The sequence below is a fragment of the Anolis carolinensis genome, chromosome 3 (assembly GCF_035594765.1).
Source record: "Anolis carolinensis isolate JA03-04 chromosome 3, rAnoCar3.1.pri, whole genome shotgun sequence".
In the NCBI taxonomy this organism is placed as follows: domain Eukaryota; kingdom Metazoa; phylum Chordata; class Lepidosauria; order Squamata; family Dactyloidae; genus Anolis; species Anolis carolinensis.
The window spans coordinates 163,399,649-163,976,364 of NC_085843.1; the positions used below are offsets into that span (position 1 = coordinate 163,399,649).

The following is a 576,716-nucleotide window of genomic DNA, read 5'->3' on the forward strand; positions in this document are numbered from 1 at the left end:
GAAGACTCTTTTTTTTCTTCTTGTAGTCCACAAAAATAGTTTATTGCCATCAAAGCTGTGATTTTTAAAATGCAACTATTTACTTTCCCGCATAACTCAAAACTGTTTAACTGATTAATTTTAGTTACTTATTTTTCTGTGCTACTAAACATTCACTCAAATCTACATTACCATTGCCACATCACCCACTAAAAAGCACCAGGTGGCAGCCGGAGGCACTGGTGAGCCAGCATTTAAATCATGCAATATTGTTCTTTCATAACTCCACAAATATAAAAGTAACAGAGAAGTTGCTATTACACTGCAAAAGGAGAGCTATAATCCCTCATTGAGGAAAAGGTGTCATATAGTTTTAATTTGTAATATAAAGTAGTTTACCCTAGCTCAGTACTGCACAACCTGCGGCCCTCCAGGTGTTTGGGCCTCCAACTCCCAGAAGCTCTAGTCAGCTGTTCTAATTGCCAGGAATTCTGGGAGTTGAAGTCCAAAACACCTGGAGGGCTGCAGGTTGTGCAGGCCTGCCCTAGCTGCTGAAAAAAAGAATTAATTGTATAGAGGCCAAGATAGGTAAAGGTTAAGGTAAAGGTTTCCCCCTGATGTTAAGTCCAGTCATGACCGACTCTGGGGGTTGGTGCTCATCTCCATTTCTAAGCCGAAGAGCCGGCATTGTCCGTAGACACCTCCAAGGTCATGTGGCTGGCATGACTGCATGGAGCGCCGTTATCTTCCCGCCGGAGCGGTACCTATTGATCTACTCACATTTGCATGTTTTGGAACTGCTAGGTTGGCAGGAGCTGGGGCTAAAAGCGGGCACTCATTCCGCTCCCAGAATTTGAACCTGGCACCTTTCGGTCTGCAAGTTCAGCAGCTCAGTGCTTTAACACACTGCGCCACCACCAGGGGCCCAGAGGCCAAGATACTGTGACTTAATTACAAATGTGCAACTACATGACAAATATGTCACTTCTGTCATGACCCCCTACCCCTAACCTACCTTAACAGCCCCCTCCTTGTGGTATGAAAAGGAAGCTACTATAGGGATCCATCTTCTCTTTGTATCACTGCAGCTCCCTGGCAGAAGGGAGCTGATAATATCATCTTGCTCTACCCCAGTTACCAGTAGACCAGACCTTCATCACTCAGAGTGGTTGTTTATTGTTAAATGTGGAAGTCGGAAGGCATTTATAATAATCACAATTGTGCCATTACCATGAATGTAGACCAGTTATTGATACTCTCAGGTGGTGGTTCTCAACCTGTGGGTCCCCAGGTGTTTTGACCTACAACTCTCAGAAATCCCAGCCAGTTTACCAACTGATAGGATTTCTGGGAGTTGAAGGCTAAAACAGCTGGGGACCCACAGGTTGAGAACCACTGCTCTAAGGCCTCATCTACACAGGCTTGAGCCCATCTCTTCCCTTCCAATGCAATATCCAATGCAAATCTACCCAGAAACAGCACAATGAAAAGACTAATCAGAAATCCTGATTCCAACCATAAAGTCTCCTGCATCCCTCCTGTATATAAACCAGGCACAGGAAGGATCTGAATATGAAGTGCAAATGTAAACAAGGCTGAAGCTGGAGTATCCAGATTAAAATGGCAGCTGCACAGCTCACAGGGAAGAGAAAGAAACACCTTTCCCACTGATGAAAGTGTAGTGTTCTCATGAGAACACTAGGTTATACATTATTTCACAACATCTGGAGCCAGTGCTGGGAAATCTGTTTATCTCTTGCAGAAGGTAAACCAAAGAAAACTAACCCTGGTTTTGATTGACCCAGGGTCAGAATGTGCACTACAGAAGGTAGCACTGTGTAAACTCCTTTGCAGATTGCAGCCTATTTGTATGATGCCTGTGTAGGAACTCTAGAGCAAACCAAATCTCTATAATCCACGTTTTGATCTAGAGTCTGTGTGGATGAGCCCTAAGTTACAAATCCATAGCTGCAGTGCAGGATGCAAACTGTAACTGGTTTTTTTTTTATCAGTTGCTCCCAGACTCCAGCAATTCTGCTTTCTTTGTCTATTTATTTATTATATACTTTTCTTCCATATGGGACCCAAAGTAGCTTACATTCTATATTAAAGCAATATATATAAAACAATCTGTAATATTAAAAAATGAAAAACATTAAATATAAATCCATTTAAAAACATTCATTTGAACAGTAAAAACTTATTACATATTAAGAACCAGCACTCTTGTTGCACTAGAAGTCATAGGGAGGATGGAGCAAGCTTGTTTTCTGCTGCCCGCAGACTAGGACGCGGAACAATGGCTTCAAACTACAGGAATGGAGATTCCACCTGAACATCAGGAAGAACTTCCTCACTGTGAGAGCTGTTCGGCAGTGGAACTCTCTGCCCCGGAGTGTGGTGGAGGCTCCTTCTTTGGAGGCTTTTAAACAGAGGCTGGATGGCCATCTGTCGGGGGTGCTTTGAATGCCATTTCCTGCTTCTTGGCAGGGGGTTGGACTGGATGGCCCATGAGGTCTCTTTCAACTCTACTATTCTATGATTCTATGACTATCCCAACCAGTTAAAGGCTTAAGGCATGTTTAAGTAAGAATATCTTTCCGTGCTGGTGAAAGAACAGCAAAGGAAGGATCAATCACGCCTCCCTTGGATTATACTTCTATAGCCAGGGAGCAGTCACAGAGAAGGCTCCCAGATTTTCCTAGAATTCCTGACTGTTGGACAAGCTGGCTGGGCTTCTGGGAGATGAAGTCCACCCAGGGCCGGCCCAACACGGAGGCCACGTGAGGCGGCCACCTCGGGCGCAGGGCCCAGGGGGCGCCGTCAGGCTCCCCCCCCCAGCGGGGACCATGAGCTCGCTCGCCGGCGAACAGGAAGGCCTGTTCGGCGACGAGCGAGCTCTCATGGCCAGCTGGGCAAGGCCAGCATGGCCAGGGTACACTGGGCGGGAGGCGGGGCACCTTCAGGGTGGTGCCCCGCCTCCCGCCCAGCGTGCCCTGGCCCCGCCTCCCACGCTGCGTGAGAGGTGGGGTCAGGGCGAGTAGCGCGGGAGGCGGGGCCAGGGTTGGCCCCGCCTCCCGCGCAGCTCACCCTCGCCTGTCTGGCCTTTTCCAGTTGGCCAGACTGCAGCGGAGGTCCCTGCAGGCCGTGATCGCGGCCTGCAGGGACCTCCAGTTCAGTATGGCCACCTGGAAAAGGCCAGGGTGTGCAGGGCGGTGAGGCAAGGCCCCGTCTGGTCGGAGCCCTGCCTCCCGGCCTGTGCGCCCTGGCCCCGCCTCTCACGTTGCATGAGAGGCGGGGTCAGGGTGAGCTGCGTGGGAGGCGGGGCCAGGGTTGGCCCTGCCTCCCACGCAGCTCACCCTTGCCCGTCTGGCCTTTTCCAGGTGGGCAGACTGCACCGGAGGTCCCTGCAGGCCGCGATCGCGGCCTGTAGGGACCTCCGGTGCAGTCTGCCTACCTGGAAAAGCCCAGGGCGCGTGGGGCGGGAGGCAAGGCCCCGTCTGGGCGGAGCCCTGCCTCCCGGCCTGCACGCCCTGTCCCCGCCTCTCACGCTGCGTGAGAGGCGGGGTCGGGGTGAGCTGCGTGGGAGGCGGGACCAACCCTGGCCCCACCTCCCGCGCTGCTCGCCCTGACCCCGCCTCCCACGCTGCATGAGAGGCGGGGCCAGGGAGCGGGAGGCGGGGCCCGCCGGCGCCGCAGGAGGCGTGGCCATGTGCAGTTCCCCCCCCCCCCCCGCTTTATATATAAAATTATCTCCGGCTGGCCCTGAGTCCACCACACACAGAGATCCAAAATTTGGGAATTGCTGCAATAGACTGTTGGAAGGAACATCTCATTAGAGAGATTGAAACTTGATAGACCACAACTCAACTTCACTGTCTCCCTAGACCTTGTTTCCTGTTGTAGTTAGCCCAGGTGGGCAAAGGTGAGAGAGATTACTCCTCTTCACAGTGTCACCTAAGCAAGTCTCCATACAGACCAGATTGGCATGCTTTTCCAGTATCAGATCCTTACTTACTTAGGCGATCCCTCGTAGTTCGAGGATAATGGTCCTCCATTTCTTGGAAGACGCCTGTGCATGATTTTTTTAAATGTGTGGAGGTCGGTGCACAGCCGGTCAACACACAGTCTTCGCAGATTGAGGTCCCAGCAGTGGTGTGATTAACACAACGAGAGTAGCTTCTCAGTCTATTGCAGCCTTCTTCTGCCTTCACAGCCGTTGTAATATGTACCATTTTATCCTCCACCTGCTCCGCCGTTGAGGTCTTTGGGTCTTCAGATTGTTCTTGATCTGGATACTCCCCTGTGGCCACTCCTGGGAGTGTGTGACTCCCGTGGTTGTGCCCTCAGGTTCATTGGAACATGCAAGCCCCCTCACCACGTCAAGGTGACAATCCATCGAGGGGGTATCAGATCCAAAAGGTGTCAGTAGAAGGATGTAGTGCAAATCAACTATTTCTGGGGGTGGCCTAAGAGATTTATTCACAGAAAAATTGTCACATCAGTTTTAGGTTCTTAGTGAAACCTGGAAACAATTAGATGTTGTCTTTCAAGATATACTGAATAATGGAGCTGATATTACTAGTAGTCCTTTAAAAATTCTTAATCTAAATGAAAGTATCCATTAAAATAGATTTATACTCGAATTAAAAATCAAATAGAAAGAAGGAATTGAGTTTGCTTCTGCAGCATAGACTGTTAAACTGAAGCCAGACATACAAATAACCACATTCTCCTACGGTAAGGGAAAAAACACAGTACCTTAGTGAAGGTGAGTGAATTAGTGAAAGAAAGAGAAAACAAGCGCAAAAATCAGATAAGACCAATGAAGATCTGGAAAAATTAATAGTCTTGAGCCCCTTCCACACAGCTGAATAAAATCCCACATTTTCTGCTTTGAACTGAGATATATGGCATTGTGGACTCAGATAACCCAGTTCAAAGCAGATATTGTGGGATTTTCTGCCTTGATATTCTGGGTTATATGGCTGTGTGGAAAGGCCCCTGGACTGCACTCCCAAAATCCCCCGGCTAACATGGATTCTAGGGGTTCTATTCCAAGACCCCAACTTTTCCACTTTCTGAATGCATCATATTATGGGATTGCCGTCCCACCCACAAAGTTGAGTAAACAGAAAAGATGAATGAGTGCAAGTTCATACAGATTTCATATGGACTTTTTCAAGAAGACTCAGGTATCAGGTAAATGGCATTTGATTACTAGTTTAGGTTCAACAATGATAATGTGCTTTTGATCCCTCCTATATTCCTATATGGGGCCCCTAGTGACACAGTGTGTTAAAGCACTGAGCTGCTGAACTTGCAGACCAAAAGGTCCCAGGTTCAAATCCCGGGAGCGGAATGACCGCCAGCTGTTAGCCCCAGCTCCTGCCAACCTAGCAGTTCCAAAACATGCCAATGTGAGTAGATCAATAGGTACCGCTCAGGCGGGAAGGTAACGGCACTCCATGCAGTCATGCCAGCCACATGACCTGGAGATGTCTATGGAAAACGCCGGCTCTTCGGCTTAGAAATGGAAATGAGCACCAACCCCCAGAGTCGGACACGACTGGACTTAACGTCAGGGGAAACCTTTACCTATATTCCTATATTATTGGAATATAATGTGCAAGTGTGTAGACCAACACTCCTTTTACAGTGCGTAATTCTCTGAAATCTGAGCTGCTGAGTGTCCTCAGCCATTTCCAGCTGTATGTTACGTGTTTCAGTTGTAACTTTCAATAGTCTCTACTTGATTTATTTCTAACTTCTCAAGATGTGGGTGGTGAGTGCACTGCTTCCCCACATTTCCTATTTGTTTCAACAGTACAGACGTGTACTCTGTGCTCAGAGGATAATATTCACTGGAATTTTGGTTCTAGTAACCCAATAGGCATCTAGCTCTTCCAGAGTAGAGAGCCATGGTATTCAAACAAGCCCCGGAGAGCTAATGGTAAGAATTGGGATTAAAGCCTCAGATTATATCTCCTGTCCCTTATCCACTGATTTACACTGTTGTTCTCTGCAGTTGTGTGTAGCTAATCAAATTCCCATGATCCTACAGCCTATAACAAGGAGAACTGTTTTTATAGGCACAGACGGCCGTGTATGATTTTTCTATAGAGAAAAGAAAAGAAAACAGCCTCAATGATCATGAGGTTCACACATTGTAACAGATATTTATTTTGTTTGGAAAGCATACATCGCATCGCTATGTTTCTGGATAAAAAAGAAACTCATTTAATTATGTATTGGGCCTTGACTCCCAAAAGAAATGGGTTATGTAAAAACTGATGTTTGTTTATATGTTCAATGCATTTCATTGCAAAAGAACAGCTCCCTACCAAGCTATCATTACCTATGCCTATGCATTTTTATTTGAATTTTATTTGGCTTCCATTGGAAGCTGGCTCTTTTGATTTAGAAAATCTATATTTCTTCTATCAGTTGTTGATGTTGCTATGCAGTCAAAAATGCAACATTACACAGAAACTGCCTGATTTCCCTAGGAGTTTTTCATATGGATCAAATCTGTGCCCGATTCTACCGCAAGGTGAGGGAAGAGAGAGGGTAGGAAATTCTAGAGGTATATTTTAAGTTTGTTCCTTCTCTTTGTTCCTGTATATTGATGAGAATGGAGAATGAGACCAATAGGGATGTACACCTCACTCACTAAAAATTTATACATGTCATATAGAATAATAGAATTTTATTAAAATAATAATTTCAATGACCCTTGAATATAAAAAACCCTCACTTTCTCATCTTAAAATGTACTGAATTTCCTGGAAATTGATATAAACTAAAATAATCTGGAATACACCAATTTAGGGATGATTGAATAGAAAAAATAAAGTTAAGAGTTTAAATAGAAAAGAATGCTACATTACAAATTTTCTATTTATTCTATTTTATATCTATGTAGGTGTATTAAAAATATACATACCTTAGATGCGTGTATGATATTGTTTCCTTTCATTCTCAAGCCTTGTTAATGTTTATCACATGGTTCCCTTAGAGCATCTTCATTAAGAAGAACCACAATTTCATAATGATCAGAAATTGCCTTTTCAAACGGTTAAATAAAACCTTAATATAAGACAAGATTAAAAAGAGAGGGAAAATGTTACATTAATGTACACAGTTGAATAGTGCAGGAATGGAATGAAGCACAGATCCAAGTATCAGTATCAATGTCATACAGTAAATCAACAACAAAAACAATAATTTTATTATGACCCAAAAACCTCTTTTCTCCCTAGGTGTCCAAGGTTAATAAGGTTAACAGCAGCCGACTAATGAGACACATTGTTGAATAAAATTTACAACAGTTAAAACTGCTTAGAATATAGGGTTAAAACTGATGATGCCATAAGTCTATTCTGTTAATGTGGGATTTGTGTATAGATAGTGTTTAAATGAAATTTGTGTCTTGCATGTATTACATACTGATTGCATCATCCAGAGTGTACTATAGTCCGGGAAGAATTAATTACTAAGAAGCTGTGTTGACCTTGATGTGTGGCTGGAACTGGGGAGTGTCCAGACACAAGTGTGTATGCATTACTGATTGCATCAGTTCTGTTTAGTTCAGTTCAGAGTGCTGTCTGCCTAGGTGTTAAGTCCTGTGTCTATTGTCTGCAAGTTTGTTTGTCTTGTACAGTAAAACTTTGTATATAGTTTTACCAACGTCTCCGGGTGTCTCTTCATTCTGCGCTCCACTGATTTCATCAAACTACTGCTGTGCTGCAATTACTCTGACATATTCTGCCTATCTCTTATGCCAGGGTGGCAAAGATGGCATGACAGTTGAGGAATCCATATGGGTGCATAACTACCAGAAGAGAGGTCAGTCCTTGGGTCCCATGTTATTGGCCAGGAATTTCTGGCTGCCAATGTTGAAGCTGGGCATAGACCAATAAGGTACAGATTGTAACCTACTATCACCTATAGAGTATGAGATATAAGATATGATACAGAAAGCTAGATGTATTTGAATGCAAACATACGTATATCAGTGGGAACTTAGCAGTAGCTGAAGTCTGGTAAAAAGCCTGCTCAATGTCAAAAAAACATGATTGAGAATAATCTCACACTGTGGATGTGAGCAGATGTGGCCTGTAATAACCTTTAGCAGATGTAATGTTCTCATTTGTAATTAGGATAAGAGGAAGTCCAGTAGATTTGACCAAAAAACAACCACCTTGCAAGTGCGCTGGTTGAAGCAATTAGGATGGCAGCCAGCAATGACTTCTAGTGGACCACAGGAAGGACTACAGTTAAAGATCTTTATTTTGAATGGACATCATAAATGTTGAAACCATTAGGTCCTTTGTTGTTTTTTTGTGTTGATTAGATAACTGATAGCCTGAGTAAGGATAAAGAGAGAATAAGAGGAGTCAAGGCAAAGCCACAGATCTGACCGTCTTTGGGCTTGCCCCAAACAGTGAAGACTGTGGTCTTTCATAGTTGGGCTATTCCTGATAGATAGACTGACAGACTGATAGTCTGCCTAAACAAGTTGAGAGATAATAGTAAGATAAGTAAAGGTAAAGGTAAAGGTTTCCCCTGACGTTAAGTCCAGTCGTGTCAGACTCTGGGGGTTGGTGCTCATCTCCATTTCTAAGCCAAAGAGCTGGCGTTGTCCGTAGACACCTCCAAGGTCATGTGGCTGGCATGACTGCATGGAGTGCCGTTACCTTCCCGCCGGAGAAGTACCTATTGATCTACTCACATTTGCATGTTTTCGAACTGCTAAGTTTGCAGAAGCTGGAGCTAACAGCGGGCGCTCATTCCACTCCCTGGATTCGAACCTGTGACCTTTTGGTCTGCAAGTTCAGCAGCTCAGCGCTTTAATATACTTTGCCACCGGGGCCCCGATAGTAAGATAAACACCTGGAATTTGCTTAAATAAATATATATTCCATTGGGAGAATAATATATATCTTTAAGGGTGCTTATGGTGGTGGCACAGTGTGTTAAAGCGCTGAGCTGCTGAACTTGCAGACTGAAAGGTCCCAGGTTCAAATCCCAGGAGCGGAATGAGCACTCACAGTTAGCCCCAGCTCCTGCCAATGCTTCTTCCAATGGAATCAGCTGCCGGAGGAGCTGATCGATGCGGAGCATGGGGCGGCAGCTTCCCCATCCCCCCCCCCCCCCGGTGAAGCAGAGCAACATGGGGCATTTTCTGCGGCCATGTGACAAGGTTGTAAATCCACAGCTTGTAAGTGCTCCTGGATCCGTCTCTCCAAATGTCAGCCCAAGTAGATGTGATGGTTAGCAATACTTATTATCAGATTCGGTTGATCCGCCAGCTTGCACCCTTTCCTAGATTTGGAGGACCCAAAGATGGTACTGCTTGCACTGGTAACCTCAGGGTTGGACTTCTGCAATGCACTTTACTTTGGGTTAACTTTGTACCAAGTTCGGAAACTCCAGTTGGTTCAAAATACGGCGACCAGATTGGTTCCAGGAACATCCAGGAGTGAACATATTATACCTGTACCAAAGCCACTCCACTGGCTGGCAATTAGTTTCCAGGCAAAGTACAAAGTGTTTTTGATTTTTAAAGCCCTATGTGGTTTGGGTCCAGGTTACCAACAAGACTTCCTTCTCCCGTACAATCTACCTTGAATGCTTGGGTCATCCGGGGGGCAGCTACTCCAGCCTGCCAGAGCCCGACTGGTGACCATCACCCAGAGGACCTTTTTATCAGCCACCCCAAGACTGTGGAATTACTTGCTGGAAAAAATTCAACAGCTAAATGAGCTGTCGGAATTTAAAACCCATCTAAAGACCTATCTCTTCTGACAGGCCTACCTAGTCAGTTTCAATCACGAAACTTGAGTCATGTGTTTTAATATTTGTTCTGTGTATTTTAATATGTATTTGTAGAAATGAGTTTTAATTTGTGTGTTTTATAAAATGTTTTTAGATGATTATGTATTTTTAGTGATGTTGTCAGCTGCCTTGAGCCACGGGGAGACGTGGGTAAAAAACAAAACAACAATAATTATTATTATTATTATTATTATTATTATTATTATTATTATTATTATGGCACAGCAAACAAGATAGATATGCTGGATTTCATATCACAAAATGACAAGTCGAACACTTCCCAAGTGTCTAGAACTGTGTGATGTATTTTCGGATGATGCGTGCAGATCCCAGTAGGGTGGCCTTTTGCAGTTGGCAGATCATAATATTGTCAATGCCTATTGTTTCCAAATGCCAGCTGAGATCTTTTGGCATGGCATCCAATGTGCCAATCACCACCGGGACCACCTGCACTGGTTTCTGCCAGAGTTTTTGAAGTTCAATCTTGAGGTCCTGATAGCGGCTGAGTTTTTCCTGTTGTTTTTTGTCAATGCGACTGTCACCTGGGATGGCAACATCAATGATCCAAACCTTTTTCTTTTCCACAACTGTGATGTCTGGTGTGTTGTGTTCCAGAACTTTGTCAGTCTGGATTCAAAAGCCCCACAGTATCTTTGCGTGCTCATTTTCCAATACTTTTGCAGGTTTGTGATCCCACCAGTTCTTTGCTGCTGGGAGGTGATACTTGAATCATTTGGGCCACATAGTTGTGCCTCTGTTTGTCTGTGCGATTTTCTTACAGCAGCTGAGGATATGATCAATGGTTTCGTCGGTTTCCTTGCACAGTCTGCATTTTGGGTCATCAGCTGATTTTTCAATCTTGGCCTTAATTGCATTTGTTCTGAAGGCTTGCTCCTGGGCTGCAAGGATCAGGCCTTCTGTCTCCTTCTTCAGGGTCCCATTTGTGAGCCATAGCCAGGTCTTCTCCTTATCAGCTTTTCCTTCAATTTTGTCAAGGAACTTTCCATGCAGTGTTTTGTTGTGCCAGCTGTCAGCTCTAGTTTGCAGTGCAGTTTTCTTGTACTGATTCTTTGTCTGCTGTGTTTTGAGGAGTTTGATTTTTGACTTCAATCAAAGCAGGTTCTTCACTTTGCTTTACATATTCTGCCAGGGCATGTTCTTCTTCTTTGACTGTTTGTTTTACTTGTAAGAGTCCTCTGCCCCCTGATGATGATGATGATTATTATTATTATTATTTTCATAATTATGTAGATTTTTTTCTTATAGACTCCTTTTCTTTAAAAGTTACAAACCAAAAGAGAAACATAATGAGACGAATTAAAGACTGGAAAAATGAGGAAGTAAGATGTACATATTCTTCTGTATGGATCTTGATGGTGCTCAAGATACAACCCAAGACTGGTGTCTGCTTCCTTTTTACCAGCCAGGGTCATTATATCTACTCTACACAATTCCTTTACCATCTAAGTAATCCTGTTTATATTGACAACACTTCTGGCTACTGTTAGTGCTGGCTACCAGTCTCTCCAAATTCAAAGAACAGAATATCAGTCAAAGTGAACCTCACCCAAAGTCCGGTGGCACAGTGGGTGAAACCCCTGTGCCGGCAGGACTGCTGACCAACAGGTTGGTGGTTCGAATCCAGGGAGAGTGGGTGAGTTCCCCCTGTCAGCTCCAGCTCCCCATATGAGGACATGAGAGAAGCCTCCCACAAAAATGTCTTCATTCGTTTTGTGTAGACGAATGGTCAAAACTAAACAATAGCACGAAGAAAATTTTTCGCACACATTTCTAATATATAGTGGTCGATTAGACTGCATGTTGTAATTATGATGGAACTCATAGAAAATATACACAGAAAAAAGACTTTTCAACTATCTGTTATGCTTCGTCAACTTTAAATTTATATGTTTTAAGTCCAGAAGAAGGAAGTCAGCCTGCATGATACCATTGGCTTTTTAAAATAGCAGTTATCTAATCTCAGGCTCTAATATCATTTAATATCTTTGTTGTTGTTTCAATTAGCTAATTCATTACAGTAGTAAACAAAATTTGTGGCGTTTAAAACATGTAGTAATTTTTTAAAAGCATATAGTCCTCAGTCTAGGCTTTTTCACTGCCTTGCATAGCCATGACCCTGCCTCTTGTGTCTCAAAAGTCATCCTCAATTTCAAATGACACATATGCCTTAAATATATGTCAGATTAAAGTTGTTGAAACTTGAACATCTCAAAGCCTTGGGATATTTGAAATCAGAATTGAAGCTTGAATGTTATTTATTCCCTTCCTGAGAGCCGAGTGTAAAACAGGAAGGGAGAGAATAGTAAATCCCATGTACTTCTTAAACGTGTGCCAGGTATAGGTTTATCTCATGAATGATGTAGAACAGCCTGCATTAGGGGAAAAAACTCTAAAATTAACAGTTAGGATTAGGTAAAAAGCAACAGATTTCCTCTGGGCTCATATTATAAAGATATGGTTGTGTAGACCAAAAGAGAGAGAGAGAAAGAGAGGGAGGGAGGGAGGGAGAGAGGTCAGTTACCACTATTAAACTTGTATATTGTTTTATTCTAAGCCCTTCCAGTGGCCTCTCTAAGGGACTGTTTAGTTTGTATTACACTCTAATAAATTCCAGGTGCAGAGGACAAACTGAATAATAAGAACCTGATGGAGTAGGCCAGTTAAAAATAATGTGGTGCATTCCAGGTTCTCTGTATTTAATTTATTGTTAATCATTGTTATTACTAACATTTATTGGGTTGGGTTTTTTCAGATTTATTAGGCACTACATTTAACAGTGTTATCGCTTGTAACTGACTATCAGTGGAATAGAAAACATATTTTCTTAAAGAGTCACGCCCTAATTAGTAAGTTGCTTCTCTCCTGAAACAAAACAGACCCTGCAAGACTTTTTTAAAAAATGGGTTCGAGATGGCGGCGGAACCGTTCTATGAGAAAACTCCTTTTCCAGACCACCTGCTAGAATAGATAAAGCATCCAAATTGCTCTCTGCTGTTAAGTACTCAGTTAGAGAAATGCCCCAAAGAAGGTATAAGGAAAAGAGGAAATCCCAAATAACTTTCTTTAAAATTAACAGTCTAAGCCCTAGTGTAGCATTTCTCAACCTGGGGGTTGGGACACCCCCCCCCCCCCGGGAGGGGAGGGGGGGTTACAAAACACCATCAGAAAACACATATTTCTGATGGTCTTAGGAACCCCTTTGGCAGAGAAGGCTAAAGATCTCTCTGCCCGTCCTTCTCTACATTTTTAGTAACAGATGGTGAATCCTCCCACCAAAAGCCCAGTTTGCCCAATTCTATCGTTGGTGAGGTTCAAGGGGCTCTTTGATTGTAGGTGAACTATAGATCCCACCAATTACAACTCCCAAATGTCAAGGTCTATTTTCCCCAAACTCCACCAGTGTTCACATTTGGGCATATTGAGTGTCCATGCTAAGTTTGGTCCAGAGCCATCATTGTTTGAGTCCACAGTGCTCTCTGGATGTAGGTGAACTACAACTCCAAAACTCAAAGTCAATGCCCACCTGCCAGTATTTTCTGTTGGTCATGGGAGTTCTGTGTGCCAAGTTTGGTTCAATTCCATTGTTGGTGGAGTTCTTTGACTGTAGGTGAGCTATAAATCCCAGCAACAACAACTCCCAAATGATAAAATCAATTCCCCCCAACCCCACCAGTATTTAAATTTGGGCGTATCGGGTATTTGTGCCAAATTTGGCCCCGTGACCAAATACATATCAGATGTTTACATTACGATTCATAACAGTAGCAAAATTACAGTTTTGGAGTAGCAACAAAAATAATTTTATGGTTGGGGGTCACCATAACATGAGGAACTGTATTAAAGGGTTGCGGCATTAGGAAGGTTGAGAACCTAGTGAAATTGTAGTTGCTGGCACAGTTGCTTTAAAACAGTGTAACCTGGTGTAACTCTGTGTATGCATATTTATATTATGCACTAGCTTTGCCCGGCCACGTGTTGCTGTGGCTTATGGGAATCCTTTGTTGGCCAGGTGGAATAGCAGTGAATAGCCTTGCAGTCTCAAAGCCTGGCCGTTTTCTGGAGTAGCTGGAGCTTTTTGTTGTATGAACGTAGAGGCATGGATGAGGGGTTGTACTAACAAGTTTAGTGTTTCTGGGATGTGTAGTTTTGTTGTTTTGTCCTAGGCTGAAATTTCATTACCCTTTTATATATATAGATATACTAAATATAGGTAAAGGTAAAGGTTTCCCCTGACATTAAGTCCAGTCATGTCTGACTCTGGGGGTTGGTGCTCATCTCCATTTCTAAGCCGAAGAGCCAGAGTTGTCCGTAGACTAGACACCTCCAAGGTCATGTGGCCGGCATGACTGCATGGAGCGCCGTTACCTTCCTGCCGGAGAAGTACCTATTGATCTACTCACATTTGCATGTTTTCGTACTGCTAGGTTGGCAGAAACTGGAACTAACAGCTGGCGCTCGTTCCGCTCCTTCGATTCGAACCTGCGACCTTTTGGTCTGCAAGTTCAACAGCTCATCGCGTTAACACACTTCGCCATCGGGGCTCATATACTAAATATGATGTTGACTAAATATATTATTATTATATTTATATCCTGCTTTATCTCTCCTGTAGGAGACTTAAAGCAGCTTAACATAAAAGCAATCAGCATAGAATTTAAAATATACAAATATGCAAACATTAAAACAGGATTAAATATAAACAGTAAACAGTGTTAAATAAAAGGGCTGGACTGATGGTATGCATGTCTTTATTGTATTTTTACATTGAGAAATGAAAATGTATTCAGTACCACCTTGTGCAATATCCAAGTGCCCTTTAGCAGTTTTCAGGCCCCATTGCCATTTATTGGTGAGTGGAGGATGGAGGTAACCAGGAAACACCTGTGTGCAGTTCTCCAGCTGGGAGAAGAAAGCAAAGTTATTTGAGATACAGGGAGGCTAGCTCAGTTTGTTTCTCGCAACAGCTTCTGGGTGCTCCCTTTTCCTTCCACTCTGACCAATAAACTACTGTGGCAAGACTTCCAGCAGTTTCCTTCCAGTGGTGAGTAGAATGTATGGGTAACATGCATTCAGTATGTTTGTTTATTCTATATCCCAACTTTAGAAGTAAGTAAGTAAAGTAAGTAAAAGTTTATTTGTATACTGCCCTCTCTCCCAAAAGGGACTCAGGGCGGTTTCCAATATAAAATCAGCATAAAACATTGTACAATAAAACACTGAAAACACTATAAAACGCTATAAGAATTAGAAACGAAAACAAAACATAACAATTGACTAAAACAATCACATAAGCAGAAGGAATATAATCACTCAAATAACATGAATCCGCAAAGAAAGAGGGGAAAAAAAGACCACTGGGATGGAGGAGAGGATGGCCTGGAGGGACCACTAGAACTAAAATGAACTAGAACAAGTTTAAAGGGGAGATGGTAGGAACTGAAAACTCATATATGTGATGGTTACAGATGCATAACATAAAACATTTCATCATACCCTTTCCTCTGATTCCTAACAGTAAGATGGACCTCTTGTCCATGCTTTTCTATTTTATGCCCACACTCCTTCTTTGGAAATCCACACTCTTTTTAGAGGAAACATTAGGAATTTGTGGCCCTCCATATATTGTCGGGTTGCCACTGCCAACATTCCTCACTGCTTTTTATAATGACAAAGGATAATGGGAGTTGCAGTAGAATAAAACTTGGAAAGTTGCACAATTCCCAAATTAATATTTAATGACATTCCAACATAATTAAAGGCTTTCCATTCATAACAGTGGTTCCCAATCTGTGGGCCATAGCCTACTGGTGGGCCTCAAGATCTAAAATAAGGTCTATGAGACATATGGAAAAAAATCAGCTCTAGATGATTACTGTATAAGGTAAAGGTTTCCCCTGACGTTAAGTCCAATCATGTCTGACTCTAGGGGTCGGTGTTCATCTCCATTTCTAAGCCAAAGAGCCGGCATTGTCCATAGACACCTCCATGGTCATGTGGCCGGCATGACTGCATGGAGCGCCGTTACCTTCCACCAGAGCAGTACCTATTGATCTACTCACATTGGCATGTTTTCAAACTGCTAGGTTGGCAGGAGCTGGAACTAACAGCGGCCGCTCCCGCGGCTTGAACCTGGGACCTTTCAGTCTGCAGCTCAGTGCTTTAACGCACTTTGCCCTGGTGCTCGAATTACTGTATATACTCTAGCCTAGTTAAGCCTAGTTTTTCAGCCATTTTTTAGGGCTGAAAAAGCTCCCTTCGGCTTATACTCGAGTAAGGGTCCTGGCCGGCTTCTATTCAGGTCAGCTTATACTTGAGTATATAGGTACTCAGAGTTGGACAGTCTTATCTTATTAAAGTCTTATTATCTTAAGTTACAGTTTTATATAAATATTCAAAAACACTTAACTTACTGATGCCTCAAATAATGCAATTTTATTAATAACTATTTTTATTTATGAAATTGACCCGTAGCTGCTGCATTTCCCACCCTCGTCTTATGCTCGAGTCAATAAGTTTTCCCAGTTTCTGTGGTAAAATTAGGTGCCTCAGCTTATATTCGTGTCGGCTTATACTCGAGTATATACGGGCAAATATTTATTATTTATTTATTTATTACAATATTTATATCCCGCACTTCTCACCCAACAGGGGACTCAGGGCGGCTTACAAAAAACACATATATAAAAATTATACAGTGCAACATAAATCAGTTAAAAAAATTATTATTAACTTACATCAGTTTTCTGAGGGCGAGCAGATGGCGACTACTGGGTGGCATATGTTCTGTATTAGAAACTAGAGCTGATGTGATCTATCCAATGCAATTTTCTGAATCAGCACCCCCAAATAACCAAAAACAAATCTAAAGTTGACAAAAACTGATTCATAACCTTTTTGGTACTAATGTTGGAGAGTGGTCCCCAGTCAAGTGGTCCTTGATCAAAGTGGTCCCTGGTCAAAAAAAAAAAAGGTTGGGAATCACTGATTTATAACAAACAAGGAGTATAGTGATATAGCTACTGGCTACAGCATGCCCAAATGAGTGGATGTTTTCAGTAGACCTTCACAGCTAAAATATCATTTCTCTTATGTAAACTCTGAGAGAAGAGCAGTCCAAAGGACAAGTGTCACCACTGAGAAGGTCTGCTTTTATATGTTGCCTACTGATATTTGCTTGGGGAACAGCCAATAAAACTTTCAAAGCAAGTCACTCTGGCCAATATAGAGGAAGGCAACCTGCAAGATATTCTACGAGTAGTTTTTCAGTATTTAGCACTTAGTATATGAACAACAAAACCTGGAATTTGGCTTGGAAACGAATAAACAGCTAGTGTAGCTGTTCATTCCTTTTGTTTAACAATATATGCATAGTTTGGTGCCGCAGTGAGCATTGTAGTACAAAAGTTGTGTTCTGATTTGCTGCAACCTCCAGTCCAACTAGATTTAAGCCACTGATCATTTGAATAGCTAATATTATTTCTTTTATTCAAAACAGGTGTGTGTATGAAGCACATGTAATATATGGGCAAAAAGAAATCAAGATCAGTAGTTTATATCTACTTGCCAGTCCCAACTAGAGCAGAGTCATTAGGTTGATGAGATAGATATAGACAGAAAGATATTACAAGGTAAAGGTTTCCCCTGACGTTAAGTCCAGTCATGTCTGACTCTGGGGGTTGGTGCTCATCTCCATTTCTAAGCCGAAGAGCCGGCGTTGTCCGTAGACACCTCCAAGGTCATGTGGCCGGCATGACTGCATGGAGCGCCGTTACCTTCCCGCCGGAGCGGTACCTATTGATCTACTCACATTGGCATAGATATTACCTTTCAGCAATTGATGAAATGGTCTACTTGGAACTGGCTATTGGATTTATGCCAGGCGTGGGCTTACAGATATTGTTGAACTGCAAGTCCCAGTAGCCCTGGCAGCATTACCAGTGGTAAAGGATACTGCTAACTGCGATCCACCAACATCTGGAAGACCACATGATTCTTACCTCTGATTTAGGCCATTGCTCAGTTCTCAATGTAACTTTAGTTCCTCCCTACAACATGAAGCAATGAAATGAAATTAGAGCTGTATGAAATTAGGAGTGAACACCTGGCTAACAATCATTAAAAGCATGCCAATAAAATTAGGCAAACTTAACGGAGCTAAAATCCATGCCATAAATATTTTGTGGGAAATAAACTGAACAGGAACTGCGTACTTTCAAAGCATGCTCTTACATAATCATTTCTGAATCCTAAATGTAGTACCAAATTAATGAATGGCTGTTGAGAATAACTATATACCCGTCTACTTTTCTTCCTACTGAGCAAAAGATCAAAATTCCTGCTTTGTTTTTCCTCAGCCAAAGAGTCATCTTTTTTTTTCTAACCCGATGCCCTAGCATTGCACTAAACCTAGGTTAGGAGGGAAGGATACAGCTAAGGGAATCCCTGAAAAAGAACTTAGCCAGACTTTCCTGCCCTAATGAAACAAGGAGTAGCCAAAGATCCTAGATTCCCTTTGCCCCAGTTGTTTACGAACATACAAAAGAAATTGAGATGATCTCAGCTTGAATGATATTGATCAACCCCAATAAACCCTTGTAAATAAAATATCTTGTATTCCCTTTGTATACATTTCCATACAATACTTTTTAACCTCTTTCTTTGTACAACAAAAAAGAAAATCTGTTGGGATCAGATCTGAGGTGAGTGCAAGAAAGAAAAAGTAAAAAAAAAAAATCAAGACAAGTTTCCAGCAGTTTTATGACTTGACTGGGAGTAATAACCAGTACTAGTATCCCTACAGCAGTTTCTGAAAGGATTCTGTTCTTTTTGGTATTGGTTGAGTCCTGTTCTTGGAAGTCATCATATGTTGTGACAGTTCTATCTTGTTTTTGTTTTGCTGTCACATTGAGGGGAGATCTTTGTGGGGAAGCTTGTAAACAATCTCAGTTGCAATACCAACATATGTTTGTCTTACTAAACCCTGACTAGTGATGTTCCTGAAGTTTCTTGACCCAAAAATATGAACCTTGAAGGAACCCGCATACTTCTCACAATTCATATATTGTGTTTCCCTTGAAATTATGAGTATTTGCTGCTGACTTTGGGGAAATAGTATTTCCATGGTCTACTGGCGTTCAGCCTGATGAAAAGTTGTGCACTGGGCACCAGCATGGGCAGGTTGATACCATTCCCAATTCCATCACTGAAATTAGAAGACACTAAGGGCCCTTCCAGACATGCCCTATACCTTAGGATCTCACCACAGGTTTTATGTTTATCCCAAATTATCTGGCAGTGCAGATTCATATAATCCAGCAGAAAACCTGGGATCAGATCCTGGAATATAGGCCCTGTCTGGAAGGGCCCTGAGCAAAAGGACAGGGCTTAGATGGGAAGGAACATTGGGAAACCAATTTGTAGCTTAGGTTCATAGGTAGGAAAAGAGCATAATGTAACTTTGGGTATGACAAAGCTGTGTCTCACTTGAAAAGGCTGACAATGGAGAACGTTTCATGCTCCTAGTGAAATCTGTGATGGCACAACCGGCGCTGGTTGACAGTTGGACTCAGAATAAAACCAGGATCAAGCCTAAATTGAAACTTTAATTAATCTCTGGTGGTTGGGAGAAGAATTGTAACATCCTTGGTGCAGTGGTTCTCAACTTGGGGTCCCCAGATGTTTTTGGCCTTCAACTCCCAAAAATCATAACAGCTTGTAAACTGGCTGGGATTTCTGGGAGTTGTAGGCCAAAAACATCTGGGGACCCCAGGTTGAGAACCACTGCCTTAGTGTGTTTAGTAAAAGAGGTAAAGGTAAAGTTGTGTCTGACTCTGGGGGTTGGTGCTCATCTCCATTTCAAAGCCAAAGAGCCGGCGTTGTCCATAGAAACTTCCAAGGTCATGTGGCCAGCATGACTGCATGGAACGCCGTTACCTTCCCACCAGAGTGGTACCTATTGATCTACTCACATTTGCATGTTTTTGAACTGCTAGGTTGGCAGAAGCTGGAGCTAACAGCGAGCGCTCACTCCGCTCCCCGGATTTGAACCTGGGACCTTTTGGTCTGCAAGTTCAGCAGCTCAGCGCTTTAACACACTGAGCCACCGTGTATTTAAGGATATCTTAATTAAGGTCCTTTTCACATTATGGCAGGCACTCAGTATCCACTGGGATTTGGTTTCAGGACTCCCTGTGGATTTCAAAATCCATGGATGCTCATCACATTATGTGCAATGGCTTTAGTAAAATGATGTCCTTTATATAAGCAACACAAACTTGAGGCTGGGGAGAGCCTGAGGATTTGTGAAATGGGGGTAGGCTACAGCTGGATATGCCTATAAATTAGTGTTCAGAGCCTAGCAAAATCAAGGTTTGCTTTTTGGATTTTTTTTTTCCTGAACATTTCTGACCCATGGTTGGTTGAATCCATGTTTCCACTTTACCTGCCGTGGCTGCAGACTTTAGCATCTTGGGATTTGCAATTTGCTGACATAATAGAACTCTTTGACTTAGAATTTTTCAATATCCCTCCCTAAACATAAAAGCCCAAAATACCATAGAATAAAGCAATGGGAGTCAAGGGATAATGATATAATTATAACTGTGTAATGTGAAAGTCCCCTAGGCTCAAACGCACAATGAAAATTATTTGTCAAGGAATTTAAAGATATTGACGGATGGTATGTTATTTAAAGATATTGACGGATGGTAGTCATGCGTACATGGAAATGGTATTTAGAATGTCATCAAGAGAAACAGAAATCTGAAAATTCTCCATACTAGAGCTTGGAAGGCAGCTTGGAAGATTTATTTTTGCACTACAACTTCCAGAAATCTGGCTGATGGTGATGCCATTTGTAGTTCTAACAAGGAACAAATAAATTGCAGGGATTGCAAAATTCCCAGCTCCAACAGTGCCACAGCTGCCAATTTGTTTCTGGGTAGAAACTGCCAGTTTGTTTCTGAGGGTTCTTCCAGACAGGCCCAAAACACGGGACCTTTTACCTGAGGTGTCCAAACAATGCCTCGAGTAAAAGCGAATCAATGCAGAGTAAACCAGGTTTTATTTATTTTATTTATTTATTTGAAGTATTATTCTACCCTTCTCACCCTGAAGGGGATTCAAGGTGGATCACAATTCACACATATGAGGGCTATCCAGAAAGTAGATTACGTTTTGGAATTAAAAATGAACAAAGTATAGGAGAAAACATTTACCATATGCAGTTGAAAAACAGACCCAAAAACCACTTCTCAACATAGTCCCCATTGAAATCTAGGGAGTTATCATAGCAATAAAAGAGTTTGGAAGGTCCTGGATCGCTCTTTTATTTTGCAAATGCTTGCAAGGGAGGTTATGGCGACCATTTTTTTTTTGGACAGGAAAGGTGTGCTTCTTGTAAAACCTTAGAAGAGCAATCCAGGACAAGCGTGGGGGAAAGTTGATCTCATGTACATGCGCAGCTGCAGGAAGGGATGCCCACCTGGTTGAGGATGCAAGCCAAGCGGCAAAGTTTGGTGGGGAAGGACTTTTCAAACTCTTTTATCGCTATGATAACTTCCTAGATTTCAGTGGGGACTATGTTGAGAAGTGGTATTTGGGTCTGGCTTTCAACTGCATATGGTAAATGTTTTCTCCTATACTTTGTTCATTTTTAATTCCAAAACGTAATCTTTCTGGATAGCCCTAGTACTTGGCAAACATTGCCGTTTTTTAGACATACAGGACAGACAGACAGAGATATTTCAGCATTTTTCATCTTTGGTGCCTAGATATTATGCTTGATACCGATCACATAAGGGTGCTGTCGCTCCATCTGCTATGACGACAAGCCCTTTTTGATCACAGCATTTTTATGGTGTCTTAAAATACCTCCCTACTTAAGCGGTGCCTGATTTCTCTACTCACAGCTCAGATGTTTTCAAACTGCTTAGGTGGACAGTGAACTAGGCTAATGGTCAGGTGCTCAATCCAACTTGGGCTTTGAACTGCCAACCTTTCAGTCGGCAGTAATCTATTGGTGCTGGTGATTAACCAGCTGTGCTACAGCCCACTTTTCCCAGTTTACTCCTCTAAAGATCCAGACATCAAGCAAATGTCTGTGTCTTTAGAGTTGAGGACCCTGTGTGCCCCCCCCCCCATTTCCTGACATTTTCTCATGACAGGATGACTGTAAAGAGGGGCCTGCACTGCCACAGGCCTCTCCAGTAAGATTTGGGGGCAAAATGGGGGCCTAAAGGGATGCCATCTAGCCACCCCTCCCAGAAAGCCCAAGGTTTGGGTTGGAGGTGTAGAACCTAGGGACTAGTTCTAGGGACTAGAACCTGAGAGGAAGTGGGTTGTTTTAATCTGCTTCCTCTTGTGTTTTAGCATAGTGTAGAAGGGTCCTGAGTAGCTGTGACCTATAAAGTCCTACATGATTTATTTTACAAACTGTATTTTCTCATATGAGTCTATCGCAATCATGAGATCCTCAGATGTCTTGTGATGAAATTTTTTAAAGTGTACTGTTTTTAATTACTTTAAATGGTTTAAAATGGTATCTTTTAACTTGTTTTAATATTTTAATAGTTTTGTTCTGTTCTAATGTTTACATGGTGTGTGTTTTGGGTTGTTATAATCATTTTAATTTATATGCTGACTTGGCCAGGAGAAGTGCAGTATGAATAAAGTTAATGACAACTACTTTTCCAGTTTCTCCATTGTTCTAGGAACAGTCAGACTTGAAAAGTTACACTTGTTTCTTTGCAGGAAGGGAAGACGGCTATTGTTTTAAAACCCAGCACTACCTACCTGTCCTGTGTGCAGTCTATTTATTTGTTTTTTTAAATGTATTTTTAGAACAGTAGCGGAGGCAGTAAAAACAACTGCAGTGATCTCCAGTACTTCATGCACAAAGAAGTCAACTTGTTATTTTGGCACAGATCTGTGAAACACTTCCAAAACCTAACCTATAAATCATCAACCTCTGATTTTTTGTGCAGGATGACATATTCACTTCAATGGGCAACAATAGCAGTCCCGCATATATACTAAGGTTCATGCAAAATTAAATATATTGGGATCCATTAAAATTCATAGAGATTTTTTTATGACTCATACAAATGTCAATCTAGTATATGAAATTTACTCAGTTTTTAGCACTGGCAAGTAACTTTTCTCATCCTTGGAAGGATGGATCAAACAGAGTAGCGTAAAACATTACTTTGATAAACTCTGTTGAAAATTACATCTGCAACTCTAAAGTCAGCCAACTTTTTTAAAAAAGCAACAATGTGTGATGTATGTATTTTATTAAATATAAAGAGTGATCTTACACAGAATATTCCACACAGTAATGAAAAGAAAAGCTGTTTTGGCTCTGTTCCTAATAGAGAGACTTAGCACATATTATGGTTAAATATATTGTGGTATTCCTTTTGGATTAGTTCCTGGCAATTGGCTGAAGCTGGCCTGAACAAATAGGCCAATGTATAAGACACCTTTTGTTCAGCAGTCACGGATCACAAAAAGTCAATGAAAGTATTAAAAGGGGTTCCATCACTACAAATCCATTCCACAAATCCTGTTCTAATAAGCAGCACTTATATATGACATTTGAAGCCAGACTCAGCTCATGTAGGAATATTTCCTGACTTTCAATTTAGTCAATTTCACTATTGGATTTAATTCAACAAATGTTGCTCAAACAAATGTTGGTGTGGAAGGGAAAGAGTACTTTGGTTTTGTGTTCAATATGTCTTGTTTATTTTGTTTGCTGTGGGGATCAAAATACCCCCAGCCTGTTATTATTCATGTTAAATTGTGTTTTTCTCCCACAGTAAAGTGGGGGGAGAAAAACCACAATTTAACATAATTCATAATAAGGAACACTGCAGAAAATTTGGATTGTAATTAAATTGCTTTACAGCCTTTACATGGGGTGGAAGAAGTGTCCTAGGATGCTTCTGCCCTAGTTCACCCATGGAGCCCCACACTGACCGTCATGCAAAGTAGGGTGACTTCTGGTGGGTGAACTGGAGTGGCAGCATGATGAGACACTGCCACCACCAACACAGAAACCCAACGGGGCTTCGGCGGAGTGGCGATGCTTTCCAACATGGGATGGGAAAGCATCAGCTGGCAACCAGGATTGCCACCCAGATACAGCCCAGATTCGCCACAGAGGCTGGTAAATTACGATGCTGGAACTCATCAATGGAACACTAGCAATCATTTTCGAGAGTTCTTGGAGGACGGGAGAAGTCCCAGCAGATTGGAGGAGGGCGAATGTGGTCCCTATCTTCAAGAAGGGAAAAAAGGACGACCCAAACAATTACCGTCTGGTTAGCCTCACGTCGATACCAGGCAAAATTCTGGAAAAGACAATTAAGGAAGTGGTCTGCAAACACTTAGAAACAAATGCGGTCATTGCTAATAGTCAACACGGACTTACCAAAAACAAGTCATGCCAGACTAATCTGATCTCTTTTTTTGATAAAGTTACAAGCTGGGTAGATGCGGGGAACGCTGTGGATGTAGCATATCTGGATTTCAGTAAGGCCTTCAACAAGGTCTCCCATGACCTTCTGGCAAACAAGTTAGTCAAATGTGGGCTAGGTAAAACTACCGTTAGGTGGATCTGTAATTGGTTAAGCGAATGAACCCAAAGGGTGCTCACCAATGCGTCATCTTCATCTTGGAAAGAAGTCACAAGTGGAGTGCCGCAGGGCTCTGTCTTGGGCCCAGTTCTGTTCAACATCTTTTTTAACAACTTAGACGAAGGGTTAGAAGGCACGATCAAGTTTGCAGAAGACACCAAATTGGGAGGGATAGCTAACACTCCAGAAGACAGGAGCAGAATTCAAAACGATCTTAACAAATTAGAGAGATGGGCCGAAACTAACAAAATGAAGTTCAACAGGGACAAATGCAAGATACTTCACTTCGGCAGAAAAAATGGAATGCAAAGATACAGAATGGGGGACGCCTGGCTTGACAGCAGTGTGTGCGAAAAAGACCTTGGAGTCCTTGTGGACAACAAGTTAAACATGAGCCAACAATGTGATGTGGCAGCAAAAAAAAAGCCAAAGGGATTCTGGCCTGCATAAATAGGGGCATAGCATCTAGATCCAGGGAAGTCATGCTTCCCCTCTACTCTGCCTTAGTCCAGGCCACACGTGGAATACTGCGTCCAATTCTGGGCACCGCAATTGAAGGGAGATGTTGACAAGCTGGAAAGCGTCCAGAGGAGGGCAACTAAAATGATTAAGGGTCTGGAGAACAAACCCTATGAGGAGCGGCCTAAAGAGCTGGGTATGTTTAGCCTGCAGAAGAGAAGGCTGAGAGGAGACATGATAGCCATGTACAAATATGTGAAGGGAAGTCATAGGGAGGAGGGAGCAAGCTTGTTTTCTGCTGCCCTGCAGACTAGGATGTGGAACAATGGCTTCAAACTACGGGAAAGGAGATTCCACCTGAACATCCGGAAAAACTTTCTCACTGTGAGAGCTGTTCGGCAGTGGAACTCTCTGCTCCGGACTGTGGTGGAGTCTCCTTCTTTGAAGGCTTTTAAGCAGAGGCTGGATGGCCATCTGTCGGGGGTGCTTTGAATGGGATTTTCCTGCTTCTTGCAGGGGGTTGGACTGGATGGCCCGTGAGGTCTCTTCCAACTCTACCATTCTGTGATTCTATGAATGTGGTGAGGTTCTTAGTCATTCTGGACTGGTGCTATGATATTACTTGAAAGGAGTAAAGCAATATCAGTTGTGCACCTCGTTAATTTATTTCAGACTTTCTCCCTTTCTTTTCAGATTTACCATGCCTCTTCTTCTTTTCCTCTGAATCGCTATGGCAAAACTTAACCAGCATGTAGTAAATGTGAGGGACTAGACATGCTTAAGGTCAATTTTTTCAGACACACTATTTAATATATAATAGGAATATATTTTCATAACCTGTTAAGATTATGATCCCAATATGGTTAAATATTAGTGCAGAGCAGTAAAAACGCAGAAGACTAGGGGTTTATGTGAGCAGAGATAAAAAGAAATTAAACAATAGGACAAAATATCCAGCCTCCCTTTCCCTTTAAAAGGTCATGCGCATAAAATAAGCATCAGAGACATCAAATAAAATAGCAAAAATATGTTTACTCACAATCTTGTATGATGATGGTCATACAGGCAAAAACATCTTAGTTCTAAAGAAAAACAGTTCAGGAAACTACATATCTCTTAACAGACAGGAACATCAGCATGGCATGGCCAGGAGCGAAGAGGAAGAGACAGGAAGAGGCATCTGTACATCACTTCCTGTGTGTCCCCAGAAAGGATACACCCATTTCCCATTTCATATGCAAAACCCTTAAATGGCGGCTTCAACTCTGGAATGCATCTTGGCTCATGTTACTAAGCAACAGACATAACTAACTACATAAACCCACATTGAAAATGCATGCATGATTGCTTAGATAACCCAACAATATACAGCTCCTCCAAATATATCATACCAACTTCATTATCCCAAGACAGCATGGCTGATGGTCATGCTGACTTGTGATAATGCAGGTTGTGGTCTAACACATATGTATGGGCCATGCCAGATTGAGGAAGGCTAGCTATGGTCCAAATTCTATTGTTAGTTTTGACTATAATACAGCTACTGAATCAGTGGGACTTACGTAAATCAATGGGACTTATGTATGGGCCATGCCAGATTGAGAAAGGCTAGCTATGGTCCAAATGCTATTGTCAGTTTTTACTATAATACAGCTACTGAATCAATGGGACTTACATAAATCAGTGGGACTTACGTATGGGCCATGCCAGATTGAGAAAGGCTAGCTATGGTCCAAATGCTATTGTTAGTTCTGACTATAATACAACTACTGAATCAATGGATCCACTGTAGTTGCACTACCAACAGGGTTCAGGGCAATATTTGTGTCCAACATGGTTCATTCACCTCAAAATACCATGCAAAGGTTTTGTTCAGAAATGAACCTATTAGGTAGACCTGTCTATAACCTCAGTTTATAACATTATTTTTGAACCCAGTAGGGCTGTTCTGCTCAAATGTAATGTGCACTTTTAATATATAAAGATATCAAACATTTTGCAGATTCAAAATGTTATTTCATGAACAGCACTCAATTCTATCTAAGCATTTCTCTAAACAGACAAGAGCTAAAATTGTGTAGGATGCATGTATGTTCAGACAGCTTCACCAACAATATCCTCATGTGTGCGGATGCCTCTCCAGACCTCCATGCACTCAGCACAAAGGTGTGGAGTGGGTTCAAAGGTATACTTAGAGAGCTCAGCATACTCAAAGACCTGAGAAAGATTGGATTGCTCAAAATACACAGAGGTTTCTAAACACCCACAAAACCTGTTATCAGACCATATTCAATGCTTAATGGTCTGAAATAAGAAAACATTGTGAAGAAGTATCTCAAAAATCTTTGTAAATGTAGGAACACTTCTGGTTGTATTTCTATTAGCAAATATGCCTAAACCAAGGTATCACGGTGGCATGTTGAGGGTTTTGGAGTGGCTTTGGATCCAGGCAATCCAAAGCCACACCACTTTCCTAACCAAATAAAAAAACTACATTTTTTTATTTGGTTTTTGATTTGCTCCCTATATGAAAGGAAATAACAAAACAAAAACTCTGGGGAGAGGAATAAACTTGACCAAACTCTAATACTCCTCCCCTCAAGAGTAATTAGGACAGTTCAGTAGAAAGCCTGTCAATAAACAATACTTAATAACCCTAGCAACCACAGAACTAAACATAAAAAATAGTTGACCATTGAATACCAATAGATTACACAGTTCTACAAAAATGTCTTTGTGTTTTGTTTTTTAAGCCTGTTCCTGAGGTTGTTTGGGGAACTGATTCAGAAAATTGTATTAGATAGACTGAATTTGCTCTAGTTTCTTAGATATGGTTAATCAAGATTTCTGTCTGCTACTGATATATGGCATGTGTACTGTATCTCAAGAACTAGAGCAGATAGGGGGTAACTGGGGCAATTTTTTGAATCAGCAGGTCAACATTTCAGGCACCAAAATGTATGTTGGCCAATGTCATCTAAGTTCTTGGAGAGGAAGAACCTCATGTAGAATGCTGTCATAGCAAGGACTCTCTGATGTATTGCTACCAATACCAGTTATAACTTAGAAGAACTTAATATACACAAAAGACAATCCCCGAAAAAGCTCCAAACCATCCATGGTTCAATAAAAGATAGGCTGTATCATGCATCACAAGGTTAAAGGGCTAATTTGAAGGTTGGTTAAGCAAACTAACCCAAATGGTGCTCACCAGTGCTTCCACTTCATCCAGGAAAGAAATGATGAGGGTTCCGTCCTGGGCCTAGTTCTGGTCAACATCTTTATTAATGACTTAGATGAAGGGTTAGAAGGCATAAACATCAAGTTTGCAGATGGCATCTGTAATGAAGTATGAATTTTGGTTTACAGATGTTATGTTTAATTGTGTGTTTGTTTTAAAAAGGGTAAGTATTACAGTTATTGCATCTTAACATTCTGAGGCAGGTTGCCATAGAAATGTAGGTGGAGCCAACTGTCATTTGGCAGAAGAGAGTTTGAAAAGAAACTCAGTCAGTGGTCAGAGAACCACAGGGAAAGCTGCTTTTACAGTCTGTGATCTGAGTCACAGGGAAGAGACTGGTTCCAGGTTAGGGAAACCAGGGAAGCTCAGATCTCTAGTTGTGTCATATTAAGCAAGTTATGTGACTTATTGGGTTTATTCGTAGAGTCTGAGTGGTAAGTGGAAGCAATCCCAGTTAGATCTGTAGTGATCAGTTGAATTAAGAACATCAGTTGGAAGAAAAAGGTTTAAACTGCTCAAGGAAAGGAGAAAGTATTTTGAAAGTGGATTCATCATGTTATTATTGCAACTGTTGAAGAAAGTGTAACTCTGAGAAGCAACATTGTAACCACTAAGCTCTGTGCCTGAATAAACTTGTTATTGTTCTTCCAACATCCAAGCCTCTGTCACATATATTTTAAATTAAGTTACGCTACCATCTAAAGTGAAGAAGAAGAAGAAAGGAAAAAAAAGTAAAAGGTCTCCTCCCTGAGTCTTTGGTTGTTGCACATTGCTAAAATAGGAGGTGCCTCCTTGCTAATTGGTGGTTGCCACGTTACAAATTGGCGGCAAGCGGTGGGATATTTCGAGTAACATCCCCAATTTGGTGCCTAAGATCACTCACAGAGAAATTCGTGAGGTAAAATTTGTAGAAAATGGCCACCAAAAGACAGAAAAAGGTAACAGAGGTGTGTCGGGGAAGAAAGTTCTGACTCAAAGCAAGTAACCATGTCAGAATTGACTCTTAAATATCAACTGGAGCTAAGGAGATTAGAAATGGAAGAAAGAGAGAAGGAGAAAGACAGACAGGCAGAAGAAAGAGAGAGAGAAAGAAAGGCAGAGTTGAGAAAAATGGAGTTAGAAATAGAAAGAAAAAGGTTGATGCTCTCTCAGCCATCTGTGGTGAGATTTAAAAGGATTTCCCCCTGCCTGAAGAAGAACCTCAGTCAGTTCATAGAGCTCACCACAACATCAAATTGTGAAGGATAGCTAATACTCCAGAAAAGAGGAGCAAAATTCAAAACGATATTAACAGATTAGAGAGATGGGCCAAAATTAACAAAATGAAGTTCAACAAAGACAAATGTAAGATACTCCACTTAGGAAGAAAAAATGAAATGCAAAGATACAGAATAGGGGATGCCTGGCTTGACAGCGGTACATGTGAAAAAGACATTGGAGTCCTCATGGACAACAAGTTAAACGTGAGCCAACAATGAGATGCAGCAGAAGCAGCAAAAAAAAAAAAAGCCAATGGGATTTTGACCTGCATAAATAGGAGTATAGTGTCTAGATCCAGGAAAGTCATGTTACTCCTCTATTCTGCCTTGGTCAGACCACACCTGGAATACTGTGGCCAATTCTGAGCACCGCAGTTGAAGAGAGATGTTGACAAGCTGGAATGTGCTCAGAGAAGGGCAACTAAAATGATCAAGGGTCTAGATAACAAGCCCTATGAGGAATGGCTTAATGAGTTGGGCACTTTTAGCCTGCAGAAGAGAAGGCTGAGAGGAGCCATGATAGCCATGTATAAATATATAAGGGGAAGTCATAAGGAGGAGGGAGCAAGCTTGTTTTCTGCTGCCCTGGAGACTAGGCTTCAAGCTGTAGGAAATGAGAGTCCACCTGAACATTAGGAAGAACATCCTAACTGTGAGAGCCGTTCAGCAGTGGAACTCTTTGCCCGAGCGTGTGATGGAGGCTTTTAAGCAGAGGCTGGTTGGCCATCTGTCAGGGGTGCTCTGAATGCGAATTTCCTGCTTCTTGGCAGGAGTTGGACTAGATGGCCTGTGAGGTCTCTTCCAAGTCTTTGATTCTATAATTCTATGATTCTATGAAAAAAGGGCCTGGAAGATACTATACATAAGGAATAGCCCTGAGTTCCTATTGTGCCAACTCATCCTTTCACTGCAAATTCATTTGTTAGGCTAGCAATGGATCCGGATGTATATATAAAGTCTATGGATGCTTTCCTTTTCTCATCTATATCTTCCACATGGTTATTTATGTTTTAATAGAATGAGATTAATCTGTGATTGCTTTTTTAATGTGCCCATGGCTCTGTGCATTTTCTCCATTGTCTAAAGTGCATTTAAGCCATGCTTTCTACATATTTGAAATGTTCATCTTTTTCTGTGCAATCTGTGTGAAGATTCCAGAGTGCAAGTTTACCAACCCAAGTTTACCAACCTTGTGGACAGTCCAGGATGGGTAAATAGAGACATGTCCCCTGAATCTGATGTGGAATATGCATTTTTCATGCATTCCCAGCAATGTGCTCCAGAGGGAACAACACTGAGAACTCCATTTGGCCCTGTGAAGAGAAGATCAGTATCACAGAAAGGTTATGGATAAACAGGATGGGAAGTGAAAGTGACTGGCAGATGTCACCGATTTTGTTCTCTCTCCTTAACTTGCTGTTTGAAAAACCTCCTCATATGTGACCTGAAAAGAGAAAGCAGCAAAATGAATACAGGCATCAACAAAGAGCTCTCTGTAAGATTTCAAAAAAATGTAAATTAATGACTGGCAGAAAGAATCTCCAAAGGAAACAACATCCCAGTTTAAGCATCACCATCAACAAAAGCTCAACAGCATATGTTAACTTTAATATAAAGAGATAATAGCAATCTTTTAAAAGTGACTTGAGGGGAAAAAAGAAACCTTGTGAGGTGCTTTCCTTTTCAACTCAGCTAAAGAGGAAAACTGATGGGAGATTTTTTTTTAAAAAAAAATGTTCACATTGTGTTCTTAAATGAAGCTGAGATAGGTACAAATTTTAAATGAAAGCAGTGATGATCTCCAGCTAACAAGGCAGAAAACCTGATTTGTAACACATGATTAAATCTAAACGTATTCCAGTGTTACCCTATTGATTCAACTATGTTCTTTAGAACTTAAATGAGGTAGCATTTTTCATGCTTTTATTTTTAAATGTGATAACATAATTATGATTGATTCATTAGCCTCCTTGTTCCCTTAATATGAGCTTTTATCTCTGTGCTTCCACAAATACCTCCAACAAAGAGTTGCTTTTGCTGCTAAGTACTCACAAGACTGGGTCAACAACCAGATGTAAAGGTCTTCTTCTCATACTAAAGAGTTCAACAACTAACCTTGCAGCTCGCTCTCTCTCTCTGTACATATACACACATGTATTTCAAAGATATGGGTCTTACCTTTTAAAATTGGCCTTTTCAATTATACCACCTGGACTTTCCCTTCAAAGTTCCGACACTTATTCTACTCCTTGTAGAAGGCCATATTTACTTACTTATTTTATAAATAAGTCAATAGGCATCTTTTTTGTTCTTCTTCTTCCAAAGCTGGGGCAGTGAAGGACAAGAAAGAACTGTAGGACATGGGCAGAGAGCCCAGGGAAATAAGGACAGAGCTAGGGGAAATTACTTTTTTGGACTACACCTCTCAGCACCCCACAGCCACTATGGCTACCGACATGGCTTGCTGGTGGATCCGAGGATTTATTTTTTTAAATGTAACATTTCTGAGCTCTGACGGAGTTCATGTAAGCCAGTCATTCTCAACCCGGGGGTCCTCAGATGTTTTGGCCTTCAACTCCCAGAAATCCTAACAGCTGGTAAACTGGCTGAGATTTCTGCGAGTTGTAGGCCAAAAACATCTGGGGACCACAGGTTGATAACCACTGATGTAAGCAATAGATCTGGGAGACATCTAATGAGTCTTTCATTATTCAGTGTCAGTCATGGAAATAGAGGAGGGTAGATCAAATCAACACAAAAATCCATTAGATGCTTGTAGAAGATGATTTAGAAAATGGCAAAACTCCAAAGGCTACTTTAAAGTGCAACTTGCATTTGTAAAACGATTTTAAGAACAAACGGAATCAAGTCGACCCAGAACCAGTTGCACTAAAAAATTAGTGTATGCATTTTAGTTGCGTTAGGTTCATCAAATTCCTTAAGAAATGTTCAGCTTTTGATTTAATCAGGCTGTGAGTTAGAATTTCATAAAGAAGAATTCTCTTCGTAGAGTGAACTTACATAGCCATTGTACATTTGTTTCTGCCTTTATAACTGATGATCACAACAGAAGCACTTCATGAAGAAAAGGGTGTTCTTTCATTGCACAACACAGGCCTCTTAGTTCTCAGTGTTCGGCTTATTAACCGCAAGTTGTACAACACGCTTTGCATTTCTCTTTTTAAAAAGAACACTACACTATAAAATCTTAAATGGCTCCAGTGGCGCAGTGTGTTAAAGCGCTGAGCTGCTGAACTTGCAGACCGAAAGGTCCCAGGTTCAAATCCGGAGAGCGGAGTGAGCACCCGCTGTTAGCTCCAGCTTCTGCCAACCTAGCAGTTGGAAAACATGCAGACGTGAGTAGATCAATAGGTACTGCTCCGGTGGGAAGGTAACAGCACTCCAATGCAGTCATGCCGGCCACATGACCTTGGAGGTGTCTATGGACAATGCCGGCTCTTTGGCTTAGAAATGGAGATGAGCACCAACCCCCAGAGTTGATCACGACTGGACTTAACGCTAGGGGAAAACCTTTACCTTAGGAATGATAGAAGCCATAACTCTGAGAATTCAGGAAAAGATTAAGAAATGGGTTTATCTTTCAAAAAAGCTCAGTTCATAGTTATAAAATTAATAGTGATGTGGCATTTCAGAGTGCTCAAAGTAGTTCAAACACATGGTCTCAGTGACAGGCTAAAAGGAAACGTGATTATCATGTTCTTTAGCTGATGCATTGTCCATGGTCTAAATATTCAACCATTTTGACACTATAGGAAGATCTGTTATGCTGTGCCGGGTATATTGGAGATCAATATAAGCAAAGTTTGTCTTAAGAATAGAGTAGGACTGCTTTATGTTTGAGACAATGTGTAGAAAATGGCATGTTCCCAATGTGTGACTTGCTGGATCAAGACATGCCTCCAAACAGACATCTTGAGTGTCAATGCTATTCAATCATGACGTTCAAATGTCATCATGTTACATATTGTAAATGCACAATGTGAATAAAAATGTATCTTACACTGAAGAACAGAATAACATAACCAAGCTTGCATTGACATGTGAAGCTGCTACAAGGGTCCTGCTTCTGATTGTTGCACTGTAGATTTCTGGTCGGAAGGGATTCGAAACATCATCTTGTTGAGCCCTGATTACCAGAAGAACAGATCTCCATCGCTCAGCATGACAACTAACTGTTAAATGGAAACAGTTCCTTGATGCTAAATATGGAGCATGGCTGAATACAGAGCAGTTACAAATCCATAATTCTAGGTTACAGATGTGTAATTCCAAATTAGGATGTCAGCCCTCCTCCTCATGACTTTTCCGAATCCAGAACTCAAGCTAGTTTACAAAACTTAAAACATATACAGTAGAGTTTCACTTATCCAAGCCTCGTTTATCCAAGTTTCTGGATTATCCAAGCCATTTTTGTAGTCAATGTTTTCAATATATCGCGAAATTTTGGTGCTAAATTCGTAAATATAGTAATTACAACATAACATTACTGCGTATTGAACTACCTTTTCTGTCAAATTTGTTGTATAACATGATGTTTTGGTGCTTAATTTGTAAAACCATAACCTAATTTGATGCTTAATAGGCTTTTCCTTAATCTATCCATATAATCCAAAATATTCGCTTATCCAAGGTTCTGTCGGCCCGTTTAGCTTGGATAAGTGAGACTCTACTGTATGTGGTTATATATATAAAAGGAATTTATGTCCTTTTTAGTCACCCTCACCTGTTTGAGAAATTCAGAGAGCTAACATGGTGTGAAGACCATGACTGTAAAGACCGTGGTTTCAATCCATGCTCTGTTTTGGGGAAAAAAACCCAGGGAACATAGGGTAAGTCTCTCAGACCTCATCTTCACTGTCATATAAAATCCAGATTAACTTTTTTGAACTGGAATATATGGCAGTGTAGACTAATATAATTCAGTTCAAATCAGATAATCTGGATTTTATATGGCAGTGTAGATGGGATCTCATCTTCACAGGAAGGCAAAGAGCCCATCCAGATAGGCCCAAAATGTGGGACCTGCCTCGTGTAAACCTGATTAATCCAGAGTAAACAGAGCCACTCCCCCAGAGAAAGCCCAGGGTTTGGGTTGGGGTAGGGACTAAATCCCAGGAGGAACTGGGATATAATGCCCCAGTTCCTCCCAGGATTTAGTCATGAGTGGAAAGGCCCAAAGACTCCTCTGAACAAAACTTGCCAGAAAACCCTGTGATAGGTTAGCCTTAAGGTAAGGTAAGGTTTTCCCCTGACGTTAAGTCCAGTCGTGTCCGACTCTGGGGGGTTGGTGCTCATCTCCATTTCTAAGCTGAAGAGCCAGCGTTGTCCGTAGACACCTCCAAGGTCATGTGGCCAGCATGACTGCATGGAGCGCCATTACCTTCCCGCCGGAGCAGTACCTATTCATCTACTCTCATTTGTGAGGCCTAACTCTGCCTGTCCTCTGGGCTGCGTGAGTTGCTAGGATACCAAGTGGGTGGAGCTTAGCCTTCTAACTGGCAGCAATTGGATAAAAACAATTATTCCTCTCCCTCTAATTAGGACTTTATTTTTCTTTTCTTTTTGTTTTATGAACGTAGAGGCATGGATGAGGGGTTGTGCTGCCAAGTTTAGTGTTTCTGGAGCGCCGTTACCTTCCTGCCGGAGCGGTACCTATTGATCTACTCACATTTGCATGTTTTCGAACTGCTAGGTTGGCAGGACTGCTAAGGTTAGCCTTAGGAATGCCATAAGTCAGAAATGACTTAAATGCACATAGCAAAGAAATGCGTTGCTTTCTATTGTGTCTCATGTATTTCTTTGAAATCACAATGAAGATATTGTTATGTATTGGTAATAGGAAATTTAAACTGAAATTGTTAGTTGACGTGAAATGTACCCTTTTACGCGTTTATTCTTGGATATCTGACCTTCCGTCATGCTTTCACACCAACTGCAAAGTGGTTTGCATTGGAAAAAGTAATACATTATTCTAAGAGTATGTAGAAACAGTATGACCTTCATAGAGGAATTAACAGGTCACCAGAGGCTAGTCTTGGCTCTTTCCAAGTCAATATTTATTTCTCTAACCTCTAAAATTGTACTGTAGTAGCCACTTACAAAACATTTGTGATTGTTGTTTACTAGAAGCAGCTTTATATTTGCTAGAAGTACAGAGCTGTGTATCTACCTTTTACATGGCTTTCATCATTCCAACCTGGATGCCCTGAGCTTTTTTTCAAGCCAGCTGTATATGCCATGCATCAATATGGCTTTGAAAGCAGGTGGATGAATGTGTGTGTGTGTTTGCTGAAAAATCAATTATACCATAACCATTCACCTGCAGATAAACTTTGAGTACATCATCATTCCAACATGTTTCCGATACAGAACATATACCATCCAGTAGTTGCCATCTGCTCGCCCACAGATAACCATATTTAATAATCTAGAGCTGATGTGGTCTATCCAATGCACTGGTCAGCTCTGCTGAAAGGAGTGGAAATAAAATAAAATAAAATAAAATACTAAAGAGGAAGGAGGTTCACAGACTGGATTTTCATTCTCATGGCCCACTGTGTTGAGGACCACTGGTCTATACTGTATTTGTTGTGGGGTTTTGGATAAGTGAGTCTTGGATAAGTGAGACTCTACTGTATAACATGAATTTTAATTTTTACATCTATAATTGTTTTTAAAATAATTTAAAAGTAAGTGGTAAAATAACTTAGTTAAACAATAACATAACAGGAACCAGTTCCTAGGATTGTATAGTGAGTCTTGTAAGTTAACTTTCCAACCTCCATACTGCATGCTATCTACTGCCAACAGCTATCATAGGAACTGCATTCGCTATGATTAATTATGGCTCTCTTTTCCCCAGCAATAGGAAACACTTAGTAATAAACAGGAGTGAATTCAAAAAGTGCAAAAAGACTCTGGAATAGCAAACAAGGAGATGTTCTGAACCATGGGATTGTATTTCTCCATTAAGGAGTATACAAAAATATCTAGTGTCTTTAAATGAATTCAGCTCTCTAGGGCCAGATCATTGACATCCACAATTATTAAAAGATCTAGCACTCTATATATAAGGTAAAGGTTTCCCCTGAAGTTAAGTCCAGTCATGTCTGACTCTGGGGGTTGGTGCTCATCTCCATCTCTAAGCCGAAGAGCCGGCATTGTCTGTAGACACCTCCAAGGTCATGTGGCTGGCATGACTGCATGGAGCGCCGTTATCTTCCCGCCAGAGCGGTACCTATTGATCTACTCACACTGGCATGTTTTTGAACTGCTAGGTTGGCAGAAGCTAACAGCGGGCTCTCACGCCGCTCCCGGGGTTTGAACCTGGGACCTTTCGGTCTGCAAGTTCAGCAGCTCGGTGCTTTAACACACTTCGCCACCGGGGTTCCTAGTAGTACTCTCTGTACATTTTAATCAAAAACTCAATCCAAAAATTCCCTTAGTCGGCTTATTTAGTCATTGTGGCTATGGGACATCAACTGTTTGGTTTTTAAAAAAAAGAAAAGAAAAAAAACATCCCTTTTTCTGAATAGCAATGGCAAGAGCATAGTTTGTCCCATGAGAAGCTAAAAGAAGTACACACACCCCTCCGTACTCTCTCCAGTATGACACCATTTCTGTCATTTTTTAATGCCTGGGTAGGGAAATAAAGGTAGCAACCAGGGGCAGCTGGCACCTTGAAGCAGCATTGGTGCTCGCCCTTCTTTGTGGAATGATCCTTGACTTATCCACTGGTCATATCAAAAATATGTGCTCCCATAAGTGCCCTTGATTTATACATTCGGTCAACCTATACACAAGTATATTCAATACATGCAATTTAACTGTCTCTGTCTAGAATCTTTGAGAAGTCTTGGACAAAATGTGAGGTCCTTACAAACTGGAGGAAGGCAACATGCCTTCATCTTCAAACGTGTGTGGGTGTAGGGAGGATATCGACAGCTACTGATGTTGATACCAGGAGAGGTTGTAGAACAGTTAATTAAACTATTAGTCTGTGATCACTTTGAAATAAATGATGTGATTACTAATAGCCAGCATGGGTTTCTCAAAAAGAAATCATTCCTGACTAATTTCATCTTTTTGTATTAGAGTTAAAAGCTTGGCAGATCAGGGTAATGCTGCGGATCAAGTCTATTTTGATTTCAGTTATGGTTTCTAAATAAGGAAACACATTCAGATTTTTTGAGGGGGAAATCATTCGTCACTGAAGTTAGAAGGATTCTTTAAAAGTGGAAGCATTCTTGAAATAAAAGGAGCTCTAGTTCTGGAAAAACAAATGTAAGTTGACAACAAGGCAAGTAAAAAGTACTGTTTGAGGAATATTTTGCTAAGACATGATGAGCACACTAAAATGTTCTTAGTGACATGACAGTTTTAAGGGGAAAGAATGGGGAAATTTCAGAGAAGCTAAATGAACTCTTTGATCATTGCTTACTCTGGAAGATGTTGGACAGATACCATGTCTGAAATGGGTATGTGTGTATATTTGTCAGAGATAGTATCTTCAGATCTTAGTTCAAGAGAGGTTACAAGAAATGAAAATCCAGTTTAGAAATTAATAGACATGAAAAGTCCAAGGGCTGCATTCAACCCATTTTAAGGCTTCCTAGACCCTTGTATGTTGCACTAATGCTTTCCCCTCCAAACCAATGGTCACTCTAGGCTGCCTTTTGTATTATATTATATTATATTATATTATATTATATTATATTATATTATATTATATTATATTATATTATATTATATTATATTACAACATTTCTACCCCGCCCTTCTCACCCAAGGGGACTCAGGGCAGCTTACAACAACCGGCAAAATTCAATGCCAAACAGATCAATAAAAACAGCAACACATTTAAAACCATTAACAATAATCCATAAAATACATTAGTCAAGCTTAAAACATATAGTTACTTAATACCATTCTTCCATACTATATTATAGCACTTTAATATCACTTTAACTGCCATGGCTGCATGCTGTGGAATTTGGGATTGTAGTTTTATGAGGCTGAAAATTCTACATATCTCACAGAACTAAGTCCGGGATTCCATAGGATGGAACAATGGCAGTTAAAGCACTGTTGAAGTGCTATAGCTGTGTTAAAGAGATCCTGGTTTTGCAAAAAGGGTATTTTAGGTGCAGAATTCCTACCAGAAATAACTGTAAAAAGGAAATTGCAACTACTGATGTTTCTGGTAGATGTGAATCACCTTTGGGGGAGGGGGGATAAAGGGGGTTCAAGAGGTCCAGGAGAGCCCATGTGACTACATGGGGGTCATTGAAAGGCTGCATGTGACTATATATGGCACACACATGTTTTAGTTTTAAGTGTCATGTAAAAGACTGTTTTAGCCTAGTAGTCCATCTGTCTCTGGTAGGATTTCTCCATTATTTAGTCGGAATTCCTTCCTAGCTCTCTACTGGAGTTAGCATTAACTGACATTGGAATATTCTTTAATTAATTGAGTGGCTATGCTGGGATACCAAGTACTGTTCAAGTTGTCTTTTCTAGAAAGTGAAATAAAAAAGGACAATATATATAGGTCTACTCATCAGTAGTTCATTGGCATCTTATTTATACATAAATTTTCCCTATGGAAGCAGTAGGGCATTTTGTCCAATCTGGAATACCTGCATTCAGTTTAAGGTCTCAGAAGCAAAGTTTCATACAGATAGATATGTGCATGAGATTCTCACACATGAGATGTGCATGCAGTTATGTAGTCGTGCATTCTGGGTTGCATTTAGATCAACACAAGGATTCTATAGTATACTAGCTTTTTCCGGCCATGCGTTGCTGTGGCGAAGTATGGTGGTATGGGAAATAAAGTATTGAGAAATTGGTGGTAGTTAAGGTAAAGGGTAAAGGTTTTCTCCTGACATTAAGTCCATTATAAATCTATATATATAAAAGAGTGATGGCATCAGGGCAGTGGACAAAACAACAAAACTACAGGCCCCCCAACCTCGAAATTTGACAACACAACCCATCATCCACGCCTCTAGGTTGATACAACAAAAAGAAAAGAAAAATAAAGTCCTAATTAGAGGGAGAGCAATAATTGTTTTTATCCAATTGCTGCCAGTTTAGAGGGCTAATCTCTGCCCACTTCGTTGCCTAGCAACCAAGGGACAGCCAGGTTTCAGTTAGGGGACAGGCAGATTTAGGCCTCACTTAGTCTTCTTCCACAGATTATCTAATTTGCACTGGATTATATGGCAGTGTAGACTCAAGGTCCTTCCACACAGCTATATAACCCATTTATAATCTTATATTATCTGCTTTGCACTGGATTATCTTGACTCCACACTGCCATATAATCCACTTCAGTGTGCATTTTATACAACTGTGAAGAAGGGGCCTCATGTAATCCAGTTCTGAGCAGATAATATAAGATGATCAATATACAGTAGACTCTCACTTATCCAACATAAACAGGCCAGCAGGATAAGTAAATATATTGGATAATAAGAAGGGATTCAGGAAAAGCTGATTAAACATCAAATTAGGTAATCATTATACAAGTTAAGCACCAAAACATCATATTATACAACAAGTTTGACAGAAAAGGTAGTTCCATGCGCAGTAATGCTATGTAGTAATTACAGTAGAGTCTCACTTATCCAACACTTGCTTATCCAACATTCTGGATTATCCAACACATTTTTGTAGTCAATGTTTTCAATATATCGTGATATTTTGGTGCCAAATTCATAAATACAGTAATTACTACATAGCATTACTGAGTATTGAACTACTTTTTCTGCCAAATTTGTTGTCTAACATGATGTTTTGGTGTTTCATTTGTAAAATCATAACCTAATTTGATATTTAATCGGCTTTTCCTTAACGCCTCCTTATTATCCAACATATTCGGTTATCCAACATTTTGCCAGCCCACTTATGTTGGATAAGTGAGACTCTACTGTACTGTATTTACAAATTTACCAGTAAAATATCACAATGAATTTGAAACACTGACTACAAAAACATTGATTATGAAAAGGCAGACTGTGTTGGATAATCCAGAACATTGTATAAGCGAATGTTGGATAAGTGAGATTCTACTTTGATATGAAATAATTTCTAGGATAGAATAATGCAGAACAATATAATCTCTAAAACCAGGACAGTAATAAAGAAATAAAGAAAGTAAATAAAGCAAGGAAATTGGAAATTCCACAAAGGAAACAATCAGGGCCAGCTAACACCTCCCAAGAAAGGATTCTTCCAGAAAGGAAGCTGAGAAGGCAGTGAAGCACTATGTACTACCAAAGTCATTATTATTACTATCATTACTATCCTTACTATTATTATTATTATTATTATTATTATTATTATTATTATTGTGTTGCGGTCAACCGTGAAAATGAATACAATCTGGCTCCAAGTATTCAAAAACACTAAAATCAGAATATATAAAAATTAATGTGGTATAATAAAACAGAACAATACAATCTCTAAAATCAGAACACTAAATAAAGAACAACACTCTGAAAATAGGGGAATTCCACACAGAAAACAATCAGGGCCAGCTAACACCTCCCAAAAAAGGATTCCCATCATCAAAGTCTGGCCAATCCTCTGTTTTCTCAGGGCCACAGACAGTAGAAGCATATAAAATATCGCAAACAACACCACTCTGAAAACAAGGTAATTCCAGACAGGAAACAATCAGGGCCAGCTAACACCTCCCAACAAAAAAATCACTCAGGGAGGAAACAGCTAGGCTTTAAATCTGCAAGGCCATTACATCCTAATCATTTTTCCTAATTGCAGCATTCATACTTGCCTCCAACAGACAAAAAAAAAAACAATCAGAAATATTGTATATTCACAACCTTTAGGAAATAATGTCCCCTGATGGCACAGCATGTTAAAGCGCTGAGCTGCTGAACTTTTGGACTGAAAGGCCGCAGGTTTGAATTGGGGGAACTGACAGAGCCCCCACTGTTAGCTCCAGCTTCTGCCAACCCAGAAGTTCAAAAACATGTAAATGTGAGTGCATCAATAGGTACTGCTCCGGTGGGAAGGTAACGCCGCTCCATGCAGTCATCCCACATGACCTTGGAGGAGTCTACAGACAACGCCGGCTCTTCGGCTTAGAAATGGAGATGAGCACCAACCCCCAGAATCAGACACGACTGGACTTAACGTCAGGGGAAAACGTTTACCCTTTACCTTAACTACCACCAATTCCTCAATACTTTATTTCCCATACCACCATTCTTCGCCACAGCAACGCGTGGCCGGGCACAGCTAGTGGGTTATATAGCTGTGTGGAAGGGCCTTGAGTCTACACTGCCATATAATCCAGTTAAAATCAGATAATCTGTATTTTATAGGCAGTGTGGAAGAGGCCTAAGTGAGGCCTAACTCTGCCTGTCCCCTGGGCTGAGTGGGTTGCTAGGAGACCAAGTAGGTGGAGCTTAGCGTTCTAACTAACAGCAATTGGATAAAAACAATTATTCCTCTCCCTCTAATTAGGACTTTATTTTTCTTTTCTTTTTGTTGTATGAACATAGAGGCATGGATGAGGGATTGTGCTGCCAAGTTTAGTGTTTCTGGGATGTGTAGTTTTGTTGTTTTGTCCTGGGCCGAAATTTCATTACCCTTTTATATATATAGATTCAAGGCACACATCTACAGCTAATATATGCAAGCCCAATGTAAGATCTTGGCTATAAAGAAGTCATTTCCTACAACACATGAAACATAATATGCTGAGTGATATAGATAGAGACGTTTTCTGTCACCTCTTTTCTCCCTCTCCTATAACTCCCAAAGAACAGAACAGGTTGATTTTATACTTGCAAAATCAACTAAGGTAATTTGGCATTAGAAGATGCAATGTTAGCTCCTGTTGTGAATGGTTTTTAAAGAGACTTAAGGAAGTTCATAGACATTGGGTCTACCCATGATTTATAATCTTGTGTTCTCAAGTGGTATCATCTAAGAAATATGATTTCTGTACAAATGGAATATAATCCCTGTCTTGTAGTTTAACCCTAGTATGCACTAGTTAGAACTTCGGCCCATTCCATTCCTCCAATCTAGTTTTTTACTTCACCTTCCAACTGAATTCTATTTATAATATATACTCATGTATAAATTTAGAAGTTTTAGTCAGAGAATTGTTCCAAAAGTCCTGGATCAGCTTATCCACAGATCAGTGTGAGTACTGTATCTCAACTCATCAAAAAAGGAATGGTGAAAATCAAGAGCTTCGCCCATCCTAGGAAAACTTAAAAGAGGTGCTAACTCCCTCTATGAGCAGGGAAAAGGCAACTGGACCCCTGAGGCACCATTCATGCTTTCATCTGTCCATGGAATGACCCTTGATTTATCCATGTAGAATATAAAAATCCGTAATTTTGGCCCCAAAACCTGCCCTCAGTTTATACATCAGGCTAACTTCAGGTAAAAAAAATCTTATTTAAATCTTACATTTAGTTTCAAGTCACATCATCATATCTAGGGTAAGGAACTAATTATAAGTAGCTATTTAAAATTGTAACTAACTACTTTCTAACTCTGAATTCTAGATATGACCTTCTGGAGTTTCTGTAATATTCCATAGGCCTGGGAAAAAGTCACAAAGGTACGTACCTGCTTTAATTATTAACCCATTATTCAGGACTTTAAAAGAATGTATGACTAAAATCTTGAAGCAACTATAGTCAGCCCTCCACATTAATGGTTTACCTTTTATGGATTTGATTATTTGTGGATTTGATTAAAATGTTATCTTGGGAAATCTCTAGGTCTTCTAGTGTGGTTGTATGGTAAACATCTGGTTGAAGTTGACCATAGAATTGTGCTGGGGGACCTAGAGTTTCTGGAGAGGTGTTCTCACATGTAAAAAAATAGCAGTTTTTCCTGTGTCCCCTATCCCAAGCACATGTGGATGGCTGTCTGTAGTCATAAACAATTATCTATGTGCATCTAATTCCTTTGCGACACTGAGGCATATCATATATACGAGGGTTGAGAACGGAGGTGGCAGAATTTAGTGGGGAAGGAGTTTCCAAGCTCATTCATCGCTATAAGTGCCTAGATTTGAATGGCGACTACATTGAGAAGTGGTATTTGGGTGTGGCTTTCAACTACGTATGGTAAATGTTTTCTCCTATACTTTGTTCATTTTTAATTCCAAAATGTAATCTACTTTCTGGATAGCCCTCGTAAGTTGAGTCTTTCAGCCCTTTTTAGGGCTGAAAAAGCCCCCCCCCCCCCCCCCGGCTTATACTCGAGTGAGGGTCTTGACTGGCTGATATTCGGGTTGGCTTATACTCAACTATATAGGAAATCAGAGTTGGACAGTCTTATCTTATTAAAGTATTATTATCCTAAATTAGAGTTTTATGTAAATATTCAAAAACATTTTATTAGTATCTATTTTTATTTTTGAAATCTACCAGTAGTTACTGCATTTCCCACCTTCGTCTTATACTCGTCAATAAGTTTTCCCAATTTTAAGAGCTAAAATTAGGCGCCTTGGCTTATATTTGGGTCCGCTATACTCGAGTATATATGGTAAATATAATTTACATTCTAATTCTAACTTAAGTGATAATTTAACTCTCTTAATGATGTAATTATAATGTATTATGATAATTAATGGGACTAGGGATTCACTATATTATGTTTTAAGTTGCAACTTATGCTTGCTTCATGTTGGTTTGTGCTTTGTTGTGGGAGTTGTGGATAGGAGCAGAATGCATTTTCTCCTGCGATGCTTGAACCATTGATTTTTTAAAAAGGCAACAAAAAGTTATATATGTTGGGGTTGTTGTATGTCTTTCGGGCTGTGTGGCCATGTTCCAGAAGTATTCTCTCCTGATGTTTCGCCCACATCTATGGCAGGCATCCTCAGAGGTTGTGAGGTATGAAAAAACTAAGCAAGGAATGTTACTCATGTAAAACTGGGAAGTAATTCTTTTTCTTATAATTACTGGAATTGGGACTATAACAGTAACTTGTTACTTTTTAAAATGTGACTTTCCATACTGTGTATAACAGCAAGTCTAAAATGTAGCTACTGGTATATGGCATCAACTTAACTGCAGGTTTTAAAAGAAGGAAAAAGGCCAATCAAAACCAATTGCTAAAGAAGGTGGGGCAGAGGGAATAGAGGAGGTCAACGTTTGGTAGAGTAAAAGAGAAGAACATGATATAGTAAGAGGCAAAAAAGCATCTGGAGAATACAGAGCTCTGAGGGCTTGTAGGGAAAGATGAGAAGTTAGAACAAAGATCCTCTATACCCTAACTATCTTGGAAAGGAAGGGATCTCATTGAAAAATTTTGAACTAGATTCCAGAAAGTGCCACATGACTTGACACAGTCGAAGCACTGGGCCCCTGTGATTTTCCTCCCTTGCTTCTTCATTCCATTTGCTGTTTTATTCTCTCTCCCTCTTGTTTGACTGTGGTTAAGTTGGGGATTTGTTTTTCTTTATTTCATTCCACCTTTCCCATTCTCTTTTAAGTCCTAAATTGTTATTCAGCTGTTTTGATTTAAATTATGTTTATGTACAGTTACTCACAGCTCGGGTTGTTGCTTCCACACTCGCTCAACCCCCCCCCCCCCCCCCCCCAGTGACTGTCTCTGATGCTCACACATTCACTTTGGCTTCTTTATAGCAGATGCCTGGAGCAGTAAATGAAAGCAACTCTTTTATCATTGAGCCCTTTCACCTCCATTTTTTTTTTTTAGTTCTTATTAAAGTGCCAACTAGTTTTAGCTCCTTCTTCAAAAGTACAAGGCATTACTCAAAGCACAAACAACCACACGCACAACAAAAATGGTTAAATCACAACAATAGCCATTCTTTTCTCTTTCTTTTTCATTTTTTTATGAACATTGAACACTGCTCCAAAACTTGTAGGGGGTATTTCAGGGGCTGCATTGTAACATTCAAAAACCCACATGTGGCCAATCTACTTTAGCCGATGGCTAAACACATCCCAGATCATGGAACAAACCTGCCTATATTATTAGCTAATGGGCAGAGGAGAAAACAGTGCTAAACATTTGTTGCGAATATGTTAGAGAATACGATATTCGTATTCTGTGACATGGCACTAAATTCTCATTTGTCTCAAATGAAATGTGTAGAAATTTGAATCCCTCTCTGACTGAGAGTAAATTCATTTTTGAATGAATTTTCACGCAGTATAAGTATTAGAGTTACTGTATATACTCGAGTATAAGCCTAGTTTTTCAGCCCTTTTTTAAGACTGAAAAAGCCCCCCACAGCTTATACTCGGGTGAGGGTCCTGGTTGGCTTATATTTGGGTCAGCTTATACTCGAGAATATATGGTACATTTATTATTTTTCTCTATTATTGTTGCTAATATTACATTTATTTTACTCTGTTTTTATTATTATTATTAATACATTTATTATTTCATTCTGATCTTATTATTATTTTATTATTTTACTCTATTTATTATTACATGTATTATTTTCCTGTATTTATTATTATTATTATTACATGTATTATTTTACTCTATTATTATTAAAAGGAAACTTAAGTACATTTACATTAAAGAAGATGAGAATAATGATTTGATCAGAGTTGGACAGTCTTATCTTAAATTTGAGCTTTATGTAAATATTCAAAAACATTTAACCTACTGATGCCTCAATTAATGTAATTTTATTGGTATCTGTTTTTATTTCTGAAATTTACCACCCTCGGCTTATACTGGAGTCAATGTTTTCCCAGTTTTTTTGTAGCAAAATTAGGTGCCTCAGCTTATATTTGGGTCGGCTTATACTCGAGTATATACGGTATATCCCACCTTCTTTCCCAAATGCTATGTTCAAATTCACTGCAACTACCACCATAGAGCAGACACTATTCTCCAGGTTAGGAGTAGGAAAATTGCAGCTTATGACTGCGTGCAGGTTCCCACAGCTATATTTGGGCATTTTCATTATGCTTTTGGTCCTTCCAGGCATTGTAAGGCCTTTTTAAACATGTAGAATGAATGTGCAAAGACCCCTGGGCACTTATGGGAAGTAGCGCAGTGGGTTAAACCCTTGTGCCAGCAGGACTGATGACTTGAAGGTTGTGTTGCTGACCTGAAGGTTGCCAGTTCGAATCCAACCGGGAGTCCCCTGGGCAACGTCCTTGCAGACAGCCAATTCTCTTACACCAGAAGCTACTTGCAGTTTCTCAAGTTTCTCCTGACACAGAACAAAATCTTTTGTAAAAACAAAAGATTTCCCATAAGCATAAAACTGCCTTCTAGACAACTCCATAGCACAATGGTCTTGAGAGGGCAATAAAACAGATACTCTTGGATGCAATGGGATCAACAAACATGCTTTTCTTTGCAGAGTGTACTGGGACAAGTGTGACTGGCCAAATTCATCTGCAGCCCCTAGCCATCCCTGACTTAGATCAAGATTGGGTAATCTGTGACACTAGAAAAATATGTGGCACATGTGGCTACTTTCATTGCGCACAGCTCTTCCAGACTCCCACGCCATCCTTTTGCTGGTTTCCTCTAACGGGGAAATGCCTCTCGGAAACCTCCTGGAGTGATGATTCACCTTTAAATATTTTAAAAGGCTACAATGTTTGTTGTTTAAAATACTCATTGTTCAATGTGAACTTCTGGCCACTGTGGGATTTATGTTTAATTTTTGATGTTAGACAATCTTTGCCCCACTGGAGAGATTCTGGGGGAAGAATATTAGACCCTGGACTAGTTCCAGTTACCCACACTTGATTTAGATACACCAGTGGTTTCCTAGAGCTTGCAAAAGTTACCTTTGTAAACCCTCTCCAGTCAGCATAGTCATTTTTGAAGTTGAATTATTATTATATCATCATCAACATCATCAGCATCAACATCAATAACAACAACAACAACAACAACAACAGGAGCCCCTGGTTGTGCAGTGGGTTAAACCCTTGTGCTGGCAGGACTGATGACTTGAAGGCTGGATTGCTGACCTGAAGATTGATGGTTCGAATCCAACCTGGGGAGAGCGTAAATGAGCTCCCTCTATCAGCTCCAGCTCCATGCAGGAACATGAGAGAAGCCTCCTACAAGGATGGTAAAAATATCAAAACATCTGGGTGTCGCCTGTGCAAGGTCCTTGCAGATGGCAAATTCTCTCACACCAGAAGTGACTTGCAGTTTCTCAAGTTGCTCCTGACACGGAAAAAAATCATCATCAACAACAACAATAACAACATTTCCAAGCTCTGAGTGTGGCTTAGTATGAGGAGGGGTTGTAGGACCTTTTACCCATACTGTGTTTCCCTGAAAATAAGACAGTGTCTTATATTAATTTTTGCTCCCAAAGATGTACTTAGTCTTATTTTTAGGGGGTGTCTTATTTTTCCATGAAGAAGAATTCACATTTATTGTTGAACAAAAAATGGGCATTTATTATATACTGTAAAGTAGTTGTCATCACAAACCAGCATAACCAGACAAACTGTGAATCCTATCAAGAATTTCTTGTTACTACTACTATTTCCATGTACAACAATCTATAGTATGTACATTTATCAATCTTGCATGCTCTGGTGCTCTGTTTGGTGGGCATACTTCAAAACAAAAACTTTGCTAGGTCTTACTTTCAGGGGAGGCCTTATATTTAGCAATTCAGCAAAACCTCTACTAGGTCTTATTTTCAAGGGATGTCTTATTTTCGGGGAAACAGGGTAGCTGCCTCCTGGTGCTATAAGAGATAGTTCACCCACTTATGCAAACTTTAAAATATCAATATTTCTTTACTTTTGCTTTTTATTTAACTGTAGCATCAACATTCTATATATGAAAAGCAAAACACTGAAGAATATTGCTTTGAGATGGCAAAAATAATGTTGTTCTGTCTGCTTGAAAATTGAAAAAGTGTATCACAAAACCACGAACTGAGTCCCATTTGCAGAATCTTCAGTCTCCCCAGCGATCCTTTCTATAGCAAGGGGACTGTTCCCATATGTTTTAAAAGCCACAAATGAAGGACTGGGTAGACAAGCTTACCTCTAAAGCAGAAAGAAATACAAAGGCTCACATCATTTGTTTACTATGCTATCTAGACATGACTAAAACGGGAAACATACTGACGAGGAAGTAAAATAAAATGATAGAGTCGAAAGCAGTTAGCATGGATTACTTTCAAGAATAGATGGATAATGCAAAGAATTATATAACACTGAGGCTGAAATATATCCAAGTCAGGAGAAAATAGCAGCCTTATACCAGACATTAAAAAGCTGCTCCCTATCATTATGGTAGATTATGCTGTTATTCAATTACATAATAGGTGGTTACACAATTCATTCAATTGTAAACAGACCCTCTTTAAAAAAAAAAAACCAAAACATTTTATCCTATAAAAAAGAGCATAATTTTAGTCACAGAGCCAATTAAGCTGTTGTTGTTTGCTGAAATACTTTCACTGGCGTCTTTCTCTGTGTAGCTTATACTTTTCATACACCTAATTGGATGGTTGCCAATGTCTCTAGTCAGATCACCAAATGAGAGGGTTGGAAAGAGTGTTTCCTCTTTTCCTCTTTTATATTTGTCTTGACTGCTAAAAGCCAACCTTTTTACTTTTATGTCTTCTTACCTGCAAATGAGAAACACATATATCCCACAATACACTTTTTCAACCTCCATGTCCTGATGTGCTATTAGTATGCTGCTGGAATGGAGTATCACAGAGCCCAACATATGATGCAGATCTACTTCTGGCAGGACTCCATTGGCCTCCATCCTGACAGCGTGCGGGAAGCATGCTAAGAGGGAACCCGTATCCTCATTGAAGTAGCCAGGGACAGCATGGCAGGAAGCCGGGGACAGTGGGGAAACTTCATGGAAGGCAACCAGAGGCTGTTCAACTGCCAGGCCAACTAGGCACTTGCCTGTGGTGCCATCTTGTAGGGGGCACCGTTGAGGACCGGCCTCATGGCTAATCTGCCCGAGTGCCTGGAGGACACGCCTTTCCGGGGCTTCCACTCCTGGGACCCGTGACCCCTGCAGACTTACAGCGAGGTGCAGTGCTTGGCGCTGGAGGAGCTGATTGCGGGCAGGCAGGCGAGTGGCTTTCCAGGCTTTCCTGCGGCTGGAGAAGGTGCGCCCCTTCTTCTCGGAGCCTGAGATCCAGGCTGTCCTGCGCGCCGACCTCCTGCCGCCGCCCGGGGAGGACAGCCTGGGCACGGAGCCCATGCTGAACGCCTCCCTGGACTGCTCCTCACTCAGCTACTTCCCACTCCAGTCCAACATTAGCTAATTGGCTAAGCGAACGAACCTGTGCCGTCCGCCAGACAATAAAAAAAAACTATAAAGCTGAAACGTGCCGTCCTTTATCCGGGCGAACTGCAAATCCCTATAAGCTGTCCTAAAATATTGAACGACTGAGTCTGGAGAACTTCAAAAAAGGATGTTTATTCATACAAGGTTGTAAACCTGGCACAGATCTTAAAGTTGCAGAAAATGAAACAAATTTCCATAGGTTTTAGTTGCAGAATTATCCCTGGTTCCAGAAGGCAAAGGTGATTATAAAACCACTATACCCTAATCACGCTGTCTATATTAGAAGGAGAAACTCTTTCCTTCCCTATCTTTACAGCAAAGATTAGTTCTAGAAGCGATGGAATAACCCTGCTCCTCTAACTAGATTTCCTATTCCAGATCAGTATAATTCAATACTTATCTAATTTGGATAGGCTTAGATTGGCCTGGTTTTGAGGATGATTTGTCCCAGTTAGCCTTGCACAGCTCCAGCACGTTGGAAGACTATAGCCAGAATGAAACTCTAAAATGGAGACTAGACCCTGGTAAAAAGGGCGGTCCTAAGATGTTGTACTCTTTGACCAATCATTGCAAAGAAAACTGCAGCCAGCTCTTGCAGACTTCAAGCCACCTTTCCTGGGCTTTTGCAGCCAGAGGCTGAAACAAAATGCAAAGGAGGGAAAACAAACAAACGACCAATAAGTAAGGCAAACCATCGTCCTGGGGGACGGAACACTCCCCGCTTAAATTCCCAGGATGTGGGAATTTACCACTCAAAAACATACAAACACCTTTGCACATATGACAATACAAACACTAGAACTTTAAACATCTCCAATAAGCAACACGAGGTCACTAATTGGTCTGTCCAAAATGGACACTTTGTCTCTGTTGCAAGTCTTTAATTGAACTTTCCTGACCTTACCATCCGGGCAAGGAAAGGTCTTTAATACAATGCCCATGGGCCATGCATGGCGGGGCAAGTCTTTGTCCTTTAACAACACAACGTTGTTAACCTCAATGTTGTCCTGTGGGCTTTGCCAGATTCTTCTAGCTTGAAGCTGGCTTAAGTACTCAGCTTTCCACCTTTTCCAAAAGTGGTTGGCCAAGGACTGCACCTGTTTCCACAGGGCACGGTGAGTTCCGTCCGGAACTGGCAACATGATGTCCTTCCATCCTGGCACCTTTTGTGTCAAAATAAGTGCAGGAGTCAGTGGTTGTAAGTTCTCAGGGTCACTGGTAAGGGGAACCAGCGGCCGGTTGTTGATAATTGCGGTAACTTCCGCCATAAGTGTCACCAAAACATCATGCGTCAATGACCTATGACTCAAAAGCATGGCATTAAGGATTTTGCGACTAATACCAATCATCCTCTCCCAAACACCACCCATGTGGGAGGCGTGAGGAACATTGAAAGTCCACATAATTTGTTCAGTATTCGTAAAGTTCTGAACCTTTGGGTCTCTCCCAAACCTAGACACACAATTGAGTTCTTTGGTCGCACCTACAAAATTGGTGCCACAGTCCGACCGAATTGACTTAATTGGCCCTCTGAGGGCTATGAACCTTTTTAATGCGTTTAAAAATGATGAAGTGTCCATCCCTTCTATGACTTCTATATGGACAGCTCGTATTACTAAACAAGTAAACAAAACTGCCCACCTCTTGTTATTTACAACACCACCCCTGGTTTTCCTAGTGACAACCTCCCAAGGACCAAACACATCGATTCCCACATGGGAAAAGGGTGGGTCTGTCAAAGTCCTATCCTGAGGTAGTTCTGCCATCAACTGACTTTGACAGTTTCGCCTAAGGCGCCTGCATTTAACACATTTGAAAATACAACTGTTGACCAACCTTTTGGCATTAACTACCCACAGACCTTCATTTCTAAGGGCTGCCTCAGTTAGAGTTCTACCCTGATGATGGATCCTTTCATGGTGATGCCGAACGAGCAGCAATGCAGTGTGACTATTAGGGGGTATGATGATGGGGTTTTTTATGCACGCCTTGAGTTTAGCTTTGGCTAACCTTCCTCCAACTCTCAAAATACCCTCCTTGTCTAGAAATGGGTTTAACTCATTTAGAAGACTTTGATTAGGGATGTTGAGCCCTTGCTCTAGCCTAGCTATTTCCTGCTTGAAAGCAGATCTCTGTACTGACTTGAATATGACGCTCTTAGCCTTTATCATATCCTGGACCTGTAAAGGCTCACTATCTTTGCAAGCTAAACGATGTATAAGCCTAGCAACTGCTCTAAGAAGACTGTGCCACTCCGAAAAACATTCAAAACGGTGTGGTTCCAGGCAAGATCTTTGGCCCATCTTGATTTCTGTGGTCATCTTGCAAACTTTCACCTCTGGAACGGACTCGGGCAATTCTGTATTATCGGTGGGAGAAAAGGCTGATGGAAAATTGACTTCGGTCAAGCATCTGGGGCCTGTCAGCCAACTTGAACCTAACACTCGTTGAGTTGAAGCTCCTCTGGAAGCGATGTCAGCTGGGTTGTTGCTGGTGGCGACGTGGTGCCACTGGCTAGGCGTAGAACTGGATAGAATGTTGTTGTTTAGGTGGCTAAAAAAATCAAATGGGTCAAACAATATGCATTTGAGAATGCAAACAAACCAGGCAAATGGCTCGCCCGGTTAATAAGAAAGAAGAAACAAAATAGACAAATTATGAAAATTAAATTTGAAGAAAGAATGGTAAATTCGGATAAAGAAATAAGAGAGGCCTTCCAAAAATTTTACGTAAATTTATATTCTAAAGACAATATAAATCCAGAGGCCATAACAGAATATTTAGGGAAACAAAAACTGGACAAAATTACGGATGAACAAAGATTGGATCTTAATAAGGAAATAACAGAAGAAGAAATTCTCAAAGCAATAAAAAGTTTAGACAGTAACAAAACGCCAGGGCCTGACGGCTTTATAGCAGGTTTTTATAAACTAGGACAACCGGAAATGATCAAATTCCTAAAAAAATTAATGAACCAGGCTTTGCAAGATAAAGTTATCCCAGAAACATGGAAGGAGGCCACAATAATAATGATACCCAAAGAAGATGCAGATCCATCCGAAACCAAGAACTATAGACCTATTTCGCTCCTAAACACAGATTATAAAATTTTTACAAAAATCTTGGCCAACAGACTCAAAAAATTCCTGAATGGGTGGATAGGGGAAGACCAAACGGGCTTCCTCCCCTCCAGAACCATTAAAGACAACGTAAGGGTAATACTAGACGCAATGGAATTTTATGAACAGCACAACCAAAGAGAAGTAGGCTTTCTTTCTGTAGACGCAGAGAAAGCCTTCGATAATTTGAACTGGAATTTTTTTAAACTCTTATTTCAAGAATTGGATTTAGGTACACAAATTCAAAATGGCATTAATAGCATCTATGAGGACCAATGGGCAAAAATTCAAATAAACGGTCAGGAGACAGACAAAATTGTAATAAGCAAAGGCACGAGACAGGGTTGCCCTCTCTCACCCTTAATATTCATCATGGCTTTAGAGATCCTGCTGAAGGCAATCAAAAAAGATATAAACCTACAAGGTATTAAAATTGACAACCAGGATTATAAATATCGTGCCTTTGCGGATGATGTTATTTGTATTATAGAAAACCCAATTCAGAATATCCATAAGTGGATAGCAAAAATTGACGAATTCGGGAAGGTTGCCGGTCTCAAAATTAATAAAAAGAAAACAATGATGCTTACGAAAAACATGTCCAAAAGGAAACAAAAAGAGTTACAAGACATCGCGGGTCTGGAAACACCACTTAAACTAAAATATTTAGGGATTTGGATATCTGCAAAAAATAATCAATTATTAGACCTAAATTATATAAGAATCTGGAAGGAAATTAAAAACGATTTGGAAAAATGGAAAAACATTAACGTCTCACTATTGGGACGAATAGCAATTATAAAAATGAATATCCTCCCTAAACTTTTGTATCTTTTCCAAAATATACCAATTATAAGGAGTACAAAATTATTTAAGGATTGGCAGAAAGAGATTATGAGATTTATTTGGAAAAATAAAAGAGCTAGGATAAATTATAACATTATGATTTCACGAAAAACTCAGGGAGGATTGGGTGTACCAGACCTTAAGCTATACCACGATGCGTGTGCTCTTTGTTGGATAAGAGATTGGGCTAAATTAGAAAAAGTTAGGATCTTAAATTTGGAAGGCCATGAACTAAGAAAAGGCTGGCATGGTTACATGTGGTACAAAAAAGCGAAGATTGAGAAACAATTCGGCAACCATTTTATCAGATCGGCTCTTCTGAGAGTATGGGACAATTACAAAAGTCGCTTCCACACAAAAACCCCACTATGGCTGTCCCCTATAGAAGCAGACCATAGACGATTATTAGGTTGGAGAAAATGGCCTACATATAGAGAATTGTTAACTGTAGCAAATGATAAAAGGATTCCCCCAAAATTGAAGGAATTAACAAAAATACAAGAACTTAACAAAAATGTATCTTGGTACCAGTATTTCCAAATTAAAGAAGCTTATAAAGGGGATAGCCTGGTGGGTTTTGAGCAAGAACCAGGATTCTGGGATAAGTTTATCTCTATTGATAAGAAATGCATAACTGTAATGTATAACAACTTACTATCCTGGGATACAGAATCGTCGAGAGTAACAAAAGCAATGACAACATGGGCAAAAAACATAGAAAGACCTATCCAGATGCAGGAATGGGAATCGATTTGGAATAAGAAAATGAAATACACATACTCGGTCGACCTGAAAGAAAATTGGCTCAAACTTATACACAGGTGGTATTTAACTCCAAAAAAGATTGGCTTAATGTACAAAAACGCGAATAACAAATGTTGGAGATGTAAAACCCAAACAGGTTCCTATTTCCACATGTGGTGGAAATGTAAAAAATTGGGAAAATTTTGGACTGCAATATTGGAGGAAAGTAATGTTATATTAAAAACTAAATTTATTAAAAAACCAGAGCTACTCCTACTAGGCTTATACAATTGTGACGATAAGATCGATCCCAATACAGACAAACTCTTCACTTTTTTTATTACTGCAGCTAGACTTGTGATTGCAAGATTATGGAAATCCACACAGATACCAACAAAAGAATTATGGTTAGACAAACTACTGGAAATCAAGAATATGGACCAATTATCTTTTTTGATCAAGAAAACGAACGGAACAATATTGAAAGCTACCGACTGGACTAGTTTTGAGGACTATTTAAAGAACATAGTGCATATAACTAAAGACTGATTCATAAATGGAAGAAGATGCATAAATGGAAGTCAGCCCATACACTCACACACCACCATCACCCTCACTACCCTTATCCCCTCCCCCCCCCCCTATCCTGGTGTCTTCGGTTAAGTTGTTTTGTGTTGTTTCATTATTATTGTTTGTTTGTTTTTGTGTTTCGCTAGTGATAAACCCCAATAAAAATTATTTGCAAAAAAAAAGAATGTTGTTGACTCTATTAGCCACATACACCTTGGGGTCTTTCTGCATCTTATTCTTCAGTGACCAGAGTCTATTTTCCGCCACATGCCTGTTGTTTGGCAAAGTGGGTTTTTTTGCTTTAAAAGGCAGAGGGGCTATCCAATTTCCCTCGGGACTCCGGGAAACTTGAGAGTTCATGATCTCTAAAAACCTCTGTTCATCTTTGGAAAGCGCTGTAGTTTCATCCCTTTCGGAGACTTCAAAGATGGAAGAATACTCTGGTGTTATCCCCTGACAATAGACCGAGATATGACTCAAACAGCTATGCATTAGTGTGGGGCGACTGCCTTGAAGCACGTGCGCTTGACGAGTGCCCACCGACGATGGAGGGTGCATCCTATTTATGCACACTGGGCCTGTAACTGTCCAGCCTAGTGGTAGCAGCTGAGCAATGGGCGCCCCTGGAGGTCCCTTAACTTGGTCGTTCACATAGAACAAGTTCGGACAGTCCGCACCAAGCAGAAGGGCAATGTCCACATCTGGACGGAAAGCAGGTAAGGCGTTCTTCAGCTTTCGCAAGTGAGGATGGGCTTCCACGACTTCTCTGGTGACAATCTGCCTTTTGTTCCGGGGAATAGAGGAACACTCAATGAGGTCTGGTAACTCGAACAGTCTCTTCTGGTCACAAGAGGAGACAACAAAGCCGGATGCTATGCGACCCTGCAACTTCTTCTTCCCTACACAGGTGGACATGGTGTAGTCGACCGTCTGGGTTTTTATGTCAAACAGTTGGAAAAACTCTGGAGTCGCCAGGGAGGCGTCGCTTTGTGAATCCAAAGCCACGTAAAGTCTCTTTTTAAGCCAAGGTCTTCTGGCTGGATATACATCTGCTAGGCAGATGGGATGGCAGACTCTGAACTGGTGCACGTCAGAGCATAGTTCAGTACAGGCGACCGATGGAGCATCCTCCTGCATCCGTGACGCGGTCTGCATGTTGGTGGCTTCAGTAGATGACCCTTCTTTGGAAGACGTGTCCCCTTTGGCGCGGGAGACAGCGTCAGAGTTGTGCATCGCGGTGCAATGCTTAAGGCTGTTACACCTTGCGCATTTGACGTCCTCTTTGCAGTTGGATGCAAAGTGAGGAGTTGCTCCACAGCACCTAAAACATATGCCCAGCTTCTGTACAATCTGTTGTCTTTCTTTATAAGGCTTCTTGCCAAATTCCCGGCAGTTGGCCAAACTGTGAGGCTTTTGGTGAATGGGGCAGAGCACCTCCTTCACCTCTGACTTGGATTCGTTGGCCCTGTGCTGAGTTTCAACAGCCTTAACACTAACCGGTCTTTTGGCCTCTCTGGATGGTTTTTTCTCCACTTTAGGTGCCTTCTCTGGCTGGGTCCATTGGTATAAGGTGGGGAGGCCCGTCTGCGGATCATTCCTTTCTCTGGCCGCCCTGGTGATGAACTGGACCAAATGAGAAAATGGAGGGTATGCCTGGGAGTGGGCCTCCTTGTAGTTGAAGACCTCCTGTCCCCAGCGTTCTTGCAAAGTGAAGGGCAGCTTGGTCAAGATCTGCCTCTGGGACAGGTGCTGATCGAGGCACTTCAAACCGGGCAGTTCTGGATTCTCCTTGGCCGACTCTAATTCCGTAAGGAGATCGCTGAGGTCCCACAAGAGTTTGAAGTCTTTGAGTTTCAAAGCTGGGAACCTTTGGAGCTTGTCCATAAGAGATGCTTCAATCTCTGTGCTGGCCCCATACCTCTGCTGCAACCTGGCCCAGGCCTTTTCCAGGGCTTTGTCGGGATCGGCTACGTGGGCTGCGTAGATCTTCTTAACTTGTGAGGATGAGGCTGGGCCCAACCATGCAGCCAGAAGAGTCAGTTCTTCCTCAGGCAATAACTTTAAGTCTCTGATTGCTCTCTGGAAGGTGGCCTTCCAGAGAAGAAATTCCTCAGGCTTGTCCGAAAACTTTTCGACACCCTTGTCCTTAAGATCTCTTCTGGGGCTTCTGATGATGGAGACAAGCTGGGACTCTGGCGTCGAAGGGAACAATTGAGGAGTTTGCTGTTGTGGAGTGGACTCCCACCGTGCACCTTGCGTCAACCTTTGGCCTCTTGGAGGGATGACATCGACCACTGACGAATCGGTGGCTCCCTGTGCAGCTGTCTGTAAGGGCCAACTAGCACTTGGCCTTGAGGCCCTGATTGACTGACCTAGGGATTTAGCAGGAGGCACAGGTAGCTCGGGCAAGGGTGAGCTCCCCGCTATGACGCTCTGCTCTGCAGGAAACTCAAAAGTGACTTTGGGGCCCTGCTCTGGGTAAGGAGAGAAGTCTTCCTGTTCCTCATCCGAAAACTGGCTGTTTAAGCTATTAAGATGCACAAGCACCTTGGAAGAAGGGTCCTGCTTCGGCAACTGACTTACATTTTCTTCTGTGAGTGGCTCAATTAGGGCCTTGGCCAAAGTCTCAGCCCTTACCTTTTTGGCAGTAGCATCCATCCTTATTCTAAGCATTTCTATTTCACCTTGCCTTTGGGCCTGTTCCATTTGCATTTCGCTTTGTCTACGGGCCTGTTCTATTTGCATTTCGCTTTGTCTACGGGCCTGTTCTATTTGCAGTCGTTGCTCTTCTTCTTTAAAGGGAAGGGTGAGATCAGCTGCCTTAGCATCAGCCTCCGCCCCCGCTACCTTGCTCTTTAGCTCTAGACGTGCAGCCTCCTTAATGTGCAAGGCAGCTAGGGAAGAGATGGCACTCCCAGCAGCAGAAGACTTGCTAGAGTGGCTATGTTTAGATGATGCACACTCCCTTAGCTTAGATACCTGGCTAGAGCGGTTGGACTTAAGACTAAGTGCCACAGCAGGTGATTTTAAAAGATTGGTCTCATGGCTGCATAAGGAAGACTGATTTCCTTTTGGCTCAGACCTTAGATTAACAGATGGAGAACTAAATTCCAAGGCATCTAGAATTGCCCTCACCTTATTTTCTTTCTCATTAGTGTCAGCTAAGACACTCACTATTTCTAACTCTGAATCCTTGGCGTTAATGCGCTCGAGGACCTGGACTATCTTAGACACCAAACCCCTCCAAATACCGAAGGTCTCTTCAAGGTCTGTCTGTAATATGGATGGCACCCTTGTAATACCCAAGCTCTCAATTCTGTCCATTAATGTTACAATTCGCTCCCATGCCGAACCTAACCTCACATGGAGGAGCTCCTTTTCATCTATTAGATGGGCTAGCATCTTGGCTGAAGGGTGCTTTATCCTTTGGGGCCTTTCATTCCTACTTTCAGCCTCAGAAGGAGGTATACCATCTGCATCATCTTGAAATTGCATAGACATTATGTATTCTTAATAGCAAGTAAATTTACAACAAAGGCAAATGCAATATACCTGCAAGTAAATTTACAATAAAAGCAAATTCAATATATAATACAATTCACAGCACTTAACCATAGCAATATATATCACTAAGTAACTATACTTTACAAAGATTGTGACCTTTGGCGCCAAACTTTGGTAGGCAAGCTGCAAAATGCCAACTGACAGCAACTTGCCACTTGATACCTCCCTTGCCCGAGTGACGTAAACTGCCAAAATGGCGACTTCGCCAAATTTTCAAGCACCTTGTGCTCCGCGGCTCGAGGCCTGCCGCCGAAGGAGCACCGAGGCTGGCTTTGGAAAGGAGGAGAGAAGAGACGCCTCCTCCCCGCTGTGAAGGGAGGTCACCACCGCAGGACGATGAGACAGGTCACCACCGCAGGTCAATGAGGCAGGTCACCACCGCAGGATGATGAGACAGGTCACCGCCGCAGGTCAATGAGGCAGGTCACCACCGCAGGATGATGAGGCAGGTCACCACCGCCGGACCATGAGGCAGGTCACCACCGCCGGGCGACTGTCCCGGCCGAGATCCTAGCCACTGTGAAGACTCAGCCAGAACTTTCTTTGGAGTTGCCAGGCTTATCTGGGTCCCGGCCTGGTGCTTCTGGACTCACCACCTCTGTGTGAGCCCAAAGACTGCTGCTGGAGCTCCGCGGCTCGATACCTGCCACCGAAGGAGCTCGGGGTAGATTGCTGGGTTTTGCACAGCCGTGCAATTGCAGAAACAGCCGCAGCTGAAGAGCAGGATACTGCAGAGGCTGAAGGAATGGCAGCAAGCTTCACTGCAACAGACCAACAAAATCAAAGTCTCTATGGCCGTGCAGGCTAGCTCAAGCGGAAAACCGCTGATCGTCCTCAAAACTGTGCCGTCCGCCAGACAATAAAAAAAAAACTATAAAGCTGAAACGTGCCGTCCTTTATCCGGGCGAACTGCAAATCCCTATAAGCTGTCCTAAAATATTGAACGACTGAGTCTGGAGAACTTCAAAAAAGGATGTTTATTCATACAAGGTTGTAAACCTGGCACAGATCTTAAAGTTGCAGAAAATGAAACAAATTTCCATAGGTTTTAGTTGCAGAATTATCCCTGGTTCCAGAAGGCAAAGGTGATTATAAAACCACTATACCCTAATCACGCTGTCTATATTAGAAGGAGAAACTCTTTCCTTCCCTATCTTTACAGCAAAGATTAGTTCTAGAAGCGATGGAATAACCCTGCTCCTCTAACTAGATTTCCTATTCCAGATCAGTATAATTCAATACTTATCTAATTTGGATAGGCTTAGATTGGCCTGGTTTTGAGGATGATTTGTCCCAGTTAGCCTTGCACAGCTCCAGCACGTTGGAAGACTATAGCCAGAATGAAACTCTAAAATGGAGACTAGACCCTGGTAAAAAGGGCGGTCCTAAGATGTTGTACTCTTTGACCAATCATTGCAAAGAAAACTGCAGCCAGCTCTTGCAGACTTCAAGCCACCTTTCCTGGGCTTTTGCAGCCAGAGGCTGAAACAAAATGCAAAGGAGGGAAAACAAACAAACGACCAATAAGTAAGGCAAACCATCGTCCTGGGGGACGGAACAGAACCCAAAGGGTGCTCACCAATGCGTCGTCTTCATCATGGAAAGAAGTGACAAGTGGAGTGCCGCAGGGTTCCGTCCTGGGCCCGGTTCTGTTCAACATCTTTATTAACGACTTAGACGAAGGGTTAGAAGGCACGATCATCAAGTTTGCAGACAACACCAAACTGGGAGGGATAGCTAACACTCCAGAAGACAGGAGCAGAATTCAAAACGATCTTGACAGACTAGAGAGATGGGCCGAAACTAACAAAATGAAGTTCAACAGGGACAAATGCAAAATACTTCACTTCGGCAGAAAAAATGGAAATCAAAGATACAGAATGGGGGACGCCTGGCTTGACAGCAGTGTGTGCATAAAAAACCTTGGAGTCCTCGTGGACAACAAGTTAAACATGAGCCTACAATGTGATGCGGCAGCTAAAAAAGCCAATGGGATTTTGGCCTGCATCAATAGGGGAATAGCTTCTAGATCCAGGGAAGTCATGCTCCCCCTCTATTCTGCCTTGGTCAGACCACACCTGGAATACTGTGTCCAATTTTGGGCACTGCAGATGAAGGGAGATGTTGAGAAGCTAGAAAGCGTCCAGAGGAGGGCAACTAAAATGATTAAGGGTTTGGAGAACAAGCCCTATGAGGAGAGGCTTAAAGAGCTGGGTATGTTTAGCCTGCAGAAGAGAAGGCTGAGAGGAGACATGATAGCCATGTACAAATACGTGAGGGGAAGTCATAGGGAGGAGGGAGCAAGCTTATTTTCTGCTGCCCTGCAGACTAGGACACGGAACAATGGCTTCAAACTACAGGAAAGGAGATTCCACCTGAACATCAGGAAGAACTTCCTCACTGTGAGGGCTGTTCGGCAGTGGAACTCTCTGCCCCAGACTGTGGTGGAGGCTCCTTCTTTGGAGGCTTTTAAGCAGAGGCTGGATGGCCATCTGTCGGGGGTGCTTTGAAAGCGATTTCCTGCTTCTTGGCAGGAGGTTGGACTGGATGGCCCATGAGGTCTCTTCTAACTCTACTATTCTATGATTCTATGATTCTAACATGGAACCGCCAGTGCTGGAGTTGGGCTGGCCGGCCTTCGTCAGCGGCTCTTTCCGGGGGCATCTCTGACAAGAGTTCCTTGGTGCTTTGCAAAGCAGAGAAGCAGGCGCCTCATCTCTGCTCTGCAAAGTGCCAAGCAATGCCTTCCTTCTTGCCAGGAAGGCATTCCTCGGGGCTTTTCAGAGCAGAGAAGCACAGAACACCTTCCTAGCAAGGCCTTCCTTCTGGGCTGGCCCGGATCCTCCCCTCCCCTCCCTACTGCTCAGCCCTGCCCCGGTTTGGAGGGGACACCAAAATTTGGGGGGAGGGGGTGCCAAAATTCAGTGGGGCGCCAAACTTCGGGGGGTGGGTGCCATAATTCTGATTGCCTACTCATGAAAATTACCTAGGGACAGCTCTGAAGGCAGCCCACAACCAATCATGATAACAGAACAAATCTGGCCGCTGCCCCACGGTTTCCCACACTGTCCCCAGGTTTCTGGACCTCAATGTGCTGAGGTCCTTTGTGGGGGATTATATCTCTCACTATGAACCTGCAAAAGCCTTGAGGTCTGCCGGGGAGGCCCTCCTCTTGCTCCCGCCGCCGCCTCAAACACGGCTGGTGGGGACTAGGGAAAGGGCCTTCTTCTTGGCGGTCCCCCAGCTCTGGAACTCCCTTCCGAGGGAAATTAGATCAGCTCCAACTCTGGCCACATTCCGAAGAGGGCTCAAAACTGGGTTATTTCAGTGTGCGTTTGACTGAACAGGCATACTTGATGCTATCTTTCTCTAATGTCCCACATTCCCTTCTACTGCACTTTATTGGCCCAGTTCCAGAAATTGGAATGATTGCACTTAGATACATGTTATCGCCTGACCCCATAGATTTTTTTGGCAGGACTTTGTTTACTGTTTTATTGTATATATGTGTGTTTTATATGCTTTTTATGTGTTACTGGTTTTAAATGTATTTGATATTGTATTTTATGATGAAGCAGGCTTTGCCCCATGTGAGCCGCCCCGAGTCCCTTCGGGGAGATGGGGCGGGATACAAAAATAAATTTTATATTATTATAGCAATGAAGAAAATCCAGTTATTGTCTCAAAAATAATAATTTATAAGTAATATTCAGAAAAGATATAAATATGTACTGCGTGAGAAAGCACTTATTTAGAATGCATTATTGGAAAATAGTGTGACCGTTATCAATTTGGATGATTATAAAGGGGATTAGACAAATACATTGAAGGCAAGAGTTTTAGGATTATCACACGAGGCAGATAAATTGCTGTTGAAGCTGGATGTTCACCTTTCATGATGGTCCCTATTGCATGACACCATTCACATCTCACTGCCAGTTTACTTCCGCTCAATGATTAACCCATGATGGTGGAATGAAAAAGGAAACACTGACCCACTCCAGGAAAGGGTGGAGTCAAACAATTGAGCTGAGGGAGCAATATAACTGGTGCAAACAACATTGATTGACAGCTATAAATAACCAATCAATCCAGGGTAAAGGCAAAATCAGGCGTGATACAACAATTCAAATCTTGCAACTTACAGTTCTACATATAAATGGCGCCACTCGCGCCGTCACACTGACAAAGATTACTTGTTTCCCACAGGTTTTACAACTCATCACTGGAGGGTATGAAAACAATTTACAGAACCCAAGTAAGGTGCTTTATCACTATTGTGAGAGGACAATTCCTTTCTTTCTTCACATGATTAGGATAAGAGTGAACTACTGAATCTCACTGGACTCTCATCAAGGGACAATCTACAAATATGTTGGGTACAGAGGCATACCCATGAAGAATTGGGCTATAACAAAAAATACAGGCACATAAATAAATACCAACATATAAAAATTCTCGGCAGTAGTATCTTAATTCTTACTTATGGCCTCAGAATATGTTGATGCTTTAATGGTGGAATGACACATGACAGTGAATGGACCTCTGCTCAAATCTAGCAACTCATTGTTGAATTCCTCCTTATTATCCCTAATAACTAGTACAACCAGTGCAGTGTGCTGCTGTGCATTTCCTTACTTCCTCCCATTATAGACAAGTATTTTGATTGGGAAGGTGAAATATCCAGTGCTGTGCTGTCAAGATGCATTGCTTTACAGAGAGAAGCAGTAGCATTTCTAAATGCCAGTACGTGTTTTCCACTCTCTGTGTATACGTCTATTATATCTATATATGTATACCTATTTTACTTACCTGTTTTTCAGAGGGTCACATCACTATCCTTTCTAAATCTTTCAAGTAATGCTATCATTGAGGTTGAAAAGAAATCCTATTGCTCCTTTAGGTGTTTCTAAATGTTAATGAACTTTGACTGTAAGTCATATCCTTCCAATTTCATTCTTCAAACATGACCTCTGGAGAGACCATGTTGATCCCCATGGCTAAAAGATTCCCTTGGTGCCTGAATGATCTAAAGGCACAAAAATTCCATAGAAATAAATCCCAATTAGATATCCATTAACAAATGTAAAAAGATCACTGGGTCCATTACCAGCTGCCTTAAGACATTTTAGCTCTAATTTTTTAAACAAAATCTCCCATCTTCCACATATTTATCTCTTTAATCAGGGTAGCACAAAGAAAGGCCTACATCACATTTCAGTATCATTAACTTAACTGCAGTTCCCTTTCAGGATATTTTATTATATTCTGACTCCTTTATGAGATCCTTTTATTACTACTTTTATATTATTTTAAAAATGCTAAAGGGCATTCGCAAAGAACAGACCTCATTCATGCAAAATATTTCTCAGACATGACATCAGCAAAATAATAATAATATAATAATAATAATAATAATAATAATAATCCTCCACGAGTTTAAGCTCAGTTCCATACATTATAAAATGTATTGTATAGCAAGCTAGCATGATGTTGGAAGATGCCTGAGGGCCAACTTCATTTTATGTCAAACCAGAAAACAAGAGTGGTGAGCTGGATGTGAACAAATGGTTTCATGTAGCAGAAAACAAATTTACTCTGGCATATTTTTCCATAGTTCCTCTATATATCACAAGCTCTATGATTAATCAATGTGGAATAATTATATTATGCATACTGCATGCTAATTGTCCATTGTCCAATGAGTGCAGCATAACAAGCTCCACATTCCTAAATTGAATGTTATGGCCATTTAGGCCATATCATCTTTCAGAAGGGGAAGTAAGCAATGACATTACTGATCACCTTTTTTCTGTATTTTGGGAGAATACGTATACATGTATCCCCTAAACGAGGAGCTATGTAAGGATCATGAATGCAAAACAGTAATAAGTGTGTAATTCCAGGTTATTCATTTGTCATTGCCCAATACAATTGCAAACATATATTTTATTTATTTATTTAAAACATTTATATTCCACCCTTCTCACCCTGAAGGGGACTCAGGGCGGAGCACAACATATATACGGCAAACATTCAATGCTGGAACATAAAATGAACCATAAATATACATCAACATTAAAATCAGTTATCTTCTCATTAAAACCATTATTTAAAATCATCACAATTCAGCCGTACCGTATCCGGTCAGAAAGGTGAAATGTCCTATTGCTGCCATTATTGCCCTGCTCCAAAGGCTTGGTCCCACAGCCAGGTCTTTACCATCTTTCTGAAGGACAAGAGGGAGGGGGCTAATCTAATCTCGCCAGGGAGGGAGTTCGATAGTCTCGTCCTCACCTGTGTCTCTTAGAGCGCCTGTGACGGTGGCAGGATCAAGAGCAGGGCCTCCCTGGAAGATCTTGAAATGCAGAATTGGTTTTTGACTGTATTTACAGCTTTGTATTTATTAGCACAACTGTTCTGTCACGCGCTGGGCCTGTAACTATTTTCTTGGTATAGGACATATACTTTATGCCCAGCAGGAAGCCAGGGGGCCTAAAGAGAAGTTCTTGAGGATTTCCCTGAAAAGGATGGCTTTTTAAGTCTTTAATGAAATAAGTCTTTATTGATGAACAAATAATAAATCTTCAAGGAGTCAAATAACACTTCAAGATTTCCTTAATAGATGACTTTTCAATCTTGTCCCCACGGGACAGACAATTGGCTTTGGATAACTGTGCTATCTCTATAAGAAAATCCCCTTATAACCTCTCCCAGGCTGTCTATTATCTGGGCCTAGCTGATGTGGGACCCACTGCTGACTCCAAATGCATCTGGGTATCGAGTCGACCTACCAACCAAGGCTTGCAAATGTTTCAGCTGGGGTTCTGTGGATCTGTGGTGCTGTTCCCTCTCCGAGGATTCTCTGGAAACTTTAGGGCTGTTTCCCTCAGAAGCTGTGAGGCTGAGAGGCTGTGAGCTCTTAGCCAGAACTTTTGGGACCTTTCCCCTGGAATTTCTGTTTCTGATTCCTCGGATGTTCTAGATCCCCGGATGTTCTAGATCCCCGGATGTTCTATATCCCTGGATGTTCTTGAAATATGAAGCTTTTCTATGGGACGAGCTGGTCTACGTCCTATAGCTTAGCTTCCTTAAGAGAGACAGACTTAAAAATGGCTCCTTCCCTCCCAGAGCCCTGAACAAGGGGCGGAACCAAACTTAATGATGATTGACAGGCGGCCTGTCCTATGATTGCAAACATTTGCAGCAAGAAAATGAAGTCGAAGCTTCTGGTACAGCTGTACCAGCACACAATCATTAGGCACAATCCAATCTTGAGAAAGCCCAAAGGACAGCTCAACATCTCCCCTTTTCAGAACCATCATTAGCTATCATTTGTCCAGATGTTTTTGCATAGGAACCCAAAAGTCAGGAACACATTGACTCAACATTTCTAAATTATATTTGACTTTTGAGAATTCTAAAGGAAAAACATCCCATAGTATATGTGTGTTGGGAGTGGGTGAGATTTCCCATTATTTATTTATTTAGATCTCAAGATGGCAAGCTGGTCAAGTTTGTATTATCAACACAGACGTGTGAGTTTGAGGATGAATTATTCCTCTTGAGTTATTATCCAATTCCTATTAGTTACTCTCAGAACAGAAACATCAAATTCTGTCTAGTATTCCATACCTCAGAATCGTCTATTTCTTCTGATTAAATTTGGTGGGTGGGGAGTAGAAATCCATCTAAAAAGCAGAAGAAGTTGAAAGTAATAAACTATGGACACAAATGCCACTTCATCTAGAATAGTTCAGGGCCTTCTCGGTAGTGGCTCCCTGGCTGTGGAATGCCCTCCCAATAATAATAATAATAATAATAATAATAATAATAATAATAATAAGAAGAAGAAGAAGAAGAAGAAGAAGAAGCTTCTACTGCCCCTCTTCCGCTCTTTCCCCTCGGTATATTGGGTTGTTGCCTCCCCCCTCGCTTCACGTCTCTTCTTCTCCATTCACACCTCCCTTTCCTTTTGTCCTTTCCCAAGTTTGAAGACCAGACCCTGTCATAAATCAGCCTTCCCAGCCAAATGGTCTTCTTTATCCAGCTTGTTGTAGTCAGGTGTGAAAAGAACAGCTTGGAGAATGCTGATCTTTTTGCATCCTGACATGACTCGAGACAGAAGGCCTGATCCTTGCAGCCCAGGAGCAAGCCATCAGAACAAATGCAATTAAGGCCAAGATCGAAAAATCAGCTGATGACCCAAAATGCAGACTGTGCAAGGAAACTGACGAAACCATGGATCATATCCTCAGCTGCTGTAAGAAAATTGCACAAACAGACTACAAACAGAGGCACAACTATGTGGCCCAAATGATTCATTGGAACTTATGCCTCAAGTACCACCTCCCAGCAGCAAAGAACTGGTGGGATCACAAACCTGCAAAAGTATTGGAAAATGAGCACGCAAAGATACTGTGGGACTTCCGAATCCAGACTGACAAAGTTCTGGAACACAACACACCAGACATCACAGTTGTGGAAAAGAAAAAGGTTTGGATCATTGATGTTGCCATCCCAGGTGACAGTCGCATTGACGAAAAACAACAGGAAAAACTCAGCCACTATCAGGACCTCAAGATTGAACTTCAAAGACTCTGGCAGAAACCAGTACACGTGGTCCCGGTGGTGATCGGCACACTGGGTGCCGTGCCAAAAGATCACAGCCGGCATTTGGAAACAATAGACATTGACAAAATCATGATCTGCCAACTGCAAAAGGCCACCCTGCTGAGATCTGCACGCATCATCTGAAAATACATCACACAGTCCTAGACACTTGGGAAGTGTTCGACTTGTGATTTTGTAATATCCAGCATGTCTATCTTGTTTGCTGTGTCATACAATAAAATAATAATAATAATAATAATAATAATAATAATAATAATAATAATAATAATGATAATAATTTTATTCTTGTACCCCGCCTCTATCTCCCCGCAGGGACTCAGGGCGGCTTACAAATGCAAAAGAGTATACATACAAAAACATCAAATACCGAGAACGCACAAATGAAAAATTAAAACATATGAGTAGTGTTCGACAAGCCCCAATTCTCCTAGATTTTAGGAAAGCAGTGAAAACATGGCTATGTGTTCAAGCATTCGGGGAGTAAATATCTGAGGTGATATGGCTTGAATCAAGGCGTACGCGAAAGGTGTTAGTGGATGAATCTAACTATATATGCATTTTAAAATTTTATAATTCATGTTTTAATAGAGTTTAATAGAGTTTTTAATTGATGTGGTATTGTTGTAATGTTTATTGATTTTGTTATTGTTTTATTGAATGTGTTCTGGGCAATGTAAATTGCCAACTGTTGTAAGCCGCCCTGAGTCCTTACGGGTGAGAAGAGCAAGATAAAAGTGATGTAAATAAATAAATACCTGTATTAACAATGCATCAAAATCTATTACACCAACCCCATAGTCTCATTCGCTTGCATGGAACTAATCAACAAATCTGATTCACAGCAATCAACACATTTTATAAACAGGACAAAACGGGCTATCTTAGTAGGCATGGAAGCCTATGATCAATAACAAATGTGAGGAAAAATCAGGACAGGTGTTATATGGACACCAGTCTAAGCAACACTTTGGAAAGCAGTGACATGTTTTCCACACTGTGGGATTGTACTATTCCTCATTGCATTGTATTTCTCTATTTTAAGACGACCTTTTCCCGAAACTTGGGACTCAAGGCAGCTCACATGATCAAAAGCAATGCAGGCAAAAGCACATGTAGATGAAACATACAAAAAGTTCTATTTAAAGTGGCATTAAGCTGTCTATAGATTTAAAACCATTGAAATGTATCTATTTCAAAGCAAAGAATAAAGGTATTCTAAGAAAGCCCTCTTCTTTCAAAATAAATTCCAAAAGCCTTTTGGAATGAAAAGACCTTCACCTGTAAACAGAAGGACAGTACAAAGAAAGCCAATTTAGTCTTCTTAAGAAAGGAATTTCAAGTTTGAGAGCAGGCATCCTATAGATGTTCTTTCTTGGTGCCATCAAAATGTCCTCCGAGAGTGGTGGGACCTATAGAAGACAAGAGTGGTCAGCTGTATCAGTATAAATAATATCTCTGCCATTTTCAGTAAATAAAGGAATTCATCATCAATGACTCCTTTGTCCTTTAAATACATGCCAAGGCTTGTTTGAGTTTGTGTAACTTAAACAAAATCATATGATGAGCCTAGGAGTTCCTAATTTGACACCAGTACTAGCTAGAGTAAATCCATTGGCTTAACTATTAACTAGTGGGTTCACATACAGGCTAATGCAATGATTTCAATGTGTCTACTCTATGTTGGAGAAATAATAGGATTTGGTTGTCCACTGTGGACAACCATAAGCCAAAGTGAACCTTATGGTTTGGTTCCTGGTTTGGTTCTCAATAATAATAAGTGGCATTTGGCCCTGGAGTTCACATACTGCTGCATTTTACTGAGTCTTTTAAATCAGCAGGGTTTTATATGATGTTATATGTTTATATAAAATTTACATTGTGATTTTTATATGTTCATGTATTTTATTGTATTTTGTGTATTTTGTTGCAATTCCAAGTGCCCTGAGTCCGTTTTGGAAGATAGTGGTGGGATATAAACAAATTATTATTATTTTATTGTATGACACAGCAAACAAGATAGACATGCTGGATTTCATATCACAAAATCACAAGTCGAACACTTCCCAAGCGTTTAGGACTGTGTGATGTATTTTCGGATGATGCTCGCAGATCCCAATAGGGTGGCCTTTTGCAGTTGACAGATTGTAATTTTGTCAATGTCTACTGTTTCCAAATGCCGGCTGAGATCTTTTGGCACAGAACCCAGTGTGCCCATCACCACCGGGACCACCTGCACTGGTTTCTGCCAGAATCTTTGCAGTTCAATCCTGAGGTCCTGATAGCGGCTGAGTTTTTCCTGTTGTTTTTCGTCAATACGACTGTCACCTGGGATGGCGACATCAATGATCCAAACCTTTTTGTTTTCGACAACTGTGATGTCTGGTGTGTTGTGTTCCAGAACTTTGTCAGTCTGGATTCGAAAGTCCCAAATGCGTGTTTATTTTCCTTTACCTTTGCAGGTTTGTGATCCCACCAGTTCTTTACTGTTATTGTTATTATTATTATTATTATTAATATTATTATTATTATTATTATCATCATCATCATCATCATCATCACTACTACTACTACTACTACTACTATTGGCAGAACACTTATTGGGAACCAAATGTTACTTAAGGTGAGCCGTTTACCAACATATTGTTGACAATAAACCAGTCATTGAACTTTCTGGTATTCAGTTCTACAAAGATTAGAAAATTAAATTAAAATAATTCAATTCCTGATTATTCCTTCTCATATATGTATTAGTTTGCATGCAAGATTATTCATTCATCTTGATATCTGCCTCTGATATCTATCTGAATGATCTTGCAAACTAACACTGTTGTGAATCCAAGGAGTCTGCCCTCATTGGAACTTCCTTTTATTTCTAAGGACTGCTGTGATGGTGTTTGTTTAAACAATGGTTCTCCACCTTCCTAATGTCGCGACCCCTTAATACAGTTCCTCATGCTGTGATGAGCCTCTACCGTAAAATTATTTTCGTTGCTACTTCATAACTGTCATTTTGCTACTGTTACGACTGTAATGTAAATATCTGATATGCAGGATGCATTTACATTCACTGGACCAAATTTGGCACAAATACCTGATACGCCCAAGTTTGAATTCTGGTGGGACTGGGGGGGTGATTGATTTTGCCATTTGGGGGTTGTAGTTGCTGTGATTTATAATTCACCTACAATCAAAGAGCATTCTGAACTTCTCAAATGATGGAATTGAACCAAACTTGGCACACAGAACTCCCATGACCAACAGGAAATACTGGGTCGGGTGGGCATTGAGCTTGAGCTTTGGAGTTGTAGTTCACCTACATCCAGAGAGCACTGTGTACTCAAACAATGATGGATCTGGACCAAACTTAGCAAAAATACTCAATGTGCCCAAATGTGAACACTGGTGGAGTTTGTGGAAAATAGACCTTGATATTTGGGAGTTATAGTTGCTGGGATTTATAGTTCACCTATAATCAAAGAGCCCCTTGAACCCCACCAACAATTGAATTGGGCCAAACTTTCCAAACAGAACCCACATGATCAACAGAAAATACTGGTCGTTGGCGACCCCTATGAACCCCTCTCACAATCTCCCCAGAGGTCCCGACCCCCAGGTTGAGAAATGCTGGTTTAAAGTGATCTTTTTTACTATCATTCCATACTTTGAATATGGATATTTCAGAAGGGCGGCAAAGGGAGATCCAGTCTAGCCTGAATATATTCATTTGATTCTGTGTTACATGCAATGCTTATAAGAGTGGCATGTGAAAAGTGGGCACTGTTTTTGAGGTCATAAAGGCTATTCTCAGGCTCACTTATTTGGTTGGTTGGTTGACAGAGATGCACTTGCATAATGATTCATCTATATAAAACATTTTGTCAGGTGTCATTGGAGACACATTCTTCTAAGCAGTTGGCCCTTTTTAAGAAGAAAATAGTGTCATGCCTGTGCGTAGACACAATATTCTTCAGGCAGCGCTTGTGTGATGGTTGCTTCTCTTAGCATTTGGCATGGATCCTGTTGAGATATTCCAGTTACTACAGTTCTGTTATCAATTTATTCCTACTTCTCATTAAGTTAGTTAAAATTAACCGTAAATGCCTTTGGGCTTGGTTAGCCTTTCTTTTTTTCCTTTTTTGAAAACACACATCGTTGAATTATATCTTTTTATCAACTGACGGTAAATGCACAAATTCAGTGAAAGCACTCAAGCTATAAAACCTACCTTATCTCAGAGCTTATCATCTGCTCTGTGAAGGAAGCTATTTCCTTTCACTCTGACTTCCCAGAAATATTCATTGCTTTACCCTAGAAAACAGATTTATTTTGTTTTCTGACTGTTATAACCAGTGGTTAATGGTGACTCAAAAAAAAATTAAAAGATAATGCAAGTACACACATCTAGTCAAGCTACTCCTGCTCTGCCAGGATGAGTGCTCAGGAATCAGATGTCGACGCCACAGAAAATACTCTGCCCACTCAAGGAAGCCTATATATAACTTGGCCCCATTGGCTTTGATGTAGTGCCTACAATTAAATGTGTGTTTGTTTAAGGAGGATCATATATTGATTTTAAAGGTAGTGTTCCCACACTGTATGATGAGTTGTAGGAGATTACAACTAAACATCTTCACATAGGGGTTTTAAAGATAGCACATCCCCAGTATGTTTGGTCCTTGAGTATGTTGGTTTTGATCATTGTATACATACAGAGAATAAGGTTAGGCAGCTGGAATCCAAAGGTAAGAACAGTGACTACCTTATAACAAAACAAATAGTGTAGAGGTGTGCCAGTATTTCCAGGATAGAAATGTACCCATATAGCCGCCGCCTCTTCTTCTTCTTCTTCTTCTTCTTCTTCTTCTTCTTCTTCTTCTTCTTTCACGCAGTCGTTTCTGACTCTTCATGACCTCATGGACCAGTCCTTGCCAGAGCTTCCTGTCGGCCGTCGCCGCCCCCAGTTCCTTCAAGGTCAAGCATACAATATATAGCATACAATAGGTAATAACTGTTGCCTGAACTTACAACTATCCTCTACCAACCATGGTGTTTTTGCAGATGGCCTAAACATACCCCACTTTTCCAGACAGAGCTGAATTAGACACCCAGGCCTGTTCCAGACAGGGAAGAAGTCTGTTCCAACCCGGGTTTAAAAAACCCGGGTCAGGACAGTCTTCTGTCCCAACACCAGCCCAGAAGTCCTTGCTTTCAGTGCTAGGTGAGTAATGTGCTTCTGGAACCTTCCTTGCCCCCCTTCTCCTGGTGTGTCATTTCTACATTCCAGGAGAGCTCCAGCACCAGAGTAATGGTGGATGGATAAGTTATTTTATTTTTAAGGGGTTTTAAAGAGTTTTCAGGAGGGGTTTCCAGTCCTCTGGGCTGATTTGGCCCGGAAAACATGAGTGGGCTATGGGGACTGCCCTATCAGAAGCCCCAGGACTTCCAAGGGGGCAGTCCACACAGGGCCTATACTGGATTAGACCCAGGTCTTTCAGGAAGACCCGGCTGTAATCCAGCACCTAATTAATTTGGGACAAAACAGGGTTTTCCTGCTTTGTCCAGAATTCATTCACTTTTACCTGAAGTGTCATTTGGGTGCCTCAGCCAAGAGGGCTCGTGTTTTGGGTCCTGTCTGAATGGGCCCCCAGATGCTTGTTAGAATGACATAGGGAAGAATCAATAAAGAATGGATAAATCCTAGGAAGCCAATGGCAAAATTAAGAATTATTTGAAAAACAGACATGTACCGTAAGATTATGACTGGACTCCTTTGATGTCTTAACATTATATAACTGGGGCTTATGCCCACAAAAGTATATTTTGGGGCATTTCACAAGCAGATATTCATTACTTCCTTCAACAAAATCTTTTTCATAGGTATGTAATGGTGGCTGGACTCCACTGGGGAACCCCTCTGATAGTCATAGGAGTCTGCATCCCATTGCCATCTGAATGCCCTTATGTCATTGGCCATTGTCCCCAGGGCCTCCAGTGTAATACAGAGGCACAGTTTTCCACTTGGATAGTGTTAAATAAGATCTTGCTATACAATCATGAATACAGCTTGAAAGTAAGATGGATTGGTGGTTAATATGTGCACCTGTCTTTAATGTAGGTAATATTGGGCAGTGTATGATTGAGTTGAAATTCTTAGCTTATAATTAGTTTTTGGCTTGGGTGAATTCCTCAAACTGCCTAATGTATATCTAGTTAGTATGCCATGCTGTCTTTTGGAGGGAGTGCAATTTTGAGCTTGATTCAGTCACAAAACATCTTTATGGCAATCAGCAGTGACTTTGGTATGGTGTTCAGGGTTCTGAAACCTATAAATGTTATGAAGATTGTATTTGGCCTCACCCACTTATGCAATGAGGTGCTTGGAAGGTCTCTCTATTATCCAAGGAAAGGAGGATCTCTGGCCATCTCTCAAATGGGATTTAATTGACTTACTACAAATATGCCTTAGATCTTAGATTTTGTACTATTACCCCATACAGGCTTTTTAAACACTTCAATAATTGCAGATTTAGAAATGCTTTTGCGCAATCTCTTTTTTCCCTGCTCATTGTGCAATAGGAGCTTTCAGTCACTAATTGGGGTGGAGAGGGATTGTGAGTTTTAAATTAAATTGTAATTGTATTCATTCTATTTTAACTGTACTTTTAAATAGTTTCTTTTTTAATTTTTGCATTTGATCTATTTTAAACTGTGACCAAACTGTGGTTGTTAGTAGGCTTGAGCGTATACCTGTTTTTAACTGTTTTCTTCAGCCAATCTGGCTTCTTCAGTTTGTTCGGGTGCCCGTAACAGCATGGGCCCAGCCGTCATGGATTCCCATCCATAATGGAACCACATAGCAGCCGATCTTGGCTCCTCCTCCCCTATTCGGCACCACAGTTTAATCATTTTTATTTTACTTTATTTTATTTTATTTTCTTGATCATTTTTATTTAGTGGGATTGACTGGGAGTTGGGGACATGCAGGGACAGGTAGGTGGGGTACCTTTGAAGGAAAAAAGGAAAGACTCCCAGGAAGGGTGCTTTCTTAACCCCTTGCTGACACCCAGGCTCCCTTGAAGGAAAAAATAAAAGGGTGCCAGGACTGGAAAGGGAAGCCTCATAAGTTCCCCATTGCCACCAAAGGGCCAGATCTAGCCGCATTTTTTGGCTACGGACCAAAAACAACTATCTGGCTACTCAGCCGATTTTGAAAGGCACACAAAAATTGATATGGGGGTCTAGCAGTATCTGGCCAGCAGAAACAGATCAAGGTTCATCCAAAATGCACAAGCCTAGTTGTTAGCTACCTTGAGTCCCTACAGGGAAAAAGGCAAAATATATCATAAACAAAGTGCATAAATAATTTTAATCTCTTCTTTTCCCTTAAGTGCAGGCAATGTTAAAATAAGTTGCATCTTGGTAACGATGATAAAGTGGTGCTCTGATTTAAATCAAATAATGAAACCAGAAACTTCCACCAATGAGGAATTCTGAATAAATGTTGCCTGGACTCAGTTTGAGCTTCCTCTGCATTCAGAAACATGTTCCCAAACTATTTTGAAAAGACTATTAGTGCATTTGCATCATATTTTTTTAGGAGTTTTTATATATCTCAGGATTTGAAGAGATGATGTTTTTCTCTTAATAATGCTTATAGGAGAAGTAGTTTCACTCTCTCTGCCTCTGAACTAAAGATTTCTGGAAAATCTTGTTCAAGAATACTATTATCTTTCCCCCCACTACACAATGAAGCTTTTTGGTTCAGAGCATTTGCATGCAATTATATATCATATCCACTTCTTTCTGATCAAGTGATAGGGCATGCATGCAGAGGACTGACATACAATAAAAACAGACTACGGTCTCTGCCAAGGCCAACTTGAGTTGCTCTTCAGATTTCTTGGTAGAAAAGTGATTATAGAGTTATTTGAAAGTCACACATTATCTGCTCCAGTGAGAAAATACTTAAGGGCCAAGTGTTCTAAACTGTTCCTTTCATAATAATTTATTCCTTTTGTTGATGAAAAAATGCAAAGGTCCACATCTCTCCATTGTAAATGACTTCACAAAAATCTCTGGTGGCAAATTGATTATTATTTTTAACCTGATAAGTTCCTACTGCACACTTCAGATGAAGCAAACTTTAATTTATTCCTGCCATTTAATCCCAACAAGCCACTCAAACAGCTGCTCTCCATCCGCCTTATGGACATTACAATAACAACAGAACTCCCTGTTATTATAATAACAGCAACAGATAAAGCATGCCCATTGTTGCATCAACTTGTTATCTGACTTTAACATAATAAGCTTCATTTTGTTCATTATGGGACAAGTCCTTAAGATATCCATGTCTTTGTGATTCAAGATTCTGTGAGTATTAAATACTTACAATTCTATCACCATCTTTTATTATGATGGGGAGGCTGTTTATTATCACTGGACAGAGTGGTAAGTGGTCCTCTGCATATGAACCACCATCTCCTTCTATCCTTCTCACTTGGGTTGCCCTCAGAGATACTTGGCAGTTTAGGAATATATTAATTTTACTTTTGAGGTTTCTTTCTGTAATTTCTCATGCTAGTTAAATCCCACCAATAAAACTCTTCAAAAGTAAAGACAGCTGATATTTCCAGGAAAGTTCTGATTAAATCAGAAGTTCACCTCTAATGGAAGATGAAGACTATGCAGGCTTGAGTGATTCAGTATCACCATTATTTTGGGGAAAGTTCACTTATTTGGTTTGAAAGAGGAAACTCATAGTATTTCTCTATAAATATTTGTGGACCATTAATAAACATAGACAGCACTATACAAACAATAAATACAAAGCCTAGAATTGACTAAGACAGTTACACATCTATAATTGATAGTTGTGTTTATTCATATTCACAATCCCTAATTATTGAGATTTAGAGAAAGTCCCACAATCCTCACTTACAAGGTAGCAGCCACTGTAAGAGATGAGGGTCTATTCCTCTGTTGATCAGAAAGCAATTGATTAACTTTCCCACCTCTCTTTCATGTGATTATCTCAAGGGGGGCGTTTCAGTAGGGAACCTACTCCTATTACACCAAAAATTGCTTGCAGAAGGGCAGTAATGTCAGTCAAGTACTTTCTGATTAACAGAGGAACAGACCCTCTCACTCACAGTGGCTGCTGCCCAAAAGTGGGAATGGAGGATCAGACCACAGGGGATACTTAGTGACAGGACTGTAGCCAAGGGGGGGGGGGAGGGTTAGAGGTTCAACCCCTCCCCATGAAATCTTTCAGTTTTTTGTTAACCTGGTTTAATGATGAATTGTAACTGATTAACCAAATCCTCATGAGTATCTACTGAAGTTTATCTGTCTTGAGTGTCCACTGAAGTTTATTAATGGAACCTGATTTCTAAATTATTTTGCGTTATGGAACAACTCTTCATGATTCGCTAAAAAAAGTTCACACACACACACACACACACACAATTATTTTCTGGCTATGGTCCTGCTTAGTGACATAACTTATGTGGTTGTGGCAGTAACCCTACAAGACACTTGCTTTGGTATCATAAAGAGCACCAGAGCTAGCATTGTGTAGGGCTTTGAGCATTGGATTATGACTCTGGAGACCAGGGTTAGAATACCCACTCGGCCATGAAACCCATTCGTTGAACTTGGCTAGGTCATATGCTCTTAGCCTCAGAGAAAAGGCAATGACAAACTTCTTCTGAACAAATTGTGCTAATAAATCCCTGTGATAGGGTTGTCTTAGGGTAATCATAGGTCAGACACCATTTAAAGGCAAATAACAATAACAATAATAATAATAATAATAACCATTGATCATATCCTCAGCTGCTGTAAGAAAATTGCACAGACAGACTACAAACAGAGGCACAACTATGTGGCCCAAATGATTCATTGGAACTTATGCCTCAAGTACCACCTCCCAGCAGTAAAGAACTGGTGGGATCACGAACCTGCAAAGGTAATGGAAAATGAACACGCATTTGAGACTTTTGAATCCAGACTGACAAAGTTCTGGAACACACCAGACATCACAGTTGTGGAAAAGAAAAAGGTTTGGATCATTGATGTCGCCATCCCAGGTGACAGTCGCATTGAAAAACTCAGCCGCTATCAGGGCCTCAAGATTGAACTTCTTGGAGATAATAAATGATGACATTCATGCAGAACTTCTAAAAATCATACAGTAAAGGGAAATTACATCTGCCTGTACTGGAGCCAGGTCATACAACCATCAAATCCATAGTAATAGCTTATAATTTCTTCCTATGTTAGGTCTATTTTAATGAACAGCTGGTTGTGTACAGCTGTTTTCATACACAGAACAAACGTTTTCATATGAATATTTGGTGAACACATTCTGTCCCTTGCATATAAAAAAACTTTGGAGAATCTTAGAAGAATCCTTTTTCTGAGAACAGGAATTAGATACTGACTTGAAAAATGAGTCTTATTAGGCTGCTTTGCTTGCGATTTCAGAACTGGACTATGTTTGTGAAGAGTTAGTAAAGACTTATTTGCGAGCTCTGTTGTTTAATCTCCATGGTCTTTCTTTAATATGCAAACAAAGACTGCCTGAATTCTTTCAAGCTCAAAGGGAATCTATATTTAGAGCATTGCTATGAGTCCCATCCATCGGCCAGCAGCTTTACCGTACTTCATGGGCCTCCAGTCCCCAAACGATGACCAATGATATAGCCAAACATCCTTCTTTGGAGCTCTCTTTTGTGCTGAAGACTGGATAGTCTCAAAGGACTATCCCAGCTGCTGGAAATTCTTCTATTGCTGTTGATGTATAACGTTGTTCCAAAACAAATACCTCCAAGTCCCACATTTCATCCATCTGTTTTGCATTTCAAGAAGTTAGTATTCCAGTCAAGAGTGTGTTAAGAGACTGAGAGAGCAGGCTGGATCCACAAAAACACATAAAGGTTGTTTTTTTTCTTTCAAAAACAACAGTGTTTTCTTGAGTCTTTAATATAAAATAATTGGCTAAAGCTATTGAAGATTAATAAGCCCAGATAGATGGGGATCCCCCTGTATCCTGTTCCATATGAAAAATGTGAATTTCCATTTCCATCCCTGGAGGTGACTTGTGTTCAGTGGCTTTAGGGCATAAAGTCCTAAAAAGTACTTGGTGCTTGCTTATAAAGTCACCCACCCCCCTTCTTGTAGTTTCCCAGGCCTGATTCATACCCTCTGACTGCTGGAAACTTAGCTCAACTGCTCTGCAGCTTTTGTTTTCTATAATTGCCCCTCACACCGTGCACTGTGGGGACCACTGAATGCATTTCAGACATTTTCTTTGGCAGTCATGCTCCATGTTGTGTTAAGGGTTCATTAATCTGCTTGCCACTAGGTTCTGGAAACAAGAAAATAGTTTCACACTTGCTGAAAGACAGAGAACAGAGTTTCAAGAGAGAAGAAGAACCAGATTGATTAAGGCATGAGAGAGATAGAAGAAATAACTTGGAGGGGAGGCTGTAGGTAATATTTCCTTCTTGATCAAATATGTAAGGCTAACATGGTATAAAAAGACGTCAATGTGCTAATATTTAGCCAATTAGGAAGACCTTGGATGTTGCTTTGTAAGCTTGGGTTGTGGGACTGTTTACTTAAAACCCCATCTTGACTGGGCTGGTGCTTAAAGGGAATGTGAGGACGAAACCTGGAACCCTGAAGAATATATAAAGCATATTAATGTAATTATTATTTTTAAAAAGGAAGTTGTTAGACAAAGTGGGATGGATATGTTATAAATGTATTGTTCTGGAAGGAATTACATTATGTTTAAAATACTGCAAATGCAAGAAAATAATAATAATAATAATAATAATAATAATAATAATAATAATAATAATAATAATAATAATTAATAAACACCTGGGCCATACCTGTCATAAGATATACTGCTGGCATTATAAATTGGACACAGGCGGAACTGGACAATTTGGACAGAAAAACAAGAAATCTCATGACCATTCATCATTCACCGCACCCTCGCAGTGATATTGACCAGCTATATCTGCCTAGAAGATCAGGGGGCAGAGGACTCTTACAAGTAAAACAAGCAGTCAAAAAAGAAGAACATGCCCTGGCAGAATATGTAAAGCAAAGTGAAGAACCTGCTTTGATTGAAGTCAAAAATCAGAAACTCCTCAAAGCACAGCAGACAAAAAACCAGTACAAGAAAACCACACTACAAGCTAGAGCTGACAGCTGACACAACAAAACATTGCATGGAAAGTTCCTTGACAAAATTGAAGGAAAAGCTGATAAGGAGGAAACCTGGCTATGGCTCACAAATGGGACCCTGAAGAAGGAGACAGAAGGCCTGATCCTTGAAGCCCAGGAGCAAGCCATCAGAACAAATGCAATCAAGGCCAAGATCGAAAAATCAGCCAGTGACCCAAAATGCAGACTGTGCAAGGAAGCTGATGAAGCCATGGATCATATTCTCAGTTGCTGTAAGAAAATCACACAGACGGACTACAAACAGAGGCACAACTATGTGGCCCAAATGATTCACTGGAACTTAGCCTCAAGTACCACCTCCCTGCAGTAAAGAACTGGTGGGATCACAAACCAGCAAAGATAATGGAAAATGAGCATGCAAAGATACTGTGGGACTTCCAATCCAGACTGACAAAGTTCTGGAACACAACACACCAGACATCACAGTTGTGGGGGGGAAAAAAGTTTGGATCATTGGTGTTGCCATCCCGGGTGACAGTCGCATTGATGAAAAACAACAGGAAAAACTCAGCTGCTATCAGGACCTCAAGATTGAACTTCAAAGACTCTGGCAGAAACCAGTGCAGGTGGTCCTGGTGGTGATCGGCACATTGGGTGCCGTGCCAAAAGATTTCAGTCAGCATTTGGAAACAATAGACATTGACAAAATTACGATCTGCCAACTGCAAAAGGCCACCCTACTGGGATCTGCGCGCATCATCTGAAAATACATCACACAGTTCTAGACACTTGGGAAGTGTTTGACTTGTGATTTTGTGAAACAAAATCCATCATATCTATCTTGTTTGCTGTGTCATAATAATAATAATAATAATAATAATAATAATAATAATAATAATAATAATGATAATAATAATAATAATAATAAGTGTCTTAGACACTTGGGAAGTGTCCGACATGTGATACAATACAACAGCCAGCAGAGTGTCTGCTGTGGACTCATCTTATTGTGTTTCAAATAATCATAATAATAATAATAATCATAATAATAATAATAATAATAATAATAATAATCATAATAATAATAACTTTCTTTTTGTACCCCCCCCCCTCAATTTCCCCGAAGGGACTCGGGGTGGCTTTCATATGGCACAAGGTGCCTAAAACAACACATAAAATAAGCACACAGTACAATACAAAATAAAACCACTAGTACAGTAGAGTCTCACTTATCCAACACTCACTTATCCAACGTTCTGGATTATCCAACGCATTTTTGTAGTCAATGTTTTCAATATATCGTGATATTTTGGTGCTAAATTCGTAAATACAGTAATTACTACATAGCATTACTGCATATTGAACTACTTTTTCTGTCAAATGTGTTGCATAACATGATGTTTTGGTGCTTAATTTGTAAAATTATAACCTAATTTGATGTTTAATAGGCTTTTCCTTAATCTCTCCTTCTTATCCAACATATTCGCTTATCCAACGTTCTGCCGGCCCGTTTATGTTGGATAAGTGAGACTCTACTGTATATAAAACAACAATTTGAGCTCAGAACAGTGCCAGTAAGCTAAAGTGTCATCTGTCATAAAAACATGGCCAACTGTAAACAATAAGAAAGGAAAGTGGAAGTTGTAGCTAAGGAACAAGGGAATGGGATAAAAGTGCTGTGTTGTATCATAATTGCGGACTATTGGGCTAGACATTCTCAAAGGCTTGTCTAAACATCCAAGTCTTCAATTCCCTCCGGAAGGAGGACAGGGTGGGGGCCTGTCTAATCTCCCTGGGGAGGGCGTTCCAAAGCTGGAGGACCACCACCGAGAAGGCCCTCTCCCTCATCCCCACCAACCGTGCTTGTGATGGTGGCGGGACCACAAGAAGGGCCTCCCCGGCAGAGATTCATTCCTCGACTTACCATGCAAATGCAAAACTGCAGATAATGGTGAACCCTATTGAAATGACTTCCAGAAAAGTACAGAATTGTGTTAAAAACCTCGAAAATGTCTAGGGAATACATCTCTAACATATGATGTCCTCCAATGTGGCTCTATGGTCAATTTCCAAAGGAAGCATGCCATAGGTTCATGCTAGACTAACTACAAAGTGTCTATAGAGAACATATTATTTCAGACATGGATAAGTGAGAGCATGGGTAGTGGCCCCATGGATTTCAGGGTATACTATGTATACAAATTATTCATATCTTACATATTACCCCAATTATGCATATTATTTTATTTTCTGGCTAGATATGAAAAGTCAGCATTTAAAAAATAAAATAGACTAATGTTTAAAGGACTATGTTTGGAACAGGGAGAGAAAGTTTGGTTAGTGGAACTGCCATTTGGGTTATTAGTTCTTTTAATCAAACCTATCTTATAGTGTTGTGGTGGAAATTAATAAGAACACATAACTATGTAAAGTGGCCAAAACAAGACTGTCTCAAAACTCTAGCCAGCTATGCTCTTTTTTAGAATTGGAAGACCTAGAGATAGTAGTGCATGCATAGGTAGAGTCAAGGTTAGACTTCTGCAATGTACTGTACATTGGTTTATCTCTGTACCGATTTCGGAAATTCAGTTAGTTCTAAACATGGCAGCCAGGTTGGTTATGAGTCAATCTAGGAGGAAATATATTACACCTATATTTGTTATGTCTTCCTCTTCTGCCTTTGAGGAGGAGTTGGAAGAGGAGAAAGCTGAAGAGGAAGGGGCTGAGGATTCTGGGCAGATTTATTTTATTTATTTTGTGCCAAAAGCATTGCATAATAAGTAAGTGATAAACATCTCCCTAATGGGACGTATTGCCATAATAAAAATGATGGTCCTACCAAAATTATTATTCCTATTTCAATCCCTCCCAATTATAAGATCCGATTATATATTTTAAAAATGGACTAAAGATATAAGTAAATTCTTATGGAAAAATAAAAAAGCTAGAATAAACTCAAAATTGCTAAGATATGACACAAAGCATGGAGGACTAGGCCTTCCAGACCTAAAATGCTACTATGAAGCATGTAATCTAATTTGGTTAAAAGACTGGACAACATTAAAACATAGCAGATTATTGGCTCTGGAAGGCCACGACCTCAGATCTGGCTGGCACGATTATATTTGGTATAATAAAAGAAAAAAAGGGGGCGGATTAGCAATCACTTCATACGAGCATCATTAATAAAGATATGGGAAAAATATAAAGATAGATTCTACAACAAAACACCACTGGATATCCCCGATTGAAGCTAAGCACAACAGGGAATTTAGCAAAGAAAAGTGGCTAACATACCAGCAAATATTTAAAAAGAATAATAATGTATGTACAATAAAAACACAAGAAGAAATCAAACAAAAACACAAACAAATCTTATGGTATCAATACTATCAAATACAAGCGTGCTATAAAGAAGATGCAAAAAAGGGTTTTAATCAAGATTCGGGAATATGGGAGAGGAGACTATAATGCAAAAAGATAAAAAAATTAATAAAAATACTTTACCAACAATTACTTATTTGGGCAACAGAAGAGAAACAAATTAAGGAAACTATGATAAAATGGGCCAAAGATATAGGTCATAATTTAAACTTGGAATACTGGGAAGAAATCTGGAAGAAAAAATTAAAATATACAGTGGCCATCGATATGAAAGAAAACTGGTATAAAATGCAATATAGGTGGTACTACCAAAAAACTAGCAAAAATCAACAAAAAGAACTCTAACCTATGTTGGAAATGTGGGAAAAATAGGGAAAATAAAGGAATCACAGCACTTTTAGACCAAAAGCAGGCAACAGCAACCGCATTGTCCATAGTTTTAAACAACTCCTACTCTGAACGTGAGGCAGACATGTAGAAACAAAAGGGGATGGTTATGGGATGAGAAGTTTATGGTTAAGCTGAAGTACCTGGATCTTGCATCAAATAAAACAAACTGTTGCTGATTCCAGGTTTCAGACACACCAAGCAGATATACATATGGACCTGAACATCTTTTATTAGGCTTACCTGTCTAGAAACTATAGAGGGGTGGAGGGCAAGTTTTCCAAACTTGTAGAAAACCATTCCGCTATAAAGGACACGGGCTGATAATTTTATTGAGCCATGTGCTATGCATACTTTACGACTGCTATGTTCAGACAGGAAAGAACTCAGTTTTCATATTCTACACCAAAAAACAAGGATCCAATAAAGTACATCTACAGTTCATTGCTCTGGAATTTTGAAGATGGGTTATGCATATGTATTTCAATACACATATTATATATGATAAAACCGCAAGGTAAATCACATAACTTTCTTTTAGCTCAGCATGTGTTGCAGCTCCCCAGATTATCTAGTTTATAGAGACTAGTTTCATAAAGCACTGAAGGTTGCAGGAGGAGGGCAATAGTTCACTTATTACTGGTCAATAAGCAAATAGCAGATTCACAATGCTGTTTTTCAGAATTGCCAAGGATACTCAAGAAGCACAAATCTTAGGACCATCATCATAGTCACAACATTTGATTCACCATGGAACAGAGATCTTTTTCTCTTCACAATATGCTTCTTTCATCATTGCCAGAAGTCAAAGAGTCATGAATATGCTGTAGTACTGTATCTCCTGTGACTGATTCATTATAGATAACCCTCAATGGTATATTCATTTTATGCAATACAAGGCAGTTCATATTATCTAAGATAATTGAAAGATGGTTACATGAATGTCAAACACTTCATCTTCTGCAGCATTATGATTAATCCTCCTCTTACTGACATCAAGTTTTATACAACCTCCACGGTTCTGAACTTGCGTTTGCTAATTTTAGTGTCCTCAGAGAATATAAGGCATATATCATAGCTGCAGGTGGTCCAACATAAACAAAGCCAGCTGGCCAAAGTTCAAGCCAGAATAAAATAAAACCAGGAACAATCCAACTCAAGTTTAGAATTTTAGGGCCTGTTGAGTTCATTAATGCAGTTAGACCTCTCTTTAATTTCCACCATTAACACCAAATTAGAAAAGTGTTTTCATTTGTCTGGCTCTTACCCATTGTTATGTGATTGCTCTTGATACAGGTAAATAACCCAATAGCCTCTTTCTCTCACACACACAAGCTGCAAATGCTAAATGGAAGGTAATAATCATGCAAATAAGATATTATTTCTATTAGCATCTGGTGGTTCTCAACCTTCCTAATGCCGCAACCCTTTAATACAATTCCTCATGTTGTGGTGACCCCCAAACACAAAATTATTTTCGTTGCTACTTCAAAACTGTAATTTTGCTACTGTTATGAATTGTAATGTAAATATCGGATATGCAGGATGTGTTTTCATTCACTGGACCAAATTTGGCACAAATACGCGATATGCCCAAATTTGAATAATGGTGGAGTTTGGGGGGAAGGGGGTGATTTTGTCAATTGGGAGTTGTAGTTACTGGGATTTTTGAATTCTAGGAGTTGTAGTCACCAACGCTTAGAGAACACTCTGTACAGGCCCGTAGCCAGGATTTTGATTTGGGAGGGGCTGGGATTTTGGTTCGGGGGGGGGGGGCTGAGTCTGGGTGAGAGAGGATCTACCCTAGCAAACCTTTTGTATTGTTATCCCAATACCCCCAAGCATATGGGGTATATTGAGCATGGTGATCAGATCATGTTATGAATAAACATAACAGTTTAAGTAATAAATGTAAGGCCTTCTCGCGGACCACCCTGAGAATTTCAAGGGGGGGGCTGAAACCCCTCAAGCCCCCCCCCCTCCCCCCGGCTACATGCCTGACTCTGTACTAAACTGGTGATGGAACTAGTAAACTTTCCACACATACCCAACATGCCAAACTTTGAATATTGGTGGGATTTCAAGCGGACTGACCTCAGAGGTTGGGAGTTATAGTTCACCCATATCGACAAAGCAGTGTGCACCCAACTGATGGATCTGGACCAAACTTGGCACAAATAATCAATATGTCCAACTTTGAATACTGATGGGATTTGGGGGTGATGACCCAACATGATGGTAATTGTAGTTCTCCATACATCCAGAGAACCTTGTGAACCCCACCGATGATGGCTCTGAACCAAACTGGGTTCACCCGCATCCAAAGAGTACTTAATCCAGCTGACAATGGATCTGGATCAAACTTGGCACACAGACCCAACATGGCCAACTGTGAATACTGGTGGGATTTGAGGAGGAATACTCACGATTTTTGGAGTTGTAATTCAACCACATCCTTATGCATTTTCTAATGGGAACATTAATTAAAAAAATAGAAAAGACTGGCTTTTTTCAAATAAATAGCATTACTAATAATCTAAGCTGCTTCTGCTGTTCCTCTTGTTGCTGCTGAGCCATTCTCCCCCTTGCCTTGTAGGGATTCGCTGGTGTGAGCCTCCCTCCAACCACCTGTGCTCTCTCTCGCCTGTATATGCACACCATATGTGTTGAAAGAGAGCCAGGTTGTGTTGAAAGAGAGCCAGGTACTTAAGTTGATTGACAGCAGGCATTGTCCCCTGTTAATTGAGTTTCTGGGAAAGCTTTATTTGCCAGTGTGAGTTTCTGCCAGAGCCTGATCCCAGAAGGGCAGTTGGTTCTCGCAGAAGCAGAGGCAGCAGGAGGACATTTTTGCTCCCTGGCTTCAGGTAGGATTTGGCTAAGATTTGGCTAAGATTTTAAACTGAGTTTGGGCTTGGCTCCTGTGGTCAAAGTCTAACTGTTGTGTGACTGTTGTGTTGAAAGAGAGCCAGGTACTTAAGTTGATTGACAGCAGGCATTGTCCCCTGTTAATTGAGTTTCTGGGAAAGCTTTATTTGCCAGTGTGAGTTTCTGCCAGAGCCTGATCCCAGAAGGGCAGTTGGTTCTCGCAGAAGCAGAGGCAGCAGGAGGACATTTTTGCTCCCTGGCTTCAGGTAGGATTTGGCTAAGATTTGGCTAAGATTTTAAACTGAGTTTGGGCTTGGCTCCTGTGGTCAAAGTCTAACTGTTGTGTGACTGTTGTGTTGAAAGAGAGCCAGGTACTTAAGTTGATTGACAGCAGGCATTGTCCCCTGTTAATTGAGTTTCTGGGAAAGCTTTATTTGCCAGTGTGAGTTTCTGCCAGAGCCTGATCCCAGAAGGGCAGTTGGTTCTCGCAGAAGCAGAGGCAGCAGGAGGACATTTTTGCTCCCTGGCTTCAGGTAGGATTTGGCTAAGACGGCGCGCGCGAAAAGGCACCTTTACTAACTATCCTTTGCAGTACATACAGGAAACAAAGCAACATAAACAAATACACAAAGACGTGGTTTGTTGCAGTCTGCACATAAAGTGCGTGCATATTACTTAACTGTACAAAGATCCCACTTGGCCACCACGCTCACCAAGAGATGCAACAAAAGCAAAACATTCCCATCACATGCACCAGCTGTGGCATGTTCCGCTTTTTCACACAAAAACTAGACAACTACATCTGCTCCAAATGCAAACAGATGACTCTGATGGAGCAGAGGATCCAACAGCTCGAGCACCGTATTAAGACCCTTAAGGACATTCAGGCACTCGAGCTCTTCTTGGACACTGCACAACACGCTGCTGTAGATCAGCAGCCTGCATCACACCAACACCACCAAGACCATGATCAGGAACCTTATGGGGAGATCAACTCAAAGGTAGACAACCCTCAGGCTTGGAAGGAGGTCACCCATAGAAGGAGACGCAGGACCAGGCAGCCTCCACAGAACTCCTCTGCTCAGCTGCATTTACACAACAGATTTGAAATTCTTACATCATTAACATACAATCAGGAAACACATCTTGTGGAGGACCACAGTTTCTTAGATACCACTCAGTGGACCATCCTGGATCAATGCGCAGGGGATAGCCCTGACAGGGACAGTGCATCACCACAGTCACACTTATGTAATCATGCAAATGCTCCATCCCCAATCATAGACCAGGAGCAACAGGAACATCCTTGGGAGAGTAATGGGCTCTCGGATGTATCTCAATGGATTGTCATTGATGAATGCACTGGGGATGTTGAGGAGGAGGACAACACTTTACACCTACATGATTCACTTCAACAGGAACACTCTTCAGGGGACATACACACTGTCTTGCACAAAAGGGACCCTGTCAATCCTCAAAGGAAACAGGTCTTGGTAGTAGGTGACTCCCTCCTTAGAGGAACGGAAGCCATCATTTCCAGACCGGATGGGATGGCTCGAGAAACATGCTGCCTCCCGGGGGCAAATATACACCATATCACTCAGAGGCTCAGCAGGCTCCTAAAGCCCCATCACCCTCCCCACCTTATGTTGATTCATGTAGGTACCAATGACACCGCTAGGCATACTTTTCAAAAGATCACAAATGATTTTCGAGCTCTGGGAACAAAGCTAAAACTGTATAATGTACATGTGATCTTTTCATCCCTCCTCCCCGTTGTAGGACATGGCTCTACAAGGGCCGGAAAAATAGTACAGGTCAATAACTGGCTCAGAAAATGGTGTCAAGAGGAGCATTTTGGCTTCCTTGACCATGGTCTACTCTTCCAAGAGGATGGACTACTGGCAAGCGATGGGGTGCATCTCACACAAGTAGGAAAACATCTTTTTGCACACAGACTCACAAACCTCATCAGGCGCACTTTAAACTAAATCCACTGGGGGAGGGGAACAACAGCCTGGCGAACACTATATTACCCACGACCACAGGGAACCGCCGTAAGGCTAAACGGAGGGCTGCACAAACACAGCAAGGACCAAGTACAGAGAGCACAATAATCCCAAATAAACAGTTCGAGGGGAGGTCACAGGGGCTTACATGTCTTTACACTAATGCTCAGAGCATGGGAAATAAGCAAGACGAACTCCAACTCCTAGCACAGCACCACACATACGATGTCATAGGCATCACTGAAACCTGGTGGGATGACTCCCATCACTGGAATTTAACCATTGAGGGCTATAACCTCTTTCACATAAATAGAACAAAGGGGAGAGGAGGGGGAGTAGCTTTATATGTCAAAAACAGTTACGTTGCAGAAGAAATGCAAGACTGTAATCCGGGAAACCAGCTTGAAAGCATCTGGATAAGAATCAAGGGAACCGGGACTCAAAAAGATCTTGTCGTGGGTGTCTACTACAGACCTCCGAGTCAGGATGAAGGACTTGATGAAGCCTTCTGTCAACAGCTGACCAAACAGGCACAAAGAAGAGATATAGTAGTCATGGGCGATTTCAATTATCCCGATATCTGCTGGAAAACAAACTCAGCCAAGAGTACAAAGTCCAACAAATTCCTCACTTGCCTTGCAGATAATTTTATGGTCCAGAAGGTAGAAGAGGCAACAAGGGGATCAGCAACTCTTGATCTAATCTTAACAAATGTGGAAGACCTGATCAATACAGTTGAAGTGGTTGGATCCTTAGGGGCAAGTGACCATGTGCTCCTGCAGTTTGCAATACAAAGGAATGCTGAAACTAAGACAAGTCAAACACGCATTCTGGACTTTAAGAGAGCTGACTTCCAAAAAATGAAGGAATTACTGAGCGGCATTCCATGGACGCCGATATTAAAAAACAAGGGAGTTAAGGATGGATGGGAGTTTTTCAAAAGTGAAATACTCAAGGCGCAAATGCAAACAGTGCCAACAAAGAAGAAAAATAAGACAAGTGCAAAGAAGCCAGAATGGATGTCCAAAGAACTTCTAACTGAGCTAAAGCTCAAAAGTGACATGCACAAGAAGTGGAAAAGGGGAGAAATCACCAAAGAAGAATTCAAACGTATAGCCAACTCCTGTAGGGAAAAGGTTCGCAAGGCTAAAGCGCAAAATGAGCTCAGGCTTGCCAGGGACATAAAAAACAACAAAAAAGGTTTTTTTGCTTATGTTGGTAGAAAAAGGAAGAAAAAGGAGGCGATAGGGCCACTGCAAGGAGTAGATGGGGTGATGGTGACAGGGGATAGGGAAAAGGCAGAACTGCTTAATGCCTTCTTTGCCTCGGTCTTCTCACAAAAAGAAAGCCATCTTCAACCTCAGCAACATGGAATGGACGAAGGATTGGGGGAAATCCAACCCCAAATAGGGAAACAAGTTGTCCAGGAACACCTGGCCACTCTAAACGAATTCAAGTCCCCAGGGCCAGATCAGCTACATCCAAGAGTATTGAAGGAACTAGCGGAAGTTATTTCAGAACCACTGGCAATCATCTTCGAGAGTTCTTGGAGAACAGGAGAAGTCCCAGCAGATTGGAGGAGGGCGAATGTGGTCCCTATCTTCAAGAAGGGAAAAAAGAACGACCCAAACAATTACCGTCCGGTCAGCCTCACATCAATACCAGGCAAGATTCTGGAAAAGATCATTAAGGAAGTGGTCTGCAAACACTTAGAAACAAATGCGGTCATTGCTAATAGTCAACACGGATTTACCAAAAACAAGTCATGCCAGACTAATCTGATCTCTTTTTTCGATAGAGTTACGAGTTGGGTCGATACAGGGAATGCCGTGGATGTAGCATATCTAGATTTCAGTAAGGCCTTCGACAAAGTCCCCCACGACCTTCTGGCAAACAAACTAGTAAAATGTGGGCTAGACAAAACTACGGTTAGGTGGATCTGTAATTGGCTAAGCGAACGAACCCAAAGGGTGCTCACCAATGCGTCGTCTTCATCATGGAAAGAAGTGACAAGTGGAGTGCCGCAGGGCTCCGTCCTGGGCCCGGTTCTGTTCAACATCTTTATTAACGACTTAGACGAAGGGTTAGAAGGCACGATCATCAAGTTTGCAGATGACACCAAACTCGGAGGGATAGCTAACACTCCAGAAGACAGGAGCAGAATTCAAAACGATCTTGACAGACTAGAGAGATGGGCCGAAACTAACAAAATGAAGTTCAACAGGGACAAATGCAAGATACTTCACTTCGGCAGAAAAAATGGAAATCAAAGATACAGAATGGGGGACGCCTGGCTTGACAGCAGTGTGTGCGAAAAAGATCTTGGAGTCCTCGTGGACAACAAGTTAAACATGAGCCTACAATGTGATGCGGCAGCTAAAAAAGCCAATGGGATTTTGGCCTGCATCAATAGGGGAATAACGTCTAGATCCAGGGAAGTCATGCTCCCCCTCTATTCTGCCTTGGTCAGACCACACCTGGAATACTGTGTCCAGTTTTGGGCACCGCAGATGAAGGGAGATGCTGACAAGCTGGAAAGCGTCCAGAGGAGGGCAACTAAAATGATTAAGGGTCTGGAGAACAAGCCCTATGAGGAGAGGCTTAAAGAGCTGGGCATGTTTAGCCTGCAGAAGAGAAGGCTGAGAGGAGACATGATAGCCATGTACAAATATGTGAGGGGAAGTCATAGGGAGGAGGGAGCAAGCTTATTTTCTGCTGCCCTGCAGACTAGGACACGGAACAATGGCTTCAAACTACAGGAAAGGAGATTCCACCTGAACATCAGGAAGAACTTCCTCACTGTGAGGGCTGTTCGGCAGTGGAACTCTCTCCCCCGGGCCGTGGTGGAGGCTCCTTCTTTGGAGGCTTTTAAGCAGAGGCTGGATGGCCATCTGTCGGGGGTGCTTTGAATGCGATTTCCTGCTTCTTAGCGGGGGGTTGGACTAGATGGCCCTTGAGGTCTCTTCCAACTCTACTATTCTATGATTCTATGATTCTATGATTCTACCATGCTGCTATGCACCGAGCATGCCTGCTCTCCCCTCCCTGCTTGGAGTATCAGAAACAACCCTCCCCTTGCCCAAGAGGCCAGCTGAGAGGCCAGTCAATCACAGCAGAAGGAAGGCTTTAGATGGGAGGATTTGTGAGATCTTCAGCCTTCTCTGCCAAAGAGGTTCCTAAGACCATCAGAAATATGTCTTTTCTGATAGTCTTTGGCAACCCATCTGACATCCCTTCACGATTCCCCCAGGGGTCCCGATCTCAGGTTAAGAAATGCTGATCTAGACCTTGATCTAGACCAGGGGGCCTCAAACTTTTTAAGCAAAGGGCCGGTCCACAATCTTTCAGACTGTTGAGGGGCCGAATTATCATTTTTAAAAAATACGAACAAATTCCTTTGCACACTGCACATGTCTTATTTGTAGTGCAAAAAAAAGAACAACAACAATGAAAGAACAATACAATCTTTAAAAATAAAAACAATTTTAACCAACATAAACCTATCAGGATTTCAATGGGAAGTGTGGGCCTTCTTCTGGCCAATGAGATAGTCAAGTTAATTAGGATTGTTGTTGTTGTGTGCCTTCAAGTCATTTCAGACTTTGGGCAAGCCTAACTCTAAGAGTGAGGGTGGGGGCCAGGTAAATGACCTTGGAGGACCGCATTTGGCCCCCAGGCCTTAGTTTGGGGATCCCTGATCTAGACCTTTCTTTTATAGATAGGGCACAATAACTTAAATTGTCCTCCTATTGCTGTTTTCTGACTATTGGCTCTCTTTCATGCCATATCTATGGTCCATGTTTAGTCCCCTTGGTGAAATGTGGATCATGTACAGAACTTGCTTACACAGTGCTCCTTAATGGTTTTACAGATTTTTTTTTCATTTTTTAAAAAATACTTTTTATTAAAGATTTTCTAAATATTTGTACAATGAAAGAGTGGGAACATTATTTATAGAAAAGTTTGGAAAAAAGGGGGAAGGGAAGAAAGAGAGAGAGAAAGAGAGAGAAAAGAAAAAGAAAGAAAAAAAAGTATTGAGCTTCCGTTCATCTCTTATTCCTGTCCATTGTTCTTCAAGTCTGTTTATTTTCAGTTTATTTTCTCTTGATTTTATTTTTTCTCTTAAGGATTGTACGTCGTCTTCATATGTTCTTCAAATGCTGACCAGTCTGTCTTTTTTACTCCCTTGCCAGTGTTCTTTTTCAATAGGAACGTTAGTTGATCCATATCCTTTATTTCCCATACTTTATTTAGCCAGTCCTCTCTCTCGGGACTATTTTCCTGCTTCCACATCTTTGCATAAACCATTCTTGCTGCTGTTGATAGGAAGGTTATTATCTTTTCTTTATTAATGTCATTAAAAATGTTTTTATCCAAAATACCCAAAAGATAGATCTCTGGTTTAATTGAGTAGTTCATTCTTAGTATTTTTTGGCTTTTTTTCATTTTTGACATATCAGATTTCTCCTTGATCCTTCCTTCTTGCTCCTCATTGGTCATATAAGTCTAAAATCTTGTTAGTACAGTAGAGTCTCACTTATCCAAGCCTCACTTATCCAAGCTTCTGGATTATCCAACGCATTTTGTAGTCAATGTTTTCAATATATCGTGATATTTTGGTGCTAAATTCGTAAATACAGTAATTACTACATAGCATTACTGTGTATTGAACTACTTTTTCTGTCAAATTTGTTGTATAACATGATGTTTTGGTGCTTAAAACACCTAATTTGATGTTTAATACGCTTTTCCTTAATCCCTCCTTATTATCCAACATATTCACTTATCCAACGTTCTGCTGGCCCATTTATGTTGGATAAGTGAGACTCTACTGTACTTCATTTCAAAACTAGATGGTGAAATGTATTCTCTGTACATGTAATATACACTATTTTATTTCCCAACATTTTCCCTTGCTCTTCAGCTTCAGACAACTAAAATATACCCAGTTAATATTCTAGTGGAGTGAAACATCAATTGCTATTATCAACTGACAAAGACACATTCTTGCTTGAAAGAACATGTGCTTTATATGCATAGTATCTTCCTTGTTGTGTACCTGCTGGCAATTTAGATCTTTTATGAGAGAGACATACCTGGTAATGATCAATGTAAACTACAATAAAGTGGCTAATTAATTTGCTAATGCAGCTGTCCTGCTCACAGTATGCTTTAGAGACCATTTCACAGTGAACATGAAACAACCCATTCATTTTTCTAAGAGTTGAAATATAGCACCATGGAATCAATAGAAAAGATGGCCACTTCCTCACATCAGATAACCTTATCTATAAGGTTAAGATAATGCTATGTTAATGTAGCCTGTTTTATCTTGCACGCTTTTAACTCCTTTGAGTGGGATTGATGTAGTTTAGCAACATTCAGTGATATTCTAAATATTCCAATTCAGTTCAAAAGTCTTTTTCACAATTGGATGGGTGCTGTAGGACTCTTAAGAAATGATATGCAGAGGAATAAAGTTTAAGAAAAGGTTACATTTGACCTATTCTTTTGTGTTGACTACCTCCCATCTGTACAGTAACAACAGAGCTAAGGATAAAGGAGAGTCAGAGAAGACACCAGCCATTGCAAGCGAATTAGAATTCTTGAAATCACTTCTGGTATTCAAAAAGGAAGAAAATGAAGTTAAAAATAGATTCTATTCTGCCCACCATCCGACATTCGGTGTGTGGGTCCTCATAGCTATGAAAGGAATGGTGTTAAAAGTACCCTCAATGGAAATGCAATACTTATTTTTTGACATAGATGCTGAAGTTCTCTAGTAGACACTGTGAAAGAAGATCCAACAACTCCAACAACCAGATGGTTGGATGTATATATAATATGTTCCCATTTCTTAAGTTTCTTGAGTGTTTAAAAACTTTCCAACTATTGGTTTTGCATATGAGGTAGCTCACAATTGTGAAGATGAGTGATTTCGTGTGTATGATTTAATTACCTTCTTTACGACTTTCAAGAAATCCTGTCAATGTAGATTTGGCAAATATAAAGCTGCACCAAACATTTAGGAAGTTTGCTCTTCATATCCAAATGTGCACATTGGAAACATATTTTGCTGAAGATCTAAGCAAACTGTATATACAAAATAACTATGTCTCTGCATTATGTCCTAATTCTTGACTGGAAGATAGGCAATGTTTAGCTCTCCAGATGTTTTGGACTCCAGCTCCCAAAAGATTCAAAAAATATATTCCATGGTAAGCACTTACAGGTTGGCAGCCTCATACATCTGGAGAGACAGGATTTTTCATCTTGATATAGACACCGATTACAACTCAGTTCCAGATGTTGCCTGATGAAGAGGGGACAGCCTTCCAATAAAGCTTCGGTATTGCCAGATCCTTGGTACTTGAATGTGTCTTAGCATTTGTTTGGCTTGTTCACCATTTTACTACACCATTGTACATAATGAGACTTGAGCATCCATGGATTTGGATATCTACAAGGGGGTCTTGAAATCAAAGTCCAGCAGATATCAAGTAAAAATTGTGTGGCATGAGAAACATCCCATAATACACTGCAGTATCGGAAGGAATTCTTATCACTGAACTCATAGACTCATAGAATCATAGAGTTGAAAGAGACCTCATGGGCCACCCAGTCCAACCCCCTGACAAGAAGCAGGAAATCGCATTCAAAGCACCCCCGATTAATGGCCATCCAGCCTCTGCTTAAAAGCCTCCAAAGAAGGAGCCTCCACCACAGTCTGGGGCAGAGAGTTCCACTGCCCAACAGCTCTCACAGTGAGGAAATTCTTCCTAATGTTCAGATGGAATCTCCTTTCCTCTAGTTTAAAGCCATTGTTCCACGTTCTATTATCCAGGGCAGCAGAAAACAAGCTTGCTCCCTCCTCCCTATGACTTTCCCTCACATATTTGGCTATCATGTCTCCTCTCAGCCTTCTCTTCTGCAGGCTAAACATGCCAGCTCTTTCAGTTGCTCCTCATAGGGCTTGTTCTCCAGACCCTTGATCATTTTATTCACCTTCCTCTGGACACATTCCAGCTTGTCAACATCTACCTTCAATTGCGGTGGTCAGAATTGGACACAGTATTCCAGGTGTGGTCTGACCAAGGCAGAATAGAGGGGTAGCATGACGTTCCTGGATTTAGACACTATACTCCTATTCATGCAGGTCAAAATCCCATTGGCTTTTTTTGCCACTGCATCACATTGTTGACTCATCTTTAATTTTTTGTCCATGACTGTCAAGCCAATCATCCTCCCATTCTGTATCTTTGCATTTCATTTTTTCTGCCTAAGTGGAGTATCTTTCCTTTGTCCCTGTTGAACTTCATTTTTTTAGTTTCGGCCCATCTCTCTAGTCTGTCAAGATCGTTTTGAATTCTGCTCCTGTCTTCTGGAGTGTTAACTATCCCTCCCAGTTTGGTGTCATCTGCAAACTTGATGATCGTGCCTTCTAACCCTTCGTCTAAGTCATTAATAAAGATGTTGAACAGAACCGGGCCCAGGACGGAGCCCTGTGGCACTCCACTCGTGACTTCTTTCCAAGATGAAGAAGATGCATTGGTGAACACCCTTTGGGTTCGTTCGCTTAGCCAATTACAGATCCACCTAACCGTAGTTTTGTCTAGCCCACATTTTACTAGTTTGTTTGCCAGAAGGTCGTGGGGGACTTTGTCGAAGGCCTTACTGAAATCCAGGTACGCTACATCCACAGCATTCCCTGTATCGACCCAGCTTGTAACTCTATCGAAAAAAGAGATCAGACTTGTTTTTGATAAATCCGTGTTGACTATTAGCGATGATCGCATTCCTTTCTAAGTGTTTGCAGACCACTTCCTTAATGATCTTTTCCAGAATCTTGCCTAGTATCAATGTGAGGCTGATCGGATGGTAATTGTTTGGGTTGTCCTTTTTTCCCTTCTTGAAGATAGGGACCACACTCGCCCTCCTCCAATCTGCTGGGACTTCTCCCGTTCTCCAAGAACTCTCAAAGATAATTGCCAGTGGTTCTGAAATAACTTCTGCTAGTTCCTACAAGCCTTCATGACATTTGGGACAACAAAAAGTATTACTTTGGTCAACATGCAAAAGTTCAAAACAGTGTTTCAAGATACAATTTTCTTCATGTGTGAGTCATGGATTTAATTTGACCTGGAAATTAAAGGTGATCATTGGTTTAAAGAAACAATTTATTTAATATCCTGCTTCTCCCCTAACATGAAGTCCTGGGCGGTTCACACATTGAGTTAAAACAAAATATAATTTAAGCAATAATGGTACCAACAGGGTTGAAATTTTTTTTGTTTTAAAAGATTAAATGATCATATTAAAAATGTTAACTATAATCCTATTGTATAGCCTAGAGTTCCACGTTCATGGTGGTTTCATATTCGCAATGTCTACATATCCACTCAATTAGGATGTTTGTGGTGTTGTGATCAAAGGTGCTACATAGATTAAAAATAATTTTTGTGTCTGGCATCAGGAAATGAAGCTATTGAGATGCCATTGTAACTATGTCTTCCGATACAAGATGTCAGCCTTTATGTCTGGAAGATTTTTCTAATAAACTGATTTTTTTATTTGCATGTGTTTTTTAAATTTTATTTTTATCTCTTTATGGTGAAATACAGGCTGTTCCTCCTAATAAGCAATATAGCATACGAAATTATTCAAGCTGTGAGGGAAAAAATTAAATTATTTTGCTGCTCTTCATGTAAACAATTTTTTCTCTATAAATTAAAAAGTGTAAAGAAAACTGAACGCTATACGGGAGTTCAAATCTTATACATAAAATGAGAGGCTCCTGAGTAGATATATATTCTCTCTACTGCCTATAGGTAAAAGAAAGAAAGGCAAACATTGTTAAAAAGAGGTTTTCTTGTTTTTAGAAAAGTACAACAGCAATACTTCAACTCTGCCATGGATCAAGTAATTCTGTAAGTCTGATGGCTCCTATCTCCAGGCAGTCTTACTATAATATGAAGTGTAATTGAGATGTGTATCTCTCTAAGGGATACTTCCTGTAAAATAAAGAATTCTGATCCAGTCAGAGTACAGAGACATACACTTTAATGCCTTTCACTTCTATTACAGTTTGAGGCTGTTAAGACAGAGTGCTGTGTGTGTGGGAGTGAAAAAGAGAGAAGACTGGGTGGGAGAAGAAAAAATCCTGTACTTTTAAATATCAAGGCCATATATATATAGAAAAATAGAAACATAGAGCTGAAAGAGATCACAAGGGCCATCCAGTCCAACCTCCTGCCGTGCAGGAATATACAATCAAAGCACTCCTGAAAGATGACCACTCATCCTCTGCTTAAGAGAAGGAGACTCTACCACACTCTCAGGCAGCATATTCCACTACCAAACAGCTCTAACCACCAGTAAGTTCTTCCGAATGTTTAGATCAGTGATTCCCAAAGTGGGTGCTACTGCCCCCTGGTGGGTGCTGCAGTGATCCAGGGGGGCGGTGATGGCCACAGGTGTATTTTTTAGTATTACCTTTCTATACTGAGTTCAAAAAAAAGTTTCATAATTTCAAACTTCAATGTTTCTAATTTACACCTTTCTTTACTATATTTTACGAAAAAGGTAGAAACATCAATACATATATCTTTCTGTTTAATTGCTATTAAATTTTTTAAAAAATTAATTTCCAGGGGGCGCTGAGTAATATTTTTTCTAGAAAGGGGGCGGTAGGCCAAATAAGTTTGGGAACCACTGGTTTAGATGGAATCTCTTTTCCTGAAAATTTAATTCATAATTCAGTGTCTTAGAACCTCATCACATTAATGTTTTTTAGCATCCTAGGATGCTTTCAGGATGCTGGGAGGATGGGCTACTTCCAGCAGGGCTCTGCCTCCCAGAATCCTGAAAGCGTCCTAGGATGCTGCCCAAGGAATACGGAACACTTTCAGGATGCTGGGAGCAGGGCCGTAGCCAGAAAAAAAATTCGGGAGGGGTTTTGAAAATTTCAGAGGGGGGTTGAACCCCTAGTACCCCCTCCCCCGGTTACAGACCTGTCAATATCTGCTTGAGATAGTGCCTGGAGGGACTCTTAATGTTTTGCGTCTCATAGACTTAGCATGGGGATTTGGTTAACCAGTTAAAATTCATGAGTAAACCAGGTTTTTTTTTTAACCTGAAACATTTCGGGGGGGGGGGGGTTGAACCCCTAACCCCCCCCCCCTCGCTACAGGCCTGGCTGGGAGGATGGAGCCCATCACATGACTTCCAGCAGGGCTCCGCCTCCCAGCATCCTGAAAGCGTCCTAGGATGCTGCCCAAGGAATACGGAACACTTTCAGGACGCTGGGAGGATGGAGCCCATCACATGACACAGGACTGCTTTCAATGGGGCTCCGTCTCCTAGCATCCTGAAAGCATCCTAGAATGCTGCCCTAGGAATATGAGATGCTTTCAGGATGCTGAGAGGATGGAGCCCATCACATGACACAGGACTACTACTGGTGCGGCTCTGCCTCCCTGAATCCTGAAATCTTCCTAGGATGCTGCCCAAGGAATACGAGAAAGAATGGGGAGAGTGTGGAGGTAAGTGTGGCGGCAATGCTTTTGTCTATGGGATGGCGGAAGTGCTGATGTAGGCACGGGATGGCAGTTTCCCCCACTGCCTGCTGGATTTGCAATGCTCCCTGGTGAATCCTCCTGCTATTGCCCACTTTTGGACCCCAGTGTGAGGTCTCTAGAGCATCAGAGAACAAGCTTGCACCCTCCTCAATATATCATTCTTTCAAACGTGCCTACTGTTTTTTGTCTTCACAATCCATTAGTTACCCTGTCCGATCAGTTCTGAGGGACAACAGCTACCCAATCACTGTATCATTAGAAAAATTGTATAGTTTATGGATGGATGTATTGCAACCACTAAGAGTTTTGCATTATTTGAACAAGTGGCAGTCACTTGCTTTCATGCCACTGGGATGGTAAATTTGCTCGTAGTTTCAGATTAGTAAAAGGTAAAGGTTTCTCCTGTCGTTAAGTCCAGTCATGTCTGACTGGGGGTTGGTGCTCATCACCATTTCTAAGCCGATGTCCGTAGACACCTCCAAGATCATGTGGCCGGCATGACTGCATGGAGCGCCGTTACCTTCCTGCCGGAGCGGTACCTATTGATCTATTCACATTGGCATGTTTTTGAACTGCTAGGTTGGCAGGAGTTGGAGCTAACAGCGGCCACTCATGCCGCTCCCGGGGTTTGAACCTGGGACCTTTCAGTCTCCAGCTCAGTGCTTTTAACGCACTTCGTCACCGGCGCTAGTTTCAGATTAGAGAAACCCAAAGGAAAATACTGACTAAATGGTACAGAACCCCAATCCAATTAGCTTATATAACTAAAATAACCACAAAATTGTGTTGACACGGATGCGGAAAAACTGGCTCATATATTCATATGTGGTGGGAATGTGATAAAGTTCAAAAATTGTATAACAAGGTAAAGAAGGAAATTGAAGTTTTAACAGGACATAAATTGGTTTTGAAAAATCAAGAATTCTTCATCCAGAAATTAGATAAGAACAAAATCACTAAGGACTGGGGGGAAATTATAAAATACATGATAGTTGCTGCTCAAGCAACAGTTGCCTTGGGTTGGAAAGAGCAAACAAAGTGGGAAGTTAAAAAATGGTATGAATACCTAGCTGATTTTATGCTTCAGGATTACGTCCTTGAAAGGAGAGCTAAATATATATCTGGCCGAATCAAAAAGAACTGGGATCTGAAATGGGGAAGATTGATAGATAAAGTCAAAGGACAAAGAAAATATAAAGAACTGAACCATTCTCTATTTATGATTGATGGATTAAAATAATATCTGAATGAAAGAAAGTACTGTTCCCAGAGGGCCGGGGGGGGGGGGGTGAAAAATCAATTGACATAAGTGGGAGATAAAGGTGGAATTATTTATTTATTTATTATTTACAGCATTTATATTCCGCCCTTCTCACCCCGAAGGGGACTCAGGGGGGATCACATTACACATATAGGCAAACATTCAATGCCTTTTAACATAGAACAAAGACAAGACAAACATAGGCTCCAAGCGGGCCGCGAACTCATGACCTCCTAGTCAGAGTGATTCATTGCAGTTAATTGCAGCTGGATTGCTCTCCCGCCTGCACCACAGGTTTTTACAATAAAAACCTATTTTAAAAAATTAGAAAAATTGTATAGTTTATGGATGGATGCATTGCAACCACTAAGAGTTTAGCATTATTTGAACAAGTGGTAGTCACTTGCTTTCATGCCACTGGGATGGTAAATTTGCTCGTAGTTTCAGTTCAAACTTGTAAGGAGATACCCAAGATCCTGAGCTTTATCCCTAAAAGAGGTTCTCCACTTTGGATACCTCACTTGAAATTCAGACTAAAATCCGAAACACATTCACCACCCTACAGACAGGGAAACGACCAACTCCTATTGTCTCTCCTGAACTGGCAACCTGCATTGTGAGACACACACACACACACACACACACATTCTTCAATGTGTTCATATCAGCTGCGAGAAGCCAGCAGATTTGTCCTGAGCACAAACATTCACATCTGCAATTGTGGTTTGTTCATTGGGTTGGTTCCAGACTTAATCATACTCAGAACAGGTCCACTGATTTTGCCCAGTGATTCATCTATCGATTATTTCAGTTAACTCTTTCTCCCCGATCTCCTTTTCAAACAGTGCTCATGCTGTGTAACTCTTCTCAGGATTCATCAAATCTTTCCGTGTCCTGGTTTAGAAAAAAGCCTTTGTGGAGTCGGGGTTTATAAAGGGCTGCTCGAGTCACGTCCTTGTTCTGGAGCAATTCCATATATAGTGCTTTTGGGTACATGGGGAACATGCTTTGGCAGCACAGTGAAAGACAAGAGATAATATCAAAGAGGCCTGTGGGACCAGTTCCAGTTTGCAAAAATGAACAGCTGGACCCAAGGAGACAGCATTTTTCCAGCACCATTTCTCCTTGGGTCCATTGTGAATTTTACAGAGGACAAAAGTAAAACAAAGGCTATTGTTTTACTTTTCTGCTTATTTTTCAAATCACCCTAGTGTATTTTAACAAGTCACCACTTCATTTCTGGAAGAAAAAAAGAAGTCTTGTCAAATTTTTTAAAAACCACTCTTCAACTTGTGGGATCGGAGAGTCACATCATTACAACTAGAAATGGGATGTTGTGCATTTGTTTCACTTTTAGAAACAAACAGTAATAATGCTGGATAATTTTATCTGCATGACCATAGCCTGGTGTCATTTTTTTTCCTCCTTGCTTGACAAATGAAAGTATCTTGGGACTGTATTTCCTTGGAGTTTTTACAATGATAATGAGAACAATTATATTTCCCCATCTGGAATCTATTAAATGTGATCATGATTGCTGACTTTCCTATCCTTATTACTATCTGGATTAGCTAACCCCATTACAAAAAATGCACTCCCTAAACTCCGTTAGAAATATGATTTCCTGTCATCTAACCATGGACTTTCTTTCATACACTCGCTCTTCTTATGTACCATCATAAACGACATCATCTCTTGCTTCAATTACAAGAATCTTAATAGGTTGAAACTCCCAGGTGACATTTCTGCAGGTGTTTAAACAAAAACAAAACCTATCATCAGATCTACTCAGTAACTAGCCTTACGTTCTCTCAGTCAACCAAATGGCCTTTTGCCGGCAGTTTGCAGGTGCTCTAGGGTGGAACTTGCAATGTCTTGGACTTTCAAAATCTGCACAACATAAAATACGTTAAAGAATAAATTAGGGGGGAAATGCAGATGTGATTATTCCATCCTAGCACAAGATTCAGAGTTTTACTAATAGAAATACAATCCAAAAGTAATCTAGGGCACCGTCTCAATGCCTGATGTCTCGGTAAAAGCAATGCTAATCTAAAACATATGTTATCCTATTGGGCTTTGCTTTTATTCTGTTCTCTATCTTAAATTCATCCCTTTTGTTGAGTTCAATCCATTTCTGCACAAAACCACACAACTACCTTAATGAACAGAATTAATAATACATCCCAAAATGTACAGGGAGAGAGTTGTATCTCCATCATAAAGGTTAAAACTTTTATCTGTTCATCTGTTTATTTATTTATTTATTACATCACTTCTACTCCGCCCTTCTCACCCATCAGGGGACTCAGGGCGGCTTACAATATAAACATACACATCAAAAAACAGGGTACATCAGATTTAAAAATCCATCAAGATTAAAAATTACAATAAAATTAAGAGTATACATTAAAAAATATACATAATTATACATTTAAGGCGCTTTTCATGTCCAGGTGGGGTCTGTCAGTAGTATTAATTTTTTACATGTTTAGTGGTATTTATTTATTTATTGTATGTTGTTTACTGGACTATTGTAAGATTTTGAAGTTCATGATTTTGTGTCAGTCCTGACTTCATGTTCACAGAATACCTATTTGATTTATGTACATGTGATTGGGGACACTGTTATCTTTGGCTTTTGATTTCCCATAGCCATGCCATCCTCTTTAAAACTCAGTTGCTATAGGAAGACATGGATCGGCATGGAGGTGCCAGTAATGTCTCAAAAAGACTTCACACTATGGACCTTAGCACATTGATGAAGCTACCCTGTTTCCCTGAAAATAAGACATCCTCGAAAAATAAGACCTAGTAGAAGTTTTGCTGAATTGCTAAATATAAGGCCTCCCCCAAAAGTAAGACCTAGTAAAGTTTTTGTTTGGAAGCATGCAGGATCGGTAAATGTACATACCATAGATTGTTGTACATGGACATAAAGGTAGTAACAAGAAATAATAATAATATAATAACTTTACTCTTGTATCCCACCTCCATCTTCCAGAAGGGACTCAGGGCAGCTTACACAGGGACAAGCCCAACAATAACATAAATTTACATACAAACAGAAATTTAAAACAGTAATTTAAAAACAGTATAGCAATTAAATATAATATAGAAATTCTTGAAAGGATTCACAGTTTGGTTATGCTGGTCTGTGATGACAACTACTGTACAGTAGATAATTACATTTTCATTTTTAAACAATTTAACCATAAATGTGAATTCTTCTTTGTGGAAAAATAAGACATCCCCTGAAAATAAGACCTAGTGCATCTTTGGGAGCAAAAATTAATATAAGACACTGTCTTATTTTCGGGGAAACACGGTACTAACTGGAGTGTCATTCAGGGAGAGAACCGCTCCCATGCTGGGGCAGCTCCACTAGCTTCTAGTCTGCTTCTGGGCTAAATACAAAGTGATGGTTCTTACCCTTAAAGCCCTAAACAGCTCAGGTCCAGACTATTTGACAAACCGTATCTCCCACTATAGACCAACTCGGACACTGTGATTATCGGAGGAGGCCCTGCTCTCGGTCCCACACTGCCCCAAGCACAGTTGGTGGGAATGAGAGACAGGGCCCTCTCCATGGGAACTCCCTTCTTAAGGAGTTAAAGATGTCTCCCTCCCTCCCCACCTTCAAGAAACAGCTGAAGACATATCTTTGCTCTCTGGCTTACGAGGAGGAGGAGGAATAGATGGTAGCACTGCCATTATATCTCGGAGTAATAGCTATCATACGTATCTGTGCCCTGTTCGCCCCACCAGCTCAATAGACATCTTGAGCAATCATCAAGCTATTTGCCCCCAAGAAACTGGGAAGGCTACTGTTCAATGTTTGATGTTTTGTTTTATGTCTGATATAATAGGTTGCATTTTCAATTTAATTTTAATTATTAAGTCATACTTTGTTTTTATATGTTAGGTTGTCAATTTTCATTCTTATGGGTGTATTGTTGTTGTGTTTGGGCACTGAATTTTTGCCTTTTATGTTTGGAATCCACCCTGAGTGCCTCCGAGGAAATTGGGTGGAATGTAAATAAAGAGGATGATGGTTATTATTATTGACACAATGACACAGTATGACACAGCAAACAAGATAGACATGCTGGATTTCGTATCACAAAATCACAAATCGAACACTTCCCAAGTGTTTAGGACTGTGTGATATATTTTCGGATGATGCGTGCAGATCCCAGTAGGGTGGCTTTTTGCAGTTGACAGATCGTAATTTTGTCAATGTCTATTGTTTCCAAATGCCAGCTGAGATCTTTTGGCATGGCACCCACTTCCAAAAATAATAATAATAATAATAATTATTATTATTATTATTATTATTATTATTGTTGTTGTTGTTGTTATTGAGATCCTGAAACTGGGGAACAGCATGAGCATTCATTGAGCAGCAGGGCCAATTCAGTGGGCAGTGTGGGAACCCTTCACCCTACACCCCACATTGCTCGCATTGCCCCTTTCTCCATTCCACAGGGTGAGGTGTCGCTGCCCGGCTTCCCCCTGTGCTTTCCCCATTCTACCCTATGAGAACACAGGAAGCCTCCCATGTTCTCCTTGCTCCATCATACGACGATTCGGATGGAGCCCCGCTGGAAGTAGCTGTGTGCCGTTTGATGGGATCTGGCAGGCTCCATCCAGGAACTGTGCTGGAAGCATCATACAACTGGTCTGTTTGCCTACGTGATGAAGTGATAAGAGAGGAAATGTATTTGAAACAGTCAGAATTTCAGCTTATTCAGTTGCTTTCGGCTCATTGAGTTTTGCTGTGGAAACACCAGAGCTCAAATCAGGAATTTCATTTATTGCCTAGAAGCAAACCAGAGAGAAAGGATTTTGTCTTAGGTCTGCTCTTAAGTACTGTCCCAAGAGAACAACCAACACAGTCAAATAACTTCTGAAGCAGCATAGCTGAATGGCAACCTGAGAAAGGCCATCTCCTGGCCCTGGGAAACCCCACCAGGACAAAGCCAGGTGCGACTGGGTTTCCTCAGTGAATTGATATTGATGATGTCATTTCAGCATTGTGACATGTGCTGAAATCTTAGCTTACTTTGTGTTATGCTTTGAGGGATTACATTAATGCACTAAGTGCTGGTCATCTACCACCTGCGCTGAGATTGCAGGCTAAAGTGTCTATTTTGCTTTGGCTGTAATGTTGATACTTTGCTATCAGGGCATCACTGCTGTTCTGGAATCCAGTGGGAAGACACCACTGCATGACAGGCTTTTAATCATTACAGCAAATAACATTTTTTATTTGAACTCTTGGATTTAAAACTCTTTAATGATTCTGAAGTGGCTAATGAGAGTGGACACGCTTTCATTGCTTATAGAAAATGGGCAGTCCAGTCTCACACAAGGCTGTGGCTTTTATACACATTTAGTAAGCTGACAAACCGAGTGTGTTCCTGACCTGATAGCTTATAAAATATGGCTTAAATGAAATCATTAGTCCAAACTAGAATTGGTTCATTCTGCGGAAAGCAATAAAACAATTTTGGCAAATTTCTTCCTCCTGTAAGAAAATCTTCACCTATTCTTTGTAAATTCTAAAAATGACCAGTGTTCACATTTGGGCATATTGAGTATTTGTGCCAATTGGTCCAGATCCATCATTGTTTGGAGTCCACAATGCTCTCTGGATGTAGGTGAACTACAACTCCAAAATTCAAGGTTAATTCCCACCAAACCCATCCAGTATTTTCTGTTGGTCATGGCGGTTCTGTGTGCCAAGTTTGGTTTAACTCCATCATTGGTGGCATTCAGAATGCTCTTTGATTGTAGGTGAACTATAAATCCCAGTGACTGCAACTCCCAAATGACAAAATCATCCCCCACCCCAACCACACCAGTATTCAAATTTGGGTTCAGTGAATGAAAATACACCCTGCATAAGCAGAGGCTGGATGGCCATCTGTCGGGGGTGTTTTGAATGCGATTTCCTACTTCTTGGCAGGGGGTTGGACTGGATGGCCCATGAGGTCTCTTCCAACTCTACTATTCTATGATTCTATGATCTTGATTATTTTTATATTGCTGCTGCAGTCCCCCCCACCAATGAAGTTGACTGAATTTTACTTGGTGGTTGATTGATATTATGTTTTATTGTCTTACTGTGTTTCATTATTATTTTTTTGTATATTGTTCTATGTACAGTAGAGTCTCACTTATCCAACATAAACGGGCCAGCAGAATGTTGGATAAGCGAATATGTTGGATAATAAGGAGGGATTAAGGAAAAGCCTATTAAACATCAAATTAGGTTATGATTTTACAAGTTAAGGACCAAAACATCATGTTATACAACAAATTTGACAGAAAAAAAGTAGTTCAATACGCAGTAATGTTATGTTGTAATTACTGTATTTACGAATTTAGCACCAAAATATCACGATATATTGAAAACATTGACTACAAAAATGCGTTGGATAATCCAGAATGTTGGATAAGCGAGTGTTGGTTAAGTGAGACTCTACTGTATTTATGCTGTTGTTTTTGTAAATTGTGTTAGTCGGGCCTTGCCCCATGTGAGCCGCCCCGAGTCTCTGCGGGGAGATGGTGGCGGGGTATAAATAAAATTTTATTTATTATTATTAATCTATGAAAATTGAAGAAAAGCTTAAATCCATGGGATAGCCAGGTAAAAGGATCAGATAGTAATCTATGAGAAAGCCCTATCCCGAGACTCTGAAAAGAGACTGCCAATCAAAGAAATAAATGCTTACTGGACTATAGATCCTAGAATCACTGAGTGTTGTATAAACACTCATAACGCACTTCTGGGAGTTGTAGCTTTATAAAAGTACTCCTTTCAAGCTCTACAGAGACAGCAACACTGGACGAAAGGAGCAAATCATCTGATTTGGGATAAAACACGCAATGAAAGATAGGAAGAGTCCCTTAATGAACAATTTCTTTGGGATCAATTCAGTTTTCTTTTAACTGTCCTGAAAGCTCAGCCTGCGAGGTATTGCTCTGGGTAACCCCGCTTCACTCTGACGTCATTGGCGCACTGTTTCCTCCACCACACATCAGCTCTTGTTTATGCACTAATTTTGAGGTTGTCTGATGCATTAGATCTTGGCACAGCCAGCTCAGAACTTTCAAACTGTTTGCTTTGTTCTCAGATTACACATTCATTTTGATTCCGAAAAAGGATTACCTAATTATAAGCAAGCATTCCAGCAGAAGCCTGTTGCAGCTCTTTCGAGTCATAATGATTGTTTTTAATGACTATTTAAGATGCACCGCCTGGGGGTTGTATAATCAGCCCATATTTATTGGCTTTCACAGAATTCACAAGAAGGCACACATCTCGCAAGAGCAAACCTTTTGCATTCACTGGGAAGATTTTACAATAAAAGTATGCCAGGCAGTCAGCTGCGGTAATTGTTACCTGGAAAATTATGGACAACACCTCTTTATGTGTATACTTTTAAAAATGAAAAATACATTCATGATTCTATGTGTCCAAGATATGAAAGGTCTCCCAAGGAGTAGATGTAACAGCAGATGCTAAGCACAAATTAGAGTATTTCTTCAATTCTTCTCCCCTCATATAAACCTCTCTCAAAATGAGGTGCATCTTAGAATTTTAATATATATAAACTAGCTATGCCTGGCCACGCATTGCTGTGGGGTTGTCTGGTGGTGTTGGTGAGAACTTGTTGAGGTAGTGGTGGTATTGAATGTCTGTTGTATGGTAGTCCTTATGTTTAGTATGCATTTGGTTGTTTGTGTACTGTGAAAGTGGTGAGGGTAGAGGGGGTCTATGTCCCTGTGTAGTATTGTATAGTATTTATACGTTGTCCATGTGTTGTGAATGCTTGGATTGTGTCCTGCTGCATAGTAGAAAGGGTTGGGCTGGATGGCCCTTAGGGGTCTCTCCAAACTCTTGTGCCTGTCCCCTGGGCTGAGTGGGTTGCTAAGAGACCAAGTGGGTGGAACTTAGCGTTGTAACTGGCAGCAATTGGATAAAAACAATTATTCCTCTCCCTCTAATTAGGACTTTATTTTTCTTTTCTTTTTGTTGTATCAACCTAGAGCCGTGGATGATGGGTTGTGTTGTCAAATTTTGAGGTTGGGGGGCCTGTAGTTTTGTTGTTTTGTTCGCTGCCCTGATACCATCACTCTTTTATATATATAGATAAAGCTTTTTTCTCCCATTGGTGAATTAGTGTTAATAGTGTCATAAAATTTAAAAGATGGAATTTTAAATGAATCAGACAAAAAGTGACTAAGGTAAATCTTGGGTTCAAAGCCCATATTTCAGTTACCCATAATAGAATATTAGTGTCCCAATGAAGTAATATGGAGTAAGTGATGAGCCTCCAGTGGCCTAGGGGATAAAAGCCTCGTGACTTGAAGGTTGGGTTGCTGACCTGAAGGCTGCCAGGTTCGAATCCACCCGGGGAGAGCGCGATGAGCTCCCTCTATCAGCTCCAGCTCCATGCGGGGGCATGAGAGAAGCCTCCCACAAGGATGGTAAAACATCAAAGACATCAAAACATCCGGGCGTCCCCTGGGCAACGTCCTTGCAGACGGCCAATTCTCTCACTCCAGAAGCAACTCCAGTTGCTCCTGACACAAAAAAAAGTGATTTATCTTTGCAATCACATTTTCTACTACGAACTTTAAGATCTCCTGGGGAGGCCCTTCTCTTGCTCCTGCCGCCATCCCAAACACAGTTGCTGGGGACGAGGGAGAGGGCCTTCTCGGTGGTGGCTCCCCGGCTCTGGGACTCCCTTTTGAGAGAAATTAGATTAGCCCCTACCTTGGCCACATTCCAGAAAGACCTCAAAACCTGCTTATTTCAATGTGCTTTTGACTATACCCAGCCACTGCACTTTATTACTGGCCTGTCCTATTAGTGACCTTGCAATATATTACACGTGTATAATTTAAAATCAGTGCTTCAGCAGTTAAAGAATCCATGATATTTCAAAAATCACAATTAGAATTCCATCTACATATAATCCGTTTCTGTGATGCTTTGCAGGTGGATTCTGACTGATTACTGACAGGATGGGACAAATGTCATGTGACAGGACCCGTTCAAAATCATTCTCAAACAGTCTCAGAAACTGAGTGTTTCCTAATGTGATAAGATCCAAAGACTTAAGCGCCATTCTCCCTTCTGGCATCAGATCTATTGTCCACCCTCCATAACATCTCAATATATATTTGCATTGAAGATCATTTCTAGCATAAGTTTCAAAAACGATCTCTTATCATCAGTTGGTGCATTCTTATAAATTCTTTATTTACATTTTTATAGTTCTGTCATTCATGCTACATGCATAAATAAAAGACCCGAATTCATTATTCATTTGTCATGCATTGTAAGTGTTCAATGTTTCATAAATGTCCTATTATTCCTCCCCCCCCCCCCCCCCAAAAAAAAGGAGATATTCTCAAAAGGACTTTATTTGTTAAATAGTTTTGGGCAAGGAATATAGTTGTAACACATTCTGGACCACATTATTCTGAAGAAGAAAAACACTTGATTCTGTTTGGCTTTGTTTGACTATTGTTTAATCATTCTGCCATTTCCTTTTCTTTTTATCATGCTCGAAAGTTTACTCATATACAACAGGATCTTTGAGTCCATGCATTCTGTATCCACAGCTTCAATCATCAACACATGTAAAATATTCCAAAAAAAATGTTTCAAAAAACAAATCTTGATTTTGACATTTTATGTAAAGGAAACCATTTCCTGTACAGAGAGTCCATTTCACTACAACATGGTATATAATGGGACTTAAGTAACTATGGATTTTGGTATCCATGTAGGTCCTGGAATCAAGCCCCAATGAATACCAAGGGTCCACTCTATAGCACACCATATCTTCAGTTGGTAAAGGATTAATGTTCTATCTATTTAAACACAATGAACAAATACAGAATTAGTATGGCATCATCAGACAAAACTAACCCGTGATGTTTCCAACAAGCTTTTGAGAAAGAACTGTTTGCTGGTGGTGATGCAACAGTGGGTCCATTGGCAATAAGGAAAGTAGGTTGAACCAAATACAGCCCAATACAGCTATCCATACTTCCGAAATTACAGGATCACTCCACAGCAAATCCTTGTTCTATAGATCCAGATTAATGGATGGATTCAGTGGTTCTGCTGCAAATCCAGCTGTTTGTCATGTGGACCTCCTGCAGCAGTTGTGTGGACTCCACTTTATTTTGGCCATGTAGAATCAGCCCAAAACCCTGGATGGGTCAGGCTTATAATACCAAAAGCTATCTTCTCTCTTTTCCTGGATAGCAGCACAGTAACTTCTGTGTTTCTCCAGCTGTTTCAGCTGCAGCATCCAGAAGTAACCATTCACGCATGTCTGGATTCCAGGATAGCTGCTTATCAAAAATACATATGGTTTTAGGAGTACTTATAGAGAAAGATAAAATGAAGTAGACAAAATGGCATACTTGCAGTTACCACCAAATATGAAGCTAGTGCATTTTGGCTTAACCTCAGTCCGTTTCTGCTGGCCGGATAGCAATAGATCCCCATATCCATTTTTTCCCAAAAGAAGGTGCACAGCTGGATGGAGTTTACAGACCATAGCTGAAAAATACAGCTAAATCCGGCCCATTGGCGGGAATGGGGGGGGGGGCTCCAATAGCATCCTTCATTAAAACCTGGATTTAAAAGCATCAGAGTTAAGATATTTATTTTATTTATTTATTTACAGTATTTATATTCTGTCCTTCTCACCCCGAAGGGGACTCAGGGCGGATTACAATGAACACATATATGGCAAACATTCAATGCCAACAGACAAACAACATATATAGACAGACACAGAGGCATTTAACATTTTTTTTCCAGCTTCACGATTCTGGCCACAGGGGGAGCTGTTGCTTCACTGTCCACTGGTGGCTGTACTTCCTCATTCCTTTCCTCGTGTTTTGCTGGCAGTTTTTATGATGTTGTAAATTAGTTAAATTAGCCTCCCGCATAAAGCGTACCTAAATTTCCCTACTTGACAGCTGCAACTGTCTTTCGGCGCTGCATAGGTTAACAGTAAGCCGAGCTATTTAATGGTCGGGGGCTTAACCCAACCCAGGCTTCGAACTCATGACCTCTCGGTCAGTAGTGATTTATTGCAGCTGGTTACTAGCCAGCTGCGCCACAGCCCGGCCCATTCTTTCTGCAATCCTTTCCCTTTGGTCTGCAGAGGAGACCTGGGTTTAATGCTTCATTAAAGCTGTTTCTACTCTAGAGGAGTAGAGCATGCAGCTTTCCATGAAGTCATTTTAAGAAGGCTTCCCACTTCCTACTGGGAAAGAAGAGCAATGACTTGGGGCTATACCCTGGGCTTCCCTTAAAAAGCCCTCTCTTTTCTTCTTGATTTTATGTGCAGGCCCTGTCTCCCTTTTTCTCCCTCGTGCCTTTCTGCTTCAGGTTTAATGCTTCCTTAACACTATTTCTACTTTCTACTCTAGAGGAGACAGGCTGCAGCATGTGTACTCTCTCCCTTCATGCAGCTTTCCATTAAGGCATTTTAAGGTGGTTTCCCATTTCCCACTGGGAAGGAAGAGTGATGACCTAGAGCTATTCTCTTGGCTTCCTTTAAAAAGCCCTCTCTTTTTTTCTTTCTTTCCACTTCAGGCCCTGCTATCCTTTCCCCACTCACACCTTTCTGCTTTGAGTTTAATGCTTTCTTAAAGCTATTTCTACTTTTTACTCTAGATGAGAGGTAACTAAATACACTGAAGCCAGGACACAACTGTGATGCTAAATAGGGGAGGAGGAGCTGTGATTGGTTATCATGTGGTACTGTTACGGACGGGAAAACGTGATGGCTGGGCCCTTGCTGTTATAAAAAAAAAAAAGGTAAAGGTTTCCCCTGACGTTAAGTTCAGTCATGTCTGACTCTGAGGGTTGGCGCTCATCTCAATTTCTAAGCTGAAGAGCCGGCGTTGTCTGTAGACACCTCCAAGGTCATGTGGCCGGCACGACTGCATGGAGCGCCGTTACCTTCCCACCGGAGCGGTACCTATTGATCTACTCACATTTGCATGTTTTCGAACTGCTAGGTTGGCAGGAGCTGGAGCTAACAGCGGGCGCTCAAGCCGCTCCAAGGATTTGAACCTGGGACCTTTCGGTCTGCAAGTTCAGCAGCTCAGTGCTTTAACGCACTTTGCCACCGGGGCTCCCTAGCCACCCGGTAAAGCCAAAGAAGCCAATTTAGCCAAAGTAAAATGGCTAAAATGGATCTGTACACAAGTCTACTAAATATCAGCAATGGGGGGGATTTTTTTCCCTTTCATATCATGCAATATCATCCTTCCACGACCCCCTCCCTCTCCAAGAAATAAAATTCATCCTCTCTTCTTTATTAGACATTATTTTGATGTGAAAGGGAAAAAAGAGGCTTATTGATTTACTCCTGGGTGGACAGGCAAACCAGACTTTTCTATAAAAAAATCAACACCACTCTACTGCACCTGGGTGCATTACAACAAAACCAAAACCACCTAGCAAAAACCTATCACAAGTTAAGCATAAAGTTTTTATGAGGTGAACTCTAAACTTTAAAAAGTCTGAAATCTTTAGCAATTGCTTCTTGCCTGCAGGATAGATGCAGTTAGTCTTCTGCCTTGTGGGCATGCCCTCAGCTGCAATCCTTATTGATGTTCCTTTGCTACTGCTTTCAAAACTGTTAAAATTCCTTCACTCAAGTGTTCTTAGCACTTATGTTGATAGGGAATACTTCAAAGGGTACATCTTCACTTTATCAAATCTGCTCTAATTTTGCAGATGGAATCAAAGAGCTTTATTTTAAGTCTAGTCAAGTTTGCCAACTGTCCTAAGCCCCAGAAAATCAATTCTATGTTACTATTGTAATCAAACTTGGTGTAAAAAGCCTGGAAAATAATGGGGCAAACGATTCCTTGGAGTAACTGTTGAGCTCAGCTGTTTTACAGGAGGGGTAGCCCAGGCCCTCGGAGCTGTTTCCCCCTCCCTCTTCCTCAAGGCATCACCTGATGTATTTGCTCTTTGATTACATTGATAGGTGACCTACCCATGAGTCCCCAAACATCTTCCTCTCTAGTCATAATTCAAAACCATGTTCTCACTCACTTTCTTCAGGAAAAATACCCTACTCAATCCTCAGGAGTGAATCACATTCTGGGTGTTCCAACGGAGTTATTATAGCGACAGGGAATATATATATATAATGAGATCCAATGTGTTTGGCAGGCTTTTATGAATGCCTTGTACAGGAAAAATCAGCACTCTTGTAGTTGAAGCCCTGGGTATTAACTTCCACCAAATGCTGTAGGAAAAGTAATGCTTTTCTGTCTTTCCCCAGCTTACCTTCAGAAAAAAAGACTCGAGAATTTCAAGTCCATGCTGATTAATTGATCCCCCTGCCATTAAATTGCTCATATGCAGACTTTTAAGGCTGCTGTTCCATCAGGATTATTCAGATTTTACCACCATTTGTTATATTGACTTATAAAAGTTAAAGAATGACCTTTTGCTTGATAAAAACTCAATTCCTCATACAGTAGAGTCTCACTTATCCAACATAAATGGGCCGGCAGAATGTTGGATAAGCGAATATGTTGGATAATAAGGAGGCATTAAGGAAAAGCCTATTAAACATCAAATTAGGTTATGATTTTACAAATTAAGCACTAAAACATCATGTTAGACAACAAATTTGGCAGAAAAAGTAGTTCAATCCACAGTAATGCTATGTAGTAATTACTGTATTTATGAATTTAGCACCAAAATATCACGATGTATTGAAAACATTGACTCCAAAAATGCATTGGATAATCCAGAACGTTGGATAAGCGAGTGTTGGATAAGTGAGACTCTACTGTATTTCATTATAGCTCACCGTCACTTATGTATTCCTTATGTTGTTCTCTGCTCATGTAATTCTGTATAAAGATCTTCACTCTTTTGGTAGGAAAATATTTTTGTATTTTTGCATTGGCAGCTTGAGTTGGAAAGCTGAGTTACACTGCATTAGAAATTAGAGCTTTACAAATGATTCAGCCCAATCCCAAATTCTGAAGCAAAAACTGTCCTTTTTCAACTTGATTTGTAAAACTCTCAGATCAGTTCTAGAGTGAACCAGATTTCAAGATAAGCAGGTAAAAGCCAGAGGCTGCTTCTACACTGCCGTTTAAACCAGATCAAGATGTGGCATTCCACATGCACCCCAGGAACCAGCTGGAAGCTGGGACAGTGGCTACAAAAATCTGCTGTTTGTAGATCAATCCGATCCAAGGATTTTCCCCACTAGCTTGTCCAATGTAATGCACAAATAAGAAGCAGCCTGTCTGATGTAGATCAGCACTAGATGAAAACAGGGCAAAGCAAGAAAGAGAACGCAAGCATTTCCATGGGAACATAAGATTTTCTCTATGGGGAAAGGTATTTGTTTGCCTTCTAGTTGAGCTGTGTATCCAGTTGCTTCCCCCAAATGTTTCAGCTCTAGCCCTGTCCTCACAGGCAGTCCTCATTGTGGTCTTGGGTTCCTGCTTTGGAATATACACTGATTGTCTGCAGTGGATTTTATGGCTTATTCTGGAATTTTTGATGAGGTTTTTTTAACATGCTGTTTCTGGCTGAATGTGTGTTGCAGCACACATTAGCTGTTTCACCCCCCACGTGCCCACTCACTCGACCCATTTCAATTATTGTTTTCTCTCAGCTGAGTCCAAAAGCACAGGTTTGAAGACAGTGACAGTACTGACTCTCTTCAACCTAGTGCTTTCAGACTCAGCCAAGTGAAACTTTGTGGCTAAAAGGGGGTGGGTGGAAGCATGAGCAAAACCATTGTTTGTATAGTGAAGCAAGACACATGGAGAAGGAAGCCTGGAATCTACTGTGGGGAACCAGTCTACCTCTGCTGGCTACACTGTATGCAGATAATCTTTGAGCAGAATGATGTTTTTCCTTGCATAATAGTCGCACCTCCCTTTTTTCAGCCTAAAAAGGCATAAAAATGTGACTATTACACAATAAAATATCTGTGCTGATAGATCTTACCCATATTAACAAAATTAAAGTGGGAGACCAAGTGTGTGGTGGGGAGGCTACTACTACATCACTCCCACCATCTGCTACCTAATGCAAGTACCTTACTTTGCCTTACAGTACATTTAGATATATTGAAATGTGTAGATTGCTTGTTAAGGTGTGTGCTTGTTAAGCACATTGTGTTAGAGCAAAAGTACCGGGGTAAGTGGGTTTTTTTGTCACAATTGCCATTATACCACAAAAATAATAATTTCTGTCAGGAGTGACTTGAGAAACTGCAAGTCACTTCTGGTGTGAGAGAATTGCCCGTCTGCAAGGAATTGCCCAGCAGACGCCCGGATGTTTTGATGCTTTTACCTTCCTTGTGGGAGGCTTCATGTCCACGCATGGAGCTGCAGCTGATAGAGGGAGCTTGTCCTTGCTCTTCCCGGATTTATTTATTTATTTATTTACAGTATTTATATTCCGCCCTTCTCACCCCGAAGGGGACTCAGGGCAGATCACATTATATACACATAGGGCAAACATTCAATGCCCATAGACACATCAAACAGAGACCGAGACAGACAGACGCAGAGGCAAGTTAAACTTCTCCTGAGGGGATGTTCGATTCTGGCCACAGGGGGGAGCAGGTGCTTCATCATCCACTCTGATGGCACTTCCTCATTCCAGGTCGTAAATTAGTTAACCTTGCCTCCCCACTTTTTTTTATAAGTGGTACTTATTTCCTACTTGATAGATGCAACTATCTTTCGGGTTGCTAGGTCAGCAACGAGCAGGGGCTATTTTTTTTTTATTTTTAATTGACGGGTGCTCACCCCGCCACGGGCTGGCCTTGAACTCATGACCTCATGGTCAAAGTGATTTATTGCAGCTGCTCAACAGCCTGCGCCACAGCCCGGCCCCATCCACAGCTTGGCCCCATCCACAGCCCGGCCCCATTGGATTGGATTTGAACCGGCAACTTTCAGGTTAGCAACCCAATCTTCAAGTCATCAGTCCTGCTGGCACAAGGGTTTAACCCAATGTGCCATCAGAGGCTCAGCGATAAGATCTGCAAAAACAAATTGAGACTGACGTGTGGACTATATCTTGCAGTCCTGATGGGTAACATTTTTATGAAGGAGGAGTGGCACATGGGATGTACAGCAAACCTGCAGTTGGAGAGGTCATAACTGTTGCTTTGTAGACTGTGGAAATGCAAATTAGTATGCACAAGAGCTCTTTACAAAGATTTGGCAATATCTTTGTAGTTCTACCGTTCATACAGCCAGTGTACTCTGTCATTTAACAACCTTGTAGTTAGGGGTCAGTGAATGCAAAGTTAAGACTTATTTTATAAGCAGGCTGAAAACTGAGTATTCTTAATCATATAGTATGTATGAGAAAGCAAAGAACATACATGCTTGTACAGAAATATGTTAAACTAGCTGTGCTCGGCCACGCATTGCTGTGGCGAAGTATGGTGGTATGGAAAATAAAGTATTGAGGAATTGGTGGTAGTTAAGGTAAAGGGTAAAGGTTTTCCCCTGACATTAAGTCCTGTCATGTCTGACTCTGGGACAGAGCCGGCCCTAGGTATTTTTCAAGTGTAGGCGAACAGAATTTTGGCACCCCCCCCCCCAAACCAATCATTGAAAAATAAAAGCGTTGGATAAGCGAAAATGTTGGATAATAAGGAGGGATTAAGGAAAAGCCTATTAAACATCAAATTACATTAAGATTTTACAAATTAAGCACCAAAAACATTATGTTTTACAAGAAATCAACAGAAAAAGCAGTCTTGACTGCGCCCCCGTATGTTTTGCACCCGAAGCGACCGCATAATTCGCCTCATTGTTGGACCGGCCCTGCTCTGGGAGTTGGTGCTCATCTCCATTTCTAAGCCGAAGAGCCAGCATTGTCCGTAGACTCCTCCAAGGTCATGTGGGATGACTGCATGGAGCAGCGTTACCTTCCCGCCAAAGCAGTACCTATTGATGTACTCACATTTGCATGTTTTTGAACTTCTGGGTTTGCAGAAGCTGGGGCTAACAGTGGAGGCTCTCTCCGCTCCCCCAATTCAAACCTGTGGCCTTTCGGTACAGAAGTTCAGCAGTTCAGCGCTTTAACACGCTGCTCCATCAGGGGATATTATTTCCTAAAGGTTGTGAATATACAATATTTCTGATTTTTTTTGTCTGTTGGAGGCAAATATGAATGCTGCTATTAGGGAAAATGATTCGGATGTAATGGCCTTGCAGCTTTAAAGCCTGTCTGTTTCCTCCCTGAGTGAATTTTTTGTTGGGAGGTGTTAGCTGGCCCTGATTGTTTCCTGTCTGGAATTCCCTTGTGTTGTCAAATTTCGAGGTTGGGGGGCCTGCAGTTTTGTTGTTTTGTCGGTCGCCGTGATGCCATCATTCATTTATATATATAGATAGGCATATGAGAAATAGGCAGCATTGTCAGAATGTGCATTAATTCCAGATTCTCATTTGGTGTAAATCAGCCTCCTCTACTGCAAGAGACATGGTGCCAAACTTTTCTATGGGAGCTGGGAATCAGGCCCATTGTGTGTGCATTGTGGAGAATGGATAATATGTGTGTGTGTCAATTAGGCTGACATCTTCCATGGCTACCTTTCTGAATGCTGCCATGATAAGAAAGGTAGATGTGTTAAGCAAAGTTGCCTGAACCACAGCCTTGTGGGAGACAGGCAGCCAACAAAGAAGGAACATTAAAATGACTGACATATAAGAATTGTGCTGCCGCAGAGGCCTTTGTCATGTGCCCACACAGCCTCCCATGGTTCCCCCCCCCCCCAACCCACCAGCACCTCCTTGAATTCGTTTTGCAACAGTTCTCCTTAAAGGTACTGAGGACGCTTTCCTTGTCAAAGCACAACATCTTTTGACTGTACCTTTTAAAACCTTAATATTTCTGTTGTTGTTTTTCCATGTGCCAAAGTGAACAAATATTCACTTTAAAAATGAAATTAAGTTAAATATAGCATTTTTCTTTACCATTGTCTTTACCATTACAATCCAATACTTTGCAATCGGGGAGAGATATCATTTGAGAGAGTGGCTGGAATATTCAGCAGTTGCTTCGAATGTGAGATTCATTGGTGTCTTATTAACCTTCACATTAAGATCTTGCATTTCCTCCTTGCTTTCCTGCAGGCATACTATTTTTTCCCTTCATTAAAAAATGATCAGAGTTAACGCCCTTTCTATCCATCACTAGAAAAGATGCCACATGTACACTCTTATGCACATTCTCATGCAAACAATCTTTCCAAATGATCAAGTGAAAATGGGTGGTGGGTGTGATCAAGGGTTAATGATGTTAGCAAGTAAGAACTGGAAATTTCACATACGTGAAAGAAATAACACCACTACTTTCAACAGCAATGTTTTTTTCTGAAGCACGAGTGAAGTATACAGTAGAGTCTCACTTATACAAGCTAAACGGGCCGGCAGAAGTTTGGATAAGCGAATATATTGGATAATAAGGGGGATCAAGGAAAAGCCTATTAAACATCAAATTAGGTTATGATTTTACAAATTAAGCACCAAAACATCATGTTATACAACAAATTTGACAGAAAAAAGTAGTTCAATACGCAGTAATGTTATGTTGTAATCACTGTATTTACGAATTTAGCACCAAAATATCATGATACAGTAGAGTCTCAGTTATCCAACATTCGCTTATCCAACGTTCTGGATCATCCAACGCATTTTTGTAGTCAATGTTTTCAATACATCGTGATATTTTGGTGCTAAATTCATAAATACAGTAATTACTATGTAGCATTACTACATATTGAACTACTTTTTCTGCCAAATTTGTTGTATAACATGATGTTTTGGTGCTTAATTAGTAAAATCATAACCTAATTTGATATTTAATAGGCTTCTTCTTAATCTCTCCTTATTATCCAACATATTCGCTTATCCAACGTTCTGTCAGCCCGTTTATGTTGGATAAGAGAGACTCTACTGTATATTGAAAACATTGCCTACAAAAATGGCTTGGATAATCCAGAAGCTTGGATAAGCGAGGCTTGGATAAGTGAGACTCTACTGTAGTTCTAATGTAAATTCTATTGTTCAAATCCCAGAAAAAAATCTCTTGTCAAATAAAGTGTCACAATTTAATATGCCAGAGTTGTCTAAATTTCCATGGTCAATCGCTTTTTCTGCTTCTGGGGAAGTCTGTCCTGGGTTTTAAAAGGAATTTAATTTTAAAGAAGGCCAGCATCATTGTTTTTGAAAGCAAAATCTCAAGATCTTGTGATATGTTGGCGATGGCATATATCATCCTCTTATTAAAGTGCTTTGAAAAATTAAGGGGATTGAATTTACAGTTACAAGATAATTACTATTAGGGATATTAATCATTCTATATATTCAGCAACTCCCTGTCCCCAAGACTACCTTTCGACCCTGGTATGAATTATTGCATGGCAAAAGAAAAAGCTTGAAAAAGGGTCAACAAACTGTAGCCTGTTATTCCAGCATGCGAATGCTGTTTAGGCTTCAGTTTGAGATATCTGCTTTCATGACTTTGGGCTTTGTAACCAACTTACCGTTAATAAGGTTCAGCCAATGCAGGCTCTTTTGACTCCCTTTCACTCGCTGTCCTCACCTGTCATTCCCCTCTTCATCAACTATATTTATTACAATCAAGCCCTGTCAACTGTCACAGCTTACATACAGTCTGCTGGTAAATATGTCTTTCCAGTCATTAGACATTCCTTTCAGTCACCTTGGGATTTCTACCTTGTCTATCTCACTCCAAAAAAACTTTTGTTCAGAAGTATTAAACTCCCACAGAGCAGTGTCAGCTTGGGGCCATTACTGTAGGAAGTGACAGAAAACACCAAACTGTCACTCATTAAGGATCCAGTTTTTCCAAGAGTTGATGCAAGTCAGCCTTAGCCCGCAAAATGAATCATGATTTATTTAATATATTTGCTTCTACAAGTGTCAGCTCATCAGCTTAAAATGTTTCTCCTTTAACTCTATTGAGGACTGTACAGCAAGTTGGCTTTGAAACTGGATTTTTTGCTCTAAGGCTTCGTAATTAAAACAGAATAGAGAACAGTCGAGATTTTGCTCCATGGTTGCACTTAGCGGCCCTTGGTTTTATAATTATATGTACAAAGCATTTCTGTTAAAATTAGAGCTGGACACACTTGGGAAAAGACCGCCTAGCGAGCAAGTTTCTTTTATGCTGGGCTCCTAAATCCAGGGCAAGATAAATGATCAGTCCATGGACAGGTTTAAGGTGAGAAAAACAATTAGGAAAGCAAGATAGGAGGAAACCCTATTTTCCTCTAATTATGCTGTGAAGTGTTACTCTAATGGATCCCTATTCCCATCCCACCCGAAGCAAAGCAGTAGAGGTGAGTTGACTTGTGCAGTTGCTCTTGTAGCATGAAGATTTTCTTTTCTTAATCTTTTCCTTTGTGTGTAAAGAGTGGGCAAGTCTAAAAACATTAATATATTCCAAAACAGTTTTCCTCTTCACAAGAACTGTGTCTGAAATGATTTGCCAGAAATGATTTGTACTTGGGATTAATTTTTTTTAAAAAATGATGGAAATTTCTGTCCCTGCAAAAAAACCTTAAAGTAATTCCTTTCATATGTATGTTTGATGGATATAATTCTTCCCCAAGATGAGAAAGTACATTCATCCCACAGCAGGGTGGTCTGGAAGCAGAGAAGAGGAGAACTGCGAATAAATATCAGGAAGTGAAAAAGCAGAAATAGCATTTGAAATCAACAAGGGAGGTAATAATAGGCCAAATGAATGATAAGTGGAAGAGGAACAAAAATAGGGAACAGAAGTCTTAAGGAAACTGGAGGTATGATCAGACGATGGAATGAACACTAGTGTATATCCAAGGGCAGCAAAATAGGAATATGGAAGCTAGATGAGAAGGGAGATGCAATATTGCCCAGGTAAACCTTTTAATGAGAACATACAACAGGCAGCGCTAGATCAAACCAGAGGTCTATCTAATATAGCATTTTTCCCAGAATAGCCAGGCAGATGTCTATGGGAAACCCTTAATAGAATATAAGCTCAGTAGCACATATTCTCAAACACTGGTTAGATTTAAACTGGGGCATGTATAAGAAGCCCATAGGTAAAGGTAAAGGTTTTCCCCTGACATTATGTCTAGTTGAGTCCGACTCTGGGGATTGGTGCTCATCTCCATTTCTAAGCCGAAGAGCAGGCATTATCCGTAGATGCCTCCAAGGTCATGAGGCCAGCATGACTGCATGGGGTGCCTTTACCTTCCCGCTGAAGTGGTACCTATTGATCTACGTACATTTGCATGTTTTCGAACTGCTAGGTTGGCAGAAGCTGGGGCTAACAGTGGGAGTTCACCCCACTCCCCAGATTTGAACTGCCGACCTTTTGGTCAGCAAGTTCAGCTGCTCAGCGGTTTAACCCGCTGCGCCACTGGAAGCTCCAAGAAGCAAATAACAGGATGTAAACTCAATACAATATTGTGTAATATTGTATTGTTCTGGGCATGGCCCCATGTAAGCCGCCCCGAGTCCCCGTTGGGGAGATGGTGGCGGGGTATAAATAAAGTTTATTATTATTTATTATTATTATAGTACTTATCCTCAAACATTTGATAGATGAACACTGGGACATGTAACCAAGCAAGATCAGAGTGTGGTCAAGATGGCAAAAGTTAACACTGGGGATGAACGCACCAGCTAGGAGAAGCTACAGCAGTTTGATTTGCCAGAGCCTGTCTCCTTCATATACTGACTGAGTGTAATCTACCTTTACTGCAATTTAGTTTGCAGCATTTGCTGTAACCTGAAAACAAAGGAGAAAGGGGAATGGGGCATTGGGAAATTGGGACATTTTAAAAGTAGCTGAAAAAGTGTGAGACCAGAGGACTAATTAGGACTGTCCCTGCTAAAATGGGACGGTCGGGTGATATAATACCACCTTCTTGACTCCCTTCAGGCAACAGCTCTATTGGTTAATGTGATTATGGGTCTGTTTCCAGGCACAACTGCATGTTCTGGTTATGACCTATAAACCTCTCTTCTTCTTCTTCTTCTTCTTCATTCACACAGTCGTTTCCAACTCTTTGTGACCTCATGGACCAGTCCACGCCAGAGCTCCCTGTAAGCCGTTGCCACCCCCACTTCCTTCAAGTTCATGCCAGTCACTTCAAGGATACCGCCCATCCATCTTGCCCTTGGTCGGCCTCTCTTCCTTTTTCCTTCCATTTTCCCCAGCATCATGATCTTTTCCAAGCTTTCCTGTCTTCTCATGATGTGGCCAAAATACTTCAGCTTTGCCTCTAGTATCCTTCCCTCCAGTGAGCAGCTGGGTATTATTTCCTGGAGGATGGACTGGTTGGATCTTCTTGAGGTCCAAGGCACTCTCAGGATTTTCCTCCAGCACCAAAATTCGAAGGCATCTGTCTTCCTTCGCTCAGCCATCCTTATGGCCCAGCTCTCGCATCCATAGGTTACTATGGGGAATACCATTGCTTTCACTATGCGGACCTTCGTTGCCAGTGTGATGTCTCTGCTTTTTACTATTTTATTGAGGTTGGCCATTGCTCTCCTCCCAAGAAGTAAACATCTTCTGATTTCCTGGCTGCAGTCTGCATCTCCAGTGATCTTCATGCCTAGAAATATAAAGTCTGTCACTGCCTCCACGTTTTCTCCCTCTATTTGCCAGTTATCAATAGGTGTGGTTGCCATGATCTTGGTTTTCTTGAGGTTTAACTGCAGCCCGGCTTTTGCACTTTCTTCTTTCACCTTGGTGATAAGGCTCCTCAGCTCTTCCTCACTTTCGGCCATCAGAGTGGTAAACCTCTACACGGCTTAAATCCAGATGATCTGAAGGACAAGAACAAAACCAGAATACACAATTTCAGAAAGGGCTCCTTTTTTTATTCCCACCACCTAGAGGGGCAAGAAATATAAGATGGCATTTAGTTAGGTGCCTCCAGACTGTGGAATTCTCTTTCAAGAAAGTTAGGCTTCTCTCTCCCTGTCATTCAGGAGCCTCCGATGGCGCAGTGCGTTAAACCCTTGTGCCAGCAGGACTGATGACTTGAAGGTTGGATTGCTGACCTGAAGGTTGCTTGTTCAAAGATCATGGAGATCATGGATGACCCCATCAGCTCCAGCTCCATGCGGGGACATGAGAGAGGATGGTAAAAACATCAAAAACATCCGGACATCCCCTGGGCAATGTCTTTGCAGACGGCCAATTCTCTTACGCCAGAAGTGACTTTTTCGTTCCTGACACGAAAAAAAGCAGACAATGACCATTCTTAATATGGAGAAAAGCTTTTATCAACTGATAAAGGTAAAGGTTTCCCCTGACATTAAGTCCAGTCATGTCTGACTCTGGGGGTTGGTGCTCATCTCAATTTCTAAGCCAAAGAGCCGGCATTGTCCATAGACACCTCCAAGGTCATGTGGCCAGCATGACTGCATGGAGCGCCGTTACCTTCCCGCCGGAGCGGTACCTATTGATCTACTCACATTGGCATGTTTTCGAACTGCTAGGTTGGCAGGAGCTGGAGCTAACAGCAGCCGCTCACTCCATTCCCGGGGTTTGAACCTGGGACCTTTCGGTCTCCAGCTCAGTGCTTTAACGCACTTCACCACCGGGGCTCCTTTGATCAACTGATGGGCTGCTGCAAAAGAAACTTGGAATAGATTTTAACAGATTGGTGTTGTAATTTTTATTGATGCATTTTGAAAGTGCTTTTAAAATCAACAATATTTTAACATTACAATTTGTTTTTTTTTTAATCTAACTTTTCTTGGCTCTCATTTATACCTGTAGCCAAAATCTGTAGTCTCCTAAATCGCCGAGACTTCTCGAGCTCGAAAGAGTCTGGCGGGAAACTCTAATTAAAGCGATTTTCAGCCAAATTAAGAAGATCCCCACCAGGTTGAAGGCAAGCAGACAGATATTTTATTCACGCTGCAGAATGGATGCTATGTGCTGCAATAAGATGCTAAAGTTACAAGCATAAAGATAAAGGTTTCCCTTCAACATTATATCTAGTCAATTCCGACTCTGGGGTATAGTGCTCATCTCCATTTCTAAGACAAAGAGCCAGAGTTGCCCGTAGACATCTCCTACGTCATGTGGTAGGAATGACTGCATGGAGCATAGTTATCTTCACACCAGAACAGTACCTATTGATCTACTACATCTGCATGTTTTCAAACTGCTAGGTTGTCAGAAGCTGGGGCTATCAACTGTAGCTCACCCAGTCAGTGGATTTGAACTGCTGACCTTCCAATCAACACATTCAGCAACTCAGTGGTGTGTGAGCAGGAACAAACCTCCACCCGGACCCAAACATAAACACAGGGCCAAAAACGGGCCTTTTTTATACAATAGTTTCCGAACTATGTGATGTATACTGCATAAAATCATATATTAATGTGGTATTTTTACAGTGCAGTGTATATACCCAACTTGGACATTTTAAAAAGGAATATATTTGTTTTTAAGAAACAGAACTCCTCTGAGAATTCTTAATTAAGTTCTGGTGGTTTTCTATTCGGAAGAAGGATTTCATTAATTTATTAATTTTTCTATTTCTTTAAACATACCCCAATTTGCTCGAGTGAAAATAAAAATTCTGTATCTTCACTTTAAAAATAATATGTGGATGTGTTTGCAGATTTATTAATTTTAAGATCCAATAAAGGAAGGGGATATAGAAATCTTTGTTTATTTTGGCACGTAGCTAGGTATAATTGAATGTATCTGTTCAGGTGTGTCTGTACAAACAAACACACACATACACAAACAACTGTTGATATGTCAATTGCTCCAAAATATTTTTGAAAATAAAAGAATTTTTTTTTGCTAGAGCACTTGAAGGATTGCATGTTTATTATTTCTCAAAATTAATATCAATCATGTGTATAGGATTCTTATTTTTATGTGCTATTATTGATTATTATTTATGACAACCAGTGTGGAGTAGTGGTTAAAACACTGGACTATAAATCTGGAGACCATTGTTTGAATCCATACTCAGCCATGGAAACCCAATGAGTGATCTTTGGAGTGTCACACACGTAGTGACAGAAAACCCCATCATAGGTTACCTTAGAATCTCCATGAGTTGGAAATAATTTGAAGGCACACAACCACAACAATGAGAACTAAGTGGGGTCTGATTTTCGTTCATTTGAGCAACCTTCAGTATTGGTCATGCCAATGCTTCACTCAGTAATAAGTGGCTAATTGTAAAGATCTACCATACCAACCATGATTCAGGATCTAATGTTCCTGCTCAAAATTTGAGTTCATTTGAGCTACTTTCAGTATTGGTCGTGCCAATGCTTCACTACAAGTGACTAATTGTAAAGGTCTTCCTTACCAATCATGATTGAGGATCTAATGTTCCTGCTCACAATTTTAATTCAATTGAGCTACCTTCACTATTGGTCATGCCAATGCTTCACTCAGTAATAAGTGGCTAATTGTAAAGGTCTTCCTTACCAACTATGATTCAGGATCTAATGTTCTTGCTCAAAAGTTTAGTTCGTTTGAGCTTCCTTCAGTATTGGTCGTGCCAATGCTTCTGCTGCTGCTCAGTCGTTTAGTTGTCTCCGACTCTTCGTGACCTCATGGACCAGTCCATGCCAGAGCTCCCTGTCGGCCGTCACCTCTCCCAGTTCCTTCAAGGTCAACCCAGTCACTTCAAGGATACCGTCCATCCATCTTGCCCTTGGTTGGCCTCTCTTCCTTTTACCTTCCATTTTCCCCAGCATTGTGATCTTTTCCAAGCTTTCCTGTCTCCTCATGATGTGGCCAAAATACTTCAGCTTTGCCTCTAATATCCTTCCCTCCAGTGAGCAGTCGGGCATTATTTCCTGGAGGATGGACTGGTTGGATCTTCTTGCGGTCCAAGGCACTCTCGGGATTTTCCTCCAGCACCAGAGTTCAAAAGCGTCTATCTTCCTTCGCTCAGCCTTCCTTATGGTCCAGCTCTCGCATCCATAGGTTACTATGGGGAATACCATTGCTTTGACTATGCGGACCTTCATTGCCAGTATGATGTCTCTGCTCTTCACTATTTTCTCAAGGTTGGCCATTGCTCTCCTCCCAAGAAGTCTTCTGATTTCCTGGCTGCAGTCTGCATCTCCAGTGATCTTCGCGCCTAGAAATATAAAGTCTCTCACTGCATCCACGATTTCTCCCTCTATTTGCCAGTTATCAATAGGTGTAGTTGCCATGGTTTTGGTTTTCTTGATGTTTAACTGCAACCCAGCTTTTGCACTTCCTTCTTTCACCTTGGTGATAAGGCTCCTCAGCTCTTCCTCACTTTCGGCCATCAGAGTGGTATCATCTGCATACCTAAGGTTGTTAATGTTTCTTCCAATGCTTCACTCAATAATAAGTGGCTAATTGTAAAGGTCTTCCTTACCAATCATGATTCAGGATCCAATGTTCCTGCTCACAATTTTAGTTCAGTTGAGCTATCTTCAGTATCGGTCATGCCAATGCTTCACTCAGTAACAAGTGGCTAATTGTAAAGGTCTTCCTGACCAACCATGATTCAGGATCTAATCTTCCTGCTCACAATTTTGCATACAAACTGCCAATATTTGGGTGTCCAACCTATAATGACTGGTAGTTTCTATGTCAGTGGTGCACTGAATAAGATCCAAGTTTTAGTCTGAACTTTGAAGCTATAACCAAATTGTCAAACCTAGTTCATAGATAGAATACATGCCTTTGGAGAGCTCCAGTGAGGTTTGGAGTAACATCTGGAGTGTATCTACTGCCCAGCTAAATGGAAGCCACCCACTGCTACTGTGTACAACCACTGGCATCTTTCCAACAAACACTTTTTCAGACTCATTCTTGTAGTTCTTTTAGATCATAGGAGCTTTGCCAAGGAACAGCTCTTCATCCCTTCCAACAAAAAGCTTTGTAAGAACTGTTGCTGCTGGAAAGATGCACAGCTAGTCTGGAGCATGTGAGTAAAAGCGTAGCAACTGTAATATTACTTTTAAAATGGCCAAATATATCTAGGGACAGAATTGCTAGATCCCATGCCCTACAATTGTGGAGGGGGGGGGGGAATCATGAGGCCTAGGTAAGTAGGGGGTGGGACCTGGTGATCTTTCAAGTGTGATTTCACAAGGGACAGTTCCTGGTGATGACGTTAAGCATGAATAATTTAGCATCAACTACAATTACACAGAGTATGGCATTCCAACTGAAAAAAATGAAGGCTATCAAGTGATTATTAGATATATACTAGCTGTGCCCTGCCATGTGTTGCTGTGGCCCATTGGAATTGCACTGAATAGCTCCAGTTTTTGGGGGTTTTTAGGCCCTGTGGAGGTTCGTGACATGATATTTTGTGGTTTCAACCTCGAGGCGTGGATGATGGATTGTGTTGTTAAATTTCGAGGTTGGAGGGTGTTTAGTTTTGTTGTTTTGCTCGGTGCAAGGATTCCATCAGTCTTTTATATATATAGATTTAAGGCAATGTTCTGAAGATAGGGGGAAGTGGTCTATGATCTGAGATCCAGTGATTTGAATGACCTTTTAAATACAGTCCTTCTCTTGGACCATTCTGTATGTGAAATAGGCCTCCCCCCCAATGTAAATATAACAGATGCCAAAGCCCACTACTCATGCAGTAAGTAAAATGCTGAATTGTTATCATGAATCAAGTGATCTCAGAGCAACACCTAGATCTATGCTAAAGATGTGGAAAACTCCAATAGTAGATACTAGCTGTGCCCGGCCACGCGTTGCTGTGGCGAAGTATGGTGGTATGGGAAATAAAGTATTGAGGAATTGGTGGTAGTTAAGGTAAAGGGTAAAGGTTTTCCCCTGACATTAAGTCCAGTCGTGTCTGACTCTGGGGGCTGGTGCTCATCTCCATTTCTAAGCCAAAGAGCCGGCGTTGTCTGTAGACACCTCCAAGGTCATGTGGCCAGCATGACTGCATGGAGTGCCGTTACCTACCCACAGTACCTATTCATCTACTCTCATTTGTGAGGCCTAACTCTGCCTGTCCTCTGGGCTGCGTGAGTTGCTAAGAGACCAAGTGGGTGGAGCTTAGCCATCTAACTGGCAGCAATTGGATAAAAACAATTATTCCTCTCCCTCTAATTAGGACTTTATTTTTCTTTTCTTTTTGTTGTATGAACGTAGAGGCATGGATGAGGGGTTGTGCTGCCAAGTTTAGTGTTTCTGGGATGTGTAGTTTTGTTGTTTTGTCCTAGGCTGAAATTTCATTTCCCTTTTATATATATAGATATAAGTAAGTTATAGGTTTCCTCAATTGTCTGTTTTTTATCTGGTTCACTACTCATTCACAATTAGCAGTCGTAAACTATTTCTCTGAACTTTACTATATAGAGATGATTTCACATACCATCCTTTAAAAAAACCAATAGGGAAGCTTAAGACTAGATTAAGAAAGTGTTCCCATGATGACTGTAGTGCCAACATAATTATACAAAATGCAGCCAAGAAAGGCAAAAATTGCTGCTATGGGTTGAAGTGTGAAGTGGGAGTATCTCAGAAGCAAGTGAGCCTCAAGGTTAAATTAGAAGTAGATTGAAGCTCCAAAAAGATGTAAACAAACACAATCTTTCATCATAATTTTGAAAGTAATGGCCGACCGTCCCATTTTGCAGGTGTACACAGAAAGCACTCTTCGGCATTTTGCCATCTCATGTCCTGGCTCTCATTACCTTTTGTCAAGAGGTCTTTGACTGAAGTCACAATTGTTTTAGGAAACAAAGAATAAAATGCTCCATGAACAGCTTAAGTGATAGATTGTAAGTAACATCTTGGCTGCAGAAAGAAAAGGCCAGGTTAATGGATTTGAACATTTAAACAACACAGGATAAAAAACACTCAGTAATCAGGATTAAAGCAACAACACAAAGTAAAAGCTTTGAGGTTCCAACAGTCAAGTTAATTTTAAAGGAGGAAATAATTAACAATTATATATGTGACTAGCTGTGCCCTGCCATGCGTTGCTGTGGCCAATTGGAATTGCAGTGAGTAGACTCGCTGCTTGTAAGCCTGGGCGCTTTGTATATATGGGCCTCCTTGGTTGGACTGGTTGAATGGGACGGAGTGCCCTGATGGCTTCCAAAAGTGAGGGTTTTTGATGTAGGGGAAATCTTGGTTGGGCAGGTTGAAGAGGAGTGAGTAGTCTTGCTGCTTGGAAGCCTGGCCGCTTTCTACTTTGTGGAATTGTTGGTTGGGAGGTCGAATAGTAATGAATAGTCTGAGTGTAGCAAGTATGAATGTTGCAATTAGTTACCTTGATTAGCATTGAATGGCCTTGCAGGTTCGAGGCCTGGCTGTTTCCTGGTTGAGGGGTGGGGGGTTGTGCTTTCTGCGCTTGTGCTGGCCTTTGGTGCAGGCGCAGATGGAGTGTTCCAGTTTTTGGGTTTTTTTAGGCCCCATGGAGGTTGGGGATGTCTAGTTTTGTTGTATGAACCTAGAGACGTGGGTGATAGGTTCTGTTGTCAAATTTTAAGGTTGGGGGGCCTTTAGTTTTGTTGTTTTGCCCGGTGGAGCGATGCCATTCTCATTTTATATATATAGATAAAATAGATTACAAGGAAGCTGGGGGAATCAAGTCTTATTTATATATGTACCCTTTATTTATTTTGTTTGTGACCCTCCTTTTACCAAGGTTGAAAGTTTGTCATTTTCATGAACACCGGAAGCTGGAATGTTTTCCCAACTTTCAACATGGGTGAAAAATGGAAGTGAATATAAATACCCTATCCTCTCCTCTTCCTCCCTCCCTCCCTCCATTAATGAACATATTCTATGCTTCTGCTACTGGCAATTTCTGGATTAAACTACTCTGAGACAAATAATAGAATCATAGAGTTGGAAGAGACCTCATGGGCCATCCTGTCCAACCCCTTGCCAAGAAGCAGGAAAATCGCATTCAAAGCACCCTTGTCAGATGGCCATCCAGCCTCTGCTTAAAAGCCTTCAAAGAAGGAGCCTCCAGCACACTCCGGGGCAAAGAGTTCCACTGTTGAATAGCTTTCACAGTTAGGAAGTTCTTCCTAATGTTCAGGTGGAATCTCCTTTCTTGTAGTTTAAAGCCATTGTTCCACATCCTAGTCTCCAGGGCACCAGAAAACATGTGTAGTATATCAATCCATTTCAGTTATGCATTAAAAAAAATTAATCAGTTTGATTTCTTCTCTCTTTCCAAGCCTCACTTTCCTTATAATATGACATCCTAATTTAACATGTATAAACATGTTACAGTCCCTGGATAGCCATCTTTCTTATGATCTCATAACATTAGGTTGTTTTCAGCAGGATGCACTAGTTCCTTGATAGTTTTACAATGGAGCCCACCGGCTTCAATTCCATGATGCAGAGGAACTTCCGGTGGGGCTCAGTTGTAAAACTATTCATGCACTGGCAGTGGCAAATGGGTAGAATTTCTAGATACAGTAGAGTCTCACTTATCCATGAGTCACTTATCCAAGGTTCTGGATTATCCAAGGCATTTTTGTAGTCTATGTTTTCAATATATCATGATATTTTGGTGCTAAATTTGTAAATACAGTAGAGTCTCACTTACCTAAGCTAAACGGGCTGGCAGAATGTTGGATAAGCAAAAATGTTGGATAATAAGGAGGGATTAAGGAAAAGCCTATTAAACATCAAATTAGGTTATGATTTTACAAATTAAGCACTCTAACATCATGTTATACAACAAATTTGACAGAAAAGGTAGTTCGATGCGCAGTAATGTTATGTTGTAATTACTGAATTTACGAATCTAGAACCAAAATATCATGATATTTTGAAAACATTGACTACAAAAATGCCTTGGATAATCCAGAACCTTGGATAAGCACGTCTTGGATAAGTGAGACTCTACTGTACAGTAATTACAACATAACATTACTGCCGGCCCGTTTAGCTTGGATAAGTGAGACTCTACTGTACTATTAACACCTGTGCCCTAAAATAGCCAAGGAAGAGGCCATTGGAAGCAACTCTAGACTTAATCGCAGAATTTGTGTAATTGTAACATGCCCAGGGTTAAGCATATAGTTCCAGAAGTATAGTATGCAAGACTGTACAGCCTCTTTGTCCAAACACTCAACCTTGGCTTCCAGGCCTGTAGCGAGGGGGGGGGGGGTTAGGGGTTCAACCCTCCCCCCCTGAATTTTTTCAGGTTAAAAAAAAACCTGGTTTACTCATGAATTTTAACTGGTTAACCAAATCGCCATGCTAAGTCTATGAGACGTTAAACATTAAGAGTCCATCCAGGCACTATCTCAAGCAGATATTGACAGGTCTGAACCCGGGGAGTGGGTGGGTCAGGGATTCAACCCCCCCCCCAAATTTTCAAAACCCCTCCTGAAATTTTTTTCTGGCTACGGCCCTGTTGGCTTCATATGGCTGTGTCACATCTATTCAACCATGGCACGTCTATTCAACCATTTCTTCATTTAGCGTCACAACTCTGAGGAACACACTTGTATCATCTAATGTTAAATAGAAAGAACATGTTACCATGTAAAAAGCAACTCTAAAAGGGTGCTCGCTCCCTAACTTGTAAACTTTGCATTCCATACTGAACCTGGCTATCTGAAATAGCCAGATGTTTAAGAACTTGCAGGAAGTACAGTGAGGTGAGAAATAGCTTGTATCTCAAACATAGTTTTAGAATCCAAAGAGAAAAAACTACATCTCCCCCTGCAAAGTTCACAGAGACTGTCTGATGAAGAAATGATATTTGCACTCATATCCTTCATCTTGTTAATGCAGGAGCAGTAACCACAAGCAACACCCATAAGCAAAAAACAGAATCAAACAACTTCAACCGAGCCTTTCCAGTGTCTCAGCATTCTTCTTCATGATGCCTCCTACCTGCCACCAGACATGAAACCAACTGACAGGAGTTTTTTGATTGTAATTTCTCTAGGGTAACCAGCTAGGCCTGCAAAGCCACGGCAAACTCCCATAGCTGCCTTCAGCAGTCACACAAAAAAGATCACACCATCTCCAGTCTTACAGTCACCTGTTCTCCAAAAGTCAATTCTTTACCACTTTTCTTTATGTATTAAAAAAGCCCTATGTCTCTTAAGCATCCTGTCTCTCATTTACAAGTTGTCAGGCAGATAGAATTATGAAAAAGTGAAAGCTCAAACTCATAATCAGGTGATGAAATGACAGTAGATTCTTCTTTTTCGTGAAATAATGAAGAGCCATACTGGAAATTAATTAAATACATGAAATTCATTTTCATGCTATATTTAATAAAATCATTTCTTGGTTTACTCGTTCACGATGAATAGTAGTTTAGGGAGAATGCGTAAGGGAGTGGGATTTTTGTGTAGTCTTGAGCAAAATTATCTCTTCAAAATGGCTCTTCTTAACATTTCAAAGGAAGTGCTCCTTGACAGAGGTGATTTTTCTCAGGAATTTAGCAATGCCTATTTTCCAGGGTCCTAAAATGGCTCAGGCTTCTTCTTGTGCATCATTTTAAAAATCCAGTTTTCAAAGGGATATTAGCATCAAAACAAAAATGTCCCAAGGGCCAGCCCCATGTAAATACGTCATGCTAGCTCTTCCCATTCCTTGATAACATGGTCATAGCAGTCTATTCTTGCCAAAGAATACATTTGCACCTACCTCTAGAAATCCATATGCAGGATTTCACTGTTTGTCCCTTTTTTTCCTACACACTTTTTGGCTGCTTAGAAGCATTATGGCATCATGGTATATAAGCCAGTTGCTTTAGAAAATCATCTCAGTATTTCTTTTCTTCCCAAGCTTAATTAGCAAATACAGTAGAGTCTCACTTATCCAAGACTTGCTTATCCAAGGTTCTGGATTATCCAAGGCATTTTTGTAGTCAATGTTTTCAATATATCATGATATTTTGGTGCTAAATTCGTAAATACAGTAATTAAAACATAACATTACTGCGTATTGAACTACTTTTTTGTCAGATTTGTTGTATAACATGACGTTTTAGTGCTTAATTTGTAAAATCATAACCTAATTTGATGTTTAATAGGCTTTTCCTTAATCCCTCTTTATTATCCAAGATATTCGCTTATCCAAGATTCTGCTGGCCCATTTATGTTGGATAAGTGAGACTCTACTGTAGTAGTTTTTCCCTTAAATCAAAAAACACAGTACCCAAAGCAGAAAATCTACAGGTAATCCTGTCTGGCAAAACAAAATGAAATGAGTTAAGGGATAAGAAGCCATGTGCCATACCTATACGACCAAAAAAAAGTAGACTCACTGCACAGCAGAACTGCTATTCCAACTATTAATCTGTTTAAATGAAGATCAGGATTTATTCTGGAGGTTTTTTGGAAATTCCAGTGTGATCTTGTAGTTTCATAGGTCCAATCGGATCCAGTCTAATTTACTGTCTACATCATCAACAGACCCATTGCTTTACTGGTTGATGTGAACTCACTAGCTATTTGCTATCTTTATTTTGAGTTCTTTAATGTTTGGCATTTCATGGTTTTATTACATTGTATTTTGTTTAAGCGCACTTTGTCATCAGTAGATTAAAGGCAGTATAAAAATGGCCTAAATAAATAATATATGTGTGTATGTGGTGACAATAGCAGCAGTCAGGAAGAATGGGGTAAGCCTAGGGATGATTTTGTTGTTTTGTGCCTTCAAATAATTTCTGACTTATGATGACCATAAGGCAATCCTATAATGCAGTTTTCTGAGGCTGAGAGTGTATGACTTGGCCAAGGTTGTCTGTGGTTGAACAGAGAATTGAGTCCTGATCTCCAAAGTCCAATGTTTAAACCACTATGCCACACTGGCTTTTCAAGGCTTTCTTTACTTACTTAGGCGATCCCTCGTAGTTTGAGGATGATGGTCCTCCATTTCTTGGAAGACGCCTGTGCATGATTTTTTTTAATGTGTGGAGGTCGGTGCATGGCCGGTCAACACACAGTCTTCACAGATTGAGGTCCCAGAAAAGTGGTGTGATTAACACAATGAGAGTGGCTTCTCAGTCTGTTGTAGCCTTCTTCTGCCTTCACAGCCATTGTAACATGTACCATGTTATCCTCCGCCTGCTCTGCCGTTGAGGTCTTTGGGTCTTCGGATTGTTCTTGGTCTGGATCCTCCCCTGTGGCCACTCCTGGGAGTGTGAGACTCCCGTGGTTGTGCCCGCAGGTTCATTGGAACACGCAAGCCCCCTCACCACGTCAAGGTGTCAATCCATCGAGGGGGTCAAGGCTTTCTAATGATCTCATCAAATGAAGACAGAGAAGAATCTTCTTCCCGCTTCTCTGTGCTGCCAGCACGGAGTCCCCAAGGCCCATCACATGACGCAGGGCTACTTCTGGCGGGACTCTGTGGGGCTCCATGCTGGCAGCATTGTGGCAGCGGAGAGAAATGGAGCTGAGAGAGCCTCACAGAAAACAAACAGAGGAGCCAAAGAGGAAGCAGGGGACAGTGGGGAAACATCATGGGAAGGGATGTCATGAGCTCAACGGTAGGGAACACAAGTGTAATGGTTTCCTACACTGCCCCACGATTTCACCCACTGTCCCCTGCTTTACAAAGTGCCATCTGATGAAGTCCTAAGACGGATTTGTCTCAAAGGGATTCCAGTAAGAGGAATCCCATCAGCTACAACAATGGTTCTCAATTTGGGGTCCCCAGATGTGTTTGGCCTTCAACTCCCAGAAATCCTTTTTTTTTAAAAAAAAAATACTTTTTATTAAAGATTTTCTAAATATTTGTACAATGAAAGAGTGGGAACATTATTTATAGAAAAGTTTGAAAAAGAGGGGGGGAAGGAAAAAAGAGAGAGAAAAGGAGAAAGAAAGAAAAAGTTATTGAGCTTCCGTTCATCTCTTATTTCAAGTCTGTTCAAGTCTGTTTATTTTCAGTTCTCTCCCTTTTGTTTATAAAATTTTTGATTTTATTTTTTCTCTTAAGGATTGTACATCGTCTTCATATGTTCTTCAAATGCTGACCACTCGGTCTTTTTTACTCCCTTGCTAGTGTTCTTTTTCAATAGGAACGTTAATTGATCCATATCCTTTATTTCCAGTGCTTTATTTAACCAGTCCTCTCTCTCAGGACGATTTTCTTGCTTCCACATCTTTCTGTAAACCATTCTTGCTGCTGTTGATAGGAAGGTTATTATCTTTTCTTTATTAATGTCATTAAAAATGTCCTTATCCAAAATACCCAAAAGATAGATCTCCGGTTTAATTGAGTAGTTCATTCTTAGTATTTTTTTGGCTTTCATTGTGTACCATATTCCAAAATTCTTTTGCTTTTGCACATGTCCACCAACAGTGATAAAATGTTCCCTCTTTGGTTTTACATTTCCAACATTTATCATTGGATTGTTTATACATTATACTTAACTTTTTTAACTCCCAGAAATCCTAATAGATGGTAAACTAGCTGGGATTTCTGGGAGTTGTAGGCAAAAAACATCTGGGGACCCCACGTTGAGGACCACTGAGCTACAACCTCCTTTCCTAATTTGTAGCACTTTGGTTTTAATCCAGAGGCAAATTCAGGGAATACTCCCTCAGATTTTCTTTTACAGTAGAGTCTCACTTATCCAACATAAACGGGCCGGCAGGACATTGGATAAGCAAAAATGTTGGATAATAAGGAGGGCCTAAGGAAAAGCCTATTAAATGTCAAATTACGTTATGATTTTACAAACTGAGCATCAAAACATCATGTTTTATAACAAACTACCTTGGGGACCCGGTGGTGCCCGGGTCATTTGAGAATGGTCTTATTTGTCTTTCATTGTTATGTATTGTGTTTGGAGTGGGTAGAAGCATGGCTCAATCCTCTCGAAACTCTGCCAGTATGAAAAGTTGGGCATTTTGGATCTGTGTACCAAGTGTGGTCCAGATATGTCGTTGGGTGGTCATTGCCTGGCTTCCTACTAACACCTGCAGTATGTTCAGTTGGTCATGAGGGTTCTCTGTGCGAAGTGTGGTCATGGTCCATTGTCGGTGGGGGTCACTGTTTCTCTGGATGCAAGTGAACTATAACTTTCTTTCCCCCCAACTTGTCCAATAGGTTGTATTGGTTATGGGAGCTCTGTGTGGAAAGTTTGGTCCTGGTCCATCATCGGTGGGGTTCAAAGTACTTATTCATTGCAGGTGACCTATAAATCCCAGTACGTACTATTCCCAAATGTCCAGGGCAATTCCCCTCAAAACCCACCAGTAGTCAAATCTGGGCATATCAGGTATGGATGGCAAATGTGGTCCAGACCCATCATTGTTTGGGTTTATAGCGTTCTGGGTGTAAGTGAACTATAACTCCTATAAATTCTCCAGTAGGAGTCACAATGGTATCACTTGATGCAGGCTAGGCTAAACTACAACTTAAATCTCCCAAACTCCTCCAGTAAGTTTAGTTGCAGCTCAATTCTGTTGTTTGTTTTGCAGACAGATTTGAAAGGGAAGGGCAATAGGCGGGGTCATGCAAATTCCACAGCAATGGAGAACCTTGGAATGCCTGCCTGTGGTGGAAGAAATAGCAAAATGTAGGATGAAATTGTCCCCAAATGAAAGTATTCCTTGGGTGGTGGTTTGTAGTGTTTGGGGAGGACATTGGCAGGGGTTGGGCTACATGTTCATGGTGCTCGCTGTAACCTCAATGTCAGTGCAAAGTAGTGACTTGCTGGGTTTTGAGCTATGGGGAGTGTAGCCTGTTTGTGGAGGCCAGAGGCTGTCTGTGTGAGTGGACACGCGTGCCACATACACACATACGGGTTTTCACTTTTATTATGGATGGATTCAGACAGATTGACAGAAAAAGCAGTTCAATACATTGTAACATTATGTAGTAATTACTGTATTTATGAATTTATCACCCAAACATTGCAATGTATTGAAAACATTGACTACTAAAAGGCAGACTGCATTGGATAATCCAGAACGTTGGATAAGAGAAGGTTGGATAAGTGAGACTCTACTGTATCTCTATATTCTTCCTGAGATGAAAGAAAATAACTCTTGGTACAGTTCCCCATAACACTGTATTCTATTTTTCCTTTTAAAAAAAACTCTCCAAAACCCCAAAGCTTTGGGTCTGATTATTCTTTTTCCATAAATTTGCTTTCACTGTCCTATGTCATATGCTGAGAGAGAGGGAAGGCGGGAGAAATCAAATCAGATCTATTCCATCCCCCATCTCATTCTCTACTATTATTCTTGCTTAAATGACTGTAGCTCTATACATCTGGTTCGGGTCATTCAAAACGACTCAGGTTCTCATTCCTTGTTTCCCTCGGGGACAACTTCTCTCAAGCTTACTAAGGAAAATGACCCTCGTGCCATCAGGATTGAGCCTTGCAAAGTCCCCAAAGCCTCATCTGGAATGAGAATACCCAGCTGGGTTTTGAACTTATTGCATCAGAGACCAGTAGGTCAGTGCATTAATCAGGAACTCTTAAATCCGGTGAGGTACTTTGTTGGGAACTGTTACAGGGTTCTGGCTAATCTTAACTATAATTTGAAAGACATTAGGATTTTTTTTAAAAAAGGAGATTTCCCATTTGTCCAAACTTTATGTCTGTTTAAAAGTTCTTTTCTGTTTTTCTTTATAGATGACTTGTAACCAACACACATTACTTTTATATCTTTGGCCTACTTTGTGTAAGAGAGCTATTTGACTAGCTGCGTTCTTTATTACCATCATTATTATTATTCTATTTTACATATTTAATGCTATGTGCTAAACATCTTTCTCTGCAAACAGCGATATGCCCCCCTTTTAGTTTTCTTTTATAACATATTCAGCATTTTCTGGGACATAATTAAAACATCAAACAGTTTTCCTGCTGGTTATGCTAAAATCTAAGAACGAGTGTCTGCTGGCATTATTGAAAATTAAAGTGTACTATTCTTATGCATATTTAGAATGACCTTAAACAGCTGTAGAAAATGGTTTTGTCGTCCATTATATAAGACTATAGTACAACGCTAAAATACCTGAATTAAAGAATGGCTCTAATTGGTAGCTGGAGAATTCTTGTTAAAAATATAAAATATGCACTTTTGTTCACTATTTTCTCATGCTTAATGTGCCTAATTTTCCCATACAACTTTATCCCTAGGGAAAAATAAAGAAGGAAAATCCATTACCAATACATGAAGTAGAACAGCTCTGTCTCAATCACTCTCTTTAGAAGTAATTGCTATCAAGGAAGCTGGCAATGGGATAAGTTTAGTTCAAATTACATAGCTTGAAAAAGTGGATATATCAGACTTTACAGGGCTGAGATTAGATCAAACTGTGGGTTTAGTCTAGAGGATAAATGTACAATAGGATAATAAAAGATAGAACAAAAGCCTGGTAGATCCAAGAAGATGGAATCCAATATGGGGTGGAGTGGGAACATACGTGCCAGTCTATCCCATGGGGTCTGCTTTTGTAGGATTTATCCTCCCAATGCAATAGTTTTCAACAATGGCATATAATCAAATGACACTGCACATCACACTATATTCCAATGACTCCTCCACCCTTCATATGGTTATCTACTCATGTTGGCTTTAGACAACATCTTTCCTCCTGTTTTGTCCCATAGTGGCATGATGATGATGATGATAATTCTTATTATTTTCCCAAAGTTCTTTCCAGAACTTCGTTGTTGCAGTCTTCTCTGGCTTTATGGTTACTGTGTCTGTTGTTTGGTTCAGACTCTGGTAGAACCGTCTTTGGTCTGATTGAAACAGTTGATTTTGTCTGTACTGGATGATTCTGGCTCCATATCTTTCAATTTTTCTGGCTGTTGCTGTAATTTGTTCTTTCACGATTTCCAAAGCTTCTTCAATTTTTCTGGTGTTCAGCCAGTACTTTCGGATCAGGTATTGCTTGATTTTGTCATTCTTCAGTTTCTTCTCTTTCATATTTTTCAGGTTACTTGCATCTGATCTAAGCTTTTTGATTTTCAACTCTAGCCTGACCTTGCACTTTGGTTTTCTTTGGGGCTGCCTTGGTTGTAGGAGCCCAAGCTCTTCTGTTACTATCACTGCTGCACTGTAGGCATACTGGTTTGTTTGTTCAATTGATGTTATTTGGACAGTGGAGAGTACTGTATTCACATCTTTCATGAGAGGCGCCAGGTGTCTCTTGGGCACTGTTTTTAGAATTGGGAGCTGCTTTCTTATTGCATTTGCTGCAGCATGAGCCATGATCTTATCCTTGAGCTCTTGTTGTCTTGCTGTCAAGGTTCCTGGTAGTTCAACAAGTGTTTCAAGTGCTGATTCTTCAAATTCTTGCAAAAGCTCCACACTTTCTTCTGGTTCAATCTGTTCCACAATTCCAAGTGTAAATATACAGAATATGTAAAGCAAAGTGAAGAACCTGCTTTGATTGAAGTCAAAAATCAGAAACTCCTCAAAGCACAGCAGACAAAAAATCAGTACAAGAAAGCCGCTCTACAAACTAGAGCTGACAACTGGCACAACAAAACATTGCATGGAAAATTCCTTGACAAAATTGAAAGAAAAGCTGATAAGGAGACGACCTGGCTCTGGCTCACGAATGGGACCCTGAAGAAGGCCTGATCCTTGCAGCCCAGGAGCAAGCCATCAGAACAAATGCAATTAAGGCCAAGATCGAAAAATCAGCTGATGACCCAAAATGCAGACTGTGCAAGGAAGCTGATGAAACCATTGATCATATCCTCAGTTGCTGTAAACTACAAACAGAGGCACAACTATGTGGCCCAAATGATCAATTGGAACTTATGCCTCAAGTACCACCTCCCAGCAGCAAAGAACTGGTGGGATCACAAACCTGCAAAAGTATTGGAAAATGAACATGCAAAGATACTGTGGGACTTCCGAATCCAGACTGACAAAGTTCTGGAACACAACACACCAGACATCACAGTTGTGGAAAAGAAAAAGGTTTGGATCATTGATGTCGCCATCCCAGGTGACAGTCACATTGACGAAAAACAACAGGAAAAACTCAGCCGCTATCAGGACCTCAAGATTGAACTTCAAAGACTCTGGCAGAAACCAGTGCAGGTGGTCCCGGTGGTGATGGGCACACTGGGTGCCGTGCCAAAAGATCTCAGCCAGCATTTGGAAACAATAGACATTGACAAAATTATGATCTACCAACTGCAAAAGGTCACCCTACTGGGATCTGCACGCATCATTTGAAAATACATCACACAGTGCTAGACACTTGGGAAGTGTTCGACTTGTGATTTTGTGATATGAAATCCAGCATATCTATCTTGTTTGCTGTGTAATAATAATAATAATAATAATAATAATAATAATAATAATAATAATAATAATAATAATGCTTTATTTGTAGACTAATACAGGGGAACTCAGGGTGGCTCCCAACATAATAAAGGCACATATTCAATGCCGGTATAAAACAAGAAAAACATAAAAGCACACAATACATTACAATATATTATACAATGAATTAAAACAAGTACATTAAATAATTATCCTTAAATAAACATCATTTAAACTATTAAAAGCCAGCTAAAGTGGAGCGTCAAATCTGTTTCCGTTCCATTTGTAAGGGTTGTAAGCTTTATTCCTCCTCCTCGTTATATGCTTGAGAGCATAAGAATGTTTTAAATTGCTTTTTTAAAGTGGGTAAGAACTGCCAAGCTAGCAGTTCGGAAACATGCCAATGTGAGTAGATCAATAGGTACTGCTCCGGTGGGAAGGTAATGGCGCTCCATGCAGTCATGCCGGCCACATGACCTTGGAGGTGTCTACGGACAACGCCGGGTCTTCGGCTTAGAAATGGAGATGAGCACCAACCCCCAGAGTCAGACATGACTGGATTTAACGTCAGGGGAAACCTTTACCTTTACCTTTAAGAAGGGGGTCATTTTGATCTCCTTGGGGAGGGGGAGTCAGGGGATGACTACCGAGAAGGCCCCCTCTCTCGTTTTCACCAGCCATGCTTGAGATGGGGGTGGGACCGAGAGTTGGGCCTCATTGACTTGACACCTTATACCATATCCACAGGTTTTTCATGTTTATGGCTATCCACACATACATGCACCTGAGGCAGTAAACTTAGGATGAGTCTACATTGGCTGGTAAGTGTAGAATAGAAGCTTCAGATTGGCCCTGGACGTAGCTCCTACTGAACCCACTGTGATCCTAGCATGGTATCCACACAATCCAGCTGAGCCATGATCACATTGGCCATAACAACCATCACATCACTTTCTGGGATGTTGTTGCCACTTACAGCCAGCCACAAAGCTCAGTGTGAGCTCCAGTACATCATGGGTGCCCCATTCTGACATCAACAAAGACATCTGCATGACCTGGAACAAGAGGCAGTTGGCTTTCTAAAATAAAGGTAAAGGTTTCCCCTTGACATTAAGTCTAGTCGTGTCCAACTCTAGGGGGTGGTGCTCATCTTCATTTCTAAGCCAAAGAGCCGGCGTTGTCCAAATTTAGATAGTAAAAAAAATAGGCCAAGCAAGTTTTGTTTGTAGGATAAATGGTAAACACTGTCAACTTTCACACATGGTTGGGAAACTAGCCTGATCAGTTCAGATAACTTTTAAAAGTTTGCAAGTAGTTTATTTTGATATTATCTCCCTACCTTTTAAAATAGTTGGTTAATTAAATGCAGTTTAGGCAGCATGTGTGGGTAGGTGGGATGCTGTATAGAAGTATTTCACAAAGGAGAATTCGCTAAGTAAAATATTCAGAGGACAAAATGTCTGTTTACATTTAAAAGGTAAAGGTTTCCCCTGACGTTAAGTCCAGTTGTTTCCGATGCTGGGGGTTGGTGCTCATCTCCATTTCTAAGCCGAAGAGCCGGCGTTGTCCATAGACACCTCCAAGATCATGTGGCCGGCATGACCATATGGAGTGCCGTTACCTTCCCGCCGGAGCGGTACCTATTGATCTACTCACATTTGCATGTTTTCGAACTGCTAGGTTGGCAGGAGCTGGAGCTAACAGTGGGCGCTCAAGCTGCTCCTGGGATTTGAACCTGGGACCTTTCGGTTTGCAAGTTCAGCAGCTCAGCACTTTAACACACTTTGTCCCCGGGGGGAAAGGAAAAGCCTATTAAACATCAAATTAGGTTATGATTTTACAAATTAAGCACCAAAACATCATGTTATACAACAAATTATAAACATCATGTTATACAACAGATTAGGCAAGCCCCCACATTAGTAGCCTTTAAAAAAGACCTGAAAACATGGCTCTTCCGCTGTGCTTTTGGAGAGTAATTACTACATATATCTTCTCTGTTACTCCCCTCCAATATCTATCCTCTCAATTGCACCACTATTTTATGACCCTGTTCTTTGTGGTTTTTATTCTTATTTCTTTCTCACCCCAAGTTTTAACTTAGTGTTCATGTGGCCCGCCCTTGTTTTTATTGTTCTTCTGATTTTGCGCTGTAATGTATATTATCATTTATTGTATTGTTCAATGTGTTATGATTTGTTGTTTTTTTTTTATATTCTGTTATATTGTATTGTTCTGGGCATGGCCCCATGTAAGCCACCCCGAGTCCCCGTTGGGGAGATGGTGGCGGGGTATAAGTAAAGTTTTATTATTATTATTATTATTATTATTATTATTATTATTATTAATTTGGCAGAAAAAGTAGTTCAATACGCAGTAATGTTATGTTGTAATTACTGTATTTACGAATTTAGCACCAAAATATCATGATATATTGAAAATATTGACTACAAAAATGCCCTGGATAATCCAAAACCTTGGATAAGCGAGTCTTGGATAAGTGAGACTCTACTGTACAAAGAAATGGTACTAGTCCTATGAATGGAAGAAATTGCTTATTTTCTTTTATTTTCCTTTAGCATTTTAAAAGAAAATCTCCAGCTGGCACTTGTATTTGTAATGTGGAATTCTTGTTCTGAATAGGTTCCTGCTGGTTATGCTAAAATCTTAGAACTAGTGTCTGCTGGCATTATTGTTCTGACCTCTATGTATGTGAATTAATCAATTCCCACTAATATTGAACGAGACTGAAAATCATAGCCTAATGAAGATAAGTTTGAGAGAGTGACATAATCATACTCTTTAAATGGATCAAGGGCTGCCACAATGAAAAAGGTTCAGGATTGACATTTGCGGGACAGGATGGTAGATTTTCACTGAACATTAAAAAGAGCATCTTGACAGTGAGAATGGTTCACCATGGAACCAAATGTATAGGGAGGTGATGGGGGTCTCCTTCCCTGGATGTCTTCCAAAACAAACTGGATAGCGACCTGTTTGGAATGCTTTAGCTGGAGAGCCTGCACTGAGCAAAGAGTTGGACCTGATGAGCCATAGGGTCCTTTCAAACACTAGGATTCTGTGATGATGTCATCCCATTTTTCTTTGTACATTATGAAGTGTTTGACAACAATAACCTTGCAGTTATATCAAGTAGCTCTTGAAATTGTGTTGGCTGGAGTTCACTATTGCAGTTATGAATAATAACTGATGTGTATTCAATCTCTACATAGTCAACCGTCTAGAAAATAGGTATCATAAGCACACCAATCCTGGCATAGTGGGCAGTAGCCATGCAAAACATTGGGATGCTGCACTTGTCACCTTTTGCCGTGCACTCAGGCTATTAAGTAACTGTCTTGTATGTTGTTCTGTTTATTACTGGAACGTTTAATCTGCTGTTAAATTTTATACATGAAATGCTGTTACATTGTTGTTCGGGCTTGTCCCAGTGTAAGCTGCCCCGAGTCCCTTCGGAGAGATGGGGCGGGGTATAAGAATAAAGTTTATTATTATTATTTTTTATGACACAGCAAACAAGATAGACATACTGGATTTCGTATCACAAAATCACAAGTCGAACACTTCCCAAGTGTCTAGGACTGTGTGATGTATTTTTCGGATGATGCGCGCAGATCCCAGTAGGGTGGCCTTTTGCAGTTGGCAGATCGTGATTTTGTCAATGTCTATTGTTTCCAAATGCTGGCTAAAATCTTTTGGCACGGCACCCAGTGTGCCCATCACCACCGGGATCACCTGCACTGGTTTCTGCCAGAGTGTTTGAAGTTCAATCTTGAGGTCCTGATAGCAGCTGAGTTTTTCCTGTTGTTTTTCGTCAATGCGACTGTCACCTGGGATGGCAACATCAATGATCCAAACCTTTTTCTTTTCCACAACTGTGATGTCTGGTGTGTTGTGTTCCAGAACTTTGTCAGTCTGGATTTGAAAGTCCCAAATGCATGCTCATTTTCCAATACTTTTGCAGGTTTGTGATCCCACCACTTCTTTACAGTCGGGCACTATTTCCTGGAGTATGGACTGGTTGGATTTTCTTACGGTCCAAGGCACTCTCAGACGTTTCCTCCAACACCACAGTTCAAATACGTCTATCATCCTTCGCTCAGCATTCCTTGTGGTCCAGCTCTCACATTCACAGGTTACTACGGGGAATACCATTGCTTAACTATGCGGATCTTCATTGCCAGTGTGATGTCTCTACTCTTCACTATTTTATCGAGATTGGTCATTGCTCTCCTCCCAAGAAGTAAATGTCTTCTAGTTTCCTGGCTGCAGTCTGTGTCTGCGGTAATTTCCACATTCATGGCTACTGCCCAGTAATTTAGGGTTGAGAGAGGTGGCTTAAGAGATACTACTAAACTCCTCAACTAAGGTAGTTATGTAACTAAGTTGCATGTCTAAAATGCCAGCTGTTATTAATATTATGATTTTTTTTTTTTGTGTGAGAAACTGAAGTATTCTAAGCAAGAGAAGTTGGATTAAAGTCACCTGGAATGACATCCAAGATTCTCTGTGTTAGATGACACTAAAATTTTAAACACAATTAGATTTTGAAAACTCTGTCATTAGAATACTGGAAGACAGCAAAGAATCTGGGAGCCAGGCAGTGGAAATGCTTTTTCAACCATTACAGAAAAAAATAACTGGAAAGTAAGGAGCCGCAACATTAAAAAATCGCCAAACTCTGAATGCTGAAATAAAAACATAACCCAGAGTAGTCTCTGGAGTCCAAAATGCTTCTCTCATTACACAGGGTTCAAAGATAATGTGAGCTGTGTAGTGCAGCTTAAAGTGTCTGCATAAAGCAATGTTTTTATGATCTTGTTTTGTTTCTGACTTGCTTTTACCTGTGCTATCTAAAGACATTGTTTGAGGCTAAGGGGGGAAAGTATGAATAATGTTAGGCCTTGAGATAAAAAAAAATCTTATTATCAGAGTTGTTACTCTCCTGAATCCCAGGTGAATTTGTTCATTTTTAAAGCTACCTTGAAAAACAGGCTACATTACGTAGGGTTCTTTTTTCAGATTCTATTTCATATTTCCAACAGTTTGTTCTTGATATTTTGGAGATGCAGGCGGCTTTTTGATTTTGAAAAACCAATCATGGGAGGCAAAAGACAAATTTAAGCATTAAATAAAGCCAGTCAAACCCACCGACATGACAAAAAAAGCCACTGAAAAAATTAACTTCTTAACTTATTTGCAATGGCTTTTTACCTTTACTGCTATGCGTAGATCAGAATCCTATCACTAATAGGTGTGGGCTGATGAAAAAGAGGGGTTTTTTGATGAAACTATGTCACATTAATATACAGAGAAACATTCAGGCACTTTAGAGACTGAGAAAATGTAGTTGGTAGTATAATCTTTCATAGGCTATTGTAATCCAGAGCTGCCTTGAATGCAGTACAGAAACATTGGGAGCACTTTTGGTATATAGATTTATTTATTTATTTACTACATTTATATCCCGCTCTTCTCACCCCGAAGGGGACTCAGAGCGGCTTACAAATCAAATGAACATACAATATATTATTAGCATAGCACAAGATAAGCATTAAATTACTATATTGTACTATATCATTATATGGTAATATTATTAGTAATATTACATTTAGTATATAATTGGGTTTATAATATATGATTGGGTTTGCAGATTATTTATTTATTTATTTATTTGCCCTATTTATACCCCGTCTTTCTCTACCCTAAAGTGAACTCAAGGCAGTTTACATATGACAATTATTCAAAGCCTTAAACACATACAAAACGTTAAGCTTAAAATAAATTGAATTAAAATTGATACATATTAAACATTTAAAAACATTACATTAAATATTTCAACCACATCGTCCAGAAATCGTAGTCTAATGGAGCAGCCCTGGTTGTGTGGATGGAAATACTGCAAAGAATAGCACACGTGATTATAGCAGGATTTCTCTTTAACATCAAAATGAACTTGCACGGGGGGAAACTGTGGCTGCTAATGCTGCTCTCACTTTGATTTAATAAGAATGTTTGTGGCAGTAACTATGAATGTGGAAAAGTATTTTGTTATTCGTTCTTAAGCTTGTGGTTAATTGATTGATTTGTATGTTTAGTGTACTTATGCTCATTATTGTATTATGTTTTGTTGTTCTATGGTGTTAAGTTGTTGTATGGTTTCCTTGGTCTGTTGGAAACTGCCCTGAGTCCCCTGAGGAGATAGGGCAGTATATAAAGTATTATTATTATTATTATTATTATTATTATTATTATTATTATTATTATTATTATAGAAGCCCCCAGATGGCGTAGTGGACTAAGTGACTTGAAGGTTGGGTTGCTGACCTGAAAGCTGCCAGGTTCGAATCCCACCTGGGGAGAGAGTGGATGAGCTCCCTCTATCAGCTCCAGCTCCATGCGGGGACATGAGAGAAGCCTCCCACAAGGATGGTAAAAACATCAAAACATCCGGGCGTCCCCTGGGCAATGTCCTTGCAGACGGCCAATTCTCTCACTCCAGAAGCAACTCCGGTTACTCCTGACACGAAAAAAAAAATTATTATTATGACACAGCAAACAAGATAGAGTTGGACCTGATGAGCCATAGGGTCCTTTCAAACACTAGGATTCTGTGATGATGTCATCCCATTTTTCTTTGTACATTATGAAGTGTTTGACAACAATAACCTTGCAGTTATATCAAGTAGCTCTTGAAATTGTGTTGGCTGGAATTCACTATTGCAGTTATGAATAATAACTGATGTGTATTCAATCCCTACATAGTCAACCGTCTAGAAAATAGGTATTATAAACACACCAATCCTGGCATAGTGGGCAGTAGCCATGCAAAACATTGGGATGCTGCACTTGTCACCTTTTGCCGTGCGCTCAGGCTTTTAAGTAACTGTCTTGTATGTTGGAATGTTTAATCTGCTGTTAAATTTTATACATGAAATGCTGTTGCGTTATTGTTCAGGCTTGTCCCTGTGTAAGCCGCCCCGAGTCCCTTCAGGGAGATGGAGCGGGGTAAAAGAATAAAGTTTATTATTATTATTTTATTATGAAACAGCAAACAAGATAGACATGCTGGATTTCGTATCACAAAATCACAAGTCGAACACTTCCCAAGTGTCTAGGACTGTGTGATGTATTTTCGGATGATGCGTGCAGATCCCAGTAAGGTTGCCTTTTGCAGTTGGCAGATCGTGATTTTGTCAATGTCTATTGTTTCCAAATGCCGGCTGAGATCTTTTGGCACGGCACCCAGTGTGCCCATCACCACCGGGACCACCTGCACTGGTTTCTGCCAGAGTCTTTGAAGTTCAATCTTAAGGTCCTGATAGCGGCTGAGTTTTTCCTGTTGTTTTTCATCAATGCAACTGTCACCTGGTATGGTGACATCAATGATCCAAACCTTTTTCCTTTCCACAACTGTGATGTCTGGTGTGTTGTGTTCCAGAACTTTGTCAGTCTGGATTCGGAAGTCCCACAGTATCTTTGCGTGCTCATTTTCCAATACTTTTGCAGGTTTGTGATCCCACCAGTTCTTTGCTGCTGGGAGGTGGTACTTGAGGCATAAGTTCCAATGAATCATTTGGGCCACATAGTTGTGGCTCTGTTTGTAGTATGTCTGTGAGATTTTCTTACAGCAGTTGAGGATATGATCAATGGTTTCGTCAGCTTCCTTGCACAGTCTGCATTTTGGGTCATCAGCTGATTTTCGATCTTGGCCTTAATTGCATTTGTTCTGATGCAAGGATCAGGCCTTCTGTCTCCTTCTTCAGGGTTCCATTTGTGAGCCTTAATATTATTATTATTGTTGTTGTTGTTATTATTATTATTATTATTATTATTATTATTATTATTATTAAATGCAAATTGAAACAAATACCCCCTCCCCTTATGTAGACCACACTGAAGTTCTTCAAGGTAGCTAAAGTAGCTTTGGTCCTAGCACTTGTCTTTTGTTGCTACTTCCCATTTAATATTATAATAACATTTCCCTCTATGGGTTTTTTTCTGTGTAAGGAGTGACTTGAGAAACTGCAAGACGCTTCTGGTGTGAGAAAATTGGCCATCTGCAAGGACGTTACCCAGGGAACGCCCAGATGTTAATACATGTGAGTAAAATAAACTGCAGAACAACCATGTGAAGTAAGCTAGTCCTTCTGTAGGGGATTAAATCTGGATTCCAACATTGAACCACAATTATTCATATTACATTTTTCTTCCTCTCATTTTAAAACAAAAATAAGAGAAGGGAAACAATGAAACACAGATATCAAGTTTTAAGGAAGATGTGAAACATAAATTTGACACAAATTTCATTTCAACTTTTATGCAAGTAAGGGTGAAAACAAACAGTTCAAACTGTTTCTAAAGCAAAGGAGCCAATGTCTACATTTGTAAAATATGTAAGTTTTCAAAGAGAATCACTCTGCATGCTGAGAGCCTGGCATAATGAGAGCCTGGAATATACACTTTCCAAAATCCACAGTTCTATGACAAGGGTCTGCAACTTACGATACACAGTGTGGCCACTGTCCTATTTGCAAGACAAAATATCTATCTTTGCAAGCAGGTCTTCCTAAATATTTTACCATTTTAGGGAAGACATATTGAAATCACTGCAGAGTTTTCATTATCTTAGCACACATTCACATGCTCAGTTCATACAGGATTTTTTAAAAGAAGTCGCCTGACAGGGAAAACATTTCCCTTACTTTTCTAATATTTGATTGTGATTTTGCTTATATTCTGCCCTGGTTTTATTGTTTCTTGCCGTTTCGTATTTTTTGTTATTCTGATTTTTTTTTTCAGAATGGGGTTCTCTCTTTCTTACAGCTTATTTTCTCTAAATGTCTTTAATTTCATTTTGTAGCCTTACTTTTAAAAATCCCCAAATTTGCTTCTGTAGAAAACCGAGATTTGGACAGATAATGAGCATTACCAAAAGAAGCCATTGACTTAGGGGTTAAAGTCTTCTAATGTATCTATTCAAATTAGATGGGCTGTTTATTTCTTCTTATGAATGACCCTGTATCCTTGTATTCTTTTGTACCTAAAGATCTACATTAAGAATATAATGGAACATCTTGAAATTAATGTTTCTTCACATGAGAATGCCACCTGAAGAGCCTAGTTTGAACAGAAGATTGTTTAGCATGTATATCACAGCACCATTACTATAACCCTTGATTCTGAAGTGTGGTGCTTGGTTTAAAAGAAAACAATTTCCTCAAGGATGTATTTTTTCAAATATAGATGGACACCTATCTATTGGTTCTTCCCATTGCATTTATCCTTGAGGAACTCGATAGCCATTTCTCCTTGACAGGTACTGTCAAGGGCTGTACACAAAGAATGTGCAAACAAGGCATCTCTAGTTTGCGGTAAAGGTACCGAATTATGGAGATATATGTTGTCGAAGGCTTTCATGGCCGGGATCACAGGGTTGTTGTATGTCTTTCGGGCTGTGTAGCCATGTTCCAGAAGTATTCTCTCCTGACGTTTCGCCCACATCTATGGCAGGCATCCTCAGAGGTTGTGAGGTATGGATAGATGTGGGTGAAACGTCAGGAGAGAATACTTCTGGAACATGGCCACACAGCCCGAAAGACATACAACAACCCTATGGAGATATACATTTGTCAACAAATCTAATTTTGATATGTTATTTTAGGCCTTTTGGAGCCAGTTCAATCATGTTGAATCTTCACAAGTGACCCTGACTATCAAAAGTGAATTTGTCTTTGTGTTCTACCCATAGAGTGCTGTATCACCATACATCTTTTGCACAAAGAAACCCACAGATAAAGTCTTCTGACATGCTGTACCTCAGACGTTCTCTCTGCACTGGCATCTTTCCATGTACATAACTTGGCTCTCAGTTGAATATCCATGAAAGAAACCCCAAGAGCTACAGAGACAAATCTCCCAATAAAACTCTCAATATTTGGATTTTTGTCCAAGCAAGGCTCATTGACTATTACGCACATAAATCTATGAACCCAGGGATATAGCCAAACACAATATAGTGCCCAACTTGAGTTAAGGAAGAAATAGTGCTACAGAACCACCTGAAAGAAATCCACACCAGTGAATATTACAGTCAAACTTTGGCAGATCTGAAAGGTCAGATTTCTCTGATATTTGACAAACTCTGGTCAGGAAGAGAGAGAAAAAAACACTTAATAATCCAAGACCTGTTTTCTTCTCATCTGGAAAGGATTTTGACCCTTTGGGATACTTTTATAATTGTAATGATTTTTTTTTTACATACAGAAGATAGATGTACATAGAGTACATCTGTTTTGTTACAAGGCAATGTCTTAGATGACTTTTAAAAAAGAATAGCCACATTATTCTGCTTCAGCATTAAAAATCACCTTAAATACCAACCAATATATTTCAGCATATGGTTTTGTTGACTACAACCCACTTCTCTAGAGGCATGGTGTATAGGCTCAGTGTCCAACATATAAAGACATTGATCTATGCATTTCATTAAATGTTTATACTGAAATAAATTAATCTTCAAGGTTCCGCATGGCACTTTATTTTTTCATCTTAGGTGACCTAATTCAATAACAAATACTTAGAGTAATTTCCAATTCTTTCATAGATTCAAAATATTGCAGTAAAATGCGTGTATCGGAACTCCTTAGAAACAACTAGCAGTGCCCGGCCACACATTGCTGTGTCGTAGTCTGCTGGTTTTGAAAAAAAGTAAGTGGTGGTATTAAATATATGTTATATGCTTCTATAGATGTACAGTATGCATAAGGTTGTGTGTGAACTGCAACTCACATCATGCCTGGTTAACACCCACAAACTCCATCAGTACTTTAAATCTGTTATGTTGGACAAGTCTGGTGTAGATGCAATATTGCTGGGGTTCAGTGTGGTCTCTGGCTGTAGGGTAGACTTGAACTCCCACTATGGTGAGTCAGTCGTCTTAAACCCCTCCAGTAACGTATTATCCTGTTTTCAGAGTGTTCTTTATTTACTGTCCTGGTTTTAGAGTTTTTTAATGCTGGGGGCCATGTTTTGTTCATTTTCAATTGATTTCCCTACGTAGGAAGCAGCCAGGCAAGTGTGGTTTATAATGTCCAGTGTGGGAGAAAGAACTCTTGTCTGTTAGAGGCAAAATTGTATGCTGCAATTAGTCACCTTAATTAGCATTTAATGGCCTAGTAGCTTCAAAGCCTGGCTGATTCCTCCCTGGAGATCCTTTGTTGGGAGGTGTTAGCTGGCCCTGATTGTTTCCTGTCTGGAATTCCCCTGTTTTCAGAGTGTTGTTCTTTATTTACTGTCCTGATTTTAGAGATTTCCCAAAATGGGCGGGGCATAAAGGGGGTGAGGTCTGCCCATCTGACTGGCAGCCAGGAGGAGAACGGCTCTTCCTCTTCCTCCCTCCTACCCCCTGCTTTCTAATTGGAGATCTACCTGTTTCTGTGTGTGCAAGGAGGGAGGGAAGCCCCTCCAAGAAGAACAGCCCCGGCAGCCTGCTCTTCTCCACATGCTGGGCTTCCCCGTCAGTTGTAAACACAATCACCCCCCTCAGGGCAAGTGCAAAGAGTAAAGAGAAAAGAGGGGAGTGTACCATTCGGGCTAAAAAGGGAGGAAGTGAAAAATAGATATAGGCCAATCCGGTTTTTGGGGGGATTTTTTTTATGGTCACTCCTTGGAAAGTGATTAGTTTTGTGGCCAAATTTGGTGTGATTTGGCCTAGTGGTTTTGTTGTTTCTTCTGCCCTAAAAACAGACAGAACATTTCTATAGAGAGAGATGACGTGCCTTCCTTTTTGCTGCAATGATATTTCAAAAAATGATGTTTCACTATGGATAACATATTCATTCAACAAAATGCTGTGTTTGATAACCTGTTGATCATGGACGCAATAGAAATGTTATAAATTTGGAACTCGCTCCCCAGGGAGATCAGGCAGGCCCCCACCCTCCTCTCCTTTCGGAGGAGCCTGAAAACCTGGCTCTTCCAAAAGGCCTTTGATAATTGACCTTCGTAGGTTCGACCTATTTGTCTACTTAGCATAGACCCATAGGTATGCCTTCTCAGTGTTATTCTTAGCACTTTAATGACTACGTCAGTTGGGCAACTACCCCTCCCTGATGACTCTGACATATTTTGCACTTTGGCCCAGATCTGTGATTTTAACCCATGTTTTTAACACCTTATTTTGTATGTTGACCTTTTATGACCGTTTTTATTGATATTGTTGTTTTTATTGCTGAATGATTTGCTTTATTGTTTTGTTTGCTTTTACATTGTTGTGTTTGGGCATGGCTCCATGTAAGCCGCCCCGAGTCCCTTCGGGGAGATGGGGCGGGGTATAAGAATAAAGTTGTTGTTATTATTATTATTATTATTATTATTATTATTATTATTATTATAAATCTGGAAATGTGATGTGTCCATATGAGTATTTTTAGCTAGAAGACATGATATGCAAGCAAGTCTCATCTGTAGCACACAGCACATGCATGCATGCATACAGACATGCAGCAGCTGGCAGTTGAAGGGGAAGTGTGTAGATATCTCTGGTTACAAGGGTGGGGGTAGTGGTGGCGGTCATAGTGATGATGATGATGATATGACAATGACGATGATGATGAAAGATTAAGATAGTGTTCTGCTGCTGAAGAAGCTATGGAGCAATGGATTCAAACAACAAGAAAGGAAATTCGAATTAAACGTTAGGAAGAACGTAGTGATGGTAAGAGATGTGTGACAAAAAATATGCTGCCTTGGAGTGGGGTGGAGTCTTTTTCTCTGGTGGTTTTGAAAGAAAGGCTGAATGGTCATCTATCTGGAGTGCTTTGATTGTATATTCCTGCATGGCAGAATACTATATGTTGGACAGGATGGCCTTGTGGTCTCTTCCAACTCTGTGGTTCTATGATTCTTTGCCATGTACTGCTGTGTGTAATACACACACACACACACACACACACACACACATGTGCTGATACTATATTGATCGATATTCTGCCTGATTATATTTTAGAAGAAAAACATAGCATTATTGAAGATGGGGAACTGATCAAATCAGATGCTACTTCTTTCTATTAGAAACTAGAGGACACACTGTGCCATATAATCATACATACTATACATGAAATCCATTAGTCCTCATCTATTTCAGAAAATGTGTATTTCATGAGGAGACATCCATTTGATTTCTCTAAGTCCTTAATATGAGTACGTATGAATTGTATGAATTGTATGTAAAGAAATTCTTATTTTGAAACCCATTCTCTTTTCAGTCAAGTACAATTTTTCAGCATTAACTAGGGATATTTTGTCGGTTATCTAATCGATATTCTCAGCTTCTGCTTGTTTTTCATACCAGGCAAATTATTTCTGTCTGCTGTCTTTCTCTACTGTTGTCAAAATAACTTGCAGTGAGCATCAGGGAAAGGGGAGATGGTGTAATATTTGAAAACAGCAGAAAAGATTTCCTCCAAATGTGAGCTTGCTACTTTCATTCAACTCCGTTTTTCTGGAACTCAGACATCAACATATTATTTGTGTGTGAATAGAGGGGAGGGGGTCGGGTTACTGATTTTTATTTTATTTTTTAGGAAAAAACAAGCAAACCATCTCCTCAACTTAGGAAGAAGAAGAATCTGTCTAAGGCAGTGTGGAAGTATACAAAAATCATAGGTGAATGCATAAAAATCAACGCATGTTAGATATTTTTGATATCATGTGGATAGTTGACAGGATTGCGGGCATAAATTTAAGTTCAAAAAAACAAATTCAGAGGAGAAAGTAGGAAATGCCTTGTCACTCAAAGAATAATAAATGTTTGGAATAGCCTACTGGGCAAGGTTGTTGAGGAAAAGACAGTGGGTTCATTCAAGAAGCAATTAGATGCTGTCCTGGGGGAAATGCTGTATTACAAGAGACAGGCATCAATGTGGTGAATAGCCTTTTCTCCTTCCTAATATCTCCTATGTTCTTTTTCTGCTGTGTGTGTTCTTAAGGGGCTGTAGCCTGGGTGTACAATATCAAAATGGAAATCAGTCCCCGTGACTGTTCTCTACTAAACTGGGCCAAGAGACTGAATAAAAGACTTGGTCTCACTGGCAGGATGTCGGGCCGCATTGCTAACTTGTTTATTTCGTGCTGGGTCTTTCTCATCTGAAAAACCAAAATGGGCACATTTCTTTTGTTTGAAAATGCTCAGAAATTTAAATATCACACCCCTGGATTCTTGTCATTCGGCATCAGTGTCGGTGTAATGGTGACATTCCAAACGTGGGTGACATTGTTCCCTGCTCTGCGAGGCACTTTGTAAAGCCTTCAGGATAAAACATACCAGATGAATGAAAGACTGGGTCGTGGCTTAGCACATTTTTATATGGAAGTCCCCTCCCAAGTGTAAAAGGTAGCGGAGGAAAGATGTGTGAGATTGTTTGAGGGAAATGGATTCTGTCAGATAAAGGCTCATCTTTCTGCCCTAGAACAGCCTGGGCGGGGGATCAATGGCAAAAGTATTGTATTAGAAATGATAAGTAGGGTTGGACTTGCCTGTGAATATCCATAAAAGGCAAAGTAGTAGTGCTTGAAGCAGTGGAGAAACCAAGGCCAGAAGGAGTGGAGTCGCAAAGCGAGGAGACGAGAACGCCATGTTTAGAGAAGAACAGGGCACTCATTTAACAGGAGCCATTTCAGTTCTTGTCAGAACTAAAAAAATGGGAGGGTTAGTAGTCAAGAAACAAGAAAGCAACATGGAACAAAGAAAAAAAAGAAACGGCAAACCACAGACCTGTGTGAGCAGCACTTTGCTCCCTCCTCACTGGAGAAGCAGACAGATCAATTCCGACTTTCTAAGAATGATTCAGTTCCCAGAGCAACAAATTAAAAGGTTTAGTGCCACTAAATTAATCATCCCAAAAGCCTTTAGAAGTTTACACTGAAAGGGAGCATAGAAACCTTTTAAATAAAATAAAATATTACCTGGACTGAAGTCATTAAATGATTTTGATGGAAATAATATCAATGGGATTGTGTATGAGCCATGGCCCTGTGCATTCATGGAGTTTTTGAAGTACATCTCACAAAGAGTTTTCTTCAACAAAGAGGTAAAGGGTGAAATCTTTATCTAGCACAGTGGTTTTCAACCTGGAGTCCCCAGATGTTTTTGGCCTACAACTCCCAGAAATCCCAGCCAGTTTACCGGTTGGGAGATGAAGGCCCAAAACATCTGGGGACTCCAGGCTGAGAACCACTGATCTAGCATAATGTCTACATAGGGCAGCCTCATCTGGGGAATGTCTGCCCTGAAGCTGCCCTAGATCCAGTATGTACCATCTGAATTTGGGGCTATGTGTCCAGGTGGCCCAAAATATCCCCCTGCTGGCCCACCTCCTTGTTTACATGACCCCATTGCTAGTCCTTACCAGACATAGAGCTCCTTATCACATCTTCTACTAAGAGCATGGTAAGGGTCTGTGCAATCAGCAAGGAGGGGATAGAGCATCCTCTCCTTCTTACTTTTTGCCCCATTCTGATATCAGCAGATGCAGATGCATCCGCTAGCCACTCTTAAGGAGCATTGCCATCAGCAGGGAGCATAGGGAAAGGTGATAGCAGTGGCATCCATTTAAAAATGGATTGGATCAGTACAGATCCACAATGAAGCTGGATGGCAATGAAGCTTTGGAATCCTCTGATAATTCCAGACTATCCCCAACTTTGAAAATGCAGCAAAGTCAGGTTAAAGGCAAAAGACTCATAGTTCTTATTGGAAGTCACTGGTTATTGTGTAGACTGCCAGCACTGGATTTGAGGTGAGTTCTTGTTTTTTTTGCTTATGTAGATATTGCCAGAACTCTATTTAAAACAAGGCAAGTTTTGAGGCTTCCAAAGGCACCCCACACTTATGCCTGTGGGCAGAGCCGTCCTTAGGTATTTTAATGTAGTAGGCAAAGGTAATTTTTGTGCTCCCCCCCTGCCGTAGTGTAGGGGGTGGGGCTACGTGGCGCGGGGGGGTAGGGCCGCACGGCGCGGGGCACATGGTGAGGCCAGGCCGCATGGCAGCAAGCCGCATGGCAGCAAGGCCCAGGCCATGGCTGCAAGGCCCAGGCCGCGCGGGCCAAATTTTGGGGGCAGGCCGCATGGCAACAAGGCCCAGGCCGCGGCAGCAAGGCCCAGGCCGTGGCGGGAAGGCCTGTCCCGAAGGTGAAGGAGGCGGGGGGTGGCGCCACCCTCCCGGAGGCCTCGATGGCGCCCCCGGGACGATGGCGCCACAGGCAAATGTCTAGATTGCTTGGCGGTTGGACTGCCTCTGCCTGTGGGGTTCAGAATTGGACAATTCCACAACATCTGTATATTCAGTAAAAGACTGCTGTTATTTTATTATGTAGGGGAAACAGCATAGTGACCGATGCTCATTGGGACAGTTGTATATCAGTTGGATGCAAATTGGGACCTTTGTATATTAATTCTGTTGTGGATCAGAACACCATTTAGGGAGTGTTGATGTGCATTGTTATATGCTTGCTGGTGTCTCATTATGTATATTCACAATTTGCTAACATTGTTTCTTAGCATCCCTGCTACATAGCTAAGTATACATAAAGTTACATAACATACATTGTGGCAGAGGATTGCAGCCAATCCTAATAATAATGTCAGATGATCAGATGGTGAAGTGGGTTAAACCCTTGTGTCGGCAGGACTGATGACTTGAAGGTTGCGATGCAGACCTGAAGGTTGCCAGTTTGAATCCAATCCAGGGAGAGCGTTGATGAGCTCCCTCTGTCAGCTCTAGCTCCCCATGCAGGGACATGAGAGAAGCCTCCCACAAGGATGGTAAAAACATCAAAACATCTGGCATTCTCTGGGCAACATCCTTGCAGACGGCCAATTTTCTCACACCAGAAGCAACTTGCAGTTTCTCTAGTCACTCCTGACATGGCAAAATAAAAGCTGACTAGAAATATGAATGCCCTACATAATGAAGTTGGCTTTTTTAAGTTAAGGACACAGGATCCCTATGAAAGTGGGAGAAAAGACTACAAATATGCACAAAAATCTCAATACTTTTTTTCTTTTTTCTTTTACAAAAGACAATTGTTTTCTGGCTATATCTGGGTATTTCAGCACAATTCCATGGTCTATTTCAAGCTGACCATAGACTATACTGGATGATCTAGAAATGTCTAGAGAACATTTTTTTTTCCAATGGCGTATAGATAAGTACAAGAGGGAACAACCAATACTGTAATCAATGAATAAGCAAATCCACAAATGTGAAGCGATTACTTTATTGAATATATTCACTCCATTGGAGAATGATCAGAGGATTCTCCACTTGATGCTCAATGGTTTTACACAATTTTCCATTTTTTCATATCTACAGATCACTTAATATTCTATAACATTTGCTTGATAAAACAGGTAAACAAGAGGTATAAAGCTATAATTCTATGCATATTTACCTGAGAGCAAGTCCTACTGAACTTTGAAGTCCTAGCATCAAGTGACCATTCATATGATTAGGCTGCCGTCATTATGAAAATGAGTCACAAGCTCTTTTCTTCAGCATAGTTACATCTACTGTGGCCTGGATTTCTCCAACATATTTTACTGGCTGAAGAGGAAACAGTTAACGGGACTTTCTACGACTTACCCAAAAAGCTGGTGGAATTCTCTGCAATTTATACAAGTCAGCCATATTATTGTGGCACATGATGAAAAAAATACAGAAAACATCTTTCCCCCACCTAATAGCAAAAATACAGTACTCACAAAATAAATAATTCACAATCTGCTGCCCTTTTACGACACCCCAAATCTTCTGCCTGAGGCAGTCACCTCAGTCTTCCTAATAGTAGGCTGTCCAGAGGCTATTCTTTTTTATTCTTTATTTCATATGAGAAAGATCATCTGAGGTATAGAAATATACCAGATTTCTGACTTTGTTTTTAAGATTATCTCACTGCTCATTATCCCAAGAATCATTTTAAAAATTCTCCTAAAACATCCAATTTTTCTTCCAATTACATAGATAATACTTTTTCACCGTCGTGCAACAATATATATATTTCTTGTGAGGAAATAAATCTGAATAGGGCATAGTGGTTTTTTTCTTAAAACAGTGCAATCCCCCCCCCCCCCATTATTAGTGAGTTATTATCGCAGGAAAGCTGTGGATTCAGAGAGGCTTAGGCTGGAGCAATTGGCTCATATAGCTTACTTTGCTCATTTTTTTCTGGTGATAAATATTGAGTCTTGTTACCCTTTCAAATATATAGGTTAATGTGTGATTTTTGGTGGGCAGAGCCAGGGCTGGCCCTGGGTAATTTTCAAGTGTAGGCGAACAGAATTTTGGCATACCCCCCCCCCCCCAAACCAATCACTGAAAAATAAAAGCATTGGATAAGCAAAAATGTTTGATAATAAGGAGAGATTAAGGAAAAGCTATTAAACATCAAATTACATTAAGATTTTACAAATTAAGCACCAAAACATCATGTTTTACAACAAATCAACAGAAAAAGCAGTTCAATACATGGTAATGTCATGTAGGAATTACTATATTTGCGAATTTAGCACCAAACATTGAACAGGGATATAGGGCAGTGTGGACTTAGATAACCCACTTCAAAGCTGATATTTTGGGTTATATGGCTGTGTGGAAGAGCCCTGAGGGTCCTTTCGCACAGCCATATAACCCAGAATATCAAGGCCAGAATATTAAAAGGCCACCAAAAGGGAATCTGGCCCCCGGTATTAAAAAAAAAAAACTCGAAAATCAGGACACCAAATAAAGAACAACACTCTGAAAACAGGGGAAATCCAGACAGTAAACAATTAGGGCTAGCTAACACCTCCCAACCAAGGATGCCCCCAGGGAGGAAGCAGCCAGGCTTTGAATCTGTAAGGCCATTAAATGCTAATCAAGCTGGCCAATTGCAATATCTACACTAGTCTAAACAGACAAGAGCTCTTTCTCCCACCCTGGATTTTCCACAGATATATAAACCCCACTTACCTAGCTTCCAAGTTCCAACAGACCTCACAACGTCTGAAGACCCCACGTGGTGCAAAGGTGGGCTCGCGCCGGCCGGAAGGCCCAGTGTGGCTGCCGGAAGGCCCAGCGCAGCCGCCGGAAGGCCCAGGCGGGCATAGGCTGAAGGAAGGCCTGAAGGAGAAGGAGGCGCGGGTGGCACCATCCTCCTGGGGGACTCAACTGCACCCCATGGACGATGGCGCCACAGGCAAGTGCCTAAATTGTCTCACTGTTAGACCGCCTCTGGGCAGAGCAATACCTACTTAACCTAGCAGAACATGTTGTCTTTAAGGACTCCATCAGATGGACATCCAGAAGCCAGGGGACAGCACCCAGCTTTGTCCCCTTTACATGGTCATGGACTGCCATTCCACAATGTTTCCCGACCGCCCCGGCTTCTTCCCATGCTGTCCCTGGCTTCTTCAGCGAGGATACAGGTAGTCACCTGTACCCTCAGGGCTCCATCTTAGCGTGCTTCTGGCACACTGCCAGGACAGAGTCCAACAGAGCCCTGCTGAAAGTAGCCTTGTGTCATATAATGGGTTTATCAGATTCCATCCTAGCAGTGTGCCAGTAGCGCACTAAGACAGGGATAAACCCCCACCTGATGAGGTGTACTGTTGTCCTCTCCTTCAATGGAGAAATGCCTTTTAACATTTCACAAATGAAGTTTAGGACGTGTGTGCCAAATACAATGGAATGCAGCCAACATGACATGTAGGAACATACAGTTCATAATCTTTTTCTCTTCTCTGTTTTGATATTCATGCATGCTAAGGAGAGGATTCTGGAACCAGCTGCTGTTTACCTTGCCTAGTATATGCAGGCACATCCAGATACAGTAGCATCGGCTAGAACAAAATCCCATTTTTCCTAGCTCAAGCTTTATTGAGAATGGTTTACACATGGCTATAAACCAGCACTAAAAACATGTATTTCACTAGCTCTCCTTCACTATCCTCCCCATGCAGATACAACTTCCAGTTAGATGAAGTCAAGGAGGAAAATAGTGTCTGGACATGTGTAAAAAGACTTTGTAAAAAGGAACTTCTTTGTTCGAGGTGTTGTTAAGCTATCATCACTCTAGAGCAGTAGTTCTCAACCTGTGGACCGTGGCCCAGCAGTGGTCTGCGAGAGTGAAAATTCGGTCCGCAAACCTCCTTCCTCTGTATTTATTTGTTTTATTAACATTATTTCCGCTCCTTTCTGCAGAGCTGACCACTGCATTGGACAGACCATATCAGTTCTAGATTATTAAATATGGTTTTCTGTGGGTGAGCAGATGGTGACCACTGGATGGCATATGTTCTGTATCAGAAACTAGAGCTGATGTGGTCTATCCAATGCAATTTTCTGAATTAGCACCCCAAATAATCAAACCGAATCTAAAGTTGACCAAAAGCTGATTCACAACCCTTTTGGTACTAATGTTGGAAAGTGGTCCCTGGTCAAGTGGGCCCTGGGGAAAAAAGGATTGGGAGCCACTGCACTAAAGCATGGGTCTACTTTAAATCTGGTTTCTGCCTCCTGCAGAATTCTGGGGTTTGTAGTTTAGTGAGGCCCAGGACTGTCTAGCTGAGCAGTTTAAAGGGCCCTTCCTTAACTGCGTACCCCATAATTCTGCAGGAGGCAGAAACTGGATTTAAAGTGGATCTATGCTCTAGTGTGATGAGGTCCTAGACATGTCTTTATTTTCATTATTGCTGCTCCAGGCCTTGACATTGTGCGGAACCAGCAAAGACTACATTACTTGAGATGATTTGGAAAAACTTAATGGAAAATGGCTTAATGTAAACAACAAATGTTAACAGAAAAACATATTTATACATTCTATTTGTTGTATTAAAATGCTTGTATTCCACTCTTTTTCGTGGAATCTTAAGCTGGCATATAATACAAACAATGTAAACACTTCTAAATTAAATACATGGATAATTGAAACAAGATACAAATATATTAAGTGGACATGAGTTAAATCAACTCTAAAAGCTTCAGCAATTGAAGCCATTTGTGACTTTTTCTGTATTTGTGACCACTATGGGTCTCTATAGACTGTTATTTATATGTTGTAACTGGGCGTGCAATATTTAGCCATTAATGCCAGATTCCCTTGGTCAGTATATAACTTTTTAAAATGGAGAACAGTTCATCTTTGTTTCCAGTAATGTAGAGAAATGCCCTGCATACATCCATATATACTTTGTACCTTAGAATTAAATAATAAGAGCAATTTAAAGAGCAGACTTTCCATTAAGTGCCTGAGCCCTGTTGGGATTCTCTCTGTCTGGCAGAAGACTGATTCTTAGATATGGGGACATCATGTAGAGAGGCAACATTTTGTAAGAACATTCATAATGATGTCCCCACATTGCACCTGCTGTGGAAATGCTACCTTTTCATCTCATTATCGTTTGGTGCCACAATAGTATCATGATGAGCTCAGAGAACTGAAGAAGAACCAGATGTGGAGGTTCTAAAATGGCTGCAAGTCTGATGAAACACTTAAATTGTGCCATGGATGCATGTTACAGATATCCTTTGCAGTCATATAAAAATATTAGGAAATCTTACCAGAGTGGAGAAACAACAGGGGAATGAGAATAACTTCTGACACAAACATCTAACAGATTAGGAAGACCCAAATGGTTTTCCTTGGTCCACGGAAGACCACAAACATACTCATGGTTCCAATATGCTCAAATTAAAGAAGCATTTCTGGAAGATAATAATATTGGTTTTAGTAGTACAGAAAACTTTTGGGACAAGATTCTTCAAAACGATAAAAAGGAAATTACAAAAATATATGACAAATTGCTAAGCTGGTCAACAGAAACAGAAGAGATAAAAAACTGTATGGTTAAATGGGCTAAGAATTTTGGTCGATCGGTAAATTTGGAAGAATGGGAATGGATGTGGAAGAAGAAACTAAAATATACTTATGCTTGGGACTTGAGGGAAAATTGGATGAAAATGTTCCACAGGTGGTACATTACACCAAAAATGTTAGGAAAAATGTATAAAGGAACTCAAAACACCTGTTGGAAATGCACAAATCATATGGGATCATATTTCCACGTTTGGTGGACGTGTACTGAAACAAGTAAATACAGTAGAGTCTCACTTTTCCAACACTCGCTTATCCAACGTTCTGGATTATCCAATGCATTTTTGTAGTCAATGTTTTCAATATATCGTGATATATTGGTGCTAAATTGATAAATACAGTAATTACTACATAGCATTACTGTGTATTGAACTACCTTTTCTGTCAAATTTGTTGTTAAACATGATGTTTTGGTGCTTAATTTGTAAAAGCATAACCTAATTTGATGTGTAATAGGCTTTTCCTTAATCTCTCCTTATTATCCAACATATTCGCTTATCCAACGTTCTGCCGGCCCGTTTATGTTGGATAAGTGAGACTCTACTGGAAAATGATACACATGGAATCTCAAAAAATATTGAAAAAACGCTTTCCGATGAAACCGGAATATTACTTATTGGGCCTGAGAGATATGGAAATAAATCTTAATTTAAATGAGGACAAACTGTTTACTTATATAAATACGGCAGCAAGGATTGTTTATGCGAAACAATGGAAATCACATGATACGCCAACGTAAGAACAATGGCAAGAAAAAATGGAGGAAATTCGAGATATAGATGAATTAACATTTTTATTAAAGACCCAAAGTCCAGAAAACAGACTGGACTCTGTATAGAGAATACATTAATAAGGAGAAAAGAACGACTTAGGGAATAGAAGTGGTAGAAAGGTTACAAAGAAAACAACCAGGACTATATTAACTATCCTGTTTCCCCGAAAATAAGACATCCCCGAAAAATAAGACCTAGTAGAAGTTTTGCTGAATTGCTAAATATAAGGCCTCCCCCAAAAGTAAGACCTAGCAAAGTTTTTGTTTGGAAACATGCCCAGCACCTGCCAAACAGAATACCAGAGCATGCAGGATTGGTAAATGTTCATACCAGTTGTACATGGAAATAATGGTAGTAACAAGAAATTCTTGATAGGATTCACAGTTCGTCTGGTTATGCTGGTTTGTGATGACAACTACGGTACAGTATATAATAAATGTTCATTTTTAGTTCAACAATAAATGTGAATTCTTCTTCATGGAAAAATAAGACATCCCCTGAAAATAAGACCTAGCACATCTTTGGGAGCAAAAATTAATATAAGACACTGTCTTATTTTCGGGGAAACACGGTAAGAACTAACAAAAGTAAAATCCCATGAAAATAAGGATGGAAGACAAAAATTCACTCCCTTTTCATGTTCCCCCTCCTATTTTTTTTTTTTTTGCCTATCCCTTTTCTATTTTATGTAAACTCTTTGTTTGTTGAAAACCCTAATAAATATTATTGGGGGGGAAAAAGACCACAAACAGACAAGCCCCTGCCTCAGTTTCATCCACCGCTTGCAGTATTTTTATCGTTGAGGTTCACATAAGGCCATATAGTTTTATGTTGGTTTCCTAGCTTCTTCTGCTCTTTAATGCCAAAGTGAACCATGACTCAGAATAATAGAATTTAACAACAATGCATGTGCTATGAGAAATGCAGAGAGGTCTGCCTTTGAAATATGATCCCTGTTCATGTTTTGCTCATTTCTTGTCTAAGCTAATACAACCTCCATTTTGGTGGCTGCCCTTTTTGTTCTCTGGCTCTTTTTCCATCTCAGCAGGATGCAACTGCTAAAATAATCTCCCTCTCTCTTGACTACAATCAGATCTTCCCTCTCCTTTAAGCTTCGTGATAGGCTTGCTATCACTGCCTGGATCAACTCAAGGCTCTTATTGCTTCAAGGAGTCCCACCTTTCATCCGGGATGATGTCTTCTTTCACATATCTCTTTTTTGCCCCTTCCCAATGTGTAAACCCACTTTCTTTTGGTCACCTTTGGTTCCTCCCCCACTGTTACTTTAGTATTCCTTGCAACATGGCTCTCCTGACTCAAACTCTCCTTGCACCTGAACATTCAGTTTCCATGGCAGATTTTTTCTTGCAGTCCTTTGTATTCAGTGCCAAGCTGGCCCCACCAACCAGCTGATGGGTGGCGGTACAAGTATAACATCCTGCTGTACCTGAAGAAATATTGGAACAAGCCCAGTAACAGCACTATTAGCAAATGTCTGCAAAAGATTGCCATCCACTGCCTCCACCTCTCTAATACTGTATGCTTTCCTCAATACGCTAGCTGTGAAATTGAAAACAGAATTTCCCCTCATCCATATCTCAGGTAACAAGGATGTTCCGAAACATTTCAGCTGCATTATTTAGTGTTGTGGATCATATGAGAGTTTAGGTTTAAAGCAGTCAACTGCTTATGGTATGTATTCATTGATTAATCAATACAAGCTTTCCTCGTTGGAACTTGCTTAAGGTTACTGTCTTGTGTGTTTTAAAAACACAATGGAAAGGTGCATGGTGTAAGAGAATGCCAGCCTTGCTTTCCAAGATTGACAATGTATATTTTAATAGGATTAAACACACACACACACACACACAATGTCCTCAATGGGGTCTGTAATACATCACTATTGGAAATGGAATAAATCGTGTAACTACGGCACGTGGACAGGTCTTCATATGGATTCATAACTTGTTAAACATGCTGGAGAGAATGGAACTTAACTGACATTTCCTCAATATGGAACAACCATAACTGTACCCTAGATAATGCAACTTATCACTTTGTTGTTGTTGTTTATTCGTTCAGTCATTTCAGACTCTTTGTGACCTCATGGAACTTAACTGACATTTCCTCAATATGGAACAACCATAGCTGTACCCTAGATAATGCAACTTATCACTTTGTTGTTGCTGTTTATTCGTTCAGTCACTTCAGACTCTTCGTGACCTCATGGACCAGTTCACCCCAGGGCTCCCTGTCAGCCATCGCCACCCCCAGCTCCTTCAAGGTCAAGCCAATCACTTCAAGGATACCATCCATTCATCTTAGTCTTGGTCGGCCCCTCTAATAATAATAATAATAATAATAATAATAATAATAATAATAATAATAGCATTTCATGACTGTGCGGTTTTCTGGCATTGTATATTTCTGCCGCTTCTGTGACTGTTCATTTGGGTTTTGATGGTTCTGTAGCTCACTTGTCGATGGATGTCCAGAATCAGCAGCATCCACCCTTTTTATCCTGGGCGACAACCAAGCCAGTATAGATTTCGTTTTGGTTTGATTCTCCATAATGCTAATGGGTTAGGTGCTCTTGGTTCCATTCCTCCGCTGAGGCCTCTCTGGCTTGGTTGGACCTGCCAGTAGTTACACTACCGCCAGCACAGCCCTCAGCATCCTCGGAATGGTTAAGCCCCCCCACCACGTCAAGGTGGCACCTGCGGAGCAAGCCATCAGAACAAATGCAATTAAGGCCAAGATCGAAAAATCAGCTGATGACCCAAAATGCAGACTGTGCAAGGAAACTGACAAAACCATGGATCATATCCTCAGCTGCTGTAAGAAAATTGCACAAACAGACTACAAACAGAGGCACAACTATGTGGCCCAAATGATTCATTGGAACTTATGCCTCAAGTACCACCTCCCAGCAGCAAAGAACTGGTGGGATCACAAACCTGCAAAAGTATTGGAAAATGAGCACGCAAAGATACTGTGGGACTTCCGAATCCAGACTGACAAAGTTCTGGAACACAACACACCAGACATCACAGTTGTGGAAAGGAAAAAGGTTTGGATCATTGATGTTGCCATCCCAGGTGACAGTCGCATTGACGAAAAACAACAGGAAAAACTCAGCTGCTATCAGGACCTCAAGATTGAACTTCAAAGACTCTGGCAGAAACCAGTGCAGGTGGTCCCGGTGGTGATTGGCACATTGGGTGCCGTGCCAAAAGATCTCAGCCGGCATTTGGAAACAATAGACACTGACAAAATTACGATCTGCCAACTGCAAAAGGCCACCCTGCTGGGATCTGCGCGCATCATCCGAAAATACATCACACAGTCCTAGACACTTGGGAAGTGTTCGACTTGTGATTTTGTGATACGAAATCCAGTATATCTATTTTGTTTGCTGTGTCATAATAAAGTAATAATAATAAAAAAAATTATTCATACCCTGCCATCATCTCCCCGCGGGGACTCAGGGCAGCTCACAACGTTACAGAAGTAACAACACAGCACAATATACACAGATTAAAACGCAATAAGATAATAAAGCAAAAGTTAATACAACAGTAATAATATCAAACAACCACCAGTACAATTCAGTCAACTTCATAGGTGGGGGGGACTGTAGCAGCAATATAAAGGTAGAATCATTAGATTAAAGACCCAGATAAGAGGGACCTATTAAAAATTCAGAATAGAATTATAGTGAGGCTGGTCATCCAATGGCTGTCTCTCCAAAGGCCAACCTAAACATCCAAGTTTTCAGTTGTTTCTTACAGGAGGGTAGAGAGGGCACCAACCTAATCTCCCTAGGGAGATCTTCCTTTTTCCTTCCTTTTCCCCTAGCACCATTCTCTTCTCCAAGCTTTCCTGTCTTCTCATTATGTGGCCAAAGTACTTCATCTTTGCCTCTAATATCTTCCCCTCCACTTATCACTTACTGGGGATCAAATATCAGATGTGAGTTACAAAGTGGTCCCATTTGCAAATGGCACCCAGGCCCCTTCCATACAGCTGAATAAAATCCCACATTTTCTGCTTTGAACAGGGATATATGACAGTGTGGACTCAGATAACCCAGTTCAAACCAGATATTGTGGGTTTTTCTGCCTTAATATTCTAGGTTATATGGCTGTGTGGGAGGGCCCCCATTTATCCAGAATGGTAAGAATGCAAACAGAGAGCAAAGACTATAAAAGAATAAGCAACAAACTAGCATAGGAAGGTCCAAGTGATGCAGAGGTCTTAAGTACCAGTGAGTAACTACCCTGTTTCCCCAAAAATAAGACATCCCCTGAAAGTAAGGCCTAGTATAGGTTTTGTTGAATTACTAAATATAAGGCCTCCCCCGAAAGTAAGACCTAGAAAAGTTTTTGTTTGGAAGCATGCCCATCGAACAGAACACCAGAACATGCAGGATTAGTAAATGTATGTACCATAGATTTGTTGTCGAAGGCTTTCATGGCCGGGATCACAGGGTTGTTGTACATTTTCTGGGCTGTATGGCCATGTTCCGTAAGTATTCTCTCCTGACGTTTCGCCCACATCTATGGCAGGCATCTTCAGAGGTTGTGAGAAGTCTAAGGATGCCTGCCGTAGATGTGGGCGAAACGTCAGGAAAGAATACTTCCGGAACATGGCCATACAGCCCGGAAAACATACAACAACCCTGTACCATAGATTGTTGTACATGGAAATAATGGTAGTAACAAGAAATTCTTGATAGGATTCAGTTTATCTGGTTGTGCTGGTTAGTGAAGACAACTACTGTACAATATATAATAAATGTTAATTTTTTTGTTCAACAATAAATGTGAATTCTTCTTCATGGAAAAATAAGACATCCCCTGAAAATAGAACCTAGCACGTCTTTGGGAGCAAAAATTAATATAAGCCACTGTCTTATTTTCGGAAGAACACAGTAGGAAGGAGATTTTGGGATCACAGCTCAATGATATAATATGTGTTTGTGATTTAAAAAGGTAAATGTAACAGAGCAGAACTGAACAACAGAATTGCTACATCTATAACACTGCCATATGTGGGCAACTGTTTGCTGAGGCCAACATTTTGGACCAACTGTTGTTTTCGTATCCTATTTGTGAGCTTCACAATCAGATGCCTTTTGGACCACAGATCCCAGAATCCCCTATCCAGTGAAGGAGAAAAGTCAGAAGCTGACTATTCATATAACCACTGAGACAATTCTACTCTTAGATGTAGAAAATGGTGGAAATTCCTAGTAATTTCACGTTAATTTCAACATGTACAAAACATTCTGAGCCATGTTCCAAAACATTTTGACATATTCTAATATAACAGCTAGATTAGTGAAATAATATTATTTAAATAAAAAAGCCTCAACAATAATAACAAATGTGATGCACATAATTTGGAAACAGTGATTGCTCCTTATGGTGACTTTGGATATAAGCCGACACAGCCTGTTGCTGCTCAGTTGCAGCCACTGTATGTTTTTCTACAAATTCCATATAAAGTTAGATTAATTGTTTATTTGATTTGGAACCCGGGCTTCCAAACCAGAGTCATCCAGCACTGTGCCATTAAATAAATTGCTGATCTCAAACTGCTATCAGACTCCATTCATGAACCATAAAGGATTTTTTTAAATCCCCCTTCACCAACATGCTGTAGTGTTTCCACATTCTGATCAACACAACTAAAAGCACAAAAATCTAGCAAAAGAACATAAACCCTTTCCCCTGCAACAGCCCTGTGTTTTGAATGGTCCTAAGCTGCCTGAAATAAGATCCATTCATTGTGAAGTGAGCTAGGTTAAGTTCTATTGCAAAGTATTTGTACATAGGGAGACAAAACTGTATCGCACAATCCTATGATTAAATTAAATTAAATAACATGTAACACAACTAGTATCTGCTTTCATCCAGAACACTTGCTCACTTAGCACAAAACTGATCTATATATAAAGCTTCCAATCATTTAAACCTAGAGGTTGGCAAATGAACAGAGAAAAATAGGACAGAATCCAACCTGTAAAAGAGGTTAGAGTGGTGTGTGTGTGTGTTTTCCTTTCCCGGCAGAACTCAACTCAAAGCTCAATCCATTCAAGCACCTGGGTTTCGTTTCATAATAGCCTCCGTTCATTGTTCCTTATTATCAGAGCCAGCTATGTTCAAGCTAAGGCAGATCTTGTTCCTAAATTTATGTCTCTGTGTGTGACCACTACAATATGTGTTTTGTATGCTTTTTCCTGAAAGCCTAATATAGTGACACTGGTGACACAGCTTGGACTCTTCCTTTCATGTATATTACCAACTCAAACTGCAACCTGCTGGCAGATTTTTCTTAAACTCTAAAATGAGGGTCTAACCTTCTCTTCTTTTTCTTTTTCTTCTCTGTTACCTATAATCTTGATTTGACTCACACAAAAGTGACACAGTAGGAAATCCACTCAAGAAGACTTTGACAACTAACAATGGAAGCCTACCTACACGGAAGCTGACTGGTGGCGTTTATAGTGAGGAAATGTATTAAAGTTTAAAGATGTCATGTATGTTAACTGATTGGTGTTGGTCAAAGGAAGTGCACTCAGAGTCACATCTGTTAGGGTGAGAATGATGCATACACATACTGACACACACACACACAGGACAATGATAGCAGTGAAATACAAAGAAAGAAGAAGAAGAAGCTGGGCTTGTTTAGAATAGCAAGACCATAAAGAAATAGGGCTACACCTAAGTAGTTCCAGGCCGGAACAATGAGTGTGGTAGTGTGATAAATGTGATAAATACTATGGGGTGGGGTGGGGAGAAAGATTGATTTAAAAAGTGCTGGTATGGAGCAGGTTGCTGAAAATTAAATCACTTTGCAGTTCAACATGAATATCTTATGGAACCCACAAGGTGACCTTAGGCAAACTACTGTGACATGGGGGTAATGCTATCTTTTTTACAGGGCTCCTCTAAAAATAACTGAGCCACACTCATACTATGCAGTTATCGTGCTATTATTCCACTTCAGTTGTCATGGGTGCATCTCATGAAATGCTGGGATAAGCAGTTTAGGGATTCTCAGCAGGAGAGCCTCTCTAGTGCTTCACCTACAAAGCCATAGGATGCACCCATGACAGTTAAAGTGAAATTATAACACAATAATAATAATAATAATAATAATAATAATAATAATAATAGTAATAATATGTGCAGATCCCAGCAAGGTAAGGGCCCCTGGTGGTGGCGCAGTGTGTTAAAGTGCCGAGCTGCTGAACTTACAGACCGAAAGGTCCCAGGTTCAAGTTCCGGAAGCGGAATGAGCGCCCGCTGTTAGCCCCAGCTCCTGCCAACCTAGCAGTTCGAAAACATGCTAATGTGAGTAGATAAATAGGTACCGCTCCAGCGGGAAGGTAACGGCGCTCCATGCAGTCATGCCGGCCACATGACCTTGGAAGTGTCTACAGACAACGCTGGCTCTTCGGCTTAGAAATGAAGATGAGCACCAACCCCCAGAATCGATCACGACTAGACTTAACGTCAGGGGAAAACCTTTACCTTTTAACCCAGTAAAGTGGCCTTCTGCAGCTGACAGATGGTAATTTTGTCAGTGTCGATTGTGTTTAAGTACAGGCCAAGGTCTTTAGGCACTGCACCCAGTGTGCTGATCACCACTGGGACCACCTTGACTGGCTTGTGCCAGAGTCTTTGCAATTCGATCATTTTTCGCCGATACAGCACACAGTCCTAGACACTTGGGAAGTGTCCGACATGTGATCCAATACAACAGTCAGCAGAGTTTCTGCTGTGGACTCATCTTGTTGTGTTTCTAATAATAATAATAATAATAATAATAATAATAATAATAATAATAATAAGGAGAAGACCTGGCTATGGTTCACGAATGGGACACTGAAGAAGGAGACAGAAGGCCTGATCCTTGCAGCCTAGGAGCAAGCCATCAGAACAAATGCAATTATGGCCAAGATCGAAAAATCAGCTGATGACCCAAAATGCAGACTGTGCAAGGAAACCGGCAAAACCATTGATCATATCCTCAGCTGCTGTAAGAAAATCGCACAGACAGACTACAAACAGAGGCACAACTATGTGGCCCAAATTATTCATTGGAACTTAGGCCTCAAGTACCACCTCCCAGCAGTAAAGAACTGGTAGAATCACAAACCTGCAAAAGTATTGGAAAATGAGCACGCAAAGATACTGCGGGACTTCCGAATCCAGACTGACAAAGTTCTGGAACACAACACACCAGACATCACAGTTGTGGAAAAGAAAAAGGTTTGGATCATTGATGTTGCCATCCCAGGTGACAGTCGGATTGACGAAAAACAACAGGAAAAACTCAGCCGCTATCAGGACCTCAAGATTGAACTTCAAAGACTCTGGCAGAAACCAGTGCAGGTGGTCCCGGTGGTGATCGGCACTTTGGGTGCTGTGCCAAAAGATCTCAGCCAGCATTTGGAAACAATAGACATTGACAAAATTACCATCTGCCAACTGCAAAAGACCATCCTGCTGGGATCTGCGCGCATCATCCGAAAATACATCACACAGTCCTAGACACTTGGGAAATGTTCGACTTGTGATTTTGTGATACGAAATCCAGCATATCTATCTTGTTTGCTGTGTCATACAATGTTGTTGTGTCAATAATAATAATAATAATAATAATAATTTATTTATATACTGCTCTATCTCCTTCAGAGGACTCAGGGCCATTTCCAACATAAGCAAAACATTCAATTTCCAATAGGAGACCATACAACAAAAGTAACGGTGTCAAACAAAAACATACAATCCTGCTAAAAAAAACCCCAAAAATTAAATTCCAGTTTCAGTCTACTACATCAGATGGGTTCAAGATACCAATGGCCAGAATTTCAGAATGGACATGGCCAACTATGAACGTCTAGGCAAAGGCTAATGTGACAGAGTATCATACAGCCGGGGAGGTGGATCAAGTTGAAAGTAGGGTCCGAGTTGACAGTCAAGGTGGAGGGGCTGAGGGACTAATCATGCTTGAAAACCTGGTGGAACCACCAGGTTTTCAGGCCCCTATGGAAGGAAGACAGTGTAGGGGCTTCCCTGATCTCTGGGAAGGGCATTCCAAAGTCGGGGAGCCACCACCAAGAAGGCTCTCTCCCTTGTCTCCACCAACTACACTTGTGACGGTGGTGGGAGCAAGAGGAGAGCCTCCCCAGGAGATTTCAGAGCCTGCACCAGTTTGTAAGGGGAGATACAATCATGAAGATAGGCAGGACCCAAGCCATTTAGGGCTTTGTAGGTCATCGCCTGCACCTTGAATTAGGACTGGCAGCTTATCGGCCAGTGGAGCTGCTTTAGTAGGGGCGTTGTATGTTCCCTATAGTTAGCTCCATTTAGAAGCCTGGCTACCAACTTTTGAACCAGCTGAAGTTTCTGGGTAGCCCCACGTAGAAAGCATATAATAATCTAGTCTGGATGTAACAAAGGCGTGGACCACCATGACCATGTCAGACTTCTTGTGGTACGGTCGCAGCTGCTACACAAGTTTTAATTGTGCAAAGGATCTCCTGGCCACCGCCGACACGTCAGCATCAGGTGTCAGCGCTGAGTCCAGGAGGACCACCTCTGCAGACCTGCGCCCTCAGAAGGAGTGAAACCTCATCAAGCACAGGTTGCCACCCAATACCCAATAAGCCCCATAGAATCATAGAATACTAGAGTTGGAAGAGACCTCATGGGCCAAGAAGCAGGAAATTGCATTCAAAGCACCCCTGACAGATGGCCATCCAGCCTCTGTTTAAAAGCCTCCAAAGAAGGAGCCTCCACCACAGTCCGGGGGAGAGAGTTCCACTGCCGAACAGCTCTCACATTGAGGAAGTTCTTCCTGATGTTCAGGTGGAATCTCCTTTCCTGTAGTTTGAAGCCATTGTTCCGTGTCCTAGTCTGCAGGGCAGCAGAAAAAAAGCACTCTCTCTCCTCCCTATGACTTCCCCTCACATATTTGTACATGGCTATCATGTCTCCTCTTAGCCTTCTCTTCTGCAGGCTAACCATACCCAGCTCTTTAAGCCGCTCCTCATAGGGCTTGTTCTCCAGACCTTTGATCATTTTAGTTGCCCTCCTCTGGACGCTTTCCAGTTTGTCAACATCTCCCTTCAACTGCGGTGCCCAGAATTGGACACAGTATTCCAGGTGTGGTCTGACCAAGGCAGAATAGAGGGGGAGCATGACTTCCCTCAATCTAGACGCTCTACCCCTATTGATGCAGGCCAAAATCCCGTTGGCTTTCTTAGCAGCCGCATCACATTGTTGGCTCATGTTTAACTTGTTGTCCACGAGGACTCCAAAGATCTTTTTCACATGTACTGCTGTCTAGCCAGGCGTCCCCCATTCTGTATCTTTGCATTCCATTTTTCTGCCGAAGTGAAGTCTCTTGCATTTGACCCTGTTGAACTTCATTTTGTTAGTTTCGGCCTATCTCTCTAGTCTGTTAAGATCATTTTGAATTCTGGTCCTTTCTTCTGGAGTGTTGGCTATCCCTCCCAGTTTGGTGTCATCTGCAAACTTGATGATCGTGCCTTCTAACCCTTCATCTAAGTTGTTAATAAAGATGTTAAACAGAATAATATGACTGACCAGGAGGAACTCTGTCTTGTCTGGATTAAGCTTCAACTTGTTAGCCCTCATCCAATCCATCACAGCTGTCAGGCACTGGTTTAGAGTACAGGAGGTTTCCTTGGAATTCAATGGAAAGGAGTAATAGAGTTGAGTGTCATCTGTGTACAGATGGCACCAAACTCCATAACCCCAGATGACTTGCCCAGCGATTTCATGTAGATGTTAAAAAGCATTGAGGATAGAATGGAACCTTGTGGAACCCCACAGGTCAATGGCCAGGGTCAAAGCAGGTATCCCCCAGCTTCACCATCTGGGTGCAATCCTCCAGGAAGGAAAAAAGCCACTGCAAAGCAATGCCCCCAAGACCCATTCCCAAAAGCCGCCCCAGAAGGATACCATGGTTGATAACTATAACTGGCTAGTGTAAATGGACTCCTAGTAATTTATAATTAAACACTTTGGACACTTCCATTCCATTTCAGCATAAACAACTATGTTCCATTCTGTGCTAAGCTGACTTTGAAAAATAAGTTGTAACTTTTTTTTCAAAACCAAAAAACTACACCGAGGTTGGGCCAACGTAGCTTTGATTTTTTTGGCCCTTATGTCCTACTTCATAGTGTCATATGTAAAAGAGTAACTTGGCACACACACTTATAGGAGAATTAAAAAGCAGGGGTGGATACATTTGTCTCACTTTCTAATTTTGCAAACGTTCAATTGTATTTCTAATAAAATTATGATGAAACAAAATTTTAATTCCTTCCTCTGGATAAGCAGATCTTTTAATTTTGCTTTCCCCCACAGTTGACTTCCATGAATGCTGCAAATATAGATCCATATATTTATCTACCGTGCTTCCCTGAAAATAAGACAGTGTCTTATATTAATTTTTGCTCCCAAAGATGCACTAAGTCTTATTTTCAGAGGATGTCTTATTTTTCCATGAAGAATTCATATTTATTGTTGAACAAAAAAAAACATTTATTATATACTGTACAGTATTTGTCATCACAAACCAGCATAACCAGACAAACAGTGAATCCTATCAAGAATTTCTTGTTACTACCATTATTTCCATGTTCAACACTCTATGGTACGGACATTTACTGATCCTTCATGCTCTGGTGTTCTGTTTGACGGGCATGCTTCCAAACAAAAACTTTGTTAGGTCTTACTTTTGGGGGAGGCCTTATATTTAGCAATTCAGAAAAACCTCTACTAGGTCTTATTTTCTGGGGATGTCTTATTTTGGGGGAAACAGGGTACTAGAATGTGTACAAAATGGTTTTGTTAAATATGGATCCAAAACTCCATAAAATAAAAGTACAGTAGAGTCTTGCTTATCCAACATAAACGGGCCAGCAGAACATTAAATAAGCAAAAATATTCATGTTATACAAAAACATCATGTTATACAACAAATTTGACAGAAAAGGTTGTTCAATATGCAGTAATGTTATGTTGTAATTACTGTATTTACGAATTTAGCAACAAAATTTCACGATATATTGAAAACATTGACTACAAAAATGCCTTGGATAATCCAGAACCTTGGATAAGCGAGGCTTGGATAACTGAGACTCTATTGTATTGTTAATCGAACATACGAGAGATCTCAGTTGGATCATCTTCTGTGCACCTGAGACTTGAATGGGAGACTATTCAAGTTATCCATCTGTCTTCTTTCTTCTGAATCTGAACTAACTGAATCATGAACAAAGTAGTATGTGTGCCCATGCACATGTGTGCCTGCTGGAGGCAAGCAGAGAGCTGCATTGCCATAATTATATTAGCTAGTTTATTTTGGAAGAATGGTTTGTTTGTTTTTAAGGCACCGACATCTAAGCAACAAACTGAATTCTTGCAATGAGGTTAACAGCATACCAAAAAAGATGAACTGTGAAGAAGAAGAAAAAAAAATACAATCTTCACACAAACTCCTCAAAAAGTGTCTTGCCTTTGCATGCAAGCAAGAAAATGCCCTGGGGAAAAAAACAAACTTTGCTTATTTTAGTTTCTACTCAATTACCTGTTAATGGAAAAAATCTGGCTTTGCTAATAATGAGGCAGAAATGAGATCACTGTTCTCGAGGCCTGGCTTGTCAGGGACGCTTGCAACAAGAAGTGCATTTATCTGCCTTTCTATAACCCTTTTCAAGGCCCTCTGGTACAGAGCCTAAATTGAACAGTCAGTTTTGGAGGAACTTGGAACCTGCTCCAGGCTTTGGAGGCCCTCTGGGAAAAGGAAAATTATTGTTGGCAAGTCTTCCTGGCTCCAAAAGTTGATCTAGCAGCCTCGCTCCCCTCCAAACTTGCCCATGCAACGGCAGCAGCAGTAGCAGCAACAGCAGCCGACACAGCTCAGGATTTCGGTATAATTAAATAACAGAGTGCTGATTGGTTGGCTCAAGGTGGTCTTGAAATGGATGTTTAAGGCTGCCAAGAACAATGGCTGCTATTCATAGGAAGAAGCAGAAAGGTTCCAAAGCAGTACGTTTTCGATTCCAAATTTTGTCCCCACCCACCTAAAAAATGCCAACTCACTGCGTTGTGCGTGCGTGTGTTTTAAAACACCTTACCACCTGCTTGGATCTTTTGTACTCGGCATGTTTGAAAGCGGAGAGAAGCCTTTCAATCGTACAATTGGAAATCAAGTGGAATGAAACAGCTTGTTCGCAAAGGAAGATAACAACATTATCAGGCATCCAGCAGCAATAAATGAGAATTGTTTGCAAATACAGTAGCCATATTTTTTTCCCTGAGATTTCCTGGCTTGCCCATCTCCCTGGGAAAAAAATAATATTTTTTATCTGGGAAAGGTTTTCAGCCAAGCGAGACATAACACACACACAGAGCCATAGGTTGCAAAGACTCCACAAATATGAATAGGACCTCTACATTGCACCACACAGGAGAGAGTGTAGTTAAGTCCAACTTGTTCTTGTTGGCATGGACAACACCAAGTGGCGTTATTGACTTTGCTACAGATCCATGGAGAGTCCTGGGGTTTTACTGTACAGAAAGTTGAGTTTCCTCCAAATGAACACGTCGGAGGAATTTCATAATTTACAAGCACAAAACCCCAAAATATACTAGATCGAAATCTTAACAAGTGAAGTTTCAAGGGTAGTTAAATATTGTTATCCTTATTCCAGAACATATAAAGCACATTCATGGCTTTTAAAATGTAATGTTGACAGCTGGCAAAACAGTTACTTGTGTGTTCCATATGGCTCCTGTCTATCTAGGTTATACTTTCATTATGTGAACTGGTCCATACACATACAGAAGGGATGGACAATTATTATGGGTTCAGGAGCAAACCTCTCTCCTGGGACCTTTAGGCGTCATATGAACTGCCAAAAATACCCCTCAAAATATCCCAAAAACCTACAAAATATCCTGAAAACGCAACTGGACATCCACTTCTAGTATTGAAAAACAGAGATTTATTTCATGCTAAACAGTGCAGTCATACCCTACAACCCATTTAGATTTTTTTTTTCATGAGAAACTGCAAGTTGCTTCTGGTGTGAGAGAATTGGCCGTCTGCAAGGACGTTGCCCAGGGGACACCTGGATGTTTTGATGTTTTTACCATCCTTGTGGGAGGCTTCTCTCATGTCCCTGCATGGAGCTGGAGATGATAGAGGGAGCTCATCCGCACTCTCCTCGAGTTGGATTCAAATCTGGCAACCTTCAGGTCAGCAACTCAACCTTCAAGTCATAAGGCTTTAACCGACTGCACCACCCATTTAGATAATGAATGGCCACTCCTAGGATGTATCCACACTGTAGAATTAATGCAGTTTGATGCAACTTAACTGCCATGGCTCAATGCTATGGAATTCTGGGAGTTGCAGCTTGGTGAGGCATCAGCACTCTTTGATATAGAAGACTAAAGAATGTGTAAAACTACAATTCCCATGATTCAATCGCATTAAGACATGCCCGTGGAACTGCATTTATTCTACAGTGTGGATGTACTCCTAGAAGATTCTTGTTTTTGCTATTATGTGTGTTTAAGTAGTTTCCAATTCATAGTAATCTTAAGGTTAATCAATCACAGGGACTTCAGAGCAAGATTTGTTTGCTATTGCCTTCCTCTGAGGATGACATGTTGTGACTTGCTTAAGTGACTAAGCAGGAATTTGAGACCTGGTCTCCTGGCATCCTCATCTAACACGCAAACCACTAAACCACAATGGTTCCCCGGAGTCTAGGAGAGGCAACTAACCTTTTGTGGTGGGAATGGAGGAAAATACTTCTGTGAATATGGGGAAGTCAAACACTAGAAAACTGCTTTGGGACTACATGTGATCCCCATGGCCACACTTTGCTTGCCCCTGACATATTACAGTGGAGTAGAGCTTTTTGTGGTCCACAGGTACATGCTGCTATATCACTCTAGTAAAGCATTATTATCATCGACGATCACTCGTGTCCGAGTGTGATTGTCTTCCAAGTGTAGTGTCTTGACGGTGGGTCCATAGGTGACTGTAGAGACCTATTCTTGATCCCCAAGTTATTCCACAGTGAGGACATGGATTTCCAGATGGAAGGCGGTCCTGGTCAGGGTTGACCTTTCTCTTGACACGTTTCTCCCTTTCACCCTTCATTTGTGCCTCTTCCAATTCCACAGCACTGTTGGTAACAGCTGACCTCCAATTAGAGTGCTCAAGGGCCAGTTTTCCCAGTTCTCAGTGTCTATGCTACCGTTTTTAAGATTGGCTTTAAGTCCATCTTTAAATCTTTTTTCCTTCCCACTAACATTCCATTTTCCATTTTTGAGTTGGGAGTATAGTAGCTGTTTTGAGAGATGATGATCGAGCATTTGGGTAACGTGGCCAATCCAGCAAAATTGATGGCGGAGGATCATTTTTTCAGTGCTGGTGGTCTTGTTTCTTCCAGCACACTGACATTTGTCTGCCTATCTTCCCAAGAGATTTGAAGGATTTTTTGGCAGCAATGCTAATGGGGTCATTCCAGAAGTTCAGTGTGACATCTGTAGATGGTCCATGTTTCTCAGACATATAACAGGGTTGGGAGGACAATGGCTTTATAACAAGCATTTGGTCTCCCTACGAATGTCCCAATTGTTAAACTCTCTGCTTCATTCAGAAAAATGCTGCACTTGCAGAGCTCAAACAGTGTTGTATTTTAATGTCAATGTTGATTCATTTTATGCCTTATCTTCCTTCCTTGAAGTCTGTGTTTGGGGGCGATCTTGATGGCCATTGTGGATCGGATTAACCTGTGCTCTGTCCAGCAGTCATCAGCATCTGTCATGGCTCTTGAGGGAGCATGTCGCGGTGGTCTTTGGCACGTATAATTACATAGTCTAAGAGGTGCCAATGCTTTGACCAGGGGTGCTTCCATGAAGTCTTAAGCTTGTTTTTCTGGAGGAAGAGTGTATATTTGATGACAAGGTTGTGTTCTGCACATTAGGTGAGAAGCAGGATGCCATTCAGGTTGCTGTTTCTGACCCCTATCTTTTCCTATGATCCCTGGCCACAGGTCGAAGTTTTCCCCAACTTTCACATTTAAATCATCCAGGTGGATGATTTTAGCCTCCTTAGGTATCTTCGACAGGATGGTGTCCAGCTAAATTTTGTCTTTGATGTCTTCATCAGCACCTAGTGTTGGTGCATAGGCACTTATGATGGTTACCTGTTGGGTTTTGGCAAGGTTCGTTAATGCCAATATGTGCTTCAGACAGACGCTTAACCAGGTCATTTCTGATAGCAAAGCCGACTTTATGTAGTCTTCATTCTTCTTCGGCAGTCCCTTCCAGAACAAGGTGTAGCCTCCTTTTTCTTCCTTCAGCTGTCCCTCTCCTGCTCTCTGGGTCTCCTGAAGTGCTGCTACGTCGATGTCAAGGCATCCCTGCGTTCAGGGCATTCACTGTCTGTCTTGTCCAACAGAGTCCATACGTTCATTTTTCTTTTTTTGTCTGCAAGGTAGTGACCCCTTTGGACGCAGCAGTCCAGTCAGGGACAAGAGAGGCAGATTATGTTTAGGGCATGTTTTCGAGCCCCCTCCCCATATGGGGTGAGCAGAATGGAACCTAAGAGGGGATGCTCAATCATGGATACAGCTGCTGGATTACTTATCTACCTCAGACCTTGAGGTAGAGTGACTGAATCCATATCCACCACTCATGTGCCAGTCTGTGACTAGGGGTTTCCAGGTTTCACAGTCCTACCCCTGTCGCTATTTGCAGATCACCTTTGGACTTTTCTTAGAAGACACCTATTTCAATTAGCAGAGCCGGGGGGGGGGGGGGTCAGGGTGTGTTTGTTGGTAGGTTTCTTCAAAACCATCGATCAATCAGCTCCGGATCAGCACCCTGATGAATTGGTGAACTTCTGCCCTCACCAATTCCTCCAATGTCAGACTCAAAGACATCTGCAGTCTGAAGTTCAAACACTTATTTAATATTTACAAAGATATTTACATTTGCAGCAAAGCCCATCGCTATAAGCTGGCATTCTTCCGCACGGCTTGGCTCACACAGTTCAACAGAAGATAAGAAAACACATTCCTTAGTCCGAAGGAAGTTCCGACCTCCAAGGCCGGAAATCATGTCCTATAGGTCACAGCAGGCTGTCAGTCAAACTGGCCTGCTGTTATCTGTTTCATTGCTGAAACACACACTTGCAAAACAGCAGAAACACTTGATTTACATTTCATATACACACTACCAAAATTCAACAACCTGTGTGTGAGGTTTTTTTATATGTGGAGATCAGTGCACACCCAATCAAAATACAGTCTTCACAGAATGAGATGCACATCCAGTGGCATGGTTGACACATCAACAGTGGCTTCTCATTTGTTATAGCCTTCTTCTGCCTTCACAGTCATTGCAACATGTACCATGTTGTAGTCCGCCTGCTCTGCCGCTGAGGTCTTTGGATTGTTCTTGGTTTGGATCTTCCCCTGCAGCCCCTCCTGGGAGTACATGACTCCAACCGTTATGCCCACAGGTACATTGGAACACGCAAGCCCCCTCATCACGACAAGGTGACCATTCATTGAGGGGGCAAGCATAGTACAAGGGATAAGGGATCAATTTGTTAGCAAGAATACCTTCCCAACTGTACCCCATTGCAAGCCGAATTGAGAGGATGGGTTCTTCAGATGGCTGCAGAAGGAAAATGAAAACAAAGCTTCCAATGTAGAAGCAGGATGGTTACCTGGTTTCCTCCTCATACATCAACAGGAAGGAGTTCATAGGCCAGTGATCATTCACAGTTCAATTGCTTGGTGGAAACTAAACCCTCTCTGAGAAACTGTCCATTCTTTCAACACACTACAGCACACAGCAGATATAAAAGGTTCACAGCATACCTTATTTTTGACATTTAGAGCTGACAAGTTGACAGATCCATGGCAAAAACTCCTATGAATTACATTTTATTGTTGATGCCAATTAATACCCTGTTTCCCCTAAAATAAGACATCTCTAGAAAATAAGACCTAGTAGAGGTTTTGCTGAATTGCTAAATATAAGGCCTCCCCCGAAAGTAAGACATAGCAAAGTTTTTGTTTGGAAGCATGCTCGCCGAACAGAACACCAGAGCATGCAGGATCTGTAAATGTACGTACCATAGAGTGTTGTGCATGGAAATATTGGTAGTAACAAGAAATTCTTGATAGGAGTCACAGTTTGTCTGGTTATGCTGGTTTGTGATGACAACTACTGTACAGTATACAATAAATGTTCAATTTTTTGTTCAACAATAAATGTGAAAAATACGACATCCCCTGAAAATAAGACCTAGAGCATCTTTGGGAGCAAAAATTAATATAAGACACTGTCTTATTTTCGGGGAAAGACGGTATAACCCATAACCAAAATATGTTAGGATAATTACATAGAGATATAGCATTGTATCAGATATGTACTGTATTTACTCATGTATATGTCTAGAAATTTTTGTAAAAAAATTGACCCAAAAACCTTGGGTCGACTTGTTCATGGATCAATGTAACTCTTACTTTAGAAAAAGGAGTGGCAAAAGGCAACAGCTTAGTCTGTCCTGGGAAAACTTAAAAGAAGGATTGACTACTATCTCAGCCGTGTCATCACTTTTGGCCTTTTTAAATGCTTGGATGAGAAAATGGCAAAAGTAATGACTAGGGTCAGCTGGCCCAGAGGCAATGCTGGTGTTTTCCCCTCTTTACAGAATGAACCTTAACCTATCTATGGGTCATACCAAAATCCATAATTTTGCCCCCCAAACCTGCCCTTGACTTATACATGAGGTTGCCTTATGCACGAGTATATAGGGTACCTCATTCTTTTATTCTTTAAAACAAAGCAAATTAAATGTAGAACCAATTTGCATCTTTAGGCTCCTAGGCTGGGGGATGAGAGAGTGGGAATCAAACAAAATAGACTCTCCCTTTGTAGTAATGATTGTGGAGGTCATGATGTAAAACAATTACCGACTACATAACATTGAAGATACTGTGGGATCACACAATGGAGATGGATCAGCATTGATCTGATGTGTAGGCAATTCCAAACTGCCAATATGTTTACACTTTATTGTATTTGTTTTCCCCTTGAAAATAAAACAAAATATAGATGAAAAAGCAACATTCTCTGATTTAGTTAAGTCAGTGGAACTCGACTAGTTAGCTGTAGGATAAATGTACTCTGTGAAGCCCATTCCCCAAGGCGGAATTGAGGATGCTATCATAGTCAGAGCAGGAAAACAGAATATTTAGAATTGCTGCTGCTCTATTTATTTATTTATTTACAGTATTTATATTCCGTCCTTCTCATCCCGAAGGGGACTCAGGGCGGATCACATTATACACACATAGGGCAAACATTCAATGCCCATAAACACATCAAACCGAGACAGAGACAGACGCAGAGGCAATTTAACCTTCTCCTGAGGGGATGTTCGATTCTGGCCACAGGGGGGAGCAGCTGCTTCATCAACCACTCTGACGGCACTTCCTCATTCCAACGTTGTAAATTAGTTAAACTTGCCTCCCCACTTTTATAAGTGGTACCTTATTTCCTACTTGATAGATGCAACTATCTTTCGGGTCGCTAGGTCAACAACGAGCAGGGGCTATTTTTTATTTTTAATTGACAGGTGCTCACCCCGCCACGGGCTGGTCTCGAACTCATGACCTCATGGTCAGAATGATTTATTGCAGCAGGCTGCTCACCAGCCTGCCCCACAGCCCGGCCCCTATGGAAGAAAAGGACATACAGTGTTCCCTCACTAGTTTACGGCTCACTTTTTGCGGATTCGCCGTTTTGCGGTTTTTCAATAAACTCTAAAAGACTATTATAAATCATAAAAAATTACAATTTGCAGCCTAAGGAAGGGAGGAAGGAGAAGCCAAAGGGAGAGAAAAGCAGCCCAAGCTGCAACAGGAGGAGAAGGAGGCGATTTATCAACACACAATTGGTTGATAAAGACTAAAAATAGTGTATAACTACTAAAATAATGTATACATATTAAAATAAATATAGTGTCCCTACTTCGTGGATTTTCACTTATTGCGGGTGGTCCTGGAACCTAACCCCCGCGATAAGTGAGGGAACACTGTACTATTGCCGTACTACGGCATTCAGCATTGTCTTATAGTCCCATCCAAGCATTTACTGTAGCCCTATTCAGGCATTTACCTATGTGGAGAGCTGAATTAATAGTAGGGAGACCGGTCTGCTGGTAAGTTTCATCCCCAAACCTTGTCATGCCTATGCTAAACTTCTACATCTTCATGAGCTTAGCTCTGTATGGGTCTTTCTAATCCTGCAAGTTCTGGTGTTTTGTTTGGCGGGCGCCGGGCATGCTTCCAAACAAAAACTTTGCTAGGTCTTACTTTTGGGGGAGGCCTTATATTTAGCAATTCAGCAAAACCTCTGCTAGGTCTTATTTTTTGGGGATGTCTTATTTTCGGGGAAACAGGGTAGTAAGTCTCATCACCAAACCTTGTCATGCCTATGCTAAACTTCTACATCTTCATGAGCTTAGCTCTGTATGGGGCTTTTCTAATCATATGCAGTCAGTGGTATGCTTCATGCCACATGCAACAGGTTTAAGGTGAACTTGAAGCTCTTCAAGGAGTTTAACCCATTTCAACATCTTGGGTAGTTCTTTTAAAGTTCAGACTAACAACCTCATTAGACGGGGCTTTTTTCAGTGGCATATGCTGGTTCGGGTATAGTTTAACCAAGGAGCCCCGGGGCTGTCAACCCATGATGTAATACTACTAACGGCATGGCTCCTTACTTACTTACTTAGGCTATCCCTCGTAGGCCGAGGATGATGGTCCTCCAGTTATAGGGTCTTGGAGATGTGTCCGTAGATGGCTGAAGAGACCTATTCTTGATCTGCATGTTCTACCACAGTGAGGACATCGGTTTCCAGGTGGAAGGCGGTCTCGGTCAGGGTTGGCTTGACGGGCCTTCCTCTTGGCACGTTTCTCTCTTAAGCCCTCCATTCGTGCCTCTTCGAACTCCACAGCACTGCTGGTCACAGCTGACCTCCAATTAGAGCGCTCAAGGGCCAGGGATTCCCAGTTCTCAGTGTCTATGCCACAATTTTTAAGGTTGGCTTTAAGCCCATCTTTAAATCTCTTTTTCTGCCCACCAACATTACGTTTCCCGTTCTTGAGTTCAGAGTAGAGCAACTGCTTTAGGAGATGATGATCAGGCATTCAGACAACGTGGCCAGTCCAGCGGAGTTGATGGCGTAGGAGCATCGCTTCAATGCTGGTGGTCTTTGCTTCTTCCAGCACGCTGACATTTGTCCGCCTGTCTTCCCAAGAGATTTGCAGGATTTTTCTGAGGCAACGCGGATGGAAACGCTCCAGGAGTTTGGTGTGATGTCTGTAGACCGTCCACGTTTCGCAGGCGTAGAGCAGGGTTGGGAGGACAATGGCTTTATAAACAAGCACCTTGGTCTCTCTACGGATGTCCCGATCATCAAACACTCTCTACTTCATTCTGAAAAATGCTGCGCTCGCAGAGCTCAGGCGGTGTTGTATTTCAGTGTCAATGTTGACTTTTGTGGAGAGGTGGCTGCCAAGGTAGCGGAAATTGTCAACGTTTTCTAATGTTACACCATTAAGCTGTATTCCTGGCATTGCAGAGGGATTAGCTGGTGCCTTTTGGAAGAGCACTTTGGTTTTCTCGATGTTCAATGAGAGGCCGAGCTTCTTGTATGCTTCTGTGAAGGTGTTTAGAGTGGCTTGTAGATCTTCTTCTGAGTGTGCACAGACTACGTTGTCATCGGCATATTGGGGTTCTATAACAGATGTTGTGGTGACCTTGGTTTTGGCTCTTAGTCTGTTGAGGTTAAATAGCTTGCCATCTGTCCGATAGATGATTTCCACTCCGGTGGGAAGCTTCCCATCATGGCTCCATGGCTAAACTCAAGTGGAGCTGGCATATGCTGCCACCACAGCAACATGGGGGGGGGGGGGCTTCCTGTGTTGCAGTGGCAACACTGGGGGAAAGCCGGGTGGCCGATGCTTTCCCCCATGGGATATGGTTATGGGTAAGTCAGGTGACGTGGGGTGTGGGTTGACGGGTTCCTCATGCCCCAGGCTCTGCTAGATTTGCCATAATCTGTGGTGATTCTGGCGGCCAGTATAAAAAAAATCCTAAAATGCAGTGTGCATTCATCAGTGATGTGGAAGCCATCTCCCACTCTCAGTTGAGTTCTGCATGTAAGTAGGTCAATGACTGACTAGAGCTAAAAGAATATTAGGGTCTGGTAAATAGTGTTGGATTATGTTGCAATATCCCCAAGGCAAGTTGTAGCAAAAAAAGAAGTACCGTATATACTCGAATATAAGCTGACCCGAATATAAGCCGAGGCATCTAATTTTACCACAAAAAAAAACCTGGGAAATCATTGACTCTAGTATAAGCCAAGGGTGGGAAATTTCAGAAACAAAAATAGATAGATACCAAAAAATTACATTAATTGAGGCATCAGTAGGTTAAACGTTTTTGAATATTTACATCAAGCTCTAATTTAAGATAAGACTGTCTAACTCTGATCAAATCATTATTCTCATCTTCTTCAATGTAAATGTACTTATGCATCCTTTTAATAATAATAGAGAAAAATAATACATGTAATAATAATAATAAATACAGGAAAATAATACATGTAATAATAGAGAAGAATAATAAATGCAATAATAATAAGATCAGAGTGAAATAATAAATGTATTATTAATAATAAAAATTGAGTAAAATAAATGTAATAGTAGCAACAATAATAGAGTACAATAATAATAGAGTAAAATAATAAATGTAATAATACCAATAATAATAGAGAAAAATAATAAATGCAATAATAATAATATCAGAGTGAAATAATAAATGTATTCTTAATAATAAAAATAGAGTAAAATAAATATAATAGTAGCAACAATAATAGAGTACAATAATAAATGTAATAATAGAGTAAAATAATAAATGTAATAATACCAATAATAATAGAGTAAAATAATAAATGCAATAATAATAATATCAGAGTGAAATAATAAATGTATTAATAATAATAATAATAAAAATAGAGTAAAATAAATGTAATAGTAGCAACAATAATAGAGAAAAATAATAAATGTACCATATATTCTCGAGTATAAGCTGACCCAAATATAAGCCAACCAGGATCCTCACCCGAGTATAAGCCGAGGGGGGCTTTTTTAGTCCTAAAAAAAGGGCTGAAAAACTAGGCTTATACTCGAGTATATACAGTATTTTGAGGTCTTATATTTTGCCTCCAAAAAACCAAATTATCCAAGTGGGTAGCTAAGATAGAGACACTTTTGCTTTCTGATGCTTCAGTGGACACAAACTTTGTTCCATGCACAACATTATTTAAAATATTGCTTATATAATTACCATCAGGTTATATGTACAAAGTGTATATGAAACGTAAATGAATTTCATGTTTACACTGGGATCCCATCTCCAAGTTATTGCATTGCATTCGTAAGTGCAAATACAGATATTCCACAATCTGGGGGGAAAAAACCCTGAAATCCAAACCACTTCTGGTCCCAAGCATTTTGGATAAAGAATACTCAATGTAGGTAAAGGTTTTCTCCTGACATTAAGTCTAGTCATGTCCGACTCTGGGAGTTGTTGCTCATCTCCACTTCTAAGCTAAAGAGCACTTTCAGGTTCATGTGGTCGTCATGACTCCGTGGAGTGCCATTACTTTTCCATCGGAGTGGTACCTATTGATCTACTCACGTTTGCTAGTTGGCAGAAGCTGGGGCTAATAGCGGGAGCTCACTCGGCTTCCCGGATTTGAACCGCCAACCTTTCGGTCAGCAAGTTTAACCTGCTATGCCGCCAGGTGCTCCATCCATATTCCATGCACTGAGCCCCTAAAAGCTAAGAATCCATTTCCTAAAGTTTCTATCAAAGAGGAGGTTCCTCAAAAAGAGTTGTCTTTCTTGAAGGAAAGAATGAGGCATTTGGACAATAGTGGTCTGATTATAGCTCCGTTGGTTCAGTATGGCCATCACTGTCTGCCTAATAGTGTCAGATGTAAAAGAGTAGCTTGAGACACTTATAGCAGAAATAAAGGGCAACCTTTCTCACATTCCAATCTTGAAATGTACAAATATTATAATTATTATGACATGATGAAATGAGATTCTCCTATCTTCTGGGTGAGCAAATTTATTACTTTTGGTTTTTCTCACAACAACTTTGTAAATCTGAGCTAACTAACTAGCTAGATGCATGCATGGGCGCATGTGTACACACACATACACACACATGATGTGTACCAGAAAAATCATATACAAATTACATCTTATAAAAGCAAAATATAAGATGTATAAAAGCAAACGGAGCCTCCGGTGGCCTAGGGGATAAAAGCCTCGTGACTTGAAGGTTGGGTTGCTGACCTGAAGGCTGCCAGGTTCGAATCCCACCCGGGGAGAGTGAGGATGAGCTCCCTCTATCAGCTCCAGCTCCATGCGGGGACATGAGAAAAGCCTCCCACAAGGATTGTAAAACATCAAAACATCCGGGCATCCCCTGGGCAACGTCCTTGCAATTCTCTCACTCCAGAAGCAACTCAGGTTGCTCCTGACACGTAAAAAAATAATAATAATAAAACTAAAAAATAAAAGCAAACAAAGAAGTCAAGGCCTCCAGCTCTTGGCCCATTGCCTTGCCTTCTTTTTTCTAAGCTGCGATTTGTATGTGACTTTTCTAGCACATTATTTTGCATTGATATTTCAGTTTTGTCATGGCTTATTGCCAAAGTTTACGTTCCATTGCGCGAACCCGAGATGGAGATAGAGATCTGTATGGACGTGGGAAGGATAACTGGGATAAGAGCTTCATTAGTCTAACACTGTTTGTTGCAAACTCCGCATGGTGCCCAAAGCGAGAGGAAACATTTAAAGGAGAGCAGCTTGCTACCTCATCATTTCTCCAACCTTCTTGCAACAGCTCCACTACCTGTAATATGTTTTCCTGCTGACTTAATAAAATGATGCCATAAGAACATAAGAAGGGCCCTGCTGGATCAGACCAAAGGCCTAATCAGCATCTTATTTCCCACCGTGGCCAATCAGAGGCCTATGGGAAGCCCAGAAGGAAATGCAAATGCCACAAATGTCATGTAACATTCTTCAGCTCAAACCGTAATGAGATGGAGATGGAAACAGATTTGAGTTTACAGGGGGCACTGTTGTTTTCAAAATGGAGAATCAAAGTGGTTTGCCTCTTTGCTTCCAGTGAGCCCAGGGGCTGCTGTTGGCAAAACTTAACACATGACATCATCTGATCAGCCCCAAATGAAACTCTGGGGACCCTCCCCTGCTCTCCATTACAGCTCAGACACAACATGTAGATGGTATGACTTTTTAACATCATGGGTCCCCTCCCCACCATCCCATTTCCCATCCCTGTTTCTGCCGAAGAGATCCAGTAGCGGCTTGTACAGATTTGTGTGCCTTTTTGGTTGGCCACAATATTGATGAGCCACAATATTGGCCCATGCCCCCCAACTATCCCAATTAGTCCCCTCATACTATTTTTTTCAGGTGATTTTAAAAGTCTCAGTTTTCCTCTCCTTCTCCTACTTTCCTCTTTTTTTCATCAACGTATTTCAGTTGCTACGAAATGAGTTATTGAATGAGTTATTTGCACCCAATTACTGTATATACTCAAGTATAAGCCTAGTTTTTCAGCCCTTTTTTAGGGCTGAAAAAGCTCCCCTCGGCTTATACTCGAGTGAGGGTCCTGGCCGGCTTTTATTCAGGTCGGCTTATACTTGAGTATATAGGTATTCAGAGTTGGACAGTCTTACCTTATTAAGGTAATGGTAAAGGTTTCCCCTGATGTTAAGTCCAGTCATGTCTGACTCTGGGGGTTGGTGCTCATCTCCATTTCTAAGCCGAAGAGCCGGCGTTGTCCATAGACACCTCCAAGGTCATGTGACCGGCATGACTGCATGGAGCGCCGTTACCTTCCCGCTGGCGCGGTACCTATTGATCTACTCACATTGGCATGTTTTCGAACTGCTAGGTTGGCAGGAGCTGGAGCTAACAGCGGCCGCTCACGGGGTTTGAACCTGGGACCTTTCGGTCTCCAGCTCAGTGCTTTAGCGCACTTTGCCACTGGGGCTCTTATCTTATTAAAGTCTTATTATTATCTTAAATTACAGTTTTATATAAATATTCAAAAACATTTAACCTACTGATGCCTCAAATAATGCAATTTTATTAATATCTATTTTATTTTTGAATTTGACCCGTAGCTGCTGCATTTCCAGACAGAATCAATGCTGATGTAGATCCTGAGTAGCTGGTTATTGACTGGAGTAGGTGGTAATATATCCGTTTACACCGTTTACAACTGGTTAAGAATACTTGAAGCAGAGCCATCAATAAAGAAATTATAAAACATTTGCCGCTTACCAGAAGAAGGGTTACCGAAACTGGGATAAAACCAGGGAACTAGTTGTAAACGGCATAAACAGATATATTACCACCTACTCCAGTCAATAACCAGCTACTCAGGATCTACATCAGCATTGATTCTGTCTCCTTGGCTTTACTATTGATTCTAAACCTGTGGAGTTTTGAGGAATCCTTCCAGAACTGCACAGACTCTGAACCGGTTTGCCTTTAAGCCAACCAAATCCTTTTAGGACTGCAGAGACTTATATCATCTTGTTTGATTTATAATACTGAGTTAGATACTTTTGGGTTATATACCATAGGACTGAGCATTGATTCTGTGAATGTAATATGTATATGATGCTCTAATATACATATTGTGTACTACTTATGTTTTGAACCATTATTGTGTTTTGTATAGCTCATTACATTGATTTTTTTTCATGTCAGGAGCAACTTGAGAAACTGCAAGTCACTTCTGGTGTGAGATAATTGGCCGTCTGCAAGGACGTTGCCCAGGGGACACCTGGATGTTTGATGTTTTACCATCCTTGTGGGGGGCTTCTCTCATGTCCCCGCATGGGGAGCTGTAGCTGACAGAGGGGGCTCATCTGCGCTTTCCCTGGGTTGAGTTCGAACGGGCAACCTTCAGGTCAGCTACCCAACCAAGTCAGCAGTCCTGCAGGCACAAACATTTAACCCATTGCACCACCAGGGGCTCCTAGGAAGGCTGGTGGGGACAAGGGAGAGGGCAATGTGTTGTCGAAGGCTTTCATGGCCGGGATCACAGGGTTGTTGTATATTTTCCGGGCTGTATGGCCATGTTCCAGAAGTATTCTTTCCTGACGTTTCGCCCACATCTATGGCAGGCATCCTCAGAGGTTGTGAGGTAGACAGTCTTCTCTTAAATTTGAGCTTGATGTAAATATTCAAAAACATTTAACCTACTGATGCCTCAATTAATGTAATTTTATTGGTTTCTATTTTTATTTCTGAAATTTACCCACTCTCGACTTATACTGGAGTCAATGTTTTCTCAGTTTTTTGGTGGTAAAATTAGGTGCCTCGGCTTATATTTGGGTCAGCATATACTCGAGTATATACCGTATATCAAATTGCATTGTATTGCATGCATTTCTTGTTTCTTCACCTGACACATTGAGAAGTACTGACTTAAAGTAACCTATCTTTCTTGACAACTATATTTACTATATTTACAACTATGCCTTAGTTTACAGCTTTTGCCATGAGTGCTGCACAGTCACTTCTCTCTGAGCAGCTATTCCAAACAATTGATTCATAGAATAATTAACATAACCACGTTACATACATGTTCCTATTTTAAATAGGATATTGGAAGTGAAAAACTGGCTTGGCAATGTGGAGGGGGCATGAGCCAATTTCTCATATTTCCCACTCTCCGGACAAGCAGGCAATATTGTTCTTTTTTGGCACATAAGGGGCTGCCATTTTGGCATTACGTTTTTGGCATTTCGGGCCTTGATTTTTTTTTTATCAGTAGTGGGGATTTATATGGTGGGAGGTGTAAACTGTTGTGCTTATGGATGAGAGCATTTACAATTCTAACCTTTGCATGTAATGATGATTATAACGAGTATAAAAAGGATATAGAGAAATGGGATAGTTTACAATTGACAAGGAGATCAGGCAAGACTGCATTTAATCACTCTATCTATTTCCCTTGTATTATTATTATTATTATTATTATTATTATTATTATTATTATTATTATTATTATGTTTATGTTTATGTTTATTTATACCTCGCTTTCTCTCTCTGCAAAAGAGATTAAAAGTGGCTTACGATAAAACCAAATGCAATACAATTTAAAACCTAAAATTGCAAACATTAAAATACAGTCGAGTCTCACTTATCCAACATAAACGGGCCGGCAGAATGTTGGATAAGTGAATATGTTGGATAATAAGGAGGCATTAAGGAAAAGCCTATTAAACCAATTTACAAATTAAGCACCAAAACATCATGTTATACAACAAATTTGACAGAAAAAGTAGTTCAATACGCAGTAATGCTATGTAGTAATTACTGTATTTACGAATTTAGCACCAAAATATCAACATGGATTGAAAACATTTACTACAAAAATGCGTTGGATAATCCAGAAAGTTGGATAAGCAAGTGTTGGATAAGTGGGACTCTACTGTAGAATTAAATATTAATAGTATTAAAAATAAACAGTTTAATTTTTTTAAAAAATATTAATGATTGTACACTGAATGCATCATACATAAAGCTGAATTAGACTTTGAGGAAGGAGGCAGGAAAATTGGAGGAAGAAATTTCAATAGTTTAAGATGCACAGATGACACTATACTATAAGCAGGAAATTGCAAAGACTTGGAACAACTACTGAAGAAAGCCAAGGAATAAATGGGTTTACAGTTGAACACTAAGAAAACAGAAATGATGGCCACAAATTATGTACGAACCTTATAGGAGACAATGAAGTTGAGATAGCCAAAGATTTCCCATACCTTAGCTTGGTTATTAATCGAAATACGGATTGTATTCAAGATATCAATAGACTAGGATTGGGAAGGGCAGCTATGAAGGAAGTAGACAAGAGATATATCATTGAATAGCAAAGTCCGGATTGCCTATGATATTGTTTTTTTTTAATTTCTATATATGTTTGTGAATGCTAGGTAAAGGTAAAGGTTTCCCCTGACGTTAAGTCCAGTCATGTCTGACTCTGGGGGTTGGTGTTCATCTCCATTTCTAAGCCGAAGAGCCGACGTTGTCCGTAGACAACTCCAAGGTCATGTGGCCGGCATGACTGCATGGAGCGCCGTTACCTTCCCGCCGGAGCGGTACCTGTTGATCTACTCACATTGGCATGTTTTCGAACTAGGTTGGCAGAAGCTGTAGCTAACAGTGGGTGCTCATTCCGCTCCCGGAATTTGAACCTGGGACCTTTCGGTCTGCAAGTTCAACAGCTCAGTGCTTTAACACACTTCGCCACCGGGGCTCCTGTGAATGCTAGACAGTGAAAAAAACTGGCAAGAAGAGAATCATCTAATGTTTAATGTAATTCTGAAGAAAAGTTCTGCAGATACCATAGCCTCCAAAAAAAAAAAACCCAGGACAAATAGAGCAATTCTAGCCTGAACTCTCCTCCTTAGAAGCCAACTAAGCTAAGACTGTCATACCTTGGACATATCACATGCGATATGACTCAGTTGACGAAAAGGTAGAAAGCAGTAGGAAAAGAGGAAAATGCCATGGCAGGTGAATAGTCTCAGTCAAGAAATCCATAGCCCTGACTTTCCAAGACCGGGGCAGAACGAGTGGTTTCTCATTCACAGGGTTGTCAGCAATTGACTTGATAGCTGTTAATAACAACAATAGGTTTGTTTTATATTATTCAAGAATTGGCTGTAGTTGAAGGATGTGCTTTTACTGACCTGTTGTAAACGTCATCAAAACATAGCCCAATAATTCCTATCATCCTCTTCCCTAAACATCAGACTAATCTTTAAGCCAGGAGAATGGTTGGAAAATGAAGTAATGGCTGTCACTCCAGTTAATGCTAGCAAGGAAAATTTAGTGGCTTAAATAAACTCCACCATGAGATGAAAAATGTCCTTGTACTGATTTTAGTTAAGGTAAAAAAAAAAAGGTAAAGGTTTTCCCCTGACATTACGTCCAGTCATGTCTGACTCTGGGGGTTGGTGCTCATCTCCATTTCTAAGCCGAAGAGCCGGCGTTGTCCGTAGACACCTCCAAGGTCATGTGGCCAGCATGACTGCATGGAGCGCCGTTACCTTCCCGACGGAGCGGTACCTATTGATCTACTCACATTGGCATGTTTTCAAACTGCTAGGTTGGCAGGAGCTGGAGCTAACAGCGGCCGCTCACGCCACTCCCGGGGTTTGAACTTGGGACCTTTCCATCTCCAGCTCAGTACTTTAACGCACTTTGCCACTAGGGCTCCTTAGATTTTAGTTAAACACGTTTAGAAATATGCACAGTATTTGCTTACTGGTCCATCACCTATCAGGTGGAGCCCCCGGTGGCATAGTGGATTAAAGCGTTGTGACTTGAAGGTTGGGTTGCTGACCTGAAGGCTGCCAGGTTCGAATCCAACCCGGGGAGAGTGTGGATGAGCTCCCTCTATCAGCTCCAGCTCCATGTGGGGACATGAGAGAAGCCTCCCATAAGGATGGTAAAAACATCAAAAACGTCCGGGCGTCCCCTGGGCAACGTCCTTGCAGACGGCCAATTCTCTCACACCAGAAGCAACTCAAGTTGCTCCTGACACGAAAAAAAACCCTATCAGGTTTTTTTGTTTGGTTGTGCATTTGAGTAGATCAGATCTAGTTTGCCAAATAGTCACTGTTGAATGTTTTTATAATTTGGAATGATATTTTAAATTGTAAGTCGTTCGGAGCACTCTGGTGGAGAGCGACTAATTAAGAAATAAAGCGAAGTGAAGTAATAATGAGAAGCTCATGGATTTGTTTTTTGGCAGTGGTGCAGGGGAGATCTACAATTTGGAGATCTTGAGATTTTATTTTTCTATCACCAGTAGCAAAAAAACAGAAGACTTGAAGGGCAGAACCTCTCTCAACTCTCAATCTCATTTTTGAGACTGAGCTTGTATTGTCACTAGTAGTATCATACCCTTGAAGTCCTTATAATTCAGAAAGCTAGGTGGAGAGATTTTAATCTCACCTTTACATGTTGCGCACGGAAGATTGTATGTTTTTAATGTGTTGCCACTCACACTCCCCATATGTCACATACCAGATAGAGTCCTTGAGCCAAACAGGTTGTTTGCCATGAAATACATGTGTTTATTCTATTTGTAATGTGCCTTTCTGGCCAGGATTGACAGCATGAGACTCATTGCAACTCAGTTGCTTCTGTCTGGCTCAGATACTGCTTGGATCCTTATTGGCCACCAACTGCTTCTTATTTTCTGAGCAAACAGTTTTCTAGTTCCCACTGCAATTGACAAATCCCGCTCAAAAAAAAAAGGAACAAAATTACTGCTTCCCAACTGAACATTAGACAGGAATTTGCGCCACTGGATGCACTTTTTAAAAACCCACTAAACGTGATGAGTAAGCTACTGTGTTGGCAAATGTGACATCGCCTCCACATTCCTGGAATTAAGACATGAGACAGTAAATGAGCCGATCCCTAGGATCATATAACAATACCAATCTACATGTCTGCTCTGCAATATTATTGACCTCACCAAACTCATTGCGGTTGGGCTTCCTACCAAAGTGAGAGCAAGGAGATACTATCATCTTCTCTTGGTTTGTATGCTGAATATCAGTCTGGAGTCAGGCTGTTACGGTTGTCTGTCATTGCCAACAATCTAGAAAGCAGCCCATTCAGTAACATCAATCCCTGAATCAGGAAACCTCAGAAGACAAATAGACCGTCAATGTCTCAAAATCTCAGAGCTAGGTCTGACTCCCTTCTGACTGGTAAACTGGGTGCAGTTTGGAAAAACAGTAAGACCCACCCATTTCCAACCACAGAATTACTACTTTACCCCACCAGTGAGAGACTAATTCCCCAATGAACAAGACCAGTGAGTGCTACCATGACTGAGGAGATGCAAGGAAAGAAGCCACATGACAAGAAACTAGAGACAATGAAGGTAAACGAAGAATGCAAAGTAACAAATAAATAACACAATGAACTTGAAGATTTCAAAGGAGGGCAACAGTGTATAGTGCAGGTCAAAAAACCGCTAAATGTTGTAGTTGTATGGGAATTTTTTAGGAGTAAAGCGGAAGATACCATAGCCAATATTAGATCAGCCCCCTCCCTCCTGGCTTTCAGAAAAAGAGTTAAAACTTAGCCTTGGGAGCAAGCCTTTGAGAAATATTACAGTGCAACAAATTTACTGGAAATCGTGCCATTGGTTATGGAACGGCCTTAGACCTTGCCTTTGGATGATGGGTCTCAACATTGGATTGTATCTTAACTATGTTTTTATGTATGTCCAATTTTAATTTAATCTTATTTCATGTTTTATGTTTTAGGCCAGGGGTCCCCAAACTAAGGCCCGGGGGCCACATGCGGCCCATCAAAGCCATTTATCCGGCCCCCACGGCACAAAGGCAGAAGGGGGTTGGGCTAAATGACCCAAGGGTTCTCTTCTTCTCTTCCAGTTATTATTATTATTATTATTATTATTATTATTATTATTATTATTATTATTATTATTAATAATAATGATGCCATTTGTCAGGGGTGCTTTGCTTGTGCTTTTGGTGCCCAAAGACAGAAGGGGATTGGACTCAATGGCCCAAAGGGTCTCTTCCAACCCTATTTATTGTTGTTGTTGTTGTTGTTGTTGTTGTTATTATTATTGCTTGGTGGCCAACTATAGTCCGGCCCTCCAACGGTCCGAAGGATTGTGAACTGGCCCCCAGTTTAAAAAGTTTGGGGACCCCTGTTTTAGGCACTATGTAGGCCATATGAAAGTCTCCTTGAGTCCCCCCAGGGGTAGAGAAAGACGGTACAGTAGAGTCTCACTTATCCAACATAAACGGGCCAGTTGGATAAGCGAATATGTTGGATAATAAGGAGGGATTAAGGAAAAGCCGATTACACATCAAATTAGGTTATGATTTTACAAATTAAGCACCAAAACATCATGTTATACAACAACGCAGTAATGCTATGTAGTAATTACTGTATTTACGAATTTAGCACCAAAATATCACGATGTATTGAAAACATTGACTACAAAAATGCGTTGGATAATCCAGAACATTGGATAAGCGAGTGTTGGATAAGTGAGACTCTACTGTATATAAATATGATAAATAAATAAAATAAATGTTTCAAAGTAAGATTTTGAAAAACAAAAACAAAAGAAGTTAGGGAAATGGTGAAAAAATGAAAAACCAAGGATAATATGGAGTCAAGTTAAAACCCCATAATGGTTAGCCATATGTCCTTCTTTTCCTGGATATACCCTCTATTTCAGAGCTATAATTTTCATTTGGATGGATTTTTTAAACACCTGGGGATTTGCCTCCTGCCTGCCAACATTGTCTCCTCCTTACCATATTGCCAGCTCCAGCAAGAGTTCTGCAACCTGGTCTGGTGGGACACTTAGATAGATAACAAGGTGGCTACTAAAGGATGAGAAGTGTGAGAGGGCTCGGGCTGTGGTGCAGGCTGGAGAGCAAACCAGCTGTAACCAGCTGCAATGAATCACTCTGACCAGGAGGTCATGAGTTCGAGGCCCGCTCGGAGCCTATGTTTGTCTTGTCTTTGTTCTATGTTAAAAGGCATTGAAAATTTGCCTATATGTGTAATGTGATCCGCTCTGAGTCCCCTTCAGGGTGAGAAGGGCGGAATATAAATGCTGTAAATAAATAAATAAATAAACTTGGGAGGTGAAAAGCAAGCTAACCAAGTCTCCAATCACATGTGAATGAAGAAACATGGAGGCTTGGTGGAACAGGCGAGGCAACTTTCAGAAGGCTAGGGCTATTTCCAGTAGCGATTATCACAGCTTTTTAAAGCAATGGCATTTAAAGTGAGAGTCAACAAATTAGTTATTTGATAAAGTCGGTTGGTAAATCTGTCTTTTTTTCTTTTCAAAACATGGTGGCCTTTTTGTAGAAGCAGTTAGAGACGCAAGTAGAGAAGTAAATAGGAATATTCTTAGAATAAAAGTTAGGGCTAGCAAGCCTATGGAGAAAAGGGTAGCTGTGTCACGATTCTCAGGACTAATGAATCTTTAATACTTGTGGAAAAGAGTGATTTTTCTAATGATGGCTTTTGCTATCACTCTGTCCTAAGATAAGAACAAAGGTCTATATCAGTGGTTCTCAACGTGGGGTCCCCAGATGTTTTTGGCCTTCAATGCCCAGATTTCTGGGAGTTGTAGGTCAAAAACATCTGGGGACCCACAGGTTGAGAACCACTGATACACACACACACACACACAGTAGAGTCTCATTTATCCAACATAAACGGGCCGGCAGAATGTTGGATAAGCGAATATGTTGGATAATAAGGAGAGATTAAGGAGAAGCCTATTAAACATCAAATTAGGTTATGATTTTACAAATTAAGCACCAAAACATCATGTTATACAAAAAATTTGACAGAAAAAGTAGTTCAGTATACAGTAATGCTATGTAGTAATTACTGTATTTACAAATTTAGCACCAAAATATCACAATTTATTGAAAATATTGACTACAAAAATGCGTTGGATAATCCAGAACGTTGGATAAGTGAGTGTTGGATAAGTGAGACTCTACTGTATATACACACACACACACATACATATATATACACACACAGTAGAGTCTCACTTATCCAAGCCTCGCTTCTGGATTATCCAAGCCATTTTTATAGTCAATGTTTTCAATATATCGTGATATTTTGGTGCTAAATTCGTAAATACAGTAATTACAACATAACTACTGCGTATTGAACTACTTTTTCCTGTCAAATTTGTTGTATAACATGAGGTTTTGGTGCTTAATTTGTAAAATCATAACCAAATTTGATGTTTAATAGGCTTTTCCTTAATCGCTCCTTATTATCCAAGATATTCGCTTATCCAAGCTTCTGTCGGCCCGTTTAGCTTGGATAAGTGACTCTACTGTATATATATATAAACTTAAAACTAGGGAGTTCTTTTACAAACACCCTGTATAGTCCCCCAAAACAGACAACTATATAACTAGGGGAAACCCACAAAGATTTGAGGATGAGATGCTTCTGCATGTTTCCAACAACTGATAAATCATGTTTCCGAAACGTAACATTCAAGGCCTAACCACTTTTACTATGCCCCCGATGGCATAGTGGGTTAAAGCCTTATGACTTGAAGGTTGGGTTGCTGACCTGAAGGCTGCCAGGTTCGAATCCCACCCGGGGAGAGCGCAGATGAGCTCCCTCTATAAGCTCCAGCTCCATGCGGGGACATGAGAGAAGCCTCCAACAAGGATGGTAAAAACATAAAAAAAACAAACCCCTGGGCAACGTCCTTGCAGACGGCCAATTCTCTCATACCAGAAGCGACTTGCAGTTTCTCAAGTCGCTCCTGACACGAAAAAAAAAAACGTTTACAGTTTGAGCATCAGAGGCTGAATTTCACATACATTGAGTGAATAAACAACTTCATTCCTTCCATTTTTGATTTTAAAAAACTTTACAGCTAAAACATTACAAAATGTCTATTATAATTTCCTGGCAAATTCCCTGTGCTTTACTAACTGTGTGGTACAAATGTTCACCAAGCAGCTTTTATCACATGGGAACGGGGTGTAGGCACAAATATTTCTGCCAGGCATATCTATTTAAAAGGCACAGGATCTCTGCCAAGAAAGAAGTGATATTTCTGATTCTATGCAAACCCGCAAATTCCTGGTATCTGTATCAGGTTGCAGTGTTCTTACCTCTCTTATAACTAGAAAAATCAAAATAGAATTTTCTTCAAATCCAAGGAAAATGACACAAACCTGTGCCCCATTGCCCCTCTCATTTGAGTTTATGTAGTGTTTTGGGAGCCCCTGATAGTGCAGCGGGTTAAACCGCTGAGCTGCAGGACTTGTTGACTGAAAGGTTGGCAGTTCAAATCCGGGGAGCGGGGTGAGCTCCCGCTGATAACCCCAGCTTCTGTCAACCTAGCAGTTCGAAAACAGGTACCGCTCCAGTGGGAACAGCACTTCATGCAGTCATGCCAGCCACATGACCTTGGAGGTGTCTTTGGACAACGCCGGCTCTTCAGCTTAGAAATGGAGATGAGCTCCATTTCCAACCCCCAGAGACAGACATGACTAGATTAATGTCAGGGGCAAACTTTTATCTTTACCTTTAGTGTTTTGGGACATGTATGTGTGTGTTTTTAGGGTCACATCAAATATCAGGATGGAAAGACGTTGTTTATATATTGTAACTTCTCTGGAGTTTTCAAAACAGTAAGAAAATAATTCATTTTATTAGTTTCCAAGAATTTATTTTTGGTATGCTCCTTTTTCTTTAGCATTTACCCACCATGACACCCAGATAATTTTGCTATTGACCTGTAAGTGGACTAATATTACAATCTTATACCCAGGCACCTAAAGGGAAACCTCAATGAACTCAGTGCAACTTACTTAACAGATATATAGGATAGAACTATTGTTCTGACATAGTTTCCATTTTCTTTGGAGCAAGTCTACTGAGTTCAGTGATAAACATGCATAAAATTACAACGTAAGAAGTTTCTCGAAAGAAAAAAAACCTTTTCCATGCCAATTTCTTCCAATTTTTTTCCTGCAAGAAGATGTTTTTTTTCTCTCTTGCAGGGTAAATCTAATGTTTGTACCAACATCCTTCTGAGTTCATATATTGTGTTCACACATGGCTACAAGTCCCTAAAAAGTACAGTGAATATCTTTATTGAGCAAATAATGTAATGCAAATAACATAAAGAGTAAAACAAAAACAAATCACACGTTCATGATCTGTACATCCATGGAATTTGTGCAGTGCAGAGTCTGAAGCTGGAAAAAACTCTCAGAACAGATACATAGTTGATAGACAAGCATGTGCCGGAAGCATTAAAATGCACAGAACAGGAAGCTGAATTTTAGCTAGCGAATAACTGTAAATTTCTGTCTACATTAGATTCTAGTATTTTTGTGCATCGCAGAGGCATTATATTTTGCAGCAAAGGGTAGCGGGTGACTTGATTTATATGGTTTTTGAAAGAACCAACTCAAATAATTAATGACATTAATTCTTGACATAAGTCTTTTCTGAAAATTAAGGATCTAAGATGGGAAATTGATAATTGTTGCTTCCAGGTTTTGGCAATGGGATTTTTATGGCAGACTTTGCTGGGAAAAGAACTGGGGATCAAATGCTAATTTCCTAAACAGAGAAAATCTTGAAGATTTTTTTCACTATTGTGAGGTATTTGAACTGAATACTGAACTGCAAAAAAATCATTTAGTATGTACTTTCACTTCTTCTTCCTACGAGAAAAGGGAGCTTGGATCTACCCAAGAAGGAATATACATCATTTTCACCTGCATCTGAAACTGTCTCCCATGTGAGAAGGATTTGGAAATGTTTCAGTTTTGCATGTGCTATGAGAAGTATAAGCATGAGTGTGCTTTTACTTCTTAAAACCTGGTATTTGAACCTTTGTATATTTTACAGGGCTTTTCTTACAAGTGTCATGTGTACAGTTGGAAATGGAGAATTAGAATTTGGTAACTGAGATTTGGATTAGTGTATGCAATTTTTTGGGGACTCGTAATCGCCAGCTGCATTTGTCTCCCTGGGATTAGTGAATGAATACAACATCCGATTGATCTTTGTTTCATTTCATACCGTTCAGATTTGAAATATTTCAAAATATCTTCAGGGTTAGACAGGCATTTAATACTGAACAATTAACCCAACTGACTGGCCTAAATCAATTTGTTGGTAGGTCTATTAAATCAATGGGAATTTGATAAGTCATTCATCATTGATACTGTGGGTCTTACTCTACACTTGGCACTTTATGTTCCAATTTAGAAGTGATTATTCTAAGCAGCAATTCTACTGAGACAGATGTAAAACATGCCATGTTGAACACCTCCTGCACTAGGGACTGGGGAAAATTAAATAAACCCTACAGGTAAATGAGCTGCAAGTCTTCATCTGCACATACTAAGTTGCTTTTATTAATCCAGAACTGCATGCTACAGATACTGTACAGCATGGACATTTATTCATTACAAAAAATGGCTTCCAAACCATTAGAAATGAAAAATTGGAATAAGAGCAATAAAACGGAACAGTAACATCACAACTGTTAGGAAACATTCAAAGGATTCACAAAAAAAATGTCATAGTTAGCATCTTAATAAACCAGAGAAGAAAACTGGAGACAGTTTTACAATCGCTTCATGTCAACTACAATGGCACTGGATGAACAGATGAACATTTTTTCAGCTTTATACAGCATTTTATCTTTTTAAAAAAGTTTTGCAACATCAACATGCCTAGTTTTTTTAAAAGTTTGCTACCTACCTGTATGTAGTAAGTTTACATAAAAGTGGCAGCCTGATTTTTCCTTTTATGAATAATCTAATATACAGAATTTGGCCCTTTAGGGTTTATACCTCTTCATTTTTATATGCTTTCTGGACAATCTGCTACCAAACACGTCTGTAATAGGTGACATTAAAAACTACATACATATCTACCTATGTAACATCACAGCAAAACAGGATGAACAAAAAAAAATACATCATAAAAAAGTTGTTGGGAAAAGAGAAAATCACTGAGAATTTTGGCACATAAAAAGTTTTGCTCACAGCCTACAAGTGTCAGGGGAAATCATTGCAGTTCTGAATGGAGACACTGCTGCTTTTCCAACAGCATTGCTAAAAAGTCCCATGCTAAATTTTCAAGTCTTGTTTCATGTAATGGCTTTTAAAGCATTTTTTACACTATTGATCCATCTGCAAATGTCCATTTGGTGGCAACGGTATGACAAGAAAAATAATAATAAAAGAAATTAAAACAAACAAAAGAAGCCAACAAAAATATATATATACACTTTTTTATATAAACTTAAAAACCTTGTACAAATGAGTTGTTATATATATGATGCTTACACTAAGGAGGGGAAAAACTTTACACAACGTTTCAAGGAGAGTGGGGGGAAAGGAAAACATTTTTTAAAAGGGACAACGTACAAGTACAACAAGCAATCTCTAAAGCAATAAATACTACTGGTCCAATAGCGTTGTGATACTTTTTAATTGTTGAGTAGCATTCCCTCCCCCAGAAAAGAACAACACCATGGAACAAGGTATATTAACACATTTTAACCCTTTGTTTCTGTACATTTAAACAATAACAAGTAACATCACAAGAAGTTATATCACACAAAGGAAAAAAAGGAAAGAAAAAAAAATAGCGGCACTGCATTCATTGTGCCCTTAAAAAGTTTTAAAAACCAGATGTAAAATGATTGGTTCGCAAGCTCGTATTTAATACAAATAATAAAGAACCAACGCCTTCAGCAAGGGCTGCTTCAAAATTGCTTCTTTTTTCATTTTTAAAATCAGTCTTTGAAACTAAGCTATTGGAACTACATAACAGTTATGTATATATATATTTATATATATATATAATATTTTAAATGCTACAAAGACTTTAAACAGCTGTTGATAAAAATTTTGGCAGAATCATGAGGCTTTTTTTTCTTGATCTACATATTTAAAAAGGAAAAAAAATGAAATAACAATGGGTCAAATATTGACCAATGAACTCGATAGACATCAACTAATGTAGCCAGCCATATGGCACAATTTGTTTAAAAAAATACAAACAAAAGGGGGGGAAACTCTTGACACACATACACACGCAAAATAAAAATAAGGAGGTCTACAAGAGGCTAAAGCTATTCTAAAGACTTGGTTACAAGTGAAAGGGGTTGGGGCTGTGTCCCAGCCAAAGAATTATGGGAATGCAAGGAGGATGTTGACGGTTGTACTAATGAAGAGGACGACGGTGCTGACTGCTGTAAAGTGGCAGACTGATGGTCCAGTGCCCCGTTCTGGCAATTACTAGCAGGCAGCCCCCTCGGTTTGCTAGTGGAGCTTTCAGTCAGAACTACGGAGGAGGAGGATGCGGGCGGCATCAGTGGGAGGTGTGCCAGCGGGTCGGGTTTCAATGTGAGTGAGAGAGGTTGGGTTTGTTCAGTCTGTGATTTTGAGTCTCTTGTGGGGGAGGCTAGCATGTTAGGAGAAGACGGAGGAGAGTCTAGTAGGCTTCCATCTGAAGAGGGTGGGCTGACGCAGCTGCCTTCACCTTGTATGTAGCGAACGCACTTTTTTTTTCTCCTAGAAACAGGGAGAGAGTCATTTGTGAATAGAGGGGCAGAAATGCTATTGGAAAAAAACAAACAAACACCCCCCCCCCCCCGAGAAACTATGCTGGACTCTGTTTAACCAAACCCAATGTGTTTAATATGATGGTGCTGGTTTAACTGTAGATACCGTATCTTTGAGGAATCACCCTCTCTTCCCCTAACTAGACACATTTGTTGATCTTTGTGAAATTTAAGAAAACAACAATTAATTCCTTCCCACCATAAATTTACCATGTGCTATTTTATATTCTCATCACCCCCTGAACATTTTACATATACCAAATATTCTGAAAGACTGACTCATGAGTCTCTCTGGAATGGCTCTCTGCCTGCCTTGGATGGAATTCCACCTTTGCAATAAGCTGCAGCCGATGACCTACCACTCCTGTTTGTTTCTGTTTAGAACCACACCATATGGAGAAAAAAAAGTAAATCAATTCACACACAAAAGAGAAGAGAAAGTAACAGGAAGAATAAAAGTGGGGAATCAAGAAAAAGAAAGATGAACAGAAATATCACCCAAAATTAACAAGAATAACTGGTTGTATAACCTGCAGGTTGTGGATTACCACGCATCGAGGGTTTTTTTAAAGGGTGGGAGTGGGAGAAGGAACTGCCTGGTATCTATTTTAATTTATATAGGAATGTTGTCTGAATTCATTCCTGCAACTTCAGTGAACATTCAACACTTGGTTAGATGCAGTGCACAAACAACATGTATCTTCATATAACAATGAGAGTTTCATTTTAAAAAATCAATTCTAATAAACAATCCACAATCAACCCCCACGTATCAAACTTGCATAAAGCAGAACACCTATCAATTGCACTTAATGCATAGAATACACCTATCATAGTAGAATAGTAAAATCTTAATTAAGCATATACAGTCTTGTACAGCAGAGGTTCAATAGCAAAATGATTCTAAGGAAAAAATGGTCCAAAGCAAATGCAGATATTTCTGTCCAAAGCATCCACATCAGTGTAACACAATTTAGCTAGGACTTTTGCAACAGCAAATGTGTAAGTGAAATTCAGTTAAGGTTTGCAAAAAGGTGAAAGGTATGGAAGCTCAAACAGCCAGTGGAAGTGGACCATGTGTTTGAAGCTCAACAACACTGCTGTAAGACTACAGGATAGGAGGCAATGGCTTCAGGCTGACCCATATCTAGAATTAGAAATGTCACCTGAGAGCATTTTCCACTGGTATAATACCATACAAAAACAAATAAAACAATAATACCAATAAATTGTATATGTGGCTCAAGAATTCCCACTAATCCAAGGGAAACAAATCCAAGGGAAAACAATATGCCCACTGTAAGAGTGCAGCACACCCACCACTACTCTTATTTAACTATCTCCTTTCAACTTGATTAATTTCTGCATGTGTCCAACCCTCTGGCATTGCATCTTCAGTTCCTTAAGTGATACTAAGGATCTGGCCCTAGCAAGATCCCATCTAAAACCCTAGAAAGAATCCATGGTGTGACTTGACTTTGGACAGCTTCCTCATCGCTCACATTGAGAAGATGCCATCTTCTACAGTGCTAGGAATCCCTGCAAGCTTTCTACATATAACCTCTGTAATTAAGGGCTTGACATTTCTCCCCTTCAAAAGGAAGACTAAAGTTACGCCCAAAGTTTCACATAGCAGAGTCAATTGTTAGGGCAATGGAGAATTTTTACCACTGTAGCTTGCTGATCAATACATGCTAGAAACTAAGATAGCCATGCACTTAAAAAAAAACCTTCAGAATTAAAGCAACAAAAGCATAGAGCAGAAAATGATAGGAACAAAGAGTAGAAAGTAATAGAAAGGAGGAAGTGCAAGATAGCAGGCAATAGCAAATCATGCTTTATTAAGGTAAGTTAAAAGGTGAAGAAGAAAAACGCAACAGTAATTTGGTGGGCTCTAAACAGAACCTTGCTAGAAAATCTCCTATTCCTCAGTACTAAAAATTGGAAATCTATTAGCGAGAAATTAATGTAATCCACTGGCCCAAACTATTTCATGTTCTTTATGCCTTACTCGTTAATTAATCCCATCAGGCCGAAAGGAGGCAATGTTACCGTATCAACAGTTCAAAGCAGCATTTTTTTTTTAGCAACCCATGGGAAATGAGCAAGATTATATTAACAGAATGGTGCTAATATTGAAGGGATCCCATTATATGAAGACATTCAACATCTGGCATGCAAAATACTTCTGCCCCTGGCTGAACAAAGCAGGTTTTTACAAATGGTATAGAAAGCTCTACCAGTCAATGTCACAGAGACTTTGTGAATAAGTCGCCATGCTGCTGGTAGGAAGTTCTGCCAGGCCATGCAGCACAGAAGGTAAAGGGAGCAATGTGTGTGCATGCATACACTTGATGGTTCAATGGACAGGACATCTAGATGCAAACCCCCTCCTCCAAATTCAACTGCACAGATACATCTCTTGCTAAAAGACTTGTTAACTATAGGCATAACCACAATGGGAAGCCCATAGGAAACCAACAAAAGCTACACATTTCTGCACTATGAATTTGACTCTTGATTGGACTGGGATCAGTGCTCGGATTCAGTTTCCTCCACCTCCCTGCCCCTTGCTCTTCTTGACAAACTAAAGATTGCATTGCAATGTTAGGCCAAGAAAAGGCAGAACACACTACCACATGATGTAGCATGATCAAGACATATTTACTGCAAGAATGTTGGCTTGCTTGCTTCATTCCTTTCTACAAGTCCTTTCAAAATAAGAATCTCGAATTCAATGTCATTGAGACAAATCAGTTTTTATGCAGTGAAATCTAACAAGAACTGATGTGTCTTAAGACATATCTATTACTGTTTATAGGGGTAGATTTATTGCTGGACAAATGCATCAGACATCAAAGTTAGTGAGTATTTCCATTGATAGAAAAGTGAAGCAAAGTCAAGATCAATGAGAGATGCTTTGTTTTCACTGTTATGGGACAAGGGACAGTTAGCTATCTAGGATCCTAAGACTTGATACTTGGCCTTATCACCAAATAAATTGTTTGCCAGATCTAATTTTAGGGTGTTTTACAATAGCCAAGATCTGCTTAAACAGAGCAAAAGTAGCTGCAAAATGTTCTGAGTAAGCCCTTAAGAATTTCAACCTCATTTAGAAATGGTGGAATGTGGACAAAATATTAAACACAGAATCATTTGTAAAGAGACCAATAAAGTGCCTCTGAGTGTAGTGCTAAATGCTTGCTAAATACTTTTTAAACTGATGTTAAAAATTATTCAATAGGGGTGTGGGTAGGGTGGGTCTGAAATTGGTGAAAGCACTTTGTAGTTTCTGTATAGTGATTGGTCTAACTGTAGAAGGAGTGGTAACAGCATCAGAAAACCCAGTGTTAAGACTTAAAAGCCTTAATGAACTTAGGTAGGATGGGCAACTGTAGAAAGAAGGGCACATTTCCATCCTTATGTCCTCAGTGAGCGGCACTATGGAATTTTCATGGAAAAAGGAGCTGAAAATGAAATCCAGTCCCCTTCTGGTTAAAACTTCTAGAATTCTTCCCACAGGCCATTTGGGAGACAGGATGATTTTTGGTCCTGTAAATTTTGAGGAAAATAGTGGCTTAATACACACCACAACTTCATGTAGGTTTGGGACCTTTTATGAGTGATTTTTCATTCTTTAAAGAAAGGAATGTTGGGGTGAAGTCTGAGAAACTTTGGGGGGTGCAATAGTTGGACTCTACCCTAAAGTACTGAATGCCAATGTCCTCATATTCTCATGAAATATGGATCGTGAAAATCACTCATCTCCAGAGATTAATACATATTTGGAATAGTATTACAGTAGAGTCTCACTTATCCAACATAAACGGGCCGGCAGAAAGTTGGATAAGCGAATATGTTGGATAAGAAGGAGGCATTAAGGAAAAGCCTATTAAACATCAAATTGGGTTATGATTTTACAAATGAAGCACCAAAACATCATGTTAGACAACAAATTTGGCTGAAAAAGTAGTTCTATACGCAGTAATGCTATGTAGTAATTACTGTATTTACGAATTTAGCACCAAAATATCACGATATTTTGAAAACATTGACTACAAAAATGCGTTGGATAATCCAGAACGTTGGATAAGCGAGTGTTGGATAAGTGAGACTCTACTGTATTATTATTATACTATTATTATTAATAGTAATAATGGCACCTATGTTGCTGCCTTGTTTTATTATTTACAAAATCCAATTCTTACTGGATTAACTTGTGTATTTAAGGTTCTTGTGTATTTACGTTTTCTTGCTCCTGGCTTGATTCCTGTTCATTTGAGACCCTACTTTTAATTAAGCATGTGAAAATAAACAAAAGGCTAAAATGTGAGGATAAGAAAGAATTCTGTTCTTTATTTTTGAAAATGGAAGGATTTAAGTGAAAGCATCACAAATATTATAGATCAAATAGAAAATCTATAAGAATCTGACTTTTAAACAACAAATGCCATCTTTCATAAAGTAAACCCTTTGTTTCAGTAGGTGGTTAAGAAATGATGCTGGAATAAGTTTCAAATAGGGACAGGTAGGGAGGCATGAAGCCAAATTTGAATCCAAAGGAATCTTATTTGGTTCCCTGATTCAACCTTTTCCAATACCAGGTTACATGGAGATGGCTCTTGAATCTTCCCTACTCTTAGTTTGAAGCGGAGCTGCAGTTTATGTATCCCAGTCATATTGAACACAAACTCAACTAGAAGAAATTATGACAGTGAACAGGTGAGGTGTCCAAAATAAGGTCTCTGCCATAGCCTTTGTATGCTGTAAGAAAGAGGGTTGTTGTTGTTATCTGCCGCCAAGTCAACTCTGACTTATGGCAACAGCTATGAATAAGTGATCTTCATAAGTCTGTCATCAACAGCACTGCTAAAGTCTTGCACATGGTTACGCAATAAACCAATCCATCTGTATTGTGATTTTTTCCCCCTACCGTCTTCCACCTTACCAAGCATATTGTCCTATTTTCTGTGTTTTGATAGTGAGTCAAATGTTTACAAGTGAATCTATATGACTAAGGCAAATATGCTGTTTTGCTCCCTTACACTTTAATGTTCACCTTTTACATTGACCCAATATTCTATGGTTAATAATGATGGCTGCCAATAGACGACATGGAGTACTCACTGGATAAGCCTAACTACACAAAGTGTAGGACGTAACAGTGCATCTTCTCATTTTTAAATCTTATGTCATCTAATTGCTCTGATTATTGCTCTCCTTAAATCTTCTTGAAATTCAATAATTTTCTATAGGTATTTAGGACTTCTTGTCATACAAATCACAGTGCGAAACACATGCATCTGATGGGAAGTCACAGAGAATGCCGCCCTTGAAGGACAATGCATGAACTTTATCTAACAATTAGATGTAAAATACATTTTCAACCCAAGTGTATAGCTTAGCATCACAAAACTAATAGGATCAGCATGCATAATATGAATAACTGCTCTACATTCTAAAAAAAAAAAGGAATGAAGCACATAGTATGGATGTGAACCAGAGGGAAAGGTGAGGAGGGAAGCACTACATACAGAAAAGAGTGTGTGTTGGATTGAAATACCTACCATCATAATATTCCAAATTCAAAGACTGCTTGGATCAGAACAGAGAAACAACAAATTTAACCATATTAAGGGAAAAGGTATGCAAAAAGAAAGCAAGAGAGTTTGTTTCTCTTCACAGGAAACAATTGCCTACATTTTTTTATGAAGCTTTAGGTTTCACTTAAATCTGCAGTAGAACATGACGTGTTTCAAATGCTTAGGTGTCCGCTAAGATAAAGCCACAATTTGAGCAATGCAGAACAATCGCCTACCATTTGGATAAAAGTCATAAATTACTCATCAAGGAGATGAGGATTTAATAGGTCAGTAATGAGTGTATCGCTGTAAGAGTTCCTTCAAGTGCCTTGCAAATCTGTCAAATACAGATTTTTATTTATGTAGGAATAAGATGAGTTTGAGGAAGTACACAAAACTGAAATTATTGCTCTTTTTGTGTGTGTGAGTTGATACGCTTAAATATATAATGCTCTGGATCTAAACGGAGGGTCCTAGTGGATATCCTGCCATCGCCCAGAACTACAGTCTATTCTTGTAGCCACAATTTCCGTTCTAGGGCAGCAAAATGACAAAGGAGCCAGAAAGCATCTATACTTTTAAAGGCTCCCCATTATGATCCTAAAGTCTCATTTCTATCCTGTCTTGTCACAGTGAAATGCCAAAGAAGTAAAGGTTACAGTCCATACTTTGTGAAGATTGCATGAATACACATACTAACTTGTGTAAAAATTCACTTTAAAAAGCTTTATATCAAGAAATATTAGTTTCTGCAATTCGGTTGTGTGTGTATGTATAATGATTCCCAGTTCTACTATCAAAAGAGAGATTACTGATTAAGGAAGAAAAGAATTTGCATTGGATTAGCAAAGAACTTTTAAGATCAAAATTTATTAGCAAGTAATGTTGTAGAAGCAAGGAGGTCAGGAGATGGAAGGAGGGGAAGTGGTTAAAAATAATCCACACATGTAACACTAAGATGACAGAATGCTTTTAGTTTCCCCAAAGGCCTAACGGGTAGTATACCTGCATGGTTTGCACCATAAACTCTGTTGGTCAAGCCCGAACAATGCCCGACACTTCTTTGGAGTATTTGCATCTGTTAGCACAAGGTAAACACAAAAAAATACAACACAATGGTGGATAGAGCTCAGTTGGATGTGAAATCTTAGCTACAGCTAATGTTTCATTCGGTTCATTGGCAATCTCTCAGACCTAAGGGCATGAAAGAAAGACAATCTCTGCCAGGCGACACACACCTACAATGTCTAAGCCTGCTGTGCATTCCCTCAACTCAGTCCTGTGTCTTCTCTGCAGACCTCGGCATTGTGATATAAAAAGGCACTTTTCCAATGTTTTATATTAAAAAATAGGTATATATGTAACTTTCCAGAGAAGGTGAGTTTGTGTGCAGGCCTAGGCTGATACTGTCTTACAGTGGGAATTTTTTTTTCCAGCTAGCGGCAGTGAGGAGGTGGGTGGAGGAAACAAAAATGAGTGGGAAGGGAGGGAGAAGAGCAAAATCCTTTAAAAAGAAAGAGATGATCATTCACAGCAGCGTCCCACTCCCTTGTGTCTTCCAGAGCACAACACAGAGCTACAAAGCAACAAAGCAGGAGAAGAGGGAGGGGCAGGGGGAGTACCAAATAAACCAGCTGCAAAACCAGCCATAGCAAGTCGGGGGGAAGACTATACACACCTGCAGGGACCGCACCAGTTATTCTGTTGATCAAGGCCAAAGCGCGCTCGGCATTTCTTAGGAGCGCTCAGGTCTGAATGAGGTCAAGAAAGAAGCGAGCAGAAAAAGAGAGAAAGGGGAGAAAGAGAGAGAGAGAGAGAGAGAAGGAAAAAAGGGGAAAGAGGAAAAAATAAAAATAAATAAAAATAAAAAGGAAATAAAATCAATGACCTCATTATTAACTGCAACATATCAACTTGATTGTTTAATTTTCAAAGTCGTGATTACCATATCTATCAAACTTTTGAAATCAGCTGTTGCAATTAAAGCTGCAGTATCCCTTTGTAAAGGACTGTCTGTTTGTCCATCCTCCCCAAGGAAGTTGTAATTGATTCAAGAGTTATTGAAGGTGCAACTGATCAACTGTTCCTACACAAGTCCTAAACAGGCTTGTGTGGGAACAAGGCTTGGTGGACTGCATTGCTGGAATGGATACTTAGTTCTTTAAAGGGAAAAGGGGAAAGGAAGGAAAGAAGCTCAGTATGGAGACCTCAAACATGCTTTTCTACAGACTAAAATAAAAAAAGTGAAAGAAAACTATATTGGGGATAATGCAGCTTTTGGAATAAACATTCCATTCATTTTTTTAATTGAAAAAAGGAATAATAATTGACTCAGAATAAGCAGATAGCAAAATGGATATGTTAGTTTCAGCCAGAAATAAAATGATCAAAAGCATGGAAAGCAAGCAGTATGCAAGTAAAGCAGGTGAATAGCCATGGGTATGTCTGAGTAGATATGCAAAACAAAGTTGCTTTTTAAAAATGTGGTTGCATGCTGGCATGAAAAGACTTAGTGAGTGCCGCATAAAATGCCATTAGATTAAGGAGGTTCATTAAGTTTCTTCCAGTTTGTATCAGTCTCTTTAAAGAAATACTGCATATTCAATTTGCACAGTTAGTACAACTGAGTTACTTTTAACTGCATTATTGTTTAATTGCAATTGCAATGAATAACAAATCAGAAATAAAACCAAAAAAAAGGTACCAGTCAAAGAACATTATGAATATATAGATACAGATGTATGCTGCACACGTGTGAATGGTGAGATTATTTTTAATGTCAGTGTTTAAAATGTTAATAAAATCTAAAATGGCAGGATAAAAAACTAAAAGCGGTTTACAAAAGTATTTTAAACGGCTGAAAATGACATTAGCACCTGTAATCGGAGGAAGTGAAAGGCAAGGATTTAGGAAACATTCGCTGTGTTCTGAAAAAAAAGAACAAATTATACAAAGGCTTCAAAGAAAAAATTAATCAGGGTTTTCTTTCTTTCAAAATTGACTATGAGATTGCCTATGCAGTATTTCTAATTTTCTAGAGAAAATGGCAAACCTCCTTAATTTAAATATTTATATATATATGGCTGCAATTTACCACTGTAAGGGCATGCACCAGAACACACAGACCCATCTCAAAGTATTATCAGATTCACACACATGCAGGGACACTCACACATACACAGTCACACAGCAAACACCCTTGATAAAAATGGCATAGGCATTAACAAACTATGGCTCTATGGTGAATTACTTAGGAATTATTAAGGATCAACATAACTACCATTACAGTATGTTTTCCATGCATTTATTTGGTAACTAATTTTAACAGACAAGCAAATAAGAAATTGAACTTGGTGTATATAAACTCCAACAGGCAAATGCTGGGCACAGTAGTGGCCCTATGCAAGCAAAGGTTAAAGATTTATGCTTAAAAAACAACTTTCTCCTTAATAAAGAATTGTAGGAAGCCAAAGCCTCCTTTGTTCCACTACAGAATAAATAAAACATTTTACTTACCATTGGTCTCTCCTGGCTGCTTGTCCCTTTTCCTCTTCTTCTTCTTGCCCTGAATGAAACAGAAATACATGAAAGGATAGTTACAAAACCTTCTTTCAAAAGGAGACAAGGGGGAAAGACTGTTCAGCAAAACTTACTAGAACTGGGCACATCTTTTTTAAAAAAGAAATTACAAGTGTGTGGTGATACAATACTTTCCACAGCTCAAATAGCACAGCTTCCTACTATTTCACACCAAGTCATTGGGATCCTTCAGTATCTCAGTGCCATAACAGACATCATAGAGAGAGGAAAATATGAAAATCGGGATTCACGAGGCAGCGGCAACAAGAAGCAGAAAAATCTTAACCAAACTTTTCCATCTAATATGGATGGTTGACTACACATGCATACAAATAGGAAGTGCTGGACATTTTTCATCTAAAAATGCCCATTTAAATACTATTCTTACTTATGTTCCACTGGTAAAAATGGGTCCTTTAAAAAGGAAGAACGAGGCCGAAGAAAGATACAGAAGCCATACTGTAAGGTTATATGGACTGCTCCGAGCTAGAACAGTTGTCAGAAAACTGGAAGATGTCTTATCAGTTTTATTTTGTCCCACGTTTGATTTTTTTAAAAAAATCTTTAAGTTCTTTGTGTTTCATTTAAGAAGAAATATGCTTCTTGCAGTAGGTTATTTCAACTTTTAGTATGGACCAATTGTACAATTATTCCAAGCACAGACAGGGCTATGTGGTAACTGCCTGGTTTTTTTTTAAAGGAGATGTCTGCCAGAAAAAAAAGATCAATGACAACTGTAATTCTGCATGATAAACATGGCTGATACACAGGGATTCAAATTCAAATGAAAGCTCAACACCGTCAGCCTCGATGGATTAATCTGTAAGTTTTACCGTCTCCCATATTTCCGTTTTTTAAAAAAAAATCTTTTAAATACTTTGTCACATTTATGAAGAAATGATTGAAATTTATTAATTTCTTATTAAAATACCAGTGAAATTCTCTATTAAAATGGCAAGGAAAAGAAAGTATAATAAAGTTCGCATTCAAGAGAGACCAGTTTCAAGCTCCACCAAAAATACAAGGAGAGGAAAGGACTTTAACAATGTACATTTGTCTATAAATCTCCTTTTTCTGGTTACCAGCAAGAAAAAAAAACAAAAGTATAAATGGAAAAACAACAGCTATTCTTTCCTCTTCCCTGCAACAACAGAACTAAACCCAGCAAACATTAAAGACCTCCTTGGCTTTTTCTGGCTTTATCATTTCTGGGTAGACAGACTAGAAACAGCATGGTGGTCACTCGCACTTTTTGTCTCAAGTTAAGGGGTTTTTTAATGGCATTTGCCAGGGGAGTAACAGACACCAGATATTCTATTCATCCAAGTGTAAACAGAAACCATGTTCTCAGAATTTAGTGGAGATTGGGCTATAACCCTAAGGAAGATGGAGGAGGGAGGAGGCTTTCGAAGATCTGTGATGTCTTCTCTTCAGCAGCCTGGTCTAGTTCCCACTTCAACGATTCATTTTGGGTTTCAACTCAGCATGTCCACTATGATGTTTATGTTCCCTGGAATGTACCAGTAAGAAGGGGAGATGTGAATGCTCTTTTTGAAGATGCAGTTCCTGCAAGTCTCCAGGAATAAGGCCTTTGAACTTGTTCCTCCTTGCTCATTCTGGCTGTAAACTGCTACCCTGCCGTTTGGGATGTGACAAGTAAAGTCTTGTTCAGGAGAAGCTCTGGTGATAGAAGGAAGGCTGTGTTTGTGTCTGCTTGTTTTGTTAAGATTTAATGCACTTGCTGGGAATTTGGTGGCAATACTACAGCAACTGAATAATTACCCACCCGAGTTAAGGCCCCAATTCATCTGTACCTCACATAAAGTGCTTTGCAGAATGGAGCTGGTGTCTCGGTTACACTTCTCTACCCAACCACCAAAAATGACTGATGTCTCAGGGGTTCTTGCACTAACTAATAATTTCAAAGAAAGGGATCATGCAACACAGACGGTTGCATAAATAAGGAGCTACTTTTTGGCTTTCTGTTTACAAATGCTACTAAAACACTTAGAGGTTTATGATGTAAAATATGAAACGGGATTATTTATCACACTTAACAAACCTGAAATTTATGCCAAGCATAACATATTGAAAAACAATGTATTTCATCAAGGCAAAGAGTCTTTTGGCAGAAGGAATTGAGGATAGATAAGTATAATTGAATGCATTATTCCAGAATTGGGAGTGGAAAAATCAAGAGCTTTTTTTATCCAGAAAAACAAACAAAAATACATTTCCATTGCACCAACATCATTCACTATCCAATAATTAGAGTTTGTAGGGAAGGAAAGCCATATGATATTGTCTTAATCATAGAATAACTGTATGGCAAAACTATTTGAGGTTTGTTTTCTTCAATTTGTTTTTACTTTGGGGTAAAAAAGTAGGCAACTGTGCTAATACTGAAAAGGGATAAAGGCATTTTGTTTACATTGACATCCTGACATCCTGGAAAAGATGCATAGATTTCACTAGAAAATATGCAGAATTCACATATGCAAGGTCCCACAGTGCATTCCTTTGTTTCCGGAACATTGTGCTTATGCAGCCAAAGTGGCAACACAAAGAAAAACGAGCAGGTTCAAAGAAACCCTCAAGGTTTCCATGTGAAAGAGTATTTAGAAGAAGAAATACTATGAAGAGGAACTCAAAAACCAGCAGGGTCAGACTTAATTAATACTATGTATCTTGAGGTAGAGGTATGAAAGAATCCAGTCTGAAACCCTTCAAAGCCATTGCTAGTCACATTTGACAACACCAGCCTAGTTGGGCTTCTTGTATTCTTATGGTATATTTGCTTTTTCCAGCTGTATGAAAGAAAAACACAAACAAATTTGTATTCTAGGGCTGATTTCCTATTTTCAGCTAGTTGCCTAAAGACATGTCCTCATATGTCGGCACTGTTAAGTTCTTTTAGAAGCTTCTAAACCCTAACAAGTCATTAATTTTCATTTTATTAATTTTTGGGAGTATAAAAAACACCCATAAAAATATCAGACACCAATGAGCAAGTATACTGGATGTGAACCAAATTGAAAAATCTTGAAGTAAAATTAAAATGAGTACAGTAGAGTCTCACTTATCCAACGTAAACGGGCCGGCAGAACATTGGATAAGCGAATATGTTGAACAATCAGGAGAGATTAAGGAAAAGCCTATTAAACATTAAATTAGGTTATGATATTATAAATTAAGCACCAAAACATCATGTTATACAACAAATTTGACAGAAAAAGTGGTTCAATACACAGTAATGCTATGTAGTAATTATTGTATTTACGAATTTAGCACCAAAATATCACGATGTATTGAAAACATTGACTGCAAAAATGCATTGGATAATCCAGAACGTTGGATAAGCGAGTATTGGATAAGTGAGACTCTACTGTATTTTGTTTTTTGTTTTACTCTCTAAAAACCCACAAATATAACTATGTATATCATATTTTATGATGCATTCCAGTATTCAGTTTCTTCTTGGTTGACAGATTTTAGATTATAAAATAAAAATGCAAAATTTAATGCTTGAATTTTTAGAAGGAAGCCCATTTCAAAAACTTCATTTGTATATACATAATTTTCCTACACTTGTTAAAAAAAGGGGGGGGAATCAAAATTGTACACAAAAGCTTTCAGTATGCCATTAAAATATCACAAATGTCTTTATGTGTGGGGTACAATGGTAGGAGATGCAATGGGTCTTCCATTTTCAATACGCATCTCACTCCCTTTACCCATAGTTCTACATATTCCTAGGAATGATGTTGTCCAAAGAAAGCCTGTAGACAGGGGAAAGCTCCAAGAATTCTGACTGTATGGAGAGAAAAGTAAAGTCCTTGTAGACGATGTGCTTGTGTGATCCATAGCTATTGAGCTCTCCTACTAAAGTAAGGTTCCCCTTGAAGGTCAGGTGGGGATAGAGCCTCAAGCTGCTGGGGATGCATCAGCTTTCTTATCCTGTCCTTTTAGCTTGAGAAGAAAGGGATTTTCAGTGCTCACATGCTGAGGACAAATGTAAAGGTCCTAAACATTTAAGACACCATACATGCCCATCTGTCAGTGACACAGTCGCACTAGAGCAGAGAGAAAGCCTTTCCTGAAAATCTTTCAAGCATTACGGCACATCCCAATGCTACTCCCTTGTGAACTCCCCAGAGAAAATTAGCCTGCGGAGTAACATGAATGAATTGGCCCTGTGGTCTGATGGCCTCATTCCAGCCCATTTCAGCCACCAATTGTGGGCAATGAATTGGTTGAGGACAACAATAGAAAGAGATAACTCTTGGATACTAAAATAAAGGCCTGAATGTACTGATTTATATTTAAAATCAAAGAAAGAAATGAAAGGCCATTGAATTTAAAGAAATTAAGAAGGAAGAGGAAGAAGAAAAGATACTGTAAGGGATTTGATACCGTATGTAGATAGTCGATTTTTAATCAACACTTCAGGAATGAAGTAATATATGTTGCTTGATAACACATTCCTCTACCTCTGCATATAGCAACATTTTTATCTAACCCTAAGATCCGTAACAACAGAATTGACAAAAAGGATGCATTTATGGACTTATGAAAACATTTTAAACTTATTAAAGGGGGGAAAAACGAGGAGAGCACAACCCAAAAGAATTGGTACATATATGTATCTAATTTTATCTCTAAGTAATAGAGACTCAGCAGTATGGGAAGTAATAACGAAACAATATAATAGAATGACCAAATGCAAAAGGAGGTTAGGGATAATGCACCTATTGTAACTGTACAGAAGAAAGAATTTCAGAGGTGCATCTTCTCATGTAAGCTTGAAAAGAGCAGCACCTCCTGAAATTTCCTCTCCTATATCATTAGTAAAGGATTTCCTTTGCATCGGTCAGCCTGAGAGACATAAAACAGCTCTCTCTTGATTACTACTCTCTGAAGGACTAGCTGCCCAGGAGACTTATCTAAGTCTACTTCTACTAACTTTTCCGAACACTCGGAAGTCATTTCAATTTTAAACATTAAATTGATAGATCCGATATATGGAGGCATTGTAAATGTTCTTCCTTTTATGTTGTTATTATTATTTCTGAATTTATGCAAGTTTGCATTTTAATCTTGGTGCATTTTAGAATTAATTCTGTTATGCAAATGTGAATTATTTGTGTTACAAACAGGCAAGCAAAGTTTATAAATGAATGGTTGATGCCCCCATCATCTTGTCATAGCTATGTTTGTACAAATTGAATATCCCTTATGCTCCCTGCCTGGAATTAGAAATGTTTTGGATTTTTAGAATAGGTACATAATGATACATCTTAGAGATAAGATCCAAGCCTACACAAGAGATTAATTTTTGTTTCACTTACACTTTATACTGATTGCCAATATACAATTTTACACACAATATTATAATAATGTTGTGACTGAAACAAAGGTTGTGCACACCGAATTATCAGAAAGCAAAGGGGTTGCTATCTCAGTCATGTGTAGTATAAATTCTGGTTTAAGTGTACATGACCAGTAATCAGCTAACTGTCTTTGGTAAGATCTATGGAGTTTGCTTATATATGCCAAGTATGAAATATTTAATCCTGGAAATTTTCCCAATGATAGATGCATTCCACTTGAAAACAGGAAAAAATATATACTTTTAGATCTCAATTTCCCAATCCTCCGGCCTAACCATGGTGATTGGGGGGATTCTAGGAACAGTAGTTCAAGAAGTAACATTTCCAAACTCTTTCTCAAAGTACTACATCCATTTAATGTACACATAGTTTGGTTCCCAATGCAGCTATGTATATAGGCAAGAAGTCACGCTTATCAGGTAGTGATTTCAGATGCAGGTCTGCTTTGCCTTCATATCAAAAGATGCACCCAGCTATTTCAAGACCGCCCAGATGAACCTGGTGGTGTGCGTGCTCATTTTGAATTCATCCATGCAGACTGTCTAAGATATCTTGTGTACGTGGAGGGTTGTTTTTACACACAACACTCTCTTGGTCTCTTGTCAGGGACACACATCTCTAAACTCAGAGTATCCAACTTTGGAATCTCTAAAACGGCTAAATCACAGCAACTGGATATTTGACATGATGAGATAAACAGATAACTATCCCAAGGTATGGTGTAAAGAGATTATCAATTAGCAGCATTCTTTAAAAATTGTGACAGACAATAGTGCAACAATATAAAATATCAAAGAGTAGAGGGTGGAATAATTTATTTAGCCCCACTTGAGAGCAAGTCTTTGCCAGTCCTTCTCTGAAGCTAGGGTAAGCCATTCTTCCACTTTCCACTATACTCTCACACAGGTTTGCAACAAGGCACTAATTTGGAGGGTTGGGGAAGGAGATGAGAATAGAGAGGAACCTTTTTTTTCTTTTCTTTTTTGGTAAACTATGCAAAAGCTGGTGTCCTGATGGGGACACACTGCAATCCTTTTGCTCTCACACAAGCTCTAGTGATACATCTCAGATGAAGAAGTGCCAATTGTATCCAATTGAGTTGGTGACAAAACCAAAACATCCGCTAGAATTACCGGATAGGTAGTGCTTGTCTTCCGTGTGTGGGTGTACTTCAGCAGATAACAGCAGTACTTGTCTACAAGCTCTACTACTGAAAAAAATTCCACCTACATAGCCACCTACATAGTTATCCCGTGCGGACCAGCCGGGGTAAAGCTGCATGTGGAGCTGTCGTTCCTTTCTGGCTAGTTCATAATATTTAGCTTGTTCTTCTCTGGATAATGCATGCCACTAAAGTGAGAAATAAAACAGAACAACAAGCAAAACAGCAGGTCAGTAATATAGGGTGTATATGAACTGTATTTATATTCAGATTTCAGAAAACTGAAACCAATTATAGGATTTATAATTTATTATAATGAGAGTCAATCGGCTCCACCTAAGTTAACCAGGGCAATACTCAATTATATACACCAAAACATTTCATTTCTGAAAAGGGAAAGCTATAGCACTTCTAAGAGGGTATACCCTTAACCAATATGCATGAAGGAAATGCCAATAATGTAGACGACACCTTAAATTCGCCTTTTATATACTTGTAAATTTTTGTAACTCTGGTGTACTTCCCCCTACAGCAAAACATATAAATCAAAACACACAAACTCATAGTATGAAAAATGTAGCACAATATTCCCCCCACCTCCAACCCTCCAAAGTGAAACTATCGTATTTTCCAAATGCATAGCATGACCTATACAACTCTAACTTAAATGTTTACAGAAAGGCTAAATTAGCTTCAGCAACAGACTTTATTGCTTTCTGTGTAAATCATTTCTATATTCTGAGTTTAAAATGTGTATGTGTTCCTCAAGCTGATGCCCTCCTGCAACCATCACCCAAAATACATTTGGCTAGGATGTTGGGAGTTGTAGGCCAGGCCACCTAGAGATGCCAGATTGAGAAACTCAATATGCTGGGATAACTGAGATATGTCTCAGAGGAGAAATAGTTTAATTAATAGATAAATATAAGAAATCATTGGGGCATGGCTAGGGAGTAGAAAAGACCATTTTTATTGAGAGGAAGGTCATGGCGAAGACACCAAATGAAAGGGAAATAGAAAAATATACCTGTTAGCACTTTATGATGATGTACTATACAATTATACTGTAGACAATCATACAGGTAAAACCTTTATCCACATCCCGCTATTCATTTTGGCTTGAAACAAGAAAATTTCAAAGCCCTGCCTGCTACAGCAAAAAAAATGGTGTGACTCAAAAGTGAGTGCTACTCCTAGTCTAAAAGTTCCATGGGTGAGGCTAATACTTTCCTCATGACTAAGGTAACATTTGTGTATTGTGTCCTTTCATTTTAGATGTATTCACATAAACTTACACAGACATTCCCTGATTAGTTACCTACCCTTCGACCAAGAATTTGATTGATGGCTGCACTCTCTTTCAATGTGCATTCTGCTACAACTTTTGCTCTCATTTCCTTCATATACAACATAAATGCGTTAAGAGGTTTCTTTATGTGTGGCTTCTTTTTCTCCTCTTCTTTTTTGGAGTCCTGATGTTTTCTGGATGGTTGATAGGAACAGATAAAAGACACTCGTACAACACTAAGAACATTTCAACTTCTACCATGCACTTAGTCCTAGAGACCTGTTTCAAATGTTGACATTTTAATTGTTGGTCTGGGATAAAGTTCCCTGGATCAATGCAGTAGTGAGTCATTACTTGGGTTCTTTAGGTAAATGCTTATGAGTAAGTCTCACTGGAAGAATTAGGATTGCAGATATGAACTGCAACCTCAGTTCTGCTTTGTAAGAATTCCCAAGTCTGATTCAGTGGCTGTGTGCTTTTTTGTCATCAAACCACAAATAAACATATAATTAATTTTATGGTATTTCAATTATGAACATTTTTGTTCAGATCATTGGCGCATTCAATGATCTGAAAGAAAGAGACCTTTTCTGGATTGAGTAGTATTCTTCAAAATGCATTTAGTATAAAATCATGCAGAAGTAATTTGAATATTGACCTTTATCTGCAGGAAATATTTAGATGATCTGTCCTGATAGTTGACAGATTCCTATATTCTGAATCTGCTATCATAAATATGAATGCAAAACAGGCTTACAAATGTTAAATTAATATTTTAAGGTAGTTTTGAATGTGAAAAGGAAAAACAAACTTACGAGCTGTGGAGTGAGCCAACATCATTCTGGGAAGATTCTTGTTTGACTGTTGGGGTGACTATGGCTGGATGAGGAATCCCAGTCGTATGTAAACTATGATGTGGAGGGACCATGTGTGGAGGGAACCTAGAGGAGAGAAAACTGTGTAAATCGTCAGAATAAAAATGAATGAATGGGGAGGGGTGTGTACACACATATAATAACAGCCATATAATAAGCTAACATGATCTAGACAAGCATACAAAGGCTCACAGCAATAATTAGTGATAAATTAAACAACACATTTCTGCTTTTTTAAAAACCAATCATTCATTTGTAGGTAAGTTAGGACAATTGTTTAGAATTTCTAAAATCTTCTTTAAATAAAACAGTTCAGTTCATGGACATGTTGAATACAATGAACATTTTAGGGCATCTACCTGAATGTAAAGCACTACTCATAGCAAATTGTGAAAAAAAACAACCTGAACCTCAAATATGACTGAGAAATTAAAGGGTGATTGTTTAGTTCTTAAGCTTTATCAGTTAAGCATTATCAGTTAAATAAAACATTGGTGTCACTACCATTTATGTGCAGTTCTTCATCTTATTAACTATACTCTCTTTACATTTGAACCTGTGGCTTATAATATTTCACCAAGGTATAGAAAATCAAACTTTAAATTAATTTGATGGTATTATGTTTAAAAGTGGCATTAGGATGGAAAAGATCATGTAAATAGATTCATTATCAAAAAATTAGTGTACCTACCCACCTCAAGTATATTGCACAGGACTTGCTCTACATTACAGGTACTCAGGACATTTGTGGGTAGGAATTAGATAGGGAAAATGATAGAGAAGAAAAGCAGGAAAGGTTTGAGGGGAATATGGCATGCTTGTGGATGTTCACTTCCCGTTATAAACAAAGGCATAGTAAAATGGTAACCCTTATATAAATGGCACAATCAAGGTTTACTTTGGGGATTATTAGTTTTTGGGGAATATTTTTCAAGCTCTGGATGGACTGAATTCATAGATACTAAACATTAAACACAATTTTTAATCTGAACTAATCAAGAATACAAATGGCTTGACAGAGTAACAGGAAAAAAATACTCATCTTCTATGATTTCAAAAGAGAGTTTACTCTGAAAAACTGGTTTATATGTGCATGCAGGTGTGGGGGGGGGGGGATGGAGGCGTGGGCTGGCAGCAAATGCAACATATTCATAGGCACTTCTAAGAGAGATTTATATTCCTTATGGAAAGAAAAAGGGCAAGTGGTGAAGGCATTAGGATAGGCAGAAGCAGCTTTTGCTGGCAGAAAAGATGATCTCAGAAATCTGCTGGCAGTGATCTACCAACAGTGTGCTGGCTAAAAATCTGCCAGATGAATAGTCCCCCCTCAAAAGGACGGGGCGGAGAAGGAGCAGGGTGTGGAAGGAGGTGAATTTAACCAGGATCAAACTTCCTCCAACCATCAAAAAGTTTGGCCATGACAAGGATACTTAGTATGCACGCACTAATTTCTAGTACACCCACCCTGCTGGGAGTTTTTAGAGATTTAGCCTTTCCTCACCAAGTCTGATTAAATGGTATATAACCTATTAGTTCTAATGGTATCCATATTTTTATTTCTGTCTACTAAATGCTATCCTTTCACATCATAGGAAATTCAAACCAATTGTGGTCATACCAGTGAAAGGGAGCAGAATCCTACCCTGCACAAGTGGCAGAAATGTTGTAGCCTTTGAGATACTGCTGGACCTCAAGTCTCAACAGTTCCACATGGCATAACTGTGGCAAATAAAAATGCTGGAAGTACCAGATCTACGCATCTGAAGGGATGCACGATTCCCATTTCATCCCACACCAAGATGAAGTACTCTGAATACAGTGTTCCCTCACTTATCACTGGGGTTAGGTTCCAGGACCATCCACAATAAGTGAAAATCCGCAAAGTAGGGACACTATATTTATTTTAATATTTATACATTATTTTAGTAGTTATAAACAATTTTAAGTCTTTATCAACCAATCATGTGTTGATAAATCGCCTCCTTCTCTTCCTGTTGCCGCTTGGGCTCCTTTTTTCTCCCTTTGGCTTCTCCTTCTTCCCTTCCTTAGGCTGTAAACTGTAATTTTTAATGATTTATAATAGTATTTTAGAGTTCATTGAAAAACCGAGAAACAGCGAATCTGCGAAAAGTTAACTGCGAAGTAGTGAGGGAACACTGTACAGTGTATTTCTTGGTTCTTTTGGTAGCCCTTATCCCAGCCTGAAAAGCTTATGTTTACAGATGTGTTTAATTTTTAACACATTTCCAGATCCACTGACTATAACAGGTATGGGAGAAAATGGGATGGCGACAGAAGAATTAGAGAGGAAAGGGAAAGGAAATAAGAATGGAAAACAGAGCCCTGCTCCTGAGTTCTGTCAACCCTAGTGTTCAAGATGACAGGTTCCTACTTTATTGCAATTTTGGACCCTTGTTTAATAGAGTTAAAAATTCTTGACTTATGCTAGCTATGAGGAATGGGGTAAAATTTGCAATGGGCTTGTTAACCCCTGGCTGACTGCATTCCTTCAGCAGTATTTATATTGGAATGATACTTGAACTCTTGTCCAGAGTGCCAAAACTCAGAGCACAGGCAAGAAGCTAAAATACAAGGGCCACCAAGAAATCTAAACAATAATTTCTTGGCTGAGAAAATGCATGCTTTTGATCCAGGGCACATTATTTGCAGTCTTCTTGGCTTTCTTTTTTAAAAGGCTAGTAGATAAATATATATGCAAGTTTATTCACTTTCAACACAAGATTGCAAATTTTCACCGAAGAGGGCTGAATGGTTGAAGCAAAACATGTGGTGGTCAATTGACACCAAAGCCCTCCACAACTGGAGCAGCAGCAAGGAAAGAAAATGGTTGTATTGGCTTTAATTTGATTTTGTGTTGAGAGCAAAAAAAGGGGAGTGAGAAACCAGAGGTACTATTGTATCAAAAAATGTGTTTACTAATGAACTCCTGCCTTGTTGAAATGTCATTGTCAGGACGAATTTTACAATGCTTTTGATGTAGTAAAGCATCAGGTGTCTTGATCATATTTATAATGTTTGTATGAAGGAGCTTCTTCCAATGTTGAACAAAATGGAAAGTTCTCACATCACAGAGATAACATGACAGCCAACATTTTTTCCCAGTAGATAATTTTTTCCAGCACAGAATCGTTTTTACACAAACCCTTAATCACGAGGACATCTCATATTTTTTAAAAAACAGTATATATGAACTTATACTTTATCATTGAATAACATAAAGATCAATCTAAAAACAGAGTAATAAAGCCCAGGAGTAAATACAGATATCACACTATTTTAACAAAAATTCATGTCTACTGAAATGTCTGTAATTGAGTGGCAAGTTAAATTTAAGCGGAATGCAATGAAGAAAAGTGCACAGAACGTCGTGCATTTCACTAGGGAGGGTGAAATATTACAATTTGTTTTATCAACTTACACTTGGATCTTGATCATAACAACGAACAACTAGCTGTTACGTCATTTAATTTTAAGTTGTGTTGTAAACAAAAGGTTTGCTATGCTTACAGGATGGGGCTAAGCATAAATGAAGTACAGTAGAGTCTCACTTATCCAACATAAACGGGCCGGCAGAATGTTGGATAAGCGAATATATTGGATAATATGGAGGGATTAAGGAAAAGCCTATTACACATCAAATTAGGTTATGATTTTACAAATTAAGCACCAAAACATCATGTTTAACAACAAATTTGACAGAAAAAGTAGTTCAATACACAGTAATGCTATGTAGTAATTATTGTATTTACGCACCAAAATATCACGATGTATTGAAAACATTGACTACAAAAATGCATTGGATAATCCAGAACGTTGGATATGCAAGTGTTGGATAAGTGAGACTCTACTGTAAGTTAAGAGCTGAATAGGCCAGTGGTAGCAACAATGGGATGTTTACCCAATAAGAATTTTAAAAGGAAATATTACTTGGCTCTTAGAAACTATCTGTGAAGAGAACAGGGAGGGATTTCTGCTACAGTATTTACATCCAGATGAGAAGGCACAGTTAAAAAATTATTAAATATTAACCATCCCTCCTATACAATTAAATACAACAGGGCATGATCATAAAAGTCACATATCCTATACTCTTGCATGTCAAAGGAGGACAAGCCTAAATCTCAGAGGGTAATAGTGTCATGAATTCAATTACATATTCAGGTTCTTGGTTGTGTATATAAACACATAACCATACTAATTTTCTTTTGGAAGATGTTCACATAACAAAATTACAATTAAAATTACAGATGCATAATACAAATGGAGATGCACATATTTTGGTGTATTTCCAAATGTTCATGGCTCTATATTTGTACAGCTGTTATTAAAGGCTACAAGGTTTATTTGTGTGTGTGTGTACACAGCAGCATTATATTATATAATGACACAGACTTCTTTGAGAAATTCCTTTCTACAGAACAGTATTATAGGAATGGCAATAAACACCCTAAAAATTCTAAGCAGCTCATTATATACCCCTGTCTGCTTTTATGGCTCCAAGCCAGAATATAATGATGAGCCGTAACTTGTTAAGGACAACTAATTTTTTGTTCCTGGCTGTCTCAGGGGCTTCTCTCTTACTCACTCTCACTTTACTTCACTGTTGACATGTTTCTGTTAACTGGATGTCATCTGCCTGCCTTGATTTTAAGCACAAGCAGTGGGATGCATTTTTCCATGCAACAATTCTTCTTTAAGTTGCATTAGATTTGTCATTATTCTCTCATTTTCCCCTTGCACTTGTAACATTTCATCTAATCCTACCTTCTTTTTTTCTTGTTTTTTTTTTTGAGCCACGGTGCACCCACATTATGGTTTATACATGATCTTGCTCCCTTTGAAGCCGGCAGATTTCAGAGCCAGCCCTCGTCAGGAGAAGTGCCTGCTACCAATTTAGCAGGCTGAGGGCCCCGAGCTCCAACATCTCAATCTAAAGGGGGTCACAGAGTGGCACAAGCGAGTGTCAGCAAGTGCTGTTTAATTGCCAATCTAGGCTTCTCCATGGTGTTTAAAGTATAATGACCCATCACTTAATTCTGAGAAGTCCTGGCCCTGCTGCTGAATAGAATGAATATCAAAGGATGTGCTAGAACAGGGCAAGGAGCATACAATTCCTATAACTGCTGTAAGTATAATAGACTTGTACTTCTGTCATCCCATTATCACAATAATGTATTTAATTTGCTGTATACCCTTTTTAACTAGATCCCTTTCATAAAGATATATCTGAGGAATATAATTTATATCTCCCCATTCTCTCTCATTTTCCTATCCTTAGCAAATAAAATAAAATAAAACATACCCCTAAAACAAAGGAATAAGTCTGTCTTACAAATAATATATATATTTTAAAAGGCATTTTGAAATGGTATTTTGCAGCTGTCCTACCCTTTCTACATTGGCAAAAAGCAATTAACACAAAATAATCCAGGTTTAATTACATTTGTGTAAGAAGAACAGATTTCTTCCCCACTTTGACACCTTAAGAGAGACATCTATAAGGTAAGAAGTTCCCTTTTTAGTCTCTTACATGTCCTTTGGATCTTCAAGGCCTTCCTCCTCTGTAATCTAACCTCACGTATTAACTGCAGGGACTGTATAGGTGCAGGGTGGAGGGATGGGGGGAGTTGTGGAAGCTTGCTATGTAATGCATGCTAATTTAATTATGTGCCATCATCAAAATAGATTAGCTGTTTCAGCCCATCAGGAAAGTCTAAACCTCCACCGATTTAATTAACTAGACTGAAAATCAGATGAACAGAGAATAAAACTATCATTAGGAGCAATTAGTGATTACTTAAACATAGTGCTGCCAAGCAGTTTGTAAATAAAACTAGCAGCCCTTGGAAAATTATCTGGAATTAATTGGAGGTTGGGGCAGAGAGAGAAAATATATACTTCTAAACCTTGGGAGGATCTGGTGGGTCTTTTTATGTCAACTAAAAATGTTTTGAGCGCAGGAATGAGAGGAAATGGTCACACCCCTCCTTCTAAGCCCTCCTGCATAATAAAAGTCTGCTGCCTCAGTTCTTAAATGAGAGCCAGCAAAAGGGGAAAGCAGTGGGTTAGGCATGAGAGCAAAACCCATAGGAGCATAATCTTCTGGCTTCTCAATATCATAGGGTTATTGTGATGCTTCCCCCCACCCCGCCCCAGTTAGTTAGCAATTAAAATAAATGCAAGGGCTTTGCTACTCTAAACGAAGGACAAGGGGTGTTTTCTTCTTCCCCAAACCAAAAGTAAGATCATTGCATAACTAAATCGAGGCATACTCTAGCAAGGCCTCTTGGCTCAACAGAGAACAGTAAAGGAAAGTAACAAATAAACCCAATTCTGGACGCATGTACTTTGAGCTCACCTTGACATAGAAGCATTGACAGTCAAAGCGGTTGGGTAGGGATGCCGGAATCCCCCTGTTGTGATTGGATAGACGGGTTGACCTTGCCTAGAAAAATGGGAGACAGAATGAGTAAAAGAGCAACAACAGGATATGCAATTTTTTGGATTTAAACATTTTCTCTCTCTCTCTCTGCACAGTAAGCTTTATTCTCATTTGATCAGAACAAAAATCTTGGGGATTGTACAGCACGGATCAAAGGGAAGAAACACAGAACAATTTGAATGCCATAAATCTGATACGAATGGCTAATTAAATTTTATAACCTCTGCTTATGTCAATAGAGACCCTCTCCCCAAGCTGAAACTAGGTGTTTTGTTGTAATAATTAAAGGCGAAGTCTTGCTTGCTTTAATGGAGCCATCACACTAATTGAGGGCTACACATCCAAAGGAAAACAATAATGAATGTAAATTTATACCAAAATAAAGTACAGTGAATCAAAGGACTTCAGTTGCGCTTTGGGCCTCTTTCGGTATTTAGATCTCGGTGAGAAAACATTAAATTAACAGAGCTTAATTTGTAGCCTTTTGTCAGATTAACAAGTGTTGACAAGAGTTACCGGGGGAGAGTCCCCAAGAAGTATTGTGGGTAACCAATAGACAATCATACCTCATTACAATAATTAAAAAATACAGCAACATGCAAAACAGCATCCTCATGAAAGCTGCACAACTTTTTCTGATTGAGGTTTGTCTATACTGGCTATTCCTTTTCATCTGTCATTCAAATGTGTCAAATGAATGGCTAAGTTTTTATCTGGGGAATGTGCATGTATGTTTTAAGGATATTCTCATCAATGTTACTATGGAACAGATCCATGATTGTTTAATGGAGAATGGTCAAAATTATTACTAGCTGCATGACTGAGCTCTTTAAAGGAAATTGATCTTTATATTCTTTATAAAGTGGTATAAATGTTACACTAAAACTATATACACAAGGAGAACAAGGAGAAGGGGAAAACCTTTGATAGCCATTAATTTAAAAATTCAGAAATATCCAAGAAATTATTACTTCATAATTCTGTGGAATCTTCTTGTGATCATAGATGCCATGGAAGAAGCCAACTGAAGGACAAGGAATTGTGAAAGTTTCACCGCTATATGAAAACTAATGCCGCTGTCCTGTTTGATTTAATGACTGTCATGAGGGATCATAAGAATGGTAATGTTACATTTCAAGCTTTCCCCCCATCAAACTATGGCCCTTAACCAGGGCAAACAACATTTGTTTTTTAAACCTATAGGGTTTCCCAATGGTCTTAGAGAACCACCCTGTTCATTTATAAAATAAACAGGAATCCAGAGGCTGTGCAAATCTTAAATACAGCATTAACCCTATGTTCATGGGATCGGTATCTAGGGTTCTTTTATCCATGTTTGATCCATTAGGTCCTCTTTAGACATTTTCTCAGGACTCCAGGTCAACTCTATCGTATTCTTGAGCCAGCAGTCCTTCATTTCAATAGGATTCACTATGACCTATAGTTCTGTGTAGCCAAAGTTTGGAAATGTATCCTCCACAGATATGGGGGTTGCACAGTAATCCCAATCTAACCCCCATGTTGCAACCATTCATTTGGACCTTGGGCATATCACAGGCCAGGAAAACTGTTCACATGTTTTGCTCATAGGCACAGTGTTTCCTCTTTAATTTTGTCTTCTGGATAATAAGATCAATACTGTGCAGCATCTATAGTCATAAGTTGCATCTACATAGACCAAATAAAGTGGTCTCACTTCGCAAGGAATCCAGCCCGACATAAGGGGAGCCTTAATTTACTCTGGAGCTTCCAGGAAGCTCTGGAGTTATCCCAATGTTTTTGCGATGTGAAAAGCTGGATTGGGCTGGATCTGGTCCAATCCAGTGTCTACATGACACTGAACAGGCATTGCCTGGCAAAGCCTTGATGGTAAAGTTGCTTTTTCCAGTCAGAAGGCTAGGTTATGTCCAGTTATGGCTTCACCAAACGCAATGTCACTAGCAAGATTCTGCCAAGGAGTTGCTTTTGTCCAGCAAAAAAGTGGTGGTGGAGTGTACTCTTGGCCTCTCCATTTGTCTGGACACCAAAAGTCTCTGGGGATGCTCCAGAGGTGTACTTTCAGTAGGTGTACTTGTAGTCACAGATGTAAAAGATTATCACCAACCAATGATAAACACTGCAGTGCCATCCATTTCCTATCCATGGATAGTATGGTTGCTTAAAAATGTATACTAGTTATAATTCTCAAGGCCTACATCATCTAAAGATAGAATTGTTGGCTTTATTATTGTGGGAAAAATGTTGACTGCAAAGTAAGACTTGTTTCCCCCCTCCTATATTGATATCATACATTTTATATTCAGCTTGGCTTTCCATACAAGTTCTTATCTGCTTACTTAGTGCCCTTTTTCCCTAACCACATTTCAGTACTTAAAGAATTTGACAAATAAACATTAAACAAATGAGTTAAAGTGGTTTCATGTAAATGTGGTCTTTCTAAAACTAGTACCATGACCCAAAAACATCTGATCAATTGAAATAATTGAACTAAAAATGAGACTATGCAATTAATTTTATCCTTCTCCTCTTCAAATTCTTATGATAATGTCTGGAAATTAAGCTTTAGGAATCTCCAGAAGTTATGACAAGTGGAACGATGCCCACAAGCTTCAGTCTCATTTAACACTCTGTGACCCATCACTTTGTTCATTTAATCTTTATTGAGCAAATTATTGATTTGTCCACACCATAAACTGGCAGCTGACAAACATGCTTATCTCAATATACACATTTCAGGAAAGGGAAATCAGCATGATTAAGACCCACCACACACACACACACACACACACACACACACACACACACACACACTACAAAGAGACATATATAAAAATGAAAAATAAAAAATAAAATGTAAAAAATGGAACTCCTTACTGTGGTACTAACCATCCTAGCGGATGGGGGATTTGTCCTACAGCACCCGGTGATAGTGGATAATAAGGAGATATATCTGGAGGGTGCGGAGGCCGTGGAATTCCTAGGAAAGAGGAAAAGGAAGCATCATAAAGTTGGGTCAAGGCAGGGGAGAAAAGGAATTTTAAAAAGAAAAAGGAGGCAGGAAAGTCATACAAATTTCTACACCATAAGTGCCACGTTTTGCCTTTTATGAGTCTACTTTCTGTTCTCAAGGCATGGCCTGCTGCCTTCACCTATCCTCCCCAGAGCGGCCTACTTAAGTACAGTAAGCAAATGAGACACAGAGAAGTAGGACATTTGATCTGTTTTCTTCCCCACAGTCAAAGACCATACAGGACTTTGTTCTCCCAAAGTCTTAAAAGGATGGAGGCTCCCAGCGTACTTTCATTTTGTAGCAGTATGTGTGTCGTCTCCTTGTGCGGCCACCTTCAGGTCATTGAAACGGTGCTTTCTAAACCAAAGCATTTTATGGCTGCAGTGACTTTTTATTTCTGAAAGATTCCGTTCTCAAATCAATATCAGCCATAGTTTTCTCCCCGATTTGTTTTGTTTGGAATTGAAGTTATTTATTTTATATGCATTGATACTCTAACATTATTCAGCTGTTATCTACAACTGATGACATTCTCTGTACAGGATAGCTAAACCATTTCTACAGTTCCAAATTACAATAATGACTAAGTAAAAGCTCAAAGCAGACAATTCTATCCCCATCTTTAAACTGATAGCTGGAAAGGGTTAGGGCAGTGTGCTGCCCTTCTCGACAAGTTTGTTGGCAAAGTTGAGTGCATTTAGGCATGATCCACTGTAACTTGCCTCGTGGTGAAAGGTTCTGACACAGGATATTCTGTAGATGGGAGCCATAGAGAGCAACTGGCTTTCATTCTCTAGGGTGGGATAACTTAGGCCAGTTTGCATTGTCCATTCCTGCTACTTTCAAAGTCCTGGATAGTACAAGGCAGCCTAAATACAGTGACAGGTTTGTTCATGTCCAGCCCCATGTTGGATTATTCTGCCCATTATTAGATCTACAATTAAAGTCTTGGAATAAAAATATTACCAGGAATTTGTATTAATGAGAGACGTACGATGTAGGAAATGTTAAATTAACTCACAACCTAACATAGCCATTAACACAATCATGCAGAAGGATCCTTTAGTTTTCAGTGTGGTTTCAATGTGTCCCCACTGCAGTTTGCATATTTAAAAGATCCCATTCAATTTAATGGTTTTTCTCCTATGTAAGTTGCAGGTATGCAGGGGGTGGGGCAGATTTGAATCAAGCTCAAAGTGAGAGCTACCTTTTCCTTAACAAATAGGTGCTAGTCCGTATCAGATTCTCCATATTTAATTTTAAATAGGCAAGTGGAAAGCAGAGCTGGCAGAGCACTATACACTAAGAGTAAACCAATCTCTAAAAATTGTTTAAATGAGAAAGATGTAATAAACTGACACATCAGAGGAGGAAGAGGAGAATATGGGGAATGCAGTGTTTGTCTCCGGATCTCAGGCCCTATATCTATACTGATCATTTAATGCAGTTTCAAATGGGTATTGAAGAAAGTGGTATCACTGTGCAGATTATTTACATAGAAAATCCTGGAACCAGTTTGAGGCCCAGGTGCAATGTGGTCATTGCACCACAGTGCACTGGTGCACATTAAGGAATTTGTGTGTGTGTGTTTTTGTGAGAGCTTGTTGTCTGGTCACCGCAGTTTGAAGCTAGCTTTCAACTGCATTCCATGGTCAGTGTAGATGGAGTCTCACTTTCTATTTTGTATTTCAGACTAAAAATTAGGAGCATGTTGTTTCCATCAGAATAAAGTACTGATTGTAATATCTATCAGTGTTACTCAAAGTGACAGTCCATGGACTGATACTGCTCTACAAGTAATTGTCTACTAGTCTCTCACGAGTTTCCAGGAAGAAGAAAAAAGAAACAACTGCTGGAAATGGACACAAATATGATACCAGTCCATGGCACACTGGTGGGCGGGGAAGGGGGGGGTTGCAGATCCCTCACAGTGGCTCCTAGAAAAGCACTGATCTATAGAAATATATGTGACATTTGGCTCAATAAAAATAAGGGATAAATATTGACCAATTCAGTGCAGATATCCAAGATTCAGACTTTAACAGCCCCAATAAGCAACGATGCCATCCAACAACAAACTACAGATTTGTCAGCAATGGTACTGTCAGGAGACAGAACAGGCCAATTCTGACTCCTGGTCAGCATATATGAAATATGTCTTTCAAAACATGTTTGCCATATGTTTACTTGACAGGCTGGTGAGTTGGGGGTTTGTTTGACTGTTTTTGTTTTACTTGAGTGCCTTTAGCCTGAAAACTACTCAAGAAACAATAAAACAGTAAAAACAACTATCAGAAGATGGTATTTATTAAATGCCATTTAACTGAAAATTATTTTACATTATTAATCTTGAGAAAAATACTGTTGTTTTTTTTACATTGGCTTTGTTAAGTTGTCTGATAAAGACAATGCTATGTTTTCAGAGGAAAGAAATGTAAAGAACTTAAATCACCAAAACATTTGTTCAGTGCTGCCCTTACAGGATCCCCAGGGCTTCAAATGGTTAAACAGAATGTAGATGTACAAATTGCATTGCTCATATCCCTGAACCTTCTCAAGCGAGTACATTTTGCAAGGTTGGTTTCTCAAAGAAACTCAGGTCTTGCCAATATAGCAAAAACAGAATTAAGACCATTTTTTAAAAGACACTGTATTTAAAACAAAAAAATTTTTTTCTTCAATAACAGACATTCAGGGAGCTTTTAATCTCTAAATGAAATCTTCCTGTGTGATATTTCTGGGCAGATGCAGCTTTTTCTCCATTACAAAAACCAAACAGATTAACTGGGATTTAACCATACAGTGGGCTGTTTGCACACTTGAAAGAATGTTCACAGAAGAAAAGTAAACAGTCTACAGACACTAATCATATGTTTTACAATAACCATTTAAAGACTATTCCCTGAACTACCATTATTTGAATAGGTGTCAGACTTTGCTGTCATGGGAAGGCAATACTCAAAGATGGATGGATGAGGCCCCCTTTAAACCTATGCAAAGTTAGCATTAAATGCAACCCAAAAAGAGCCCAATTGTGGCAGGCAGGGGGCAAAATTGATGTGCTACTTCATTCACTAACAGAGCGAGTTTGGATACATTATCTAAATATGTTAATCACAACTGCAGCAGTTCTTTAACAAGCTCTGACATGTATTCACAGTTTCAAATTTACTTTTTAATTAACTTGCAGGGATTTGGACTAACTAAGAAAAGTAACACATGCTCTCTGAGGGCTCTGTGCAGTCTGAAGAACAAAGACTGACACTATTACGTTCTCTAGGGCAGCAAGCTAACAAGAGTTTTTTTGGTTAACAAAGTAAGTCAAGCTTAGTCTTTAACACTAATACATTTAAGCAGGGTTTAGAGCAGCATGTATGCAATAATCAACCATTAGACTAGAAATCCCAGAAAGCAACAGAGGAACTCAATCCTATAGAAGAGTGTCCCAACCTGTGACATGTACACAATTTGAACTTGAGAGTTAATTTAACATGAGATTCTAGGTTATGAACAATATCTTTGGAACAGTCCCAGAGATAAAACTGACAAACTTATCCCAGGGACAGCACACAGAATTTTAGTTTTTTCCCCAAAATCGAATTATTAAAAGCTTATGTTCAGAAAGAATTCAAGCAGACTTATTTTGTACAAGAAATAAGAGAACGATTAATTATCATAATTTAAAAATCAAGCATCAAGAAGCAGCTCTGAAATGGAGAGCACTGAACAAACTTTTTAAAAACAAAATTAATCTCTTCTTAAAATCTGCCCAAAATAAATTGATAAGATTGTTCGCATTGTCTGCCCTACAATGGAGACTTAATTTATTTTCTAGGAGCAGTTTTTCATGATTTTAAAATAATCAATTATCTAAGAAACAACACTGTAGTAAAAACAGCAGCTCTTTGGACTAGTGAGTACTTGCATTTTATATGTTTTTTTTTTTAAAAAAAGGAGTGTAACACTGGGGACTATGAGGTTTTCCTTTTTTTTGTTTTAGTCAATATATCTCCACCCAGTCATGAATGTTAAAAATGGAGAACACTGTAGTTATCTCTGTTTACTTGTTATCATTGAAATGAAATTGAGGCCTAAATGATAGGGCTCATATCCTGAGGTCAATTTTGTAGACAATTATGTCAAATGTTATAACCAACATGCTTATTTTTCATCATTTGAAATGGCTGTTTTTATTATACATAGCTCTTTCCTCAGTTGATTTAACTTTATGACATTCAAGGAAACTTGCTTCCCCAAAGCCCTTTTCATACACATTTCTCCACAACAACCCTTTCAACCTACCTGTTTTTGGATCTACATCAGCTGGTAAGTGTGGAGGAGGATTCCCTGGTGTGAAGTGCTCATTGCTGTACGTAATAAGCGGCGTAAGAGGATGTACATGGTGTGGGTGCTGCACAACTGGGACTTTGTTAGACTGAAAAGAGAAAAATGAAAAGAGAATTGGAAAAGAGCTGCTTTAAAAAAGCTACCCAGCATATATGTTAAGAAGCCAGTTTGGAAACACACACCAAGACTTATTACTTTACAAATAGTTGCATGTGTCCACAGTACACACAGCACAATCGTGCATCAAAACATCTTCAGTTATTCTCTCTTCTTTTCTTATACAATATGCAGTTGATGTTTCCTAATGTTCTCTAAATTCATTCAAAAGTTCATATAAGATTGCAACCCATGCCTTGTAAAATGAAGACTCTTTAGTTCTTTCTTATACATTGCTCCATTTCTGCGGATTTTCCCCCCCATAACATATGCAGTGCATAACATATGCAGAAAAATCTTCTCTAATGGAGCAGAGGGGTGGTTTGCAGTATCTGTGTTTTAAATGGGCTTAAATTAAGACATGATGCTTCCTTGTGCTGTGAAATTTTGGTGGGCTTTAACATCATGAAATAATCAAGCCTAAGGGAGCAATTGATTGTTGACCATTATCAGGTACAGGAGATCACACACATTCACTTTCAGCTAGGAGCAGTTGCCAATGATGTAACATCCAAACTGCTGACACAGAAATCTCATCCACAGTCAGATGTGTGCACTGCAGAGTTCATTCCAGGACACACAAGACTGGCCATAAGTGAGACCTGTGTGTCAGCAGTTCAAAAGTTGTATTATTAGCAGGCATGAAGAGGCCGGAGCCAATAGTCTACCTACTATGCCCAGTAACAAGTCAACATTCCTCCTGGCTGAAGGATAATTAAAGGACAAACCTTTAAATAAGGCAAAGTGGACTCCAGGAAACTCAAACCTAATCCCAGAAAGAGCAACAAATATGCTTTTCAATTTCATCTTCAAGGTGTGAGTACATTCTGCTCTATTTTTTATACTGAAACGTTTTACATACATGCATATTATACACACACACACACACACACACACACCACATCATTGTGTTTTTTTTATAAAGATCTAAATGGCCTGAAGGAAAAGAAATTACATAATTTGGGAGTACTTAAGTCTATTAAAAACATCCAGACAGTCTCGGCCATATCACATAGCAGATCTGGCCAAGATTGAAATCTTATACACGCTTACCTGCAATTTATGCCCCACTGAACTCTAGGGGACTTACTTATGAGCAGACATGTAAAAGACTGTGCTAAAGAATTTCAAATTCACCTGAGCACATCAGTATGCATGTATGTATGTATGTGTGTATATATATGTGTGTGTGTGTGTGTGTGTGTGTGTGTGTGACACTTGTTTTACTTACCCCTGTCCTCGTTCAAACCTTACCTTAGGAAATTACTAATTTTAACCTTTTTACTCTGTATTTGTCTAGGAGCGGGTTATTAGGCCACAGTTCGGGATGTTTTGTATCTTTACATGGTTTTATTGTATATATGCGTAAGTGTGTACGTATAGTATGTTTTACATGTTTTGATATGGTCAAAAGTGACTAATCAATAAAGAATTGTTGTTGTTGTTGTTAAAACATCAGTAAGTAACTTTGGGAGGAACAGTGAATATAATTTTAAGTGAAAAAAATCTGCACTAGGAACTGGCACTTAATACCATATCTCTATTTGCAAAGAAAACAAGCTAATGAAGTAGTTTCAAAACAATGGAAAACTATTGTTCATTCAAAAAAAGGGGGGGATAATGCAAAAAGAAAACATAAGTGTGTGGAGGCAGGGAAAGTTCACATAATATTCTCAACAGAAACAAGCAAACCGCTGAGCCATTTTACTGCAAGTAATCCAATTGAAACAGGGGATAGGGGAGGAGGGAAAATGAACCCTATTCCCTATAGAGGATTTACACTAAAATCCTACAACAGGGACATTTAACCAGATTAGGTAGCAGCAAAGATAAAGAGGCTAGTATTAGATGACGAATGGATTAGAGTCAACTTTCATTTTCAAATGTGTCTTCATTTCCTTTTATTACTTTAAGTAAGGAACAATTTGCATTAACATCAAGTAAAAGGAATTACATTAAAAGAATCAGGGACATGAGCGCCACCTCAGTCCAGGAGCTGTCAGAATCTTCACTACTTGGATTAGAAATAGCAATTCCCAAAAATGGAATGGACTCTTTACATCAGATTTTGAGAAATATTTTGTTTTATTTTTACGAGTCTTGTCAATAAGTTGAGAGCCACTTTAATTGCTTTTAAAAGGATTAAAAAACAAAGCAAAACATTTACTAGGGAGTAATATATGTATATCAAACACTAGGATACTTCAGAGTATGTACATGACATCACTGTGAAAGGTGGACTCCTAAGAACACTTTAGTAGGGAATGAGCGTCACTGAATGCACTAATATGTATGTAGTCTTGGTAAAGTCATGCTCTCAAAGACTCTATATAAACAGAAAGAAAGACAGCTCACTGCCTTTAACAACAATTCGCCAAGATCAATTGATTAATTTTCACTCTTATGCATGGTTTTATATTGTTGTTCTTCTTGGTTTGTTTTTAAAAGAAGAGCTTTGCTATATGCTTATGCAGTTTTTACCCCATTAGCTATTCCAAAAGCGCCAATCTCCACTCAATAATGGAAACTCACTAAGTCACTCTCTCTGTGTCTCAGAAAAAAAGCAATGGCAATCCGTATGACCATATCTTGCCAAGAAAACTCTGTCATAGGTTCATCCTAGGCTTGCCACACATTGGAAATGACTTTAAGCCACACAACAAAATGAAAAATGAATTTTTTAAAATGTAGAATGAATGAGCAAATAAAATAAGATCAGCTATAGGAATGAACTAGTTGTCTGTGTTTCTAGAAAATTTCAAAAATTTAGTAGTTTGGCCATCATCTAGGACAGTGGTTCTCAACCTGTGGGTCCTCAGAGGTTTTGGCCCGGGCTGTGGCGCAGGCGGGAGAACAAGCCAGCTGCAATTAACTGCAATGAATCACTCTGACCAGGAGGTCATAAGTTCGAGGCCGCTCGGAGCCTACGTTTGTTTGTCTTTGTTATATGTTGAAAGGCATTGAATGTTTGCCTATATGTGTAATGTGATCCGCCCTGAGTCCCCTTCGGGGTGAGAAGGGCGGAATATAAATGCTGTAAATAAATAAATAAATAAATAAATAATTCAACTCCCAGAAATCCTAACAACTGGTAAACTGGCTAGGATTTCTGGGAGTTGTAGGCCAAAACAGCTGGAGACCCACAGGTTGGGAACCACTGGTCTAGGGAATTATTGTAAATATTTAATACAGTGAATTATTCTAAGAATGCATCACCTTTCCATAAAAAGTCATTTTACATGCCTACCAGTCTACTGCACAGACCAAAATACAAAAGAGAGAAGTCACACTAAAAAGAGCATCCTGTAGAATGAATCATTCAGTATTAATTCATATTTAACATGTTCAACTGCTATCTATATAAAATATACATTCTTCCCACTTCATGTTATTTTTGCTCTCCTGCTATTTTCAGACAAACTGAATGCTTACCGTTTTCATATTATAAGGCTATAATATGTAATGCTAAACCACATAGCTTTAAAGGCTAACCAAAGATCCACATACAGAAAATATCACATGAACACTTTCTGTGAAACATAGACAAGATTCTAGTTCACAGGTCACACTTTTTTCACATTTGTGGCTTCCAGGAGATATAACCCACCAAGACATTTGGCTCAGGCTATCCTATCAGTTTATCATTTGGGATCCAAAAGTACTAAATGATGTTTGTGACAACCCCTTGAAATAATTGCTAACATATTTTGCACTCTGTATGACATGCCGACACCACTCTAAATATAAACAACCATTTCAGCATCATTTTGGAATTCTATAGAACATCTAACATCCCAAGAACATGGAATGCTTGGCAGCACCCAGATAAACAAAAATACAATTATGAAAAAAAGATGAGTTTGGAGACTGTTTTTAAAACTCTTTACTTGAAAGAAACTGCCTTAGACCTCTTATGACTTGAGAATTTATCTTGTCTACAGCCCCTTCCTTGCTGCTCTTATCAAATAAGGATTTCGGATTGACCACGCCGATTTTCCTGCCGGCACATCAAACAATAACCTTATGTCAGAATTTCAAGTTGATGTACCCTTATAGCAGTTTCTGAGTTACCATCAAACTTGCAATAATCACAGTAAGACAGGACAGACCTCTTTGTTTCTTTTCACATTCCTGCTACTGTGAAGTGTTCAATGCCTGTAGAGGCCACACCTAGTATGGTCATTGGGGGAGTTTGTTCTTGCAGGTTGTTCTTCCAGTTTCACACCTTCACTAAAGGTAACCTCCGCCACCTCAGCTTTTCTGAATCGTTTCTTTATGGTTTACTCCCTTCTCATGCCATATTCTCATTAAGCCTCAACATACTGCCCACTACTTTCCCCCCTTTGTCCATTTTATCTAAAGCCAGCGATATTCTTGAGTACAGTCCAATATAACTTCAGTGTTCGGCACACTTTTGGCGTTAATAGACAATTGAAATGGTAGCAATATTATTACAATCTATACATGATTATCTTATTCATATTTCTGTGTATAAACACAAATACAAACAAAGAAAATGAGAGCGATCAAGCTTTGTTTCTAAATGGCAATTTAGCTTTATTACTTAAACAAGGGGGAGAAATTGTAAGGTGCATCCATTGGACAAGCAATGATGGGAGAAGGAAATCTACATTCGGTTTTTGAGATAGCTAACAATTGCCAAGAAGAAGGTACTGAAAATTTTGGAAGTACTTCTGATTTACACAAACCAGTTTAGCTTTAAAAATAGGATTATGGATTATATTAAATAAGCTTTTTTTTTGAGGGGGAGGAACAAGCACAGGGAGAGACTATTAGTAATGTGAGCGATGAGAAGAAAATTAATTCTGCATTTGCTTCTCTCTTTGAAGTGAATAGGGGGTTTTGCCTGATGAAGAAGAGCAGTCGCAAGCAGTATCCAATTGCTATAAAAGGTAAGTCACAGACATCAGATAAAAAGGACTATTAGATCATCTTGGTCCATTCCCTCTTTCAGATGTATTATTGTCCCCTAGAGTATATTTCCCTTTTACTTTGTTCATGCTTATTTTATAATAAAAGCTAATAGCTATTTTGAAAAAAATGAAGTTCTCTGGAAGAAGTATTTTTTTTAAAAAAAATGGCATTAATGGATAACACAGTCATCCTTATTTTTTAAGTTAGTAGTTGTTCTAGTAAATAGAGTTCAAAATCAAGGGAAATGGAAAAATCAGTGAACAAGGAAGTAAAGCTCTCCTTTTGTTTTAAACTTGGTAATTAGTGTTCTGGACCGAAAAAGCAAATCAAAATACCAACAATAGGAAAAGTTTGTTCTTTTCCTTGATTGCATATGCCTGAAGCAAAACAGATTACATTTCAGTCACGAAATCAACAATGAAGTTACCAAACAAGAATTAGGAATGGTTTAGCTGTTGTATACACAAAGATAAAATAAACCATAGACATTCGTATTAGAAATGTGTAGCGGAATTGTATTTGAAAGCCTAACTGTATCTTGGGTAGATTCCTATACGGTTTTCCCAAGGTCATTAGGTCACCCCGCAACTCTTTTATTGAATCATCCACTCCGGCTAATGGACCATAAGTAGAAATAGGTGGTTTTTCCTCCATTTGCAGTATTCATGTATACCCTCAAATCTATTTAAGATTCCTTCCAGAGGATATTTAGGAGATTTATTTTAAGAGAGTTTATGAAGAAAGTCCCATTGTGTAGGTATCTATCTTCCTGAAGCCATGCAAAAGTTCTCTAGTACTGAAAAGAAAGATAATTAACCACCATAAAATACGATGCACTACAAGTTTATATGCTAAATATTCAAGAGCCCACGGAGCATTCAACAGGATAACAATAGGCCCATGCAACAGTGCAGGAGGCTGCAACCTGAAAAGAACCTCATATTTTGTAAGTGTACTAGTCGATAGAAGAAATTCTGACTGCACCTTCAGCCCACTACCTCAATTATTCACATTTTGGAGTGTGGCAAGTTCAAGATTTGATTTGAAACTCTCTTCTAGGCCTATATTTAACCCATCCTTTGGAATTGTGGTGAGTAGTATATCAAGAGATATAGATCACAGTTCATCTCTAAACGTGATCATCGTCACATACCAAAAACAAACGGAAATATAGCTCCCCTGCCCCCCTTCCTGGTGCCCTCCTCTTCAAGACTCCCCAGTGTTCTCTATTTCTGAGGGATAAAAACTGGAGTTGAAATTCGATACTGCCCCTAGAAGCTTAATACACTAAAACAAATGTACAGAAGTAGGTTTTGCAAGTTTTTTGAGTTTTGGGAGGTTGCATTATACCAAAGTAGAACTGAATTATTGGCCCCTTTCCAGGAGCAGTTATGTGAACAAACTAACACCAGTAACTCGGTTATATCACAAAATGGTACCAACACATTTTATACATACTTCTGTTAACGTATCTATTCTGTTCTAGCTGGGGGGGGGGGGGGGGGGGTCAATGGACAATACAAAATAATTAGCACATAATTTGTGCCTATAGTATTCACTAACATTCATTCTTAAGATAAATAGTCTCATATGGCCTGTTCTCACTTATCATCACTATCATTTCCTGCTTAAATTCACCAAGACAAAATAATCCAAGAACATACTTCAGAGCATTTTGGACTCTATTCACATATTTGGAAAAAATGTATATCTAGCTAGGCATTTCTATTGAGGCACTTTATATTATTAAAAAAGGATCATTCATACTCTAGAATGTTGAATCTCTTTCGTTAAATAGTAAATATTATTTCCACATAACTAACACCATGATTCTGCTAATTTTATTTTTAATTACAAATCTGCCCATCTGATTTCTGTAGCCATAGTTGGTTCTCAAAACCATGTTAACAATAGTTTGATTGTGTATTGTTAATTTGAACAAGTTATATTTTTTCAAAAATCTCAAAAGTACTGTTTTTGCCTTAAAGACCAAGGAATGCAAATAAACCCTTTGTTTTCTCCATGTACAAATTTTGATGGACATTTTCCTTTAAGGAATTAGGGACTTAAAGATCGCTCTGTTTACCTACCCAACATGCAGTTTATTGACAAAAAGAATGCTTTCACACCTGACTAAACATTCTCCAACTTCTTCTTAGCCTATTATCATTGATACAGTGCTCTGAACCCTTTCAAAGTTTAATGTCGCTCATTTTTGCCTAAGGTCTTGCCCTACGCTCAATCCCTATTGTAACAAAAGACAAGGCCACCATTGATAACTATAGTTCCCCATGCTAAAAAGGGGGCTCATTTTCTTCCTTCACACAGACAATGATACAAACTGACAAAACAATACTTCCTTAGCCGTACCTATTAGAGGAATGGGTGGCTTGCATACATTTTCTTCCCTTCTCTCTTTCAATGGTTGTTTCACTTGCTTTATCAGTTAGGGCCTACCTGCTTCAGTAAAAATCCATCCATTTCCATGTAATAACTGATTAGCTGAAATTAGAACAATGCCAGTTTCTTTCCTCCACAACGCCTGATGGTTCATTTCATTAAAACTTCGGAAAAAAATGTCCACAGTCTCCAAGTCCTCTAACCTCCTTCCAGTTGACATGTTTAAATATGCTCTTTTGCATAGTGAGATTCATGAAATCAAACTGAAAGATTCTAACATATTTCCATTTAATTGCACATAGACAACAACAAAAACAGAAACTACAATCCTAAACGTATCTTTCAGGGAACAATATAGGGTTCTAGTAAACCCAAGAAAACATACATTCCAGAAAATACAGCTAGGATTACGCTGTCAATGAAATCATGAGCATTCATCATTTGGTGTGGAAAAAGAAGACCGCACATAGTTCCAGCAACAGAAAGATGACAAAGTATCCTAAGAAAACCCCATGAAATTCCTGGGGTCACCATAAGTCGACAGGCAACTTGAAGGCATACACACACACACACACACACACACACACACACACTTTGAACAGTCTATCTTTTTCTATAACAGTATATGAAAGATTTCCAGACAAAAAGACTACATTTAAATATACCTTGAAATACTGTGTGTGTGTATGTGTCTCCAAGTTGTCTGAAATTATGGTGACCCCATGAATTCAAAGGGTTTTCTTTGGGAAGGAATACGTAGAGGTGGTTTTGTCAGTTTCTTTCGCAGAAATATCGCCTATTATTCATTGGTTGCCTCCCATTCATGTACTAACCAGGGTTGACCCTGCTTAACTTCCAAGATGAGACCTATACAATGGTTTTGTTTTGTTTTCATTCTCGGTTTTATTTTGTTTCGCTTTGGTAGGGCCAACAGGATGGTATATCCATATCTTCAGCCTAGATAATATTTAAAACAATTAACTAGGAAATTTATGATTGAAATATGGGCAATGATGATGAGCTTATTAAAACCACATTTTCCTATTCATTCATACTAATTTCATTATTACAATAAAACAATGTTTCTGTTATTGACCTTGCTCTTTATAACACCTGAAGTAAATCACTAGGCATTTAAATCACTGGAGAATAAAAAAAAATCTGAATTGATTTTGTTAGTACTATAAAACAGGTTATGTTCCATGTCCTACAAGTGTACATCAAACACAGGAAGTTTAAATGGCAAATCTGATGTCTTCTGCACATAACTGTTGGAACTATTGAAACAAACACTCTTTCTTAGCCACACAAATACTTTCCGTTTGCTTATTGTAACACTGAATATGATTGATTTGGTCAAAATTGAGAAAAGAAAGATCAGAACAACAGTACAGTTTTCACCAGGGAAAGTATTTTCCCCTTCCAAAGTGATCTTCAATATTACATACAAAAACTCCCTTAAATTATTAAAGCAAGTCAAAGTAATTGCTGAAAAAGTAACAGTACACAAAAAGAGCAAAAGGAAATCACATTCTGCTTTGTTCCACAATGTTTCTAGACTGACTTTAATTTGAATACTTGTTATTTGAAAAAAAAAGATTTTTGTTTGTTTGTTTGTTTTTCCAGAAAGCATTAACTGAATTGTGGTATGGTATGCTCCAATTCATGCAGTCCTTAATATTTATACAAAGGACAAAATTTCCTCCAGCCAAACCATATGGAATATGAGGGGAAATCATATTGTCCTACAACAGGGGGAAGTCCAGAACCAAAGTCTATTACGATATGGATATTTGAGGTTGAATGTAAGTTTTATATAAACAAAAGAGAAGCATAAGAATTCTAGACTGACAAGTTTCATAATGCCAGCATTTACAGGATATAAAAACGATATTTAAAAATTAAGTTCAATTAATCCTATAAAATTAGTTATATGTGCACATAGTACATATGTACTTTGCAATCATATAGTAAATGATATGCTACTTACATCTCACCTTGTGTTATGTAATATTATAATAACAGAAAAAAGACAGCTATTAAAAATAGTGACTGAGGTTTATTTTCAATGTATTCACTTATTAAAAGCAAATAAAACGGAGTCCTTTACACATTTCACTGGAAATACGCCCTATTGAATGTAATGCCTTTTGCTTCTAAACAGATTTGCTGTAAGGGTAAAATTCCAGGATAGCAGCTACAATACTAAACATTTTCTAGACAGCAGGTTCGATTGAGCACTATGTAATTCAGTTCTAAGTGGATAGATTTAGGGATGACTATCACAAAATAAAAATCTCCAAAGTCAGGATAAATGATATATATATGCATTTCAGCAGATCTTGAGGACTTCAGGAATTGAAGGCTCTCTGTAATAAGGCCTACAATGAAGGATAGTTTGGTGATTACCATAAAACAAAAATTACAACTCCAGAAAATATCTTCTAAAGTCCTCTAGATGTATTTGGGGACAAGATCTAAAATGCATCGTTCCTTTACACATTTTTAAATGTGAATATGTAACTGCTTCTTTACTTCCTTTCAATCACAATTATTTACATAGGAAATCCTGCAATGCCAAAAGCACGTGGCAATAAATCTGTACTAATTAGCAGGGGGAGGGACAGCATTAAACCAATAATACTTAATCAGAATACTATCAAAAAGCGAAATATTACACAAAGTATTTTTAAGTACACAGCCATCAACGCAGACACCTGAAATCAGCAATGGTTGAGAGTATGTGGGTGCTGAAGGCGACGGGTGTTACATCGATGTAGATTTTTATATGATTGGCCTGTTACTTTATCAAGCTGAAAAATTGTATTTGCCAAGTTAAAAGCAGACTTCAGTTCTAAAGTAGTAAATGTTGCTGGTAAATCTTGAAAAGATAAAATACCTGCTCCATTAAAAGTGATCTGTAATATGCATAAAAGAACTAAAAGGGGGAAGGTTCTGTTACAGCATATGCCATTATGATACATATCATATACAAAGGATATGTGCATGCATACACTTTTGTTGCTGCAATACATTTAACAGCTTTAATTCAATAAATACAACCAGCTGTGTATTATTAAATACCCCTTCCTTATGACAGTACTCCCAAAAGAAAAGAACATTTGTTTAAAAACAAAATGAGGGGAGGAAAACTCCTCTCCTAACAAATTTATTTAAAATTATCCCCTGCTTTTGCATGTGATGAAAACACATGCTTTCTGTTGTTTTGTAACTATTATAGCATGTTGAGAACTGTCAGTGAGAAGTCATGCTTATTCTCCTCCCCTAAACTGACTTGCACTGTATTTTTTTAAAGGTATTGCATTAGGTCACAGTTTGAATGGACTGTTCTATCTTAAAAAATAAAATAAAATTGTGTTCACAGACACAACTAGTTCAGTGGTCAAGACTGAAAACCATGCATGCACTTTCTCTCTCTTTTTTGCACACACACACACTACTCACCCAGCAATTCAAATTGAGATGCCAACAGCCAAACTGCTGGAATAGAGAGAACCCAGAGGCGACGGCTCCTCCTTTACTACTCAAATCTTCCATTCCCACTAAAATTGCATCCCTCGGGTACATAACGGCTTTGGCTTCCCCACTCTTAATCTCAAAAACTTTTCCCCCTTTTCACTGTCTAGATGCCAATTGTGCTGGCTTTGTATTATTTCCCTTGCAGCTTTTCACTTTCTGTCTCCCTCCCCGTCCCCTGCCCGCATTCTCACTTAAAGTACGGCCCTAAAAGATCAAGATGTTGCCAGTTTTGGGGCCTGGCGTTCTCTGACTGCTCAGCATCCATTGTGACACGGGATGTCGGCTGAGAGAAGTGTCTTATTTTCTAAGAGTCTGTGGTAGATATCAAACTCAGAATAATCACTTCTATTTCCTAATACACAAATTCTCTCCATGCCACCCCCACCCATTTGAATGCCTGCAAAGGCTAGCTAAAAAAAACAGTTACCTTGGAAATCAATGACAACACGACAACAATTCAGATAATACAGGTAACACTAAGAGTAGTGAGGGAACAACAGATAGCCATGAGGGAGCAGAGGCGTTGGAGTATAACAATAGTCATTTTTTCTGAGCTACTGTCACATTCCAGCAAATGTTTTTTTTTTAGCAAGAGACCTACAAAGAAGGAGTTGATTTCCTTTTCACTTGGATAAAAAAATGACATTTAACAGGTTTTTAATATCTTAGATCCTCTATCCATGCATTTTTTCCCAGCAATAAAAGCTATCCCACCCACCCACCTCCAAAACTGGTCATTCTATTTGGAAGCTGTACAAGTAAACTCCTTATGTTTGGGGACTTCTTACTGGTGGTATTTTGCTGTGATTTTATTTTAAAGTTTCAAAAAGTAAACAGAGATATAATGCTTCATTTTTCTCCATGAATTTGTGACCAGTCTTTTCCCCAAACACCTTATCAAAGTTGTCTTTTCTCCCTGATGGGTATTGACTTAAGAAAAAAGAAGTTCCAAAGGCAGTCTTCAGTTTTAATACTGCAATGTGAACAAATTTACAGTGATTAGCACTCAAAGAAGACTATACAGATAAAAACAAAACAGTAGGAAGATCGCTAATGACAACAGAAAGTTAAACACGAACAATTTCTCATACAAAGGCACCACTCAATACAATATACAACTTAATTCTACCAGAACAAAGTTACTGAATTGTCCCAAACCCAAAGATGCATACACATCTGGAAAATGCACAAGGAGCTATCGGAGATATTGGCACTCTTGTATGTAGTAGCTGAACACACACGACAATCTTTTAAAAATGAAAACTTCTGTTGCGCAAAATTCCACAGAAATCTTTCTAACTGTTTTCTACAATATTACTATTTTTTACAAATGTATAGATTGATTTGCAATTCAAAAGTGGCTGCAGAATCCTAAGAACCCCTAGAGTCTTGCCAAGGCACAATCAACTAAGATAGAAAGAGTTCCTCTGTTTGCTTTTCTTACCACCATCCTTTTTTGGCACTTATCTGGCCTTCACACGTAAAGTGTCAGCCAGCAACCGTTAAGGCCCTTAATACCAAAACAAAACCCTGCAATTTCTCTTTACATGGCAATAACAAAAGCAATGAGGCTCCAGTTTGACAAGTAAAAAGCTCCAACAACACGGCAACTAATTGCCTTCCCTCCCTCTATTCACAGCGGCCACCACACTCCAGCGGCTGCTTTTGTCACACGTGCAATTTCTTAAGTAAACTGCAAGTTCTCTTGCTGGTGATGGACAGTTCCCAATCATTTAGTAACAATAACTTATTAAGTGCAGCAAATAGGATGGGCAGGTTTTAAACTGAAGCTTTGCTTCTCATCTTATCCCAAAAGTTTGGGGGGGGGGGGGGGGAGAGAGAAGGAAGCAAAAATGAAGGTGGAGTGGGAACAGAAGGAGAGGGACAAATCAACAATATGTTGCCCATTTTTTTCTTTCTCTCTTTAAGTAATACGTTTCTTCAAAAATAGCTCCCCAGGAGAACTCATATGAACAATATGAGCGGAGCAGAGCCCCGAATTTAATGTCTTGCCATAAAATTTCCAAAAATATTTGGGTTTGTGTGAGGCAGGGATAGGGGTAGGAATGTCAGAGAAATAAGTATAGCCTAATAATGAAATTGTCGCTCATTACAAATGAAGTATTTGAGAGGAGCAAATTAAGACATCTGTGATACTACCACTGAGAACGGATGGAACTTGAATAAAGTTACAATTACAAATAGGAATGACCAAATAAAACTCCTGTTCCTATCAGAGGTTCTTCTTACATCCAGTTTACAGATTTTAGGGGAAAAACTTTACTATTTATGAGAATGTAAGGCAGGTGGATGTAAAGAGATTTCCTATAAGAGACCCATCTAAAATAATCCACTTTTAAAAAATAACTTTATGTTAATTAAAGGAAGATAGTGGCCTTCCTTAATCTAACCTTAAGGAGTAAAGCACTGGAAAGAAATATTGTGCACTTCCAAAAGAATGCAAGCAAAAACCAAAAGAACAGTCCCTCTGAGTAAATAATGACAGCAAAAACTTTCATGCTAAACTTCCTAAACTCCTAAGCCATTTATTTCTTTAAAAAATTGAAAAAAGGTCCAATGCTTTTCAATTCATCTGCCCTAAAATATTCTGAACTGACAAAAACAATTAAGGTGCAACAGAAACATGCAACAGAAATTAACACATTAGTATCAGTACAGTAAAAGCAATGTCTCATTTGTTGAAAGGAGAAAAAGGTATAGCTTACCATTTACAACAGTTTTAATCAGGATGCTTCACGCTGCCTGGTTTCAAGCATGCTGCCGCTTGTTATATTAACATACCTACATGATGTGTATTAAGATGGCTGTTGGTTGATCCACTGGAGGGCAGCACCCTACCTAAACCATTCACCACTGAGCTGCACTGAATAGATAAACACACGGGGAACTAGCTCTACAATGCCAGCTCTTCAGAAAGGATGCTCAAGTCCAGTTCCATTCATAGAATTATCTCGCTTGGTAGAGAAATGAACAATACTCGTATCTCCCCCGATTCAACACCAATCCACCAAAAAAAAGTGAGGGGAGAAGCTCTCATTTCTTCTTTCTCCCCCTCTCCTCCAAAGCCCGTATATTCAGTGAAAAGAACAAAAGCTGATATTTTGTTTGCCGACTTGGCAAATATAAAGGAAATCTCAGTTCTCCGAAGTTCACCTAACTTGGTGAAAGCACTGCTTGGCTGTTTCCTCAGTGAAATTAAGCTTTAATAGCTATTTGATGCCACTCAACAGGGGAAAACCTGTGGTTCAATTTCAGTAAAAAGTAGAAAATTGTTCCGCTCTTTTTTTTTTCTTTGCTTACAAAAATTCTCCCATCCCCCCAAAAAGGCATGTCAATAGAAATAATTCAATTATATATGTTTGCAAAGACTTTTTAAAAAGTAGAGCATAAATGCCTAAAAAGAAAACAAAAGTCAAATCATTTAGTATATACATTTCCCATGGTTTAAGTAAAAATCACACAAACTTGCGGATGTCTTCCTTTAAAGCGAATGGTCCTAACACATATTAAACCACCGCTGCGCATCTTCTAAGCATAGTAGGAAAAAATGACTATTGATCTTCAAATAGCGATAATTGAAAAGATCAAAAAGATTAAACAAAATCACGAATGTGCTGACTTACCATGCTATGCTTTTTTTGTTGCAACTTTGTAGAAATTTCACTCAAAGAAACTGCATCAGAGGTGTCAAATTTTTTAGCGGAGTGTGATCGTATTACTTCCGCCGCCCTGCCTTCCAATGCTTCAGAACTTTTTTCCCTTTCTCTTTTTTGTTTGTGGTACCTAGCTTTTGCTATAGACTTTAAAAGCCTTCAGCTCAGCAAACCAGCACAAATTATCTTGCCACCTTGCGTAGCTCTGATGCTTTGGCCGCTAACTTTGGAAGGCCCTTTACTACTGCATCAAAATTAGCATTGTCAAAGCAGTTAATGAATATTAATATTGTATTTGTCATTGGAGCTGGCCCGTTGCTGAACTCCGAGTCATCCATCAGGGACAAGATTAAGAACACAATTATTTCTGACTGACAGGGACCAAATCTGCTAGAATTTTTTTTAAACAATTCGGGGGGAACCCCCCCACCACAATATCATCATCTTAAGGTGTCTCCCAAGAGACCGGGAACCAGATTAATACTCTTTTAATGAAGTACAGATCATTATGGGGAGGGGAAGGAGATATACTATTCAAGCTATTTAGTTATGGTTACTGTTAAGGTTTTTTTTTTTTAAAAAAAAAAATCCAAACTGTATATTTTTTCGACAGCTGTTCTGATTTTTATTCAGATTGTTCTAAGGAAAAGATGACTTTTTCTGAAATCTCTTCTCCCCCCCCCCCTTTAAAAAAGAACAGAGAAGAAGCCATTCATCCCATCTGGGATAATTTTCCATGTCTTCACTTCTACTATAGCAGCTCAGAAAAGACAGCACAGTAAATAATTCCTACACAAATTTGACAAGAGACACCTTCATCAGCCACAATTCCTTCTACTCTAATTCCCTAGTTCCCCAGAACTGTCTCACTCACTTTATTCTGGATGAACCATTACATTTACAGAAACTCTTAAATTCCCTTTTAATCGTGACATCTTTTTGTAATAAACACATCGGAAACAACACTTGAAGAAACCAAGAACAACCATCAACTAACCAGCAAGCACAGTGGTCTCCTTTGCACTCAGAAAAGATCAAACTTGTTAGTTTGAATTGAACTAGATTGCGACTTTTGAACATAAAAAGTTATGCTTTATGCCTAATGATAATTAATTTATACAATCATGAAATCCAAAAGACTGAATGGATAATGGAGGAAATATTGCATGATTTCGAGAAAGGACCACACAGAACACAGCTACAAGACCAGTTAAACGTTCATTACTTTTAAAAGAAATATTTGAAAATGTATCCCTTACCTTTTATGAACAACTAATCTGTATCCACCTCGTTCACTTCACATACATGTGCATGTATAAACATCGATTGATCAGTCAATCACTTATTTTATATACCTGAGTATAAGAATTTTTACAGACGCACTTTGGAACATACCTTCGGTGGCTTCTTTCATAGAAATTGCTTCTGAGATTATATTTGTTAATCTTTCCCACTCCCATGATTTTTGGGATAAATTTCTCATTTTAAATGTGACAAAAAAGAGGGAGAGAACTAAAGGGGATAAAAATGACAGATGTGATAGCTAATCTGTCCAATGAATCATGGGGGTCTAGGTAAAGCTGATGTGGCTACTGCGCTAATCTACAGCTCCCACTGACCAGCCAACTGGCCCCCTAATACCATTATCAACCCTTAGATGAACATTCTAAATTAGAGTTTTGTTCCAAAAGGGTGTGAAGTTGACCTCTGGTGCCAGGAAACCTCTGCCGTACATACAGATGGAAAACTTCTTATGAATTTTGAAAAGAAAATTCTTTTTTAAAGAGGGATTTGGCATTTGCGTATGTATACGTCTCTCTTTACCGGTGCAGTTTTTATAGTTCCTCTCAACTGCACCTTCTTAATACTTCACTGATATAACAATAATAGTAGTCGCAAAGATAGTAAAATAATAATCACAAAATATACTACTTCAGTGATTTTTCCTCTACAAATAAAACATTATTAACTACCGCAATGAGACACCTCCTCCCCGATTTGCAACATATAGATGGACTATCACACAAAAAACTAAATAGTATATTCTTTAATTAAGGTTTGTCTGCCATACATTTCTATTGTGTTTCTTTGGTTGTATTTAAAAGTATTAAATATCAAAACATCATTTTCCTTACCTATATATTCTGCATAGAAAATAAACAATACATGGAAATGAAAGTCGAATATGTATTTTAAGAACAAAACTATGATAAAATGGTACAATAACAGCTAATGCACATTTTTCATTTCCTACTGTTTCTATTTATATTAGCTAACTTTGTCCCGTAAAAAAAAAATAGTCAGTACCAAGAACGTTTTGGCAGGAAAAAAACTTAATAATAAAGGAAAAAGAAATAAATATCTTTGCTCACATGAATGCCCCCTTTGGGGCCGATAAGAGACATAATGCCTTTGAAAGAGCTTTGTTCAAACCTATTTATTTTACAATAAGTGAAAATTTACTTTGACGTCTGTGTTTATAAACTCGGCATTGGTCACAACAGAAAGCACCAGTTTATAATCTCCTTCAATAAAGTAAAAAGCCCAGATCTCTCTTAATAACATGTTTCAGGTTGGATATTTTAGGGTCAATATTTACAATTTGGGATTTTGTGGATACCAATCAAGACTATCCCCATACCAGTTCTTAATAGGCTGATTTCTCTGCCTCTCTCTGCTTCCCCAGCACGACTGCATCAGCACTAGTATCAAATTAACTCTCCGACTTTGAAACTTATTGATCTGCTATTAAGACACCAGTGAACCTGATGAAATGAGTGCTGTAGGTGCAGTCAAGACTTCAAAGTCTCACACAGCCACATAAAACAAGCGCCTTTGATCCTAACTCCGATCTGCTGAGGGTTTAAAGCCCAATTCTCCCTAAGCTGCCCTTCTCACTCGTCATGTCTGATGTCTTACCAACCAGTGACTTGATAATGTTAATAATGCAAATTTTAGCAAATGATTTTTACAGTGACAAAATTAATTATATGAATTTATGTTCCTTTCAATTTGGGCATCTGAAGTACAACAAAAAAAATCATGGTAGCAATTACAGTTGCAATAAAGAAATCCTTGTCTCCCATTTTTCAAATATTACTATCTGTAACCATTTTTGGGGGGTGGGGGGGGGTGGGGTGGTATTTGACCTGGAAAAATGAAATAGAAATGCCTAATATTTGTTGCAAATTTAATGAGGCTCCGAGCTAAAAACTGCACAATAATTTTAGCCATCTATAGTTGAATAGGTATTGGGGAAAAAACTGCAATTTGTAAGCTTTACATATTGCATTTTATGCCTGCCTGACACTTGTGTAAACAATAATGCCGTGTTGCTCTCCATGAGAATTTCACCTATTTTGTTGCAATATGTTTACCTTAGATAATATTTATTTTTAACATATCTGTGAATCTTGAAATGTGCATAGATATGCATAATTAGATATAACAAAGAAATCTTTGTTAAAGCATCGTATTTCAAGAGAAAGGCAGAATACTTTAATGCTAAAATCTTAAAGATTAAACACTGAGGAACTTAAATATATATATCTAGAAGATTTTTACATAGATTTTATGTCAATTAAATCAAAATATCCTTTTACTAATTAATAATCCTTTTCTTGACCATATTCAAGATACAAATATAATGGAATTATAAAAGTAAATATGAATATGTGTTCTAAGTCTTTTGTCCTATGTACGGATACATTATTCACACAACCACTTCCATACAGTACAAAAGCGATGTTTCTTAATATTTAAGCAACCGTACAATATCAGATATAAATAGCAGAAAATATACAAGCAAAGCTTGATTAAAATTATATTACAATAAAACAGCTTTACATTAAACACAAGTTGTTGCATTACTATATGGTATCTGTTTCCTGGATATATCTTTTTAAGGGCAAAAAGAAGAGAAAAAAATCATACATTTAATCTTTCCAGTATATTGCATTTGGGGGTAAATGACAGAATTACATGTAAAAATGAAAAATAGTTTATTTAATTTAATGCTTAATGCTAAAATGTTATTTTTTGAAAACTTAGGATGCTTTTTAGAATTTTTCTTTAATAATAAAAATTTAGATGAAGGATGGGATGGGGTGGGGGAGAAGTCCTAAAAGATACTGCTATGTTGATACTCACTTAACCTACTTGCAATTCTAAAGAAGTCAACACTTGATTGTGACAATGTTCAAAAGAATTTCCTATGCCACAAGCACAGTAAAAACTTTCACCAATTAGTGCAGGAAAAAAGGAGGGAAAAGCCACAGCGCTGGTGCTCAAAGAGCCAGGCCTTGCGGCAAAGCTGTCATGTCGAGTGGATTGATCAACAAGACCACAATTTCTAATGGCATGTTGTCATGAAAAGTCAGCCACGGGGAGCCACCTGCTTTCCTGCTCATAGACAGCTAGGGAAAGGAAGGGGGAGCCTTTCATACCTAGCTTCTGTAGACCCCTTTACTAGCAATTTTGGAAAGGGTCTCCTGATTTTTATTCAGTAGGAATATGTCACGTCTCCAAACGCATTACCCAGCCTCTAAGATTACAGTTACAGGAAGAATGAAATTCAATTCTACCCATACTCTTTCTTTCTCTCCCTCTCTCTCTCCTACACACACAGACATAATAAACCTTTTTAAAAAGGTAGACTATTATCTTCACTATCACACATCTACTCAGATCTGAGACATTATTTTTGGTTGCACTTCTAAGCCAATCATGCTTACTGTTACCATATAAGAAATGGCTCAAGACAATGAGGACCACTTTCCTTTGTTCTCTACAGACATCTTATATTTGATTTGACAGAGAATGTGGTATTTGCATTGTTTCAGTTTATGGTACCACTATATTTTTTTAAATATAGAGGGTTTTATAGTCTGTTGATATATTTTTATTTTTAAGGTGAGTATAGGATTTAGTGCGAGAAAAAGAAAGCACACAATATTGGTGGTACTCCTTAATGGAGCACAATTAAAATCTGAAGGACCTTCTGCCAACATGCCACAAAAATGGAAACCATATGGTCTTATTCTAAAGGAAATACATTAACTTGTATTTGCAATCTTACAATTGATGATGTATGTATATTTGATATGCATGCAATATCACTTGTAAGATGTAACAAGGATAAATATTATATTGTCTAATTTGATACAAGGGAAACTATTGCAGTAATTATGACTCTGTTGACCAGAAAAAAAGCAGAAGTGTATGACAGAACAGAAAGTTCACCAAAGTTGAAAATATTTGTGATTTTTTTTAAAACCCAATTTTGCAAATTTAGAACTTCTTTCATACAGCTTTGCTGTTGACCCGCCATATTATTTTTCCTCAAGATTTTAAACATTTTCACCTGTTTATTTGAAGGCATCTCAAACAAGATAAAAATAGTAATGATGTGCAGTGTATATCAATTAATGATTTTTTTTACCAACACAAATCATCTATGTACAGAAGAAAAAAGTCAAATAAAAGTTAAAGAACTTTCAAGTTCGGGTAAGCAACCCCCAATTGGCATGCAAATCACGTACTGTAACCTTTTATCGGTGCAGCCTCTGGTCTCATCAGTCGATGAAATTCTCAGCCCGCGGCAACAGCTTAGCCGAGGGACGCAGACCAATGAGAAAATATTCATTGTGTTAGCATTTCAAATGGCGAGAAAGGAAGAAGAAGCGCTAACTGATCACTGCCCATGGAATTAATTGGATATTCCAAGAATAATGCCTCTCACTGAAGATCCTTGGAGGCCAAGTACGAGTAGAGACCACATTTTGTGCAGTGCCTTCAAAAAAAGACCGCTTGGGGGTAGTGGACATATTAGGGGTTTAACGCATTTCCCTAAAGGCCAGAAAATAATCAGATGCACTGAACCAAACTCAACTAATCCACTTCATAATTATACACACAAAATCCAATAAACTTTGTCACATTACTGGAAAATTAAACTATTATATCAAAGACTGCCATTGTGCATAAGTTTGAGACTTAATTTTAGTTCAAGAAAATCGTGGGTCAAACATTTTTGTAGAAAGAATATTGTGTTTTAGAGTTTGGAAGAAGAAGATTGGATAGCCGTAAATCTTCCGTTTTCTGTTGGAACTTCCCTGGGTGCCATACAGCTCACTTCCTTTTATCTGGAAGAGATTTGCTTTTCAGCATTATTGCCCAAAATCCAAATATATACAATGACTCAGTGAGATATAAGTATATAGTTCCTTACGATACATCTTAATTTAACCTTTTCGAGACTAATTTTCTTTCAAACTCAAAACAGCATGAAAATTAGTATTGTTGGGGGGCGCTAGAAGCTTGAACTAAGACGTTGGCTTCGTCCAAAGCGGTAGCCCTCTGGATAAACAGCTGCTTGTGCAACTAAATAAGCGCCAAAAGGCAAAAAGAGGTAAAAAAAGGAGAAATGAGATTAAGAACCTTCCCAAATGTTCCATCTTTCCTATCGACCGCTGGCCTAGCGTGAGGTGTCAATTTTGACTCCAAAGAGAGCACACGAATTCGCAGCGGTCCCATTATGCGGTCTCTGCGCTCATTGTAAATTCTGTCAACGAAGTCAATCTTATTAACTTCCGCACTGGTTCACACATGACATTTTCTTCAATTTTCTTGCTGACATCAAAAACATCAATTAGCAGCCCGAAAATAGGAAGGAACGAATGACAGAGCCTGATAACGTCAACTATTTGAAGCCAAGGGTAAATCTATTCTCCAGTTCTGAATGCGTTCATTACAATTGCATTTTCAAAGAAGACCTCCAAATAGCAAAGAAAATTAAATTTATCATCTAGAAATGCCTAGAAATTGTTTTTTTAATCCTATGTCTATCTCTCAATCCCAGAGTATAATACAAAGTATCGCAATTCATTTTTATGATAACATGCCACAAGTTTAATAGAAAGTTTATAAAATATGCAGCCCCTGCCGTACTTCCTATCACAGAAAAAGTAGAAGGGATGAGAAATTTGTCCACCAGATTGGAGCAATGACTTGTCAACTCATCAGTTCCTATAGGCTAGCATAGCACTGAAGAAGTTCTGAGGGGGGAGGAAAGGACACACACCAACATCTATAGAAATAAAGGCTTCATGAGAAAGATGGCTTTAGACTAACTAGTATCTTTAAAACAGTAGAAAGCACTAAAACACTTTGGGGGGGAAAGCACTACATTTGCATTTTCCCCCATCTCAGATAAAGCAAAACCAACTCCTCTTCCATTAAAGCAAAATGAGAAGTCCACTCAAAGACTTTACACTACCTGTCAAAGCCTGAAAGGACAAGTCTTCAATCGTTTCCTTGAACTTACACTAAGTGAAGTATTAAACCCATTTCGTTTTATTGATGTTTTCAAGAAAAAGAACTTTAAAATATCTTCCCTGCACCTTAAATATCTATACAGAAAATGGTATGTTTGGAGTATACAACAACACATCTGTGAAGAAGATAGTTGTCTAAAACTCAACTGTGTGTGTGTGTGTGTAATGCCAAGCTGCTGGTTTAACGAATTTTTTTCTCGTCTGTCCGCTTTGTGAGATGTCGTAACTTTCATGCTTGTATTACATCTCCTAGGGAGTGAATGAAAGCAGCTTCAGTGGCTACCAAAGACACTCACTCGGACTTAATGCAAACAGAAAGAGCAGCTACACCCTGATAAACAGATCACATTCCTTCAGCCCATTGATTTTTTGATCTTTTGACATTTTTTAGTTGCTTCCATTCCCTTCCTTGTCTTTTTCTCAATGTCACAAAAGACAAAAATGTCTAAACAATTGACGGTGGGGATATCTATTAACTGTCAACCCGACTTTTTTTCCCAGCACTGACTAACAAATTCCCAAACAGAACGTTGAGAACCAGCACAATCATGCTGATCAACACCTAATGTTTTGTCTTTATCAAGAAAAACCTTGATGGGAACAAGTCAGGTGTGGGGATTCTGAAAAAAAAGGAAATCCTCATCATGTGAACTTTTGGTAGACACGCAAAACGAGAAAGAAATGGTAACAGAGAGTTATATGTAGTTAGTTCATAGAACTCCAGTAAGCTACTTCCAGTATAATACTTAAGTCCCTATCTTGCCTTTTTCCTAACAAAATCAGGATAATATATAGATGAATTATTGAATAATATTTGGAAACCGCTGTTTCAAAAGCTTCAGAATAATCTTCAAGGCAGAAATTGATGACCAACTTATTATCCTACTGAAAAGTGATTAATTACATATTATATGTAAAAATTAATTCTCAACACATTATTGGGCTATGCTTATTTTCAGACTTCTAGTACTTAAAATTTGATGAAGAACAAAAATGAAGAAAAAATCCTTAAACTTTTGTGTATTTTGTATTCCTTACTTTAAAAAAAAGCTGATGCGTTTTAAGGGAATAAATAAATCTACATTGTTTATGGACAAGTACACATGCCTAAATTAGTCCCTCCAATTGAATGTAGACTATAATCATTTTGACTTTGTATGTATTCTTCAACAGAGTGGAAAGATCAGTTGAAAGAATTAAGAAATATAACCCCTCCCCCTTGCTACAATATTCAGCGGATTCTTTTGCTTTTTCGTATTGTCCTAAACGTAGACTTTTACGTTCAGTTGAGTGACTGCAAATCTTCCTCTTAATCTTCTGTTTGAATTGAAAGAGTTGTTTTGAATCTAGCATGAAAATCTACTGGGAGGTTTTCTTGCCAAAACAATGTAAAAACGTATATTCTCCAACGTATATGTTTTTGCATTGCTCCTGTTGATTTCCCAGGAAATTGTGCAAGAAAACTGTGCCCTAATGCTTAAAATATTGTTGTATTTTCTAAAACTGAAGCTGATCTCCAAATGTCATAAGAGGAGAAAGAGATCTGTTGGATGAAGTTTGGGAGTGAAAAATTATGCTTGATATAGATGGAATTAGGGCAATCTGGTGCATATACTTATATATTCTCTCTCCCACAGCATGCTCAGCGCAAGTGTTATTGTCTGTTGATGTCTCTGTGTGTGTACACACAAACACACACATATCAATACACAATTACATACACCCTGGGTATGCTTAATAGATTTTTCATAAAACAAAATGAGCTATCTGCTTGCTTTCATTATGAGGAAACTTTGTCATACAGGCAATTTGTTTTTATTGCCATAGCATTTCAAAAGTATTTGATTTTTTTTTGAAAAGTTAACTATTTTCTTCCCTCTACATGAAATAAAAATTGTATCATCCTTTCCACCCACTTGAAAATTAAATGGAATTTCCATAGTGTGTGCATGCATTCACTTACACAGGTGTCTGTGTTTGCACACAGGTATTTAAAAAGAAAAGTCTTCAATATTATAATATTATAATATTTGACTGACAGTGGCAAAAAACTGACCACAGGTTACAGACAGAATGAACTGCGGTTATGTTTTTTCAACCACGCGCTGTCCTTGAAACAGAGACTGCATACAGCTCCATTAGATATAGCTCCGGTCCTCTTGATCTATTATTTACACAGAATAACCCTTCACTGCTTAAGTGGTGACTTCTACTTCATGCTTCCATTTCAGGTGCATCAAACAACTTGGGGCAGAGAGGGGGAAAATAAGTTTATAATACAATTTTATGCAGGCGTTTTAAAACTCAGAAATAAAAATATTCATGTCTCACACATGCACACATACACAGAGATACAGCAGCTTAATTCTGATAATATGATTAATTTGATTGCAAATTTTATGTAATAAAGCTATCTGAAGTTTTAGAACTAAAATAGTTCCTGGGGTAATAGGAATTTGGTTGAATAATAAAATAAAATAAAAGATTCCTGTGGAAATATTTATTTTTTCATTAAAATATTTTTCTTTATGTTCTGTATAATGAATAAAACTATTCTTTAACTTTTCTACCTAATTAGAAGTCTTAGATCTCACCTTTGAATTGAACTTTCAACTCTCTGATGCCAATTAGAAAGTATTTAAATGTATTTTCCAATTAAATTATTCTCTGTGATCATTTCTGACATAAGATAAAGGATGAGGTTTAAAGCAAAATATTATTCAGGTAAGATATGTGAAATTTCTAAATATTCTAAATATGTAGATTGTGTTTTGTATTCTATACACAAAGACTGCCTCCTCACTTTAACACTTTATCTCAACTGCACCTGATGAGAATGTGAAAACATACATTACATTTAAAATATAACAATTCACATTAAGAACAAGCCATTATACTGTGTGTTCAGATATAAATGGTGTTATATACTTTGACACTGGATGTTTTTTTTTAAAGTCACACACAAGAAAACACAGGCACACACCTCAATTATAATCTGTCACATGTTACATATTTTGTCACATGTTACATTGGTTGCCTGTGAGATGCAAAGCCATAGCCAAATATTAGTACATGTAGTAATCCATATGAAGTATATAGGAGTAGAGGCAGAATCATGGAAACAACAGAATGTGCATTCAATGTAACTCTGCAGCTCCAACCACCACAAGATGAATCAAGGAGCAATTTCTCATTGGCCTCTCCATTTATATAGTGATAACATGCATAATTTGGTTATATAATCCTGAATTTTAAGATCTTTAAGAGAAAGTTGTTTTTGAGCCCCACCACCATTGCTGGTGTGTCTGGTGAAGACACCATAAAAAGAACCCTACACAGTAACTTGCTTTGGGTTCCATATTGCTACTCTGGAGGAAGGCATGCTATTAATTAATTGAACAAATAAACTAAAATGTTCTGATCCACCAATGAAATCTCTGAGGCAAATAACAATAATGTTGATAACAATATCAGAAAACAATCCATTATGACACCACCAGCAAAAGATGAATAGCAAAAGACACAGAACTAAACAGTTCCATTATCTGAACTGAACATATGACAAAATAATATCATTTGTAACTAAAATTGAAAATTCATGAAAAAGAGCTTATTCCCATAAGATATTCCATAATCTACATCAAAATGGAGAAAACTCCCTGCCATATATCCAACAAACTGTGGTACATAGAGGAGGCGCTGAGACAAATATCGACATATTCAGACAAGATTCAGCCCTTTAATTATCATAGTTATATCACTTAGGCCAACCTGTGACCCTCCATATGTTTTGGATTTCAGTTCACAGAATTCCTGACCATTGGATAAGCTGGCTAGAGCTTCTGGGAGTTGGGAGTCCCAAACACTTGGAGGATCACAGGTTGTGCAGTCGTGACTTCAAAGATAATAACACAACCTTCCAACCAATCTTGGAAATAAATCTTGTGCATCATCAAGACAAAAAAAATTATCTCCACTTAAGTTTTCAATTACTTTATAATAACATACATAGTTGTATGTCTTGCAATAATAAAAAAATGTTTTGTGTGGCTAAATGTGCCTTGTACATTGAAGAGTATAATTCACACAATAGCCAACTGACACTATCTGATTAAGATCAGTGATAGGTTGCAGAGTGCTTGAACTTTACTCTTGAAGGGAGCTCTATTCAAAACAGATTGTGTATCTATCCCTAAACCAGTTATATAAATAACTCAAAGTCACTTTTCTAGGTTTAATCTCAGTCTGTCCCATCAATCAGTGGTTCACTGGTTCAAGAAATTGGTCCAGGATCAGAACTGCTTACCTGCTATCATGTGACAAAAAGATACAATGCTAGTTAGTAAAGGTAAAGGTTTTCCCCTGACATTAAGTCCAGTCATGACCAACTCTGGGGGTTGGTGCTCATCTCCATTTCTAAGCTGAAGACCCGGCATTGTCCGTAGACACCTCCAAGGTCATGTGGCCGGCATGACTGCATGGAACGCCATTACCTTCCCGCCGGAGCAGTACCTATTGATCTACTCACATTTGCATGTTTTCGAACTGCTAGGTTGGCAGGAGCTGGGGCTAACAGCGGGCGCTCATTCTGCTCCCGGGATTTGAACCTGGTACCTTTTGGTCCGCAAGTTCAGCAGCTCAGCGCTTTAACGCACTGTGCTACCGGGGGTTATCAATAGAATATTGATTTAATAAACTTTAAAACTCTAGACAATCCCTCCAGGTAGTTTCAGGCAAATTTTGACTAACATATGGCACTAGTCAACGTTGGCAGAATTTAACCTGGAATTAAGAAGAGGAGTGAAGCATCAAGTCTTTGTATATTGTGTGTGTTCTCATTTCATATTAGTTGTTGTATTGTGTGCCTTGCTGCTTATATTTACTACTAATGGTCCAATATTTTGTAAAATTACTTTTATTTCAAGTCTTCTGCTTAATATAAAAAGATACAGCCACCCATCACCCAATTTTTAATTCTTCCTAAACTGTAACTCAAGCCAGGTTACAAAGGTGAAAAAAATTATGCATGTTGTTAAACATCTATGGTGTTTGTCAGTTGAGATTAAAACAGTATTCAACTAATAACAAAATTAAAATCATTTCAAACTTTGATTTAAAACAATTAAAGTACAGCATACCAAAAAGCTCTTTTCTTGTAAAACAATTTCCCCAAAGTCTGCTGAACTAAAAAGGAAAAGATAGCAAAGAAGAAATCATCCAACCTCCCTAGGAAAGGAGTTCCTAAGATTGGGATAAGGAGAAGGTCCTCTCCTGCGTTTCCACCAAAAGTGTTTGAGAATATGGTAGGACAGAGACAAGGACCTTCCCACAAAGATATTAGAGCTCAGGCTTATTTTAATTGGAAAATAAATAAACACTGACTTCCTTTAGAAAATTTGTTACTTTGTGATCCTTAGGTTACACTTGAAAAATGTATTAACATTTGTACATGATAACACCATGATGCAAAAAAGGAAGATTATACAGCTCTACTTTTAGAATTGTTTGGTACCATTAAATATTATATACCTCGCAAAAACCTTTCCTATGGATATACCATCCCACCGGCTATGCTGATCTACAGTTTATCACATTGTTCACCAAATACTGACCAGATCAGCATTTCGAATCAGTTTGCATATTAGAAGATTTATTAAAACAAAAACCTACAGTCTTGTATTATGGCAAGAGATAATGGTACTATGTAGTGAAACTGAATTACAATGTATGATTATCACATTATGATTTATTTTATATCAAGTATAAAAGAATATAAATAAATTTTGTGTAGAAGGAAGAGAATCGCTGAGATAACTTCAGTTGGATTAAGGACAACTTTTGATGCAAGGCAATGATTCAGTAGGCAAATATATTAACCAAAAGTGCAGGCTTGGAGGTTAAGAGCAGTGAGGTGAAGATAAACATGTCATTAAAGGCCAAGTAGTAGACTTGAATTTTCATTACAAATTCTAATCCACCCAATTCTTAGAATTATAGTTAATCATAGTTTTTAGAGTGTATCAGCTGTCTAAACGAAGTGCTTAAAGGCTATTGTAGCAGAACAGGGTGAACCTGATTATGCATGATGATGTTTGCGGGAGGAATAAAATGGACACTGCCATATATTTCGTACTTTCCTGCTTTCAAGTTTATCTAAACTAGATTATGGTCCATATGTAGCCACTGCCTTTTATAAAGAGGAAACACAACATTAGTCTTATGAGTTTATATTTTGATATTCAGAAATTACTGCTCTATTTTTTAAGGGTGGTGGTTTTATTCATCTAATCCTGTATTGCATAAATAAGAATCATCTAAATCTTAAAAGCCAGTTCTGTACCTGTCTTCTCTGTTTCTTAGCATTCCCAAATTTGTCTATTAAAAATACCATTAGGGAGTCACTATTCAGAGATATGTATTTATGTTATCTACAAAGCATGAATTCACATTAGAATGGCATAAAATTGTGGATTTGGAATGTTTGGGTGTGCTTTGTTCTATTTACGTATTCTGTATACATTTTATTTCATTACAGTATATCCATGTCAACAAACTGATGATAGTTTCACATTATTAGTAAATCACCCACCGTTTAATTATCACATTCATGCTGCGTATAGTGGTATTGCATACATATGCAGAACATGCGTATGAATAAATATGGGGAGCATACACTTCTTACACTTACAAGTTATGATTTGTTTTGAAGTTGCTGAAACACTTCATGAATAGGCAGGAAACTTGCACTGCAAACATGATAAGGACAATTTTAATAATTTGGTGATATTACTACTATAATCATGACTGATTGCCATTCTAAAGAATCCCTCTAATAATTCATGCACAGAGGGCATGAACTTGCACTTCGAAGTCAAAATTATTTCAACAGTAAACAGCTAAGTATATTTGCATCTCTGCCACTGAAACCAGTGTCATTCTTAGAAGTTATTAACCTTGGCTGAATTACTCCAGGACAGTTTAAATAAATTATTCAAGTTTAATATTAGGAAGAAACAACAAAGTATGATTTTTTTTCATTAGTCTCTATTTTTAATGAGAAGACTAATTTTAAAACTGACAAAAGTATGGCTGTAGACAAACACAACTGGTTTGTGTGTGTGTGTGTGTCTGTCTCTACGAACAGATTTAGTGAGACAAATTTCATTGCAAAAGTAATTTCCTCTTTGTCATTATTGCAATAGTCGCTAAATCAAATCAGATTCAACTGCAGCCTCAAATAAATCAAACACACACTAGAAATCAAATGAAGCTAAGATGTTTCAGACCACAATTTCACTAATGTTTACAAAGAAACAAGTCTTACTACCCCTTTGTATGTTTGCACAGGACTACTCCTTTATGGCATATCTCTACACAGATTTACTCAGGAGTAAGCCACGTTGTGCTTCATAGGATTTATTCCAAATGAAATAGGTGCAAGATCAAAGACTTTTAAAATGCCCATTGTGCTAATATTGAGGAGAGGCTCTCTGTCACTACCTGCATTGTTCCAAAACCTTGAAAGGGAACTCTTGAGCAATGGGCCGGGCTGTGGCGCAGCTGGCTAGTAACCAGCTGCAATAAATCACTACTGACCGAGAAGTCATGAGTTCGAAGCCCGAGAAGTCATGAGTTCGAAGCCCGGGCTGCTGTTGACCTATGCAGCCCCAAAAGACAGTTGCATCTGTCAAGTAGGGAAATTTAGGTACGCTTTATGCGGGAGGCTAATTTAACTAATTTACAACATCATTAAAAAAACTGCCAGCAAAACACGAGGAAAGGAATGAGGAAGTACAGCCACTAGTGGACAGTGAAGCAACAGCTCCCCCTGTGGCCGGAATCGTGAAGCTGGAAAAAAATGTTAAATGCCTCTGTGTCTGTCTATATATGTTGTTTGTCTGTTGGCATTGAATGTTTGCCATATATGTGTTCATTGTAATCCGCCCTGAGTCCCCTTCGGGGTGAGAAGGGCGGAATATAAATACTGTAAATAAATAAATAAATAAATAAATAAATGTTTAAGAAATTAATTCTTTTGGACAACTATTCCCAGAATTCCTTAACTGTTGGGCTTGCTAACTTGGGATTGTAAGTGCGGTCAAAAATCAACTTTTTGGAGACCATCAATGTACTGTCCCTTCATCTTGTGGGTCATGGGGAGTATAATGGTATATATTTTATATGCATACAAAGGTTTAATATGTGAAATCTGTATTCCACAAATGACTACTCATATGCAACTTTAAGAAAGTTTCTTAGGAACCTACCTGGTATTGTTTGAAATAGCATTCACAGACATTGTACAGAGCAGGCATGAGCAAACCGTGGCTCTCCAAGTGTTTTAGACTTCAACTCCCATAATTCCTAATATCCGGTAGGCTGATAGGAATTATGGGAGTTGAAGTCTGAAACACCTGGAGGGCCGAAGTGTGCCCATGCCTGGTATAGAGGAACTGTTTGATTGAATCAAAAACTATATACATTATGACTGGTAGTAAAAATAATGAGACATATAATTTCTTCAAAGCATCAGCTGGTGTTATCACTACATCATACCATTTTGCTATCTCGGAATTTTAAAGATTTAATCCCAGATGCCTTTCATTTCCCAAATTTTTATCATATTCTCATGTTATATTAAGGTAAAATTAATGTGACAAAAAGAAGTCATACACATCCCATGGCTTTGCTGCAGAGATGTACAGCACCACAAACACTTGATCCACAGAAAATGTAACATATGATATTATCATGCTTGTGGTTCCCAACCTTTTTTTGACCAGGGACCACTTGAACAGGGACCACATTGCCAGGGGACCACTTTGACTAGGGACCACTCTCCAACATTAGTACCAAAAGGGTTACAAACCAGTTTTTGGCCAACTTTAGATTCAGTTTGGTTATTTGGGGTATTGATTCATAAAATTGCATTGGATAGACCACTTCAGTTCTAGTTTCTGAAACAGAACATATGGCATCCAGTATTCGCCATCTGCTCACACACAGAAAATCATATTTAATAATCTAGAGCTGATGTGGTCTTTCCAATGCAATAAAGGTCAGCTCTGTGGAAAGGAGCGGAAATAAAATAAATAAAGAGATTCACGGACCGGATTTTCATTCTCGCAGCCCACTGCTGGGCTGCGGCCCACAGCTTGAAAACCACTGCTTTACAGCATATGAACACCACTGATAGAAATAAGAAAATACAATACTACATTTAGAGTTACAGTCCAAGCCCAAGAACAGCAAAGAATCTCACTATAGATTTCTTAAATTTTTGAACACTTTTTTTGGCATATCATGGGACATACTTTTTAAAATATATATTTTATTTGAAAAATAAAAATGAAATCCAATTTATGAACTAAACAAAGTTGACAAACTAACAGAATTGCAAAGCAAAAATACCATATACAGTATATAATCTGGTTTCCAGAGCCCTCGGTGGTACAGTGAGTCAAACCGCTGAGCTGCGGAACTTGCTGACCAAAAGGTCGGTGGTTCGAATCTGGGGAGCGGGGTGAGCTCCCGCTATTAGTTCCAGCTTCTGCCAACCTAGCAGTTCGAAAACATGAACATGTGAGTAGATCAATAGGTACTGCTCCGGTGGGAAGGTAACAGTGCTCCATGCAGCTATGCTGGGCTTGACTTATTGTCAGAGGAAAACCTTTACCTTTACTTTACCTCAAACAATTGCATCATTCCATATACAAGCATAAGTAGTTGGGGCTTTGAAGTTAAAACAATATGGTTTGTCTCATGATAAATAATCCAAAATGAAGAATGGACATTGGAGGATCATCTAGTACCTCAAAACACAGAAACTGAACCTGATAAATCCTATATAGTTTGACAGCTTCTTTTTACTTTAACTTCCATGTTTGAAGAAATAATGCAAAATATAGTTTGTCCTTCACTGAGTTTCTGTTTCCAAAGGAACCTGAATCTTTCTAAAAAAAAACTTTTATTCAATGTCAATGATATGGATGTAGATAGCTTTTCCACTGCTCCCAATTTTACTGTTGCTATTAATAGTTATGTAGCTCCTTCCAGGGCACAAAGTGCTTTGAAATTTTCAATCTTGCTAGCATTGTCATTTTTAATACTGTGTGACAACATGCAAAGTTTTTACCTTCCAAATGACCCTGTTCCTAAAAATGATGGTAGCAAACTCAGAGGAGTTGACTTGGCAATACTCCCACATTCACTTGGAACTTGAGATATAGAGACCATGAGAGACCTTAGATTGATAAAACACTGATGAAGAACTGAGCCTGAGGAGCAAATCACAAAGGTTGAAGTAAAAGGAGGAAAATTCATCCATGTTGATCTGGCAGGACTCTGGCATTTGGAGAGTCAGTATTTTATAAACTGTGAACAAAAACTTTTAAGTGACTCTCAGCTCAGTTTTGGTGCACATTAGTGCTACAACCTACCTAATACATTTTCAATTGGTTACTAGGTAATAGTAAGCTGCCCAGTTCACCTTACAGTTGTCATAAATCAGGAATGACTTAAAAGGCACACAACAACAGATACTTCCGGGCATTAAGAGTGGATTTCTCACTCTCAGCCTTCTATATATTTCTTACTTCTTGTTAAATTTCTGAGATGACAACTGTCCAAGTTTAGTTTTATCTGTTAACTTGATTTGTTATCTGTCCAAAACTTTGAAGTAAAGCGTCCAAATTAATTACATTGCCTGAAATATGTTAATTTGCGATGCATCAAGGGCATTACAATAGTTCTTTCAAAATAACATAAAAGGCTTTTAATTTTCCCATGTAGCAAGTAATGTTTACTTATTACTTTTTATTAGGACTGAAACATATTTTGCAGGGCATTTTGAAGGGAATTTAAACCTTTTCCTACTTCGTTTTAAAAAATTGGTATTTAAAAGGAAACAAGTAAAATCAAATAAGATACATGTCTGCACTGATATCTGGATTCATGGCAATCAGTTACTGGGATACTTTGCGATGTTACGGAAGTACATTTTTAAATTCAATTTACATGGTTTGGTACTGTTTTACAAATGGTATTTCATACTTTTTAATTTACTGCATACTGTATGGAGAATGTAGTATTGGATGGCTTTAAATCAGTGGTTCTCAATCTTGGGTCCCCAGATGTTTTTCGCCTTCAACTCCCAGAAATCCTAACAGCTGGTAAACTTGCTAGGATTTCTAGGAGTTATAGGCCAAAAACATCTGGGGAGCCAAGGTTGAGAACCACTGCTTTAAATAAATACCCCCCCCCCCCACTGAAAAATGGCAAACTCTTTTCTCCCCATTAACATATTCCCAAAGCGAATAAATAGCTTTTGCTATATAGTGCCTCAATGATGTCCCTACACTATTAGATTTTTGAGAAATGTAACTCACAAAAGGCTTTTTGCAAAAATTTCATCTTCAAAGTTCCAAAATGCAAAAAGTAACAACAAAGTGCAGATAATCTCACCCACAGCGAGGCGAGATTTGTTCTTTGTTTTTGCACATAAAAATAAGTGAGGTTTTACAGCCCAAGTGTATGTGTGTATGCAGATTGAGCAATGTAGAGGTATATACCCTATGTGTGTGTGTGTATGTGTGTGTGTACACATGCACAACACACACATATCTATCACTGAGTAGAACCAATGATATACAGGCTGTCCCCAAATTATGAACAAGACAGGTTCTGTAAATTTATTCTTAAGTTGAATGTATGTAAAGTTGGATTTCGAAAAGGTTAGCTTGCTGTGGAAACAAGATCTTGTGATAAAGCTTCAGCTGAGACACCTTTTCCCCATAATAACTCCCCATGCTATATACTATATATACTCGAGTATAAGCCTAGTTTTTCAGCCCTTTTTTTAAGACTGAAAAAGCCCCCCTCGGCTTATACTTGGGTGAGGGTCCTGGCTGGCTTATATTTGGGTCAGCTTATACTCAAGAATATATGGTACATTTATTATTTTTCTCTATTATTATTGGTATTATTATTTATGTATTTATTTCCAGCATTTATACCCTGCCCTTCTCACCCGGGGGGACTCAGGGCGGCTTACAACAGTTGGCAACATTTAATGCCAGAACATAATAATAAAACAAAAACAGTACATATAATCAATTAAAACTATAAAAATACATCATTAAAATACATTATAAAAATTGAAACATATGTAAATTAGATCCATTTGTTTAAAAACGTTTATTATTTTTCTCTATTACTGTTGCTACTATTACATTTATTTTACTCTATTTTTATTATTATTACTAATACATTTATTATTTCACTCTGATCTTATTATTATTATTGCATTTATTATTTTACTCTATTTATTACTACATGTATTATTTTCCTGTATTTATTATTATTATTATTACATGTATTATTTTACTCGATTATTATTAAAAGGATGCATAAGCACATTTACATTGAAGAAGATGAGAATAATGATTAGATCAGAGTTGGACAGTCTTATCTTAAATCTGAGCTTAATGTAAATATTCAAAAACATTTAACCTACTGATGCCTCAAGTAATGTAATTTTATTGGTATCTATTTTTATTTCTGAAATTTACCACCCTCGGCTTATATTGGAGTCAATGTTTTCCCAGTTTTTTTGTGGGAAAATTAGGTGCCTCGGCTTATATTCGGGTCGGCTTATACTCGAGTATATATGGTATATAAAAATGTTTTGTTCTGACTTATATACACATTTAACTTAAGAACAAACCTATAGAACCTATCGTGTTTGTCACTTGGGGACTGCCTGTATATTGGGATGGTTTAAAATGATTTGAAGATCTCAAAAATTGTTCTAGACAGATTTTTTTCTGTAGGCAGAGTACAATTATACAAACCAACTTTCCTCCAGGGTTGTTCTCTAATTACACTATCCTTGCTCTGTTAGAAGCAATTGCTTGCAAACATGGCTCATTCTACATTAGGAAGTTTGTTTCAGGAACAAGTATTGGTGGAATGTGCATTCAGTGGTAGTTGGTACCCAGTGGGACTAGATAAATGGTGAGCCAGATGGCTAACAGTAGCTGGAGCCAGAGCCAGCAGGAGAAGTAGCTGCTGGCCATTTCAGTTTTGGTCCCTTTCAAAGAGACTCAAATATTGCCATATAAAAATTTGAGTTTAACAATAGCTCAAAGGCTCAAAGCCCCACTTAGCCCCCTTGTATATCCGTGATTTTTATTTTTACAGGCGCCTTCCCTAAAGCATTGACTAAATCTGTCTTCATGTCCTTACTTTTAAAATCACATCCCGTACATTGCAGTGCTACTGTGGTGGAAAACCTCACCTGACATTCACACTACACAAATACAGTTCTATAGACTGTAGAGTCTCAAAATATTGCAACCATACATTGAAAGAAATACTCTTACACGTTATTCTGAAAATTGAAACTTACCAACTTTTCAATTATTAGAAGCTGTGTAAAAACGTTTTGTCCATTTATTGCTAATTATTCCTCTTAACACTGACAGCCATAGATTTAGCTGAATTGTGACTATTATCAATAATGAATGTGATAAATAGAGAATTATAAATTAATCTTATTTTGCACCCTTTTAATTTTTAGAATATTAATAAATGGTAAAATGAAACTCAACCCATGGGGGAGTTTTGCATTACATTTAGTTGTTAAATTTGGATTTTTACAATAGTATATAACAGTATTTTTGCCCAAGAAAACCCTATGAAATGTATCAGGTCACCATGAGTTGGCAGGAGACCTGAAGTCACACACACATGTAAGTAGCCCTGCTTTTTGTACTACTAAATTCTTAGTGAAAGAAATCAAGTTCTTTGTCAGTTTTATATATGGTCCTTGATTTTATCTATGTATTGTGTGTGTGTGTATGTCTGCTAACAATGTTTATTTATTTATACATTGACAGTGGTTGATTTTGTATTGTATTTTAAAATGTTGGAAGCTGCTTTGAGTACCCATTGTGGAAGAAAAGTGACATATAAATCTATATATATAAATGAGTGATGGCATCACGGCGACCAACAAAACAACAAAACTACAGGCCCCCCAACCTCAAAATTTGACAACACAACCCATCATCCACGCCTCTAGGTTGATACAACAAAAAGAAAAGAAAAATAAAGTCCTAATTAGAGGGAAAGGAATAATTGTTTTTATCCAATTGCTGCCAGTTAGAGGACTAATCTCTGCCCACTTGGTCTCCTAGCAACCAACTCAGCCCAGGGGACAGGCAGACTTAGGCCTCGGCCTCTTCCACAGATTATCTAATTTGCACTGGATTATATGGCAGTGTAGACTCAAGGCCCTTCCACACAGCTATATTGCCCATTTATAATCTTATATTATCTGCTTTGAATTGGATTATCTTGACTCCACACTGCCATATAATCCACTTCAGTGTGCATTTTATACAGCTGTGTAGAAGGGGCCTCATACTTCACCACAGCAACGCGTGGCTGGGCACAGCTAGTATTTATTATATTATTATTATTATATATAGTTAAAATACATAAAATATTTTTATATATACATACACACACATATACACACAGCACACACACATATACATATAGTTACAAACTTTGTTTCTTCTGAACAGGGGCACAGACAGCAAAACAAACACCACAGAGGTGTTAACCCTTCCCTATGCCATCCAAAGCGCATACACACACACACACACACACACACACACACACACATATACATACACACATGCATACACATACATGCAGCTGCTATCACATTTAAAAATGTACCTGTTCCAACTTACAAACACATTTTAACTTAAGAGCAAACCTACAGAACCTGTCTTGTTTGTAACTTGGGGACTGCCTGTATATAAGCATATACATTAAAACGTGTGTGTGTTTTGTTTTATCTATGTATTTTAACTATGTTGTATCCCATTTCAAGTCACAAGTAGAGGTGGGTAACAAACAAACAAACAAAGGTCTAAGATTGAGTGCATGACAATCATGTAGAGTAGATCATTGTTGCTATCGTATGTAATTCTTGGTGTTCCGCTGTTTTTAAGGAAATGTAGCCAATATAGTTGTTTCCTTGAATGTAGAAACAAGTGGAAAAAGAAGGCAGCTTGATTGCTTCTCACCCATGAGGAAAAAAATAGAAGGGCTCTTGTGAATGAGTTGTCTTTGCCCTACATATATTTATGTCAGAGGCTCAAATACTTTTCCACTGAAAAATAGAAAACAAAGGAAAGGATGGCTGACCTTATGTGGTTAATAGCACTATTCTGGGGTATAAATAAATAACCACAGCAAAATAGAATACACTGCTTTGCGGTTAAATACTTTAATCTTGAATGCATCTAAGCATGGGCATTTGAACTTTCATTGCTACAAAGCTTACATCTGTTTTGACCCCCAATTCTCCATATGGAAAAAATCTGCCCCTAAATCAGGTATGAGCAAATTTCAGCCCTCCAGGTGTTGTGGACTTCAACGCCCACACTTCCTAACAGGCTGACATTAATGGATAAAAGTCTTACATTAACACAACTACTGTATTAACACATAGTTCATGGAGATTACATTTTTATGTGGCTTTATTTTGGCATCGGAGAAGAGGAGACTGTTGTAATATTTATAGCTGCGTAGCAAGAAGAAATTCAACAGGTTACAATTTCTAGTTTGAAATTACAGGCCTGTGAAAGTTTGTTCTTTCCAACATTCTCTCAAATATCTTAATTTTTTCTGTGTGGCTCTTAGTTGTTGTGGTGTTGTTGTTTCTCCAAGGGAGTATGGGCACTTTTTAATTTTTACTTCTGCCCATCTTTCATTATAGGCATCAGAGAAAACTAAATGAGAGGATAAGATATGAGCTCACCTGACATTCACACTACACAAATACAGTTCTATTCTACTTTAAAAGTCATAGCAATATTGTTATTACTATTATTCTGTATTTATATAGTGCCATACATAACATCTTACAAGAAAAAAACAAGGAAAAAATGTTCCCTGCCCTCCAGTTTACAGTCTCAATACACAATTCATAAGGAAGGGAGGTAGTAGTAAAACTGTAAGTGGAACTGTATGAGAACTATAGCTCTAGTTCCTTTCTCTGAATCACAGTCTACATATTTGATGGCAGTCTCCCATCCAAGCACTAACCATGGCTGACCATACTTAGCTTTCCAAGATCAAATGGGATCTGGTGCCTGTGGGGTATTCTGTGTTGTCGTTGTGTGCTTTCAGGTTGATTCTGAGTTATGGCAAGACCCTAGGAAATCTCAGGGTTTGCTCAAAAATATTTTTTCCGTTAGGAGTTTATATTCACTTTTCTCTGAGACTAGAAGAATGTGGCTTGTGCAGGATCACTCCCAGTTGAGAGAGGATTTGAACCCTGGTCTCCAGACCTGGAGTCCAATGCTCACGCCACTAAACCACATTTCTTAGGGTATTTAGATGTATCTATTTATTTATATTGTTTAGGATTCTTAACCATAAATAGTTTCACAATGTCACAGGGGGGAAATATCCTTTCCCTTTTGCAGTCAGCAACTCAGAACCCAGTGACGTGTTTATTGATATTTTCAAGGAAGGCAATGCAATTGATACTTTTAATTACCATTCCTGGCATGGCTGAGGTGACTAACAGTGTGATTATAAGTGAAAGGAATAGTTCCAAGACCATTCCATTCTCCAACTGTGATGTTTTTATACATATATAAGAAAAATAAGGCCTTCCAATGGGCTGTTCCAACACTTGTAGTATAAGAAGAAAACTGCTCTCTAAAGATTTTTTAAAAAATTATGGACAGAGACTTTGGGAAAACATATGTGAACTCCTGAAGACTTCTATTTAAGATAAAAACCCATCCATTTATGGTTGGACTGGCCTTGAGGTTTTTCACAGCTTTATGATTCTATGATTCTTACTCTATAGTCTGGTAATGAAATTCAAACCAGCTCAGCTGGTCTTCTCTGTTGTATTATATTGCAGTGTTAGAGTGGCCAACTGTATGATATTATACTCCATGAAGAGAAAAAACATGAGACACAACTAGTATTATTTAAATTATGTTCTGTTCGCCCGTGCCCCCGCAGACTTATCCACAGATTTTATATCCACAGATCTAGGCATCCATACTTGAAAATAATCCAAAAATAAAATTCCAAAAAGCAATCTTTGAGTCTGTCATTTTATATAATGGCATATTACTACACCTCAGTGGCTATCAAGAACTCGCTGTAATTGCCATCACGGCAATCTTATAGCTCGGCTTTGGAAAGTACAGTAGAGTCTCACTTATCCAACATAAATGGGCCGGCAGAACGTTGGATAAGCGAATATGTTGGATAATAAGGAGAGATTAAGGAGAAGCCTATTAAACAAATTAGGTTATGATTTTACAAATTAAGGACCAAAACATCATGTTATACAACAAATTTGACAGAAAATGTAGTTCAATACGCAGCAATGCTATGTAGCAATTACTGTATTTACGAATTTGGCACCAAAATATCATGATTTATTGAAAACATTGACTACAAAAATGCGTTGGATAATCCAGAACGTTGGATAAGCGAGTGTTGGATAAGTGAGACTCTACTGTATTTAAATTATGTTCTGTTTGCCCATCCCCTGTCCCCCGGCTGACTTATCCACAGATTTTGTATCCACAGATCCAGGCATCCATACTTGAAAATATTCCAAAAATAAAATTCCAAAAAGCAATCTTTGAGTCTGTCATTTTATATAATGGCATATTACTACACCCCAGTGGATATCAAGAACTCACTGTAATTGCTATCACGGCAATCTTATATCTCGGTTTTGGAAAGTAGTACTGTTTATCTTATCTGTTTGCCAACATCTGAAGTATTTAGCAATTAAAATTTTGCTGGTCTTCCTGCCCCATTCCATCCCAGCCAAAAAGTAAAATTTCTGAATTATCAGTCTGGGTAAGTATTTGAAAATCTTGCTGTTCTGACTTCACTGTTCTGTGGCCCAGATGAGTGAATCTGGAGAGTTATCTTTTTAAAAAAATGAGTTAACACTTGTATTAGTTGGTAATTCAGTAATACTTAGCTAGGAGGCATTACACACCATTCTACAAAGGACCCTCATTCTAGAATATTATGATGAATTCAAACATTAGCCACCCTGCCCTGAATTAGCGCTTTACTACCCCTCCTCCCTACTGTAAAAAGAAAAAAAGGATCTTAATGATGCCCAGGGGGTGCCAATAAGTTTAAGTAAAAAGAGTCATTTTTGTTAATGGAATTCTAGCTGATTCGGTTTGAGTTAGAAGGATGAGAAAAATCTTTCACTTTGGCTTTCTAAAGCAAATATTTGGCACTTTCATCTTCCAGTGCTTAACTGTCACCCCCAATGCATTCATGTTTGAGTTTATAGGGAAAAATTAAGATGTTTCTGATGACAATCAGGTAGCAATAAATTGTATGGTTCTCAAAAATACACCCTGTGCATCCACTTCCTGTATTGCCTCATTGTCCTAAGCCAGTGATGGCCAACCTATGACATGCGTGTCAGCACTGACACGCCTAGCCATTTTTGCTGACACGCTGCCGCATGCAGATTGATTGGATGACTATGTCTTTTGTGGCCAAATTTGGTGTGATTTCGTCAAGTGGTTTTGTTGTTTACTCCATAGGAATTATGCACATTACATTTATATATATATATATAAAATCATTCTATTATTATTCTATTATTATTGTAGTATATTATCATATTATTACTATTATATTATTATATTATTCATTATTCGTGACTACATTGAAACTAGAATAGAGAAAAATCAGCGTGGAAACTGCAAGAGGTACCATAGATTGTTGTACATGGAAATTATGGTAGTAAATAGTTTTGATTTATTAAATACAGTTATATATCCTGCCAACCTAGCAGTTCGAAAACATGCCAATGTGAGTAGATAAATAGGTACCGCTCTGGCGGGAAGGTAACGGTGCTCCATGCAGTCATGCCAATGGCCACATTCTACGGACAACGTCGGCTCTTCGGCTTAGAAATGGAGATGAGCACCAACCCCCACAGTCGGTCACGACTGGACTTAACTTTGGGGAAAACCTTTACCTTTACTTATATATTACAATTATATATTTTTGTTATTTAAACTATACATATTGGAAAATTATGGGTTTTTTTTTCAAAGTGACACACCACCCAAGTCATGCTAGGTTTTTTGGTGAATTTTGACACACCAAGCGCAAAAGGTTGCCCATCATTGTCCTAAGCCATGGGTGACCAATTGCAGAGGGCCCAGGACCATTTCCCACGAAACCCACATCTGCTGTACCTTCCTTTTCCTGCAAAATCAGAAGGGATGAATATTTATGTTTTATAAAAGAGAGGGGGTGCCTAATAAAACAATATGACCAATGTGAGAACTGTTGTTGTGCACCTTCAATTATTTTTGACTTATGGTGACCCTAATGGTAACCTATCAAGTTTTGTTGGGCTGAAAGTGTGTGATTCGTCCAAGGTTATCCAGTGGGCTTCCATGGCTGAAATGTGAGAATATGTGCCTTGTTTTATAGAATATCATACATGCCTGCTGATTTCTGGGGTTGAAATTTGGGAGATAGCAAATTGCCTGCAGCCTGTCCTAAAGAGGTAAAGATAAAGGTTTTCCCCTGACGTTAAGACCAGTCATGTCTGACTCTGGGGGTTGGTGCTCATCTCCATTTCTAAGCCAAAGAGCCGGCGTTGTCCGTTGACACCTCCATGGTCATGTGGCCGGCATGACTGCATGGAGCGCCTGTCCTAAGCATGACTAATAAATTCACCTTCCCCCAGCAACTATGTACAGTTGAAATTACTGGAGGGCAAGAGCAGGGTGCATATGTTGATCCCATCCTATCCATCACATCCTCACACAGTTCATCAGAGCTCCTATTTTACTGTTGCACAATTCTTGCATGGGAATTTGCAGTTCTATCATGATCAAACTTCTCAAAAAAATTGATGATTGTCACTGTTTTAAAATTTTCCACAATGTTGTCAATTCAGCTGTAAAAATAACAAGTGCACATAGACTCCCCGCCCCATTTGATGGGTCTGGGCTTGGTTTGTCCTTCCCTGAAGTTACTCTGTTTAGTGTCTCAATTGCTCAAATGGTTCTATTGCACTGCTCAGCTATCAAACCGTCTGAGACAAAGTGGATGGAATTAAGCAAGACCAATCATTATAAACATGAAATTTAGTTTCATGCTGCAGAATATGGACTTTATAAAAAGAGATAGTCTAGTTGTCTGCAATGAATAGAAAGAGAGGTGCAAGTCCCAAGTCATCCTGGATTTGTTTTGAAGCTTTATTTGTTTGTTTATTTACAGTACAGTAGTCTCACTTATCCAACACTCGCTTATCCAACGTTCTGGATTATCCAACGCATTTTTGTAGTCAATGTTTTCAATACATCGTGATATTTTGTAAATTCGTAAATACAGTAATTACTGCATAGCATTACTGCGTATTGAACTACTTTTTCTGTCAAATTTGTTGTATAACCTGCTGTTTTGGTGCTTAATTTGTAAAATCATAACCTAATTTGATGTTTAATAGGCTTTTTCTTAATCCCTCCTTATTATCCAACATATTCACTTATCCAACATTCTGCCGGCCTGTTTATGTTGGATAAGTGAGACTCTACTGTATTTATATTCTGCCCTTCTCACCCCGAAGGGGACTCAGGGCGGATTACAATGAACATATACAGTAGAGTCTCACTTATCCAAGCTAAACGGGCCGGCAGAACGTTGGATAAGCGAATATGTTGGATAATAAGGAGAGATTATGATATTACAAATTAAGCACCAAAGCATCATGTTATACAACAAATTTGACAGAAAAAGTAGTTCAATACACAGTAATGCTATGTAGTAATTACTGTATTTACGAATTTAGCACCAAAATATCATGATATATTGAAAACATTGACTACAAAAATGCGTTGGATAATCCAGAACGTTGGATAAGCGAGTGTTGGATAAGTGAGACTCTACTGTATATGGCAAACATTCAATGCCATCAGACAAACAACATACAGTATAGACACACACAGAGGCAATTTTAACATTTTCCAGCTTCATGAGGGTATGCTCGATTCCGGCCACAAGGGGAGCTGTTGCTTCATCATCCACAAGTGACACCGAGTGCTGTACTTCCTCATTCCTTTCCACGTGTTGCTGGCAGTTTTATAGTGTTTTAAATTAGTTAAATTAGCCTCCCACATAAAGTGTACCTAAATTTCCTAGTTGACAGATGCAATTGTCTTTCGGACTGCTTAGGTCAACAGCAAGCCGGGCTATTTAATGGTCAGGGGCTTAACCCGACCTGGGCTTCGAAGACATGACCTCTTGGTCAGTAGTGATTTATTGCAGCTGGTTACTAACCAGCTGCGCCACAGCCCGGCCCTTTAATGCACAGAACAGCACATATTTAAACTGGCAACCTGTTAACGGTCTTTTGTGGTTGCTGTGGAAATTGGTAGTCCCTTCCTCCATCTCTAGCAACCAAGGATACCTGGGACCTACCAGAGAGCCACTTGAGCCTCTCCACGTGACCATTGAGTGTCTGGTGGAGAAGTGTCTGGCAATGTGACACATGCAAATATGCTTGATTTTCTGGTTCTTTCTTCCTGCTCAGAATTCTTGGATGTTCTTTTGGTGAACACTATTTCTGAAGATCTTCCCTCCCTCCTCACATCCACAAACAAAATAATTACACAATCTGCTGAGATTTCTGGGGGGAAACCAGCAGACATCAGTGGATTATGTAACAAAATCTGGAAAAAAAATCTGTTCCTGGTTTGAAAGTATTATTCCTGTTTAACTGTGTGGTACTTATTTTGAAAGTAGTAGTTGTTATACTCCAGAAACTTGGTTTTTGTGGCTGCCACAAACTATGTTGAATTGGTTGAGACTCAATGAGATATTCATTGAAAAACTGTAAAAAAAAATGTGCTGCAGGATGTCCCGCAAAAATAGAGTTTTTGTAGTTTAATAAATGTTTTCCATGTTTACATGGCAGAACCAATTATAAAATAACATTTATAACCCAGGAACAAAAACCATGTTACATAGGGTAATCATTTCACATCTGGCTATGGGGACATATACTTCTATGATCCTCCTGCTCTCCACCAGTCATTTAATGGTGCAGCACTAATGCAAATCGAGGAGGGAAATAATTCAACATAGAGTAGTTCCATATGCAGAATTACTATGCTTTGCTGAGCTACACATATACCTTTGCAATAAATCTATAAAGGCTTTCTTGATGGTCATTCCTGAGGCTTTAGAACTGCCCTGTTTTTTATATCCTCCCATCAGAAGATTTTAAAAATCGTTTTAAGTGTATGCTTTAAATTATTTTAATATTATTAACAATTCACAAATACTATACTAAATAAAAATCAAGACAGAATTTTTTTTTACATAAGTACGGCAGCCAGGTTAACACAATCAAGAGTATGGAAAGGGAAGAAAATTCCTACTCTAGAAGATTGGATACTAAAGTTATTGGATATACAGTAGAGTCTCACTTATCCAACATAAACGGGCCGGCAGAATGTTGGATAAGCGAATATGTTGGATAAGCGAATATGTTGGATAATAAGGAGGGATTAAGGAAAAGCCTATTAAACATCAAATTAGGTTACGATCTTACAAATTAAGCACCAGAACATCATGTTATACAACAAATTTGACAGAAAAAGTACTTCAATATACAGTAATGCTATGTAGTAATTACTGTATTTACGAATTTAGCACCAAAACATCATTATGTATTGAAAACATTATCTACAAAAATGCGTTGGATAATCCAGAACGTTGGATAAGCGAGACTCTACTGTATTACAAATGGACAACTTAACTCAAAAGATAAGAGATGGGAAAAGCAAAACGGATTGGACAAATTTTATAGAATTTATGAGGAAAAAAGGGAATAGACTTTAAGATAGACCTGTCCCTTATATAAAGACTTCTTTAAACAAGGATAACTGGAAATAAACATGACTCAACTGAAGAACAAAAGAAGAAACCCTAAAGTGTAGATGGGAAGTCAAGATTTGGTGGGGTTTTTTTTCTACTTTCTGTCTCTTCCCCCCCCCCCCCCACAATTGTTCTCCTACTTTCGTTGTATTCACGATTCACAAAATAAATACAAACTATATAAAATATTAACAATTTAACACTGATATGTCTTTTGTGACCGGGCTCCTGATGCAGCTATGTTGTTTTAAACTGTAGACTGAACTGAGTTCCGGTTTTGGAAAAAAATGGATGATGATAATTCTCTATTATTACATTGATACATGGTCAGATAGGATTATGAATCCATGGATAATTCTCAGTCAGACTATCTATCTGTAATATCATTTCACATACTATTTTTCTATGTGTAATCAAGAATGTTTTTCTTAGTTGCATCACAAACATTATGTAAAGCAGGAGCTTATTGCTGCCTCCAACCTCCCTAAAGAATTCACCCTCAAACATCAAATCAGCTTTCTAGAAACAAGAATATTTTAGCATCACTTCTCTAGAACTATTTTTCGGCCATATAAAAGTAATTAAGCAATTCCTTATTGTAACCCAATCACAGTTATTGGAAACAGCATGCCGGTCACTTCAGACACACAGCACAGCCACTGTCCTATCATTCATGTGCCAAATACTTTTGGTAATAATGGATAATCAATAATACAAAATCTGCCTATAAGAACAGCTGAGACGCACTTGCGCCACCTAGTCCTTACCATAGGGTATAGCAGTTCTTTTCCCTCCTCTCTCCAAAAGTTATGCAACCCAAATGCTGTGACATTTGGAGCTTCTTGGCTTCCTCGGTTGTCTGGAGACCTGTTGATATTCTCATATGGGCTCTAACCTGATGGCTTCTTCCTTGCCTAGCCTTGCTGCAGCTCTCATTCTATTCTACAACCTTTCTCTGGGATTTTTAAAAAAGGTATTAACTACCCACCCACTTTTTTTGCTTTGTGCTTAAGCCAAACTCCTGTCTCCTATCCTCCCTATTCATAAGGAATAACATCAGGAGCAAGCGGACATGGATCACCAAGGTTTGGCTGCTTCTTTTTGTAAGAACTGCTGTGCAGAGGGGGGCACGTGAACTTTTTGAGTGTAACATGTTGGGGCAGCGATGGATTTATAAAGGCAAAAGCTGAACTTTAGCTATGCTATCCAAAGAGCATCTCTCTATATATACACACAAACACACATATATAGCAGGAAGATATAATGACTGCTCCTTTCACCCTACTACCAGATGTTTTACTCTTTCTTCTGTAAAAGGAATATGTTTAGTTTTAGAATTTACAAACAATAACAATGCATCTGACCTAAAGCAACATCATTTATTCATCATTTATACATACATATACACTTTACGCAAACATTATTAAACTTTCTCCTTTTGCAAAGCCACAGTACACTCAAGGCTTAAGATGAGTAGGAGACTGTGATCAAAAAACTGTTTTCAATGCCACTGTTGTCCTGAAGAAAATAAATAGTGAAGAGACTGTTTCTGAGCATGCATAAAGTACTCCCCTCTTCGTCTCTCTCTCTCTCTCTCTCTCTCTCTCTCTCTCTCTCTCACACACACACACACACACACACACACACACACACACACACAGAGTTAACTACAAATACACTACTACGGGGATCCCCAAACTAAGGCCTATGGGCCATATGCAGCCCTTCAAAGTCATTTATCTGTCCCCCACCCTAAAGTTTAGACCAGGGGTCCTCAAACTTTTAAAGCCGAGGGCCGGTCCACAATCCTTCACACTATGGAGGGGCCGAATTATCATTTGGAAAAAAACCCGAACAAATTCCTATGCACACTGCACATGTCTTATTTGTAGTGCAAAACAACAACAACAATGAAAGAACAATACAATGTTTAAAAATGAAAACAATTGTAACCAACATAAACCTATCAGGATTTCAATGGGAAGTGTTGGCCTGCTTCTGGCCAATGAGATAGTCAAGTTAATTAGGATTGTTGTTGTTGTTGTGTGCCTTCAAGTCACACTTGGGCGAGCCTAAATCTAAAATTATTTATTTATTCATTTACTACATTTATTTACTACATTTATATCTCGCCCTTCTCACCCCGAAGGGGCCTCAGAGCAGCTGTATGTACATACAATATATTATATTAGTAGCATAGCACAATATTAGCATTATATATTACTATATTGAACTATACCACTATACTGTAATATTATATGTAATATATATCATATAATTAATATTATTATATGGTATTATTAATATTATGTTGTATAACATTATAATATTTTATCAATATTATATGTATATATAATATATTATATTATTTAAAATGATATAAAATATATTATAAAACTGAGGGTGGGGGCCAGGTAAATGACCTTGGAGGGCCGCATCCGGCCCCCGGGCCTTAGTTTGGGGACCCCTGGTTTAGACTTAGGGTTGCCCTAAGTCTGAAATGACATGAAGGCAAACAATAACAATCCTGATTAACTTGACTATCTCATCAGCCAAAAGCAGGGCCACACTTCCAAGTGAAATAGTGGTGAGTTTATGTTTGTTTAAAACTGTTCTTCATTTTAAATATATAGTCTAGCCTCACTACAGTCTGTTGAACCGTGAACTGGCCCTCTGTTTAAAATGTTTGAGCACCCCTGTTCTACTATATCTGGAAATTGGAAAGTACTCCTAAAGGAAACAGTATAATGTCTAGGAAATGTTAGCCTTTGTCATTTTTTTTCCGTGTCAGGAGCAACTTGAGTTGCTTCTGGAGTGAGAGAATTGGCCGTCTGCAAGGACGTTGCCCAGGGGACGCCAGGATGTTTTTGATGTTGTTACCATCCTTGTTGGAGGCTTCTCTCATGTCCCTGCATGGAGCTGGAGCTGATAGAGGGAGCTCATCCTCACTCTCCCCAGGTGGGATTCGAACCTGGCAGCTTTCAGGTCAGCAACCCAACCTTCAATTCACTTAGTCCACTACGCCATCGGGGGCTCCAGCCTTTGTCATGTATGTCTTTTTGTGAATCTAAGTACTGATCCAAAGCTATCTCATGAAAATGTCTCTAGAGACACTAATTACAATATTGATCATGTTGACAGATATCAATTGTAATTATGATTTCATTTGCTCTGCATCAGGTCTACACACTTCAACATAATGGCTGAAAACTTGGAACAAGTAAACTTTTGTTAATTTCTGGACCTCTGGAAGATGAAAAACATCATGGGGCAAGGTCTCATATGGCTTTATTAGGAATAAACCACCGCTAAGTGATACAACAGATAGGTAATACAAAAGTCTTTTAGAGGTATGCAAAGTCCAAAGGTGAATGACACTATCAAATCCACCAAAGCAGTTGACTTCAATTTGCAAATAAAAGTTTTCACATAGATTCAGCATACTTTCAAGCCTACACTATATGAAATGAGAAATGGAAGAGTCTCTGTGAGAGGATTATACCAAGAAGCTAACATCAAATTATTCACATTTAAACCACTCCTAAGTGATGGAGCCTCCGGTGGCTCAGTGTGTTAAAGCGCTGAGCTGCTGAACTTGCTGACCAAAAGGTCCCAGGTTCAAATCCGGGCAGCGGAGTGAGTGCCTGCTGTTAGCTCCAGCTTCTGCCAACCTAGCAGTTCGAAAACATGCAAATGTGAGTAGATCAATTGGTACCGCTCCGGTGGGAAGGTAATGGCGTTCCATGCAGTTATGCCAGCCACATGACCTTGGAGGTGTCTACGGACAACGCTGGCTCTTCGGCTTAGAAATGGAGATGAGAACCAACTCCCAGAGTTGGACATGACTGGACTTAACGTCAGGGGAAACAATGCATGGCCATGCCCTTCATATTTGTACAATGAAGTCTTCATTGGGTCAGGTGGCCCAATGTTTTGCTAAATGCATCATTAGTCATAAGAAAGTCCTTGCACTTTTGACACTACCAATTTACTTGCTTCTAATAAGATCATTTTGGGAGACAGGTATCACTTATACTGTAACAGAAGTAAAACAAGCAAAGGGGCAGGCTGCCAGTTGGTCCACCTCAGGTTAATATACACTTATTCCATTTCACACAATAAAGGGCAGAAAAGATCAGGCCAGGAGGTACCATAGCAGTTAATAGCAGCAATGGTGGTTTGACCAGGCAAGGCTAGAGGTTGGTATTGGGCAGAAATTCAGCATTCTGACAATCTTCCTCTGCTGTTATTGTCATGTTTCAACTGTTTACATTGAAAAAAGGAAGGAACTGGGCAGGGAAACTATCCCCTCGTACAGTGCAAAGTACCATATGCATAATAAAGAAGCAGATTTTAAAGCATTTAAAACTGCCATGAAAAGTAAGATGTCAAATGAAAGCTGAGTCAACATAGAGGTACTTATTGGAGTTCCACTGGTCGCAACAAAAGATTTCTACGTAAAGGTGTGTCTCTTCCGAAGTATAAAAAGGGAAGCAAACATGTTGAAATACGTAACAGATATAGATGGCAGAAAGTAATATTTTGTTTGTACACAAGCACAGGAAAGGTGTATACACATCACATATGAAACATATTAAAAGGTCTTCCAAAACTATCTTGTTACAATTATTTTTTATAATTATGTTGGGGAAGGACCTAAGTTTTGGGGAAAGGGGATCCTTTCCAAATCCTTCATGGATATCCCCCCCCCCCCAAATATGAGAAAGAGTAATAAGTATGGGTTGCTGTAAGTTTTCTGGGACGAATGGCCATGTTCCAAAAGCATTATGTCCTGACAATTCTGAAACATAGTCATACAACCCGGAAAACTCACAGCAACCCAGTGATTCCGGCCATGAAAGCCTTCAACAAAACAGTAATAAGTATCATTTAATACACAAAAGTTGAAGGTTTATATTACTGGCCCCCAGATTCTAAGAAGCTACCCATCCCATTCCCTACAACAAAATATTCCCTCTCCTGACACTTATAGTTGGCCTTCCACATTTGCAGTTTTGACTTTTGTGGGTTTGATTATTCCCATATTTAATTAAAAATTTCTCTCTAGGAATATCTAAGTCCTCCAGTGCAATTTATCATTTTCTGCAATAAATTGACCATAGTATCATGCTGAAGGATCTAGAGATTCCTAGAGAAGTGTACTCTCAGGTAGCAAAACAGTAATTTTTAATTTGCAGTTTTTCACCTTTATGGGAAACCTCAGACCCTAACCCCAGGAAACGTGGAAGACTGGCTGTATGTCAACATGGAGAGAAAAGTACAGTAGAGTCTCACTTATCCAACACTCACTTATCCAATGTTCTGGATTATCCAATGCATTTTTGTAGTCAATGTTTTCAATACATCGTGATATTTTGGTGCTAAATTCATAAATACAGTAATTACTACATAGCATTCCTGCGTATTGAACTACTTTTTCTGTCAAATTTGTTGTATAACATGATGTTTTGGTGCTTAATTTGTAATATCATAATGCAATTTGATGTTTAATAGGCTTTTCCTTAATCCCTCCTTATTATCCAACATATTCGCTTATCCAACGTTCTGCCGGCCCGTTTATGTTGGATAAGTGAGACTACTGTAATGCCTAAGGCATATGGAAGTACTGTAGAATAGAATCTTAATTTACACATCAGTGCCTTGGACATGTCTAATTATGTTGCAATGGAAAGAAACTTCCATCTTTCTAAGCAGAGCAGCTGAAATGTGTATTGGTCATCTCTTACGTTGCCAATCTCTATCACTGACAACAGAAGCCTACTTCTGAGATAAGGATGAAGTGCTAACAGTATTCTTACAAAAGTGACATTAATTCATTTTTTTAAAAACCTATGTTTTTCATATATACATTCACCAAGAATAAAAAAATTACAGGACAGTGGCTATTTAGATAATGTACTAAAACTCCCAGTATTCCTCATTCTTACCAAGGCCTGTTGAGAGTTGTAATCCAACAATATCAAGTGTGCTGCACCTTGCCCACACATGTACTAATGTAACTCCAGATTCCCAAGGATTAGCTCCAATAAATAAAGAAACAACTGTAAAGATAGCAATGATGTACTCAGATATTCTAAATATAGAGATAAATATACTGCCTCATATGAAACAGAGAATTTAAAAGAATTATTACTGGGTGTCCAGTCTCCCATTCAAAAGGTTCTTGGGTGGAACCTTTGCCACTACATAACAACCCTGACATTCAGATTGTGTTCGAAGTGATTTCAATACAAGTCAATACAAAGCTGCAAACATATTTAAACACATCAATTTAGCATTACTTGAATTAAAAAGACAAAATCCATAGAACACTTATCAAAGTACAAAAAAATGCTTAAAACACAACTGGGTTTGCTAAAGATATAGATTTAGGGATTATTTTTATTTTGGGGTTGCAGTAACTGGCAGAAGGCAAGGGGTGGCTATCACACAGTTCCCTGATTAAATTGTATGAATCCATTTGTTCTATTCGTGCCTAAAAGCCAGAATATGATACTTTTGGACAAAGAGCTATTTATTAAAATGCCTTCATAAGCAATGAATCCCTGACATGTACAGTAACAATCATTTAATAATCATTATCGTTTAAAGAAAATGCAACTAATAGCCATGGGTATTTTTTTAAGTGTCACAAATCAAGAAATGGCAAAGCAAAAGAGATACTCGACATGTACCAAAACTGCTTCTGAAGGGATTGCGCCCTGCCAGAAAGCACCAGGGGCTTGGGAAGTGACAAAGTGGCTCAGCGTCAGCACCTTGCCGGACATGAGACAGTGCTTTACGTTTGGGATTATTTTTAAAACATTTTATATCAAGCATCCTCGAACTGCAGCCCTCCTGTTGTTTGGGTTTCCAAATCCCAGAATTTCTGACCATTGAAAAAAACTGGCTAGGGCTTCTGGTAGTTGAGAGCCCAAACAGCTGGATGGCTGAAGTTTGAGAATAATTGCTTTACACAACTCAGTCTACGAAGCTTGCACCTTGTTGCAGTTGTTAGTGTTACTGGAGTTTGCTTTGGCTGCCTTAATGCTGAGCTTGTTCACATCACTCTGTTGTAGAAAAGGATATGTACATCTAGAAATATTGTCTTTTTCTACAAGAGAATGAAGGTTGCTCTTAGGTTACAAGAGAATGAAGTGAACAAGCCTAGCATCATGCCAGCAGAGGCAAACTCCTTTCAATGTGTACAATCGTTATGGTGCCATTTTGGCTTTAAAATGTAAAACAACACATGTTCAAGAGTTTTTAATAGAACTGGCAAACACTTTTTTTCCTTTGGCTGCAATGTATTAGGAATGGAAAAGCAATTTGTATAAAAAGGAATTATGATTGTGAGGAGAAGAGAAATATGGGATGGGTTGGTCATTATATACTATCAGTGGCAATCCTTGGTTTCCATTTTACTGGGCTGGTGAATCTGAAGTAAATGTTAGTCTGAAGGAATGATTTAGTCCTATTTTATCAACGTGGATAGGAGCCTCCGGTGGCCTAGGGGATAAAAGCCTCATGACTTGAAGGTTGGGTTGCTGATCTGAAAGCTGCCAGGTTCGAATCCCACCCGGGGAGAGTGCGGATGAGCTCCCTCTTTCAGCTCCAGCTCCATGCGGGGACATGAAAGAAGCCTCCCACAAGGATGGTAAAACATCAAAACATCTGGGCGTCCCCTGGGCAACGTCCTTGCAGACGGCCAATTCTCTCACTTCAGAAGCAACTCCGGTTGCTCCTGACACAAAAAAAATAAAAATAAATAAAATCAACGTGGATACCTGTTTAAGGTCCAGACCAAGTTCAGACTAAAATCCAGAGTGAGTTTATTATCCAACTCATCTCAGCTGTCACTGCATCTCATATAATACATGTGGCTGCCTTAAAGGGATCCCCTGTAAGAACAGTGACCCCCCAGGGTCTAAAATTTAACAAACTGTTCGCTTTTCAATGGCAACTGTCCATTGACATACTGACTTGTTTTTGAATTGCGGAATGTTTGTCTCCTCTTTGGACTCTGATCAACCGGACATAATTTTTAAAAGCATTAAATTACCAGGATTATAAAATAATAGATAAATACAAGTTTACAGCGGGCACAAAAGTTACCATATGCCTTCCAAGAAAGAAACAACCAACCCTGATTCAAAAGGCGATAACGGGAATATTTGTAGTTATAGTAGTGCTATAAATTCAAAGCTTTACTTTTGCTATCATTCCAGATAGTGAGAAACCTTTAAAATTATTTGCAGGGATAGAGAAAGAGAGTGCTGATAGACAGGAAGCAAAGTAATAAATAATATAAAAGACTAAATGTAATAATAATACAAAGCCTCCTTTTCCTTCATGGTTAACAGTGGCAACTGATTTAACATGTGCTTGGAGTCGTATTTATTTTTCCTTGGCAGCTCCGAGCCTACACTTTCTCAATGCTGTTAAAAGCAAGCTCCTTACCTGTCACTTTAGCTTGTTGTAAATGTAACCCTGATCTGAAAACTGTTGGTACTGATGACACACTAAAACAAATGTCTACTGATTGAAGGCCCTTGTGATCACCCTTGACCCCAATTCTGTAGATCATGTTAAACCTAACATTATCTCCCTGCCAGTGTTGTTTTCCTAAGAGGCAATAGCTTGGTGCTGAGCTGTGAGCCTGGGGCAGCACACTGAAAAACTGTCAAGAAAAAAAATGTTGGAAGGTGGAGCTCTAAGGCAGCTATTGCCAGTCAGTGCTTCTCTTTCATTAGTCTCCCTCCTTTCATTTTCCCCCATTGATGGCCTTGATGAAAGATAAAAAATGCTTCAGCTGCCATAGGAAAGCCAAACCAAGACATATATTTAATTAACATATATTTTGATATAGTTTAAAATAGGATATATTTGCAGATGTGTTTTGTTTAAAAGCAATTCCAAATTATTGAATTCTCAGTTTGGAAAATAAGGAAAAGGGAAGCACAGTTCAAAAACTGAATGGATCACAAAAGCAACTTCTAACTATCGGAATTATTAATTCTGTAGGGAAATACTTGGTCACCCGCCTCTACAGAGTTTGGAGACACTAGCAGACTTAATTGGATATATCAGTAGTTTGAACCACAGTACTAGCATATGTTGCTTTTGGGTTATTCTCTGAAAGTAAATATCACTCTGCATCAGTAATTGCCAAAAACCCATGGAAAACATCCAGTCAAGAAAACAGAGCCACATATTGGCAGCTGTTCAGTCAAGATTTTTTTAAAAACGAAACTCCACAAGATTTGTTTTTATTTTGATTCATTTTTCAAATTTAAAAACTGTATTTCATTCACAAGGAATCCCAGGGGAGCATACATAATTATTTTAAAAGGCCAAATTTTATAAGAGATACAGTTGCAGATTAGCAGTTATAAAACTCTCCTATCAGCAATTAAGTAAAAATTGAAAATGTCAACATGAAATGTAAAATTCCCAATGTATTTTAAATAAACAAAAATGGTATAATTTGGTGACAAAAAGAAAAAAAAACAGTGATGTGTGTATCTTTTTAAGGAAAGTAAAAGTCAATACAGTAGAGTCTCACTTATCCAACACTCGCTTATCCAACGTTCTGGATTATCCAACGCATTTTTGTAGTCAATGTTTTCAATATATCGTGATATTTTGGTGCTAAATTCATAAATACAGTAATTACTACATAGCATTACTGCATATTGAACTAATTTTTCTGCCAAATTTGTTGTCTAACATGATGTTTTGGTGCTTCATTTGTAAAATCATAACCTAATTTGATGTTTAATAGGCTTTTCCTTAATGCCTCCTTATTATCCAACATATTCGCTTATCCAACATTCTGCCGGCCCGTTTATGTTGGATAAGTGAGACTCTACTGTATCTTGTTTCTCCCATTGATGGTATTCTGGTCCCTTCTATTCTGCCCTATATCCCAGAATCTGATTCCAGATTATCTTCTTATCCCATATTATATGGCAGTGGAGACTTATATAATCCAGTCCAAAGCAGATAATCTGGGAATCTGGGATCAGATCCTGGGATATAGGGCACTGTAAATCCATCCTTGTGCTGATGTTAATACAGAGGGGAAATGTTAGGATTGAAAAGGTGATAAATAGTCCTTTCAATTTGACTCTGTATAGAAGGAAGGCAATGCCAGGCCTTAAAAATCAGTGTAACCCTTGAATTAAATAGTTTGAAGCTGCCAAGCCAAGTTATCTGAACCATTAAGTCCACTTGACTTTCTACTGCCCATCAGGTTTCATTCTTGTTCCTTCTACTGGAGAACATAATCTCAACCAGAATTTTCCATATGCAAGAACCACTTCCCATACCGTGTTTCCCCGAAAATAAGACAGTGTCTTATATGAATTTTTCTCCCAAAGATGCTCTAGGTCTTATTTTCAGGGGATGTCTTATTTTTCCATGAAGAAGAATTCACATTTATTGTTGAACAAAAAAATGAGCATTTATTATATACCATACAGTAGTTGTTATCAGAAACCAGCATAACCAGACAAACTGAATCCTATCAAGAATTTCTTGTTGCTACCAATATTTCCATGTACAACACTCTATGGTACTTACATTTACCGATCCTGCATGCTCTGGTGTTCTGTTTGTTGGGCATGCTTCGAAACAAAAACTTTGCTAGGTCTTACTTTTGGGGGAGGCCTTATATTTAGCAATTCAGCAAAACCTCTACTAGGTCTTATTTTTTGGGGATGTCTTATTTTAGGGGAAACAGGGTAGTACCACCATCTTGCCAAGATTCAATTTCAGTTTGTTGGCCCTCAACCATGCCATCATTATATCCAAACAGTGTTTCAGCATTCCCATAGCCCCAACAATTGAATTTCATTCCAAATCCCTGGATTGCCTTATTTAGTGAGTTCATATAGATTTTGAAAGATATGAGAGTTAAAGTGGGTCTACATAGCAAGAATATCATGAAACTGGGCATGAACCACACATTTGTGAAACTGATCCTGCAGGTATAAGTAAAACCACTGAATTACTCTCATCAACAGATACTGATGGTAAGAAAAGATATTAAGAAGTCAAAGAAAATTAACAAGGTAGCACTTTCCCTTTCACTTTGTTGGCACAAGGGTGAAGCAGGCCATTTCGGTGCCAAATCTTGACTTAGATCCAGAATGAAACAGGTCCAAACAATCAATTTCATCCAAAAGTGACTGAAGGTGAGTTACTATCACCTTCTTGAACACCTTGTTTGAGAAGGGACTATGTTAATTACCACAATCGTCATGGTCCAGTGCAGGGTTGTTGTTTTTTTAAAGAAGCAATCCCACAAGACGTCAACCCCACAAGGCATTAATAGCTTCTTGGAGCCATACTACATATGATATTAATATATTACATTATACATAAATGTTCCAGCAGTTTTAGCTATGAAAGCACATCCAGTACAGATAAACCTCTCAAATACTTTGTGCCCTATTCAAATTAGTCCAGAACTCAATTTAATCAATACAGTAGAGTCTCACTTATCCAACACTCGCTTATCCAACGTTCTGGATTATCCAACGCATTTTTGTAGTCAATGTTTTCAATATATTGTGATATTTTGGTGCTAAATTCGTAAATACAGTAATTACTACATAGCATTACTGCATATTGAACTACTTTTTCTGTCAGATTTGTTGTATAACATAATGTTTTGGTGCTTAATTTGTAAAATCATAACCTAATTTGATGTTTAATAGGCTTTTCCTTAATCTCTCCTTATTATCCAACATATTCGCTTATCCAATGTTCTGCCGGCCTGTTTACATTGGATAAGCGAGACTCTACTATACTAGTAATTGTTTTTAAAATGTGCTTTTGGACACATACACACCTTACACACTTATACCTATTCCTGAGCACCATCCATTGAAAACAATGAGAATTTTTTCCAAGATCTCAGTATTAGATTAGACCCCTGCTTCTACTACCATTCGCAATCTTCCTGATCATGTATTATTTAACCATGTTAGTCTACCAAAACAAAAAGTCTTACAAAAACATGAATACCACAAATGTTTTGATTTTAGTAACAAAGTCATGAAATTTGAAAGGCTAACAGAGCTATAAGCTTTTGTGGACCTAAGTTCACTCCATCAAATGCAAACTTATGATACAATAACACTGATAAATTGTAAAAACATTGCAAGCCTTTTTTCAAATGACAGACTAGCATGATTGTTCTTCTGGAAACTGTATTTTTATAAAGACTTTATAATGTGCTGCTATTAAAATTCTGAAAGTGCATACAGTAGGCCCTCAATATCCACTGGAATTTTGTTTCAGAAACCCCTGTGGATATCAACATCCATGGATGTTCAAGTCCCATTATATACAATGGCATACTAAAATGCTGTCCCCTATATAAAATGACAAAATCAAAGTTTGCTTTTTAGGAGGAGAAAGGAACAGCAATATTTTCAAGTCAGGATGGTTGAATCCATAGACACTGAATCAGTGGATATGGGAGGCTGAAGAACATTTCCAAAGAGATTGCAAAGCAGTGGTTCTCGACCTGTGGGTCCCCAGAAATCCCAGCCAGTTTACCAGATGTTAGGATTTCTTAGAGTTGAAGGCCAAAACATCTGGGGATCCACAGGTTGAGAACCACTGTTGTAAAGGATTAAAATTAAATCCATTCATTTGCAGCTCCTGAACTTTGTTTCATGGATCATAAATAAGCACTTCAATTTTCAAAGTTAGAGTTTTCAGTTGCAGAATTACAAGTGAGAAACTTATAATTGGAAAAAAGTTGTCATTCACCTTCAATGATGACTGAAAAGTCAGAGATTCTCTTTAACAGACATAATACCTTCCAAGAGAGTAAATACATGTTTGAAGCTTACAGCTTCAATTAACATTTTCGGAAACAAAGGCTCAGCCCTTGCTGCCTTTTTTGCTCCCATCATTTCAGGGGATTATGGCAGGTGAACCCTAATAACTATCAAATCACCCGCTAGAGCCTCTTCTAAACAACTATGCATTTGTCCTCCATTCTTTCATGATTACATCATTCAGCTAAGCATATTCCTTGCTTTTTACCAATAATAAAAATCTAGAGATCTCACTATTTCTTTTCCCCCTCCTGCCCTTTTGGTTGTCATACTAAAGAGTATTATGAAAAAACATCAATTCTGGAATTGTTGTCAAGGAAAACACTGCTACTTTTTGCTATTGTTACTTTTTGTATTTAAAAATGTTCAAGTACAAACCGAAAATTCTGCACAGCTATTTTATTGTAATTGAACTTAATGTGGTACCTGCCATTGGCTTAAACAGAGGAATGAAGTTACACAATGCTTAGGTGGTAGACAGTACACACAATACTACCACATCTCTATTTAAACATTGCTAATCTGGTAGATGGTGATTAACAAAAATGGAAGACCAGAACATCATCAGGATAGAGTAGGCAAGTCAAAAAAATAACTTCTACGATGTGGAGAAAGTCTAATTTTAATGAAAGGTGCAGAAAAGATGCTTGACTCACCACGATAATATTGTGGGCAATATCATGATGATCTGGAAAGGCCCCAAGGCCTAAGAGCTTTGCATAGAAATGATACAGAAGATAAAAGTCCAGGGCAAATATAAAGGGTCAGCTTCTAATCACGAGAGTTGCCAATAGTGAAATCAGGGGATTGAAGCTTTCGGTTTAAAACATGCAAAAGGTTTTCCATTAATCTGTCCTCTGTCCACTAATCCTAATGAGAAAGGACATGCTGTTTTGCTATCAGTAATAACCTTGCTCTTAGAGCAATTATAGGTGCACAGTTTCACCTTTTGCCTGAGTACACACCCTGTTATTGTCATGATTAAACCTTGTTTAATGACCTAAACGCAATTACTTAGGGTGGTTTACTTTCAAATATCTATTGATAACTAAACAAAAGGAAGTGAATGATCCATTTTCTACAATATTTGCTTACTTAGCAATATTTACACTACTGATCTACCAATCTTAATGCCAGGTGGCAAGAGGGACTTAGTTACTATCCATGTGGCAGGCAATTTGGGGGTGGAAGAAATTGTTCTGAGTGGAGGCAACATGGATCCATAAGCATACAAATCCTATATCATTACTTTAGGAATTCAGAAAGGTTTCCATAGGTCAAAAAAGTATTGCTTTATTTTATAGATAGATAGATAGAGAGAGAGAGAGAGAGAGAGAGCGATAGTCCTATGTACAGTAGAGTCTCACTTATCCAACACTCGTTTATCCAACGTTCTGGATTATCCAACGCCTTTTTGTAGTCAATGTTTTCAATACATCGTGATATTTTGGTGCTAAATTCGTAAATACAGTAATTACAACATAACATCACTGCGTATTGAACTACTTTTTCTGTCGAATTTGTTGTATAACATGATGTTTTGGTGCTTAATTTGTAAAATCATAACCTAATTTGAGGTTTAATAGGTTTTTCCTTAATCCCTCCCTATTATCCAACATATTTGCTTATACAACATTCTGCCGGCCCTTTTATGTTGGATAAGTGAGACTCTACTGTAGTATGAAAAAATATAAGGGGTACTACAGCATGACACTAAAGACCTATTCAGCAAATTATTTTCAGACTAAGTATAGCTGGACATGCATGTTCCACCCCTGCCTTTTCTCCATAGTTTTCTTAGTATTGGCAAGGAAAGTTTGAAAAGGAACTGTAACCAAATTTACTTCAAGTTGGTGACCAGCCACACTGCAGAATTATAGCAGTTTGGCTCCACTTTAACTTCCACAGCTCAGTCTATGAAATCCTGGCACCAGAGCCCTCTGGCAGAGAAAGGTAAATAACACACAAAATGACAAATTCCAGAATTTGATAGCATTGAGCCATGGTAGTTAAAATGATGCCAAACTGTTATAATTCTGCAGCGAAGGATACAACTTTGGTTACAGAGCTCCACACAATCAAAGGTCTTGCCTAAACGTGGAGCAATGAGTAACTGTGTTCATTTACATGAAGTATTGAGGACAGCTCCTCTTCATTCACAAGAACAGAAAGTAGGAAACTGATGTAGCAGAATGCACATCCATCATTCTCATACTCATGTAAAAGATGACTGCATAATTAGGGCTGAAATAATCGATAAAACAAAATAGCAACTAAGTGCCATATATATATTAAGTAAAAAGTAAATAAATGTTTAGAATAATACTTTCAGAAAAACCTGTCAAAACAAGATCTTAAGCAAGCATCTAAATAAGCTTTAATGGAAATGCCCACCTAATGAGGCCAAGAAGGGAGTTCTGCAACATTAAGCACCTTTTCCCTGTTTAATATGCAGAAAACATGAGATACTCTTAAAAGTATCTTGCTTGATAACAGTGGGGATTGGATAGGAACATATAAGATATGTGGGGTAGAGAGAAGGGTGGTTCTATCCAAAGCTCAAACATCATCTATTTGCCACCCACATTATCCCCTTCCTTGGAGTAGAAGTGCTTATTTTCATCCATACTCAAAGGTTGCCTAGTACATCATCTGAGGAAGATTAACCTGTGGCCATCAAAGGGAAGAAAGTATGTGGACATGAAAGAACTATAAATGTAGGTGAGCCTAATGATAGATTGGCTGCCATACCTTAAGTTAAGTATCAAGAAAAGTAAAGGGCGATCAAGTTCATATATTTCACAGATATTAATTTAGCTGGCTATGGGATGACAAAATGTTCTGTCTCTTTCAACATATCCAAAACACTGAGAGGGCAAATGTGACTCTACTGAATGGCTCAACCTTTGTCTTCTAAGGAGGGATTTTCAGACAGCATATAGACTTTAGAGTATAGACTTAATCACGAGTGAAACGGTCAACCTGTGATGTTGTTGTATTACTTAGACCTGCAGGGTAGGGAATAAACAGGGCGGATCCCTCAGAGACTTCTGACTTCTAACCAACGAACCTAGACTTCTGAAAGACAATTAATCTTTCTTTGATGCAACTGATATAGTGCAAACTTTGAACCACATGTGGCATCTAGAGCCTACTCTTAATAAATGCACTGCCAGTCTGTCAAAGCTCCCAATATCCAAAACTTGTTTTTGATGCAAAACATGCAAAAAGCACATCAAACATATGATGAAAACACAAAAATACCCTTACACAAAACACCATGAGCACTCCAGAAACCAGCACTGCCCCAAATTCCTCCATTTTCTCTTGCAGTTCCTCTCAAAATGGAAACAAAAAGTGACACAACTTCACTAATCTGTCAGCATTTTAAGAGGTATAGAAATATTTGGGCTTGCTGTTATGGGAGTATGGTTTATGAAGAAGGGTGAGGGAAAATTACCTCATGCAAGTCTCCACCTTTGCTCTAAAAGATTTGTTCTAAACACAGTAGAGTCTCACTTATCCAAGTGAGGGGCCGGCAGAAACTTGGATAAGCGAATATCTTGCATAATAAGGAGGGATTAAGGAAAAGCCTATTAAACATCAAATTAGGTTATAATTTTACAAATTAAGCACCAAAACATCATGTTATACAACAAATTTGACAGAAAAAGTAGTTCAACACGCAGTAATGTTATGTTGTAATTACTGTATTTACGAATTTAGCACCAAAATATCAAGATATATTGAAAACATTGACTACAAAAATGCATTGGATAATCCAGAACCTTGGATAAGCAAGTCTTGGATAAGTGAGACTCTACTGTACATCCTTAGGTTTAAAGATTCCTGACAGATCCTTCTAATTTTAAATCATTGTCATAGGAGTAAATTTGGTAGTATCTAAATAAAAAAAGAGAGAGAGAGAAGGGCCCGGGGATACGTGAACTACATGCATTTTAAAACAGATATGGTCATATCCAGTGTTGGCACTGCCAACTTCATTATGCCTCTTGCCTAGTGCCCTAGTGCACCTTGACCCAAAAAGCTGCTTCTTGTATTTTTGTACATTTCTGTAACAGTATGGGATTGGGTAAAAAGATCTATAGTGAGTAAGATGGGGCAGTGAAAATTTGGTATCCTGTCTTTTCATAAGCAAAAGTTCCTTACATCAACACAAAACCATCTTTACATACAACCCTGTGAGAATTAACTAGGAATCAACAATTATGAGCAAATTCTGATTGTATCAGGCTACCGTACATCCAATCTAATAGTGAGACAAACACCTTTCCTCTTAAAATTAATCAATGAGCACGTCGGAATATGAGATTAATTGGTAAAACAAACAAAACCAGAGGGTAAACTCAATCATATATATAAGTCCCACTGATTTCAAAGTAAAACTAGATCCAACACAGTGTTTGTGCACATGGTCCCATTTTAAAAGAAGTATCTCAAAGACATGGGTACTAGAAAAATGCCATTTTAAAAATGAAAGTTAAAGCATTCAGGCTTATAACATGAACAAGCAGATTGTACTTATTTGCCAAGTTTCAAGAGCCGTGTTTGGCTTGGCCTGAAGTATGCAATACTTTATTTGTGTTTTCTTAACAGCAATTATAAGGCCATTTCAAATCTGGATATGTTCCTGTGATTTTGCAAGAACAAAAATTAATCAGCTTGATTGTAGGCAAAGGTGTTAGCAGATTATAGGTAGAATTATAGCAGATTTGTTATGCCAAGATCTCAAAGCACCATAAAGAAAAGCCTCCTTCTAATAGCAGAGATATATAACACACTTTCAAACTTCTTATGAATACATACTGTGCAAATGGGGTGGGGTCATAAAGCCAAAATGTTTACACATATAATTCTTGCACTTTATCCTTTTCTACCACAAGTGCACTTTCCAAATATAACATTCATCTGTATTTCTCAATACTCTTCCATCAACTCTCCCCATGCTGAACCTCAATCACTGCTCATATTAATCTTCTATTTATTCGTTAAATGGGGTTTGTGGCACTGCAGCAGCTGCCAACTCCACTGCTGGAACAGCACACCGCTTCGCACCTCCAGAAATGAATATAAGTTGGATATTATAAGAAGCAGCCTTCTGTGCCTATGGATATACACATGAAGAATCATACATTTAAGGAAGAATCCTAGTAGGGAAGGGAATGGATACATGGAGAACAACTCATGAGTGCCAACAGATATTCATTGGGATGTGGAGGCAGCATGTGGCTGTGGTGGTGGCAGAGGTTAGCTCACTAGACCTGATAAAGCCTTTCCTAGGTTAACCCTTGTGCTGACTGGACTACTGACCTGAAAGCTGCCGGTTTGAATCTTTGAAACGAGGTGAACTGCCGTCTGTGAGCTCTACATTGCGGGAACATGAGAGAAGCTTCCTAGCAGGATGGTAGCACATCTGGGCGTCCCCTGGGCAATGTCTCTGTAGACGGCCCATTCTCTCACACTAGAAGCGACTTGCAGTATGTTCTCAAGTCACTTCTGACAGGATAAAAAATAGGTTTAGTGAAATATATGGAAATGTTAGTGTGTGAATTTCTTCTGGGTCTATGAATTCTCTTTTCCCACTCTCTCTCATTTTGAAGCCCTAGCTAATTAAGGCCCTGTTTGCTTCTTACCTAAATATCAATGAGAAAATGAAATTGGATAACCGGTCAGATCAGAGATTTAGTATTTGTTTCCAAATGTGCTTCTGTAACTAAACAACACCAGTGTGAGATAGTGTCAGATTATCAGTATTCAAGAGAGCACTACTTACTTACAAAGATTATCTCTACACATACACATGTGAACAAAGTAGTAATGAGTGATGAAAACTGAGATTTTCTGAATGTACTGGTGAATTTTCTACCAGCAATTGTTTTATATGTGGGGTGAGAAAAGTACAGCCTTGGGGACTGATGAATAGCTCAACACTATTTTGGTGCCTGAATTAAGGATTGCCCTGTTTTAGTTTAAATAAACTGGAGAGGCAATTAACCCTTTAAATAGTTGCAGCCACACCTGCATTCTTTCACATTTTTTAAAAAATGGCTGATATCTCATTTGTCAGTTACAACATTACAACATCTTGAATTAAATTAAATTAACTGACGAAGCTTGTAAAAGCTTTGGATTTTCATGTATGATCATGACACTATTGTCACAAGCACAAATGATTTTCAATCCCACCTTAAATGCTACTCAGCTATGACTCTGAATGGTTGTCTGACTTTTAAGGTCGGTTTTAGGGGTCAGATGGGAGAAAGGTTTAAAGCATAGGTACAACAAATGGTAATGTGTTTGATGTAGCATCTTGACCAATGTTTTCAAAACCAAAATTCAATTGGATTTTGGCAAACTATGTGATTACGATGATGATCCCAGAGGCCGAGAAATTTAGTCAAGTGAACCTGCTTTCCAAGTGGTGACCCACAAATACGGCTCTGCTTTCTCGGATCATATCAAGGGTAAAGTGGTTCAAATGATGCTAATAAAAACAAATCATCCTTCCCTACAAAGCAGAAAAATAAAGAAAGTCATCAGGACACTAACATATAATGGCTTGCCAAAATCTGCTCTGAAAAAACTACTAAACCAGATGATTTCCAATGTTTTCTTCTTGATAACTATGTAGAAGCAACCCTCCAATGGATTTAGTTGTACTTGTTCCCAGGTTCCTGGATATAGCTTTGGACATTTGGCTTGGTTGGTTTTTTGGTCATATTTATATTTCTGCATAAAATTAAAAAATATTTTTGAATGAACAGTTTAAACCATGATATGCCTTCAATTTACACAGTATGTTTTTAATGAAATAATATTTTGTACAAGTGCTATATTTTAACATATTCTTAAACTATCCACATTTTTTAAATACATGTATATTTTTATGTAAATCCCACACATACATTTTAGTGTTTTTTATTAATTGGATACAAAGTGAAATAAAAATACAATGATGCTGCTCAAACCATACTGGTATTTGCACTGCATAATTTGTCACATTCTTGTTTAAGCCTAGTTGTCAGACTCCCACTTTCAAAAATTATGCATCTGCATTGAGCTCTGTCTTTCCAAAGATAAAAGCATGTCCTGAATATTCTCTAGTCTTCAGGGCTACTAATTTGAACAAGCTTGTCACTCTTAGGTCTAGGGAGTAGTGGGATATTGACATTATATTGAATTATTTAAGGGAAATTAGCAGTGTTTCTCATCCTATGAGATCGCGATTTGCAAGCAAAGCACAGTATTCTTATGTTCATGTTGTTGGCACCAGCTTCGCTTTCACAACAAATGTGGAAAGCAGAGGAAAAGGAAAGGGAGAAAGAAAGCCTTGCTTTTGATCCCAGTCAAAATGAATTTTTCTGCTTTATGATAAGAGATAAAGTTTTACATGAAAACATATTCTGCCTCAGTATGAACAGCTATGATGAATTCTGGCTATTACACCTAGTGTTCCAAAAGACCTCAATCAGATATTTCTACAATATTAACTTTACTGCTTGTCTTGATGAGGTTCTCACTTACTCATACACATACACATTTCCAACATATGCATCAGGACTGTGGGTCACTAACAGTTAGCTACACTCCTTAGCCTCTTTGTATCTAGCAAGCATAGGAAAGGGTTCTATGTGTGAACAAATGAATGTGCCTACAGAATATCTATACCAGGGAAATGGGAAGCTCAGGTTAATCCATTCTTCCTCATATGGGGCAGGTCTGCTTGGCTTACACATTACCAAGATGAGCCATTTATCCTACCAAAAATACACACACTGAAGACAAAAATTACAGTTATGACTCCTGGAGGCATGCCTCACATCAGCTTTCTTTCAATTATTGCATAGTAATATATGGACTTCCTTTGGTGTCCCATCCATGAGTAGGCTGGGACCAAAAGATGTACTCTCAGAACTCTGCAACATACTCACTATAAGTAGAAGAAGCTAAATCTCCATACTATGGCACAGAAATTCCACATGAGAATACCTACTTCTCTGAGGGCTGTGTTTGTCTTCAAGGCAGAACGAAGGTGGGAAGAAAAACAGACAAAACTCATTCTGTAATCCAGTCACTTTTACCAGAAGAAACAGCACTGAGAATTTAGTTTCTGGATTTAGGGGGAATAGCAGAATGATAACAGAACCCTTGGATAACTTTTCAAAAATTTTGTTGGCTGCTTTATTTATCATGTTGATGAATCTCCTCAAGGAAACGCACTAAATGGCACATATAGACAACAAGACATAGACAACAAGACACATACACCTTTGCTTCTTTCATTCTTGAGCATAATGAGAAATTTCAAAAGCTATATTATGTATTTCATTGATTTTTCATATTTCAGACTTTTTTTCAAACATTTTACAAAAATCAAGTTTTGTGCAGAAACATTTTTTTTAAATCTGCACTTTGAAAAATTATAATATTTCTGAAAAAAGATTTATTTTGTACAAAAATAGGGGGAAATTTCAACAAATATCCACAAATTGAAAAACTCTAGTGGTAGTTGACTTTTTTTTTTCAAGTGAGTTATTTGGCATATTGGTACACTTTTTTCTTGTCAAGGATGAAGAAATTTGCAACGGCCTTCAACCATTCTTTCTCCAGCCCACAAAGCCCTAGGGTGGTCCCTTCAATTTCCCTAATCATTAACTAAGTTGCAAGGCCTGGACTTCTATTTCTCAAGTACATTCCCTATTAGCAGCAAAGGAACAGTCACTCCAAACAGAGTAACTGAGTAGGGAGAAATTTAATATCACAAACTTGGCACACCCAAAGGTCCTGGGGGAGAATTGGGTGTGTGTTTCTGTATCTTATACCTCTCTGTGGAAGATAGAAGTGGTATTTATGATATGTATGTGTGCATCTATCTTGGCCCTGTTTCCTGTTGTATCATGCAACACCAGGCCTGTCCACTTATGTCCCACACATGTACTATATATATAGTCGACTGGAACCTAGTAGTCAGACTTTTTTATTTGTAACTACCACTGGACAGCATGGGCTATTTCCCAGAACTAACTAAAGAAGTACATTACCCTTGACTATGACCAAAAGAGGTGTAACGATAACCTGTATCACAGATATATGTTGGGGATACAATGGGAACTCCTTGGAACTATGATAGACTAGATATTATATGAAATCACAATAGTAATGTGATAATGGTAATGGAATTGAAAAATGTACACATATTATTTTCTTAAATACTAAAAGATGGCTAGATTTCAGAAATTGATGTGTGAATATGTGTGTATTTATTGCTTAAAGACTAAACAGCGGTTGCAGAAAGCCAGTGTGTTGTAGTGGTTTGAGTGATGCACCTCAACTCCAGAGGCCAGGGTTTGAGTCACCATTCAGTCATGGTAACTCAGTAGGTGCCCTTGGGTGACTCATACTCTCTGTGCCTTGGAGGAAAATATAGATCAGGGGTCCCCAAACTAAGGCCCATGGGCCGGATGCAGCCCTCCCATGGTCATTTATCTGAACCCGACCCTAAACTTTAGACTTAGGGTTGTCTTAAGTCTGAAACAACTTGAAGGCACACAACAATAATAATCCTAATTAACTTGACTCTCATCATCCAAAAGCAGGCCCACACTTCTCACTAAAATACTGATAAGTTTATGTTGATTACAATTGTGCTTCATTTAAAATACTTTATTGTTCTTTCTTTTTTACACTACCAATAAGAGATATGCAGTGTTCATATTTTTTCAAACTATAATCTGGGCCTTCAACAGCTAAGAGATCATGAATCAGCCCCTCTGCTTAAAATGTTTGAAGACCCCTGGTATAGACAAAATCACTTTGAACAAATCTGGCCAAGAATGTCTTGTGACAGGTTTGCTTTAAGGTTGCTATAAGTCAGATATGATATCAAGGCACATAAAAACAAAATTTGGAGGTATAACTGGCTACCAGAAAAGGAAAATGCTAAGTAAAAAAGGTGGCAAAAAGGTTTTACTCTCAACTCCAGAATGGTGAGTTGTAATGCCTCCATTTAAGTCCAGTGGGCTCAAAGGTGTGTCACAATATTCCTTTTGCAAACATTATCAGTGTCATGTGGGCTGAGAAGAGATTACTAGTTATTTGTGACTTAAGTCTCTTGGCCTTTGCTACTCGCAGAAATGATTCACCCTTAATGACAGTGGTGAATGGGTGGGTGAGCACTCCCATTGTTCACACTGCGTGACTGCTAAAACGGGAATTTTCTTTTATATTTGCTTTGAAGACAAAAGCAAAGGCAACAATGAAGTGGGTTTTTTATGATCAGAAACAACCAGGCGATAAGACCATGGAAAGTCACCTGAAATCCAATGGGGAAAAAGCTCCCCAAACATAGAACTATGAGCATTTGTTAACCTATTTGCTGTTTAACTTATCCATGGTACTTATGGCACCTAAAACATACTGTGTCTGCTCTTTCCTGGGAATTGAAACATCTGTAGGCTATCCTTTTTCTTCATAGACCCTTTCCACATCCTGAATGTACAGCCAATTTAATGCAGTCGAGCAATTATTCCTTAATAGTTTACATTGTTACAATAAACCCTGCATCTTTGCTACACATGGATTTTACTTTACAGTAATATTCATTCACACTAAAAGTTTAATAATTAAGAAACTCAGACCATGTTTTCCTTTAATTCAGTAATTGTTAAAACTGGTTGTAAACTGTTTACTTCCCAATAATTCTTCTGGAAAATAAATAATCATTTCCTCTTCCTGTCAAGTTTGAAAACTGACATACACAAAATCAGTTGCATTCAGTTTCCATTAAATATGAAAAGTGCCATAAGTGTATGGCTCAGATATAATGCTCAGTCATGGCACATGTCTTGTGTTCTTGCATTCCCTTCCCAGTTATGGTTTCCAATCATGGTAACCTCTGTTTTTTAGTAAAAACAAAACCAAAAACCGTTCACTTGCTATGACATATCGATTAGAAAATTATGGTTTGTACTTGCATTCCAAACTAGAGCTAGGACATATTTACAAAATGTGATTCAAAACAAAGGGTTTTTTTTAAATCCAAAGTCAAATATAATTTCAGTTTTGCACTTCAATTATAAGAGTCAATTGTGATTCACACTGATAAGTTAAATTCCTGTTAAATAACAGGAAGAATTATAAATCCTTGGGGGGGGGGGGGGGCGGACGGACGACTCAGAGAGATTCATCCATACAGAATCACAATAAACTTTGGCATTATATCTGAACCATTTCACTGAATTAACAAATAAAAGAGATGCAAAATAAATGTACAATTTGATAGAGGCAAGAATTAGTTTTCTGAGTACTGTCAGCATTTTCACTTCAGAGGTAGAGATCCATTTAAACCTCTCCATCCTAGTATACCTGGCTAGGGATAACATGGTATCTATATACCTCCCAGCAGTTTATTTATTCTGTAGTCTTCATTTTGGGACTGAGTTTAACTACAGACTCCACTGCTACAACATCTGGTCAGATGCTAGGATTTCTCTGCTTCTTTCTCCAGCCCCTATTTTCCTGTCAGATATCATTTAATGGATAAGTGAGACAAAAATGAAATAAAATCCAAATGTATCCCTCATAAGGTAGGTACCAAATAGCCCACAGATCTCATATAAAACACGGAGGGCTTAAGGACAATGACAACATGTAGATGCCCTTTTTAAAAATGAGCACTATCACCTGGAAAGGCCCCAAGAGTCCAATCTGGGATTTTAGGGGTGGGATAAGAGGGAAATCTGATCAAAATAGAAGCACGCCCTCAACAGGTGTAATTATAAAATGAACAAAGCAGGCCAGTTAATATTTTAAAATCATACTGAAAATGATACCTCTATAGGGACACACACAGCACAGCTGTTGTGAATGTTTGAAAAGATGGTTGAAAAAGGAGTTTAAAACAAAACTACATATTCTTGGAAAAAATTAGAGATGAGTTTAAATGGGAAAGGGCCACAAGAGTTGCTTTTGGAAAAAGTGTAGCAACATTAAAACTTTGAAACCTAAGGCCTCCATTTAGGTCATGCTGATCTGAGTCTCTTTAGTTCTCATCAATTTTACCCGTCACTGAAGATGGTGTACCTTTGATGTGAACTAATTACATTCGAAACATTTTGTCAAACAGCTTAATGTGGATGCCAAATAAGCTCTGTCTGTCTAAACAGGGCTTTAGACAACTTATCACTTTCACTGTTAACTAAGAGCTATGTTCCACTTCAAATAGACCTTTATGCTGAACTCAGAGGCAATCTACATATAAAAATATCTTTTGACAAGAAAGAGTTAAAAATGAGAGGGCTGCCAATTTCCCCCTCTTTCTTTCCTGTATTTGTATTGTACGGAACAGAAAAGGCTATCTCCTTTATACACATTTATATAATATATAGAATAAAACATACAATGCCCAAAGCATAGCTTCTTTTATCTGATAAAACTACCTACATGACAAGAGAAAGTGTTTTAGGACAAGGCTTTCTGTCTGCTGTCTGTAGCATCATTTCAAGACTCTCTCTAAAGAATCTTGTTTATTAAAAATGCATTAAAAAGAATGATTATTGCAAAACAAAGAACAACAATAGGGGGAAACCACATACAGTGTGTTAGAACCTTGCTACTGGAGGTGAGAGAATGCTGGCGTTTAGCCCTGTGAGCAAAAATTGTTCTTGTTCAAAGATTTGACACAAATAGTTTTCCTTCTTTGCTTTTCAGTTCTTGTTCTTTTTTGGAAAAAAACACAAGGTTGTATAGATAGCTGAAACAGATGAAGTTAGGTAGTTGCAAAATAGCAAAGTAGTTATTATTCACATAACTTTCTCAGATATTTGGGATTTAGGATGGGTGCTGTAGGCATATAACATGGTTCTCATTCAAACAAAAGTGGGTGGATATTGCACTTGAGACAAACTGTCATATGGTGCAAAGATAATCCTAATGTGTCAATGTGACAACTGAGATTTATTACATGATCATTTGTTCTCAACATGTAGGCTTAAGGGCGGACCCTCCTATTCAACTGGCTTTCTATTTCACTCTCCTTAAGTGATGTTGGACATATAATAAAGAGCTATAGACATCACTAGAACAGATTAATTTGAGGAAAATGAAGTAGATCCACTGGCACTTTGCAGAACATTATCTCTATGGTTGAAACATGCTGTCAATATGGAGGTTCATGCTAAGGGTAAAGGCACTCTACTTTCTGCTACAATACAAGACTTAACACAGATAAATAATATTTTCCTCCAAAATGACACAAGGTAAATTTGGGATTGCATCTCTTCATGTCATTTTGTCTTAGACTCTTTCTTTCTTTCTTTTTTAATAGGACTATTTTTTAAAGGGGTGCAGTGGGCGAAGAAAATCAAGAAGCTGCAGAACAGTTTACTCAATGGATAGATTTTGTTTTTTCAATACTTTCAGATATTTTACACTGAGAAAGGTAGCAAATTAAAGTATTCAACTGTAGGTTCAGTACAAATGCTACCCTCAGTAGATATGGACTCATCCACTGATTGGTGAACAAACGCTTATCCACTAATACAATGGATGTACTCTAGTTTGGTCTAGCATTGGATTTAGTCCACATCTTCTCACTGACTGAACTGCTTGCATCAGCAGAATATGGGGGGGGGGGGGGCTCCTCCCATGAACCCTTGGAATCAGCTCCAACATATATTTCATAGGTCACACAAGAAATACTGGGTTTCACCCTTGGACTTGGACCAGTGAGACATGTGTATGAATCTCTGCTCAGCCATAAAACTGACTTGATGTCTCAAAAGTCATGAAAAACCATCCAGAATCATGTAAATTGGATAATCTGCCAACATCTATGGGGGAAAGAATACCTTGCAAATACTTGATTAAGCTCAGTCCTAAGATGGTCAACGAATTAAAGTCATTGGTCTTGTAAACAATACTCCTTCCTCATTATTGTGAAAAGTCATATTCATGTCTCCTCTTATTATTTTAGTTGCAATAAAACAGCATGTGAGACACTGCAGTTTAAAAAGTCAAATACTGTGGGTGGATGTCATTAAAAAGGCAATTTATGATTACTTAACTGCAGTTTTAGTTATGAATGATAAGATAATACAAGAGAACCAATTGCTTTGTGGCTCCAAGCTGTTTGCCAGCTGATATTGGGGACACCTACACAGAGCTCCAACTGGACATGACCGAACGCAATCCTCAGCATGTTTTCTCAGAAGTCCAGATACATACAGCCAACTCCCTAGTCAGTGTACTTAGAATTTCAACGTCATTCACTGCCTTTTCAAACAATTAAACAGTAGAACAGAGTTTCCAAGAGCTATTAATCCACATAAGACTGAGTGTTGAGAAGGAAGATAAAAAGCAGGTTTCCACATTCAGTTTAAACCAGGGGTGAAAAACCTGCAAGTGAAAATGTCAAAAAAAAAAAAAAGAAAAGCTGGGCTTCCCCACTATTGGACATAAGAATAAAAGCTGTAGACAAGTAGCAGAGAAAGGACTCTCTCTATACCCAGGCCTCCAAAAAACCTGTGGCCTTCCAGTCATTGTTGGATTCCAATGTCAAATATCACATATTGTTGGAACATCTCTTTGTTACACTTTTAATTTTTTGTAAAGCATATCGGCAGATATAACCATCATAAGACATACAAGTGCAGATGAACAACTTCTGCTGATTGCCAATGGACGTTGACATTTTCCTTTGCATGACATTTGCCTTTAAAAAACATAATTGCTGCTATGTCAAAAGGACACTGGGCTGTAAAATTCAATAGTGTGGCCTGAAATCACATAATATGGATTTCCAGTAGTCATCCAGTAAATATTACAACAAAAGGATTGGCTCCTCTATTATTTTTTCCCAATCTATGCATATAACTGTACAATGGTATGGGCATTTTGTAAATGGACCAAAATGATGAGATCCTCCATCAGTCAAAGTACAACATTTTGGCTATAGAATTCAGTATTATCCATATCACCATAGGTTGGAGGGAGTAGGAAATAAGGGTACACTCAATGATGAAGTACAATTTCCTGAGAACTCAGAGAATCCAGATATTCAGTGTCTGAACTGCTCTGCCCCTGCTATACAGCATAGAAATATAGAATAGTAGAGTTGGAAGAGACCTCATGGGCCATCCAGTCCAACCCCCTGCTAAGAAGCAGGAAATCGCATTCAAAGCACCCCAACAGATGGCCATCCAGCCTCTGCTTAAAAGCCTACAAAGAAGGAGCCTCCACCACACTCTGCGGCAGAGAGTTCCACTGCCGAACAGCTCTCACAGTGAGGAAGTTCTTCCTAATGTTCACCCTTTCCTGTAGTTTGAAGCCATTGTTCCGCGTCCTAGTCTGCAGGGCAGCAGAAAACAAGCTTGCTCCCTCCTCTCTATGACTTCCTCTCACATATTTATACATGGCTATCATGTCTCCCCTCAGCCTTCTCTTCTGCAGGCTAAACATGTCCAGTTCTTTACGCCGCTCCTCATAGGGCTTGTTCTTCAGACTCTTGATCATTTTAGTTGCCCTCCTCTGGACGCTTTCCAGCTTGTCAACATCTCCCTTCAATTGAGGTGCCCAGAATTGGACACAGTATTCCAGGTGTGGTCTGACCAAGGCAGAATAGAGGGGTAGCATGACTTCCCTGGATCTAGATGCTATACCCCTATTTATACAGGCCAGAATCCCATTGGCTTTTTTAGCAGCCGCATCACATTGTTGGCTCATGTTTAAGTTGTCAGCAGTTGTACTGACCCCTCCCAGGGCTCCTCAGTTGTGGGGGAAAGTACAAGATAAAAAATAGGATGCTGCCTATTTTCTCCTCTTGCAACCTTTCATGAAGATGTACATCTTGGGAATGAGACCTTGGAATAGGGCATGGCCAGGTCTGGTTAGCATTTTCATATGAAAATCACTAAGGAATACCAGGTACCATAAGCTGTATTTCAGAATAATGCAATTGCAAGCTACCTCTGAGTATTCCTTGTCTAAGAAAACCTTATGAAATTCATGGGATAGTCATAAATGAGCAGGCTACTTGAAGACACATATACAACACACAAACATTGAGATAAACACAACAATGGCCCATTCATATCTTGGTAGGACTGTCACAGGTCTTCTGATAAAGAATACTGGTTGTGGACTAAATTATGCAAATTATATATTCTGCAAAATTATTACATATTTCCACAGGTGGTTCTACTTGCACAATTGAGATTAATGAAGAGTAAAGGAAGGAAAGGGGGGAAAGCATACATCTGTAAATGAATTGTTATGTCTTTGTTTTAATGAGTCAGATAGGAAGCCATGATGGAAGTACAGTAGAGTCTCACTTATCCAACACTCGCTTATCCTACGTTCTGGATTATCCAACACATTTTTGTAGTCAATGTTTTCAATACATCGTGATATTTTGGTGCTAAATTTGTAAATACAGTAATTACTACATAGCATTACTGCGTATTGAACTACTTTTTCTGTCAAATTTGTTGTATAACATGATGTCTTGGTGCTTAATTTGTAAAACCATAACCTAATTTGATGTTTAATAGGCTTTTCCTTAATGCCTCCTTATTATCCAACATATTCGCTTACCCAACATTCTGCCGGCCCGTTTATGTTGGATAAGTGAGACTCCACTGTATGTGTGCACACATTTTTGAGGTGGTTAACATATTTGGTTTCTGCATAGTTGATCCACAGCTAAAATAATTTAAAATGATATTCAAAAGACAGAGTAGTAAGAAGGAAAAACATACATTAACATTAGGAAAACTGACTTCTATGAATCGTCCTGTATACTGAACAAAAAATGAAGGTCTTCTTTTACTTTGGATGCAAAATCCCTAAAGAAATTATGACTGCAACCACCACACATTAGAATGCAATCAAGTAAAGAAAGGGATCTCAATGCAATGAATTAAAAATTACCCTCAGAAATAGTGAATAAGAATTAATGTCAGTTCAGCTGGCTACCACTGTGGTGGAAATATGCCCAATTAGATGTTTCCATATAATTTTCACATCAAACATTATGAGATCCATTTCCACCTCCTAAAGCAGTTAATTGCATGACTGGCAGACAAGTTTCCCAAGTTTTTGAACACACTGGCAGCTCTCTTTAATAAAGCCATTTATCTGAACGTAAGGTTAAAGCAGCAAACACAAACACTTATTTTTTTTCCAATTTACACCTTTAATTTATTTCCACAGAATAACCAGGGAAGGTTTAAAATGTGCATTAGGGTACTAACATTGTAAGCTTTTTAAAAAAAGAAGATTGGCCTTCATTATTTTTAAAGAGAGGAAATTTAGGGGAAAGTAATCAAGATCTATACAATACTTTTAAGACAAATAGGGCCACTTGTGGTCTTGCTCATTCTTTCTTTTCAGTAAAGGAATGCCCTTGTCTTGCAAACTTAATGAAAGAAGGTGAAACAGGTGGTGGGAAAATCTGTGCCTCTAATGACTTTAGGTGATCTTTACTAATGATCAGGTAGAAGTTGATTTTAGTACAAAGATAAAGCTAGCAGAATATAGCTCATGAGGGAGTAGCTCAGTGTTTAAGAAAAACTCTCTTTCAGCAAGGAAGGATATAAGCTTTCATATCATTATGTTTGTGCAGTTTTAATCGCTATTTTTTTTCTTTGTATTTAAAGGGATGCCCTTGGTGAACTGCTAAGCTATGCAAAAAAATGTAAGGCAGGTTGCGACCAGTAAAAACAGTAGATTTCTGGATGTGAATTTATTTAATACACAGTAGATGAGCTTATGTTTTACAAAGAAAAAGAGGAAGCGGGAAAAAAAGGTACTTAGATTCTCATTACAGAAGCATGCGATTAGTCTTCTGAAGCAATGTTTAAAATATAACTCTATATTTGTTTAAATAGATACTGCTTTTCAGTAAAAGAAATCCTACATATAACATACAACATTACTTTTCTCCCAACCATAATATTAACATTAAGCAAAAATGATGGAGATAATGAACTATATTAACACTCACACAGCCCGAAAGACATACAACAACCCTATATTAACACTGATGCACAGGATCGGATCATGCAGAGTTTAGCAGGCATTACAGAGGCCATTCTTGCTGCATATTAACAAAGTTTACGTCCAGCCTCACAATAGACAAGAAGCATCTAGAGTGGCAGGTAGGGATAAAATCCACAACATTTACAATCCTCATACCACTTACAAAATATATGCTATAGGGCTTTGCGTTCAAGATGCCTCTTAAACTATAGTTAGACCTCTTTGATTTTCTTAGGGTTTTCTTAGGCAAGGAATCCTCAGAGGTAGTTTGCCAGTTCTTTTCTGTGAAACGTAGCCAACAGAATTTGGCACTTATCGGCAGTCTCCGATCTGGTGAGTTTAGGATTTAGGCCACAATCCTATAGTTTGATCTTTTTTTTTTAAAAGTAAAATGAAAACAGTCATATTTACCAAATATACGCACGTACTGGGCGGACAAGGAGAGCAACAGCAGGCAGGACTAAGTTGAAAAACATCAAATGTCTAAAAAAGCTGTTCTTCACCTGTGGTCTGCAGACTACCAGGGGATGACAATGTCCAAATCAGGGTGGAGAGCACAAAGGCTTGAAGGCAATGATGATGGTGACTTAAATGTGTATGAAATCATTCCAATAAAATATTATTTATGTATTGCTTTCTCCAAATCTGAAGACCCTTAATGAGCAATGGTACGAGTTTTACATTTTAAATCTTGAGTTGAGTCTTGTGGGTCTGTGGAACTGACAACAAAAGATATTTACAGGGGTCCATTAAGACTGCTGGGCTAAAAGATTTTATGGAATGCTAGATAAGTAACGTTGTTGTAAATGCGTTGATCTTGGACAGAATTTAGTATTGTACTTTTTTAAGCAGGAGGAGAATACAGTCCTCATTCTCTCTTGTATGCCACAGCCCCTCAACATGCCCTAAAAACCTGCTCTGGGAAGCATTGGAAGCTGGGAATGCCCTTCAGAGCAAGGGGGAGCATTCTTTCTGAAGCTGTGGCCAGCGCCACATGAGTGTGGCATCAGATTTCACCCTTACCCTTTTTCAAAATCTTATGAAATGTGATCATACTCCATAAGAAAATCACAAGACCCACTCTAAGCAGTTTCAGTTATATTTAAAGCAGAGAGTAACGTGAAATGTTTTATTGCCAACCTGAAAATGACCCTCATTTTGATCTGCCACCCATTTCAGTCTTCTGTTAATCAACAAATTTATTTATTTATTTATTTATTTATTTACAGTATTTATATTCTGCCCTTTTCACCCCGAAGGGGACTCAGGGCAGATCACATGACACATATAAGGCAAACATTCAATGCCTTGACATAGAACAAAGACAAAGACAAACGCAGGCTCCGAGCTGGCCTCGAACTCATGACCTCTTGGTCAGAGTGATTTGTCTCTGCTGGCTACAGCTGGCTGCTCACCAGCTTGCGCCACAGCCCAGGCCATTTCCCAGCAGAAATGGGATGGAGAAGGTTCAGCTCATCTATATGACTTAGTAACAAGTACTTTGATTGAAGCCAGCATAAACAGCAACACAACAAATACTGACTTGGTTGATATGCTATCATAAATTGCCCAGAAACTTTATTTATTCATTTGGAATATTCTTTCAAAAAATTCTGGATGATGGGAAAGCACTGCGAGATGCAAATGTGCTCCTTTATGATTTACAAGATATGAAGTTTATCATTTCAATCAGCTTTGTGTAAGGCAAGGGAAGTACTAGTGCATCACAAGCTAACTTATTTATGGTTAAGTAGGAAACTGAAATGGAGCTGCCAAAGCCAGCATCAAAAACAAGAAGAAATCTGACAAACTCTTAGCAAAATCCAAATGAGAAATGTTGTTGGCTTTCTATGTCAAGCAACAACAACACTGGCAAAATGTGCCAGCAAATGCCAAAGTTATAGATGTCTGCTATTTCCTTATTAATGGATGTTTTACTCACATACCTAAATGACAGATTTGGAGCTTACAGTGAAGTTTTATTGCCTAGCTGTCTTTCAAGCAAATATAACTACCGTAGTAAGTTGAACCATTTGCTACTTACTACCTGCATCTCATTAATATAAAGGAGTAGAGTTGGCTCTCGCTTACACTAAAGTATTACATTCATTTAACTCTAGCATACCATTAGAATTATTTATTCCCAAGCAGAATGGCTGAATTGATGGTCTGCCTTTTCATATCCTTCACAACACTATAGCTCCAGTCAAGAGAAAGTAATGGTATGCCAACAAAGCAATAAAGACATTCAGACGTAAGCTGAGGAACAAAAGTAAATACATGAACAATCCTAGAATTTGGTGTAATATCCAATAGTACTCTTCAGTGAGTATGACGCATGTATAACACACACTGATCATTTTGTTCTTCTTTCTTAAATTCTAGTGTTGATACAAACCACAATTGTAAAATGAGACTTGGTTCCAAAATATATGTCATTATATGCCTTCTTCCTTGGTATTGTCTCCAATTATTTCAAACATCAGATTTGTCTTTGGCTTGATAGATTTTCACCCTTAACATTTATCTCTTATTGCAGGATAAAATGCTCCTTCTCTTTGTACAACATTTAATGTCTTTTTCTTAAACAATTATATCCTTGGGAATATAAACATTTTTTAAACATTAGTCATCCCTCTTACCTTTTACAGTGATTAAAAAGAAATGTAATTTTGTATTGGAGCCCCGGTGGCGAAGTGTGTTAAAGCACTGAGCTGCTGAACTTGCAGACCAAAAGGTCCCAAGTTCAAATCCCGGGAGCGGAGTTAGCGCCCGCTGTTGCTCCAACTTCTGCCAACCTAGCAGTTCGAAAACATGCCAATGTGAGTAGATCAATAGGTACCGCTCCGGCAGGAAGGTAACGGCGCTCCATGCAGTCATGCCGGCCACATGAACTTGGAGGTGTCTACGGACAACGCCGGCTCTTCGGCTTAGAAATGGAGATGAGTACCAACCCCCAGAGTCAAACATGACTGGACTTAACATCAGGGGAAACCTTTACCTAATTGTGTATTACTTTTCACACATTAAAAATCTCATAAGAACTCATTGTATTACATTGGGCCCTTAGTACCCACTGGAGTTTGATTTCAGGAACAACTTCCTCACTCCCGTCATGGATACAAAAATACCAAAACCCATGGATGTTCAAGTTTCTGTATATAAAATAACAGATTAAAATGGTGTCCCTTGTTTAAAATGGAAACATCAAGTTGGGGGTTTTTTTTGGAATTTTAAAAAATATTTTCAAGTTATGAATGGTTAAATCGGATTCCGTGGACTATATAGATGTATTCCAACTATACTTGTTGTTTTCATTTATTTATTTTACTGAAGGAAACCATTTAATGTGACTTCTTTCACACTCTTTATGTTACCTTTGGGTTGTTAACCGAGAAAAGTAACTTCTTATTGGTCCCTTTGTTACTTCCGAGGTCCAAGTCTATCCAATTATCTTTTTTAAAATACCTGTATTAAAAAAAACCACTAGCCAAAGGAACTTGGAAGCATCATAAATTAGCCATCACAAATATAACTGTAAACCTCCAGGGGGACTCTTACCAGAGAAATCAGATGTATTAAATAGTAAAACAAGGCACTATAAACTAAAATATGCAAACACATTCATAATCACGTGCATTCATATTTTCATGAAAGATTCCCAGGGGGAATTGGCACAGCAGAAGGACCGAGTTACACTGCCTACCCAGAAGTATGGTCTTGCACAATTGAAGTGTCACAACTGCACAACACCAACAGCTATGCGAAGCTTCCTAGCATCATAATGATAGGTGGCTGCTATCACGCATCATGGAGCCTCCAATGGCCTAGGGGATAAAAGCCTTGTGACTTGAAGGTTGGGTTGCTGACCTGAAGGCTGCCAGGTTCGAATCCCACCCGGGGAGAGTTCGGATGAGCTCCCTCTATCAGCTCCAGCTCCATGCGGGGACATGAGAGAAGCCTCCCGCAAGAATGGTAAAACATCAAAACATCCAGGCATCCCCTGGGCAACGTCCTTGCAGACGGCCAATTCTCTCACTCCAGAAGCAACTCCGGTTGCTCCTGACATGAATATTTTTTTAAAAAAAAAATCACGCATCATGGGGAAACAGTAATGTCATTTTTATTGGGATCTGAAAAAATAGCTGATAGTGCTGTTCTGCCCAAATACAGGCCATTGTCAAACCAATGTTGCAATCCTATGTATACTTACCTGGGAATTAGTCTCGCTGAATTCAAAGAATTCCCTTCACCTCCTCTGGAGGGCAGTTACACACTCCTGATCTAGCAATACAAACATGTAGTTGATCCTGCTCTTGATGGAGAAAAATGATGACTGTGGAGCATTCTCCTTGATTTCATATCATTCATGACTCCATCTCTTCTATTTTTACTAGATCTCTTCTTACTGTGGCTCACTTATACTGGTGATTTCTTAGCATGCTGCGTTGCAAAGAGTCCTGGAAGTTTACTTTCTGAACCAGTTGACATTTATGTTCTACAACCAGAGGAAGGATCTTGGGATAGAATATATATCGAGCTTGAGAGAAAATATATCATATTTTCTACTTTTTCTTTTCCAATGCATCCTGAATATGGTCACACAGTAATCTGAATTTCCTTTCTCTAAATCTAACGTTCCGTCCTCACAAGAGTTTGCTTGTCCTGATTTAAAAGTGAGGGTTCTGCTAGTCTTTCTTGCTCTTATGTAACCCTAAAATGAACCCATTAAAGGGTTTTCTGAGGCTGGTATTATAAAATTTGCCCAAGGTCATACGGCTGAGTAGGGAGTTGAACCCTGGTCTCCCAAGTTGTGTTCCAGCACTCAAACCACTACACCACACTGGCTCTCCTACTATGCTGGTCAGACTGTGCTTTTCCTAATACTCAGAAATTGTTTTTTTTAACAAGCCTCCGGAATGATATCTTTCAAATTCATCTATTTCCCATTCCTGTTAGTATTTTTTGCTGTTTGCTGAACCTCACCCCTCTCTAACCGATTATTAAATGCAAGTGAGATTCTTGCAGTATGATTTTTTTCTTCCTAAGATGAACCACTTTTGTCTCTAGGGATTTGGGGATGGCTATGAGATTGCTTCTAATCACATACAGTCACAGTAGCAGAAAGACAGCAAACAGGTTCTACATATCCATTTCTCCCAAAACACAGGGATAACTAAGTGAGATCCCACTGTGAATGCAATGGACTTGTGAAATCAAATAGCCTTGAATGGCAGCTGTTTCATTCCAATGTGTTCAGAACATAAGCTAGCCATATGAGGAGACAGTGTCCCAGACTTGACCTGATGGATGAACCCTTCTGGAAAAAAGACAGTCCTATGTAGTTAGGAGCAAGTGTATCAGTACAGAGGCACTGCCTATAGATAATAAAGTGAATGAAAAGATGGAACTGAACAGCAAAGCGTAGGCATACATCAAAATCCGTTTCGTGCTTCCCAGGTGGTCTTGTGTCTGCCATTAGGTGCTAACCTAAATGTTCAAATTATATTTTTTTTCAAAAAAGGTGAATTGTCTTTCTGAGCAGTTACAATTGTGGTAGGAGTGATGCAGTTCTCCAAATGTTGGATTGTAAGTTCCAGCATACCTCACCATTGGTTATGATTGTTAAAACTGCTGAAGTCTATGACAGCATAATTCCTAGTCCTCAGTTGGGATGGGACAAAGAGGATAAAACAATTAAAAATAAATTTGATATGCACCAATGAGGCTCTAGATCAGGGGTCCTCAAACTTTTGGAGGGCTGGTTCATGGTCCCTCAGACTGTTGAGGGGCCGAATTATCATTTGAAAAAAAAAAAAACCGAACAAAGTCCTGTGCACATGTCTTATTTGTAGTGCAAAAAAAACCCGCAACAATTATTTATTTATTTATTTGCTACATTTATACCCCACCCTTTCTCACCCCAAAGGGGACTCAGAGCGGCTTACAAGTTTTATGTACATACAATATATTATATTATTAGCATAGCACAATATTAGCATTATATATTGCTATATTGTACTATACCAATATACTGTAATATTATTAGTAATATTACATTTAATATATAATATATAATTAATATTATTATATTGTGTTATTATTAGTATTATATTGTGTTACATGATAATATTAGTATCAATATTATATGTATACACAATATATTATATTAATTACCATAGCACAGTATTAGTAAATGGAAGAACAATACAATATTTAAAAATAAAAACAATTTTAACCAACATACAGTAAACCTATCAGGATTTCAATGGGAAGTGTGATCCTGCTTCTGGCCAATGAGATATTCAAGTTAAGTAGAATTGTTGTTGTTGTGTGCTTTCAAGTCATTTCAGACTGTGGGCAAGCCTAAGTCTAAAACTGAGGGTGGGGGGCCGGGTAAATGATCTTAGAGGGCCGCATCCGGCCCCCGGGCTTTAGTTTGGGGAACCCTGCTCTAGATTCTATTAGAAAATTCTAAACCTAAACATTGATGAAATAAATGTATTTTCCTCAATTTATATTTCATTATCCTGATTTTGCCATATGCTTGCAATATAAGTAATGATCTGTGCTTTTGTAATAGGCAAAGGAGTATGCCAACAACCATATTCTTTATTTCAATCTCTATTTCCCGCATATGACAATCACACACTTTGGGTCGATCACTTTGGCCTTTTCTCCTGGCTCTGTCTGGACATTGTGCCTTAAGCAAACTGTACACATTCATTTGCTGAACAACTTTCAATTGAAAAAAGGATAAAATATTATGTATCAGTTAGTTTCATATTACTTATGCAATACCCAAATTAATTAGATTACATACTCTTCCAGTTGTCTGAACATTTTAAGTGAGCATATAGAACATACAGAAATTTGTCTAGTACCAAGGTTCAATTGTATATTCATGCTGTTCCATGAGTTTTCTTTGGCTGAGAAACAAGAAAATGCTTTAAATAAAAAAAAAAGTGAACTGCAGAGTGGCACATATTTACATGGACAAAACAAAATGAAGCACCTACATGTAATGTTCACTCAAAAAGAAATACTCCAGGTAAAACAATCCAGTATTAGTGAGCACATAACAAGATACGGAATCCTGAAGGACTTTGGATGCAAGATTCTAATGTTTTTACTCTTTGTCAATTGATTGGATCATGTGAAGGATGCAAAACGTTCTTAAAAAAAGGACTACAATAAGTTCTCTCAAAATGAAATAAAGCAAAAAAGCACTGGAAGACCATCACATGATATAATAAAGAATGTTGAAGAGTTGAGACTGTTGTATAAGATGTGGAGATACACCCCAATATCAGCAGATGACATCTACAGGCAATTCTCCATGCTCTGAGAGGAAGTAGCAACTCATGGCTTCAATGTCAGCAGGGTTGTGAATCTCTTTTTTTTGTTTTGTTTTAAGATAAAGTTCTGAAACAATTCTGGGGTTTAGCTCCAGCATCTCCATGTTCACAATAAAACTTAGAGCAGGTTCTCCATCCCAATAGCACAGAACCCACAAATATGTCAACTTACTTAACAATTGTTTTCATGTTTTCCCTTTGAGTGTTTTTTTATTTATATTCTTTTTCATACATAAAAGGACAGTGCAATTAATTTTGTGTCATGGGGAATCCCTTGGATATGTATCAAATACCCTTTCAAGTATAGCCATAATGTCCTTATTAATTAATAAATTAAATGTAGGTTGGCATGTATAGCCAACCCATATATATGTGCAGAGATCCCCAAACTTTTAAAACAGGGGGCCAGTTCATGATCCTTCAGACCGCTGGAGGGCCGGACTATAGTTGGCCACCGAGCAATAATAATTAATATTAATTTTATTATTATGAATAATAATAATAAAGAGGGTTAGAAGAGACCCTTTGGGCCATTGAGTCCAATCCCCTTCTGCCTTTGTGCACCGAAAGCACAAGCAAAGCACCCCTGACAGATGGCCACCCAGCCTCAATGTTAATAAATAATAATAATAATAATAATAATAATAATAATAATAATAATAATAATAAAGAGGGTTGGAAGAGACCCCTTGGGCCTTTTAGTCTGACCCTCTTCTGCCTTTGTGCACCAAAAGCACAAGCAAAGCACCCTTGACAGATGGCCACCCAGCCTCAATGTTAATAATCATCATCATCATAATAAAGAGGGTTGGAAGAGACCCCTTGGGCCATTTAGTCCAACCCTCTTCTGCCTTTGTGTATCAAAGGCACAAGCAAAACACCCCTGACAGATGGCCACCCAGCCTCAATAATAATAATGATAATAATGAGGGTTGTAAGAGAAGAAGAGACCCCTTGGGTCATTTAGCCCAACCCTCTTCTGCCCTTGTGCCGTGGGGGCCAGATAAATGGCTTCGATGGGCCGCATCCGGCCCCCGGGCCTTAGTTTGGGGACCCCTGCTGTATTGGAATAAAAATATTTATTTATTTATTTATTTATTATTAGCAACATTTATATCCCACCCTTCTCGCCCCGAAGGGGACTCAGGGCGGTTTACAAGTATATATACAATTTAAAAATACATTTACAAGAACATATTTTGAGCAAAGTAAGTTTCCAGCATTCAAGGAAAAGCTGTATGCTTGAGTTCCCCCAGTTTCTGCGTGTTCAGGGCTTATTTAATCTGCATGTGGTCAACCTCCAGATGCAGACATTTGAAACCATTTATTGGTGTTTGAATGTTATCAAAGAAAGACTTTACAGCACACTCAGAATCTACCACACTAGAACGTCCCCAATTCACCAAATAAATTAATCTGATTTTAAGCAGATGCAGACTGCAGCCTTCAGCTAAGAGAAACAGTTCAAGGTCTTCAAATTATACTGTTCTTCTGACCCGATTCACATCTTCTGTTAATAATCAGCACACAATTGCATTGAATGTATTCAACAAACCATTAGCTGTAGAAATACATATTTTGGAGTTCTTCTTCAAATGTACATTATATTACACTTATATTAGGGGTTAATGCATAAATGCCAGTTCTTTTGTAATAGATCATACAAGAACCACTATGTACTCTCTCTCTCATTCTCTCTCAATCTCTCTCCCTCTCCCTCCCCAAGGTGTCTGGGTTTGAATGCTTATTGTTTCTCCTCAGTGAGCCCCACACTCACACCATTCTCAGTAACAGGAAAACCAGATTGAAAAATGACAGAAAAACATGAAAGCAATATTAAAGGAAATATTGCCTGTACATTCTGCTTCCATTGCTAGGGACTTTCTTTTATCTACTCAGTGAGATATAAGGTTCCACAGCATTTTAAACACCACTTTATAAAATATCCTTTTGGAAAAAACTACCATGGCATCTTTAGAGAGCTGGTTGCCACTGAAAAATGGATGAGAGTCTAGGGGAGGAGTTAGAAGCAAGAGCCCAGAAAGCCTGGGACCACAAAGAAGAATGTTTCAGACAAGGGAACCTCACTGAAAACCTGAGGCATGTGGGTGTTTTTAGAGAGAAATAATACATACAGACTCTATTTTTGTTATTAAAACATTGCAGGTAGGCAAGGTTGGTGTAATTTCTCTAATGCTTTTTTTATATTTATGCTTCCTTAGGTTTCATGCCATTTATTAAGTTTTCAGCCTTGCCTGCAGCAAAAGGATAAACAAAAGCAGATGTGAGGCTCTCCTGTTTAAAAGCACTGCCAACCTCCTGCAATGCATAGAACCAGCTGGGAAAGACTGATTATCATCATTCCAACATTTGCTGTTCAACTCGGCTCGCTCCTGCTCTAATAAACCCTGGGTCCCTAGCCATACTTTGGAGTGCTGTGTCCTGTTAACCTCTGCAGGAGCAGAACTTTTGAAATAAAACACGCGAGCCTCTAGCACAATATGAACTGAACAGCTTGAAGACCATCCAGCCTGCTACACCAAGGCATAGACAATCATGTTAAAATTATCAGTGCAGCAAAGGAAGTGTAGGTTCAGATACTGTAAAAGGAAATCCTATGTCAAAATCTGTTTATTCCTCCAGAATACAGCCCCTGCTGAAAATTTGGTCTTTGGGATTGTGGGGCTATCTAAACTAAATATAACCTTTTGTAAGAGGGGTAAGTAAATCAGAACAAATCAAAGACCTGGATTTTTGTAGGTAGATGTCTCTCCTGGATTTTAAACGCAACCATTTATCAATTTCCAGGAATATAGGGTGTTTAAAAAAGAACCAGGTACATTGCTACAACCACGAACCATCCATAAATGGAACTCTTACTACAGTAGAGTCTCACTTATCCAACATAAACAGGCCGGCAGAATGTTGGATAAGCGAATATGTTGGATAATAAGGAGGCATTAAGGAAAAGCCTATTAAACATCAAATTAGGTTATGATTTTACAAATTAAGCACCAAAACATCATGTTATACAACAAATTTGACAGAAAATAATAATAATAATAATAATAATAATAAAACTATATGCTGTAACTCAATTGACAGACCCAGTCTTTTAAACTTGTACACGCCTATCTATATTTTATAAATGCATTTTATGAATGTTATATGTAAGTTAATTTTTTAACTGATTTATAGTGTATTGTACTGTTTTTATATGTCTGTTTTTATTGTAAGCCGCCCTGAGTCCCCTGTTGGGTGAGAAGGGCGGGATATAAATATTGTAATAAAATAAATAAATAATAAATAAATAAATCCCGCCACCATCTCCCCAACGGGGACTCGGGGCGGCTTACATGGGGCCATGCCCAGAACAATACAATATAACAGAATATACAAAACAACAAATCATAACACATTGAACAATACAATAAATGATAATATACATTACAGCGCAAAATCAGAAGAACAATAAAAACAAGGGTGGGCCACATGAACACTAAGTTAAAACTCAGGGTGAGAAAGAAATAAGAATAAAAACCACAAAGAACAGGGTCCTAAAATAGTGATGCAATTGAGAGGATAGATATTGGAGGGGAGTAACAGAGAAGATATATGTAGTAATTACTCTCCAAAAGCACAGCGGAAGAGCCAAGTTTTCAGGTCTTTCTTAAAGGCTACTAATGTGGGGGCTTGCCTAATCTCAACGGGCAGCGAGTTCCACAATCGGGGGGCCACAGCAGAGAAGGCCCTTTCCCTTGTTCCCACAAGGCGGGCCTGAGATATCGGCAATGGCGACAGGAGAGCCTCCCCTGACGATCGAAGGGAAAAAGTAGTTCAATAGGCAGTAATGCTATGTAGTAATTTCTGTATTTATGAATTTAGCACAAAAATATCATGATGTATTGAAAACATTGACTACAAAAATGTGTTGGATAATCCAGAACGTTGGATAAGCAAGTGTTGGATAAGTGAGACTCTACTGTACTTGAAAAGGTGGGGCATAGAATAGTCAAAGGACTGCTGCTACATGCATCTCCTGGTATACAAACAGCCCCTAACTTCAGTCATTCACAACATGGCGAGTCCCCAACATGGGGCCTAATGAGATATACTCCATTTGCAAAGTTACTTTTAGATTTTGTTTCTGATTCAAAATGGCTAGTAAAACGTGATAACTTAATAACTCATTAAACCAGTGGTTCTCAACCTTTGGGCCTTCAGGTGTTTTGGACTTCAATTTCCAGGAATCCCATCCATCTTACCAGCTGTAAGGAAGTGTGGGAGCTGAAGTCCAAAACACCTGGAGGCCCAAAGGTTGGGAACTACTGCATTAAACTGCATTAAAATGTGTAATTGTAACATGTTGCCATCATGAAATATACTGCTTTGAAGTTGGGCCTATCATTTTGAAACAACCTACATTATACATGTTTACTGTATCTTTTCCCTGTATCCTGTGTAGCTGTGCTTAACATTCACTGTGTGGTGTGTGGTAACGCAAGTTAGCATCAGAAAATTGTAACTACAGTAGAGTCTCGCTTATCCAACGTAAACGGGCCGGCAGAACGTTGGATAAGCAAATATGTTGGATAATAAGGAGAGATTAAGGAAAAGCCTATTAAACATTAAATTAGGTTATGATTTTACAAATTAAGCACCAAAACATCATGTTATACAACAAATTTGACAGAAAAAGTAGTTCAATATGCAGTAATGCTATGTAGTAATTACTGTATTTACGAATTTAGCACTAAAATATCATGATATATTGAAAACATTGACTACAAAAATGCGTTGGATAATCCAGAATGTTGGATAAGCGAGTGTTGGATAAGTGAGACTCTACTGTATATTCTCTAAATGCTCCTACCGTTCTCTCTAGATTCTCTTCCCATTTAATTGCCTTCTAATTGTTTAAAACTACTATACCTGTATTTTAGCTTTTAGCCTAGATTCTAATGATTTGAATGTATAACGCTTTTATGGGACTGGTCTATGACTATAATGAAGATTTGATTTTGTTTGATTCCTTGTATCCTTTGTAATTGCAACAAAGGAATTACTCCATAAAGATCTTTTCAAATTTGGGGAATAGACATTAAAATTGCAGAAGTAACCGAAGTAAAGTTATGCCCACTAGAGCAAAATGATTCTAATTTCATATACAGTAGGCTCACTTATTATGGAAGTTCACTGACTGTGATTTCAATTATACGCAAAGAGCTTTGAATCCCATAGAATCACACATTGCAATTTCTCAAGTTGCTTCTGACACGAAAAAAACACACAGACTACATAGGACCTAGAGAAGTGTTCTCTCTACGCTTCTAGCACAGTGGTTCTCAACCTGTGGGTCCCCAGCTGTTTTGGCCTACAACTCCCAGAAATCCCAGCCAGTTTACCAACTGTTGGATTTCTGGGAGTTGAAGGCATCTGAGGACCCACAGGTTGAGAACCACTGCTCTAGAATGATTCGATGGTCAACTTCTGATGGAGATTTCGCTGAAAGTTTATTTATTTACTGTATTTAAGCTATTACTACCCCGCTCCCCCCACATTTCTCTGCGGCCAGACCCAAAGTGGTTTACAGCATATAAAACACATAATATCAATAGAACATAAAATCCAACAGTTAAAACACACTATCTAAAGTTAAAACAAAGTTGACTGTAGAAATATGATGGAAGCCTACAGAAAACACTACCCTAGGCATCATTAGGACCTTCTGGACGATCCTATAGTATTTTTTCAGGAAAGAAAAGTAGTTATTACAGAAAGAAACCTGGAATGGATGCATCACATATGTGATCTTACTGTACTCTCTGAGATCTCAGCTGACAACAACTAACCAAGAAAGAGATGATGGGGTGTGGTAGATAGCTCAAAGTCAATATCACCCTAGTGAGGCTGGGGTTAAAAAAAGGCAAATTCCAGCAGGGAACCAATTAGTAAAGAAATGTAAAAGAAAACTGAAAATAACAAAATGCTGTTATTCATATCCACAGTTGACTACATCTGGTCAATATCCCAAAAGGGTATTGTAGAGATCAATAATCCATGGAAAAGAGGAAAAAATGAGCAGACACCTATAAATCGTTACAAGGAAATATGAGACAGAGGAGAGCTGTTACAGTCATGTCCTGCTAGTAAAGTTTAATGTGGGATTCTGACAATACATGAACAAAATGTCAGAAAGGGTCTTAGTCCTATCCTTCTTAACTAAAAAGATTTTTCCACCTCTGATTCAGCAGAAAGTAAGAATAGCTAGAATTATAGTGAAAACCTATACATGGTTACTTATTGCTAGTATGTATATTTAAGATTGGTATTTTAATATAACTAGCTGTGCAATAGATATAGCAGGAAGATTCTAAAATATTTGAAAAATTAGTTTGCTGAGTATCAGAAAACACTGGTGGGGAATCCTAGATGGCCAAGTTTTCGCAAATTAGAATTTATTCTGCATAAAAATGCCCTTTTAAAAAATTATAATATTTCTATGCAGAAAATGCTGTTTTCTGTGTGGAAAATATGTTTTCTGCACAGAAATCTTGTTTTCTGTCTTTTTTTGGCACAGAATAGTTTCCAAATTACAATCTTTGAAAAAACTGCAATTTTCAAATGTCTCAGAGTGATGAGTAAAATAGTAAAATTACTTGTTCTTGCTTGAAATAATAAAATTTATGACTCTATATGTCCTCATTCAGAAATAAAAGTGCAAGGGTCAAGTTTGAAGAACAAAACCCTCTCTAGCAGCTAAGAGAAGGCTCTGATAATACCCATAAAGAATTTCTGGAAGCACTAAATGGTGTGTTTGGTTCATCTTATTTCTATTAGAAAATAAATTAGTGAACTTTCCATAACAATTCCATGGGTCACTAATACAAAGTAATTGCTTTGCTACTAAGTATATAGACATCCACTGTCACCACAGGCCTCTAAAACTACACCTTTGACTTAATTACTGTAGATAGACCTATCCAATCTTTACCAAGTTGAAACTATATCCAATTAAAATAATCTCTCGCGGACACACACAAAGCAAACACCAATTTTTAAACCAAAATTTGAATCTTTTGAAAATGTGATTGATTTCTAACTCTCACTTGCAGATTGTTAGGAAACAATGAGATAACCACCCAGAAAGAACTGGAGAGAGGAATAGAAAGTAGAAAGGCGAGTAAAATGATCAAGGGTCTGGAGAACAAGCCCTATGAGGAGTGGCTTAAAGAGCTGGGTATGTTTAACCTGCAGAAGAGAAGGTTGAGAGGAGACATGATGTATAAATATGTGAGGGGAAGTCATAGGGAGGAGGGATCAAGCTTGTTTTCTGCTGCCCTGCAGACTAGGACACGGAAAAATGGCTTCAAACTACAGGAAAGGAGATTCCACCTGAACATCAGGAAGAACTTCTTCACTGTGAGAGCTGTTCGGCACTTGGAACACTTTCCCTCAGACAGTGGTGGAAGCTCCTTCTTTGGAGGCTTTTAAGCAGAGGCTGGATGGCCATCTGTCGGGTGTGCTTTGAATGAGATTTCCCTGCTTCTTGTGGGGGGTTGGACTGGATGGCCTGTGAGGTCTCTTCCAACTCTACGATTCTATGATTCTATTAAATATGATTGTTACTCCTTATTTATGGCTACTGTGGGCAGGTAGAAGGAAGAACGCATCTCAGGTTAGAAGTTGAGCTTCAAGCGCCAATTATCCAAGTGTTCTAGTCACAGCATTCACATTGCTCAGCAAAGCTATGAGTCCATTAAAACAGAAATCTAACCATTTTAATTGAATATTTCTTCAAAGTAAGAAAGCTACGTCTACCTTATTAAGATGCCACATAGGAAAACATTAAGACCTACATCTGAACCACAGTCAAGAATCACTATCTTAACTGAAACAGCACTAGAGAGCTCAGTTATTTCAACAAATTGGGAATTCCCTGTGTCATCGCAGGACCAGATTGCGAATTGTAAAATTCCAGAGAGGATCAATAACTGTCAGAGTAAGAAGAAAGTGAGCACTAAATTCATTCGCCTTTCATCTGCAACAAATGGAACAGAAAAATCTGATGGATAACAGAACCCTCCATTTCTATAGCATACTTGAACTAGACCAGCAGCACAGAGATGATTCTTGACACATGCCTCCAGAGATCCAAAAGCAATTACTAAACTCTTCACAAATAATGGGAACACAGAAATCCATCCATTTCTACAAGGTAACACTAATGGACACTTCTTCCAACCTACAATAGATATGTTACAAATAAGTAAAAATATCTTAGAGCATGCATAATGAATAACATATAATGAACTCTTATTAGGACTTCCTATTTGGCACAATACGGATATTTCTTATAAACTATCCCCATTTCTATTTAATTCCATTAAAATAAATTACACTCATAGGATTGAAGAAAAGTGGTACAGACTGAAATCAACTAAAACATTTCCATGTATCCATTTGATCTAAATATCCAAACACTGTTGGGCTTTTGTTTTGATTTCTGCACAATACAGATGGCTTTAGTACCTTGGCTTTTGTGCTGATATTTATCTTGGCTTGGGAAAGGAAAAAGAGGCGAGGGCAAGTTTTCATTACATGCCTTACTCTGTGACATATTTTCATCATGTTGTAATAGTTCAAGGCTTGTATACTTCCCTTCAACTGTTGACCTAGAATACCAAAAGTACGCCATGTAATAATCTGCAGGGTTTTACCTTGTCTTGTTTTCATGGTACTGTATGCTGTAAATAATCACAAGATGTGGAAAAGGAAACCCTAAAAGCCCTCTCCCCCTCCCTTGTAAAATGCAAGCAGATACCATTCAACTTTAGTGTATCCCAATTAGCTGAAAAGCTACAGCACTGACGGTGTAGTTATGTGGGCTGACAGGCCCTTTCACAAAACAACACCAGCATGCATTTACATATTGCTTAGAGTGTTCTTGTTGTAATTCTTACAATAAATCTTTAAACTAGGTCAGTGTCATTATCCCCAAACTAAAGACTAAGGTGTGTGCATATGTGGTGTAGTGGTCTGAGCACTGGACTACAACTCTGAAGATCAGGGGTCAAATCCCTGCTCAGCCAAGGAAAAACCACTAGGTGACCTTGGGCAAGTATCTGTCTCAGAAGATACAAAGAGATCCCCCTCCCCGCCTTTGAACAAATCTTGCAAAGAAACACAAATGCTTATAGTAACACAAAGTTTGCCTTTGTGTTATCGTAAGTCAAAAACAACTTCAATAAAAATTACAACATGCATGCATACATACATGCATGCATGCATGCAAGCATATACAAATATATCTGTGTGTCTGGGTGCTCATACATGTTTGTATATACATTGTCGCTGTTGTTGACACTGACAAGCCAGGACTTGTCTAGAGGACAGTAACGAAGATGGTAGAGTCATTTCGCTACATTTGTAGTTTTGACTTTTTCTGGATTCACTTATTCATGGATTTGATTAAAAAATTCTAAGAATCTTGTTTTCCGATGTGTTTCTATGGTCAGCTTCCTCCAGGCATAATTGGACCTAGATATTTCTAGAGAGACCACAATTTTAGGAATTTCTAGTCCTTCAAAAGTGATTTTATGGCCACCTTCCAGTGGAAGTTGACCACAGAATCGGGCTAGAAGACCTAGAAATTCCTAGATAGGATTTCTCGGGTAATAAAAATAGCAAAACATCCCTTAAATATATAGATTAGTAGATTATTAAGAGCAACGGTCATGTGGAAATTAATTTAAAAAAAAAACAATTCAGAAGGTGTTTTAAAAGTTTGAAGCTTTAAAAAATAAGAAAACATTGTCCATGTAAAGAGTTTAAATACCCTTTGTTGCTGTTGTTTGGCATTTCAAGATAATGTATATTTACAGTAGATAATGGATTTGTACCATGTTTTAGGCTGTAGTGGTCAATTAGGTAGTGATTTTCTGTCTAACATGAAAAAAGCAGCACTGCAGCCTTTAGCTGGCTACAGATTGCAAGTAGATTTGAAAGAAAAGACATAGGGCATAGGGAGTGGGAAGGACACATTGATAGGAACAAAAACAGATACAAAACACTGCAAAAATGCAGGAAAACTGGAAATGGGTATACAGTAAATTAAGCCTCCCTCACCCTGCAAATGCATTGCAGTGACTTATGACTTTTGTCAGAAAAACTGACTTATAGCCCTAAGGATTATTAAATTTTAAGACATGGGGGTGTTGTGGAAACAGACTTTATCTCCAAGCTGTAATGCTTCACATTTTTGTACCATGGGGAAAGGGGAAATATCTGCCTGTGTTCTTCCCCATCCCACCGTTTCCCCCTTGCAAGACAATACATGTTTAAAAGATGCTGACAAAAAGATTTGTAAATTTGTGTCTTTTAAAACACATTCAGCAAACTGGAATGCTACGCACTCTCCTTGCATGGTTTTGTTCAGAAGAAAGTGCAAGCACGAGAAGGACTACAGGGTTAGACTCTTCTCTATATATATCAGATTCAGAATACTTTTTGGCACAAAACAGTTAAATAGCTAAAACATGGTGAGGCAACATGTTGCTCCTCAAATTTCACCCAATTTCAAAACTGTCTTGTCAACACTAGATTGCCTTCTCAATTAAAGAACAAATCCCCTGCAGGCTTGATGCTATCTTTCAAGAGAACAATACCTTTAAAAAAAAGAAAACCTTCCCTAGACCAGTCCCATTAACCCCCCTCCTATTCTGTCAATCTCTCCTTTAAACAACCCACTGCAGAAGGTAAAAGGAAAGTTGCAAGAAGAAAGCAAACTTTTCAACACATGGAACATTCAGCCTGAACGCTAGTCAAATATGTGGAGAACAGGGTGACCTTTTCCTTATCTCTCATGGACATGTTTAATCGCTGCTACACTGAAAACACTATTTTCTGCCACCTCTTCCTGCAAATGCCTCCAGAGGCTATATGGATGGCAAATAGTTAAACTCCCAGTATCCCCTGCTGCCTGCGAAAAATCAAGGAAACAATTGAGACATTGTCCAGCGAACAAGACTCCCAGGGACTGACATTTTTGTTTATGTCCCAGTTCTCAGCCTGTCAATTTTCACTACTAATGGTAGAGTCTGACTTGCACCAACATAGTCCACCCACGGCTCAACAGGCTTCACTTCATTTATTTTATTAAAAGTATGGTGTCTGTTTATGATTCAAAGTCACTCCCTCCATCTCTTTTACTTTTTTTGGACTATCACCTACTAGGCTAATGTTGCAACTCTGTCTTCCCAAAGGCTGCCAAGAAAAGCCACAAAATATTTTTTTAATACCAATGTTTGCCGGGCTTGCCAAGCTTGGGGAGAAAAATAAATACACACCATGCTTTTTGTGTTTTTTTGTTTGTTTGTTTGTTTTTAAAGCACACAAATGCTTATAAATAAGCCTTGTGCAAATTTTTTTTGGAACCAAAATCAAAGATGCATGTGTGGAAAACACTAGTGATCAAAATTAAAGCCACCCACATGGGGATAAGGGAGCACCACATCGAAATATAGAGACAGCACATCTTTCAGTCTGGAAGAACCCTGTCACCTGTTGCTAACTGTATCAACAGTTGTTTCACTTTATGCCTGAATTTTCACATAGATCAGTTGTTTAGGACTGAAATTTGTCTCACACTATTTATTTCACCTCCAGCTCCCTCCCTTCCCTCCCTCCTTCTCTTTGCCAAGCCTGCAGTATTTTTTAAAACTTTCTCCCATTACTTTATCTCCATGAAAAGCACACGTAGTGGTTACCAGCATTTCCTGTTTGCAGAATATGTTTTAACTATATCACACCCTACACTGCTGTGCTGGAATGCACAGCATATGGTATTGTGAAAGGGTTTACTGTTGAATAATGGCAGAAATGCAGTCCTGCTGGTTTATATCAAACCCTGTCATTCTCTTCGCGGAGGTCTCCCTGTCTCTCTTTCTCTCCCCCCAACCCCCACCCCTCTCTCTCTCGGCAGAGAGAAGTACAACACACGCATAGAAGCATTCTGCAAGCTTTATGAAGGAGATATTCAATACAGAGTTCCTAGACTTTCGGTCTATAAGCAAGTTCCCACTTTCATATACCCCATCAGATAATATCAAATGGAAGAAAACAGCAAATGCACTTTTCATGCTAATGCATTGCTCTACTATAGTAATACTAATGCATTGGACTACAGTATAGTCCACATTTTATAGCACAAATCATCTAATAACAACACATCACTAGTGACAATGAGGCACGGCCTGAGATATGTTGCATCCACCATCTAACTGCTCCCAGAACTATTATTTAAAATGAAAATTGCCAGTGTTCAGGACAGCCTTAGAATCCACTCTTGGATCTCTTCCATCACTATTCCAGATGTACTGAGCACTTAGTAATTTCTAAATGATTATGAAAACAATATGAGCATGTTAACTTTGGTATTATCCATATTTTCCAGGCCTTTGCTTTGACAATGAAAATGGGATTGAGGGCTAGATTGTCAAGAGTCCAAACTCACATTAAACTTCAAAAATCTACACGAAGACTCTGGCTTGAGTGACAGATCAATAAGCATAATCAATCTGCAAAAATATGGGTCAATCTTACCCAATTTTAACCATTTTGCTTAATATCGTGTCAATCCTGGGACTGAGAAAGAATTTGAAAACATGCTCAACTTATTTATGCCGAGATATTCAGAGTCTAGGAAATAAATGTGAACTCAAATACATCTTAATACTCTAACAGTAAAAAAAGGAAGCCTTACTTGAACAGGCTTTTATACTAGTGAACTCTGGTTGAAAGTTCAAGAGCCCTGCAGTTTGCATCAAGATTTCTGAGTTTGCAGACAATACCCAAGTGCTAATGAGCTATTGCACCCTGTTAAGGAAAAAGCCTAACAATTTCCTTCTGGGTGGCCCACTTAATAACCCCAACTAATGTGCCACGGTCCATTAAAATTGTGGTAATAAAATACACACCCCAAAGTGTCCAGCTTGTAGATGTAGCAACATGCACCAGAAACATGACAGGTTGAGGATCACACTATAATGTATAATTGTATTGGAATTGTATGAGAGATGAGTGTCAATATGTGAAACTGTATGGAACTCTATTATCTTTCCACCTTCCTGGGTCTGCACCTACAAATCATATTTGCTTGAATTATTCTGAGAATTAAGATTATATGAATTTATTACTGAAGAAGTATCTGGGTCAAGGTATTTCACAGCCATCAAGTCAAAGTTACCTTCAGGAGGCGGTATCCAAAAACCATGGCATTCGCTAACAATCTCTGCAAACCTGTCATGTACCATGTATATTCAACAAGAGCTATATTTACAAGTATGCCTTGCATATACCAGGGCATCATTCACCATACTTCTTCCAGAAAAATGTGAATGTAAGCCTAGTTTTTATCTTTTTTGTCACCTTCTGAACAGAATGTTTCTGATTCTTATTATCCCATTTGTTTTTAACCCAAAAAAAATAATAATATTCACTTTTAATTTATTTTTAAAATGAAATCTCCTGGACACAAAATTTGTTTTTTCCTCCTACAAATCAAAAGGCGTCATCCTAAAAGGCTACCTGAAAACATTAACTAAATAAAACCAAACATGATATAACAGTGCCATTCATCACTTATCCATCATTTTATTCATACATGGTCATTTTCTCAAACTGGGACTCAAAATGTCTGCTTGGACCTCAAATCCAGTGGAACAAGAATGAACTGACCCACTTTACCAGCTGGGAGGATGAACTGGGAGACCATAGGGTCATTCTGGGGGCAGCTCAGAAGGCTATAAAGGAAGCACGGCCAGTTCTGCTCTCATCACCAATGCTATATGCAGTTATCCCAAAGAACAGAATATCCTAAAAAACACAATACCCATCTAACTTTCCCAAATTGTGATCACCAAAGCAATGTTATAAAAATGTAGGAGTTTAAGCAACATTATTTTAACTTTCTTGCTTTGTGATATGCATTTGTTATTTTATTATGATACATCAGGGCTGATAGGGTGAATCTATCGGAACTAGAGTGAATCTAGTTCTGAAAAAACACAGAAATGTTATTGCATCTCGATCCTTGAAAGGGATTTTTCATTACAAAGCTATTAATCCAGGATGTCCATTTTACATAAGTGTTATGCCTCCTCCCTGTATTATGTTGAGAAAAGCGCTGTCCCCTTTCTAAAATGTCAGTGTATAATTACTTAATTGCAACTTCAGACTACATTGAGTTTTAACTTTAGTTACAGCTTGTCTGCCAAAGTGCTGCATCAGACAGCCTAGCCAAGTCTCCCATATTGATTGGGTAACATTTGGGATGGAAGAAAGTCACACAACAACCACAAACCACAGATCTTTATTCTGAGCAGTGCAAGAATCTACTAGTAGTGCATCCTCATGTCACAGATTCCAGCAGCTTTTAAAACTTGGTAACAGTTATCAATGTTTGAACCTCTATAAAACCTATGAATCCTTACTCCTAACCAGTGAACGACAAGGATAAGTAGTGACTCTGGACCTTGTCAAGGCCACACTGTATTTCACTAATATTTTTACTTCACCATCACATAACTTTTTCCCAAATGCCAAATCCCCCTCCTCCTTTCACAAAAAGTCAGAAAGGAAGTGCAAACAACTTACAGACAAATAAAGTAACCTTGTATTAGTATACCCGATTTGTGTAATTTATCTACAGACATTAAGATAAAAGAAAATCCCATTATTCATGAGCATATTTTTCAGTTATTACTGGGTGATTTTTAAGATATCCCTTTGTGTTTCAGCCACATTTTCTTTACTCGAGGACACAGACACTATGTTTCTGAAGCAAAACGCTTCTCCCAAGGAAATCCTCTTTCTATGACCCATTTCCCTGAACTCTGAAAAAAAAATAGTTACAGAATAGTTTGTCAACCATCTCCCCACTCCAGATATTCATGTATGCTTCCCAAATTTTGATGCCATCATGGTCTCCAATGTCTTACTAAAAGAATTTAGCTCATATGGTAAACTAATACCTAAACAACTATTCATTTAAAATGATCCCTGGTTCCACAGGTGGATATGCTCCAAGACCCTATATGGATACATGAAACCCTGGATGAAAGTAAATCCAAAAATTTGACTACAAGCATACCATAAAATGGCACAGGATAACTCATTTTTCCACTACATGTTGGCCACTTTGAAAATCTAATTTTAATGGGACACACTTACATAATGCTTCATTTATTACATGTAACTTTTTTGATGCCAATTTATCTACAAGTTATATTATTCCAATGCTCCTGCACTATTGACTAAAGTCAAGAACAGAAAATATCAATATAAACAAATTGTTTTAGGATTGATCCATTTATCTTCTGGTCTAAAAGAAATTGAACTTAAACTACCTCTAGCACTGAACTGAAAACTCTTGTATACACTGTCGCAATTTATGGTTTTCCACCAGCAATTTTTAGTAGTAGGATATGTAGAGTACCAAAATACCAAGTTTCTGGAATGTCTAAAGCCCATGCCTTCTATGGCAATGCAATGACACTCAATAACAGTGTAATATGATAGAAGATGTGATCTCTCAACAGATGGTAGGAAGCATACATTCAACAGCTGTACATGGCCTGTTTTTTTCAAGATTTTACATGGCAGTGTCTATTCTCTGTAATACACCCTGATATCCTACACTTATCCTTCAACAGACGATTACAGAAGTATGCAGTGTATTAAAAAAGAATCAGGTGGTTATTGTTGTGTGCCTTTTAAGGCAAAACTCACAGTGTTTCTTGTTCACAGAGAGTTTTGCCTTTGCCTTCTTCTGAGGCTGAGAGAGTTGGATTTGCCCAAGGTTACCTAGTGGGCTTCCATGGTCAAATCCATGGAGGTTTGAACCTTGCTCTTCATAGTCTGAGTTATATATGTGTAATAATTAATATTCTAAGAATATGGATTTGTTTTTCAACTTTCCTCATTGAATTGAACGATAATATATAAAGCTCAAGTACAATGCTATAAGAAGCATAACTGTACTACATGGAGTGAAATATTTCCCTATGCACTGTGTTCCAAGATAGAGAAAACAGTGAACGAGGACATGACTGCATAATAAAATACTACTTACAGGATGTACTACCAGAAGTACAGTGCTTGTAATGAACTATATTTTTATTGACAGCATATTGACATTGTAAGAAAGATTATGTGAATTCAATCCATGGGAGCCTATCAATGTTATAAGTATATTGCCTGTCATTGTCAATTACTGTCAACTTGCTTCAAGTTATGGCTGCTTTATGTATAATAGTAGTGGGCTTCCATGGGTTGAACTCAACTTGTTATTACCGGCATTGTTCAGATCTTACAAACTCAGGTCCATGGTTTCAATGATGGAATCAATCGATCTGTACTGTGATTCTACTCTTTTGCTACCATTCTTATAGGACAAAGAAGGTGCAGCTATGGGACTCAAAACGATTTTTACTATTTAACTATGCTAGAAAGGGCTGATTGGAGTTATAGTCTAACACAAGCATGTTATAGTCTAACACAAGGCCTGGGGGTCGGATGCGGCCACCTAGGTGCTTACCTCAGGCCCTCCTCATTTTCCCTGTCCTCTTGGCAAGACACGGCAGCCTGCTGCATCCTTATGCCAAAAAGATGGGAAAGGCACATAGCAGCTGAGAGCCCTCTTGAGAGCTCTCACCCACTGTGTGTCTTGACCTCCTCCCAGCATTAGGACGGTGTGAGCAGCGCCCTCCTTATGCCGGGAGGACCCAGGCCCTGCTTTGTCCTCTTCTGGACCCTTCCCCTCCTGGGCCTGCCCCACCCAGCATATGCCCGGTCCTGCTTTCTCCTGGACCAGCCCTCCCGGCCGAGTCCACAATACAACCCCAAGAGAAAAAAGTTTGCCCATGCCTAGTCATCTGTTACATCACATGTAAAATGATTAACTGTCAGCTTGCTGATTTGGAAACCAAAAATCCATCTGAGCCCATAAAATGCATTATTACACAACATGAATGTAATATACTCTACATAACATTCACTGTTATACCATCAATGGAATATCACATAAGTGAAATATCATAATGAAAATAGAAGTTGCAACATCAATGGAATATCACTGGGTCTGTACTAGCCCAGTTCAGAAACCTAGTTCTCAACCTGCATTCATAACAGAATTATGGTGGAATAACAATTTGCTAACACATTGCTGAAAAACTGTGGTTAGTACATATCGTCTATGTGAAAACTGTGGTTTGAATAAACTTTATACAGTAGAGTCTCACTTATCCAAGCCTCACTTACCCAAGTTTCTGGATTGTCCAAGCCATTTTTGTAGTCAATGTTTTCAACATATCGTGATATTTTGATGCTAAATTCATAAATACAGTAATTACAACATAACATTACTGCATATTGAACTGCTTTTCTGTCAAATTTGTTGTAAAACATGATATTTTGGTGCTTAATTTGTAAAATCATAACCTAATTTGAGGTTTAATAGGCTTTTCCTTAATCCCTCCTTATTATCCAAGATATTTGCTTATCCAAACTTCTGCCGGCCTGTTTAGCTTGGATAAGTGAGACTCTACTGTATTTGTTTCCCCAGGGGTCAGGAATAATATCTTCTAATGCCACCCACACTAGTGAAGATACGGTAAACATGTTTTCATACATATAAACACTCCATTGGTAAGCAAGCATTCACCATTTCGGAGTGTCAGGTAACCCAACAAAGCTTTTACTACTATTGTATGAAACCTCACAAATAAAAAATAACAGATTGAATATATGATACAGAACAATAATCGAACAAACAGTAAACCTCTGTGAAGGGGAAAGGAGTGCATTGTATACATCAAAATATTCTGAAACTGAATTGAGAACTTTTTGAAGTAATTCCCTAATGTTGAGAAAAGTAATGCTGCTCACCAAATGCATCAGTTGGGTTAACGTATGAGGAATGTGTGGTCTACTACATATTGAACAGCACTTCCATAATTCCTCACCATTGGCCATGAACAATAAGGCTGATAGGATTTGAAATCCAGAAACATCTGTAGGACCATATGTTTCTCTGTCTTGAAATATATTGTATCTAAGTCATGCCTAATGCAAAAAAAAAAAAAGTACTGCAGTCACTTCAGGAAATGCTGCAAGGACATATCTATAGGCCTACAGAAAATGGAAAAGTTTGTGTGAACAAACCCCCTGTATACAAATGTTTGCTGTTCCTTGCTGAGAAACAAATTCTTTGCTTTACAGGAGTTATATTTACTACTGGGATTGAGCTCAGGGGAATAGCCTGTGCAACATTGCTCACTACTTATTTCTGCCTGAGCATTTGTTTTTATTTTTTATTTTTAGCTTTATGTACAAATTTCAATTGAATCACCAGGCAAAACTGTGATCCCATTTTAAAACTAATAACACAGAATGGGATGAGGTTACAAAGTGAAGTACCATGTGAAGCATCCATTTCCTCCCTTGAGAGGATGTCTGCGAAATAAAATGCTGAACAGCAACATGGTTCTTCCCTTTCTGCTCATGTAGACTCATACTGAAAGATAAGAATTATGTTGAAAGACCTGCATGTACTGTATTTCACATTTACCCTAGCCTTGCCCCCTCTATGTGTCCTGATGCCATCTGCATATTCAGAGGGCATAAACATGCATCCCATTAACATCTACTTAAGAAATATTGTGTGAGGCTTATAATTCACAAGGATTAACTTGGGCCAAACTGCTTAGAAGAACAGTTCTTTTGTGACATCACGTGGAAGCAATAATTGTCATCCCATCTAGTATTCATAAAGGGGCTACAATGCTCTCTGCATTGTGTGCCAAAACCTGCCCTTTTGCAATGCATACTAATACCCAGTCCCTCTTGACCTTATATTATGCAGCATTCTTCAGTGTGAGGAATGAAATGAACATGTACCATCTTTCTCTTTTGTACTATTACAGAATTCTGGTGATTTTCAACATGCAGGCTGTGAATAAAGATGGCAGCTTTGAAGAACTTGGGAAGTAGAAAGAGAAGTGACACAGGTACATATCCTGCATGAAATTCAAAATAGTTTGGATTTGGGGGGGGGGGGGGGCTAGCTGGATGGCGTCTATATGAATGGCTACTAGATGTCAAAGCACAAAAAATGAGGACATCTGTATTCAAGTGTTCTGCATGATGACACCTCTTTTATCTCAGTAAAATCTCATGTTGTCCACTTTTTCCATGAATTCATAAGTTCGTATGTACTAAGCTCTACTGTAATTCACAACACAACACTATACGTTGGACTTGATGGAGTACCCAATTACAGTAGAGTCTCTGATCCAAGCTAAACGGGCCAGCAGAAGCTTGGATAAGCGAATATCTTGGATAATAAGGAGGGATTAAGGAAAAGCCTATTAAACATCAAATTAGGATATGATTTTACAAATTAAGCGCCAAAACATCATGTTATACAACAAATTTGACAGAAAAGTAGTTCAATACACAGTAATGTTATGTTGTAATTACTGTATTTACGACTTTAGCACCAAAATATCACGATATATTGAAAACATTGACTACAAAAATGGCTTGGATTATCCAGAGGCTTGGATAAGCGAGGCTTGGATAAGTGAGACTCTACTGTACATGTCTGCAACATTTATTTTTAAAATTATTGTTTGATTTTTGTCATAACGCAATCAACCTTTGACAAAATATTAATATCAAGATAAAACAACTAATCATAAACTTTGGCCAATATGGAACATACTGCATTAATTACAAAATCCAAAGGAAATATTCAATTCCAAACACCATTTTCTTTCTTTCACTTTTGAAAACAATATTCTTTATGATTAAAATGGTGAGCTAATTTCTAACCATATCCTGATCTATACTTGATTATTATGCAAGTAATCAGATATAATAGCTTTGTCAGCCAAATTCAGCCTCATATTATGAAAATGATGGAAAACAGGTTCATATATTGCAAAAGAGGTTTCAGGGGTTTTTGTCCTCAGTTACTCCTATCCTTTTGTATTTTGAAGTCAGCATTTTCCTTTCCTTGAGCAAAAAACATGCATGTAATTATATATCCATTACAGCACCCGGTACTTTTCCCCGTAAGGTTCTAACCTAGTTTTACAATATACTCATTACACAACAGAAAGGAAGGGCAATAATATACTAAAAATCAGGATTGTGCATAAACCAGAGGAATTGAGAATAACTTGGCTCTGACTATTTGTAGTCCTACTGATTTGAGTCAGGCCTGAATGCAAATCTCAGTTTGGAACTAAGTCTTCATGACTCTTAATGTATATAACTGGAAGGAAACAAATGGCTGGTTTTTGTTATAATGGAATAAAATTTCCAGGCACTGTAGCTAGGGGAGTAGAACATTTGAGACACATTGGTATTACACAAAATGTTCTAAAATCTTGACAGGATTGAGGAGGATTGTCAAAACAGATTCCCATCCTAAAATATAGTCAGGTTTTAGGGTCCAGGGAACTCCGAGCAAGTGTGGTGGCATCTCCTTCTCTGGAGGTTTTGAAACGGAGCCTAAATGGTCATTGTTGGGAGTGCTTTGATTGTGTGCTTCTCCATGATAAAATGGAGTTGGGCTGGATGGCCCTTGTGGTTTCTTCCATCTCTATGATTTTAAGTACAGTAGAGTCTCACTTATCCAACATAAACGAGCTGGCAGAATGTTGGATAAACAAATATGTTGGATAATAAGGAGACATTAAGGAAAAGCCTATTAAACATTAAATTAGGTTATGATTTTACAAATTAAGCACCAAGACATCATGTTATACAACACATTTGACAGAAAAAGTAGTTCAATACGCAGTAATGCTATGTAGTAATTACTGTATTTACAAATTTAGCCCCAAAATATCATGATATATTGAAAACATTGACTACAAAAATGTGTTGGATAATCCAGAACATTGGATAAGCAAGTGTTGGATAAGTGAGACTCTACCTTGATTGCAGGTCTGCCAAGAAATAGCAATGGCTCTGAGCTATATTTCAGGGAAAAGCAATGAAAAACCACATCTACATGTTTCTCTAACTTGACTATAATACCTCCCTATAGCTATTGGATATCCTTTTTAGGAATTTGCTAGGTCTTCCAGTAGTTCTGGAGGATGCACACCATAGAATCACCTGGAGGATCTAGAAAATATCTAGAAATAACATATTTTGTTGGATGCAGTTAGGTAAAACCATGGTACCAATTCTGCACGTAGGCACACAGAGAGCCTGTCATAACAGTATGATTGTAGCATTTACTAGTTTTCTGTCCAATGAGAATTTTCAAGAAAGAAGTGCACCATATTTTAGAAATATAAGGTACCTTGACAGTTCTAAATTGAAATTTCTTTTTTGAAAACGACTTTCAGGTACATAGATTTTGTTTTAAAAATCTCTATGTAAATCAGTTCAGCTTGTTTCTGGTTTTAAGTGCACCCAATATACTTCTACTATAAACACACCCTAAGACAAATTTTACATAGGTTTCAAAATCCTTATCTAGCATTGTGAAATCAGAGGAATAACTGGGGTTTTATAGGTTGGGTGTGGGAATTACCAGACACCAATATTTTGGTCTGGCATGATTTTAATCATGCACAAAGACACTTAAAACGTGATTTAGTGCATTTGGAAAATATATATGTTCTGCAAAATATATTGGAAACAGTCATGATTTTCTAATTTCTGTGATATTGTACTATCCTTTTCATTAGAATACCTGCTTGTAAGACAACTTCAGCTCTTATCAAGAGTAAATAGAAGATTGTTCATTGTTCATTATTCATTACATAAAACACACAGACTTGTGCAAAATAACAAGATTTCTTATATTCAGTGTTATCAATTAACAAAAAAGACCTAGTGCTTGTACCAAAAAACACAGGCACCACAATAAACTGATTTATTGGAATAAACTGATTTATTGGAATAAACTGATTTATTGAAGCAATAAATAAATTGCTTCAACTTTATATTCAGAAGTCCTTATATTTTTAACAAGGGCATATTTTATATATGCACACAATACACATATGGAGAATGATGTACAAAACTGGGATTAAGTACATTGTAAAGGAAATAACAGCTCTGGAAGTCTAACAGTTTGCACAATTTTGTCATTAAGGAATAAAATGTACTTCAATCACATTAAGCTTTTGTTTCACTGAGATAGGCTTCCCTTCCATTTTCATTTAATGACAATAAAGCTAATGCTGAAAGATTCCTAACCAGGTGAATATAACATTACAAAGGAAAACTGAATTTCTTGAAGATTTCTTGAAGATATCAAGAACTTATTCTGTATAAGTAACTTATGGCCGCTCTCAGACTGACATTTTTATATGAGACACATTAAAATAACTCTTATCACAATAATTATTTGAGAGTAGATCTGTATGAGGTTTTCCGGGACAAACCTGCTTTCTGATTCTGGTATGAAGTGATACAATTATTTTATTATTTTACTTATATTTATATCGTATCTTCTCTCCGAGTGTTAACAAGGCCTTTCTTTGATAGAGCATATCTCTTAAATGATGGGAATTGCCTTGGAAAAGTGAATTTCTCCTCTATGAAACACTGGTTAACACAAGCTTTATCAGTCTATCTGCATTTCTTCCTGTGCTCACAGTTATCTTGCTATTGTCGCTAGCTTCCTGTTTACTTCAAACTCTGCTTTCCAGGTGAAGAACTCCAGGAAATGGAGATACCAATAGATCAGTACAATTACTGACATACTGTCCTAGTAGATCTGGAGTATCAATACGTTATTAGCTAAATGGTTGGAGAACTTCATCATTATTGGTTATTAGTTATCGGTTGTTGTTGAGTTTATTCCTACTCATAGGAGAAGGAGCATGATTATAATGAGTCCATATTAGTAAACAACCAAGTGTGGAGAGAAGATGACCTACAGTATGCTGTGAAACAGCACACTCATGTACATCTCTTTATCCTGTCTGCCATGAGGAGACCAAAATCAGTATTCAATTGATCTGGAACTACTTTTCTATTAAATCCAACACTAGTATTGTTTCTACTGTTTTAACTTTATGATTATAAAAGTCAAACAAATAAAATATAGTGATAGAAATATATATTAAAAGAAGTACATAATAAAGCCATACAGTACAACAATTTAAGCATAACCACTTTATTCAACAAGCCGGTTTCTTTTCACTTGAACAATCACTGGTTTTAAACCCTTCTCCTCATCCCAGCTTTCCACTTCCCTTGTCCCATACTGCCCATAGAAGAAGCCCTTGTTTTCTAAACTAAACTCTCTTGTGATGTCTGAGCCAGGAACTATATTCCAGAGATTATATTTATTGGCATGGCTGAACAATGGGAATACAACTGCTCAAAAGAGGTTAACCCTTTCAAAATCTCAATTGCATTCAACTGGACAGAACTAGGTATTCTTCCACTGAAATCGGTTTAACTTGAAAGTGCTTAACTTTAGATTATGTATGGTTAATGTTCTTACAATGTCCTTGTTAAACAGAGTGGATACAAATGGTACCATTGCCATATAAAGAAGTTGCTTTATATTTTTAGGTAGTTCTAAAACAACTGTTCCCATAGATGACTTTTATATTATAACTCTAGTAACTACTTCAAACTCATAAATCAAGTACTTATACTTTAGAACTGATTGAGAATGTTTAAAATTGTTATTTGGTACCCCAACTTCCATGAAGATGTACATATGAATATATCCATGTACATACATAGATAAAACTGTTCTAAAAATTAAAAATCCCTAGGTGCAATATATCCTGATTTTCTCTCACAAAAGAATCCAGACTCACAATCTCCTCCTATCAATAATAAAAAAGCAAATTATCCTTTAGGAAAATAACATTCACTAGAGTTCCAACTTCTTGGAATAAAATGTGAATAAGAAGGCTCTTGCTTACGAGAGGTTGTTATTTCTCTCAATTTTTTAAAGCTTAGTTTGGATGACAACACTCATAACTAAACTTAATAAGAAAAGTTCTGCACTTTTACAACACAATAGGGAAAATATTGACATAATGGATAATGCAGGACGCTCAGAACTTATAGCCACAATTTCATCAGAGGTACCCTATATACTCATGTATAAGTCTAGAAATTTTAGTTAAGAAATCAACCCAAAAACCCTGAGTTGACATCCACAGGTCAATATGAGTACTGTACCTTAACTCTTAAATAAAAAGAGAACAATATTTTTTCTGAGTAGAGTAGCAAAAGGCAAGAGCTTAGTCCATCTTGGGAGAATTTAAAACAAGCACCAAGCCCCTGTTTTTGCTTCACCATGGTGTCACTTCTGGTCTTTCTTAATGTCTGGACAGGAAAATGACAGTTAAGGCCAGGGGTGACTGGCCCCCTGAATCAGCACTGGCACATTCTCCTGTCTGCAGAATAACTCTCAAGTTATTTACAGGTCATATCTAGATCTATAATTTTGACCACAAAATCTGCCCTCAACTTATACATGAATATATATGGTATAACTGAAGAAGAAAAACCATTACCCATATCCTCTCCCGCAAGAAAACATACATACATACATACACACATAAAAAAGAAATGCTTCTTCGTTTACTTACAACAATGTGTGCTGGAGATGGAGACCTAGCATCCTTGAGAGCTTGCCTACTCTGTAGGCTCCCTGCCTGAACATCAAGCAGTGGCCATTTCATCTGGAGATACTGGATGGAGGGAATAAAATGGGAAAAAAGAAAAATGAGTTCAGAAAATAAAGGCAATTTTTTTCAAAAATAAACAAACATTAGGTAGCATGAGGAAGGAGGTGAAACTCTGATGTATGCAACAAACTCAAGCGAAAAACAAAACAAATCCAGCAGAAGAATTTTCATTTGGTGACTGGGTTTAACAAAAGCACATGGAAACAATTTAATACAATTTATTAAAAAGGGGGATAAAAGGACAATGTTATCTTCCACATATGGAATGTTATAGTAAATCTCCTCTGCAGAAATATTGAACAGAAATAACACGGAAAGGAATAAAAGACTGGCTCAAAAATATTACCATAAATGAAGAAGCAGAAATAATCAGAACAGAATAATCCACAGAACAATGATATACTTTCTTATAAAAGGCACTTGCTAAATCAGTATTAAGACTAATAATTATTTGTTCTAGTGAGAAATAGCTTTAAAATGACTGCTTTACTATTTCCTCATAAAATTGATAATACATAGCTGGTGGACATTATCACCACCTTTCTTTCTTTCTTTCTTTCTTTCTTTCTTTCTTTCTTTCTTTCTTTCTTTCTTTCTTTCTTTCTTTCTTTCTTTCTGGAGCATTCTGTTTGAAATGGGGTGGCTTCAGTGTTCAGTTTTAGTTTCTGAAACCTGTACCATGTTTCCCTGAAAATAAAACACTGTCTTGTATTTATTTTTCCTCAAGAAGACACACTATGGCTTATTTTCAGGGGATGTCTTATTTTTATTAAGTACTAGCTTGGGGACTTGGCGATGCCTGGGTCATTTGAGAAAGGCATTGTTTGCCTGTGTTCGAAGTTTAGTGTAGATCCAGTGTCAGCTGGGTTCAGTTGGTGCAGGGAACTACAACTCCCATATGCAAGTTCTGTCATACACAGTCCATCCCCCTCCGAACACTGCCAGGATGTAAAGTAAATCATGGGGGCTCTATTTCTGTGGATGCAGGTGAACTATAACTCCCTTTTCCCCAAAGTTGTGTAATATGTTGTATTGGTTGTGGGGGCTCAGTGTGCCAAATGTGGTCCTGGTGTATCATCGGTAGGATTAGAAGTGCTCATTCATTGCAGGTGAACTATAAATCCCAGTACCTACTACACCCAAATGTTTAGGGGAATTGCCCTTCAAAACCCAGCATGATTCAAATCTGGGAATATCAGGTATGCATGGCCAGTTTGGGCCAGACCCATCATTGTTTGGGTTCATAGTGTTCTGGGTGTAGGAAGTACAACTCCTATAAATTCCCCAGTAGGAGTCACAGTGGTGTGACTTGATGCAGGGTGAACTCTGGTGGAGAGCGACTAATTAAGAAATAAAGTGAAGTGAAGAAATGAAGTGAACTACAACTTCCACCATAGTTGCTGCTCAGTTCTGTTGTGTTTGTTCTGCAGACAGATTTGAAAGGGAAGGGCAGTGGGCGGGGCCATGCAAATTCCACACCAATGGAGAACCCTGGGATGCCTGCCTGTGGTGGAAGAAAAAGCAAAATCTAGGATGAAATGGTCCCCACATGAAAGCATTCCTTGGGGGGGGGGGTCGTAGTGTTTGGGAAGGACATTGGCAGGGTTTGGGCTACATGTTCATTGAACTCGCTGTAACCAAAATGTCAGTGCAAAGGAGTGATTTGCTGGATTTTGAGCCCTGGGAACTGTAGCCTGTTTGTAGAGGCTGGAGGCTGTCTGTGTGAGCGGACACCTATGCCACATACACACATATGGGTTTTCACTTTTATTACGGATTTAGATTAGATGGTACAACAAATTTAAAATATAGTTAAGTCATCTTCTAGATCAGAGGTCCCCAAACTAAGGCCCATGGGCCGGATGCGGCCCTCCAAGGTCATTTTCCTGGCCCCTGTCCTAACTTTAGACTTAGGGTTGACCTAAGTCTGAAATGACTTGAAGATACACAACAACAACAATCCTAATTTTGGACTACTTCATCATAGTCCGCCCCCCCAACAGTCTGAGGGACTCCACTTAAAAAGTTTGAAGACCCCTGTTCTAGATCATAGTCGTAACTCGGTAGCGACAACTTTACTTCTTCCCTGAGAACACACAATACCTAAATCAGAGCGTCCTGCTCCTCACTTCACTGAGGAGACTTTCACTTTCACTTTCTGTCTCCCTCTATGCCTCTGCTTGCAGCACGCACAGAACGACCAGGACCTGACAGGGGGAGCCAACCTTGTTGCTGGGACTGCCCACACCTCTCCGGTCACCTCTGAGATAGCAATTGTTATGATGGCACAGATAAGAACAGCTGCCCGTCTTCTTTACCACTCCACATTGGTAATAGCCAAGCCTATCACTATGTCTTATTTTCGGGTTATGGCTTATATTGCGCAAAATCTTAGAAATTCTGTTACAGCTTATTTTATGGGTATGTCTTATTTTCAGGGAAACATGCTACCACTCTGTGCCATTTAACATACCATGAATAAATCAGCCATCATTTGCTACAGTGTACACCCTTAACAGGAAGCTGCTGTTAATTCTGCCTCCCTGACAGAGATGGGTTGCATCCACATATTTATCTCCTTAAAAAAATGGTGCATCTGAACTAATCTATGTTAAAATAAAAATGTGAGAGGAAGTTAGCGAGACTTGTCAAGGGACCAGAATTAGCTACAGCTTGGTGTCAAACATATAGCTGCTGGCAAACTCAGGCTTGCTATCAACAAATGTAAGACATCTTCCTGCATAATACACTTATCTCCAAACATTCCTCTATTGCATTTAAACTTGACTTTCCAGGATTCATGTAAAATACAGTATTGTAGCTAGACACTGGAATGAATAAAGTAGCCATCAAATATAAAGTACAATAGGTACTCTTGAGGGAAATTTTGCTTTTAGGCTACAACTTTGCTTGAAATAAGGACTGAAATGAAATTAACACAGGGTAGACACAAATGGATATAATTATTGACAGTCCATCAGTTTTAACAGTAATATACATAAGCAGTTATATCTGAACGCTGCTCTCAAATACTGTTGTTATAATCTGAGTTCCAACAGTCTAACAGAATCATTTCCTCCTTGTCCATCAACACGAGTTATAAAAGGGTTAGAGAACATGTGGCCCCATGACACCCAAGCAACCTCCCAGCCTTAAATGACTTTGCAGAAGTCCCTGGCAGGATTGCCCATGAAACTGAGACTCAGTAAACAATCCTGCTCATGATACACAAGCAGGAATAGGGTACAGCTCACTGCCTCCAACAATAGCAGCTAAGGGTTATTCTGGTTTCAGAGGTCAGTAGGCAGGATTCAGAATTAACACAGGAAACAGGTCCTACCAAGAAAGAATGCGTTGAGTTTACCCAGCCCCTTTTCAGCCTAAATACCAGGGAAGATTTTCCATCAGTCTTTACTGGGTGAATACTAGCTTTCTCTGTCAAACACACACAAATACATGCCAACACATGCATAAAAACACACACACACTCACTCACAACACAACACTAGCAGACCAGAGAGATGGCAAGGCTAAAATGATTTTGTACATGCTAGACTTGCATTTGCCAGTTTTGCTGCTATAAGAAGGAGCATTCAAATCTTTAATTTACACTCTAAAGGAGTATAGCCTACAAAAGATGCATAAATATAAGCAAGGCTTCGGAAAGTAACTTCATGGGCTGAGCCTCCTGGCTGGAAAGATTGAGGATGTTGTAATCTATAGCAGTTACTTTCCCAAGCTCTGAATGTGAACCCGTTCATCACATGTTTGACCTCTCAAGTAGAATGGCTGCTGCTAAAATGAGGCAGAAGTGACTATGAACGCCAGGGTTAAGGTGGGTGCCAAAAGTCTCGTTAGTAAATAGAATGACATTTTATGCAGCTCACTAAACAGAATTTAAATGCGGAAGTACTTCAGTAAATGTCATACAATGGAATACATATTTACTGGGAACAGTAGCAGAGCATGCCAGGTTAGCAAAAATAGAAATTTGGTTGCCCCTCTTGCTTCTCAGAGACAAACTAATCAGATATGAGTCTAAATGTAACTTCAGCTGCCAAAAGCAATCTTACATTCGTTCTTCTCAGAATCATTTTACATGAATAAGCACCAGTTCTCTATTTGCTGGGACCTTTTCAAGACTAAAAAAAATGTAATCCCTTAAGGTGCAATTTTTTTTTGCTTTCAAAGCGATGTACTGGAACGAACAGAAATTATGGTATAGCAATAAAGAAGCAATAACACAAATTACACAATGTGTTAGCTTTATTCTAGTCTTGTCCATTATTTGGCATTCGGGGTGTCAATTTCCTGCACGCACACATAACCACACACATACATAGTTCTCCTCCTTCTTTGCTAATTAGAGAACCGGACAGTAGTGGTAGTGGTGGTGGCAGCTGTAACAATGCAGGCAAGTGAATGTTTCATTTCCACCCAGCCTGATGTCCCGGACTCCCCTGGAAGGCAGTCTTCCCTCCCATCATTGGAATGGACAACTCTGGAAAGAAAACAGGAAGTGTGTGTGGGGCGGGAGAGAGGTGGCAGCAGATGAGGGAGTGCTCAATACTAGCCTTCCATTCTAAATGTCTCATCACCAGCCCAGGCTACTCCAACCCAGCTACATGGTGTACTGCTGTTTGCCTTACCCTCTCTTCTCTCTGGCTGCTCTGCTCTGGGCTTCTTTCTGTGAGAAGGGGAGATGTCCATGGCTGCCACTGCAAGCCTCCTTTCCCTGCTTACCCAGCAGCCCTGCCAGACCCAGAGGGCCACCAGGTATCACATACATCACATCCCACCAGTAGCCACAAAGACTGCTCAGTCTGCCTCCTCCCCACTGCTGAGTAGCCATGTGGCATACTATGTGCAAGCTCATCCACCCTTCACAGCCCCCCTGTGAAGACATTGGAATCCCTCTAGGAGCATGCAGACCACAGATTAAGAACCACTGGCTTAAACTGGAAAAATTAACTCTTAAAAAGAATAAAGGCTGAGGTGTTCAAAATATTTTTTGAATTGAAATCCAATCCATTGTGACACTAAACAATGCAACACTGGTATGATAACGACATAAAAGTTTATTATTTCAAAGACCAATACTATGCTCAAAATGTTTGTCAATCCTTTGTCATACTTTACTGTTCCTCTTTAAAATCTGACAGAGGTTGAGTTCCACAAATTTATTTATTTATTTACAGCATTTATATTCCGCCCTTCTCACCATGAAGGGCGGATCACATTACACATACAGGCAAACATTCAATGCCTTTTAACATAGAACAAAGACAAGACAAACATAGGCTCCGAGCAGGCCTCAAACTCATGACCTCCTGGTCAGAGTGATTCACTGCAGTGATTCATTGCAGCTGCTCTCCAGCCTGCACCACAGCCCGAGCCCAAAGGATTCTGAAGGGGAGGGGAAGTGCCAGAACCAAGAGTGGGCAGGGAGGAATATGGTATTATACCTGGGGGAAGGGGTGGGTTTGTTTAATTCCAGATCCAAACTGTGCAATACTAAAATAACTCATCCTGATACTTGGTGGAAATAGAAAAATTTCAATGGAGAGAACATGTTATGAAGGGCAAGAGTGGAGTTCCGGGGGTGAGGGGAAGCCTATAACCGTGTTCCTGGACAGGAGGGGAGGCAGGAAGGGGAGACAGTGGGGTAAACATGAGAGGGTTCTCGCTGCTTAGGAGAAATGAGGGCAGCCACTTGCATCCCTGACCCTTACCCATTCTAGCTGATTATGATGAATGCCTCCTTAGCACAAGGCAAAATTCCACCTAGCCTTAAGGAAGCAGTAGTAAAACATTTACTTAAACCTTACAGTTCGAACCCCTGGCCATTGGCCTGTGGGGTCCTTCAGGGTTCTATTCTGTCACCCTTGCTATTTAACATTTACATGAAACCATTGAGTGATATCATCCGGAGTTTTGGAGTTCGGTGCCATATTTATGCAGATGACACCCAACTATATTACTCCTTTCCACCAGTGCCTGTCATCAGTAATGGACCAGATGGGGGTGAATACATTGAAACTAAATCCTGACAAAACAGAGGTATTCCTGGTCAGTCATAAGGCAGATCAGGGTGTGGGGATACAACCTGGATTCATCACCGACCCTGGAGCCATAGGTGTCAGTGGTGACCAGGAGTGACTTTGCACAATTAAAGCTTGTGCACCAGCTGCACCCATACCTTATGACACCAGATCTGGACTCAGTAGTACATGCCTTAATTACATCTTGATTGGACAACCGCAACGCTGTACATGGGGCTGCCTTTAAAGAGCGCTTGGAAGCTTCAACTGGTTCAGATATAAGCAGCCAGGTTACTAACTGGAGCTCTGTACAGGGAGAAAACAACTCCCACGTTACAGTAGCTCCATTGGCTGCCAGTTTGCTAGAAGGCAAAATTTAAAGTGCTAGTCGTTACCTTTAAAGACTTATACAGTTTGGGTCTAGACTACCTGACAAACCGCCTCTCCTCATATGAACCTGGCCGGACGCTTCGGTCATCAGGGGAGGACCCCACCCCCGTCTCTAACCTGGTTTGTGAGGATAAGAGAGAGGGTATTATCTGCAGTCCCACCCCCCAGAACTCTCTCCCGAAGGAAATTAAAATGGCCACTTTGCTGCCCTCTTTCAAAAAGCTATTAACATGCATCTATGTCTAGGCATATGAAGAGCCTAACATCTGAATAAGGACTGTTTTACCGTATATGGCTTTTAATTCTAGATGTGGCTTTTAATTTTGGAAATGGCTTTTAGCTTTGTTTTACTGTTTTAATGTGGTTTGTATGATTGTGTTTAACTGATTTTATGATTTAATTTATTATTGATTATTTATATTACTCATTTATTTTATTATTATTTCATGTTGTTTGCCGCCCTGAGTCCCCATGGGGAGAGGGGGCAGGATACAAGTTTTGATTGATTGATTGATGATGGAAATTTTAGGCCCTATATGTTTTAAATTTAATCTTTTTATTTATTAGTTACTAGTTTACTAAATGCTGATAACCTAGAACAGCTAAACAAAAAGAGAAATTGGGGAGAACGGGACCTCTTTGAGCTGCAAAAAATCAGATTTTGGAAACTAAAATAGGTAAGTAGGAAGAAAAATTTCCAAAAATCCTAAAACTAGAATCCCACAGTGGCCAAGCCAGTTGGCAGGTTCTGGGAATGATAGTCCAGAAAGGAAGCTTTTCAAGCTCTATCCTCCCCCGCCCACTGAAAAAAAAATTGTAGGACCGCCACCATTATTGAGTGAATGCCAGGTATGAGTCAACTTAATATGTCTGAAGGGTGATATCTTCTCTACATCAAACCACTGGCAAACAAAAAAGAACTTTTAAAATGGGAGCCCAAATAATGCAGGGGGTTCATTTTGTGAGTAGGAAACGTTCACGAGTCCCTCAGAACTCCACCCATACCTCATTTAAGTTCATCCCTGGTAAAAAAAAGATCCCGCTCTATTGATAAAGAATAAAACATTTGCTTTGTTCAACAGCTTCAAGCATGCCTCAAAGTCTTTCAGATCAAGAATGATCATTGCCATAATACAATATTAATGTGGTGGCTTATAATTCTTATTTTACATAAAAGCTTCATTGTGTGCCAATCTCCACAGGCTACCTGAGCCCCAGATTTTTATGAGTCTACATTTCAGTGCTGCAAGTCTACAATACACATAATTTTCAATTATGTTAGGGCAGGCCAGGATCACTGCCTATATAACATTACTGGTTGGAGGAAATGAGACTCAGTCCTACTGCCGAGTGAGTTAACTCAATCCAGATGGTGAGACGGTGAGAAAGAGAAAGCAGTACGATGAAATTACGCAGCAGAAGCACAGCAGCAGCCATCCACTCCACAACAAGGCTTGCACAATGGAATGAACTGCCAAGTAATTGCCCCAACGTCCACGCACAATACTTTAGCTGTTAGTTTGGAAACTGAAGAAGGGAAGATTCTTTTGGCAGAGGAAGGGTTACATCACAGCCCTTACACAGCATATATTAGGAGGAGAATGTGTAATTGCCTTCTCAGGTTTACTGCTGCAAGAGAATGCATCTATTCATTTTTTAAGAGACTGTTGTCCTGTTACTGGAGAGAAGTAAATCCTTTCCTTCCTCCTATGTGAAATAGCAGGAAATTCTATTCTTTCAGTCCCAAACATAAATGTTAGGTGGGAACCCCTCCAACTTGCAAATGCCTACAGAGACAAAAGTAGAAACAGGGAAATAGTAACAATAATCAATCTTAATTTTTCTCCCAGGATTCCAACTTTGGTACAACATGCAGAGTAAAAGAGAACTGAAATGATAATTCTATAAAAGTCTCTAATCCTTTGTGTTTTTCTTAAAATGTAAACAAATTGCAAGCAGAATATCCAATAAATTAACATGAAGTGAATGCCAACCAATTTAATTTTTTTGAAAAATAAAGATTTTAATTAGGGCTGCACAAAATGCCAAAAATCAGTTTTAAATCAATTGATAAGAAAACAGCCCAATTTAGCTCACACTGAATAAAAATCCAAACTTCAATTCAGAAATCAGATTATTTTTTTTGGAACAAATATTTACAGTTTTCTTTGTGGTATGCAATTTTACATTTGGATATATACTTTTTGAGAAGGAACTTTTATATTTTTAATTGTCTGGCAGATGTGAATGGAATCTGCACATATAGTTTTCCCTTCTAATCAAATCAAGCTTGAAAAGTTTCAGATGAATACAGAATGAAAAATGTACTCCAAGAAGAGATTTTCAAAGTTGGGGAGAAGGGTGTATTTAAAGGATGCACTTATTTCCCTATATTTTTTGAGGGTGGCAATATTATGAAAATGAAATATCGCATAATGATGGCACTCGTAAATACAGCTGTAGTATTTTTGTAGGATGGGTCTCCTGCTGTTGTTGTAAGAAGTAAAAGTGATTATTTTTCATCTTATTATCTTATGATGGTTATCAACTTCTTAGAGGAATTTATCACAGGAGACTGATAAATCACAATTACAACAGGACTATAGCATCTGTATCTAGTCTTCGTCACATAACATCATGATTTTCTTCCTCTCCCTTCACTATTTCTAAAGAAAAAAACCCAGCAAAGAATACTTAAAACTATTTACAATCCTGCAATATATTACTGTAATGTTCCTGTCCCAAAGCACTGGGACTACAAAGCACTACCTAGAACAAATAGAAGCTAACCTGCTCAGTCATAAACTCTATCTACTGCTTGTCCACTAGTTTCTTCATTATATGACGACCTTGGAGAGGAATACTTCAATTTCTACATACAGTAGAGTCTCACTTATCCAAGCTAAACGGGCCGGCAGAAGCTTGGATAAGCGAATAACTTGGATAATAAGGAGGGATTAAGGAAAAGCCTATTAAACATCAAATTAGGTTATGATTTTACAAATTAAGCCCCAAAACATCATGTTATACAACAAATTTGACAGAAAAAGCAGTTCAATACTCAGTAATGTTATGTTGTAATTACTGTATTTACGAATTTAGCACCAAAATATCACGATATATTGAAAACATTTGCTGCAAAAATGGCTTGGATTATCCAGAAGCTTGGATAAGCGAGGCTTGGATAAGTGAGACTCTACTGTATATGTTTTCTAGGACTCTTAGGGTCCATTACATTGTAGATTGAACACAGTTTAGTATGGAGTCAAGACAGCTATAGTTTTACAAGGTCTTGAGCCTCCTCTGCCAAAGAGTGCTACTGTCTCACAAAGCTTCAACTCCCGGGATTTCATTGTACTGAGCCATGGCCATTAAAGTGGTGTAAAACTGCATTCATTCTTCAATGAAGATGCACCCTTGATCCCCGCCCCAAACTTGAAGAAGAAGAGGAAGAAGAAGAAGAAGAAGAAGAAGAAGGTTCTGATTCAGATATTTCCCTTTAAATGATTCCCAGTTACTTTTGACAATTTCCATTTTTATGCAAATCAGCAAAGTTTAAGCTTAGCCAAAACAGCGCTAGTTATAATACCAATAATGATGTGGTGATCACTGTCATTTTTGCCACCGTCCAGAACAAGGAGAACTTGACCAACTCTCATAACAGATGAGTCCTCCAAAAGTTAGAATAATAAAATTTCGTTTTTAAATCCGCTGGTTTTATGCGATTTGTCATTCTAAATTTTAAAATGACCCCAGATTTGAACACATTTTATTGTTTTTGTAAATTCTGCAGCAAAATACATTAAAACAATTATAATGTTGAAAAAAATAAATCATAGGCCCGTTAACTATTATCGCTTTTTAATAATCTGTTAGCACATTGATCCTCCAGATTTTTGGATATCAGCTCCCAGGGACCGAAATCAGTCCAAAGACCTCCACTTCGAGTAGAATCATTATAAATGTTTCACCATGGGAGTACTTTTAATTCCAAGAATGTGGACAATATTTGTTGTTACTGAAATTGGTATAAAAATCTTTTGCAATGATACAGAGGTACTTAAATGGTTAGTTCATCTTTTGATGATATACTACTAAACACATTGATTAGAGACTATTTTAAACAGAGGCAATCCAATTTTCTTAAGATGCTGAACACATTGTGTTAGTTTCTGCCATGTACCCATTTCTGCTGAATGAGCAACTCTGAACCAATTGCTAAAACATACTCCCAAGTAAACCCAGAAAATTTCATATTGAACTTCCTGTCACATCTTTTGTGGCTTCCTCAACAACTGGGCCTTCATTCTAACAAGGGGTTACTTCAAAACTCTTGGCTCCAAAGGTTGCATATCTTGCTCACACACTAAAAACGAAAAGCTCAGGAACTTGCAAAAGTCTTGCAAAATTCTCTCTTCCCCAGGGTCAGGAGCACAATTTACTACATAGAAAAGAAAGAGAAATGTAAGCACGTAAGTCACTCTAACACAGAAAATGTCATCTCAGTAAAACAGGGGAGAGGAGAAAGTGTGGAAATTGCTGAGCTAATATTAAAAAGCCAAAAACATTCTGGCCTCACAGGAGAAGGTGGGAATAGTTCTCAAGTCCCAGTAGAAAACTTAAACTTTTCACTGTGCTCTCATTCTTGTGCACATTCTTTGTTGTGCTCTTTTTTAACAAGAGAGCTAGTGAAGGAGGGAAGGAGGGAGGATTTGTGTGCACAGATGCCCTAAATTGATGCAAAAAGGTCAACCGCCCTTTTGGTTAATTTTGTCAGTTGTGAAATAAAACTTGGAGGGAGGGGGGTTTATGTCAGGCTGACCTTCAGAGGAGACTAGCGACTCCCCTGGAAAGAAAAATTTCTTGCTGCCTCAGCCAAAAACCTCCTGCCACTCAAGTATCATCTTGCTGTAACAAATTACTCCTAACCCAGGATTACAGCCCTTTCCAAATCCCTCCTAGAGAGCAGAGAAATAAACATTCCCTCCCAGGATTCAGGACCAGTTGTTTCCCCCATCAATAATCCTTCTCTCTATTTGCTTCTTCTACAGCATTAGCCTAGGAGGCCAGCAAAACCACTTGGCACCCATTTTTTCTTTCAACCCATAAGCTTGAATGTCTCAATTGTCCATTAGAAAAGTAAAAGATGAAGGCTGAAATCCTCACACAATGGTTAACTATCTCTGCACACTTGTCATTTGATAGGACACTACAAATGTCTAATCCAAGTCATTCAGCACAGGCCATTAGGGTCCCCACCTACACACCACAATCCAAATTATTCCACAATGTTTTCAAATGAAAAACAATAGCAAGGAAGGAAGAATGAACCAGCATCATCCAAGAATGCAAAATCTTTTGGTTTGGGAGGCACAGAAGGGCAGAGGTAATATATGTCCTATCCTTTGTTCCCAACAAAGCACAAAGAAAAGGGACAAAGTTTCAATACAATATTACAATAATTTGAACTCTTTGGAGAGTTTCACTAGTAGGCAGGTTAATAGGTTCTTTTTTTCTTCCAAAAAGATTTTGGCCACATTGATAAAAATCAGAAAGAATTATGACATCGGCATACTCTTTACGCTGTGGTTTTATTGAAAGCAAGTAATCTGGAACTAGTGAAACACTTATAATTATGATTGATTTTTAAATACAAAAGCAGTCAAAATGTGAATTGGAAAATGGTGCAAAAATCAAGCTGGCATAGTCCTTTTGCCCCTGGTAAGGTTAGGGAGTAAAATATTTAAAAGATTCATGACTATTTTGATTTGTTCCAAGTCTATTCAAATGAAAAAATTACAAAAATATATATAAGTGGGTTGCAAACATGAAATGAAAAAAACACAGAGGCTTAAAACATAGCCTTTAATTTCCCTGAGTCTCACCTGTACTCCAAAAAAAGATGCCATGTTCAAAATACTGAGGGTAGGATGTTAAGAAGCATAATTTGGGACTCCTTAATATTTCACTTCCTGTGGACATTTCCTTCCCGTGCCAAATTTTTGTGGTACTTTATGAGATAAATTCTTTCAGGGTGTGGGTGGGTGGGGGAAGGAGACAGCAATGTGAATAACTCTTCTCTAGTAACCAGACTGAAGAAGGCCAAGCACACTGACTCTGAGAATCTCTGACCGCATTTCCCCCAGTAGACAAAACAGCACCACAGGCATTTCAACCACTAAGTCTTTCCCACCAACTCCACTATCCCACAGTCTTCATCTCTGGTCCAAATAGTCCTAGCCCTCAGGCTGTGACAAAGAGGCAATCTAAGGAGCCACTGGACTTTTAAAATCTTAAAATAAACTAAAATGATACACTTGTTACTAAGTATAGTTTGGTTTTTAAACAGTCAGTTCATAAGGCTTGTCTTGATATTGATTTTATTTTATTTTAAATTTAAGGGGACTGTGGTTTTTGGGAGTAGGAAATGTAACAGGCGAGTGCTCACATTTTGCCATTAAACAAATACATGAGTGCAAATACAGACACACACAATTAAAGCAGGAATGGAATTGTAGCATTCCTGTTTATTTTTAAAGCAACTTTTCTTTAAAATAGCTTTACTACATTAAAGCTAAAATTAAAACTATTCAGCGATGACTGACAGAGTAGTCAACTCTCAACAGTAATAAACTGTTAAAGAGTGTACATGTTAAATAAAATAAACACTACTCCCAGATTAAAGAAAAAATAAAAATCTGTAGATCCAAACATGTTGCCAGTCATTTAACAAAGGTCTGGAACCTTTTATGAAAGGTGAAAAACCTAATGCTGGAGGAAGTCGTGGTAAAAAAAATAAAGTCAAATTCCTCCAAATAGGTTGCCAGTATGGGCGTGACTACTGTTCATTAACTGTTCCTATCAGCTTCCTATCTTAGACTGATCTACATCAGCTCCATACTATTAACACAATCTTACTAACAATTTCACCAACACAAGCAGGGGATCTGAAGTAAGGACCTTCATCTATGTCATTCTTTAGTTGCACTTCACTTGTGCTACATGGGTCATGAACAGTATGACATACAGAACCAATACCCAGTTTCACCTATCTGCAGCAGACAAAATATGAATGTTTAGACCTTCTAGGTGGTTCAATGGTATGCTTCCACCAGAGGTTAACAGTGTTCTGGAAGGCCTAGCAAATATTTTCGGTCCTCAAGCATCACTGCACTGCATTAACACCCAAATAAATTGCAACAGCAACAATAACACCACCACATGGTGGTCCATGCCTTAGTTACCTCCAGACTGGATTACTGCAATGCGCTCTATGTGGGGCTGCCCTTGAAGACGGTTTGGAAACTACAGCTGGTACAAAGATCAGCTGTCAGATTAATAACTGGAGCTAGCTACAGAGAGCGGTCAACCCTCCTGTTTAAGCAGTTCCACTGGCCACCGATAAGTTTCCGGGCCCAATTCAAGGTGCAGGTTATCACCTATAAAGCACTAAACGGTTCGGTACCTGTCTATTTCTGTGATCACCTCCTCCCCTATGAACCCGCACGGGCCCTAAGATCTTCTGGAGAGGCCCTTCTCTCACTCCCACCTCCGTCTCAAGCACGGTTGGTGGGGATGAGAGAGAGGGTCTTCTTGGTAGTGGCTCCCCGACTCTGGAACTCGCTCCCCAGGGAGATTAGACTGGCTCCTTCATTGTCCACCTTCCGCCAGAGGCTAAAAACATGGATGTTCCGGTGCGCTTTTGAGTGAAGAGGCAACCAGCCATGTATCTTGTTTTCAAATGGTGCTGCACTTTAATATTGCCTCCCCCCATTTTATAGGTTTTAGTGTTTTAACGTGATCGGTTCCTTGTCCTCTCCCGCCCGTCTTTATTTTACTCATGGTCTTTACTCAGAGTTTTGCACTAATCACCCTCTGTACATAGCAATTGATGTCTTGGTTTTAATAATTGTCATGTTATATTGTTTTATAACTATGTTATTATATTGTATTTTAAATTTATGGATTATTATTATTATTATTATTATTATTATTATTATTATTATTATTATTATTATTGGTAAGTCCCATTTAGTTACAGCAGCCTTTAGAGTCTTCAATGAACTTCACGTATTTTATCTTCTTGTGATCCTTGCAACAGGCCTGTATAGTAGGTCAGCATTATCAGAGACATTGCAGAGATAGCTCAGCTGAGCTTGGGAGAGAAAGAGAGCCTGACCAATGGACAGCATGGGATTCCAACTGGTACACTTTTTGATTCATAGATCAGCTTCTCAGCTATGACTGATCTCTCATATTCATATATATTCATCATACAAAACTGCTCTGTTCTCAGTCGTTTAGTCGTCTCCGACTCTTCGTGACCTCATGGACCAGTCCACGCCAGAGCTCCTTTCGGTCGTCACCGCCCCCAGTTCCTTCAAGGTCAACCCAGTCACTTCAAGGATACCGTCCATCCATCTTGCCCTTGGTCGGCCTCTCTTCCTTTTTCCTTCCATTTTCCCCAGCATCGTGATCTTTTCCAAGCTTTCCTGTCTCCTCGTGATGTGGCCAAAATACTTCAGCTTTGCCTCTAATATTCTTCCCTCCAGTAAGCAGCCGGGCATTATTTCCTGGAGGATGGACTGGTTAGATCTTCTTGCGGTCCAAGGCACTCTCAGGATTTTCCTCCAGCACCAGAGTTCAAAAGCGTCTATCTTCCTTCGCTCAGCCTTCCTTATGGTCCAGCTCTCGCATCCATAGGTTACTATGGTGAATACCATTGCTTTGACTATGCAGACCTTTTCAGTGTTATTCAGTACTCATTGTCTTTTTATGCTACCATTGAGAGCCTGAGTATTCACAACAATATTTATTTAAAATATCGACATTACACACTGTGAATGAGCAAGAGCAGCTTGCAACAACAATCCGCCATTGTCTTTCATTGACTATTCTCACAACTGCAATTAATATAGTAAAATTATCAGGCTACTTTGTCAATCATTAGCCAAGGGATACCAACAAACAGAAGATAGAAATAGATTAACTATCATCCACAACTTACTACCAGCACCTCCACCTGAAGCTTCCTTGCTCTGCAATATGTAATTTGCAAAGTCAAGTTCTAGAGGAGGAAACGAAGTCCAAAGATGCATACACTAAGCAATCCTGAAAAATCAACTTGCACACCCAAGTATTTGTGAAATCTCAAAGATCATGTGGCACAGAGAAGGGATAGGGTTTTTCAAATGTGTGAGCTATTCAATCCAGTTCAGTGTTTCATGTGGATAAGTTGCTGAAAGGCTGCAGGATGCACTGAAGGCAATGGCTCAAGCTTTCGCAACGCTCCCCCCATGTATCCCTGTAATTTCCCATCTCTAGAACTATTTTAAAGGACCTGACATTTGATGCTATATGCAATTCCCACTTCCTTATCCAACCACATATTTCTGGACTTCAGCTTCTAGAATCTGTAACCTTTGCTCATGTTAACTGGACTGAATGTTCAAAATATCTGGATGTCTAAGACTGAAAATCACAGTTTGGACAGCACCTAGCGTACCTCTGTCGACACTAGGTAAATCTAGAGAAGTAGGAACAAATGCTGGAAATTGATTCCCCACCTGCTTTATTCACTATAACATGTACCAGTTCTCCCATCCCTTTGGGAATCCAGGTATGATTTCCGGGAACTATTAACTGCTTAGAAGAGAAAGGGGATGACCAATTAAATTTTTTTATTATTATTATTATTTTGCCAGTTCTAGTCTTATTTGATAACAATAGTAGATGTATAAGATGAAATGGGGTGGACAAATTTGCCAGTCAGTTTGTATCTCATGGCAACCATTTGTAACAGCATCGGCATCTGCTTCATTAAAAGGTGGCAAGGAAAAAGAATCTGTAAGTCTAGTTCCTTCTGCACTTATATTTCTGCCTTCCAGAATTTAGATTCTGTGTACACTAGGAACACATCTGTTTGTGCTACACTTAATATGTGTGTCTGTCAACTATCCAAGCTTTAAAATATTTGTAAAATGAAATATTTCATTTTTCAGCAACATTTCTAACTGGAAAAAACTGTGGATTAGTCATTACAGCTGTTTAACATTTCTAAATTTAAGCAGCCACAATAACAACAACAAAAAAAAGCTTTTTATTAGCAGGCGAGAAGAAAGGAAAAGGAAGGGAGGAAATCGACTGCACTGCTAGCCAGAGGCAGTTTGCAAGCAGGAAAGTAGAACTCAAGATGTGGGCAGGCCTCAGGTTTCTGTGCCTCAGGGCATATCCAAGAGACACCAGTGTATTTACTGAACAGACAGTAAAGCAGCAGCTCCAGTCTTATAACGAGTTATAATCTTATATATTACAAGAGCCCATAGTATGTTTTCAGGGGGTGCAATTGGTTAGGTTGAATACAGTGAAGAGTTATTATCCATCCATCAGAAGAGTAAATAACTTACAATTGTGGAACTGCAAATAAAGATAATTTAATCTCTACCCCACACTATTTCATAATAATTAGATACTTGATCCCAAACTGAAAGATCTATTCCAGAGACAAGATGTGTAAGAAACAACTCAGTCTGCAGTACACCGAGAGAGAAAGAAGGAGGGAGGGAGCATTTAGTTATGTGTTTTATGCTATCTGCATAGGGCCATTCCTACTCAAACATTTGCTTGCGTGGCACAGGCAGTCACCTTAGGGACCTTTCAACTTACAAGACCTTTGAACACAAGGTCCTGACAACATGCTCTGCAGTCTTGTACATAAGGAGCTTACTATTCACAACTATGTAATGCCGACTTTAGGAAATAATATTCACCGATCTAATGGTTGCTAATTTACTGGGGGGAGGGAACTCTTTTTGGAAATATCATGGGAATTTACAGCAAACTGTTTAAGGAATGTTACCTGTAGGGGGAAAAGACATCTGACTGCCTTGCTTCCACAAATAGCACTGCTGTGAGAGGTACTTGCAATATGAACTAAGTCAACTGACTGCATTCAGCAAACATCTGGCTTCCTCTAGTCATCTACATACATAAATAAAGGAACAAAGTGCTGTAGCTCTGCTGGCCTTCATTTAGGAGACAAAGAAACCCAAGGAAATGCAAACACTTTGAGAATGCCAACATTTCATGCACAACGGTGAACATTTTTCCACTCACACACCTACTGTTCAGATGTTATCTATACATAATAAAATGTATATGTAGGTGACTGGTAGGTACCCTTTACCGGCTTTGCCTAGATTTCCTAACAAAGACAGTTCTAAGTGTTATTCAACCAGCATTTCCCACATTCTCATTCTTTATTGCACCAGATTATGATACTGCACACCTTATTTCAAAACACAGGAAAGTGACATGCGAGCACAATGTGGACTGATAACCCTAACATCATCACATTTTTTCTCTTGTATTATTTTGAACATCTTTGATTGAAGAAGCCAGTGAGGCTTTTAAAACTTTCATAATTTAGTTTACAGTTTGCACAAGAAATGTATCACAGTTTGTGGATTTTGGTTTTTGTTGTATTTTTCCACATGGCCAAGAGTGCAACCCCCAAAAATAATTTTCCTGGGATTTCAAGATACCAAATTTAGCCCCAACAGGTTCATCCTAAACAAGAGAGAAGCAAAGTGCTGGAACTTAATTATTTGAGGATTTCTATCTCCAACAAATTTTGAACTCTTTTATTGGACTACAATTTGGCACATTTTAGCTTTACATCACCTACTGGTTTTTCTAGATATACCAGTACAGAGGCTCCTAAGTTAGTTTCACATCTGGATCTTAGGAGGGGTTACTTTTCTATTGCTAATGGAATTGAAATTATATTACCCATCTCTTATTGTTCTTTGTCTCTAGTTTTCACATGGCCAACAAGGGAAGTGACCTCTGCCTGCATTGACTAACAAGAGTACGTGGGATCATAACTCTAACATCATCACCCATAATAGTTTTTAACTTTTTGCCTGATAAAAAGCCAGCGAAGCTTTGAAAGCTTGTATAATGCATTTTATACTTTGGACCTGGCCTAGTAATGATATCATTGCTTGTGGATTTTCAATTTTCTTGTATTTTGCTACACACAGGAAATACCATCAAATTTGGTGTCCTGTCCCTGGTGAGATTATTTATCTACTTAGCTAAGCATTATACACTACAATTTACTCTTGCTGGTTATAACTCAGTCAGATACTTTTCATATTGCTGTTTACTCATGCAATTCGTCTTTACTTTTATTGGAAATTGCAATGATGGAAACGGAGACTATGTGAATGCAGAATATGTGCGCTGCCACACAACCAGCATCACGGTTATGTGCATTTGATCTATAAACAACACAGTGTATTGGAAGGGCAACACTATCATATAAGTACAATACACAGAGAAGAGAAAGCAGGATTTGTCCCCAGAACATAGAAAAAGATGAAATCAGGGTGGAGATTCTCTTCTGGTTTCTGTGTTTCTTCCATTCTTACTCCCACTTTTGATATGTATGAGGTCTAAAAACGTGTGCTTAAAAAAATCAGGAAAATTCCCAGAAATCCAAAAAACGAGGCTGTGTGTATTCTTTCTTGGATGTAGATTGGATACATGCAGGAAGCCTTCTGACTACTATCTTCTGCATCTGACTACTTTCAACTACTGTGATCATATTGATGAGGGAGAGGAAATATCAAAAGTGACAACCAATCTGTGTAAATAGGAGGGCCTGGCTCAGAAGCACAATATCTAGACAAGGCAGGTTGCTATGATCACTAAATACCATGCCTACAATACCACATGAATCATCTGAGTTCTTTATTGCCTAGTGCTAAAGGCTGTAGAAATTTTATTTTCTTTAAAAAAAACCTGTCATTCATCCAAATGCAAATGAAGGCTCCTTTTTAATACACAACATTTGGGTCAATTTTCAGGGAAATATTGCTGAATTGCCCATGTTTACTACAGCTCTAGCAATGCAGCGCAACCTTCAGTCAAGCTATTAACTTGAATGTTGAACTTCACAGCCTGGCTGTCTTTCTCAGCCATCCTTTTGATGTTACCTCCAAAGCAAAAGATCAAAGCCTCCAAGTGTGGTGAGGGGAAGTCCCAAGCTCTTAGCCTACCAGCCTGTGATATATGTTAAAATCCTGGCCAAAAGAGAGCACAAGGGTGGGGAGGAGGGAATAAAAAAGCGAAGGAACGGAAGAAAGCAGAAAAAGCCAGAGAAATAAAGCATCCAAGCACGGCTGCTATCTGTGGCACTAGCACAACAAAGCTCCTGTTTAAATAAAAATATTAACACAGAGCTGAGTGTTTACTGGAAAAACAGAAACTCCCTGTGTTCCATCTTAAAGTGCATTTGTAATTGTCTGTCCAATTTGATGACTTATCCATCTACAACTGGCAATATCATGTTATTTCTGGTTGCACTACTGGCAGGACAGATTTTAAAATCAGGATTTTGATACATGGATGTCAAACATATACGGGCTTTATTCAGGGTCTTGGAATTTGAATAACACATGCATTTCGGAAGCAAGAATGTGGAAGCCAGCCTACCATCACTGTCATCTATATATGGACTCTCTGTTTATAGTAGCGCTTCAGGTGATCTGGAACCCTAGAAAATCAGGGCTCCAAGATACAGGAGGAATATCCATGGGCATAAGGCTATTTTACCACTTGGAATGGCATCCGCCACATATACTGAGGGGAAGAAAGCAGCCGTGGCGTAGACTGATTTACTCCGATTTCTAAATCCAAGACAATATTATAAAGAAAAATTGGCACCTATGAAAATTTTCCTTTCAGTTTCTGTTAAAGTGATTCCTTCCTCTCATTCCCATACTATGTGATTTATTGCTTTTTGCATTTAGCACCTAAGACAAATGGTTGTGTTTTAAGTGTAGAAATCTGAATGCCAGTTGGCATCCTATGAGCATGCAATATCAATTATTATGAGTTGCATAATATTAAAAGATCCTACCACTGTTATAATTATTGCAAGATTTTGAGATAGCAAGCATCTCAGTCTGTGAAACAGACTCTGTGCCCCAGGCATTGTCGCATGTTTAAATGTTATTTACCATATGACTTGAGAGAAATTTGGAATTGTAACAAATGTCATTTAGAATGGATGAAGTCATTGGAGAATGGCACCACAGATGAAGTTTACAACATGTCAGTTATTCCAGTTCCTCAGCAAAAGGCACTCCCATACACCTGGCTTTCCATCTAACATCTTACCACCAGCAACCCCTTCACCTCTGTTTATAGCTTCCCACCCTAAGTTGCCTAAGTGGGAGCGCTCCTCTCATTGTTTTATTGTATATTGCCTTAAGCATTCATTGAGTAAGAGTGATCCAAAATATGTTAATTAAATTAAATTACACAAATAGCCTAAGAAACAAAAATCAGGAGATATGTTCTGGCATACAGAATACTTTCAATTACTAGTCTAACAAGTGGTACAGGAAGAAAAGTTAGCTTATGAATAAAGATCTATTTTCTAAATTAGGGTTCTGGCATCTGCTATAAATTTGTGAAGTCCAACTAGCACTGGCCCCAAAGACTTGGAGGAATCCAAAACAAAATTGGCAGCCATCTGATTTAGAATCCAATGTTGCATTCCATTCCTATAATAATATAGAAATGGTCAAATTTTGTTTGCCTCAAATACATTTCTGCCAGTAATAAAATAAACTACTAATTCAGGAATTACATATAGAACTAATTAACAGTTGCCAACCATATCCCAATCTGTCTAGAAAAAAAAATAGCACCACAAAATAACAGAGAACTAAAATAGACAATGTTCCCATACAACTTTACCTCATAATACATTACTACACACAGTCAAATATTTCTTTTAAATGGGAGAAGAATTTGGTATTTTAAAGAAAATATGAAACCTTGCATGGAATCATTTTAAATATGTACTTTATCCACTTGCCTGGCCCTATGATGCATTATTGCACTATTCCTAACCCAGCCCTTTTCTGGTGGCCACGTTCATCTTTTAATCCTGGCCACTGGTTTGTTGAACCTTTTTACAGATGGAGCTACAATGAGATGAGGTTAAAAATATTTTATTTTTACTTTTACTGTGTTTTAACAAGGTAATTATGTTTTGTTATATTGTAGAATGTGTCTATTTCATTTATTGTCTGTATGGTTTCTTTCCAAGAATTTAATGTTCCGGGCTGTGGCGCAGGCTGGTAAGCAGTCAGCTGCAGCCAGCTGCAACAAATCACTCTGACCAAGAGGTCATGAGTTTGAGGCCAGCTCGGAGCTGCGTTTGTCTCTGTCTTTGTTCTATGTTAAGGCATTGAATGTTTGCCTTATATGTGTAATGTGATCCGCCCTGAGTCCCCTTCGGGGTGAGAAGGGCGGAATATAAATACTGTAAATAAATAAATAATGTTTGCCTTACCTGTTGGAAAGCACCCTGAGTCCCTTAGGGTAGATAGGGCGTTATACAAATAAATATTATTTTTTATTATTTATGTACCACTTCTAAGCGAGACTTTGCCTTAAAAACCATCTTTTTCCCATAAGGTGATATTTCCACCAATACCAACAAAGAACAATTCCAAGTGAGGTTTCAAAATTATAGACCCAATTTTAAAGCATGATAGCAACATACAATGATAGAAAAAGTTACAAACAATTTAATGAATTATCATGCTTTCATATTTTACTAACCATTTTGAGCCAGAAACAAAAATATAAAATATAACTCCACAAATGGAAAATATATCATTAGGCTTTATGTGTGTGGTCACCATATTTTGAATGACTGAGACTAGAGGCCAGAGGCTGACTGAGACTAGAGGCCAGAGGCTGACTGAGACTAGAGGGTGTTTGTGCATTGAAAAAGGCATCTAGAAGTAATCAATTGAAACTCTATGCATTATCCTTTCCAGGAATAAGAGTTTCATTTACTGGCGGTTCCTGGATGCAGAAATATAGCAATTTCAAATCGGGTCCATCTTTTCTAAACACCCTGGTAGAAACTAAAAATGGAGTCTGTATGACATATCCATATCATTCATTCAGTGTTAATATCTGTTTATGTAATATAGGTTAGGTTACTTCCCAAATAACAACAGCACTGATGGACTGTCCCATAACATTCATGTGCCAAAAAGAAACCTGTACTATCTTCCTCTTTTATTTGTAACTATGGATCACAATATGCTCTGTATTAAGGAGAAACCAGACTCCAATTGGGTTGTCCTTCTGATACATTACCCCTCCTTCTTTTAAAAGCACTGAAAAAATACAAGTTATAATGCAAAAAGATCTGATGTGAATGTGATGAGGATATCACATTCCATCCCCTTTTCCCACCTAAAAGAGATGTGAAAAGTTGCCTCCATCAACATGTAAAATTCTCACAGAATTAAATCCTATAATCCCATTTAACACAAAGGAGGTAGAGCAGCACATTTGTGCTTAAGACATTTTAGTCTTTTAAGGAAGTGACTTTTTTAATTGCTTCTCTTGAAGAGTGTTTGGGAAAAGATTAAGATTCTTTCTATTTCATCTCTGTTGTTGGTATAGCAGAGAAAGGGTAGAGTCAGGCTCCTACATTACCTAATCTTTCAAACCTTGAGTTAAATTATTCCTTGAAGAAGAATATCTATTATTTATTTACTTGCTTACAGACACACACACACATATACACTAAATCAATCCTGTGTTTGAAGTTGTTGCTTAGATCTTAAAATTCAACAATATTGATTAATGATTAAGTTGACAATTAAAAAATCATCTGTTTCTTCTTTAACACAGCCTCACTGAATGACAAGTAAGCAATAACGCCTCTCCAAAAAATAAATAAGAGCAACCACTACTGGAAGAAATGGAATCCAATCCATTCAGCTCCCCCTTCGGCAAATGACCTATCAACAACAGTACAAGCTTTTTGCTCAATTCAGCCAACTGGGTTTTCTGCTTAACCCACAGGCATTTTTCCTATTTCAAAGTTTCTATTAACTCCCTACTGATGTACCCTAAAAGAATTTTTAAGGGCTTGGAAGCACATAAATAAAATACTTTGTTGGACTGGCACAGCCAAATGAAAGTCTTTCTCCTGCAGTGGTGGTGATAAAAGTTTCAGCTGCAGCGATGTATGCAGACCTCCACAGATTTCTGATAGCTGCTATTGCTGACCAATCAGCGCTGTTGAGGAGCTACGATATCACAGTAGATGTTTAAGATCAGTGTCAAGGCAGAACAACTGGGTCTGTTCTCTTTCATTGTCTCTCTCTTGCCTTCTTTAGCTGCAAGGCCAGAAGAATGTGCCCCTGCAATGGTGACTTGTAAAAAGATGATAAGAAATCTGGAAAGGAAAGGGAATATAGGAGAAAAGAACAAGGGGAGTTGGGGAAAGCAAGAAATCCTAAGACAGAAAGATGATACAAAAAGGACTCTTTCAAAACCAAAGGAGTTCACAGCACCTTCTTTCTCTCGCATAGATTTCACCATATGCAAGATGACAACCAGCTGTTACTTCCTGGCTCTGAAATTTCTTGACAACACACCTAGATTTAAAAAATGTAAAACCAAAAAAGAATTGTGCAAGTATTAAACATTTTCAGCTCATGCTGAGTGTTCTTTTTTCTTAGCCTTCAAAACAAAAAACTCAATGCAAACTCAATCTAGTACCATTGTAGACATCAACAAAACATTGTAGACATAGTAGACATCAACAAAACTATGGTCTCTTTAGGAAGCTGTAAAACATACCTGTAATATAGAGCAGAATGTAGGAAAGAAAGGGCAAAAATAAGGTAGTGGTGCCTATATAATAGGTAAGATTATCTATTTTAAACCATATTTGGGTAGATGATATTATGTATGCATCTGTATCTCACAAGGTAGTCCAAATGTCATGTAATTTACATTTATAGCCATCTCAAATATAGAATCCTCCAAGGGCCACAGACAGTGTCTCAGTCTAGCCTGTTCATACCTTTACCTGGCAAAGAGGATGGGATTAAATCCATTTAATTAACACGATCTTCCTTGATAATAAAAAATGTAGCATCATGATAAAGGGTGTTTCAGTCCCCCAGGAGATTTTAATTCCATGTTAAAGAGAAAAGAAAATCTCAATTACTCTTCAGTGGTTTTCAGATCAATTGGACATATACAGTAGAGTCTCACTTATCCAACATAAACGGACCGGCAGAATGTTGGATAAGTGAATATGTTGGATAATAAGGAGGGATTAAGGAAAAGCCTATTAAACATCAAATTAGGTTATGATTTTACAAATTAACCACCAAAACATCATGTTATACCACAAATTTGACAGAAAAAGTAGTTCAGTACGCAGTAATGCTATGTAGTAATTACTGTATTTACTAATTTAGCACCAAAATATCACGATGTATTGAAAATATTGACTACAAAAATGTGTTGGATAATCCAGAACGTTGGATAAGTGAGTGTTGGATAAGTGAGACTCTACTGTACTGTGCCAAACTATCTTAGCATAGTCTGCCTGCTACTACATCATAAGCAATTTTCACATAATATGAAATATTTGTACCAACAGGTAGTGGAGAAAGATGGGGAAAACGTACCTTCCAACTAAGGATTATTGAAAGGATAAGCAAATAGGAGGAAGATGTGGGTTCCTAAATAATGAGGCATTGCTGTAGAACTACATAAATAGATATTGCTTTACTCTTACAACTTTCTTCCATAACATGTCTTGGAAAATAATAGAAAAAAGTATACTAGTGAACATTCTGGATTTAGGCCTTTGAAAAAATGGAGCAAATGATAAATTACTTATCCAGTGTTTTCTGTACAAGTTCTAAATTTAACCCAAATGAATACAGTATAACAACATAAAGTTGTATTGGAGTTAAGGAGTATGCATGGTCATATAGGACCCAAGCCCAATGATATGCATGTTGTGCCAGGTACGTATTTATGTATGTGCAACTAACCTTCCCTATATCAGTATGCATGTATGCATATATATCCTCTGGTACAATAACATTATCTATATCTAAAGATTTCAGTGAAGTGTAAAAACTATGAAATCACTTTTTAAAAATTTTTGAAGTGTCAAAAGAATTTAAACTTTTGAAAAATTAAAACACCTCAGTGACCAAATAAAAATGCAATACACTGAAAAACAAGCCAGTTTTCACTAAGTTCCAAAAGCAAGAGTGAACAACTTTTAATTTGGCACTACTATCTCAATGCATGTCAAGGCATTCCGCAATTGAGGTATTATAGCTGAGAAAGTCCTCTCACATAACTCAAAATAGTACACTGTCCTCAGTGATACAACACTGAGGTATACAGAGAGAAGAGCTCCTTTTAATACCCCAAAGCATTTAGGATCCCAAACCATTCATGGCTTTAAAAGTCCAACATCTTGAACTCTGACTGGAGTTCATTCATTGGCAGACCAGAACAATCTATCTAAAACTAATATAGTATGGTTTCATTCCCAGCACTGTTATGTAAAAATTAACAGATGGAATGCCTAGAGTAAATGTTTGCCTTAAGAACACTTGCCTGACCTAGTGTTTAACACTGTTTTAAACAGTATTCACGTATACTAAAACGTCAGTGGTCCAAACAAGGCAGGATAGCTTATTGTGTGTAGAACAAGCCCTCAAAATCCTGCTCCAAGTAGAATCTAAAAGCTACAGAATTTGGTAGCTCCTCCCCATAAATGTGTGTATGCTATACAATCTGACCCACGAGAACAAGATTTTCCCTTTAAAAATCTTTATTATATCAATTGATTTGTCAGAAAAACAGGTAAGGACACCCAGAAAGACATAGTAAGCAGCAGCCCCATAACAGAAATATGAGGCTAAATTAGTTAGTATGATTAAGTAGTAAGCTATGTGATTAAATGGTGATAAGGCAACTCCCATGTCCACTACTGACAGCCAACTTGAACAAAAAAAAGTGCTTTCCTACACTTCTGTGAGGACCCAAAAGAATGGCTATAGCCTTGGGCTCTTTCTTCTCAAAGCTAGGGGAAGATTTTCTCAGAACCCATTCTTCAGCACAGGTTTGTAATATTCCACACTCATAAACTCCCAGAAGAAACTGACAGTAAAGGGTTATATTATATTAAACATCCAGTAAATGAGCTGAGATGGCATTTCACTGTTTTCTTACTATTTCTGGATAGTTTCTTTGCCTAATACGTCTTACCATCCAGCCCCCAAAAGACATGTTGAAAATATTTCCAGATGTGAAAATTGTGGATATACCTAGAAACACTTCCTCTCTTGTGTATGACAAAAGTATTTAGTGCTGGTAGGACTAAGTTCAGTGCCAGCTCATCTATAGTAAAAAAAAAAAACAAACCATAATATTCATTAGCACTCCTGATAATCATAGTTGATGACTTTTCTAATTCATAAACAGTGTTATTTGTGCAATAAGGCATCTGTTCTATAAAATATATGATGTGGTTTATGTTTCAAGCTTCTTCCAGTGTGCGTTCTAGAACAAAACTACTGTTAAATGGGAACAGTTCAAATTTCTTCTACACTTTATTCATAGCGAAAAAGCTAACAACTGTCCTCTGGGTGTATGGAATACAATGATGGAATGGTAGGAACTGGCAGTTTAACATATCTGAAGGTTAGGGAACACTCCAGGTTTCTCTCGTACTCTGACACTACACAGAAAGTATATCCAGGAAGATAATGAATCAGTTGTCATGGTTCCTAACAACAGCTACAGAGTGGGGATACACTGGAGGCAAACAGAATGTTTTGAAATCAAAATACACTAGTGATTTTTACTGTGTTGACTTTGCATTTTAGGTTATTTTCTTTTTTTAAAAATCAAGGCTTTGCCGTTCCTGTCTCTATGCACATGCATGCATATCCAGGCACACAGTTACTTAGAAAGAACTCTAATAAAGCATTTACGGCATGTCATATAAACACAGCATAAACAATGTTTATTTGTTTTAAATAAGTCCTGCATATGGTTTCAGGAGACAACTCAGGCCATTATCATCAGCTAAATCAATTGGCAGAAGCCAATTTGGATAACAGTGTTATGTTGTTTGGAGTGGACGCAAGAAAAGAAAATCTCTTTATGCACTCAACATAAACTGAAGGCCTCTACAACATGTGTATTTTTTTCCCCAACCATGCGACTCATGCCCGGGACTTGCACTCATAAGCAGATGCTGCCAACTGACTTAATTAACCATTACTGAAACCAATACAGCTGGCAAGTTCAGTTAAAGGTAACAACTGCACAAAATAAATCTTCAATATGCTCTCACTGAAATACCAAAATCTAGTTATTCATCCAAATCCACCTTTATACCATAAGTGGAAGTTGTGTTATAAGATACCAACCGGCAAAGGACACAAGAGTCTTCATAGGTCACATCCCAACAGCTAAGGAACAACAGCTGGCCCTCCACATTTGCAAGTTTACCTTTTGTGGATTTGATTATTTACAGATTTAATTAATATGTTTACTCTAGGAATCTATGTTTAACTGAAGCCAGAAATTGACCACAGTAGTTACAGAAGGCCTAGAAATTCCTAAAGAGGTGTTCTCTTGGGTAAAAACAGCAGTTTTTATTGTGATTTTTCCCCTTTTGTGGAGATCCTGTACTCGTGAAACCCTTGTGAAAATTGACAGCTTATTGTATTGCAAAATAAACATTTTCTGCTATGGGCAATTCCACCTTCTCTAGTAAGTCTCCTTTTCCCCCTCCTTCATTTTCTTTTTACAGTGGTCTTTAGTTCTTTAGCTTCATAATGGAGTAGACAAGTAGGAAGGAAGGTGAATACACTTGCTACCACTCATGGAATTGGTGGTACAGTATACGGTAAATATAAACTCAGAGTTTAAGTTTCCACAGTGGCAGAAAGAGGTGGAGGAACAGCAAGGGAAGATAGCCATGAGCGTAGGAGCCTTTCTTTAGCTGAGATTTCTTTCACACTGCACAAGTGTATTGCTTTGGTCCTAGTTTAATTGTTATGACTATATTCTCCTGAATCCTGGGATTTGTAGGTTGGGATATTACTAATACACTCAAGAACATAATTCTAAATACCTCATGAAATTACCACTCCCAGGATTTCACATGATGAAGTCATTGTAGCTAGGGTGGTATGAAATGCTATACTCTCCAAGAATAAAACCTTTTCCAGCTATAAATCAGCCTTATCAAAACTGAAACATGATGATCCTAACATCTGAGAATGCTGCATACTTCCTCATAAATCAGGAAAGGGGTATTCATGATACAGAACTGAGTCATAGGATACAAGACTATTGCAACAGTCGAGGTTATCAGCAAAGGACCAGTGACACATACGCAATTTTACCCTTTACACCTAGGTCTAAACCCTATTTTCTGTTATCAACTACAGCACAACCAGTAAATAAGTAGTTTTTTTTACCTACATGTTGTCTCTCCACTGAGCAACTGATTCACTAGTTTGGAAATTTCCAGGGTCTTGAAAGTATAAGGTGCTGAACCCTTATCGTTTTCTTCTTGTCAGATGCCACTGCCAGAGGCACTCATTTAATATAATAGAAAATAAATGTACAAAGAGCTAGAAGAGACAAACACTGACAAACAATTTGTATGATGCATAATATTCTAGGCCAGTGGTTCTCAACCTGTGGGTCCCCAGGTGTTTTGGCTGACAACTCTCAGAAATCCCAGCCAGTTTACCAGCTGTTAGGATTTCTAGGAGATGAAGGCCAAAACAGCTGGGGACTCACAAGTTGAGAACCAATGTTCTAGACCTATTTATTTTTTTTAAAAAAAAACAGAGAAAAATAGAATATAGTTGCTAAGTGATGAGTTATGAACAACACAGGGAACATAATATGGGATTTTGCAGTTTTATTGCAATTTCTTAACACTATATATTCCTTTCTGAATATTGAATGTTTCTATTATGATTCCTGGCCATGATTTAATTTTCATTTATTATTGATGGCTAGTGCCAATAGCAAGTCAATTAAAAAAAATACCTCAAAAAAAAAACGCTTACAAAAGACACCCACAATTGGGCTCATAATTACATTATTTAAATATTATTCAATACCCTGATATCTGTGAGTTATACTTAATGGTTGCCCTAATAATCAGATCTAATATTGAAGGAATGGCATTCACACAGAAGGCAGTTATGGGTCAAATAATGGGATCAGAGATACTGTCCACGAACTCACAGCCATGTCTGCTACACTGTCTGCCAAAGCAGCCATTGTTTTGAAATAATTCCATTGACTTCACGAGCAATTTATCAAGGGATTCCAGACACTTGAGTGTGTAGCAAACACTTGGGACTTAGAGCTTTACATTTTACACATGTAAACATAACTGCTAGAATATTCATATTCCTAATGTTATAATGAGGTTGCATTCCTTAATAGACTTACTAGTTAACTATGCCTATGGTCATGCTATAACATACAAAAAAGAACTATCAGATTCTGCTACTGTTATCGTGTCCTCTGCTGCCCACACAAAAAAGCTGGGAAATTTCAACTCAATCACAGTAACTCTTGTCTGCACCATTATTATGATTTAGCTTCATTTAATGTATGTATTGATTGGTTGATAAAGTTTTGTTTTTTATTAAAATATTTATGAGACATTTGATTAAAACTTTACAAAGCAGCTAGCAATACTATTGCATGCATTTGAGGAAGCAGACTACAGTTTATCTACGCTGTAGATTTAATGCAATTTGATACCATTTGAATTGTAATAGCTCAATGCTGTTGAATCCTGGGGTTGGTAGTTTAATGAGGCATCAGCACTCTTTGCTAGAGAAGACACCACTGGTTCCATAGCACTGAGTCAGTGGGAAAAAGGGAGATGATAATAATAGTAATCATCATCATCATCATCATCACAAGCCGGAAAAAGATACAGAGAATGAGCATGTCAAGCTACTCTGGGACTTCCAAATTCAGACAGACAGGGTTTTGGAGCACAATACTCCTGACCTCACGATCATGCTAAAATACAAAGTATGGATTGTCGATGTCGCAATCCCAGGTGATGGCAGGATTGAAGAGAAACAACTGGAAAAGCTGACACGATATGAGGATTTAAAGATCGAACAGCAAAGACTCTGGCACAAGCCAGTCAAGATGGTCCCAGTGGTGATCGGCACACTGGGTGCAGTGCCTAAAGGCCTTGGCCTGCACTTGAACACAATCGGCGCTGACAAAATTACCATCTGCCCGCTGCAGAAGGCCACCTTACTGGGATCTGCCCGCATTATTAACTGATACATCACACAGTCCTAGAAACTTGGGAAGTGTCCGACGTGTGATCCAATACAACAGCCAGCAGAGTGTCTGCTGTGGACTCATCTTGTTGTGTTTCAAATAATAATAATAATAATAATAATAATAATAATCTGCACGCATCATCCAAAAATACATCACACAGTCCTAGACACTTGGGAAGTGTTTGACTTGTGATTTTGTGATGGGAAATCCGGCATATCTGTCTTGTTTGCTGTGTCATAATAAAATAATAATAATAATAATAATAATAATAATAATTATTATTATTATTATTATTATTATTATTATTATTATTTATTATAACCCACCTCCATCTCCCCGAAGGGACATGGGGACAAGCCCTAAAAACATCAGTTTGATGTATAATTAAAATACAATACAAATTACAACATTAAAACATAGCAAAACAATTATTTAAAACATCTTAAAATGAACACACAACCATATCAATTACAGAGCAAAAGTGGAAAAAGTTGCATGGAAGGGGCAGGCTGTGCAACCGTGTTTTCAAGTCTTTACGGAAATATGCCCAGGGTGGGCGCTAATCTGATCACCCTGGGGAGAGAGTTCCAGAGCCGATGGGCCATCACCAAGAAGGCCCTCTCCCTCGTCCCCACCAACCCTGTTTGTGACGGTGCTGGAAGCGTTGGAGAGCCTCCCATGTGGATCTTAGAGCCCGCGCATTTGTAGAGAGGTATGAAGGTAAGCAGAACCCGAACCGTTTAGGGCTTTGTAGGTCATAACCTGCACTTTGAATTGGGACTGGAAACTTATCGGCAGCCAGTGGAACTGTTTCAGTAGAAGCGCCGTGCACTCCCTGTAACTACCTCCTGTTGTTGCATAACCTGAGCTAACAGATCAATGGGGAGCTAGTAAGCACACAGTCAGATGTTCCCACTACACCAGATAAAATCGAAGGCAATACATGAGGAGATAACATTATAACTGATAGTACAAAGATGTATGCATCTTTTTTCTCAATGTGTGTTTCCAGGTGTACTTACTTAGGCGATCCCTCATAGGCCGAGGATGATGGTCCTCCAATTCTGGTGTCTTGGGGATGTGTCCATAGGTGGCTGAAGAGACCCATTATTGATCCACATATTCTCCTGCAGTGAGGACATCGGTTTCCAGGTGGAAGGCAGACCTGGTCAGGGTTGGCTTGATGCACCTTCCTCTTGGCCCGTTTCTCCCTTAAGCCTTCCATTCGTGCCTCTTCGAATTCCGCAGCACTGCTGGTCACAGCTGACCTCCAATTAGAGTGCTCAAGGGCCAGGGCTTTCCAGTTCTGTGTCTATGCCACAGTTTTTAAGGTTGGCTTTAAGCCCATCTTTAAATCTCTTTTCCTGTCCACCAACTTTCCATTTTCCATTCTTGAGTTGGGAGTATAGTAACTGCTTTGGTAGACGGTGATCGGGCATTTGGGCAACGTGGCCAGTCCAGCGGAGTTGATGGCGTAGGAGCATCGCTTCAGTGCTGGTAGTCTTTGCTTCTTCCAGCACGCTGACATTTGTCCGCCTGTTTTCCCATGAGATTTGTAGGATTTTTCAGAGGCAGAGTTGATGGAATTGCTCCAGGAGTTGAGTGTGACGTCTGTAGACCGTCCACGTTTTGCAGGCGTAGAGCAGGGTTATAAATGAGCACCTTGGTATCTCTATGGATGTCCCGATCCTCAAAAAATCTCTGCTTCATTCGAAAAAATGCTGCACTTGCAGAGCTCAGGCGGTGTTGTATTTCAGTGTCAATTTTGACTTTTGTGGAGAAATGGTTGCCAAGGTAGCGGAAATGGTCAACATTTTCTAATGCTACACCATTAATCTGTATTTCTGGCCTTGCAGAGGGATTGGCTGGTGCCTGTTGGAAAAGCACTTTGGTTTTCTTGATGTTCAGTGAGAGGCCAAGCATCTCGTATACTTCCGCAAAGATGTTTAGAGTGGCTTGTAGGTCTTCTTCTGAGTGCGCACAGACTACATTGTCATCGGCATATTGGAATTCTATAATAGATGTTGTGGTGACTTTGGTTTTGGCTTTCAGTCTGCTGTGGTTAAATAGCTTGCCATCTGTCCGATAGATGATTTCCACTCCGGTGGGAAGCTTCCCATCAACAAGGTGAAATATCATAGCGATGAAGATGGAGAATAAGGTTGCGGCAATAACACATCCCTGCTTAACACCTGATTCCACCTTAAATGGGTCGCTTTGGGAGCCATTGCTGTCCAAAACTGTTGCCATCATGTCATCGTGGAGGAGCCACAGGATGTTCATAAATTTGTCAGGGCACCCGATTTTTTGGATGATGGTCCAGAGAGCACTGCGATTTACTGTGTCGAAAGCCTTTGCAAGGTCAATAAATGCCATGTACAGAGGTTGATTTTGTTCCTTGCATTTTTCTTGGAGCTGTTGTGCAGTGAATATCATGTCAACTGTTTCTCTGGAGGGGCAGAAGCCATTCTGGGATTCTGGGAGGGTGTCTTCTGAGATAGGAAGAAGGAGATTTGCAAGGATTCTTACGAGGATTTTTCCAGCGGAGGTTAGGAGGTAGATACCATGATAGTTTCCACAGTTTGTTCTATCCCCTTTCTTTAAAAAGGTGATGATGGTGGAATCCTTGGAGTCTGCTGGGATTTTCTCAGTCACCCACACTTTTTCAATAAGCTGGTGAGTTGTTGTATCAGCTCAAGGTCCTGTTGTTGCATAACCTGCTCCCAGGTGTAACTCAGCCTCAAATCAGTTAATGTGAATTGTGGATTAGATGAATTGTAGATAGCTTGATCTTCATTAGCAAGATTTGTAGCTGAAGTTATCTCATGTCATTGTTTGATATAAAAATGATACAGGGTGGGGGTACTGGGGTGGGAGAGATATACTTTTACATTCAGCCTACAAGCCACCTATTATATTCTGATAATGTTTTTCCATTAAATAATATTATTAAACCATTTCCAGTACTGAGAGAAGACAGATGATGTGATGCTGCTTTTATGTAGGAATTGCAACGAAGTAAAGGCTTTTTCTAGCTTCAGATGAGTGTCTGTGGGCTCCCAAACACTTCATTGCTGCAAGACAGCTTTCTGACTGCCAGGCATGTGTGTATGTTTTCTCCCAGCAAGTGAAATGAGCCAAGCACAAACAACAGGCTCCTTGTTCAGGCACGCTTTTTTAGCCCAATGAGGTTTCCCTCCAGAAATGCTTCTAAGTAAATACCTAAGCCAGCCCATCATGAGGTCTATATACAACCCTGTTTAGGATACCATACCTGACACTGTAACATTTCATCTGTCAGCTGCTCTTACAGCTACCTCTATTGTAACATGTTTCACCTTCAGTGGGAGATTTCAGAAGGAATCAGAGGTAAAATTTAGGGGCTACAGGAGAGCGAATGGACAGCAAGAAAAACAAGCCATTTTCCTCCTTTAAAAAAAGAAGCAAAAGGAATGAGAGAAGACACAAAACAGGGCAAGAATGCCAAGAAAAGCATTTTCTTTACGAAATCAAAATTCATACCTCAAGTGGATAAATAAACATAGTTGTCAATTTATTTACAAAAATCCAAAATAAAATGAAGACAAAATATTAAAATATAGAATCCTACAAATTCCAGAGAAGATTTTGAAAAAAAATCTAACTTTAAAGTTATCCAATAGGAGATAAAGACCAACTTCTAAACATCAGAATGTATACATACTGTATCTACATCGACACACCAGCAGCTGGTAGCTTCCACATCAGTGGACTATCCAAGACATTGAATGTTTTTGAAATTGATTTCAAAACCTTGGATATCTCCTTCAAAATTTAGACTAAACTCCATATTAGATTCAATGCCCTTCTGACACTTAAGCCATCAGCTGCCATTATATCTCTATCTCTATCTTTATCTTTACCTGCCCGCATTTGGGATTGCAGCTGTTCAAAGGAGTGCAGACTTTTTGTGTCTGATAGAATTCAAACAAACCACCTCCCACCTGAAATCTTAAACAGTACAGCTCTATGAGGATTGTACCATGTGAATTTTCAGTGTGCCGCTGTCAGCACTTTGAGGTAACCACAGAAGATGACAAAGCTTAAGCAACCCTTGTGAATTACAATGCACCACCTCCAGTTACTAATCTGAAAAAAATGCACACTTTAAAAAAAGTCATAAAATGAAGTGTCAGGACAGGCAGTAATACTCTGTCTTTCTTTTGCCATAAGACAATGCAATATTTAAAAAGAACAACAATTTTTGGCAGCATAAACTTACTCATCTTTCAATGGGAAGTGTGGGCCTGATAAAATAGTCAAGTTAATTAGGATTGTTGTTGTGTGCCTTCAAGTTGTTTCAGACTTATGACAACCCTAAGTCTAAAGTTTAGGACAGGGGCCAGGTAAATGACTATGGAGGGCCGCATCTGGCCCACGGGCCTTAGTTTGGAGAGCCCTGGTCTAGATGCTCTCTGAGATTCTGTGCTCTCTGAGATTAAGGGAGAGGAAATTCCATACTTCATACAGAGCACAGAGGCACATTTCTTTATTGAAGGAGCACCTGAATATTCATCCCTCCCCACACTTTGAGGCACCCCACTCACTTCCTTAGCAACTGATGGTAATGGATGCTAGATTTGGAAAATTTCCAAAACTGGGAAAACCAGCAATGGTATATTGTTAAGCAAAAAGTGTGTGTGTGTGTATGGTAGACCTGTGACTTGCGAAGTGCAGAAGTGAAGTATGAGATGTGACTGGAGAGCTTGCCCAGCAAATAAGAGGGTTATCTAACTTCTGCAACTGGGAGTACACAGGACTGCTATCCATTAGTCCAGATAATCTTCACAAACAAGCCAAATTTCTTTGGTCCAACCCTTTTCAAGTATAATAATTTTCAATTAAAATAATATAGCCTGTAATAAAGAAACAGCTTGGGAAATCTTCTCAAGAGTTTAGAATATATACGAGAAGTACACTTCAAATGAGAAGCCCTTCCATTCCCAGGAAAAATAGGATGGCATGCGGTGCAGATGAATGAACACCATGTTGATAATTTTAGCCAGGACATGAAAAACAAAGAATGAATTAAGTACTAAAAATGCAGTTAATAGTAATCCCAAGTTCCAACCACAAATGTTTATCCAGAATGGTGAATAATGGGAGCATTCTCAATACAAAACAAGAAGCTCACAGATACATTTTGAACAGATATATCTTGCCTTTGTGCAAATATTACAATAATCTACACTACAAGCTTCAGTGCATCTTGGAATGTTGTTCTATATAACATCCTTGCAATTTGAAATTTGTTGTGTATCTTATATAATGATACATCTTATCAATATATAGAGCCAACCACAGAGGTGGTCACTTTTGTCCCTCATAGTGGTATGCCGCCCTTTCCATTAAAAGCAACTCCATATTTGTTTCTTTTCACATCCTGACAACCTGGATTAGTTGTGTCCCAAAAGCCATCCCACACCTAATCTTCATCAACCAATATGTTGCCTTTATCCTTGCATCTGTTTCATTAACAGCTCTGAAAGTACACTCAGCTGGCCATTTTGTTCATTCTGGAACTAGTTTCCCAAACCATCTATCTGCAGATTGACTTAAATGGCTAGTTAAACCAAAGATGAAACATAAAGAATTGAATGCAGCAATAGTGAGGACAGTTTCCAAATCTAAAATTCTGTGTGTTCTGTGTACAGGACTACCTTGTCTTTATCACAGTCAGTACTTCCTTGCATTCCTCTGAAGTTTCAGCCAATTTTCGTCTCATCTCTTGCCAGCATAATACTATAAAGATAAGAGTGCGTAGTAATTGAGACCTGAGTTTAAAAAATTGAGTCTCTTGGGCTCAATAGTTTTTACCAGATCTGCAGTGCTTTCCAGAGAGATAGGTGGTGCAATGACAGGTTCTTCTCAAGCCATTTATACCTGCAATAGGGTGGCCTACAGGAGGTCTAACTGATGGTTCAGCTGTCTGCACACAGGTAAAACTTTCTTCTAGTAGATTGCATCTATAATGTACATGGGTCTTTCAGATATTTCCATTTCTTTTTATAAAAATCTAGTATTACAGCTTCTGGAAGACCAAGATTTGCTACAGGTAGGAGACAGGAAACATACAGCCCAACTGAAGACTTGGAAACATGGCAGAGCATTGTGACCTAGGGTGGTGATACTAGATCACCAACTGAAGACTTGGAAACATGGCAGAGCTTTGTGACCCAGGGTGGTGATACTAGATCACCAACTGAAGACTTGGAAACATGGCAGAGCATTGTGACCCAGGGTGGTGATACTAGATCACCAACTGAAGACTTGGAAACATGGCAGAGCATTGTGACCCAGGGTGGTGATACTAGATCACCACCCTAGGTCACAATGCTCTGCCATGTTTCCAGGTCTTCAGTGGGGCTGGATGTTTCCTGTCTCCTACCTATAACAAATCTTGGTCTTCAATGTATCTTGCTTTTCCAGTAACTATCCACGCTTTGCAACATAGTTTGGCAACAAATCCTGCAGTGTTGTATTTTTCTGTACTGAAAAAAATCTCAGTCCAATTTCCAAAAGGCTGCATTGGCCACCAAAAGCAGGCACACAGTTTTGGGATACATCCATATGAATAGACGAGATTTCCAGATCTTTCCTCCATGACTGTAGTAATGTCAAAAAGTGAAACCTAGTAGCAAGTGCACAGTTGACTGGCAAGAGTAGAAAACACCTTTCATATTAAAATATAGAAGAACGTTTATAGTAATGGTTTTCAGCGCTGGGGAGTAAAGCTAAATAACATGGAGGTAGCAAGATGATCATAGTACATTCTAAAAGCTATAATCTTCACTGATTCTGTTCAGAGAAATGTAAAACTATGTTCAATACTATTTCTGAATGGCCTGTGGTAGGGCCTTGGTCTTGTGCTCTCTCCTCTTTTGTGAGAGAGAAGCATCCTCTTCCACTCTTAAACAAAGCCTAAATCCCTCTGATGTCTGGACTTAGGGCAATATGGTTGAAATCTCTACCTATAGCGAGAAGACACAAGGATCAAATAAGTTATGTGTATGTGTGTTAAATAAATCACCACAGCTACAAAATATTGAGTTTTAAAAATAGAAATCTTTAAAGCATAGCCAATAGTTATATGTACATAATGTGGTCAGATACTGTAATTCAAAATAAACACTGTTGGTAGTCAGTTAAAGGTGGTCTAGCTAGAAGCAAAGGTAGCTGACAAAGAAGCAGAGTACATGAAATATTAAGGGATACAAAGAATTTCCTACACTAGAAGATGAAAAGTGACAGTACCTGCTGATTCATACTGCCTTTATTCCCGTTTTAAATAATCCAGTGTCTTTTCTTCCCCTCTTACACTTAGGCAAACTAAATAAAACACAGTGTTGTAGAGAAACAATGGTTTGTATAGTTTAATGAGCAGTGTCTCACAAAGTACAGTAAAGAGTCTTCATCCAGCTACCCAAGTCATTGAGACCAAAATAAACTCCCAAGTCCTTGGAATCCGAAGATAGCTACATGATGAGCACGTTAATCAGCTGTTCCCAACAGGCTCCTTAGCTGGCCCAGCACAGTCTTTCACCGTTGCACCAGCCTGAACTATTTGTCTGAGGATGAATTGACCTTGCAGCCTCACACAATCAATGATCTAAGATGGTACAATGATTTTTTTTCTACCAAAAAAGCCCTAGAGTCCTTTCTCAGGGTTGCTGAATCATCCTGTTTAAAAGACTTTGAATTAGATTTGGAGGGGGTGGGTATCAGTGTGATTTAAGATCTATGTACCAAACTCATCTTTAAAAAGTAGATGAGATTCTGTTCAACTGTTCTGTATTGAGCACCATATCTATCACTAGTAAACACACACACGCACATATTATTACACACGCTCTGCCTCCATAATGTCCCGAAAGATAGGAAAGGTTGCACAAAACAGACAAGGACTCTGACTTTCACCATGGCAACCAGTTTATTTGTAATGGGGCCTACCTTCATCAAAGGACAGAAACAAGAAGGTAAATGCATGTGTAGTGTACATTCAAGTACTGAGATGAACAAGCTTGCACAAGCATGTAAATGAACCGCTTCCATTACATTACATGCACAATTATTAGCATTTACTCTTAGAGATACTTTTTTTCCCTTTCAGCCAAGGTAAAAGTAATAGGGAGGAGAATTAATTATTAAAGGTTCAAGTACACGCCATCATCAAAGGCAGCAGACCTTCTTAGCACTCTTGCTTTTAAAGGGCAACTTCAGCAATGGAAGGAGAGACAGAGCAGTGGAAGGCTAGGCAGCAGGGAGATAGAGTGATAGGGAAACATATTCTTGGAATTATCTATAGGACGAAAAGGAATCAAAAAATAAAAACTGAGTGGCTTGTGAATGTTTAGATGGTAAGAAAACTCATATCTGTCAACACTCACTGAAGTTCCTAAATTTCATACAGGAACTCAGATCTCCAAAGGTTCCAATTGCCAAACATTAATTGGAATCAAGGGTTGCATTTCCCAATGAAACTATGACTTTGCTCGTGGCATCTAAGAATTTATGAACAGCATTATGTAATATATTTCAGTATGGTTTAACTGATTATTGATAGCAAATATACATTATGAGTCATGAATCAGCTGATTGTTTTTCTCGGGGAGCAATAAACTATAAGCAGACTTAATGTCTGAACGCCTATGGGTAAACACTTTAGGAAAGCACAAGTTTTCCTGGATATAATCATCATCAGCTTTATCTCAAAAAAGGTGCATGAATCATCCTTCTGTATCTGAACTTGAAGCAACAAGTCCAGGAAAAAGATCTACCAGGATTTCTCTACACTCAAATACCAAATGTGATAATGTAAGGTTTGGTGGAGGTATGCTCTTAATCTGTCTGTCTCTTTCCTATCAGGTAAGAAACTGCAAAACTTCATTCTCTATTTGTTCCTAATGTTGGATAAGCAGACTATAGACATGTCAAAGGTTAGTGAGAACTAATAATTAAGTAAGAGAGAAAGGTAGGGATGAACATATGCACAGACTACAAGTTTCTATTTTGATTTATTTGGTTTTCAACAAAAAACCAAAAAAAAAACCAACTTTTCCCAGCAGAGAGTACCTATTAAGGCAGGGGTGAGACCAGGATGATCCAATGATAGAGATCTTAGAGTGTACCTAGACAGTCTGATGCCACTTCAATTTGTATGGTTCAAAGAATGGTCAATCCATACTGGCCTCATATGGTATTTCAGAATTATCAGCTGTCAAGTAGTAAGGGGCCCACATGTGAGGTCCAGCTCAATCAGCCACATGTAGACCTAGCTGCTAGGCCCTAGCACAACGTTGGCACCATGTGAATGTTAATTAGTGGGAATTGTAGTAGGATAGACCTTGTTGTATGCTCTAATTTTGTGAACTGGCTTTATTCCAACGTGGAAGTTGAAAGTTGGCAGCAGTCAAATAATAGAGTCAACCATTTGTGTGGTGCTGCAATGTGAACCCTGTGTTTAGGAGTTTTCATAGTATAGTTTCACAAAACCACAGAATTGTAGGGTTACAGGGATGATGGAGGTCATCTTTTCCAGTTTCCTTCTTACAGAAAAATATTGCCACAACATAGTATCAGATTAGCTAGATACAAGCAAGGAAATAATTCATACTATATATATTTTGCTTCAAACTAGCTATTGTGATCTTATTCCTTCTTGATAGGAGATTTGGCCATTGTTAACTTTTCAACTTTTATTTACTCAATATGAGAAAAATTATCTTTTGGTGCTGGGTGCTTCTTGGGGAGAAAAGAATGGAAGTATGATTTTTCTCAGATTGAGTGCATTCTGATACTAAAGGAAATAAAAGGTAAAGGTTTCCCCTGATGTTAAGTCCAGTCATGTCTGACTCTGGGGGTTGGTGCTCATCTCCATTTCTAAGCCGAAGAGCCGGCGTTGTCCATAGACACCTCCAAGGTCATGTGGCCGGCATGACTGCATGGAGCGCCGTTACCTTCCCGCCGGAGCGGTACCTATTGATCTACTCACATTGGCATGTTTTCGAACTGCTAGATTGGCAGGAGTTGGAGCTAACAGCAGCCGCTCACGCCACTCCTGGGGTTTGAACCTGGGAACTTTCGGTCTCCAGCTCAGTGCTTTAACACACTTCACCACCGGGGCTCCTTCACTAAAGGAAATATCTGCTGTTATTAAGGACATCAATACAGGCAGTCCCCGACTTACAAGAACAGGGGTGAGACAACAGGAAGTGAGAGAAATCTACCCCTCAGAAGGGAAATTCACTCCTGAGAAAGTTATCATGGGGAAAAGGTGTCTTCACTGAAGCTTTCTAACCAATCTTTGTTTCCACAACAAGCCAAATTTTTCAAAGCTTAAAAATTTTAAGGCTGGAGTTACACTTTAAAAATGTGCCTGCTCTGACTTACAAATGAATTCAACTTAAGAACAAACCTACAGAACCTATCTTGTTTGTAACTTGGGTACTGCCTGAGTTCCTGTATTAGATCTGGCTAAGGCTACATGTTCAGTAGCCTTTATGAGTTCTCTGACAGTATAGAGAATGACTCTGATACCCTTAATTTATACAAAACCATATTACTATTAAATCTTTGAGTTCATCTCTACACATTTGTTGAGTTCATCTCTACACATTTGTTGTAAACCCACATTTACAATCCTAAGGGGCACCATTATAAGTAGAATGCATTAGGAAATTGCACTAGCAAGTACAATGCATGAGGATTAGTACTAAGGCTATAAAATTAATCAGTATCCAAATTAAAATTAAAAAATGGCAACAAATAGTTTGGTGTATACACATTACATACACTAGACAGACATTCAGGCCATTGAAAAACACATTAAAATAGAACTGTTTTCAAATTATGTATAATCTGAAGTTCAGATTTTTACAAAATAAGTAGATTTTTTTTAGAATTGTAATATAGACTGCAACAATTCACAAAACAAAGGCAAACTTTCAAAAACCCAACAGTGTGTGAAACAGTCTCTCTCACACATAAATACCAATATCTGCTTAGCCCCAGACTGAACCTTTTCTTTTTCACTGGAGAAGCAAATTAGTACAACAGAAGTGACATCTAAGTACACAGGCTGATTACAGCTTTACTTTCAAAAGAATCTTGATTGATCTTTTTTTGATAGAAATGAAATAAATTAAAGTAGACCAACTCACTTGAGAATGGCTATAATCCCTCAGACAGATCCCAAAGAACTCTAACCAAACTGGCTGTTAATTTAGGCTTTATCAGATAAAACATGAGAAATCCAACCACTCATACCTTAAATCAACGCTATAAGAAGAAACTATATATTACACTGAAGTTGCACGAAATATAGCCAGGATAGCTTCTTGTCTGTGACCAAAAACCCTCAGGAAATGCCAAGTTTGCCTTGGTAGAATAATAAACAAACAAAAAAGAAAGGGTTAACCCTTAGTCTGCCAACCCTTTCCATTGAAAGTATCCACACCAAGTGCTCCAAATTCTGTTTGGAATATTAAAAAAATGGCACCATAATACTGGTGGAGTAAAACTATGAGAGAGAGACAAATTAGAAAGGAAAGCCTGGTGAAGGAAACAATATGTACTTTGTATCTGCTCTTTCTTTCTATTCTTTCTTTAATGTTTTTCCCAGAAGAATGAGAGAGGCCATAAACTTGACGAAATACACAGGACAAATGAGAAACTTGCAAGATTTCTAATGTCTAGGATATTTTTCTTGTAGGAATCTTAATGTAATGACTGCTCCTCTAGCATTCCTCGGAGTTAGAATGTTATTTTGACTGACTAGATCTGATTCACTATGCCCTACATTGCAAAGCCTACAGTAATTAAGTCAAAGTGTCTGCAATTGACCTCAGAGAAAGGCAAAATCAAACCCGCTCTGAACAAATCTTGCCAAGAAAAACTTGTGATAGGTTCGCTGTAGGGTCACCATATGCCAGTAAAGGCTTGAAGGCATACTACAACAAACCTGCAAATGAAACGACACATACTTATTTTCTTGTTTAACTTATCTCCTATTTGTTTCCTTTTCTTTTTTGTTTGTTCGCTATACTGAATTACAGTCAGCCCTTTGTACCCATGGTACACATCCACAGATTCCACAATGTAAAGCCTGAAATTATTCCACCATTTCCACCCCACCCCAAAAAAGCAAACTTTGATTTTGCCATTTTATATTAGGGATAACATTTTACTGTACCACTGTATACAATGAAACTTGAGGATCCATAAATTTTGGTATCCGCCAGAGATCTTGGAACCAAACCTAATGGATACCATGGAAACACTGTATTGACTTTAAATACATTGATCCATAGATCTGTTCACTTGTCCTACGTTGCCACACACAGAGATGGTGATATACAGTAGAGTCTTACTTATCCAAAATTCTGGATTATCCAACGCATTTTTGTAGTCAATGTTTTCAATATATCATGATATTTTGGTGCTAAATTCATAAATATAGTAATTACAACATAGCATTAATGTGTAATGAACTACTTTTTCTGTCAAATTTGTTGTATAACATGATGTTTTGGTGCTTAATTTTTAAAATCATAACCTATTTTGATGTTTAATAGGCTTTTTCTTAATCTCTCCTTATTATCCAACATATTTGCTTATACAACATTCTGCCGGCCCGTTTATGTTGGATAAGTGAGACTCTACTGTATATATATTTGCAAGATCCAAGGCATACCAGACAAAAGTACCAGCTCTGCAGCAATAGTACATTTCTCAGGCATCTCAATTATGATCTCATAAATGAGATCCTTTCATTCTCTGAAACCTTGCCAAAGGTTCCATCTATGCCAAACATTATATCTAAATATTTTCCCAAAGTGTTGTAATTTTATGCGAGCTTTGGTCATAATGCCTTATGCTGAAGCCACTGAAGAAGTAATTCTAACTGCAATGTTTCCCACTTCAGTGTTTGAATTAGTATTTTGTAACTAATTTGAGAGATAACACCTCCATATACTTCACTTTGTTCAATTTAAAATGGGTTCTCATAAGAAATGATTTCAGGTGTCACACTTACTCCTTGACAGTAGCCATCACAAGTAAGTAGATCTTGCCCACTAAATCTCAGAAAACACCCAAGAAAAACCAACTGGTTCTGCTGCATTCCTTCCAGCCCTCTACGTATTTACCAGCAACAAACTCATCTACATAGATTACACTGAGCTCTCATTCCTGGTTCTTCAAATGAGATTCCAACTATTTTTAGCCACAAAACACTAGAAGATATGGTAATACAATATCTGGAAAATTTCCAGAAAATTATTGTCTCCCTTTATTCAAAGCCGCTTTGAGTCCCCTTTAGGGGAGATAAAGCAGGGTGTAAATAAATATAATAATAATTTTTCATTAACAAATGCCACTTAGGAGGGAAAACATTCCCCAGTCTTCTGTCACACACTGCTGCTAGCATTTTTGTGTACTCAGGAGATATCAGATACTTTTATAGTAAACTTTACTTTATATAATTTATATATAATTATAGTAAACTTTATATAATTCTATATATTGTGTGAGAGACAGTATGTAGTGGTTTTGGTATTGAACTAGTATTCTGGGATACCCTGGTTCTATTCCCTGCTCAGCAATGAAAACTTACTGGGTGACATTGGGTAAGTCATACGCTCTCATCCTCAGAAAAATGCAAAGGCAACCCCCTTCGGAACACATATTGCCAAAAAAAAACCTTTGTAATAGGTTCACTTTAGGGTTATCATAGGTAAGAAATGACTTGAAGGTGCACAACAACAAAAACAAAAACATATATTGTGTAGATATACCTATCTGGAACTAACACGTCTAAAGGTTGCAATCTTTGGAGTTTTAATACATCATGAACTGTGGGGGGAAATGAGAAAAAAATTAGAAAAATATTTTTCTCATTTTTGTTCTGATACTAAACATCTCAATTTCACAATTTGTATAACTAGTGATATATGACCATGGAGAATATATTTGAAAGACAACCAATGAAGGACACTGCCTATAAAATCCACAAACAACTCCACAAATACATTAATATAACAGATATATAATAATAATAATAATAATAATAATAATAATAATAATAATAATAATAATAAATTTATTCTTATATCCCGCCCCATCTCCCACACACACTCTTCGGTTCACTCGTATGTTATATGGCCAGCCACTGTGTGTGTGTGTGGGGGGGGGGGGGGTCTTCCTTACTTTACCCCATATACTCATGTATAAGATAGAAATTTTAGTCAAAAAATCAACCCAAAACTTCAAAACCTGCAGTCAACTCACATATGTTGTCAACTTATATATTAGTGTATACATATTGATGGTAAGTTCACAGCTTTAAAGGAAGAAAGTATTCTTATATCCAGAATCAAGAGAACACCAAAAATAAGAGAAAAACAAGGAAAAAATAAAAAAATTGTCTGCACAATATCTAAATACAAATTGCATTTGTAATCTTAAAGCTTTCTTTTGCAAAACTTGGAGGGAGAAGATGCATATATAGCAGAGAAAGAAATAATCCTGTTTTCACTAGTTTCTCTGCCCTTACTCCCTTTGTTTCCAGCTATGTTTAATTGAAAGATACCAGAGCTCTAGCCTATCTAAAATTCACAGGCCATAATTTACAAGCGATCCCCAGTGAGACACTTCTGGTTTCCTCACCATTTTAGTGCTAACTTTTCCACAAAGCATCTTGCATTTTCTCCATCGGTGATAACATCCAAAACATACCACATACATGTTCCCCTTAATAATGTTTATTTCCAAATTCCACTGACCAACTGTAACTCAAAAAACAACTGCACTCAAAGATATCATTGGCTTGCTATTCAAAAAAACAATGAGGTTTCATCAAATGCTCTGTTTACAGAATGTAAGGGGATCAGAATTAAAATCCAATTTAAGGAATTATGGAGCCTTCAGATTGCTTTTGCTCAGATGAAAAAAGACAGGGATGTTGTTACTGGAATGAAGCCAGAAGAAACTGAACACTGTAGTAATAATTATACCTCTCTGTAAGTAAAGGATTGAAGGAAGGAGACAGATTGAAAAAGAAACCAATACTGAATTACAAACAAGTCAAAACTTGACAGCCAAATTTGTTTATGACCATAGGTAAAAATTAGTTGAAGAAATGTTTGACACCATGTTGGTTATACACATTCAACACAGAATATAAACTTATTTCCATCCCCATTTGGGAGCAGAAACAGTCTTGACCACCCTGATAGAATGGAGAGAATTACACAATTGTAGTTCTCTTGAAATGATTGCCATCATTTCTTACTATCAGCAATAGTATATTTCTGGTCTTCCTATCCAGAGTAGACCAGAAGAAATGTACCATAGTGTCTTGCAGTTTATCTGGAAGGAAAGAATCAAAAGTGGTACAGCAAGACTTCATTGAAGAACTCATATTCCGCCCAATGCTCATCTATTGTTAAGGTGCCTCAGAGTCCCATCATATCCCTGTTCATTTATCCATCTATCCACCTTTCGAAAACAAGGCAGCTGAGAACATTTAAAACAAAACTAAGCATATTTTTCGAAAAACTATTAATATGAACAACTAAACCAAACACAGCAAAATGCTATTTTAAATATCCATCAACAGCAAACACCATAAATGATTAAAATAAAAGCCAGTCTGTACAGGTTAGGTTTTTTAAACCATTTTAGAAACAGCTGCAGACAAGCCTGTTATACCAGTGGTTCCCAACCTTTTTTTGACCACGGACCACTTTGACCACGGACCACTCTTCAACATTAGTTCCAAAAGGGTTACGAATCAGTTTTTGGTCAACTCTAGATTTGGTTTGGTTATTTGTGGTGCTGATTAAGAAAATTGGATTGGGTAGAACACATCAGCTCTAGTTTCTGATACAGAACATATGGCATCCATCTACTCGCCCACAGAAAACCATATTTAATAATCTAGAACTGATTTTCCCCACATGTCTCTCAGACCTTACTTTAGGTCTCGCGGCCCACCAGTGGGCCACGGCCCACAGGTTGAGAACCACTGTGCTATACAATAAGTTAGAGGAAATTCCAGAGGCTAGGAATTATCAACAGAAAAAGCCTTCAGTTTAGGTTTATGCCTTTTAACCTTCTTTGCTCATGCAAGTGGCAGATCAACACAATGGATTATAAAGTCTGTCATTTCTCCAAATAATTTAGAACCCAAGTGGAATTCCACTATTATTTGTATTTGAGACATCACCTGCTCCAGGACTTTGCTGAAAAGTGGAGAACAAGATAAAGGTGCCTGCTTTGGAGCCCTGACCTGATTGTTCTCTTTAAGGGTCTAATCACCACATTTCTAAGGGCAGTGGGGACATGTCCCCTTCTTCAAAGAAGCTATTATTTTTCAGCATTAGAATCCAAATCAGGGGTCCCCAAACTAAGGCCCGGGGGCCACATGCGGCCCATCAAAGCCATTTATCCGACCCCCACGGTGGCGGCTCCCCCCTCCTCCACATGCCTTTCCCACCTCCTCCCTTGCCTGGTGTGTGCCTTCAAAAACTTTACTTGTTTATAATGGTATTTTAATTATTATTTAATTAATTATTAATTATTAAGGGGTGCTTTGCTAGTGCTTTTGGTGCACAAAGGCAAAAGGGGGTTGGACTAAATGGCCCAAGGGGTCTCTTCCAACCTTCTTTACTACTACTACTACTACTACTATTATTATTATTATTATTGACAGAAGGACAGAAGGCTTGTCCCCATGTCCCTTCGGGGAGATGGAGGTGGGTTATAAGAAATAAATTATTATTATTTTATTATGACACAGCAAACAAGACAGATATGCCGGATTTCCCATCACAAAATCACAAGTCGAACACTTCCCAAGCATTTAGGACTGTGTGATTATTATTATTATTATTATTATTATTATTATTATTATTATTATTATTATTATTATTGAGGCTGGGTGGCCATCTGTCAGGGGTGCTTTGCTTGTGCATTTGGTGCACAAAGGCAGAAGGGGGTTGGACTAAATGGCCTAAGAGGTCTCTTCCAACACTCTTTATTATTTTTATTATGATTATGATTATTATTAACATTGAGACTGTATTTGTTCCGGTTTTGTTTTTTACTTCAAAATAAGATATGTGCAGTGTGCATGGGAGTTTGTTCATAGTTTTTTAAAAAACTATAGTCCAGCCCTCTAACGGTCTGAGGGACCATGAACTTGGCCCCCTGTTTAAAAAGTTTGGGGACCCCTGATCCCAATCCTACCATGGCAATCTTTAAAAACCAAGATGGGAACATATCTAAGGCATATGTGTCCAGAGGAGGGCGACTAAAGTGATCAAGTGTCTGGAGAACAAGCCATATAAGGAGTGGCTTAAAGAGCTGGGCATGTTTAGCCCGCAAAAGAGAAGGCTGAGAGGAGACATGAAGGCCATGTATAAATATATGAGGGGAAGTCATAGGGAGGAGGAAGCAAGCTTGTTTTCTGCTGCCCTGGAGGCTAGGATGCGGAACAATGGCTTCTAACTACAGCAAAGGAGATTCCACCTGAACATCAGGAAGAACTTCCTAACTGTGAGAGCTGTTTGGCACTGGAACTCTCTGCCCTGGTGTGTGGTTGAGGCTCCTTCTTTGGAGGCTTTTAAGCAGAGGCTGGATGACCATCGTAGGGGTGCTTTGAATGTCATCTTCCTGCTTCTTGGCAGGGGGTTGGACTGGATGGCCCGTGAGGTCTATTCCAACTCTATGATTCTATGATTCTATATGTTATAGGCTTCAATTCTCCAAGAAATTTGGTCATAATATTGGGTTACACAAAGTAGCAGTATTCCTGCAACAAGAAGAGACTGTATATTAACTACATCCATTTCTAATTCTGTTAAAGATATGGCCTTCCTTAGCTTCCAGGATTTACAATGATTCCAGTTTACAGCTTAGGATACTCCTGGATCTGCTCTGCTGCTCAGTTCTCAATCAGTAACTTTTGGGAAATCTAGATATAACCATAACAATATTTCATCATCATTAAATTAGTGCAACACTTTGTAGGGAACTAACTTCTAAAAGCACATAGAATGGCCACTTCTGCATGTTACTAGGTCTCAATCAATTTTACTGGTTGCAAAGAAATTTGTGGGCCAGATAGTTAAAGCAATGCCTAAATCAATATATTCTTCTCTGTGTATTGTAAATTCCTTTATGTCCCCTAAAGTGTGATAAAGATTTCGTTATGGGTCAGCCTTCTGAAGTGTCCAGAATAGCAACTGGGCAGAGGGATTTCTCTGTTATGGAATCTTACCCTGGAAAATATTAAATTGGTTCCCTCTCTCCCCATATTGACCAAAATTCTTTTGTGAGGTTGCTTTGATAAGGCTTTATTCATTTCAGTTACTGCTTTAGTCTGTGCTTTGGCTAAATATTATCATTTCTATGATATGTATTTTGGGTTGTTGTAAACTGCCTCAGGGACCTTGTGAGGCTGAGAAGTGGATAAAAATATGTGTAATAAATAATAAATAAAAGCCATCATCCCAACCTAATTTATTATTTATTCCACTAAACAATAAATACATGTTACCCAAGTCTTCTGAGTTAAGAGTCCATTGATTGGGAATGCTTTTCAGTTTCTCAAATTACAACTGAGTTCTTTTTTAAAGTTAGGGCTTTGTAACCCAAGATGAACAAGAACTTCTTTAGGGATGCAGTGGTGTTTTAATTTACACTTCTTCAAGTACTGAATAAAAGGGAGGGAAGAAAAGCATAGATTCAACCAAGACATGTACTACACAACTATCATGAACAGCACTGCACATATTCTGTTACCAAAAAAACCTTATTTCATCTTTTTGTAAATGAAACCTAATTGTTCATTTAGGGCAGGGGTCCACAAACATTTTAAGCAGAGGACCGGTTCACAATCCTTCAGACTGTTGAGGGGCCGAATTATCATTTGAAAAAAAATACGAACAAATTCCTATGCACACTGCACATGTCTTATTTGTAGTGTAAACAACAACAATGAAAGAACAATACAATATTTAAAAATACAAACAATTTTAACCAACATAAATCTATCTGGAAATCAATGGGAAATGTGGGCCTGCTTCTGGCCAACAAGTTAGTCAAGTTAATTAGGATTGTTGTTGTTGTGTGCCTTCAAGTCATTTCAGACTTTGGGCGAGCCTAGGTCTAAACCTGAGGGCTGGGGCCAAGTGAATGACCTTAGTTTGGGGACCTTAGTTTGGGGACCCCTGATTTAGGGCAAAGCACCATACCTGAACATAAAAATTTAAAAGAGTTCTGTTCTAGTAAGACAAGAATGTATTAAATACAATATTTTGTTTACAGCAATAAGAAACTGGAGCCACAATGGTTGCAAAGTTTTACAGCATGACAGAAACTCAATAAAGAAGGCTCTTCATCACATCCAGTTTCTACTTCCAGTGTTCCTTTACCAAAATTCACATAGTCTGCGGCAAATACAATTTCTTCCCTCACATCACAAAGCCACCTTGTAGTTTCCTAGGAACATAAGAAATCCAAATATTTTAGACCCGATAAATTAAGCAAATTAACACTTATTTAGTTTAAGCTTCATATTTTAAATTGCCTATTCATCTTGTTTTACATTTTTTTGCCCCTTGGCACAATAACATAGCCTACCTCCATAGAGAAGGAAGGAAGAATACACACTTGTCACTATGTAAACCATGACCACTCTGAGTAGATTGTAGCATCAAAAATACTACTTCACCTTACATACAGCGGAAATCAATATTCATACAATATTTCAAAACCTGAGATGTATTGAATAATCTGCCCAAAGTTCACAAAACCGGCAGATTACAACTGCTGATGTAATGAAGATCCTAATGATCGTCATTACTTGGTCTAATTTTCACATTTTTATTTAAATATATACAATAGACCAAATTCAGAGAGTGGCAAGGATCCCCGGTGGCGAAGTGGTTAAAGCACTGAGCTGCGGAACTTGAGGACCGAAAGGTCCCAGGTTCAAATCCCGGGAGTGGAGTGAGCGCCCGCTGTTGCTCCAGCTTCTGCCAACCTAGCAGTTCGAAAACATGCCAATGTGAGTAGATCAATAGGTACTGCTCCGGCGGGAAGGTAACGGCGCTCCATGCAGTCATGCCGGCCACATGACCTTGGAGATGTCTACGGACAACACTGGCTCTTCAGCTTAGAAATGGAGATGAGCACCAACCTCCAGAGTCAGACATGACTGGACTTAACGTCAGGGGAAACCTTTACCTTTTTAGAGAGTGGCAATCTTGAGATCATGCCTTCTGAAGAACCCATCAAATCAATGTCCCCTCATAACTTCCACCAGCAGCAGCAGAAAAGCTGGTTGTGTCCACCATTTTTACATCAATGTACAATGCACCAATGGTTGTGAGAGAATACTGTCTACAGTGAGACACCAAAGAGAACCACAAGACACTGCATGAGAATTAAAATGCAATACTAACTGGTAAGATATGCAGAAAGGGCACTGTTGGTATCTGCTTCAAGAATAAAAGGGAAGGCGGGGTGATAAGAATTACTACTGGCCTCAACCTTGCTGTCACAGAGTTGCTTATGGCAGTAGGACCTGTAGTCCATCACCTATAGTAGCGCTGAACATCTGCCAAAGGTAGCTGTCAAAGGTCCCAACTGGAAAGGCTATACAGCTCTGCATAAGCATCCTCAGATAAAATTCACTACAAATAAAGGTTTGGGTGTGAGCCTGAATCTCATTCCTCAAGCAGTCCCACTACTACTAATGAATCCATTTAGAAAAGAAAAAGATCATTGACTTCTACATAACAGAAATGCACATTTTGTACTACCCAGTACAAATCCTAAACCAAAGCATATGAAATACCCCAAACCCCATTGTGTAATTCAATCACCTTGGTTTGAGGGAGAGAATTTACTTTATGTACGTATTTTTTAAAACAGCTTAAGTCTAAAGGGCCTGTGAAGAGCGTACAGGATGTGAAAAGGAAAGACAAGTTAGTCCGAAGTGTTTTTCAAAACTCTTAACTTGGAATTATATGGAAGAAGAACAAGGCTACGCACCAATGACAGCACAGTAATATTATTTTAATCAACTTTTATAAACAACAGGATGGGTATTACATACGTATTAATTGGGACAGGCAATTTTCAGATGTTTATTGGGCCTATAAAAACATGTTCCTGAACTTAATGAATGAAACCTTCTAGTCTCAAAAGGCCAAAGTCTAGCATTCTAACAAGTAGGCTGAAGGCTGTAAAATGGAAATAAAGTCTTCCGTGACAGGAATTTTGTGAGCATAAAAGAAGCTGACATGGAACAAAATAGCGCAACTGGCAACAGATTTCTCTTCTCACTGATGCTAATTTCATGCCTATCAATTGAGCTGGAGAATTCCAAAAACCTTCTCCTCTGGAACCTTTTGTCCCAGCACCCCAGGGAGATCCGTTAGGTCATATGTTATGCCCTTTTCCTTTCCAGTTCTTGTTAACGGAATATTGGCCACATGGATCACACAAACCAATATCCCAAATATGAACTTCCTTTTATTTGAGGAGAAAAATAGGACCAGAGTATGTATATGTAAAATCAAATACGGGGGGAGGGGGGAGAACTCCCAAATAACCAAGAAGTTGAATGATAATATAAATACATCAAGGACAAATGTGTGGAAAAATAAATAAATTAACGCTCACAATTAATACCAAAGCAAATGTAGAGATGATTTAAGAGGATGATTTTTACTGTTGCCTATGGAGGCTGAACTGCAAAGTGTAAACATGATTAGTGCCTCAGCAAAGCTCATCAGCACTTTTATAGCTTTAGGTTTAATTAAAACAACAATGGTGCTGGGATGTGAAGAAATTAAAAGAGACATCGTTGAAATAATGCCTTTCTAGCATGACATTCTTCTTAGGCAGGCAGGGCAAAAAGGAAGAAAGAGAGAATGGATGGCAAAACCAAATTCTACCACTCCAGTTATGAAAATATTAGGGAAATGTATATATGGAAGACATATCCAACAGAATTCATTGGGGCTTTCCTCCCTAGTAAATATGTTTAGGTTGGCTATCTTATTCAGCATTGCTGCCGTCACTCTTTCTCAATAAACAAACAAACAAAAAAGCAAATAAACCATAAGCATTAAACTGTTCAGTGAGGGAATTCTCTTAAAAGAAAGCATCTTCATTAAACTAAATTTGTGCTTACACTCAAGTTATGGACAGATTTCACAAATATTATAGCACTGATCTAGATTATATAGTTAATGATCTGGTAGGATATTAACTAAGCTCATTTCTTTTGGTTAAATGAGATTATTTACTGATGTTGCCAGATCTTCACACATGTTTTGAAATCTTATGCCATTACTGCTTTATTCCCAAGGAAAAATGTCATTGTCCATCTTTACAGACAGTTGTATCTATACATCCACAGTTCTGGATGGTTATGAACAGGTCTTCAAACAAACAAAGCAAGTCTTAAATAAAACATGCACCTTGAAGAAGACTTGTTTAGGGTGCTACCCATTTGCAAAAAACAGCCATTTGACTAATACAGTGATATACAATTTCCAATATTAACACTTCCTAACAGCCTAACAATATGCAGACATTATCAGTGCTGGATATAATCTTATCCCCTCCAGACACTAGTATGATCAGCCTAACTTCACATAAGGCAAGAGAAGAGCTCTTGGTTTCTTGGCCTCGGAAAAAGTACACCTGTATGATTATTGGATGAATTACATTTTCTGGGACTGCAGACAATGAAGCTTTGATTTATATCCATTTGCAATTTCACTATAGGCTGCCAGATCTTCTGTACCATCACCGTAGACTAAACATCCTGTGCACTGGTGTCCAGGATAAATTGAATTCCATGAAGTTTAGAGTGTATTTGTATAAATAAAAACAACAAATTCTGACTGATCTTGGAAGCTAAGCAGGGTCAGTCCTAGTTAGTACTAGGATGAGAGAACCCCAACAAATATACGATACTGCAGGCTATACTTCATAGGAAGAAACTGGCAAAAACACTTCTGAATATTTCCTGCCTTAGAAAATTCTGTAAAATTTAAGGGGTTGCCACAAGTTGACAGGTGATTTGAAGGCATATACACAGATTAGATACGTTGCAGTGATTTCTACCAAACTAACAAGGTTGATGTTTAAGCCTGACAGTAGTGTTTATGCTGGTAGAAGAAACTGATGGGGAAAAGAGAGAAAAGATTAAGTACAGTGTTTGCAACCAACTCTAAACATGAATGAAAGTTATATTAAAATCATAACCTCAGAAGCATTATACATGTGCTGTAAATGAAAACCACAAAACCATAAACTTTATAGAAACTAGTTAGAAAGATCACAAAATCCTTGAGATAGAAAGCCACTCTCTCTATAAATGATAACTGAACCGCTGATGCAGAAATCAAAACCATATATGTTTTGCATGTGGTTTGCTGAACAACAAGCCCCCGAATTTGGTTCCTTTGTAGATTCTTAAATCATAACTCTCTGCATAGCTCTTGAAGGAAAATGACAGCATAAATATACTCCGTGTCACTAGATTAATTGTTAATCTTTTCGAATGGGTTATCAGCTAAAAAATTCTTTCATTTATAGAGTAGTGGAACTCTCTCCCCCGGGCTGTGGTGGAGGCTCCTTCTTTGGAGGCTTTTAAACAGAGGCTGGATGGCCATCTGTCGGGGGTGCTTTGAATGCGATTTCCTGCTTCTTGGCAGGGAATTGGACTGGATGGCCCATGAGGTCTCTTCCAACTCTACTATTCTATGATTCTATGAGTAACTTCAAAAATAATCTGACCAAAATCCTTGTTTATATCAGTAGTTCCAGGAATCAAAGTTTAATTTCTCAATTACAATCTTGAATGTTCTTTCTTTATTTGATTTATATTTCACTCTTCACCAAATAGGACCCGAAACAGTTCACACATGAATTTCAAAAGGGTATATGAATTTAAAAAGAGTAACAAGAAGTAACAAAAATTTAATAAATGGCATATTAAAACATCAATACTTTAAAACAATTTAAAAGCATGGCAATAATAATTAATACATGGGCACATATTCTTTCAAAGACCTTTCCACAAAGCACACAGGTTCCATATATACATATACTTTATCACTAGGCTAAACCTAATTATATTTCTTCTACTGGATCAGAAGCTGTTATGAGTACTGAACTGAAATACCTTAAACATCAATAGATGTACAACAGTGTAAACATGGGTGCATGAGGTTTTTTACAGGATGACACCGAATGCATCTGATGAAGTGGACTGTCATCAACAGAAGCTGATAGCATAACACATTTGCTAGCATTCGAGATATCAAAATGCTGCTCTTATGACTACATTGCAGAACCTGTTTCATTATAGATAAGATTTCTTCCACTGGAGTAAATAATATACACTGGTCGAAAATGAAGGTTTTAGAAGCTAAAACTGAGATTCTAAGAAAGCTTAATACAGAACAAGTTCCACACTGCTAAATTCAATGCTCAATCAGAACCAATCTCTTGTGTTTATGTGGTGCGATTGCAAAGTATACCTGTACAGCACTATCATAATACTATAAGACACAACAGGGATTAACGAAAAGATTTCACAAAAGTAGACTATATGTCTTACCATGCTAAATAAAAGCAAAGACTAAAAGAAAGTACGCCAAGTACTTTCAAGTGTTTAAGAGAAAAGCAAGTTGCTTTTAAGAAGGAGAGAACTGGAAGGTGAAGAGTAAGCAGACGCAACAGAAGTGGCATTTTTGAGTTCTCAAGACTAGATTTCTGTTTTGAAAGTGGAGCTCTACAGCAAAGAAATTCATTGAAGCCAGCTAGCTTCATGGCAATTTCTCTTATTGTGTTATTTTATGACAACATTTTAAAAGTGCATACGCTGTTAAATAAAATGGCTCTTCACATGTTAAATGAGTCAATGTGCACAGAAGCACAAATATGCAGTACCTAAGACGGGTAATAATAAACCTTTCAAATTATGAAAAAGATAGAATACAATAAAAAAAATAAAACTACAGTAGAGTCTCACTTATCCAATATAAACGGGCCGGCAGAATGTTGGATAAGCGAATATGTTGGATAATAAGGAGAGATTAAGGAAAAGCCTATTAAACATCAAATTAGGTTATGATTTTACAAATTAAGCACCAAATCATGTTATACAACAAATTTGACAGAAAAAGTAGTTCAATATGCAGTAATGCTATGTAGTAATTACTGTATTTACGAATTTAGCACCAAAATATCATAATGCATTGAAAACATTGACTACAAAAATGCGTTGGATAATCCAGAACGTTGGATAACTGAGTGTTGGATAAGTGAGACTCTACTGTATTAGAAGTCCATTTCTTTGAGTAGCAAAAGTCATTGGCTCCTTCCACACAGCTGAATAAAATCCCACATTATCTGCTTTGAACTGGAATATGTGTGGACTCAGATAGCCCAGTTCAAAGCAGATATTGTGGGATTTTCAACCTTGATGTTCTGGGTTATATGATTGTGTGGAAGGGCCCTTAGACTGCCAATTGTGAAGTTTATTTCCAAAAGGTACCAAATGCCACCCACCAAAAATATGAAATATGAGTTATATAGGTGGCAGCACATTGTTGGCTAGGAAGAGAATATTATATATAGATAGAAACTATCAAAACGTATCAAATCATTTTAGTACAGGGCTTGGAGAATTGATTGTTTTAAGCAAAGGGATACATATCCTCAGCACGTTTTTTCGATGTCTGTAATATTTGTTCAGATGAATTTGATACCTTTTAGAAACAAACTCCACAATTGCTTTCTGTTCATACTACAGCTTAAGACTGAGCATAGGACCCCAAAATGCTTGGCAAAATGAGTGTACGCCTGGGAACCAGGGGATAATTTGCAATGTATAAACAAAGACATCAATCATGAAGGCAAACAAAAACATACGAGATTATTCATGCCTTTAACCGACAAACCTAGGTAAACATAAACAATTCAGCAGGCCTACTTTAACAAAATCATCTGCTAACAGATGCAAAGACTTCTCCAATTTTAGCCTTGGAAATAATTATAATCCAGAGCTCTACGCAATGCTACACATCCTTAATACAAGTAAAGGGGACAAATACTTCGTTGCAAAGCAAGAGAGACAAAACGAACACCAGTCACTCTGAGGCCCAAGCTGTTCCCTACCTATAATAAAACACAGTTTGCCTAGTTTACTGTTAATCTTTGCTACTGTTGATCTTTGTGGTTCCAAACTCTATCCCAGGATTGTTCTGGTTTCTGAAACTGACCATTCATATAGGATCCTGCTGCTAGCAAAATGACATCTATTTTTTCTTGCTGACCCCTGTGACAGGCTCATGCTGGGTTTGAGCGAACATTGCTCCCCTTTACCCTGTAAAGTAGTCTACAATCCAGCCTGAGTGACACCCACTGTGGTCTTCCTCTAAGGCACTAGACAAGATTTGTTCAGAGCAGTTTTGCCATTGTCTTCCTCTGAGGTTGAGAGACTGTGACATTTTAAGAAGGATATAGACAAATTGGAGTGGGTTCACAGAAGGGCCACAGTGATAAGAGGTATGGAGAACAAAACATATGAGGAAAGGTCTGAAGGATCTGGGCATGTTCAGCTTGGGGTGAGATGATTTCTCTCTTTAAATACCTCAAGCACAGTCACAGAGAGGAAGAAAAAGATTTGTACTCTACTGCTCCAGAGAGTGGAGCCACGTCTAATTGTCTGGCGATCCAAGAGAGCATATTTCAATTGAACATTTGAAGGAATTTCTTGACAGTAAATCTTTGATGAAAAACCGGCTAACAAAGATAATGGAGATAAAGAACATCCATAGTGTTTGTTCTGAACCTCACTCAAGCAATCAGATAATGAATAGTGACTGAGTTACCATATATGCAGCACATAGATCCTTATTAACAGTTAGCACTGTTTGGTAACACAGAACCAAACAGATTCTTTTTTGTGTGAATAATTTTTATTTTTTTATAGTGAAACACGATACATTGAAAGTGGTGGAACAATATATCAACAGAAAAGTGGGAAAGTATCAAGAGGAAAAATAAACATAGAAATAGAGGTTTAAAAAAAAGACCAAAAGAAAAGAGAGAAAAAAAATCGGGTTATACTTCCCATCTTGGTTTCAGAGTTGTCTCTTTCATTAATTGTGTCTTTGTGTATTCCGTTTAATCTACTTTATATATTAGACAGGTCTATCATAAAATCCATTCTTCTTTTTGTTAGGAATTTTATAAAGTTTGTCCAGTCTGTTTTGTTTTTCCCTTCTCTTATTTTTTTGTGTTAACTTATCCATTTGTACTATGTCTAGTATTCTTATTATCCATTCTTCGGGGGTTGGGAGTCTTTTTCCTTTCCAGATCTTTGCAATTGTTAATCTTGCCACTGTGCTTAAATAAAACAATATTTTATCTTAATTTTTCTTAAATTTTGCGTTCGTAAAACTTAATACAGTAGAGTCTCACTTATCCAACATAAACGGGCCGGCAGAATGCTGGATAAGCGAATATGTTGGATAATAAGGAGGCAGTAAGGAAAAGCCTATTAAACATCAAATTAGGTTATGATTTTACAAATGAAGCACCAAAACATCATGTTAGACAACAAATTTGGCAGAAAAAGTAGTTCAATACACAGTAATGCTATGTAGTAATTACTGTATTTATGAATTTAGCACCAAAATATCACGATATATTGAAAACATTGACTACAAAAATGCGTTGGATAATCCAGAACGTTGGATAAGCGAGTGTTGGATAAGTGAGACTCTACTGTAAATACATTTCCGGTTCTGATTTAAATTTAATTCCTACAATTTCTTGTGTCATTTCGTGAACAGTCTTCCAAAATTCTTTAATTTTCTCACAGGACCACCATTGATGAAAAAATGTCCCAATTTTTTTCCTGCATTTCCAGCACATACTAGATTTCTTTTTATTAAATTTTGATAGTTTTTCTGGCATGTAGTACCACCTATATTGCGTCTTATACCAGTTCTCTCTGATATCAGTTGTGGCCGTATATTTTAATTTTTCTTTCCAAATTTTTTCCCAATATTCCAGATTCAAACTATGACCTATGACCCAAACAGATTCTTGTTGTACAATATCATTCTCTTGTCAATGCTTATCCTTTTATCCAAGTACATACTAATGTAGTCAAAAGGCACTATAAAATTATATTTTGTCCATTAGTAATGCCACTAATTTAAAATAATGTGCTAGTATGTTCATGTTATTCTACATTTCACAAATCGTGTATTCATTTTCAGTTTTTCTTATTCATTGAGGTTCTGATTTCTGGGGTCCAGTTGAATGAAAAACAATAATATGTGGCATTTTTTGTTGTTTAATCCTAACTCAATGTGGTCAGTACAGACAAATAAAGCAAGAAAAATATTTCCTAAAAATGTTTGATAGCTCAATAGTTCCAAACCAAAAAAAAAGGAAAACCCCACAACCTTTCCATGGCATACACAAATCAGTTATCCACTATTTTTCTCCAGTTGGCTCATTTGCACAGCACTGCTCTCACAATAGCTGTTAGTACATCTTTTTGTCATTTCAGCTTTCCAGAGTCATTAGTGTTAGGCACTGAAATGGCACAGCACTTGGCTGTGGCCTGCCACTCTGACTTCATGCTGCTATAGCCTACAGAACATCTTTTTCCTATGTTGTTTCCTCCGTTGACTAATGTTCACCAAGACTCATACATCATTCCCAAATTGGCCCAAATGAATTAAACACAGCTCTGCTTAACATTACGAGATTTAAATGGATTTTCTCTCTACAGGTCTGCCCCATAATTGGGTTTATCCATCTTGTTGAAGTACAGTTTACACTTGCTAACATCACGACGATTCAAGCTACATTTTCTGCTCCAGTGGCAAGAGTGAAGGAGATTTGTCATCGGATCATAACAGGTAATTCAAACAACAATTAGTTTGATGACGGCCCGTATGTCAATGTCTGGCCCCAGTCAGCATTACTCACACCCAGTGTTCACTAAGATGAATTGTGCTTACAATTCTTCATTTTCAATCATCAACAAGACTTTCGGAAACAACTTCATCTCTGTTGATATAGAAATGTCCTACCTTTTCTGTAGCAGAAAGCTGTAAAAGGAACTTATTGACAAGCACCTGTATCATTCATCTTTTAAAATACCAGATAGCATTAAAGTGCAACTATTGAAATACGCTGTCCTCACTCAAAGGGAAAATATCATACTGTCATCTTTTTGTTATACAAACTTGTTACTGGGTTGCACATCTCCAATAAATTACACATATCCACAGTACAGTTTGGGAAGGATTTCAAAGAAAATCGGCATTATACATCTTAACTTTTCATAGTCGACCATATGAGCTGAATCTTAGTTTATTAACAGTTGGGTTTTTAAAAAAATCAACTTCTTTGGGGGCAAGGACAAGATTATTTTGTAGAATCCTGTGGCCCATTTACATCTATATATATAAAAGAGTGATGGCATCAGGGCAGCAGACAAAACAACAAAACTACAGGTCCCCCAACCTCGAAATTTGACAACACAACCCATCATTCATGGCTCTAGGTTGATACAACAAAAAGAAAAGAAAAATAAAGTCCTAATTACAGGGAGAGGAATAATAGTTTTTATCCAATTGCTGCCAGTTAGAAGGCTAAGCTCCGCCCACTTGGTCTCCTAGCAACCTACTCAGCCCAGGGGACAGGCACAGTTAGGCCTCACTTAGGCCTCTTCCACAGATTATCAGATTTTAACTGGATTATATGGCAGTGTAGACTCAAGGCCCTTCCACACAGCTATATAACCCATTTAGAATCTTATATTATCTGCTTTGAACTGGATTATCTTGACTCCACACTGCCATATAATCCACTTCAGTGTGCATACTAAACATAAAGACTACCATACAACAGACATTAAATACCACCACTACCTCAACAATTTCTCACCAACACCACCAGAAAATGCCACAGCAACGCGTGGCTGGGCACAGCTAGTACTATAATATAATATAATGTCATTATTCTGCTTTACCTATCATGGTTCCATCCTGGGATTTGAAGTTCAGGGAATCAACCAGAGAGCCAATCTAGTGCCTCACCAAATTACAAACCCCAGGATGTCACAGAATGGAACCATGACAATTAAAGTGAAAGAATAGTGGTACAATTGTGCAGTGCGAATGGGCCACAGTCTATAAAAATTAAATCTGATGTTCCTCTGTCTTTTTACTATGTATTGTTTCATCTGTATTTAACTAACTTTATGCTGATCTGTATTAGTTTTGTTTGTTATAATCACTATATTTCTCATATCAAATTCTCTGTAATTAAATTAATTGAAAAAAGCTTTTTGGAGGTAACTGTAAAAGCACTCACATATGTCCATGAATATACTACACATGAGACACATTGTGGTAACATACTTTTCTGTTTATACAACCACAGGAATAATTCAAAAAGCCAACACAAAGTATTAAAATAAAACCCACAGACCCTATGAGATGTCCTTACAAACATGAAAAGAGATTCAGAGTAGGATGATGTTATACTTTATACAGTTTTGACCACTCCTAAAGTTGAATAGTTATATTAGATATACAGAACAGTCTCACTTATCCAACATTCGCTTAGGCAACGTTTTGGATTATCCAACACAGTCTGCCACCCGCCCGGATCCACAGCTTTTTCTCTAGGCAGCAAGGACATGACCTTTTACGCATTTAATTTCCAACAATGTTGTTACTGTAAGTTCATTTTATGTAATTCTATCTTTATTTGTAGTCAATTTTTTTAATATATTAATGTTTTTAATATATTGCAATGTTTTGGTGCTAAATTCACAAATACAGTAATTACTACATAACGTTACCATCATTTTGGACTGCTTTTTCTGTTGATTTGTTGTAAAACATGATGTTTTTGGTACTTAATTTGTAAAATCATAACGTAATTTGACGTTTTAATAGGCTTTTCCTTAATCCCTCCTTATTATCCAACATTTTTACTTATCCAACATTCTGCCGGCCCGTTTATGTTGGGTGAGACGCTACTGTATATGGCATTTTTATAAAGTATGCTATTTTACTGTGTCATTTTGTATAATGAACTCGAGCATCCATGGATTTTGGTATCCCCTGGGGTTGCTGGAATGAAAACCCAGTGGATGCCAATAGCTCTGTATCACTCAATCACTGTAGCTTTCGTAGCAGTTCATAAGACTGTAATAAATAAAGAGGCATGAAGAAATAGTTAAATAACCTCCAATGAAGTACATGCTGGTTTCAAAAACAAAAGAAACTTTACAAGGTTCTAAATCACTTTAATTCCTCACACATACTGTTTTTTCTCTTTTCATAAATAATATTTCAAGGTTTCTGTGGTGAACATGCTTGAGTGCTGTTCAACTATGGTTATAAAAATTGTCACTGGTAGAGATGTATGAATAACTTCTAGGCTAAACATTTTAATTACGTTTATTTTTCCTTCTTTTAAGAATAAGGAAAAATGCTTTACAATTCCCATAATTTCCATATATTGCACCTGAAAACTGATATTTCCAATCCTTGACTGCTGAAATACTAGTACTGAGCTTATAAAATAAAGTCCTGCTTTGAAATTATACATCTAAAGAACTGATTTTCCACATTCAAATGCATCCACATTGAACTAGCTGTGTGCCTATGTGTTTGTGTTGTATTTAGAAAACTGTACAAATAACACATAATAATAATTGATTCGTTAATAGCAAGATTAAAGTAAAGACTTCAACATGAAGCCAGATAGATACAATAAAAAGTTTTACAGGCTGCAATGCTGTCAAGGCCATTGAGATGGAGACAGGTGTTTGTCTATTGCTCTCTGAGTCATCACCCTTTGTGAAAATTACATCTCATAAAATGGGGCAAAACTCTATTAGTTATTGTAAAATTATTTTCATTTGAAACAAATATGAACCTTAAAGAAGCAAGGAAACCAAAGTTCACTTCTTCCAATTAGTAACATTCTCTTGGTATTCACTGTTCTGATCATTTAAGGAGACAGATGAGATCAAAGTAAATATAATATTAACTAGGGAGAGAACACAGATCTTTTAACAAAACAGAAGCCTTGTATAAATAGTCTTTTGGATGAGAAAAGAGCTAGATCAAAACTAATCATGCTCACAATGAACGGCACTTCACATGATTTTGGGGCTCAAAAGATGTTTCTCAAGCAAAAGTCCAATTCCAAATCTATAGAAGTGAATCAGAATAATTCAGCAGGTCTGCTCATTTGTACAATGTTAAGTAATCTAGATTGGGTAAGATTCTTGATTCCATCTTAACCAAGTTAAAACCAGAATTCCCCATCCAGCCTGGCTGTCCTCCAAGTTTACCTTAGAAGGCTAAAGTAACAACCTTTGGGCGAGAGCCTTTCCTAGCAGCTACATGCTTGAGCTCTCCCTTCCAGCCAGTACTGAACAATAAAAAAGTTTTATAGGCTGGGATGCTGTCAATTTTGTCTATTGCTCACTGAGTCATCACCTTTTGTGGCAATCTGTGGCCCATAAAATGGGGCAAAAAATTGTAAGTTGGTATTGTCAAAACCGGCCAAACCAGGAAGTGTCAGAAAACAACGCAGATATAGAAGTAAGTGCTTGATCCAATCCAGATAACGTTGCTGGCTTGTATTTTAAAGGACAAAAAGTTCCTTTACAAGAAGTTTTCTACAAAGTTTATGATATTTTATAATGACCCTCTTCTTGCTTCCATCCAGTTATCCTCTCAAGCAGGCTATGGTATGCCATTTTCTTCTCTGTCCCTGCTCCCTCCCCATCCATTCAGTTCTTTCGTTTCTCCAGCTATGAAACTTTCCCTCAACTTTTCCTGTGTCTCCTAAGTATAACTCAGTCCTTAGGGAGCTTCTGGCGCCTTGGGAGTTTGGAAGGGGGCAGAGAAAAAGGATTTGTTGTACTTCCCTGGAGCAGGCTGATACTTCTTCTCTTGTTCCTTAATTATCTTGTTTTTGGCTCCAGTCCTGGCAGCACTTACCAGCTGACTTCGCTATTAGGATGCTGCCCAACAGAGTTGATGGTCAGCCAGGTAACTCTGATGCAATTAAGCTGTAACCTAGAAGCCAATTTCATGTTTCCAAATTTGGCCTGCAGAAATGTGCCAAGAGCCTCTGTACAGGGTTATGCAAAATGGGCATATGAAGGAACTACTCTGCTGTCTCTCTTCCTGACTCAATCAAGTATTTTACTTCCATTGACAAAAGCTAGTCTTGATCTCCTCAACTGCCTTGATTCTACTTCATGCCCAATGAACCTCAGAATATATCTATACCAGGATTATGCCACATTAATTGCCATAGGCCCATCCTATGCAATCCTCAGATAATATTTCAAGTGAAGTATTTTGAATTCTGAATCCAGGATTTCTTAGAACACAGCTCTAACAAAGTGGTCTGAAAGTAATATAACTACCATATATACTTGAGTATAAGCTGAGTTTTTCAGCCCTTTTTAGGGCTGAAAAAGCTTCCCTTGGCTTATACTTGAGGGTCCTGAGCCTCCGGTGGCCTAGGGGATAAAAGCCTCGTGACTTGAAGGTTGGGTTGCTGACCTGAAAGCTGCCAGGTTCGAATCTCACCCGGGGAGAGTGTGGATGAGCTCCCTCTATCAGCTCCAGCTCCATGCAGGGACATGAGAGAAGCCTCCCACAAGGATGGTAAAAGAGCAAAACATCTGGGCGTCCCCTGGGCAGCGTCCTTGCAGACGGCCAATTCTCTCACTCCAGAAGCAACTCCGGTTGCTCCTGACACGGGGGAAAAAAACTTGAGGGTCCTGGTCGGTTTATATTTGGGTCGGCTTAAACTCGAGTATATAGGTAATCAGAGTTGGATAGTCTTATCTTAAATTACAGTTTTATGTAAATATTCAAAAACATTTAACTTAATGACACCTTAATTAATGTACATGTATTGGTATCTATTTCTATTTTATTTTTGAAATTTACCAGTAGCTGTTGCATTTCCCATCCTCTGCTTATACTCGAGTCAACATGTTTTCCCCATTTTTTGTGGTAAAATTAGGTGCCTCGCTTATATTCGGGTCAGCTTATGCTCGAGTATATACAGTATGTATTGCAGATACATCTGCAGTTTTTGCTTCTATCCTCCCTCCTCTAGACATAGCATGACTGGAATATTTTTTACTCTTCAGATTCTCCACATCAAGCTATGCCCCCTCCAATCTCCCCTGAAAAGAAAAGAGGAAGAAAAAGAGTACAAGAAACCCTTTTCAATGCAGGGGCTAGTTATGTCCATTTCATGTAGCTCTTCCCTAAGTTGCAAAGCCTTTAAAAAAATTAGACAACGATTTGGCAACTGACTACTACTGGAAAAAAAACTTTGAAATATAGTTGATGTGATGTTTCACTTTTTATTGATACATTTTAATCTGTTTATGCAATTATGTCTTAACATAATAATTTGTCTAATTATGGTTTCATAGTATAACCTCATTATTTTTATTCATTCCTTCTTTTATTTTGTTGCAGATTAGCTTGAATCCCACATTTGGGAGAATGGAAGAATACAAATTGATAGACAGACAGAATAAATATTTCCTTCTCTTGCCCTTTTTATTAATCAGCTGCCAGTTCTCTGAATTTGCAAGAAAGTCTCACTTGTGTTGTAATTCAAACATGATGATTCCTGCATTTTTTCTATTCAAGAATAAATTATGTGGCTTAAATCCAACTGTCAGTTACAACTAGGTTATGCCCACTGAATCAACACAACTCAGGTAAGTGTTGAAATACCAAACTCCAATATAATTAATCTTTTCTGAGAGTAACAATTGGATTTAGCTCAACACGTGGATTTAACCTTTAACATCACATATGAAATCATTCACATTAAAAGTAGGAGTACCATCAGCCATACAATACAGCCCACCAATACGCCTCTTGGTGGGCAACACAACACAACAAAGACTGCCCCCATCTCTTGGTCAAAAAAACTGGCAGAATCTGATTAACACAAGAAGTCAAAGGATGGCTCCCATATCAGTGGGATTCTGAATCTTTGCTAACTATTAATTCTGGTTTAAAAGGAGCTATCCTAATTGCTGAGTGTATTCTGAGACCAGAATTTAGCACTTTGGACAATGCCTTTAAAGTCTGGACGAAATCTCACCACTTTGCAGACCTGAGAGCCATCAGTTGCCAATACAAGAAGACTGCATCTTACCACGTGAAGGTAACATAAAAGCATAAAGGAATCCAATAGCATCTTTGTGACTAACTAGAAAAAAGACATTTCTAGCTTAATGTTTCATAAACTCGGTTTACTTCATCAAAGGCAACATTAATGCTGCTACTGGATACCTATTCGAATATTTCAGGGGGAAAAAAGTCAATATAGCTATCTAAAATGCAGGCTTGCACACTCAAAGCAAAGATATGCAGTTTTCACAATGTTTTAGCAGAAGTTCAGATCTGAAGGTAAAGGTAAAGGTTTCCCCTGACGTTAAGTCCAGTCATGTCTGACTCTGGGAGTTGGTGCTCATCTCCATTTCTAAGCTGAAGAGCCAGCGTTGTCCGTAGACACCTCCAAGGTCATGTGGCCGGCATGGCTGCATGGAGCACCGTTACCTTCCCGCCAGAGCAGTACCTATTGATCTACTCACACTGGCATGTTTTCAAACTGCTAGGTTGGCAGAAGCTGGAGCAACAGCGGGCGCTCACTCCGCTCCCGGGATTTGAACCTGGGACCTTTTGGTCAGATCTGAATGTACAGTAGATTCTCGCTTATCCAACGTAAACAGGCCAGCAGAATGTTGGATAAGCGAATATGTTGGATAATAAGGCGAGATTAAGGAAAAGCCTATTAAACATCAAATTAGGTTATGATTTTACAAATTAAGCACCAAAACATCATGTATTACAACAAATTTGACAGAAAAAGTAGTTCAATACACAGTAATGCTATGTAGTAATTACTGTATTTACGAATTTAGCACCAAAATATCACGATGTATTGAAAATATTGACTACAAAAATGCATTGGGTAATCCAGAACGTTGGATAAGCGAGTGGTGGATAAGTGAGACTCTATTGTACTTATAAATTGTTATCCCTGCTGTTCTAGCATCAAGATTTGTGCATTTTATCAATCTGAAGAAAAAGTGAGATTTTGTCATAACCACCAACAGTTAAGTGCTTTTTCACAATAAATTCCTAAGGCTACTTAGTATAAAGCTACTAGGTGCAGGCTTGTTAAACATTAACGTGGAAATAAATAAAATGAAATAATGACAGTTGAAGAACTTAAGTACACTGTAGCAATCTAAAATGGAGAAACATTTCACTTTTCTTCCCCAATCCCAACATATTTGTATGCACGCGCACACACACACCACACTTGTGTAGAAAAACACAACCTATTTCTGCCATCTGAAACTAGAACCAGTAGCAAGATCCATTTAGTAAACTGGCAAACAGATCAAATTAAAAAGTAATAAAGGAACTATGGAAAAAGTGAGTTTCAAAGTATCTGGAGAAGATTTTTAGAAAAAGGATTGGGAAAAGGAGATGGGAATTTACTTCTACATCAATGATTTTTAACCTGTCGGTCCCAGTGTGTTTTGGCCCACAACTCCCAGAAATCCCAGCCAGTTTACCAGCTGTTAGGATTTCTGGGAGCTGAAAGCCAAAACATCTGGGAGCTCACAGGATGAGAACCACTGTCATAAAGAACTGGACTTTTGATGGGATTTTAGAAGAAGAGATGGCTCTGGAGAAGTGAAGCACGGGAATGAGAGAGAATGGGGGGGGGGGGGGTATAGTAATAAATTATAATAAAATGGCCTAGTTAATTTTTAAGTGTTTTTACACTAATTAGTTGCTACTTAATTGGCTTAATTAGAGTCACATGTTTTATTTGATTATTTAAATTTATGAAGTAGTGATTGTATGAGATATAGATGCTTTATTCTTGGGCTTATTCATTTTTGTATTGTTTTATGGCATTGAACGTTTGCCATCCTTTGCTGGAAACCGCCCTGAGTACCCTTGGGGAGATTGGATGGGTTACAAATAAAGTTTATTACTATTATTATTATTATTAGATTGGTGAATTTATGTTTTATATACAGTAGAGTCTCACTTATCCAACACTCGCTTATCCAACGTTCTGGATTATCCAACGCATTTTTGTAGTCAATGTTTTCAATACATCGTGATATTTTGGTGCTAAACTCGTAAATACAGTAATTACTACATAGCATTATTGCATATTGAACTACTTTTTCTGTCAACTTTGTTGTATAACATGACGTTTTGGTGCTTAATTTGTAAAATCATAACCTAATTTAATGTTTAATAGGCTTTTCCTTAATCCCTCCTTATTATCCAACATATTTGCTTATCCAACATTCTGCTGGCCCGTTTATGTTGGATAAGTGAGACTCTACTGTATATGTATATATAATTGTAAAAAAATAAAATAAGAAGTAAGCTGGCAAACAGAACTATTGCCCCAGTTATTTTCCAACAAAAGCCAAAGTTCAAGATTTACTCAGAATGACATAGTTAAACCTTAAGAAAAAATGTCAGAGGAAAGTCTGTTTTAATGAATTATGTGCCATAACAAAAGCATTTCACTTATTTTGATGTGATGTTTGGTTATTTTTTAATAAGATAAAAAAAATATATTGAACGATTCTATCTGTATTTCTCCTCCCACTTCTTTTTAAGTACATTTACCTTTGATGATGAATCTGGATTAGAACTGGACAACAAGAGGCTTTTCCAGGACTATGGTACGGCATATCAGGGATTCAAAGCAAATCAATAATAGAAGCATTCTGGTTCTTAGTATACAGCTAAAGCATGGCTCTATTTACCCTCATGGGAAGCAAGCCTTAGCAAACACAGGCCAAGAGAACAATGCTGCTTGTTCACAGACAAATATTAATGGGATTAGATTTCTCAGCAATGTGTATTGTAATGTGCCCCACCCTCCAGTAAAATTACTTGTCTTCAAATGGCTTCTACAAGATCAAGTGGGTTTAGGACTGCGATTTCCAATGATAGGTAGACATAGGAAGCCTTAATACAAACACAATGTTTCTAACATATACAAGGTTCTCTGATTTAGTGATACCCTCTGGACTGTGAACACTAGGCAGACCTCTCCACCCTGGGGCATAAGGGCAAAACCTTCTGCTGGGTTATGACAAATCTGGAGTTGCCAACTCCGTACAAAGAACAGATATTTATAGATCTTTACAGATTGAGGTAATATTGTTTTTATTGCATACAGTAAGGCAGAAATACGTATTCTTGATACTGAACAGAAATGAAAGCAAAAGAAACTCTGTTCTTATTGGTTCTCAAGTTGTCAAACAAATGTCAGAACCCTCAAACATGCTTGGAGTACTCTGAATCCAATTTATTATATACACAAATTATACTATAAACACGTTGTAAGGCATACAAAATTAATTTCAAGACATATTATATGAATACAGTGTTCCCTCACTTATCGCTGGGGTTAGGTTCCAGGACCACCCGCAATAAGTGAAAATCCGCAAAGTAGGGACACTATATTTATTTTAACATTTGTACATTATTTTAGTAGTTATAAACTATTTTAAGTCTTTATCAACCAATCGTGTGTTGATAAATTGCCTCCTTCTCCTCCCGTTGCCACTTGGGCTCCTTTTCTCTCCCTTTGGCTTCTCCTTCCTCCCTTCCTTAGGCTGTAAATTGTAATTTTTATGATTTATAACAGTCTTTTAGAGTTTATTGAAAAACCGCGAAACAGCGAATCTGCGAAAAGTGAACCGCAAAGTAGTGAGGGAACACTGCATCTGAAATTAAAAATCAAAATAAATACAATCCTGGTGATATCATGACCAGACTCGGTTCTGCCAGACAGATCACCGCGGCCTCCTGCTAAGACCTAATCATCAACTATTCCAGAGTAACTTTGTATCTAACAATCTTTGCAAAGCTTCAGTCTTTATCAGTGTTACTCAAAGTGGTGGTTCCTTGATTAGTGCCAGACCATGGGCCATGAAGGGTTTCCAGGAATGAATGAAACAACTGGATCCAAAAACAGTTACTTTCACTGGTACAGTAGAGTCTCATTTATCCAACACTCACATATCCAATGTTCTGGATTATCCAACGCATTTTTGTAGTCAATGTTTTCAATGCATTTTGATATTTTGGTGCTAAATTCGTAAATACAGTAATTACTACATAGCATTAATGTGTAATGAACTATGTTTTCTGTCAAATTTGTTGTATAACATGATGTTTTGGTGCCTAATTTGTAAAATCATAACCTATTTTGATGTTTAATAGGCATTTTCTTAATCTCTCCTTATTATCCAACATATTCGCTTATCCAACGTTCTGCCGGCCCGTTTATGTTGGATAAGTGAGACTCTACTGTATGTGTATGTGCCTTCAAATTGCCTGTTGAATTGTGATGCTTCTATGAATTTTAGAGGGCTTTCTTAAGCAAGGAATACTCAGAAATTGTTTGCCATTTTCTTCCTCTGAAATATGGGTTACAGCACCTGGTATTCTTGGTAGCCTCCCATCCAAATAGTAACCAGGTTAAGGATCTAATTTATTTAGGATATTCAGAGTACCTTGGGAAAAAGTAATTGCCACATCAGATAGCCCGTAAAGGACCAGTCGATATGGTAAAAAGTAAAGGTTTCCCCTGACGTTACGTCCAGTGATGTCTGACTCTGGGGGTTGGTGCTCATCTCCATTTCTAAGCTGAAGAGCCGGTGTTGTCTGTAGACACCTCCAAGGTCATGTGGCCGGCATGACTGCATGGAGCACCGCTACCTTCCCGCCAGAGCAGTACCTATTGATCTTCTCACATTTGCATGTTTTCGAACTGCTAGGTTGGCAGGAGCTGGAGCTAACAGCGGATGCTCAAGCCACTCCTGGGATTTGAACCTGGCACCTTTCGGTCTGCAAGTTCAGCAGCTCAGCGTTTTAACACACTTCGCCACCGGGGCTCCAGTCAATATGGTACAGGTCGGAATATATGGCTCTTCAGATTATGATGCAGGGCAAATTCCATTAGTCCCAGGGCCCTTACAGATAGACCCTATATCCCAGATTGTAATCCCAGGTTTTCTGCTTTAAACTGGATTATATGAGTCAGCACTGCCAGATAATCTGGGATAAACAGAAAACCTGGGATCAGATTCGGGGATATAGGGCCTGTCCAAAAGGGCCCCCAGTCTCCAAAAGCAATTGGTGAGGGATTGTATGAACTACAGTCTGACAACATAAGGAGGGCCACACATTTCCCACTCTTGTTATAGGATGTAGAACAAGCCATTCAGAATTAAAAGAAGCCTTGCAGAACACAGCATGTTGTTTAATTTTAGGAATGACAGTTGTCAGTTGAATCATCTGCAAAAGCATCTATCATAAATGTAAACATTCACTCAGAAATGGATTTCATCACTGTAAATTGTATTAAATTATTCTGGTTTTCAGTATATACCTTTACAAAGGGCATCAGGAATTCAACTCACTATGCTATTAAGTTCTCATTTGTATACGGTAGTGAAAACTGAAGTACAGTAGAGTCTCACTTATCCAACCTTCGCTCATCCAATGTTCTGTATTATCCAGCGCAGTCTGTCTTTTAGTAGTCAAAGTTTTTGTAGTCAATGTTTTCAATACATTGCAATGTTTTGGTGCTAAATTTGTAAATATAGTACAAATTACTGGTAAATAACATTACCATGTATTGAACTGCTTTGTTGTAAAACATGATGTTTTGGTGCTTAATTTGTAAAATCATAACATAATTTGATGTTCAATAGACTTTTCCTTAATCCCTTCTTATTATCCAACATTTTTGCTAATCCAACGTTCTGCCGGCCTGTTTATGTTGGATAAGCGAGACTCTACTGTACCAAATTTATCAACCTGTTATTAAAAGGCTATTATATTATATCTATAATTGATATTGACCTGTTTTATTAATGTACTTCACCACTACCATTATTTTTATTTGAGGAGAATAGTTTTTCATAAGCTGGAAGGAGAATCACATATGCCATAGACATATGTGGGAAGTGGAAATGTATTAAGTGTGAGCCACTAGGTTTAGAGATGAAATTTGCAGCAATGGGAATGACATGGAACACTAGGATATTAAATTACTAAAGCAATTGTTACAATATGTACACTTCCTATGCCAAAGTAGCAACTTATCTTTTTGTTATTGTTAAGATCATAGTTATGGAAGTAATCAAACACAATGTAATATCTTGAAGGCAACTTTATGACTCAATGACAGACCCCTTTTGGACTTGAAACGCGCCGTGAATGTATATTTATATGCATAATTGTGTAGGTTTTTAATGTAGGTTCTTAATTTTAATGTACTTTTTTATTTAAATTGATTTTTAATTGTGACGTTCTGTATATACTCGAGTATAAGCCTAGTTTTTCAACCCTTTTTTTAAGACTGAAAAAGCCCCCCTTGGCTTATACTCGGGTGCGGGTCCTGGTTGGCTTATATTTGGGTCAGCTTATACTCGAGAATATATAGTACATTTATTATTTTTCTCTATTATTGTTGCTACTATTACATTTAATTTACTCTATTTTTTATTATTATTAATACATTTATTATGTCACTCTGATCTTATTATTATTATTATTATTACATTTATTATATTACTCTATTTATTATTACATGTATTATTTTCCTGTACTTATTATTATTATTACATGTATTATTTTATTCTATTATTATTAAAAGGATACATAAGCACATTTACATTGAAGAAGATGAGAATAATGATTGGATCCGAGTTGGACAGTCTTATCTTAAATTTGAGCTTTATGTAAATATTCAAAAACATTTAACCTACAGATGCCTCAATTAATGTCATTTTATGGATATCTATTTTTATTTCTGAAATTTACCACCCTTGGCTTATACTAGAGTCAATGTTTTCCCAGTTTTTTTGTGGTAAAATTAGGTGCCCCAGCTTATATTCGGGTTGGCTTATACTCAAGTATATACGGTAATTTGTTTTTATGTATGTCTTTATATTGTAAGCCGCCCTGAGTCCCTTGATGGGTGTGAAGGGTGGGGTAGAAATGATGTAATAAATAAATTAATTAATAAATAATAAAAGGCATCACAAGTAAGTAGCATGGGACATGCCCACATATATAGATATATACTGCACTGGTACCAGATCATATTGCTTGACCCAGGCCATGCTGCAGTGGTACTAGATCACACTATTTAATCCATACTAGCTCTTTTCTCCAGCTCTCCTATATCTGCCTCCCCCAGTATATAAAACATGCCTCATAGAGCCAGAAAACTCTAAGGAGCAAATTTTGGGTTCCATAGTAGAAGAAAGTCTCATTTCAACCTTTACTCAATATTAAAGTTAATTGTTGGATCTTGGCCTAGAAATTAAGGATGTGACCACACATGCTGAAACAGCATAAAGTTAGCATTTCGCCAGTGATATTCACACATGATAAAAATGTAATAGCCACCAGAAAATAGTCCCAAACAACCCAAGGTAAGTCAATGTTAAAGTGGCTTTATACCAAAGTACAGTAGAGTCTCACTTTTCCAAGCTAAACAGGCTGGCAGAAGCTTGGATAAGCGAATATCTTAGATAATAAGGAGGAATTAAGGAAAAGCCTATTAAACATCAAATTAGGTTATGGTTTTACCAATTAAGCACCAAAACATCATGTTATACAAGAAATTGGACAGAAAAAGTAGTTCAATACGCAGTAATGTTATGTTGTAATTACTTTATTTACGAATTTAGCACCAAAATATCACGATATATTGAAAACATTGACTACAAAAATGGCTTGGATAATCCAGAGGCTTGGATAAGCGAGGCTTGGATAAGTGAGACTCTACTGTATACGCAGTACTTCTCCAGGTAAACGAAAGCTTAAAAGTACCAAAAGCATAAAAAATGTAATGTGAAATTAGTTACATCAGAATAAATATGAATCACTTGTAGAAACAACATAGTTATCCTAGGTGTAAGGTCAGATGGAGAGAAATACTAATGGAAAAAGGTAAATATAAATGCATACAGATAGCTTAAATAAATACTATTTTATAATGTTTGTGGCATTTGCAAAACATGCTGCTTTATAAATGATAGATAATAGTTTGCTTTAACCAATACATGATCCATCTTTAAATTCTATTTCAACTATTCCCAGCCTGGTTCTCTCCCATCAACCCTGTCCATTAGCCATGCTGAATGGGTCTTATGGGAACTGTAGTACCCATCTTAAGGGACCCAGGTTGAAAAGACTGCTTGTTCTCTGTACTTATAGATTTATAGACCTATAAAACATATATACTAGGGTTCGCATGTTCTTAGGCCACTGATTTCAGTAAGCATACTTAAAATCTACTGAATTATAAGACATTTACTGATCTCTGTGTTTAGGATTTAGCTGTTTATTTAAAATTGTTAATACAGTCTCACTTATCCAACACTCGCTTAGCCAACGTTCTGGATTATCCAACGCATTTTTGTAGTCAATGTTTTCCAATACATTGTGATATTTTGGTGCTAAATTCGTAAATACAGTAATTACTACATAGCTTTACTGCCTATTGAACTACTTTTTCTGTCAAATTTGTTGTATAACATGATGTTTAGGTGCTTAATTTGTAAAATCACAATGTATTTTGATGTTTAATAGGCTTTTCCTTAAACCCTCCTTATTAACCAACATATTAACTCATCCAACATTCTGCCGGCCCGTTTATGTTGGATAAGTGAGACTCTACTGTACAAAATATGGATCCAAATGTAGCATTCTCCCTAATGGTTTCCTGTAGGTAAGATGTGCACAAAAATGAACAGAATCATAAGTATATAAACTGGATGGGAGAATTTGGAATATTTAATAATTTTGGAGCATATTTAAAATTATAGATAGGAGGGAATATGCCTCTTCATATTGAAGAATCTCACTAGCTTCCAAATAAAATCTAAAGTGAATAAATGTCCTATCATTTTGTAATATCATTTATTTCCACATCCACCTGTCCAACTACTGAGAGGATTATCTGACCGGCATCTTAACTGGAAGCCTAATATCATGTGTGCACACCAACCAAACTGAGTTGGAGACCTAGGTGAAAGAGACTCTTTGGCACTTTGTTTATGGAAGTTCATCTCCATATCCTTTGGTCTGGTATCTATATAGAAGGAAGCTGCTTTTATTCAAATAATCATTTAATGTTTTTGAATACTGAACTGGCCATTTGATTTTGCTGCTGTCCTTATTTGTGGTGAAAATGTTTGATTATATTTTAGCTGTGTTTTAAGCAAACTTCAAACACATTTCATGATATTTAGAAGATAGGTTGACATTTTAAACAAACATTGAAAAGCATTCTCAACACTGCTCCAGCTCCTACATTAAGAAATACTCATACCTTCATTATTCACTGAGGCCAACTGGTTGAGTTTGTCTAGAAAACTGGAAGACTCTCCTTTTTTTAAACTTGTAAACAAGTCCATGGTGCACAAAAAGGATCTCTTTTCTTAAAAAAGGAGTTTCAGCTATATTAAGAGGGAGGAGAAGCAAGTATTTACAATTTTAATGAGGCCATGAAGGATGGCAAACAATTAAAGAACCATCTTTTCAATGGCAATCCTGTGCATTTGTGAGCAAGTCCCGTGAAATTCGTTGGGGCCATCTTCTGAGTAGAAGCTTTACACTGGTGAAGAATAATTTGAAAATGGGACCAATTGCTTAATTTACAAATGAAATCAGTAAAACAACTGAGTAACATTACTAAGCTAATCAAGTAACTACTCATAAAATGAATTAGGACCAATTACCTAACAATAAGTGCCACTGAATTCAGTTCAGCTTACTTTTGAATAGACAAAGAACCTGCTCTGAGATGAAGTACTATTTATTTACTATTGATATAGAGTCTCAGTTTTATATGAACATTCAGCCTACGTTAAATATATAATTTAAGCACGGCATGTAATGAAGAAACAAAAATGGTAGGATTTTGTGATTAGTTCAATATTCTTTATAAATTGTTTGACATTTCCTTTACTTTCTAGTATAAAGACTGTTTCCTCCTCAATGATCCTTGTGGTCTCTTCCAACTCTATGATTTTCTATATATAAAAACAGTGGATGCATTCATGTGGGAACCCTGAATTTTCAGTATGAGCAGTATAGTGGTGTATATTCTTCATAATTGCTCCTGTGTGCAACAGAAGTGACCCAAGAAACCATGGACCTTGGCTCTAAGGTGGAGTCCTTAAGTCATCTGGAATAAGTTAGCTTCTATTCTCCCCGCCCCCCGCAAAAAAAGAGAAAATCCCAGGGAAATAACCCAAAGCAAACCATGATTTATTTTTCTGGTTTGTTGGAAGAAAACAAGCCACACACTGCATGATATCCCTTCCTCAACCCTATTTCTGTCTCCCAATTTTTTTAAAAACTAAAAATTGCTATTTCCCACTGAAATCTGAACAGTAAATGACTCGTTACATTATACTCAAGGAAATAACATATTAATAAACAATGGGGCAGTCAATATCACTACATATTGAGTCCCTTTTAGTTAAATGTATTAGTAACCTATGCCATAGTTAATCGGAAATTAGTAATTTATGAGTGTGGATATTGTTTGCAAACAAAGAATGGGGAAATGTAATTAACTGAATAGTATTTGATGGAGATTTGGGGATTAAATTGACTCAGATTAATCTGCTTTACATATATGTAGCTAATTTTGATGTTATTCATTCACTCATGGGAAAATGGCACTCGAAGACTAACCTAAAAAGTGTAAAGGTCCAGAGAAGAAGAAGGAAAAACAGGAAGAAAATGTATCTGCTTCCCAGAAGGCTTTCTTTCAGAACAATGAATAAGCTATTTATTAAAAATATATGTTCTTATATTTACTCTCTAAAAGCTATAAGCAGGTTAGGTTATATGTGTATCCAGCATCATTGAAATTCCTGGTCTTGGGGAAACAAAATAATTTTCTTCTTTTTCTCTAATTATCAATATTAGATAATTCCCCAAGACCAGGAATTTCAATGATGTTGGAAACACATATAACCTATAAGACTATCAATGTCTCTTCAGGTATGTGTGTGTAATGTGATTGATAATTGCCTGTATCTGGGTATGGATGTTTCTTACATCTTAGCACCTGGTAATTAGTTAAAACAAAACAAAATCTTAAAAAATTGTGTTCTATCTTTTTCCACTTTGGGACGTAAGGCAGATTACAATAGTTGAAACAAAACGTTAAAAAAGTTGTTTTTGTTTTTTGAAAGACTGTACTTCAACTATGATAGTTTGACTCCAAGCCAAGTTTACATTAAAAAATATATTTTCAATCTGTAAAATGTGCTAGTGAGAGCCAGTGAGATGTAGTGGTTTGAGTGTTGGATTTAGGACAATATGAGACCAGAGTTCAACTCCTGACCATTTGAGAGAGTTCAACTCCTTACTTGACCATGGGTCACCTCGAGGAAGTCACACATTTTCTTCCTCAGACAAAGACAATGACAAATCTCCTCTGAACAAAGACTGTCAATAAAATTCAACGAGAGGTCCACTTAGGAGTCTTCGTAAGTCATAAATGACTTGAAAAAACACATCAATTACAAAAAATACAGGGTGTTTCAAATGATGGAGCCACTTTCAAAGACCTGAGCTTCTCCTTTTACATAAGCAACCTGTTTCCACAAAGTGCCAGTATCACAGACAAATCCTCTTTGATATTGGCGGAACAAAGTGCCATTGAAACAAATATTGTACCACAATTATGGAATGACAGAGACTAGGGGCTGTTTGTGCACTGCAACAGTCACTTAGCAGTAATCATTTGAAACTCTATGCCCCACTCCTTCAAGTGGTAAGAGTCCCATTCATGGGTAATTCATTGTTGGAGATATTTAAAATCAGGTACATCTTCTTCAAACACACTGTAGTGCTAATAATGCATCTTTTCCCAATTTTTCTGAAAGTGTCAATTTATCTCCTGAAAACCACAGAGAAAGGGTAACCGGGGGGGGGGGGGTCTTCCCTTTATGGTTTTCAAAATCCTAAAAACAGAATCACTGGGTTGATGGACCAATCCATGGATAATGTCATGAAACAGTGCAGTAGTCAGCCCTCCACATTTGCAAATTTAACTTCTGTGTATTTGATTATTAATAGATTTAATTAATATAGGCTCTCTAGGAATCTTTAGGTCTTCCACAGCTAATCTATGGTCAAGCTGACCACAGAATCACACTGGAGAACCTAGAGATTCCTAGAGAAGGGTTCTCTCAAGCTTAACAAATAGCTTTTTATTCACTTTTTCACTTTCACAACAGTCCTGAACCCCTAATCCTCGCACAGTGGAGGATCTACTGTAGTGTTTAACTACAGCCATGAGATAATTTAAGACTCAAAATGCTGTGCAAAACCTCCCTTTTGTATGGAACACAACTCCCTGTGTAAAATCCACATAAACACATGCTGCTTTTCAGCAAGTTCCTTTACAACACACAAATAGTAGTACATGGATTCTAGATTATGCAAAGATTGTAACTGAAAAACTATAAAAACTAGCTATCCAAACATTGTGCCCCATAATCAAATGCAGAAATGCATCTACATTTTGATTTTGTTGGTCACCAAGCCCAGTTCAAAGTTTAACTTTATAGCAGGAAATCCTACTAGGGTAGTACACAAGACACAGGAAGAGGAATAATGACTAGAATTGGTGCTGATAAGCCAAGGCAGCATGCTTTGCATCTTAAGATGGTTTTATCAATCCTACCACATTGTTTTATTGGTTTGTGGGAAATCATCCAAATCATTCAAGAGGTCCATAGTGGATATGTGTCACAGCAGCATGCCTTTCCCTAGTGTTGACTGTGATGTAGCCATCACATTTACTCTAAGAGTGGGGCCAGGGAAAGAGGCAGATGAATTACCCCCTACAGGTTTTGGCTGCCTACCAAGATCAACCCAAATCAATGGAATTCCAATGATAATGATCAGACACTCAGAATCCTCTTCACACCGTTACAAATTACATAGTGCTACTAAATTACATAGTGCTGCAATTTAGATGAATATGGTGCAACTAATCCCCTTTTACTAACACTGTGAGAGCACACTGGCTCAATATAATTTCACTAGTGTGGAAACAATTCATGCAATCACTGCAAATGACATCCCTGTAAGATATGCCTCATAGAAGATGTATTATTCAGTCTTGGATTTGAAAGGGACTGGAAAAACCTGTGTGTGTTTGTACACCCAAGGCAATGTCCTCAGCATATCATATATCACATATCATCATGCATAATCCAGGCCACACTGTGCCACAACTAGAGAGAAAGGACAGGGATGGAATAACAAAAAACCAAGTGACCCAAGCAGCATAGCAAAATTGATCTTTTTTGTCCAGAAGAAAAGAAGGCCCTAGTTAACAGTTTCATTGGAGAAAAACACACACAAAATATATCAGCAAGTACTGTTAAAGACTATGTATTTCCATGTGACAAAATTGCAACCTATTATAAAGGAGATAATAAATACAGTCCTCAGAACTGGAAACAGCAGGAGAAGAATGATGAGGAACAATGTTTTAATGGTGTAAAGTGGATAAACTGGATACCAGTGGTTGCCTTTCTGATTCCAAGGAGAAAAGCCATTCTAACAGTAGAAATCCCCCATTACATTCTGACCAAGTTTCAGACCACTCTTTTCCTTACTAAATAAAGCAGCAAAAATCAGTGCTACATAGTGTGTTTTTTCATGTGTATGTGTGAGCACACACACAGCATGAAGACCTTTGAGTTGGATGGAGAGTCTATACACCTTCCATACACCCATTCAGTTTTCTTTCTTCTATATGGGTTTCTGACACTTACAGATGGAAGGCTATAGTTAGATCTACACTACCATATAATGCAGTTTTGAACTGCATTGTATGGCCAGTGTAGACCCCATATAATGCAGATTAATTGCACTGAACTACATTATATGGATCTACACTGACTACATAATACAGTTTCAAACTGCATTATATGGCATTGTAGATCCAGACAAAGTGTCTGGCCTTTGGAACATAGGAAGAATTACTGCAATGAAAGAGGTTTTATTCAGGTGGTACAATTTCTATGTGCAGATGGATTTTAAATTAGTTTTCAAGTTGTTGATGTGTTTTAATTAATCTCTTTTATGTTTTTAATTCATGTTATCTTATTTTATATAGCCACCCTGAGTCCAATTTTGAAGGGAAAAGATGAAGGGAAAATCCATTAAAGAAATAATATATTTCTGGCCTCCCTTTTATTCAAATGACATAAATGATATTTTATTACACTTATGAAACATTTTTATAATAATAACACAACCACGTCTACTTAATCATGGGGCCAAAAACTACCACAGCAAGATTATTTCAAACTGTTTTTCACTCATGCAACTTATCCCATTGAATATTCCCATGCAAGTTAAAAAAGATGGAAATGCACTGCAAGGAGTAAATCGACTCCCACCACCTACTGTAGAAAAAAAACCAATCTGATATTTGCAAATACTGACATTTCAACAAAGTGTTACCAGTTGCAAAAGTAATCAGTGGTTTCAATATCTCAGTGTTGAAGAAGAGAGATGTTTATTTCTCCAAAAGGAAGGGGAAATATTCCATATATACTCATGTATAGGTACAGAAATTCAGTTTAAAAAAATCAACTTCAAAATACTGGGTTTATTTATCCACAGGTCAATGTGAATATATCCCGTAGAGAGAAAAAGGCAAGAACTTTGCCATCCTAGGAGAACCTTAAAAAAACACCAACGTTCTCCGTTCTCTTTACCATAGCACCATTTTTGGCTTTTTGAATACTTGGGTGGGTAAATGGCAATGGCAACTAGGGTCAACTGGTCCCCTGAGACAGTATTGATGCTTTTCCCGCTCCATGGAAAGACCCTAGACCAGTGGTTCCCAACCTTTAGGTCTCCAGGTGTTTAGGATTTCCTAACAGCTAGTAATTTGGCTGGGATTTCTGGGAGTTGAAGTCCAAAACACCTGGAGGTCCTAAGATTGGAAACCACTGCCCTAGGCTTATCCCTAGGTCATATCATAATCCATAATTCTGGCCCCCAAATTTGACCTTGATTTGTACATGAAGTCAATTTATACATGACTATATATGGTAAATTTGATAACAAATCAATAATTTAAATGAATAATGACAATAATCTGGATACTACTTGGCCTTTTTTAGATGCATGTCTATTGATTGTATGAAGGTCTGCTGAAAATAATTGTATAAGAACTCTCTTGAATGCTAGAGATAAGAAATCTCTTGATTATTTGTGCTTCTTAATCTGTTGGATCAACAGTAACCTGCAAGATCCTTACCATGCAAAGATAACATTTATAGAAAGCTAAATTAGAAAGTTCCATCTCTATTGCAGCCACAGCAACCAGATCAAAATGCCTAGACATACTAAATGGTTTATTTGATGTGAGCAATTTCAGGAAACAACCAACTGATAAAAGATGTCTTTGCCACAGACATTTGGGTGATTAGACAGGGAAAAAAATGACATCCAATGCAAACGGTTTCCTCAGAACTCTCAACACCTTTCCCTCTCACCACAAGGCAATTACTAAGCTGAAATTGAGTTGGGTTGACTCTACAGGGTGTGTTTTTGCAAATTAATTTCAGTTTAATTAACGTAATGACAGATTTTGTTTTGCCTTATCTGCGTTTTTTGGTCCTAAAGGAGTTCTATCTTTCCAGTCATCTGCCCAATCTTGCTAAGATAGAGGACTACATTTGCCTCAGAAACACACATGTCTCAAATCAAAATGGTCAGCTTATGTTCAGACTATGAGCTTATTAAAGAATAATACTGAAGAAAGGAGAGGGGGAAGGAAAGATTTATCTAGTGAAAAAAATAGCCATGGTTTTTAAAAGCACAGCAACATACAAATTTCACACAGCCCTGAAACTTGTTCCAAGTATTTCACACACCTCTACCTGAAGGTGTGTCTGAGTCCTGGAATGTAATAAGCTTATGATTCATGAGACAAATTCTAGCAGCTCTTATTTATTTAAATAATCCTTCCAACAACCAATCAGATTAATAAAAAGATTAACAAAAGGCATTCCTTATCTATGATCCCCAAAAGGCTTCTCAGAATACAATGTAAGTAGTAACATACTCTGTGTAAAGACTTTCTCAAACTGCTGAGGAAGTTACTGATAGAATACATTCCCTACTATGTAGGAAATGAGGAAAATATGCATAACTACACCAGGAGCAAAACCTAGGGATTGATTGCTTGTTTATTTGCAATGGCAGACACAAAGGTAGCATTGAAAATGGCCCTTAAAACAAATGGGAGAGAGAGAGGCATAAACAGGATCACCTTTAACATAAAAGAGTGACATGTTCTACCCAGTTAAATAAACCTTTTAACTCGGTTTGAGATACAGATTGGTTTATATACAAAAACACATATTTATAACATGAGTACATTATAATAATCAGGCTTCCGCAAGATGCTTTTACAAAGAAATTACAGTTTATACGCAGCTGATAAATCTATAATTTAGCAAAATTAACAGCAATTTAATACAATACAGAGCATGGCATTTTGCCATGAGCATTAACTGTTCCTGTGTAGTTGCAGTTTTTTTATACAATAATGCTATGATTTCATTTTTTTTCAAAAGTTGTTAGAATATTTAATTTTAGTTCCTTTTCAAGAAACCAATGTTTGGATGCTACAAACTTTAGGCATTTCATCACTGACATAACAACACCAAGAGAGCAATAGTTAGCACTTGAACCATGTAATATTCTTTCTCCACCATTTAGTAAGACCACACCCTCATAACTATAATGGTAACAAAAAGCAAGCTATACCACCAAAAGACTGACAGTACCCCCATAAAGTTGCAGTTATGTTAAGTATTTATATCTTGAAAAATATATGTACAGTAGAATCTCACTTATCTAACACTCGCTTATCCAACATTCTGGATTATCCAACGCATTTTTGTAGTCAATGTTTTCAAAACATCGTGATATTTTGGTGCTAAATTCGTAAATACAGTAATTACTACATAGCATTATAACATAACTAGCTGTGCCCGGCCACGCGTTGCTGTGGCGAAGTATGGTGGTATGGGAAATAAAGTATTGAGGAATTGGTGGTAGTTATGGTAAAGGGTCCCCTGGGCTGAGTGGGTTGCTAGGAGACCAAGTGAGTGGAGCTTAGCCTTCTAACTGGAAGCAATAGGATAAAAACAATTATTCATCTCCCTCTAATTAGGACTTTATTTTTCTTTTCTTTTTGTTGTATCAACCTAGAGGCATGGATGAGGGGTTGTGCTGTCAATTTTCGAGGTTGTGGGGTGTTTACTTTTGTTGTTTTGTCCGCTGCCGTGATGCCATCACTCTTTTATATATATATAGGTAGATGTTTTGGTGCTTAATTTGTAAAATCATAACCTAATTTGATGTTTAATAGGCTTTTCCTTAATTCCTCCTTATTATCCAACATATTCGCTTATCCAACGTTCTGCCAGCCCATTTATGTTGGATAAGTGAGACTCTACTGTATATGTAACTAAGTACTTCTAAGCTTCAATAACAATCATTGTTCCCATCATGATGGGATAAGGAGGGATGACTTTTATACTGCAGGGCCTTTTGACAAGAATTCATATATTTCTGATGGTAAGAAAGGTCAATAGATCTCTGAACATCTGGCACAAAAAAGACACAATGCATCTCTATGGAAGACCCTTATCAGCCAAAGCTGGGGCACTCTGTGTCAGGGGCAGAAGATACATTTGTACTCAGCATCTGAAAATGCAGTGCATTTATAACACTGAATGGCAATCAGTTCACTTATACCGCAGAAAATTAGAAACTGAACTCAGACACCAACAGAATGGGGTTCACTATCCTTTCTTCCATCTGAAGACTTTAGTCATAAAGAAGCAAACCTAGGTACTGACACCAGTATGAACAGAGATCATGATTGGAGGGGCAAATAATATGTGTTAACAGAGTCAGGACACTAGAAAAAACATCTTTTAAAAAACAGAGTTGCCAGCGATTGAATTTTCCTGTATAATAAGTCAACGGGTTTGAGCAAATATATATTTAGCACATAACGAACTCAGTAGTATGCCATGAGACCACTTTCTAGCTCCCTAGACATAAGAAAACAGACCTAGAATAATCATGCTATTACTCTTTCACCTTCTGTATTCTGCTGACTTTTTTCTAGCCTCATTAATTTTGAAAAGCCGATTTTCATACAAACATCGGCTTAGAACCAAAGATGTCAACTGTAGCAAACCCATGTCAGAAAATTTTCCCATCTTTTCCTGGACATTTCTGGAAGGTCAATCCAAACCTCAGCCTGAGCAATGCAAAATAATATGTGGGGTGGGGGGCTCCCTATTTGAGACAACTCCCCAGCCCATCAACATTGTTCAGGAGCCTTCCCACAATTGTCCAGAAAGATCTGAAGGGAAATGTGGCTGCAAGATGGAAAGCAGGAACAAAAAAATCTACTTCAGTGAACTTATTTTAGGCTTTATGCCTTTGCAAATGGCAGAATTCCAAGTGAGTCACAAGCAAAAAGGTTATTCTGGAAATGGGTGATAAAAGCCAATCTTCTTGACCAAGCTGTAACAGAAGACTCCCTTTCCCTTTTTTTCTCTCCCTGCTATGCATCCAATGTCTTTAGCACAAATTAAACAGTTTAAGTTCTCCCAATGCTGTTAGCAAGGAAACATTTACAATCTTGAAGTCTAGCTTCTCAAGGTATAGAAATGATCAGAAATGTATTGTAATCCTACATTTAAAAAAACACAAATATGCTTATTATTGTGCAGAAATGAACTCCTTAAGAAGCATTTTAGCATCAACTAACTAAACCTAAAAATACGCTTAAGGTAAGAAACATTACACTTCACCCCAAAAGCCCTTTCTTATTAGAGTAACATTTCTATAGCCTTAGACTCAGTCAAAGACCATATTTCTTTCCATAACCACATTATTGAAAAGAAACAAATTAAGTCCTTTCAAAGCTGGGCTAAAAATACAATTCATACTCAGTTGCCTTGACTGCCAACAACTTGCACCACTTACACACACACTGGGAAGGGGGGGGGATGCCAAAATAATTGAACTTGTCACTTGGAGAGGGGGGAGAATCAACTCTAGGTTCATCAAAACCAGGGAAAGTTAATGATGAGTAAGCAGCTCCAAACATGCTTGCCCTCTTTTATCCCATCCTCCCCTTCATTTGTACATACCCACAGAAACAGCAGTTGCTCAGGATTGAATCACAGAGAAGGCAGGGGGGAAGGGGGGATGATTCTGAACGCTTTATCCTGTGGCCTTTATAAAAGCTGCCACTCAGTTAGCAGAGATTGCTCGAATTACTATGACAATCCTGCACCCCGTTCAAACAACTTGTGTGTTCTGGACACTGTTTCTCTACAAGTTTGAAATTCTTGGCCTGAGAACCACTCTGGCCTAAAAGACATTTCCCTTTGGAGCACAGAATGCTACACTAACAACTTGTCCTCTTTTATTCCCTTTATTCTCTCCCTTTCCAATTGCCAGATTTAGAGCTTAATGAAAACTTGTCTAGGCTTTTCTTCCCATAAACCCCGCAGACTCCCTGGTCAATCAGAACACATGGCAGCCGCCAGAACTCCATATTGTCAGTATCCACTCATTGGATGACTAAGTGCAGTTATCTAAATTATAAATATCAAACTTAGATCCACATATACTATAGGCATTGATTACTGAAATGGTTCATATGTTACAAATTTCATTTTATTTGCTTGAGCACCATAGAAAAATGTTAGATGGTTGAAATTAGACATCAAAAGCATTTTTAAAAGTGAGCAAATTTGAACTGAGATACAAAATAGATTTATTATGTATGTGTACACCCACACGCTCTGATGCTATCCTGGCTATTGGATAATTTACAGATGATGCAGAGATGCAAGCAAATACTCTCTGTGGGAGAGGTGTTTTTCTTTATGTAGTTGCTTTCAGGTTGTTGCAAAGGAAGAAAAAAGTTCGGTTCTTGATGAGTTCCCCTTAGATAAAATTCATAAGTATCGCCTTAGTGCAGATGCTTATTTATACATGATGCCTTTGTACTTAAGTTATACAGCTGTCAAGGACAGAACGCCACAAGATTCAAAGTAACAGAGTTTATTAGATTACAGAACTCAAAAAAGCCCGTAAAAACACAAGGGCCAGGCAGTTTTTGCCTTTAGGAGCAAAAAGGGACAAAAGTAAATGTTCAAAAGATAAACCGGATTAAACCGGAGTTTAATCCGGGTAAAAACAAACTGCTTGCTTCAGCCTAGGATTTAACAGAACGAAAGCCAAGGAACAAAAGATACAAAGAATGCAACTAATTGGCAGCAGATTCCTCTCTGCTGCCAGCACTGTGCTTAGAGTAACTTGCGTCGCTCCCACACACACACAGTAGACAGGATCTCCAACACGAGCAATTCAGCCAAGGATTGTAGAAGTAGAGTAGACCAGTTCCGTTCCGTAGATCAAAGCCAGAAGCAGACGTTTGTAGTTTTTCCAAGTCCAAGAAGGGGGGAAGACAAGCCGTGGTCAGTTCAGTCCGGGTTCTCAAAGCAGGAGATGGCGTCCGTCAGAAAGACGACGGAAGGTCAAGCTAATAAGAGTAAGCACAGGTTTGCACAAACAAATGCCCACACAATCCCTCCCGCCGTCTGACCTTGGATTCCAATCAACTTACGTCTCAGCACAGGAAAGCACACAAGTCTTCAGGGAAGCGTCCCACACACACACACGGATCCCAAGCGTTTGCCCAGATTACCTTGCCCGACGCAATTTGCAATTGCTCCCAAGCCCCATTTTATGCCAGTTACAAATCTTCATCACTGTCAGCTGTCCTCCTTAACCCGGGCGTTTCCTCATCACTTTCCTCGTCAGAGCTGGAACACCTCTGACTACGCCCAACAGCATCTCCAGCTGTGGATCCCGTCCCATCCCTCCAGCTAAGCCATGGGTCTAATCCTGAAGGTCCCCATTCATCTTCTGTCCCATCATGGCCAGTGGCACCCAATTCCTCCCTTACCCGAGTCCAATCCATCTCATCCTCCTCTGAGCTAACCAGCCCCTCCTCCATTCTCTCCGTAAACCCTTCGAAAGATTCTTCGTCAGATGGTGCTGCAAATATGTCTCGCAGTCTTTTTCTCTCTCGCTCCTCGAGAGTATCTGACTCTCGAGGAGTCTTACGCCCACGTCTGTCAGTAACAGAGCCATGAGGCTCAATCATAACACTATCCCCTCTCACAAAGGCCTCCTCCCCCGATGGCGGAGAAGTGGCAGTGATACCCTCCGCTATAGCACCACGACGACTAGAGGTATCAAGTTTCAACAGCGAACGATGAAAGACTGGATGGACCTTTAAACTAGACGGTAAACGCAAACGAAACGCAACGGAAGAAATTTTTTTAACGATAGGAAAGGGACCCAAATACCGAGGCGCAAACTTTCCCCCAGCCTGTTTAATATGTTTGGAAGATAACCACACCAAATCCCCTTCTTCCAACTCCTCCCCTGCCTGCCTGTGGCGGTCAGCCTGAGTCTTCTGCGTTGCCTTAGCTTCCAGCAGTAAGCGACGGGCAACATCATGCAATGCAGCCATTTCCGTAGAGCGGTACACAGGGTCCGAAGAGACCACATTGGTCGACGGCGCCACACCTCCCCGTGGGTGAAAACCATAAGTTAGCTCAAACGGCGTATGCTGACTAGATGTGTGCACCGCATTGTTGTAAGCAAATTCCGCCACCGGTAGCCACTTCACCCAAGCCGTGGGTTGGTCTAAACAAAAACAACGCAGATATTGCTCTAAGAGCCCATTAACCCGTTCCGACTGTCCATCCGTTTGCGGATGAAAGGCTGAAGAAACGTTTAACTTAGTCCCCAAGCACTCATGGAAATGTTTCCAAAAGCGTGACACAAATTGCGGAGCCCTATCTGAAATAATCACCTCGGGTGCTCCGTGCAAACGATAGATGTGCTTAGTAAATAGTAAGGCCAACGTAGGGGCCGCCGGAATGGTTGAACAAGGAATAAAATGAGCCAGTTTACTAAATAAATCCACCACCACCCAAATACAAGTATAACCCCCAGACTTAGGCAAATCTGAAATGAAATCCATGGAAATGATTTGCCATGGCCTGTCCGGAACAGGTAAAGACGACAACAACCCTCTAGGGCGCCCAACAGGCGTCTTACTCTGCTGGCAAACGGCGCAGCTGTCACAAAAGCGCAGAATGTCTTGCCGCATCTTTGGCCACCAATAGCTCCTGGTAATGAGCTGCACGGTCTTGAATCTGCCAAAGTGCCCAGCCATGGGTTCGTCATGGTGGGCTCTAATCACCTCCAACCTGAGGGCCCCCACTGGTACGTAGACCTGCCCCCTGCGTACCAATACTCCGTCTTGATCTTGTAGATGCGGCAGTATGGTACGGTTACCTGCTGAGAGCAGCATCAGTTGCTCCTGTGTCCACACATCATCCCTCTGAGCCTCAAGGATCTGGTCATGTAACCCGAGCTCATTATCTACAACACACAGAGAGGCAGTAGGCAAGATGGTCTGACATACAACCTGCTCATTGGTCTTAAACTCCGGCTTGCGGGATAAAGCATCGGCCCGCAAGTTTGCCTTCCCCTCTACGAACTGCACCTTGAAGTTAAACCTGGAGAAAAACAAAGCCCATCGGATTTGACGCTGGTTTAACTTCTTTGCTGTTTGCAAGTGCTCTAAGTTCTTGTGATCAGATCTGACCACGATCTGGTGCCGTGCCCCTTCAAGCCAGTGCCGCCACACCTCAAACGCCACCTTAATCGCCAACAACTCCTTCTCCCATATGGTATAGTTCTGCTCGAAGGGTGTTAGTTGCCGCGAGTAAAATCCACAGGGACGCAAGGTCCCTGAGGAATCCTTCTGAGACAATACAGCCCCCAACGCGTAGCTAGAAGCGTCCGCTTCTACCACGAACGGTTTGTCAACATCAGGATGGGTTAGTATGTTGTCCGATTGAAAACTAGACTTAAGTTGTAGAAACGCCTCGTGAGCTTCCCGCCCCCACACAAATGGCTGTTTCTTGCGCAGAAGCTGCGTCAAAGGTACCGTGAGCTTTGCAAAATTCGGAATAAACTCCCGGTAGTAATTAGCAAAACCTAAGAACCTTTGTACATCCTTCTTAGTCTTCAGCTCCTGCCATGAGTTGACGGCGTCAACCTTATGTGGGTCCATTTTAAGTTCCCTACCTGACACTACATGACCTAGGAACTCCACTTCAGGCACATGAAAGACGCATTTGGAAGCCTTGGCGAAAAGCCCATTAGCCCGCAGTCGGTGCAGAACCTGCTTGACATGTTGACGATGTTCTTTCTCGTCCTTAGAAAAAATCAAGATATCATCCAAATAAATCACTAAAAATTGGTCAATTAGGTCCCTGAACACATCGTTCATGAACCTCTGGAAGACCGCAGGAGCATTACAAAGCCCAAAAGGCATGACTCGGAACTCGTGGCATCCGAAACACGTGTTAAATGCCGTCTTCCATTCATCCCCTTCCCGTATACGGATTAGGTTATAGGCCCCCCGCAGGTCAAGCTTGGTAAAGACCTTAGCCCCTTGCACCCTTGATAACAGTTCCGAGATTAAAGGGAGCGGGTACCTATCCCGAATGGTGTATTTGTTTAGGATCCGATAGTCGCAGACCAGCCTAAGTTCCCCAGTCTTTTTGGCTACAAAGAATACTGGTGCCGCAGTTGGAGAACTAGATGGGCGAATAAACCCCTTGGCTAAATTTTCATCTAAAAACTCCCGCAAAGCTTGCCTTTCCGGTACAGTCAAGGCATACAGCCTCCCTGCTGGCAGTTTCGCACCTTCTGCCAACTTGATGGCGCAATCATATGGCCTGTGCGGTGGTAATTTGTCCGCTTCTCTTTTACAAAATACATCAGAGAACTCCCCATACTCAGCAGGCACTCCCTCCATATCAGCATGAGTAACGTTTAGAGTGCAACAATCCTGCCTCTTTAAGATCACTTTACGTGTTGCCCAATCCACTTGTGGGTTTACTACAGATAGCCAATCCATCCCCAGGATCACATCATATCGAGGCAAGCTCGTAATATCCCACACAAACGTTCCCGTTACTCCCTGCACCTCCCACGTTACTGCTGAGGTTTCCTGGTTAACCACCCCAGTCTCCAGCAGTCTCCCATCTGCTCCCTCCACCCACACGTCGCATGCCTTGCGCACTCTAGGAATGCCATGCTTCTTAGCAAACTCAATATCTACATAGGAGACCGTAGCTCCTGAGTCCAGCAGTGCCAGAGTAGAAACAAGTTCCCTTCCCCCAACAGATAATGTAATGGGTACGAAAACATGCTTCCTCCCCTCAGTTGACTGCTTGAGGAGCCCTAGTGCGTTGGACTCACGTCGCACTAGGGCTGGCCTTTTCCCGAAAGCTGGGAAGGTTTCACATTACAGTTTTTGGCAAAATGCCCAGCATTCCCACAGTACAAACACAAGCCCAGCTGCCTCCTACGGCTCTTTTCCTCTGTAGACAGTTTTTTAAAGACCCCAAGCTCCATGGGCTCTTCCCCCATCACCACAGGTGCCCTGGTTACATGCATGGGTGGCGCACACATTGCTTTTGAGTGTTTACGAGCCTCGAACCTTGCGTCTAAACGCAGCACCTTAGCTACTAAGGCGTCCCAGCTTTCAGCCGGCTCCAAGCGTGCTAATTCATCCTGGAGCATATCACTTAACCCGGCAGTAAATAAAAGCATGAATGCATTTTCCCCCCAATCCAGCTGGTGGCGATACAGGTTAAACTTATTTAAGTAATCCAAAACAGTCCCCTTTCCCTGTTTCAACCGATACAGAGCCCACCCAGCGTTCTCCGTGCGGAGAGGGTCCCCAAAAGTATCAGTTAACAACCTTTTGAAATTATTCAAATTGTCCTTGACTGGGTCATTTCCCAAAATTAAATTAGTGGCCCATTGTCCTGCGGGACCGGTCAACAAACTCAAAATAAAAGCCACCTTACTAGTGTCAGTAGGAAAAGCATGAACACTGAGCTGAGAAAAATAAAGCTCCACTTGTGCCAAAAAGGTTGGCAACTTGCACCTGGTTCCGTCAAAGCGTTCAGGAGTCAAAACATGTCCTTTCACAGCAAAAGCTGTTTGGCTTACGGTAAAGGCCGTTTGCAATTGGTCTACTTTGGCTCTTAACTCATCCATCGTCTTCCTGACGGGTTTATTGCTGCAATAAACTTTTTATGGGCGTCGGGCAATCTGTCAAGGACAGAACGCCACAAGATTCAAAGTAACAGAGTTTATTAGATTACAGAACTCAAAAAAGCCCGTAAAAACACAAGGGCCAGGCAGTTTTTGCCTTTAGGAGCAAAAAGGGACAAAAGTAAATGTTCAAAAGATAAACCGGATTAAACCGGAGTTTAATCCGGGTAAAAACAAACTGCTTGCTTCAGCCTAGGATTTAACAGAACGAAAGCCAAGGAACAAAAGATACAAAGAATGCAACTAATTGGCAGCAGATTCCTCTCTGCTGCCAGCACTGTGCTTAGAGTAACTTGCGTCGCTCCCACACACACACAGTAGACAGGATCTCCAACACGAGCAATTCAGCCAAGGATTGTAGAAGTAGAGTAGACCAGTTCCGTTCCGTAGATCAAAGCCAGAAGCAGACGTTTGTAGTTTTTCCAAGTCCAAGAAGGGGGGAAGACAAGCCGTGGTCAGTTCAGTCCGGGTTCTCAAAGCAGGAGATGGCGTCCGTCAGAAAGACGACGGAAGGTCAAGCTAATAAGAGTAAGCACAGGTTTGCACAAACAAATGCCCACACAATCCCTCCCGCCGTCTGACCTTGGATTCCAATCAACTTACGTCTCAGCACAGGAAAGCACACAAGTCTTCAGGGAAGCGTCCCACACACACACACGGATCCCAAGCGTTTGCCCAGATTACCTTGCCCGACGCAATTTGCAATTGCTCCCAAGCCCCATTTTATGCCAGTTACAAATCTTCATCACTGTCAGCTGTCCTCCTTAACCCGGGCGTTTCCTCATCACTTTCCTCGTCAGAGCTGGAACACCTCTGACTACGCCCAACAGCATCTCCAGCTGTGGATCCCGTCCCATCCCTCCAGCTAAGCCATGGGTCTAATCCTGAAGGTCCCCATTCATCTTCTGTCCCATCATGGCCAGTGGCACCCAATTCCTCCCTTACCCGAGTCCAATCCATCTCATCCTCCTCTGAGCTAACCAGCCCCTCCTCCATTCTCTCCGTAAACCCTTCGAAAGATTCTTCGTCAGATGGTGCTGCAAATATGTCTCGCAGTCTTTTTCTCTCTCGCTCCTCGAGAGTATCTGACTCTCGAGGAGTCTTACGCCCACGTCTGTCAGTAACAGAGCCATGAGGCTCAATCATAACAACAGCTGTGTAGATAAATAACAAAAAGGCCTAGTAATTAAAAGGAAGTAGTGTAAATCTTCATGCAAGGTAAAATAAGCCATATCTCCTTACAAAAACTGCGAACCAAAAGATATACAGTAGAATCTCACTAATCCAAGCCTCGCTTATCCAAGCCTCTGGATAATCCAAGCCATTTTTGTAGTCAATGTTTTCAATATATCATGATATTTTGGTGCTAAATTTGTAAATACAGTAATTATAACATAACATATCGAATGGGTATTTGTTGTATAACATGAAGTTTTTGTGCTTAACTTGTAAAATCATAACCTAATTTGATGTTTAATAGGCTTTTCCTTAATCCCTCCTTATTATCCAAGATATTCGCTTATCCAAGCTTTTGCCGGCCCATTTAGCTTGGATAAGTGAGACTCTACTGTATTACAAAAAACTAGCCAACAAGCTGCCATCATTTTTTCATTCTTCATTCAAGGTCATATCTTCTAATGGGATTATTTGTACCACTGAATATGACAGGAAGAACCTATATATTCAACAACTAAAGAGTAATGAAGTCATGTCTGAATGAAGCTCTCTACACATCCCTGCAATGAAAGTAGCACTTGTTTTCATTTGGTCAAATGAAACTGCTTTGGTTGAAACACCAAAATGTTAAAACATATGTTAAAACCTTATTTGTTTAACTGTGGCGGCAATCTTATAGTAAAGGTAAAGGTTTCCTCTGACATTAAGTCTAGTCGTGTCCGACTTTGGGTGTTGGTCCTCATATCTATTTCTAAGTTGAAGAGCTGGCGTTGTCCATAGACACCTCCAAGGTCATATGGCCAGCATGACTACATGGAAGAGAGTTACCTTCCAGCCAGAGCGGTACCTATTGATGTAGTCACATTTGTAGTCACAAATGTAGTCACATTTGTTTTCAAACTGCTAGGCTGGCATAAGCTGGGGCTAACAGCGGGAACTCACCCTGCTCCCTGGATTCAAACTGCCGATCTTTCAGTCAGCAAGTTCAGCAGATCAGCAGTTTAATCCGCTGCACTATCTGGGGCTCCAGCAATCCTATACATACTTGCAAACACTTTATGTTCCAATGAGTTCAATTGACCTTTTTTTTAACAACACTGTAGGGATTGAAGTGTAAAGTATCAACATAAATTGGACTGTTTTAAAAAATCATTTCCATGACTGACAAAGAGTTGGGCAAAGCACGCAAAACATGATTAAGTTAAAACATGATTAAATAAAAGAAACCTCTTTCTGTCTCTCATTCTAAGTCCTTGAGATTCTCTGCTTAATGTTGCTGTGTCACAAAAATGTGAAAACCTTTCTTAACAATGCAAGAAAAAAACTTACGTTCATACATTGACTCTTGTCTTCAATTGTATTATTTTAATGTTGTTACCCACTTTGGGTGTCTTTTTAAAGAGATAAAGTGGAATATAAATAAATATTACAATCAATAGTTAAATTTCTTTGATTCAGCAGCTTAAGCTTTTCATTTGCCATACAGACTAATACTGAAAACAAGTTTTAAGCTATTGCTGGTTTGGATCCAACATAAATTATGGTTTGTACCAAAGTTGTAATTTTCAAAAATTAAAACAAGCCTCTTCAATATCAGATGTGGGTGGGATCACATTGCTGACCCTCCCCTGAGATCCATGTGTTGATCAGCAAAGCCAAGAAAAGGAGGAAAGCATAAGGTTTGTTCTTGTATTGTTAAAAGGTTTTCACATGTGCAAAGCTCTAAGCAACGCAGTAACTTGTAAAATTCAATAAAACTCACATCCAGGTTATTTGAAGGACTGTATTCTACCTTACAAATATGTTCTGAGTTTTCAGATCATCTAGGGAGGCCCCTCAATCTGTCTCACCACCCTCATAGATACGTTTGATGGGAACACATGAGATGGCTTTTCCATTGCTGTTCCCAAGCTCAGGAACTTCTTTTTCAAAGAGGTTAGACTGGAACCATACTTTATATCTTTCTGACTCTAATGAAAACATTTTTATTACAGAAGGCTTTTGAGAATTTAGTTTTTGTAATGTCCTGGATTATTATCTGCTATTTCAAAAAAAATTAATTTAAAATTTTGGTAGTTCAATTATTTTTAAACTATGTTTGTTTTAAGAGAGCCTTGAATCCCATACTGGGAAAATAATAACATCTTCTGAATTGTCTAGAACTACTATCATTCAGGGTTTTTGATCAAATGAATGCTTAAGCAATTATAGCTTTATGAACTTAGATTGTCCCTTTTCCAAATTCCATGCTTCCAATATCCAATGCTCAATATCAGGGAAGGGCTAGCAGTACAACCACACTTCCCTTCTGTCCCTGAAACCTTCTTCACATATGCAATGTGTGTACACACCACTTGTGAAGAAATCTATAAACGGTAACAGGAAGGAAGACAAAGCATGTACAAAAGGATCATACCGTAAAACCATAAAACGATAAACCATGAACCCCATCAATAAAATTTAACAAACGTCAATAACATCTGAACACTTACAAACAGAACAAGAGAAGAAATGAATTCACAAACACAAATATGGTAGTGTTAAGGTGTTGAGATACAGTTCTGCGTGATTCCAAATGGTAAATAAGTTTAAGTTAACCTATATTTAGGTTTTGCAGAAATTAAAGGGTAGAGCCCACTTTATAACAGTTTATATATAACTTGTATCAGAAAGTGGGTCTGACTTGGACACACTCTCCACAGTAACAAGTTTATTTCAAATCCATAATATTTCAGTTAATATAAAAACAATCATGTTTCTATTGTTTTCCAGTTTAAACCCTTCTTTGTGTCTTGTTTCTCTAATTTTACAAAATGGGATCCAAATTGTAACACTTCAAAGACTAGCCTAATGCATGGTTATCATGTCACTGAATGGTTGGACCTACACTGCCAAATAATGCCATTTGAACTGAATTATATGATCAGTGTAGACCCATATAATGCAGTTCAGGGGTCCACACTGCATTATATGGGTCTACACTGACTACATAATGCAGTTCAAATGGCATTATTTGGCATTGTAGATCCATGTTAACACCATATAAATTCATTTTCAGGAACTGAAACAGAAACACAGTCCACTTGTTTTGCACCTGTTTTGATGCATCCCTATAAAACTTTCTTTACCGTAAGGTCTACCTATTTCCCCATTTACTAACAGTCTGGTGTTCCTGTTATTCTGTCTGAAAGCCTGATCATTCAATATTCCACCAATTCATTCTAGAAATGAACTGAAAAGTAGGCATAAAAACAGTCATGATTTTCCTAACAGTTTACCTTTCATTAAAGAATTTGTAACATAGTCTCTCAAAAATCAGCCATTCATCATCAGTCAGCAAAATGAGTATTACATAATTTCACTGTACTATCCAAAGGCCATAACAAAACTTAATATTAAGACAACGACCTTGATCTGAGATCAGAAACCCAACATTTCACATCATGTTTTAGAACCACTGTTAACCATTGTTAGGTGGTTTGAATATCATGGCAAGAAATGGTTGGAAAAGAATGACAAGGAAACCTATGCACAAGAAAGGCTGATGTGAGAATGCAGGATGCTCCCAAAATCCAGTTAAATGGAAAAAAACTGAATTTGTGGGATCTGAACTAGGCCATTGGGTGTACCAACTACAAGTCCAACACACCTTGGAATCTTCTTCACTGCATTTCTGAAGAACCCTTGATCTTACTAAAATTACAAACCTCTCTAACTGGACTCTCCTACTCCTGGATCTCAAATAGTAAGCTAAATGTTATTGAAAAGAGTTATAGCCTGGACTTCTTTCAGTAACATGTATTCTCTATATACTGTATACAGTTTATTTTGGTATGAAGAAATATTCTGGCAAATGTATAATTTTCAGACAAACTATATAATTTTTACATTTCCAAGAAATGTCCATGCAATTCTAGCCATATGAATTACTAGAGAACGTCTACTGATTGGATTATCTAAAAATACTATGTTGGATCCAGGTTTAATCATGCTTGCCATAGACCCCCTGAAAACAAAGGGACAGGTGATCCAATATATCTTGATGACTCAATGTTAGCACGCCTATTCAAGCTCCAACTTATTATACAATAATGCAGAATAAAAATCAAAGTGATATGAGTCTTATCAAGTGATATTGATTGTACCTAGTAGCTCTAATACTAGTTATTCAAAACAGACATATCTTCAACTGTTTGTCATAACATCTAAAGCAGAGCTACTTATGTTTAGGGTAAACTAAGGGTGCATCTACACTGTAGAATTAGACATAGTCTTTAGCCTTCTCCAACAATTAATGTAGTTTATCACCACATTAACTGCCACGGTCTTTAGTCTTCTCCACCAAAGAGTGCTAGTGTCTCACCAATCAACAACTCCCATGATTCCACAGTATTAAGCCATGATAATGAAAGTAGTGTCAAACTACATTCATTTTACAGTGTAGATCATAGACTCATGAAGTTGGAAGAGACCACAATGGCCATGCAGCCCAACCCCTTGTTTTCACTAACCCAAATTAATTCTGAATAAAATATCTGAAAATAACTAGAGTGATACAGAAGCCAAGATTGGGAGCCTAGGTTCAAATTCCTGCTTAGCAATGAATACTTTATAAAACAAATATAAAAACGTAACAAATTGTAACAACAAAATATTATGAAAATGTGTAATGTTCAAGGGAGACAGTGGATAATGCATGTAAGCCTTGGTCTAAAGACTTTGAAAAATGTGAAATCTGAATTGAGCCAATATTGTTATCTTTAGCTAAGTACAAGTACAATTATTTACTCAGCTTTTAACTCATGGATCCCACGTTTACATATCCAAAGATGCTTAAGTATTACACAATGTTTCAACATTCAGATATGCTAAAATACTACCAAGATCCATGTAAAGATACAGGGATAAGGGAATAGCACAATATTCCCAACTAAATTCCCACTGATTTTATATGATATTATATGATATTATATGATTTTATATGATATTTGGAATAAACCATACTACAGAACAGCAATGTCTGTGCTTCCTATTAGGAGCAGTATGTGACAAATGATATTTTTACTGCATGTCAAGAAGAATGATTTCATTCTGACTTAAGGTATCCGGATATGTCCATGTAATCAAGCCAGAAGGGCGGAGGGGCGAGGAGGGGGAAAAGCACTGGTGCTGCTTGGGCTGTGTAAATGGGGCCTAAATCAAACTAACAAGTAGCTCTGGATAACTGAGAAGCAAACAATGGGGTCATTGAGCATTCCCAACATGCTAAAAATGAACGACATGCTCTTTATGCTTCCCTTATTCAAGCAGGAAGTCTCCGTGAAGTTGATGAGACTTCTGGGTGTGAAAGGAATGTAGAAACAGATCCCTTATAGAATTTGGGAGTATATTCTCTAAGAAAGACATAACTTTGGTGAATCTCTTATGGAAGGTTTCATAACCTTCCTGCATCTTTTCCTGAACTGTTCTGCAAAGCTGTTCTCTTATTAATTTACTTAGCCACAAGTAATAGTAATGAGCTGATTTCTCCTAATCTGATTATGTGTGTTTTAATATAGGAAAGCCGGTGTTTGTCAAGGATTAACAGTGCTCATCAAGAGCGGTAGTGTCCCTGCCCTTGACTTAATTTATTCAAGTTAAGAGTAAATGGTTAAAAACAAAATTGCTAATATATATGAGGCTTTATAATTGGCCCAGCAAGTTAAAGCTGTTATCTTCTCAGTAAATATTTATCCTGCTCCTCTTTCCCATTCATTCTGCTTTTTCCACACACACAATCTGACTGTAGCCTACATCTGCAATTCATTGACTTTACAATTTACCACATGTTGAGATGGAGAGGTCTCAGCTCCATTTGAATCATTGCACAAATATGCAAGTGATTTATCGTTTTAAAGCTAAAGACTGCAAAAGAACGACTCCAGTTTTCCTGCATTACCCCTCCTAGCAGACCATGAACAATTACAGTTCGTACTAATTAAGCTCTGTAAAATGTGCTGTACCCTGTTAATGCCAACCAGGCTCCAAAATTTCTTTTCATCACTCCAAACTTTAGCTAGCAATTTAACTCATTCATCGCTGCCTGCTCACTGTGTTCAGCTTCGAGAAGAATGAGGAACGTTTTGGAGCACTTAAACAAAAAGAACAAAACGGAACAGACAAAATGAAATGGGAGAGTTGCAAATGAATGAACTCTCTTGGGAAACAGACAAACAACACTATTGATAACCTGCTAAAAGGTCCTACCACATCACCTCTGTAATGTGGTGTTAAGGGATTCAGATTTATCCCTAGAGGCTAATAACTTACAGTACTCAAACCAGTTAGGAAAATTCATAAAAACTGCTCTAGACTTCTTCAACATTTATTAGCAGAAAGAGGGGCACTTATGGAAGATTTTAAAAATCTTTTTCATTTGTTTAAGATTGAGGATTTCAAACAGAAGATTAAAAACCCTTTGGTTCCATATGTATAGTTAACTGGACTACCATTTTTGTTGACACCAACACACTTTCTCTCTCCTAGGACTTTCTCTGAAACGCAGAATGATCCCTTAAACATTTTTTTTATATATATATATATATATATATATATATATATATATATATATATATATATATCTTCAATTTAAATATTTTTAAAGAGAAACAGCATCAACATATAAAGCCAGTTTAAGCATTAAACAATACACTTGTTTAATCCAGGGAAATTAAATATCAAACATCATCATCAAGGGGGTGCTTTAAGTGATGCTGCTTCTTTGGCTTCAGGACTTTCCAAACACTAAGACTAACCAATACCTAGGTTCCCAACTTCCCTTTCAGTAGCTGAACTCAAAATATTTGTTCAAATGCCTCTACACATTAGCATTCTTCCTTTGACAATGAGCTGTTTTCTTTTGGCCACCAAGAAATTTTATCATCAAATCCTTACTCTGTGGACTCAGGTTTTATTCTGTTCTCTAAAACATGTAGAAAGTGAGACTTTCTTCTAAATCAGATTTCAAATGGAACGTGTTTACTGGTTCCTTCTCCAGACATTTTTTATTGTAACACAGTTTGCCTCCCCCCCCCTCCCTTCTTCCTTCTGTTCTTGATTTTGGGGGGGTTAACATAAATTCTGTTAAAATTCCAATTTTAACTTTGGTATTAATCTAGGAATTCAGTATTTTCCCCTTCCAGGTACATAATATATATTGATAGGTATATCTTGTTTCTTTGCAAGTATTCTGGGAAATATTTTTACAAGGTTTCCTATCTAGATATCCTAACATGACACTGTGAGCATGAGGAATGTAGGTTGTGCAAAAGATTTGCTTAGTGCTTCCTTTGCTCTTTTTGGCACTGCAAGTGTTAATTCGAAATCATAGGTCTAAACTAGCCCTGAATGAGCACCAAGCACCCCCCCTCCCCAAAAAACAATCTAAGCTTTTCATGGGTTTATTTCCCCAATGTCCCCCCACCTCCCCATCTCTCATTGCTTATAATTAGTGAAAGAAACCTGACCCACTGCTAGTGTCTGTGGACCTTGGATATTATAAGGCCAGCGTGGCGTCAAATATCTTAACATTCATAAGTGTTATAGGCTGTAAATAAACCCTGTAGATTTATGACCCTTCAGTGCTTGCCAGCAAATGACTGTGGCACATTTCTTTCAGCAGACCTGTTGAGGTGCAAGTTTGCCTTAGGTTGTAAAATTAACCATTTCCTTCACAAACGTGGCAAGTTGCAAGTCGAGGGGCGAGGCTCTGCTTGCATATTTGCCATAGCTCAGTACAAAGAGAACATAGAGATACAAAAAGATGGGGGTGCAATGGGGGCCAGGCTGGCTTGGAGGAATACAAACTCTTTTACTGCACAAACAATAAAGCAGCTGCAGTCTGGAGCAACAAGGAACAAAAAAGTTCCCACAACAGGTAAGGTGTGGGAAGAAGAACATTCTAATTCCACCTACAACCCTGAACACAAAAAAAAACAAAAACACCACAGCCTCTCTTATCCGCAAGTGCTCTTTTGTTAGCGTCTATAATGCACTTTGGCCCAAAGAATGTCTTTTTATGTCACTTTGTATGATTCAAGAGCAAGAGCTGCTGCCCTAATACTTCCTCCCCGCCCTCAACCCTGCAACCATCACCTATTCCCTGTTTAGGAAAGCATTTGCTAAATCCAGGTTGTCTCACACTTAACAGCCATAATCCAACTTCCACATAACTGCCAGACAGCTGGAAATGGGGGCCCGCACAGTTTTTAGTCATGCTGCAGGAACACACACACACACATCCACGCAAAGAAAGAAAAGAAAAAGAAACCCGCAGCTGTCCTCCTTTTAGCAAAAGAAAGAAAGAAAAATGCGTTTTCATATGAAAGCAATGTGTCACCTTAGGCTTTTGAGCCAAAGAACCAATCTTGGTATGCTACTGAATACAGGGAATTTTAAAAGGTTATTAAATGCCACCTTTAGGATATTTGGGGTGGGAGGATGGATGTACATTTTGCCTTAATGTAGGGATATGGAAACTTCATGTCTAGAGCTTCCAGGAGCATCTCAAACCTTTCCCTGTCCCTTCCACGCTTTTCAAGTCAGGACTTGATTAATGTTCCACTCCCGCCTCTTTTAAAATAACTAGAGAAGTTTAAATGAAGTTTACAAAGCTAATGCTGTTTTCTATTTGTGACATGCCTCACGAGCTATGTTGGAGTCGGAAACAACATTCTAACGTAGCTAAGAACCGAAAGATTCCCAGGGTATGTGCTTAAGTTGATTAGTGTCACAAGATCATGTGCCGAAAATAGCTTATTTCTTCACAGTTTCAGAGGTTACTCTTTTAAAGCCATGGACAAAGTGAACGGTACAATTCAATGAACAGCTTATCCATCCCATGAAGCACAAACACAGTGACATTCGAAAACGGTACGTACATTATGAACATCTGTCTAGTTTTAACACCACAACCCTTGTTTCGGAAATCAAGGGAGCCTTCAACCTTAAAGATTAGTAATGAATCAAACCCTCATGTTGGAAGCTGAAATTTCAACAATGCCGAGCCATAAATATTTCTAAAGGAGATGAAAAACAAATTAGCATAAATACCAAAGAAGGGCAAGAACACCTGTTCTTTTTTTTTAGTGTGATAAGCATTTCATTGTTCCGTATTTAAAATGTAATGACCTATGTAATTACAGTAATATTACATTGTATTGCAGGGGCTCAGAATGTCACACTTTTGAAAAGTGTTGTCAAAACAATTCAAGGCAGGGGAAGAAAAGGAGGGGAGAGAGATGCCATTAACTCTTCACATACCGGCATCTACATTCTTGTACAGGCTATTATTGCTGTGGCTTTTTTCAATAGATAAGTAGGATGGCAGGCACACCACAGATTCCTGAAAGCATGATTTCCCAATATTTTCCAGTAATAAGCATCCACCGTATCACAGAAATTTCTTTCATCCCTAACCATTTTAGAGCTGGACAAAAATGCAAGGTATTTCAATTGAATGCAATGAAACTCCTCCACAGAAAGAAAATACAAAATGTATATGCATGACACTAATCAAAATAATAATCATCATCATCATAGTATGTTAAAATTAAATAATCCAAATTTTATATATAACTGTGTTTTTTACTGTTAAATTCTGGAACAAGATTCCTATTGCACTGATCCCTACACAAGTATATACTTTAAATGCATTGTTTCATTTCCAATAAAGCCGTCCTTGATACCTATTGGTCCTTTTCAGAGCCATACATTACTTTCTCAAAAACAAAAATTAGCATCATGCAGTAAAAGCTTTGTCATTTTAAAACAGAATTAGAGCTATCAAGCTTCAGCAATTAAAGCCTTATTCCTGAAGTAATGCATTATTTATCACAAGCAGATTTACAGTGCAAACCTATACATGTCTACTCAGAATTACGCACCATTGATTTGAATGAGGCTTACTCCCAGGTAATTGAATATAATGAACACAAATCTTAGGTCTGCATTCCTATACACACACTTACCTGGTAGTCAGGGATACATCTGAGTAAACATGTATAGGGTTGACTTATGAGTCTGCTAAATCTTTACAATTTTTAAAACAGAAAATAAGGAATCAAGATTCCCAAAAAAATCACTTGTGATTATTAGAGAATGGAAGAAAATATTTTAGAATAACGAAGATTCTCCAACATAAAAATGAAATAAGAGAAGTATACTGGAAAAGGAAATATTTCTGCTAAAACCCTTTTAAAAACTAAAATTAACAATGTGTTACAGTATGTCAAGCCTGTGAGATATTTCTACCTACACAGAAAAATACACAGCAAATTGATTATTTATTGTACCTTACATTTTTAAAATAATATTTCAGTTCTCAGACTGCACCTTCAAAAATGTCAAAAGAAAAAAATACTAACTCCTTACATATTCTGCTTTGGATTTCCTTTAAAAATCATTAATTTTAAGTGCATTCACAAATCTATGAGAATAGAATAAAAGGTCTTAAATATACAACTGGCTGATGTACAAATAATAACATTGCTAACTGAATATGGAAAATGCCTTTGAATCCATGTGATGCCAAAGAACAAGGTCACCTGTTATGCTAGCAATAAAAACCTGATTTTACACAATGCATTGAATTCATTGAAACAGTCCATTATTACAGAGATGTTGATATATGGAGAATAACTGATAACTACTGAGTGCCTGATCCAAACATATTCAAACATACATAGTTCTCACTCTTTTCAAAAGGGGATGGATGTGATCAAGAACAATCTGATAAACATCAAGTACTGGTAGCTAAATATGTAAATGGATACAAAAGACGCAGCACTCCTTCTGACATAAGCTGACCTACATTTCTAAAATTATTTGTATTCTACATTTTCAAAATCCACTTTGAAAAATAAATAATGCTTCTATTTTTGTTTTAAAGAGTCACAAAATACTGCTTCTGTCGCATAACACCGTTTACCTGTCCCATCATCTCTCTCGTTTCAAAATTCAGTCACATTTCCTTTCCATTATGCTAAAACTGTGGTCACCAAAGTGTCTGCCTGCTGTGACCAAGGGCCCCCAAAATAAAGAGTAAATTATAAAATACCTCCACTGGGTTAACCTCATCCTCAAAAACATTTTAAAATACCTAAGTCAACAGTTTTTTTTGTCATCCTTCCCCTCTATAATTTGTAATCTGAATTTGGACTTTTAAGTCAAAACAAACCGGATCTGATATTTTAAAACACCCATACATACAACAGATACGACCACAAATTCTATATCTACTTAATAGGGAATCTACTGTTTCAAATTAAGGTCTCATATTACCACCATAAAAGAAAACATGTAAGCAGGCAAATAGTCATTTGAAGAAGAGAAAGGTGGGTAAGTGGAGGGGGGAATTAACTCCAATTGAAATATTACATTTCTTTAAAAATGGCAACAGATAAAGTTACAGACAAATTCTGCACCCCCTTGGGGCAAATAGGTAGCAGTCATGCTATTCATACATTTTCGTGCTCTTTCTTAAAACAAGGTTAATGAAGAATATATTACTTCTGGGCAGAGGAAGCAGAGTTGGCACCCATCCATGAGGCAGAGAGAAGAGTACCCAATGCTTTATATCTCTCCAAAGTTTAAGAAAGCCAGAGGGTGACAGCAACTTATTCTCCAATTTCTGCTGCCACACCTTCTGACCCTTCTGACACACCCATAAAAGTGTTTATGTCCTTCAGGGAGAGAGTGTGTATGTGAATGTAAATATGTGTGCGCATACACACACAGATGTGTATTTCTCTCAGACTTCTTTCTTATATTTAATTTGTTTGAGTCTGTCTCCAAAAAGAAAGGGCCCTTTCTGTGTTTACATCTGGCTTTTCATGCAGCATCCTGGGCCTTAGGGAAGGCTCAGCCATGCAAACAGGCAACTAAAAAAAAAAATTTAAAGGGGGGGGGGGGGGAGCCAGTTCAAAAAGTTAAAAAAAGCTAGTTCAAATATGAGAGGAAACATTGAGAAAAAAGAGGGGCTTTATATCCACCATCCTTTTTGGAGGGACATATCCGTCCGTGAGTTGTTTCTCTCTCCCTTTAGAGAAGAGTCCTGTCTTTGCAAAGGCGTCAAGGAATGCAAATCAGAGCTGTTCCTGTTCCCGCCTTTCCCAAAGATGCCACAAAAGATGCCACAAAAGTGGCCAAACCAGGAGCATTTTTAAAAAAACATTACATAAAGGTGCCTACAAGAAAGCTGTTCTGTATTCCTCAAAGTTCAGGTCCCCCCCTCCCCTTAAGAAAGCTATTATGTATTTTAAAAAGAACAATACTGATGGAAAGGAAAGGAGAGATACAATGTGGTCTTAATCCCTCCCTGGCAACCCTTCCTACAAATGAGGACCTCAGGGAGGGAGGTGGAAGGGAAGGGGTTAAGTGGGAGGCGAGGCAAGGCAAAGGGGGGGGAGGGAGGGCAGAGGCAGGAAAGCAACAGAGGGCAAAGGAGAAAACACAGCCCTGGGGAAGGAAAGAAAGGGCCTGGGCTTGTGGAAAGAGCGGAGAAGGAGGACCCTTCCAGACAGACCCTCTATCCCAGGACCTGATCCCAGGTTTTCTGTTTATCCCAAATTATCTGGCAGTGCAGACTGATATAATCAACTTTAAAGCAGAAAACCTGGGATCGGATCCTGGGATAGAAGGCCTGTATGGGGCTCCTTCCACACAGCTGAATAAAATCCCACATTATCTATTTTGACCTGGAATATGTGGATTCAAAGAACCCAGTTCAAAGCAGATATCCTAGAAATTTCTGCCTTGATATTCTGGTTATATGGCTGTGTATAAGGGCCCAGAGTCCACACTGCACTATAATCCAGTTTGATGTGGATTTGATACAGCTGTGTGACACTGTAGCTGCACACTTGACTGTACAATAATGCAGTCCCAAACTGAATTTGTTGTCAAAGGCTTTCATGGCAGGGAACACAGGGTTGTTGTATGTTTTCAGGGCTGTATGGCCATGTTCCAGAAGTATTCTCTCCTGACATTTCGCCCACATCTATGGCAGGCATCCTCAGAGGTTGTGTTTCTCCATACCTCACAACCTCTGAACATACCTGCCATAGATGTGGGCGAAACGTCAGGAGTCTCACTTATCCAAGCCTCGCTTATCCAAGTTTCTGGATAATCCAAGCCATTTTTGTAGTCAATGTTTTCAACATATCGTGATATTTTGGTGCTAAATTCATAAATACAGTAATTACAACATAACATTACTGCGCATTGAACTACTTTTTCTGTCAAATTTGTTGTATAACATGATGTTTTGGTGCTTAATTTGTAAAATCATACCCTAATTTGATGTTTAATAGGTTTTTCCTTAATCCCTCCTTATTATCCAAGATATTCGCTTATCCAAGCTTCTGCTGGCCCGTTTAGCTTGGATAAGTGAGACTCTACTATACTTCTGGAACATGGCCATACAGCCCTGGAAACATACAACAACCCAAACTGAATTGTTTGCCCGTCTGGATTCTTTCACACAGCCATACAACCCAGAATAACAAGGCAGGAAATCCCACAATATCTGCTTCCACACAGCGAAATAAAATCCTACATGATCTGCTTTGAGCTGGGATACATGGCAATGTGGAATCAGAGAGCCCAGTTCAAAGCAGATATTGTGGGATTTTCTGCCTTGATATTCTGAGTTATATGGCTGTGTGGAAGGGCCGGAGAGACCTTTTAATCATAGTTAAGGCAGGGCTTGCATAGTTAAAAAAAGTGGTGGGGGTTGCATCCAGGCATACACAAGCTCCCCTTCCTTTTCCTTCGGACTAAACTGAAAGTGAAGGAAGCAACATGGCGAAGCTGTAAACAAGAGCGCACCCGCCTCCATGCCTCGGTCCCTCCCTCCTTTTGCCAAAGTCACAAAAGTTTTGGGAAAGTTTCTGAGAAGAGCCAGAAAGGGGAGGGGGACTGGAAAGGGTTTGGGTTTGAGGAGGGGGAGGAGGAAGAAGGGATTGAAAGGGGAATGAGTAATAAGAGGGTGGGCTATTCCCCCCCTTCTCCCCCCTAAAAAAAGAAACCCGAGCGAAGCCGTGCTTAGCTTACCGTCCTTGCCGTGGGCGAGAGCGATCCATTGGGGAGGTAGGGCCCAGTCAGGTCGGGAATCATGATGAAGGGATACCCTGGGTAGGGTGGGCCTTTAAACAACCCTCCATCTTGCCTTTTCGCCGCTAATATGGCCGGGAGAGAATCAAGAGGGGAAAAAAGGTTAGAAAAAGAGAGTGAGAGGGATTTATCTTTCTTTTTGCATGCTTTCCAAGGGAAACGAAATCCCCATTTTGTATACAACACACACAAAATAAACCATAAGGGGGTGTCTGAGAAGCAAGCTGAGGGTCCAATTGTAATGTATTTCAAAACAAACAAAGTTAAAAACTTGGGCATGATACTAAATTTCTTTTGAGCAGGAGCTGGCCACTTGGAGTGCCTCTGGTGTTGCTATAAGAAGGTCCTCCATTGTGCATGTGGCAGGCAGGGCTCAGGCTGCATTGCAACAGGGGGTTGAATGAAAGGCACTGGCTTGACTTACCTTCCTCTAAACTTTCTCGGGATTTGTCTCGGAAACTTTCGGAGCGAGGCGGAGGCCGCCTTTCCGCCTTTGGGGCGAGGAAAGAAGGGGGAAAAACGGGGGCGAAGGAAGGAGAAAAAGAAGAGAACAAGAGTTACTCAAAGTTGTTGCCAAACTTGATACAAAGAAGGGGGCAGAAGGACAATAATCCCACCGGCGAAGTAGCAACAGCGTTGCAGTTTTAGGGCCTTTCCATACAGAATATGAAGGCAAATAATCCCACAGTATCTGCTTTGAACTGGGTTATCTGAGGGCCCTTCCATACAGAATATCAAGGTGGAAAATCCCACAATATCTGCGTTGAACTGGGTTTATACACAGCCATATAACTCAGAATATAAAAGGTGGGAAATCTCACAATATCTACTTTGAATTGGGTTATCTGAGTGCCCTTCCATACAGCCACATAACACAGAATATCAAGGCAGAAAATCCTACAATATCTGCTTTGAACTGGGTTATTTGAGAGTTCTTCCACACAGCCACATAACCCAGAATATCAAGGCAGAAAATCCCAAAATATCATATTTGAACTGGGTTATCTGAGGGCCTTTCCACACAGCCATATAACGCAGAATATCAGGGCAGAAAATCCCACAAAATCTGCTTTGAAGTGAGTTTATCCGAGTCCACACTGCCATATATTCCAGTTCAAAGCAGATAATGTGGGATTTTATTCAGCTGTGTGGAAGGGCCCTCAGATAACCCAGTTCAAAGCAGATATTGTGGGATTTTCTGCCTTGATATTCTGGGTTATATGGCTGTGTATATATATGGCCTTAGGGATGTCACTCTTTTCCCTCTCTGGGTCCTTCCACACAGCTATATAACCCAGAATATCAAGGCAAGAAAACCCACAATATCTGCTTTGAACTGGGGGCCCTTCCACACAGTCCTATATCCCAGAATATCAAGGCAGAAAATCCCACATTATGTGAATGTAGACTCAGAGAACCCAGTTCAAAGCAGATATTGTTGGGGTTTTCTGCCTTGATATTCTGGGATATAAGGCTGTGTTGAAGGGCCTCCGTTTATTAGAATCCACACTGCCAAATAGTCCAGTTCAAAGCAGATATTGTATTTTCTACCCTGATATTCTGGGATATAAGGCTGTGTGGAAGGACCTCGGGTTTAAGAGTCCACACCACTACATAGTCCAGTTCAAAGCAGCTATTGTGGGATTTTCTGCCTTGATATTCTGGGATATAAGGCTGTGTGGAAGGGCCTCGGGTTTAAGAGTCCACACCACTACATAGTCCAGTTCAAAGCAGCTATTGTGGGATTTTCTGCCTTGATATTCTGGGATATAAGGCTGTGTGGAAGGGCCTCGGGTTTATCTGAGTCTACATTGCCAAATAGTTCAATTCAAAGCAGATATTGTATTTTCTGCCTTGATATTCTGGGATATAGGGCTGTGTGGAAGGGCCTCGGTTTTATCCGAGTCCACACTGTCAAACAGTCCGGTTCAAAGCAGATATTGTGGGATTTTCTGTCCTGATATAGAGCTGTGTGGAAGGGCCTCAGGTTTATCCGAATCCACACTGCCAAATAGTCCGGTTCAAAGCAGATATTGTGGGATTTTCTGCCCTGATATTCTGGGATATAAGGCTGTGTGGAAGGGCCTCGGTTTTATCTGAATCCACACTGCCAAATAGTTCAATTCAAAACAGATATTGTATTTCTGCCTTGATATTCTGGGATATAGGACTGTGTGGAAGGGCCTCGGTTTTATCCGAGTCCATACTGCCAAATAGTCCAGTTCAAAGCAGATATTGTGGCATTTTTCTGCTTTGATATTCTAGATTATATGGCTATGTGAAAGGGCCTCGGGTTTATCGGAGTCCACACTGCTAAATGGTCCAGTTCAAAGCAGATACTGTGGGATTTTTTGCCTTGATATTCTAAGTTATATGGCTGTGGGGAAGGGTCCCAGTTTTCTCTGCGTCCACACTACCATAGTTCAAAACAGATAATGTGGGATTTATTCAGGCCTTAGGGAAGTCAGTTACACATACAAAAACATTCAGGATTCCTATTAGGATTCTCCAACAAAGGTGAAGCCAAGCAACGGGGCTTGCAGTTTGGGACCTAAAGCAGAGCTTCCGGACTTACCTCCGAGTCTGAGGAGCTGTTTTGATTCGTTTCGGACTCATTGACGAGCGAGGACTTGACGTCGGCTAAATCCCTCTCGGCCGAGGAGTTCTCGGAGATCTTCTCTTCCTGCTCGCCTTCGTCTTTGAAAGAGATCAGCTCGTCGTTGGCCCCCAAATCGTCCCCTCCACCGCCATTGAGTTGCGGCATTTTCCTCCTGACTTTCCCCGCCAGCAAGCAATTTTGCAAGGAGGGAAAAGGGGAGGGAAGAAGAAAAGGAGAGGGAAGAGGAAAAGGGAGGGAGGGAAGGAGGGAAAGAAAAAAGGATTGTGCAAAACGAGACAGGAGGGAAGTTTGCACACACGCGCGCTCGCACGAGAAAAAAAAGAGAGTCCAAGTTGAAAGTTTTCGTCTTCTTGTTCTTTTCCCCCCCTCTCCCTTGACTTTCCTCCTGGGGAGGGGAAAAGAGGAGGAGAGCAAGCAGTGTCCCTGCTCTCCTTGCCTTTTGCACCAAGTGACTTTCAGCCTTCTTCTTCTTCTTTTTCTTCTGGATTTCCTCTCTTTCCGAAGATCAGATCAGCGTGCAAAGCGCGCACAGAAAAGACCCAACGCACGCCGGGCAAAAATTAGTAATAATACAAATTATATAAAGAGGGAGGAAGAAGCGGGGAGGGAAAAGGAAAGGGGGGGTGGGTTTAAATGCCCTAAACAAGTACAAAAAATTGCCGCAAAACAAACCAGCTGGAAAGAAGGGGGCAAAAATAAAAAAAAAACAACAAGAGAGAGAGAGGGAGGGGGGCCTTCAGAAGCCGCAGATACAGGGAGAGCCTGTGCCGCTCGGATTTGAGTGAGTTGAAGTTAGACTGAGGAGCTTTTTTTTCAGTTCAAAGGCGGCGCTGATTGACAGCTGGGAGAAAAAGGGGGGAAATCGAAATCCGGAGGAACGGGAGAAGTCTGGGATCCGGGATTATTGACAGGGAAAAAAAGAAACACACACTCGGGCGCTTAATGAGATGCAGGAGGGGGCGGGGGCTTCCCCGGTGACGTGTGCATAAATAAACAGGGGGGAGGGAGGAGGGGGAAAAAGGGGGCAGAGAAACTAACAATGCTCCTTTTTGGAGAGATTGTGAGGAGAGAGAGTGAGAGCAGGAAAGTGGGAGGAGGAGGGGAAAGGGGTGAGCGGAGAGACAATGCAAGAGGAGGAGGAGAGGGAAGCGGGGAGGGATGACCCAAAGGAAACAAAACACAGGTTGCCTCTTCCCAAAAATTACACACAAAAAGGGGGGGGGGGGGGGGAAACGAGGCGGTGCCTGAATCTCTTCCCAGTTTGGCGCCCAAACGGGGAAGTGAGCCTTCTCGCCTTTGGGGCAGCGCTCAACTTTCCCGCGAGCTTTGAGCAGATGTGCTGTCGAAGGCTTTCATTAGCCGGACTCACTAGGTTGCTGTGAGTTTTCCGCGCTGTATGGCTATCTCCCAGAAGCAATCTCTCCTGAGGTTTCGCCCACATCTATCTCAGAGGTTCTGAGGTCTGTTGGAAGCTAGGCAAGTGAGGTTTACATATCTGTGGAAAGTCCAAAGTGGGAGAAAGAAAGAACTCTTGTCTGTTTGTATGTTGTTACAATTGAGCACCTTGATTAGCAGGAGTCCCCGATGGCGTAGTGGGTTAAAGCCTTGAAGGTTGGGTTGCTGACCTGAAGGCTGCCAGGTTCGAATCCCACCAGGGGGAGAGTGCGGATGAGCTCCCTCTATCAGCTCCAGCTCCATGTGGGGACATGAGAGAAGCCTCTCACAAGGATGGTAAAAACATTTTTAAAAAAAACCAACATCCGGGCGTCTCCTGGGAAACGTCCTTGCAGACGGCCAATTCTTTCCAGAAGCAACTCCGGTTGCTCCTGACACAAAAAACAAATAAATAAATAAATAAATAGCAGGAGCCCCAATGGCGTGGTGGGTTAAAGCCTTGTGACTTGAAGGTTGGGTTGCTGACCTGAAGGCCGCCAGGTTCGAATCCCACCCGGGGGAGAGTACGGATGAGCTACCTCTATCAGCTCCAGCTCCTTGTGGGGACATGAGAGAAGCCTCCCACAAGGATAGTAAAAACATAATAATAATAATAAACAACCGGGCGTCCCCTGGGCAACGTCCTTGCAGACCGCCAATTCTCTCACACCAGAAGCGACTCAGGTTGCTCCTGACATGAAAAAAAATTGATTAGCATTGAATAGCCTTACAGCTTCAAGGCCTGGCTGCTTCCTGCCTGGGGACAGGGCCCAAGCCAGAAAAAAAAAATTTCCGGGAGTGAGGGGTGGGTTGAAACTTTATTTTTTGCGAATCATGAAGAGTAGTTCCATAATGCAAAATAATATACAAATCAGGCTCCATGGACACTCAAGACAGATAAAACTTCAGTGGACACTCATTTGGATTTGGTTAAAGTAAAGGTAAAGGTTTCCCCCTGACGTTAAGTCCAGTCGTGTCTGACTCTGGGGTGTCGGTGCTCATCTCCATTTCTACGCCGAAGAGCCGGCGTTGTCCGCAGACGCCTCCAAGGTCATGTGGCCGGCATGACTGCATGGAGTCTTTAACACACTTCGCCACCGGGGCTCGAGGATTGGGTTAAGCAGTTAAAATTCATGAGTAAACCAGGGTTAAAAAAAAAACCTGGAAATTTTCGAGGGAAAAGGAGGGGGGATTAAATCCCCTAAACAAGTTTTAAAAATGCCGCAAAACAAACCAGCTAGAAGAAGGGAGCAAAAATAAAAAATAAAAACATACACAGAGGGGGGGGGGGGCTCAGAAGCCGCGGAAAAAATTCGGGGAAGGGGTTTGAACCCCTAACCCTCCCCCTTGGCTACAACCCCGCCTTTCAGCTTCAAGGTCTGGCTGCTTACTGCCTGGGGGAATCCTTTGTTGGTAGGTGATTAGCTGGCCCTGATTGTTTCTTGCCTGGAATTCCTCTGTTTTCTGAGTATTGTTCTTTTTTATTGCCCTGATTTCAGAGTCTTTTTAATACTGGTAACCAGATTTTGTTCATTTTCATGGTGCCCTCCTTTTTTGTTGAAATTGTCCACATGCTTGTGGATTTCAGTGGCTTCTCTGGTGGCGGTGAAGAGTGGTCCAGCATTTCAGGACAGTAAATAAAGAACAACCCTAAAAAAAAACAGGGGGAAACCGCCTCCCAACTATAATCAAATCCCAACAAAGGATTTCCCCCAGGCAGGAAGCAGCCAAGCTTTGAAACTGAAAGGCTATTCAATGCTAATCAAGGTGATCCATGGCAACATTCAAACAGACAAAGAGTTCTTTGGGGTTGTTGTATGTCTTTCGAGCTGTGTGGCCATGTTCCAGAAGTATTCTCTCCTGACGTTTCGCCCACATCTATGGCAGGCATCCTCAGAGGATGTGGGCGAAACGTCAGGAGAGAATACTTCTGGAACATGGCCACACAGCCCGAAAGACATACAATAACCCTGTGATCCCGGCCATGAAAGCCTTCGACAAAGAGTTCTTTCTCCCACTCTGGACCTTCCACAGATATATAAACCCTACTTGACTAGTTTCCAACAAGCTTCACTGCCTCTGATATAGATGTGGGCGAAACGTCAGGAGAGAATGCTTCTGGAACATGGCCATACAGAACGGAAAACTCGCAGCAACCCACTCCTCTCTCGTTCGCGGGCTTGTTTGGAGAAGAGGGAGAAGCAGCATGCCCGGCGAGGAAATAAAAACTCGGGTGGCAAGCGTGGTTTCTTTTCAGCCTGGCCGTTTACCTGGGCGTCAGGGGAAAGAGGTCTTTTTGCTTCGCTTTGGGGGGACCTTGAAGCCCCTTTGGACGCCGCTTCCTTGTAGATTCAAACTATTGGCGAGACAACACTATAGAAGGCGCGCAAAATAAAAAGGGTCTGGCGCCGGGCTGTTCTGCCTCTTTTCCTGCCCCCTTTCTATCCATAATTCCACCCACAACACCCTTTACGAGTGGGGGGAAGAAAGAGAAAGCCTCGTCTTTGACCCTGCTGCCAACCCTGCAAGAACTTCAGTTAGGCTCCGAAAGCAACCCTCCCTCTGGGTTGCTGTGAGTTTCCCAGAATGTATGGCCATGATCAAGAAGCATTCTCTCCTGACGTTTCGCCCACATCCATCGACAGGCATCCTCAGAGTTGTGAGGTCTGTTGGAAACTAGGCAAGTGGGGTTTATCTATCTCTGGAAAGTCCAGGGTGGGAGAAAGAACTCTTGTCTGTTTGTTGCAACTGATTGGCATTGAATAGCCTTGCAGCTTCCAAATCTGGCTGCTTCCTGCCTGGGGGGGGGATCCTCTGTTGGGAGGTGATTAGCTGGCCCTGATTATTTCTTGGATAAACACAGATGTCTATTCTAAACAATGTAGTGAGCTATATAAAACACAATAATAATAATAATAATAATAATAATAATAATAATAATAATAATAATAATAATAACAACTTTATTTTTATACCCCGCCCCATCTCCCCGAAGGGACTCGGGGCGGCTTACATGGGGCCAGGCCCGATAAAACAAACAAATAACAGTAACAAAGCAATAAAACTATGATCCCAGTAAAAAACATCAACATCAATAAAAACAATTATTAAAATCAACAAGCAGGATACAGTGTTAAAAACAGGGGACTAATTCGTAGATCCCAGGCGAAATGCAGAGTGTTACGAAATGGGAAAAGGAAATCTCAAGTTGAATGGACAATAAAGTGCGGTATAAAATGGCAAGACAACAACAATGGGACTATTATGGAATGGACAGATAGATCAATCCAGCAACAACTAAACATCGAAGGCCTTTTGGAAGAGCCAGGTTTTTAATAATGTTTGTAACCCAAAAGTATCTACAGTAGAGTCTCACTTATCCAGCGTAAACGGGCCGGCAGAATGTTGAATAAGCGAATATATTGGATAATAAGGAGGCATTAAGAAAAAGCCTATTAAACATCAAATTAGGTTATTATTTTACAAATTAAGCACCAAAGCATCATGGTATACAACAAATTTGACAGAAAAAGTAGTTCAATATGCAGTAATGCTATGTAGTAATTACTGTATTTAGGAATTTAGCATCAAAATATCATGATGTATTGAAAACATTGACTACAAAAATGCATTGGATAATCCAGAATGTTGGATAAGCAAGTGTTGGATAAGTGAGACTATACCGTAACTCAGTATTACCACCTACTCCAATCAATAACCAGCTACTCAGGATCTACATCAGCATTGACTCTGTCTCCTTGGCTTTACTATTGTTCCAAAACCTGTGGAGTCCCGAGGAATCCTTCCAGAACTGCAGAGACTCTGAACCGGTTTGCCTTTAAGCCAATCTAATCCTTTTAGGACTGCAGAGACTTATATCATTTTGTTTGATTTATAATACTGAGTTAGATACTTTTGGGTTATATATCATAGGTGAGCATTGATTCTGTGAATGTAATATGTATATGATGCTCTAATATACATATTGTGTACTACTTCTGTTTTGAACCATTATTGTGTTTTATATACCTGATTGTTTCTTGTCTGGAATTCCCCCTTGCCCTTCTTTCTTGTCTGGAATAGCCTTGCAGCATCAAAATCTGGCTGGTTCCTGCCTGGGGGAATCCTTTGTTGGGAGGTGATTAGCTGGCACTGATTGTTTCTTGTCTGGAATTCCCCCTTGCCCTTGTTTCTTGTCAGGAATACCCTTGCAGCATCAGAATCTGGCTGCTTCCTGCCTGGGGGAATCCTTTGTTGGGAGGTGATTAGCTGGCCCTGATTGTTTCTTGTCTGGAATTCCCCCTTGCCCTTGTTTCTTGTCTGGAATAGCCTTGCAGCATCAAAATCTGGCTGTTTCTTGCCTGGGGGAATCCTTTATTTGGGTGGTGATTAGCTGGCCCTGATTGTTTCTTGTCTGGAATTGCCCTGGTTTTGAGTGTTGTTCTTTATTTACTGTCCTGAGCTTAGCTGGACACATCATATTATTTGGGAACACAGCTGGACCAACTTTAGCAACAATCATGTCAGAGTACACAGAAAAGCCACTGAAATCCACAAGCTTGTGGACAGTTTCAACATAAAGGAGGAAATCATGAAAATGAACAAAATCTGGCTTCCAGGATTTAAAAAAAATTCTAAAATCAGGACAGTAAATAAAGAGCAACACTCTGAGGTTGTGAGGTTTGTTGGAAACTAAGCAAGTGCAGTTGATATATCTGTGGAAGGTCCAGGGTGGGAGAAAGAACTCTTGTCTGTTGGAGGCCAGTGTGAATATTGTAATTAATCACCTTGATTAGCATTAATGGCCTTGTCAGCTTCATGTTCTGGCTTCTTCCTGCCTGGGAGAATCCTTTTGTTCAAAGGTGTTAATTGCCCCTGATTCAATCATGCCTGGAATTCTTCTGTTTTCAGAGTGTTGCATGTTTATTTATTTATTTGGTTTATTTATATACCGCCTTTCTCATCTCTGGCGGAGGTACTCAAGGCGGTTTACAACATATTAATGGCAGGAATTCAATGCCAACATATATATATATATATATATATATATATATATATATATATATAATAAAAAATCATAATAACTGAACACTGACATATAACAATAAATTAAAAGCATCAAACATTAAACATAGGCATATACAACATTTAAACACTAAGACAAAGCATTAATCACCTTGATCAGCATTGAAAAGCCTTGCAGCTTCAAAGCCTGGATGCTTCCTTCCTGGGGGAATCCTTTGTTGGGAGGTGTTAGCTGGCCCTGATTGTTTCCTGCCTGGATTTCCCCCGTTTTCAGAGTGTTGCTCTTAATTTACTGTCCTGATTTTAGTTTTTTTAAAAAAAAAATACTGGTAGCCAGATTTTGTTCATTTTCATGGTTTCCTCCTTTCTGTTGAAATTGTCCTCATGCTTGTGGATTTCAATGGCTTCTCTGTGTAGTCTGACTTAGTGGCTGTTAAGAGTGGTCCAGCATTTCAGTACAGTAAATAAAAATAACACAAAAAACATGGGAATTCCAGACAAGAAACAATCAGGGCCAGCTAACACCTTCTGATTTTCGAGTTTTTTAAAATACTGGTAGCCAAATTTTGTTCAATTTATTCATTTCATTTTATTTTCATGGTTTTCTTCTTTCTGTTGAAATTGTCCACATGCTTGTAGATGGCTTCTCTGTAGTCTGACATGGTGGTGGTTAGAGTTGGTCCAATATTTCAGTAAAGAACAACCCTCAAAAACGGGAATTCCAGACAAGAAACAATCAGGGCCAGCTAATCACCTACCAACAAATGATTCCCCCAGGCAGTAAGCAGCCAGACCTTGAAGCTGAAAGGCTATTCAATGCTAATTAAGGTGATCCATTGCAACATTCACACTTGCCTCAAACAGACAAGTGTTATTTCTCCCACCCTGGACCTTCCACAGATATATAAACCCTACATGTCTAGTTTCCAACAAACCTCACAACCTCTGAGGATGAAGACCTGGATGTTTAAACAAGCCTTTGAGAATGCCTAGCCCCAATGGTCCATAATTAATGACACAGTACTGCAGTTTCATCCCATGCCCTTGTTCCTTAGCTACAGTTGCACTGTCCTATTCCCTTGCTCTTGTTTACAGTTTGGACAAGTTTTAGTTTTACAGCAGTTGCCACCATAGGTTATTACAATTTTGAGCTTAAATTGTTGTTTTATATGCAATTGTTTTTAATTTTTGTATTGTACTGTATACTGTAGAGTCTCACTTATCCAAGCTAAATGGGCCGGCAGAAGCTTGGATAAGTGAATATCTTGGATAATAAGGAGAGATTAAGGAAAAGCCTATTAAACATCAAATTACCCTGTTTCCCCTAAAATAAGACATCCCCAGAAAATAAGACCTAGTAGAGGTTTTGCTGAATTGCTAAATATAAGGCCTCCCCTGAAAGTAAGACCTAGCAAAGTTTTTGTTTGGAAGCATGCCTGCTGAACAGAACATCAGAGCATGCAGGATCAGTAAATGTACGTACCATAGAGTGATGTACATGGAAATAATGGTAGTAACAAGAAATTCTTGATAGGATTCATAGTTTGTCTGGTTATGCTGATTTGTGATGACAACTACTGTACAGTATATAATAAATGTTCATTTTTTGGTTCAATAATAAATGTGAATTATTTTTCATGGAAAAATAAGACATCCCCTGAAAATAAGACCTAGAGCATCTTTGGGAGCAAAAATTAATATAAGACACTGTCTTATTTTCGGGGAAACACAGTAGGTTATGATTTTACACATTAAGCACCAAAACATCATGGTATACAACAAATTTGACAGAAAAAGTAGTTCAATATGCAGTAATGTTATGTTGTAATTACTGTATTTACAAATTTAGCACCAAAATATCCCGATATATTGAAAACATTGACTACAAAAATGGCTTGGATAATCCAGAGGCTTGGATAAGCGAGGCTTGGATAAGTGAGACTCCACTGTATTTATTTTATGTGTTGTTTTAGGCACTCTGTGTCATATGTAAGCCATCTTGAATCCCTTTGGGGAGATGGAGGTGGGACACAAAATTAAAGCTATTGTTATTATATTATTATTAGGATGCCTTCCATTGATGTGGGTGAAACGTCAGGAGAGAATGCTGCTGGAACATGGCTATGCAGCCTGGAAAACTCACAACAATCCAGTGATTTTGGCCACGAAAGCCTTAGACAACAGAGAGAAGTGGCTTTGAGAGGCAAAAGTTTTGTGGCTTTTTGGGAGGGGAGACATGCCTGTCACTCCCACTGTAACAAAGCATTTTGAGTCTTTGTGTGGTCCCCAAAATTGGCTGGTCCATCTATAGCCAAATATAGATTATTGAGGAGAGGGGCACAGTTAAGGAATGTGCGACTTCCTCTTGTGAGTAACAGGCATCAACTGGGAAGAATGTGGGCATCTTTTTTTTCCCCTTCTCCCTCTTCCTTTTTATAAATGACATCTGGCGCCCGATTCTCCCGTGCTGATGAGAGGGTAAAACAAATTGATCTTCCAGCAGTGACAAATTGTCACAATGGAGGAGTCAATTGGGAACTTTTAACACAGGCAAAGGGACAAAAGTGGCCATGGAGGGGGACCAAGGAGGAGGAGGAAAGGGGGAGAGGAAGACACAAGCGGAGGAAATTCGAGGGGGATGAGCAGCATAGAAATAGGGTCACACAAAAAAATAACAACAAAAAGGAGGAGTTGTATTAAAACCAGCTCTTTCCCAAGATGCTTCAATCTGTTTGTCTAACTAGGGACCACTCTGGGTTTCCAAAACAAAGCCAAGCTATGCTGAAATATTTAGAGAGTTCATAAGGAAAGAGAGACACTCAAAGGGAAGTAATAAGAATAGTAATAAGAATACAAAGAACTGGCATCGCTAACGCTGCTATAGCACCAATTCTCAGGCATCATGTATATTAAAAAAAAAGTCCACCTAGATATTTACATACTAAAGGAAAAGATGTAGGCAAAAGATTTTTTTTTTTTGAAAAAAAAATATATCACAGCAACTTACAATCAGGAAACAGAAGTAGAGTGAGAAAGGACATGAAAAGAAGTAAAACAAATGTGTACATTTAATCAGACAGGATTGCATAGAACACAAAGAACAGGGCTAATTACTCTCAGCAGGTAGGAACTAACCTTCAGACTTCATAAATAAGTAAGGCTGTGAACAATGTCTAAGTGGGAGGATGGAGACAGAAAAAGGATTATTTCAAGACATCCAGGAAAGAAAGAAAAATGAATGAAATACTTCTCTGTTAAATCAATGTACAAATGGATTTAACAGGGTGTTTTTTTTTCTCTGCTTGGCTTTTGACTAACTCTCTTTCAAATATCCTGAAAAACAGCCATGATTTGGATAGGTATTATCCAGTTATCCCCGATTGTTGTATTGGATCTGAAATAGTAAAAATATGCCTAATTGTCAGTGTTTTTGACATTATACTTTATTTATTAAAATTAAGCATGAGATGGTGTTGAAATAGAATTAAATGTTGAATATTTTATTGGTTGTATCAAACCATGGGTTCCCAGCACAGGAAAAGGGCTGGAACATACACGTGTGTTTACAAGGTTTATAACCCACTTTTCTGTGAAAATGCTTAAACTGGAATAGAGAATTTAAGATGCAATATAAATTCATAAATTCAAAACTAAAAAAGGAGCCGCGGTGGTGCGATGGGTTAAACCCTTGTGCCAGCTGAACTGCTGACCTGAAGGTTGCCGGTTCGAATCCGCAAGATGGGATGAGCTCCCATCTGTCAGCTCTAGCTTGCGGGGACATGAGAAAAGTCTCCCAGCTAACACATCTGGGCGTTCCCTGGGCAACGTCTCTGTAGACGGCCAATTCTCTCACACCAGAAGCAACTTTTATCAAGTCGCTTCTGACACAATAAAAAATACTAAAAAAACCAAAAAAACAAGGGCATGTTAAAATTCATGGAGGTAGACATTGGAAAAGACTTTAAAAGCTCTTCTGAATACAATAGTTGTTGAACTACAATTCCCAGCAGTTGCAGTCCACATAACCAGTGGTAAGAAATATTTAGAGCTACATCCTAACAGCATTTGAAGACCTACACTATTCCCTCCTTTGCTGTGTAATGGACATATTTATATGTACAGTACATGCATAAATTCAATTGAGTATTATGGAGTTTATTTCATAGTAGGAATGTAGGAATTGCACTCTTATTATAATCAGTTTTAAAACACTTGCTTAAAACAGGCAGGGTTCCAGATCTGCCATATTATATCATATTGGTTTCCAAGGTTCAACATATGATAGCACTAGCCACTACTCAGGAATTCTGGTAGTTCTAGTGCAGTGGTTCCCAACCTTTGGGCCTCCAGGTATTTTGGACTTCAACTCCCAGAAATCCCAGTCATCTTACCAGCTGTTAGGAATTGTGGGAGCTGAAGTCCAAAACACCTGGAGGCCCAAAGGTTGGGAACCACTGTTCTAGTGCAATCGGATGTTTCAAGCCAAGCTCTAAATATAACCACCACACTTCAGAGCTGTTGAATGCACAACAGTTTTAATGTTCATCACCATTCCCTTCACCACTTGAGAAGGTTTTACAGACTGACCACATCTTGAAGTCAGTTGAGATGTGACAGATTTCCAATATGAGCTGCTAATATGTTGCCAATTCAACAATAGAGCCGTCTGGTAGGGAATTCCAAGTACATGAAACAATATTTCCAATACCCAATTGTATGGAGCTACATAGTTATAATGTTATCAAAGCACAACAGTTATTTAGTATGGATATAATTGAGCTCTGTAAGACTCCTGGTGTCTCTGAACTGTTTTCATCCCATTTGGATGCTATAAGAATACTGTAACTTTCACAAATGGTATCTGACTTTGCTTGTTCCCCTTCTTATCCCTTCTCTTGTCCCTATTTATTCTCTTGGAACATATAGTTCAATACCTCTTTTGATACTGTATCCATTAAAATGTAAACCTAAGACCAATCATTCCTTTGTGTTCTTTTTTAAAAAACTGATCTCTTAGCTTTTTGGATGAAGAGTGTGTAAATACGTTTCAGTAATTCAATAAAATTATTAGCATAGGAGTCCTTGGGTTGGATCCAAACTAGGTTTAGTCCTATTGAAATTTCCTTAGTCACGAGTTAGTCATCTCACTTTGTCTAACAGTAGCTCAACACTCTTCTGAAAACATGTTTACACTGTGGGGCTGTGAGATAAAAACAACATTTGTAAATATTATTTATCGAAGGAACTCTATTCCTACTATAAATTGATCATGCCCTGCTTTATCTCTATGGAATGTATCTGACCATTTCACATCCTTTTCCCTGACCGCATTTACTGTAAATATTATTTATCGAAGGAACTCTATTCCTTCTATAAATTGATCATGCCCTGTTATATGTCTATGGAATGTATCTGACCATTTCACATCCTTTTCCCTGACCTCATTTACTTACCGCATTTATCCTAACCCCATTTACTTTGCCATAAATCTCACATATTTCGGTTAACCTTACCTCCAAATAAATGGACCCATAATTGCAGAACTTCTGTTAACCAAGGAAACGAGTTTACCAAAGAACAGGAACACCTGTTTGCACAAGCGTTCTCAGGTTGTGCCCTAGATGAAAACAAATGCATAACTTACTATAGCCAAAGTAATACAATATTCAAGGGAAAATGCAGCCTAATCCGTTATGTGAGCGATGTGATTTATGGTCCAATACCAAATGTTAACCAACAGCTGCTTTGTCGAAAACAAGTGCTTGGCGCATAGGCTTCTTCAAGTATGTCTTGTACAATCTGGATTTCTGTAACAAAGGAAGTACTTTTGCTTTGGATCACTAGAATGCTTGCCCAAGCAAATTAGCAATACAGGATGATTTTTGATGCATCATATTATAATTTCTAGTAAACAATAGACTATAGGTATAAGCATTATTTGTCATTTTCCAGCCAAGAAAGCTGCTTGGGAAGAATAGATGTAGCTGTGAGAGTCTTTACACATAGGTAACGTAGTTATCTGTGCAGACAGACATGTTTTTGTTTATTGTTTTGCTTAGAAAATAAAATTTTGTGAAGAAAACAAGTTTTCTGTGAAGACAGCAAAAAACACTGTTCTCTGTGCAGAGAAACTGCATATTTCTGTGCAGACAAACCTTGTCTATTTCCGCACAGACCAAACACTAAATAATGACCAACAACCACACAGAAAATCTTGTATTCTTCTGCAGCAGGGAGAATACTATAGGAATTATTTGTTCTTGTTTGTGAGGGCAAAGAATGTAAAACAGCTTGATCCTGGTGCTGCTGCCTCGGAAATACATTCCATCAAGTTCAGTTGGGATAAGCAGGGCTAAGTGTGCAACAGTAGTGTTTATAAACAGTGTCAAAGCAGAGGTGGGCCGTAGAGCAGGGCAACCCAGATTTGTAGATATGATAGAAGGTTTTTAATGTATTTTATAGTGAGAGATAGATGGTTGAGCACACAACGCATGTATATAAAAACTGGATTTATTATTATTATCATCATCATTATCATAATCATCATAATTTATGTCCTGCCTCTTTTCCAAATCTTGGACTTAAAGCCTTCTATAAATTAAAATACAAAGCAGTTAAAATATACAAAAACATCAACATTAAAATGGAATTAAACTAGCAACAATGTTTAGAAATCATTTCAAACAGTTGAAAATTTAAAAAGAGTTGAAAAGAACAGCACTGTTAAAACAATAAAACCAGTGCAGTAACTTTCTTGTTCCCATTTCTAAAAGCCTGTCAAAATAAAAAAGTGGAATGACTACAAGGAGGGACCCATTTTAACCTGTTCAGTGGTGTATCTGCACTGAAGAATTAATGCAGCTTGATACCACTTTAACTGCCATGACTCAGGACACTATCATATTAATATTTTAAAGCAAGCGCTCCCACTTTCGTTTCTTGTGACTGCCTCCTGCAGAATTATGGGAAATGCAGTTTACGGCAGGCCTTTGAAATTCTCAGCCAGAGGGGTCCTCAGTTTCCCTAAACTACAAGACCCAGAATTCAGCAGGAGGCAACCACACAATAGGAAAGTGGGACACCCTGCTTTAAAGCATTGTGTGATAAGGCACTCAAACCCCAGCTACATGGACCATTCAATGCAGTTTCTAACTGGTATTGGAGAAAGTAGTTTTGCTGTGCAGATGATTCAAACTGAGATGGCCAGAACACAAACTCCCAGAAAAGTGTGCAAAAGGAAGCCATACACCAGTTTGTTTAATCCCCATCTAGGCCTCAAACTGGGTCCAGGATTTTCGATGCAATAATCTGCATAGCAAAACCACTTTCTTCAATATTGGTTCTAAACAGCATCAAATCCATGTAGATAGGTTCAGAAGCCCCTGATGGCACAGTGGATTAAACTGCTGAGCTGCTGAACTTGCTGACCAAAAGGTTCAAGCAGGGTGAGCTCCCACAGTTAGCCCCAGCTTGCCAACCTAGCAGTCGAAAACATGCAAATGCGAGTAGATCAAAAGGTACTGCTCCAGCGGGAAAGTAACGGCACTCCGTGCAGTCATGCCAGCCACGTGACCTTGAAGGTATCTACGGACAACGCCGGCTCTTCGGCTTAGAAATGGAAATTAGCACCAGCCCCCAGAGTCAGACACGACTAGATGGGTTCAGAGATACAAATTTACCTCGTTTTGCCTGCTGTTTTTGAGAAATTCCTTTACAAAGAGCAACATTTCAAGATCCAAGCAAACATTCTCAGCCATCAAGTATGAAGAAATCTAGGGATGTGTATACTTGTGTGAACCTTAATGTACATGAAAATCACTTTTAAGCACTCAGAAGTATAAAATAAACTCTTAGGGTAAAGTTAAAGGTTTTCCCCTGACGTTAAGTCCAGTCGTGACCGACTCTGGGGGTTGGTGCTCATCTCCATTTCTAAGCCGAAGAGCCGGCGTTGTCTGTAGACACCTCCAAGGTCATGTGGCCGGCATGACTGCATGGAGCGCCCTTACCTTCCCGCCCTTACCTATTGATCTACTCACATTGGCATGTTTTTGAACTGCTAGGTTGGCAGGAGCTGGGGCTAACAGCAGGCGCTCATTCCGCTCCCGGGGTTTGAACCTGGGACCATTTGGTCTGCAAGTTCAGCAGCTCAGCACTTTAACACACTGTGCCATCAGGGGTCCCAACTGTGCCACCAGGGGCAGTATAATACATTTATATAATACATTTATTCCAAGCTGCTCAAAGTGGTATACATTTTTATCTCAGTGGCAGGTTGGACTGAGAGGTAATGGCTGGTCAAAAGTCACCAAGTAGTAAGGAGTAAAGTGGTACTGCTGAAATACCCTCAAAGCACTTGATCCTATATGATCTTAGAAGCTAAGCAATATCGGCACTGGTTTGTACTTGGATGGGTGATTGCTAGTAAATGCCAGGTGCTACAGGCTACAATATAGGGGAAGGAAATGGCAAATCTATCTCTTGCTTAAGAAAGTCCTCCGAAATCCATGGGGTCACTGTAAGTTAACAGGCAATGACGACAAACACATACAGTGTAGTGTTGATTTGGATCTCGATTATCTCAGTCTTAGACCAGAGTTGAAGCCAGATTGTAAATACAAATGTTTCATAAGCAGAAGTAGCATCCTAATTAAAAGAAGACTGGTTGAGGGATCCTAAGATCATTTCCCTCATAGGATTATTAAGAGAAAATGGGTGGGTATTATCGCTGATGCCAGAAGGTCCTTGTACAATATATGTTGTCCTCAGAAAAACTAAGATTTAAGTGTAGTATTCACATGAAACACATGTTTCTTTACATATAATTGTGTTTTGCTGCATTAGCATGAATATTTATATAATGATACCAAGGTAAGTTCTCTCAGAGTCCAGTGAAAAGTAACACAGCAGGTAAAACCGGACTCCTTTGAAATCACTTGGAGTTTTGCCACTGACCTCTGCATAACTGAGATCGCTGCCAGAATTCTTTATGTGTGCTTAAAATGCTGTCAAATTTGCTTTGGATCTCCGAGCATACCTGATGGACGACCTTTGCTTTTTTATAGAATTGCTTGGTAAAATGTGCAAAAACTATCTCTCACAGCAAGATTAAGAGCCTTGAGCTGATCCTATAGCTTGCCATATCTTCCGTATAAACCTAGATAAGGCCTTTAACATGGGACATGGAAATTACTTTCACATACATGACCTTACAGCCACATGCTTACAGAGGTAATGAAACATTTTCTTCGGTTCTCAGGCTGGTTGCTCCAAAGCATCAATAGGACTTCTTTACAATAGGGATGGGAATCATTCGGCCATCCAGATATTGCTGGAGCATAACTCCAAGCATTTGTCACAGTTTGCATACTCTGTCTAGGGCTGCTCAGACTTTCAATGTTAACACATTTTATTTATTTATTATTTATTTAAAAAGGTAAAGGGTAAAGGTTTTCCCCTGACGCTAAGTCCAGTCGTGACCGACTCTGGGGGTTGGTGCTCATCTCCATTTCTAAGCCGAAGAGCCGGCGTTGTCCGTAGACACCTCCAAGGTCATGTGGCCGGCATGACTGCGTGGAGCGCCGTTATCTTCCCGCCGGCGCGGTACCTATTGATCTACTCACATTGGCATGTTTTCGAACTGCTAGGTTGGCAGGAGCTGGGGCTAACAGCGGGCGCTCATTCCGCTCCCGGGACTTGAACCTGGGACCTTTTGATCTGCAAGTTCAGTAGCTCAGCGCTTTAACACACTACGCCACCACCAGGGGCCCATTATTTACTTACGGTACTTCTATCCCGCCTTTCTCCACCCCGAAGGAGACTCAAGGCGGCTTTACACGTCGGCAGCTATTCGATGACATAAGAACAATACAAAATTAAAATAGACATTTAAAATAGGATAATAAAATACAATTAAAACAATAAGAAACATTTAAAATCAAGGCTTTTCCTATAGTTAATAGACATCAATCCATATCTATTTATTGTACAGATTCCCCAATGGCTTGGTCACAGAGCCATGTTTTTACTCTTTTCAAGAGGGAGAGGGCTGCTCTCCTCAGTTCCATAGCTAAGGGGCCACAATGAGAAGGCTCTGTCTCTTGTCTCTACCAAGCATGCCAGCGAAGAAGGTGGGACCAAGAGCCGGGATTCCCCAGATGATCTTAAACTCCGTGATGGTTCGTAGAGGGAGATATGTTTGGACAGGTAAACTGGGACAGAACCGTTTAGGAGAGTGGTTCTCAACCTGGGGCCCCCATTTGTTTTTGGCCTTCAACTCCCAGAAATCCTAACAGCTGGTAAACTGGCTGGGAATTCTGAGAGTTGTAGGCCAAAAATGTCTGGGGACCCCAGGTTGCGAACCACTGGTTTAGGGCTTTATAGGCTAAAGCAAGCACTTTGAATTGTGCCTGGTAGCAGACTGGCAGCCAGTGGAGCTGACATATGCTCTCCGTGCACCACTCCAGTGAGCAATCTGGCTGTTGCCCGTTGGACCATTTGAAGCTTCTGAACAGTCTTCAAAGTCAATCCCATATACAGCACATTGCAGTAATCTATTTGAGATGTAACCAGAGTGTGGACTATCATGGCCAAGCCTGACTTCCAAAAGTACGGGTGCAACTGACACACAAGTTTTAATTGAAGAGTCACATTATTTCCACCCCTGTATTACTTCATTCGTTCAAAATGCTATTGTCAATATTGGGTTCCAATGAGAGCTGTCCAGAAGAAGGGCTTTGACTATAATTCAATATGGAAATATACAATCTTTTACAACATAAAAACATAAAAACAAGTCTGCTTGGGTATGGCAGTAAAATTTGCAAAGGGGGGAGGGGGCGGGACTCCAAGCATTTCTACAATCTCCAACTCAATGATGCATCTCTTCTTATAGATTGACAGCTAACAAGTTTGGACCAGTTCATCTGGTGCTGGATGTTGCTTATTGCCAGAATGATTTTATCTAAATTTAAATTAATTTCAGCTTAAGTTTGTGTCTGAGTTTCTTTCTATCCCCATTTTGAAAACACACACACACACACACACACACCTGGCTGTCTGATGCCTTGCCTCTGAGACTAGTTTCTCACTTTTTCCATTCAAAGCTTGTCTTGCTGCCTCATCACACTAGAGCACGAATCTACTTTAAATATGTTTTCTGCCTCCTGCAGAATTCTGGGGTTTGTAGTTTGGTGAGGCCCAGGACCTGTCTGGCTGAGCTGTTTAAAGCCCCCTCCCTAAAGTGGATTTAAAGTGGATTTAAAGAGGATCCAAGATCTAGTGTGATGAGGAGGTCCTTGGGCTAAATTTGTGAGGGCACATTGCCAAGGACTAAGGAACTTCTGACATCTCCATGGTGAACACTGTACTATCATTAGAGAATGGTGAAAAAGACCCACTATTTTCCTGACTAGAAAGGCTTGGCTTATTTGTTTGCTTCCCATGCCCCCATTAAAATAATATACAGAGTTGTGGTATACCAATCATGGTAGGGACAAGAACATCCTGAAGCAGGAATGAATGAGCTTCTGCTCCCCCCAGTTAGCACTCAGGGCTTTATCAATCTGTAAGCTGTCAGGAAAGGTATAAGAGGTGATGCTGATCTGTCAGTGGTTGGGCAAGCACTAGTGTTACAACTAGCACGGGAAGCACAAATGACTGAATGAAGTTGGAATGACTTCACTACAATTGTCCAACAGCTTGAGAGAACTAGATGCTGGATAGCTTGCATGAGCAAAATCAAAGCATTGGGCTTGACAATTCAGATAAGTATGTAATTGGGGTTTCCAGAAGCAAGTGGATGCAACCTGTTGAGAAAGTTCAACACTCAGCCTTTACTGATGATGCATGTGGAGAGGTTGGTGCAAAGAAAATGTTGTGTCCTTGCAGTTTGTTTATTCTTGACTGGTCATTTATTCCTGAATGTCCCTTCCAGTGCTCTTTCTACCTGAGTTTGCTGCTGTTCTTTTGTGTACCCTTCAAAAGCTTCTCTGGAAGATTGGTGAATTTTCTAGAAAATTGGCAGCGGCGTGGATGGAGACTTCAACATGAGATAGGAACAGGGCAAAAACCTTGTTACTTTTCTGACAGTTGAAGGATTTTGAGGTGTAGAATTCTTCTTAGTACATTCTCATTTAAAAAAAAATCTGGGAATTTCCAGATTCAATATATTATGAGTCAATTTCAGCCATTTTAATTGAGAGGTTAGGAAAGGAGCCCCTGATGGCGCAGTGGATTAAACCGCTGAGCTGTTGAACTTGCTGACCAAAAGGTCGGTGGTTCGAACCTGGGGAGAGGAGTGAGCTCCCGCTGTCAGCTCCAGCTTATGCCAACCTAGCAGTTGGAAAACATGCAAATGTGAATAGATCAATAGGTACTGCTCCGACTTGAAGGTAACGACGTTCCATGCAGCCATGCCAGCCACATGACCTTGGAGGTGTCTATGGACAATGCCGGCTCTTTGGCTTAGAGATGGAGATGAGCACCAACCCCTAGAGCCAGACACGACTAGAATGTTAGGGAAAAACCTTTACCTTTACTATAGTGAAAGTACTTGTGATCTGTGTACACATTCAAAATGGACACAAAGGACACTTTCCCTCCCAAGTTATTCTATTAGGGCAAATGGATCGATACTCCCTCAACCCACAAAGTATGTTTAAAAACATTTTCTGTTTACATTTGCATTTATGAGTTATGTTTCTTTAGGAACGTTGTTGAACGAACACTACAATTTAAAAAAGATTTGGTCAGTATTGATGTTTAAATTCTCAAAAACGAAGATCTCTTTCGCTGCCTGCATAGAAATAGTTAAATCCTTTGTACTCTTATTTCCCTAGGTTTTGGTGACCATTTTTACAAGACGGCAAAAACATTAACAGAAAAAATGGACAGTGATCAGAGAGTAGTCTGATTAAATCATGAGATGATACAAATTCTTATACATGTATGTGATAAGGCTCTGAAAAATCAAACCATCGATACATTTACCGCTCTTATTGACAGCTTGTCTTTTAAACCTAACAGCATTGGAAGAAGCCCAATAAATGAAACATTTACTGCATAGCATGCCTTATTTTCAAGTGGTATATGATTCCTTTCTAGCTGTCTCTAGAAGATGTTTTTAGCCTAATTTGCTCCCTAGAAATTTCACTCACTAGAGTTCTACATCTATGACGTTTCATTGCCTGGAGCCAAGTCTGAATAAGAACTTTCTTAAGATACACTTATCCTAATGCCAGTCTACAAGCATTGAGCTGCTTTAGTTTGATTTATTTGTACTATGCTGATAGATGGTTTGCATGCACACTGACACTAGGTTTTATAAGACAGCGCCAAGATTTCCGTATATTTAATTCTTACACATGCACACACACACATTTGGGTGCCATATTTCCTACCAAAAAAATGGTGTATGAAGCAGTGTGCAACTACAACAAAATAACAGCCAAAAAAAATTAAGTACAAATCTATAGATCTAATAAAGCACATTTTAAAAATCTGGAGTAACACTGTATCACATCCGGATAAAATTTCCCTACAGATAAAAATAAAAAGAGGCACTTTCATCAGGAAGTAGAGAATACTTATATCGACAGAAAGCCAACAAACATGAGCTGAGGTGTGCCTCGGCTGGGAAAGCATTCTGGCTAATTTAAAACAGAAATGGTTGCTTCCAATACACTCCTTACATCCATGCTGTGAGGAAGGAAGAAAAAAGGAAGCTAATGCACATAATGCTAGATGCGGGTCTAGTGTAATATCTGAATCAGGTTACAAGTTCAGCATCACTTATCAGGAATTCTAAAATACTCCAAAATTGTCTAAATGGGTAATTGAGATAGTGACATAGAATCATAGAACCATAGAGTTGGAAGAGACTTCGTAGGCCATCCAGTCCAACCCCCTGCCAAGAAGAAGGAAATCGCATTCAAAGCACCCCTAACAGATGGCCATCCAGCCTCTGCTTAAAAGCTTCCAAAGAAGGAGCCTACGCCACACTCCGGGGCAGAGAGTCCCACTGTCGAACAACACTCACAGTGAGGAAGTTTTTCATAATGTTCAGGTGGAATCTCCTTTCCTGTAGTTTGAAGCCATTGTTCCACATCCTGTTTTCCAGGGCAGCAGAAAACAAACTTGCTCCCTCCTCCCTATGACTTCCCCTCACTTATTTATACATGGCCCTAATCAGGTCTCCACTCAGCCTTCTCTTCTGCAGGCTAAACATGCCCAGCTCTTTAAACCACTCCTTATACGGCTTGTTCTCCAGACCCTTGAAACATAAACAAATTACGTGTTTAGACTTGGATCCCATTTCCAAGATATGTAAATAATAGAAAATAGAGGAATTTCAAAATCCAAAGAAACTCAGAATCCAGAAAAAAATCTGGTTTCATACATTTCAGAGAAGGGATGTTCAACCTGTAGTACAGTAGAGTCTCACTTATCCAACATAAACGGGCCAGCAGAACGTTGGATAAGCGAACATGTTGGATAATAAGGAGAGATTAAGAAAAAGCCTATTAAACATCAAATTAGGTTATGATTTTACAAATCAAGCACCAAAACATCACGTTGTACAACAAATTTGACAGAAAAAGTAGTTCAATACGCAGTAATGTTATGTTGTAATTACTGTATTTACAAAATTAGCACCAAAATATCACGTTATATTGAAAACATTGACTACAAAAATGCGTTGGATAATCCAGAACGTTGGATAAGCGAGTGTTGGATAAGTGAGACTCTACTGTATCTCAATAGATTTCCTTTTATTACATCAGGGCTGGGCAATTGTAGTGTGCCTTGGACTCATTTTGTGTCTTTGCCCTTCTAGGGTCTGCATGGACTTCTAAAAAGGATCAAGGAATACACAGAACTAAACAAAATTGGAAGTAGCCAGAAGTCTACTTCTGGTTTTGAAAAACTTGTGCATGTGTGCGTGTTTTAATGTTAAACCATACAAGGGGAGTTCTGCAACCATTCCAAAAAGCAAATTGCTGTTCCCAGTAGCTTTCAAAAGTGGCACTACCACCCTATTCATCCAGCTTTTATCAGAGAAGGGACAGCTGTCAATAAATAAACCTCAGTTTACATATACAGTAGAATCTCACTTATCCAGCACTCGCTTATCCAACGTTCTGGATTATCCAAGCCATTTTTGTAGTCAATGTTTTCAATATATCATGATATTTTGGTGCTAAATTCGTAAATACAGTAATTACTACATAGCATTACTGTGTATTAAACTACTTTTTCTGTCAAATTTATTGTATAACATGATGTTTGGGTGCTTAATTTGTAAAATCCTAACCTAATTTAATGTTTAATAGGCTTTTCCTTAATCTCTCCTTATTATCCAACATATTCGCTTATCCAACATTCTGCTGGCCCGTTTACGTTGGATAAGCGAGACTCTACTGTATATAAACCTCACTTGCCTAGTTTCCAACAGACCTCTGAGGATGCCTGCCATATATGTGGGTGAAACATCAGGAGAGAATGCTTCTGGATCATGGCCATACAGCCTGGAAAACTCACAGCAACCCAAAGTCTGGATAGCTTGAAGCGCACAGAAATGGCTGGTGGACACAATTTGCTCTCACTATACTAGATGCTGGGTGTAGTGAAGAAAATTTTAGAGGGAAATCAATGAAAATAATTTTCACTAACATCTTTCAAAGGAACTAAAATATGATTAACTTTCACTGCACTTTGTGTCTTGTACTGGTCGCACCTAAATGACAATTAACTACATCTAAATATCATCTTTGCATGAATTGCACCTAACTGGTGTTAAGAAAGGAGGATGAATGTAAAATGTAGACATATGTCAGAAATATATATACAATACATATTTAACCTCAGTATAATAACAGAAACATTGAATGGCATCATGTTAGGCAGTGTATATTCACACATAAAATATATGATACACAGAATTCTGCTATACCAATTGAGCAACTTCTTGTTTTCATAAAGGACTGTCATCAGCATGTTCGGATACATTATTCCCTTTGCAGCTGGGAAATGAAGCTCCTGCATACCAAAAAGAAGTGGCAAGGGAAACGTTTTTCTGGTTTCTGCTGTTGTCTCAGGCACATTCTGTCTGTTCGTAGCCTCAGGGCATAAGTAAGCAGTGGAGGTAGAATGGACAGGCCTTCCTGTAGTATAGTTAAGTGTCAATCTGCTCTCCCAGTAATACGTACAGTAAGAACATCTAGAGTATTCCCAGGGAGATCAATATCAAGAGTACCATTGAGAATTACTATCATTTTATATTTATATCATTGGAGAATAGAGAGGCCCGAATCAGGAGCAGGGGCTCAGCATGCCTTCGATTCAAATGATACAGATGGACCCCATAGTAAGGGAAACAGAAATCTACCCCTTTATTTATTTATACCACAACTTTAACAAAAGATGATGATGATCCCATAATGTAAGAGATAGGGCATCTCTACAACAATATCATCAGAGATTCAACAAGCTACTTTGATTGCAACTCTCAACCAGCACAGCAATGTTTCCAAGCAATAGATATTGTTATTGTATGCATTTCATGGCTGGTGGACACAATTTGCCCTCGTTATACTAGATGCTGATAAAGATAAAGATTTCCCCTGATATAAATATACTCGTGTCCGACTCTGGGGGTTGGCACTCATCTCCATTTCTAAGCCGAAGAGCCAGCGTTGTCCATAGACACCTCCAAGGTCATGTGGCCGTCATGACTGCATGGAGCGCTGTTGTCTTCCCTCCGTAGCGGTACCTATTGATCTACTCACATTTGCATGTTTTCGAACTGCTAGGTTGGCAGAAGCTGAGCCTAACAGAGGGAGCTCACTCCGCTCACCAGATTTGAACTGCCGACCTTTCAGTCAGCAATTTCAACAGGTCTGTGATTTTACCCGCTGGTGATACCGGATGAAAACTCCTCCTGGGCACACGGAATACTGGGTGACTGAACAGACTGCAATCTGGTATCACAAGATGCAAAGCCAATCTTAAGAAATGGGGCTTCAAAGTGGAGTCCATGACATGTGTGAAAAACTAACCACAGACCACCTACTACAAGGCAGTCTGTTTCCTGTCACATGTAGTCAAAGACCTTCTCACAGCAGACACCAGAAGCACTTGATGTAGCCAGCTTCTGGTCAAAGGAAATTTTGTATGTCAAATTTTAAAACTTTGTATATGTTTTTTTTTTTAGCCTCCGGTGGCTCAGTGTGTTAAAGCGCTGAGCTGCTGAACTTGCAGACTGAAAGGTCCCAGGTTCAAACCCCAGGAGCGGAGTGAGCATCTGCTGTCAGCTCTAGCTTCTGCCAACCTAGCAGTTTGAAAACATGCAAATGTGAGATCAATAGGTACCGCTCCGGCGGGACGGTAACAGCATTCCATGAGTCATGCCAGCCACATGACCTTGGAGGTGTCTACGGACAACGCTGGCTCTTCAGCTTAGAAATGGAGATGAGCACCAACCCCCAGAATCGGACACGACTGGACTTAACGTCAGGGGAAACCTTTACCTTTACCTTTTATATGGTTTTAATGCACTATAACTGTATTCTCAATTCTCTTCTGACATGATAGATAAATAAATAAATAAATAAATAAATAAGTCATTTCAGACTTATGGTGACTCTAAGGTGAACATATCATAGAGTTTTCTGGGGGGAAAATTGTTCAGAGGGGGTTGCCCTTGCCTTTCTGAGGCTGTGAGACTATGACTTGCCCACGTGGGTTTCCAAAACCAAGCAGGGATCTTTTACTGTCCTAGTGCAACACTCAAACCACTACGCTACATTGTTAGTTTCTACTTATACTTAATAGTAAAAAAATGGTATGAGGCCACAAAGTATCTTGACAAGGGGATCAAACCCCCTTGCCTTAGGAGTCACAGTTCCAGAAGTATGCATGGAAGAAATGCTAAGAAGTGTATTATGCTTTCCTATGCAGGGAATGATGGCAGTACTGTACAGCTCATCTTTTTTGAAAAGGTGGATAGGTTGATGCTACCAGTACAATTTTTTTTTCATGTCAGGAACGACTTGAGAAACTGCAAGTCGCTTCTGGTGTGAGAGAATTGGCCGTCTGCAAGGACGTTGCACAGGGGACACCCGGATGTTTTACCATCCTGTGGGAGGCTTCACTCATATCCCTGCATGACAAGCTGGAGCTGACAGATAGAAGCTCGCCCTGCTCCTCAGATTTGAACCGCCGACCTTTCGATCTGCAATCCTGCCAGCACAAGGGTTTAACCAGTAAAAAATAAAAGCCAGTGTGGTGTAGTAATCTAAGCATTATACTACAAATCTGGAAATGGAAATGGAAAACCACTGGGTGATCTTGAGCAAGTCACATTTTCATAGATAGCTGGCATCCATAACTGCTCCATATTCAGCAAGACTGCTTAGTTTTAGGGTGCATCTACAATGTAGAAATACTGCAGTTTGGCACCACTTTCACTGCCAGGGCTGAGTGCTGTGGAAACATGGAAGTTGTAGTTTTACAAGGTCTTTAACTTTCTCTAACAAAGAGTGCTTGTACCTCACCAAACTACAACTGCCGGTTAAACTGGTCTCAAACTGCATTCATTCTATAGTGTAATTGCTCCCCAAACCCACCTTAACTTGATGTCAAATATCAATGACTGGTAAGAATAACAAGGATCCTCCGATGGCGCAGTGGGTTAAACTGCTGAGCTGGTGAACTTGCTGACAGAAAGGCTGGCAGTTCGAATCCGGGGAGTGGGGTGAGCTCCTACTGTTAGCCCCAGCTTCTGCAACCTAGCAGTTCAAAAACATGCAAATGTGAGTAGATCAAGAGGTACTTCTCCGACGGGAAGGTAACGGCGCTCCATGCTGTCATGCCGGCCACATGACCTTGGAGTGTCTATGGACAACACCAGCTCTTTGGCTTAGAAAGGGAGATGAGCACCAACCCCCCAGAGTCGGACACAACTAGACTTAATGTCAGGGGTAAACCTTTATCGTTACCCCTTAACGATAACAAATTAGCTGTAATATCTTCAGGGATCAACAAATATATTATTATGCTACTGAAATGTACTGTCTATAACTAACAATTTTCCCTTAGATTTACTGTTAATCACTTTTCGTTAAATAAAAAATATTGGTTATCTTCCCTTTTTAAAAGTTAATGTTTTTGATGTTCATTAGTGGCAGGCTACATAAAAGAATTAACAAGCTTCCATAGCATGATGCCATAAAAGAGACTAGCATGACAACTATTCCCCATTATATTGTTCCACTTACTTGAATCTATTGTTCTTCATGAAGTACAGTGACTTCATAGTGCTTCAGGGGCAAAAGATGTGCCGGCAGAGAACACCTCATCATAAAATCAAGCATAATATGTGAAAGTTGCATTCCTTGAATCTACCAGATTGTTATCACTAAAAGACAAGTTAGGCACACATCTCCTGCCTTCCACTATTAATATATTGCATGTTGTAAAGCAAAGGCAAACTCCATAATCCCTCACTATTGCCTATTTGTGTTCAGACAGATGGGAGTTGCAGGCAAGAAAATCAAATGGAGGGCCGCTTTGGACAGGTTGCTCACCTGTAACCATGTTTCTTCGAGTGTACTCTGTGAATTCACACTAATGGAGAGGCTGCGCCTGCGCAGGTCCCAACGGAAACTCTTCCCAAGCTGAAGTTCAAATTTTGGCGGTAGCCACGCCCCTCCGTCCCCGGAGGGCATATAAGGCAGCCCTCGGCGTCTCCTCCCCAGTTCCTACGCCGCTAAGGCAACGAGAAAGGAAGAGGGTTTGCCAGAGGGGAAGGAAGGGCGGGCTTGTGTGAATTCACAGAGTACACTCGAAGAAACATGGTTACAGGTGAGCAACCTGTCCTTTTTCTTCGTGTACTCTGTGAATGCACACTAATGGAGACTAGCAAGCTTAGGTCTTGGAGGCGGGCTAAGCAAACCCAGACAATGAGAAAAAACTGTCCAAACATGTGTTTATTAACATCAAAACATGGTCCGAGGACCCAAAAAAGTATTGCATCAACACACGCCAGACACCGAGAGCAGCCCGGTAAGGCATGATATAACCCTCTAAGAGCACATGTGCACGTAGGAACATCATTTCCCAAAGGGGGGAAAGGCATTTGTAAATAAGGCACAAATTGTCAAAAGAGCAGTGCAAACATGTAAGGGACAGGAGAAACACAGGAAAGGGTTGCATGAGAATAAACACCCGCAGAGAAGTCATAAATGCATAAAGTTAAGACAGGCATGAAGATAAAACTGCCCTAGCAAAGGCTGAATCCTTCAGAGTTCTTTGGTCTACCCTATAGTGGGACACAAATGTAAGGGGGTTGGACCAGATCGCTGCCCTGCAGATGGAGTCCAGGGGAATGCCCCTCAGGAAGGCAGTCGACGTGGAGAGGCCTCTCGTTGAACGCGGGCGAACCGACGGAGGAGGTGGGCGTTTGGCCAGTTCATAGGCCAGTTCAATGGCCTGAGCAATCCAATGGGACAGTCTTTGTGAAGAGATAGGATTCCCCAGCTTATCTGGAGCATGGGCCACGAAAAGTTTAGGGGTCTTTCGAATGTCCTTAGTACGGTCCCGGTAAAAGAGAAGTGCTCTACGCACATCAAGGAGGTGCAGTCTCCGCTCAAGGGGAGACGAGGGGTCTGGAAAGAAGGCAGGAAGGACAATGTCCTGGTTAAGGTGAAAGGCCGAGACCACCTTGGGAAGGAAGGTGATGTCCGGACGGAGAACGGCGCGGTCGTGATGAAAACGGAGGTAAGGCTCATCGACCCGAAGGGCGGTCAGCTCCGAAGGCCTGCGCGCTGAAGTTATGGCCACCAGGAAGGCAACTTTCCAAGACAGGAGACGAAGGTCGGTTGAAGCCAATGGTTCGAAAGGAGAAGTAGTGAGCTGGGAAAGGACGAGCTCGAGGCTCCAACCCGGAGTAGGAGGCTGAGACGGCGGGCAGATGTTATTATAGCCTTTCAAGAAGGTTTTGACAAGGTGATCGGAGAACAGCGATGGTCTACCATGTTGTTGAAAACACCAGGATAGAGCGGCCAGGTAAGATTTCATAGAGGCAAGAGAAAGTTTCTGATCTGCCAGAGACATAAGGAAGTCCAGCACGATCGGTATCGAGGTTGGGAAAACAGTAATTTTTCGAGAACGGAGAAAGGAACGAAAGCGAGAAATCTTATAAGTGTAGGCCTTGGTTGTAGCCGGCTTGTGAGCTGCGCGGAGGACCTCCTGTAGGTTCTGCGGGAGGGAAGTCAGGCGAGAATCCTCCAAGCAGTGAGATGTAGAGAGGAGAGATCCGGGTGCAGGATCTGGCCGTTCTCCCTGGACAAGAGATGAGGTAGAAGGGGCAGAGTGAAGAAGGTCGCATTGGAGAGGCGAAGAAGAGCCGGGAACCAAGATTGACGGGGCCAGGCTGGAGCTATCAGGATCGCCGACATCGGTACCGACCGGAGTTTTTGCAGGACCCTCGGTATGAGAGGAAAAGGCGGAAAGAGATAGATCGGTTCCGCCGACCAGTCTAGAAGGAAGGCGTCTCCCAGGCAGCCCGGAGAGGAGGATGGGGGAAGTCTCGCACCGTACCGAGGCAGTTGAGCGTTCTGAGGAGAGGCGAAAAGGTCCAGAGTGGGAAAACCCCATTTGAGAAAAAGAGAAAGAAGAGTCTCGGGATCGAGCATCCACTCGTGGGAGGAAGTCGTCATCCTGCTGAGGGCGTCTGCCAAGTTGTTCTGGATCCCGGGAAGGTGAATCGCCGAGATCAGAATGTTGCGGGCTATGCACCAATACCACAGCTGGGAGGAGAGAAGCATCAGCTTCCTTGAGCCCGTGCCGCCCTGTTTGTTGATGTAGAAGACTGCTACTGTGTTGTCTGATTGGATGAGGACAGATCTTTGGGAGATCAGGCGGGAGAAGGCTTTCAGAGCCTTGAAGATGGCAAGGAGTTCGAGAAAGTTTATGTGATTGGCCTTCTCGGAGGGAGACCAGAGGCCTCGAACAGTGAGACCTTTCATGTGGGCTCCCCAGCCGAAATTGGAAGAGTCTGTGGTTATGGTGGTGGCGGGGGGAACCGGGTGGAACGGGAGACCCCTGCAGACGTTGGAGAGGGATTTCCACCAGAGAAGCGACCGCCGAACGTGGGGCGGGACCGAAAGAAACCTCGAATTGGGGTGGCGAAACGGCTTGAAAACGTCTATGAACCACCTCTGCAAAGTCCGGAGATGGAGCCTGGCCAACGGGGTCGTGAGGACTGTGGAGGCCATGTGGCCGAGGAGAACCTGGATGGACCGAGCCCGAACCCTCCGGTGGGTCTCGCAAAAGGTGATTTGTTGTCGAAGGGCCAGAAACCTGTCTAGCGGAAGAGAGACAGTCTGAGCGATTGAGTCGAACAGAGCGCCGATGAAGCGGATTTTGTTCGACGGGGTGAGGTGAGATTTTTCGTGGTTTAGCTGGAGACCGAGGGATTTTAGAAGAGAGAGAGTGTAGTCGACGTGACGTCGGAGGAGGGCAGGGTCGGATTCGACCAGAAGCCAGTCGTCTAGATAAGGGAAGACTGTGATTCCCTGGAGGCGGAGGTGGGCCGCCACGACAGCGACGACTTTGGTAAAGACCCTTGGGGCCGTAACGAGGCCAAAGGGTAAAACGGTGAACTGGTAGGTCTGGTCGAGAACTTTGAAAGAGAGGAAGCGCCTGTGGTTCTCCCGAATCACCACGTGGAAATAGGCGTCTCGAAGGTCTATAGATACGAAGAAGTCTCCGCGCTGCAGCATCGGGAGGATGGAGGCGATGGAGACCATCCTGAACTTGGTTGGACGTATGAAGGCATTGAGCATGCGTAAGTCCAAAATTGGGCGGAGGCCCCCACCCCTCTTCGGGACCGTAAAGTACCTGGAGAAGTAGCCTTGAGGGTCCTGTACCGATGGAGAAGGCCGAATAGCCCCTTTGGCGAGAAGGGCGTCGACCTCTGCGAGAATTTCTTGAGAAGGGTTGGAGAGAAGGACCTGACCCGTGGGCGGGAGTTCCTCGAACTCTAAGGCATAGCCTTCTTGGACAATTTTGAGAACCCAGGCATCTGAAGTAATAGATTTCCACCGGTGAAAGAAGGGAGCCAAGCGATCTAGAAAGAGACCAGGAGGTTGAATCGGAGAAGAGGAGAGGAGCTGAGGAATGAGAGCTGCATCGGTACCGTAAGAAGAGTCTTTGGAAAAAGAGATGGCGTCAGGAGCGCCGGGGAGGTTGACCAGCGGTGGGGGTGGCCCGGCCGCGCTGTCTTTGCGGTTGGGCAGCCCGACGGGGCTGTTGACGGTTGTTGTTGTTCGATACCGAGGGACGCCTGAAGGATTGCTGGCGGTAAGAAGGAGGCGGGAAGCGTCGAAAGCGTTGAGGAAACCACTTGGTGCGGTGAGCTTGGGGTTGATCACCGCATTTGGTGGCCAGTACTTTAAAGTCATGGTTGGTTTTAAGCTTGTCGTCGGTGCCAGAGTTAAACAGGCCCATGGCGTCGAAGGGGAGGTCCTCGATGACCTGCCTCGAGGAGGAAGACAAACCGGACGACCTCAGCCAGGCGTGGCGACGAATGGCGATGGCGTGGGCAATCATCTTGCCGGCCGTGTCTCCCGTATGCTTAGCCATCTGGATTTGATGATGAGCTAATGAATCGGCCTCTTGTTGTAGGGTGGACATAACCGACCGGTCTTCATCGGACAACTTTGAAAAGAAGGGTTGAGCTTTTTCCCAAAGGATCTGCTGGTAGGCCCCCATACAGGCCCCATAGTTCGCCATCCTACAAAGCAGAAGGGCTCCGGAGTAGAGCTTCCTACCGACCGCGTCGAATCTTTTGCCTTCCCTGTCTGCAGGGGTGGTGGATTCACGACCGGAGGACTGAGAGGCTTTAACAACCATGGAATTTGGGTCGGGATGGTGCTTAAGCCATTCTAAAGTATCGTCGTCCGTACGATACCAGGTCTCGATTCTCTTCGAGGTAGGAGGGATCGAGGAAGGAGTCTTCCACGAAGACTGGATGACATCTAGGAGATAAGGCAAAAACGGCAGGAGCGTGGCCGGAGGGGCCTGGGCTTGGACCCGTTTGAAGACCGGGTCAGTTACTGCCTTGGAAGTCTGCTTGATTTCTAGACCCAGGGCATCCGCCATTCTAACCATTTGTTCGGAGAAAGCCCGAATGTTGTCGGTAGGCGAAGGAGGGTCCACCTCATAGGCATCATGAGGAGGAGAGAGATCAAGGCCCAAGGATACCACCGAGGCCGAGAGAGCGGAATCAGGACGATCTATATCAATCTCATCGTCCCCAGCCCCTTGAGGGGACTGAGGGGGAGATGACAACACAGTCTCTGGGGGCGGCAAAACCTGAAGAGCAGGAGCCATCTGCGGCCGAGTTTCTTTGGAGGCCGAGGCCTGGACCGCTCGAGCCAGGCGAGTGGTTTGTCTACCCCGTTCCGGTGTCGAGGTTGGGGGAAAAAGCTGTTGACGGGACGAGCGCTGAGAAGTAGCAGGTCGAGGAGATGGCACCCTGACCACTGTCTGAGTGGAGTGGTGGGGTGAGTCCTGCAATTCGCCATCCGAAAGTTGTTGAGGAGAAGGTTGGCGAGGTCGCTGAGCTGGAGCGATCGGAGAGGATCTTCTAGAAGAAGTCGCCGAAGAAATGACGCCCATCTTGGAGGAAGCGGAAGAGGAAGAGCGTTGAGTTGCCCTCTTCTTAGCGAGCGGTTGTTTTGATGGAACCCTCAGGGATTTACCCGGTGTGGGAGGGACCATAGCTGAGTCGGATTGGGACCGACGAGCTTCCTCGTGAGCTCTTTTAAAGGCGATCTTCATCGCAGAAGACGACGGAGGAGCCCCGAGGTGGGAACGGGCCGAGGATACGGAGGCCACCGAGCTCGATGTCGAGGAAGGGCCGACTCGACCAGAACGTGTCGACACCGTAGCCGTGGTGAGAGTGCACGGTGGTTTGGCGGTCTTAGACGACCTGGAGGCTCTGGACGCCCTAGACGAGGCCGAGGGAGCTTTAGCTGTTGAAGCCGACATCGCTGCCGGATTAAGCGGCGGCTTCGAGCCCGAAGTCGACGGAGCGGGTTCAGGGGCAAGCGACTTTTCGTAGAGCGCCGCTCTAAGCCTCGCGGCTCTATTCTTTCTAGCCTGGGCCGTTAGGGCCAGGCAAAAACGGCAGGTACCGACGACATGTGCCTCCCCGAGGCAGTAAAGGCACTTGGCGTGGCCGTCGGAGTCAGGAATTTTAGCGGCACACTGAGTGCAGCGCTTGAAGCGAGTCGTAGACATGAGAATCCGAAGTGAACCTTGCGGCGGAAAAAAAGGAACTGGGGAGGAGACGCCGAGGGCTGCCTTATATGCCCTCCGGGGACGGAGGGGCGTGGCTACCGCCAAAATTTGAACTTCAGCTTGGGAAGAGTTTCCGTTGGGACCTGCGCAGGCGCAGCCTCTCCATTAGTGTGCATTCACAGAGTACACGAAGAAAAAACTTTAAACTACTGGGAGTGTTCTCACATACAAGACACTTAAGCAGAAGATATTAGCAATTTGACTATTGCAAGTCATAATGACTGGCGAATATGGTGTATCTACACTGTAGAATTAATGTAAGTGGACACCATTTTCACTGTCATGGAATCTTGGGAATTGTAGTTTGGTGAGGCACCAGGACCTTTTGGCTGAGAGGGCTGAATACCTAGTAAAACAGTGGTTCCCAACCTTTTTTTGACCAGGGATCACTTGACCAGGGGCCACTTTGACCAGGGACCATTCTCCAACATTAGTACCAAAAGCGTTGCAAATCAATTTTTGATCAATTTTGACCAGGGACCATAGAATCATAGAATAGTAGAGTTGGAAGAGACCTCATGGGCCATCCAGTCCAACCCCCTGCCAAGAAGCAGGAAATCGCATTCATAGCACACCCAACAGATGGCCATCCAGCCTCTGCTTAAAAGCCTCCAAAGAAGGAGCCTCCACCACGGCCCGGGGGAGAGAGTTCCACTGCTGAACAGCCCTCACTGTGAGGAAGTTCTTCCTAATGTTCAGGTGGAATCTCCTTTCCTGTAGTTTGAAGCCATTGTTTCGCGTCCCAGTCTGCAGGGCAGCAGAAAACAAGCTTGCTCCCACTCTCCAACATTAGTACCAAAACGGTTGCAAATCAATTTTTGGTCAATTTTACATTTGGTTTGGTTATTTGGGGTGATGATTCAGAAAACTGCATTGGACAGACTACATCAGCTCTAGTTTCTGATACAGAACATATGCCATCCAACAGCTGCCATCTGCTTGCCCACAGAAAACTATATTTAATAATCTAGAGTTGATGTGGTCTATCCAATGCAATTTTCTGAATCAGTACATCAAATAATTCCGGGAACAGGCCTAAAAATAGACACCAAGAAAAAAAGGTTTTTTGGTTGAGCTGTGTTATCATCAGTGGGTTTTGTTAATGCTCATGTGAAAAAAACGAAGGGGAGGAGGCTGAGCTTGAAAAAAATAGAAAAAATGGAGCACAAGACCCAAGAAACTGTCCTTAGCAGCTTTAATAGTCACCATCATAATACTTACTTTGGGTGATTAAACAGAATCAGAATAGTAGAGTTGGAAGAGACCTCATGGGCCATCCAGTCCAACCCCCTGCCAAGAAGCAGGAAATCGCATTCAAAGCACCCCCGACAGATGGCCATCCAGCCTCTGCTTAAAAGCCTCCAAAGAAGGAGCCTCCACCACAGTCTGAGGGAGAGAGTTCCACTGCCGAACAGCTCTCACAGTGAGGAAATTCTTCCTAATGTTCAGGTAAAATCTCCTTTCCTGTAGTTTGAAACCATTGTTTCGCGTCCTAGACTCCAGGGCAGCAGAAAACAAGCTTGCTCCCTCCTCCCTATGACTTCTCCTCACATATTTATACATGGCTATCATGTCTCCTCTCAGCCTTCTCTTCTGCAGGCTAAACATGCCCAGCTCTTTAAGCCTCTCCTCATAGGGCTTGTTATCCAGACCCTTGATCATTTTAGTTGCCCTCCTCTGGACACATTCCAGCTTGTCAACATCTCCCTTCAATTGTGGTGCCCAGAATTGGACACAGTATTTCAGGTGTGGTCTGACCAAGACAGAATAGAAGGGTAGCATGACTTCCCTGGATCTAGACACTATACTCCTTTTTATGCAGGCCAAAATCCCGTTGGCTTTTTTTAGCAGCCGCATCACATTGTTGGCTCATGTTTAACTTGTTGTCCACGAGGACTCCAAGATCTTTTTCACATGTACTGTTGTCGAGCCAGGCGTCCCCCATTCTGTATCATTGCATTCCATTTTTTCTGCCAAAGTGAAGTATCTTGCATTTGTCCCTGTTGAACTTCATTCTGTTAGTTTCGGCCCATTTCTCTAGTCTGTTAAGATCGTTCTGAATTCTGCTCCTGTCTTCTGGAGTGTTGGCTATCCCTCCCAGTTTGGTGTCATCTGCAAACTTGATGATCATGCTTTCTAACCCTTCATCTAAGTCATTAAAAAGGGCTGCTTTCCCATTACAACTGATGTGTGACAATGGGAGCTTATTATTATTATTATTATTATTATTATTATTATTATTATTATTATTATTACTATTATTAATTATTACTTTGAGGGACTCTCCTTTCTCTCACTCCCTTGTTGCTGGGTCTTTTTTTGTGTTTTGTGGTATTCCTGCCAATGAAACCTTAAGAAACTATTTTGTGGATCTAGAGTGTTTGAAGGTGTATAACAGAAGTGTACAGACAATATCATGTTTAGCATTCCTGCCTGCACTCAATCGTTGAAATGAATGGTGCTCTTGGAAAACATTGTATTTTGAAGCCTAATTATGTTAATTAGAACAGTTAAAGTAATATGCTTCAAGGCGGTTGAATGGGGAATCCTGTCTAGACATATTACTAAATGCGTGTGGTAAATTAAAGGGTGGGACGCCTTAAACTTTTATGAAGATTTCCTTTCCAAGTAAGCATTACATTGTAGTTTAATAGATGTGATGATCTCATTGTGACAATAGAGACAAATGGTGTAATGCCATACCCATCTACTCAGAACTAAGCCCCATTTAATCTAAGAGGTCTTGGACTGAAGAATGAATCTGATGGTTGGGTAAGGAATGTTAAAACTGAATACTTATCAAAAGCCTTACATAAATTTGAGCTGCCATAAGTGCATCTATGTGAAATGAGTGGAACACATGCCTTTGTTAAGTGCACATAACGTCGCAATCCTATTCATTTGCAATTATTCGTTTGTAGGTTTGTTTAAGGTATACATAATTCTGCTCCAAGAAGCAAGTATTCAGAAGCAGTGCTTAACAAACACATGATGCTGGATAATACTTTTAATGCACTTTCAAGGATGTAGTCTTCCCAAAGTGCATTAAACTGTAATATGAATAAAATCACATTATATATAAACAATTAATTAGATTTTTTTTGAAAACAGTGGAAAATCAAGCATTCACTTTACAATACTAAATTATCCACAAACGCATACAGAGAAACAATAGGCACATTACGTTCTATGATCATGGATTGCATTGCCAGCCATAGCTTCATTTGGAGGGTTTTACAGAAACTTTTGTTTCAATTCATACTTGGAAAGTTACTTTTTAAAAGGCCACAACGCCAAAAATTCCCCAGCTAGCATGCTCCCATGCCAAACTGAATGCGGGATTCTGGAACTTACAGTCCCAAACAGTAACTTTCCTTAGATAAAGTTATAATAATGACTCATCTCCTTTTAGAAGCATAGTGCAGTTAAGAATATGTGAATCCTGTTATTCAAATTGAAAGGAGAGCTTCTGAAGGTGTGGTAAAGCAAAAAAATTGGTGTTAATTTTTAGGTTTGTTCCTAGGGTTATTTGTGGTGCTGATTTAGAATATTGCATTGGATAGACCACGTCAGCTCTAGTTTCTTAGATATGGTTATCATGATTTCTCATGGGTAAGCAGATGAAGATTGGTATGTGACATATATTCTTTATATCAAAAACTAGTGCTGATAAGGGAAAACTGGTGTCATTTTTGGAATCAAATATACCCAAAAACAGGTCTAGCAGTTGAGGCACCAAGATGTGCGTTGGCGAGTGTTATAGAATCATAGAGCTGGAAGCAACCACAAGGGCCATCCTGTCTAGCCCTTTTCAGCTATGCAGGAATACACAATTAAAGCACTCTCAACAGATGGCTATCCAGCATCCTTTAAAAAACAAACAAAAACAAAACTTAAAAGATGAAACTCCACAGCACTCCAAGGCAGTGTATTCCCTCAGTGAACAGCTCTTACCATAAGGAAATTTTTCTGAATGTTCAGGCGGAATATCTTTTCATATCATTCTTTCTAATATACCAGGGTAGGTAAAAAAGTAATGCCTCAATCACTCTAATTTTTTATTTCTTTCACAGCTACTGGACTATATGCATGATATGATAGAGATAACCTTACTCTACTGATATAGTATTTTCTTCTTCCAACTGACTGATTGGAACCATGAATCTGAAGCTAAAAGCAAGAGTCATTGAATTTCTGGCAAAAGAAGGTTGTGCACCTAAGGGAATCCATAATTGCTTGAAGAATGTTTATGGGGATGCTGTAATGGACATCAGCAATGTGTGGCGTTGGGTGAAGAAGTTTGAAAACAGAGAAACAGAAATTGCTGATACAGTAAACCGAGAAGAGTCCGGCCGACAACATCAGTCACAGATGCAAATCGAGAACGTGCTGATGAACTGATTCAAAGAGATGCGTTCAGTTTTGCGACTGCAAAAATGGGCTGGTCAGTAGTTCCTCACCCACCCTACAGCCTTGATTTGGCCCCTTCTGACCTTTAACTGTTTGGATCTCTGAAAGACAACCTATGTATTTTCAGATTTAATGACCTGAATGATGTTAAAACAGCTTTAAAATCATGGATCATGAAGCAAAACACTGAATTATTCCAAAATGATTTTGATGGCTGCATTAAAAAATGGCACAAATGTGTACAAATTGATGGTGACTATGTTGAATAGTAGTTTTGAGTATAGTTCAGGCTATGATCTGTAGCAACTTCTGCTGTTATGTTCATTCATAACGTTTTTATGACACAGGAGGAAACACATTTTGGCCCACCCTTTATAAAACACACTATCATATCATCCCTTAACTTTGTCTTCTCCAGGCTGAACCTACCCAGATCTCTAAGTTGCTTCTCATACGGATTGTTTCCAAAACCATTTGTAATGGGAAAGAAGGGATAATTCTCCTTGTACACCAATGTACATCTTGCATTGAATTACAATCATTCTAGACAATAGCTTCATTTTTCTCCGCTCACATGGATATCCAAGAATGTAGATATAATACCTAAGTGCAAAATGTAAGGAAGTCACCATGTAAAATCTCCTCTGAAGTATTAACTCACTAAACCACAGGCTCTCAACCTCAGGGCTAATGACATGATGCCACCGATGCAACTACACAAATTGTTTTTAAGTACATGATCAGGAGCTGGAACTGAACTATGTTGTGCAAGCATTGTTTATGGCTTTTTCAAACCTGAATCCATTTGGGCATTTCTTGTTAACATCCTCTCAAAATATTGTAATCAGATATTGCAACAGGATTGGTCTAAGATGTTATGCTGCTTGTGGCTAAAGTCAAGATGGCAACCATGAGGGGCCAACCTTAAGATAAAATGTTGTTGTATGCTAAGTCATTTCTGATTAATTGCAACCCAAAGCAAACCTATCACTAAGTTTTCTTGGCAAAATTTCTTTTTGGATGCGGGTTACCTGTTGCCTTCTTCTGAGACTTAGAAAGTGTAATTTGCCCAAAGGTTTTCCAGTTTTCCACTGTTGAGCAGGGATTCAAACTGCAGTCTCCCAGAAGCCACACTTGATCTTGGTGACATCACCAAATTGTCACAAACAACACCCATATACTTCCCACATTGTTTGGTCATTTACTATTACTGTACCACCTAAATCTGACTTACTCGAGTATAAGCCGACCCGAATATAAGCCGAGGCACCTAATTTTACCACAAAAAACTGGGAAAATTTATTGATTCGAGTATAAGCCGAGGGTGGGAAATGCAGCAGGTACTGGTAAATTTCAAAAATAAAATTAGATACCTATAAAATTACAAATTAATTGAGGCATCAGTGGGTTAAATGTTTTGAATATTTACTGTATTTCAAAGAAAAACAGTAAACTAACTCTATAAGTGGAAAAGTAACAATAACTTTATAATAATAATAATAATCATCATCATCATCATCATCAACAGCTTCATTTGTACCCTGCCCTATCTATCTCCCCCTGGGGACTCAGGCCAGCATCCAACATAGTAACAGGCAAACATATAATGCCTACATAAATAATGCAGAGCTAGATATAGATTTATCATTATATATACTAACTAGCTGTGCCCGGCCACGCGTTGCTGTGGCGAAGAATGGTGGTATGGGAAATAAAGTATTGAGGAATTGGTGGTAGTTAAGGTAAAGGGTAAACGTTTTCCCCTGACGTTAAGTCCAGTCATGTCTGATTCTGAGGGTTGGTGCTCATCTCCATTTCTAAGCCGAAGAGCCGGCATTGTCTGTAGACTCCTCCAAGGTCATGTGGGATGACTGCATGGAGCGGCGTTACCTTCCCGCCGGAGCAGTACCTATTGATGCACTCACATTTACATGTTTTTGAACTTCTGGGTTGGCAGAAGCTGGGGCTAACAGTGGGGGCTCTCTCCGCTCCCCCAATTCAAACCTGCGGCCTTTCGGTCCAGAAGTTCAGCAGCTCAGCACTTTAACACACTGCGCCATCAGGGGATATTATTTCCTAAAGGTTGTGAATATACAATATTTCTGATTGTTTTTTGTTTGTTTTTTTTGTCTGTTGGAGGCAAGTATGAATGCTGCAATTAGGAAAAATGATTAGGATGTAATGGCCTTGCAGATTTAAAGCCTAGCTGTTTCCTCCCTGAGTGATTTTTTGGTTGGGAGGTGTTAGCTGGCCCTGATTCTTTCCTGTCTGGAATTGCCTTGTTTTCAGAGTGGTGTTGTTTGCGATATTTTATGTGCTTCTACTGTCTGTGGCCCTGAGAAAACAGAGGATTGGCCAGACTTTGATGATGGGAATACTTTGTTGGGAGGTGTTAGCTGGCCCTGATTGTTTTCTGTGTGGAATTCCCCTATTTTCAGAGTGTTGTTCTTTATTTAGTGTTCTGATTTTAGAGATTGTATTGTTCTGTTTTATTATACCACATTAATTTTTATATATTCTGATTTTAGTGTTTTTGAATACTTGGAGCCAGATTGTATTCATTTTCACGGTTGACCGCAACACAATAATAATAATAATAATAATAATAATAGTAATGATAGTAATGATAGTAATAATAATAACTTTGGTAATACATAGTGCTTCACTGCCTTCTCAGCTTCCTTTCTGGAAGAATCCTTTCTTGGGAGGTGTTAGCTGGCCCTGATTGTTTCCTTTGTGGATTTTCCAATTTCCTTGCTTTATTTACTTTCTTTATTTCTTTATTACTGTCCTGGTTTTAGAGATTATATTGTTCTGAATTATTCTATCCTAGAAATTATTTCATATCAAAGTAGAATCTCACTTATCCAACATTCGCTTATACAATGTTCTGGATTATCCAACGCAGTCTGCCTTTTCATAATCAATGTTTTTGTAGTCAGTGTTTTAAATTCATTGTGATATTTTAGTGGTAAATTTGTAAATACAGTACAGTAGAGTCTTACTTATCCAACATAAGTGGGCTGGCAAAATGTTGGATAAGCAAATATGTTGGATAATAAGGAGACGTTAAGGAAAAGCCTATTAAATATCAAATTAGGTTATGATTTTACAAATGAAACACCAAAACATAATGTTAGACAACAAATTTGGCAGAAAAAGTAGTTCAATACGCAGTAATGCTATGTAGTAATTACTGTATTTATTAATTTAGCACCAAAATATCACGATATATTGAAAACATTGACTACAAAAATGGCTTGGATAATCCAGAACGTTGGATAAGCGAGTGTTGGATAAGTGAGACTCTACTGTAATTACTACATAGCATTACTGCGCGTGGAACTACCTTTTCTGTCAAATTTGTTGTATAATATGATGTTTTGGTGCTTAATTTGTATAATGATTACCTAATTTGATGTTTAATCAGCTTTTCCTGAATCCCTTCTTATTATCCAATATATTTACTTATCCTGCTGGCCTGTTTATGTTGGATAAGTGAGAGTCTACTGTATATTGATAATCTTATATTATCTGCTTAGAATTGGATTATATGAGGCTCCTTCTTCACAGCTGTATAAAATGCACACTGAAGTGGATTATATGGCAGTGTGGAGTCAAGATAATCCAGTGCAAAGCAGATAATATAAGATTATAAATGGGTTATATAGCTGTGTGGAAGGGCCTTGAGTCTACACTGCCATATAATCCAGTGCAAATTAGATAATCTGTGGAAGAAGCCTCAGTGAGGCCTAAATTTGCCTGTCCCCTAACTGAAACCTGGCTGTCCCTTGGTTGCTAGGCAACGAAGTGGGCAGAGATTAGCCCTCTAAACTGGCAGCAATTGGATAAAACAATTATTGCTCTCCCTCTAATTAGGACTTTATTTTTCTTTTCTTTTTGTTGTATCAACCCTGAGGCATGTGTGATGGGTTGTGTTGTCAAATTTCGAGGTTGGGGGGCCTGTAGTTTTGTTGCTTTGTCCGCTGCCCTGATGCCATCACTCTTTTATATATATAGATTTCACATGTGTACTTCCCCCGAAACCTTTCCAAATCCTCTCTCTCTGTGCATTTTCCTCCTGCATATTTATAAGCCCTATTTATCAATGTTTATATCTATCTAGACATGTGTGTGCGTGTGTGTGCGCGCGTGTGCGCACATTTTCCCTCTGCACTTGCAAACATGTGAGGGTAAAATTCATATATAAAATTAATGTATACATATAGGAACAGATATACAGGTACATGGAAATCTCTAGTTATCTATATTTACATAGGATTTGCAAAGACTTGTAAACGTATGAGGGGAAAATTCATATATTAATGCATTTGTAGGGGGAACATCTATATAAATATTTAGAAGCTTTGGGGCATGCATTTACCCAAGGAAGAAATGCAAGCAAAGTCCCCCTAAAAACAACTTTGTCCTCTTTTCTCCTGCCCTTTCCCACCTCTTTTATTTCTCCCTTTTTCAAACTCTAAAAGTAGCAAGAAAAGGCTTTTTAAAACTTCTCTCCCCCTCCCAAAAAAGCCCACCTCATTTTTGTTTCCTTACGAATAAAAATAAATACACACCTTCTGTTTCTCTCTTTTCCCTCCTTCCCTCCCTTTGGACTCAAATGTTCTTGCAATAGTAGTAGTAGTAGTAGTAGTAGTAATAATAATAGTAATAGTAATGAATTGTGAAAATTTGCAAGAATATCTTTTTTTCTTCCCCTTTTACCCATGCAATCTTGCTTGCAAGGGTTTCTCTCACACTCTCCTTTCGCTTTTGAAAACATTCACTTGTTGTCTCTGTCTTTCTCTCTCAAAAAAATAAGATAAGCATCCTGGGAGGAGAAGCAGAGGAGAGAGGTTTTGGAAAAGAAAACATACTGTGGCCTCCAGGCTCCGCTGCTGGCTTGACCTTGACCTGAATATAAGCCGGGGGAGGCTTTTTCAGCTCATATATAAGGGCTGAAAAACTCGGCTTATCTTCGAGTATATACGGTATGTAGGTATGCCTTAAGCATAAGCTAAAAGGTTTTCATGTAAAAAATGTTGGGGATTGTGGATGATAGGTAGACGCTCTTACGTGTGCTCATGAATCCAGAGTCACCCTGAAGATGCACCACTCAACTTTGCAGAACAAATTACACAGGAACTTTTACTAAGTCCAAGAGATCAACAGAACAATGGTATTTACAATAGTCCTTCTGATTGCTTATAGAAATCAGCAGTCATAAGCAGTCCTTTCTTAGTCCATAAATCTGCTTCAGTGAAGATCAACAGCAAACAAGGCCTCAGAAATAGCCAGGCCTCTCAGAGTACAGAGCCATCTTCTTTCCAGCCAGTACTCAGTAGACTCACACACACTCACACACAGAGAAACCTGTTCAAACCAATTCTCCAGCAGCAGGACAGCAACATTTTCAAACTGATTCCCAGGTCCTTGCAAACTTAGCCAATTGGCTTCATGCATTTGATTTTCCAGTTAACACACATATAGTATCTTTGCAAACCATGACAAAAAATACATACATTTATTTCAAAAACTAGTATCAGTGATGTTGTCTATTATAATCCCGTTTCCAAATACGATATATGCAAGATATTAACAGTTTCTATTGTAGTTGTTCAACTGTCAACGAGTATGGTAGCCAGTTTGCTTGCCCAAATCCACTTATTTGTGGGACCACAGATTTGTGGTGATCCTTATGTGCAAGGCCCTTATAATGAATAGAACCGAGTGGCTGATCTCTCAGATGGAAAGTATAATACGAACACTTAAGAATATTGGTAATAGCAAGTTTTAAACTAATGCAGATTTCTGACTTTGACTGGTGCACAAACCATCAGCTGCAAGTCCACAAAGAGCATCTAGGAAAGAAAGGAACCATTATAGCCAATGGGCACAAATACGATGCTGGTCCCTGGCACACTGGTGAAAAATAATTGCCAGTCCTTCACATCAGCCTGGGAAGCACTGTCCTGAACTGCCACCTTGGATGCAACTCACTTTTGTATTCAGTAATTGAAGAAGGCAGAATCTGAAATGTTTCTCTAATTCATTTATTAAGCTCTGTTTGTTAATGACTCACAATTAGTGATTAATTAGATCATTTTGGGATCCAGAACAAAACTTGTCAGAAGTGTCAGAAGAGCTTTTTGTTTTAAAATCACCTAGCCAACACAAGCATATCTATACACCTAATACATTCTGCCACACATCTGCGTCATACTTCCACAGTGTCACCTTTCACAGTTCACAACAGAAGTTGATGATACTGGAGCTGAATCTTCCATCAAACCTGAGGCAACTAACTAGTTTGTGGAGGGAAGACAGGTTGCTGATGTACAGAGAGTGCAAGGAGAAATAAGTGAGTGCCTGCCATTGCTGCTCTTAGCAACTTTGGCCTAGGGAGGTTATTTCACTTTGCCTAATGGTAGGGCTGGCTCTACCTGGAAGACAATTTCAAAATATGGAACAATGTAAAACAGCAACCAAATATGAAAAGTTAATTTGCTATAGACTTTATTGGAATTTATAGGGAGCCCTTGATTGCACAGCGGGTTAAACCACTGAGCTGCTGAACTTGCTGACCAAAAGATCGGCCATTCAAATCCAGGGAGCGGGGTGAGCTCCCGCTGTTAGTCCCAGCTTCTGCTAACCTAACCGTTTGAAAACATGCAAATGTGAGCAGATCAATAGTACCTGTACCAGCTCTGGTGGGAAGGTAACGGCACTCCATGCAGTCATGCTGGCCACATGACCTTGGAGGTGCCTATGGACGACGCCGGCTCTTCAGCTTAGAAATGGAGATGAGCACCAACCCCCAGAGTCAGGAGAATGTCAGGGAAAAACCTTTACCTACTAAGACTAAATAGATAATATCTATGGAACAAAAAAAAAAACTACATATAGGTGGAAAAATATGTCATCTCATTGGTCATTGATAGATTCACAAATTAATCTTATTTTAGAACAACTGGGAAAAAGTGTTTGCATCATATTTTTTGTAGCCTCAGTCTACTTCTAACACAGCAATGTCTTTGAATATTGATCCATAATATGAGACTTTAGCCTGGCATTTCCTAACTGGATGTCCTCTAGAAATTGCGAATTTCAACTCCCTTTCATTCCAGCTATCATAGCCAAAAGTCTGGATATTGGGGATATAGACCAAAATTCTGGGAGAGCACCAGGTTGGTGGATACTACATTAGGCAAAGGGATAGGATTTTTCTCCACTCTGTATATACCCATATTTACTCGAGTTTAATGTGCCATCGAATCTAGTGCGCAACTCAATTTTCAAAACGCCAAAACAAAAAAGTCTTTCCTTCTGAATGTAATGTACAGCAGCAAAAAGGGCACTCTTTGTAATTCTGCCAAAAAAAGTGTACATTACAATGGCTGCCTGTTTAGAATTCCTTCTTTAAAAATAAAAGTGTTAGAGCACCAAAGCTTCCACCAATGAAAAGGAAGACCTTGGGATGCATCTCTGCTGCAGAATGCATCCATACTAATTGCCTTGATTCAATGCCATGGAATGCTGGAGGGCTGTAGTTTTATAAAGCTTTGATCCTTCTCTGCCAACGAATGCTGGTGCCCCACCAAACTACAAATCCCAGGACCCCATAGCATTGAGCCATGGATATTAAATTAGGGGTGATGTCTATCAAAGAGGATCTCTAGGTCAGTGGTTCTCAACCTGTGGGTCCCCAGGTGTTTTGACCTACAACTCCCAGAAATCCCAGCCAGTTTACCAGCTGTAAGGATTTCTGGGAGTTGAAAGCCAAAACATCTGGGGACCCAAAGGATGAGAACTACTGCTCTAGGTGCATCTCCTGATTCAGCAACCCATTTTGCTTTGGCTCAGCACTAAGATGACTATATGATGTGAATCTACGCAAATCCCTAATTTTGGCGAGGTCATTTAGCCAAAAAAGGTGAGCATTCGGTTCGAGTAAATTGGGTAAGTGACGTGTGTAATGGCAGCATTTGTTTTCTGCCTGTTCTTATTATTGTTGCTGATAATTTGATATTTTTCATATATCAGGTGGTTTTGACTTAATAATACACTTTATTTGTATTTAATAAATTATGTGTTATGGTTTTTGCAGAATTTTCTTATTAACATCCTAGAATAAATGTTGTCTTGGTGTCCAGCTTTAGCATTAGAACTATGTCTTGCACAATATGGTGAACCTGGAGAAGTAGCTACAGGGGCCACACCAAGCATCGTCACAAACATGTATACCATCTGAATATACGTATTAGAAAATACTACACTGATGTAATTTAGCCCCAAGTGTAAACTTTCTCTCATTGCCCTGTAAATTTGATAAAACTGAAAATAAATCGCTTGTCCTGCATAAAGGCAGAAGTAATCTTACCATCAGGCCTAAGGGCATGGGTGTGTGAATGCGTTTTGTGTGTGTGTTGATTGGAGAAGGAGTAGGGGAGAAATAACAGGGTGTTCTCATATATCAGCAAAATACTGGAGATAGAAATCTCTGCTGTTGCTGAGCTTTTCTGTTCCGGGCCTAGGAGACTTGAATATTATTAAGGGATCTGCCGCAAAGAGCATCAATCTGGCATGTAGTTGAGCCAGATATCTCTTTGCCAGGAACTGGGAAAGGAGGGGGGGAATCTATCACAGCAGGCTTGCAGTAAAGGAGGAGCAGACTTTGCTTTGATTCAAGAAAATCTGGGCACAAACATCTTCCTGGACAGGGATAACATCATGGACTTCGGGGAGTATATTAAGTCACCCCCTGCCTGAAACTTGGTAGCAACCCTAAATGGGAAATATCCAATTTTGGATTGATTTGCTAAGGGATTGAGTGATGACTCTTGCTTTTGCTCTCCAGCATCTGAGTAATATAATTATGAGGCAAGATCTGCTAGAATCTTATGAAAAAATATATTAACTTCAAATAAAAAAATAAAATATAAAAAGAGGGAATGCTCACATTTCGGTGATATTTCCAATAAAGTTAAACTTTAGTTCCTCACATTTTCTTTTTTTTTTACATTTATTTGCAAAACCTTCATGCTGTTTCGTGTAGCAGCCTCAAGGACATTTATTAGAATGTGATCTAAAAACAGAAAAAGAACTGGGTTAACTACTGGAACAGGTTTGTTCATATTAAAAGCTGACATCAGATAACTTATAACTGTCTGCATCTAATGTAGACTCAATAAAACTTTTGTGGGGTTATACGAGCACACAAAGCTGATCCATTCTGACTAAAAATTAGGTTTATTTAAATTAGACAGACAACAACTCTATAAAGTACCATATAAAATGTTCCATATCTCTACTCCCAGAGTTCTATTCAATGGGGTTGAGAGGAATTGAATCTCTGGTATTAGAGCTGACGGGCTTGGGGAATACAACAAAATACCCAGCCCAACTATGCAGAAATTATAAATGTGCAAAGAAAAAGTTTGATATGTTTATACAGGCAATGATAAGAATCAATAAAAAGAGGCAACATTATTATATTTATTTTGTCAGCATTACTTTATTTCCAGAATTAATTTATTAATTAAATCCAACAACACCCTACACTGGCAATGTAGTTATGAATGTGTAATTAAGCAACATCTCCTGGCCCAACACCAAAGTTCACCTTCAGAGCCAGCAGCTGCATTGGGTGAAAGAGGTCTGCTCAGCTGCCAACCAGTGTACAAGGAAGATGTTTCCAGCGTCCTTTTGCCAGCAACCAAGGATCTGATGAGGAATTACAATAGGACCTTGCTTCTGACCGTCAGCGCCTTGCTTGCTTGTGAAAAGAGGCTGGAAACATCATCCTTTGTACCCTGATCGCCAACTGAACCAACCTCCTTTGGTTAATGTGGCTTCTAGCTGTTAAGGTGGGCATGTGGGAGCATTTACAATCACGCCAATTGCACAATGATCATAATTAAGCAGTCCTACTGGATACAAAGCCATTGTGGATCTGTTGATCTAGGTTATGAATCTGTAACTGCAATACAGAATGTCAGTGATTATTTATTAATTAAGTGAGAGACTTTGCTAAAGAGCAAACAAATCTTACATTTCCCAGTTGGTGCTTTATTCAAAGTTTTTTTTTTCTTAGTCTCCTGGGGAATTGTGGAGGATTGTGAAGAATTATGATGCTTAGGGCACAAAATTCAAAGAATTTACTAAAGAATAGACCAGACAGATAAACTGAGCTTTTAGAATAGCAGTCTCAGTAACTCAGTTTTCTCTCACTCCTTCCTTGGAGATATACAATCTGGAAAACCGTGGAAGTCTGTAGAAACACTTGAAACCCTTATGAAGGAAAGGCCAGAATTAAGCTGAGCAGTGAGAAAAATCATGGATAGTATTTTTCAGCTTAATTCTAGTAAGTCTTTTAATTTAAACCTACATGACAATTTATCACTAACTTAACAGTAAAACATATTTCCTCTTCCAATGTGAATTTAATTGAAAACCAACTTAATAATGAACTAAAACCATTAACCTTTTCTCTATGAACCTTCCTATTGCTGGTATTTTGTGTTTATAAAGAACAGTGATGTAAAGGAAAAGGAAAACAGTATCTTTTACTGTAGGTCAGACAAAAATACATTACTTACAGGTACATTATTTGGCTGTTAATAATAATAATAATAATAATAATAATAATAATAATAATAATAATAATAATAATGTGAATAGCCTGCTTTGATTGAAGTCAAAAATCAGAAACTCCTCAAAGCACAGCAGACAAAAAAACAGTACAAGAAAACCACACTACAAACTACAGCTGACAACTGGCACAACAAAACATTGAATGGAACGTTCCTTGACAAAATTGAAGGAAAAGCTGATAAGGAGAAGACCTGGCTATGGCTCACGGATGGGACCCTGAAGAAGGAGACAGAAGGCCTGATCCTTGCAGCCCAGGAGCAAGCCACCAGAACAAATGCAATTAAGGCCAAGATCAAAAAATCAGCTGATGACCCAAAATGCAGACTGTGCAAGGAAACTGACGAAACCATTGATCATATCCTCAGCTGCTGTAAGAAAATTGCACAGACAGACTACAAACAGAGGCACAACTATGTGGCCCAAATGATTCATTGGAACTTATGCCGCAAGTACCACCTCCCAGCAGTAAAGAACTGGTGGGATCACAAACCTGCAAAAGTATTGGAAAATGAGCACACAAAGATACTGTGGGACTTCCGAATCCAGACTGACAAAGTTCTGGAACACAACACACCAGACATCACAGTTGTGGAAAAGAAAAAGGTTTGGATCATTGATGTTGCCATACCAGGTGACAGTCGCATTGACGAAAAACAACAGGAAAAACTCAGCCGCTATCAGGACCTCAAGATTGAACTTCAAAGACTCTGGCAGAAACCAGAGCAGGTGGTCCCGGTGGTGATGGGCACACTGGATGCCGTGCCAAAATATCTCAGCCGGCATTTGGAAACAATAGACATTGACAAAATTACGATCTGCCAACTGCAAAAGGCCACCCTACTGGGATCTGCACGCATCATCCGAAAACACATCACACAATCCTAGACACTTGGGAAGTGTTCGACTTGTGATTTTGTGATACGAAATCCAGCATATCTATCTTGTTTGCTGTGTCATAATAAAATAATAATAATATCTTTATTTATATCCCACTTTTCTCCCACGAAGGAACCCAAAGCGGTTTCCAACATATTACAGTACAAAACAACAGCAATTAAAACACATATATCAACATATAAAACAATCAATTAACATAAATATGCATTTTAAAAACAATACACGTTAATGTGGAGTCTTGTCAGATCATACTGCACTTTGCTCAAGTCAATAAAATTAGCATTCCTGATACTTCAGTGTAGGTTTCTTCACTGAAGGCTTGCCTAAACAGAAAGGTTTTCAGATGCATTTTGACTGAAGAAAAAGAGGATGCTGTTTTAATTTCGTTGCGGAGGGTATTCCAAAGGCTCGGGCCGATCACCAAAAAGGCTCTCTCTCTCGTTGCGGAAGTGAGAGTAGGGGCCCCCCTGACGATCTTAGGCAGATTGGCATGGAAAAATAATAATTGCTACTTATTCCCAATGGTGTAAATCAGGCTACGTTTGACTGGTGGTTTATCAACATTACAAACATATTTCTTGGCAATGAATTTTAAACATGATGGTGTGGTGCAGGGTTGACCATGATACACCTGACTGGTAGATGGTGAAAATTGATGGCTAGCACTCAAGCAATGCAAGGAAGTTGGCGAGCTGGAGGCTCACAAATAGCTAAACAAAGAACAAGCAAAAGTTATCTTTTTGGATTACAGCTCCCAGAATCCTGAAGCTATCATGGCAACATTTCCATATTCTGAACTGACCAGCTTGAATTGGCCTGGGAGAGCAAAAGATTATAAAGCCAAAGTCTGAGAAATCAGCCAAGTTTAGAACAGAGAAAAGATCTGTGAAAGAAAGAGGAAGTCTTCTATGACAGCTACCAAGGAGACTGAAGCCCACTAAAGAGCTGCTGATGGAGTTCTAAAGAGACAATTGCTGAAGCAGTTTGAAGATTTCACAAGGAGGTCTAATATACCATTCCAGTGGTCCAGCGTAAAATTCTTAAATATAGTCCATGGAAATACTATAGGTAAATCACTCAATGTTGATGTCAAGTAGAATTGAGTTTGATGGTGAAGGAATTGGTTGTTAGTTGATTAGGGAAATTTTTACATCCTTATTATTCATTGAAGGTAACCTGGATTGATACTATTTTACAGCATTTGGAGCACATACTATGAAAGTTATCTTGTTCAATAATAAAATGTACCGGTACTATTCATTTAGCATTGTTTGAATTGCTCCAATCTTTTGTCCAGTGCCTGTATCCGGCTAGCAGAGGCACAGAAGCGAAAAACAAAAGATATAAGTATTATATTGGTAGCATAATTTGTTACTGTATTATGTAACTACACACTTTTATATAATTTTGAAGGGGCAACTGTTTTATTAATGTTCCCCATAGAACCTGACACTGAATAATTATAGACATTGCCAGTAATTGACTCTTTCCCACAGGGCTTTATAGAAGACAGAAAATGTGTGTTACACTGTGCTCTACATCAAAGTTGGCTGTACTCCACATACCCTATTTGTCGAGTACATAGGATAGATGGAAAGACCTTAGTTTGTTTTATATATTTAATATCTGACTTTCTCCACATATGGGACACGTTATTTTCTTCTCACAGTAAATGGTTAAACTATGGAAGTAATACCTTTAAAATGTGATGATCACCAGTTTAAATTGGTTTAAGGAAGAAATTATGCACATTCTTGGATGCTATGGCTATTGTCCAAGCTTGCAGGACTACTACTCTGGACAAGGAGGATCCAAAGTAGCATGGTCCGTAAACCATCCACATGAGACTATAATAAAAAAGGACTAGATCCCTCATGCTCCATATGAGAACTTCCCATAGGTACAGGCTTACCACTGTAGGAAACAGACTGCTGGATCAGACAGACCTTTGGTCTGACCCAGCAGAGCTCTTCTTATGCTCTTAATAGTCTGTGGAGTGCTCCAGGAGGATTCAAGGTGCAGCCTGTCAATCACCTTTCCTGAACAGAGTGAAAAGAAGAACGAAAAATGAACAAATAGACAATAAGGAACCAGTGAAGTCAAAGTCAGAGAAGGAGCTGAGGGAGATACAGAAAGGAATTGGAAATTATACAGAAGAATTGAGGCATAGGGGGAATAGTCATGTCAGTCTGTCAAATGTTGCCATGTGGATATTAAGAAACAGAAAACAGATATTATTTCTTACTTTCAATCTCCTTCTTTCCACCTATTTCTTTTTTTTTAAAAAAAACAGCCTTCCCCATTGTTAAATCTCACAATATTCCTAAGTGCAAGAAAATACAGTAAATACTGAAATATTTTTGTCTATCATATACAAAATGTCCAGTTGTGCTTTACAATACATTCTTATTCTGAACTGCTGGAAAAACCTACGAATGCTGCACCTCTTACAAGGGAAGCATCTTCCTTCTCAGTGCCGACGGTTCCATCTTGGCCCCATAATCATGAATGTGGTTGTAGTTTGGCAAATGCTTAAAGAATATTTACAAGCAAATGGTTTCTGGCTATTTATTTATTATTATTTATTTACAGCATTTATATTCCGCCCTTCTCACCCCGAAGGGGACTCAGGGCGGATCATATTACACATATAGGCAAACATTCAATGCCTTTTAACATAGAACAAAGACAAGACAAACATAGGCTCCAAGTGGGCCTCGAACTCATGACCTCCTGGTCAGAGTGATTCATTGCAGTTGGTTGCAGCTGGCTTGCTCTCCCGCCTGCACCACAGCCCGGGCTAAAAGGTTATAAAAAGGCATGTGTACCTTACAAGGGGCCCACTCACATGACAATCATGGCACTATGAGCCCATTTTAACTAGCATTGCAACATCGTATTGTCAGAAATATTTTCAAATAACTAGGTATTTTTAATTACAAAAATGTGAGTCAAATACGGAAAGGGTTAAATAACCTAGCTTCACCCTGAGGAGAGTTAGTCCGCCAATGCTAGTGTTGTCCTGAGGAGTGTTAGAATGCCTCAGTGTTAGTCAGCCTCTGTGAAAGAAGGCCACTGTATGAGTAGACCCAGTGTGAGGTAGGCCTCTGTGTGAGAGAGGCTTCAATGGGAGAAAGGCCTGGTGTGAGGAGCTTTGGTGAGAGAAGACACAGGTTGAAGGTCTCATGTGTAAAGGCTGCTGTATGTGAAGCTCCTGTGTAAATTCAGTGTGAGAGCAGGCTGTGTAAGAGCGAAGCTAGAAACTGTTTATCTGCATGAGGAAGAAGCCCAGTATGGAAGTAAAGAAGGAAGTATAAAGAACGTTATTTGTGTTATGGAAACGTTGTTTTTGTAAATAGTGCAACTACAGTGTTCCCTCACTTATCACTGGGGTTAGGTTCCAGGACCATCCGTAATAAGTGAAAATCCGCAAAGTAGAGACACTATATTAATTTTAATATTTATACATTATTTTAGTAGTTATACATTATTTTAAATCTTTATCAACCAATCGTGTGTTGATAAATCACCTCCTTCTTCTCCCGTTCTCGCTTGGGCTCCTTTTCTCTCCCTTTAGCTTCTCCTTCCTCCCTTCCTTAGGCTGTAATTTTTTTATGATTTATAATAGCCTTTTAGAGTTTACTGAAAAACCGCAAAAAAGCGAATCCGAGAAAAATGAACCGCAAAGTAGTGAGGGAACACTGTATATCATTCTGCTATAAAGAAAAGCCACGTAAGGAAGATACAACATTGGTCTGTGTATTTTTGTTCTTTTTATCGCTTTTGGCTACTGATGCTGTGTCACGCTGCTGCTAATAAGTTACTCTGATATACATTTATGAGGTGGGTCTTTAGTTAATAAGCCCACTCGCCCAACACGCATGCAATCCTGTGATTTGCAATTTATAGACAGATATTAGGAATTATTGAACAGACAGCTCTTCTAGTGCCTCACCTCCAAAACTTAGGATTGCATAAGATGTGCCCAGGTTTAGTTAAAAGTGGATTAATAATGTTGGAATTGCATAATGTGAAAAGGCCCAAGGAACAAATGATTATTCAAAAAGTTGGAACAGTTTTTCCTATGTTTTCCCTATGATGTTTCTAAAATTTTGTGATGCTGAAAAGCTGTATGTGCAAGGTATGCTAATGGATGGTAATTTGTACACTACAATCCATGCAGAATACTGTTTACATGATAAGTTTGTTCAGTATTTTATTCTTGACAAAGAAAAAGAAACAGATCAAGAGAATAACGGCAATCTAATTTCAGATTATTTCACTGGGAGTTGTTTTTTTTAACAAAGACAGATGAACTAAATGTATGTAACTGTAGCACAATGAATAGCCTTATGACAGAAAATACTTGTTTCGCAAAGCCTCCCCCCCCCCCCCCCCAATTCAATTTTTTCTCACCAGGATTCGTTACGTTTCTTCCGTAGCCAGCACTGTCAGGTTTTGCGGAAACAGAAGTCAATCATTTTGGATTATCCTTCTGGAATCCCTTTGTTGGCATAGCTCTAAAGTCTTATTTGTTAAAAAATAAAGCAAGATCTCAAAATGAGATTAATAAAAAAGATTTTGATCTTTAGTTTTCAGGCCAATTCCTTAAAAGGAGTAATCTAAAGTCAGTGAGTCACATACGAAGCCCAACAGTCATGAAGATAGGACATTTATTTGAGTGCCTAAACAACTACTTCTGAACATACTTTTGCAGGAGTACAGTTGAGTCTCACTTATCCAACATAAACAGGCCGGCAGAATGTTGGATAAGCGAATATGTTGGATAATAAGGAGGCATTAAGGAAAAGCCTATTAAACATCAAATTAGTTTATGATTTTACTAATTAAGCACCAAAACATCATGTTATACTACAAATTTGACAGAAAAAGTAGTTCAATACGCAGTAATGCTATGTAGTAATTACTGTATTTACGAATTTAGCACCAAAATATCACGATATATTGAAAACATTGACTACAAAAATGCGTTGGATAATCCAGAATGTTGGATAAGCGAGTGTTGGATAAGTGAGACTCTACTGTATTAGAAAATTAGACTGTAATGAAGTCCAGGAGTCTTTATCTGTGGTCTTATACTTTTCCTGTTTTAGAATATAATAAATTATTCCAGAACATGAATTTGAAGCTGAGGGATATTATATCTTGATGCAGGTTGAGTATCCATTATCTGGAGTTTCGAATTGCCAAACGGTTCACATGAATGACTGAGACTGTGGCACCTTTGCTTTCTGATGTTTTAGTATTCACCTAACTTCATTTCATGCACAAAACTATTGACAAATTATCTTTAGGCTACGTGTAAAAGGTAAATATAAAACATAATCTGTATAGGAAGGATAATTATATAGAGGATAGCTTTGATGGTGTGGTGAGTGAATTCGAACCAGACATCCTAAGGAGTGAGGTTGAATGGGCCTTAAGAAGCATTGCTAATAACAAGGCAGCAGGAGACGACGGGATCCCAGCAGAGTTGTTTAAAATCTTGGAAGATGTTGTTGTCAAGTTGATGCATGCCATATGCCAGCAAATATGGAAAACACAAGAATGGCCATTAGATTGGAAAAAATCAATTTATATCCCCATACCCAAAAAGGGAAACACTAAAGAATGGCACTTATTTCCCATGCCAGTAAGGTAATGCTCAAGATCCTGCAAGGCAGACTCCAGCAATACATGGAGCGAGAGTTGCCAGATGTCCAAGCTGGGTTCAGAAAAGGCAGAGGAATGAGAGACCAAATTGCCAATATCCGCTGGATAATGGAGGAAGCCAGGGAGTTTTTAAAAACCATCTATTTCTGCTTTATTGACTATTCTAGAGCCTTCAACTGTGTGGATCGTAATAAACTATGGCATGCTCTTGGTGGTATGGTCACCTTGTCTGTCTCCTGGGAAATCTGTATAAAGACCAAGTAGCCACAGTAAGAACAGACCAGAGAACAACAGATTGGTTCAAGATTGAGAAAGGAGTACGGCAGGGCTGTATACTTTCACTCTACCTATTCAACTTGCATGCAGAACACATCATGTGACGTGCGAGGCTTGATGAATCCAAGGCTGGAGTTAAAATTGCTGAAAGAAACATTAACAACCTTAGGTATGCAGATGATACCACTCTGATGGCTGAAAGCGAGGAGGAGCTGAGGAGTCTTATCACCAAGGCAAAAGAAGAAAGCGCAAAAGCCAAGCTACAGTTAAACATCAAGAAAACTAAGATTATGGCAACCAGACCGATTGATAACTGGCAAATAGAGGGAGAAAATGTGGAGGCAGTGACAGACTTTATATTTATAGGTGCAAAGATCACTGCAGATGCAGACAGGAAATCAGAAGACGTCTACTTTTTGGGGAGAGAGCAATGGCCAACCTCGATAAAATAGTGAAAAGCAGAGACATCACACTGGCAACTAAGGCCTGCATTGTTAAAGCAATGGTATTCCCCATAGTAACCTATGGATGTGAGAGCTGGACCATAAGGAAAGCTGAGCGAAGGAAGATAGATGCTTTTGAACTCTGGTGCTGGTGGAAAATCCTGAGAGTGCCTTGGACCACAAGAAGATCCAACCAGTCCATCCTCCAGGAAATCATGCCTGGCTGCTCACTGGAGGGAAGGATATTAGAGGCAAAGATGAAGTATTTTTGCTGCATCATGAGAAGACAGGAAAGCTTGGAAAAGATCATGATGCTGGGAAAAATGGAAGGAAAAAGGAAGAGAGGCCGACCAAGGGGGAGATGGATGGACAGTATCCTTGAAGTGACTGGCTTAACCTTGAGGGAACTGGGGGTGGCGACGACCGACAGGGAGCTCTGGCGTAGACTGGTCCATGAGGTCATGAAGAGTCGGAAACGACTGTGTGAATGAGGAAGAAAGATATTTTTTGTCTGATTCTGTTTGATTATATTGGTTTAGGTTATTGATGTTATACTCAATTCTCTGATATTAGGTTTAATTTGATGTTAGGTTTTTAACGCTGTATTCATATGTGGGATCTTGTTGGGATTTTATGCCAATATTTATCTGCTTTTAAAGGCATTGAATATATGCCGTTGTTTGTTGGAATCCACCCTGAGTCCCTTCAGGAAGATAGGGCAGAATAGAAATAAAGTTTTATTATTATTATGTAAATTTATTTTGTGACAAAAGCACTGCATAAATAAACAAATATAAAACTGATAAAATAGAGGAAACACAAGTGTCTAAATAACTTTAGACCAAAAATGGACAACAGCAACCACACTGTCTGTAGCTTTAACAGTTCTTCCTCTGTGTATGAGGCAGGGCATTGTGGGCAAGCAATGTTGTTTGTTCTACTCCACAGTCACACAAGGTGGGGGATTCTTTTAGGTAGTGACATTTAGCCAGATTGTCTTTTGATCTCCCAACACCACTTTTGAGTCTTTTCAGGGACTTCCAAGTACTACAGTAGAGTCTCACTTATCCAAGCTAAACGGGCCAGCAGAAGCTTGGATAAGCGAATATCTTGGATAATAAGGAGGGATTAAGGAAAAGCCTATTAAACATCAAATTAGGTTATGATTTTACAAATTAAGCACCAAAACATCATGTTATACAACAAATTGACAGAAAAAGTAGTTCAATACGCAGTAATGTTGTGTTGTAATTACCGTATTTATGAATTTAGCACCAAAATATCATGATATATTGAAAACATTGACTACAAAAATGGCTTGGATAATCCAGAAGTTTGGATAAGGGAGGTTTGGATAAGCTAGACTCTACTGTATGTAGATATCTGCATAGTGGGCCACATGCAGCAATGTTGCATTTCTGGGAAGCAACTGAATGTGGAATGGAATAAGAATAAATAAAGCCCTAATCAGCATGCTGAACAATCCTGACTTGTAGCATACAGTGGTGTAGTGTGAATATTTCCAGCAACACAGCCTTTGCACATGCAACTATATAGGCAAACATAGAGTCATGCATGACTGAGATTCCATGTTGCATAGAGGTCTGTGGAGACGTCCATACAGTCCTGAAGGATGGAAAGACCTTCTGTCATTCAAATTCATTGTGACCAACACTGCATCTTGTTTACAGTTCAGTACATTGTGACCAACACTATCTTGTTTACAATTCAGTAGTAATGAATCCCTTTGGAATGCTGTTAAACCACCAATCCACTTTGGTCCCTACAGGTATTAGAAATCCACACTGACTTTTCTGTCTAATTAAGGTCTGCTTCACCAATTCTTCTCCTCTTGTTCTCTGCTCAAGATTTTTTCTACTTACCAATGACAACATTGAAATTAAACACTATGATTTTTGTTTCCTTATCTGTACTTAGAGCTCTTTCTTCCCTTTGGATATCCCCTAGTTACCACTGAATGCTTTTAAACTGGCTCTAAGTTCATGGTCTTTTCAATCATTTTTCTTCTCCTATATAGAATATATTTATCCCTCTTCTCTGCCTCTTTTCCTGTGCCATGCAGCCATTATTATTTTATCCCCCAATAAACATATCTTGCTCCATTGTGCTCTCTCTCTATATTATACAGTTTGCCTCCGTGTATTCTTCAAACTTCCAAGATTTTTTCCCAGTCATGCTACATACACTTATCCACATTTTATTCCAGACTTTCCAACCTAGTGCAATTATGATCTTTTATACTACAGCTTCTATAAGTTGTACCCAGTATACAGAATGGTAAGAGATGATAAGATTTGTAGTCCAACACACCTGGAGGGCATCAGGTTGAATAAGGTTGCTTTCTTCAATCAAAGCCCTTTACTAATAAATGATTGACTTCACCAGGGCATATTCTATTGACTCTCTGATTCAGAAGAAAGGATGCTTACGACTGATTTGTATTCTATGGCTGACATTGTATCTTCTGGCAAAGACCAGATATAAGGACCAAATGGTTGAGATGGGGCTTTCAGAAACTGCAATTATAAGAACGTCTGTAGAAGGAAAATGTTAATAAAGGGCAGCCCAATGAACTGAGGTTAAATATTTTCATACTTCTCAGCTAACCTAGCAATGTTCCTGAATTCTCATTAAATATGATCTCCATAATCTTGTTTTACCTCATTAAGAAGGTGTGATTTAAGGATCAAAAATTAGGATTTCATCAGGGAGAAAAGGTCTACCAGTTCCACTCTAAATCTCCAGTCTTTTCACTCTCTGAAAGTATTACCTGTACAACATCTGACCGTACAATTTATTTGCAAAGTTTATAAATGTAGTGTTACAAGCAAATAAACTCTAAAACCTTGGGATTTTATTATATTTTTCCTAAATGTTGATTATTGATTATTTGTATAGTGCCCCTGATGGCTGAGCTGCTGAACTTGTGGACCAAAAGGTCCCAGGTTCAAATCTGGGGAGCGGAGTGAGCGCCCGCTGTTAGCCCTAGCTCCTGCCAACCTAGCAGTTCGAAAACATGCAAATGTGAGTAGATCAATAGGTACCACTCCGGTGGGAAGGTAACGGCACTCCATGCAGTCATGCCGACCACGTCTACTGACAACGCCGGCTCTTCGGCTTAGAAATGGAGATGAGCACCAACCCCCAGAGTCGGTCACGACTGGACTTAACGTCAGGGGAAACCTTTACCTTTACCTATAGTGCCATCAGTGGCCTTGGTGCTTGACAACAAGCACCAAGCAGGATTGCACTCTAAAATTCAACATAAATTATACTAGAGAGAAAGGTGGGAGAAGAAATAGGTGAAATCCAACAGGGAAGGAATATATTTTACATCCACTCAAGTGTACTTTGATTTAGTTTCAGTAGCCAGAAAGTATCAGAGAGGTGTGTCTAATGACTTCGTCCGATGGGCTGATTTGCCCACCGAATGCTGCTTGCTCTCCACTTTTGACACAGAACCCATTACATGATGCACAGGGACTTCTGGCCAGGCTCCATGCCGAAAGGGGAGAGCAAGAGGAGTATGTTGTTGCAGTGGCAACAAGAGAAGCTTCCTGTTTTGCCTTTGGAGCAATGGGGGAAAGCTGGAGTGCGACACTTCCCCCATGGGATGAGGGTCCAGGTAATTGGGCAATGAGGGGCATGGAGCGATGGGTTCTCCACACACACACACCCTGCTAGGACCTCACAGATTCACCACGATGTGTGGTGAATCCATAGCCCTTTGTGGTAAGGTCCTATGGACTGGGTTTTATTTAGCCAGCTATTTCATTATTATGAGCATTTGTTTATTACTATTTTGCACAAGAGCACCCCAAAATTATGTTCAATAAGACACATTTTAAAAAACAAAACAAATTTTAAAAACAATTCTAAAGGTATTTTTTTTAAAAAACAAAAACAAAGATGAGTTAGGTAAAGGTAAAGGTTTTCCCCTGACATTAAATCTAGTCTTGTCCGACTCTGGTGGTTGGTGCTCATCTCCATTTCTAAGCCAAATAGCTGGAGTTGTCCATAGACACCTCCAAGGTCATGTGGCCAGCATGACTGTATGGTGTGCCGTTACCTTCCTCCTGGAGTGGTACTTATTGATCTACTCACATTTGCATGTTTTCAAACTGGTAAGTTGGCAGAAGCTGAAGCTAACAGCAGGAGCTCACCCCGCTCCCTGGATTTGAACCGCCGACTTTTCAAGCAAGTTTAGCAGCTCAGCAGTTTAACCCGCTGTGCCGCCTGGGGGCTCCAAGATGTGGTAGAACCTTCAAAAAAGACTTCCAATGTTAGGTCTTATTTTGGGTACTTAGCAAGCTGGTCTTTCAGGGTCCAAGTACATGCCCAAATGTCACAGCTGAATATCTCACATTTTGAGCAAAGTCATATGGGAAGAGGTGGTCTTTTTGATATCTTTCATGTAAATTATTTCCTTTTTTGCTAATTAAACTCCTGTTCTATGTACAACATTATCAGGCTGGAAGCCTGGCCAGTTTTCATTGCACAACCTTTCTAGGCTTTAAAAAGTAATGTTTCTGATCTCAAGAGATAAGGACAGAAGAAGCTACATTGACCCTATGAGGAACCTCCATGAAGAATATTGAGCCCATAAGCCAGACCTTCCCCTCACCTGATCTCAACTTATGGCTACAAGGCCATTGTTTGGATGAAACTGTCTTGGCAATCAAGACAGCTTTTCTTTGTGTATGATCTTCAGGAGGAAAGAGACAGGATGGACTGCTGATTCACCTTGAGAGATCTAAGCTGAAATGTGGTATAACAGTTCCGAGGATAAATAAATAAAATCCTCCCCATGGGCTTCTCGGTGTGTCAGGCATACATCACAAGCAGGAAGGTGAGCTCATCCACACTGGCCAAATAAGTCAGGAGATCATGTATTTTTTTTACTCCTGTAATGACAACTTCTGCTTCTGAGATCCAGACAACTTACAGATAATTCCAGAAAGCTGAAAGCTTCCCATCCCCCTCACCTTAACTTTCACAATTGTTTTTCTTCCTATCAGTAGATACTTCAATACTTTTCTATTCAGTCCCTTTTTTCATCTTTCAAGTTTGGATCTGTTGTACTCGGTGTGTGTACTCAGATGCAGATGCATAAGCAGAGAAGAAAAGAAGATGGGAAAACAGATAATTCCTACATTTCCCCATTGTTTTACAAAGCTTCTTAGTATGTGAGGGAGTGAAAGAGCTAGTGGGGAGGGGAAAGTGGGATAGGGAAAGGGATTGTGAGGATTCCTTGTACAATTTAAAGGTATGGAGAGTGATCTTATTCAACGTAGTAATTAATAAGAAGAGGAGGAGACTATGTGTTTTAATTGTTTAAAAAAGAATGTGTGCCTATGAACATGGGAAGAAGCAGCAAAGTGATATTCAGTGTGTGAGTGCATGTGCCTTTAAGTCAACTGCTGTCTTAAGATGATTTCACCAATATCATAAGGTTTTCTTAAGCAAGGAATACCTAAGAATAGTTTTGCGAGTTCCTTCATCTGAAATATGGCTTACAATATCTAAGAGTTTTTGGTAGTCCACTATCCCCAGGGAGTATCTAGGCCTGATCCTGGTTAGCATCTAAGATCTGATGGGATCTGCTGCCTGCCAGGAAGCAAATCAAATTAGTATTATTTGTAAATCTGGAAAAACAATGAGGTGTGTTGGAACCAGAAATCATGGTATGAAGTCAGCACTCGGGCTGAAAGAGCAAGAAAAACAGACGCAAAGAGTAAGGCAGAAGGCAGGACCACAATACTACATAAGGAAATAGGAACACATTAGAGTTTATGAAGAGCAAATTAATCAAACTAAAGCTTAAACAGAACATGAATCCCTCTTGCCATCTTCTCCCTGCAGGAAAATCCAGTGACCACTATGGATGGGAATGGTCAGTTCAGATTCAAAAACAATGATAGCTGGTGACATCCATTTTCAGCTATGACTAACTTACACTTTAAAGGGGCTATGCCAAGCGTAGAACCTATTTAGAAATAGAGATCAGCACCTTGGATAGCTCCACTAAAGTTTGGACTAAAAGCATAATGAATTCACTGTTCCATTGACATGGAAGCCAATGGTCCCACCTGGAGAGCAACACCCTCATTTTGCCCCCTCATATCAACACATCTACTATATTATTTTAGATGAGCATTGTTCCATCTGTGCAAAGGGAGCTGGAAAAGTTAAATTTGGATTATCATTATCAGAGAGGTAGAGATACAGGCTAAATATCCTTTATCCAAAATACTTTGGATCAGAAATATTTGGATTTGGGGGTATTTTTTCCAGGCTTTGGGATACCTTTTTTTACATATGGTGGTGGACTCGGATCTAAACACAAAATTCATTTATGTTTCATATACACCTTATACACATAGCCTGAAGGTATTTTTATATAATAGTTGTAATAATGTTGTGCATGAAACAAAATTTGTGTATACTGAACCATCAGAAAGTAAAGGTGCCACTATCTCAGTCCCCTGTGGACAGTTTTGGATTTTTGAGTACATCAAATTTGGAGGGATACTCAACTTGTTTGGAAATGTTACTTTTCTAAGCTATAGATCTCAGTTTCCTCCTTCTGCAATTTTGCTTTATATTAGTCTAACTTTGTTTTCTAGAAGGGGTAGGAATTGTCCAGACTGTCAAGGGCCCTGAATCCCCAACACTCTTCACCCCAATAAGCCTCCAAGAAGTACCATTCTCAATTTTAAAGTTATTTCAGAAGTTTTTTTTTAAAATAAAGAAGTGATTGTCCCATGATATCTGGTTTGGAATAAAAAATTAGATGGGTGGAAGCCACAGGAGCTCAAGAGTTAGGAAAAAGGGGTGGGTGTGTCCACCCCATCTTTGGAAGATTACTCAATCAGATCTTGGGAGTATATGGGAACTGCAAGGGAGGAGAAAAACATTCTGTGAACAGTGCCCATTCCATTAATTGAGGAAGATAGTTGAATTCAACTTATTCAATATTCCTTTATAGAGTACAGGAGATCTGGGATTGTATGTTCAGTATTTAATTCCAGAAGATCAGCATCTCAAAAGTAGTTATGGGTAGATGTATGGGTAGTGGCAGCACAGAATGGGAGCAAACAATTATGTCTAGTACAAACAGTTCACCATTCTTCAGTGTCTCCCTTTTAGTTATTGGCCACTGGTGCAAGATGAGACATCACCTGATTGGCTTAGTTCAGGATACTTGATCATTTTTGTTTGTGCAGGATTACCAGCAGCATTTTTGTGTATTGTAATAACAATTGACATTTGGAGAGATATAAGGGTGTGGCTCCAGTGAGATCATAGGTGATGCATGTTACAAAGTTTGTCAACTTCCAACTCATGCATCTCTGCTGCACAACATTCCCAGCTGATGCATATTCCAAAGTTTGTCCACCTCCCTTTCTCCATCTCAGTGTCACCATTTGCAGTATATTTAATGTTCTGTTTGTGATCTGCACCCACACATTCCTGTTATCTGATTTTACAGCCAAAATCAAAGAGCAGTGAATGATAAACAAAGAAAAGCAATAGGATTGCAGTGTGAGACACATCATGATCACATTTTAATGTTGTTGTTCTTACAAAATGACAAGTTGGCTATGACTTATGACAAGCCTATTACTTGTAAACCCTCTAATTTTACATTAATAGGGTCATCATAATAACCTGGTTATTAACTGCCCTGTTCAGGTCTTGCAAACTTGGGACTATTTATTTACTTTGTTTTATACCCCACCCTCTCTCCCTCATTGAGGGACTCAGAGAGGCTAACACTTGGCAACAATTCAATGCAATTTAAACCTAGGACAATACAATCTCAAAATACATATAAATAAAAAAACAGAAATTTTAACATCTCTTATACAGTAGTGAGTAGAGTCTCACTTATCCAACACTCATTTATCCAACGTTCTGGATTATCCAATGCATTTTTGTAGTCAATGTTTTCAAAACATCATGATATTTTGGTGCTAAATTCATAAATACAGTAATTACTACATAGCGTTACTACGTATTAAACTACTTTTTCTGTCAAATTTGTTGTATAACATGATGTTTTGGTGCTTAATTTGTAAAATCATAACCTAATTTGATGTTTAATAGGCTTTTCCTTAATCCCTCCTTATTATCCAACATATTCACATCCAACGTTCTGCCGGCCCGTTTATGTTGGATAAGTGAGACTCTACTGTAGCTTCTATGATTGGATCAATCCATTGATAAAGTCTTCCTCTTTTCCCATTGCCTTTCACTTCTTCAAACGCGTCATGCCACTTCATGTCCAAAGTACATTAGCTTCAGTTGTTTTCACTTCTAACGAAAGTGTAAACTTGATTTGTTATAGGATCCATTTATTTGTCTTTTTGTCTCTCTATGGCATCCATCACCACATTTATCCTGTCAACCTTCTTCACTGTCCACCTTGTAAAATTATGCACACAAATCGAAATTGCCATGACATAGATGATCCCATACTTTGCATTTAGTAATCAATCTTACTACAAATCAAGAGCTTTGAAAATCTATTTTTTTGAACTACGAATCCTAAAATCCCACAGTCAGGAAGAAACTTTTCCTAGCTTATTAAACTTTTCTAGGTGGTAGATGGCATTTTAGCTACATTTGCTTCCCACCTCTGATTTTTTTTTACACCAGGAAGGAAATATAATTTACCTATCCAAACACATCTCCCTTTATGAGCCAGTTAGAGCATTAAAATCAGTGGGGGAGGTCCTGCTCTCAATTCCGCCACCATCGCAGGTGCGATTGGTGAGTACGAGTGACAGGGCCTTCTCAGTGGTGGCCCCTCGGCTGTGAAACTTCCTCCCCAGTGAGATCAGATCAACCCCCTCCCTCCTAGGGTTTGGGAAAGTACTCAAGAACTAGTTATTCAAGCAGACATTCAGCGAATGACAGAAATAAGTCACTCGGGATTGTTGCAAGGCCTAAATGTATTATCCTGTGTCTGTAATTGCAGTCACAGTTTTATAGTTATCATGGTTCTATTCTATTGTTATATGTTGTTGATTTGATATTTGATGTTTATATATGTGAGGCATTGAATTTGGCCATTAAATATATTGTGAAGCGCTTTGAGTCCCCCCAGGAGTGAGAAGAGTGGTATATAAATGCAAGCAATAAGTAAATAAATAAATGTAATTCATAAAATAAATGAATTAAAGGAATCTAGTAAAATCTAGTAAAACTGTGACTGCAGTCAGTTTCTAAGAGTGGCAGATGGGGAAAAGTAGGGACAAGGAAAGTAGTAGCTTGTGCTAACAATAGATGCCTGTGGTGGTTCATACACATGCATATCCTTAAAACTATAGTTATTTAAAGCAAATAAATTTGTCCCACTTCAAACAAGGTTAATTCACAAGGTAGCAGTGAACCTATTAGGTTTCTCGGATGTTTACAGACTTCCCAATGTTTGTGGGATGTCTACTATGCACACCACAGATAAGCAGTGACAAATTGTTAAATTGCTTGCATAGACAAAGTCCATGTTGCAGAGCCCATCACATTTCCAGACACAGCAGGGAGAAATCTCTGAACACTTGACTCTGAAGAAGTTCTGCTTGAAGAATGGATTTGACTTGGGGGATCGTGCCTGAGATTTTAAAGGCACTTGCTATTCAGCCGTACTACTATTAGGCTCACCTTTCAAATCCTGTTCTCACTGACTAATTGCATAGTGCAAGATTTTTAAGCTTCACTTTTTGTTAATTGCTGCTGGATTCAGAGCTGACTAACCTGGACCAAACCTCCGCCCCAAAGCACTGTCTACTGAGGTTAACCTAAGAGCTAAACCTCCAGCGCAGTTGTCTTCTTGCCTCTGTCTATTGTCTGGAATTGCTATTAAAATAGGATACGGCCTTTCTTGCAGTGCTGCCAATACTAAACTCCACCCCCCTTTTTATCAGCATGAACTTTTACCTAGACAGTTGGGAGTGGGTGGGAATGCGGATTCTCTGAGCTTCTCTAGAGATGTTGAAAGATATAGTACAAAAACAAAAAAAAATAATTCACACAACAAAAAAGCCTGATATATAAGACCTTCTTTACCTTTTAATTGTTAATGTTTTATTATTTGTCTTGCTAAACAAATAATACTACACAAAGAACTGTGCACATTACTGGCACATATGTGATTACATTCAAAAATAGCTTTGCCACCTATGCTGCTAAGTTTTACATTGTCTTTTCCAACACTGTTCCCCAACTCAGTCTGTGATGGCTTTTAGTCCTCAGTCCTAGAAGCTGCTTAGTCTGAGTAATCTTGCTGAATCAGCAGAGTTAGTGAGATAACTAACTTGCTCAACCGAGTACACAGTAATTGGTAGTTTGCAAGATTGTCACCACAGAGAATGCAATACCTGGAGGAAGAGAAAGTATTTATGTTGTGGCATAGAGAAAGTATTTATGTTGTGCCGGCCACATGACCTTGGAGGTGTCTATGGACAATGCCGGCTCTTCAGCTTAGAAATGAAGATGAGCACCAACCCCCAGTCAGACATGACTGGACTTAACGTCAGGGGAAACCTTTACCTTTATAGATCTAAAATGGGCCTATTCTAAACAATCGGTAATACCATAAATGGATCAGCACCAAAAAGACTTGAAGCCTAATTCACTCCTTGGTTCTATCATCTATCTATCTATCTATCTATCTATCTATCTATCTATCTATCTATCTATCTATCTATCCTTTTAAAAGAGCATTACCATTGAAACTATATCAACAAACATTTCTAAAGTTGCTTATATATACTTATATATACACTTCCAAATCTTCTAAGCTCATCACACAAATTGTCTAGATATAACCTTCACAACAACCCTGTAAAGTAAATCAAAATGATCATGTCCAGGGCCGTAGCCAGAAAAAAAATTCGGGGGGGGGGGGGGAGTTGAAAACTTTTAAAGCAAATCATGAAGAGTAGTTCCACAATGCAAAATAATTTAGAAATCAGGCTCCATCGATGAACTTCAGTGGACATTCATGGGGATTTGGTTAACAAGTTAAAATTAATGAGTAAACCAGTTTTTTTTATAAAACCTGAAAATTTGGGGGGAGGGTTGAACCTCTAACCCCCCCCCCCCCCAGCTACAGCCCTAACATGTCTCATATATGGACTGCTCAAGAGAGAATAAATGTTGCAGTTCAATATCTGTTTAAATCTAGTTAGTTCTATACAATACTACACAGGGACATAGACCCCCTCTACCCTCACTACTTTCACAGTACACAAACAACCAAATGCATACTAAACATAAAGACAACCGTACAACAGACATTCAATACCACCACTACCTCATCAAGTTCTCACCAACACCACCAGACAAGCCACAGCAACGCGTGGCCGGGCACAGCTAGTAATATATATAATAGTCTCTCCGATTGTTCAGAGAATAGAGGGAATAAACAGTCCTTTTAAATAGTTCTTAAATATGCCTCAATGCCTTAGAAATAAAAACATGGCTATGTGCCCAGGCTTTCAAGGAATAAATGATAAAGACGACACGGATGGACCTATGGATACAGCACAAGGTTTTTTTGGACGAATGGATCTTATCAAATGTTTTAAATTTATACATTGTAATTTTATATTGTATTTAATTAGTCTTAATTGATTTTATGTATTGTTTGTTATTGTTTTTATGTGGGCATTCAATTGTTGCCATTGTTGTAAGCCGCCCTGAGTCCCTTCGGGGGAGAATGGCAGGATACAAATGTTGGAAATAAATAAATAAATAAATTAGCCTAGAGCAGGGGTTCTTAAATTTTTCCACTCGCAACCTCTTTTGGCCTGAGACATAACACTGGGTATTAGGTATATAAAAGTGGCATAAAACTCAAACATTTTCTGATAACAATTCAGCATTTTGGGTGACTTGATCAATAGGTTGATTCTCCTTTTTATGAAGTACAGCTGAAGCATCTTCTGCAGAGTCCAGTGAAAATACTGCACAACCAATCCATGTAGTTGTCTAAAACAGCCACCAGGTAATGTTCATAAATATTTTACTATTGCTAAGCTTTTGGGACCCCAACACTGAGCTAAGGGAACTCCATTTGAGGCCAGGCCCCACAGTTCAAGAACCAGTGATCTAGAGCAGGCTAAAACATGTAAAACTACCAACCCTAGCCAGAATACGCCCATTGAATTAATAGGAATGTGGGAAGTACACATTTATCCAACATTCATTGATTCAGATTGTTACTCCAGTTGGGATTAACAAATGCATTTAGTCTATTTATTTGTTGGTTTGTTTGTTTGTTTGTTTAGTATTTTTATATCCTGCCCTTCTCCAAAGCACAGAACAATAAAACGAATATAATATGAAATTTAAAATAGGATCATTAAAAATAAAACTAAACAGCATTGATAAATTGGTCTAAGATCACAGTTAAACATACATCAGTTTCTAAATACCAGAATAAATGGTTGTATCTTCACGGTTTACTCAGGTAACTGGTCTACAGTACAGTACTTTCCCTATTTCTTTTCTTTCTTTCTTTTTTTTTTGGATGCTTAATAATAATAATAATAATAATAATAATAATAATAATAATAATAATAATAATAATTTTATTCTTATACCCCGCCCCATCTCCCTGAAGGGACTCGGGGCGGCTTACATGGGGCCAAGACCAATCAACAACAATAAAGTAACACCATAAGCAGTAACTGTATCTTGTTAGCTATTGGAAGAGGACAAAAACTGTTTGGACTTGGGGCTTCTCTGTTTCACCTTTCCATCAAAAGGCTGAAGAGTGTAATAATGGATTTTTGAAAATGAATGGTGTATACAGTTGGACTCTAGCTATATGGGTTAAGCATGGTGCCATGTGATATAGAAGGTCTACCTGTGATACTGTATATGCAGTGACCCTTCATGTTAGAGTAGGGCCAGTGCTTCCTTCCTGCACTGTAAAGTGGGATATTTGCTTACTTCAGTACAATATCTGAAGCCTTGAGTTACGGCAATGCAAGTCATTTAGGGGCTAAAGAAAATTTTGCTTAGCAGGGCAGAATTCTTACTGGGTGGGAGATGGCAATGCCCTTATTTTGCCTTCTTCGGGTATCTACATCCACGCTATGGAAAAGTCTAATGCTGAGACAGAGCATAGCTGAAAAAGTATTTTTGAAATTAATATGAATTCGCTATCACTGATATAAAAATGTATTAAAAAGTAATACTGCTGTAGTACATTTATAAGTGTACAAAGGTAGAATCATAGAATCATAAAGCTGGAAGAGACCACAAAGGCCATCCAGTCCAGCCCCTTGCCATGCAGTAATACACAATCAAAGTACCCCTAACAGATGGCCACCCAGCTTCTATTAAAAAACTATTTAAAAAGGCTGTATATTCCATCATCTAACAGATTTTCCCCTAATGTTTAGGTGGAATATCTTTTCCTGTAGATCAGTGGTTCTCAACCTGTGGGTCCCCAGATGTTTCGGCCTACAACTCCCAGAAATCCCAACCAGTTTACCAGCTGTTAGTATTTCAGGGTGTTGAAGGCCAAAACATCTGGGGACCCACAGATTGAGAACCACTGCTGTAGATTGACTCCTTTGCTCTGTATCCTAGTGTCTATAGTAGCAGAAAACAAGCTTGCTCCCCTCTCCACCTTCTCTCCTCCAAGTCAAGATCCATAAGACACTCCTCATAGGGCTTGGCTTACAGCTCTCTTCCCAATTTGATTGCCCTTCTCTGGACACATTCAAGCTTGTCAAAGAAAGTTGCCTCTGATCTTTACCAGGACAGATGGTGGCTATCATGTCAGACAGACAATGATTCTACTCCAGTTTTTAGTGTGAACTTAAAGGGGCCACCCAGCGTGTTGGACCCCATCCTCCAAATATGTTCATCACCTTGGAGAGCTCTTTTAAAATTCAGAATAAATTGCATAGTGGATTTACTACTGTTTTGTCGTGGAGGTCATTAGAGCTCATTGACTTCAACTGTAGGTGGTGGTAGGGAGTTGCTATTATCTCTTCTACAAGATAAGGTTTCCTTGCTTTCTACAGCCACACAGGAGTTTGTTATGTCCAAATCCACCTGCAACTTGCAGTGATGCAAGTACCTAGTGGAAAACAAACAAGAGCTAAACATAAAAACCTTTATTATAAGCCTCACAGCTGTTTATTGGCAAACGAGTATGCTGGTCTCATAACACCGGCCAACACACATTTTGGTGCCTCAAATTTTAGACATGTTTTTGGGTACATCTGACCTGCTGATTGCAAAAACAACACCGGTTTTCCCCTAGTGGGTCTAGTTTTTGAGATACAGAAAATATGCCATATACCAGTCTTCATTTGCTCACCTATAAAGAATAACAATAGAAATATTTAAGAAACACTAGTTGACATGGTCTATCCAATGCAATTTTCAGTGCCCCAAATAACCCCAGGAATAGGCTTAAAAACCAAGACACCAAGACATTTTTTGTTAGGCCTTGAGTGATCTATTGGAAAAATGAGAGAATCAGTGAATGTCTCTAGGAGAGCATTCAATAGATTAAGACAGAAGCTTGGACAGTTCACCAGTCCATTGTACACTACCCTGTTATCAAAGAAAAAAAGAGAGCTACTTTTCCAGGAATATTTCTAATCTTGAGAGGTATGAGGATTTTTCTGAGTTGAGCTGTAGAGTGCATGATGGAGATGGATACAGGAGTGGCTCAGTGAATTCTGCCTGACTCTACTTGTTGCTTCTGGCCAACCTTGGTTGATGTATTTTCTGCTCCTCCAACCACAGTGAAAATCAACAGCCACTGGACCACAATTATGAAATTGTTTTGATTATCTCTACTGAAATCAAGTGAATCACTCCCCAATGAGTGGATGCAGAACTGCATCCATAGAAATCTGATGTAAATCCAGATAAGATAGGCATTATTGGGCGTGTTGGTTAAAAAGCACACACATGATTTTAGCCACATGACAAGTTAAAGCGTCGAAGTGATGTGATGAGTAATTTAAGTTTAATGGTTGATGTAGCTTTTACATTCCTTTATCCACTGTGTTTTTTAAACAATGTGTACAGTGTTGTGACACAGCTTGAGTGTTTTCATTTGCTGTATTACACGGCACAACAAAAAATTCTTATAGTGTTGGGTTTTGGGCCTGTTCCTGGGGTTATTTTGGGCGCTGATTCAGGAAATTGCATTGGATAGACCGCATCAGCTCTAGTTTCTTAAGATTTGTGTAATAAAGTTTGTATAATAAATCTGTATGAATTATGGTATGAAATAAGTAGATTTTCATGCAGTAAACTTTTCTTTTTCTTTTTAATATATTTCTTAATGCTTGGAAAATATTAATTTAAACACTACATTCATATATCCTGATTTTTATGAGTGAGCAGAGTGAAAACATGGCATTTGTTCCGTATCTCAAAAATTAGAGCTGATAGGGGGAAATTGGTGCTATTTTTGGAATCAGCAGGTCAAATATACCAAGAAACAAGTCTAACATTTGAGGGACCAAATCATTAATATTTTGGCCTGGATTATAATTTATCTGATTGGCTCATAAAACACCAGCCTTTTACACAACAACATATTCCAAGGCAGCAATTTTATAGAAGTTTGCAGAATTTAGATGTGAACGCAAGGAATTCAGGCATTCAAGGCATTAGTGATGGCCTTGTATCATGTAAGCAACTATTCTGGGCATGCAATGAAGAAATCCCCATTGTGCATACAGTGCAGAATATATGTAGAGTTCTGCACACAAGGACAGCAGGAGTGGGCAGAGTGCCAGACATAAACTGAAAGTATTCTTCATTCTTGCTTATAACTCAGGGCTGGTGGTAGTTGCGACTTAGCAATATCTAGAAGGCTGTGCTTTGCCCGTAATTGATGCAGAAGGTCTATATACTTTAACCTTCTTGGCTCAATGCTATGGAATTCTGGGATTGCTAGATTGGTAGCTAGCCATCTTTGGCAGAGAAGGCCAAAGGTTTTCTAAAACTACAACTCCCATGCTTCTATAGCAATGAGTCATAGCAGTTAAAATAATGTCAAACTGTTTATTATTATTATTATTATTATTATTATTATTATTATTATTATTATTATTATTATTACAGTCAGATTCACTCTTAGTGACAGATATGAGCTTTGAGGGTTGCTCCATGGCCAACCTTCATTATATATAAATAAATCATTGGTTCTCAACCTGCGGGTCCCCAGGTGTTTTGGCCTACAAATCCCAGAAATCCCAGCCAGTTTACCAGCTGTTAGGATTTCAGGGAGTTGAAGGCCAAAACATCTGGGGACCCACAGGTTGAGGACCACTGAATTAAATGGTTTGAACAAAACAAAAATAATGCATTTGAAACTGGGAAAGGGAATTTTATAAACTTGGTATCACATAGAAAGTTGTAGTGATGCTTTTGGTCAACCTTGCCTAGAGATCTGGAATAGTTAGGAATAGTTATTTGCATATTTGGATCTCAGTTCCTACTATGGCATCATTTCCCATAGAGGTTCCCAACCTGTGGGCTGCGGCCCACCTAAAATAAGATCCACGGCTCTAGATTATTAAATATGATTTTCTGTGAGTGAGCATATGGCGACTACTGGATGGCATATATTCTGTATCAGAAACTAGAGCTGATGTGATCTACCCAATGCAATTTTCTGAATCAGTGCCCCAAATAACCAAACCAAATCTAAAATTGACCAAAAGTGATTTTTAACCCTTTTGGTGCTAATGTTGGAGAGTCATCCCTGGTCAAAGTGGTGCCTGGTCAAAGTGATGCCTGGTCAAAGTAGTCCCTGGTCAAAAAAAGGTTGGGAACCACTGCCATAGAGCACCTTCAAACTAGTTTAACTCTTGGAATGAATTCCATAAACTTCATTAGTCTTCCCAAGAATGTTGTGAATCCTACTGCCTGAGCCTACATTTCCATATTGTATGTCTGATGAAGCTGCTATATAAAAGGTAGAGTGGATTCTATGGGGTATACTGTACATGGGACATCTCTGTATCCCCTGGACCATAACTTGGGGTCTGATGTATAACAGCAAAGAAAATCCGAAGCATTATTCCATCTTTGGTGAAATTTCTCTTCCTTGAAGTGTTATTAACACATTGGGTCATATCCCTTAGGTAAATTATTAATAGTAATAATGTTATTTTTGTTAAAATTGACATTTCCTTTCATCTCAGCCCATTTACCTTGGTAACAACCACCCCACACACACAAAGGGAAGCTGTATTTCCCCATTTCCCCTCTCATCACGGCACATGTGCGCTTTGGGGAATGTACAGTAATCTGCAAAAAAGCTTTCATGCTCTCAGACTTACCAAAGCATGCAATATTAATTGGGATTATTAATTGTATTTACTGCGCTGGCAAAGTCTAACCTCGTTAAAGGCCAGTGCAAAGACATGGGATGAGATCTGTCATTTGGAACATCCTGCCTGCTGCCTCCTCTCTGAAATCAAAGAGGGAAGGAAAAAAATCTCCTCAGTTTCATTAATCAGCCGTTTTCTTACAAGGTTTTGCCTTTTGTTTTGCTGCACTTCACAAGGAGAAGGTGTGTTTTCCAGGCTGCTTTGAGATCTTGGCAGTTAATGGAGCTCTTTTGATTTTTAAATAAGACTTATTCCTCCGAGTGTACAGTATAAACCTAGCAGGCAAGGGAGTGCCCCCTTAAGTTCATCACTTCCCCCCCCCCCCCCCCAGTGCTCTAAGTGGAAGGATTGGACTGAAACTTTAAACATTTCTAGCCATACCTAGGATATGTATAATTTATAAGCCACACACCGTTTGCTGTCAAATAGGCGATTGATCTGACTCGGATCTCGTTAATTATCCTCCACATACATTATACGTTAACAGATCTTCAGTATACTGTGTATCAATATTAATAAGATTATAAAACACTATTGATAATTAGGGAGAGAAATAGACCAGGCCTTTGATTCACTCTGTTACTAACGCCCCTGCATCTCTAGATTAAAAAGAGACCACTTTCCATTTAATAATACCAGATCAGTACATCCATCTTCTAAAATGCTTTATTAAGGGAAAGCTAAGATTTGCATCCCTATGCAAAGGGCTATTTGAAATTGATTACGGAGGTATCATTGATGTGTGAGAAATTTGTTTCCCAGCCTCATCTAAAAGGGGGTCTTAATAGAATGGGAGGATTTAAGGTGGAGCTCTATATACTTTGATCTTTGATCTACCGATTCCTATTTTTCCGTCTGTCAGGCTATATTTGGAAAGCCAGGTTGTCTTGTTTGGGAGAAGGCAATCAACACAATTCTATTCTTATTGACTTAGAAATAAATCCTGTTGTTTTTAGCAGGAGTTATGCATCATCTTCCACGCTCCAAAATAAAACATTGCATTAGCTGCCTATGCCTAGTGCACATTCTCTGTTTTGGAAGGGCATCAACTCCTAAAATAAAAAAATGCATCTAAATCTCCACCTAATGAGGAAGATAATAGAAATATGAATATATAGTATCTACAGATGCCATACTTATTACTTATTCCTATTCTTCCTTATTACTGCAATATCTCTCTTACTCTCTAGCCTATTATATGCTTTCTCCTGAATCTTTATTTAGTATAACTAGCAATTCCTATTAAGGAATCAACACAATAATTTATTTCATTCAAACAAATATTTTCCCACTAACTAAAAGTTTTGGAACTATTTGGCATGTAAATTAAAATGTGCATTTTGGTGATCACTGAAGTTCTTAGGGTGGGGGTTGCTATATTAACAAAAGTACAAGAATGAAAAATTAGGGATTGGAGTTGAAGGTCTTCTGATCTACAAGTATATTCAAGTGACGCCAGGGATGAAAATGTAAGACTAGTTATTTAAGTAATTTCACTGCATCACCGGTGGCACAGTGGGTTAAACCCTTGTGCCAGCAGGACTGATGACTTGAAGGTTGGGTTGCTGACCTGAAGGTTGTCGGTTCGAATCCAACCCAGGGACAGTGCGGATGAGCTCCCTCTATCAGATCCAGCTCCATGCGGGGACATGAGAGATGACTTCCACAAGGATGGAAATGACATCAAAACACCCGGGAGTCCCCTGGGCAATGTCCTTGCAGATGGCCAATTCTCTCACACCAGAAGCAATTTGCAGTTTATCAAGTCACTCCTAACATTTAAAAAAAACCTGTGTATCTTGATAAAACTTCAACAATGTGGATTTAGAAATAGTTTTCTGTGGATCAACTGCTGCAGAAACTATTATGAATGTTAGGTTCTGCAGGCAGTTGCCCTAAATGGTAAATACTGTACTGAGAATTGTATTTTAGAACCCAAGATCCAGCATTGTTACCTCCAGATCCTCCAAAGTGGAACAGATCTAGCCAGGCAAATAATGTCAGTTTGGTCACATTGTTTATTCAGAATACAGAGATTCACAAGCACATGGATGCCAATAAATTGGGACACAAAGCAAGAAAATCAGGAACTTTTTATAGCTTAGTCTTACACATATGCCATAAGAAGAGATGTACGTGACTCTGGGGACCTGGGCTCAAATCCCCAATAGGTTGTGGAAACTTACTGGGTGACCTTGAGCAAGTCATTTTCCCAGCCTCAGAGGAAGGCAAAGGCAAAGCTGCGCTAAATAAAACTTGCAAAAAAAAAAAAAAAACCAACAAGATTTTCACCTTAGGGTCACCATAAGTTAGAAATGAGTTGAAGACACTGCAACAGTGTTTTCAGGCTTAGTAGATTATCAGTCTAGTTTGACTGGTTGTTGGGTTTTTCTAGGAAGATAGGGATAAATATAGTCTGGGGCCAAAAAGTGCCTGAAGTACCAGAACTACAAATCTTTTTAACTGGTCATATTTTTGTGTGTCTCTCAGCATTTTGGTTCCATGTTTTTTATTTATTTATTTACAGTATTTATATTCGCCCTTCTCACCCTGAAGGGGACTCAGGGTAGTTCACATTATATACATATAGGGCAAACATTCAATGCCCATATACACATAGAACAGAGACAGACGCAGAGGCAATTTAACCTTCTCCGGAGGGGATGTTTGATTCTGGCCACAGGGGGGAGCAGCTGCTTCATCATCCACTGTGACGGCACTTCCTCATTCCAACGTCGTAAATTAGTTAAATTTGCCTCCCCACTTTATAAGTGGTACCTTATTTCCTACTTGATAGATGCAACTATCTTTTGGGTTGCTAGGTCAGCAACGAGCAGGGGCTATATTTTATTTTTTAATTGACGGGTGCTCACACCGCCACGGGCTGGCCTTGAACTCATGACCTCATGGTCAGAGTGATTTATTGCAGCAGGCTGCTCACCAGCCTGTGCCACAGCCCGGCCCCTTTTGATTTCTTTTTATTACCACCATAATTCGGACTCCTTCATGTTGATCACAGTTCTAACAGTTGTCTTGGGCTGTGCTTTGATTTTCTATCTCAGTTCATTGATTCTAGCTGTATAAACTTCATTTCTTATTCCTAGTTCATCTTAAACACTGCTGTTGATATGTATTTGTTGTTGTATAAATAGGATCAGATCTACATTAAGCCAACTTAGTCAAATGCTTGGGCAGTAAATCAGCAAATATGGGCAGATTATGACCAGCTTCCTCCTTTTTTGCTACTATTGCTTGTTACGAGACTGGCCTGTCCCTCAAAGAAACAAGAGGCACCCCTTAAATGGAAGACTGAAGGGAACAGAGAAGTGAATTTGCACTCATCACTACCATACATTCCAACATTTCTAGATGACAGTTGCAAAAGACGTGGCCAAACAACTGGTAAAAGTCATCAGTGAAGATGATGATACAAGTTAAGAGACACTATAATAGTTGCTTTTCCCTGTGTATAATGGAAAGTGTTTACATCTATGCTATTACCTCTCCTTTCCCTGCTTAATTGAATGCAAATTGTTTTTGCAGTTTGAGCTGTTTGCAACCACTGAAATGAGATGAACACAAAGAGGGAAAAATGGGACATAGAGGAAAAAACTGGGACATTTCAAAAGCAAAGGAAAAGTGGGATGTCAGAGGGACTGCCTCTGTGAAATTGGGCCAAGTTACATCCATAACTTGCTTGTCAATCCAGTCTTGATGCTGGCAATCTCCCTGGTCTCTGTCTGCCAAAGTGAAGGAGCCACTGCCTAGAAGTGGGCATCTGGGATGGCATGACAGCTGGCTTTTTAACTCGTGGATTAAAGATGCATGGCAAACACTTCAAGAAGACCTCGCCAGTTGTTTTGCTGGCTCAACTGATATCCCACAGTTTGTGTGTCGGATGACAGTTGTCTCAAGAAGACACATTTGAAGTAAAGGAGTCAGACGTGTTGGTTGAGGAGAAGCTTTTCTTGCTCTATTATCTCCATGCTTCCTCCTGTGCAGAAGTGGTAAAGACCAAGGGACCATCAATAGCATCTTTCCATCCCTCCCTGGTTTCAGAGTCTCAGCAATATCATAAAGGAACATGCAAACCTGGGCACATAGATACGATTCCAATCATCTGTCTTGCTATGACAAAATCAGTCTCCTCCTCTGAGCAGGTTCTGCAATGGCGATGGCACCTTCATTTGACCAATGCCACCAATGCACTTCCTTTTTCATACACCAGCTGTCCCCAGTCAGCAATGCACCCTATTGACTCGAGGAGATTCATCAGCCCATGCCTCTATCAAATTTACCATTTGAACTTTTTCTACAGAAGCCAGTTCCATATTTACTCAAAAGCATTTCCTGAACTCATTTGAGCTTTCTCCTTAGCAAGTGACTGTAGAATTGAAGCTTTTTTATTGTGTCAGAAGCAACTTGAGAACATACTGCAAGTTGCTTCTGGTATGAGAGAATTGGCCATCTACAGAGACATTACCCAGGGAATTACCCATCCTGCTGGGATGCTTCTCTCATGTCCCCGCAAGCTAGAACTGACAGACGGGAGCTCACCCCATCTCACGGATTCAAACTGGCAACCTTCAGGTCATCAACTTTCAGGTTGCCAGTTAAGCCAGCACAAAAGTTTAACCCATTGCAGCACCGTGGCTCCATAGAATTGAAGCTGAAAGAGCTGGTGCTTTGAACCTGTTTGCACATGAGCTGCTATGTTTACAGTGGGCCTTACTTCAGAAATACAGACAGAAATACAGACATGAACATAATTCTGAGTTTAAAAAATCCCTACTTTCTTGACATTCCTTTCTAGAATACAAAATTTAAAGGTTGCTTGTATGGATAATCCTGGTGTTTGCACGCTTGCATCTGTAATATAAACTGTGGAAAGTACCCTGAGCAGACTACACCTTTTTGAAAATGCCATTATCTCAATTTCTACCTCATGTTAAATGCCTGGGTAGTGTATATGCTTGGTTTCTAGAAAGGAATAATTGATTCAACAGAATACTGAACTGAATTTAGTAAATTTGAGCAAACCAGGACTGGTCCAAAGTGGATTGGAACTGTCCAAATTGGATCTAGATTAGTCCATGTTGCTTTGAACTGACCCAGATCAGATAATGTGCCTCTAAAGTGTTGAATAAAGCCTGACATTGTGACACCAGAATGTTGTAAAACTGAACAATGTAAGGAAAGTACTAAAGCAGGTAGCGAGGCCAAGGGAGCTGGATTTAGTTTGTTAGACAAGTCCAGCTTCCAGGGTGGAATAAAATCTCAGCAACACCCCACAGTTTCAATGTTGCAGGACACGGTATCCCCTCCCCAATAACATAAGTTTTTGAAAGAGCCTCATTGTAGTCTGGAGGCAGTTTTGTGCTCACTGTAGCTTCTCTTTCCTTTGCCCTACCAGTCATGAATGTCAGTTTCCCTTTCAGGACCCCTTTCCCAGCCCTGTCTCATTCTTACTCTTTTACTTGTTGCTTATTTGTGTGAGTCTGTGTACATCAGTCTACATTATGTTTCAGTAGCAGTTTTACTAGACAAATGCACTTCACTTCTCTGTCCCCCATCCAAACTGGCCTTAGCTTGTTTGGTTTGGTTTGAATTTCTATTTGCTGGAAAGACTAAATAAATAGTAAACAGAAGCCCTATTCAGACTGCCCGAAAGGTTTAAATTAAAAATGCAGTACAGAAAGCAGCCTGGTTCTCCCACCCCATTCTTACCCCTTTTTTGATGAATACTCTCCAAGTGTCCTGATTTGACAGGGACAGTCCCGATTGATCCTCTGTCATCCCACGTTCTCGGTTGCTTTGAAAATCTACCAGTTTCTCTCTTTTCTTTAGGGTTTACCCTTTTCTCCTCAACCCAATTTGATTGTAGCTCAGGCAAAAGCCAACTGCTGTCACTGCTGTCTTATTTGTGAACTGGATCTGGTATTGAATGTTTGCGATCTTTTGTTGTGAATTCACCCTAAATCCCCTTGGAGAGTGAGGGCAGAATATAAATAAATAAACATTATTATTATCATCATCATATCACTGCTCCTAACGTGTGTGGTCATTCTGATTACAGGTTAAGCACTCCGTATCCAAAATTCTTGGGATCAAAAGTGTTTGTGAGTTTGGATTTTTGAGGTTTTTGGAAAACGAGTTTACATAATGAGATATCTTGAAGATGGGACTTGCTTCTGAAAATAAAATTCATTCATGTTTCAAATATCCCTTATTCACATAGCCTGGAGATAATTTTATACACATTTTTTCATAATTTTGGACATGATATAAAGTTTGCATATATTGAACCATCGGAAAGCAAAGGTGTCCCTATCTCAGCCACCCACCTGGACAATTTTGGAGCAATTCGGATTTTCGTAGGAGATACTCAACTTGTAATAGCTTTTACCATCTTGACTGTATTTTGCTATTGCTGACATGTGTGCCCTGATTTTCATTTGTGAAATGTTGTGGCCTAAATACCCTTAAAACACCAGATTCTGTATGACCTTGAAAGTTAGTACAGTTAATACAGGTTGAGTTTCCCTTATCTGAAATGTTTGGAACCAGAACTGTTTTGGATTTAGGATTTTTAAAATTTTGGAATACCTACACTTATACAAACACACACACACAAATTATGGAGATGGGACCCAAATCCATACATGAAATCCACATATGATTTATACATATATTATAAACATAACCTGAAAGTAATTTTATACAATATTTTAAATAATTTGAAATTAACTTGATGTACATTTAACCTACAGAATTCAAGGGTATCACTATCTCAGCCACCTATAATTTTGGAGCATTTCAGATTTTGACATTCCAAATAAGGGTTGCTCAGCCTTTAGATGGGTGAGAGACAGCTAACAAATACCAGGTGTTGTAAGCTATATTTCAGAGGGAAAACTGACAAAACCACTTCTGAGTCCTCCTTGCCTAAGAAAACCCTATGAAATTCATGGGGTAACCAACAATCGACAGGCGATTTAAAGGCACATCCTCTCTCTCACACACATTAATGTATAGAAATACAATATGAAAAGGAGAATCTCCTCATGTGTAGAAGAGGCTTTCTTTATAGACCACTACTCTGAATGTGAAGAGAGTACAGTAAAGTCTCACTTATCCAACACTCGCTTATCCAACGTTCTGGTTTATTAAATGTATTTTTGTAGTCAATGTTTTCAATATATCATATTTTGGTGCTAAATTCGTAAATACAGTAATCACTACATAGCATTACTGTGTACTGAACTACTTTTCTGTCAAATTTGTTGTATAACATGATGTTTTGGTGCTTAATTTGATGTTCAATAGGCTTTTCCTTAATCTCTCCTTATTATCCAACATATTCGCTTATCCAACGTTCTGCCCGTTTATGTTGGATAAGCAAAACTCTACTGTATTGCAAATTCCATAACCTATTGCATAAGCTACTGAAAATAACTGCACCCAGCGTATGGGCACATATCCTTTTGGCAAATGTGAATCTCCATGAATATGTGGAGACCACCTTTGGAAAACCACTAGTCAAGAAAAGCATGACCTTGTTAGAAGTCAACTCTGAACAAATGACATTCACAAGCATTCATGTAACAACACATAGGTAACTCAGCTGTTAAAATAAAGAACCATCTTTAAACTGCCAAGGATAAAGACATTATCTGAAAAATATGCACCACGATAAAGGTTCAAAACATAGAACACAATATGTATATTAGGGCATCATATATATAATAATGTTAACAATAATACAAATAATAATACAACTGTATTTGTATTATTGTTAACATTATTATGTATATGATGCTCTAATATACATACAGTAGAGTCTCACTTATCCAAGCTAAACGGGCCGGCAGAAGCTTGGATAAGCGAATATGTTGAATAATAAGGAGAGATTAAGGAAAAGCCTATTAAACATCAAATTAGGTTATGATTTTACAACTTAAGCACCAAAATATCATGTTATACAACAAATTTGACAGAAAAAGTAGTTCAATACACAGTAATGTTATGTTGTAATCACTGTATTTACGAATTTAACACCAAAATATCACGATATATTGAAAACATTGACTACAAAAATGCCTTGGATAATCTAGAGGCTTGGATAAGCGAGGCTTGGATAAGTGAGACTCTACTGTATTGTGTTCTATGTTTTGAACCTTTATTGTGGTGCATATTTTTCAGATATTGTTTAGAATAGACAGCTGTGTTTAGTTATTATTATAAAGATAAAGACATGCCTCTACAAAAATGTACAGTAGAGTCTCACTTATCCAACACTCACTTATCCAACGTTCTGGATTATCCAACGCATTTTTGTAGTCAATGTTTTCAATATATCATGATATTTTGGTGCTAAATTCGTAAATACAGTAATTACTCCATAGCATTACTGTGTACTGAACTACTTTTTCTGTCAAATTTGTTGTATAACATGATGTTTTGGTGCTTAATTTGTAAAATCATAACCTAATTTGATGTTTAATAGGCTTTTCCTTAATCTCTCCTTATTATCCAACATATTCGCTTATCCAACGTTCTGCCGGCCCGTTTACGTTGGATAAGTGAGACTCTACTGTATTTGGTTACCAGAGGATGGTTGTTCCTTTGCAGTTGTAATTGCTCAAAAGAAATACACTCCCTTAAAAGCTCTTAATTTAAAATATGCACTCAGAGATAAAAACAAAGTTATTGAAAAATAACGTATTATGTTTACTTATAAACAACTTGTATTAATTCACCATACAGGCACATTTCTTATTGAAGCTCAGTTATAGATAGGATATAGTTTCTCTGTGTTGAGTTCACACAGGGTATTATTCTTTATCAATAATCCATAGTCTTTAGGTATAGCTGTACTCACGAAAGTCCATAATGATACTGTATCCATTAAAGTCTCTAAAACCTGCTTCTCTATTGAAGTCCAAATAGCAACCTGCTTTCATTGAAGACCAAACACATACATCTCCATTCAAGTCAAAACACAAATACTGAATACAAAATGGAGTCCCGAGTTCTGAGCATGCTCAGTACAATCACAGGCCTATAACTCCTCCCACACCAAAGAGGTACAAACTGGCAAATCAACATAGGGCCCTTCCACACAGCCATATTACCCAGGATATCAAGGCAGAAAATCCCACAATATCTGCTTTGAACTGGGCTATCTGAGTCCACACTGCCATATATTCCAGTTCAAAGCAGAAAATGTGTGATTTTATTCAGCTGTGTGGAAGGGGCCATACACATAGAATACAGTCTAGCAAATATATGCATTAACAAATACAGTAGAGTCTCACTTATCCAAGCTAAACAGGCCTGCAGAAGCTTGGATAAGCGAATATCTTGGATAATAAGGAGGGATTAAGGAAAAGCCTATTAAACATCAAATTAGGTTATGATTTTACAAATTAAGCACCAAAACATCATGTTATACAACAAATTTGACAGAAAAAGTAGTTCAATACACAGTAATGTTATGTTGTAATTACTGTATTTACAAATTTAGCACCAAAATATCACGATATATTGAAAACATTGACTACAAAAATGGCTTGGATAATCCAGAAGCTTGGATAAGCGAAGCTTGGAGAAGTGAGACTCTACTGTAAATAGTGAGAGGCTTAGGAGGATACTATTTTTAACAGAGAGCAACACTGGAATAAATGCTCCTCAGCATTTATTTTAACTGGTTTTGAGGACTGGATATAATAATAATAATAATAATAATAATAATAATAATAATAATAATAATAATAACAAGCAGTCAAAGAAGAACATGCCCTGGCAGAATATGTCAAGCAAAGTGAAGAACCTGCTTTGATTGAAGTCAAAAATCAGAAACTCCTCAAAACACAGCAGACAAAAAACCAGTACAAGAAAACCGCACTACAAACTAGAGCTGACAGCTGGCACAACAAAACACTGCATGGAAAGTTCCTTGACAAAATTGAAGGAAAAGCTGATAAGGAGAAGACCTGGCTATGGCTCACAAATGGGACCCTGAAGAAGGAGACAGAAGGCCTGATCCTTGCAGCCCAGGAGCAAGCCATCAGAACAAAGGCAATTAAGGCCAAGATTGAAAAATCAGCTGATGACCCAAAATGCAGACTGTGCAAGGAAACCGACGAAACCATTGATCATATCCTCAGCTGCTGTAAGAAAATCGCACAGACAGACTACAAACAGAGGCACAACTATGTGGCCCAAATGATTCATTGGAACTTATGCCTCAAGTACCACCTCCCAGCAGCAAAGAACTGGTGGGATCACAAACCTGCAAAAGTATTGGAAAATGAGCACGCAAAGATACTGTGGGACTTCCGAATCCAGACTGACAAAGTTCTGGAACACAACACACCAGACATCACAGTTGTGGAAAAGAACAAGGTTTGGATCATTGATGTTGCCATCCCAGGTGACAGTCGCATAGATGAAAAACAACAGGAAAAACTCAGCCGCTATCAGGACCTCAAGATTGAACTTCAAAGACTCTGGCAGAAACCAGTACAGGTGGTCCCGGTGGTGATGGGCACACTGGGTGCTGTGCCAAAAGATCTCAGCCGGCATTTGGAAACAATCGACATTGACAAAATCACCATCTGCCAACTGCAAAAGGCCACCCTACTGGGATCTGCACACATCATCAGAAAATACATCACACAGTCCTAGACACTTGGAAAGTGTTCGACTTGTGGTTTTGCGAAACGAAATCCAGCATATCTATCTTGTTTGCTGTGCCATACAACGTCGTTGTGTTGATAATAATAATAACTTTATTTTTATACCCCGCCCCATCTCCCCGAAGGGACTCGGGGCGGCTTACATGGGGCCTGGCCCGATAAAACAAACAAATAACAATAACAAAGCAATAAAACAATTATCCCAGTAAAAAACATCAACATCAATAAAAACAATCATTAAAATCAACAAGCAAGATACAGTGTTAAAAACAGGAGACTAAATCGTAGATCCCAGGCAAAGTGCAGAGTGTTACGAAATGGGGAAGGAAATTTCACAGTTGAATGGACAATAAAGTGCGGTATAAAATGGCAAGACAACAACAATGGGACTATTATGGAATGGACAGATAGATCAATCCAGCAACAATTAAGTTATATATAAGCAAATTGGCAAATTTTATATAGAAGCAAAACTTTAAAGGTGGTCAGCAGCAAAACTGTTGGGACTTTACTGTTTCAGATTTCACCATTCTGTAGGTATATGAAAAATCTTTAAAGCATCTCTACGGCTCCTTTGTATTTGGGACTGGATGTGAGACACCTAGGCCTCTTCCACACAGCTGAATAAAATCCCACATTTTCTGCTTTGAACTGGAATATATGGCAGTGTGGACTCAGGGCCCTTCCACACAGCCCTATATCCCAGAATATCAAGGCAGGAAATCCCACAATGTCTGCTTTGAACTGGATTATCTGAGTCCACACACAGATAATGTGGGATTTTCTGCCTTGATATTCTGGGATATGGGGCCCCTGGTGGCACAGTGTGTTAAAGCTCTGAGCTGCTGAACTTGTGGACTGAAAGGTGCCAGGTTCAAATCCCAGTAGCGGAATGAGCGCCCGCTGTTAGCCCCAGCTCCTGCCAACCTAGCAGTTCGAAAACATGCAAATGTGAGTAGATCAATATGTACCGCTCCGGCGGGAAGGTAACGGCGCTCCATGCAGTCATGCCGGCCACATGACCTTGGAGGTGTCTATGAACAATGCTGGCTCTTCGGCTTAGAAATGGAGATGAGACCAACCCCCAGAGTTGGTCACGACTGGACTTAACTTCAGGGGAAACTTTTACCTTTACCTTATTCTGGGATATAGGGCTGCGTGGAAGGGCCCCTAATCAGTAGTAGAGGCTAATCTCCAGGGGCCCTTCCACACAGCCATATAAGCCAGAATATCAAGGCAGGAAATCCCACAATATCTGCTTTGACCTGGGATATCTGAGTCCACACTGCCATATATTCCAGTTCAAAGCAGAAAATGTGGGACTTTATTCAGCTGCGTGGATGGGGACCAGGTCTGACCTGAGATATATCACTGCGATATTAGAGGAAACCTATATCAGAATATAGGAAACCGATCAGATTAGCAGCTGAACCTTAAAGGCTCTAGTAGGGCACCTCAGAGGCAGGAGTCTGTTTTAGGATCCTACATTTGCTCAATGCAAGCTGTACCAAATTTCAATATAGTTATCTTGAGGCCCTTCCAGACAGGCCCAATATCCCAGGATCTGATCCCAGGTTTTCTGTTTATTCCAGATTATCTGGCAGTGTGGACTCATATAATCCAGTTTAAAGCAGAAACCCTAGGATCAGATCCTGGGATATAGGGCCTGTCTGAAAGGGCCCTCACTTTGCCTAATGGTAAAAGGTAAAGGTTTTCCCCTGACATTAAGTCTAGTCTTGTCCGGCTCTGGGGGTCGGTGCTCATCTCAATTTCTAAACCGAAGAGCCGGCGTTGTCTATCATGTGGCCGGCATGACTGCATGAAGGTTTGATACCTTCCCAACAGAATGGTACCTACTGATCTACTCACATTTTCATGTTTTCGAAGTGCTAGGTTGGCAGAAGATGGGGCTAACAGCGGGAGCTCACCCCACTCCCTAGATTCAAACTGCCAACCTTCCAGTCAGCAGGTTCAGCAACTCAGCGGTTTAATCCACTGTGCCACCACGGGCTCCTTAGTAGAATTGCCCCTAATGGTACGGCCAACTCTAATCACTTCAAACGGGAACTACCCCAGTTCATGGTGAATTCCAAACCAGAGAAGAATTTAACATGTTGAAGGCAGTCAGTGGTTGCCTCAAAGACTTTGGGCAGATAGTGGAAGTCCCAGCGAGACTACTATTATTTGTGCAAAGCTGCAAATGCAGCCAGATGTCCCAAATATTTATCTGATGAGTTTGATGATAGTCATTCCATTCAATGAGTGCTTGAGGCAACTTACAAGGAAACCACAAATTAAAAAAAAGACTACATTTTTTTCAAAAAGACATAAAACTAAGTGCATAATAGATATATTGTTTCAAGGTTCATTGAAAGTTCCTTATTTTGACAATTGTACCACTGGAGCACGGACTCAGGACGTATCTTATGAAGGGCCTTCTGCATATTCTGTCTCCTTCTGAGACTACATTAGAGTGGCTAATCACTGGAGATGTTGTGGTCTAAATCAGAATTATGTTAGCATGTTTTGAACTTGAGAGAGCAATACAAAAAATTTTAAAGCCCATTTCTCTTTCATCCTACCCCAGATCTTTTGCTTGCTTACCTTTTTTTTCTTCTTCGTTCCTTTAGTACAAGGAGCCGCAGTGGTGCAATGGGTTAAACACTTGTGCCGGCTGACCTGCTGACCTGAAGGAGGAGTTGCTGATCTAAAGGTTGCCAGTTCGAATCTGCGAGACAGGTTGAGCTCCCACCTGTCAGCTCTAGCTTGAGGGGACATGAAAGAAGTCCCCCAGCAACACATCTGGGCGTCCCCTAGGCAACGTCTCTGTAGACGGCCCATTCTCTCACACCAGAAGTGACTTGCAGTATGTTTTTCTGACACAATAAAAAAGTACAACCTCCATATCTGTGGGGACTACATTCCTTGATTTTCCATGGAAATGTGAAATTGCAGATAATAGTGAATTCTACTGAAACGAACCAGTTCTGGTGTAAGTATATCAGAACAGCGCTGAAGGACCTATATGACTTGTTAGAACATATTCTCAGACCTGGAAAGTGAAACTATGGCTTCTGATTTCATAGATATAGGGGTCGTGCTATAATCTCATTTTCTTAACCTTTCCATCTTTCTTTAACTTAGGAGCTCCTATTTGGATCTTAACAGAAAATCTCATAAAGGTATTGTCCACCCAACCCTGTTATATGCCTGAGAAATGTGGATGGTCTACAGATGTCACACTCAACTCCTGGAACGATTCCACCAGCGTTGCCTCTGAAAAATCCTGTAAATCTTTTGGGAAGACCGGTGGACAAATGTCAGCGTGCTGGAAGAAGCAAAGACCACCAGCATTGAAGGGATGTTCCTTCACCATCAACTCCGCTGGACTGGCAACATTGTTGGAATGCCTGATCACCATCTCCTAAAGCAGTCTACTCCTAACTCAAGAACGGGAAATGTAATGTTGGTGGGCAGAAAAAGATACTTAAAGATGGGCTTAAAGCTAACCTTAAAAATTGTGGCATAGACACTGAGAACTGGGCCCTGGAATGCTCTAACTGGAGGTCAGCTGTGACCAGCAGTGCTGTGCAATTTGAAGAGGCATGAATGTAGGGCGAAAGGGAGAAACGTACTGAGCGAAAGGCGTGACAAGCCTGACCAGGACCACCTTCCATCTGGAATCCAATGCCCTCACTGTGGAAAAACATGTGAATCAAGAATAGGACTCCACAGTCACCTACATACCCATTGCCAAGACACTACACTTGGAGGACCATCATACTCAGATAACGAGGGATCGCCTAAGTAAGTAAGAAGTAAGGATCTCAACAAAATCACAGAGTTAGATGCTCTAAAATTGCTGAGACAATTTCCTGGGATGCTTTCAAAAACTTTATGCAAGTCCTCCTGAGTAGGAGATTTGGATTTTTGTGCCCTAAACTTTGTAATTCCTCAACCTTCAAAAGACTAACAACAAGCAAGGAACCAACTGGAAATGGAAGATTTGTTGGCTCTTTAGCACTGTCTCGTTCAATTAATTAGTTAATAATGAATAACTTGATTCTGTAATTCAGTTAATGCTGAATTTCAAACTAAATCACTTTATTTAAAAATCATTTTAATTAAGACACCCTTTTGGTTGAACATTTCCAAATGAATTAATAACCTAATTGATTTTAACTAGTTAGCTGGTATCTTTGATGCACAAACATGATCGCCTCTTAACAGATTTCTTCCAAGCACGGGACTCTTCAGCACAGCAACTGGCAAAAAGTCTAATGGTTAAATCAGAAATATAGCTCATACCTTGGGCTATAGACCTCATTCCCCCTGAGCATCCAGAGCCACTTGTCTCGAGCTGTTTGCTTTGATCCCCGGCTGCTCTGGAGTGGTTTGTGAGAGAAATTGTGAGTCCTGTGTTTTCGCCTGACATCTTGCCCATTGCTACACCATACTAGTTTTGTAAGGAAATGGAAGGCTTAACATTTTTTTTGGCCAAGCCTTCACTAGGCATTAAATCTTCTTCATTAATCCAGCCTGTGATAACTGCTGGTTAAAAGCTGTAATAAATATTTCATACTTGATTGTGTTGCGTTCCTTGCTGTGTTTATTAAATGGAGTTTCTCATAATTCGAGTTATTCATTTTAATAGGTCAGGACTTGGCTGTGATTTAAACAGACCACTGAGGAAATAGCCATGGTTAAACATTGTAACAATATGGATTATTAATTTAATTGGCTGGCTATTACTTGTTTTGACTCTGTGCTAACACATTTAGCTCGGTCTCTAGTGGCCTATAAACCACAAAGGTCATGACTCCAACATTCACAAGAACGGGAAAAAGAGAATCAGGACTGAGATTATGAGGGAAAATAGAGGAACAGTGTGGGGAAGCGAGAGTGGGAAAGGCTAAGGGCTTGCTGGAGGCAGTGCAGGGCAAAAGGGGATTTATTTAGTAGCTTAGCAATAGAATATCCCTCTAAACCATCGTCCGGACTGGCAGCTGCTTTCAGTCAGAATCTCTCAAAGGTGATTTCTGGCAGAGGGTGTGTGTGTGTGTATCTTTAAAAACATCTTTAGATATAATGATGTTAACCCACGTATTTAATAACCCCTTTGTTTTATTTCTTGCCTTTTTCTCTCGGATTACGTTAAAGATAATACACCCTTCAAAGTGTCCCTTAATCGGGTGAATTATTTATAACTGAACTAAGAAGTCAGTCTTCTCATTATTACTTTTTTTTCCTCTCCTTACAGCACCTTTGCTGAAAACCACTTTGGGATGCTAGTTAGATACAGTGGGGTGAAAAGGGTATCTTCCAAAGGGCATGCTAGTGGAAGCAAGGAAAATAAGAGGAACAACAAGGAAAAAGGTAATATTTTTTAAAGAATCTTCTGAGCACAACAAAAGCGGGTACATCTCATAGACTGTTCTGCATGAAAGGGCTAGTTGTTGCTGGTTTTGCTCCCTGCAAAACACACCCATTGACTCCAAGTGAGTTTTCTACATCATAGTGAAGCCTCTGCTTATAAGTTGAGTTTGGTGTCTCTACAGTCTCCACAAACTGAGACACTCTTAATTAACCGTTGTTCCCCATTTCTTCTGAAATGGGAATCTATGTTTATCAAGTTGGGAAAAAGGGAGAACTCTGAACTAAAAACAAACAATGGTTTAAGACCTATTCTTCTAACTTGGTGACTATGATTTCTTGGTTTAGAAGAAACAAACCATGATACACTGAGGACTTCCTGGTTTATCACCATCACTAAGAAATGATAGGTTTAGTAATCCAATTTATTGGATATATTGTACTTCTTCATACTAATATTGTTATGGTTTGGGCCTGGACAGCCTTTTTTTTTGCAGGTCACATAAAATTGCATAGAGAAAGCAATGAAAGGTTGAGCATAGGTTTTCATCATTCCACCATGTCTCCTATGTCATCAGATGGGAGCCCCCCCCCCCCCCCAAGGAATAACTGCCATTCTGAGCCAGAATGAAGAAGGGGGCATTCCACCATGTCTCCTGTGTCAATATAACAGCATAATAATATATAATAATAATATTATGCTATACTAATAATATAATATATTGTATAAGCATATAATATTAATAATTTTATAATATAATACAATATAATAATAATACACTATTATAATGGTATATTTATATTACATGTAATATTACTAATAATATTACAATATAGTGTTATAGTACAATATAATAATATATAATGCTTATATTGTGCTATACGAATAATATATTGTATGTACATATAGGGAGCCCTGGTGGCAAGTGAGTTAAAGCACTGAGCTGCTGAACTTGCAGACCGAAAGGTCCCAGGTTCAAACCCCGGGAGCGGCGGGAGCGGCCGCTGTTAGCTCCAGCTCCTGCCAACCTAGCAGTTCGAAAACATGCCAATGTGATTAGATCAATAGGTATCGCTCCGGCGGGAAGGTAACGGCGCTCCATGCAGTCATGCCGGCCACATGACCTTGGAGGTGTCTACGGACAATGCTGGCTCTTCGGCTTAGAAATGGAGATGAGCACCAACCCCCAGAGTCAGACATGACTGGACTTAACGTCAGGGGAAACCTTTACCTTTTTATGTACATATAACTTGTAAGCCGCCTGAGTTTCCTTCAGGGTGAGAAGGGCAGGATATTAATGTCGCTAATAATGGGAAATAAATATGTCCCACATTATTCCCAATGTTGTTTTTGAAATACATCACTTCAGTCCCAGAACATATTTGCACATTTACAGTTAATCTCCGTTTCTTTTTTTTGTGCCAGGAGCGACTTGAGAAACTGCAAGTCGCTTCTAATGTGAGAGAATTGGCCGTCTGCAAGGACGTTGCCCAGGGGACGCGTTGATGTTTTGATGTTTTATCATCCTTGTGGGTGGCTTCTCTCATGTCCCCGAATGGAGAGCTGGAGCTGGCAGAGGGAGCTCATCCGCTCTCGCTCCAAATCCGAACCAGCAACCTTCAGGTCAGCAACCCAACCTTCAAGTCATCAGTCCTGCCGGCACAAGAGTTTAACCTATTGTGCCACCGGGGGCTCCATTCTATGCTTATTGTATAATATTTACATTCCTTCACACAAGGAAATTACGTCATAGCTTTCATCGTTTAAGAGAATAAAACTGGCACATATGTGGCTGAGGAATATCAGATTTGGTCATGCTGGAAAGATTTATTAATGAGGAAGAATAGGCAAGCTAGGAGAAGCTGCAGCAGTTTGCTTTTGCCTAAGTCGAAAGGAAAGATAATTGAATGTGAACTACTTTTGTACATTCAATTCAGTTTGTAGCAATTGAAATAAGCAGAGGAGAAAGGGGAAAGTGGGAGAAATGGAGAGAAACTGAAATATTTGAATCGCATCTGAAAAAAATGGGATGACAGAGGATTAACTGAAATTGTGTCAGTCAAACTGGGACACTTGGATGTCATGATGTACATGTTGACAGGAATAATTTTGCATCTGATATGTAAATCTAAATAGCAAGTTAGCTTAGTGGGAAATAATTAGGCCACCAATGTGTTGCAAACATATGCAATCTTGCTCTACATCAATATCAGTCATGTCTTGCCCACCTTTTAAATTTTTACTAAGGTACAGTATATTCATCCACTTTCCAAAATATAATAAACAAAAAGCCATTAAAAAGCAAAACTCATTCTGGACCAGCTAATGAATATGGTTATTGTAATGATTAAACTAACAAAAACTAGATTTTTATGAGTTTCCTACTCCCACCCCCAGTACAAAACCATAAGAAAAATCAATATATAAAATCTAAAAATACAGAAAACATGAAGGATGAGTGGGAGAAAACATAAAATCTGAACAACTATGTTTTTGTTTGTTTGTATGGAAGTATCTTGAGACAGAGATTGGCGGAAACTATCTTAAATCTTAGAAACTGGATAAGAATGCCTAACAGATGTGCATAGAGAAGTTATTATTGTGTTATGAAATCCCATCATAGTTCTTATGCAACTACTACTGGGACAGCATCCAACAGAGTATGGCATGGCTTAACACCATCCAGCCAAAGGAAGACTGTCTGTGTTACATGCTATGGTGAGAAATCTTTTAGGAGACAAAAAGTGAAGAAAATGCATTGGTGGGAGCAATGTGTAGGATACACATGTGAGGAAAGACTTCCTAGCAGATGGAAATGTTTGTAGTTAACTTTAGATCATAGTTAATTTTAAGTCAGATGTACGAGAAAATGTTGAACTGAAGAGCTCAACTTCAGACTTTCAGCCAGTCATCCATAGTTGATCCAAGAAATTCCACTGTCACCAGCCTAAAAGTACCAAACTCCCACCCTAATAGTTGTTCTTTGGTCACCAAGCACATTCAGTCCTCAATGGGCTATTTATGGATTTTCCCCTTCAGCGTGTTTCCTTATAGGTTTTTGTTTCTGCAAGAACCAAGCCATTTAAGACACATTTGTAAAAATGCATCATGACTGATTATCTCAATAATCCTGAAGCATGTGATATTGTCACATTTTGCTTGAAAACAGGCATTCAGATAACAGTTTGTTCTTAAGCCCCTCCTACATTATACAATTGTAGCACAATGATTCCACTTTAACTACCATGGCACCATCTTGTGGAATCATGGTATCTAGATTTGTTGAAGCACTTTGCACATCTAAATGCCCCTCTCTAAACAGAGAAATCCCAGGATTCCATAGGAAATTGCCATGACAATTAAAGTGGAGTCTTGGGCTTCATCTACACCAGTGGTTCCCAACCTTTTTTGACCAGGGACCATTTTACCAGGAACCACTTGATCAGGGATCACTCTCCAACATTAGTACCAAAAGGGTTACTAATCAGTTTTTGGTCAACTTTAGATTTGGTTTGGTTATTTGAGGTGCTGATTCAGAAAAATTGCATTGGATAGACCACATCAGCTCCAGTTTCTGATACAGAACATATGCCATCGGGTAGTCACCATCTGCTCACCCACAGAAAACCATATTTAATAATCTAGAACTGATGTGGTCTATCCAATGCAATTTTCTGAATCAGCACCCAAATAACCCCAGGAACAAGCCTAAAAACGACGACACCAAGAATGTTTTTCCCTGCATGTCTTGCGGACCTAATTTTAGGTCTCATGGCCCACCAGTGGGCCGTGGCCCATGGGTTGGGGACCACTGATCTATACCAAACAATTAGGTCAGTGTAGATTAGGATCAGCCCTATAGCAGTCACAGACTGCATGGGACTGCTCTGTGATAATATGGGTCAAGACTTCCTACATTTTTTCCAATTTATGGCCAGTGGGGATAGTTGCCAAAATGGAACTGGCTGCAACTGTTCCTACTGAAAATCCACTTTCGTTGTATTTGGGGAACCTGGGGACACAGGATGGCAATTCTGTTTCCACCCTGATCACTATGTTGCATTAGTCTCTGCCCTGACATTTATTTATTATTTACTAGCTGTGCCCGGCCACGCGTTGCTGTGGCTGAGTCTGGTAGTGTTGGTCAGTCTACATTAGGTTGTATTTATGCTGTGACCTCCACCCTTCTTTATGCTCACATTAGTAGTAGTATTTGAAGTCTGTTACCTTCTTCAATTTTCGTGTTGATTGATAATTGCTTGAGATCCCTGTTGTCTTTGGTTTGTTGTTAATTGTAATGTCTGATTCTGCGGAGTGCGGTTTATATTTTTATTGTGGTACAATAGTCTTTTTTTTTGCCTGTGTAGGTGTTTATTATTATTGTTGTTGTAGTGGTCATGAAAGTTGGATAAGTTAGATGCTACTGTATTGTTTTTTGGAGGCCCAGTGTAGCACTGACTGGCCTCTCAGCCTCAGTGCCTGGCTGTTTCTTGCCTGTGATGGTGTTGATTCTTACTGTTGTTGTTATTGTTATTATTGTAATTGTTTTTTTGGAGGCCAAGTGTGAATGTAGGGATTGGGGAGGTGGATGAGTTGTGTTGTCAAATTTTGTATTTGTTATAGTCACAATGCGTTGTTGTAAGTATTGTGGGTCCGGATTGTGGTTTTGTGGTGTGGTTGTGTTGTTACAACTGAGAGGCAAGGCTTTTGTGTTGTGTTGTCAAGTTTTGTATTTCTAGGGCGTTTAGTTGTATGCCAAGTTTTGTATTTCTGGGGCGTTTAGTTGTGTTGTTATAGTCACTATGCATTGTTGTGGGTTTTGTGCGTCCGGATTGTGATTTTGTGGTGTGGTTGTGTTGTTACAATCGGGAGGGAATGCTTTTGTGTTGTGTTGCCAAGTTTCGTATTTTTGGGGCGTTTAGTTGTGTTGTTATAGTCATGATGCGTTGTTGTGAGTTTTGTACGTCCGGATTGTGGTTTTGTGTTGTGGTTGTGTTGTTACAACTGAGAGGCAAGGCTTTTGTGTTGTGTTGTCAAGTTTTGTATTTCTAGGGCGTTTAGTTGTATGCCAAGTTTTGTATTTCTGGGGCGTTTAGTTGTGTTGTTATAGTCACTATGCATTGTTGTGGGTTTTGTGCGTCCGGATTGTGATTTTGTGGTGTGGTTGTGTTGTTACAATCGGGAGGGAATGCTTTTGTGTTGTGTTGCCAAGTTTCGTATTTTTGGGGCGTTTAGTTGTGTTGTTATAGTCATGATGCGTTGTTGTGAGTTTTGTACGTCCGGATTGTGGTTTTGTGTTGTGGCTGTGTTCTTACAACTGGGAGGCAAGGCTTTTGCGTTGTGTTGTCAAATTTTGTATTTCTGGGGCGTTTAGTTGTGTTATAGTCATGATGCATTGTTGTGAGTTTTGTGGGTACAGATTGTGGTTTTGTGGTGTGGTTGTGTTGTTACAACCAGGAGAAAAGGCTTTTGTGTTGTGTTGTCAAGTTTTGTATTTCTGGGGCGTTTAGTTGTGTGCCAAGTTTCGTATTTCTGGGGCGTTTAGTTGTGTTGTCATAGTCACGATGCATTGTTGTGAGTTTTGTGGGTCCGGATTGTGGTTTTGTGGTGTGGTTGTGTTGTTACAACTGGGAGGCAAGGTTTTTGCGTTGTGTTGTCAAGTTTTATATTTCTGGGGCATTTAGTTGTGTGCCAAGTTTCGTATTTCTGGGGCGTTTAGTTGTGTTGTTATAGTCACGATGCATTGTTGTGAGTTTTGTGGGTCCAGATTGTGGTTTTGTGGTGTGGCTGTGTTGTTACAACTGGGAGGCAAGGCTTTTGCGTTGTGTTATTAAGTTTTATATTTCTGGGGCGTTTAGTTGTGTTGTTATAGTCACGATGTGTTGTTGTGAGTGTTATGGGTCTGGATTGTGGTTTTGTGGTGTAGTTGTGTTGTTACAACCTGGAGGGAAGGCTTTTGCGTTGTGTTGCCAAGTTTCGTATTTCTGGGGCGTTTAGTTGTGTTGTTATAGTCACGATGCGTTGTTGTGAGTTTTGTGGATCCTGTGTGGTTTTGTGGTGTGGTTGTGTTGTTACAACTGGAAGGCAAGGCTTTTGCATTGTGTTGCCAAGTTTTGTATTTCTGGGGCGTTTAGTTGTGTTGTTATCGCATGATGCGTTGTTGTGAGTTTTGTGGGTCTGGATTGTGGTTTTGTGGTGTGGTTGTGTTGTTGTAACCTGGAGGCAAGCCTTTTGCATTGTGTTGCCAAATTTCGTATTTCTGGGATGTTTAGTTTTGTTGTTATAGTCACTGCGCAAACAACTTTATCATTTTATATATATAGATTTATTTACTACATTTATATCCCGCTCTTCTCACCCCGGAGGGGACTCAGAGCAGCTTACAAATCAAATGTACATACAATATATTATTAGCATAGCACAATATAAGCATTAAATTACTATATTGTACTATATCATTATATGGTAATATTATTAGACATCAGCTGGGGTGATAGAAAACTCTGGGAAAGATAGATGAGAGGAGGGAAATTGACTTTTCCACCCCTTCCTTGGTGTCCTGTCACCCTGACTGAAGTCAGGGCAAGATATGGGAAACAGGTAGGTATTGCGTTATGGCTGGAGACCACTATAACATGGAGGTAGGGAGACAGGTTAGGGTGACTGCCCAGTGTCAAATAATAATAATAATAATAATAATAATAATAATAATAATAATAATAATAATAATAATAAGTTTATTTATATCCCGCCTCCATCTCCCCCGAAGGGGACCCGGGGCGGCTTACAGCAAAATCAAAATACAAGCAATGATAAAATATGACACATCAAAGGACAACAACAGAAACCAATAATAAATATACCCAATAGGCGAAAAAACACAACACAGAATTAAAACATCAAATTAAAAACAATGAGGTTGCAATAGTGGATAAGCAAAGTGCACATTATGAGTAACAAATTCGTAAATAGATAAAGTGCAATAGAATCATTTAAGGTCACATTAGGTAGGGAGGAGTCCAGAATAATATCAAGCAATCAGGAATCAGGAGAAGAGCGACCAGTACAAAAGGTCGAGAAGTGCATTTGGTACTACTAGGCAGCGGCAAGTCTTCCCTGCCTCTGCAGCAGCTGGAAAAATCCCTATGGAAAACTTGGGGCGGGGGGCTATCCGGTCCAGCACACTGGATTGCCGGCCCCAAAAGGGTCAGTGTTAATGTGCCCATAGTGCTATAACTGCATAACATAAAGGGTTCTATGTATTCTTTCCTAAAATGCTAATACCAGGGTTTCATATGTCAGAATCATGGCAGCTAAACTGGAAGTAGGAACCCCGGTGGCGAAGTGTGTTAAAGCACTGAGTTGCTGAACTTGCAGACCGAAAGGTCCCAGGTTCAAATCCCAGGAGTGGAGTGAGCGCCCGCTGTTAGCTCCAGCTTCTGCCAACCTAGCAGTTCGAAAACATACAAATGTGAGTAGATTAATAGGTACCGCTTTGGTGGGAAGGTAATGGTGCTCCATGCAGTCATGTCGGCTACATGACCTTGGAGGTGTCTACGGACAACGCCGGCTCTTCGGCTTAGAAATGGAGATGAGCACTAACCCGCAGAGTCAGACATGACTGGACTTAACCTCAGGGGAAACCTTTACATTTACCTTAAACTGGAATTATAATCCCATTGTTGTGTAGTGTGAAATGGTCCTTAGTATATATCAGTGGTTCCCAACCTTTTTTTTTATTATCAGAACCCACTTGACCAGGAACCTCTTTAACCAGGGCCCACTTGACCAGGGTCCACTTTAACCAGGGCCCACTTGGCCAGGGACCACTTTGATCAGGGACCTCTCTCCAACATTAGTACCAAAAGAGTTATGAATCAGTTTTTGGCCAACTTTAGATTCGGTTTGGTTTTTTGGGGTGCTGATACAGAAAACTGCATTGGATAGACCACATCAGCTTTAGTTCCTGATACAGAGCACATGCAATCCAATAGTCGCCATCTGTTCGCCCGCAGAAAACCGTATTTAATAATCTAGAGCTGATGTGGTCTATCCAATGCAATGGTCAGCTCTGCAGAAAGGAGCGGAAATTAAATAAATAAAGAGGAAGGAGGTTTGCGGACCAGATTATTGTTCTCACTGCTCATTGCTGGGCCATGGCCCACAGGTTGAAAACCATTGGTATATATGATGCTATAGTCACAACAGGAACTATAGCTGTACAGTTCTGACCAATAAAAATAGGAGAGGGGGGGGGGTGGGCTGTGGCGCAGGCTGTTGAGCAGCTGCAATAAATCACTCTGACCATGAGGTCATGAGTTCGAGGCCAGCCCGTGGCGGGGTGAGCACCTGTCAATTAAAAATAAAAAATAGCCCCTGCTTGTTGCTGACCTAGCAACCCGAAAGACAGTTGCATCTATCAAGTAGGAAATAAGGTACCACTTATAAAAGTGGGGAGGCAAGTTTAACTAATTTACGACCTGGAATGAGGAAGTGCCATCAGAGTGCATGATGAAGCAGCTGCTCCCCCCTGTGGCCAGAATCGAACATCCCCTCAGAAGAAGGTTAAATTGCCTCTGCATCTGTCTGTCTCGATCTCTGTTTGATGTGTTTATGGGCATTGAATGTTTGCCCTATGTGTGTATAATGTGATCCACCCTGAGTCCCCTTCGGGGTGAGAAGGGCGGAATATAAATACTGTAAATAAATAAAGTAATAAATAAAACTAGTTTTCACACAATTTCCCCCATAATATTGCTTGCTAAATTGGAAAAATCATTTGCACTGATATTTTGACAATCAGTCATCTTTCAGAGTAATTGACTTGTTTAAATCTCAGTTATTCTAGATCTACATTTCTTTGGTTTTAAGAATAGTTTCAAATAACGAATTCTGTGCTCTAGGTATTTTGTGGGCAGTGCAATCATTCATGACACGAAAATATATTCCAATGCACACACAGAAGTGTTCTCCATATTCACACTCATAAGTCACTCTCGCCTGCCTTTCATTTCTGAGGGTACATTTAACATTCACAGTCTTTTATACTACTAAGTGAAATCAGAACAAAATATGGTAATTAATCCATTGTGCATTCAAGGATTCAGGTTTGAGCAGCAGATGGGAAAAGTTGTGGATCATAACCCCATGCAATATTTGACAGAATATCAGTCAAATATAGTTCACACGTCTTCATGTTTCTGACAGTCCTTCTTATCTAAAGTTAATTTAAAGTGACAAGAACTACATTAGCGCTTTTCAAAGGGTAATGCAAAACTTTAGAATATTCCCCTCAAATCAATACCTATTCAGTTGAAAACAGTGGTCAGGCTGGTACTATTCTGAGAGCAATCTCTTTTTGTTCTTATCGTTAAATTATTTGTATATGAAGAGCTTTTGAAACTCTGATTTTAAACACATTAAATCAAGAATAGTCTAAATGAGATGTCTATTTGCTTTTCAGATTATTTCCACAAACAGAAAGAAAGAAAGGATTGCTGAAGCAGACAATCTTTCATACATTAATCATTGTTGTGGAATTAAAATTGCACTATCAAAGTGCTCTGAGTTCCATTAACATTTTCAACAAAGTTATTTGAAGGAAAAGATAGGACTAGCGGCAAGCCTACAAAACATACAGGTTAGAGCAGTGGTTCTCAATTTTTCTAATGCCTCAACCCCTTAATACAGTTCCTTGTGTTGTGGTGACTCCCAACCATAAAATTATTTCCGTTGCTACTTCATAACTGTCATTTTGCTACTGTTATGAATCGTAGTGTAAATACCATTTTAGATACTTTGTGAAAACAGGTGAGAGAAATACTGTTTCAAGAGTCAACCCCATTGAGAAAGAGAAAGCCTGCTTGAACCTCATTTCCAGAAAGGTTAGACTAGCAGCCTCCCTAATTTTTTTCTGCTGACAGGCGATGATCTTTTTGTTTCAACAGGGTTTTGAGAACTTATTATACAAAAGTTGTGTTACTGGATTTGATATTTGTTGTACAGTAAGACCTCCATAGCCACAGAACCTATATCCACAGTTTTACTTACCTGCTCTTAGCGAGAAATGGCCTGTAGGAATTTGTTAGGTCTATCAATTAATTTTATGATATGCTTCCTTCAGAGTAACTAGCAATTTCCTAGAGAAAACAAATATCTCTCTAGGTATCTCAAGGTCCTCCACCATAACTCCAAGTGGCGCAATGGATTAAACCCTTGTGCTGGCTGAACTGCTGACTTGAAGATTGGGTTGCTGATCTGAAGGTTGCCGATTCGAATCTGCAAAATGGTGTGAGCTCCTATCTGTCACCTCTAGCTTGTGCAGACATGAGAGAAGGCTCCCAGCAGGATGGTAACATATCTGGTCACCCCCGGGCAACGTCTCTGTAGACAGCCAATTCTCTCACACCAAAAGCGACTTGCAGTATGTTCTTAAGTTGCATCTGACACGATAAAGAAAACATAACTCTAAGGTTTGCTGGGACAAGAAATAAGATAATTTAATGGTATTTGGTTGTATGTGTTGGTTTCAGGTATGTGCCATTTGGCCAGGAACAAATCCCATATGCATGAGACTCTTAGTGTATTTGTAGTTTTTTAAAAATAGTTTTTTTTAATAGTTTTTGATAGTTTAATCGCTTTCTGATTTTTATATTTTCTGAATTTTAAACCATGTGCACGTTTCCCTCATAGTAAGCTGCCTTAAATCCCAAACTAGGGAAAAGACTGGACAACAACAGTAAAAATATCAGTTTTTGTACACATGAGTGTTGCAATTTTTTTCATAAAACACAGTCTAGCTACGTTCATTCCATTGGCTCATGCCAGCCCCTCTTCAAATATAAGGTTGAGTACGGTAGAGTCTCACTTATCCAACGTAAACGGGCCAGCAGAACATTGGATAAGCAAGTATGTTGGATAATAAGGAGAGATTAAGGAAAAGCCTATTAAACATCAAATTAGGTTATGATTTTACAAATTAAGCACCAAAACATCACATTATACAACAAATTTATAGATAATTTTCACATGGGGAAAATAAGATGCACATCCTTTCTTGAATTTCATTTTTGGGGGAAAGGCGTAATATGAATTAAATAAATAAATACGTACCGTTATACATAAGAGGACTCTCTCCAGCAGGAGGAACTACTCCCTGTTCTTAGAAGAATAATGAATAAAGCACTAATGAACGAAGAAATACCAGAATCTTGGAAACTAGGGGAGATCATATTAATCCACAAAGAGAACACAAACTCAGAAGAGATTAAGAACTACCGTCCAATTACACTATTAAATACTGATTACAAAATCTTCGCAAGTATCTTGGCAAATAGGTTTAAAGGCTTCCTAAAAGATTGGGTAAAAGATGACCAACATGGCTTCTTACCAAATAGAAGCATTAAAGATAACATGAGGGTGGTCCTAGATACGCTGGAATTTTATGAGACCCATCATCAGAGGGAATTAGCTCTTTTATCAATCGACGCGGAGAAGGCTTTCGATAAGGTAAATTGGGAATTTTTCAAAGCACTCTTCAAAGAAATAGACATTGGTCACCAGTTCCAGAACGCAATAAATGCTATCTACGGAAATCAGAGAGCAAGATTAACAATCAACAATAACCCATCACAAGAAATAACTATTGAGAAAGGAACACGACAGGGATGCCCCCTGTCACCATTAATTTTCATTTTTGCCCTAGCAACTTTGTTAAAAAAATATAAGAGAAGATCCTGAGTTAGTGGGCCTAAAAATTAACAAACAAGAATACAAGATAAAAGCATACACGGATGATGTCATATGCATTGTTGAAAATCCGAGGAAAAACATAACTAAATGGCTCTCCAAAATTGAGGAATATGGAGAAATAGCAGGATTTAAAATAAATAAAACAAAAAGCAAGATATTGACCAAAAATATATCAAAGAAAAATCAAGAAAGCTTGGAAGAAATGTCAAACATAAAGATTGTAGGGAAAATTAAATATCTGGGCATCTGGATTACATCAAGGAATATGCATTTGTTAAAGAACAACTATGTGGAAAGATGGAAAGGTATAAGCAAAGACTTAAAAAATTGGAGACATCTAAATCTATCCTTATTAGGGCGGATAGCGGCAGTAAAAATGAATATTCTTCCCAAAATGCTTTTTCTTTTCCAAAATCTACCAATAATAAGAAACGAAAAAATCTTTAATGATTGGAAAAAAGAAATAATGAAATTTATTTGGAATGATAAAAGGCCTAGAATTAAATACACAATAATGATAGACTCAAAAAAGAGGGGTGGATTTGGCCTCCCTGACTTGAAATTATACTATGAGTTGTGTGCTTTGACGTGGATTAAAGACTGGGCGAATCTTAAAAATGAGAAAATATTATTATTGGAAGGGTTCGACCTCCACAAAGGTTGGCACTCATACCTATGGTATGACAGGGCAAAGCTGGAGAAGAATTTTGGAAACCATTTCATTCGCTCCTCACTCCTTAAAGTTTGGACGAAATACAAAAGACTACTACACATTAAAACACCTATGTGGGTTTCCCCTCTGGAGGCAAACCAAAGGAGGTTGCTGGGGTGGAATAAATGGCCAACCTATAATGATATCTTGATTAAAAAGGAGGAAACTTTCCAGATAAAATCACAAGAGGAAATAAGACAACACTTCAGCAACGTGTCTTGGTACCAATATAGACAAATTAAAGAATACTTCAATATAGATAAACAAACGGGATTTTCAGATAAAAGAGAATTTTGGGACGCGATTTTAACATCTGAAAGGAAGGTGATCACCAGAGTGTATGAAAAATTGAATGAGTGGGCTACACAAACAGAGCAGATTAAAAACACAATGATCAGTTGGGCAAGGAATATCGGACGGCCGATCTATTTGAAGGAATGGGAGCAAATTTGGATCAAACGTTTAAAATATACACACTCAATAGATTTAAAAGAGAACTGGCTTAAGATGCTACACCGCTGGTACATTACCCCCCAAAAAATAGGTATAATGTATAAAAACGCAGACCAGAAATGTTGGAAATGTAAGCTACAGAAAGGCACCTTCTACCACATGTGGTGGTCGTGCGAAAAAACCGCCGCATTTTGGAGATTAGTACATATTGAGTGTAAAAAAACAGATTTTCCAATGAGACCTGAAATTTACTTATTAGGTATGTTCGATTTGGACTTTTTCAAGGACACAAATATGGACAGGTTGCTTACCTGTAACCATGTTTCTTCGAGTGTACTCTGTGAATTCACACTAATGGAGAGGCTGCGCCTGCGCAGGTCCCAACGGAAACTCTTCCCAAGCTGAAGTTTAAATTTTGGCGGTAGCCACGCCCCTCCGTCCCCGGAGGGCATATAAGGCAGCCCTTGGCGTCTGCTCTCCAGTTCCTACGCCGCAAAGGCAACGAGAAAGGAAGAGGGTTTGCCAGAGGGGAAGGAAGGGCGGGCTTGTGTGAATTCACAGAGTACACTCGAAGAAACATGGTTACAGGTAAGCAACCTGTCCTTTTTCTTCGTGTACTCTGTGAATGCACACTAATGGAGACTAGCAAGCTTAGGTCTCGGAGGCGGGCTAAGCAAACCCTGACAACGAGAAAACTGTCCAAACATATGTTTATTAAACATGAAAACGTAAAAGAAACCCTGGTCCAAGGACCCATTAAGGTATTGCATCAAACACACGCCAAACACCGAAGGCAGTTCGGTCAGGCATGATATAACCCTTTAAGAGCACATGTGAAAAACAGGAAAACATCATTCCCCTAAGGGGGAAGGCAATAGCAATAAGGCACGGATCATCAGGAGAGTAGTGCAAACATGTACCAAACAGGAAAAAACAACAAGAGGGTCGCATGAGAAAAGGCACCCACATAGAAGTTATAAATGAAGAAGGTTAGGACAAGCATGAGGATAAAACCGCCCTAGCAAAGGCGGCATCCCTCAAAGTCTTTTGGTCTAACCTGTAGTGAGACACAAATGTAAGGGGGTTAGACCAGATCGCTGCCTTGCAGATGGAGTCCAGGGAAATGCCCCTTAGGAAGGCAGTCGACGTGGAGAGACCTCTCGTCGAACGCGGGCGGACCGACGGGGGAGGAGGTCTTTTGGCTAGTTCATAGGCCAGTTCAATGGCCTGAGCAATCCAGTGTGAGAGTCTTTGAGAAGAAATAGGATTGCCCAGTTTATCTGGGGCATGGGCCACAAAAAGTTTTGGGGTCTTTCGAATGTCCTTAGTACGGTCTCGGTAGAACAGAAGTGCTCTACGCACATCAAGGAGGTGCAGTCTCCGCTCAAGGGGAGACGAGGGGTCTGGGAAGAAAGCGGGAAGGACAATGTCCTGGTTAAGGTGAAAAGCAGAGACCACCTTGGGAAGGAAGGTGATGTCCGGACGGAGAACGGCGCGGTCGTGATGAAAGCGGAGGTAGGGTTCATCGACCCGAAGGGCCGCCAGCTCCGAGGGTCTGCGCGCTGAGGTTATGGCCACCAAGAAGGCAACTTTCCAAGAAAGGAGACGTAGGTCGGTCGAGGCCAAAGGTTCAAAGGGAGAAGCAGTGAGCTGGGAAAGGACAAGCTCGAGGTTCCAGCCTGGGGTAGGAGGTTGGGCCGGTGGGCAGATGTTGTTGTATCCTTTTAAGAAGGTCTTGACGAGGTGATCGGAAAACAATGATGGTCTACCATGCTGCTGAAAGCACCATGATAGAGCGGCCAGGTAAGATTTCATAGAGGCAAGAGAAAGCTTTTGTTCTGCTAGAGACATAAGGAAGTCCAGCACAATCGGTACCGAGGTTGGGAAAGCAGTGATCCCTCGGGAGCGAAGAAAGGAACGAAAGCGAGAGACTTTATAAGTGTAGGCCCTGGTTGTAGCCGGCTTGTGAGCTGCGCGGAGGACCTCTTGTAAGTTCTGCGGGAGGGAGGTCAGGCGAGAATCCTCCAAGCAGTGAGATGTAGAGAGGGGAGATCCGGATGCAGAATCTGGCCGTTTTCTCTGGATAAGAGGTGTGGTAGGAGAGGCAGAGTGAAGAAGGTCGCCTTGGAAAGATGAAGAAGAGCCGGGAACCACGGTTGACGAGGCCAGGCTGGCGCTATCAGGATCGCCGACATCGGTACCGATCGGAGCCTCTGGAGGACCTTCGGTATCAGAGGAAAAGGCGGAAAGAGATAGATTGGTTCCGCCGACCAGTCCAGAAGGAAGGCGTCTCCCAGGCAGCCTGGAGAGGAGGACGGGAGAAGTCTTGCCCCGTACCGAGGCAGCTGAGCGTTCTGGGGAGAAGCGAAGAGGTCTAGGGTGGGGAAACCCCATTTGAGAAAGAGAGAAAGAAGAGTCTCGGGGTCGAGCATCCACTCGTGGGAGGAAGTCGTCATTCTGCTGAGGGCATCTGCCAAGTCGTTGTGGATCCCGGGAAGGTGAGTCGCCGAGATTTGGATGTTGTGGGCTATGCACCAATGCCACAGTTGGGAGGAGAGAAGCATCAGCTTCCTTGAGCCCGTGCCGCCCTGTTTGTTGATGTAGAATACTGCTACTGTGTTGTCTGACTGTACGAGGACAGATCTTTGGGAGATCAGGCGGGAGAAGGCTTTCAGAGCCTTGAAGATAGCAAGGAGTTCGAGAAAGTTTATGTGATTGGCCTTCTCGGAGGGAGACCAGAGGCCCCGAACAGTGAGGCCCTTCATGTGGGCTCCCCAGCCGAAATTGGATGAGTCTGTGGTTATGGTGATCGAGGGAGGAACCGAGTGAAACGGAAGACCCCTGCAGACGTTGGAGAGGGACTTCCACCAGAGAAGCGACCGACGAACATGAGGCGGGATCGAGAGAAACCTCGAGTTGGGGTGGCGAAATGGCTTGAAAACATCTATGAACCACCTCTGCAGGGACCGGAGACGGAGCCTGGCGAACGGGGTCGTGAGGACTGTGGAGGCCATGTGGCCCAGCAGTATTTGAATGGATCGAGCCCGAACTCTTCGGTGGGTCTCGCAGAAGATGATTTGATGACGGAGAGCTAGAAACCTGTCGAGCGGGAGCGAGACAGTCTGAGCGATTGAGTCGAACAGGGCGCCGATGAAGCGGATCTTGTTCGACGGGATGAGGTGAGATTTTTCGTGGTTTAGCTGGAGACCGAGAGAATCTAGAAGAGAGAGGGTGTAGTCGACGTGTCGACGGAGTAGGACAGGGTCGGATCCGACCAGAAGCCAGTCGTCTAGATAGGGAAAAACTGTGATCCCCTGGAGCCGGAGGTGGGCAGCCACGACAGCGACGACTTTGGTAAAGACCCTTGGGGCGGTAGCGAGGCCAAAGGGCAAAACGGTGAACTGGTAGGTTTGGTCGAGGACCTTGAAAGAGAGGAAGCGCCTGTGGTTTTCTCGAATCGCCACGTGGAAATAGGCGTCTCGGAGGTCTATAGACACGAAGTAGTCTCCGCGCTGAAGCATCGGGAGGATGGAGGCGATGGAGACCATCCTGAACTTGGTTGGGCGTATGAAGACATTGAGCATGCGCAAGTCTAGAATTGGGCGGAGGCCCCCACCCCTCTTCGGGACCGTGAAGTACCTGGAGAAGAAGCTTTGAGGGTCCTGTGCCGATGGAGAAGGCCGAATAGCCCCTTTGGCGAGGAGAGCGTCGACCTCTGCGAGAATTTCTTGAGAGGGGTTGGAGAGAAGGACCTGACCGGTGGGAGGGAGTCCTTCGAATTCTAAGGCATAGCCTTCTTGGACAATTTTTAGAACCCAGGCATCTGAAGTAATAGATTTCCACCGGTGAAAGAAGGGAGCCAGGCGGTCTATAAAGAGACCATGAGGTTGATTTGGTGGAGAAGAGGGGTGTGGAGGAGTGAGAACGACATCGGTACCGGAGAAAGAGTCTTTGGAAGGAGAGATGGCGTCAGGAACGCCGGATAGGTTGACCAGCGGTGGGGGTGGCCCGGCCGCGCTGTCTTTGAGGTTGTGCGGCCCGACGGGGCTGATGGCGATTTTGGTTGTTCGATACCGAGGGACGTCTGAAAGATTGCTGGCGGTAAGAAGGAGGCGGGAAGCGTCGAAAGCGTTGAGGAAACCACTTGGTGCGGTGAGCCTGGGGTTGATCGCCGCATTTAGTGGCTAGAACTTTAAAGTCATGGTTGGTTTTAAGCTTGTCATCGGTGCCAGCATTAAAGAGGCCCATGGCGTCGAAGGGGAGGTCCTCGATGACCTGTCTCGAGGAAGAAGATAAGCCGGAAGATCTCAGCCAGGCGTGGCGGCGAATGGCAATGGCGTGGGCGATCATCTTGCCGGCCGTGTCGCCCGTATGCTTAGCCATCTGGATTTGATGATGCGCTAACGAATCGGCCTCTTGTTGGAGGGTGGACATGACCGACCGGTCTTCGTCGGACAACTTCGCGAAGAAGGGCTGAGCTTTTTCCCAGAGGATCTGCTGGTATGCCCCCATACAGGCCCCATAGTTCGCCATTCGACAAAGTAGAAGGGCTCCGGAGTAGAGCTTTCTGCCGACCGCGTCGAACCTTTTACCCTCTCTGTCTGCAGGGGTAGTGGATTCACGACCGGAGGACTGAGAGGCCTTCACGACCATGGAATTCGGGTCGGGGTGGTGTTTAAGCCATTCTAAGGTGTCGTCATCCGTACGATACCAAGACTCGATTCTCTTCGAGGTAGGAGGGATCGAGGAGGGGGTTTTCCACGAAGATTGGATAACATCGAGGAGATAGGGTAAGAACGGCAACAGCGTGGCTGGAGGGGCCTGGGCTTGGACCCGTTTGAAAACCGGGTCAGTTACTGCTTTGGAAGTCTGTTTAATTTCTAAACCCAGGGCATCAGCCATTCTAATCATTTGCTCGGAGAAAGCCCGAATGTTGTCGGTAGGCGAAGGAGGATCCACCTCATAGGCATCATGGGGAGGAGAGAGATCGAGGCCTAAGGATACCACCGAGGCCGAGAGAGCAGAATCCGGGCGATCAATCTCTATCTCATCGTCCCCAGCCCCTTGAGGGGACTGGGGGGGAGATGACAACACAGTCTCTGGTGGCGGCACCGCCTCAAGAGCAGGAGCTATCTGCAGCCGAGTTTGTTTGGAGGCCGAAGCCTGGACCGCTCGAGCCAGGCGAGTGGTTTGTCTACCCCGTTCCGGTGTCGAGGTCGGGGGAAAAAGCTGCTGACGAGATGAACGATGAGAAGCAGCAGGTCGAGGAGATGGGACCCTGACCACTGTCTGAGTGGAGTGGTGGGGTGAGTCCTGCAACTCGCCGTCCGAGAGTTGGTGAGGAGAAGGCTGGCGAGGTCGCTGAGCGGGAGCGATCGGAGAAGACCTTCTAGAAGAAGTTGCCGAAGAAGGGACATCCATCTTGGAGGAGGCAGAAGAGGAAGAGCGTTGGGTTGCCCTCTTCTTAGCGAGCGGTTGTTTTGATGGAACCTTCAGGGATTTACCCGGTGTGGGAGGGATCATTGCTGAGTCGGATTGGGTCCGACGAGCTTCCTCATGAGCCCTTTTAAAGGCGATCTTCATCGCGGAGGTCGATGGAGGAGCCCCGAGCTGGGATTGAGCCGAGGAAACGGAAGCTACCGAGCTCGACGTCGAGGAAGGACCGACCCGACCAGAACGTGTCGACACCGTGGCCGTGGTGAGAGTGCACGGTGGTTTAGCGGCCTTGGACGACCTGGAGGCTCTGGACGCCTTAGACGAGACCGAAGGGGCTTTAGCCGCTGAAGACGACATCGATTCCGGGTTAAGCGGCGACTTCGTGCCCGAAGTCGACGGAGCGGGTTCAGGAGCGAGCGATTTTTCGTAGAGCGCCGCTCTAAGCCTCGCGGCTCTATTTTTTCGAGCCTGGGCCGTTAGGGCCAGGCAGAAACGGCAGGTACCGACGACATGTGCTTCTCCGAGGCAGTAGAGGCACTTGGCGTGGCCGTCGGAGTCAGGAATTTTAGCGGCACACTGAGTGCAGCGCTTGAAGCGAGTCGTAGACATGAGAATCCGAAGTGAACCTTGCGGCGGAAAAAAAGGAACTGGAGAGCAGACGCCAAGGGCTGCCTTATATGCCCTCCGGGGACGGAGGGGCGTGGCTACCGCCAAAATTTAAACTTCAGCTTGGGAAGAGTTTCCGTTGGGACCTGCGCAGGCGCAGCCTCTCCATTAGTGTGCATTCACAGAGTACACGAAGAAAAAAGATAAGTTATTCACCTTTTTAGTGACAGCGGCCAGAATGGTATTTGCCAAATTCTGGAAACAAGAGATAATTCCCACTAAGGAAAATTGGCTCGACAAAGTCATGGAAATAAGGAATATGGACAAATTGACTTACCTGATGAGGCAGAGTAACGGAAAAGGAATTAAAAAGACGGACTGGAGAATGGTTGACAACTACTTAAAAGAGGGAAATAAAGCAAGATGCAGTATTGCAGACAGATAGAGGAAACTGTAAGCGCTATATAAAAATTAAGATATACGAATAATAATATGACTTGGAGGAAAGAAAGAAGAATGGAAGTCAACAAATATATATGTTTTATTTTTATTTTTATTAAAAAAAATTCTTCCCTATTCTCGCTGTTTACCTTTTCTCTCTTCTTTACTTTCATGTATATTATGTTCTCACACTTTCGCTGTAAAGTTTCGAAAATCACAATAAAAATTTATATATATATATAAAAAAAGAGGACTCTCTCCAGATGTTAAATTTACCATGCATAGGTGAGAGGCATAAGATCCCAATTTACTAAGAGATTCCTGTTGCTGACTTTAAGAAAGCAGAGGGGAAGAGAACCACCATTTTTGTGTCTCTCTGAATGAATCTACTTCCAAGTAGCCCTATAGTAAGCAAAGGTTTTCTGCAAATGGTGAGAAAATGGGCCAATCTTGAGGATCCTTGATTAGATGGAGCTAGGAGACCATGGTGCAATTGTAGGAAAAATAAGTCTCCATTCTAGTCCTCCTGGGAAGTATATAAGTCTATGGTTCTCAATCTGTGGCTCCCCAGATGTTTTGTCCTTCAACTCTCAGAAATCCTAACAGCTGGGAAACTGGCTGGGATTTCTGGGAGTTGTAGGCCAAAACACCTGGGGACCCACAGGTTGAGAACCACAGCTATAAATTATTCCTCTTTGTGACAGTCCTTTGATGACTTCAAAACAAGTTAATGAACATGGGCATATGGGTACAGATTCTTTTTTGTTCCACTCCCCACCGCTAATGTGTGAATTACAATGTCCCAAAAGCAGTAAAAATATACTTATCATGAATGCTGTGGAAGCATCAAATAATCCTTGATCCAGGACTTTTTAAATTGAAATTTTTAAACTAAGGACTCCAATATTGAGCAAGCTCTGGATTATTCCATGTGTAATGGGGAGAATACAATTTGAAAAGACTTCCAGCTTCCAAGCTTTTCATTCATACACAGTATGTTTCAACTCTCCATACGTAGTGTATATAGAGGAATTAATTTTGAACAAGTGTTTTCAAATACATTTATTTGTAATATTTAAACTTATCTTATAGTCTCTTAATTATTTGTTATCATATGCCACTTTAAAAGGTTTTTAGATGATGACATAAAACTACTCATTTCACCTTTGCATTTGTTTATTAAAAACAACTTTAAAGAAGTAAAGATCAGAGGATTAAGTAAATTAACGATCAAGAGATGGAGATGTAAAAGGAGTTCAAAGTGTTCTCATTGCAACACTATCATGCAGATCTTTTAGCAACATCCATTCAGAACTCAAATTAGCCACATCACATATTGAGAGAGAGAGAGGAAAGGGAAACGAACTTCATGGCTCCACATAAAGCAGCCATTTCAATGAGAACAGTGCCACCATTCTAATGGTATAGTGGTGCCCGATAACTTTCCACTATGTCCACTTAAATGGGTGAAATTAAACACTGGGCAAATTGTCTCTTGAATAGTAAGCAAAAAAAGTCAATGTCTTGGTACATCATTTCTAAGATAAAGGTAAAGGTTTTCCCCTAACATAAAGACTAATCGTGTCCGACTCTGGGGGTTGGTGCTCATCTCCATTTCTAAGCCAAAGAACCAGCATTGTCAGTAGACACCTCCAAGGTCATGTGGCCGGCATGACCGCATGAAGCTCTGTTACTTCCCACCAGAGGAGTACCTATTGATCTGTCCACATTTGCATGTTTTCGAACTGCTAGGTTGGCAGATGCTGGGGCTAACAGCAGGAGCTCATCCCGTTCCCTGGATTCAAACCGCTGACCTTTCAGTCAGCAAGTTCAGCAGCTTAGCGGTTTAACCTGCTATGCCACTGGGGTCTCCCTAAACCGATGTTTACATTTCTAAACCTAATCACATGGCCTGTTGATACATTATCACAAGTGACATCACCAGCAAACCTGAGACTCTTGGACTTGTGAGCAGCTGCCCATAACTTCAAATCACTGGGATCACTCTGGAGCTTCCTTACAGCAGTTGAAAAATTAATCTACTTTATTTGGCCAGTCGTCATTGACCACATCAAACCCAGTTTTTTGTTATGTGAATGTGCATCTATGGTCTCTTTCTTTGTTTGTACATTGTCCCACACAGATTTTACACCTGTAATCACGGTTTGTACTTGTCCTCTAAACCAGGATCAAAATCTGTGGGTTTGTTTTTTTTAAAAATTAGATAACAAAGCAGAAACCATAATCTACCACTTTGGGCAAAAGGTAAAGGTAAAGGCTTCCCCTGACATTAAGTCCAGTCATGTTGACTCTGGGGGTTGGTGCTCATCTCCATTTCTAAGCCAAAAAACCGGCGTTGTCTGTAGACACCTCCAAGGTCATGTGGCCGGCATGACTGCATGGAGCGCTGTTACCTTCCTGCTAGAGTGGTACCTATTGATCTACTTACATTGGTATGTTTTTGAACTGCTAGGTTGGCAGAAGCTGGAGCAACAGTGGGCGCTCACTCCGCTCCTGGGATTTGAACCTGGGACTTTTCGGTCTGCAAGTTCAGCAGCTCAGTGCTTTAACACACTTCGCCACCAGGGTTCCACCATTTTGGGCATGATTTATTTATCTCGTATCAAAAGCATTGCATACATTAGTATAAAACTGATAAGAATAGAAGGAGCTGCTGCTGCTGCTCAGTCGTTTAGTTGTCTCCGACTCTTCGTGACCTCATGGACCAGTCCATGCCAGAGCTCCCTGTCGGCCGTCACCGCCCCCAGTTCAAGGTCAAGCCAGTCACTTCAAGGATACCGTCCATCCATCTTGACCTTGTCGGCCTCTCTTCCTTTTTCCTTCCATTTTCCCCAGCGTCGTGATATTTTCCAAGCTTTCCTGTCTCCTCATGATGTGGCCAAAATACTTCAGCTTTGCCTCTAATATCCTTCCCTCCAGTGAGCAGCCGGGCATGATTTCCTGGAGGATGGACTGGCTGGATCTTCTTGCGGTCCAAGACACTCTCAGGATTTTCCTCCAGCACCAGAGTTCAAAAGCGTCTATTTTCCTTCGCTCAGCCTTCCTTATGGTCCAGCTCTCGCATCCATAGGTTACTATGGGGAATACCATTGCTTTGACTATGCGGACTACAAGTGGCTAAATATCTTTTGACCAAAAATGGGCAACAGTGATTGCATTGTCTGTAGCCTCAAACAATTCTTCCTCTGTACATGAGGCAGGATACTGCGGACAAGCTGTGTGGAGTTGACTGCTCTGCTCCACAGTCGCACAAGGTGGAGGATTCTTTAAGGTAGTGCCATTTTGCCAGATTGTCTTTTGATTTGCCCACTGGAGGCAGACCCTTGTGGGAGGGCCATCCAATTGAGATTTCCTGGTTTAGCTGCCCAGAGGGATGTTCTTGCTGTTGCTGGAGGAACGTTAAGAGGAGTGGTGGTTCTAATGAAACTTTTCCTTGATTTGAGTCTACTGGGAGGAGGCTGATAGCCATGCAGTGGATGGCTTTCACAGTGTTCAATCTTATTTCTCTCACAGTTAGCAGCAACTTTCCGTCACACATCAGGGGGAGCAATGCCAGCTAGCTTGTAGAGTTTATCAACAGGTGTAGGTTTGAGACATCCTGTGATTATTCTGCATGTTTTGTTCAATGCTATGTTCACCTGCTTCGCATGGGCAGACTTGTGCTAAAAAGGTCAGGCATACTCAGCAGCTGAGTAAGACAAGGCCAGGGCTGATGTTCTTATTAATTTTGGATCTGCATCCCATGCGCTGCTAGTAAGTTTCTACATTGTGTTATTGTGTGCAGCTATTTTGTGCTTGGTGTTCATGCAGTGTTTCCTATATGTTATGTTTGATCTAAGATATTTAGGATGGAAACAATGTTCAAGCTCTTGGCCTTCCCAGGTAACTTTCAATTTCCTATTGGCTTCATGGCTCCGTAGGTGGAAAGCAGGTTTGGCAGGGTTAGGCTTCAGGTGGTTATCTTTGTAGTAGTATTTTGGGGGACACAGAAAGAGCCTCCTCCAAGACTGAATAAATACAGTCGGGTGTCCCCTGGCGAACGTTTCTTGTGAACAGCTAATTTTTCCAAATGCAAAAGGATTGCTTTTGGGTTTTCTGAAAAAACATCAAAAATTGTAGGCTATAAAGGAAAGGAGAAAGAGAGAGCATACAAGCCTCATTTCGGGCATCTTAATATGCCATTAAAATGTGTTTATCCAGTGTATTGAGCAATTCAAGAAACTTCAAGCAAGAAATAGGAAAGTTTGCTGGAATGTGACTGATATCACAAAAACAGGCACAAGATAAAGTTTTTTTATGCCAATATTAGATTTATAAAACAATGACTTAAAAAACAGGACATATTAGGCTGAGGCCCCTTCCACATAGCTGAAAAAAAATCCCACATTTTCTACTTTGAACTGGAATATATGGCAGTGTGGACTCAGATAACATAGTTAAAAGCAGATATCGTGGGATTTTCTGCCTTGATATTCTGAGTTATATGGCTGTGTGGAAGGGCCCTAAATTTCCAAATCTAAAGGGAGGAGGACATTATTTTAAAATTTAGGTGAAAAAAAGCCAATTCGTTTTCAAAAGGGTGTTAAGATAAACAGGGCACCATAGTTCATTGAAACCTCTTAACCTATTTTATATAAAATACAATCATAACCCCCATTAATATTACAGGAACGCCACTGAAAAGATCTTAACTGAAGCTTGAAAGATACAAAAGACTGTAGAACACATTTGTCTCATGGAAGACATTTGATACTTATTAAAATACGATTGCTTTCAGGCATATTTTGATTTGCTGTCTAAGGGTGTACGAAGAGCCTTGCTACCGAGATAATAACAAAGGAGCCTTAAACTTTAAAAAAAAGCACACATGAAAGATAATATGTTCTCCATCAGTACCATTTTCCTAGGGATTACGTCTTTCTAAAATAACGCAGATTTGAAAATGAAAGCCTGTTTTGGCAAAAGGGGACACAGCACAGTATCTTTGAACATTTCTGTGTTAAATACTGCTAGTATGATACTTCATTAAGCACTTATCAAATAGGCTGCTTACTTCAAAAAAAAAAAGTGTTTGCAACTTCAAGATCTTTACTGCAGAGAACACGTAACCATGCTACATGTACCCAAACACAGCATTACACAAATCTATTAGGCATGCCCTAACTGTAGCTTTTAAAATTTGAGGAAGCCGCACATTTTTCTTTCCACAGATGAAAGCATTCGGGGAAACCAGAATGCAATCTTCTGCAATTTTAGTATGATTGAAACCTTTTAGAAACTTGTACATATATTTGATACGTACTCTCACTCTTGCTTTCCTTTTTTTAAAAAGACATTTGATGTGGGTTGTGTTCTGTGTTTGTTTTTATTTTTCACATCGCTGTCTCTACTTCCAGTTTACAATGCGCTCTTTTTATTTGTACAGATCTTGCTGTAAGTGAGAGATTGAAACATTACCTTGGGCAGAATTAAAGAAGAGAGAGAAAGAAAGACGAGGGAGAAAACTTTAATCAATAGCACTGTGCAATTGTAAATTTAAGCTCCTTTTATTTGCCAAACCATTAGTTGAGATGAGTAATTTAATTTTTATTGAAGATAATTAAAGTCCATTTTGAATTGATCTTCCTTACATGAGATAACACTCTTTCGTCAAGGGAAAAGAAAAGAAAAAACAATTACTGTACATACAATGAATAAGTAGCATGAAAGGATGAGACAATTGCAGATTTACTGACCTACCTATTGGACGAGACTTTCAAATCATCTTAGCGGCCCCTGGAGAAGAAAGGAGATTACTGAAACATTTATGCACTAGTTATTTTTCACTGAATAGTTTTTCTAAACCGTGCAGGCATCACTTAGGCTGAAAAACCTTTTAATTGTTATATCTGTATCTAAATTCACTCATCATCTTTGCATTTGGAAGGCTAGCTATAAGCCAAATTAATATGTTGACAATTGGAAGAAATAGTTTAATAAGGTGTTGCAAGGATTCTTTTTTAAAAAAGATACTGATGAGGAAAATTGCATGATATAATCACTCTAACATTCTTCACCCTCCCCCTTTGTTTCATTGAGGACACAAGATGTTAGAAAGGAGATACAGCCCTAGGACCAGACTAACCCAAACCCCATTAAACATGCATGGGGAAGGTTTCCCAGCCTGCGGTGCTGGGAGTTACACACCAATCCTCTGTTAACAACAGTAATTGTGCATATAATTTCCTTTGTGTCACCGTGAACGCTCCCCCATCACACAATTAAGCACCAACATTATGTTACTCACCGCCCATTACTATTTCATTTTATGTCAGGGATGGGAGATGCCAACAGAGCACTCCTTACTTACTTCTCATGTGAAATGATTATTGGAAGAAATTGGCATGGAGCAAACCCAAAGGTCATTCAACACGCACTACTGAGATAGACCATAATCCAATAAACCTTCCAAACACATTGGTCAGTCATTGTTCATTTTATAAAATACTTGCTGTCAAAAATCAAGCTGGTACACATAACACTAAATACTGCTCGCAAATGGTCTAGCTAGAAGAGTGGTTCCAAAACTGTGGTTCGTGGACCCCCACTGGTCTGCAAGAACAAAAATATGGTCTGCTGCCTCACCGTTACTACTATGGATAATAAGCCCAACCAAAAAAATTTTCTTGGTGTCTTCGTTTGTAGGCTTGTTCCTGGAGTTATTTGGGGTGCTGATTCAGAAAATTGCATTGGGTAGACCGTATCACCTCTAGATTATTAAATATGGTTTTCTGTGAATGATTAGACTGTGTGGAATATGCTCTGCATCAAAAACTAGAGCTGATGTGGTCTATCCAATGCAATTTTCTGAACCAGCACCCCAAGTAACCAAACCGAATCTAAAGTTGACCAAAAACTGATTTGTAACCCTTTTGGTGCTAATGTTGGAGAGTGGTCCCTGGTCAAAGTAGTCCCTGGTAAAGTGGTCCCTGGTAAAGTGGTCCCTGGTCATAAAAATGTTGGGAATCACTGAGCTAGAAGATATTGTGCTCTATAATTATTTAGATAGCGTGAGATCCAACACTGGCCTACAGCATGGTACAAAATTATTTGCTTACTTGCACATCTTTCTCCTCTCACTTTTTCAGTTTTGTTGTCTTATTTATTTCGTGTCAAAAACATTGCACAACAGACAAGTCCAAAAGTGATGAAATAAAGGAATCACAAATAGCTAAATAGTTTTAGACCAAAAGCGGGCAACAGCGACCGCATTGTCCGTAGCTTTAAGTTTTGTTGTCAAGATGTATCTATAACATAAAATTGATGCAATTTGACCTCACTTTAACTGCCATGGCTCAATGCAATGGAATCCTGGGAGTTGGAGTATGGTGAGGCACCAGCATTCTTTACCAGAAAAGACTAAAGAACTTGTAAAGCTACCACTTCTGTGATTTCATATCATGAAGCCATGGCAGTTAAAGTGGAGTAAAAACTACATTAAGTCTTCAGGAGTGGTTCCCAACCTGTGGTCCATGGACCACCAGTGGTCCCCAAGAACTAAAATATGGTCCGTGACCTCCCAGTACTACACCATTGCAACGAGAGCGACTGGTTTCGCGAAACTCTCTTATAGTGCTGAGGAAGCAGGGATGTCGGGAGGTGAGACTACCCATGAAAGGCGTGACAATAAGCCTCCTGACTGCTGCTTCTCCTCCTCCTCCCTCACCCTGAGCAGAGCCATTCCACATGGCACCTGGAAGCAGGGGCGCCTTGGTGTCTTCATTTTTAGGTTTATTCCTGGGGTTATTTGGGGTGCTGATTCAAAAAATGGCATTGGTTAGACCACATCAGCTCTAGATGATTAAATATGTTTTTATGTGGGCAAGCAGATGGCAACTACTGGATGGCATATGTTCTGTATCAGAAACTAGAGGTGATGTGGTCTATCCAATGCAATTTTCTGAATTAGCGCATCAAATAACGAAACAGAATCTAAAGTTGACCAGAATCTGATTCATAACCCTTTTAGTACTAATGCTGGAGAGTGGTTCCTTGTCAAGTGGTCCCAGATCAAAGTGGTCCCTGGTTAAAAAAAGGTTGGGAACCACTGGTCTACAGAATAGGAACACCCTCAGACCGATAATTATTTGTATTTTTATATTTGATTCTCCCTTTTAAAATGTTGTTGGCAATCAAGCACTACTTTGAGGCCAGGGAAGGCTGTAATTTATCAATTGAAGACTGAATGTATGGTGGTGCAGAAAGAAACAGGGAAATTGGTACATTGATAAGAGTGCAGGCAGTGATAAACTTCTCAGAGGCACAGGTGCACACACTGCTTCTCTAGAGTGTTGTAGCTTCATAGGAGCCCCAAGATATAACTAAAATATCGTGATAATCCTGTATAGAAGGGCTATAGTCAATGTTAAGTCTTACAAGAAATTTGACAGTCGTTGATTAGGTAATTTCAGCTGGATCTACACTGCCATATAATCCAGTTTCTGAATCCAGATTCTGCTTTGAACTGGATTATATGAGTCTACACTGCTATATAATCCAGTTCAAAGCAGATAATCTGGATCCAGAAACTTGATAACTTGGTAGTGTAGATGGGGCCTTGTAGGTGACCTGGAATATGCTAAAGTTTTCCTGAGCACAATTACTTAAGAGTAGCATTGAGTAGAATGAGGGGAAATATGAGCCATGGGTTACTTGATTTTTCTCTGTTTTGATCTCAGAAATGTATTTATTATTATTTCCTGCATTTGTATCTCGCCCTTCTCATCCCGAAGGGGACTCAGGGCGGCCTTACAGCAGGCAGCAATTCGATGCCAACACATATAAAACCAAAGTAAACAAATGCAATTAAAATCCATATAATTAAACATTAATTTTTAAAACAATTAAAATCACCTAATTCAAATCACAGTCCAAGTCCTGTCCATTTGTCAGTCACATTAATCTCCTATCATTATTGCACTGTTTCAAATTAATTGGTCCCACAGCTACATCTTAAGATTTTTTCCTGAAGCTCAGGAGGGAGGGGTCTGACCTGATTTCATTGGGGAGGAAGTTCCAGAGATGAGGAGCCACCTCTGAGAAGTCCGGGCTGTGGCACAGGCTGGTGAGCAGCCTGCTGCAATAAATCACTCTGACCATGAGGTCATGAGTTCGAGGCCAGCCCGTGGCAGGGTGAGCACCCATCAATAAAAAAATAAAAAAAAATTGCCCCTGCTCGTTGCTGACCTAGCAATCTGAAAGATAGTTGCATCTATCAAGTAGGAAATAAGGTACCACTTATAAAGTGGGGAGGCAAATTTAACTAGTTTACGACGTTGGAATGAGGAAGTGCCATCACAGTGAATGATTGAGCAGCTGCTCCCCCCTGTTGCCAGAATTGAACATCCCCTCAGGAGAAGGTTAAATTGCCTCTGCGTCTGTCTCTGTCTCGGTTCTATGTGTATACGGGCATTGAATGTTTGTCCTATATGTATATAATGTGATCCGCCCTGAATCCCCTTCGGGGTGAGAAGGGCAGAATATAAATACTGTAAATAAATAAATAAATAAAATCCCCACCAGTCATGCTTGCGAAGTTGGCGGGACCGAGACCAGGGCCTTCCCTGATTATCTTAATCTTCGAGGAGGGTCATAGAGAGAGATAAGTAAAATGAAGTCATTTTACCACTTGCTCATCCCTGGTCAGATGTTTACATTTTTGGCAAGATAGCCCATATACCTGAATTTGGTGGAAGAAGAAGATAAAAAGCTTTTTTTAAAAAAAGATTTGAAATAACACTGCTTACTTGGACTTCCTGCTTCTCCTTATTCTGCCTATTTTGAATATCCAAAACTATTTTAGGTTTCTTCGTTTTGGTTTTCCCTAAGCCTTTGTGTTCGGTAGGCAATTTCACCATTTGATGTATAAACCTTTTTTTTGCTTTTGAAACTGATACACATCAAATATACATACCTTCCAAACCACACACATTCATATAGTATATGCATACATGCACATATACAAATATAGCCTCTGTCCTCATCATTTTATTATATTAAATGCATCAAAAAGATTTTGGTCTCTTGGAAGGTTTTTACGGGGAAATCGCTAAAACTCTGCATACCAATTCCCCCCTTTAAATTCAAAACTAGAACCCACATTCTGGATTCTCCCACTTTGGTGTGGACTTTGAATAAGTGCTGTGCTTTTTTTCCTGTGCAGTACAGCATAAAAATACAGACCCAGTATAATTAGAATTTCAGTCATGGCCTGTGGGATCTAGTGATTTGGACATATTTTATTTAACCAGCTTAGTAAAAGGTAATATTCAGCAGCTGTGATCTATAGCAGAATTACAATTTTCAGGGTCAAGGAGGGATTTTGATATTAGGAGGTTGGGCAGAATTGCTGTAAAATCTCATGAGCTGTCGTTAAAAATAAATGAGAAAATAGGTTATCCAAGAGTCATTGTAAGGGAAAAATCAATAGGCAGTGTCTATTCACTTGGGCTATCAAAATCCTTGAAATTTGAACAAAAGTTTCACGTTTAGTGTGCTGTAGGTTTTGAAATGTAAGTGCTGAATGCTCAGCGGATACAAATTCATTGTGCTCTGCATTCAAACAAGATGGAGCAAAGCTTCTGAAGTTTTGGCATTTCCCTCCTCTTAGTACTGGATATTAGCCACCAAATTAGACATGTAAAACAGTTTCCAGTGAAACTTCAGAAGCAATTTTAGCTCACTGATAACAACTCCTCTCTGGAAAATACTATATTCTTTAGATCATCCTAGTCCTTTGGGATCTTCTCACTTGGTTACTACACACACACATACACAGAGCCATGTACAGCATAGGGAAACAGCAAATTTCTCAATTCTTCTCCATTGAGAGCTATCAACACAGAGAAAATAGACATTAGAAGTGAAATATAGTGTGTAAACTGTGTTTGTGTGTGAGTGCAATTGATATGGAAAGTGAGTATTATTCTCATTTAGACGTAACTACTTCCTCAAAACAAATGTTCAAAGCAGCATCAAGTTTTTAAATCTAAATGAATTGAAGTCTGCTTTGTGCAACTTTTAGCGATTGAGATTTTAGAAAATAGAAGGGGCAGCATTTTAACTACCTCGTGTTTTCAAAATTCACTTGCGTACTTTGCCCAGTTCGTTCTTATGATTTTTTTCTTTCTCCTGTTTAAATCGTGTTTTATTAATGTTTGCTATTTTATCCTTATATGTTAATGGTTAAAATTTTATATTTGCACGTGGTTTTGTTATTGATGTGTATTATGTTGTTATTGTATTATTGTATTTACCTGGGCTCGACCCCATGTAAGTCGCCCCGAGTCCCTTTGGGGAGATGGAGGCGGGGTATAAAAAATAAAGTTGTTGTTGTTATTATTATTGTTATTATTATTATTATCTTATTTATACCCCACCTTTCTCTACCCTGAAGGGGACTCAAGTTGGCTTACAAATGGCAATTAATTCAATGCCTTAACACATACGAAAAAAGCTTAAAATAGATTAATTTAATACATATAAACATTTTAAAACATTACATTCAGGCTGTTCTAATGTCGTTAGGGAGGGATTTCTACAGCTGAAGAGCCACCACTGAAAAGGCCCTGTCTCTTGTCCCCGCCAGTCGTGCTTGCAAAGCAGGCAGGACTGAGAGCAGGACCTCCCCAGATGTTTGTAATATCTCTGAGATGGTTCATAGGGAGAGATACGTTTGGAAAGGTAAGCTGGGCCGGAACCGTTTAGGCCTTTACAGACTAAAGCTAGCGGGCTGTGGTGGAGGCTCCTTCTTTGGAGGCTTTTAAGCAGAGGCTGGATGGCCATCTGTCGGGGGTGCTTTGAATGCGATTTCCTGCTTATTAGCAGGACTGGATGGCCCATGAGGTCTCTTCCAACTCTACTATCCTATGATTCTATGATTCTATGATTCTATCTGCAAACTGGAAACAGGGGGTGATAGGTGATATAATCCAAAATACCTAGAGGACAAAATATTGGGTAATGTTGTTTCAGGGCATTTCTTCATAGCCATATAACCCAGAATATCAAGGCAGCAAATCCCACAAATATCTGCTTTGAACTGGGTTCTGAGTCCACACTGCCATATATTCCAGTTCAAAGCAGATAATGTGAGATTTTATTTAGCTGTGTGGAAGGGGGGGGGGGGGGCTCAGACAGACCCTATATCCCAGGATCCGATCCCAGGTTTTCTGTTTACCCCATATTATCTGTCAGATAATCCAGTTTAAAGCAGAAAACCTGGAAGGGCCCCTAGATGTAAGAAGCCAAAGTGGAATGAAGGCAAGTATCTGTGTGCGCCTTCCACATACCAACACATTTCTCCAGAAATCAATTATATATATTTTCTTTTCAAATGTCCCAAGGATATTTTGATTGCAAATAGTAATGTGCAACCATGTTTGCAAGAAAAAACATTTTACAGAGGGGAAAAATAATATAATGGGAGGCAATATTTCATTTGATCCACTTAAAACAAACAGTCTCTCTACAAATTCTGCTTAGTTCAAAGAGATATCTAAAATGCATCACCTGTAGACATGGTATGAACAAGCAGACATACAATACAAACTGACATTTGAAAAGAAATTAATCCACCAAACTAAAGCAAGTAAAACTACACCACTGACATGAAATCCATGGATGTGACGACTTGGAAAATGTTGTTTCAAGTGGAATGGAAATGGTAGGCTGAGTTGGAATGAAGTAAACTCTCCCATCATCTGACACATGCAGATGACATATAAATACAAGCAAATAGATTTGCCTAAAATAGCATTATATCTTGAAATTTAGGCTGGAAAAGATTTTATATGGCGTCTAAATGCGTTTTACTGTTGCTCCGTTGTGAAATTACCCCGATAAATGCAATCTGGCCATCATTAGAAACCATGAAATTACAATTCCTCTGGGAGAGATATTTGTCTATTTCTTAAATACAGAAAGGTAATTAATTAGTACCTCCTTCCGCAATATATTACTTTATATAAGAGCTGATTAAAATGTAACCACCACAAGGCTGATGAAGATCAGCCAATAATCTGGAGAAAGTATAACTGTGGCCAAAAGAAGCAACTTTCAGAAAAGATACTGTCAAATTCACAGAAGCAGATTGCTGTGAACATGGATTTGCTTTGGAGCTCCCTTCAACTTCAAAATGATTAATGATAACTTTATTAGAACCAGGTCCAAAAAGATTGAAGGAGAAAACATCAGGCTTATGAACATCACAGAAATTGTGTTGTTTGTAATGTCAATGAACCCAGGGTTTTAACAAGCATCAGATATTTTTGTACATTATAGCAATATGGTTGGATTATGCTTTTTTTTAAAAAACTTCTTAGGATACTATTGACTACTATGGATGCAAACTAAATCTAGATAAAGACCATGGTAAGATTATCAGTTGTTTTAGCCCTGAAGATTTTCCAAGAGTTTGAACATTCCTTGGGAATATGACTAAGGAAACTTTTCTGGTGGACTCTTGCAATTCCAAATGTGTGTTGTCGAAGGTTTTCATGGTCAGAATCACTTAGTTGTTGTGAGTTTTCCAGGCTGTATGGCCATGTTCCAGAAGCGTTCTTTCTGAACGTTTCACCCACATCTATGGCAGGTTGTGAGTTATGCTGGAAACTAGGCAAGTGGGGTTTATATATCTGTAGAATGATATCCAGGATGGGAGAAAGAACTCTTTTCTGTTTCAGACAAGTGTTAATGTTTCAATTGGCCACCTTGATTAGCATTAAATAGTAGGCTTGAGCGATCCATGAAAAAATTTATTCTAAACTCGCTTCAAAAGTAGGGGGTGCTAGCGTTTCGTTTCTGATGTCATTTCCAAATTTTGTCTTCAAAAATTTTGAAATTTAATGAAAATTCGTTAATTTCAAAAGTAATTTGTTAATGGCGGATGCGCATGCGCAGTGGCCAAAGAAACAGCACCGGGGGGGGGGGGGGGACTTTACAGGACTCTCCCATCCTCTATCTTCTTCAAACATGGTACAGTGGTAGAGCTATCTTCTTCAAACATGGTACAGTGGTAGAGCACATTTAACACTGCTAGCTTGCCAAAATTCAGAACGTTTCCCTTATCCTCTGATTTTTGGTGAATTTTCATAGCTTTTATAATAAACCATTTTTTAATAATTGCAGAAATCTGTTCCTGGTTTGAAAGTCTTATTTCCTGTTTCATTGGGTTGTCTTTACTTTGAAAGTCATTGTTCTACTTCAGAAACTTTGTTTTTGTGGCTGAAACTTTGTTAAATTGGTGGACTCAGGAAACCATAATGTGCTCCATGTCCCTTGCACAAAGACAAAGTTCAGGCAGTGTCATAGATTTTGCCATGTTTCTATGACAGAATCAATTAGGAAATGACATTTATCACCCAGGAACAGAAATCATAGTACACCATCAAATCATTCCTGACAGATGGCCATCAGCCTCTGAATAAGAAAATCAGTTCCTGGTTTGAAAGTGCTATTTCCTGTTTCATTGGCTTTTCTGGGGCTGAGAGTGTGTGACTTGCCCTAGTGGGTGGCTGAATGGGGAATCAAGCCACAATCTGAGTCCAACACTCAAACCTCCCCCTCCCTCCCCCTCTCTCTCTAAACTTCTCATACCTTCCAAGAATTCACATACCGTATGAAAGTTTGGTCAAGATGGTCAGAGGAGGGCAACTAAAATGATCTAGGGTCTGGAGAACAAGCCCTATGAGGAGCGGCTTAAAGAACTGGGCATGTTTAGCCTGCAGAAGAGAAGGCTGAGAGGAGACATTACGTGAGGGGTAGTCATAGGGAGGAGGGAGCAAGCTTGTTTTCTGCTGCCCTGCAGACTAGGATGCAATGGAACAATGGCTTCAAACTACAGGAAAGGAGATTTCACCTGAACATCAGGAAGAACTTCCTTACTGTGAGAGCTGTTCGGCAGTGGAACTCTCTGCCTCAGACTGTGGTGGAGGCTTCTTCTTTAGAGGCTTTTAAGCAGAGGCTAGATGGCCATCTGTTGGAGGTGCTTTGAATGAGATCTCCTGCTTCTTGGCAGAATGGGGTTGGACTGGATGGCCGCCAATGGGATGAAAATATTTGATTTTTCAAATGTGGGGCAAAAAAGCTCATTCGGAAAGGCACCATTTTTAGAAGCAGTGCTCAAAAATGAAAATGGGGCTATATGAATGAAACAAACAGAAATTGATAGCAATCCTATACACATAAACAAGACTAATATAATCCTTAATCAGAAGACATATAAGATAAACTTTGGGCTCAGATCAAGCATGGATAATTCCTACCATCGTCAACCAGCATGTGTATTTGCTGTCCACACACAAACAGTTACTGGTTCATTTGTAGTTCTTAGTAATTAATGACACTGTGGATATTAACTTAGATTTAAAATACTTGCATCTCATACAGTTATCTCATGCTCAACATACCAGTCTTATTTTACGTTAGTTGAAAACTACCGTATATACTCAAGTATAAGCCGACCCGAATATAAGCCAGGCACCTAATTTTACCACAAAAAAACTGAGAAAACTTTGACTCCAGTATAAGCCGAGAGCAGTAAATTTCAGAAATAAAAATAGATACCAATAAAATTACATTAATTGAGGCATCAGTAGGTTAAATGTTTTTGAATATTTACATAAAGCTCAAATGTAAGATAAGACTGTCCAACTTTGATCAAATCGTTATTCTCATTTTCTTTAATGTCAATGTGCTTATGTATCCTTTTAATAATAATAGAGTAAAATAATACATGTAATAATAATAATAATAATTAATAGAGTAATATAATACATGTAATAATAGAGTAAATAATAAATGCAATAATAATAAGATCAGAGTGAAATAATAAATGTATTAATAATAATAATAATAATAATAATAATAATAATAATAATAATAATAATAATAATAGAGTAAAATAAATGTCATAGTAGCAACAATAATAGAGAAAAATAATAAATGTAATAATACCAATAATAATAGAGAAAAAAATAAATGTACCATATATTCTCGAGTATAAGCTGACCCAAATATAAGCCAACCAGGACCCTCACTCGAGTATAAGCCGAGGGGGGCTTTTTCAGTCTTAAAAAAATGGCTGAAAAATTAGGCTTATACTCGAGTATATACAGTAACCATTACTTTTCTCAATATTATCTAAGAAGCTTGTTGTATTCTTAACTGTCCTCACAATCAGTCTGTGAATGGCTTCTTCAACTTATTGTAAGAATCCCATACAAAGATGTTTTCATTGTATCCAAAAGTTAAATCTACAGCCTCTAGATATTCATAAATTGGATGATATCTCAAAATGATATGCAACCCTTTCCTTCTAATTGGCTTTTGAAGGTCTGTGTAAGGTGAAAGAGGTCAAGCCAAGGTCTAATCAATGTGTGAGTTGTGTGATTAATGTCATTGTACACTTTAAGTTTTTAAGATATCCATTAAGAATTATTTGAAAACTAGAGACAGCTAATTTCATGCAGTAAGAGATGCACGCTCTGGCCATTTAAAATGGGAAGATCTAAATACACATTACTGTGTAGACATTTCATAAAGCAAACCTGGCAATTTGGAACTATAGTATGACCCTCATAGAGGATACGTTCCTGGACTTATCTTACCATGGAATTTCAAAAATGCAGATAATTGTGAACCCAATTGAAATGAACTACTTTGGCAGAAGCATACCATAACGTTTCACTGTAGAACCTAGAAAATGTCTAAGAGAACATCTCTCTCTAGCATTTCTAGGTCTTCCTCCACAACTTTGTAGTCCACTTCCAGTGAAAGCATATCATAGAATTGTACTGGGGCACCTAGAAAATCCCTAAAGAGAAAATATTTTTGACATGGGTGAGTAAAACTATGTGTACTGGTCTTATAGATATGGTGGCATGCTGTAACAATAAATAATTGAGTCAAATCATCTCTATGCTTAAAATAATAATCTAAAGTTATTAGAAATAAGAAATTTTAAGGTGAAATGCCCATATAAAAACATTTAAAATGTCTTCCCATTCTTAGTATTAGTTTGGCTTTGTTTTGGATTTGGCTGAATCTCTCATTCTAGGAGATTTGAGGACAGGTTCAGGAAATCCACATTCAAGCTCAAGATGGCTGTCAACATGGTGTTAAGCAAAAAACTGGACTTCTGCAATGCGATGTACATTGGATTATCTCTGTACCAAGTTTGGAAACTTGGTACAGGAACATCTAGAAGTGAGCATATTACACTCATATTAAAGCCACTCCACTGGTTGCCA

General features: G+C 39.4%; 2 protein-coding genes and 3 long non-coding RNA genes across 44 annotated transcripts in view; 2 read left to right on the plus strand and 3 right to left on the minus strand.

Annotated features, from left to right (window-relative positions):
* The first annotated feature begins 14,778 nt into the window (after nucleotides 1-14,778).
* LOC103279473 (uncharacterized) lies at nucleotides 14,779-63,038 on the plus strand. Its single transcript, XR_506817.3, has 3 exons — nucleotides 14,779-14,881; nucleotides 43,013-43,068; nucleotides 62,807-63,038. It is a non-coding gene; the product is annotated as an uncharacterized LOC103279473 (long non-coding RNA).
* Nucleotides 63,039-148,284: 85,246 nt separating this feature from the next.
* Nucleotides 148,285-215,593, plus strand: LOC134297639 (uncharacterized). The gene is made up of 3 exons (XR_010004451.1): nucleotides 148,285-148,373; nucleotides 150,878-150,981; nucleotides 213,280-215,593. It is a non-coding gene; the product is annotated as an uncharacterized LOC134297639 (long non-coding RNA).
* Nucleotides 199,903-453,379, minus strand: tcf7l2 (transcription factor 7 like 2). Of its 40 annotated transcripts, none has more exons than XM_062975734.1 (15): nucleotides 452,303-453,367; nucleotides 450,152-450,218; nucleotides 449,668-449,792; nucleotides 343,068-343,169; nucleotides 235,070-235,202; nucleotides 230,632-230,734; nucleotides 227,674-227,760; nucleotides 221,235-221,375; nucleotides 220,454-220,613; nucleotides 219,200-219,319; nucleotides 212,517-212,565; nucleotides 211,877-211,927; nucleotides 210,679-210,751; nucleotides 208,986-209,010; nucleotides 203,231-203,368 (listed from the first exon to the last, which is right to left on the minus strand). In XM_062975734.1, exons 1-14 carry the CDS (start codon nucleotides 452,489-452,491, stop codon nucleotides 209,004-209,006), a joined length of 1,407 nt encoding a protein of 468 aa, XP_062831804.1. In that variant the 5' UTR covers nucleotides 452,492-453,367; the 3' UTR covers nucleotides 203,231-203,368; nucleotides 208,986-209,003. The 40 variants fall into 40 exon arrangements, with proteins under 40 accessions (XP_062831787.1, XP_062831785.1, XP_062831788.1 ...); XM_062975730.1 differs by lacking the exon at nucleotides 203,231-203,368 and adding an exon at nucleotides 210,006-210,078 and having other exon boundaries at nucleotides 208,985-209,010; nucleotides 452,303-453,377; XM_062975731.1 differs by lacking the exon at nucleotides 203,231-203,368 and adding an exon at nucleotides 210,006-210,078 and having other exon boundaries at nucleotides 208,985-209,013; nucleotides 452,303-453,377.
* Nucleotides 453,380-461,856: 8,477 nt separating this feature from the next.
* LOC134297640 (uncharacterized) lies at nucleotides 461,857-475,387 on the minus strand. The gene is made up of 2 exons (XR_010004452.1): nucleotides 464,320-475,387; nucleotides 461,857-462,200 (listed from the first exon to the last, which is right to left on the minus strand). It is a non-coding gene; the product is annotated as an uncharacterized LOC134297640 (long non-coding RNA).
* An 88,454-nt stretch (nucleotides 475,388-563,841) lies between these two features.
* vti1a (vesicle transport through interaction with t-SNAREs 1A) overlaps nucleotides 563,842-576,716 on the minus strand; it is a 381,072-nt gene continuing 368,197 nt past the window's right edge. The window contains exons 9-10 of the mRNA XM_062975756.1: nucleotides 565,168-565,203; nucleotides 563,842-565,071 (exon numbers count right to left, since the gene is read on the minus strand). Of these exons, the coding sequence (XP_062831826.1) occupies nucleotides 565,194-565,203 (10 nt within the window). The 3' untranslated portion in view covers nucleotides 563,842-565,071; nucleotides 565,168-565,193. The remainder of the gene's footprint in view (nucleotides 565,072-565,167; nucleotides 565,204-576,716) is intronic.

What these genes read in the sequence shown, in the direction of transcription:
- tcf7l2 (XM_062975713.1), bottom strand. Translation starts at nt 452,491, where the DNA reads ATGCCGCAACTCAATGGCGGTGGAGGGGACGATTTGGGGGCCAACGAC. An exon ending in GTCAATGCTTCTATGTCAAG is followed by an intron (nt 221,376 to 227,673) that starts GTGAGCTCAAAG and finishes CGATTTACACAG; the next exon opens with TTTTCTCTCCTCTAGGTTCC. An exon ending in ATCAAATTCTTGGTCGAAGG is followed by an intron (nt 219,320 to 220,453) that starts GTAGGTAACTAA and finishes TTCTCACTTTAG; the next exon opens with TGGCATGCATTATCCAGAGA.